Source organism: Misgurnus anguillicaudatus, chromosome 21, assembly GCF_027580225.2.
Source record: "Misgurnus anguillicaudatus chromosome 21, ASM2758022v2, whole genome shotgun sequence".
Classification (NCBI taxonomy): Eukaryota; Metazoa; Chordata; class Actinopteri; order Cypriniformes; family Cobitidae; genus Misgurnus; species Misgurnus anguillicaudatus.
In genome coordinates this window covers 34,940,682-35,432,783 of record NC_073357.2, presented here as the reverse complement: position 1 = coordinate 35,432,783, position 492,102 = coordinate 34,940,682, and the positions used below count along the sequence as shown (strand labels likewise).

General features: G+C 38.9%; 11 protein-coding genes and 1 long non-coding RNA gene across 79 annotated transcripts; 4 read left to right on the top strand and 8 right to left on the bottom strand.

The window, feature by feature from the left end:
• Positions 1 to 10,831: 10,831 nt before the first annotated feature.
• On the bottom strand, positions 10,832 to 114,240 carry plekhg4 (pleckstrin homology domain containing, family G (with RhoGef domain) member 4). Of its 6 annotated transcripts, none has more exons than XM_073859017.1 (24): positions 114,053 to 114,239; positions 67,843 to 68,040; positions 60,559 to 63,373; positions 54,785 to 54,976; positions 54,585 to 54,708; positions 54,338 to 54,431; positions 50,888 to 50,974; positions 49,181 to 49,297; positions 48,840 to 48,938; positions 45,851 to 45,999; positions 42,419 to 42,557; positions 41,657 to 41,779; positions 41,196 to 41,387; positions 20,622 to 21,550; positions 18,017 to 18,262; positions 17,256 to 17,349; positions 16,935 to 17,159; positions 16,689 to 16,859; positions 16,426 to 16,606; positions 14,940 to 15,056; positions 13,870 to 14,118; positions 13,340 to 13,536; positions 11,167 to 11,225; positions 10,832 to 11,027 (listed from the first exon to the last, which is right to left on the bottom strand). In XM_073859017.1, the coding sequence occupies exons 1-23, from the start codon at positions 114,068 to 114,070 to the stop codon at positions 11,187 to 11,189; spliced, it is 6,795 nt and encodes a 2,264-aa protein (XP_073715118.1). In that variant the 5' UTR covers positions 114,071 to 114,239; the 3' UTR covers positions 10,832 to 11,027; positions 11,167 to 11,186. The 6 variants fall into 6 exon arrangements, with proteins under 6 accessions (XP_073715118.1, XP_073715123.1, XP_073715122.1 ...); XM_073859022.1 differs by having other exon boundaries at positions 62,431 to 63,373; positions 114,053 to 114,238; XM_073859021.1 differs by lacking the exon at positions 67,843 to 68,040 and adding an exon at positions 102,291 to 102,389 and having other exon boundaries at positions 114,053 to 114,218.
• On the top strand, positions 24,492 to 26,450 carry LOC129431810 (uncharacterized). Its single transcript, XR_012359959.1, has 3 exons — positions 24,492 to 24,789; positions 25,340 to 25,461; positions 25,620 to 26,450. It is a non-coding gene; the product is annotated as an uncharacterized lncRNA (long non-coding RNA).
• A 3,364-nt stretch (positions 114,241 to 117,604) lies between the features above and the next one.
• Positions 117,605 to 154,289, bottom strand: slc9a5 (solute carrier family 9 member A5). Of its 4 annotated transcripts, none has more exons than XM_055205089.2 (16): positions 153,849 to 154,288; positions 146,074 to 146,376; positions 145,053 to 145,216; positions 136,126 to 136,204; positions 135,710 to 135,887; positions 134,092 to 134,312; positions 133,656 to 133,858; positions 128,986 to 129,075; positions 124,884 to 124,954; positions 124,666 to 124,792; positions 121,786 to 121,877; positions 121,513 to 121,639; positions 121,227 to 121,376; positions 120,885 to 120,957; positions 120,671 to 120,796; positions 117,605 to 119,260 (listed from the first exon to the last, which is right to left on the bottom strand). In XM_055205089.2, exons 1-16 carry the CDS (start codon positions 154,144 to 154,146, stop codon positions 118,707 to 118,709), a joined length of 2,856 nt encoding a protein of 951 aa, XP_055061064.2. In that variant the 5' UTR covers positions 154,147 to 154,288; the 3' UTR covers positions 117,605 to 118,706. The 4 variants fall into 4 exon arrangements, 3 of the variants coding, with proteins under 3 accessions (XP_055061064.2, XP_055061074.2, XP_055061082.2); XM_055205099.2 differs by having other exon boundaries at positions 120,885 to 120,954; XM_055205107.2 differs by lacking the exon at positions 153,849 to 154,288 and adding an exon at positions 147,105 to 148,422.
• A 401-nt stretch (positions 154,290 to 154,690) lies between these two features.
• Positions 154,691 to 223,046, bottom strand: fhod1 (formin homology 2 domain containing 1). 7 transcript variants are annotated; one of them, XM_055204967.2, is made up of 29 exons: positions 222,655 to 223,046; positions 220,575 to 220,681; positions 211,533 to 211,597; positions 187,870 to 187,937; positions 187,347 to 187,452; positions 186,191 to 186,285; positions 184,388 to 184,499; positions 184,206 to 184,300; positions 183,357 to 183,500; positions 183,051 to 183,249; positions 182,777 to 182,945; positions 178,678 to 178,782; positions 176,272 to 176,361; positions 175,173 to 175,196; positions 174,525 to 174,569; positions 172,452 to 172,615; positions 170,654 to 170,752; positions 168,838 to 169,721; positions 167,602 to 167,757; positions 166,978 to 167,160; positions 166,205 to 166,324; positions 162,810 to 162,971; positions 162,305 to 162,495; positions 158,947 to 159,139; positions 158,529 to 158,694; positions 158,189 to 158,251; positions 158,037 to 158,090; positions 157,051 to 157,224; positions 154,691 to 156,152 (listed from the first exon to the last, which is right to left on the bottom strand). In XM_055204967.2, exons 1-29 carry the CDS (start codon positions 222,817 to 222,819, stop codon positions 156,073 to 156,075), a joined length of 4,278 nt encoding a protein of 1,425 aa, XP_055060942.2. In that variant the 5' UTR covers positions 222,820 to 223,046; the 3' UTR covers positions 154,691 to 156,072. The 7 variants fall into 7 exon arrangements, with proteins under 7 accessions (XP_055060942.2, XP_055060949.2, XP_055060963.2 ...); XM_055204974.2 differs by lacking the exon at positions 175,173 to 175,196; XM_055204988.2 differs by lacking the exon at positions 178,678 to 178,782.
• An 884-nt stretch (positions 223,047 to 223,930) lies between these two features.
• On the bottom strand, positions 223,931 to 341,521 carry rfx7a (regulatory factor X7a). The gene is made up of 9 exons (XM_055204960.2): positions 341,385 to 341,521; positions 331,009 to 331,042; positions 234,478 to 234,563; positions 234,248 to 234,370; positions 233,105 to 233,221; positions 231,911 to 231,995; positions 231,566 to 231,773; positions 230,799 to 231,097; positions 223,931 to 230,165 (listed from the first exon to the last, which is right to left on the bottom strand). Exons 1-9 carry the CDS (start codon positions 341,519 to 341,521, stop codon positions 226,713 to 226,715), a joined length of 4,542 nt encoding a protein of 1,513 aa, XP_055060935.2. The 3' UTR covers positions 223,931 to 226,712.
• A 210-nt stretch (positions 341,522 to 341,731) lies between these two features.
• Positions 341,732 to 348,078, top strand: tex9 (testis expressed 9). Of its 2 annotated transcripts, none has more exons than XM_055205047.2 (12): positions 341,732 to 341,869; positions 342,692 to 342,804; positions 342,986 to 343,049; positions 343,148 to 343,227; positions 343,342 to 343,390; positions 343,451 to 343,527; positions 343,707 to 343,873; positions 345,096 to 345,178; positions 345,280 to 345,453; positions 346,049 to 346,183; positions 346,598 to 346,732; positions 347,888 to 348,078. In XM_055205047.2, the coding sequence occupies exons 2-12, from the start codon at positions 342,773 to 342,775 to the stop codon at positions 347,969 to 347,971; spliced, it is 1,080 nt and encodes a 359-aa protein (XP_055061022.2). In that variant the 5' UTR covers positions 341,732 to 341,869; positions 342,692 to 342,772; the 3' UTR covers positions 347,972 to 348,078. The 2 variants fall into 2 exon arrangements, with proteins under 2 accessions (XP_055061022.2, XP_055061011.2); XM_055205036.2 differs by lacking the exon at positions 341,732 to 341,869 and adding an exon at positions 342,244 to 342,400.
• Positions 348,079 to 348,156: 78 nt separating this feature from the next.
• Positions 348,157 to 349,708, bottom strand: calml4a (calmodulin-like 4a). The gene is made up of 5 exons (XM_055205084.2): positions 349,569 to 349,708; positions 349,447 to 349,477; positions 348,982 to 349,122; positions 348,554 to 348,742; positions 348,157 to 348,390 (listed from the first exon to the last, which is right to left on the bottom strand). The coding sequence occupies exons 1-5, from the start codon at positions 349,569 to 349,571 to the stop codon at positions 348,293 to 348,295; spliced, it is 462 nt and encodes a 153-aa protein (XP_055061059.1). The 5' UTR covers positions 349,572 to 349,708; the 3' UTR covers positions 348,157 to 348,292.
• A 96-nt stretch (positions 349,709 to 349,804) lies between these two features.
• Positions 349,805 to 352,861, bottom strand: cln6a (CLN6 transmembrane ER protein a). Of its 3 annotated transcripts, none has more exons than XM_055205064.2 (7): positions 352,501 to 352,861; positions 352,205 to 352,316; positions 352,028 to 352,126; positions 351,450 to 351,638; positions 351,264 to 351,319; positions 351,058 to 351,177; positions 349,805 to 350,243 (listed from the first exon to the last, which is right to left on the bottom strand). In XM_055205064.2, exons 2-7 carry the CDS (start codon positions 352,205 to 352,207, stop codon positions 349,976 to 349,978), a joined length of 735 nt encoding a protein of 244 aa, XP_055061039.2. In that variant the 5' UTR covers positions 352,208 to 352,316; positions 352,501 to 352,861; the 3' UTR covers positions 349,805 to 349,975. The 3 variants fall into 3 exon arrangements, with proteins under 3 accessions (XP_055061039.2, XP_055061047.2, XP_055061030.2); XM_055205072.2 differs by having other exon boundaries at positions 352,205 to 352,317; positions 352,742 to 352,759; XM_055205055.2 differs by having other exon boundaries at positions 349,806 to 350,243; positions 352,490 to 352,861.
• Positions 352,862 to 354,225: 1,364 nt separating this feature from the next.
• Positions 354,226 to 373,042, top strand: nr1h3 (nuclear receptor subfamily 1, group H, member 3). 2 transcript variants are annotated; one of them, XM_055205025.2, is made up of 11 exons: positions 354,226 to 354,358; positions 357,151 to 357,280; positions 363,714 to 363,796; positions 364,151 to 364,297; positions 365,626 to 365,892; positions 366,833 to 367,035; positions 367,690 to 367,869; positions 368,172 to 368,271; positions 368,763 to 368,876; positions 370,072 to 370,166; positions 370,440 to 373,042. In XM_055205025.2, the coding sequence occupies exons 3-11, from the start codon at positions 363,754 to 363,756 to the stop codon at positions 370,584 to 370,586; spliced, it is 1,296 nt and encodes a 431-aa protein (XP_055061000.1). In that variant the 5' UTR covers positions 354,226 to 354,358; positions 357,151 to 357,280; positions 363,714 to 363,753; the 3' UTR covers positions 370,587 to 373,042. The 2 variants fall into 2 exon arrangements, with proteins under 2 accessions (XP_055061000.1, XP_073715116.1); XM_073859015.1 differs by lacking the exons at positions 354,226 to 354,358; positions 357,151 to 357,280 and adding an exon at positions 363,385 to 363,503.
• A 1,805-nt stretch (positions 373,043 to 374,847) lies between these two features.
• Positions 374,848 to 451,407, top strand: madd (MAP-kinase activating death domain). 50 transcript variants are annotated; one of them, XM_055204585.2, is made up of 39 exons: positions 374,848 to 375,106; positions 393,232 to 393,438; positions 395,055 to 395,332; positions 397,815 to 398,148; positions 403,767 to 404,076; positions 404,699 to 404,830; positions 406,047 to 406,160; positions 406,272 to 406,352; positions 408,971 to 409,027; positions 411,725 to 411,897; positions 414,104 to 414,339; positions 414,485 to 414,644; positions 415,154 to 415,257; positions 416,220 to 416,431; positions 416,653 to 416,906; positions 416,984 to 417,123; positions 417,536 to 417,634; positions 419,511 to 419,549; positions 422,803 to 422,862; positions 426,501 to 426,609; positions 427,038 to 427,224; positions 427,320 to 427,470; positions 427,765 to 427,968; positions 429,088 to 429,144; positions 431,805 to 431,905; positions 432,063 to 432,143; positions 433,618 to 433,776; positions 434,273 to 434,390; positions 434,893 to 434,955; positions 437,364 to 437,484; positions 437,674 to 437,779; positions 438,296 to 438,406; positions 438,543 to 438,650; positions 439,160 to 439,324; positions 439,416 to 439,488; positions 440,496 to 440,602; positions 446,498 to 446,567; positions 449,519 to 449,565; positions 449,652 to 451,407. In XM_055204585.2, exons 2-39 carry the CDS (start codon positions 393,380 to 393,382, stop codon positions 449,763 to 449,765), a joined length of 5,094 nt encoding a protein of 1,697 aa, XP_055060560.1. In that variant the 5' UTR covers positions 374,848 to 375,106; positions 393,232 to 393,379; the 3' UTR covers positions 449,766 to 451,407. The 50 variants fall into 50 exon arrangements, with proteins under 50 accessions (XP_055060560.1, XP_055060727.1, XP_073715115.1 ...); XM_055204594.2 differs by having other exon boundaries at positions 374,849 to 375,106; positions 416,220 to 416,422; positions 432,063 to 432,146; XM_073859012.1 differs by lacking the exon at positions 422,803 to 422,862 and adding an exon at positions 419,774 to 419,803 and having other exon boundaries at positions 374,849 to 375,106; positions 416,220 to 416,422; positions 432,063 to 432,146.
• Positions 451,408 to 454,242: 2,835 nt separating this feature from the next.
• bbox1 (butyrobetaine (gamma), 2-oxoglutarate dioxygenase (gamma-butyrobetaine hydroxylase) 1) lies at positions 454,243 to 475,628 on the bottom strand. Its single transcript, XM_055204568.2, has 8 exons — positions 475,481 to 475,628; positions 470,622 to 471,014; positions 469,230 to 469,344; positions 463,598 to 463,796; positions 457,976 to 458,081; positions 456,046 to 456,242; positions 455,618 to 455,784; positions 454,243 to 455,541 (listed from the first exon to the last, which is right to left on the bottom strand). Exons 2-8 carry the CDS (start codon positions 470,976 to 470,978, stop codon positions 455,366 to 455,368), a joined length of 1,317 nt encoding a protein of 438 aa, XP_055060543.1. The 5' UTR covers positions 470,979 to 471,014; positions 475,481 to 475,628; the 3' UTR covers positions 454,243 to 455,365.
• Positions 475,629 to 477,969: 2,341 nt separating this feature from the next.
• fibinb (fin bud initiation factor b) lies at positions 477,970 to 479,735 on the bottom strand. Its single transcript, XM_055204565.2, has one exon. It carries the CDS (start codon positions 479,422 to 479,424, stop codon positions 478,801 to 478,803), a length of 624 nt encoding a protein of 207 aa, XP_055060540.1. The 5' UTR covers positions 479,425 to 479,735; the 3' UTR covers positions 477,970 to 478,800.
• Positions 479,736 to 492,102: the final 12,367 nt, after the last annotated feature.

The window sequence follows — 492,102 nt, the reverse complement described above, 5'->3', positions numbered from 1 at the left end:
ATAACACATTTGTCAAGGATAACACAATAAAGTTATAAATAACTTATTTCCATTGTGGTCCTTGAAGTAAAACACAACTTCACTTCTAGTGTAAAGGAAGTAGGGGCATTGGCATTACAAATAAATAAACCACATCATCTAAAAACTTTTCCAGAATACCAAACAAATACAATCACAATAAAAATTCCCACAATATACAAAAGCCATACCTACTGTAGTCTAAACAACCCACCTAATATCCAATTCATGCTAAAACCACCTTTATTCACTGTTCCCTTACTGAGAATCATGTCACATTTGTTTTTTGTGGTTCATGGTCACGGGTTTGAGCACTGGTAATGACTCTGGCATAAGTTACTATACATTGGGAAACTGACAACTAATTTTTCAGAATGCAATCAGCAAAAACCAGGAAGCAGTGCTCCAATTGAATCAAGTCTTATGGGGGTCCCCACCGTGACATAGCAGCATCAACGTCATTAACGGATCATCAACGGATCAACGTAAGATCTTGACGTAAAATCAAAGTCGGATTTTGACATCGGATCCTGATGTCAGATTAACGTCAGATTTTGATGTCGAATCAATGTTGGATTTTCATGTCAAGCCAAAGTTGGGTCTTGACATCAGGCCAAGGTTGAGTCTTGATGTTAGGCCAACTTTGATCAGATGTCAAGACCCAACAGTGATCTGACGTCAAGACACAACGTTGTTCAGGGAGCATGATGCATAGTTGCTCACTCTTGTTCCCTTGAGAATCATGTCGAATTTGTTTTTTGTGGTTCATTTCTACGGAAAACATAAGAATATTGGTGTGTCTCAATCAGCTATCTTAGGTTTTGTGGTCACGGGTTTGAGCACTGGTAATGATCCTGGCATAAGTTACTGTACATTGGGAAACTGACTACTCTTTTTTCAGAATGCAATCAGCAAAACCAGGGAGCAGTGCTCGAACTAAATCAAGTTTTATGGGCAGTCCCCACCATGACATGGCTGCATCAACGTCATCAACGTTGGATCTTGACGTCGGATCAACGTCGAATCCTGACGTCGTATCAACTTCAAATCCTGACGTCAGATCAACGCTGGATCTTGACGTCGGATCACCGCCGGATTATGACGTCGGATCAATGTCGTCTCAACATTGGATCCTGGCGTCGGATCACCATCGGCTCTTGCCGTCGGATCCTGACGTCAACTCAACATTGGATTTTGACGTCATTTCAATGTTGGATTTTCATGTCAAGCCAAAGTTGGGTCTTGACATCAGGCCAAGGTTGGGTCTTGATGTTAGGCCAACTTTGATCAGATGTCAAGACCCAACAGTGACCTGACGTCAAGACACAACGTTGTTCAGGGAGCATGATGCATAGTTGCTCACTCTTGTTCCCTTGAGAATCATGTCACATTTGTTTTTTGTGGTTCATTTCTACAGAAAACATAAGAATATTGGTGTGTCTCAATCAGCTATCTTAGGTTTTGTGGTCACGGGTTTGAGCACTGGTAATGATCCTGGCATAAGTTACTGTACATTGGGAAACTGACTACTTTTTTTTCAGAATGCAATCAGCAAAACCAGGGAGCAGTGCTCGAATTAAATCAAGTTTTATGGGCAGTCCCCACCATGACATAGCTGCATCAACGTCATCAACGTTGGATCTTGACGTCGGATCAACGTCGAATCCTGACGTCGTATCAACTTCAAATCCTGATGTCAGATCAACGCTGGATCTTGACGTCGGATCAACTTCAAATCCTGACGTCAGATCAACGCTGGATCTTGACGTTGGATCAACTTCAAATCCTGACGTCAGATCAACGCTGGATCTTGACGTTGGATCAACTTCAAATCCTGACGTCAGATCAACGCTGGATCTTTATGGCGGATCACCGCCGGATTATGACGTCGGATCAATGTCGTCTCAACATTGGATCCTGCCGTCGTATCACCATTGGCTCTTGCCGTCGGATCCTGACGTCAGCTCAACATTGGATTTTGACGTCATTTCAATGTTGGATTTTCATGTCAAGCCAAAGTTGGGTCTTGACATCAGGCCAAGGTTGGGTCTTGATGTTAGGCCAACTTTGATCAGATGTCAAGACCCAAGTGACCTGACGTCAAGACACAACGTTGTTCAGGGAGCATGATGCATAGTTGCTCACTCTTGTTCCCTTGAGAATCATGTCACATTTGTTTTTTGTGGTTCATTTCTACAGAAAACATAAGAATATTGGTGTGTCTCAATCAGCTATCTTAGGTTTTGTGGTCACGGGTTTGAGCACTGGTAATGATCCTGGCATAAGTTACTGTACATTGGGAAACTGACTACTTTTTTTTTCAGAATGCAATCAGCAAAACCAGGGAGCAGTGCTCGAATTAAATCAAGTTTTATGGGCAGTCCCCACCATGACATAGCTGCATCAACGTCATCAACGTTGGATCTTGACGTCGGATCAACGTCGAATCCTGACGTCGTATCAACTTCAAATCCTGATGTCAGATCAACGCTGGATCTTGACGTCGGATCAACTTCAAATCCTGACGTCAGATCAACGCTGGATCTTGACGTTGGATCAACTTCAAATCCTGACGTCAGATCAACGCTGGATCTTGACGTTGGATCAACTTCAAATCCTGACGTCAGATCAACGCTGGATCTTGACGTTGGATCAACTTCAAATCCTGACGTCAGATCAACGCTGGATCTTTATGGCGGATCACCGCCGGATTATGACGTCGGATCAATGTCGTCTCAACATTGGATCCTGCCGTCGTATCACCATTGGCTCTTGCCGTCGGATCCTGACGTCAGCTCAACATTGGATTTTGACGTCATTTCAATGTTGGATTTTCATGTCAAGCCAAAGTTGGGTCTTGACATCAGGCCAAGGTTGGGTCTTGATGTTAGGCCAACTTTGATCAGATGTCAAGACCCAAGTGACCTGACGTCAAGACACAACGTTGTTCAGGGAGCATGATGCATAGTTGCTCACTCTTGTTCCCTTGAGAATCATGTCACATTTGTTTTTTGTGGTTCATTTCTACAGAAAACATAAGAATATTGGTGTGTCTCAATCAGCTATCTTAGGTTTTGTGGTCACGGGTTTGAGCACTGGTAATGATCCTGGCATAAGTTACTGTACATTGGGAAACTGACTACTTTTTTTTTCAGAATGCAATCAGCAAAACCAGGGAGCAGTGCTCGAATTAAATCAAGTTTTATGGGCAGTCCCCACCATGACATAGCTGCATCAACGTCATCAACGTTGGATCTTGACGTCGGATCAACGTCGAATCCTGACGTCGTATCAACTTCAAATCCTGATGTCAGATCAACGCTGGATCTTGACGTCGGATCAACTTCAAATCCTGACGTCAGATCAACGCTGGATCTTGACGTTGGATCAACTTCAAATCCTGACGTCAGATCAACGCTGGATCTTGACGTTGGATCAACTTCAAATCCTGACGTCAGATCAACGCTGGATCTTGACGTTGGATCAACTTCAAATCCTGACGTCAGATCAACGCTGGATCTTTATGGCGGATCACCGCCGGATTATGACGTCGGATCAATGTCGTCTCAACATTGGATCCTGCCGTCGTATCACCATTGGCTCTTGCCGTCGGATCCTGACGTCAGATCAACTTTGAATGTTTACGTCATTTCAATGTTTGATTTTCATGTCAAGCCAAAGTTGTGTCTTGACATCAGGCCAAGGTTGGGTCTTGATGTTAGGCCAACTTTGATCAGATGTCAAGACCCAAGTGACCTGACGTCAAGACACAACGTTGTTCAGGGAGCATGATGCATAGTTGCTCACTCTTGTTACCTTGAGAATCATGTCACATTTGTTTTTTGTGGTTCATTTCTACAGAAAACATAAGAATATTGGTGTGTCTCAATCAGCTATCTTAGGTTTTGTGGTCACGGGTTTGAGCACTGGTAATGATCCTGGCATAAGTTACTATACATTGGGAAACTGACTACTCTTTTTTCAGAATGCAATCAGCAAAACCAGGGAGCAGTGCTCGAATTAAATCAAGTTTTATGGGCAGTCCCCACCATCAACGTCATCAACGGATCAACGTTGGATCTTGACGTCGGATCAACGTCGGATCCTAACATCGGATCAACTTTAAATCCTGACGTCAGATCAACGCTGGAACTTGACGTCGGAACACCGCTGGATTATGACGTCGGATCAATGTCGTCTCAACATTGGATCCGGGCATCGGATCACCATCGGCTCTTGCTGTTGGATCCTGATCCCAACATTGGATTTTGACATCATTTCAATGTTGGATTTTCATGTCAAGCCAAAGTTGGGTCTTGACATCAGGCCAAGGTTGGGTCTTGATGTTAGGCCAACAGTGACCTGACGTCAAGACACAACGTTGTTCAGGGAGCATGATGCATATTTGCCCACTGTTGTTCCCGTACTGAGAATCATGTCACATTTGGTTTTTTTTGTGGTTCATTTCTACGGAACAAATGTTTCAGTACACTAAAAGATTTTGCATTTGACTACCGACAAAGGCAGCTGTTTAAAACACACCTTTTGTTTTGCTCTTTATATTACTGTTCGTAAACCACACATGGTATATATTATGTTGGATTAATGAATGTATCTTTTATACCATGGCACTGTTAAATGCTTCATTTTAATTGGCTGACAGATGTTGATTCACTCAACACAATGAAGAAGTTTTAGGCCTGACCTGCATTACAGCTTTAGATGGGGTTATGTCTCTCTCAACAGCTAGAGGGCTCGCCTCTGTGAATTAAACATGTTTTTTTTTGGTCCAGTGCATAATGATGAATGTGACAATATCGCCATCTCCTGGTCATGCTCATTACATACACCATTAAGTCTTGACTGATATTCAGTCCACACTTTTGTTTCTTGTTTTAACTCTTTTACTGTTTATACTGTAACCTATGTTGCAGTGTCTTAAGGTTTGAATGTGACCGTACTAGTGAACAGTGAAGTTGGTCTCGTGTAGCCTACAAGGCCTACTCTTAACATCATACTTCATCCAGAATGTTCAGAGACGAGTTTTGGCAGGTTAGGAATTAAAAATTAAATGTGATTAATGGATCTGAAACGTAAACCATTTTTGCTCACCAAACAAAGAATGATGGAAAATTCTGTGCTCCTAAAGTAATGACTATTTTATGCCACAGTATGATATGGTTGTAAAGCTGTCAGAACTCATGAAAGATTCAGAATAGGCCACAGCATCTGCCATTGAGCGCATATTGTTGCAACATGCATGTGGAATTGCAATAAAAAAGTTGTATGAAAATGCTTTAGTAAGCAGATCATTTTTATCCGTCCCATGAATTAATATACATAATATATTACCTATACGGCAAAAAATATAATTTCAAATACAATTTTTAATATATTTTAAATAGCCAAAATATATACAGTACTGTGCAAAAGTCTTAGGCCACCATGCCAGAATTAGATTGGTTGTTTTTGCAATGTTATAGTGATCATGTATAATTATTTCTGAGTCTCTTTAATAAAATACATTCAGAAAATACAGGACATGTGTATATAGTATTAAAAACTGTATAAAAATGTAAACTGATGTGTCAAGTTTTTAGGGTAAACTCCCCTTCAACTTGAACAATAGCAGGAAACTGCAGGATCTAAACTTAAATAAAATGAAATCCTAATTTCTAAAGAAATTAGTCTTTTTACTTCATTCTGCTTAAAAACGCTCAAGATCTGTTTAGTGCCAAGAGGGGTCACACTAAACACCGACAATCCCTAAAGAAGACATTTAGTCCTGAAATGTTTTTTATTATTATTATTTTGTACATATTTCCTGTATTTTTTGTTTGTTTCTTAATAAAATAGATTAAAAATTATTTATATGGATGGACATTAAAACTTCTAAAATAACAAGTCTGGTGGTGGTGGCCTAAGACTTTTGCACAGTACTGTATATGTACTGAAAAATATTTTGAAATATGTTTGCAAAAAAAATTTCAGCAATCATTTTTGGCATTTTTTTTTTTAATATTTTGAAATATATTTTAAAGCATTTATATTCATGTAACATTGGAAGAAAAACTTTGTGTTACAAATCTGTAAACATAACAGGTTTGAAAATATTATAATTACATATATTTTCAATTACAACCCATACGGCAAAAATATACATATAATTTATATATACATACTTTTATATTATATATACATACTTTTATATTTCGGTAAGGAAAAATATATGTTTTTGCCATGTGGGTTGTAAAATTAGTAATGTATTGGTTGCCCTTGAAATACATTGTAAAATATATGTTAATATGTAAAGGTTAAAACAAAATATATTTTCAAATTTAAAATATATATTTAATTAAGCTTCACTTTCTACAAAATGTATTTATCATATATTTAAAACATATTTTTAGCCACAAAAAAACATATTTCTTTTACTTTTTTAAACATTGCATTTTTTTTGTCACAATATTTCACTATGTGGGGATTTGTTTAACCTTGAAGTAGCGTATCGATTTACAACAGCAGTCATTGTTTGCAGGCACTTGAAAGAGAGTGAACAGGTGTCACAAGCATCATCTGAAGACCGTTCATGAACAGAATCTGCAATGTGCATCTAACAGTAAAGAGCGTGCAACAGACAATTTCTCCAAATTTAAAGTCCCAGCACCTCAGCAACCTTCTCCAGACTAAGATGCAACAACAGCCGGTCCAGCAGTGCATATGAGAACATTAATACATGAATACACTGCTGGAAATAAAGAGATATGTGGATCTTTCAGCTGAGTCTGGTCATACTGGAGGAGGACACAGCAGACGGCTCAAGAACAGAACCCAAACAGATGCTGGAGAGCCTGTCAGATTTAGCAAACACTGCAGTTCTACTGTAGCAATGCTGATTAATGCTATCTCCATCAACAGTGATGCTTTACAGGCAGAGCTCAAACACAGAACAATGGCACAGACCATTAAGAATGTAAAGAGACAACACCTGTGACAAAACAAAAGGGTCTAATACAAACTATAAACATGGGAAGAAGCCCAGAGGACCTGTTACAATCACTCAACAGTGTCAGCATGACAGATCAGTGCTGGAAGAAGTAGGAACATGTTTCAGCTATAAACAGTTATCACAGAGATAACCCATGAAGCATGTGCAGGTGAGAAACACCATAAAAAAGAGACAAGACGAAAACCACTGCAGAGCAAAAAGAACATAAAGACTCGTCTCAGTTTTGCCAGAAAACATCTTGATTAACCCCAAGAGTTTTGGGAAAATACACTGTGGACTGACAAGACAAAAGTTGACATTTTTGGTGTGTGTCCCATTACGTCTGGCGTAAAATTAACAACGCATTTCAGAAAAAAAAAACATCATACCAACAGTAAAATATGGTGGTGGTAGTGTGATTGTCTGGGGCTGTTTTGCTGCTTCAGGACCTGGAAGACTTGCTATAAGAATTGTAACCATGACTTCTGCTGTCTGCCAAAAAAATCCTGAAGGAGAATGTCCAGCCATCTGTTTGTGACCTCAAGCTGAAGCAAACTTGGGATCTGCAGCAGGACAATGATCCAAAACACACCAGAAAGTCCACCTCTGAATGGCTGAAGAAAACAAAATGAAGACTTTGGAGTGGCCTAGTCCTGACCTCAATCCTATTGAGATGCTATGGCATGACCTTCAAAAAGCCGTTCATGCTCGAACCCTCTAATGGAAACTATGAATGATGAAAAACAACACTGGAAATTCAGTTTCCTACATGCTAAATAACAGATAGCATGCTAAAGATAGCATGCTAAATAACATTCAGATAGCACACACTACCGGCTGCACGAGAAAATTAATTTACTGTCATGGTTGGACTACAGTATAGTTTCCAGAAGCATTACAGTTTTATGAACAGTAAATAGTGTGGCTAGCAAGTACAACTGCTTATCCATAACTTTAAAGAACTGATAAACAACATTGTTGCTTCATTTTTTTCTGTTTAGCTCATTCTGCCATTATCAAAGAAATGCATGGAGTGTGAGAAAGAAAACACATCTGCTGATACACACTTAGTTTCTCTTGGAAGAGCTAGATTTCATTGAGCTACAGCTGTAAACCTCACTAAGCATCTTTTCTCACCCTTCAAGTGCTTACAGGTATTTAGGCTAAATAAATCCATTTAGCTAAATCAGTACAGGCTGAACTGAACACAAGCCTTCAGGTTTTTTATGAGATACATGTAGCTACTGTATCTTTACTGTATGCCAACAACCATTAAAGAAAACAATAAAAATATAGCTGCAAGCAGCAATTACCAGTGTTTAATTGTTTTAAAAAACTATACATATAAACCAACCCCCATGTTTATGCTGGTCTGAGACTGCATGTAAGTTTGAATAATATAAACAAGTCCCAAATACTTTATGACATTCAGATTTGAAGAAATAAATGTTTTAGATTGTGTTATAGGGCCACCTAGTGGTCAAGCTCTGCAATTTAGTGCATGTGATCTCAGCCTGGGCTCACACATAATTGAACTATCTTTCATGCTAATATCTCTTTTTCTTTATTAAAGTAAAATTGGCCTTGCCCCTTTCAATATTTGGCACTAGTAGTTTAGTTCTGCACACAAAGTTGTTCATAATTAGCCAATGGAACAATTGATATGAGTATCTTGTTTGTATGTGAAACACCGCGTAAAATACAAATGTTTCATGTTAAAATCTTATTCTTATTATAAATTATAGACATTTAAGTAGAAGTGGTCACGCCCCTTTAAACGTTTGGGCATGATGTTGCGACAATAAGTCAAAAGTTCAAATATTTGATCATTATTAATATTCAAAGAATTTTTAGCACTAATTGGTTTCGATTGGCCAAAAAACTAGGATTAGTGCGCAAAAGTGTATTTTTTGCATGATGCTGAATATTTAGCAAACAATTTGACTGAGACCAGTGGTTCTTGAGGCAAAGTTGTTCAGAATTAGGAGATCTATCAAATAATATGAGCATTGTGTTTACATCTAAAACACTGCATAATACACTTTCACTTAAAACACTGAAAAACGTGATAGCGTTTTTCATACTTTGCACAGACCTTCGGGGCCAAGAGTCAAACAGTTCCACCGCATTTCATTCCGATCGACCCCCGTTAACCTGTTAAAGTCTTTAGTGCTGGGCAAAGATTAATCGCATACAAAATAAAAGTGCATTTTTGCCAAATACATGTGTGTGTACTGTGTGTAATTATTATGTATGTATTTTTATATATTATATATTAAATGGATATATAAATAAAAATGTTCTGAAATGTATGTGTGTGTGTTTAAATATACATAATAATTACACAGAGTACACACACATATATTAGGCAAAAATGTACTTTTATTTTGAATGCGATTAATCACGATTAATCTTTGCCCAGCACTACTTTATAGATATTCATGGTACCTTGATCGAAGACCACATGTGCTAGGTTTTAAGTCAATTGGTGGTCTAGTGGTCGAGCTGTGCAATTTTTGTGCAGACTGGGCCCTTGTATGTGTGTACCAAATTTGGTGTCAATATTCCTGTCCCCAGTTATAGCCAATTAACTGCAAGTGGCTTTGCCCACTTCGTACATTTGGCCGTGCCGTTTCGGTGGTGACCCCTCCACACTCCACATTCACACTCCAAAGAACATTTTAGCACTGATTTGGTTCTGATTCGTTTTTTTCAACAAAATCGAAAATAATGTTTGTTTTTCATTATGGAAATGAAATCAGAGATATACATTTTGTTCCACTTGAACCAAGGTTTCCAATGACAAAATTTGACAAAAATTTGAGTTATGAGCATCAAAGCCTTTTTTATCACTGTATCGCCTCCCATTGTCCAATCGTGGGATATACTCTTTTAACCTATCCCCAATTTGAGACCTACCATTTGAACAATTTTCACAATTTTTACCGTTTGGTCTGCATGATCAGTTTTATGGCAGAAGAATAATAAAAATCTTGGCAATTACAATAGGGTAGTGCTTGAACCCCTAAAAAAAAAATCTAAATTCCATTTTCAGTACAAATCAATCCATTTTTATTACTTATGTGGGAACTTGTTAGGATGAAAAAAAGAAACACATGAGTACACATTCATGCTCCAACTTAAAGTGGAACTTGTAGGATATTTGTATGGGGTTTTTTGTTGTGTTATTGGTGACAAAGAATGGCACTTTAGTGTTCCTTTATACATGTAAAACTTAGCAAAGTCCAGTACTTCCTAAACGTTATGTCCTCAAAGCACCAATGGTGCAAATATTTACAAAAAAAATCTACATTTTGTTTTACCCATTAATGTAAATAACAGAACTGAAATAAAAAACATCTCTCCAAACAGGAAGCAGCAGAACCCAGCACCTACTGTAGGAGTAGCAATGTACGTAGGGCTGAGCTGACCCAAGGTCAGTCTTAGGATAGTCAATGCTCTGAGGACTCCAGACTCTGTTCTGATTCTGGATCAGGACAGGGTCATAAGCCAGAGAGGCACAGAACTCCACTGCATATTAACACTAAACTGAACCAACTGACCACAGGTCAGATTTTATGGAAATACTAAATAGAAGAACACAGATATTCTACAGCACCGCTTTGCAAATGCTTTAAACATAACTTTAGTGAAATGATTAGAAATTTAACAATCAAGGCCTATCGTTTCAAAATCAATCTGCAGCACCGTGGGCAACAAAAACAGTGGGAACTGCTTAACTAAAACGTATAATGTACATTACTACAGTAATTATTTACAGTTAATAATACAGCAAAGAACACTACTGCTCTAAACATCGGAAAATAAGATAAATACAAGAATATTTATTCAGCTTTATAGATCATCTTTAAATTTATATAAAAGCTTAATTAAACTAAAAAGTGGCTTAAGAAAGAAACAGTGCTATTTTGAGCAACTCAACAGGAACAATAAATAGTAGCTCTGTATTCCTCTTCTGCGTGGTAACGTGGTCGTCTCATTCTCAGGCAAGATATTAAACCTATATGGAACATGAAGATATGAGAATCACGTTACATTACATACAAGCATCCTGGAATAAACAAGCATGACCAATGTATTTCATATGGTGAGATTAGTGTATTATTGATGTGATGTCATGAAGCAAAAGCCAAACTTACTGCAGCAGTGGTTACTGAGCTCACACTATAGTAGAGGGACCTATCACATGAGCACCTCCCTGTGACAAGAAGGAGAGGGGTGCAGGGGGGTTACATTACAGGGTAAAGTGAAAGTTCGGTGTGATCCATGTGGGTTAGTGCTAGCATAAGCATTGTGTTATAAAATATTTTGAGACACACTGACCAGCCAAGTGTTGGGTGTAGGCCAGGGGTGGGCATCGAGGGCCACAGTCCTGCAGAGTTTAGCTTCAACCATAATCGAACACACCTGAATGACATTTCCAAACAGTCCTGAAGACTTCCATTAGATTTTTAAGCTGTGTTTGATTAGGGTTGGAGCTAAACTCTGCAGGGCTGTGGCCCTCAGGACCAGGAGTTGCCCACCCCTGGTGTAGGCAGTGCATGTATGTATTTGTAGCAGCTAGGTGGTTGAGGCTGAATTAGATTTCAGTCTGCAATGATGCACTCTCACATTTAGGGTGGCCATTCATGCCAGTTTCGCCGGACACGTCCCGGGCGTGTTTTCGGGTTCGTTCTCCGGAGGTCGCGTTGCTGGACCGCATATTCCAACGAGGTTTATTATTTCGGGTTTAATTTTATAAAATCAACCGTTACATTTAAAGGTAAGAATGAAACTACAATGATTGTATGTCTTAAAAGAAATAAATCTTAATTTTCTAATGTATTTTAACTGAAATGTGAGAACCTCGATGGCGTATGCGCGCGACTTCCAGAGAACGAACCCGAAAACATGTTCAGGACGTGTCCGGCGGAACTGGCACGAATGGCCACCCTACTCACATTAGGCCTTATGTAAGGGATAATGTATAGGCAGCAGTTATTGCAGAAAAAGCCCAGACAGTGTATCACACACGTACACTCTTAGAAAGAATTTACAGATCTTTGTGCGTTAAGCTTTTAACACATTATGTGTAATTTTAACACATTATGTGTCATTTTGTGTTGATTTTTGTTAAAATATAACACAAGTTGTGTTAAAATGTGTTTTTTCAATAATAACACAGAGATGTGTTGGTTCTGGGACAACGCATTTAGTGTTTAATATGCTGTTTTTAACACATTCGTTCTAAGAGTGTAGGGGCTTATTTCGCGATAAAAAACGGCTGCCTATACATTATCCCACTTATTACATGGCTATTTACCTCATAAGTAAGATAAGGAACATAAAATATTGATTTAAAATGCTATTAGTTTTGAGCGTGTCGTGACTGGCCAATCAGAATTAAGCATTTAGTGAGTTGTTTAATAAATTTATTTAGTTAAACAATTTGGCTCCTTTTTTCTTTTGGTTGAAAAAAACAAACAAAAATCTAGTATTAACTACTATTAAAAGAATGACATTAAAGGAAAACACCACCGTTTTTCAACATTTTACTATGTTCTTACCTTAACTTAGACGAATTAATACATACCTGTCTTTTTTCAATGCGTGCACTTCATCTTTGTACAGCGCATTGTGAATGTGTTAGCATTTAGCCTAGCCCCATTCATTCCTTAGGATCCAAACAGGGATGAATTTAGAAGCCACCAAACACTTCCATGTTTTCCCTATTTGAATACATGAGTGGTTACACGAGCAAGTATGGTGGCACAAAGTAAAACGTGACGATTTTTTTAAGCGGATAAAAATAAGAACTATATTGTGTGGCGGAAGAGCACCTAGTTTGCAGCCCTTCGACCTCTGGCGCAGTAACATCAAAACTTCCTTTTGTGCCATCATACTTACTCCCGTAACTACTGATGTAACAGTTTTTAAATAGGGAAAACAATAAAGTGTTTGGTGGCTTCTAAATTCATCCCCGCCTGGATCCCAAGAAACGAATGGGGCTAGGCCAAATGCCAACACATTCACGACGCGCTGCACAAAGATGAAGTGCACGCACTGAAAAAAGATAGGTATGCATCAATCTGTCCAAGTTGAGATAAGAACAAAATATTAAAAAACAGTGGTGTTTTCCTTTAACTATACTCAAATAATGATATTAAGTACAACAGCAGCACCATTGGCTTGTATGGTACTCTATTGTTCACTTAAAAGGAGGATGAGGTCAATTATTTGGTACAGACATGTTTATTGTGGTTTATTTCAGGGTTACGTACAGGCCAGGCAATAAGCGACACATTTTCAGATCTACACACATGTAATACTAACCGCTGAGATGTACTGGCTGTTGAAGCAGGGTTTCTCCTGTGTGGGAGAGGTGATGGAGGAATAGCAGGAGGAGTCACATGGCGAGCTGGGCTCCTCTGACAGAGCCTCCGGCAGGTGACTGGACACACATCCACTGTCCGAGCCACTCGAGCCGCTGCCAGACAGACAGTGAGACGACGAACCCGAGCTCTCTGTAGCTAGAGACGAATACAAAGACAATTCAAAACCTTAACATCAGGTGTGCTTTCGCATCTGTACAGGCATAACCACATAAAGCAAAGAAACCACAAATAAATCTCTCTCAGATATATCCGTTACATCTGACTTCTAAAAATACTCTCAGTCAGCACAAACACACTTATGTTACTGTAACTTGCTACATGTCCATTAAAGTTGTTGAAAAGAATGACATGGGACTTAAAAGCACCCCTACACTTCTTTAAATCTTTAATGTTTTATATATTTGGCTTTAACAGTTGGTCTTCCCCCCATTTCCATCCCTGATTACTAATAAAACTTTGTGCACATACTCATAGATGGCTGACTGCTAGTCTCATGCTCCAGTTCATCCTCTTCGATGCAGGGGCTGATGAGTGGTCTCTCTCCTGCTAACAGGCTTTGGCTGTTGTACATGTGAAGATTCAACGGCCCCAGCAATGTGGAAGAAGACGGGCCACCGGCCACTGGGGTCCCACTAACAGGAGTGTTTACCGCAGCCCGTTTGAATGGATTTGAGTGGTCAAATAGAGAGACAGCAATGGAGGCTCGCGTTCTAGCCCCTGTGAAAGAGAAAATGGAGTGATGCTGGTACAATTGCACAATCATATTTAAGACAAAGCTTATTATAGGTTGTACAAATTAAGCTGAAGTGTATCAAATATGATGTTAACATCTTTTTCCTGTCCCAGCTTAATATGTTACAAAAAGGTTTAATTCCTGAAACATGTAAACCCTGTGGCACAAAACATTGCTCTGTGTGTTTGAGTGGCCTGACCAGACAGCAGGATCGGCTCGTGACTGCTCATTCGAGGAGCGCAAATTCAAAATATGTGTTCGGAAAGTCATGTGTGTTGCTCATGTTTTCAAAATATGTGTTTGTTGCATCATGTGAACCATGTGCATCACGTGTTTTGTCAGAATAAGTTTCTGCTGCACACGCGTCAAAACTGTTTACTCTGATTACACATGAGATTGTGCAAGTATCTGGTAAACGAGAGCGTCTTTTTTATCATAAACTCTTTAGACGCGTCTGCAGCAGGCACTTATTTTGACAAAACACGTAATGCACATAGGATCACTCGACGCACAGAACACATATTTTGAAATTACAAACCACACACATGACGGCCTATATACATGTTGTGATCAACTTCACATCGAGCACCCTCGGAAAAAGAAGTCATCGGCCACCACTGCCAGTCAGTATCAGCAACACTGTTGTAACCAATAGCATGAACACTGACCAGTGGCAGACAGGTGCATTGTTTGGTTTGGTTAATTTTGCTTAATAACAACAGAGAACTTTGTAAGCTAAGGTCAACATATCAACCAGTTCGAAGTTATTGGGATTAAAAGATCAAGTGTTAGTAAACAGGCTCACCTCTGCCTTTCATAATGTAATCAATGGCTCTGTCATTGATAGCAGCATCACTGGGTTTAATGTCCAGGAAGGGTTTATTTCCCACCCCCATTGAGACCATCTCTTGCATTCGAATTTCTGCATGCACACACACATATACAAACAAAGCATTAGTGTTTCCATTATCACCACATAGCCTACACACACACAAACACACACACACACACACACATAAAGGCTGAAGTATAGTCTATTTTTTGCACGTACGTGAGGGTCAGCGTTAAAATGTGCGTGATGCAGTTTTCATCAACATAAGAGTGGGTGCGTACTGTTTGGTACATTTGGTTGCAATGCTTATGCATCAAACGTCTGTGTACACGTATGATTCAAATAAACTATACTTTGCAAGGCTGTGCGTTTAACCGTGCACATACATTCACGTACATGTAAAAAAACTGACTATATTCCAGGCTTAAGATGTGGATTAGAATGAGTGTAAATCTGATTTCTTTACACTGACAGTAAATATGCAAACACATTGATTTAGGAAACAATGTATCTAATTTGCATTCTTCTCTCATGCTTAGAGTCATGCCAAACTGTAGAAATAAAATAGTGATGTAAATATTTTCTATCAGCATCAGACTCCGACAGATAAAATGTTCTTTATGTTAAAGAAAAATGTTTTTCAATATTTTACTATGTTCTTACCTCAACTAAGAGGAATTAATACATACTTATCTTTTTATAATGCATGCACTTAATCTTTGTACAGCGCATCGTGAATGTGTTAGCATTTAGCCTAACCCCATTCATTCCTTAGGATCCAAACAGGGATGAATTTAGAAGCCACCAAACACTTCCATGTTTTCTCCATTTAAAGACATGAGTAGTTACACGAGTAAGTATGGTGGCACAAAATAAAACGTGGTGATTTTTTAAGCGGATAAAAAATGAGAACAATATTGTATGGCAGAAGAGCACTTAGTTTGCAGCACTTTGACCTCTGGCGCAGCAAATATTAATGTAAGTATAAGTGAGAGGGGGAGGAGTCAGGAGTGATGATGTTACTGCGTGCCAAGGTCAAAGTGCTGCAAACTAAGTGCTCTTCCGCCACACAATATAGTTCTTAAAAAATTGCCACGTTTTATTTTGTGCCACCATACCTACTCATGTAACAGTCTTTAAATAGGGAAAACATGCAAGTGTTTAGTGGCTTCTAAATTCATCCCTGTTTGGATCCTAAGGAATGAATGGGGCTAGGCTAAATGCTAACACAGTCACAACGCGCTGTATAAAGTTTAAGTCCACTCATTAAAAAAACATGGGTATGTATTAATTTATCTAAGTTGAGATAAGAACATAGTAAAATATTGAAAAACTGTGCTGTTTTCCTTTAAATCAGCATTTTCTGTTTTCAGCTCTCTTATTCAGTATTTCCACATTATAGTGTGCTAAACAAAACAAATCCAAATAAACTCACACAACCATTTCAGTTCTTTCTCACCTTTATTTCGTGTGGCCTGTTGCCACAATATCCGTGCGATGTCTGAAGTCCAGGCGTGTTTGATGTCACCAGTGCCGGCCTGGAGAATATAGGCCTGGTTCTTTGATGTTCTCCTACGGAACCAGATCTCAAACCTCAGGGCATTATCACCCGACGTCTCTGTCATACCCACATCTGCTGTCTACAGAGAGTATAAAGAGGCACAATCAAACAACATATAACAATCACTGTTGCACATTTAGTGCTATAACAAACACACGTACCTTAAAAGAATGTTTGTATATGTAAACATCCAGACCACCCTCTATCCGTTTGGGTTTGCTAAACAACACTAGGTCTTCAAACAGAAACACGTGTCTTTGGCACTTCTTTCTGCCGTACCAAATCGTGAACTCATCTTGACGAACCAATTGGCCCTGTTCCTTCAGATTCACCTGAGAGCACAGACAATGTATCATTATCTGTACATGTAAACACAATCATGTTTATTCGCGTATTTGCACACTTACGTCACAGTCTCTGATGGCATCCATGGCAAGCAGATCGTTGCCGTGGCGAAGCTGAAATTTGACCATTTCTGTGGCGGCACGTAGGCATGCTAGCTCCTGCTCCTGGACCTCGCTCACTTCTTTGATCAGGTCTTTGAGCAGCAGGGCGTACTTACTCATGCGCTGGATGGGCTTCAGCAGGTATGACGCCAGGTCCATCTTATCTCCCAATTCTAGCTGCTTATGCTGAAAAGAAAGAAACTTAATGAGATATATCTACACCGAGTAGTCTTTCATGTACGATGTTCTCTGGTCTGCAGTAAGTATTGTCCAGCTGCTCACCCTGAAGAAGCTGTTTCCATGGCTGGCCAGAAGCGCATCTGACTTTGGCTTGTTTTTGCTGTACAAGGCATATAGGCTGAACTGGTCTTGATGTAGGTTCATATGGAAAAAAGGACAAAAGCAATATGTCAGGGTTAACAACCACCTTTCCATTTTAATGTACTGGAGCAAAACAACCCTTGTTGTTCCGGAAATGGAGGAAGGGAACATTTTGCCAAATAATTTCCAGGTGTGCTTTTGTTTGGAAAGACCTAATGGATTTGTAATGTGTTTAGGTTCATATGGAGTGTGCCATAATTTCATTGCATGTACTGTTATGCCAAGAATATGTCAAATGTGATTTGCTCTTAGTTCATGCACTGCTGTAGGTCAAACAATGTGTCTTTCCCTCTCCTTCCTGTGAATCACTGCTTTTGAAAGTGTCATAAAGTTAGGAGCTTCATGCGAGCCGGCACTGTAAATTTACCACAACTATTGAGGAACTAAATGAGATGCAGACTGATACTCATTAAAGACATCAGAGCTCTGCTTGACTCACATGCACACAGCAAGTAAAAGAGAGAACAAAGACATTGCTCACACTGTCAGTCCAAATCTAATTTGGATTAAAAACATGAAATCGGATATGCACAAAAATTGGATTTGAAGTTTATATTTGAAATCCCAAAGAAATGAAAATGTTATAGACAATTATATTAGTTATAAGAATCTAATTTATTTTTAAAGGTAAAGAAGGTAAAGAATAAAAGTCTCTTACATGTCGCAGGAAGCAGTGGCTGACGCGCAGTGGGTGGTTACAGCAGCTCTCCAGCTCTTTAAGGAAATACTGGCTGTGGAAATCAACCAGCTTCTCCAGGTTCCCGAAAATGACGCTGCGCTTTCCACGCAAGTCCTGCGGCAGGTCGGCGCGCTCCATCTCAGGGAAATAGTTGTCAATGATGTACCGCAGAGAACGCACATATTCCCGCTCTGTTGTAACCATCTCGTCCACAATGTGACGAAGTTTACTGAGGGGCAGAGATGGACACAAGTGTTAACATATCTTGATTAGCTACACTTAATTAAATGAAGCTATAAGGACAAAGAGAAAGGTTTTCTAAAAAACATTGTTAATTAAAACTGCATAGGATATATATATATGTCTGAATGTAGAAAGGCTACATTATTAAAACGCCATAACTACTGTATGTAAGGATTTTATATGTTGTGTAAAGTAGTGGTCCATCAGTGTTAGCTAGGGGACCCCCCCATAATCTTCTGACATAATTCGAACACTGGGGTTAATACTATAGTCCAGAAAGACTGTAGCACTGAAGAGGTACCTTATCTTATTAAGAAGAGGATTGGCTACACAATAAGTCTGGGGTCTTTGACTACTCTTCTTCGGGGGCCAGATTTTAAAATTGTAAATATAATGCGGGCCAAACTTTTACCCCTATTTTTACCTTTCATATATTTTTTACTTTTATCTTTAGTTTAACATTGCAAGAGCCAAATGTTAATAGGCTTTATGCCCAGCTGCACTACTTCCTGAACTTCAGCCAGCTCCTTGTTTCCTTTCTGCCATTATTGGACAAACTGATTAATCCAGGTGTGCCTGACCTCAGTAGCCACAACAACAATAATCAGACACACCTGGATTAATCAGTTTGTCCAATAATGGCAGACAGGAAACAAGGAGCTGGCTGAAGTTCAGGAAGTACTGCAGCAGGGCATAAAGCCTATTGTTATGAACAACTATAAACATTGCCCATTGCACAAAGAAGTGCAAGTGTAAAAGATCAACACATGTAGAGCTCAGTCTTAAACTTCTTTTGTTTATAACTGTTTAACATACATAAATTGTTACATTTTAAGTATCCACAACATACAACCAGTCTTCTCCTAATGACTAAAATTGCACTTCATGTTTTCATTTTTTATTATTTTAAAGATATATAGGCTAAACCGCATTTCCATTGTACACTACATCAGGACATGACTGTCAGGAGTTCGCCCCCTAGTGGCAGCCTTAAAGAAATTTCAGTTTAATCGTAAATCTGTGTCATGGGAAAGAAGCTTTAGAGCCTTTAATCTACGAATATATTTATACTTCATAATTGACTTACCAGTAATCAATTGTTTTTAACTTAAGTGTTACTGATAAAAGGATTAATAATCTTCACCTTGTGTTTGATTAGAACACACTAAAATGAATCACTTCTGGTTGGCGTGTCACATGGGGTGTAGTTGCACAAAAATAAAAAAATGTAATGCATCCAAAGCTCGAATTGGACCGGATATTTACGCACCCACAAATGGTTGGCATCCCACGCAGCCCCTTTACGACTCTCTTTCTGTTTTATCGGCCGTCATGTGCCATGTACAGTGAAAAGGTAAAAGTAACCATGCTGATTTTAAATCAGACGAAGATGACCGGTGGGCCGGATAAAGATGATTGAGGGCCGCATTTGGCCCGCGGGTGGCCAGTTGACTAGATACATGCATGTGTTAATAAATACATACTTTATATTTTTAGATGGTTGTTATATGACATTTATATTCACAATTTAAATTAGGTCTGCTGTCTCAGGACACAAACTACAGTAACTTCTGTCAGAACGTTGAGAGATTTTATGTATGATGTTTAGAAAAAAACTTTCTGTACCTCTAAAGCCACTACCTCATCTCTTGTCAAGTTAAATAATAGTAAGTTGAAATGACTTGTAAATCTGAGTTGATTTAACCCCCAAAATTTTTTTTTACGGTGCAGTGGAGAAGCTCCCACCTGGGAAAGTAATCTGTATCTCAGGCGCTTTCCCAGGGGGTTAAAGGGTGACCAGAAGGTCCCACAGCTGGAAAAAGAATCCATTGAGATTTTTAAGATTATGGGCTTTGTGATTGCCTACTGTAATATAAGAGATAATCATACTATCCCCTTATAACTTCTTCATGCACACGTGAGGCTGTTCAACACATGGCAGGGTATATGATATAAAATCCAGTCCATGTGCATTTATTTTAACTTTGGCTTTCTTGCATGTGCCTATTTTAAGCATTCAACTGTCGAACATGTCAGTATTCATTTATATTCTCCTGTGAGACAGGCTAAATATTTATGTTTCTGTGTGTCTTGGCAGCTCCATTGCTCATATTGTTACAACAGCAAGTGAGTAATGCATTACTGCCAAACTGTATGTGTGTGTGTGTGCTCTGTTACACACCATTCATACGGCGGTGGTTATATAAAATCTTGTTTAATGCTAAAGCATGCTTCAGTAAGCTGATCTCATGGCCTGTATTCAGCAGACCTCCATGGCTGACTGTGCTAATGTTATAACAGGTGAGTGTGCAATAATGCTTGCACGTGTGCTCTGTTTGACCTACCTGCCCTTGCTGCGCGGTTCTAGAGCGGGACTCCCACTGCGTTGTGAATCGAAGGAAGACCACCCGTGCATGGGCGGCAGCCGCGGACTGTACGGCCGATCGATCACCTCAGTGCTGCTCACCTCTAGACCCTTAATAAACACACCCGTGTTCCCTCTTCGTGCAGGTTCGCTCAGAGTTCGTTGACAGGTCCCGTAACGCGATACACTTTCGCTACCGCCCGTATCAAAGCTTTGAGTCTTCCGCAGAACCCTGCGATTTGATTCCATAGAAGAAATGCTTGGGCTCGTGGAAGATGAGGAAGATGATGCTTGCCCTTCCGGTTGTGGACGTTGAGGAGCCTCATCTGTAGAGACACTGCGCGTCAACCTGTTGGATCTGATGGGGGTACTGTGGGGTATTCTGTGCTCCGTGCTATAGGGGCTTCCCGTGGGAGTTTGGAAAGAGTCACAGGTGTCCAGGCGAATGCCTGAAGGGCTGCCGGGTGTTGAGGATGAGCTTGAATGAGAGGAAAGTCTTTCTCGGCCCCAGCCTACACCGAATGCTTTACGACACGAGAAGGAGATGCTACTGCTACGCTCTTGACCTTTGGCACTAATCTGTGAGTTCCGCCTGGAAGAAGCTCCGCTCGCTGGTCTTGAGTCACTCTCACGGCGAGAACGAAGGGCTATCTCCAGCTTTTTCTCAAACATCTGCTTGGTCTCCTGACACTTGGACCAGGCGAACTTCCACTGCTTGAGTCCCTGCTCGCTCCTCAGCTCCCCGGCAAGGTCCTTCATCTCCTGGAACCGAGAGTCTGGAATTGGAGGATGCTGACTGTGATAGGTCTCCAAACATGTGATCACGTTCTGGCACTTCTCAGTCATGCCACAGTCTTCCATACTAACACATGCCAGATGACGCATGCCCTCTAGTGCCCATTCATATGCCTGAGAGAGAGAGAATGAAACTGAATTAGACAATGATATAATAGGACAGAGGGTGCCTACAGTGAGAAAAATATGTGGGAAAGACATGAAAACAACACTTTCTGTGTGGTAAAACGTCAGCTTTGTAGAGAATAAAGGCAATACATCACAATACGGCCTTTTAATACATCTGAGTAGGAACAAGAGACTCTTTATGAAAAAAACTATGAGTGCAGTGTGAATAAAAGAGGAAAGAGCAGATAAATAAAGAAAGGGAATAAGGAAAGGATAGAGAGATTGAGAACCTCCCAGCATCTCTTTCATGTAAAATAAAGAAGTTTTTTACCAGGAACTGGGAGGTCTGGGTAAGAAGGCTTTAACATGCAGCATAACAGCAGGAGAACCTCAGAGTTCCAGCTATGTGTGACAACACACTCCCACAAAAACAAATAGCAACTGTTTTACCAATCATCTTACCATTTAGGAGAAAATCTGATGGCTCTTTCTCAAAATTTAAGATTTCATTACTTCTATATTTTAACGATTTCTCAATAATATTCAAACAGGTAGGAAGTTTTTATGTATGCTCATCATGAGGATGTAAGAGTTTAAATGAGTCCGGAAAATGAGTAGTCAAACCTCAAAACTCACACTTAAATTCAATTTAAATGTGCTTTATTGGCATGACAAAAACTTTAAATTGGTAACTGCGCTTTCACACCGCCACCGGGAAGAGTGTCAAAGTGGACAGAAGTCATTCATTTTCAATGAGAGACAGGGGTGAGCTCTGTCGAGCAGTAGCGCATCATGTACGTTGTGTGTGTCGAAGCCAGTTGAAATCAGCACAACTTTATGGTAATGAGCTATGACGTGGTGTGGGGCAACCAAACGGAAGACGTAAACATTCGGCGGCAACCAATCGGGAGGTGGAAACCTCCGCTTGAGAGGATGCATTCGAGTGTCAGAGCGTCCACTACACCTTTTCTATAGCATTGTTGGTAGGGCAGCCAGAGCTTTTATTGATTTACTCGCCGGTGGTGGTGTGAAAGCACAGTTATTGTACGTTCACACCGCTGCAGACTTGAGCTTCCAAAGTTACCGGAAGTCATTAATTTACGTAAAAAAAAGCGTCAAATCCATCAGCGTCGCGTTTTGAGCGACCATAGCGTCAATCAGAAAGTTGAAAGAAGCTCAACTTTATAGTTATGAGCTATGATGCGGTTCAGCGTCAAGCAGCGGCAAAACGCCAGCAACCTGAATATATATCTGAATATAGCCTAGACATTCTTCACTAGCCAGGGCTCCAGACTAACTTTTTCACTAGCAGCACAGTGGCCCCCAACTGAAAATTTTAGGGGCACAACCAGATAATTTAGGGGCACATACCGTAAATCAACATGCTAACCAAATATTCAGAGTTCTACTAAGTAATACATTGTATTACTAATAAATACTTTGATGATAGATGCAGAAAGTACAATGTGCTGTTTTAAATTCAGTGTCACATCACAAAAAAGGTCAAATTTACTGGTCGCACATGTGCGACTGGATGTAAAATTTAGTGACACACTCTCAAATTTTGGTGGTAAAATGCCACCATTTGGTGGTAGTCTGGAGCCCTGCTAGCTGATTCAGGAGCAACATACGATGTAAACTTTCATTCCTACCAAAACATTAGTTCTGAGAAAACAGACTTCAGAGAGGCCAAAGCTTCAACAAGCTTCCCTGTACTTTTTGACAAGCGTCCTTGACCGGTTGGCTTGACTTCTTTGGAAGCTCAAGTCTGCGGCAGTGTGAACTTACAGTGATACCAACGCATTTGCATCTGGTTTGCGCACAAATCTGGGCTTTGCGAAAAGTCCAAAATAAGTACTGCCCTCCAAAGGCTAAGTGCAGTATCTACGCAAACACTGAAACTGAGAAAAATGGCTTTAAAGTTTTTTACACCAGCCAGTCAAACATGTTACTGCAATTTTGGCACACACGTTTTTCTGAAATGGGACAAAATTGAACCAGGAGACTTTGTCACAAGACACAACAGATCTCACAAAGCCCATTTCAACCCCTAACTCAATTTTGACCAAATGCGTAGTTACTGCGCTTTGGCTTTGTAGGGCAGAGTATATGCTGTAGAATTAAAAGTGAAATAGTAAGGGGCTGGACACACCAAAGGATTTACGGCCGTGGCCGGCGCATGTTTTCAATTGATTCCAATGGAAACTCTGTGTTTTTCAAATAAGCAAGCAGCTAGCGAGTTTTTTCCGCGCTGAAACCCGCCGCTTGGGTTTTTTTTGCGCTCAGCGCTGAGCGCAGAGAGTTCAAAAATATTCAACTTTGAGTAAAAAGCTCTGCTCGTCATGTCAGTTCTTACACGGCCATCCAATTACAGTGGAGGAGGGGCGGGACATTACCACAGCAACCAACCGGCTCACAGCTGAAGTATCACAGCTACCAAAGCGTTCGGCTGATAAACAGCTGGCATTTGGCGTCCTCAAGGCATTTTCAGCCGCGTTTAAAAGTTTTGGTGTGCACAACCCCAAAGTTATATAAAAAAAGCTTAACACACAAGTTAAATAACAGAATAAAGAAGTAATATATATGAACTGTCTACATATAATATATATGAACTGTCTACACACTGTAAACCCGAATGCTCAAAGTAATTAATTCTATTTAGTACTGTTAACTTAAATCATTACAATTAGTTCAAATTAATTAACCTTGTTGAGTATTTAGAACTTTCAGATATTTATGAGTTTGTACAAATTAAACTTTTTAAGTTAGATGAATGCATGTTGTTTTTAATTTGCACTAACTGTCTCTTTAATGTACTCCAACTTAAAATCCCTCAGTTTAGAGATTTTGCGTCTGACGTCATCGGTGTTCACGTAAGCTGCTCGCGTTGAGTTCTTCTCCTCAAGATGACGGATCGGTCGCTTCATGGGGTGCTGTAAGTATCACCTCAATGTATCAATTCTAAAGGCCATTATGTTTACTTTTCATGTACATAATTGTGTTTAACAGTTAGATGTGATGTAGATATAATATTTTTAGATGCGTTGTCACATTGTTGCTGTCTTTTGTGAGTAATGGCATATTTGGCTAGGGAATTTAGTGACTGCAGTACTGGAAGATTCCAGTAGGGGGCGTTGACAGGTGACTAGGGTCAAGCACGCGTTCCTTTAGTATCATAGAGCAATACACTGATCGAGGGAAACTCAGCGTGTTTCTTTGTCTGTATACCTGTTCCCTTATTGCAGGTAAAACCCCTAGAAAACCTATTATTTATTGCTTTAATGCTTCAGTGACTGTTGTGGGAATTATTATGAGTTTGTTTTATGCACTTTATTAGTTAAAAAGTAGCTAAACTGTGTTTAATGAAAAGTAGGTCACGCGTGGCGCACGTCAACCCCCCTCAATGTGACGATAACTTAAGCGTGGTCAAAATGATTGTTTCTAATGATGTGTATATTAAGGTTATGGCAATGCAAGTTTTATATGTATTGATCAGGGTTTTTAAGTTTGTGTTTATACTATTAGTCGATGTGTTAAATGACTGGTCTAAAAGTAATAAACAGTGGTTAATGTGAATCGTTGTGCACATGGCAGTTTAAGTGATTAACTCAATATCACGCAATGAGATGTAAATGAGACATATATGTATACTATTAATATGCATTATATTGCATTTGTCAATGTATGTGTTTTAATGAGAGAGAATTGTTGCGTTTGCTACCTGTTTATTTTTAGATCCTGCTTGCTATTACTGTTTGAATCATAGTGTTTAACCATGTAAATGTTTCTTTTCAGATTTCAAATAAGATGATAGACTGGGAGTGCAGGGTGTAAAAAGATTCATCGTTCAAGACTCCACCTCCTCAGACACCACAGACTAGAACATAGACACTGCTCAAAAATAAGTCCACTTCCTTGTATGTATCATGATTGCCCCTGCATGTTTCACACATTCGGTGAACTCAAAAGTCACCTGTGTAGAAGCCATGTAACGGATAATTCCTAATAAGTGATGTACTAAATTCTGGCAGCATCATTTTCATGTTCTTAATCTTTTTTGTTTCTGATTTTTTAGCTTGAAGATTCTGAAGTGCACATTGAGAAGGAGCCACTGGAGCAATATACGGTTGTGCGTTACAGCTCTAATGCCCAAATGCATAGTGACCCAGTGAATGTCTCTGTTGTTCTTGAGGATGAATTGGTCCACTCCCCACCCACAACCAACTTCCAGAGGCCTTTCTTGTCCTGTTTGGATTCCAGTATGCTTTTCACATACAATATCCAAAATGACTTGCAAAAACATTTGTATTTGTGCAAAAAACTTTTGCTTGGCCTGGAAGGTGGGAAACTGTCTCCTCGCCTGCAAACATTAAAGAACGAGTTGATGTGAAGCATAACTTGTACTACCTCAGCACACACAAAAGACAAAAAGAGTTACTTAAATGTTATCTAACTGATGTTACTTTGATTTTTTACTTATATCTTCTTAGTTCTTATTGACAAGTTATTGTATTAACAAACGGTTCAGTTTAAGAAATTGTCATGTTTAATGCAACTGTGTGGTGTTAATATATAAAGTTGGCTGTTAAGCATTACTTGCTCATTTCTCATTTTATAAAATGCTGTTAAACAGTTTGAGCCTGTTAAAAGGTATGTTGTGTTGCTAAGAGAATTAAATTTTTGACTGAAAAATATTAAATGCTATTAAACAGTTATGTTACCTTGAACCCATTAAAAGGGTAACTTTACTTTTGTGGGTTGCTAAACAGACTTTAATTTTTGACTGCAGATTGTATCACATTTGTAAATTTAAGAGAGATGTTTAATGCAACTGTCTCATGCTAGTTTAAATGTATGAAATGTGCTGTGGAGCAATCCTTTTGTGAAATAAATTGCCAAAATTTTATTACATATGTCATGTCTTTCTGTGAAATTGCTGAAGCATTTTGATAAAGATTTTAGAAGTTGATTTAACCTGATATAGAAAATAAATAATTTGCTTAGCAAGAACTCAAATAGAAAAGTATAGTAAATGACACATATGATTTGCAAGAACTAAAAAAACACAAGTTTAGTAAATTAAATGTTAGAGTTGCAAGAACTCAAAATATAACTGTGAAGTAATTAAAATGTTTGATATGCAAAAACTCAAAATATAACTGTGTAGTAATTAAATTGTTTGATATGCAAAAGCTCAAAATATAACTGTGTAGTAATTAAAATGTTTGATATGCAAAAACTCAAAATATAACTGTGTAGTAATTAAAATGTTTGTGTGAACTAACTAAGTACTTTCAGTTAGGTCCAATTAACATAAATGAGAACCAGAAACTCAAAACTTAGAAGTTCTGCATAATTAAAATCAGGATCATCAAAACTCAAAAGATTTGAGGCAACTGATTACCTCAAATTTTTTGAGTAATCCCAACTTATTCGGGTTTACAGTGCACTGCAAAAAATTACTTAGTATTTTTGTCAAGAAAAAGCATCTTAATTTAAGAATTTTTAGATATTTTTTACTGAAAACAAGACAAAAATACTAAGTAAGAAAGTCATTTTTTGCAGTGTACATATAATGGAGACATTAAATCCCTAATGTCCCAAGAACCCTTCTCTTAGCAGCAATTAACATTGGCCAAATTTGACCCGTGGGTTCTCCAGGATTAAGTCAGGCCCGATTTTCTCTTTTGACACTGATATTATTATTACATATTTGCTGCTAACACAACCCAGTCTCTCTCTCTCTCTCTCTCATATACACGCATTCTCTTTAACGTTAAGGGGTTAGGGTGACATTGAGGCCACATGCCTTCACAAACTTCTAGCACCAAGATCCTAAACTCTCTCTAAAAACAGGAGTCAGAGGTCAGATGTCCACACTAACAATACAGAGTGACAAGAAGTGACCAAGCAGCAGATTCAGAAAGACAGAATCGAGAAAGACACAAACACAAGACAAAGGATGCGAAGGCGTCAAAATTAATGACTAAAACACCAAATGGCAACAATAACTTTGAAGGTCTCATAAAATAAATGCACGCTCAATTTTTGATCTGAATTTGTGTAACAGAGATGTAAAAATGCGTAGATGTACTGCAGTGATGTCTTCCATCAGCTCAATTGGTGCTTGCAATGTAACATAATGGGTTAAAATCCCAGGGAACACACATAGTGATTAATGTTAATAATTAGATTGTATATATATATATATATATATATATATATATATATATATATATATATATATATATATATATATATATATATATATATATATATATAAATGACCATTACAACTATTTTTAAAATACAACATAAAATAACTTCTGTGTTTTTAAAAACTGAAAGTCAAAATGATTCTCTTTGGTAATTTGGAAAGTTTGGAAAGCCCACCACAGACCCTGTTGATAAAACAAATAAACATCATGTGCTGTTGATTCTCCATCACCTTCCTGGCCTCCTAAACTCCTGATGAGTGAAACAGACATGGGAAACACAAATGTAAAGAGTTCTGTTCCTGCAGTAAACCACCACCAACTGTTTACGGTGATAAACTCACCCACAGGTTCTGCAGAGGACCTGGGGTCAGAATCTGAGGCCAATCCAGCTCTCAAACCTGCCCCCACTGGTGAAAAAATACCCCCTGTGTTTCCCCTTAGTGAAATAAAGCAGACACTTTGATCTATAGCCCAATATAGTTCCTCACTCTATCTGATGATACCCATAATAGTGTGGGCAGGGGATGACATCATCGTTTGGTTGGTTAGCGTTTGAAGTATGAATGGTGTGGTGTGCGTGGCAGGACTCTGATTGGTGAAAGCAAAATTAGTTTGCCTGAGGGACGCACCTCAAAAGGCCCCACACCATTCATCTCTGCACAAAGAGCGAGAGAAACACCCAGAAATAGAGAGGGAAAGAGTTAGATGTGCTAAAACAGAATAGTGGGAGTTTGGACTGAGCTTTTGTGAACTCCCATAAATTAATCTCTTAGCAGTTTAAGTGGGTCAAGAGGAGCGTTTTAAACTTGAAAGGAACCATCTTTTATTATTTCCTCCAAAATAAAACCACCAAAAGGGGGACTGATGTCATAGACAGTCTCTGATCTCATGTCTGAGCAATTCCAGGAATTTGTTTATCTTTAAGGATAACGTGTGTCAAAGCGTGAGCCTGCTATTATACACTTGGTTTAAGGATTCACCGCTTTAAGATAACTCTAAACATTATTACTTTGTAACTCACTGGGGTAATAATCTATAGGCTGGCCCACGTAACGAAACCCCGAATACTTCCCTGTTATCTTATGATTAAAAGAAATGACTGAAACGCAGTACTACACTGTAGCCACACATTATTGTTCAATTTTGCCTTGATAGCCTGAGATGATGATGGGTGGATCTGGTAGGAGCAAAATAGGGGGAACAAGTCTGATTTACTATAAGCTGCAGGAAATGAGGGTGAGCAAGCGAGAGAGAGACCCTTTTTAATAAAGACACCCTACTGAGTGTTAAAAGACCAACCGCAGACCTAAGTACCTTTGTATAACAATCTTTTCTAAATCCTGCTCAACAGAGGCAAAAACTTTTATTGTTCCTTTGCTATTCAAAAATGTCTATGTTTTTACTTATTACTCCAAATAGAGTTATTTTCCTAATCTGTGACAACATGTCAGGCACCATCTGCTATCTTATCCTCCATTTGAGTTTAATCTAAAGGAATGCAAATAGTAAAGAATTATAAAGAGGGAGGGAGAGCTAGAGAGACATGGCACCTGTATGATAACTAGTCCCTTGTGATTTTGACTAATTCAATCTAATTATAGTTTTCAAAACAATATAATAGTGCATTAAATTCACCAATCGTAAAGCTTATAGAAAGTCATTAATCTTACACTGATCAATTAATGCGTTTGTATGATTGATGAGTGTGCAATTTGGCTTAGTGCACAATTCAGTTCTTTTGTTGTGCGTCATGCGAGTATGCGCGTGTCTGCTGCGGGGGGGATGCCTCTATGTTTCTTATAAAGATTCATGAATGTCAAAGCCTGAGCGATCAGACTCAAGAAAGAAGAGTTCAGCGAAGGCATACACATACACACAGGGGAGGGTAGAAACAGCAAGTGACAGATGTGCTTATGATCTCCTCTCTCTGGTTTAGGATAAAGAGCGTGTTGGATATGTAGAGCAGTGGGAAGCAGACACACGGCAGCTGCTTCACAAATAAGACGGACGTAAACTCCTAATGCGAGCTGGAATCATCTCAGACTACTGAAAGTCTTTCTGGGGCACGCAACTTTTGCAAGCTTTTTGGTTTAATTCCACATACAGGAAAAAGACTCATAATAATTGAGTTGGTTCATAAGCTTTGATAGTTCAAAGGCAGTAGATGTGTGTCTATGCAAAACAGATGTCAAACAAACTGTTGTACTGGAATATCGCAGGAGCTGTTTTTCATAAAAGCCTGCCGGCTTTATTGGGGGTAATGACTGGTTGGGAAATGAAGCTGAGAGGACTGGAAGGCTGCTGTATTTTTTTGCCTGTTGGTCTAGCTGGCAGTGCGCTCAGGTGAGGGCTGTAAAATCGTCACCGTCTGCCTATTAGTGCAACTTTATGAGCCGAACAGGAAACAATTCTGCTTGGCAAAGATCCTGCATAAGTGAACACAGGTTTTATTTTGAGCCTTTTCAAAATATTAATAGTTTTCAAAGCAATTGAGTAAATAGTGAAACTAGTTACAGAGTTTTCGATAAAGGGATAGTTCACCCTAAAATGAATTCTGTCATCATTTACTCATCCTCAACTATTGACTTCCATAGTAGGAAAAATATTTTTGAAGTATTGTAATAAATGATCAAAAACACAGTTGATGGTACCCATTAAATTCCATCATATTTTTTATTCCTACTATAAAAGTCAATGCTAACAATCTGCTGTGTGTTTACCATAATTCCTCAAAATATCTTCTTTTTCATCATAAAAGAGATTCATACAAGTTTAGAACAACATGAGGATGAGTAGATGATGACAGAATTTTCATTTTTGGGTGAACCCTTAAAATGACTCAAAAAAAAAAAAAAAATGAGTCACTCAACATTTTTGAATTTAATCAAAATTCAGCCAAAAATAAAATAAGGCTTTTAAGAAAAAATGATGACCCATGAAAGCACTAAATTGATTAAAGGGTTGGAGAAAATTTCCAAAGTGAATTAGTGACCGGCTAGTAGAGAACAAACAGTCTATGGTAGCATGTGGGCACAAAAATCACAGGAGTGTGTTGTGTGTTCATGTCTAAGTGAGTATAATTCGATTGAACTGCACCCAGGGAGGGGGCTGGGAAAACAGGTCTGGAAAGCAAGCCAATCAGACTGCATTAAAACTATCACATTGGCATTAATCAAAACCAATCACAATACTGATCAGAGTGAGTGGGCCTGCAGAAGCTTATTAGGTCACTCAAACACTAACATCCCCTAAGGGAATACACATTATCCAACAAAGTAAGAAAAATGAAAATCCTAAAATCAGACCAAGAGCCTAAATACTACTCATACAATCATTAATGTGATGAAGGGTTACTGGAAGAAATTTAACTGTATGTTTTGGATGCACTTTACACCAACTTGAAATGAAGAAAGAAAATGACTGGATAAAAATAAAGTTTTAAATGGCAAACAAATGAAATTAAAATTTAGCAGCATCTAGTGGTGGGACTGTGAATTACAACCAGCGGCTCAGTTCACAGCTCACCCCTCAATTTCAAAACGCAAAGAGAAACTATGATAGCTGCCACACGACAAACATGTTGTCGTCTCACAAAACGATTGTGGGTTGTGCCGATAGACAACAGTTTTGTGTATCGACGATCGTCAGACATATCGCTAATAGCGGGCTTTCATGACGATAATTGGCGATAGTTATTATAATTATCATCATAGTTTCACATTAACATGCGCATTGCATGCTTTTCCTCGCATGAGAAGGTTTGTGGGCTTCACTTTGCGCGAGAGAGTTTGTTATGCTTGAACTCTTGCTCGGACCTGAATGCCCGCGGCATGGACTCCTTCTAGCACCGCAACTTGTAATACGCGTGGCCAACAGATGGTTAAAACCAGCGAGTTTGTTGTTCCCACTCCCTGGCACGCAGGAAATTTTAGAGCGCCTGGACTTAAAGGAACAGTATGTAAGAAATTTATATCAATTAATCATAAAATAGCTCTGATATGTCACTAGACATTAACAAAACATTTTCATTTCAAATACTTATAACACTGACAACAGTGGTCTGGACAGGATATTGTCATTTAAAAAGTGGAGTTGCAGCCCTCAACTGATGTTTATGTTGTCATTTTGTGTATTGGCCACCAGTTGTGTGATTGCAGTACCAGTTTTAGCCACAAGTTTTGTGATTGCAATACCAGTTTTGGCCAGAATCCTACATACTGTTCCTTTAATGACACGGATGGATTAATGGCATCAGTTTTAAGAAGGTTGTGGTAATGACAGTGTTGCCCTTGCCTCATTTTTTGTCCACCAATCAAGTGACTTGTCATACAGTAAAAAAGTAAAAATAAACAAATAAATAAACCAGTAAAGTACTGCCCCTCCCCCCGATACTATCGTGTATTGTCGATCTCACAGGCTGATGATAAGACAATCTCAAAATGGGGCATATCGCCCAACACTAAAGTTTTGTGACCAAGCAGTAAAAGTGCTAGCCCTAAACTCTTTTGGAGCATTTAAAAGTTTTTTATGACAAGCACATGCCATCCAGGTGGCTAATGAGTACAATGTGAAAAAACTCTCCAGCGATTAGCCAACGTGTTATTACAAGCTGTGAAGTGAAAAGCGACAGCCCTTTTACTTTGCCTATTCTGTCTGTCAGTCTTCCTGCCATTCTTCATCGAACTCTATAAGAACATCATGGGAGGTCAACCATCACACACATTTGTTTATCATCTTTCATTTCTTGTCACTGAACAAGTGTGGAGGTCAGTGTTTTGTATCCACAGGTGCTAACCCTCAGGTTCTGCCGTAACAGTAGGACACAGGGACTCGGAGACGGGAGGCCACAGTCAAAGCATCACAAAGGACAGACACACCTAATTAACAGAGCATGGGGCTGGTTTTGTCCTACTGAGTGCTGTCTCCTGTTGTCCGTTTGGGGGTTTGAGGGGCAATGAGGTGTAGAAAAGGGGACTTGGGGTCTAGTGTTTTTGGAGGGAACTGCCCCAAAGTGGTGCTCTGTTTTGGGGAGGGGGCACATGCCTCAGGCTCAGTCAAGCAGCAGGAAGATAAAGTAGATTCAGTAGTCTCTAAATGTTATTAGAGACCCCAGAATGATAAGACAAAAAGTGAGAAGGAGATGCTTTGCTCAAAGTAAAGACTGAAATGAACACACATACATAAATATACATGCAAGACACATACGCTCGTTGTGGTTGGCATATGCTAGAAGTCAGTGACTGGAAAATGAGGTTTACATAAAGGGATTCCTACAATAGATAGATGCAAATGCAAAGTAACTCTGACACCTCCAGTGACTCTTTCTGTATTGTCTAAGTTTACCTGCAGGACATCTGTGTTTGTCTACATTGCATGTCACAAAATGTGTAGTCAGATTTACAACATACTATTGTTATTCTCAAAAGCAGCTGTGTGATTCTCATGAAATTAGACTTATGAGATGTCATGAAACATTTTGATAAAAAAGTAAATGCAAAATAAGAATATCAAACTAAGAAGCATACAGTTACAAACATCTCTTCATGTACTATTTTGCACATGATTTCAAATAACATCATACAAACCAATTTAGTTTTTTTCCACATTTAAGGGGAACATTTTCATTACCGCAATGTGTCCATGACTGGATTTTGGTTCTTTGACATGGAAATATTTATAATTAAAAAATCTAAAAAATAAAAAGCTTCAGTGCGTGTTATACTATGAACATTTACAGTAAAGAAACATGTGGTATTTGGTGATCATTGGTAAATGTAGAGACAATAATAAGGAATATAAATTTGTCCAAGAAAAATTTTCTCATCCTCCGCAACAAGCTTCAATCATTGTTTAAGCCCTTAAGGAACTAAAAAGAATTTGTTGGAAGGGACATAATTGACTGTGACACTCAAGATGGCTACCAGGTAAGCAGTTCTTATTTTTTCTCTCCAGATAAAAGTTAAATTTTGTTTGTCATAGTACCTAGACAACGTTTAAGTTCTCATTACCGAAACATGAGTTTGTAAATGCATATATTTAATGTAATATCATTTGCGGGTAATGATCATTTTTGATAATGATAATCGTCTCGGTTACGTATGTAACCCTCGTTCCCTGAAGGAAGGGAACGGAGACGTCACGTCGTGACCGATGTATTGGGAACACAATACGTCGGTCACGACGTGACGTCGTAGTGACCGACTGAAAGGGAACTAAAAATTTCTATAGGAAACATTTTTAAATCCTCTAAAAATAATGGTTATAGTAAGTTCAGACCTTAATCTTATATGTGCAAAAAAAAGTTGCACATAAAAAAATCTGATGCTGGACACCTTTTAAGTCTGGATTTCTTGAGAATCACCCAGCTAAGACTCAACTTGAAAATAAATATGCAAGCTTTGTGCATTAACCTTATGAAAATAAATGTACAAGCACTGTATAGCAAGGTTATTATAGTTTTGCTTTTTTAAATTAGTTTTTATTTTAGTATCGTTTTCAATTTTGCTTTAAATTTAAGTTTAGTTTTAGTTAGTTTCATGAATGGTTTTGTTAGTTTTAGTTTAGTTTTTATTTTGCAAACACATTTCTATTTAGTTTTTATTTTATTAAGTTTCAGTTATAGTTTTAGTAATTATAGTTTAGCAGCTAACAGCAGCTAGACTGTCTGACATATTTATTAGTTAACTGAGGTTGCTGTCAGCCTCAGCTAACCTCTCATGCATAAAGTGCCATCTACAAGTAAAGACTCCTTAAAAGTTTGTAAAGATTGCAATGTCTCTGGGTGGGCGGGGATTAGTTGGAGGCAAAAAGAGCCGCGGACGCAATGCTGACAAGCGTAAGCTAGGACGTTTTAGGAGGGATTTATTAAACATAGATGCAGAAGAAGGTTCGGAACTGTCCGAATATGTAAAGTTATATTTTACAGCTATTTTTGTAAATTAACTCTGTAACAGTTAGTTCTTGTATCTTGTTCTCATTGGAAACATTTTAACCAGGTTTTGGATTTTCCTACATATGAAGTATTTTCGGCTGGTTTGGGGAATTTTGTCAACTATAATTAGCAATGGGGATTATTTTAAGAGATCATTCAAAGAATGCCACACACATCTATCGCTGTATGTTTGTATAACATTTAAGCTAGCTAGTGCACTGACGGTTGACTTATCATCACCTATAAAACAGAAACTTTCTGATTTGTACTAGATAAGACCAACACACCAATACATACTGTATGCATAGATTATTTTACCTGATATGAACTGTGCACTGCAAACACGAGCATTATTTGCGATCGTCTTCGTCCATTCAACCACAATTGTCTTCTTTATTTCTGGAATTTCTGCCTGGATCCGGTAAAACTTAAGTTTTGAATTAAAAGTGCTGTTACTTCAATTTTGGCAGCCAAAAACACAAGACGACGACATTTTAAAGTCAAAACCTCAAACTTTTAGTGCGCCTGCTATGAGTTCTTATGTTTTGCCTCCAGCTAGAGCGGTGACGTCACAGTGACGTAGGCGATTAAGGGGTCTATTATAAAGCCTGTTCAGATTTTCCACCACGGGATGAGAGCTTATTAATTACGAAAACGAATACTTATTTTTGATAATTATTATTTTATTTCAGTTAGTTTTTCAATAACTGTTGCTCGTTTCGTTTAGTTTTAGTTTTTCATTTATTATGAATTTTTAATTTTATTTCAGTTAACGAAAATGTTTTTTAGCTGATAGTTTTAGTCTTAGTTTCAGTTTTCGTTTACGAAAATAACCTTGCTGTATAGTAACCGGATAAAAGGATGGCAAAGACAGTATGTGCCATAGATTCATACTGAAGCATGGAATAAGGGTGTATGGGACGTCGGCCCATGTTTTAATCAGCTAAAAAAGCTATGCATAATGGTTTATTCATTAAAATATTGAAATGCATCAAGAGTAATAGATACTATTATTTGTGCAAAGATAAAAATGACTTTTTTAATTTTAAGGGAAGTTGTACTTCCAAAGTAATTGCCAATGATCTTTCATTCTCATAGTGTCACATTACACTACAGGATGCTTTATAAAACCATACACTTAAAACACGCAACAGCAAAACAAGTCCTTTGGGCTGGAAAAGGAGTAATGAAATGTGATGTCAATCAATGATGTCACCTATAGAAGTAAGACTGAATGACAGAATATTAGCCTGCGTGAAAATCATCACTCATAGGAACATGCTCCTGGGGCAAAGCCGTAAAATAATCCACTTCCATAATGATCTGACTTACAAGGTGTGGAGTTACACTGAGATAATGGATGGCATAAACCCCCCCGATGAGACCATTTGCCCAGGGCTGCAAACTCCAATCTAAGATGTGTGAGAAATGTTGGTCAAAACCGCACGCAGAGAGGAAACTCTTTTAAACACAGTGCAGTTCACACACCCAGAGCAAACCCAAGCATCCCTCAGCAACATACTTTATCAGCCATACACTGATTGAACAGAGGACTTCAGAGAGAAAGTAAAGAAAAAGAGAGAGAAAGAGGGTGGAGATTAACTAAAGAAACTCTCCATGGATTCCCGAAAAGATTCATTCAAAAGTATTTTTGAAGAACGTATCTCAATCATAAAGCTATCATTCGCACACATCCTGCTACGAAAGAGTGCAGAAGAAGGCCTGTTATATTAAATGGCATCTAAGCCTCTGTCAAATTGTGTAAAATTTTTAAAATTTTTGCTCATACACACTTTGCTTAAACTATCACAGTTTGGACAAACTCCACAACGCTCCTGAAAGCCTCTAAACTCCTACCTCTTCGTGGCTATATCCGTTTTCCTGCTCGGCTAAGACGCTGGTGGTCCCGTGACCAGAGCACGGAGCGGCGGCAGTCATCTTTTCTCTCTCTCTGGACTGACAAAGTAACTGAGAGAGAGAGAGCAAGTGGCGCCCACTCTTCTCCTCTCCCCACCTCCCTGCTATTCACAGGCAAATGCAAGTCTAAATACCAGATGGGTTTGCCCCAGCAACTTCACTAGAGGGGACAGAGGGGGGTTGAAGCCGGCATGGAAAGGGGGGGGGGGATGGGACAGGAGGGTGTCTGTCAACATCACTACAAAGACTCTCACTAGAGAGGGCAAAGGAAAGAGGGAAGCAAAGGAGACTAAAACTTGGCACAGTGGTGCTAACTGGACCGTGTGAACCAATAATGTGAAAAAAAAATCTTCTTCAAGTAACTTGAAGTGATTTTATATGCACAGATGTTAGTACATACTGTGTGACATAACTCCAGGAAATTATAGTGTATACATGTAAGGTCTGATGGACAAAAAATTAAATGGCACATATTTAGCACAAACTTGATAAAAGTGTGTGCTAAATCAATAAATGTAAATTTAAATAATTTTGAGCAAGCTGTTATATTGCTGACATTCAGCTATAGTGATATTAGAGGATAGACAACAGCAGAAGGCGTATGGTGAAAGACTTTGTTCCTTGGAGACATGGGAGTATCAATAACCTGATCAATACCCAAACGCTCACAGTATGTTGCATGAAATGCAGATCTAATACACCAACTGCTGCATATGTCAGTGGTTAATAAAATAAAAACTCTGTCTCTTCACTGCTTTAACTAGTCTTCAATGATTTACTGTATCAATATTATAAAACTTATATTAATCTTAAAAACATGTCTGGGTCATAAACGCAGACAAAAATCAAAGAATGAAATATTAAAATACATTTTGTTTAAAATATATGCAAAAAATATACTTTTTGAGACCATTTGCAGTGTGAATTTATTTTTGAATTCTTATTCAAAAAAGCCACTCCGTACTTTAAAGTGAGAAATGAAAAGTACTTCACTTTATTTAAAGGTGGTGTGTGTGAATTTTAGGCAAATTGCAACCAACAGCTCATCCCTCAATTTCAAAATGCATATGATCTCCGACATGACAAACATGTTGTCGTCTGAGACAACGTAGCGACTAAACGAGCTCAGTTTGTCCATCTATGGCTACTGTAGAAACATGACGCCAACTTCCATGTAAGGTGACCCACGGTGTATGTAGATAAAAATCTCTCATTCTAAAGTAATAAAAACAATACAGTTCATTATTTAAGGTCAAGGTACGGTCCAAATTCATCTTTACATGAAAATATTAAATATACTAATATATTTATAATTGAGCGTTGCAGCGGGAAATGCACAAGTTGAAAAATCTGAACTTTGGCGGATATTCGCGCCGTGTCAACTAATCAGGAGCTTGCTCTAGTAGTGACGTGATTACAGGGAGCGAGCGGAATCACAGAAGCCCCTCCCATGACGCGAATTTCTGCATGAATGTCTCGAATGACTAGAATTTCATGCACGGCTTTCATGGGCGAATGAATCGAGTAAACTCAACATGTTCAAGCGTCCAACTACGTGGGAATAGCACGTTTTTGCCGCCTCTACCGCGGCTGGGGTGAACGTACAGTTACTGTTCTTCATAGACAACATAATATTAATATATAAAGATTAGGGCTGGACGATTATGGCCAAAATCATAATCATGGTTATTTCTGTAAAAACCATAATCATGTTTATTTAACAAGATTACTCTGTGCATTTATTTTACATTTTTATATTAGTAAGTGTTGCAATAGGCTACACGTGTCAAAGCAGTGGCGCCTTCGAAGTGCCTTACAAACATCAATCCAGCAGCACGCAATAATAATTTAATTGCGCAAATAATTGTTTTACCTCAATTATTTAGTTTTTGTAATTAAAATTGAAATTCAAAAACGATTAATTGCACAGCCCTAAAAAATATTAGTATTAGTAATACTTTTTTTTTATTAGAAATTATTTATTTTCGAGGGAATAAAATGTGGTGTGTTCTCATGAGATTCACTCATTTACACTCACTGTGGGAGAGACATAAATATGCTCATCCTCTAACTGTTAGTGAGTGTTAACTTAGTTCTTTAGTGAAATGCTACTGAAAGGCCGTCTTATTATCATTATAATGACAGGACACACAAAGGTGACATTTCCTTTGCCTTTCAATGTGCAATGCTAATGTGTGTGTTTTGTCCTAAAAACCACACAAAACAAATGAGGTAGGTTTCCTCCTACATACAGAAGTTAACAGAAGAAAGAAAGATGTTTTTGATATCCGTTGTGATGAAATCCACTAGACCCACATTAAGTGCGAGCTGTAAAGAAAAGTACAGTCCTCAATTCATCACCTTCTCTATTGTTCAATAGGGATCTAGTCATACTGTCACTTCACCATCGGTCTCTCATAAAACAACAGGAATCATTTCAGTGATTTCTCGCTCTCTGCAGTTTTACACAAACAGACCATCTGGAGCAGAAAGGATTCACACATCGGGCTTTACTGTCTGCTTTGCCCCGGGGCACACATGCACAGCTTTTCTGTCACTTTCTGCACCGCTGGCTGCTGTGATTGTCTGCAGGGCTCTTATCCAGACAATAGGTTGTCAATATTATATTTGTCACCCAATGTGTGTCAGTAAGGTCAGAGGGAATTAATTCACTTATCGCATTAACTTAGGCTGTTTACTTTGAAGAGAAACCTATATAGGTCACACCGCAGTGAAATTTCTTACAATTTACTTCACTTGGTCATTTTTCTATGAAAAAAAATGAGACAAAGGGTCAGGAAATAATGTAAGAGACACAGATCAGAATTAAACCCATCTCCCACATGAGCACCGTACCTCATTGTGTCTGGAGACTAGACCATTATTTTTCTAAAGAGATCTTTGAACTACTTTAATATAATATACAATACATCTCGTAATATAAAATAATTATAAAAATAAAATGCAAACTATGTCAGTTTAGTTGCTCTTTTTTTAGACATGTCATGGTTGTCCTGACCATCATAGCTTCAGCATGAAGTGTCTCATCTCCTGTGGGTTTATTCAGCTTCAGCTGTCATATCTCGCATTGTTTTCCATGACCACAATCCACACTGCCCAGATCATCAGTCAAGGCTGGACCGGTTGCTAGGTAACACACTCAAACAGCCACTGTCTAAATTTGGGATGGGCTGGTCTGTCATTAAAGACAAATCAAGTACTAGAGCCCTAAATGTGGACACGCATGCACGCACTTACGCACACACACACACACGTTTATGCACATAATAGTCACACAAGGCTAATATACTCCCTACATTACTATGAACTGAATGCAAAACTACTAAACAAGGAGTGATTTAGGGTGTTTTCACACCTAGTTCGTTTGAGCCCTCCAAACGCTCTAAGAGCATGTCAGGGTGTACATGTGAACAAACCGGTTCGCATTTGGGTTCTTTTGTGGTTCGATTTATTTTTGATATGTAAAATCAATGAGGTCCCGGTCCGTTTCGGGTGTCATTTTGACATTGTATCAAAATCAATAGCTGCACAGAAAGCTGGGGTCTGAGTTCTTATAAAGTTTTAATGTGAACAAAAAACGGTCTGAGATCACTTCAGTTCTGAAGAGTACCAAAAAAAGAACTGGGTCTTCTTTTGAGTCCACTATATTGTGAACACCAAAAGGACTGAGGTCACATTCGGCTAGTTCCTTTTCTGGTTTACTTTAAGTGAACTGGGTTTGGTTCTTTTAAAATGAACTATATGTGAAAGCACCCTTAATTTACATCCTGTGAAAAGAATGACAATGCATTCACAAGAATGTGTGTAAAGGGACACCTGCTGGTGTTTTATGAGTAAATAAGAATAATGTAAATCAGAAAAATGATACCAGTGAGTTCCACAAGTGCTATCCCACTAAGACCATCTAATCATTGCAAAACAAAGACTATGCAGAGTGCATGCCACTGATCTCAGACCTGACCCAAAGAGTTGTATAGATCAAACCAGCTTTACTTTAAGCCGTGCCCTTTTGTAACTTATACCAAACACAAAACCCGTCTTTGATTACTAAACAAATACACTTATGACATTTGTCGATTTGCCAACAGATGGCAGGAGAGGGCTGGATGAAGTCGCCATGCCAACAGGGCAAGGGATTGTGCATGGATGTTAGTAAAGAGCACTATGATAATGCTAATGATAAAATCTGATAGTGGTCAGCCAACAAGACCATCTGTCTCTAACGGGAAAGGAGGGGAGAAGACTCAAGCGTGCGCCACTGACCCAGTGCCACAAAAGAGGAAAAACACAAGGAACTGTTCATGATGGTCTGATCACAGAGACAATAGTGTGTGTGTGTGTGTGTGTGTGTGTGTGTGTGTGTGTGTGTGTGTTTGCCTGACATCACTGCTTGTCAGGGATTTCCGTAATAGCAGGCACTTTAGAGACACTGTTTAATACTCCGAGCAAAAACATCAACAGCAAAAGCTTGTTGGAAAACCTATATGAAATTATTTTAACTGATCTCTGTTCATGCCTAAAACTAAAGCAATAAAAATGCAATGAGCAACTGATGATCACTCACCTTGTCAAAGAACTCGTAGAGCCGAACAGTCTTGTCAATTTTGTCCTTGGTGTCTTCCACTCGCTGGGAGAAATCGTGCAGGTGCACCCAAAAGGAGCGTACTTTCACCTCATACACCTGAAGCTCGGACGAGGAGATGTCTTCCCACTTCTCTAAACGCTTGAGGAGAGCTTCACCGCTCTTACAGTGCTCCTGAACAGACACACACACACACCCAGTTGACACAGTGCAACGGTATGAATAAGGTGACTACATTTAAACAGGCACAAACACCCTGAAGCTTGTATTGACACAATTAAGCAAATGTTTGCCTCCTGTAGTAAAATATTACCTGAAGATCTAACAGCTCAAATGCAACCATTATAAGGCATTTGTTAAGCGAATACGAGATAACTATGCAGACGTGCTGTCTAGGGGTTAAGGTGTGGTGTGAATAACGTTTAATAAGAGAGTTTACGCACATATGCGGCCGCGTAAAAATCTTTGAAGAGGGTCTGTTTCTGATGTAGCTGCTCCAAGGAATCTTCAAGTTCACCGAGTGTCTGCAGACGGGTCTCCCCCACCTCCTCTATCCACTGACTCACCTAAGAGACAGCGAACACAAACAATCCCATTTACCCAAAATGACTAAGAGTACATGAATTCAAACATGACACATGCTCTCGAACGTGAGGAAATAAATCATGTATGTGACATCTGATACAGATGCTATGGTGCTGAATGAAACTTTCTCAGGGTTTCCATGTGTGTGCTTTGAAAATCTAGTTCGACAATTCTCACTGTAGTCATGCCAAAAGTTTTTTCACACCTTCTGCCTGGAGGCTATAGTCAGTCATTAAAACAATGAGATGAATACATCACCAGAACAGCATGTATTTGTATAATAGCAAGGATGTTTATGAGACTCGAAGTGTTTGTGTGTACAGCATTTCAACGCAGAATATCTTCTTTTCTTGTGCTAGAGGTTAATTATAAAGAATTAACCCTGAAGACATAAACTCATAAAAATTCTAATTAAGAACGTTCATTTACAATTTATATCATCAGCATATTTACACAATTCTTCTGCATTTATGACACGAAAAATTAAGTTACATTATTATTTACATTAACCTTACCTAAAACATTTAATCAAAAAATATTGTACCGCTAAGCATGAATAGTATGCTGTCACCTGTCCCAAATACAGTTCATAAAAGCAAGTAGAAAACTTTAGTACTCACCTCTCTGAATCCCTCTTCCAGGATCTTAAACTCCATGATGAATTCCAGTTCCTGTGTGCATTTGTTGGACAGCATCACAAGCTTGTGAACCAGCTCGTCCACTTGGTTATACAGATGCCCTGCACTCTCGATGGCATCTCTAAAACACACAAACACACAGGGTGTCTTCAGTACTGTATCAGTTTGTGCAGATACTGTCCTGATTTTGATACTAGTGCCAGAGAGGAAGTGAACAAAAACACTGTGATTCGCTAATTCATTTTAATAGAACACACTGATTGGATGAGACATTTAAAGCTCGAACATACAAGCTTGTTGGACACAGAGGGTCTGTGTTGAGTAGTGCGTGCGAGCATGTGTTGTGTAAGATACAAAGAGTATACAAAGGCTTAAAATATTGTAAACTGTATATTGTAAATGCATGTGCACAGTATGTAACAAAATATCAATATTTTTCATGAATGTTTGTGAGTAAAAATAAATGATTTGTGAATTGACACACAGTGATAGAGCACATTGTGTAAAGCAGCAGAGGCTGATGTCTACTGGATGACTTCATCGCTGCTGTAGTGTACAATAGTAGACAATACTGTATTGTGCTCTAGTCAAACATGTCATCTAACTCAGTCAAAGAGTTATCCAATCTATGCACATGCCTATCCAAATACATATCAACCAAAAACATGTCAGAAATGTGAATAATACAAATGGAACTTTGGCAACATTAATCAAAAGCCAAACTATGATTTTAATTAAGATGTTTTTATGAAGAACATTATTTTGTTCCTGTTCCTTTTAAAATCTCTGCACAAGAGCAGTTTAAATATCTTTCTTGTGTGGCATGCCAATACAAAGTTTAATCTTTTGATCTAGCTGTGATTGTGATGGAAGTTTAGCGCTGGAAAGAATCTGTGTGTTGAACACAATGAGCGGCATGAGGGGCTAATCAGTGACCTCTACGTCATTCCAAAACCCAACAATTATTCACAGTACACACCCAAAGCAAACACTGGCTATCACAGTATGCAGGAAATATCAAAGGCATTCCAGCAAGAGAGAATGACAAGAAAGAAGCAGAGAAAGATAAGTCTAAGATGGATGTATGAAAAATCGGAAGCTTTTATTGCCAGCTCAATGAAGCATTCAGTCCTAGTACTATGATTTTAGATTGAGAGCTTAGTAGGTGTTTTATTAAAGCACCTATTATTATAGAGTCGTTTTAGACCCAATGTTGCATTTACTTTTATTGAATTATACAATGTTTTGATGAAGGGGGTAACAGCAACTGTTAGGGGTAAAAATTCTTCCTGTTTATGAAGATTTAGAAAAGAATAAGTTGTCAAAAGCACAGATGAGTAAGGAGCGATTCATATTTCGCGTCTTTTGCGTGCGCAAATACGTTATTTTGAATGTAGACGCGCAGCAAGTGGGCACCATTATTTTAGTCTGTGAAAAAAAGAAGGTCATGGTTCATCTGAAGGAAGTGTTAAGAAGATAAAGTTTAGTCCAGTCAAAAAAAGAGAAAAGGCTAAAAATAGTATGAACAAGCTGGATTTGTTCACTAATGTCCATTGCTTTAGACTCTGTCACACCTGTGTGATTCAGTCTTTGGGTGTCTGTCAGCATTCAGGTGACGTGTTAGTGTGTGTAAAACAGTTTATCTAAGATTTCATTTTGGAGGAAAATTAGAAACTTTAGAACAAGAAGACACCCAAACGTTCTCTGACAAAACTCAACTCACAGAATTTGAAAATAATACTAAATATGCATTAAAACTTTAAATCATCTTAAAAAAGAACAAACGCAACCAATTTTTTGCGCGTAAGTTTGGCTCACACTTCACAAAACTATTGAACTGTTAAGTTGTGTTGGAAAGCAAATGGTAAACTAATGGCGCTTTTCCATTGCATAGTACCCCACGGTTTGGTTTGGGTCAGGTCGGGTCAGCTCACCTCACTTTGGCTTGGTTAGCTTTTCCATCAAGTTTAGTAACACTTCAGAGTAGGAGGGATTATAGGCGTGTCGTTATATTTGCGCTGCTTACTGCTGTGACATCATACAAGTGAGAGCGTTGTTGGAATACATCCCTATACATTCATTTATTTCTCAGTCTGCCACAAAATTAAAATTGGCCACCATGAATAGATGTTTACACATCACGTTTATCACTACCTCTGTCTCAGATGACAGTTTCTGTACAGACACTGGTGGCGTCAGTCGACACGCTCCGCTGAGCCTCATTTAAGTTGCATTTAAGCATAAGTGCACATCACAAATGTGCAGCCCCAAACTGCAAGTCTGGAAAAAAACTGTTATGGTGTTCCTGATTCTCAAACTGTGGATGTTTTTCATCGCTAAAAGAGAGTTTGCAAACTTATAGCAGAGCCCTGATGACAACATGTTTACTCAAGACAACGCAAGCTAGCATGAAGGTAAAGCTAATCTTTTACATTATAGCGATGACGCTGGTAGTGACGATTCTCTCAGACCAATCAGTGATCTACATTGTTTTCGCATCACATTTTGGAATCAGTTCGGGTCGCTTGGAACCCCAACCGAGGTGGTATTAAAAAAGTATCGGCTACTACATACTGCACCCAGTGGAAAAGCCCCCAAAAGTAAGCTGACACGACCCAAACCAAACCGCGGGGTATTATGCAATGGAAAAGCACCATAAAGCTCTTCTCACTCAGAACTGACATGCAAAACTTCGTTCAAAAGAGGTTTTTGTCCGCGATTACAGCATTTACTGATTTTGACAATTCTTTAGATAAAACATGTCTGTGCCACTATCCAAACATTGCACTGTCTATATGAGTAATAATAAGACATGTCATTTGTTTGGGGCTATACACCTGAACATATATTGCAATTTCATTTCATTCTGCAAGTGGTGCAGAAAGTGTTGCACACTCTGACTCTACCTGTATATCCAAAAGTATTCCACAAATTTCATAAAATAAAAGTAAAAGAGTGCATAAAATGCATCTGGGCCTATCAAAATGAATGAGCCTGAAATCAGAGTAACAGAGGAATATCAAAAGTAGATCCGCACAAACATTGGACTCCAAGTGTATGTTTATACTGTATGTCTAAGCAGAAGGCCATAAGCCAGCACAGAAATGCCTCCAAGTTTTAAACAAAGTCAAACAGGAAGTAGCACCAGAGCCCCACTTCATCCAAACTAGACTGTTATCAGACACAGACACATGTGCATACCGGTGTCTGTTTAGCTCTGAGATTCTGTGTGTTTGTTTCAGGAAGAAAATAATTAAGTGCAGATAAAGACATTTCTTTTGGCTCAGCTGTGGGAAAAAATATTTTAAACCTTGAGCTGAACCCAACATTGATCATCAGAGGCTTAAAAATGCTCTTTCACGCTGATATTTGAGATTATAATTCTTGAATTGTTTTGCGATGGCCTTATCTCACCTGTAGTCCTCTGTGAGGCTGACACTGGTCTCTTCCTTTCGCAGACGGGACAAAGCAGCTCCTCCTTCCAGCTGTAGCCGCACCAACCTGCTGTCGTCCAGAACACTCCTCATCAATTCCCTGTACTTATTCAACAAGATCTCAGCCTCCTGTAAATACACATAATTACATTTTAATAATTTGAAATGATTTGAAAAAAAATCATATTCATTTTAGAAAATAATTTTCTCACCCTCAAGTTGTTCTATACCTCTATAAGTTTCTATAATTTGTTGAACTCAAAAGAAGATAGTTTGATAAATGTTCATAAGCACACAATTGATGGTACCCTTTGACTTCTATAGTAGGAAAAAAATACTATGGAAGTCAATGGGTACCATCAACGGTTTGCTCACCAACATTTATCAAAATCAACTTAAAGTATCATATAAATAGAAAGTAAATACATTTTCTATTTTTGGGTGAACTATGCCTTTTAAAACAGTATTGAATTATATGGTATACTGTGTAGCAAAAAAACTCATCCAAAGTCAAAATTATTAATTGGTTACAAACTCATCAGACATTTAAAAAAGCATTAGAAACATGGTGGTGTATAACATATACACTCTTTTTCAGTTGCCTAAATCACATTGTCTTCCAGATCACACATCTTGTTATTACATACACATCATAACTACTAATCTCAGCAAATAATACCAGTCCCATCTCCAGTACACACACCCCATCATTATGTTCCTGTCCCACAGTCATCTCTCTGGATATTAGCTGTGCCCGGTGTGGTATCGCTGCACTGTTATTACCTATATGCTTCCACACACCTGCATTATTATTATTCATTAAATGACATCAACACTTCCATTATCTAATCCTATATCATGTTTGTACTTATTAAAAGATCAGAAGAGCTTAAAACTTCAGTACTCTATGTTACTGTCATGCCTTCAGGTGTGTTTGGGTGTCTGTAGGTGTAGCTGCCTTTCTACACTTAAAGGGCACTCGATGCAAAGTTCATCATGACATATATGTAGCTCGTCATGTGTGTGGTTCGTAATTTCAAAATATGTGTTCTGCGTGTCAAGTGATCCTATGTGCATCACATGTCTTGTCTTGTCAAAATAAGTGCCTGGTGCAGACACGTCTAAAGGGTATATGATAAATAAGACACTCACGTTTGCCAGATACTCACATAATCTCATGCGTAATCAGAGTTTACTGTTAAGAAAGTGTCTTTTGTGTATTTTGTGAACGTGAGCATCTCTTTTATCATAAATGGTTTTCACGCGTGTGCAGCAGGCACTTATTTTGACAAAACACGTGATGCACATGGTTCACATGACACAACAAACACATATTTTGAAAACACGAGCAACACACATGACACTCCGGACACATATTTTAAATGTGCACCCCTCGGATGAGCAGTGACAAGCCACCACTGCATTTCATGAGGGCACTAATCTGCTTTTGCTTTGTCTGTACCCATTTAGATGCAAAATTGCTTTAAGACAAACACCTTATATATTATATATAAATGTGTCCCTTTAGTATGTAATGTTCACTTTTTTAAAAATATGATGCACATTAGAGGAATGGGGATACAGAAAAAAATAACTCAGAATTGTTGGTAAAAGACGTGGAAAAGAAGAGGGGACATATTCATATTAATGGCAGAAGACAAAGACCAAGAAAAAGTGGAAAAGGAAAGAAAGGACAGGCTGAGACTTGTTTTCTAGTCATTTAACATCTAAGGCTCACTCCATCCTAAAGAGGCTGTTTTAACATTCAGCACAGGGCAGAAATCCATACCGCAAAACCTTCTCTGTCTCTCCATGCCACTCTTCAAAAAAACCTCAGTAAGTGATTATAAAGATGGCTGCAGATAAACACTCCTATGGGAGATCATTATTTCTCACGAGGCCCTGCTTTCGCCCAGTGCCTGTGGATAAAAAGGTCTCTCATGACCTCAAGTGACAGTCAGAGGTCAACTCAGTCAAAGCCTTGACACACTAACCCAAACCACACACAAACTGAAGTCTACTCAGACTATTATTTAAAACTAGACATATCTCCTAAATAGATCTGTCTCTGAATCACTGTAACTGGATGCTGGTGCCACTGCTGTAAACGTCCTTCAGAATAAAAGACTTCAGTGCCAAAGTGATGTCCTCAAGAGGAAGAGTTTAACGTCACACTGAATGATACAAATAGTCATAGGAGTCTTTGCAGCTGAAGTCTCTGTTTATAACTAGAAACGGTTGCACATTAGACCACAGACTAACTGCCTTCAATCCCCAGACTCTTAAAGGGGTAATAGCGTGAAAATCTGACTTTTTCCATGTTTAAGTGCTATAATTGGGTCCCCAGAGTTTCTATCAACATATAAAATGTGAAAAAGATCAACCCAGTAACTTTGTTTGGGTAAGACATTTTCTACAAGCATGTGAAAAATTAGGTCGTTCCGATTTCGGCTGTTTTGTGAGGTAGCAAAACATGCTGTAATTAATTATCTGTGGGGTATTTTGAGCTAGAACTTCAATTACGCACTCTTGGGACATGAAAGATTTAGTTTACATCTTTAAGAAATCTCATAATATGACCTGTTTAAGAAAAAAGAGGTGTGTGCATTCAAGAAATAGAGATTAGAGATAGAGACACACAAAATTATTTAAACCTTCAGTTTGCTCCATAAAATGCTGAAGGTAACAGTGGCAAATTTAAACTACAGAAGCTGCAATGTTGGATGTCTGACTAACGGACAGTTTCTATAGTGTAACAAGTTGTAGCATTGTCTCTGTGCCGTGGTGCTAGATAAACGGCAGTAAAGCTGCATGCATGCATCAACTGTATAATGTACTGTAATGCATTTAACACTTCTAACTGGCCGTAGAAAGGGAAAAGCAGCAGCGCTGGATTAATAAAACCATAAAGGCAGAGTGTGTCCTGTGGGATTGCTTTTGAAACAGATGTCTATTGACTGTTGTAGTACCTCTGCTGTAGGTGGCAGCACTGTGGACTCCAGCTTGTTGATGCTGTATTGAAGGAGGTTCACAGCATCTTCACAATGCCTGGTCAACTGCTCCAACCTCTGAGAGACAAAAATAAAGCAGAGCATTAATTCTTTCCACACTTAGTGGAGGATTTTTGTCAGTTATGAGTAATTAAATGTATTAATTCTTAGTGTCTTTTATCATACCATTTGTGGCCCTTTAATAAAAAAATAAATACCCCTTCGCAAATTATGTGCAACACATGTTCAAGGCTTATTGCTTTATTAATCCATGTTAGTCATACAACTGACGATGATGACAATTATGAGGATTTTCTCACCATTCTGAAAGCGACCCAGCTGGTGTGGGAATAAGGGAAGTTGCCATCAAACTCAGTGGGAAGATGAGCAATGTCCACGTGTTTATGAAGAGATTTCATTGACGTTAACAGCTCCACCTGACAAACACAGAACAAATTTTATAAATGCTTGGACAGATGCCTAGTCCTAGACTAAAGTTTGAGCATGTTTGAGCTGCCTTAATTTAAAAAAAATCTTGCACTGACATATCTTAACATATATTAGTGTGATTGTTTTGTCTCAAAATACACATCAGTAATGTTTTTTGTAAGGTATGTTTAGAAAAGTCCTAAAATAACTAAGGCCTAGTCCTGGATTAACCTAAACCCTGTCTGGATGTTTAAATATATTGTGTCCAGCTGTTATACCGTAGTAAACGACTGTTTTAGCTACTGTAGTTCAGTCAGTCTTTCTGCTGAGAATATCTCCGGCACTCTGATTAGACACTTGAGCTTTAAAATAGCCATCTATTTATCACAGAGTACTGGGTTACTCTTATTAGGGACGCACCGATGTATAAACTTATAATCGCTATCGGCAGATAAAAGCAATTTTTTCACATTATCGGACATCAGCTGGTTGTTTAACTCTTTCCCCACCAGCCAGCGCCAGCATTTTTCATGATGTTCACAAAAGTTTAATGCCTTCCAGAAAATGTTCTTCTTAAAATATATAAACATTCAACATTTTTAAATGAAAGAAGAGACCCTCTGCTTTTAAACAATAAAAGTAATCTTTTTATCACCTCTCAAATATGGGTAGGTTTCTTCAAAAACACCAAATTTTGAGCAAAAAGCTAAGATAATTCCATTTTTGTTAAGGACTTTTGATAGAGATCAGATTCAAACCAATCTTCAATACTTACAGGACATTCAGCTGTTTGCACTAGGGCGATACTTCTGGGTTATATAAGTTGCGAAAGAGCGCCCCAGGTGGATAATAGCGGTATTGTGGAAAGCCGGAAATACTCGTCATTGGCAGGGAAGCGTTTTCTCTTAATAGACAAGTTAACTTTTCAATGGCGGGAAAGAGTTAAAAACAGCTTCTAAAGAAAAAAAATCAACTTACGCTGTGTGATTATTTTAAATTTGTTGACAATGATAAAAGAATTGCAGTTTGTAAGTTTTACGCTTTTAGGGTTTTACAACAAAATAATTTAGTATATATTGGTATCGGCAGATGTCATTCTAATGCTGCGCACACACCAGACGCTAAGCATCGTGTTCCTTGCTCTACATTAATCACATGATTTAATTTTATGTCATGCAATTTTTCAGCTTGAGTTAAATGTTTTCAACTTGCACGGACAACACACGTCAGTTGCGTCGCCCCACGCGTCTATTCGCATCTTTGAATTGAATTTGTATGTAATCTACTCGCGCAAATAGTTAAATTCGCTTCTGGTGTGTACGCACCATAAGTATTCTATTATCGGAACAGAAATGTTATATTGGTGCATCCCTAATTTTTATCAGTATGTGTTCCATGGGAACCCACAACCTTTGCACTTTACCAAATTGAGATTCAGGTAAGCTTTAATATAGTTCCTATTTATATTTAGTGTATATTTACAGTATGTACCTATTTCTGTATATCCACCTATGTAACCCTAAAAGTACCACATTATGTAGCACCACAACCAATGAACGCAAGAGTCATTTTTGTGTGTACATGTGTGTGTGTGTTACCTGAAAAGAGTAAGCTTTTTCCATGCGTAGAGCCAGATCTCTGTCAGCCAGCAGCAGTACTGTATGAATGCATCCAGGCAAGGCTTCCTGGAGAGAATAATTAGACTTTATTGTAAACAGCATCTTGGTTTTCCATGTGAATGACTAAACTGCAGATATGTTTTCAATCACTAAACTGCTGCCAATAAAGCCAATGTTATTAACTGTGATGGCTGCTTGTACTACAAGAACATCATTATTCCTGAATAGAGATTGGTTAGTGTAAATAGTACTCTGCAGAAAGTTGTCATTTGTGTTTAAGGTCTCCCGCCAAGCTTCGTGTAAGTTCAATAGGTTTTAATAGGTGCAATGAACAATGGAGCTTAACTTGCATTTGTATCAGAAATAATCCTTATCAACTTCATTTAACAAAAGTTTTCCAACGGTTATATAATCAGACATAAATACTTTACTGTCTAAGCCCTCAGACACATAAAAAAGCCTTCTGTCAGTCTTAATAAAGCATGCATGCAAGGTTTCATGCATCATAACAAAAGAAAGGACAAAAACAACACCCTGTAAAAGCAGACAAGGATTTTTGTTTTCTCCCATGTCTTCATGCACTGAGTTATGCAACCATTGTAGTTACATCAGAACAGTAGCAAGAGAAAAACTTCTCTCGAAAAAAAACAATAGTATTTATTGAGGAATGTTCCAGAAACATCAACAAAAAACTTGGCTGAGATAGAATTACTGCTGATATTTATTGCCAGGTGCAGTTTTCATCCCCTGAGCATTGTTTTCCATGCATTCTAAGCATAGTAACAATGTGAAAATATGGCTCAGCTTTCGGCTGCCATGTGAGGACTAAAGACATGAATGTGAGGTTTGATAAAAGTAAACTAAAATCTAGTAAATAATAAAATATTTTAGAGAGACAGAAAGGGTATGATATAAATAAGCCAATGTCGGCTGACTCCCCTGGGGTTGAAAAAACCCTAGGGATATATATATATATTAGCCTGACGTTGTCATACTCAATTCTAGTCAGAATTTGAGTCTGATACCGCTCCATTGAGCTATAATTATGAGGCGTGTCTCAACCGAAAAATGCCTCTGCACTCAATTGGAAAGACCTACGACCAATCAGAGCAACGGAGTGTATGTTGAAATTACGTCTTTGCAGCCTGACCGAACTGCTAGTTATTTATTTCGCTACAATGACACTAACATTGTGATTATACTAAGTCTGAGTTAGCGAATGTACATCAACACCTACTATGTTTACAACATTTCGTTTATATCACAACATGAAGTATTTACTAAGTCATGGAGTATGACTATCTCTTACCATTTGTACGTTAGGTGAACTTCATCCACGACGATACCCTACGTTGGCTTGAAAATATCGGAGCCTAGCATGTCCCTCCACTTATTCAGCAACCACGACTCCGGGCTTCCGAAAAGAAGCTGGCAACGACCGCTAATTATATCCATCTCGTCGTGCACGCAGAGTTGCATCGCCATGATAAGGTTGCCCATTTCAGTTGCGACCAACCTTTGCCGAATCCCATATGAAGGACGGCAAAAACATCAACAAATGCCCTGCTCGCGTTTCTCTGTTCCTCTTTTAAAATCTATGCTCTGTCGATATATTTTAGAACAGACTCAATGTCAGAATCCACACATCTGAACTCTACAGCGGCAGCCATTCAACACACACGCTCTTTGTTGACGTGGTTCATTACGTTACTGTCGTTTATCTGTCAATCATCGTATAAAGCCCGCCCTCACAATTTGATTCGTCGGCCTGTTTTGATATTCTCATAGTAGCTCCTCAACGGTGAATCCCCAGATCTTCCCTGTATTTCAAATCGTGGTGGGCGGGGCTAAGATCGGCTGGCACCCAGGCTATATATATATATATTTATTGACGTTTTATATATATATATAAGTATTATAGAGTATATAATTTGGTATATATATATATATATATATATATATATATATATATATATATATATATATATATTATATTTATTATAATATATATTATTATAAGTATATAATTTGGTATAAAAAACGTGAAGTGTCTTTTAAAACCACACATTTTTTATATTTTTTGCCAAATCAATTTATAAACCAAGGGGAAAAATCAATACTTCAGTTGGCCACATTTCAAACATATCTATTTGAATATAGAAGAAGTGCAATTGTCAGCTCAGAAGGACATCTATAATAAGATGACAGTATCAGTGGTGCAGGGATCCCATAGATGTTCCCTGAGGACCAGCCACTGAGCGACTGCATTCATTCAGATTATTCTATCTGTCAGCATTAGCACTGACCCTGACTGCACTCAAGGGCATCTGAACACACGTGGGACTTGCATTGTTCAACATTATCTTATAACATCAAGATGCTGTGTAAAGCCACAAGACGGCACTTGTATGCTCTTCTTCGTGGATTATGGATGTGAGATCAAAGACAAAGAAAAAAGTCATAAGAAGCGAAGGTCATATGGGGAATTTTTGCAGCTGTGAGAAGACGGAGACAATGAAAACTTCTCAGAGAGGATCTGTACTGTCCAAAACAACACTGTGATTAAAAGCATTCCTCGATGTGAATTTTCCATTGCTGATTCTTATCTCTGTGTTTAAATCAGGCAGTTAGTGAAGTCAGCATTGGCATGGCCTCAGTAACTGTTTGTATTAGTTGTGCAGGTTTCTGGCAGTAGAAGAAAGCAGCATTAAGACCCACGGCATCAAAAGTGCTCAGGGATCAAGTTCCTAAAGCATCATTTGAGTGCTTATTGGTTTCCTCAAATCTTACATGCTGATTAAGACAATTCAAATTAACATACTTTGTAGGACCACACATAAGAGATAATATTCTCCAAAACATTGAAATAAATGTACATAATTAAGTCTGACAGGTTATGAACGAATCCAGGTTCTCACATCAGATCCTAATTTAAAGTAGTTTTCAGCAACATAACCATAACCATCCAAGCCGAGGAAAAAAATCTCTTCTGCCCTCATACTCTCATGTGAGCATGTCTCAACATGTTATAGTGCATGAATGCATGGGAATCTCATTGTTTATTTCCACAGTTGGTAAATCGCTGTTATTGTTTATTATGTGTTGTTTTCAGTTGGTTTTTAGAAAACCGGTCTGTCAGGGTTTATCCAATAATGACTGTGATTTTGTTGACGGAAACTCTGAATTCCTCAGTAGCAGATTGGTCTGACTAGAAGTTAAGGTTAAATCTCAAGGTTTATGGCATGTGCACATTGCATTCCACATAGTATTAAAGTAGGTAGAGGAAATGCTTGGAGTGCTATGTGATGCTATACTCTGTGAGGAATACGGCTGCTTAGGGAAATATTTGTTTCCCCTCGAGGATATGAACAAGTGTGTGTCTGTGCATCTCCCCTATTTAAAATATAACCTACTGTCAGGGTGTTTTACCTGGAGGATGTTGAAGGCTTTAAAGAGAGCAGGGACAAGAGAACACCTACGGGCATCCACCAGGACAGTCAAACCTAGGGCACTAACTTCCTTCCTATAACACACATGGAGATTCAAATTAAGGAAAAACTCATGAAACAGTGATCCAAAACTAAAAAACATCACAGGTAAAGAAAAAACTTTTGGGCCAATAAATGTAACATATGTTGCTTAAACCTAGATTTGTAACAGCTAAGTGGTAGTTTACCTGAGTGTGGTGTAGAAGTAGACCATGATCCGCACCAGCTCTCCACTGTTGCAGTTAGGATTTAACCAGATAGTGTTCTTCATTGTCACTGTCATAAGTGCATGACCCGATTTATCTCTTGTTCCTTGGATTAAAAAATAAAGTTTTTTACCCCAAATCTGTATTTGAATAGACCATAAGTGTTGTAACCAGTTTCTTACCAGGCAGACAGAGCACTCCTGAGCTCAAGACTTGAGGATTGATGTCGTGTGTTTCGCTCAGAGCAGGCTGGGTCCTCTGGGAGATTGCTGGCAGTGGTAAAAAAGCTGCTGAGGGCACTTCCCTCTGGCTCTTAGCTAGCAAAGGAGTAGCAGACAGGTTGCAAACGGTGCTGTCTACTGCCTGACCGCATGCTGTAAAATAAAGGTTGGTTGAGTCACACATACCTAAATATTAATACAAAAAAAACCAATCAGAATTGGTTTATAGCATTAGGTTGATGATAGTTAATCTACTGTACCACTAGAGACAATAGCAACTCTTCAGTATAAGCACAGATAATGTTAATTTAATCAATACAAGTTAGTTTGTTACTAACTTTGATTGCTTAGTAACATGTAAAATGTTTAAAAAATAACAAAATCTTTAGGTCATCCATCTATCCATCCATTCTATGAACCCGCTTATCTTCTGCAGGATCAAATCTCTGAGTCATAAAAAGTATAAAACTATTCAGTCTGAAAAGACAGACAAAATTTACACAAATTTACATTACAAATCTGCTGAGGACCCACAGTCCAAAATCCTCAACTAACAATCCCAGGGGTTAAAGCAAAAAAAATCCTGATTCTGCAACCTCGGGCGCATTAATATTGACAGAAGTTTGAGCGAGAGGGGGAGTAGTCAGGAGTTATGACGTTACTGCGAGTTGAGGTCGAAGTGCTGCAAACTAAGTCCTCTTCTGCCATACAATATAGTTCTCATTTTTATACGCTCAAAAAATCACCATGTTTTATTTTGTGCCACTATACTTAACTCGTGTAACTACTCATGTAACAGTCTTTAAATAGGGAAAACATGGAAGTGTTTGGTGGCTTCTAAATTCATCCCTGTTTGGATCCTAAGGAATGAATGGGGCTAGCCTAAATGCTAACAGATTCACAATGCGCTGTACAAAGATTAAGTGCACGCATTGAAAAAGATGGGGATGTATTAATTTGTTCTATTTGAGATAAAAACATAGTAAAATATTGAAAAACTGTGGTGTTTTCCTTTAAATAATTGGACATTGAATTTATACTAATAATGTAATTATTAATATTGCTAAAGTTAGTAAAATACTTTGCTAACTACATGTGACTTTTGAATTCAAATGCAACTGTTAGGTGATTTATTACAGACTCAAGATTATGCAGTAATCCTAACACTACTTTTCTGTATTCTATCTATTTTTCATTTAGTAATAACAAAAGGGAGTCGGGACATACTTTCATATAACAAACGAAATCTTTCATTAGCGAAATATCAGTAATAGCAAAGTCAATAATAAGAAAATTTCACATACTTTTGTATTATGTAATATTTTCTAAAAACATAAAAAGTTATCAACAAACAAGTATATTTGCTTTATTAACGTGATTTCAAACAGATAAAGTTTTAATCATTTTATTACTACATTCACAAATGTATAAATTAACAAAAAAGGCTCAAAAACTAACTTGTTTATAAGGTTTGCAGTTACTAAAAAATGTCTGTATCCATTGACATTACATGACCAAAGAGCGAACGACTCGGACCCAAAGACTCGAGAGAGGAACGAATCAAATCTATATCCACTATGGACTGCATAGCCTTATATTTGAAAGATCGGATGACTGGAGCCCAAAAACTCGAGACATAAACTATCAATTCTGTTTCCAGACGGTATACACAGCCGGAAAGGGACTGTCATGTTACAGAAGCACAATGTCTTGTACACAAGGACTGACTTTGAGGTAAGCTAATCGTTTCAGTCAGTTTCTTGTGTAGGTTTCAGTGCTTATGTATATGTCAAGAAATAATAAAATAAGCATTTTTATTTCTCATAATTGGTTAGAAATGTTATAATTATTTGCATAAGTGGTTGTTCTGAGGGAATTTGTGAAATAACACGTAATCCAATTCAAATGAAAGGAAAGAACGAAATCACTCGAAAAAAGATTTGTTCATTTTGATAAACGAGATTCAAAGACCTTTCCATCACTACTATGTTTACTTGCTAGGTGACATCTCCACTGCTGGATCTTAACCACACATTTTAAAGATCCGCCTCATTCTACCTCTGATTGGCTAGTTTGTTAGTTTGGTTGAGAGTGAAAGATGTGTTCCTCTCATACTATTTATAGGCAAACACATGAACTCGAACTGATATTAATATATATATGCAGCCAAGGCTGTATACCGGAGATCCGGCACGGTGCCAGAAAACTTAAATCCCTGCAATCCAATGGAAAGACCATCAAGAACAAACACCGAAGTTATTAAGTCTGTACCAGCACGTGGCTTGGCCTTAAAATCTCATACACACACACTTCTCTGTTTCAGGGCAATTTCAAAGCATTCCATGTATCACTCTGTGCATCAAACCATAGGGAGGGATGGATCTGTGCCTATATACTTGACAGTATGATAGGGCTCAGCGATAAGTAGAGATCAGTTTCCGGTAGTCATAAAACTAAAGCTGTGCTCCAGTGCACTGCCATGCACTGCCGCTACTGTTGAAGGAAACAGATACTGAGATCAAAAACAGATGAGATGCAGTCCTGGGAGTTCCTAATCTAGCCTGGGACTCTTACATAAGGACAGAAAAAACACTGATAAATTGTTCTGAACTAAAATCTGGCTGATACTGCTATATTTCAGAATAAGGATTAGTGCTGTAACAGCAGGTGTGAGGTTCTGAATAATCTAAACATAATGGAATGTTATTCTTTAGCTACTGTAAATTTGACAAGTAAGAATTTATAATTTATAACATCCCCAACAAGCTACAAACGTCTCTGTACCCACATCCAGCCAATCTGCTCCTTGCCAGAAATCACTCGCATTGAGACAGTAGACCACAAGAAACCCCTAAAGAGCTGAGTGCTGCCCCAGACAGGGCAAAGTAGAGAGGGTTTTGGCTTTACACTCTCTCACCGCAGTCTGGAGTTCAGCCTGGAAAAGCCGATGGGCTATCACCTCTCTATACATTTCTTTCCTCTTATTTCTATCTGATTTTCATTTCCTAACGTGAACTCCAAATAGCCAGACAATTTGGGACGTCTCAATTATAACAGGTATATTTCCATACAGTAGACATATTTATTATCCTAAAAGGTGCCTTCTTGTGAACGTGTGCATATACTGCCTGTGTGTGCCTGTTTTAAAGATTACACACATCAATAAATGCAATACTCCAGCCAGTCTTCATTCAAATATGGCTTACCGGAGGAACGCTTACTGAGCTTATACAAACTACCTAGGTCCTCAGTCTTTCTAAAAGTGTGTGTTACATCTGCACACTTCATCATCTCTCTCACAGCTTGAAATGTCATTAAAGTCTCTGCTGCTTTTCATGCTGAAGAGTTTTTTAGAGCTTAACAACATTCAAAAAAAAAAAAACATTTCAAAAAAAGCATTCTCTTTCAGCAAACTGCTGACAATGAAGATTTTATGTTTTACTTTTCAATTTCTAGACTGTGTTTCAATTTCTTATAACTGTGTAATGAACAGTAGACAAACCTGATACAATCAGACAATAAATATGGATGCACATTGAAAAGAATAAATAAAAGAAAATATATATGCCGGTAATAATGGTGTTAGCAGTGATGATGTGTGTTTTGGGTATATGAACCACCCACTAAGAGAGAGAAAGAATAAGATCCATCACAGTCAAACTACCACAACAAACACACCATCATTTATTATTTCTGCCATTCCTTTCTTCAAAGCAGTGTAACCTCCATCCATTCTCTGTTACTTAAACACTCCATCTATATCCATTCACCATACACTTAAACACCCCCCTCCGCTTACCCCTTGCATTTTCTGTGGTCCCACAGCAGGGATTGTGTTCAAGCCCACCCACCTCACCTCATCCCATATACGTATCTCTTTCACACCTGTACCACACCTGAACCAGGTGAACACATCCAGGTACGATTATGACAAAAATCATAATTTGACGATTATTCACCTTGGTGTTGTAATTGCGGTTATTATTGACAATTTTACATTGAAATTTTGAATTCTAAAGAGCCAACAAACATCCAAAGAATAATATAACGTATAATATAATATAAAACGAATGGCTAAGGGCCCGTCCCATTTCTACCCCCTTAAAACTTCCACTTGGTTTTAGGTGCCCTCGACAGTAAAGTCCCCTCAGTGAGGGAAGTGGGGGTGAAAATCTTTCCCTATGAAATGGTACACCACTATAAATGAGCAAACGTGCTCATCTACATCACACACAGCGTCGATGCGTCTACCGGTAGTAGCCTACTACTATTTTCATTCAGGAAAATGCCGGGTTCAGCGGTTGTGTTGCCGGTTGCATTGGCTGTGGTAATTTATTTACGGCTACTTAAATCAACATAGACGACATGTGGAAAGCAGAAGAAACATTCGCTGTCTTCTTGGCCTTGTGGATTTGTTTCAGATATGTCGATTTGTTTAAATATTTTGATGTTATGTTCAACTAAGCTGTTGATGATTTAACGCTAGCCCAACTACAACTAGCCTAACCTGTTGTTTGTTTCGATAAACACAAACACTTTTCCAGCGGCGTCTGGCATCTTGGTCTTGCTCCCTAAAATAATGGGACGCCATACCCCTACACGTGCATGCGCAAAAGCGAGGGTTAGGTGAAAAATGTAGGGGAAGGGGAGGTATTGAGACACGTCAACTTATACATTTTAAAATCTCTGATTGACCATTATATTTGATGCCCAAACACAGAGAAATGAGCACAAATGGACAGCTGTAATTGAGGCTTTTGGTAATTATGTAATTGTTTCATCTGTAATTGTAATTGATTGTTTTTTTGTTTAATTGTGCAGCCCTACATCCAGGACAACCAAATCTTTAAGATGAAGCAAAGTTAGCACTCCGATAACAACCATGGCAGATATTCTTCAAAATTCAAGATACCTACCAAAAATGTTTGTTGCCCTTATTAGCAGTTTTGAATGTCTATACAACCAGCTCTCGGCCACACAAAACACCCTTTGGCTGCATAGATCTTTAGCATTGCTCACATTCAGAAAGTACACTACCAAAATACACAAAGCAAAAACCCTGCACGTGACCAAGGCTTCTTTTCAGCTGTTTCCTTTTACAGCTCACATGTGAAACCATGTATCTTGGACAGTGTTCAATAAAATGAATGTGTGTGTCTACAGTCCAAAATATGACCTGCTGCAAAGCTAGTCTCACGCTTTTCTTTCAGCTCTTTCTTATGAAGAAAAGCAGCTCTTTCAGGCCATGGCACCGGCCATTTGAGAGCCATTTGTAACTTGTCAGAGGTCTGCAACTGAAAAACTCTTCACATGGATAACACCCCGCTGGCCTGCTAATTTAGTGAAAACATACTAGGTGGACACGGCAATGGATGAACAGTGAAAAATGACTCAAACTATAACAAACAGCCTCTGAGAGGAACAGAGATGGTTTGTATAGTCTCATTCATGCATAAACACTTCCATTAAAAGGTGCAAGTGAGGAAGAACAAAATAGAAAATGAGAACATTAACTTAAAGCGGGAAATAGTGGTGAATAAGGTTTGTGAATTAGGAGGAAGAGGAGGAGGAAAACAAGCAGGATCAGGATTCTTGATCAGCTGAGGGAATGAAGGGAGTTTAAAGTAAAGTGTTGTAGAGGCAGCAGAGATGGAACCAATGGCAAACAGGTTTTGTCAAAAGGAAGAAAGTAAAAGGTGAGAGGGATGGACTTGATGACTCAAAGATGACTCTACCTTGCTCCTTCTGCTGATGGTAATGGGACTCCATGTCTGTTTGCTGTTGATGCTCTGCTGGAGAGCCATTCACAGAGGAAGTAATCCCATCCTCTTGACTCTCCTCATCCCTCCTTACATTCTCTTCCCTCTTTCTCTCCTCCTCTCCTTTTTGCCCTCCTTCTGCAGTGGGTGTGTCATCTCCCTTCACCAGTGTGTCCTGAGTGTGTGTGTCCATTTGCTCTGGGTGCGTGTGTCCATTTGTGTTTGGCACCCCTGAGGCTGGATCAGGGACTTGAAGGCATGCTGACTCAACTCTATTTTCGGAATAGCTTGGCACTATGGCCTCAGGCTCATTCACAACCACAGGGCATGTCACAGTACTGACCCCAATCACCTCTGAGCTTGAGGTCACATCACTTCTCTCGTCTGCTGCCTCTCTATCCCCCCTATTCTTTTCAATATCAGTGTCTGTCCCAACGTTGGTGCTACCCTCCTTGTGAACTTGAATACTTGTTGATGTAAAGTCAGACTTGGGTGTGGTATCAACCAGACCTGTTTGAGCTGTCTTAACTTCCTCTGCAGTACTAACTGCAACTATATCTCTATCTGTCGTTCTTTCTGTTACTCTACTGCTTTTTATTTCCACCTTTTCTGCCTCCTTGCAAGATGACTTTTCCACTTCTCTATCTGCATGTTCTTTCTTTGTATGGCAAACTTCAACTTCTACCTCTGATGTTATTTTGTTCTCAGAGGGCTCTGTCCTCACCTGACCCTGGGAAAATGTTGCAGCCAGATTCTCCCCAGGCTCTGTGGTGACAGAGGCGAAGATTACCTGTTTCCTTTGCATAGTAGCTAAAACAGGCCGACCTTCCTCCAGAGCACTGGCAATACAGTCACCAGATTTCTCTTTGTTATAGCCACCATCACTAAATGTCTGGTGGTCGTTATTTATAGCAGGAGTGTCAAGAACTGACTGGTCTACAGGAAGAACATGCTCCTGTTCAGGTGGTGATTGGATGCATGTGTGTACCTGACATTGGCTGGACTCTGTGTGATTTGTCTGTTTTTGTAATGACATACTGACAGTTAAGGGCTCAGAGTTGGACAAGTTGTTGTTGTCTTCCAATTCAGCTGTTACCTGCTTATATTCAGAACTGACTTCTTGTCTTTCAGCTGGATCAGATATTTGTTGTTCAACAATAGCTAGCTCTGAGTACTCACTCTCTAAAGCACTAGGTAACACTGGTTCTAATATGTCAACTTCTTTGCCCTCCAGCTGGACCACATTGACCGGTGTGCTGTCAGGTTGGGATACACTAATTAAGTTACATTCCGGTTGTAATGTGTCAACTGTTCTGCAGTCTGGTATTAAAGTGCTAACTACTATGTTGTCTAATTGAGATTGGTTGTCTAGTTGTGAAGATTTGACTGGCTCATTTTCTGGTTGTGATGTATTGACTGGTTTGCTGTTTGGTTGTAATGTGTCGACTGGTTTGTTTTCCAGTTCAGATATGCTTACTGGTTTGCTGTTCGTTTGTAATGAGCTGACAAGTTTGTCATCTACTTGTGATGTGTTCACTAGTTTGTTCTCTGGTTTTGGGGTTTCAACTGCCTCATTGTCTAGTTGTGATGTGCTGACTAGTTGGTTGTCTAGTTCAGACATGCTTATTGGTTTGTCGTCCGCTTGTAATGTGCTTACTAGGTTGTCATCTACTTGTGATGTGTTGACTGGTTTGCTGTCTAGTTGTGATGTGTTGACTGGTTTGCTGTCTAGTTGTGATGTGTTGCATGTTGGGATATCAGAAAGTGAAGCAGTATCAAAGCTGGAGTGCTGCGTAAACAACTCTTTCTCAGATGCATGCTTAAAGACACTGTCACAGTGGGCTGTACCTGTTGCACAGGTGGGCTCAGGCCTCTCCACTTGCTGATGTGAACTCTCTACCACAGCTGGTACAGTGGGGGTTAAGATCACAGGTTGGTAGGTGTCATTTAGGTTTTCCTCAATCAGCATGGCACAAACCATGCTCTGCGAGCATGCTCCCGGCTTTTGAAGACTGTCTGTTGGAATAGCTTTAGAGTGAGTGGATCCAGCCGTTTGCGGTTTATGTAGATTTCTGTAGTTCATGCTAATGGCCTGTGTGAGAGAGCCTTTTTGTGGGGAAAAACGTGGTAAGGAGATATCGGCCAGCTCTACATACTCGCCCTCAGAATCCTCTGCTGTGCAGCTAGAGCTTCTCCCACTGCTATCTTTATTAACCTCTTCAAGAGCAGGGAGTAGTTTATCATTTTTGTTTGAACAATCCATCTCCCCTGATTGGTCTGTGGAAGTGTCAATAAAAATCCTACATTTGATATCCTCAGGGTTGTCCTCCTGATCTATGTCAGAGTTTCTCCTCTCTCTGTCCCCATGTTCGTTGATCACCCCTCTACTTTCACCTTGTTCTGAAACTTTGGGTGGTCTGCTGATAAATTCTGGGTGAACAATATCCTCCCATGGTACCCTAAAAATATCATTATCCGCCGATAAAAGACAGTGTTCCAGGGCGTTTCTTTTGACCACAGTCCTTTCCCGGTTGATGGAGTCCAGCCAGTCCATGGTGAATAGAGAGGTGTATGCTAACTCCGGCACATCCAGTTCCTCCACATGCTGCCCGCTAACAGCCAAGCACTTCACTGTGATGCGTGGAGGGCTTTTATGTGAGGGTGTCACTTGCAAGTAGAAGTCACTGGGCTGTAACACACGCCAGTCCAAAGAGGAAAGCTGGATTATGACTTTCTCATGGATACACAGTGGCCAGCCTTCATGACGAAACAGGAAACCACAATATGGGAACTGTCGAGAGAACAAGGGGAAACAATCAGTCAGGTAATCTATCATTGTTAATCTATATGTCTCCATTACATTATGCAAAAATACACATGTTTTAATACACTGACAATAACATTGAGCAAAACACAGTTAGTGGTAGGATTCTGTCAAGTTAAGTAATCTCTAGAAACACCCGGTATACAGCGAAAATGTTGTTATTATTTTTAAAGGTCCAGTTTTTCCTGTGTTTTCTGACATTTGATTGTGTTTATGGTGCGTAATATAATGTGTTCATGGTTCGTGTGTATATAGTAAACTAGCTAATAGACCAACTGTATAGTATTGTATACAAGTGTTTAATATCGGTATCGGCATCGGACAGAAGTTGTCTGTTTAAATCGGCATCGGTATCGGCACATCCCTACTCTTATATATTAAAGGAATATTCCATTTTCTTAAAAGAAAAATCAAGATAATTTACTCACCACCATGTCATCCAAAATGTTGATGTCTTTCTTTGTTCAGTCCAGAAGAAATTATGTTTTTTGAGGAAAACATTGCAGGATTTTTCTCATTTTAATGGACTTTAATGGACACCACCACTTAACACTTAACTCAACACATAACAGTTTTTTCAACGGAGTTTCAAAGGACTATAAATGATCCCAAACTAGGCATAAGGGTCTTATCTAGCAAAACGATTGTCATTTTTTGACAATAAGAATAACAAATATACACTTTTAAACCACAACTTCTCGTCTAGATCCCGTCCTGAAAGCGTCAGCGTGACCTCACGCAATACGTCATCACGTCACGAGGTCACAGAGGACGAACGCGAAACTCCGCCCCAGTGTTTACAAGTGTGGAGAAAGTGGACCGTTCCGACGTTGTTGTATGTGGAATGATACTAATTAATGTCTTTGTGTCAGTTTATTGTTTACAATGGTCCGCAAATGTGCGTTTTATATATGTAACACGTGACCTCCCTACGTCACCACGCATTTACGCTAGGTCGCGCTGGACCGGACCCAGACGAAAAGTTGTGGTCTAAAAGTGTATATTTGTTATTGTCAAAAATGACAATTGTTTCACTAGATAAGACCCTTATGCCTTGTTTGGGATCGTTTATAGTCCTTTGAAAAACTGTTAAGTGTTGAGTTAAGTATTAAGTGGTGGTGTCCATCAAAGTCCACCAAAACGAGAAAAATCCTGCAATGTTTTCCTCAAAAAACATAATTCTTCTGGACTGAACAAAGAAAGACATCAACATTTTGGATGACATGGTGGTGAGTAAATAATCTGGATTTTTCTTTTAAGAAAATTGACTATTCCTTTAACATCATTCAACCGGGAATTAGAGGGCTATTGTCCAAACCGGCAGCTCGGTGTTGGCTTTGAAAGGGGAATTCTATTAAAGAAAATATATCGTTTGGCATTGAACTCTAAGCTTTATAATTTTGCAAGTATTATTTATGCACTAACAGCAACATTACACACTAACTAAAGTTTGAAAAATAGGATCAGGAAAAACGGGACCTTTAAACCTTGGAGACAGCAAACCTTTAAAAAATATAAAAGATAGAATGGCTACTTAGTACAGGAAAAATATAAAAAAAACTATTGTTATCAACTAATCCCCACGTTCCTTCCTTTTAGCTTACATCTGACTTGCTCTCAGTTCTAAGACACTATTTTTCATAAATATCGTTTTGTGAACAAAATGCATTGTGAGAAGTACTATACAAGTACATTTGTGCAGAATTGAACTAATGCAATTAAGGCTTTATTAACTGCCTTATAAATAATGTCTTTCTTCCACTTTTAGCACGCTTTTAAGATGCCATCCAATTCATACAAAGCAGTAAATTACAGATAATAAGATCACAGAGAATTAGAGTAGACAGGGATTATATGAGACACATTCTGTTCTTGTTAAACCCGGATGCTTCTTTAGTTCATAACCGAGAAAGTTTAGACAATAAGCCCTTTTATTGAAACTCAATTTAGAGCCCTGCAGTCACTATCAACCCTGTTTATTTCATTTAAATGAATAATGTTCGCAGTAGAGAGACTTCACCACAAAAGCAGTAAAATTGCTGTTTAACGTCCTCTTTGCTATAGAATGGAAAAACAGTTCCATTAAATCCCAAAATGACACCATAGGTCACTGGGTTTCTTCCTATATGATTTGACGACCATGTCACAGACTTTAATACTGACCCAATCTGTGTAACATGATTCAAAACTGCTTTCGGATATACCAGAGAAATGAATATTCTGAGCTTGACTCTGGTTGGCTGATAATGACCCATTTCCTTTGAAAGGCAGAGGAGGCCAAGGGAGGAAGAAGGGTTGTGTGTCCTTGTGTTGAGGGTATGGGGGAGGTGAAAGGGCTTTTTATTCACAGACCTCCTAGTTAAAGCTTCTGTTTCCCATTATTATATCCTTATTCACCTTCAAAACCCAAGTTGTGGCCCCTACCTACATGAGAGGAAGAGACAGACCTGGAGATACTTCACTGACCCCAGGTGCACGAAAGAGCAGCTGGTCCCACTGTGTTCAAGAGAGCATACATGCACATAGTATACATAAAATGATAAAAACTATCTTGTTTAGGGGCTTTTTTCAGGTGCACACTAAAGCACTTCCCTGTCTCCACCTGTGCTAGCATTCACATGATGAGACATCACAGTTGAACCTTTGTGTAAGAGTGCAAATGATGGGACGTTTTGGTGGTGTTACTATCAGCTATCACAGACTCTATCCTTTGATATTTTAAACATGCTTAGGTTAAAATCTTTAAAATCTTTCAGGCGTATGTTGGCCATTGGGGTATATTGTTCATGCCAACATCATTGTAGCCATGTCAACTGTAAAGAGGCAAAACACAACAAAAAAATACCTCCCCCATCATTTTATTTCCTGTCCTCCCCTTGTCAAATTCTGTACAAGTATGCTATACAGCACATGGGGGTGTCACAATGAAAACTGTAACTGAGGAACCAGCAGCTAAAATGGAGCATGAAGAGCATGTATAAGTGTAGACAGCTGTGTTGAGTATGTGAATGTGTGTGTCTGTACAGCTGTGTGTTGAGTACTTGTGTGTAACTGTGTTGTGTGAGGGCCACACTGAAGATCTGTCTGGGAAAAATCCTTGCGCTCCGAAGCGCTGATAGGACTTCTGGGGGCTTGTTCTCAAATAACCAAAACAAGAAGCATGAACACAAACATTCGGGCCAACAGGCTTTGCATTGCTTTTGTTTAACATGCCTGTGTGTTCTAGCAACACCCTTATGATGACTAATGATGAGTGGGGGCTCAGCTAACAAAACAATACACACAGAAAAGGACATGACAGAACACAACTACAGATTGACAAAAAGATCCGGATTTCACACTATGACCGTACAGTTGGGAATGCTGGGCTTAAATTAAAAGAATGAGAGAAGCAATGAGTAAGAGAAAGCAGAAGAATGAAAAGGAAATGTGTAACTCGCACATGCATCCTGTTGAAGGCAGGTAAATACGTGTCTAGAGATTTTATAAGAGTACAGAATAAAATTTATATTGTATGTCTGATACACTACTCGATTTAAAGGGACACTCCACTTTTTTTTAAATATGTTCATTTTCCAGCTCCCCTAGAGTTAAATATTTAATTTTTACTGTTTTGGGTCTGGCGCTAGCACTTTTAGCATAGCTTAGCATAATCCATTGAATCTGATTAGACCATTAGCAATGCGCTAAAAAATAACCAAAGCGTTTCAATATTTTTTCTATTTAAAACTTGAGTCTTCTGTAGTTACAGCATGTACTAAGACCAACGTAAAATTAAAAGTTGCGATTTTCTAGGCAGATATGGCTAGGAACTATACTCTCATTCCGGCGTAATAATCAAGGATTTTGCTGCCATACCATGGCTGCAGGAGGTGCAATGATATTACGCAGTGCCAAGAATAGTCCCTGCAATTGAAAGTTACCAAGGGGACTAGTTTCAGGTTCTGCGTAATGCTGTAGCCATGGTACAAAGTCCTTGATTATTACGCCAGAATTTTAGCACGATGCTAATGGTCTATTCAGATTTAATGGATTGTGCTAAGCTATGCTAAAAGTGGTACTGCTAGACCCGGAGATTGGCTGAATGGATTCCAAAACGGTAAAAATTAAATGTTTAACTCTAGGGGGACTGGAAAATTAGCATATTTAAAAAAAAGTGGAGTGACCCTTTAAGTTATCCACATTAAATCTCTTCCTTTCACATTAAAAAGTCAAGCATTTATGTGCACAAATTTTATTTTGGATGCATAATTCTTATCTAGCTTAACCAGCATGCCTTCCATTGTCTATTAACTTCAAATCTATGGTATTTTAGGTTGGTTCTGAAGAGAGTGAAAATTTAGAGGGTTCTCCACTCGTACCAGATGGGAAACCCACCCCATTCCCTTTCTCTGTCTATTTATTTCCTTAAAATGAAAGGGAACTTTGACACTTACGCATGCATCCTGTTGAATGCTCTGTAGGATGTGTTTTGCAGGCACCAGGAAGTCGATGATGTAGCGTAGTCCGTCTCCGCGATATGTTGTCTCGACCACGTCTAACACCTGGCACAGCACGGTGGCCGCAGTGGCTTCAAACGGAGGGTAAAGAGCAGAGAGCGAGCTCTGGATACAGCTGTCCAGAGATTCAGAGTCCTGGAGAGAAACATACAGACACGCTCAGCTTTCAGCAGAAGCTCTATAAATATACAAGACCAATTTGATTTCAGATATAAAAAGTTCTACTGTGTACCAACTACATCAGCAGTGTTTTTGCCGTATATGTTATTTTGACATATGTAAAGAGAATGCTAGATGACTTCAGTTAGGTCACTGATCATTCTAACAGCATGAAACGCAACATGCTGTCCATCAAACCAAGAGACAGCAAGATTAAATTCTGCAGCTCATGCATACTGGAAGCACATTGAATCACCCAGGCTTGTTCTTGTCTGTCAATACCCAGGAAAATCTTGTGCACGTGTCCGGAAAACAGCTGAACAGCGTTCCTGGTGGTCTTCATGATGGGCTTTTCACTTTGAGGAAGCTCAAAAGAGTACAGCAACCGGCAATGAAACATGACTCTTAAAGACCAACCAAAAACCTGCTAAAAATATCAGTTGCTCCAGTCACACTTTAAGAAACAGGCTACTACACTACTTAAAGCGGAATTGAACCCTAGACATTTCAGCCTGTTATCCCGGGGTAATTTATGTCCATTTTTCATTTTACATGAGATAAAAAAATAAATTTGCACGATTTTGATTATTAGACTGTGTTGAAGTGGAATTTTCGTAACAGTCTTTGATGGACTCAATTAACCAGAATGGACTGCGCGAAACTGAGTCATTAGCTCCACCCACTAACCAATGCAGCCTTCAGGTTTGTCGGACTTCGTGTGGCGCCGCAAGAACAGGCAGCCGGATGACGTCAAGGTTCCTCGAGAGGGATTTAAAAGCAAACTCCTCCGTATGATTTCTCGAATCGCTCTCGCTGTACTTTGATGTCATCCGGCTGTCGATTCTTGTGGTGCCACATGAAGTTGAACAAGCCTAATAACTTCTTTTACCGCTCAGCTTGCTCTCAAATCAACTCAAGTCAACTTGAAGTTAGCTGGCAGACAAACCCAACCAAACTGTAACTCCGCTTTTACCGTCTCTGAAGGGGAAATCACCAATACCCTCAATAAAAGATGACTAGAACCTGTGCAGTATGCGGATGTAATGACAACAAATTTAGGCCACCGGGAGTATTTATTGTTTACATCAGGTAATGTAAAATGGTAAACATTTCTAAAACATAATTTGGCTAAGTTGTAGCTTGTTTTGTGTAACTACGGTAAACATACTACGTAAAAAGTTATCATCATGTTGTTGTTTTTATGAACACGAGCAAAGCAAGCTAAGGGGGCGTGCACACCAACGCTTTTACGCCCGCAGCCGGCGCATGTTTTCAATTGTTTCCAATGGAAGCTTGCCGTTTTTCAAATAAGCCAGGAGCTAGCGGCTTTCTTCCGCGCTGAAAACCGGCGCTCAGCGAGAATTGAAAAAATATTCAACTTTGGATGAAAAGCTCCGCTTGTCAATGTCAGTTCTCACACGGCTGTCCAATCACAGTGGAGGAGGGGCAGGACATTACCACAGCAACCAACCGGCTCACAGCTAAAGTATCAAAGCTACCAAAGCGCTCAGCTGAAGAAAGCTGGCACTCAGCTGAAAAAAACAGCTGGCATTCGGCATTGTCCAGCCGTTTTCAGTCGAGTTTAAAAGGTTTGGTGTGCACAACCCCTTAAGTTAGCTCATCCTGTGCAGCTGTCATTCAAAGAACGTTATCATCTACTGTCAATCATCTCGCCTCAAGACCCACCTCCATTTAGAACGTTCAGAATTATGTAGTCGTGCATTTTTCTTCCGGTGATTTGACAACCCGTGCATGACAATTCATATTACATAATCATATGTTTCCACATATACCTCTGTTTAAATGCCTTACTACTAAAGTGTTCCCGAACCATGATGAAACCCCAATAACTCACCCTGGCTGTCAGGCTATGTTAATGTGGTGTATTTATTACAGTCATACTTATGTATCTCACAACACTACTTGGGTAACCAAAGATCAGAAGTACAGTATATTATAACCACTGTCTGTCTGTCTGTACATAACGTTATTCACCTAGTGTACTGTGTGTGTACATGAAAAATGTGCAATCTGGGGGTAAGATTGTATTGACAAAAAAACTACAGCAGGGCCAGAGTTAAAGATAGTATTGAGAAAAAGAAACCGAGAACATGGGAATGATCAGACTAAAAACACAGCTCAAAGCACTGCAGGGTTACAGGTGCACAGTCGATAAATGTTTTTATTCCACCAGACAATGAGAAAGCAGAGATATCATGTAGAAGGAATGAGAAAAACGTCCCTGAAAATAAAACACTGAATGTTACAGGATAAGAAAGTACTAGACTACATGTCCACAGGTGTGTGTACTGAAGGGGAAAAGAGTGAGATAATCAGCCAGAGCAAAAAATAAGACAACATAATAAGAGATGCTGAAACACAAATCAAAGGCACTTTCTTTCTTTCTTTTATAATAGCAGAGTTGCATTACATACTTTACTGCACAAAAATGAATACATGTAATCAAATAATGTATAATAAATATATGTATGTGTATACACCAATTCTTGTGTAAATGGGCAAGATGTAATATAAGTGTTTTAGCATGTCCAAAATGGCCCTATTTGTGTGGGAGCAAAAATGTGCTGTTTTTGTGTCTGTACCTTTCAATGCAAATGAGCTACAGCTCCTCACTCCCTTACCAAATGAGACAGTAAGCTCGCTTTTAATTAAAGTAGATCTGATTCCTACACAGTCTGAGACAATAGTATCTTACTATTGAGATATGGCAGACACATACAACTTACTGAGGGTGGAAACTATGGTAGTGCAGGACTGTTAGTCAGTAACTGTGGGCATGGCTTTATCAGTGTGACATCATATTAACAAGATAGTCAAAACAGCATGTTGGGAATTAAAAGAGATAGAAGGGTTGATTTTGTTCATTGTGGGGTGTTAATTGCTCACATACTGCCAATACACTTATTTACAAACAAAACACCTTGTAAAAGCGTATTTTGCATAAATATAGTGGTGCTACACAAGACTAACTTTGCATGCCCAGACACGGGAATTGTTTGGCAGGAGGTTATCAATTTGTCAAAAGTTTAAAGGACTTAGCATTGCTAATAGCTAATAGAGTTTAACACAAAGAAACATATAATCATCTTCTTATTATGTTCTCAACAGACTAATGGGGAAGAAGCAGGTTAACTGGGGCATCATGTGTTCAAAACTGTTGAATTTGGTGTGTATATGTTTTGTGCCATACTGTTATGGGTGCTGAATCTGAGACCCCCCCCTCCCAAAAAAAAAAAAAAAAACATCTGAACCATCTGAAATAACAGACACATGGGATGAAATGTCATGTTTTACTTTGATTAGTGTGTGTGTGTGTGTCTTATGCTGGTCTAATATACTGATTGCTATCTGTTTTCATTTCATCTAATCTTTTTCTTTCTCATCCCCACGTCTCACTTTATCTCTTTTATTTCTTTCCTGCTTCCTCTCTATTTTTCACTGATAAATTGTAATATGGCTTTTGTAAATCCAGTAGTGCATTACAAATGCTTATACCACGGGTCTGTTGAATGCTGCATTCTGATTGGCCGAGAAATGTTCTATGGGTGTTGATTATTTTTCTGTAAACCGCACACCTATCTTTTCAAATGTCTTAAAAATAGGCACCAGAGCAATGTTTGTGGTAACCGTGGTATAAGCGGAATAATTGACTCCGGTCCTTTGAATTATTTGAAAATAATGCACACCTGCGGTGTAACGGCACTCCGCTTCGCGTCATGCCGCTTTACCACCTTGGTGTGCATTATTTTCTTATAATTCAATGTCCCATCATCAATTATTCCTTACAAAACCCATATGAATAACCGGGTTCATCTTATGCAAATCAATATAGTGTTTACAAACACTAAAATACTGTACAATCTGGATGCTTAAATGTTATTTATCAATATCAGTCATTTCAGATACATGAGCTGCATGCTCTGTGGTAAAAACAAACAATCAACACTCCACTTCAGGAGTAATTTACGTCATGAAATAAGACTGAACGACATGGAGAAAAAAGTAAATGTCATAAATTTGTATAATGTAAAAGTGACATGCAATGTGATAAAACCTAAGATTAATGTGTCAAATAATATCAACTATTTTTTACAAAAATCAAATAGAAATATAAACAAAGAGGCTTAAACTACCATTTACACATGCAATATGATCTTAATAGCATTACTATAAACAAACAATGATGAGAATGGGGCTTTGCTTTCAGTTTCTTTAGCATTCACTCAAACTTTTTATTGCTTAAATAGATTGCTTATACAGATGTCATATTTCCCTTTTGATTTGTGAAAAAATTAGATCCTTATAAAAACAGTGTGTGATGTGTAGAGGTAAGTGTTTAGCTTTCATTGTGTGCATATAAAAGAGAGAAGTGTGTAGCACAAAGAGCCATAGCTGCGAATCCTCAACCAATTATGTCCATCATTAAACTGAGAACATGAGATGAGAAAAGCTTTTTTTAGTATGGCACCCCGACGGCCTTCAAAGCAGACAGGGGGGTTTTCCTCTCAAGCATTTTCCACTGATGCGCCAAGACGACATTAATCAAAAGAGTAGGCACTGGGGCTTGGAAGAAGCTTCTACAAAAATCCAGCAGAATCTCTCTCTGCTTAATCATGTATATCATTAATGTCACCACAAACACCATCCATTACCATGGGCAAAAAATATTATCACTGTTCCAAAAGCTGTCACTCCAACTAAAACATCACAGTGGCAGAGCATCAGAGGAATATTTTGATTAAAGGAGGCTGTGGTTTCATTTACTTATGACAAATGTTCAGTCATAAGTATGACTTCGCCGGCGGTTATGTTTTACCCTTTACATTCTAACCCAGGAAGGAAGGGGAATCAATGCAGACTTCCTTTTTTGCTCAAAGCAAATATTACAGGTCAAATATTTGACATACCTTGTAAAGGTAAAAATGGAGAAGAAAAGAAACAACAGCTTCATATTTGTGCTGAATACGAGACCCTAGAAGCACCCAGTCAGAGATGAAAGGGATTTAATGCCAGATACTGCAGACTGCTTTATTTTTCAACATCTTAATGACCACACAAACCTCTTCCATCTTTGTTTTAACTCATCTTGGATTTTAAAATATGGCGTCTTTTTGTAGTCATGCATATGGGATGAACAATCTGTGTATGTGTGGTGTAAATCACTTTCTCAAAGGGATTTTTAGTTTTTGTGGTTGGACTTGTTCTTCATTGCACTGAACTCAAACAGGTCCTGACACAATCGACAGTCACGTTTCACATATTATGTGCTGGTTTTGGAACAATATTCCCTTAATTTGGAAGAATAAAGTCAAATTGTATTAAGTGGAGAATAGAAAATAATAAACTGAGAATCCTGGATCTGAAAGCATGATCAAATGCACTAAAAATGTAATGAACAAATAGAAACACATAATTTTCGGAATGAAATTTTGTGTGCACAGATTTAGTGTGGGCTTGCACGTGGGACACAAAATGGTCTTTCTATTTTTTTATAAATACAAAATCTAGGCTAACTGAAACATATCCCAAAATGTGACAACCGTCTAATGAGGGCTGTCTGTGTTTGGGGATGTTGTTCCTCTAAAATTGTTATTTATGGTCTAGGCTCTTTTGAAGATAATCATGACATGGGAGTACACACCATACGCCTTTGTTAAATCAGGCCTGCCCCATTTTAAGGCAACAGCTTGGCCTTTGGCTGGGCAATATTAGATTACTTTAATAAAGCATCTCTATGGGTCACACTCTTACTAGAGAATAATCAATTGCACTTGTCTCAAGAGAACAGTGAATTTCACTGCTGGCTGTTTAACCCTTACAGCACCCTGTTGTAGATAAAAGAGGAAGACGTAAACAAGGAAAGCATTGAAAGCATTAACAAATGAGATAATAAACAAACATACATAGGGCGAAGGATGTGTCAAATCATGTGCAGAATGACAAACAAAGGAACTATGGGAAGTTCTGCGTGTGCATATTCCATGTGGGCTTGGTAATGAAGTATTGCAAGTGGTTGGATCGATAATGGGAATGTGAGAAGTTTAGACTTGTTCTTATAAACACAAAAATAAGTGTGACAAATTATTGTGGTATCTTAACACAGAAGAAATAAAACTGCAGCAATAATATAATACATAATATATAAATAAGACATTGGTCTTTGAACTGTGTTTGTTTAAAATTGCGGCCAAGTTCTAACAGATGTGTAAAGGAAAAAGAGACATGACCAAATTTGTGTGCATGTACTGACACACACACACACACACACACACACACACACACACACACACACACACACACACACACACACACACACTTAGAGAGACTGTATGGTAGGGCAAGACACAAAGGACCTGACCTTTCACCCCAGCACAAGTGACAGAATAAACCAGCTGTCCATTTGTACGACACATAAAAAGAAAATGACAGTGAAAGACAACAGCTTTTACACCAAAGAGTGAGATTTTCCATTTCCAGTGTTTTGTTCTGTGCCAGCTATTGTGCATGAATATGCCACTGAGGTTTAGTGGGTAGACACTTAAGCTGGGGATCAAAATTATGCCGGCTTGTTAGTGGGCATTACTAAGACACAGGAGAGACATAAAGCCTTTTCTTTTCCTCCTCGTCCCCCGACATACACATTTCCTCACCAAGTAAGTTAAAGCAGTCTGATAAGAAAAAAGGCAGAAGTATATTAAATTTTTTACATGTATCCGGACATGCGTGACAATTTACGTCATCACCATCAGATTTTTAACACATTGTATGCGTTTGTTGTGCATGTGCCTACAAAAAAAGGTTGTATAGCCCAGGAGATGCATTGCATTTTGTCACAAGGTGCATGTCAAATAAACTATACTTTGCAAGGCTGTGCATTCAACTGCGCACGTAAGGGAACAAGGTTCCCCCGCTGCCTAAAAGCTGAAACAGCTGTTGCTCCATCACCCCTAGAAAACTCAGCAACCACATCAGATTGCTGCACAATGATTTTAAGTTTATTCATAGATCATTACAGGGGTCAAATCAACCTGGGAACACCTATCCAGTGCTCAAACATAGCAACCAAAAAGAAAACACATTCAGGAAACTACACTGCGTACTAGACAAATGGTACTTTTATAGATATTTTCCAAAGGAAATTCATTTCCAATGGATCCCCAAAAAGACTGTTTTCATAAAGAGAACAGGATAAGAGTTCAGTAAGATGACATGAATGAGTTCATATGGAACTACATTTAACTTTGTCTGGCAGCTGACCGATATCGGCAGGTCAGTTTATGGCTAATACAATTTAATGTAATAATAACAATTACATTTCACAGATGAGGTTTAGCTAAAGCCAGGACTAGGCCTTAGATAAGTTAAGATGTTTAAGCATCTTTAATAAGCATGCTTTAGAAAAAACGTTACTGGTGTGCATCTTGAAACAACTCAATGGCACTGGCATATTTTAAGATCTGTCATTGCAAGTTATTTTCTGTTGAGACAGCTCAGACGTGGGTCTAAGGATTGTCTGCGAACACTGTTTACGCTGGTAAAGTTTCTAACATTTAATAATCTGACCTAACATCTAAGGATATAACTTCTAGAAGATAAGCACATATGAAGATTATAAACGAGTCAGAAAGGTTACAAAAATCAAAATGAATGCTGTGCAGCGAGCATCACATTCTTGGTGTCAGCGAGACATAAAATTAATGTGCACCGACATTCCACAGGGATTCAAACGTGATGCTCACACAAGTCATAAATGTTAAAACCACTTTGCTTTCAGCTCTCAAACACATAAAAAACCCTGTAAACTGCTTGCATCTCTTCTCATTTGGGTCTTCAAAATGTACCATATACACTTCTAAATCCCAGCATTTACAGAGATTTTCTTTATTTATTTATTTATCACATCATCCCAGCATCTATGGCTAGATTCATGGCGAGAACTGGCTAATCCATACATATTACACAAGCTGATCCACACACAAGTTGGGGAAGAGGTTATTTGGTATCCAATTCACATAACTTGAATGTTTTTGACCTGTGGGATGAAAACGGGAGTACACTGACACAGGGAGAACATGCAAACTCCACACTGAAAGGCCACATGGCCTAGCCAGGGCTCGAAGCCGGGACCTTCTTGCTGTGAGGTCATGAGCACTAATGAACAGCGACACAAGTATTAAAATACTGCTCTCTGATCAAGCCAGTCATGGCTGGCGTCAAGCTGTAAACATTGTGCCATGAAGCCAGAAGTCACCAGAGAGCCCATCCCTCTACAGCTGTCTACTCTACAAATCAAATGTTCATCATTGGCAACATTTAGGGGCCAGTCATTTTTTTACTCTTTGTATAGTTTGACCAGTGGACAATGACATGTTTGTGTCTCACATTAATAATTAAAACAGAATAGAACTTTAACACAAAAATTCAAATCACAAAACATACTGAGAACTGTTAGTTATCTCGTTTGATATCTATAAAATAAGCAATGATTAACCTAAATATTTAGCAGGAAAAGAGCGCCTTTATGACTTTGCAATAAATCCTGATAGAGGGAATATGGATTAAGACATAGCTCAGTGACATGCAATGTCAAATGTTACATGATAATCTTAATCAACTGTATATGGATGCCAGACCCGCAGCTTTTAGATTCAAGTGCCTTCTCAAAATAATCCCATCTAATTTTAATCAGCCTTTCCTTGAAATCCAAAACTGTAGATGGGAGACTGGCAAATAAGCAGTCTAACACACAACTCAAAATCTCAAGTCATTGGGTCTCTGGGGTTAATCTCCAGAACGGTGTACAACTCCAGAGCGACAGCACTGAGATCAAAGCCTATTCATGTGCTCAACAAAAAAAAATGTTGACTTTTGGCCCTCTGCCACTGATGGATTGAGTTCTTTCGTCCTTTCCATTGTGAATTGAGACTTTATTGGCAGAGAGCTGGATTTTGTGGCGACGCTGTCTGAGCCTGAACTCAGCAGAAAGTGACAGTGTTTGGTTTTTGTGGAAGGGTTACGAACATTTTGGTACTATGCGTGACTATGCATGGGTACCAACTGTGAAAATTGCAGATCACATTTAGTTACCATTTGTCCTGTCATTAAATGGTGACTTATAAAAATTGGACCTTGGAACTTGGACTTTCTGATATTAATTATATGATAAAAGTAAGGTCTACATCAAAAGGAAAAGATTGAGAGATTTTGTTTATCTGTATCGCCGATAGCTTTAAAAGCTTAGCATTAGCAACTTTTTAACAACAGAATATAAGACAATCTTTCAGGTCAGAATGAATAATATCTCTCTATCAGTGACTATTCCAGCTTGCTGTCCGATACAACTCAACTCCACTAACGAAGGTCGTAGGGTGTAACAGAACAGTAAATTTAGCAAAATACGAAAATTATACATTACAGCCAATGTTTGTGTGTGTAACCCCTTTTGCATTCTCAGCAAATGGACCATTTATACACGCAGGGAGGTTTCCTTCCCTGCCCACACATTTGCAGTGTGACAGCATACTCTGAACATCTATAGCAGTGCACACGGTTTCATATCCCTCTGTAATATAATGAAATACAGCTTTAGAGATATTTCATCTGTTTCAAAACTACAGATGACAAAACCCTCTTCCTGCTTACTATAATGATACGCTGTGCTTTCCAGAAGAACTGACAGAAACACTGCTACTTCATCCACATTTGTTCTTTGTCCATAAACCAATCAAATCATTAGCATGTTAGTTTAGTAAGCATGTTGAGGAATCAGCTGCCTAACTGTAATAAGTCATTATCTTAAGAGACAAAAGAGACTGATCTTATACTGTACCTGAAATAAATGTTAAAGGATAAGTCCATTTTCTCATTAAAAAAATCCAGATAATTTACTCACCACCATGTCATCCAAAATGTTTATATCTTTCTTTGTTCAGTCGAGAGGAAATTATGTTTTTTGAGGAAAACATTCCAGGATTTTTCTAATTTTAATGGACTTTAATGGACCCCAACACTTAACAGTTTTAATGCAGTATAAAATTGCAGTTTCAAAGGACTCTAAACGATCTCAAACGAGGCATAAGGGTCTTATCTAGCGAAACGATTGTTGGTTTTTGGCAAGAAAAATAAAAAACATGCACCTCTAAACAACAACTTCCCCTCTTCCCCCGGCCGTGTGACGCCCCAGCGCGACCTCACGTAATTGCATAATGACGTGGAAAGGTCACGTGTTACATCTATGAAACGCACATTTGCGGACCATTTTAAACAACAAACTGACACAAAGACATTAATTTGTATCATTCGACATACAACAACGTCGGAATGGTCCTCTTTCTCCACACTTGTAAACACTGGGGCGTAGTTTCGATAGGCCATCCGTGACCTCTTGACGTGATGACGTATTACATGAGGTCGTGCTGGTGTGGCACAGGACCAGAGGAAGATGAGAAATTTTGGTTTAAAAGTGCATATTTTTTATTTTTCTTTCCAAAAATAACAATCGTTTCGCTAGATAAGACCCTTGTGCCTCGTTTGAGATAGTTTAGTGTCCTTTGAAGCTGCAATTTTAAACTGCATTAAAACTGTTAAGTGTTGAGGTCCATTAAAGTCCATTAAAATGAGAAAAATCCTGAAATGTTTTCCTAAAAAAAACATAATTTCTTCTCGACTGAACAAAGAAAGACATCAACATTTTGGATGACATGGTGGTGAGTAAATTATCTGAATTTTTTAAAGACTTATCCTTTAAGCAAAACTTAAGCATGGAAGAGAAGCACAAATCAAGTCACAGCTTTATCCCATATCATTACATGCTTGGTATCCGAAACCCATCTCATATTGCATAGTGCTCTCTCGCACTGCTCCTCAAACAGCACATGTCTTCAGTTGTGTTTATATATCACGGTTGTCACATAGAAAAGCGGTGGTCGTGATTTACAGGCATGTAGGACGAAATTAGCCCTTTAACTCTTCAGTCAACATCTCTCAACTCTCTCTCCCCATCCCTCTGACATTAAAACCTTTACTCACACATCTGTTACATCCTTCCACTAAAAAGTATTCAAAGTCAAGCCGACATTCCTAAATGTGGTGGACCATCTATCTTTGTACATCACAACATGAGAGCATGCTATTTGTCCTGTGCATACAGCATCACAGGGGCAGAGTTGAGAATTAACGTTTAGAAACCGCTGAAAAACTGGTTGGTCCAAACACACGTTACCATGTGACCTGTTGCTCAATAGTATTTGTATTATTATACCTATCTAACCACATACAACAATCACAAGATCACAATCCATTCATGTGACTGAATGATAGGCTCTCACAGGAACAGAGGGGTTAGTATGAGGGAAAATCTGACTATAAACAGAGCATTCTGAGCGTTAAACATAAATCTTGTTTAAGATGTAGCATAACAGAGATAAGAAACAAAAAAGAGCATGAGAGAGAAACAGATTATGCTGTATACCCTGAATTATACAGGTGCTATCAGGAGAGGCAGAATTCGACTTAATTACTAATTATAGTAAAGACTATACCCAGCTGTACCCAAATCTTTTTGCATTTTTAAAATTAAAATGTCTCTTTTTTAAATAATTAATCAATTTACATACCCAAATGGAGATTATGACAGAATTTGGCTCCAAACGACACATCTAAACAAATGTCTCTAGTGACATTCAACTGCACACACACATGTAAACACATGCCTATACTTTCAATATCACAGACAAGGTGTTCTCATGAAACCCCTTATATTTGACAAAAAACAGCACAGTGGAATTCCTTATTCAAGAGTCATGTGATCTTTCAAGCATGCGGCTTTACTCTGAAGGGTTAAAGTTTAACACATCAGAGCAGGGTCAAGAAACAGCTCGAAACTTCAAAAATGGATGCAGACAAAACTCAGAACTCTCTTCTTTGAGCACTCAATAAACACACACACACACTAAAGCATCTGAATAAACCTTCAAACAAAGCTTTTAGATAACCTAGTGACCCTTGAACAAACGTCTCTACAGTGAGCTGGATTGAATTAAAGATTTTTCATTGCCAAACTGCCCTTGGACACCAAAACGCAATGAATGTAAAATGAGCCTATAAATGGGCCAAATTTAAGGCTCTGACATCATGATAAGCAGCACTGAACTGAACGAACAAGCATTTGCATTTGTTTCCAGTTATGCCGAAGCTATTGCAAGCAAAAGATCACCGACCAAGAGCTACAAAGTTTCTTAAAAAAACGAACTATATGCAGGCATAACTTTGGAATAGGATGTTTAATTGTACCCTTACCTAGTTCTTTCAATTACAAAGACGGAGAAATTGCAAACAGGACAGTCGCAGTAGCGTACTTCTTGGAGAAATGGTTTTAGAGCGGTGTGTTTGTACTCAAGGACAAGCTCCAGGTCAGAGGAAGTGCCTCATAAATGGTCTGAACTATGAATGTTTGTGGTTCAAGAAGCAGATGTAGCACCGAGCAACCTGCTTACAGACTCACTGTGGTTTGGGTTGATAAATGAGTATATGAGTATACCAATAACAATGTCTTTCACTGTAAACACTTTCATTCAGTGCCTCTTTACATTTGCTTCTCTTTCTGCTCTCGGTTTTCTTTCTGGGCCCATTTTCAATATCAACTCTAGCAAACCCAAACATAGAAGATGAGGCTAAATTGAATCCACACATGGCGTTTAGTATTCGGTGTTCTCTACCCCAGATGGAAGAGAAAATATAGGACTATTGTTCAAAATGAGACTTATTCCTATCTATCATATTTGTTCCTTACATTTACACTGTGCCTTAATCTTATATAGACTAAACTTTCACGCAAACTGACCAAAAGTCCTGTGTGTCTTTCCTAAGGTAAATTGTGAACATGTAGCCAATCAGATTACAGTTTACCAGATCAACAAATAACTTTTTATTTTGGCCTGCAATGTATTTCAGATGGTCTAAACAGACTGTGTGCGGCCCGTAGGCAATGCTGTCTAAAGTCCAATTTATAGTCGTGCGTAAGGTCTACGCCGCAGCTATGCCATAGGTTATCCGTAGCCTCTGCGTGCACCTCACCAAATTTTTAACTGCTTGTCAGTTCTACACTTAGGGTGTCACGATTTTGATTTTAAATCGAAATCGATTGAAATTAAGTCACAACCTCGAACTTCAAATAAAAAAATGTGATCGTTGATGCTGCCACGCCCCCATGTCACGTCCAGTCGGATTGCCAACGAAATGTTTATGTTAATGTGAAACTATAATAATAAATAATGGCATAGCATTTTTGTCTTTAAAAAAAAGTTAAAATCAAGAATCGAATCGTGACCTTAGAATCGAAAATGTAATCGAATGAAGGATTTGGAAAATCGTCACAACGCAAGCGCTGTGATTGGTCCACTAGAACCCCTACCGTCAGGTAAAAAACTGCGTCATAGGTATTATTGTGACGGTGAGAACAAAGATGGACCAAGTTGAGGAGTGATTTAACTCAAACTGCAACATTAGTCGCTGTTTATTTACTTCCATTACTGCTTGTCATCTCAAAACATACACAACAAGCTGCCATTTCTTTTTCGTTTGTGGGTAAATTTGCCAAGCTGCTTCTTCATTGACGGTCGCGCTGCTACTGTGGTACAGTCGTGGAAACTACCTACCAGCGGTCTGCATGTGTGTTTGCATGTCGACACGGACGACAACGCAAAAGTATAAATGAAAACCGACACTGTCGCGGCTACGCCGTAGGACGTACGCACAACTATAATGAGCCCTTAAGACCAAAGCCTTGGGTATAGTCTGTTTTTAGGCGTACACTCACAGTTTTATGCATAGCCTTGCAAAGCATACAGTAGTTCATATGACTCATACACGTGTGCTGTCAAGTCAACAGTCAAGGAGCAACAGGTTGTTTTGTCAATCACTTTCTATGTTTCTATTTCAGCAGCAATGTTGTACTTAAAGACAGGTTCCTGTACATATTTCTTTCTATATAGTTGTACGTCAAACAATACATTATGGTTGTCAATGTAGTGCATCAAGCAACATTTTTTGCTGTTGCTGTTGACGTACAAACTCTTTAAGGATGGGACAACATGGTGCTAGGGTAGCCTTCACCTTTAGTGTAAAGGCCAAGAGTGTTTTATACACACGCACTTCCTCTCTGCATGGCTGAGCTCTTTATGGGTGAAGGAAAGGAGAAAGCAAAGAACAGCTGGCGTGGCTTGCCTGAACACACACACACATACACATTTGGATCACCCTGACAGTCATAAGGAGAGGTCACATACAGGCACTTTCAACCTGGCTGCTTTATAAAAAAAAACATACGGAAAAACACTAGCACACTATCAGTTTTCAATTGAGCACATTTATGCTGAATCCACTGTATTACCTGCCTCAGGGACGACACAGTCCAAAAACATGACCTACACATGCATACACAGCAATTACAGACCATGCTCACATGTGACAGAGTCAAAACCCCAGACAACCAGAAAACTAAATCACTGTTCGCTGTTAAACCTATTCCCACACTCATATTGGTATATAGTCAGCAGTAAAAGATTACTATTAAAACTACCTCGTAATAAAAACAGTACTGTGCCTCCTCTCTCCCTCCCTTCCCCCGTCACAACCCCCGTAAGGTAAAGCCATTAGCACCTCGGCACTGCCATTCAAATGCTCTACTAAATTCCAGCACTGTCTGTACTCACCATACTGCAGGCTGACTGTCCTTTCCACACTTTCCTTAACAAGATTCATTTTCCAGCGAGTCCTGTAGTGTCCCGTCCCACGTCTGTGTGCGAGTACATGTGTGCTGAGTGGGCAAGTTTGTGTGCGTGTTGTTCAGCAGCCCTTGCAGACTGCAGGTCTCCAACACACTGACACACTCCTCACACACTGCAGCAGCTCACGAGGTAGAGACCGCCCTTTCGCCCTCGGCCCCTCCCATTTTGCATTGCCTGTCTGTCTACCAGTCATTCAAACAGTTCTAGCCACTCCCACAAGTTTAAGAGCCCCTGCCCAATACAGTCTGAAGAGGTTGCTGGAGCAAACAAATACAACTGAATTTAGGCACTGGAAAAGGAAAACACATGGCTGATTTGTTCATACTTAAAAGTATAATCAAAAGTATTAATAATAAATTAATAATAATATAATATAAAGTATTAATAGTTATTTACCCTAATTTTGATGAATACATTTATGACATAATAAGAATGTGTTCACTTTAACAAGTTTGGCATTTGCAAAGTGCTTACAGAGAAAAAAGTTTAAGGTTTGGTTCTTACATTTAGGCTTTGGTTCTGTGCAGTGGGGGCCAGTGATTTCTTTTTCGAGGGCACAACATGTATTTAACCCGTCATGTGTGTGGCTCGTCATGTCAAAATATGTGTCCGGTGCGTCATGTGAACCTATGTGTATCAAAATACATGCCTGCGGCAGACACTTTAAAGCAGTTTATGATAAAAGAGATGCTCACGTTTGCCAGATATTTACTTAATCTCATGTGCAATCAGAGTTTGGTGTTAAGTTTGTGTCTTGCGAGAATTGTGTGAAAGTGAGCATCTCTTTTATCATAAACCCTTTCGATGTGTGTGCAGCAGGCATGTATTCTGACATGATGCATGATGCACATACATAGGTTCACATGATGCAACAAACACATATTTTAACATGACGAGCAACACACATGACACTCCAAACACATTTTAAATTTGTGCCCCATGGAAGAGAAGTCACCGGCCTCTACTGGTTCTGTGTCAAATAAAAGCTGCATTAAAACTGATACTGTTGTCAATTTATGTTAGGATGTTTGGGCTGAATTCACTACAGACATTTAATACTTCACTGTAGGGGTTTAGACAAATCCAAACCAGAATGTCTAAGTAATATATAAATATAAATTAAAAGCACTGAACATTATCTTTTAAGTAGAAATAAATTCTAAAGTACTTTGTCCAAATATATCAGTTAATAAAATATATACTAATAAAGGAAAAGTTTGGTTCCAAAATGCAATAAACGCCATTAAAGAAAATAGTTACTTCCAAAATCAGTATTGTATCAGGTCAGTATTAAAAAGTAAATTCTTAATTTTACGCAAAATCCAATATCCGCCGTGTTATTCCATCATCTTTTCTCCCTTTTTCCCCAAAACGCAATAAACGCCAGTACTCCTTCTCTGCAGAATGCAATAAATCCACTCAACAAATCACAGCGCACCATTCCACACATTGTAAACAATAATGGCGGCACGTTGAATACACACAGAATCCTAGTTTTCCTCATCTACTTTGTACTTTGTGACCAACAAACAAACAAAAACTAAATAATACTTTTTTTGGCATTGATAAACCTGTGGTGGTTTTCTATGGCGGGGAAAAAATGTAAGCCATTAAAATCTAATAATTTACGCGAGAGACACTCGGGAGATGGAAAAATGCCGGCTGTTGCTTGTTCTCCCGACAGCATCAAGCTTCTGTCATGCTAACACATTGGCTCCAGGGGATCTTATGAAAACTTTCCATTATTTACTCGAAGCCAACGAAAATCGAGCAGGACCAAAACATTTTACAGTTGATCGCTGTCAAAAAAGTTCAGCTAGTATAACAGCAGCAATGACAGTGTCCTTAATATGACAAAGTAAGTGTTTTGATTAATGCCATTGTCTATTTTTTAACTAGTCAACTTAATGAATAAAACATGGCAAAGATGAATGCACATTTATATACTGATTCAATAGATTTATAGCTTTTTGAAAAAAAAAACACTTGTCATGGATTTATTGCATTTTGTGGAAATAATAAATCTTTGAAAATCAAATGATGGATTTTAATTTGTTTTATGTTTTTATGACCTAAAGATGCTATGTGAAAGTTTGTAACAGAAAATAGTGGTTTTCATCTTGTCACTTACTTGGTACATAAAACACGTTTTTAACGAAATTAGTCAAAATGGATTTATTGTGTTTTGGAACCAAACTCTTCATAATATAATCAAATTATACAGACCATTTGAGACTAGACTGTATTAATCACAGTAATCTGGCTTTACAGTAGTGAGACAAACACACACATTCAAAGACTCAATTCCCTGCTGACTACCTTACAGCCAGTGAATAGACACAGTGCTCTAGTGGGAGGATGTTAAAATCCAAAATGAGTGACAGACACTTGATCCACTCTTCCCCATCTGAGCTGAAAAGGGGCAATAATGAAAAAAGACCAGCCATGTGGGGTAAAGTGAACACGATGCTGAGGGGGTCAGCGCCTCAGTCAAAAGCACAGCTGTTCAAAGAGACATTAAGCCACCACTCAACTTAATTTGAATCTTACAAAACCTTTTAAATATATAAATCATCTGTATCTCAGCCTCTTTTCTTCTACGTCTAAACTCTAATCTATTTCTGTTCCATCTGCAGTTTATTTTACTGCCTTATTGTTTTGTTAATGCGGGATAATTTTTCTTCATCAGGACTTCATGCAATCCATTTATCTTTTAAGAAGCATTCATTGTCATTTACTAGCAGATTAAAACCAGGGCAGTAGAGATAAACTAACATTTCTACTGTAGGAAACAATGACTACTGGTTAGACTATAAAAATTGCAGACAAATGAGCTCTCCTATTAAGGCAAATACATGTAATTATCACAATGAAAACTGGTGCAATTTTAAAAACAGTTGGGTTAAAGTAATTCATTTTCAGGTCATCTTCAGTATTGATTGGCTTAAATAATATTGACAGGGCTTCAATCAATAATTTCAAGTCTTTTGTGCAGATAAATCACTTCAGAAACCCATTTGAATATATACGTTAAAATGGTCCATCTTAATTTTCACCTTATTCTGCAATAAAATGTAACATGCTAACATGTTCTAGAACATTGTTTTGATATGGACTCCCAGACATCTTACACCACATCAAGCTAACAACAAATCAATAGCTTTTTATTAGAAGTTGATCTTTAGAGCACAAATAAACTTTCCTAACTGACCGTATTGGGACCGTAAAGTCAAAATTGCTCTGTTTGCTGTGGACAAGAAATTTGTAGGATGAATATGAGGCAAAGGTGGAGAATTTTATTAACATTTGATTACATCAACCTTTCATCCTGAATTATGTGTGTTGTGTGTCACCAAATGCAAGACTCAGACTGCCGTTGCAATGGATCAAACTGCACATTCTCTGCTTTTCATGCGTGAACAATTAATGCATCAGGACACATCTCATCACTTAACACTTGTAAGCCAGCCAAGTGTCTCAATATGACCACATCAAAAGAATGTTGTTCCATTGAGTTGGTAAGTTGTTGAAAAAGAAAAACAAGGGGGGGAAATGAAATGGCATTCTTTTGTCTTATATTCACCAGTGGCGCCTCGTGACTGCTCATCCGAGGGACGCAAATTCAAAATAAGTGTTCGGAGTGTCATGCGTGTTACTTGTGTTTTCAAAATATGTGTTTGCTGAGTCATGTTAACCATGTGCATTACGTGTTTTGTGCCTGCTGCACACGCATCAAAACCGTATATTAAAAGAGATGCTCACGTTCACAAAATACACGCAAGACATAAATCCATTAGACGCGTCAGTCTGCACCAGGCATTATTTTTACAAGACACGTGATGCACATAGGATCACTTGACGTGCAAAACACATCTTTTGGAATTACGAACCACACACATGACGGGCTACATACATGTTGCGACGAACTTCGCATCGTGCGCCCTAGAAAAAAGAAGTCACCGGCCGCCACTGATATTCACCTTTATATTTGAAGAATTCCGTTGCAAAACAAGATAACTCCGTTTTCAACATTTTTGTCAAAACATGTTTATCATTATGTTATCATGTTATTATTTTGTTTTATGGTGCTACTTAGCTGTATTTTTTAAGTTATTAAGTTTAAATCAAAACAAACCAACTGCAGTTGAATTGATATTAATTGGAATGCACAACCAAAAAAACGAGATTTCTGAAAAATTTAAAAAACGGAGTTATCTCATTTTGTAACGAAACTCTTCATTTTTAGACATTTTTTAAACCCACAGCAAACAGAGCAATTTTGCCTTTATTGTCCCAATATGTATGAGAGCACGGTATATAAACTTGTCATGAATGCATAAATCTGTCCTGAAAAAGCATAATAAATTAAATCTTTGTATGTGTATGTAGGTTAAAGTTTCTCATCATTGGATTGGGTTTATCTATTTATCTAGGGGTCCAGTAAAAATAGACTCTATGCAGTGTATGACCCTGCCTCAATAAAACACTTTGACAAGCATGTGACCATTCCTTAATTAAAACTTACAAGCCCTGTTAAAACATGTGCTGAGGACTATTTCACACTCCCAACTTATGTTTAAATGCGTGTTTTTTCAATATTTAAAAGGTCAATGTGTATTTTCTTCATATTAAAATACTTTCGTAGCCCAGCTCTGCAGAGACAACTATAAGCTGTGGCTTTGTGGAATCCTTACAACACTGTTCTAATGGTTAGGATGTGTGCACACCAAAACTTTTACGCCCGCGGACGGTGCATGTTTTCAATTGTTTCCAATGGAAGCTCAGCGTTTTTCGAAAAGCCAGCAGCTAGCGGGTTTCTTCTGTGCTGAAAACCGGCGCTCAACGTTTTTTCAGCGCTGAGTGCCGAGAGTTGAAAAATATTCAACTTTGGGTGAAAAACTCCGCTCGTCAATGTCAGTTCTCATACGGCCGTCCAATCACAGTGAAGGAGGGGCGGGACATTACCACAGCAACCAACCAGCTCACAGCTGAAGTATCACAGCTACCAAAGCGCTCAGCTGAAGAAAGATGGCACTCAGCTGAAAAAACAGCTGGAATTTGGGGTTCGATTCTCATTGCGGCAAAAGAAGTGACTGTGGTGCCCTTGGGCAAGACACCTTTCCCACAGCTGCTTCCCAGGCACTGCAATGTGTGTGTGTATGTGTGTGTGTGTGTGTGTGTGTGTGTGTTAACGACTAGCAGTGCCTCTGTTTACTATTCACTGGGATGGGGTAACATTTTAAGTATAGGTTACCATATATTGACAATCATGTCACTTTCTTTCTTTCTTTCTGTTTGTTTAAATACATCTACATAACAATGGCACAACCAATGTGGGCCTAACAATGGTAAATGAGGGACTGGTAGATGTAATTGCAAAAACAACTATATTTTTGCAATTCCATTTGGTGCAACTAGTTGTGTATAAATTATATACTGCAGCCTTAGGATAATTTGAGAAAGTATGGTAAAAAAAACAGAAGGTTTTCATATTTTTATTTTTTCTGGGGCTCTGTAGAGAGCAGGGATTAAGGGAAGAAGTTAAAAGCAGTAAACAGGGGGAGCCAAAGCACTCTGCAGCAGTTGGATGAGAACTAACATTCTAGCTGTACACAGAAACATCAGGAAGGCATGTAGGGAAAGATAAACTCACTGTCATGCAACACGTACTTAACTCTTGGTCTCTCTTACTCTCTCTCTCTCTCTCTCTCTCTCTTTCTCTCTCTCTCTCTCTCTCTCTCTCTCTCTCTCTCTCTGTTATATGTTTTATAACCATTAAAATATTTCTACATTCAGATTGCCAAACCATTTGCAACTACCAATAAAAAGCTAAACAAAAACAGCACTTGCAAACAAAATACGTTTGATACCTTAGGAGTTATTCATTATTCACTAGATGTGATGCATTTAACTTTGTTCTCTCTCTCTCTCTCTCTCTCTCTCTCTCTCTTTCTCTCTCTCTCTCTGTGAGATTCTTACATGCTTTCACACTGATGTGCACAACAAATCCGCACATCCGAAGGGCAAAGTTCTATGCATGTTTCACTTTTTAGGGATGTGTTTGTTACATGTTTTGAACAATTTGATTGTTGTTTTTGCACCAAAATGGACTGTAAAAGGACTGCATTTATATAGCGCTTTCACAGACCAATGGCCATCCAAAGCGCTTTACAATTTTGCCTCACATTCACCCATTCACTCATATATTCAGCCACCGACGGCGGTGTCAGCCATGCAAGGCGCCATCCAGCTCGTCGGGAGCAGCTGGGGTTAGATGTCTTGCTCAAGGACACCTCGACACTTGGTCAGGTGGAGCCGGGGATTGAATCACCAACCTTCCGATTTGTCGACAACTTACATGAACCACTGAACCTTATAAGCTACATTTAACACATTTAAAGCAACACTAAAGAGTTTTTGCTCTTTGCTCCCCCTACAGGTTAGAAGCGTAATTGTCCATTACCACTGATGTAAATACTGCAGCATAGCTGTCTCTGATTGGATTGTAGGTTTTCCTTAAAAGCAAGTTTTTGTAGTTTTACTCAAACTACAGGACCGCGACCCGGTAGTTGGAAACTTCTTTAGTGCGGTTTTGGCCGATAGAGGGCTGCAAAGGGAAAGTGAAAGTGCCGTTCACCTTGTTTCGAGTGGATGAACGACTGAAACTTTTTTGGAAATGTTATTTTACGGTAAAAGAAACTCTTCGGTGTTGCTTTAAAGCCACAATATGTAGATTTTCACAACTAGATGTCGCTATTACACAACTACAATAACAATAACAATAACGATAACCACCAGACAATCACTAAAGTCACTAAAGGGTGACAATTACAGGGGAGACAATGGATGAGCCATTATCTACAACAGAAATTTCTCTCGACCAGTAACTGGTCATTCTCACAACATTACAAATTCAAGCCAGTCCTTTAATTGCCATTGCCACAAGCAATATTGTCACAGCCACACACACACTGGCAGTGGAAACAGCGCCCGACCCCTTACACTTGCCTTTCAGTATGTACGGAAATGTGTGTTTTACATTCCTGCCCGGCATCTGCACCGCATATGACACATTGATATTATTCCACTGGGTCACTTGCCCGTGTGCAAAAATCTGATCAACTTTAATTGTTTAATTGAGTTGTTTAATTGTGTGTCTTATTCAAACATGCAGCCAGTTACAAGCTGATCCTGAAGCTTTCACAACTGATATTTGGACATCTAACATAATGTCAGGGAGCCTGAATGAGTCTGAGCACTCAATTTTGACATCTGTTCAAATGAAAAAAGATCCTGTAATTTAATGCAGTTTGTGTAAAAGTGCAATGTTTTCTTTTATGATAAAAATAAAGTTTTTTGTTTGTAGCATATATGCTGTATATTATATTTCTTAGAAAGTATCGGCAAGTCAAACATACAGAAAAAATGGAATCGGCCAAGAAAATTGTAATCGATGCATCTCTACCAAATCGCAGGATATACAAACACAGCAGAGTTTGAGGTAAAGGAACAGCTGTACTCTTCTATAGGGATTTTTTTTGTTACAGAGATGTTGTTGCATAAGTTTGTGTAAAGTGAGATGGAAAGTGTTGAGAGCTGCTTGTAAAGTGACATTTTTCATTTCAAAAGTACTGAATTAAGCATTTGGGTAACATTTATTTTCAAAAGACTTAAAATGAAGAATAACTGTAATATACTCTATAATAATCAGTTGAATCTGTTAAAGGAATATTTCATTTTATTAAAAGAAAAATCCAGATAATTTACTCACCACCATGTGTCACGACTGGAACTAAGAGTGAACCCAAATGCAGACAAACGTGAAATAAACTAAAGGGTTAATAAACCTTTAGTTTATTTCACGTTTGTCTGCGTTTGCTAGATAAGACCCTTATGCCTTGTTTGGGATCGTTTATAGACCTTTGAAACTCCGTTGAAAAAAACTGTTAAGTATTAAGTTAAGTATTAAATGTTGGGCTCTATTAAAGTCCATTAAAATGAGAAAAATCCTGCAATGTTTTCCTCAAAAAACACAATTTCTTCTGGACTGAACAAAGAAAGACATCAACATTTTGGATGACATGGTGGTGAGTAAATTATCTGCATTTTTCTTTTAAGAAAATGGAATATTCCTTTAAGGAATTGTGAATTTTTTCTTCAGAGAAAATTTTAGAAGACAATACCACTTTACAGCCGATTTCAGAGAACATCCAGAGTGTCAGGCAAATTTAAGGTTAGGACAACCCCTAAAGGCCAGACTGAGTGAGTACTAGAAGTCTTGCTGTAATGGAAAAACGGGTACATTTACAGACTGATAATATAATTACTAAAAGAAAGATAGAAACGGAGAGAATCTAAACAGGGAGACAGAGGGAATGGGAGGGGACAACGGATCACTCCAGCTGTTTCTTTTGTGGTGAAACAGGCCATACCCTCATTCACACAGCAGTTTGGTATCCGTAAAATGGCAGACAGGCTTCTGTGTTAACACAAACATGTCCCGTAAATGTTCTGGAATTGCTCCCGTGAAGAAGACCTAGTAACATTCGCGTAACATTCCCAGAAATCATCGCAACAAGATATATCATTCAGCTCTTTAAAACAGGGGGTATAAATGCACATTACCATTCACAATGAGAAATGTCTGCAAACTTGAATGAAGCAAAGATCAGGGAGCTCATCAAATATCCACTCTGAAGCTGAGATCATTCACCAGCATACTAGTACAGCACGTCACGCGCTCCTCTATAAACTTATCACTTATCATAAAGAAAAATGCATGCGAATGGTTTCTGGGGAGAGAAATAACAGATAATAAGCAAACTTCAGATGCTGCGGAGAAAAAAAAACCTTCCAAGTGCTGTCATGTTACTGAGTTTTGTTCTAATAAAATCTGTTTGGTGTCTATCTAAGCCTTCATCTGGGTTCTCTCCCTCTTTCCTTACTGGAGATTCATGTGTTCACAAGTGTTCACTTCAGGCAGTGACCAAGAGCTGAGCTCAAGCAAGTGAGTAATAAACTGTACCTGTACCTGAGGGCTATTGGTTCATAAAAAATGCACATACAGCACAGAAGCCTGAAGCACTGTACTTACATACTACATAGCTCTCCATGCACCAACTTTTTGACTAATTATTCTTACACAATTTATGTGATGCATGCAAATAAATATGTCTAGTTTTAATTAAAGAAAAATAGCAACTATTTGGTTTTTGGGTTATCATAAAGAACAGCACAGAACACAAAGGTATTTGCAAACACACTTTAAACACATTTTAAAAAATGTGAGACCATCCTGCTTTGTCTCTCCAAAATGAAATCTGATTAAGTGATCAGACATGAAAAGAGACATAGTTTGTCTGGCATGAGTGACTAATGCACTTTTGATATCAGTTAACCTCAAGCCCTCTGCTTTCTAAATGGCTCAGGGGAAAAAAAAGAGATTTATTTTTAAATGTATTAGATTATGCTGTTAATGCAAACAGAGCAAGAGAATAAGAGAGGGAACGAAAGAGAATTAACACAGAGATCAAAAGGAGGACAGACACGCTGTACTGTATAATGTTATTTGCTTGAACTAAATGCTGTACATACACAACATTAAATCATAAGAACTTCAGGAATAAACACTCTATAGGTGCGTTCCATTCGACAGGGTCCCTACGGAGTGTTCACTGCTCCCTACACCCTGAGCACGGTATATCAGTTGAAGTGGACTTCACGGACAATAACCGCTCATTTGGAACGGCCTGCAAGCGTATATATATATGACTACATTCATATTTTAATTTTTATTTACTATCACATTTAAAATATGTACACTATACAATAAAAAAAACATTGAGTACGTAATGAAAAACGTATGTTTATTACACACTTTAATTGACTATTTCTGCTATTACTTGACTATTAACAGAATTGAAGCCCTGCTGTAACTGTCATGCAAATATGAAAGTAAACTTTTATTTGGTTAACTATGTGTATTTATGTGTTTTTAAACGATTGTCATATAATTGCATAGCGGTCTGACCGTTCTGACTGGGGATCACGTGATGCGCGCAATGACAGTTGGGTGATTATCGCTCTCCACTTCCTGTGAGGTGATGTATCGATGTTCCCTGATTCCCTATGCCGTGCGCAGTGCCCTTCGAACTGAACATGTTCGCTCCCTTCGGATTGGAATCTCACTTAAGATGGCGGAATACCCTGTGAAGTCCACTTCGCAGTCCACTTACGGTCGAATGGAACGCACCTTATGTTCCCATGACAATTACCATCATCCATTCATTCCAACATCTGTTACATAGACAATGAGAGTTCCACACAGATTCATCAGTTAGGAAAACAAGAATTAAACAGATTGTGAGATCCAATGTTGATGAGATCCATAAATTAATGTACCATATGTTTTCATGTGCGAGAAGATGTGTGAGAACTACCCCACTGGGCAACAGTTAAGAAGTATTCACCAATCCAAGCAGGCTGATATATGCACTTTGCTGTAAGATGCTTTTGTAAAATCAGTCTGCCAAGAACGTAAAAAGACGTCAGCGCCTCCCATAATTCTCAAAGAGAAAGAACCATTTATTTCAAATTGAGGGAATTTCTGTCATTAAATACCACCAAGTACAAGTTACAACATGGGCATTGTGAGAGACGGGCAGAATAAGAAAAGAGGTTCCCATATCATTCACACACTGGGAAATCACTGCTTTTTTATGAGCAGACATTCAGCGACAATAACATAACTGTTTCTGACTGGAAAATGAATGTACTTGTAGCTCCTGCATATTTACATGTAGGTAAAACAGGGTCCAAAATAAGGTTGCAACAAATGCGCGTTTTCTGAATTAATAAATTTTAATGAATTATGGTGAAATATCCAAAAAGCCACATTACAAACACTATTCCAGAAAATATCTAGCACATCACTGTTCTTCATATTGTTTCAGGTATTTTCATGATAATAAAGAAAATTTTGAATGATTGTGCTTGACAAGTGTTGCTTTTTTAAATGCACCTTGTAAACGACTCAGACTCGTAATGATTTTAGATTGATAAGGACTTCCTAATGATCAAAGACCTGTAGTACACGCACAAAGCTGCACATGAAACACAGAATCTGAGTTTTGCGATTCAGAATCGATTTTAGACAGTTATTTTTAATGGGAAACGCGATGCATCGTCACAGCCCTAGTCCAAAAAGATTGATGATGTAACACAAAAAATATATACTTGCAATTCTACACTATTTCTCAGTCACTAATCAAATGTTGGCAATTAAGTGACACTGAATGTGTTAACTACTTTGTTGTGCATGTATTGTTGCTAAGGTTTTTGAGTAAGCAGTCCCATGTATACACGAAGAGCTCAGATGCAAAACCCTCTTGGTGAATTTGACATTTTCTTGTAATTTGTTTTATTAGGCTCTTATGTATTTCAGTTTAATGGCAATGAAAGGTTATTAGTCAGTAATTGAAATGCCTTACTTTCACAAATGTCAATTTAATAATTTCATTGAATTTGGTGTTTAACAAATGCGACAGTCTTTCGCTGCAAGTACATGCAAAAAAATATCATATATCAATGTAATTATATATATATATATATATATTTTTTTTTTTTAAAGGAGGTGGCATTTAGCGGCTTTTGCATCTGAGCTCTTCATATGTAAACATAGTTACTCTTTAACATAGTATATCTCTTACCATGGGTCACACCAGCCTCTTTTGAGGCGTCAAATTCGTGTGTACCAGGTCTAGTTTGCCGCTTGAACATTTTGAGTTTACTCGCTTCATTCCGTGTAAAATTCTAGTCATCAAGACATTCACGTGGAAATTCGCGTCATGGGATGGGCTTCTGGAACTCTGCTCAATTCCTGTAATCATGTCACTACTAGAGCAAGCTCCTGATTGGTTAACGTGGCGCGTTTTCTGGCAAAGTTAAAAAAATTTAACTCGCACTTTTGCGGCGCCATTCGCGCAAACTAAACGTGTAAATAAGGCGGAATCACATCTACGGTCTCATTCGCACCGCGAGACAACCAGACGTGCGTCAACGCGTCTTCACATTGACTTAACATTGAAAGCACTCGCGCTTGATGCCTCTACCGCGGCTGGTGTGAACGCAGCACAAGTATTATTACTACCACCTTAAAATTACCTTAGAATTCTTTAACATTTTTGTGACTGTATCAAGTGCAAAGTTAAAGTCAATCACATTCAATCCCATGAGACACTATACTCTAAAAATGGTTGTGTTAAAAACAACACAATCTGAGTTATTTTAGGGACAAATAACTATGCATTGTCCCAAACTAGATACATCTCTGTGATACTATTGTATCAACACATTTTGTGTTGTCACTTTTATTTATTTGAACACAAATCAAAACAAAATTACACAATGTGTTATAAAATTACACTTAATGTGTTAAATAGCTTAACACAAAAAATACAAGTATAGATACAAGATACACAATCAATATCTTATCCACTCATTATAAAACAGTATGAAGTATAAAATCTTTATCAATGGAACACACATTTTAGGGGTGAGCTTAAGGGAACAAAGTTTAATCTTTTTTCAAGCTTACAGGGTGAGGGCTTTTATGTCTGACTTTTGGAGCTTTTCAAACCTCTTTTGAACCTCAGTCCATTGTGGGAGAGGATTTCCCCCAGATAACACTGTGACAGGGTGATGGGGTTACACCAGACTACAATATTGACTTAAGCTTTGCAAATCAGCATGCCTGTCAGCTAGAGGTCTTCTCAGGTCCAAAGAAATATATCCAACCCGTAATGAACCGAATCACTTTTTACCCGAACCCGACGTGCATAAATCTTTTTTTTTAAGAAAGACCTGACCTGTGGGAGCCGATGGTGTGGTGGGGAATTAGACTTAAGTCCGACCTGAACCAGTGGCAATATTTTTAACCCGACTGGACCCAAGTGTTAATGGCACCGACGTGTGTATGCAGTCTGCAGGCTCGCACGCACCAGATAGAAAGAAACCTCTGTGGCCTCGCAAACAATTTGACCTGCTGCTCCATTTATTTTACTTTGTTATCTAACGACGACACTAAGGTAACCGCTAAAATGTACATATAAAATTGATTGACAGGTGTGTCTCAACGAAAATTAACCTACCGCCAGCCACACAATGTCGCAAGCGCTCTAAGCAAACAGAGGAGGGGTTGGAAAAAGACATTGCCGCACAAACGCAAGATACTAGTTCGGGTCGTCTCGGGTCCGTTTGGCAAAAAACATTCATTTTATATTAATTAACTACTAAAATGTGCTATCATAATTATCCCACACATCATTACACGTGCACATTAGTCTCTTCTATTAATTATATTCTCTATTAACTAATTGCATTTCTACAAAAATCTGATGCTTCTGGTATTTCATATTTTGCCTCTGACTAGCTTTAGATGTTTTGTAATGTTGCGAAATCTTCATTTTGTCATATAAATCTTTTATCTCTATGATGACATGAGTAATATAAAGCTTATATAAAGGATTTAAAGTAAATTCTGAGAGAGGCAAAGCAAAACAGAGAGACCCCAGGAGATAATGCTTTCATAGAGCCTATCTGCTCATGGTTCAAAACTGTAAGCCAACAATATTGTGCACTTGAGCAAAACAATTAACCTTCTAAAGTAAAAAATACTTTACCAGTAGAAGCAGCTGTGCCTGTAATAAATGTATAATATGCTAGAGGACCACCTTTAATCTAGGGGTGTGCGAGATATATTGTTTGCGATAATATCACTTTCAGAGCGTGATGTAGCAGAACATTTGATTGCGGCGTGTGTACAGCTTATAAACATCAACAGCACATTTTTTAAGACTTTAGCCGATCACGCTTTTTGCAATTTTTATGGAGGCGGAGGATGTGTACGGGCCGGCCAAGCTTTATCTTATGTCTGTCATGAGCAGAACACACACACACACAGAGAAAACAGCGACAGGTAAAGTGAAGTTACTTAAGTTATTTAGTGTTTTTCTGACGAATACAGTCAGTTCAAAAGAATATTTTCAAATGGACTATAAGATCACCAATATGAACTATAAACAATGAACTATTATCAACATAACAGTGTGAAATGGCTGAAGAGGAACTCGCTATTAAAGCAATAAGCCATTACATAAAGCTGCGCATCACTTTTGTGCGTTCACACCGCTGCCGGCATAAGCGTAAAAGTGACCCGAAGTCATCATTTTCAATGAGGGCCAGCGGCGAGCTTCGGCAAGCAGCGGCGCGTCTTGGACGCTGTGAGCGTCGAGGAGAGTTGAAATTAGCTCAACTGTATGGTAATGAGCTATGACGCGGTTCAGTGGCAACCAATCGGAAGGCAAAAACGTTCGGTGGCAACCAATCAGAAGGCGGAAACCAACAGAAGTAATCCACTTGAGAGTATTCCAGAGATTGCATTCGAGCGTCAGAGCATCCACTACTCTTTTTCTGTAGCGTCGTTGGCAGGGCAGCAGGTGCGTTTTTTGACGCTCTCGCCAGCGGTGGTGTGAACGCACAGCTATGCTGTGTTTAATGAATGTTTGACTTACTGTATTACAATGTTATTTTTGCTTCAAGTACGCTACTGTTTAGTATTCTTTACTTGAATGCTTCCATTTTAAAATTATAAAGACCTACAATGTTGCCTAAATCTTTATGATAATATGAGGCTTCCTTATGGCCAAAAAGAAGGCAATTTATCTTTTCTTTTTTTAAGAATAGGACATAAATTGATAAATTTCAAATGTTGAAGGCAATATAAATAAAATAGATGTCGGAACAAAACACCAAAACCTCAGTAGATTAACATTTCATTACACAGCTATGAAGATTTCCAGCATTCCTATAACACACACACACACACACACCTTTATCACCAATGCAAATGTGCCCAGTACAAAATACAAGAGACTATTTGTACATATAAGTTCAGTTATAGGTTATTAGGCAAGACTTGAAAATCTGGGGTTAGGGGTTAGTGATGGCTTTTATCACTCACACCTACAGTACATGTATAAATATCCACCTTCATAAATATCCACTGATGTTTAACTCTGAGTGAGATACATGGATGGGATGCTGTAGAAATGCTACAGTACAACGTGCATTTATTTTTTTCAACAGTCAACAACTGTGACACATTATGACTTTTCGCACACTCCACCTCTCTTTAACTGAGGCGTCTTTGTGACCACACCGTGCTGATAGACCTCACTGAGAGACTCAATGTTACATCATTGTAAATCTGAGCAGGTCCACCCAAACAAGTTCTTCCTATGAGACATCTTATTTATAAATAATGCAAGATCAATAACAACAAGCAGCTATAAACAATAGTTAGGGTTCTCTGTAGCTAAACTTTCTGACTATGAGAAGAGTCTATAAGAATTCCTACTGTCTGCAACCCCACAAAGATGAACAAATCATTCCCCAGACATCACTGTCCGAGAGGTTGCTTGTCAGTTAAGTAAAACAGCTTGTGGACAAAATGTTGTCCAAACAGACAATGTTAACCAGCTGAATTGCTACACATGATATACATTTTTCAACTGACATGTCTAATCAACAAAATAAAGGTATGATAGATTGAACGGCAGAGGACATGAAGAGTTCAGTAGCAACATGAAACCTTTGCCTGCACCTATACTTCAACATGAAATCAGACGGGTGATCAAGGTATCAAGCCGGATTACTGAGCTATATGATGATGAAATGAAACTCTCTAGAAATAAACATGGCATCTGGAAAGACTCACACATAGCCAACCTGTTACGCAAACCTAATAAGAAGTGAATCCTATCTCTGGGGAAATCACTGAGCTGTTTGTCTAATTTAAACAAGAAGCACAAGTTGTTCAGAGGGAGAGCAAGAGAGAAAAAGCAAGAGAGGATGTGTTTTTTGTTTTAATAGAAAAGTGATTTACCCTGATGTTATGCAAACCAGAGACAGAGGTCAGAGACAGGCCAAAGTATGAGGAAAAACCTCAAATAACCCTGCTCTTCATTTCTCCACCACAAGAGTTTCTTACATCCCCATACACGAGCAACTCGTGCACTGAGGAGGGTCGGGATGTGGATGGAGCACAATGGGCCAAGGCGAATGGTTGGAGCTTGAGCAAAGGAAATTGAAGTTTGAGAGCAATGTGCTCCCTCTATTGTTTTGTACAGGCATACTGTAATATCCTGTGCCTCTCTCTTTCCAAGATTCTCATGCTCTCCCATTCTGTTCCATGTTGTCCAAGTGCTGTCATCGGGTGGATAACTGGTACATTGTCCCAGGCCTTGTGATGGTAGGGGCCCACTAAGCACATCTATGGCATAGCCTACATATTAGGGCAAGGGGGCCCACCTATACAAAACGTTGTCCTTGGCCCCATGAATCATAGCCATGACCCTGTCAGAAAGTGACACTTAAAAATGTAAACAGGGCCATACACATTTATTTCAAGACCAGTCTGTAATTACATTTATACAAGCGACTCACGGTGCATGGAAGCTAGACATTTTTATCAGTATGTGCACTTGGGATTCAAACCCACAGCTTTCGAGCACCTAATGCAATGCCTTACTAACTGAGCTAGAGGAAGACTCTAAACACAATGAATACCTATGTTGGCAATGCCTTCAAGCAATATAAATACTTTGTGTGCCTCTGTGACCCCAGGTTTACAAACACAAGTAATTTTTTAACCCAGAACTATAAAACAACCAACCATGTATACACAAAAAGCATGCCTTTCCAAAAATGTAAAATATATACATACATACATACATACATACATACATACATACATATATATATATATATATATATAGCTTTAATTATAAGGTTATTTACTGAGTGTTAAAAAGACACCTGCAGGATGAAAAGAGAGAGAAAGCAATGCTTCCAACACTTTCAGTGAACTCTGGGTCACAGGTTTTACCTTCAGGTCCAGCTGTAGCACACACAATATGGGAGGGTTCCCACAAGGGTCTAGAGTCAAAATAATACAATGTACCTTTACTGATAATGGGTCTCATTTACTAAGCATTTATAAGCACAAATTTGTTCGTAAAATGTGCGTACGGAAGTTTTAACGTAAAAATCATGATTCAACAAAAACTTTCATCCTAAAAATGATTTTAAATGCAAAAAGGTAAGAACAAGACCAAACGTACGCAATAATCACGAACAAGGAAAAAATATATAAAATATATAACACAGATAAATATTATAGGGGTCTTTTTCTTTGATCATGATGACGTTTTTGCAAACATTTAGGAGAAATTTTTGTATGAAAGTTTTTGTTGAATCATGATTTGTAAGTTAAACACATGCTTAGTGAATGAGATCCATTGTCTCTTAATAATGTCATCATATCTTAACATGAACTCTTGGAAGAATTTTCAAACAAATATGCACAGCTAGCATAGGTACATATTCAGGACCTGAAAGTTATTTCCTACCCAGTCTCACAAGGTTTCGTTATATAGTCACATACATTTTTGATTCTGTTTTTGTGATATTATCACAAATTTCCGCGTTTTTTGTGATCGTATAACAAATTTCTGTTTTCTTGTGATTATCACGTATTGGTAACTCAACTGCTTTTTCCTATTTTCAAACCATTGTCGCTTCGGTTTAGGGTTAGATTTGGTGCTTGCATTAGAATGTCACTTTATGTATTGGTTTACTATTTTTTCTGATTAATTTTTTTATATGTCGCCTGGCGTTGGGGTTAGAGTTGTGTTTGGGTAGGGATGTCATTTTATGTAAATCAAACCCTAAACCGAAGCGACAATAGTAAGAAAATAGGACAAAACAGTTGAGTAACCAATACGTGATAATCACACGAAAACAGGAAACAGTTATACGATCACGAAAAAAGAATCAAAAATTTACGTGACTATATAACAAAATTTTGTGAGACTGGGATGTTATTTCTTAGATAATTTGTTAGATAAAGACTATCCAGTGCATTTATTCTGTCACATCCAGTTTTAGAAGCACTTATGCTATTGAATACGCAAAATCGCAAATGATACGAATCACAGACTTGTTCAGTTCAGTGAGAGATATGATAGCTTAAGAAATCAACAATGTTTGCAAGCATCGGGATGTCAATTGCAACAGTCTGTTACCAAACGATCATCGACAATATTCAGAAAATGACATGATAAAACTTGGAAGTTGCCAAATAGACTTTTAGTTACCATACACCAGAGGTTGCGTTAATCAAGGACGAATTCCAAACTGTGTTTTTGGATAGGAAGGCGACACTGCATAAACTGACGCTCAATATAAAAAGAAAGAATATCTCTTTAATATCTTTTTACATATCACCTAGCCCTAGTTCAGTTCCTAAACTGAGTGCAGTATAAATTATGAGAGTGCTCTGCTTCTGAACAGGGGTGTCATGCAAGGGTCCACAGCAGCCTTAAATCAACCCAGTCACATCCATTTTGCCCTTTACAAAAGTTCAACAGCCATTCATCTAAACCAGTTATCATTTTAACGAGCCCTGCTCTTTTTACACTCTCTCTCTTTCTTTTTTTATACTCTCTCTCTCTCTCTCTTTCTCTCTCTGTGTGACATTGACTTGGCTGATGTATGAACAGTCTACTTTACGTATGTAAAGTTAATGGGGTGTGAACTCATTGCAATGACGGCACACAAAGTCTTAACAGGGCTATTTAAAACAATAACAGTGAGCAAAGCCTTGTGGGCATCTGTCCATGGACACACAAAGCGTTTCAGTACAACATTAATGCCAACTACACTTTCTGAATGACTACTGTAGATTCGACTATCTCCATTACACTAAGAAATGTATAGGCTGTCCAAATCTGTAAAAAAAACTTTTGTTCTTTTAAAAAAGTTTATTTGTCCCATTGCAAAAATGTTTAAATTAACTCAAAAACTCATATTAATAGGTAATTAAAAGGTAATATTAACATTTTTAAACCCATAAAGAATCGCATTGCACAAGGACAGACAATCAGTATATTTTAAACATACACTTTCTCTTATTCATCCATATCAATGTTAACCTTAGATCTTGATGTTGAAAACACATGTTCGTGTTATTGTGAAGTCCACAATTCAGAGATAGATAGAAGAGAGAGAGAAAAAGAGAGAGAGTGATATCAGTAACGTAATGCCAGGAGGTGAGGAAGAATGTAGGCATGCAGAACAAAAGTGGGGGATAGAATATGTCAGGATGACTTGCTCGGGCACGGAGAACTATGACTGCAGGCTGAGCGAGGGGACTTGATGAATTCCAGAGACAGGTGGAGAGAGAGAGAGAGAGACAGAGAGATAGAGAGAGAGAGAGCAAGGGAGAGAGAGAGAGAGAGAGAGAGAGAAAGAGACAGAGAGATAGAGAGAGAGACAGTTCTATATGTGATTGTCACTCACCCTCAGTGGATTTCTGTGCTAATCCAAAATCTTCAGTCCTACTGAATCACCCTCATCAAAAGAAAGACAGCCAGTCTCCAAAAACTCTCGGTGGGAATGCTGATAGCATGTGAGAGAGAAAGATAATATACACCGTGTGAGCATACACAAACACACACACTGAGATTGCCTGTCACTGTGGTAACTCATCCAGAGAGTACTCCTCCCCTTTCCCTTCTGTAAAACCTCCCTCTCTCCGGGAGTGTAAACCCCTCTATTCGGCCCTTTCCACTCTTCCCAAATCTATCTGCCTGTTGAAGCATGTGAGACTCTCCTATTAGAGGCAGTATGAGTAGTAGATTGTTCACACACACACACACACACACACACACACACACACACACACACACACACACACACACACACACACACACACACACACACACACACACACACACACACACACACACACACACACACACACACACACACTCCATGTACAACCAAACACCAACACTTGCACTGACACCAACTGAATACACGCAGACTCAAATGATGTACAGTTCATGGAAATGTTCACAGGCCCAAGATGTCTTGATATACAACTCTTAACATAACAGTCCTTCAATACACAAACGAGAAATCCACTAGCATGAAAAATGTCAATCTGCGCCAAATGAAAATAAAAGGCAATAAAAGAAAACAAAAACTGTTATTCAATGCACATACCTTATCACAAAACCTTTCAGTTTATATGACAAATTACTTTGAACCGAACCACTTTTGTGCATCAAAGTCTTAATCGTGTCAGCAAAACAAATCCAGCCATTCCAAACAAAGACTGCGCAGTCTGTAGTTCATATAAGTTGCAGGCAGATCTATATTGATGTAAACAAAGACACGCACTTGATGGACCACAAAACGGATGGAAAGTGTAAGAACTCTGGCAGAGCAGGTTGATCCACCTCTTTATGTCAACTGAAATTGCACATGAGAGGTGTGGATGGGCACAAAAGGTGCAAACAAAGGCTTGTTCTGAACCCTTCAAATTTGTTTAAGCCTGACTACAGATTGAGAAAGCTCACTGGCATTACACTGTTAATGTGAAATACAAACAGGTAATATCTGCCCAAATGCTCTTCAAATACATTCATTAGAGTCTTGCAGACAAATCACAGGAAAACCACATACAGGTCTTGCATAAAATATACTCAGTTTTTCATATGGTTGGAATACTCAGGATGCTCGTCGAGGAAATTGAGAGTTTTGGTGCTGACAGCTGGGCTGTGTGAACTTGGACAGGGCGTCTCAGATGGCACAAAGATTGTCCTGCTTTTCTCCTTTACTCAAAATCTGGTACAACAGCCAAAAGTCTTATTATAGAATCTGTTCTTCACATTATGAGAGATTCATTGTTATACTCTAGTGTCAAGTTAAGCGTAGTTCCTGTCTGGGGGTCTATAAATACCTACATGGCTTAAGGTTTGAGACTTCAATGTTATTTATACTCTCAGTCCTTTACACAATTTCAAGTGCCACACACCAAAACCGATTTTAAAGCTTAACAATCAACAAGAAACAGCAGAGACAAAACCTAAAGATGCAAGTGTCAGGACTTTTGTAGTACTATCAAAGGCCTCTTTCACAGAGCACTATGGCATGCTTAATTTTTACACCCCTAACCTTTGCTTCACCCTAGACCACAGTCTGCTTCATGTCTGTGGTGATGTTTGGAAAGCCACGTCTGATGTTGAAAGGCTTGTAACCTCCACCGCTCAGTGGACCCAATCACAGAGCAGTCTAGAAACAAAAGCATCTCAGGCACTTCAACTCAGGCAATTTACTTTTGCTACAAATTTTTCTCAGATACAGATTAAGAGAAATACACTGACTGACGTACGATATTAGACATGTTTAACTGTTCCTGTACATCTATGTCTCAATAAATGTCACTCAGAGTCTTGAACCCAGATGTTGTACAAATAAGAGCTACATTTTAAAGGAGAAAACATACAGTAAACATTCTCAACATATTTCTGGTGCATGATTTCTGTCTGATTACAACTAACAATCATAAATTACAACTAACGTCCAGCCAAATATGTAGACACTGCATCAACACTGCATCAAGATACTAGTGTTGTATCAAACTTTATGCCAATGATGGTGCACAGTTCAGCAACACTGTGAAAAACAAATTACTTAAGACATACAAAAATGTGAATTTGTGGTTGAATAAAACACTTATGTAAGGTCTTATTTCACAATCACCATTTGCGACTGAAAAAACCCCTGTAAAACTAACAGCATCAGTTAACAGACATAGTGAGAAGCAAAGAGTGCCATAGCCTAGCTGCCCTTAGAAACTGGAATAACCTTTGCTATTAATAAGCCAGCATTGATTGCCATCAACACTTATACTTGCAAAACTTCTAAACCACTTTCACTTACAAAAAGATCTAAAAATATCCTGTGCTATTTCAAATGTAGCATGGATTTCCTTTCTCAAACAGCATTTTGCAGCATTCATCGGATTTAACCTTCTAAGACCTGGATGATTTGTTGTTTTGCACCATAATATTTAATTCTGTGTAACTGGAACTTGTTGTACACAAACATGGACAAATACACTGCTTCACGTTCTAAGAAAATGTTTTGGTTATTATATTTATTGGTTCTTCCTAACCCCAAAATTTGTAGAAATCTGGTAGAAATCTAAAAAAAGACAATCCAAATCTCGGGTCTTAGGAGGTTAAGTTAAAAATAGAGCTGTATCATACGACTCCAAAAGCGATATTGCTTTGCTTTCATTCAACAATTTGACAGCATAAGCTTCCAATAAGAAAACTAAAAAACAACAACAAAGTGATTTTAAAAGCCTCTGTTGGGGAACTACTTTCTTCCACCATGGATTTGAAGGCTAGAATGACGGGTAACCTTTCGGCTTTCTTTGTGTTTTAACAGTAATGAACTTTCCATTGCGGAGAGAGGATTCCCATGAGAGGATGATTCAAGGGCATCAATTATGCGCCCAGAAAGCCCATAAACGTAGCGTTTATATGATTTAGGCACATCAATTCTGCACCCGGAATGTGCATAAAAAGTCAAGCGCATAATTCCCAAAATAACCATCTGCACACTAAAGATTTTTTACTATGACAGTTCTACGCAATTAAGAAAAAAATATTTAGCATACTTAACTGATCAAACGTAACTATTATATGTTCTCCTAAACACTGCCATTATAAACAATTACTCATGTTTTCTGTAACTTGTAAATCATTTTAAATAATAGATTTTTACATTTAAAATTATACTAGATGTAGCAGAAAGCACTATGCAAATTTAATTACAGTAGTATTGGGCAGGTCTCAGTATCGGCTGATATTTTGAATTCTGGTATCACAATCGGATCGGGAAAAAAAAGTGGTATCGGGACATCCCTAAACCAAATAGACGGACTAGCCATTTCTTAATATAACAGTTTTTTTGGTCACAAAGTGTAGTTTTAAGATTAGTTCAGGCGAGTACTCAAATCTGCAGTCGATTAGTAAAGATAGCACCTATTTGAACATTTGCTTAGAAAGATTCAAACGTGAGATCCAGACGTGGCCAGCGGGCATCAGTGTTCGCCTACCCTGCTGACCACAGCCTAATCTCAGACACTTTGATCAAAAATGAATTTTTTTTTGTTTTGGGTTGATCAAATCAGCAGTATTTGGTCTCATGAATCTATTACTTGTTTCTTTTATTCATATTTAGTATTATTGTTACTGTTTTTGCGTGAGGTAAAAGTTAATAAAACTATATTTATATACTATTCATTTTCCATTTAATCTTAACGCGGTACGAGCACTTGCTTTATTACTGGACTTTGTTATTGTCAGTACTACATAAAACTGAATAATGAAATGTTTTATAATGTAACCAGTTTTTTTTTATAAATCAGGGAGATGTTTCTGCATGCTGCTTATAAATAACAGTGGTGAAATCTCACAACGTGTTTTAATAGTTACGTCACAGGAAAATAAGTTATCAAGTGTCCCAATGTATTGTGAGCCTGTGTCCTTACTAGCAGTTCCATACTCTGCGCCATCGCCAAGTGTATTTTAATCGTCCACACGATGTGACATTATTGCGCTACTCCCGCAAAAATTTACATCCAAGAGCTCTGATCTTCAAAGGGATTAGGGCATAGGAATAATCAATTTCGAATGGGATTAACAAACTGATTTATAAACTAGCAAACTTAGGGCTCAGTCACACCAAAAGCGCTTTAAACGCTTGCAAACGCAAGGCGCGACGCACTGCCTTTTTTAAAAAAGAGCAGTGCAGCGCGGCTTTTCATATTGCTAAGCAACCACCGAGTCAGCTGTCTTGTCAATCAAATATTGAAGCGTGAGGGCTCTTTTGCTGTTAACTGTCATATTAGCAGAAACTTTAAAAAGAGGGCGCTTGCTCTGACCTTGTTTGAGGATAAGAGGAGCACAAACACGCAGGAGAGAGTGAGCGAGTGGAGTCCGGTTCTTCAAAGCAACTGTAAACTTCCCTCGCCACAATGTAAGGCCCGCCTCTCCCCTCATTCGATTGGACAATGGAAGACGCGAATGACGTCAGGCGCTCCTCCGCTCTCAGCGCTCCTTCAAAAACGCGTGCGCGGCAGGCGGCAGAAAACCGCAAGGCGCTCGGCGCGCATAAACAGCGCGCAAACGCGCCCTGCCCATAGAATATCATTCAAAAAAGGCGCCTGCAACTGCCATAAACGCTTTTGGTGTGACTGAGCCCTTACTGAGACACGCAGAAAGTGTTTAAAAACAGTGTTTGAGCACGTGGATGTGCGTTTGTGACAATCCACTTTGGTGGCAGCTTTTTTCAGTCACAGATATGTGACCGTATGGCTCAAGTGTTTAACTCTTTAGTTTACTCGTCAATTAAGAGAAAACGCTTCACTGCCAATGATATGTTTTTCCGGCAATACGTATTTCCGCAATTATCCACAAGGTGCTGTTTTTATCCAACTTATAAAAACCCGGAAGTATTCCCTCAGGGCAAACAGTTCAAACTCTGTGTATGTTTTGATCATCGCTCTGAATCTGATCTCTAACAAAAGTCATTCACAAAAATTGAAATTATCTCAGCTTTTTGCTAAAAAGAATCTACCCATATTTAAGAGGTGATAAAAAGAGAAATAAATAAAAGTAGGATGAAATGTTTTTTTTTTAAAGCAGAGGGTCTGTTCTTTCATTTGATATATTGCATGTTTATATATTTAAAGAAGAACATTTTCTGGAACGCATTAAACTTTGTGAAAATCATAGAAAATGCTGGCGCTGGCTGACAACCTTTTTTAAAAAACACTGGTGGGAAAGAGTTTAAGAAGCCTCCCTCACTATTTCTAAAATGACCAGGTGGAGGAATTATAGAAATGGTGAAGGGGTTACTGTTATGTTATCAGTAGAATATTGCACGGCTGGGAAGGGCTCTTAGCCAATCAGATTTGAGAACCATAAAGAATTGTTGTAAAATGCAATATATTGGCGTCTGCCATTTTGTATTGGTGTCCAAAACCTGAGTGAACCCTGTAGTGCGCCACAACTCTCCAAAATAGGGAGTGAGCGAGAGAAGCAGCTAATGAAGTTCTCCAGTATCACTTGAAAATTACAGACAGGTGTGTTGAAGGAGGGCAGGAATTAAATTAGTATAGGGAGTGAGCGAGAGCAGCAGCTAATGAAGTTCTTTAGTATCACTTGAAAATTACAGACAGGTGTGTTGAAGGAGGGTTGGAATTAAATTTGTGTGTTTCAATAGTACATTCCCAGGAGCACTGTTGAAGACCTCTGCACTGTAATGAAAATGGAAGTAGTCTGTCATTCAGATCCTACAAATCAGAGGTGCCCAATCCAACTCTAATCAAACACACTTGCCTGTTATTTTTCCAAGTAATCCTGAGGGCTATTTCATAAAACTAGATTACAGAATAAGCCAGGCTTATTTTGTTAAGTCTGGCTTATTGCCGGTGGATTTTGTTTCATAAAACAAACTTGAACTAGTTCAACCCCGGTTACTATGGAAACTTATGCTTGCAAACTAGCCTGGTCCGGAGCAGGCTAACTGTCAGGCTAAGCCTCAGTTGTTGCTTAACTAGACTTCCACTGACACTGAAATGTAAATGCAATGATATTACAGTTGACTCTTTTACATTTTATTTGACTTTATTAACCACTATTAAGCTAACAATTAAAGAAAATCAACTTATATATTAAATTTGATAAATTTTGTTACAATAATAATTAATAAAATATAGACATGTGTTTCATAATATGGTATATTATAAGCCTATCAAATGTTGAATATAAATGATAATCTTAACTACCCCAATATAAGGATAATAGTTTATTAACAAATTTAAGATGTATCTTAATTCCTATAATTGCAATGTATTGATGAAATATATATATATATATATATATATTTTTTTTTTTCAGATTGTCTGTCACACAAAGAGGAAATTTAATTTAAATATACAACACACAAAAGTCAAGTACAGTCATTTCATTTTGTTATGCTTGGTGTGCATAAAAATGCACATTATTTTAAAGATCTACAGTATTTGTATCTTTCTCTAGTTGTTACATTTTTCTTGAAATTTAAAAAAAAATTATGGTGTCTGCATGGCTGAAGGAATACAATATAATTATGTGATGGTATGCTCTTGGCATTTTGTTGTAATGAGTTAAAATTCTTTTTTATCACAGAGAAGATTGTTAGTGTCCTGCATACAATAATTTTTCAGCTCACTTACAGTATAATGTACTTATACCTCAGGCTTTTCTTCAACTGATCCTCACTGTAACCATTCATAGAACTCTGTTTATCTATCAACACTACACTGTTAAAAAAATATGTAGAACTTACAGTATTACTGTCAGCTGTTTGCCAGTAACTTACTGTAGATTTATATGTATGTTATTTACTGGCAACAGTTTGTTCAAAGTTAAATGAACATGAACATTAAACATTAACAAGTCTTTTTATTTACAGAATAAAACCATCAAATAACAGCCTCATGCAAAGCATTCTGGGAACCAAAATATGAAGGAAACAACAGAAAAAGGTTGATGAGGATTTCTGGTTCACAAAATGCTTTGCATGAGGCTGTTATTTTATAGTTTTATGCTGTAAAATCATAGACTTGTTAATGTTTAATGTTGATTTAACTTTGAACAAACTGTTGCCAGTAAATAATAAACCTTTAAATCTACATAAGTTACTGGCAAACAGCTGCATAACTACAGCTAATTTTTTTAACAGTGTGATAATAAACCAGTGGTTTAAAATCTCTCATACTACCATTTACCATTCTTATGAACAATATATTTATGTTTTATTTTCACCTGTAACTTTATTGTCCACTCAAGTTGCTGCTTTTGAAATGTACCCCCAAATTAAAAAAAATTAAATTTAAGTTACATTTAAAGTTACTGTAAATGTATTAAAATCATTCATCTGCTAAATATGTATTATATAGGTTACTTAGTAAACTACAAATTGTGTTTTAAAAGTTAAGATTTGTGTTATTTTTAAAAAGTATAATATATGAAAATCAGCAAAGCAAAGCCACAAGAGCATGGACGGGGATCGAACCCGGATCCCAGCATGCGTTGCTGAAAGCACTAACCACTAGGCCATCAATTCTGACAGTATTGCGTGCTTTCATGTGATCGCTTTAAAATAAGACGATATATTTAAATTTAGTTTCTGCATGCAAGGATTTGATCCATAAGGACTTTCCAACTATTTTATGGGTTTGTTTATTGTTTTTTGAAACCGCTTTAGCCTCGCCTCATTTGTTAGGTTAATTCAAGTCGAGTTTGAAACTTTAATCCTCGCTTTTCCAAGCGAGTTTTATGAAATAGCCCTCTGATGGCCATGATTAGCTAATTCAGATTTGTTTGATTAGGTCTGGAGCTGAACTCTACAGGACAGTAGGGGAAAATTCCAAACAGCGTTTTTGCACACTTGAAGGGCACTTCGAGAAGGGAAGCTGCATAAACAGTCCCATATAAAGAGAAAATTATGTTGTTTTCATTTATCTGTTCGCCAAGTGTATTTTTAACGGCCACACTATGAGACACAGTTGCTTAACTCCCTCCATAGTTTACACATCAAGAGTTCTTATCTTTGAATGCTTGGGATAATCACTTCTGATTGGAATTCACCCCTAGATCTCTAAGTAAAAAGCAAGACCGGGCATCACCCCACTATAGAAAAATCCTCCACAATTTCTACAAGACCTAAAACACTTTAAGCTTATTTTGAGGGAGAAATTCACAACTGCAAAAAAAAAGGAAATCACACCTTAAGGAAAGAACCTGAAATTCTACAATCAATATTTGTTTTTTTCCCATATTTAAATGCAATTTTCATCATACAGCATACAAACAAACCTAGCTTGGATCTGAATGCGTTACGAAGACGGTTTAATGGTTTATAAAGCTTGGAAAAATAACAATCAAAATAGCATGAAAGAAAGAGAAGGATGTGAGAGAAGGACTGTGAGTTTTTTGTCTGTGTCAACAGTATGTACATTTCAAATTCCTCTAGCTCCTGCCATGAAGGCAGCCGATGGAGGAAGACCTTCAGTGTTTCGTAGTGTTTGAGGCCAATCCTATCTAATATCTGAGAGGTGTGCAGAGAGGGGTTTTATAAGAGCTTTGCATTATAATAGGGTCTTAGATAGGGGTGTAACGGTACGTGTATTCGAACCGGACCGTTTCGGTTCAGGGCTTTCGGCACGGTGCACACGTGCACCGAAAGGCCGAATGCATTTTGTGTGCGCATGTGCGGAACATAATACGTGCGTTTCCGCACGAACATATTAAGTGGCGGAAGTCTCCGCGTTCAGCGCAAGTCTTCTGTCAAACATATAACATAATTCGGCCCGCAGAAAGATTTTTATTTACTTAGTTGTATATTCGTTTGATTATTGATGTAAACGTTTACGTGTCGTATCTAAAAGCGCATGTTAAACGCGTGTCAACGCGCTGCTTTGTTCTTTCAAAAGTCCGTGAGAGGATGCGCGTCTTTCGTTGCTACGCAATCATGAGACGCGCTTTCTGTGACAGCGAGAATAAGGAATGCGTGATCAGATTTTTCATCTGCACATCACGTCAATCATATCATTGTCACAATGCGATCAGCTGGTCGGGACAGAGAAGAGCTGTAACCCGGGCTTACTCAGCTGTTACTCAGCTGCGGAGGGGTTCGTAAGTAAAGTCACAGCTTACATTGATGACACAAGCAAAGATTAGGAGAAACGTGCAAAAGATCCAAGATGGCTATGTATTCACCTCACTAATCTCAAAATGAGTGTATAATAAGTATATCATCATGTTGCTTGCTATGCAGTTACACATAGAGCAGTAGTAATATTTTTATACAGAGATGGTACATAGCCAATTCAATACTGTGAGTTAAACAATCCAAAATAAATCAAAACAGAAAATTTTTGGTGGCAAAAATGTAGGCTAATAGTTCATAAATGTATTCAGGAATTGAATTTGTTAGTTCAAGGTTTTAGTAGAAAAAAGTTTAAGAGAAGGTTAAGAAAAGAGTTACCTTCTGTTATAAAATAATGTAAAAAAGAACTTTGCAGTAGTATTTTATTTATTATTTTTTCATTTTATATATATTTTATGTGTTATATTTTAATAAAAAGTGTTTAAAAAAAGTGTAAACAAATTGTAAAAAAAAGTTTATAGTAATAAACAACCTGCAGTTTAATGTTTGCATTTTTCCCTTACTGTACCGAAAATGAACCGAACCGTGGCTTCAAAACCGGGGTTCGCACCGAACCGTGATTTTTGCGTACCGTTACACCCCTAGTCTTAGATGATTCATTTGAATACGTCCCGCTTTATTAAATCTAAACAGGAGTAAATCTACCCTAATATAAGCTTGCAATACATGTGCTCAATATCTATGCCTCCTTGTTGGCATGTTCAAAGGGCGAGCAATCTTGTTATGCAATCTAAAAAAAATCCATCCCAGCAAGCAGCCACATGCAAGAAGATAGTTCCAAGTAAAAAAAATTGCAGGTAGTGATTATCTACACAGAGATGTCAGGGCAAACACGGCCCAAGGCTGTAGTTTTAAAACATTGTGGAGTGATATGACATATTTTACAATAGATTTGCTTTGAAAATCACATCATACATTTGTACAAGACAAATATATCATGTAACCATTAATGGTTTTGGCACTGAGGTTAATAAGACAGCAGTGCTAGCATGGCAAAACCTCATTCACTTGGTATACATGAAAATGTGTGTATACTGTGCACTATTTAAATAAACAAAAACCCACATCATCCACAGAACTTGTAGAGGTCATTTGGTGATCCAGCATGGAAATTTCCAATTCTCAGTTTGGAGGTCCCACTGGCAAAACAGACAGATATTGGACGATCTGCTGCACAGTAACAAAGCAAAGTGTCTGTTAAAAATGTAAGCACGTTTTCCACCTGGAGGAACAATTTTTACCCAGCCAATAAGAAGTTGGCTGTATGTACTGCCCTCTAATCTACCCCGGATAGCCCCGCCATTAAACCCTGAAATAACAGCTACGTTCCTCGACGCCTGCACAAAGAACGGCAGCTACTGTGAACCCTACACTACTGCTGTAAATCCTAAAATGGAAACACAACATAAAAAGTAAAAATATAACTTTATTTACACTAAATTTGTGCCCCAGCTGCTTCCTGGGCCCCCATTTTATTTTTCAAAATCGACCAATCACATTCCTAGTGCACGGCCCACGCATAGAATTGCAGACAATGCAATGAAGGTATCTTAGAAGTACACTTAACATTGCATGCGGACATGCCTTGATGCCCTCCTTTTAGAGCTTTCGGACACAGCCAAGGTGTTCAGGATTGCTTGATAATTACAGACAGGTGTGTTGGAGCTAGGTTGGAGCTGAAGTGTGCAGGACTGTAGCTCACCAAGGAGGAAAAAGTGTAGACACCTGCAGTAGACCATCCACCTATTCCCCACTGTCTTTTTAATACTAAGTATTCAGGCATACTACTCATTTCACATAACGTAAGTACAGAAGTAGGCGCTGATTTGATGCCTGTCTAAAAGAATATACAGACGGATAAGCAAAGTACATATACTAAATGTCACATATAAAGAAAACCTGGTGTGCAGCAAAACTAGGGTTTCAAATCAACTAAATCAGGCTTTTACCAGAGTTAATACGCACTTACAGCTAACAAATTAACAACTAAATTCCTGGTAAAACCCTGCTCCTGACTGAGCTCGTGTACTGAGCCCTGAAGATCTCCAACTACATTCTTTTCAAACTATCAGTCATATTTCAAGTGGTTTTCTAGGGGCTTCATAATGACGACAGCCATCCTTCATCAGAGTCCCAGCACTATAACAGATCATAAGCACTCTTTCAAAATAACTTAGGCTACAAAAGAAATGGTTGTTGCAACATTTCTACTTGCCAGATACTCAGAAAAGTATACCAAACTGTGAAGAATCAAAGTGCTCTCACAAGAAACTTTATGAAAAAGGATAAGTTACAAGTTCAGTGTTCAATACACGAAACTCCACAAAACATAATGCTATTGCTACGCGTCTAACTTAACGATTCCAATTACATTTTATTACTGCAATATAGATGTTTTTCATTAAAATAAATTCATATTTAACATACTAAAATGCATCGTTTGTAAAGTTCTAACAGACAAAACGAAATTTGTAATATTTTACCTGAGGCGACAGAAACATGGCGGTGCATTTTCCTGGTTTCCTATCGAGGTAAAAATGCTAAGTCTGTGACTTAAAGCGTCAAAACGTTGTTAAAAACGTTAAATGTTTGTTTATGAAAATAATATTTCGACTGTAAATTCAGATTGAATGTGAGCACGCGCTCGAAGACGTCATACATATATTAAGGCGCTAAATTACGTTGCTGGCAAAACAAGGAACTACATAACTTGAATTCACACGAGATAATTTTTTTGTAATTTGTTTTGTCAAAACCTGTTTATTAATCTGTTATCATGTTTTTATTGTGCTACGTAGCTAGCTGTATTTTTTTTTTTAGTTATGAAGGCTTAAATTAAAACAAACCAACTGCAGTTTGATTTATAATTGGAATGCACAATCAAAAAATTATATTTATACCAATTATATATAAACCAAAAATCTTCATATATAATTAATTTATTAACAAGAATACAAGAGTTCTTTGTGCAAGTAATATATTTTTGTCTTTTCTTTTATTTAGGTCAAGTCAGTTTGTGAAAACAGTCTGAAGTCTCCACTTTTAAATAGCTTTAACCTATTTCAAAGCTCAAAGAAAGGAAAATGGCACATTAGCACATAAATGTGTTGCAGTCTTTTGAGGGCTGAAAATGGAAGCCCTGCTTGCACCACTGGGACTCTGGGCTTAAATTTAAATATAACCTTATTATTGACCACAGATTTCCTTCACGGGGTTTCTGATGAAAGAACAGCGGAGACCAGCTGAAAATGACACAGACTAGATTATACAAGCATCTATATTTATCTTAAAACAGTAAATTAGGGTGACAAAAACTTTTATAATCCATATAGGGGTTTCCTGTCTTTTGTTAAATTTATTCCTGGAAACAATACAAAACACACTTTTTGGCACACAGATACCTTCCGGATACCTACAAAAATAAAAACATTTACATGTGAAAATATGTAAGAACTAAATATTCAGATTTAATTTATTGGTTGTTTAATTAAATATCAGTTATATTTCAAGTGGTTAAAGATTGGGACAATATTCCTGCTAACATGACAAGAATCGCTCCGTACTGTTTACAGGCACAATATAGATCAACAACAACTCTTTCTCTGCTTCTACCACAGTCACTTCCAAGGCACAACAATCCTCAAAAATACACACAACAATACAGCAAAAACAAAACAAAGGGTCAGCAAGTGGTAGGTACCACACTGCAGGTGCATTTTGGGCTAAATGGCTTTTCATTTAAAGTGCAAAACCCAAATTCTCTATTTTTAATATTAATTTAAGATATATTAACAATCATAAAGAAATAAGTCATACACTGCAATAAACGTAAGACATATGCATTTGCCATTCTTAAACGGAAAACACCACAGATTTTCAACGTCTTACTAAGTTCCCACCTCAACCTAAGACAAATTAATACACACCTATCCCCCCCCAATGCGTACACCCAAACCTTGCACAGCACGTCTTAAATGTGCTAGCATCCAGCCCAGCCCCATCCACTCCTCAGGATCCAAACAGAGACGAATCCAGAAGCCACCAAACACCTCCATGTCCTCCCCACCCAAAGACTGTTACATGAGTAGTTACATGGTGGCACAAAAAAAAGTAAACAATTTTTTTTTACTCCTGACTACTTCCCCTCTCACTCAAACTTCTGTTAATATTACTGTGCCCGAGGTTGAAGTGCTGCAAACTAAAGGCCCGGGTATACTTTTTTTCCGCGTCCGCGTCCGGCTCGCGCGCGCACGCGTCCGCGCAGCTTTCCGAGTATAGTCCCCGAGGCTACACGCGGATGGCCGCGTTCGACACTATACGCAATTTAAATGATTTCTTATTCAAATTATTAGTCTAACAGGCGGTCAGGGCAGCACTGATTTGGCGACATTTACAGTACATTAAAACATTAGGATAGGTGAAGAAAAGTAACTGATCCACCATTGCAAACACAGTTTAGAACAAACAATAAGACAACAAAGAACAAAAATCAAACAAACATGCTCCAGGGCTTTCTGTTCTTGGAAGAAGTAAAAGTTAAAGAAGAAAAACGATAGTGTGTGTGCAAATGCTGTCTATTTCCTTTGTATAATTGTTTATAGTGGAGTGCCCTGTCTAAATATGTTCACGCGCATGCGCTGTCGTACGCGGACTGTACGCGCACTGTCCGTGCGGTCTCAAATTTTGGGCTGCACGCGGACGGTCCGCGCGGCCGGCCGCGGACCCTCTTGATGACAAAAATGACGTCATGCGGACGGCGCGCATACGCGGACGTCCCTAGTATACTTTCGGCTTAAGTGCTCTTCCGTCATACAATATAGTTCTCATTTTTTATCTGCTTAAAAATCCTGTTTTATTTTGTGCCACCATACTTACTCGTATACTCATCTAACAGTCTTTAAAAAGGGAAAACATGGAAGTGTTTGGTGGCTAATAAATGCATCCCTGCCTGGATCCCAAGGAACGAAAGGGGCCAGGCCAAATGCTAACACATTCACAACGCGCTGCACAAAGATCAAGTGCACACACTGACAAAAGATAGGTATGTATCAATTCATCCAAGTTGAGGCAAGAACACAGCAAAACATTGAAAAACGGTGGTGTTTTCCTTTAAATAAGAACTGCAAATAGAGGCGAACTGGAATTCATTGAAACAAAAGTCATTGACTGCATATGGTTTGACACACCAAACCTCACTGAAATAATTGTACATTAGATTACATACATGAGTCTGTGCATTCTCTCTGTAAATGATATACATATTCTACAGCACATCTAACCTGCTGTATGATTAGGCACAGATATTAACACAGTGACAGTTTTCCAGCCCCCTACTACTGATAAAGCAAACAAAGTGATTTTAAAGGATTGATTATGTTTGTGATAATAAATATTGTATCACATAGAAATAATAAAGCTTACAAAATAAAGAAGTAAAAGCAAACACTTTGGTTATTTTGTCTTTGTAGATTGAATTACATATAAAAAACTTCAGCAGAAATGAAAGACAAGCATAAATAACAAAAAATAATTACATTAATAACTAACAAAAAAAAAAACTTAAGACAACACTATTTTGTAAAACAAAACAACAGAGAACAGGTAATGAGCTGCATAGGAGTTGGTAGACTCTTAAAAATTCCACAGAAGAACCATTTTTGGTTCCTCCTTTTAGTCACGGTTTTTCAAAGAACCAATTCTTTCTTATCTTTTTATAATCTTCAGATGTTAAAGGTTCTTTATGGAACCGTTTAGTCAAAAATGCTTTTTTCTGAAGCACCCTTATTTTGTGAATCCTAACATAATAATCATCATAAATTATTTGTCACCTAATAATCTGTTGCTCTAGTGGGTGTGGACTAGTTATGCATATCTAAATCTATTGAAAGCTTCCATATAAATTACTCATGATAAAATGTTAAAATTAATATAAACATAATGGCTGTCAAGTAGAACTGAAGACAGTGAGGATGTATGTGGTCATGTGCTTTCTTCATACCTGTTACTTTTTGTGCCAGTCTTTTTTTTATTTAACCTTTATATAACCAGACAAAAAAATGGTTACATAAAAATGTAAATCTCGTTTGCATTAGGGTCCTGGCCAAGACAGGAAGGGGGTCCTGGCCAAGGTAGGACCCCTTATTGAAATCACTACTTCTCCTTTGAGTGATATTTTAAAGCTGTGACATGAAAGCAAATTGGTGTAATTTTGTAAAAGCAAATTTCTGTTTGTAATTTTACTAGTGGGATTAAACTGTAAAATTGGTCTGAGTTTCCAAACATGTTTTAAACACCCACTCTATCTGCCATTGGTAAGACAAACAAATAGTCCCACCCCAAATGTAAGCCATTGGGAAATGCCAATTTGCTCTGTGCACTTTAATGATTGGGCTGAATAAAGCCCCGCTCAGACCACCAGCAACTTTCTCACTGTGTGTTGTCCAGAATTAGGAATGCTTTCAAGGAGTCATTAGGAGGCGTTCCTAATTCTGGTTGTCATAAACAAACTAGTACTGGCTACTGCAACTCACGAGAGATGAAGGACGTGGGTGCTTCACTCTCATTGGTAGTCGCTCATGATTTGCATAGAGTAAAACTTTCCTCAACCATGTCGCGTCGCTGGACACGGCCACATACTGTCACCAATAGTCACTTTCGCTCGTGTCACCGGAAGTTGCCAAGCTTCCATTCAGATGAATAAGATCATGTCACTCTGCCGCTGCAAGTCACTGGCGGTCTGAACGGGGCTTAAGAGAGGACAGTTTACCGAAAACACTGTTTTATGGGCACACCCAAAAAGTCTTTGGAATGTGGTTGAGCCTTATATATGTTCAATAGCTTAAGATTGTGACACTCAGAAATATACAGGTATATAATAGAGGGCAGAGGACTTCAAACTAATGAACAAATAAACAAACAGGAAGTGGAATGGTTTTTCTGTGTGAGAGAAATTGCCAAACACACAAGCATTTGACTCTCAGCAAACACTACAAACTATTTGTGCTAAAAATTAAACCAAATTATAAAGTCTTTTAAAAAGTGACAATTTAGTGAAAAAATAAAGTCAGGCCAGAAAAGGCTATAAAATGGTGCCTGCAGTAAGATGATTGATAAGAAACAATAGGAAAGATATAGTTTCTACAGTTGGGTGGGTTTCCTGCTGTGTGGCTGCCCACCAGAAGGTGGCACTGTCACCAGACTCCTAAGATAAACACAAGGGTTTCTTCTCTTTCCAGCAGGTTGAGCGGCAGGCGGTGGGGGTCTTAAAGACGACATTAGTGACTGTATTTCCTGCTGATGTTGAGAGAGGCCACCTTCTTCCTCTTCCTCCTTTCTTGTAGGAAACTGGAACTGCCCTAAACTCTGGGCTGTTGTACTTCTTACTGATCCTGCACCACCAGCACCATTTTTCCCCTTTGCAGGGGTCCGCAGGGGTCCACCCAGCCATGAGAGGGCACTCACACGTGGGTGCAGAGGCTCTGGAGCAGCAGGCGGAGAAGCCAGACTTTCCAGAGAGGAGATGCTCTGATTCCAGGCCTGCTGCAGGTCTATAGGAATAATCTTAGTGGCCTCCACAGATACACAGGGAGGGAGGGAACCCGTGCCGCTTTTCCACGGCAGGTTTTTCTCTCCACATGTGAGTGAAGGAGGGGCTGCAACTGGGCTCTGACACACATCCACTGCAGCTGGCACTAAGAGAACCGAAAGAAACAAAGAGGACATAAATAATAAGGGTAGGTTATCATTACTTTAAGATGTCAAATAAATCTTTGCTGGGCCCAAAGCACATATATGAAGCTTTAGCTTAAAGGGACATTCCACGTTTTTGAAAATATGCTATTCCCCTTGGTTACTTTCAATGGCAGGGGACTATTTTCAGGGGAGTGCATAACATCACCACGCCTGCCGCAGCCATGCCACACCAGCAAAGTCACCGATCATTACGCCAGTTTGAGAGCATAGTCCTAACCATATCTGCCTAGAAAATCGCAGCTTTTAATTTTCTGTCAGTCTTAGTACACGATGTAACTACAGAAGAGTCAAGTTTTAAATAGGAAGAATATCTAAACTCTTTGGGGTTTTTTTGCGTGATGCTAATGGTCTAATCAGATTCAATGGACTGTGCTAAGCTATACTAAAAGTGCTAGCGCCAGACCCAGAGATCAGCTGGATGGATTTCAAAACGGTAAGAATCAAATATTTTACTCTGGGGGAGCTGGAAAATGAGAATATTTTCAAAAAAGCATGGAATGTCCCTTTAAAGGTGCAGTGTGTAAATTTTAGCGGCATCTAGTGGTGAGGTTGCGAATTGCAACCATTGGCTTAGTCCACTGCTCACCCCTCACTTTTGAAACACACAGAGAAGCTACGGTAGCCGCCACCGGACAAAAATGTCATCGTCGGAGACAACTTAGTAAAAAAAATTGTCCGTTAAGGGCTTCTGTAGAAAAATGGCGCCACAAAATGGTGACTTCCATGTTAGGGGACCCTCAGTGTATGTAGATAAAAAGGTCTCGTTCTAATGTAATAAACACATAACGTTTCATTATGAAAGGTCTTTATACACCCCTGATAATATAGTTTTGTATATTATTTTGCATTTCTGTCAAGAGATCCTTCTAAAAATTACACACTGCACCTTTAAAATACCATTTAGATAATTTATTATAGCATGTTAAAATTGTCACTTTCTGCCGTTTTGGGTGTGTCCTTTAAAATGCAAATGAGTAGATGAAGTGCAAACATTGATCACAATGATGGTGGTTTGTTGTGCTGTCAATTATTTTCTCTCTCTTTCTGCACTGGATGGCTGTGCCGTGGTTGGATGGTGCCGATTAAGGGGCAATATTATTATAATAAGATCTCCTTATGACATCATAAGGAGAGCCTCATTTCAATGACCTAATTTTTTCGTGCTTGCAGAGAATGGTTTACCAAAACTAAGTTACTGGGTTGATCTTTTTCACATTTTCTAGGTTGATAGAAGCACTGGGGACCCAATTATAGCACTTAAACATGGAAAAAGTCAGATTTTCATGCCATGGCCCCTTTAATTGTCATTCTTTATTATGATAATAGACATAACTATCTTCATTCTTCACCTGATTTTGGTCTCTCCTTTGGTGTTTCTGGGGTCTTGCGAGCCACAAAAGTGATGCCCACATCCTCATCTTTATCTGGTTCAGAATGTTTGTCTTCATCAAGCCATAGTGGTACCACTACTGGATCTGCAGATGTGTGTACAAAAACACATTACATACAACACAAAATTAAATAACATAACCTTATTCTCTCCAAGTACATCTAGTGACCAACCTTTGTCCTGCCAGCTGACATTACGCCGGGGTTTATCATTGATGTCTTGATCTTTAGTATCTGACCCTTTCTGCTGTAATAAGTTTCAATATTTTTAATTAATTAGAAGTGAGATGGAAAATAATGCAATTTCAAAGGACAAAGATAAGTTATCTTTAACACAACAAACCAGCAACCCATCACTCATGATAATTACAAGTAATAACACACTTTAGCCTCGTCTCAACATTGCCTTTGGGTAACTGTGACCTTATACACACACACATTCTTGCTTCTCATGGATTACCATTCAGTAGCCCTTTCTCAGGTCCAGCTAACTCAGCTCAGGTGTCTAACTCTTGCCTTTTTTTGACTGCGGTCCTTTTTGTGGCGCTTGTAGTGAGTGGATTTGAAGGACTCGAGGCGTTTACGCATATTCCTCTGAAACACCTCCCTGTCCTGTCTCTCTTTGTCACCGACTGTCATGAAGTGGCGACTGTAGTGGGATTGGTACTGCAGAAACAGAGGAGAGTTACTGTACGTTGATGCAATCAAAGTATTAAACATGACGCCTATTTTACTTCCATCCAATGTTAAATTCAAAAAATCATAATAGAAAGAAAGATTGAAGCTGTGTGTTGTTTTATACCCGTCTCCTGGGTTGGTAGAGGTTTACTGCAAGTACATGATGTGTTTCTGATTCCTCCTCTATCTTGGCTCCTGGCACTGTGTCAATCACCTGAAGGTCTAGACACACCCCGCTGCCGTTCTCTCTCCTGAGGGAACACACATACAGAGACAAACATACACATGTACACTACGTAAACACTTTTGAACACTCAAACACACATTACCCCAACAAATTGCCCTCTTAAAGTCTAAAAATGTGTCCTCAAACATAATTCTCACACTGATTACTTACAGGTAGTTGGTAACGTTTGTGGCCTCTGGGAAAGAGGTTCTGCTAGCCATTGACGGTAGAGAGAGTCTAGCAGAGGTCAACACGTTCCCACCCTGAGAGAAACAGAAAGATTTCCTACTGAGAAAGCATCAAATAGTGAACTTTTGTGTCACAGCATGCTGAATGCTTGATTTTGATTGGCTGACCCACATCTAGGAGTCAATCAAGTGAGGGTTACTGTGCAGTCAGCCAGTCATGTTCACAAAATAAACTTACTTGCCAAATATATAAAAAATATAAATACGTGGACATAACACATTGAGAAGACAGAAAATGCAGCAACTAGCCAATTAAAATGAAGTATTCTTAAGTGTTATTTTAAAAAGTAGTTCAATTACAGTTCAGAATCAATTCAAGAGCTCAGATGCAAAACCCTCTAAAAGTGCATCTGACATGTTTTCTTGTAAATTAGCTTTTTTTTTTAGTTTTGGCCATTTTGCCTTTATTTGACAGTGTGTAAGGAGAGGACAGGAAAGTACAGGGAGGAGAGAGGGGTACGGGATTGGCAAATGGCCACGAGCCGGGAATCGAACTTGGGTCGCCGAAAGTGCGAAAGCACCACATGTCGGAGAGCTGCCCCTACACCATCGGCTCAGAAAATAAATTAGCATTTTTTTTCAATTAATTCTGCTTAGAACGCTGTATTTCGGAATGGCCTGAAGCCGGGATTAAGTGGTTTTGAAGCGAAAGTATTTGATGAATGTCTAATAAATGCCATGAGGTTGATATCATTATCACATTTTTGACGAAGGTTCATTTAGCGGCCTTTCTATCTCTCTCTCGCTCGCTCTTTCTCTCTCTCTCTCTGGCCCTCATGGCTGTGCCCTGTAGATGGAAACCAGATCTCCTTTCAAATAAGCAAGCTTTGAACATTTACCCCACAGACAGTTTTACTTACCACAAATAACTCTGGCAAATGGCTAACTAATCTCTATTGACATGCATGGGCATCATGGTTTCATCACAGTCTGTTTCAGCTCTCTTACCAATTGACCTATCAGTGCTTCGAAAATAAGCAAAGAATGTCCAACAGACAAAATGTACATATACACACACTTCATTTTGAACTTGCAGAAATGTGACTTTAAAAATACAAATTAAGACTTTACAATAAGTTTTTATTCATTAACATTAATCTCTGTCAATAGCAATATTATTGTTTGTTCATCTTAGTTTATTGTGCATTAAAGGTGCAGTGTGTACTTTTTAGAAGGATCTTTTCACAGAAAGGCAAAATAATGTTAACATAATGTTATGTTAATAACATATGTAAATTAAATATAGTTATGTTCTTATTACCTTAAAATTAGACGTTTTTATCTACATACACCGAGGGTCCCCTTACATGGAAGTCGCCATTTTGTGCCGCCATGTTTCTACAGAAGCCCTTAACGGACAAACTTTTTAACTAAGTTGTGTCTGACGATGACATGTTTTCCAGTGGCAGCTACCGTAGCTTCTCTATGCGTTTCAATAGCGAGGGGTGAGCAGTGGACTGAGCCGTTGGTTGCAATTCACAACCTCACCACTAGATGCCGCTAAAATTTACACACTGCACCTTTAACCAAAACAATTTTTGATTTAAAAATGTGTTAGTAAATGTTGACATTAAAATGAAAAAGATTACTAAATGCTATGGAAGTATTTTTCATTGTCTGTTCATTTGTTAATGTTAAAAAATTCTTACTGTAATGTGCTAACAAAAAGTTTTTTTTCCAAGTTAATGTAATTTTTGTTATTTGTGTTCTGTCCATGTAATGATGTGCTTTTTCACTGGGTGGAGAGAGACAGAGAGCGGTAAAGATCAAGGTTTCCCAATCAGTCTTGTGCTAATAATAGCTTGATAACTCCTCTCAGGAAGCTGAGATCTATAAAACCCAAGGGTACAGGAAATGATCTCACTGGGAGGCAAGTCCTGTATGAAAAACATTGGCATTGCTCCCACCAGGTTTTAAATAAAACTATTGTGATCAAGCATGATAAGATCGCTCTGTTTAAGAAAATAATTCTGTTGTTTCAAATGTAAGAGAAATCTTGTTTAACATTTTAAATAAGTTCATGAAAACATTGTTTGAACATTGTTAGTTTTTGTGCAGTTGAGATGGAGAGATAGGCTGAAACTTTCATCTTTTACACACACACACACACACACACACACACACACACACACACACACACACACACACACACACACACACACACACACACACACACACAAACACACAAACACACACACACACACACACACACACACACACAAATAACAATAAATATCCAGGACTTTCAACTACAAATTTATAAGTGTAAAATGTGTCACGAAACAATCACAACAGCACATTAATTAATGCTTTGTGAAATTCTGATTCCCAAATGTGATTTAAAATCAGTCTATACATTTCCTTCCCTCTTCTTTCTCTCTCCATGTATGATGCTATCTCTGCAGATGAGTATTTGTAGATGGTTTCAATGATGCAGTCGACCTGTATCAGGTGCCTACAAAGGGCCAGTATTTGCAGAGACACCCTGGCGTCAGGCTAAATAACAAAGGGGAAATTATCCTTCCCTCATCCCTCAACAACTCTCTTGAGTCTGAGAAAAGCTTTCAGGGTATCCTTGTTCACGGCTATAATCCACAGGTGTGAATGAGACCGAATGAGGAAACAGACACTTGATAGAGTGGAAGCTGTTGAAAACTAAAGCAGTTTAACTGCACAGATGTGAGGTTTTTTATACAAATTTAAGCGTGGGTGCCACCTTGAGGTCAAAGTTTGAAGCACAAAGATGGCACTAGATGGCAACATGTAATGTTCTTCTACAACTTCATGTTTAAGAAAATAATACCTGATCAATGACACTGATGGCATCTCTGATGTTGATTTTCTGATAGGCTTCCCACAGCTCACTCTTGTGGTACACAGACTTCCTCAACAGGAACTTACTCAAGTAGTTCTTGTCAAACTGCTCCCACCTAAAAGACCAGACATGTGGGTTTGCATTATTTTCGCAATGAAACAGATGCTGCATATAGTATTATGAATGGATGCAGTTATCATCTTTACTTGTCCCTCCAGTGATGGTAGCCATTCAGACCAGCAATGTCCTCAACAGCTGTCAGAATGTGGTCAAAGGCCTAAAAGACAGAAGGACAAACAAGCTCAGCGATTCTGTACATTATTAATATTCATAAGTTTTCATAATCTTCATCTTTGCAGACATGCATACAAATCAATGAATGTTTTGTATAAAGGGTTTTGGTTATTGAAATATATTTTTTGAGCAGTTAAAATTCTAGCACAAAACACTACTGTCAAAAATAGTATAGTGTTGAAGGGGACATATTATGAAAACCTGACTTTTCCATGTTTAAGTGCTATAATTGGGTCCCCAATGATTGTATCAACCTAGAAAATGTGAAAAAGAACAACCCAGTAACTTAGTTTTGGTAAACCATTTTCTGCAAGCATGTGAAAAAATAGCCCCCCTTGTGATGTCAGATGGGGATAATGCCGCCCCTTAATCTGCACTATCCAACCACGGCACTGACATTTAGTGCAGAGATCAGCTTATTTGCATTTTAAGGAAACACTCAAAAATGGCACATTTTTGCTCACACCTACAAAGTGGCAATTTTAACATGCTATAATAAATGATCTATGGCAGGGGTGTCCAATACGATCGACCAGTCTATCGCAAAGGCAATGCCGGTAGATCGCACATAAGTTAATTGCTGCTCCACGCACGAAAATGGTATTATGGTCTTACTGTGGGTTTACACCAGATGTGAGTTCAATGATTTGCGCGAGTAGATTACATACAAAGTCAATGCAAAGACACGATCAGACGCGTCCTCGCACGGGGCGATGCGAATGACGTGATATGGGGGGCGCGTTTGTCGTGAAAACACGCGCTTATTCGCCTATTCAACTCGAGCGAAAAATTTGCATGACACGAAGATAAATCCCGCGAGTAATCTAGGGCGAGCAACGCGATGCGATTGCACGCTTCGCGTTTGGTGTAAACCCACAGTTATGGGGTATACACACCAAACGCGAGTTCAACGATTTGCGCGAGTAGATTTTATACAAAGTAGGGATGCTCCGATTAATGCTGATCTCCACTAAAAATACGTGGCCGATAACTATTCTGAATCGCACAGCCGATCTTCTTTACAGCTATTTCATGTACTATGGCTTTTGATCAGTAAGTCCTTATCGATCTAAAATCACTGTTAGTTTGAGTCGTTTATAACATGCATTTGAAAAAGCAACACTCATCAAACATAATTATTAAACATATTCTGTATTATCATGAAAATACCTGAAAAGGTTTGAAGAACAGCAATATAAATATATCCTTAAGACATTTCCTGGAGCTGCGTGTCATCATAGCTGCGTGTGTATTGTTCTTCGTCTACGGCACATTTTGAGTTTCTGCACGAGAGCGCCCCCTGGTTTTTGGATGTAGCAGCATTTCGCTGTAATTCATTGAGAAGCATAGTAAGCATTATCGGCCGATTGATCGGAGCATCCCTAATACAAAGTCAATGCAAAGACACGACCAGACGCATCCTCGCGCAGGGTGATGCGAATGACACAAATTGGGCAGCGTGATTGCCGCGAAAACACGCGCTATTCGCCTCAAATGCACCTTCGATCAAATTGAAAATATTCAACTCAAGCGAAAAATTTTCATGACACAAAGTAAAATCACGCGAGTAATCTACACGTTTGGTGTGTACATAGCATTAGAGTAACTGTGAAACACGCAAGTCTTTTTGAGTTGCTGGCCTTTCTTCGCAAATGTGTTTTTATTAGGGCTGTCAATAGATTAAAATATTTAATCGCAGTTAATCGCATGATTTTATGAGTTAACTCGCGATTAATCGCAAATTAATCGCACATTTTTATCTGTTCTAAATTTACCTAAATGTAACACTTTTTAAGATTTTAATGCTCTAATCAGCATGGATTTGGATAATATATATGCTATATGCAAATGTATGTCTACAACAGCCTGTTTACATTTTCAACAGAACCATCAGCCATAGTTTTATAAATGTTTTTGCCTTTAGAAGACCTTGTTCTTTCTCCATTTCTGTTTGCTGCTGCATCATTTGTGACCTGTGCTGGCAAATTGAGTTGGGATAAGCAAATTTTCAAAAATGTGTCATTTATATTTTAACATTCTCTATTAAAAAACTTCAAAACAATTGGAACAATTGTTGGAATCTGACAAAGCATGACAGAACTATACCTGTTAATGCAGAGCAAAAACAATATCAATATACATATATGCCTTTCTTTTATTGTTTAATTTTGACATTGAGACAGACCACTTTAACACTGTAAGATAATGCAAGGGTTTAATATAATGACACAACAGATACTTTTCCTTAACAGTTAATCCAAACATTCACTTCAGATATAACAGATTATAGGTCATACCTGCATGAATTCTTGTCAAAACAGATATTTTTAAACCTGTAATTGTGTGTTAGATGTCTATATATATCGAGCCCAGTCTCCTGAAGATGCGTATAAATAGCACGAAGTGTCACGCACTCGCGTGTTTGTGTGCATGCGCTTCAGACGTCTGCGTCAGACATCGCTTTTGAGCCTTGTCACTCTTAATAACTCTTTTAACATCACTCAGATCCCGAACTTTATCTCTCTTAATAATTATTTTAACATCAAGAAAGTCCTGCAGTCTATTTTCTATAATTTCTGAATGCTTTTTAAAACGAAACTAAAAAGTGAAAGAAGATGCATCTTTGCTTTTATATGGATTTGGGACGGTACACCTCACAGAAAACGTGCAGATAAAGAAAACTGCACGTGCAGAAAACGTGCATTTTAGATGTTTAAATACCATTTAGAGCATTGGATTCGCTAGACAAGAGCTTAATGTTCTTATTTTTATGAAAAGCTCCGACTCATCTAGACAGCGCCAATCACTTGCTACGTCTCAATTCATCCAGCTGTGGGTCAAACAGAAATTGCGTGTTGCCTTAATCGCGCGTTAATAAAATTAGTGCCGTTAAAATGAATTTGCGTTAACGCGTTATTAACGCGTTTATTTTGACAGCCCTAGTTTTTATAAATCTTATGCCAGGCCGGCATAAGATTTATAGTTGTCTATAAGATGCGCATTCTTGTCTTCACGCAGGAGCTGATCCATGTGCACGGTGTGTGTGTGTGTGTGAACGCGTGGGAGCGAGCAAACGAGAGAGAGAGGGAGAAAGAGAGGCAGCGTAACGTTGATTTATATGCTTCTGATACTGATATCATTTTCTAGTTTGTTTTACTAAACCGCATCTCCGCTATTTTAAGGAGTACTCGACATGTACCCAAGGATTTTTTTTAAATCCTCAAAAAGAATAGAATAATGGTGACAGCCCATCTCAATGTAGAGATATATGCAATATAGTCCTAACAAGCATTTAATTTAAGTGTTATACAAATACTTAACAGTGTTTTTAGCAGGTAGATTTTGTCAAGTTTATCATTTTAAAAGTAGATCACCATCCAAAAAAGTGTGGACAGGACACCCCTGATCTATGGGGTATTTTGAGCTAGAACTTCACATACATACTCTGGGGACGCCAAAGATTTATTTGACATTTTATGAAATGTTCCCTTTAAAGCAACGTTAGCCTTTATTTTATTTTATTTAGACCCACGTAAGCCTGAATCATCATCAGTTTTGGGAAAGGGCTGGTCTGATTCAGAGAAAAGATGACATAACTGCTTTTTGCTTTTCCGAGAGCAATTTTTCAAACACTTCCTTCTGTATATTCTTATCTAACGTTTCCATTATCTAATCGACACTGCAGTTTATCTTTAGCTCTGGCTTTAGTTTGCTCAGCAGGTAACTCTGAGTCCCAGTGTGTGCATGCAGGAGGGCACAGAACCTTTAGAAAAAGGACGGGGGTAAACGACAAGGGGTCGTGTGTGCACACCTATTTACAAAAAGGCAAAAAGGGGCTTTGATGATTAATTCATTGGAGTGAGAGAAAAAAGTAAGTATGTCAGTCGTGATGCTGCCGCTTTAGTCATCAGATCACAAGCTCTGCACAGAAAGCAAGGTCAACATTATCACTCACACATTTCACCGCAGGCAGACAGATAGATTTTACAGAGAGAATGAATGATATTGACTTACACGCTCGTGGATCTCTTCGTTAATGGTGGGTTTTCTGTTTGTGCTGCGTGGCACTTTCAACCATTTCACTAAAGGCTTGATGGTTAAACCCTGGGAAGACAGATTAGGGAAATGTCAACAAATACCACGGTGCACATTTATAGGAACAGCACCAAGTCCATATAAAACCTTTCTGCCTAGATTAAAGAATGAGATGGGTCAGGTCAATTAAACACTTGTTGCTTCTGTTGAACACTGTGGCCTCTGGACGAGAGTCTAGAACGGGGGTTGTCAAAGTGGGATCCGGGAACCCCTGGTGGTCCTCAATGCTTAGCCAGGGGGTCTGTTTTTTTTAGAAGGGTGTATTTATGTCTAATACTGCGTTCACACCAGCCGCGGTAGAGGCATAAAGCGCGAGTGATTTCAATGTTAATTGAGCATTGCCAACGCGCCGCGTTAACCAATCAGGAGCTTGCTCTAGTAGTGACGTGATTACAGGATGTGAGTGGAGTCGCAGAAGCCCCTCCCATGATGCGAATTTCCGCGTGAATGTCTCAATGACTAGAAATTTCACACTTGAATAAAGCGAGTAAACTCAAAATGTTCCAGCGGCAACTAGACGTGGTAGACGCAAATTTGACGCTTCAAATGCGGCTGGTGTGAACCCACGGTAAGAACCATATCAGTCTTGCTACTGTTGATATTTCAAAAGTATAACTGTTGGGTCCAGATGTAACAAAGCAACAGTCTTACAAAGAAGTTAGATCATTATCAAACAAGTATAAAAAATGTTTTAGAGGAGAATTTGCTTTCTGTTAAATTTTTAAGAGAGTCCTTGGAAAATGTTCTCCCCTGTAAGGCGTAGTGGCCAGAGTGGCCGCAAAAAGTTTGAGAACCCTTAGCAGACCTTACACCTGCTCAACAAAAAGTGAGGTAACATACACAGATAATACAGGAAAAATGGCTCGTATTCAGGTGACCACAGTAGTGCGTGAGTTTGATATATACCTCGTTTACCTTGTTTTTTATTGCCTAGACTACTACCTGTTGTTATTTAAGAATAAGAGCGTGCGCGTCAGAGAGAGCTTAAAAGTGATTGATATTGGTCTCGGGTCAGATTGGGGTCGGGCTGAAAAGATTGCAGGCATTGTCGGGCTGGGGTCGGGTAGGGCTTGAACACTTCGGGCCAGGGCCAGGTTAGGGCTGGAGTTTTTGGCCCGTGCAGGGCTCTAGTAGTCCAGCTTTATTCAATTAGCTGCTGTTTACACCCTTATTTAAACCGTGCGTCAGCGTTGGTAAAGACCTGCGACTCTACCTGCACCACTCCACCGAGCAAGGACACCGACAAGGCATGTGAGTATTTTATACTTTCTTTTCTCTCAAATTCTCTTTACCTTTTTTACGTTTTAATAACAACATGTGGTTCCAGTACATTCCTGTCATTTACAACAGACATTGCCCGCATCTCAGATGCAAGACATGACTCACTCACTCCCTCATGCGACCAATACACACCTCACACCGCCTACACCTCAGTCTTTTTCTGTGGGACTCTGAAACTGCTGTCAACAAATCAACTTCATGCATGCCTTTGCCACTCAGTCAGCCTTCAACATCCTAGCTCTGATTGAGACAGAGGTTTATCCAGAGGACCCGGCCACACTCGCTGCCCTTTCCTCAAACTACTCTTTTTCTCACTGTCCTCAGGCCGGTTTGCTCATTAATAAAAGCTGGAAGTACACTCCAAACTCACCTCCTTATTTGACCTAATTCATCTCACCATCACTGCCACTCACAGACCAGGAAACCAACTTGATCTAATCTACACCCGTAACTGCACTACAGACAACATTAAGGTCATTCCTCTCCATCTATCTGACCACTTTTTCATCACTTTCAACATGTGCCTTCCTACATCACACACCCACACCACCTCCAGTTCATTTCAGGCGTAACCTTCGCTCTATCTCCCCTAGTACCCTCTCCGTTGAGGCGGCATCTTCCCTTCCATCTCACTTCCTGTCTTTAGATGCTGATGCTGCCACTGGCACCTTATGCTCTACACTAAACATGATGTTTAGATACCCTTTGTTCTCTGTCCTTCCGACCAGCTCATGCTACTCCCTCGTCCCTTGGTGGCTTATATTCTTTGTATGCAACGGACTACACTTAGGGAAAGTCTAACAACCTGGCTGACCTTTGTCACTACCAGTCACTTCTCTCCTATTTCTCTGCTGCTGTCACTACAGCTACACCTACTTTAACACCAAGGTAAAGATCAGAATACACTACATTTACATCTGACTTCCATTTCTCCCCTTTCTCTCTGCTGACTGACACTGAATTTACTAAGCTTCTCTCCACACAGCCTACCACATGCCCCCCTGACCCAATCCCCTCCCATTTATTACAGGCCAATTTAGACATGCTCACACCAGCATGCACACATATCATCAACACCTCCCTGCTCAACAGCACCCTTTCAAGCAGGCCCTGGTCACTATATTGCTTAAAAAAGCCTTGCTGAACATCTCTCTCACTGACAGTTACAGACCTGTCTCACTCCTTTCGTTCATTCCGAAAAACACTTGAGAGAGCTGTTTTTAACCAGGTATCTTCCTTATCTCGGAATGACCTACTTGATGACAAGCAGTCATGCTTCAAATGCAACCTCTCTACAGAAACAGCACTGCTATCGGTCAAGGAAGCAGAATCCAAATCCTTGGTTCTGATTTTACTTGACCTATTGGCAGCTTTGACACTGTCAATCATCAGATCCTACTTGCCACCCTATCATTGCTAGGGAACACAGATACTCCTCTCCTATGGTTCTAATCTTATCTATTTGTTGGATCCTTCAGGGGGTCGTGGAATGGTACGTGGTCCACAGCTCACCAGAGGGTCACTGGGGCCCCTCATGGATCAGTGCTTGGTCCACTCCTTTTCTCCATCTACACAACATCCATAGGACCTGTCATACAGGCAATTGGCTTCTCCTACTACTGCTATGCTGATGACACCCAGATCTCATTTCACCCACATGATCCCACCATAGCAGCACGTATTACAGCCTGCATAAAAGACATCCCGGCTTGGATGAAGCAACACCCTCTCCAGTTGAACCTTGCTAAGACGGAGCTACTTGGATATCTGACACAACACACGCTACAGCACGATCTATCCATTCAACACAACCTTTACTCCTTCCAAAACTGCCAGAAACCTTGGTATAGTCTTTGATGAAGAACATGGCCATACCTTACAGAGCATGCTGCACAACTTCTGATCCAGGTCCTTGAAATATCCAGGCTAATGCAATGCTGTTCTTGATAGCCTTCCTGTATGTTCTATAAAACCAATCCTATTGGTTCAGAACGGAGCACCTCAGCTATTTTCCAGGAGCCCAAAAGTGCTCATGTAACGGCACTCTTCATCTCTCTTCATTGGCTACCAATTGAAGCGCATGTCAGCTATAAGGCACTACTACTCACAGAACTTTCACTGGGCTGCACCGGCATACTTTCTTACCTTCATACATTCCTACACCCCATCGAGAACCCTACGTTCAGCACATGAGTGGCACCTTGTGTTTCCTTCACAAAGGGGCACTAAATCACGTTCCCACTCATTTTTCTTCACTTCTCCCTGCTGGCCAGCCAACTGCAATCTGTTCGGTCACATCTCTTGCAACATTCATACAACAATTAAAAACCCATTTTTTCCAAAAAATACTTGACATAGATATTGATCGTATTTCTATCTCTTCTATTCTTTATCAAAAAACACTAACTCTCTCTTTCTAAACAGGTACTGTTTCGGAATAATGACAACTTGTATCTTGGTACAAGCAACTTTTGTGCTATTGCCTCCCTATGACAAATCGCTTTATTGTTACCTAATCTTTGTAAGTCGTTTTAGACAAAAGCGTCTGCTAAATGCAAATGATCTCTGTTCCCTTTCCATATAAACAGCTTAAAGACATTTAAAAATAGATTACACAGATTTTAAGCTGTTTTCTACATTAAGTAATATTGTTTTTGACAACAATAGTGGCACAATATGGTAATATTTATCACACTGGTGCATGTTACAGAGAGCAATACATATTTGTGTCAACATGTGTAATGTGGACAGATGAGTTCATTCCCAAAGGTTGTCAGGATATCCGGAAGAATTTAGATATCAGAAATCAGATATTCTGTGGTATGCATGATGAATACACAAATACACACAAAGAAACAGACGCTAGAGATTTTCGAAACAGATGAGAGTACAATAAGATAAATCTGCTGCCACTGGGCAGAACACACACATATGGCATACACACACACACACACACACACACACACACACACACACACACACACACACACAGACACACACGTACACAGGACCTCCCAAATTACTCCATTTATCATAATTAGCATCTCTGTTTCAGAACAGTAATGAAAATTATAGCAATTTGACACTGCAGTGGGGAAATGTCATCCTTGCAATTACCTGTACTTTTCACACACAGGCGCGCACACACACATATAATAAAAAAATCACAGCCTGATAAAAGACAAAATAGATTAAACACTTTTATCAAAACATAATGGTACGGTAAAGTGGAAAAGAAAAAACATATATGAACACAAACAAATGAATTAGCAGAAACACACAAATGGCTAAATTGTAAGATGAGTTACCTGAAACATGACAGTGAAGAAAACCACAACTATGGTTGTTGCCACAAAGTAATCTTTTGCCTTCACGTGTTTTTTGTCTAAAAGTACCACCAGAGCAAAAGCCACAGCACCTCGCAGGCCACCATATGACATCACCACTTGATCAATCTTGTCCAGCGGAGCGAGTCTGAACCAGTTCAGGAACCAAGTCTGCCCTACGACACCTGCACATGAAATGAAACATGAATTAGTTAAATATGAGCCCATTAGATTTGGGATTTACATATAATAAATGAAATGTCATTTTCTTCAATAGTTTGGGAATTAAAGTCTTCTCAAGAGTTTCTAGATGGGGCTTTTCTATTGCTTGTAACTTCAAAAACAACAAAGTACCAACAAAAATGTTGTGAGTATAGATTAGAAATATAACAGAATGGGATATAGCTCTCTCTCTCACCCATGGCCCGAAAGACTAAGATAAATATAAGTGTGCTGACAACAAGTCCAGTGTCCCAGGCCCATTTGGATGTGTCCACAGCTGAGATGCCCAAAAAGATGAAGATGATTGTCTCAGCAATGCTGGTTAGGGTTTTCATGGTGTACTTCACAGTGGTCCGGGACTTCTGGGATATATTGGCTTCCACATATTTGTTGCAACCAATGCCACAGAATGTCATTCTGAAGTAGATAATGAAAGATGACAATAAGTGGATATAAATGGATATTATACCAAAAAAATGTTTTTATACGTACAATATAAAACAAAATCAAAATATATGGTTGTTCAGAGCTTTAACAGATGCTATTTGTTTATGACCTTTGAGATAGAAGGATTTCTATTTTTAGACATAAACACTGGATATCCCTATTTACATTCCATATCATATACTCATCCATATAGATAAGATAAGACTGTAGACAGCACCTGTTGAGTGATTTGCACATTGCGGACTAGTGAGTTATTAAGCATTACTTATTCAGCAGAACAATGGAAAGTACAGAATTATAATGATGATATTATATTATCTAGTCAAGTCTCACATTACAGTATCTACATAACTTTAGTTCAATATTACTTTGGTATGTAAGCAATAAGGTATGAGAGGCTGTGCTGTATTGTGAATAAGTAATGGCTGAAGGGCGTTGTTAGGCATGATGCAAGCGGAGTGCCTTCTGACGGTACGTTTTCACAATACAGCACTTGTCTCAAGTACCTTATTGCTTCTATAAAACCGTTACCACACAATATTAGAGTAAAAAAAATGAGTGCAACTTTCATGAAGTTAAATCAATAAACACATTCCTTCCACAAGAAATAAGTAGTCCCTAACCGTGAACAACAACGTTCCAATTGGTAATATGCATGAAAGCTCAAATAAAAACAATAAACGGTTCTCAAACTGATACGTGTGGTTGCTAAGGGCGCAGTGATAAATAGAACCGTTGGGTGAAGCAGTCAAAGCTGTGTTTTATTGTGAATAAAGAACAGCTACGTACGGTATTGACCGAATGAAGGATTACAGGATAACCGTTTTATAAATATGTGTAATAGGCGTCGTTAACAAAATGCATCAATATATGAAGAGCTCAGCCACTAAACATCACCTTCGTCGAAAAAGAGATAATGATATTAACAGAATTCTATCTGCACATTTCATCAAATGCTTTCGCTTCAAATTTGCTTAATCCCGGCCACAGGTCATTCAAAAATACCACTTTGTTACCAGAAAGTTATCGTTTCAAACGCATTCAGACACATTCCTTTACTCATACTCTCATTACGTGATTTATCACAATCACAGAAACTGCTAAGATAAGGATTGGGTACTGATTTGGCTTTTCATCATTTCACCTGTCAGCCACCACAATGTTTATCACAATGTTGCCACATACACATTTATTTCACTGTTATATTGGGACATTCCATAGATTTGTACCGGTTTTATACTGAGCTAATGATATTTTATGTGCACTAACCCTACATTTATTTATCCCATTTTATTTTTCATGTTTTATTTATAAAAAAAATTAACATTATATTTTCTTAGTAGTATTCTATGAGTGGCAATACTTACGAAAGAATGGCAGAAAGAGAAAACAGCTCTGCAGTCAGATAGGCCAGGTAAACCAACAGGAAGATAAGGAGAGGCTCTATGATGCGAACCTTCTTCGTAAAACGAGTGATAAAGGCCAAAATGACGGCAAAGATGAGACCCACCAAAGTTCCTCCAATACTGACAATGAAGAATGAAGCTCGAAGACAAAAGAACATTTAAATTGAAATATTTATTTATATATTTTAAATATATTTTGTGAAAAGAAAAAAATATTTGTTGGTTTAACTTAAAAAAGTAAGTTACCTATTTGCCAACTAAGTTCTCAACTAATATTTTTAAGCGGAATCAACCAGGTAACTTACTTTTTTAAGTAGAAGCAACCACGTTTTACTGTTATCAGCAGTAGTAAATAAACAATAAAGCCCGGTCCTTACCGATTCCTTTAAAATAATCTACAGTTTGAACATTCCCTGGTCCCACTTCCACAAAGGATATGTACACTTTATACAAGACCTGTTGAGATACAGAATTCATCATGAGCCAATTACTTCTCATAGGCACCCTAAACATTGTTTAATATACATCAGTGTAAAAAATAACACAAATATTTAATTTCTTAATGTCTCGGAGACAGCAAGAAAATTACACTAAAAGCCAAAAAGTATTATATTGCTCCTTAGCACAGGGGATGAAATATTCCCGATACAGCATCTGTAAATGAAAATTACAGGTGAGTTAAAGGTCCACTCTGTAGATTTTTAGCAACATCTATAAATGAGATTGTGAATTGCAACCAATGGCTTAGTGGAAGGGTGCATCCCTATTCAAGATCTGGACCTTTTAAGACCGCATACTTTGAAGGCAAGGCTCGATACGGGAAGGCGGCAGCCTATAAAGGCTACGAAGCAAACTGAAAAAAGATGATCTAGTCTACGTGGGGAGTTGCGTCACTTGCTGTTCTCACTCACTACACTTGTCAGCGGGACACAACAGCTAAGACCTATCAGACTTTTAAAAATAAATATGGAGCCAGATATATTTTTAAAATTTTATTTTAGAAAATATAATGCTGCTTTTACACCAGCCGCGGTAGAGGAGGCAAGCGCGAGTGATTTCAATGTTAAGTCAATGTGAAGACACGTTGACGCGCGTCTGGAGGTCTCGCGGCGCGAATCAAACGAATGGCGCGGCAGTACGCATGGAACGCGCACGGATGGTGCTTTTTGTGCATTTTGCGTTTGACGCGAATTTGCCGCTGACGCCCGAGTTGAAAAATTTGAACTTTGGCGGATTTTCGCGCCACATTAACCAATCAGGAGTCTGCTCGCTGCTGTGGTGGCAGCCCCGCCCAAAGTCCCTCATTCAGCATGAAGGCTTGATATTGTCCGTGAGCAGTCACCCAGAGCTATACGACACAAGTTCTTATTTCTATAGAGAACGGAATAAAAAGGACCTCGCTTGGAAGAGTGTTAGTGAGGACATTGGGCAACCTGGTAAGTTGTAAATACACATTTCACTTTTGAGTCACGTGATGTTTATCGACATCAGCCATCTTGCAAACAGACAACCGCATAGCACTTGCCCCCTCCCACAAGAAGCAGATTTTGCCTCTGACGCGCATCAAATGCTTGCTCTAGACGCGCAAAAAATGCATTCAAACCGTTCAAGCTGCAAACTAGGCGAAGTAGATGCGATTTGTTGTGTATGATTTTAGAAGACCAGCAATGATGGAAGTAAATAAACAGCGACTTTTGTTGCAGTTTGAGTTAAATCACTCCTCAACTTGGTCCATCTTTGTTTTCACCGTCGCAAACGGAAACCTAAAGGGAGGGGTTCTGGTGGATCAATCACAGCCCTTGCGGAACACGTAGAACCTACCCAGTCTCCTGAGGATGCGTATAAATAGCACGAAGTTTAAAACTCGTGCAAAAATTCCACTTTGGCGTGCATATGATACGCTAGTCCTTCCCATTCACTTAAACGGTGCTTTTTTTGTCGTTTTATTTATTGGTTTCTCAATTTTTTCTGTTTTTTAAACCATTTTTGCTTGGGTTTAGGGTTAGATTTGAGATTTGCTTAATGAGGTTATTTAATATACAGGTTTCTCCATGTTTTTCTCTATTTTTAAGCCATGGTCGCTTGGAGTTGGGGTTAGAGTTTGGTTTAGGATGTCATTTTTATATAACAAAAAGTTGTTCTAACCCTAAACCCAAGCGAAAATGGTGAAAAAAGCAAAAAAAAAAATGGAGAGACCAATAGATAAAACGACAAAAAAAGATGCACCGTCCAAGTGAATGGGAAGGACCGGCATATAATATGCACGCCAAAGTGGAATTTGGCGTATGTATTGCACGAGTTTTACACTTCGTGCTATTTATATGCATCTTCAGGAGACTGGGCTGGTAGAACTGACGCGCTGTTAAAAAATTGCGAGGTGCACGTCAGGCTACGAAGAGCTACGCACAGGCTACGGATAACCTATAGCGTAGAGCTTACGCACGACTATAAATGGGGCTTAACATATTAATGCAGATTAAACTATCCAACAGTATGTAAAATTCACCAACATTAGAAATATACAAAAGCAAAACGCAACATGCACAATATTGCAGCATTAATATTAATTCACATTACTAAAACGTCATTTATAATAGTAAAACATTCACAAGGACCTTTAATTTGCTAAATTTACACTTAAATGTTAATGTTTATTTCAAAATACCCAGACGTCACAGGCGCGCATTGAATCGTTGGATAGCTTAGGCTGTGAAGGTGTGAAGGAGCATTCAAATTAGGACAGCTTCGTTGCGGCCCTTCAAATACGGCTTTGAATTGGGATGCACCCTACAGCTCACCCTTTTGAAACACATAGTGAAGCTACGGTAGCTGCCACAGGACAAACATGTTATCGTCTAAGACAATGTAGTGACGAAACGTGATCAATAGAGCGGTTCATCCATCTAGGGCTACTACAGAAACATGCCAACTTCTATGTAAGGGGACCCGGAGTGTATGTAGATAAACAATTTCTTATTCTAAGGTAATAAAAACAATACTGTTCATTATGTATGGTCTTTATACACCATTCATAATATAGTTATTTATATTATATTGCATTTCTGTCAAGAGATTCATTTTTAAAAGTTACACAATGTACCTGTAATAGTGTCTCAGCTCAGCTGCCAAAGAAAAAATGGGATATTTGATAAAGAAAGAGTCCATGACAAAGTTCCCTTGATCGCCATAAATAACACACCTGCTCAATGATATGACCAGAACCAGTGGCCTCATTAACTCTTTCACCGCCAGCATTTTTTTAAAAAGTTGCCAGCCAGCGTTTTTCATGATTTTCACAAAAGTTTAATGCCTTCCAGAAATTGTTCTTCTTTAAATATATAAGCATACAATATACCAAATGAAAGAACAGACACTCTGCTTTCAAACAAAAAAAAACGTTTCATCGTACCTTCAGTGGTTCTTTTGTAATCAGCTTTTGAATATGGGAAGGTTTCTGCAAAAACACCACATTTTGAGCAAAAAGCAGAGATAATTCCATTTTAGTGACGGACTTTTCATAGAGATCCAATTCAGAGCGATCTTTAAAACAAACACCGACATTCAGCCCAATGCCAGAGTGCAATAATTCACTGTTTAAAAAGTTTAGGAAGTGCGCAAACTGGTGGATAATAGAGGTATTGCGAAAAGACGGAAAATCTCGTCATTGGCGGGGAAGCGTTTTCTCTTAATTGACGAGATATCAATGGCGGTGAAAGAGTTAAAAACACAAGTACCTCTGCAGTGACTGAGCTTTTAAATCTGTGTTATATCAAGCTTGTCTTTTGTGAAAGATGCTGTCGTCCACAATACCAAATGAGTCTGCGTACTGTCAGGTAGCTCCATTAGCTTTGATAATTAAGACATAAAGAAGAAGCTGTCTCTTCAAAACACAGCATGAAACATCCTATTCGTAATAAAAATTTTGTGCAGTATGTTGTTTAATTAGCCAATAAAGGCGAGTGTCCAAAAATTGATTGGCTTGTTTGAAAAGTCTATGGATTTTTGCAACAGCTTCTGGACATTGAGGTGCAAGCTGTTTTAATTGCTTGTACACTATTAGAAATACAGACATTGAGAAAACAGCTCTTTATTTCACCTTGATCATCACATTTACTTGTTTATATTAGTAGCTGCCCTCAGTGCTGCTTGATCTTTCAATACCAGGCCTACAGCTAATCATAATCACATTATGCCACTTCTACACCTTGCTGGGAACCTGCCCAAGAGTAAAAAATCCCAAAAATGTGACCATGGTGACTTTACAGCTAATCTAATCTGTGTACAACAGAGCTATGGTAAAAGTATTTTGTGTAAGAGAGTTGATAAATGAGCTCCATATTGTGTGGAATGTGTGGAAATCCAAGTGTGACAACATCTTCAAGATGCATGAACTAGCTTTAAAATGTGCTTATGCATCTAATGTGCCTAAGAATAATAGACAGTATTGTTTTACAATGAACATGAAATGATTTCTGTGGTTTCTTCTTGAGTACATACAGATACAGTCCACATAAATCAAGCAATAAAACTACAGTACACACACACACTAGGGAAGGCTAATGGCCCCAAATGCATTAGTGTGCAGTCTTTTATTGCATTTAATGTCTTTGTGTGACTACCCACAATATGTGAATAAAGGCTTTTTAACTTTTTCACCAGAATAAGTACCTTTCATTTGTTTTAGTAGTGTATGATTGACACCATACAAAGGAGCACATTCTGGCATTACTAAACAAGGTTGTTTCAGCATGTAGCGTTCTAGGATAGCTTTTGTGATCAATAAAACTATATCTTGATAGATCACCAAATCTAATTTCTCAAATAATATACAGTATAAATGACTAACACTAATTCAGTTTAGCCCCAATTTTAGCCATCCACAGAGTAGTAATTCACAATACAAACGACATGGAATAATGAGGAATGGTTTGGATAATTCAGTAGCAATGACTTTAAATCATTTACCATTGATCTGATTTGCCAGAGCAACCAAATTACTGCTGGATACACGTTATAACATAACAATATCAGCTTTATAGCAGACTGTATAGGGTTACCATGACAACAGAGATGCATAGAATGGAAGATAGATAGTCACTACTGATTATAAAATTACTTGTACTTTAAGCTTTAAAGTCACATGTAAACAAAAAAAACAATAAGATTAAGTTGTAGTAATATTTATTAAATAATTACACCCATTCACATAATTGACCCATTCACTGACCTGCTTTAAAGGGATAGCTCAAAAAACCAAAAATAATATTAAACCCCTGATTTACTCACCCCCAAGCCGTTCGAGATGCAGATGTCCATAATTTTTCAGATCAACACATTTTAAGTTATTTTAGAAAATGTTTTAGATCTTTCAGTTAATCAAATGTAAAGTTACGAGTCCACCACCTTCAAGTACAAAAAATGTGCATCCATTGTCCCCCAAAGAAATCCAAACGGCTCCAGGATGATAAACAAATGCCTTCTAAGGGTAATCCATGCGGTGTTGTTGTAGAAATATACATATTTAAAACTTTATAAACAAAAATAACTAGCTTCCGATAATGCCGCCATCTTACCGTGGGTTCACATCAGCCGCGGTTGAGGCATCAAATTCGCGTATACCGTGTCTAGTTTGCAGCTTGAACATTTTGAGTTTACTCGCTTCATTCGCGCGTGAAATTCTAGTCATCGACACATTCAGGGTTCCCACTCTTTTCTTGAAAAGATTTTCCAGGACGTTTCCAGGACATTTTCAGCTGCTACAGTGTGAGTCAAGTTATCACAACTTAGGCTGGGTAGTAGTGATAGTATCATATCATCATTGCTGATATCAGTTTAAAAATCCAAACTCTCACAGTCAAGCTGTATTCGCAATCAGTCACTAACGTTAGAAAATATTAACTATTATCGGACTTCTAAATTAATTGCATCTGCTCGCACCAAGGCACATTACGCATCTGGTATAGCATAAACTGATGAGTTATGTGTTTTTGACTCTAAATTATTTCGATTTATCCTATCTTTGTAACTGTTTTGTCAATTATATTGCTGAAATGGATAGACCTTTTGTAAAGCTAAATGTGTTTAAATGCAAAATCCATTTAGCCTACTGGTGTATGAAATGGATCTGAAGTATATCATATATCCCAAGCTTTGGAGAAGCTTTGCTATTTTCTACAATTGTACCTTATATTTTGTACATTTAACCAGATTGCTTAAAATGTTTATTCATTTTATTCATAGACACTTTTTCTAGCCATTCCCTGAACTGGGGGTTTTCCTTTCACTCAGTTTTGAATTTGCTGTCTTCCTGACATCGTCACTAACTCCTGCCTATAAAGGACAACAGAAATTTGAAAGTCTAAAACTACTTATATTGACTGATTACTGAAATTAGGCCTACTTTTCATACCTTAGCATTTTCATATCTTTCATATTCTATTAGGGGTGTGACGAGGCACTTAATCCACGAGACGAGACACGAGATTGGGTTCACGAGAACGAGACGAGATTTTTATTTTATTTTTAAGAAATTCTCAATGATAAAATAAATGAATGGGGAAACTGAAATCACATTATTTTGAAATGTTTTAACTAATCTAGGACTGTCCCTAACAATTATTTTGCTAATTGATAATGAAGTCATTTGATATTTTTGGTAATAAAATAACAACCTTTAACATTACATAATAATGACAATGCAATATTAATTCGTCCAAATAAAGTATCAAAAATAGTAAACACATTTATATAGCCTAAAAAAACAGAGTTATGTACTATAACAAATGCCTACAGGGGGCGGTAAATGACCCAGGGGGCGGTAAATGACCCACTTCAGTTACTTTAATTTTAAACGGATGCTTTTAGCCAAACAACGTTTAAATCCATTTAAATCTTTAATATTTGTCCAATTCTTTACAGTAGAAATGATACAGTCACTGTTATTATTGAGCAAGATTTAAAAAGCAAACGCAATAAAAGACAGAATATGATGCATTTAATTTATGACGTATGCAGTCTACAAATGCAACCTCTGGATGCAGCATTTTGTATAAGAAACGGCCAGCATTTGACCTCCCAGAGAAAACTTGTGACATAATTAATTTCGCGATACATATTTAACCGCACGAGATCTCGTCACACCCCTATATTTTATGCATTATACTTACTGTACAGAACACATTATTTTTTCACTTAGACTTCGACTCGAATGCTTTCACAGTGAATCCTTACGTGTAACGGTTCACATTTACCAAAAGCTGGCAGGTACACACACACGTACACACACACACACACGTACACACACACACGTACACACACACACGTACACACACACATTACCCTTTTAAGCCCAACTGCAGCAAATGGGGAACGGGGTACAGAGAGTGAGGCAGAGCAGTGCCATTGAGTAGAGCGGTGCTGAGGCAGAGGGGAGGAGGAGAGGGACGGGAATGTTACGTTGTAGGTTCAGTAGACTTGTTATTCTCTGCTTTTCTACAATGATTAGCTGAAACTGCTTCACCACGCTGCTGAATCGTGTTGTCAGACAGGAGTACCGCACGTGCATATTTGCCACAGAACTCACATGTCCGTAGTTTAGAGGGGCAAGTCCTACCAGCGTACTATGTCGTCAAATTGCGCACTTGCTACGCAAACGCGTACATTGGCAGGTATGTGTCACGTGGGGCGGTGTGCTGGCTACATGCGGAAATGAAGGAAGAAAGCGCTCCAGCCCAATATTACACGTTAAAGGCAGGTCAAAACAGACATTCATGCATAACATTTTTAACCCGTTTGCGTTCATCCTACCAGGAGGGAAAATAATTTTCCAGGACAACGCAAGCGTTTCCAGGACATTTGACGTTTCCCCCCATTTTTTATGTGTTTTCCAGTACTGGAAAATTGGTCTTTCATTTTCCAGGTTTTCCAGGACGCGTGGGAACCCTGACATTCACGTGGAAATTCGCGTCATGGGAGGGCCTTCCATAGGCTTCTGCGACTCTGCTCACTTCCTGTAATCACGTCACTACTAGAGCAAGCTCCTGATTGGTTAAGGCGGCAAAAAGTTTTGACAAAGTTAAAATTTTTCAACTTGCGCGTTTCCCGCAGCAACGTTTAATTTGCGTAATTCACACGAATGAGATGGTATCGTGGAATCACATTGACTTAACATTGAAATCACTCGGGCTTACCGCGGCTGGTCTGAACACAGCATTATCGTGGGTTCACACCAGCCGCGGTTGAGGCGTCAAAATCGCGTCTATTGCGTCTAGTTTGCCACTTGAACATTTTGCGTTTACTCGCTTTATTCACGGCACGGGTGAAAGCTGTGCGTGACATTCCAGTCATCGAGACATTCATGCGGAAATTCATGTCATGGGAGGGGCTTTTGCCACTCCGCTCACTTTCTGTAATCACGTCACTACTAGAGCAAGATCCTGATTGGTTAGCGCGGCGAAAAGTTCCGCCAAAATTCCAATTTTTTAACTCGAGCGTTTGCCGCGGCAACGCTCAATTCGCGCCATTGAGGCCGAATCGTGTCTACCGCGCTGCACTAAACGCCTCATTCGCACCGCGAGACCTTCAGACGCGCATTCACGTGTCTTTACATTGACTTAACATTGAAATCACTCGCGCTTAACGACTGTACCGCGGCTGGTCTGAATGCAGCATTAGACTCCTCTGTATTCAGGAGAGAGTATCAGCGTAGTGCACGCACTTTTCTTAGTGACGTATGACAAATGCGGAGGGCGAGGGCACAGCGCACCAGCAGAGGAACCTCTGTAAACTGCATACGCTCTCATCTTGAATGTGGACGCGACTAAGATGGTGGCGTTATCGGAAGCTAGTTATTTTCGTTTATAAAGTTTTAAATGTGGATATTTCTTATATGATTACCCTCAGAAGACCTTTGTTTATCATCCTGGAGCCATTTGGATTTATTTTGTGAAGGATGGATGCACATTTTTTGGACTTGAAGGACGTGGACCCTGTAACTTTAGATTTGATTGACTGAAGATCTAAAACATTTTCTGAAAATAACAGAAAATTTGTTCGTTGGAAAGAAATGGACACATGCATCTTGGAAAGCTTGGGGGTGAGTAAATCATAGGTTTAAATCATTTTTGACCGAACTATCCTTTTAAAGAAGCACCCATACCTGCTGGTAGCGTGTAAGTCATGTAACCCATGCTTGATCCACATTCTCCCTAAGTACTACAAACTTAGTAATAACCGTGAGGCTAAAGATCAAAACAAATGAGAGTAAAACAACAAAGGATTATCAGTAAAGGCCTATGTGACTCACCACTGTGACAGCATCGTTGAGCAGTGACTCGCCGAACACAATGATAAAGAGCGTCTCATTCACATGGACTTCTTCAAACACAGCCAACACAGCCACAGGATCCACAGCTGAAATAAGAGCTCCAAACAACAGAAACTCCATCAACCCTCCCTCAACTTTTTCATCTGCACAACACATAGCACAAAACAAGTTGCGGTTAAGAATTAATCTTCCTTATTAGTTTTCACAAAACACTGGTGGTGTGGCATAGTGGGGAGTAATATCCATTCTTATAATAAGTGTTGCTTTGGATGAAAGTGAAGTTATCATCAATCTTCCACCAGATTCAGGTCACATAAAAATCACATAATCAGATCGAAATAAGAAAAAAGTAAATAACACCTCTGGCCATACAAAAATTGAATTACATTGTGGCAAGTCTATATATATATATATATATATGCACAGTAGTGTGCAAAAGTCTTAAGCCACCATGCCAAAATTAGATTTGTTATTTTTGCAATGTTATAATGATCATATAATTGTTTATCAGTCTCTTTAATAGAATACATCCAGAAAATACAGGAAATGTGTATATAGTATTAAAAACTTTATAAAAATGTAAACTGATGTGTCAAGTTTTTAGGGTGAACTCCCCTTCCACTTTAGCAATAGCAGGAAACTGCAGGATCTCTTAAACCTAAATAAAATCAAATCCTAATTTCTATTTTACTTCATTCTGCTTAAAAACGCTCAAGATGTGTTTAGTGCCAAGTGAGATCACACTAAACACCCATGATGCCTAAAGAAGACATTTAGTCTGTAAATATTTCCTGTATTTTTTGTTTGTATCTTAATAAAATAGATTGAAAAATAAATATGGATGGACATTAAAACTGGTATTGGTGGCCTAAGAATTTTGCACAGTACTGTATATATGCAGGTATGTTAAAACAGTAAGCACTACATCCATTATATAAATATTCTGTTTATAAAATGTAGTGGTTTCAAGGTTTGGAACCAATATTCAGTAATAGCTCACCTATGACCCCAGCCAACTTAATTCCATAGAGACAGAATCCAGTGCAGAAGGCATTCCACAATGTGCCCACTACAGCATACATCAAAATGGCGCCCAGGTTGTCGAAAAGGAGACGAGCTGGCATGAAATACCCAGCATCCCCCACTATAGTCGGCAGGAGAAAGAGGAAAAAAAGGCCCGGTTCCAGTTGATACGGCTGCTTCTTGCTGGCAATGAGGACCACTGCACCCAGTACCAAACCCAGCAGAATCAGCATACAGCTCTCTGGGACAGCTGTGGTGAAGCGCTGGGAGAGGTGGAACACTAAAGATTGCAGAGCAAAGAAAAAAGAAAGAAAAACATGGCGAGACTCAGCATAACTTGATATGAGAAATATCACTTTATTTATTACAGTCATAAATAAATCTGCTTTTTTCAAATGTCAGTGCAGCTGCATCCTTTTAACAAAAGTTCATCCAGTTTCTATTTTAGACTTTGCGAACACATGCTAAATTTATGCAGCTTAATACTAACCATATTTACATTGAGCTCTGTATAACGCAAGCAGTTTCTGTAAAATATTGCTACCATCCATAAAAATATGTCCATCTGTTACAAACAGTGAGTTTACTCCAGCACCATGCAGACATGCCAAAGACCCCATTAACCTCAATAAACCCAAACAGCATGGGTAGCAAAACATTTCATGGCTCAATTTACACGACGGCCCACCGGCCTTGTTTAAAGAGAGAAGCTTGTAAATTGTGGGTGTTGTAATTCCACACCATGGTTGCAAATGTCACACAACATCACAAAATCACACGGCAAGCGTGCCAGCAGCGTACTACGGTATCACAAAAAAACCTAAATTTCACACAACAACAAGAAAAAAGGAGGTCTACACGCAAACCCAATATGTATATAAAACCCTGCAAGAGAGAATGCATCATACCACCACAAGAAAATGCAGTATGACCAGTTACCAGTCAAACTATACTGTATCAAATGACCAGGTCATGCATTATTAGTGGGGTAACTACAATCACACTCACAGGTAAAGCATTCTGGTTCCACCTCGGTATTGTAAATCAGATGTGCACTGCAACTAAATCGTCATGTATAGATATCTGCTTCACAGCTGGTTTAAATGCTAGCAAACATATGATTGCTGTTGTACAAGGGTAAATTCCTAATGCATTCCTAATCCCATAGACCGTATCATTGGATGCACACTCGTTGTCGCGGTTACGTGCCTGGAACCAAAGTTAACTTACAGCCTGTGCTTATTTATCAGTCTGGCTAGTGACTAAAATGACCTCTGAAACAAATACCTTGTCGAAAATAAAATGTTTTGGTTTCCAAAAAACCAGGGGAGACGTGGGCATGGGTCACTGCTATGCGGAGAAGTTTGCCAGCCAGGCAAGAATTCAAGGATCTGTAGCTCATATACATTCATTTTACACATTAATGTTAGCTTATTGTAGAAGTTGTTACGCATTAGGTATGATATCTGAACTAAGCAAATTAACTTGTATTTTATTTTGCTTGTTATCAGAAATAAACTACTATAAGAGGACTCTGTTGGTATTGATTCTATGTGGAAGACTACTGGAAGTATATTTTTTTCTTTAGAAATATATTAAAGTATAAATTTAAATTATATAAAGAACTCAGATACCAGAGCCGCTAAATGCCATCTCTTTCAAAAATGAGATGGATGGAAGAAGAACTGGATGAATAATGGTGCACAAATAAAAAGGTTTACCAATAATATTACACTTTAATCAAATTTTTGAGCCTTTTACCTTCTTTCAGAAAGGACAGTAAATGACTGAAGGTTTTTTTGAATTGGGAATTTCTGCATATGCTCTACTTTGAGGGTTTTACGGTAAAGACAGTCAAATTTGTTAAATATCACTAAAATTACTAAACTGATATTTGCCATTTACTGACTTATAACATTTTCACGGCCAGTAAAGGAAAATCACTGAACGTAAATATAAAAGCCTGATAAAAATGCACATTTACAAGAAAACATATCAGACGCACTTAGAGGAATTTGCATCTGAGCTCTTCACATTTTCTAAATGTTACTTAAAGGAATACACCACCGTTTTTCAATATTTTACTATGTTCTTACCTCAACTTAGTTGAATTAATACATACCTATCTTTTTTTAATGTGTGCACTTAAGCCCGATTTATAATTGTGCGTAAACTCTACGCCGTAGCTACGCCGTAGGTTATCTGTAGCCTGTGCGTAGCCTGACGTGCACCTCGCAAAATTTTTAACAGCGCGTCATTTCTGCGCGGACCGCAAGCGCTCTGATTGGTCCACCAGAACCCCTCCCGTCAGGTAAAAAAACTGCGTCATAGAGACAGAGCGCAGTTATGCAAATTTGAAAACCACGCCCACCGGGGGGAACGCAATCCAACCGTCTCCATTGACTCTGTGTTGGGAGAGGCCGCCTCCTTGTCATTTCTGGCTTGTGGCAGGGAACTGAATGGTGCCTGGAAGCTGCTGTGTGACAATATGTAAAGCTAACAAGCCAAAGAACCCAGAAATACGTTTTTATAAGCTGTCGAGCCGTAAAACCCAGCCTTTAAGGAGAATAAAGTGGATCGCCGGCTGCGTTTCCCCCTAGTGGACGCAGTTCTACTGGTGGAAGTGCTGTGAGGAGTTGCCTGTGTCCATTTCTGTGTCTTTAGGCGCTCGTTTTTTGGGGTCGACAGCTTATAAAAACGTATTTACAGATTAAACTTAAAAACAGATTAATACCTAAAAGCTGCTGTGTGACAAGGTGTACATCAAAAAAAAAAAAAAACGTTTTTATAAGCTTTCAACTTCAAAAAACGAGCGTTTAAAGACACAGAAATGGAAACAGGCAACTTTTCATAGTACTCCTATTAGTAAAACTGCGTCCAATAGGGGGAAACGTAGTCGGCGATCAACTTTATTCTCCTTTAAGGCTGGGTTTTACGGCTCGACGGCTTGTAGAGACTTGTTTCGGGGTTCTTTGGCTTGTTGGCTGTGCATGTTGTCGCGCAGCAGCTTATAGGCGTTGTTCAGTTTTTTGTTATAAGCCAGAAATGGCGGGGAGGCGTCCTCTCGCGGTGCGGGGTCGGTGGAGACGGTTGGATTGCTTCCCCCCCGGTGGCCGTGGTTTTCAGGTTATGACGCGCCGCGCTCTGTCTCTATAGGTATTTCCGTTTGCGACGGTGAAAACAAAGATGAGCCAAGTTGAGGTGTGATTTAACTCAAACTGCAACAAAAGTTGCTGTTTACAGTGGGGCAAAAAAGCATTCAGTCAGCCACCAATTGCTCAAGCCCCCACACTCAAAAAGACGAGAGAGGCCTGTAATTTTTGTCAAAGGTACACGTCAACTATGAGAGACAAAATGAGAAAAAAAATCCAGAAAATCACATTGTCTGACTTTTTAAGAATTTATTTGTAAATCATGGTGAAAAATAAGTATTTGGTCAATAACAAAAGTTTATGTCAATACTTTGTTATACACCCTTTGTTGGCAATGACAGAGATCAAACGTTTTCTGTAAGTCTCCACAAGGTTTTTACATATTGTTGCTGGTAGTTTGGCCCATTCCTCCATGCAGATCTCCTCTAGAGCAGTGATGTTTTGGGGCTGTCGCTGGGCAACACGGAATTTCAACTCCCTCCAAAGATTTTCTATGAGGTTGAGATCTGGAGACTGGCTAGGCCACTCCAGAACCTTGAAATTATTCTTACGAAACCACTCCTTCTTTGCCCGGGCGGTATGTTTGGGATCACTGCCATACTGAAAGATCCAGCCACGTTTCATCTTCAATGCCCTTGCTGACGAAAGGAGGTTTTGAGTCAAAATCTCACGATACATGGCCCCATTCATTCTTTCCTTAACTCGGATCAGTTGTCCTGGTCCCTTTGCAGAAAAACAGACCCAAAGCATGAGGTTTCCACCCCCATGCTTCACAGTAGGTATGGTGTTCTTTGGATGCAACTCAGCATCTTTCTCCTCAAAACACAAGAAGTTGAGTTTCTACCTAAAAGTTATGTTTTGGTTTCATCTGACCATATGACATTCTCCCACTCTTCTTCTGGATCATCCAAATGCTCTCTAGCAAACTTCAGACGGGTCCGAACATGTACTGGCTTAAGCAGGTGGACACATCTGGCACTGCAGGAATTGAGTCCCTGGCTGCATAGTGTGTTACTGATGGTAGCCTTTGTTACTTTGGTCCCAGCTCTCTGCAGGTCATTCACTAGGTTCCCCCATGTGGTTCTGGGATTTTTGCTCACCATTCTGGTGATAATTTTTACCCTACGGGATGAGATCTTGCGTGGAGCCCCAGATCGAGGGACATTATCAGTGTTCTTGTATGTCTTTCATTTTCTAATAATTGCTCTCACAGTTGATTTCTTCACACCAAGCTGCTTACCTATTGCAGATTCAGTCTTCCCAGCCTGGTGCAGGTCTACAATTTTGTTTCTGGTGTCCTTTGACAGCTCTTTGGTCTTGGCCATAGTTGAGTTTGCATTCTGACTGTTTTAGGTTGTGGACAGGTGTCTTTTATACTGCTAACAAGTTCAAACAGGTGCCATTAATACAGGTAACAAGTGGAGGACAGAGGATCCTCTTAAAGAAGAAGTTACAGGTCTGTGAGAGAAAGAAATCTTGCTTTTTTGTTATTGACCAAATACTTATTTTCCACCATAAATTGCAAATAAATTCTTAAAAAATCAGACAATGTGATTTTCTGGATTCTTTTCCTCACTTTGTCTCTCATAGTTGAAGTGCACCCATGACGAAAACCACAGGCCTCTCTCATCTTTCCAAGTGGGAGAACCTGCACAATTGGTGGTTGACTAAATACTTTTTTGCCCCACTGTATTTACTTCCATCATTGCTGGTCTTCTCAAAACATTCACAGCAAGCTGCTTTTTCTTCTTCGTTTGTGGGTTAACTTGCCAAGCTTCTTCTTCTTTGACGGTCGCGCTGCTGCTGTGGTTACACACGTGGATACTGCCTACCAGCGGTCTGCGCGCATGTTTGGACGTCGATGCGGACGATGACGCAAAAGTATAAATGAAAACCGACGCGACGCGGATCCTACGCCGTAGGACCTACGCACAACTATAACGAGGCCTTTAATCTTTATACAGCGCGTCCTGAATGTGTTAGCATTTAGCCTAGCCCCATTCATTCCTTAGGATCCAAACAGGGATGAATTTAGAAGCCACCAACCACTTCCATGTTTTCCCGATTTAAAGACTCTTACATGAGTAGTTATGCATGGTGGCACAAAATAAAACTTTTGTTTGGAGCCATAGGAATGAATGGGGCTATAAATGCTAAAACATTCAAGAAGTGCTATACACAGATTAAAAGTGCACACATTGATAAAAGACAGGTATGTATTAATTCATCTAAAGTGAGGTAAGAACATAGTAAAATATTGAAAAACTGTGATGTTTTCCTTTAAAATAAATGTAGCGCGTAACTATCCTGGTTAATTGATCGCTTTGAAAAAGCACTGTTGTAATATTTCGTGTTAATGCAGAACGCATTAAAGGATAATCAGAGACCATCGGTGCTAATTATTCATGTCCCCATGCACCGAGAGATTTTGCGTAGGAGGTAAAATACAGTGCACACCTCTGCCAAAGACCATAACAATCACTGCCTGCCATGACTCATGCACACAAGGACAGAAAAACACTGAAATGTGGTGCTAAAAAAGCACATTCAGACATCTGAATAAACACATGCGGGCATGCATATACAAACAACAACAAAATTATTTTGTCAGACATGTCCCTCCTAGATATGCAGTACACAAACCAAAAATTACACACACGGGCACACATTTATTTATGAAAGTGTCCTACATAAACCTATCTGTATAACAGAGAAAATGTGACCTTAAACTGTGTAAATTTAGATAAAATGTTATTACGCTTTTGCTCAATAATTACAGTATCACAGGATCTGAAGCTTTTAAATTTCAGCGTGCCATATGCTGTTAAAAAACAGTCTACAATTACAGTCATATTAAAAGAGCTTTAATGCAGCGCTCTTCAATTTCAAAGACAGATAAAACTTTGATCATCTAATTACTCCTATAAAGTGGAGTGCTGTTGTATTATAATTAGCTTTATTAACATTTACAACAGTAAATCATGGAATTAAAGTATGTATTACCTGCCCAAGTCACAAAATCAAATGTGATGAATGTATGCGTTTCTCTTAATGTTGCAAAAGTGTTATTTGAATGCAATCCTCTGAGAAATGAAAGTATGAAAGTGACAAGAGAGGTCATCATTACATAAGCACACCCATTTAGCTAGTAGTAAAATGTAACCTAATATATTTATTTTTTCACCAAACTGCAGTCTAGGGGGAAAGGAATGACACAGTGGACAGAAAACTGTGACCATAGTCCGCAGTGCTAATAAATAGTTGAAGGATAGTTTTAAAGTACTCTGCAGCTGCATTCATTACCCAGAACGCAACACTTTATTGTGCACTAAATCCCAAAGAGTTTAAGATTTTGCATCGTAATCCAGAATAAATCCAGACGGCAAATATTCAGAGTGAATCTTGATGGTGTTACTGTGTTAAATGAATCGCAGAGATGACTGAGCTATCAGACATGATCAGATATTAGTGCACGACTGTGTTTGCCAAAGAAACAAGCTGGAGGAAGGCCTGAGAGACACCCACACATGCAAATACATGTGCTAGTGTATTCTGAGTGAGCATGTTTTCTTGAGCAAAACTACCCACCAAAAATACACAACCAGTTTTATTTTAAAAAAAAAATCATAACCTCAGACAAATCTTTTTTCAATAATTAGTCTTTGAGTTTCATTCCCACAAAACCTTATCATGACCTTTTCATGCATGAAGACCCAGACTGAGCATGTCGCATTACCAGATATGTGATTTTTAAAGCATATTATATAAACCTGATACTTTACTCGATTTAAAAATCGAGAATAGTTTACACTAAACACGACTAAAGTTTGAGAAAGTAAGTAAGTGTGAGGATGTAAAGATGATGAGTCACAGGCACGCACGCGCTACTGTCCGCGGAGACTTTTACTATAATAAAAAAGCATCATTAACTTTACTAGGGGGCAGCTGGAGTGGCGGGAACACGGTGAGCTCAGCTCAACGTACATAGCAACGTGTCGTGACGGTGACACACGGCTAGTTGAAACAATCTCGATTTGTCCTATGAAACAACATCCAAAAATGTGCACAACTAACCTAAACCGTACACTACTCTTGTTTTGAAAGTGTCGATTTGCTCTGTCTGTTTGATTTTATGCCACGTTTGTCTCTGAGGAAACGTACAGTATGGGCTTTATTGCTGTGGCAACCACTAGCGTCCGTCAACGGGCGTGCAGTGGAAGCGCAGGTGGCTTGCGGATTTTACGCGCTGTTTTACTACCATCTGTCAAGCATACGGCACCGCAGGCCCGCTTTTAATGAATGTGTTCCCGAAGCCCAGTTGGCACAACATCGCTTTAGCAACGGGAAGGACACAGGTTCGATCCAATGGAACAAGATGCTTTAAAGAAATATTGACTGCGCTGCAAATTACTCGGATTAAAGCGCGTTTGCTAAATGCGTAAACCTACACAGTTACAGTATATAAAGGTTTTCATTACACTTTCTATACTTTCTATTCCATCACCTCAGCAGCAACAGGATGCTCGACACCTTATCTCAAACGCCACACAACCAAAACAAAGAAAGATATAAATACATAATGTCATTTAATCGAACTTACGTATTTTCGCCACACTGGCAACAAAAAGCCAGCTGGCTATGATGTATGGTGTCTGCACATAGCTCCATTCCCACTGCAGTATCTTGTAACCTCCGTGGTGATGAGTCGACTCTCCGTCCTCTGTGGTGGCCGTCGGTTCCTCCGCAGACCGGGCGAGCGCGATCCAGGGCTGCCCGTACTCTCCTGAAGATGGAACCGGAGGTGAAGCGCTGACCACCAACGATGCTTCCGTTACGGAAAGGTCAGTCACTGCATCACTAGCGCACAGGAACAAGAGGAGCAAACTCAAGAAAAGCATTTTTACCCGTATTCAGTAGTCGGTCATCCCCGGTTCTTTTTATAAGGTATAGCCTACTCCTGTGCGATGGCAAGCCCTTCGCGGGACGCCCCGTTACCGGCGTTCAACATCAACATACTCCACTTGCCGGTAATTCGCGAAGGTGCAGCTGCCGTATGAACACGTGATTCAACTGTGCACGAGACCGTGGGTTCTTATTAAAGAGCCACCACTCATCCTAAATTACACATATTATTTAGTATACATGTAGCAATACTAATGCATCTTAAAAAAAGAATTAAAAGGAAAATGTCTTGTGGGGGAAACGTATTGCACTTGATTGTAAGCAGTGGCACTCTGCGTGTGAATATTTAATTTTAAAATATTATTTAAAATTTAATACTGACAGTTTTGTAAGTAACATTATCAGCTGAACAAATTTAAAATCATAGAAGACCATATGAACTATAAACTATTTATATTAAAAAAATGCTCAAAGACAAGACATTTTGGACTTACATCTGTCCTAAATTATAAAGGGAATTAAGACAAAAAATACACCAAGTCTAATAAAACATTTAATTTAATTCTGAACAAGGCTCTGGATGTACATGTCAAATTTCTGAATCATAAAGACATGTTCATTTACTCGTACTTGCTAATAATTTCTTTGAAGTTTCTGTAGAGCTGGTGCCAAGAGTGGTGATGGATATGAATGCAAATCATTGGAAAACACAAACAGTGATACATTCATGGTGAAGAATGCATGCCTTCACGTAAACGCATGCAAAATCAGGTAATACAGTCATACATAAAACAATGGAGTGATAAAGAACTCTAAATTCCTACTCCATGTGCAAAAAAGCAATTTAAACAAATCTTAAAATATGTACTGTAGGTTGTAACAGGAAAAAACATCGTTTTTAATGCTTTATAAAAGTGCTCTACCACCAACACAACACTTTTCTGAGAATGAAAAGTGGCCCATGCACACATTTTATAACAGTCACAGACAGTGGTATAAATAAAGAGATTTGTGAACGTGTCAGACTTTAACGTTAAGTGAATTATAACAAGAACAATTGAGGAGCATCATCTCGCACCTTTCTCTTGACTCCAGGACACATTAATAAATATCAAGAAAGGAACATGATACAGCAGATCACAGCACTCCACAAACCTATCAAGAGAGATGTAATAAAACAAACACAGGACCCAGTTTATGTCCTCTCCAATCCAGATGGCCTGGGATGACAGGATGTATAGTTGAACACGACCTATAAACACACAGGTCTTCCTTGTAGACTCAAATCAAACTTTACTTTAAAGCTTTTAATACTGTCATCATTGACAGTGCCGTTTTTCTAATGCATTTGAGTTACCATACTGCACTGATCTAAGAACAGTTTTGGCATCCAAGAATTAAATCGTCATCTTTAAAAAGCATTAAAAAATGCTTGTTTTAAAAGATTGCCCTCTGTATAATCTCGCTCCCTTCAATCCCTTACACCCATTTTAACTGAAACATTGTGCTCCAATCTGTTTCCTACAGGTGATGTTTTGCACAAACCATTCACCTGCATCTGGTCAAAAATAATTCGCATCTGGCATCACTGTTTTATATATGCATTTGTGCTACAACAGTAAACTTAGGCTGGTATTTAATACTATGTAATTAAATATTGTACCAATCTAAACATGATATGTCTAATGGATGCATTTATCAATACAGTAATGCAGTTTTAATGCAGCTGTGTGTGTTTCTGATGCAAACAAGACACAACTGTGACTGTACATGATTCATCCACTGAACTGTACAGACTGGTAGACAAACATTTGGTTGCAGTCCTGAAATTGTCCTCAGTACGGATCCTGTTGTCATTAAAGCGGGTCTCTGTATAGCCTTATCGCTGCCCTCAAAGTGTCTCCAGATAATAGCTGCCATATTCAGACTTTCCCATTAGGATTGCTGAGGCCAAGGGCTTGCACCACATCCACACTCAGTCCACTTTTCAGAGTCCTTCGCACTGCAACACAAACAGCACACCATTAACTCAGCGTTTAAAAAAAAGTTGCCAGCCAGCGGCAGCATTTTTTATGATTTTCACAAAAGTTTAATAGCATTAAAGGAATAGTCTACTCATTTTCAATATTAAAATATGTTATTACCTTAACTAAGAATTGTTGATACATCCCTCTATCATCTGTGTGCGTGCACGTAAGCGCTGGAGCGCGCTGCGACACTTCGATAGCATTTAGCTTAGCCCCATTCATTCAATGGTACCATTTAGAGATAAAGTTAGAAGTGACCAAACACATCAACGTTTTTCCTATTTAAGACGAGTAGTTATACGAGCAAGTTTGGTGGTACAAAATAAAACGTAGCGCTTTTCTAAGCGGATTTAAAAGAGGAACTATATTTTATGGCGTAATAGCACTTTTGGGAGTACTTCGACTCGCCTGAAAAGTCCGCTCCCCTTCTCCCTCTCATAATGGAAGAGGGAGGGTGTTACTGCGCCGAGTCGAAGTACTCCCAAAAGTGCTATTACGCCATAAAATATAGTTCCTCTTTTAAATCCGCTTAGAAAAGCGCTACGTTTTATTTTGTACCACCAAACTTGCTCGTATAACTACTCGTCTTAAATAGGAAAAACGTTGATGTGTTTGGTCACTTCTAACTTTATCTCTAAATGGTACCATTGAATGAATGGGGCTAAGCTAAATGCTATCGAAGTGTCGCAGCACGCTCCAGCGCTTACGTGCACGCACACAGATGATAGAGGGATGTATCAACAATTCTTAGTTAAGGTAATAACATATTTTAATATTGAAAATGAGTAGACTATAACTTTAATAGGAATTAATGACTATGAAGTCCACTAGTCAAGAAACCTCTTTTTGAATTAAAAGTCAAAATGTACTCACATGACTTTCTGTTGAGCCGTGAGCGTTTCCGTGTTTTGGGGCTAGACGCCCTCTCAGTAGGATTCTGGGTGACGGACATTACCAGACGATCCATGATCTCATCTGTGGCATCATCTTGTGAGCTGGCACTGTCCTCTTTAGCCAAAGACATGTGTGTACTAATCCTGCCTAAACCTGTGTGTAAATATATTTTTTTACATTTATTACTACAGTAAAAGAAAGGTTAACACGACTGGGGTCTAGTAATACTTATATGTAAACCAGTGGTCAGTGAAAGTGGCACACTCAAGTGAATGCATACAGTAGTTTGATTCCATTCAGGTTTACTCATATTGAAATAACCAACTAAGGGGCCAGTCACACCAAAAGCGTTTATGGCACTTGCAGGTGCTTTTTTGAATGATATTCTATGGGCAGGGCGCGCTTGCGCGCTGTTTATGCGCGCCGAGCGCCTTGCGGTTTTTTGCCGCCTGCCGCGCACGCGTTTTTGAAGGAGCGCTGACAGCGGAGAAGCTTTCCATTGTCCAATCGAATGAGGGGAGAGGCGGGCCTTACGTTGTGGTGAGGGAAGTTTACAGTTGCTTTGAAGAACCAGACTCCACTCGCTCACTCTTTCCTGCGTGTTTGTGCACCTCTCACCCTCAAACAAGGTCAGAGCAAGCGCTCTCTTTTTAAAGTTTCTGCTAATATGACAGCTAACAGCAAAAGAGCGCTCACGCCTCAATATTTGATTGACAAGACAGCCGACTCGGTGGTTGCTTAGCAATATGAAAAGCCGCGTCGCACTGCTCTTTTTTTTAAAAAAACGCACCTTGCGTTTGCAAGCGTTTAAAGCGCTTTTGGTGTGACTGACCCCTAATGCACAAAAAACTCACTTCAAAAGAGTTATATTCTCTGAACACTAAAAATGGATGCAATTAAGTATACACTGATATCTGTTAGTTAGGCAAACCAACATCATGCGCCTAAAACAGCAGCAGCTGTACCTTCGTCATAAATGTCCGGTGAAGTAGGAGCACTGTCAGAGTCATAAGACTCCTCTGTGAGATAAATGGTCCAACCTTAATACTGTCATTCAGTTTTATTGTACATAAAAAGCTGCACAAATGTTTTTTCTTTGCACACATTCATGCTATACCTTCATCATCACCCTGAAGAGTTGGTGATATGGGAGGAGTGACAACACCAGAAGTCAATATCTCTATGAAGATTCAAATCCCAGTTGAAAATTCCAGTTTAAGTCTGTTCTAAACTTAACCAACTATTGCATTGAAAATAGCATTTTACAACATACAAGGGCCAATATATGCTTTGAGAGCATTGTTATTTTTGGGTTATACTTGTGAATGAAACTGGTTGAAACAACTGGTCTAGATTTGCTACTGGATCTAACAATGTGGTAGTGTTAAAGCAGGGTTGGCAGATTTAAAACCCTAGATTTTTTTATAACATGTATGTGCTGTATTGCAGTGTCTTACTTCTGACAGCCCGGCTCCTGCGCAGCTTGCTAGGGTCATCATTGGCAATGAGCAAGTTCTTCATGTTTTCATGCTCCTCTTGGGCTGGCTCTGGTTCTGTTACTAAGCAAACAGGAGATGGGCTGTCCTGAGACATAGCTGGTACTGCTCCAGAAAACTTCTCTGTCTCTGAACATTTTTTCAGAGAATATTTGTTATTGGTAATAAGTTATGGGTAAGTTAAACACAAGCTTCTTAATGCTCTTTAGCATTTAAGGAAATAAATTCATCCTTATGCGTAGGTTCCAATTCAACAAGTCACATGAATAAATCAGCTTTGGTGGACTTTAAAAAGCCAAACCAAATGTTATTTGGGTTAAATATATCCAACAGTAATCAAGGCAAGCATCTAAAGTATTTAAAATCTTCCATCACCCACCTCTGTGATGAGCTTGCCCCGGGTTTTGGTGCGCTCCCGGTGGGCCGCTCGTTTGCTTTTCTGGGTGAGGACTCTCTCTCTGCTGGTGCGGTACTCCAGCGCAAACTCGCTAATGATCCTACAAAACTGAGTTACTTTTATGTCCCGCACCGAGTAGGAGGGTTGACCCAGGTACAGCAGGAAGGAATGAAACCTGCAGAAGAACAGAGACAGCTTATCATGTTGTCAACATATGCTCATGCTAATTAAAGGGCACATATTATGCAAATACACTTTTTACAAGGTTTGGACATAAATGTGTGTTGGTAGTGTGTGAACACAACCACCCTACAATAGTAAAAAATAAACACTCTCCTTGTTTTTTAATCCCTGTTTTAAACCAAAGCAGTTTCATTAGACATGCTGTTTTGATTCTCCTGTTAATGTGACGTCACACAGACAAGCCCCGCCCATGGCCACTAAATGACTGGCTTATTTTAGCCAAAAGCAGTTCTAATGGTGCGTTTACACCAACCGCGGTAGAGGCGTGAAGCGCGAGTGATTTCACTGTTAAGTCAATGTGCAGACGCGTTGACGCGCGTCAGGAGGTCCCGCGGCGCGGAAGAGGCGTTCGGCGCGGATCGGAAGACGCGTTTCCGCCTCATTCGCGGGTGAAGCTCGCGCGAATTGAGCGTTGTGCGTGGTACGCGCGAATGGTGCTTTTGTGCATTTTGCGGTTCACGCGAATTTGCGGCTGACGCCCGAGTTGAAAAATTTGAACTTTGGCGGAATTTCGCGCCGCGTTAACCAATCAGGAGCCTGCCTGCTGCTGTGGTGGCAGCCCCGCCTGGAGTCACTCACTCAAGCAGTCACTCGGAGCTATATGACACAAGTTGTTATTTCTATAGAGGAGACAGGAATAAAAAGGACCTCGCTTGGAAGAGTGTCAGTAAGGACTTTGGGCAACCTGGTAAGTTGTAATACACACTTCACTTTTGAGTCACGTGACATTTATCGACCCAAGCCGTTTATTTTCCCCCTATAGTAAGGTTACCCAATCCAAACTGGTAACTCTCTCGATAAATGCACAATCAACATCAGTCATCTTGCAAACAGACACTCGCACAGCAGTTGCCCCTCCCACAAGAAGTGGATTTTGCCTCGGAGGCGCGTCAAATGCTTGCTTTTCCGCGCGTCTACTCCGCTCTACACGCGCGAATGCATTCAAAGTGTTCAAGCGGCAAACTAGGCGCGGTAGACGCGATTTTGACGCCCAAAACGCGTTTGGTGTAAACCCTGCATAAAGGTGTTTGCCAGCACGTTGTAGCACTAACATGGCTAAAGATACTATTGTCTCAGACTGTTTTTACAGCAATCAGATGAATTTTTTTAACCGAAAGCAGTAGCACTCATTTGCATTTAAAAGCTACACAAATGAAAACAGCACTTTTTGCACTCCTGCCCACATAGAGGCATTTTGGACATGCTATAGCATTTTTAGCTGAAACTTCACAGACACATTCTAAGCACACCTGAGACTTATATTATATCTTGTAAAAATGGGCATAATAGGTGCCCTTACCATCATGCAAACTGAGGAAAGACACAACTTAGCACTTTTGAATTATTTTCATTTAAAAATGCAGTAACTCTGCGTTCACACTGCCGCCAGCGAGAGCGTCAAAGTGGCCTTTCATAAAAGCAAGTGTTATTGTTAACATTATAGTAAAATGAAAACAAACATGACAAATAAGAAACACTAGACTCAATACTGTGAGAGTGACTTTAACTCTTTGCCCACCATTGACGAGTTAACTCACACGTTAAATGGACTGCATTTATATAGCGCTTTCATAGACCAATGGCCATCCAAAGCACTTTACAGGGGCTGGGGTTAGGTGCCTTGCTCAAGGACACCTTGACACTTGGTCAAGCTGGAGCCGGGGATTGAACCACCAACCTTTCGATTTGTAGACAACCTACATGAACCACTTCCGCCCCACATGTTGTGACACATGATGTTCACATGATGTTAACTCGTCAATTAAGAGAAAACACTTCCATGCCAATGACGAGTTTTTCCGGCAATTCGTATTTCCGCTATTATCCACCAGGTGGCGCTATTACCCTACTTATAAAACTCAGAAGTATTCCCTTAGGGCAGTGGTTCCCAAACTTTTTCAGCATGCGGCCCCCCTTGTGTATGGTGCATTCCTTCGCGGCCCCCCAAAGAAAATTTGTGACAAAAAACTGTTCTTAACTCAACATTTTACTAAAACACATATTAAATTATACAAAAAAGTAGTGCTTTTGGTTAGTAGCCTTATTTTTTATGTTTAATTACACAGAATTCATGATAAATTAATGTATTTTATAAAATGTCATAAAACTGAGGCCCCCCTGGCACCATCTCGCGGCCCCCCTGGGGCCCCACCCCCCAGTTTGAAAACCCCTGCCTTAGGACAAACAGTACAAACTGTGTGTATGTTTTGATCATCGCTCTGAATCTGATCTCTATCAAAAGTCCTTCACAAAAACGCAATTATCTCAAAGTTTTGAAGACACCTACCCATATTGAAAAGGTGATGGATATAAATAAAGGAAGGATAAAATGTTTTTTTTTCTTTTTGAAAGCAGAGGGTCTGTTCTTTCAATTGATATAATGTATGTTTATATATTAAAGAAGAACATTTTCTGGAAGGCAATAAACTTTTGTGAAAATTATAAAAAATGCTGGCGCTGGCTGGCAACTTAAAAAAAAAAAAAAACGCTGGCTGGGAAAGAGTTAAAAATCAACCTTTGCTTACAGAACATTTGATGTACATTTATTCATTTTATTCAGATGCTTTCATCCAAGGGCACATACAAATTATGGAGCAAACTACATTTTAATTATTCATACTGTATTTGATTTTTAACTCTTTCGCCGCCAGCATTTTTTATGATTTTCACAAAAGTTTAATGCCTTTCAGAAAATGCTCCTTTTTAAATATATAAACATACAATATATGAAATAAAAGAACAGACCCTCTGCTTTCAAACAAAAAATCTGTTTCATCCTACCTTCATGTGTTCTGTTTTTATCACCTCTCAAATATGTGTAGGTTTCATCAAAAACACCAAATTTTGAGCAAAAAGCTGAGATAATTCCATTTTTGTGACTTTTGATAGAGATCAGATGCAGAGCGATCTTTAAAACATACACGGACATACAGCTGTTTGCCCTAGGGCAATACTTCCGGTTTTTATAAGTTGTAAGTGTTGTTAACCTGGTGGATAATAGCGGTATTGCAGATTGACGAGATAACTCGTCAATGGCGGGGAAAGAGTTAAACCCGATTTAGATTTCTGTATAAAACTGATGTTTCTGGTGTGTTACCTGTTAATAATGCGTCTGTGCACAACTTTCAGTATGATAATCCTCTCAGTACAGTCTTTCAGAAATTCTGTCATCTTGTTCTTCAGGAGAGCTTTAGTCTCGTGCTTGGCCACAACTTTGAGGTTGTCCCAACACGCTTTGCATTTTTTCTCCAGCTGCACCAGGTTTTCAGACAATTGCTCAAACTCCACCTGCAGGAAAGGACGGAGATAAAAATGAAGACAGTGAACGATAAGAGATCTTTATATCCATTCCTCTCCTTGAAGGCCAGTTTATACTTAAGTCTGCAACACAGTGGTTTATACCCGCATTAAAGTGACAACATTGAAAGCATGCCACAGATAATGTGCTTTGAGAAGATATACAGGTGTAATAAAAGCCTAGCAATAAAATGATGCCAATCCCTCAGCAAATAATGAATAAATAATGTGGTTGTGCTGAATTAAAGGGTATTATTAAGAACAAAGAAAATACATAAGAAACTCTTATATTTCTAGGGACCTACTTTGGCAGACCGTGTGATGGCAGGGATCTCAGAATAGAGATCTGTTGTATCTGGGTGGTTATCCACCACAAAATTGCAGGAATGATGAAGCAGAGACTGTCTGTGAACAGTGTCTTTCACCTCAGTTACCTTCTCCAGATAGCTGAGCTCAAAACCCTTAGCCTGCAGGGGACACAACGTCAGCTTAGGTTATAATTCCACATTCAGTGAATTTAATGGTAAACTATAAGTGTTTTACTATGGCTACTCATTATACTGTAACATATGCCAGATATCAAAAGACCATGCTTTTGTAAAGTTCATACGAATCTGACTTTCTGAGGACTTGCTTAATATGCCAATGCTGTAATAGCGTTCATTTACCTTACTAATGGCATGTGCTTTATAACTGATTCAAGGAAGAAGTGTTCCCACAAATTTCATTAAGGAAATTTTTTTTCTTAGTAAATCGTAATGATCTCTGTCATATTGGCTTAATCTGTCGGTGCTCTGGTTGAAGATGGCTCTGGTTAATCTGTGCCCTAAGACATGCCATACATTTTTAAAACAGCATTTTCCTTCCAAATAAATTATTGTAATTCAACCACAACATGTCTGTATAACTGGTGATCAGATTTCTCTAGACATACAGCCTTTACAGGCAGGTAACCACAAGAGAATGATTAAAAAATATATATGATTTCACTAATTTCCCATTACTGGATGATGCTTTGAGTGTGCAAAAGATTTGTGGCTTTTTTGTGAATCAAGGCACTCTATAGCTTAGTAACAACATTATATATGATGAATGGTTGCATTGATTTCATATTGTAAGGTAAAATGACTTTTTCCGCCCTTACTGCAGCTCATTTGAGAAAGGTTTGCCAATCACTGGTTTATTATTTATATAATACAATGTCAATTAACCGTGTAGAGGTCAAGAGGTCATAGCAGACTACACTATTTACCAAATGACCACATGCAGGTTTTTAATCATTTTATATTTTACATCAAGCCTTGTTTATACTTTATGCGTCTGCATGAGCACGTTAGTGTGTGCGGCGAAAATGACATCATTGCGGAGTGGGCGGCGTGCGCGTCGAGTGTGCAAGACCCCATTTCGTGTGGCGTGTGCACTGCAATTTTTGTAACCACACACACGCCACTCCACATCCGATAATGACCGACCTCAAGCAGATTCTGGCCGAGCAGCCAAGCCTGTGACTTGTCTCTTTGATCAATCCATACAAAACCATGCACAGACTTTTTTGATGTCACTCTTAAAGTAAAGTATGAAAATTTTGCTAGTTAAAACAAGAATTCTTTTACATATGATTCAGAATTAAATTTTAAAATTTGTTTTGAATGTACCACTGGATGATGAATAACATACAAAACTCTTGTTTGTTTTGTTTGTTTAGCAAAAACGTAATGAAATGATAATGTTTAATAAAGACATATTTAAAAGATTGTTGTTTTATTCATATACCGTATTTTCCGGACTATAAGTCTCACTTTTTTCATAGTTTGGCGGGTCCTGGAACTTATAGTCAGGTGTACATCAAAATTATTTCATATAAACCAAGAGAAACCATTGCCGTCTACCAGTGTTGGGGTAACGCATTACAAGTAACGTGGAATACGTAATAATATTACTTTTCTGAAGTAACGAGTAAAGTAACGCATTACTATATAAATGTACTATATAAGTTACTTTTTTTAAAGTAATGCCAGTTACTTTTCAGTTTAATTAATTCAATTAAAAAATAAACTGATGTATTGAATTAAACTGAATATATTAACGTAGAATTACGCACTCTTTGCGCCTGAGCGGGAACAGTTTGAGAAACGAAAATGGCAGGCCAGAGCTTGACATTTTTGTGATCATAAAAAACACCTCCAAGGCCTAAAGAGATCAAGCCTCAGCAAAGTAAGAAAAAGTAACGCAAAAGTAACTTAAAAGTAACGTAAGCATTACTCTCCATGAAAAGTAACTAAGTAACACAATATTGTAATGCGTTACTTTTAAAAGTAACTTTCCCCAACACTGCCGTGAGAGTCCTCTCTATGCTGCTCCTGTATTTATGTAATTCAATGGATTCAGTGATGTGGAATGACTTTGGGACCTTTTTAAACTTGATTTGGCTTGTCGTGTTAATTTAGCCTCACAGGTATGTTCTGTATGCTTTTGTGTATCGTGTAAAAAAACATTTATGTTACTTTAACATGTACGGACACCTATTCAGCCTGCTGTTATGTGCTATTGTTTAGTTAAATAACTTGCCGTTCCAGATTAAATCAGTTCTTTGGCTTGGATTTTGTAAAATCATTTTCTAAATAAATACGTTGTATAGTCCAGTGCGACTTATATATGTTTTGTCCTCTTCAAAACGCATTTTGACTGATGCGACTTATACTCCGGAGCGACTTACAGTCCGGAAAATACGGTAGTTAGCTCTAACCAGGGGTGCGTTTCCCAAAAGCATTGTTAGCCAACGAACATCGCAAGGTTCATCGTTATTAACATCGTTCAACGATTTGGTGTTTCCCGAAACCATCGTTCAAACAAACATTCGCAAACTGCATCGCTAACTTGTGACGTTGGAACGACAGCTCTTGACCTGTCGTTAGAAGCATAGGTCTTTGTTATTATCATATGTATTCTTACGTTGATCATGCTTTTGAACAAAATAAGCAAAAACGTGTAGTACAGTCAATATCCATCATTCTAAATATATTAATTTTATTTTACGTCTTCAAATTTGTAAACAGAATGAAAGCGCTGCATTTCCCCTACGAGCTTTAAGACCCTGGGGAATCCCTGGGAGGAGTGACATAAGAGGGAACTTGCGCGTGAATTAAATATCTTGAAAATAAACAATAGATAACTAAATTACGATAACAAAATCAGTCTTCTGATGCAATATATATTATTTGCAGCAATAATCTGACACTAAATCGATTTGCACAGATTAATTAGTACTTCACCTCCCACGTGACATCATCAACTATGGTGTTAAACCAACATCGTTCAAACAACGAATGTTCGAAGTTACTATGCTTTCGGGAAACAGTCGTGACAAAGTAGTTAGTTTCTCCAACGATGCATCGTACTATGGTCGTTCAGCAACGAGTTACGTCGTTGTTTGGGAAACGCACCCCTGGGTTGTTTCAGTAAACAACTTCGATCCTCTACTGTATGTTGGTTTGGGCTCAACAGCGAGTGCGTTGACTATAAATGCCTCGCCGGTTGTTGAGGCACGTGCGCAGTCACCGGAGGCTTGTGGAGCAAAGCACTAGTATAAACAAAGCTTTACACCTCTTTACCTTAACATAGACCCCTTAAAAGTAGCGTTGCTCTATACAGTAGCTTACATAAATGTATGAAGTCATTGTCAATGAGATGGAGCACTTACATTTGAGCTATTGAGAAAGTTGCCAATGGCCAATAGTGTTGCTAGGATACACTTGAAGGTTTTGTTCTTGGCAAGTTGTTCCATACCCAGTTTCAAGTCGAAAAGAGGCTCTGCAATCTCCTGCAGTATATTCACGTGTGAAGGATAGACGGATGACAGAGAGAAAGAGACAGAGATTAATATGATGCATATCAATATGTGATAAGAGTAGGGATGCATATCAATTAATCGCGATTAATCTATAGCAGAATAAAAGTTTTTGTTTACATCATATATGTGTGTGAACTGTGTATAGTAATTATGTGTATATGAATATGCACACATGCATGTATAATTTTAAGAAAAAAATATATTTATATATTAAGTATTTATATTTATATATAATATAAATTATACATAAATATACAAATGTATATACACATGTAAACATTGCTTAAATATATACATGCATGTGTGTGGATTTGACTATGCAGAGTTATTGTATACAGTGCACACACATATATGATGTGGACGGGAACTTTTGTTCTGCTATAGATTGGTCGCGATTAATTGATATGCATCCCTAGATCAGAGACATCAATTCAAGAAAAAGTTGTCTTTACTAATATTTCAAATATTTCTTTAGCCCGTTTATGGTTTGCAAGCAACATTGCAACTTGGCATACACTTGAAATATTTGGTTGCATGTATGTGAGTGTTTCTCTAGTGCTTTACAACAACTTCTAGTGGCAAAGTATTTTCATTCATAGTATAAAGAACAAAACGACTCTGACCTTCTCCATAGTCTCATAGTTTAGTTTAAAGGCCCAAAGCTGTAATCGCGCTGTAAGGCCACTGATGGATGAGAGGGTGAGCAGAAACTGCTCTGCTGTACCAAGAGGCACATCAGGGTTTGCCAGCTGTGCTTCTTGAATCTTCTGCTTCTCTTCATCCGTCGGAATCATAGTCAGGATTTTCTACAGAGGGAAGGAAACATTTGAGCAAATTTGTACACTAAATAACATGTTAATTGGAAATAAATGCAAGATTTATGGTGTAATGTGAATAAATGGTATGTGAATGAATTATAAATCAATGAGAATAAATTCTAAACTTGTTTCTATTTATATGTGACTAAATAAGTAATTGTGTGACACAGATGGAATGAGGAGGAAGGCCAATCTAATTTTAGGAAGAATGTTACTGGACAAAAATATTAACACATGATGAAGTGCACTGTGTGTCAACTTTTAGTTTAATTAATTTTGTCATCACTTAAGATTATATTAGACGGCTTTAAAGCAAATAGACATCTGTATTTGTTTCTAATATATACAATAGAAACAAATCTGCAATTCAGATGTGATGGAGTATTTTAAAATTTGCTACTACTGCCCCCTAGTGGATATCAGTATTACCTCAATCCCCTCTTTACTGATGGCAAACTCATCAAAGTTGAGGATGGCAGTCTTAATGACATGTATAGCAGGTAAAACGGTCATGCCAATGTTGATGGCATTGCTTCTCTTAGGATCAAGGACTAAAATGGCTCCCTTCTTCGCCTCTGGACTTTTCTGTTGAAAAACAGAATAGAAATGCAATTGATATAAACACTTCATAGCATGAGACTTTTGCCTGCATTTCAGGGGCAAGGTTACAAATAATTTAAAAAATAACACACTTCAAAAATTACTCTTATTTAGTATTTTTGTCTTGTTTTAAGTACAAGTATCTAAAAATTATTAAATCAAGATGCATTTCCTTGATGGCCAAAATGAAATTTGTGCATAAAACAAGCAAAAAAATCTGCCAATGGGGTAAGAAAAAATCTTGAAATAAGTTTACATTTTTCTTAAACACTTAATTCAGATTTTTTTAGCTTGTTTTAAGAATTATATATTTAAGAATTCACTTACAATAAATATTTTTTGTCTAAAAGCTAGACTTATTTTCTTAGGTCATTTGCTCATCAAGAAAATACATCTTGATTTAAGATTTTTTTATTTATTTTTACTAACAAATCAAGAATACACTGCAAAAAATGATTTAAGAAAACATTTTCTTAGTATTTTTGTCTTGTTTTCAGTTAAAATTTCAGTAAAAAATTCTTAAATGAAGATGCTTTTTTCTTAATGAGCAAAATGACCCAAGAAAAAGAGTCTAGTTTTTAGACCAAAATGATCAAATTTAAGTGATTTTGTGCATAAAACAAGCAAAAAAATCTGCCAATGGGGTAAGCAAATAAATCTTGAACATTTTTCTTAAACATTAAATACAAGAAAATTTTGCTTACCCCATTGGCAGATTTTTTGCTTGTTTTTTATGCACAAAATCACTTAAATTTGATATTTTTGGTCTAAAAACTAGATTTATTTTCTTTGGTCATTTTGCTCATTAAGAAAAAACATCTTAATTTAAGAATTTTTTAATATTTTTACTGAAAACAAGACAAAAATACTAAGACATTTTTTCTTAAAAATCATTTTTTGCAGTGTACTAAGTAAGAAAGTCATTGTTTGCAGTGCAGTAAATATTTTAACGATAATTTGATTAGCTTTAGTAAATGTGCCATATGGGTTTTATTTATAAGATTAAAAATGTACTATTTGAATATTTTGAGTGATCAAATTTATTAGGTTAATACAGGCTTGCACCTTTGCTACAGGTAAGTCCTTTCCCTTGGACTCAAACAGGTGCTCCAGCTTGGCTGTATCAACTGTAACCTTATCAAGCGATGCCCAGACTGTGCCCCGCCCAAACTTGCACTTCCTGGGGCCGTCGGGCTGCTTGAGCTCCTTCCAGAACAGCTTAACTGTTTTCCGTTTCTTTAAAAAAGCTGGATCGATCCCCTGAGACGGAGGAGCCAGTCCAGGAGGAGGAGGGGGAACGCTCAAAAATCCAGGAGGTGGCGGAGGAGGAGGAGGCGGTGGAGCCATTCCAAAAGGCCCAGGAGGAGGAGGGGGAGGTGGGATGGCAGAGCCAAGCCCTGGCATTGGGGGAGGAGGCGGTGGTATTCCGTTAGACAAAGGAGTGTCAAAAGTGTCTATATCCAGCACGTCAATATCCTCCTCTTCCTTTAAATCAGAGAAGTCAAGATCTTTAATACGCAGAGGCTTGGAGCTGGGCTGCAGGTGCTCCCAGGCATCCTGACAACCCCTGGATAACGGTGTCATCATTGTCTTCTCCAAACTCTGTGCATGCATCTCTGCGTCAATGCTGTACTGTGGACGTATCTTCTTAAGCATCTTTTCCTCAGCAAGTCTGGCTCGAGCCGTCTGGGCGCTACCCTCAAGGCTCTCCAACTCCGCCCGCTTGGACGTGTCCTCTGTGGACTGAGAGGAGGAAGCCTGCAGCCTGGAGAGCCTTCCAGCCATACTGGTGATGCCATGGTCCTCTAGAGCGCTTTCAAGACTTGGACTTTTTCGACCACCAGAGCTGGTGTTGTTTTTGGAGTAGAGCATGTCCAACATGAATTTCCTGTCATTAGATAGGGTGCTGTGCTGTTCTGTTGCACTGTCCTGACGCTGCACACCTCCCTCTAGAGAAAGAAACACGGTCAGTCAACACGGCTGGTAGCATACACTACTGAGCAACATTAACAGTTTTATAGTATACAATACAACACAGAACAATTAACTATCTAATAAAAATGCTCCAGTACCTCAACCGGTAAAGCATGATGCTAGCAAATACACCTTGATACACCATGAACAAATGGGCGGATGTAAACTCCAAAAGCCAAATGCATTTTAGTATTGTATACTAAATTTTATTAGGCCTGATACTGAAACTACTGAATACTAGGCTGATATTGTTATAACCGACATCTTACCTTTCAATGGCCCATTGCAAGCACAGATCACCATGTTCCCGCATGCTACCATCTTGTACTTTCAGTTACCCACAACAGACTAAAGCACATCAGCATTAAACTTCCAGCTACAGTAACTGCCTGAACCCTCATTAAGCCAAAGCGGAAACCGGACGACGGAGATCCCCATCTCCAAAAGTAAATAGTTTACATGTCAGCCCTTCTACTTCAGCAAACTTACATTCCCTGGACGCAAGGTTTGTTTACTGCCCGTTTCATTTGAAACTTGGCCACTAGAGGAAAAGATGGAATCGGTTTCAAATATTTCCACTTTAAAACTTTGAAGATTTTGCCTGAAATACAGCTCTTGACTTACTTGCGTGATATAAAATGGTAGCCATTTCGTTAGCACAGATCACACAGATGCCCTGTTTGTTATGCGTTTAACTGTGCAGATACAGGTTAAAAATAACAACTATAGTAGGTCTTCAAAAAGGTCTCTGCGTGGCAAAATACCTTTTTGCAAATTGACTGCTGGGTATACTAAAACAGATATGTGGATGACAGTCATATGTATCTAAAGCCTACAGTAAGTAAAAGAAAGATAATATGAAGAATGATATATACAGAGAGGTGGGGCTGGGAATAAAATCTCTTGCCTGCTTCATTATGGGCTGTTGATGTGTTTCCTGGCTGCTCCAGGGTGTGTCTGGTCAAGTTTGTCCCTTGAGAATGGCTCTCCTGACCACTAATAGATCCTGCAAGACAGAGATTTTCATATTTCATGCCCAAAAAAATATATGGTTAAGGCAGTTTTATACTAAATGTAAAAGAATGAATGTCAACATTCAGCAAACATGAACAGGTAGAAAGCTTGTCCATATAACACTACAAAAATCCTAAACACTGTTTAAGCAACATATTAAAAAAACAAAACACCCTGGAGTTCCTATGAACACAATTCTGAATTCTGAGGTGCAAATACATTTCTAAAATATACAGTAAGCATATATACCGGCTTACATATATGCTGCTTATCTCATTTATACACCCTCTCCTACTATTTGCTTTCTGGCGCAGATAATTGTTCCTCTAGAGATAACACAGTCGGCACAGGAACTTCAGTATGGGACATGGGCTGTCCTAAATTTCCCAAGATGTTACTGGCTAGAAGGATCAGAATTAAGATATAGCCATTCTTAAAAACTACAGAGGACATTTAAAGTTCAGGGTTCCCACACCTTAGTTAACTTCAAATTCAAGGATCTTTCAAGGACTTTTTCAGGTCCAAAACCCTTAAATTCAAGGACTAAATGTGGGGACACATTTAAAGTGAGAGCAAGGTTACATCATGTTACCTTTTAAGATAATTTGTTACAGTTCCCTTTCGAGGGAACGCGCGCTGCGTCACAGCGGTGACACTTTGGGGACGCCTCCAGGGGTACATGTGTTTGAATGTGTATATCAAATTTAACCAATGGTGAGGATTAACGACAAAGACAGGGTGATGCGGGAGCCAGGAAGTATATCGCTATCTGAAATATTGCCAAAGACGGCATTACAGGGACGCAGGAAGTATGGCGAGGGAGACGCAGCGTCTCGTTCCCTTCTCAGGGAACAAAAGTTACATACGTAACCCAACACGTTTAATGTGTCAAACACAACTATGCAAAAAAGCATTTTGGTATGAATCAACATTCGCATACCGAAGATATAAGCATTTAAAGCGAACAGCTTAGCATGTATGCTTAAAAAGTCTAGGATTTATATGATATTATCCTACACTGCACAAGGAATAATATGGATTTTTTCCCCCAGAAAACTTATTGCATAAAATAGATTCAAGAACTTTCAATGACCTGTATCTATGTATGTATATTTTCAAAAACTTCCCAGGGCCTTGAATTTTTCCCCCAGATTCACAAACTTTCAAGGATTTCAAGGACACATTGGAACCCTGAAAGTTTGTATTGTAGGAAATATAGCAAATATACCATTAAAAGATGGCTCTTCTTATGTAACCACCTAAGAACAGCAATGTGAATATTTGGAAATGTATTTGAAAATCATAACATTTTTGGAAAACATATTCATAATAACCTGACATGGAAAGTAGATAACAACGTAATTCTTACCAACTCACAAATAGATAAATGACCACAAAACCATTAATCATACACATAGCTTTGGGTTTAGAGAAGCATAACTGAACAAGGAGAGATTTTGTAAAACAACTAGATGATTGATAAGAAGAGAGGAAAAAGAAGAGAATTCAACAGGAAAGTTCAAGTCAAAGAAGATTTTAGAAAAAGTTTTGGAGCGATAAAATGTAAGTGATTATAAAAGGGCAGGTACAGAAAGCAGATTTGAAAGAACATAAAGGCTCCTAGTACTATATTGTAAAGCAGATTAATCATACAAACAGGAGTCAGGAACAGAAGGTCGGGGGATCAGCACCTGCAATTGTTGAGCTGTAGACTGTAGTCTGCTCCTCAGCTTCAGTAGACGGGGTCTCGGGGTCTGTAGATGGCACACTCTCACTGACTTTCTCTTGGGTGGCCAATGATGACTTCCCTTTCTTCTCAAACTGGGACGCAGCCAAACTGCGCAAGAATGTGTCTCTATAAAACCATCAGAGAATGAAACAGTAATTTACTGAGCTGTAATGGAGGGTTAAATGTGATGACACCACATTCTGATATATATATAGATCTGCTCTGAAATGACGCTACACAATTACATTTTAAGCAGAATAAAACTGAGCTATGAGAATTATCTTTTTTATTCAGCAAAATGACAACATGTAACCCTGTCTGTGAAATCCAGGCTAAAGTCTCAATGTAATCATCAAAGTTTGATTTCAATTATTGATTTCACATTGATTTTAATCTTTGACATGGCCTTACTCAGTAAATATTTAAGAAAGTTATATTTTCACAGAACACTCTAATGGCTGGGTTATTTTTGACCCATAATGGGTAAATATTGGACGGAACACAGCACTGGGTTAAAATTTACCCAATGCTGGGTTGTTTTAACCCAACTGTTGGGTTACTGTCCATGGTTGCATAACAATACCCATAATATACAATAATATTGGGTTATTTTTAACCTAGCATGAGTTCATTTTTAACCCAGCATGTGTTCTGTCCAATATTTACCCACCACGGGTCAAAAACAACCCAGCCATCAGAGTGAATGTTCTTAACATTATGTCGGATGATTTTATGTAAAACAAATGACATTAGCTGGGTTTTCACAGACTTCACCCCAGTTCTTAAAATAACCAATTACTATAAAGGTCATTTTACTGACATGACACCTTGCAGTTTTATGTTAAAAAGATAATTGTAAAAGATAACTAAAGCTAAAACAAAATAGTAACAGAGATAAAATCAAATACAGTACTGTGCAAAAGTCTTAGGCCACCATGCCAGAATTATATTTGTTGTTTTTGCAATGTTATAGTGATCATATATATAATTATTTCTCAGTCTCTTTAATAAAATACATCCAGAAAATACAGGAAATGTGTATGTAGTATTAAAAACTGTATAAAAATGTAAACTGATGTGTCAAGTTTTTAGGGTAAACTCCTCTTCCACTTGAGCAATAGCAGGAAACTTCAGGATCTCTTAACCCTAAATGAAATTAAATCCTAATTTATAATTTTAACGAAATTCGTCTTTTTACTTCATTCTGCTCAAAAACGCTTAAGATGTGTTTAGTGCCAAGAGAGATCACACTAAATACCGACGATGCCTAAAGAAGACATGTAGCCCTGAAAATTTAATTTTTTTGTACATATTTCCTGTATTTTCTGTTGGATGGACATTAAAACCTCTAAAACAACAAGTCTGGTGGTAACTTTTGCACTCTTAACTTAGCTTAAATACATAACAAAACCCTTTTCCACCACAGTAATCCAGATGAGTGTCGGACAAAACCCACCACCGCTATCATTACAGCCACCTCTGTGCATGCCCAATGCCACAAGCCACCATTATATTTCCCACAATACACCCTCCATAAAGTTATACAAATCAATGCAAAAATCTAAATCACACACACGTATATTATTGATTAGTTTTTCCCCAGCCAGATGATCAGGTTTGATTTGAGTCAACTCTATACAGGCTGAGAGACTGATACAGTAATATTACCGTAATAATAGTTTTCCCCATAGTGACCCACCACAAAGACTCATACTGAGGAATGTGTGAAAACACTACTTTGTATAAATAAGATATTTTTACACAAGTTTTTGTATTTCTTCAAACTGAACTAAAACGGCAGCAAAGCAGACAAGGCATGTTAAATGTTACTGCATTAAAACGTTATTATTTCTTCCTACAATCATTAACATTACAAGATACATAAGATAAAAAAATGACATTTCAAACACACACACATAGCCTCAGGTTCTGAGCACAGCAGCTGATTTAAACCCAAACACCAACACCTGGATGGCGGCATGCTGATATATGCAGATATAGAGTCTGTTGCTCTACAGAGCTGCTGTATACTTACGCATATCTCCTTAGAACTGGCAAATCTCTATTCACATTTTCTGCACTGGAGAGAAATATTTTGGTTTACACACAGTCTTTATAATCACTGTTAGTCACAGTCGGGTTGACAAACTACTTTGTGGATATGATTAGCTTTTTAATAGTTTAATTTTTTGCCTGACTGTACAGTAGTAATAATATATAAAAAAATGAAAATAATGAAAGAAAAATTTTTCCCAATAAGAAACAAAACAAATAGAATGAGAAACAAATGTGAATGAAGGATAAAGTACAGCCAGGAATAAATGACAATTCATTCATGGGAACAAGCAGTTCTGTTGCTGCTTTCCTAAACTTTTGAACTAACAGTGTATACCTTTAAAGATCAAAAATGTCAAATCTTAAAGTCTCACAACAAAGTGAAATAAATGGAAGAGGTATTTCAGAAATTTCTTAAAAGCAATCTTCTGCCTACAATTAGAATTTTCCTAATTTAAATGGTTTATGCATTGGCCTCCGACAAATTGATGGATCATATTAATACTAAATGTTTTCAGGCAGGAGTTCCTTCCTCCAGTCGTCCTTATGGCTTGTTTTCCCAAAATGACTAACTTTCACAATGATTTAAAGTGCCTGCGCATTCTTTGGCCACACTTCAGCTACTCACCAAACACTGTCTGCCTGATGCTGTCTGTAAAAGGAGAAAGAGAAGCAAAGCCCAGGAACGTTGGATGCCACACCAGAAGAGATTAGAAGTTGTGCCAAATATTATGAGGGAAGAGAATGTTTAAGAAAGCAAAAGGATAAGAGAGAGAGAGAGAGACAGACAGACAGACAGACAGACAGAAAGAGAATAAAAGAAAATCAGCAAAAATAGAAGGAAATCTATAGCACACAAATAAAAAGAAAGGAAATCTGTTCTGACAGTGTTAAAAACAATTCAAAGTATTTAAAGAGGATATTTTTTGGAAAAATAATCAAATAAAAGGTAAGAAAGTGACAATGAAGGGACCAATTCCTCAGTGTAGTTATTGCAAACATTGCTTTAAACAAGCACACTACCTAGCAATCTAAAAACAAAAACCACTCCCACACCAATAATGTAAATATCATTCAGACACCACAAAGTCTTAAAGACATACCTTCTTTCTTTTAATAAATGTAGTGAGTCCATATACAATGTTATTGACAGCTCATGCTCATTAACTGTAACTACTACTATTCAATTCATCCCACTAAACACAGTTAGTTAAGTTACAATGCAGTTCTTCAGGGACCCCCAGAGTTATCCCAGAAGGTCTTAAGGGGTCCCCAGAAAAATTAAAGAGCAAAAAGACAAAGCAAAAAGTTTCAAATGTGTAGTCAATTATTTAAGTTTGTACATAATTTGCTGTCTTTTTTAATATCACAGTTACCATTTAGCTAACACAGTTTAAATGTTTCTTTATAAAAAATTGATATATATTTTCATCATACACTGTAAACAATTCGTTGCTGCTTTAAATTTTTTTTTGTTTAATCAAGTTATTTTAACTTAATATTATTTATCTTGACTAGAGATGAGTTGTTATAACTTATAAAATATAGTTAATAAGTCAAATTAATTTTATAAGTTTAAGCAACTTGAAGTTAAAATTTCTTGTAAATCCAAGATTAAACTTAAAAATTTGAAGCAGCAATTTTTTTTACAGGGATACAGTATGTGGGGGTTCCTGCCATTAAAAAGTTTAAAAACCTCTGTCTTATAGCATCAGTTGCTTACTGACCTGAATGTCTTTGCCTCCGTTCGGCTGGGCTGCTCTGCTGTCGTCAGGGAAGGTTTCTCCACAGGAGAGTCCGTCTCTGAGAAGGAACCTCTGTGAAGAGGAAGATTAGTTAGTCCAAGCAAGGTCTTGGCTATAACACAGAATTGGCAGCTCACATCCAAACACACAAACACACTGTACAGGACTTCGCTATGGGGACATAAAGTACCAGAGACCTCTATTGTTTTCAAATTCATTTAATTATAACTATAGACTAAACACAACTAAAGCTCTAACTCAAAACTTTTCCAGAAAGAATTATTTTTAGAAAAACTAACTAAAAGTTGACAAAAAAAGATGCCTTTTGCCCCTGTGCAGGAAATGTGTGTCTTTGTCTAATTAACATATTAACAATATTAAAAGATGTTTGTTCATCATGAACACATTCATGACTGTGAAAAAAATGTGAAACATGTTACAATAAGCATGTCCATGTCAGTTTATGGTTAAAATATCCTAACAGTAAAAGAGAATGTAATGTATGGACATCCTTGTGGTGTGGCAGGAGGGTGGAGCCAAAGTATGTCTAAAACAAATCAGTTCAAACAATTATTACATTAGCTAGAAATATGGTGCTTAATGACGAGTTTTACATAACATCAGTATAGTAAAAAAAGCACTGAATGAAGATACAGTATCTCTGAAGGGAGCAATGGTCATACAGATGATCATGCTTCCCATTACAATGAATTAATATTTAAAACAGTATTACTTTATAGACATATTAAACTATAAAACAAATAAAAATATAAAGAGCACAGATGCAAACCTCTAAGTACGTATGTCACGTTTTCTTGTAAATGAAAATTTTTTATCAGGCTCATATGTTTAGGTTTAGTAATTTCACTTTAATGTCAATTAAAGGTTTTTGGGTCAGTAAATGTCTTATTATCACAAATGTCACTTGATATTTAAAATGAAATTCGTACAAGCAAAACTCTTAACTTCTATAAAAGTCTCGAGTCACTCTTTACTAGTGCTGCAACAAATCGGAGTTGAACGGATCCCGACCCACGGTTCGGCTCGCATGTGATTCGCGAATTAATACGCAAATTTAAATAGGGAAAGTTTAGCATTTGCACGTGTTTCAAAGGTTTTCAATACTACTCACACAGAGAGACGCGTTTCAAAAAGCAAGCAAACATAAAATCTTTCTGTTATTGACAGGGCACAAACAAACAAAATTATCTCTACAGTATTCTTTTTCTAATAAAAACATTTATTTATGACTTAAGTTTATGCACAAATTAGTCAGAAACCAGTCTGTGCTTATTTGGTCTTAAAGAGACAGTAACCTCAATTAACCTAGTCTGTGTCATTAATGTTAATCAAAAAAGAATAATTACATTTAATGAATACAATAAACACAGTGTTTTACTCATTTGATTCGATTTCTGTACCTAATGATAATTTTAGACCTTACCTAATGTGCACCTTTGTTTTATTTTATAAATGTTTGTAATTTCTTGATTTGTTAGATTTTTCCCATCCTTTTTCTTTTTGGCTGATCTGAAAAATGATCCGATCCGTGCCTCAGAAACCATAATGTGATTTTTGTGATCCGAACCGTGAGTTTTGTGATCCGTTGCAAGGTAAAAGGCTCAAAAATCTAGTCAATATCCTAATATATTCGGTAAACCTCTTTTAACCAAGTAAAAAAACCCTCTTTCACTTTGACATGTGCGCACCATCCATCCAAACGAAAGTTTGTGACATTCAGTTAATATAATACCTCCTTTATAATGGAGGTGGCATTTAGCGGCTTTTGAATCTGACCTTTGCACTGCACTTAAACACAATGATTTCAAACTAATCCATGAACGTTTTTAGAGCATTTAAAAACCTTTACTTAGAGCATTTTTCTTATGAACAGTTAACAAATGAGCTGCTGACATCATGGCTGCATTGAGCAGCAATTATGAAACGTTTGAGCAGCATTAAGAAGTTCTGTATGGCACTATAATAATCACCACCAAAAACTAGCCTGTATCCACTCCTTTCTCAAATCTAAAGAGATTTTTTAGGTATGTTTAATATGAACATTTGATCACCTTTAAGATTTGTTTGTTAAAGCAAGACATTAAAAATAGTAAGACAGAATCATTACACAAGGAGAAAAAAATATCATAATAATATTAATGCATGTGCATGTAGGTGATAAGTTATATGCCGTAAACGTTAGTTAGAAAAAGTTTAAAATTAGATGAATTGTGTTGAAGTTACTCGCTGACCTTAAACTTGAAAATCAAAATCACAAGATTTCTGGTATAATATGTGAGCTGACCTCGTATCAGCAGTCAGGGCAACTTCAACCACCAACAAACAAAAGGTTGTAAGGCAGGAGGTGATGTAAAAAGTGCTACAGACCTGTTGGAGATGCTTGAAGTTTCCTCTGTTATAGACCTCGCCTTTTTTAACCTCCTTCTAGAAATCCCCATGTGAGACATGTAGTGACTCATAAAAGAGCGCGCCCTAGTGGATGACCAAGCAGGTGTGGAGGGAAGAAAGGGAAGGAGGGAGAAAGAGGTGGAACAGTAATGGTGGTTACATGGACAAACAGAGGGTTAAAATGTTGACAGGACCAAAACATCTGCAAGCATAGAGAAAACCACCAAGAGCCACAGAAAAAACCCACAGACAGACGGCAGTAGGCATATGAATAGACACTGATATGTAATTAAAGGACAAGTGTGCAATTTTTTCTAAATTTTTTACAAGTTTGTCCAACCAATGACAGACTGATAAGGTGTCTTGGATCGGTTTGAAAACTATTTATAATCTTATTATTCTACAACTGTTTATTTGGTGCCACTAGAATTAACACACTGTCACAAATTACACACTTCACCTTTAAGTATAAATGAAAGTTCACCAGTGTTAAACAAACATCCCAAAAATCTCCTCGAAAAAATCAGCCACATGGGTGGCAGAGCAATAATGCAAACTAGCACTCCAAATAAAATGGGGCAAAAATATGTAATAATAAAAATAAAATAGTGACATTTTAATAATTAATAGATTAGTATAGTTGTGACTTGCGCTATAGTATATGAAAGTAAGCATACATTTGAGCAACAATCACTAATTAAGTGAGCTGATAAACGGTCCATAATTGAACCTAGTTCAGGTTCTTACAGACCAAACACATCCTGTCAGACCTTACAAAATCAACAGGGCCTGAATTCCTGTAGCTTTACACAAGTTAAAAATCCATTCCAAATAAAATATTAGCTTTTCACAAAGAACGAGACATTTCACTTTGGCCAAAAGCAACACTTTAAATAGCACATTATTATATTGGTCTACAACCTTTTCATACCCACTCAGTTTAGCAACTCTGCAACCTGACAATCTTAAAATTGAACATTCATCGGTCTGTCTAACTAAAATAAATTGTCCTTCAATGCTGTGTGATGCAATGCTATGTTCTCGAAATAATTCAATATTAGTCTAACCAAATTAAAATCATTACTTTTGCCTAATAAAATTTTTGGCAAGAAGAGGTTATGAGAGACTCAGATTAACAGAAAAATTGGTTGTTTATACACTCACCTAAAGGATTATTAGGAACACCATACTAATACTGTGTTTGACCCCCTTTCACCTTCAAAACTGCCTTAATTCTACGTGGCATTAATTCAACAAGGTGCTGAAAGCATTCTTTAGAAATGTTGGCCCATATTGATAGACTAGCATCTTGCAGTTGATGGAGATTTGTGGGATGCACATCCAGGGCACGAAGCTCCCGTTCCACCACATCCCAAAGATGCTCTATTGGGTTGAGATCTGGTGACTGTGGGGGCCATTTTAGTACAGTGAACTCATTGTCATGTTCAAGAAACCAATTTGAAATGATTCGAGCTTTGTGACATGGCTACTTCGAGCAGGAAAATGCACCGTCAGAGGATGGGTACATGGTGGTCATAAAGGTATGGACATGGTCAGAAACAATGCTCAGGTAGGCTGTGGCGTTTAAATGATGCCCAATTGGCACTAAGGGGCCTAAAGTGTGCCAAAAAAACTCCCACACCATTACACCACCAGCCTGCACAGTGGTAACAAGTTATGATGGATCCATGTTTTCATTCTGTTTACGTCAAATTCTGACCCTACCATCTGAATGTCTCAACAGAAATCGAGACTCATCAGACCAGGCAACATTTTTACAATCTTCAACTGTCCAATTTTGGTGAGCTCGTGCAAATTGTAGCCTCTTTTTCCTATTTGTAGTGAAGATGAGTGGTACCCGGTGGGGTCTTCTGCTGTCGTAGCCCATCTGCCCTTAAGGTTGTGTGTGTTGTGGCTTCACAAATGCTTTGCTGCATACCTCGGTTGTAACGAGTGGTTATTTCAGTCGAAGTTGCTCTTCTATCAGCTTGAATCAGTCGGCCCATTCTCCTCTGACCTTTAGCATCAACAAGGCATTTTCACCCACATGACTGCTGCATTCTGGATGTTTTTCCCTTTTCACACCATTCTTTGTAAACCCTAGAAATGGTTGTGCGTGAAAATCCTAGTAACTGACCAGATTGTGAAATACTCAGACCGGCCCGTCTGGCACCAACAACCATGCCACGCTCAAAATTGCTTAAGTCACCTTTTTTCCCCATTCTGACATTCAGTTTGGAGTTCAGGAGATTGTCTTGACCAGGACCACACCACTTAATGCATTGAAGCAACTGCCATGTGATTGGTTAATTAGATAATTGCATCAAGGAAAAATTTAACGGTTGTTCCTAATAATCCTTTAGGTGAGTGTATAAAATACAAAGAAACCTGAAATAATTACACAAATAAATTAAAAGGATTTTCTCATCAACATGCTGCTCTAAATCTGTATGCAAGTCCTTTTCTGATGAACACAAAAGAAGAGATTTTGATAAATGATGGTAAGCACAAAGCTGATTGTAACCACTGACTTCCACAAAAACAATTATAATGGAATTCAGTGGGTATCGCCAACTGTGTGCCCACCATCATTTCTCAAAAGATCTTCATCATCATTTATCACAATACTTCCATAAAACTTGTTTTCCTACTATGGATGTCAACAGTAACGGCAGCTGTGTGCTTGCCATCATTTATAAAAATATCTTCTTTTGTATTCATCAAAATAAAAAAACCCATACTGGTTTAGAGCAACATGAGGCTGAGTAAATGATGACAGAATTTTCATTTTTGGGTGAACTATGCATTTAAATTAACATATGTTAATGAGTAATGATTTTTAACCTCAGTGATAATTTTCTTTCTTTGGCTAAGAAACAGCTCTGGCCAGGTACATAGTGCTGCAGGCATTAGGAAGGTCACCTGTAAAGGACTTCTGCAGCAGTCTGGAGAACTGATACTCATCCTCATTACTCATACAGTACATGCTGAGTAAGGCAGAATGCTGAAAACACCTCTTGTGCCACTACAGTACTTTATATAGGTCATACTTTTGGAAATACAGAACGACCGAACGAATGACACAAAGGTGCATCTATACAACTTAAAATCTCCTAATAATCAGCATTTTTTATTTCAACTTCATTTTTTTATGTTTTTAAATGAATTACAGTATGGTTAATACAAACACTTTACAGGGGACAAACAGTTGCTGCAAAACACCACATGGCATAACATCAAGAAATTCAGGGCTGTGCAACAAACATTACATCAATCAGAACATGCCTGCATAAAATTGCAGGGATTAACTCAATCACACATTCATTCATGCAGGAAACATAAACACACACACAGCTAGAAAAAAACTTAAGATTGCTTTCCTCTGCCAAATCTCACCATCTAGCTGACATCCAGATTTAAAACAGCTTGTAAACATCAGTGACCACCAAATGACATTTATAATTGCAAAATGTTCAGTTCTGATTGATAATATTAATACAGAGTGAAGGATGAAAGGCAAGCGTTCAGTAGGCTACACTGCCACATAGTGGAGAAGAATTGCATTAAGGAATGAAATCTTGGAACTTGTACGATTTTGTTTTGGAAATAAACAACCGTAATCCAATTTTCATTTCAACTCAGAGTCATAGTAAGAAATCTTGGGAAATAAAAAATAATTAATAAATAAATCTAAATTGGAATGCATGCCCACACACACACACACACACACACACACACACACACACACACACACACACACACACACACACACACACACACACACACACACACACACACAGACACACAGACACACAGACACACACGTTCGTATAGCTATCTTTGTGAGGACACTGACAGACATAATGCAATCCCTAACTTTAACCATCACAACTAGGTGTCTAACCCTAATCCTTACCCTAAACCTCTACATTAGCCCAATTCAAGTTGATCCAAGCCTTAACCCTCAATCAGCCTGTCCTCACTTTACTCTCTTTGTCCTCACTCCGATGGCCTTACAAAAAATTGTTTCTTACAAAGACAGCTGTACAAGCACACACACAACAATGTTAATACTCACAGGTTTTGTTCTTGCTCAGATGCAGCGGACTCAGTTCCATTTGGCAGCAGTGGAAGAGGTGTAGTGGGGGAGTCATAGGGTATAGAAGAGGGACTGCTCAGGTCTGGACTGCCAGGTACAGGAGATTGAGAAGAATCTGACAGCTGAGGAGAGGCAGTGCGGGTTACCTCTGAAAAATAAATAAATAAATAAATAAATAAATACATACATACACACAATACATCAACACACAGTTTAGGGCAGAAGGTGCATGAAGTATAGGAACTGAAGATACCTGCAGTAGGACTCTGAGAAGGGCTGAATACAGTAGGAGAGTTGGGCCGAAAGGAGGAAATGCCTCCGTCTGAAAGATTGTTAGAAGAAGATCGCCGACTCCTTCTGCCCTCCTGCTCGCTGGGTGTGAGTTTTCTTCTGTCCTTTCGAACGTTCGGTACCCCTTCATCAGTCTCTCCATCCTCACACTTGAGGGCATTCTACATAATATACAACACACAGATTCATCTTACACAAACATCTGCAGTCACATTTTAGAGAGTTGACAGACTTCATACAGTGTGTTTCAGGTAAATAAGGATTTTACCTCATAAATAGTGAACTGTTGTTTGAGATCAGCCTCGATGCCACTGCTAGTTATGTGTTTTTGGACAATTGCTTCCATTCCCAGCTTCTCAAAACAGTCTGTTACATCATAAAATGAGTCCTGATCGGGAAGAGCAGCTAGAGTCTGTGAGGAAACAGAAAAATATGATCTTAAAGGGCATCGAGGAGTAGCATCTCGACACAATTACAAAATAAAGGAATTACGTAGAGTACAGACTTAAAATGTGATGAATGATATCAAAAATCGATTTTCTATTTAAGCCATTTTGTCCATTCTAAGCGTTTCTGTAGTTACTAAGTTTTGCCTTAAAGGGACACTCCACTTTTTAAGAAAATATGCTCATTTTCCAGCTCCCCTAGAGTTAAACATTTGATTCTTACCATTTTGGAATCCATTCAGCTGATCTCCGGGTCTGGTGCTAGCACTTTTAGCATAGCTTAGCACAATCCATTGAGTCTGATTAGACCAATAGCATTGTGTAAAAAATAACTAGTAGTGATATTACGCACTACTGGTTACTTTCAATAGGGCAGCTTTTAATTTTCCGTCGGTCTTAGTACACAATGTAACTACAGAAGAGTCAAGTTTTAAATAGGAAATATATCCAAACTCTTTGGTTATTTTTTAGCGCGATGCTAATGGTCTAATCAGATTCAATGGATTATGCTAAGATATGCTAAAAGTGGTAGCGCCAGACCCGGAGATCTGCTGAATGGATTCCAAAACGGTAAGAATGAAATGTTTAACTCTAGGGGAGCTGGAAAATGAGCATATTTTCAAAAAAAGTTGAATGTCCCTTTAATAGGGCAGATAAGCATCTTTATGTACCTTGTTGATTAGGGTCATGGTGTAGATGCGCAGCTCTGTGTCGGATCCATTCTTACCAGACAGAATATCTGTCAGGTACATCCAGGGCTTCACACCTGAAAGATGCCTAGCTCTTTGAGCACTCTCTAAAATATTACATACATCACATAATGAAGCATGACAAATTTAGAGGTGTGTTTAACCTCTCTTCCCATCCACAATGTTGACAGCTTGAATAAACAGAGGACTGTTCGACTCGGTGTATTCCACAAACACTATCAGCAACTTCAGTGCAGTCTTCACAACCAACCGGGACTAGAGAGAGAAAGGGGGAGAGAGAGAGATCTTCAAACAAGATGCACTTACAATCCCTAAACAGGAGATGGCAGCATTTAAACTAAGAATAAATGCTCACTGAGTTATTTAATAATCAAGAATGTGTAAAGTGTGTAAAAGTGTTTTTAGTCTAACATATGCATTACAGTGAATTATCTACGTCATATCTTTGGTGGTACAAAGACCAAATGTGGTTTAGGCGTTTTCTCTAATGACTATAATACTTTCATTCTCCTGTCCCTTTCACTTCCTTATGTACATAGCATATGACTTCAAAGGATGACTAATATTTTCAATTTAAATTGTGAAATACAAAAACCTCAACAGATTCACACTACACTGATTTGTCATTTGCTTCTCATTGGCACATTACGACTCTTGCAAAACAACACACACACACACACACACACACACACACACACACACACACACACACACACACACACACACGGAGCCCAACTGGTGGCAGAAAGTGACAGCTCTGCAGTACTGTAGCTGTGTGAAGTGTTTTAGCCTTAAACTCTGATTTGTATGGATCCGGTGTTCTGTCGACGTCTGTTTCCCTTTAGTTTAATGTTTCTTATTTATATCTTATCTAATTTTCTTATTGTTATTTATAACTTTTATATCACGTTACGTTTATTTTTTTAGAAAAATTTAAAGTTTAAATGACTTGGCTACTGTGCATGTATGTAATGTATATTTATTGTTCTTTATTGGTAAATTAAAAATATTTTTACAGTATGAATCCCTAAAATACATATAAAAGCAATACTATCATGTATTCTATATAATACCATTTATTAAATATTTATTTAATTTATTTAATAATTTTCCTGTTTTTTTTATTATTTCTTCCCTATATTTATAGCATACGTGTTTGTTCTAAACAAAAATGTTGTTATTATAAAACTATTGTTAACATACAAATTAATATGCATAGGCCTGTTTATATAATAACACTTTACATCACCTGTGTGTTATATTTATATATTTAAGTATATAAACAATATTTTTAGAACAAACAGGAAGAAGACATTAGCTAAGATATAAGGCAAAAAGAAATAATAGAAAAAGAAAAAATTATGAAATAGTTAATAAATGCTTTTTCAGTATAACCCATTCAAATCTTTTTAAATAAATGATAAACGTAACAAGATGCAAACGCTATAAAAAACACATAGAGGGAACAGACTTCGACAGCACACCGGACATCTTCTCTAATTATTTTTTTATTCTAACTATTGAAAGATTTTCAGATGATTTTATTACTACAGTCTGTCCAATTAAGGGCTTATTGCAACCATAAACAATTACAATTATCTTCAAATGGTGTCTTCGATGATGGTATTCTATAAAAATGAAAACCATCTTTTTTGGTATACCTATTTTGACACTTAATAGCACAACAAGACATTTTCTAGCGAGTTATCTTGCTTGTTTCACTTGTGTCTAATGCATTTTCACTGTTTTTCTGCCACCACATTGCGCATGCAGCTGGCAGTGACATTACTGTGACGTCCTCCACTCGCAAAAGGTCTATAGTGTCCATCAGATGCATGTATAAACATAACTACTACAAGTCTACATTAACTAATAAACAGTTGTAAGTATTTTCTGATATTGTGGTGTGTGTGTGTGTGTGTTTGTGTTTGTGTTGCGACACTCACCAGGCTGCCACTCAATGTGTACAGCCACTGTACAGTCTCGTTGTGGTTTATTACACCGTTCATTCCGTCCACAAACAGCATGATCTGACTGAGAGCTGTGGACAGAGCAAAACCGGCATGACCTTATGAACCTAGCGATTTGTCCTTAAGCTTTCCTGTTTGGTGGTCTAATTCCAGCCAGTGTAAACTTCCTGTTGCGAAAGGCCTACTTGCACAAAACTGTAGAAAGTCCTTTGTGCTATTTGAGGAATGCATCAAAGTTGTGAAGTATGCTTATAAATGTCATGCTGTTCTACAATAAACTACTTCCAGAAGAAAATATCAAAAGGTCAAAAACATAAAAACTTAATTTTTTGAGAAAAACTTTTATTTAAGTCTGCCCGTGCTGTTTATCTTTACCTTTTTTAACTATTTGGGTGGTTTCCCAGACAGGGCTTATCTTAGTCCCAGACAAAAATGCATGTTTGAGCTGCCTAAATTTAAAAACACCTTGCACTGACATATCTTAACATATCAGTGACATATATTGTTTTGACTGATGATCCACACCTATAATGTTGGTTTTGGAATATACTTCATTGGTTTTCATATATACCGTCTGCTTTGACATGCAAATACACATTCAGACCGCTAATAGGCAGCATTCATGTGTGTAACCACAGTAGCAATGAACCAGCCAAAGAAGAAGAAGAAGGAGTTTGTCGTGTATGATTTGAGAAGGACAGCAGTGAAAAAGGTAAATAGACAGCAACTTTTGTTGCAGTTTTAGTTAAATCACTTCTCAACTTGGCCCATCTTTGTTCTTACCGTCACAAGTGGAAATGCCTATGAAGAAGTGCGACGCAGTTTTTTTACCTGACGGAAAGGGTTCAAGTGGACCAATCACAACGCTTGCGGTCCACGTAGAACGGACGCGCTGTTAAAATTTTGGCGAGGTGCACGTCAGGCTATGCAGAGCTACGCACAGCCTACGGATAACCTATGGCGTAGCTACAGCGTAGCTTACACACGACTATAACTTGCACTTAAACCCTGTCTGGGAAACTGGCCCTAGAAGAAATATCTTGATGACTAGTGACTGAAACATGGATAACTTTACATGTAACACTTTTCATGTTGCATATATGTGAAACAAGATACAGCATTTAGCTCAAACCTCTGAGGATGTAGTTCTGGTAGTTATGATCTGCCTCAGCACCAACTTTAATGAAACAGGTCAAACCTTCAGAGTTAACAAACTCTGGAACCAGGTCCTTATCATCCTGTGTAATGCAAAAAATATAACGTCAATTAAGAACTGCATTGTGTGTTCAACATTTGCTAAATATTTTGCATAAACGTTTTATGGATGGGACATTATGTATTACGCATAGCACTGGGGACATTCAAGTAAAAAAATAAACAAGCAATTATGAGAATATTCTCTTTAATTGGGGTCTTCATTGAGCAAGTTAAGGCAAAAGGTTATTCTGTTAGAACCTGTCATCTAATGTCGTGACACGTCGTGATTATGAAGTACGACTGAGCTATTGTTACAGTCCGTCAGTTAATTTACTCTTTATATTTGCAGTACTTGTTTTTGTTCCGTTCTGGTTTTCATTATCTGTGACATCTTACCAGCCTCATCCACACCTCAGGTTTCCTTAAAAACTTGCTGTGTGTGTTTCATGTCACTTTACCTGAAAAAGCTGCTTTAAAGAAAACAAGGACCTCCGAAGCTCAGGACCATGAGAGTTGTACAATTTTTCTGTAAGACAAAAGAAAAGAGACACCAAAATAAGTCTTGTTTGTTCATTACAAAACTATTAACAAAGACAACAATACAGTAACTTGTTGCTAGGAGGCAAAGATTGTAAGATATTATTTCAGTGACGCACGTTGAAAGAGCATCTCATTTATAAGATAAGACTACATGAGCCACCCTGATTATTTCTGTACTGTCATAAAGACAAAATATTTAGTGTCCACACCTGCCACTCATTCATTTCACTAGATGTTTCAAGGTAATTAAATGTAATGGTAAACCAACGTTAACTATTTGCATTGTGAAGGCATCATGCATTGCGTTTTAGGATGTTTCTTATTAGATTAGTTTATATGTTTAATGGAAAAAAACGACAAAGCAATTAAGAAAAATCAAAACTGTGTAGAACAAGAGATGAGAAATTATTTAGTTGTCTATGTCTAAACCGTCTAAAATGTAGTAAATACCTTTTACATATCTAGCACAGGACTAACAGGTTAGTCATGATTCAAAAAACATGAAAAACAATCAACTTTAATTTTTTAAATGTAATGTACAAAAGTAAAAGCCAATAGCTAATAGTCAAAATAACTATTGGTGAGTATTAGTTAGTCCCACTGTGAGAAAAATCAGGTTTTTATTATTGTTTATATATGTCTATTTAACACCATTGCAGAGTATTTTCTCCATAAAAGGAGGCAGTCTTATTCGTGAGGTTTAAAAATCGCGTTGGTTTCCAACGCCACAAACATGTAACCAATCATATGAACATATTTGATGTGATAAATGGAACTATGAATTCTGCTGTCTACCAAAAAAACTTGAAGGACAATTTCTGGCCATCTGTTTGTGACCTCAAGCTAAAGCAAACTTGGGTTCTGCAGCAGGACAATAAACCAAAACACACCAGCAAGTCCACCTCTGAATGGCTGAAGAAAAACTAAATGAAGACTTTGGAGTGGCCTAGGCCAGTGGTTTTTAAACTGGGGGACGCAAGATGGTGCCAGGGGGGCCCCAGTTTTATGACATTTTATGAAATACATTAATTTATCATGAATTCTGTGTAATTAAATCTAAAAAAATAAGGCTACTAACCAAAAGCACTAATTTTTTGTATAATTTAATGTTTTTTTATTAAAATTTTGAGTTTTAGAACAGTTTTGTCACAAATTTTCTTAGGGGGCCGCAAAGGAATGTACCTTATACAAGGGGGGCCGCACCCTGAAAAAGTTTGGGAACCACTGGCCTAGGCAAAGTCCTGAACTTAATCCTATTGAGATGTTGTGACATGACCTTAAAAAGGCGTGTCATGCTCGAAAACCCTCCAATGTGTCTGTTACACAACAATTTTGCAAAGACAAGTGGGCCAAAATTCCTCCACAGCGCTGTAACAGACTCATTGCAAGTTGTTTGCAAACGCTTGATTGCAGTTGTTGCTGCTAAGAGTGGTCCAACCAGTTATCAAGTTTAGGGGCCAAGCACTTTTTCCACACAGGGCCATGTGGGTTTGGATTTTGTTTTCCCTTCATAATAAAAATCTTCATTTAAAACTGCATGCTGTTTTGACTTGTGTTATCGCTGATTATTATTTTAATTTGTTTTATGATCTTAAACATTAAAGTCTGGCAAAAAATAAATTCAGGAAGGGGGCCAACCCTTTTTTTTTCTTTCTTTCTCTCTCTCTTTATTTCTATCTTTCTTTCTTTCTTTCTTATTCTTTGGCTGAATAAAAACATCTATGGCTGTATTCAAGGGAGAACTGGTTAATCCATAAACAAGTTGGGGGAGGGGCAATTTGGTATCTCAAATTCACCTGACTTGCATGTTTTTGGCCTGTGGGAGGAAACTGGAGTATCCGGAGTAAACCCACACTGACACAGGGAGAAAGGGTGTAAACTAGAGTTACATTCAAGCTCTCTTAAAGCATAAAAGAAACTACTGTGACAGGTAAAACTTTTACATATGCTATTATGATGCTCAAAAATTAGTTTTAACTGATACAATTCTTGATTACAGGGAGCCTTTAAGTAACTATATTATTTTACAAGTATTTTGCAATTATTTAGTGACCAAACTAAAACTCTCTTAATACAATTCTTTCAAAGTTTTGTATAAACATTCAACAGCTTATTCAACAGAATGCTTTTCCAGCAACGCTTTGGATGACATACATTGAGGCAAGTTTGTTAACCGTACGTTAGAGATGATTGTTTGTATGTATTTCTCGCTCTCTTTCTTTCTTACTGTCATTGTGAAAATTTGACAATTTACCATTTACCTGTCGATACACAAACCTATTGCATAAACACTGTTACGCCCCTTAACAGGACCTTATCACAAAAAAATGAGTGTGGATAAAATCCACAATGAAATTGAAAAAGAGTGTACGCATCACTGTGAAGGTCAAATATAGTGTACATATATTCAGACATGAAAGGCAACACAAACATACACCTTTTTGTCCAGCTGTTTTGCATGCATGCATCTACTTTGTGTTTCTGTGCTAACAAATAGAAAGCAACAACAGATGTACTTGATGACTATTCTTAAACAGTAAAGTCAAGCCATACACTTACAAATGCAAAAATTTTTCTTTTAGTTTTTTACTTGGGAAAACTAAAGACATGCGTAATAAAGTCATTCTTCGGTCCGCATCATTTGTAAACAAATTTGTGGTGTGTCACTGTACCCTGGGCCTCAAGCTACTTCGTTTATCTGTTTGCCAATGTTGTGCAACTTTGATTTTTCCAACTTACAGGTTTTGAGTCTTCCACAAAGTGGTGGAGGTAAAATTAAAGATGCAATTTGTATTATCTGCGCCGCTAGATGGTGCCAGATCAAATCAATAACAATGACGTTGTTTCATGACGCTCTGAAGCAGCGTGGAATTATGGGATTTGTAGTCTTCAACTCAACCGCTGATGGCCATCAATCAGACGCGAACGAGAAATCAATTTGACGGATAAGGTAATCAAGTCTTATAAATGTTGCGTTTGATGACATCGTTTATTTCATTATGTACGTTTATATGTGATGTTCAAAACAAAATTGTTAGTCATAGATGTTACAGTATTAGTCCAAATTCGATGGTTAACACAGCACAGAATTAAGTTTTCAACTTACAATCTACAATGATTTTTCACATAATGTATTGACGGTACAAATCTTATTGTGAAGTGTCTTAAAATGACCATTTATATTGCTGTACAATACCTCTTGATGTGCATATCGTCTGCGGGAAGACGCGCTGATTACAATCTACACACTAATGTTGTCATCAATATAATAGCATACGTTTTTTGAAGGGTTATGAATCAAAACAACTCACCCATCACGTAAAACACAAGCAGGATCAGAATCTCTGTCTAGTTAAATGTTGTCGCGAAGCTCTCTCCTTCCAGATAATGCAACACCAAATTGATCCTCATTCTTTCTTTCGTTTTGTTCCAAACTCTTCTTGGGTCGTTTGGTTGGCCCGTATGCTTACGGGAGCTTTCTTTGCTGACACAACCAGCGGAAGACGGTAAAGAGTAATCCATAAGTCCATAACAGGGGCGTGTCTAGAGGGGGGGCATGGGGTGGCACCGCCCCCCTTGGACTATGATTGGCCTCCCCTGGTGCCCCCCCTCCAATCTCATTGGGCCAGATAGATTTACTGTCAACCTGAAAATTCCCACTGCACTATTGGACCAGAGAGCTGTCAATCACTGTTTGATTTGAGACTCGCGCGAAGACGAAGCGAGCACAGTAGTTGCGCGTTTTTAAAACAGGAGGAAAGAGACACAGTGACACCCACCGCACAATTGGACCAGTTGTCAATCACTGTTTGATTTGAGACTGATTTGAGGAGGGCGCCCCGCCACAGACTCAACACTGGCACAAATCAAATAGATTTTCCATGATTACCATTTACATTTTATTTTACTATTTAAAACGGCTTCATGTGCTTTTGCAAGCGCTCAGCAGCGCCTCTCTCTCCCTCGCGTGCACGCTTTCTCACTGCTGCATGCGGAACCTCGACAGTGCCTCTCTGACACTGAGTGAAGGAGTTAAAAGTTGGCGGTGTTTTCCACCTGGGTTCCTCCGTTGTCTTTTCACGTAAAAGTTAACAGTCAACAGATGTTACTGACAGAGAAGACGGTTGATCGAGTATTATGACTTAACGAAAGGTTAATATTTTCCCAAAATCCTGATATGTCAGAATGTTACTAATACCAGCTACACACAATGTAGATAGCCTACTTAAAGAGGCCCTTCCACATAAAACCGTTTTTACTTGTATTTTTTGATATGTGTTAGGTCTATGTGTGTTTGTATTGTGTCGTGAATGTGAAAATTAACTTTCGCCTCCTCTGTCAGCTCTAGCCACTGAAAAGAAATAAGCGGAGAAATCAGGTCAGTTTGAAACTCTTATCAGTGTGACGTGGAACTGATCGAGGTCATTAATATTCATGAGCTTTTCAACTTGAGCCCACGCCCACATATTACGTGTAGTTGAGTTAGTTTTCATAACAAGTTACAGCAAGGATGGCTAAACGTCAACCGTACCGTAATCGGGCCATTGTTTTTCGTCGAGAGACATCATTCCTATTAAACGAGGGAATCATAACAGTTGCTACATGGATGTTCAGAAGAACGCTGGATTTGAAGAGAGACTGCGATTAAAAAGCGGATCCGGACAGAATGGCGCAGCTTATGTGAGTAATGCACTTTAGTACTATGTTTCACTGTAGTGGCCGGTGTTTTCTCTTCCGAGGGACGCGAATTCATGCTGCACACACTTTGAAAGGGTTTATGATAAAAGACACACACGCGTGTGTGCGAGTAAAACACTTTAGTACTTTGTGTCACTATAAAGTTCTCTTTAGAATGACGCGATTCACGCGAATTCATGATGCACACGCATCGAATGTGATAAAAGACGTGTGTGTTTGTGCGTTTGTTACACGTGTGGCGACAGGGTTTGTGTAAAAGACGTGTGTGTGTGTGTGTGTGTGTGTGTGTGTGTGTGTGTGTGTGTGTGTGTGTGTGTGTGTGTGTGCGTGCGCGCGCTGCTACACGCGCATCGAAAGGGTTTACGATAAAAGACACGTGTGAGAGTGTGTGTGTGTGTTTGTGTGTGTTTTTGTGCGTGGGTTTACGATAAAAGACATGCGTGTGTGTGTGTCAAAAGGGTTTATGATAAAATATGCGTGTGCAAGAAAGACACTGTGTCTTAAGACACTCACTTAACATTAAACTGATTACACATGAGATTAAATTGAAAGTTAGTTTGAACGAAAAACTGTTATCCAATAATAGCAGTGGGTGTTTACTTCCAAGTCGTCAATGCAGCCCGCCCATTAAAACGGATCACTTCTCTAACCAGCCTCAAAACCAGGGTACAAAATAGCCTATTACTTATTGCTTTTGATGTTTTTGGATGTAAAAATCATGCAAACATCATGAGTAGACCTCAGACAACAGTCTAAAACAATAAAAACGCCAGAGGAAGGGCACCTTTAAAGGAACAGTTCACGTAATTGAAATGGTCATATAAACTTGTTTCAAACCTGTATGAGTTTCTTTCTTCTGCTGAACACAAAAATGAAAAGAGTTAAGAATGTCGGTAACCAAAATCAGTTGATGGATCCCATTGACTTCATATGTAGGTACAAAATAACATGCAGTCAATGGGGTTCATCAACTTGCTGGCTACTAAGATTCTTCAAAATATTTTATTTTGTGTTCAGCCGAAGAAAAACTCATACAGGTTTGAAATAACTCTAGGATGAGTAAATTATGACAATTTATTTAAAGTGAACTATTCTTGAACAGAACTGTTGTTTAATCCATGCAAAATACCAAAAATTAATACCATCTATATTAGAACATATGGCATTGCACAAGATTTTGGGAACCATGCTTAATATTTTCTAAACCAGTATTTATTTTCATTTGATTTTTTGATTGCCCCCGACTGGTTCTTGGTCCCCCCTGTGCCCCCCCCATTTATAAAATCCTGGAATCGCCCCTGGTCCATAAGCAAGCGCGTAGCCCGACAGGCGCTATCGCATAGTTCCGTATTTGTCCACGAGACTGGCTGGGTCCGAAAACTCAAGGCAGTGACTTGTTGCCTCGCTGCCTCATGAGGAAATGACTTCGGAGGCATGAAGTCAGCTTAGAGAAAGGCTTTCGGACACACATTAAAGGCAGCGTGTTTGAAATATAAACAGAGAGCGCCTTTGTGATAACTAATCACATATTTGAAAACTACAATACTAATTTCTCGCTAGAAATGCAATAAAATGTGTAAAAAGTGAAAATATACCTTTATTTACACTAAATTTGTGCTCTAGTCGCTTCCTTGGCCGGCATTTAATTTTTTCGAACTCAACCACTGTTGTCATGTGGTTTTTACGTCAGTAAAGGCGGTGACAAAGGGTCACATGGATATTAATGTCATTGACAGGAGACTGCACTGCCCCGTGTCAATGTTTTGAATAGAAATTTTCTCATGATTTACAAGTAGTTGAAAACATTACAGATATTGATAGTAATCAGCTGGACAAAATATATAACACTGGCCTAGTGGTTTTTTGACATTTTACTGCAAATATCTTACAAATTGCAGCTTTAAGGAGGTTCTCTCCAAAAAAGATGAAAGCTGTATGCATAACCAACATAAAGTGATGTCTCAAGGGGTGAGGGGGGTGGGGGGGGGGGGTCGCACACTGGACAAGAAGTGCCGTACCATGAATTTAAAAACAGAACACATTATTTTCTATAAATGTATGCACACCGGCGGTGCCTGGCAGCATCTGTCTGCTGTAAATTTGGGCACTGCTCAAATCCCTGTCGCACCACAGAGCGGCACCCACGGGTCAAATTTGGCTAATGTTAATTTCTGCTAACAAAAGGATTCTTAACATTATATTTGTCCAAATCGTTAGCGATTAACATTGGCTGCTAATGTATATTTTGCATTTTGAATAAATGCTATCTGACTAGTACGCTTGCGCTATTTAATGTGCACTTCCAGTGTACGATACCTCAAAGTTGTCCTACACTTGACGTGACCCAGTGCTGCGCTTCTCGTCCGGTGTGCGACCTCCTTAAGGGTTTATTTCTATCCCACAGTCAACTGTGGTTTCCCTACTTAAGGTAGCAAGCCTTTATTTTGAAATTAATAATTCAACCATCAACATATATACTCTTCTCCATTGTTTTGAAGATTTCCACAGAACAAAATGACTGACCACAGTATAAATGATGTATCAACATTTTGTGACCAAGGCTTAGGCAGCTGACTTGTTGCCTCGCTGCCTCATGAGGTAATGACTTCGGAGCCATGAAGGCAACTCCAAAAAATCATTCAGACAGACTTCATAGACAGGAAAATGAAATTTTGTTTTTAATAAAACAGAGTGCGCTTTGTGATAACTTATAACACTAATTTCTCACTAGAAATGCAATTAAAAAGTGTAAAAATGAAAATATAGCTTTATTTACACTACATTTGTGCTCCAGCGCGCATCCTTGGCTGCTATTCAATTTTTTTAAACTTTACCAGGCTCGACCAATCGCGTTCTCTGTGCACGCCGACGCATATAATTGTGGGACAGGACAATGAAGGTATCTCAGGAGACAGGAGGTAAACCTAACATTGGATTTGGACATGCCTTGATGCCTTGGAATGCTGCCTCCTAAGGCAGCATTTTAGAGCCTTCGGACGCAGCCCAAATTCTTCTCCCATGAGGATCTGATATACAGGTACCTGTGTGCATTAGATCGCTTCATGTACAATTACTTCATTAAAAGTGTCAGATGAGCTGAAAGTCAGATCAGATCCTGCTTTTAGCAAAATTCTGGTTCTGTGGTGAGTTTCGTTGCTGATTTGTTTTGGGGATCTGTTTTGACAACGAAAAAACAGAGGATAGTCACTATGATGTGATCTGTTGTAGTTACTATGAGTATACATGTGTATTTGCGCGTGCACGCAAGGATGCAAAAATAGAGTAAAATATTGAGACTGCCAACTAAAGCAGACCAGACAAAGTGTGTGTGTGTGTTGCGTCAAACGTCTGAGCTCAGTGTAAGAAGCCATGGCAACACAAAGAATGATTTGGTCTACCACAGACAGCTGTTTGCTACTGATAACATTACAAAACGCACATTATTTGGGATCAAAAGAACAGACATTAAAAATAGTCAGTACACTGCGGATACAAACACATTTCATGTTTAGTGTGTATACTCACTTATGGACAGTTGTGGAGTACACAGTGCTTTTAAACTGTGGCTTGGATAGATTTCACAACAAGCGGCCAGGATGTCATATGCCAAACACACTCACATGGAGGTATGGTTTTCTGATGAGCACACACAGTATTTCTCAATTCTCTGCAAACCACTGACACATTCTTGATATGCAGGCATGTATCTATTTCAATAAATGACTTTCAACCTCCTATTATACGGACTAATAGATCTGCCAAGAATTTTAATCTTGGCAAATGTCATCCCATAAAACCATCTTCTTGGTCTAAAAATACATCAGAGGCTGAACATCACACTAGATTCCCAACAATCATTCCCTTTCACCTTCACCACCTTCTACTGTATCAAGGTTTTGTTTGTGAGCACTGAGCAGTTTTACAGGAAAAAAGTGAGTGCATAAGAGTAAAAAGATTATGAAAGAGAAAAGTGAATATCTAAATGCAGTCACATTCTCAAAATTATAACATATTCTCCTGATGTTCTGATTAGACTGTACAAACAAACTGCTTGAATAAACAACTGTTGCCACTACACAGCTACAACATGATGCATAAGAATAACACAATGGCTAATGAAAGATTTCCCAGTGACCCAAATTTGTTATGAAGTTATTGTTGTCCTGACATTCCTGACATCACAACTCCCTGTGTCATTAAAGAAACAGCCACTGTTAAGCCAATCAGATTAGGTCCTGTAGGACATCAAATTACGGGAAGCCCCAAATGCATCAAGCTTTTTTCAGGGACTTCGCAAACATTCTTCTGACGTGGCAAAACATCCATTAGTGAAAACACACTGGAAGATTTTGGACATTCTGAACAAAAATTGTGAAATTTTTCAAGATGCAGTGCCAATGTTCAGTCCTTTATACACTGCTCCAAACAAACTTTGAGGAAATGGATGCTTTTAAGTTTAAATAAGGGTTAATTCAGTGACAAAACCATATATGACAGAGATCAGTGAGGAACCCTGAGTAAAAGTGATTTAGCACATTCTTCACGTCACACTCCATTAGAGTTGCGAAATTCAGGGAATTTTGGAAACCTTCCAAGGAAATTACACCGGAATTATGTAAATTGTGGCACATGGATGAAGACAAGTCAGGTGTCAAGCACGCTAATGTTTGTATTTGATGCAGTTTTAAAAAATTACTGAAATTGTACAATTAATAATTTCCATTAATTCCTTAAGTTTCCAACTTGGAATATATCCAAATTCCAGAGCTTTGCAACCTTACAGAGATTATTCACCTCTCTTTCCACCTCTGCTCTCACTCAAGAAAAGCATAAGATATTAACTGTGTCTGGGCTTAAAGAAAATGGGAAACAAACACCAAACATTCTTCATATATTAATTTATATTAATTGATTATTGCAAATCAGTTCAATAGATTGGGGCTGTGGGAAACAGATGTCATTGATTATTTTCTACCTGTACTAAATCAAAATACGGCCCTACAAAAGCCAAAGGACCTTTTGAATGACTTTTAGTTGTCAGTTATTTTCTTCTTGATAGTTTTTTTTTCTAAAATAAAGACAAGATACTTATACACATGATAAAGGAGGTCTTAAAAGTCCCAAAATTATCAACAAATTTTCCAACAAAAACGTTACTGCTTTTTTACGTAAATTTATATGACCAAGAATTATAAAAAAATATTCTATTATTAGATAAAGAAATACTGGAGTGAACGTAAATTGTACAAATTAACAAAATCCACCCGAAATTGGCCACCTTGTAAAATACTTAAAAATAGCCATGAGAATGTTTTATACAGCCTTTAACTGTTTAAAATGTGTTAAATATTAAAAATATTTTATAATTGTCATGAGTGATTTAAGATGTCTGTACCTCTAGTCTATGCAACCTAAACAATGATTGAAGCTAGTTTATACTTCCAGACGAGTTACAGTATTGAGACAGTCCAGCACCATTGTGACAAAGGGCCCGTCAGGAATCAAGCCCATTGTCTTAAAGCTTCAGCACAGGAAGCCATTTTGGGCAGGGAAACGGAAACAAGGGAAGAGTAACAGACAAAACTTTGGACGAGAGTCTGAAAACATCCATAAGATCACACATTTGCGCACAATAACTGATAAACAAGCATCATGTTTACCCTGAAACTTCAAAGCTGGAAGTCACCTACGATTATTGACTAATAATAGACTGTATCAACTGGACACTTAAAAGGACAGTTTACCCAAAAATGAAAATGTAGTTATCATTTACTCACCCTCATGTTATTCTAAACCTGTATGAGTTTCTTTATTCTGTTAAACACAAAAGAAGATATTTTAATAAATGATGGTAAGCACACAGTTGACAGTATTGACTTTCACAGTCAATGGGTACCGTCAACTGTTTGGCTACCATCATTTATCAATACATGTCCCTAAAGCTCTCCTTCAGCAACAACAAAATGTCACTTGCACTAATTTTGAAATCCACTGGTATAAAGTTGTTCTGTTGTTGGCTACAATGTCTACGTTGTACACGACAAATCATAGCAATCAAGTCTCAACAAATCTAAATAAATCGACTGTATAATCTGTGCAGGTCAAGAAAAAAATAGAAATTCGGGGTGTCCATCAACTGAAGGCACTTTCTGACACCATGGATGCTACAGGAATGCTAACTATAATGGGATTAAGTAAAGTTGTATTTTTTTGCCAGTGCACACGTTTTAAAACAGCTCAGAAGAAAAAAAGGTCACTATGTCACTGTGATTTCTGTCATCAGAAAATTGAATAATGAATACCACAAGTTTAATTACACCTTTAAACCACAGTGACCTCAAAACAAGTATGCCAGTGTTAGTGCTTAAGGCGTACCCAAAGAAAACAATCAGACAGGAAGTGCTTCATATAACTACATCATGCTTCATAACTACAAGGGCTTTCTCTGGCATTCTTTTTGTTAATGGCAGTACAATTATCTTTTTTAAATTAGCCCTGGCACTCTGTTTGGGCAAAAACACATGTTACACTAAAGCTTTTGAGGTTTCTCTGTAACAAAGGTTCCCTATAGGTTACCACAGGCCGGTCATTTGAATGAGGCTAACCACTTCAACATTTCTTGCCAAACACATCAGTGTTATTCTCAATGGAAGAACAGCAAGTCTGTGGAAATAAACATCCACCTCAGTTAACCCCCAGTAATGTTTTCTCAGGACTTGTTTCTCTGAAAGTCGATAGCCTGTGAAATGTGTAAGTGTAGGTTTCTTCAATTGCTGTGGTTTCATAAGAAGGCAAAAATAGACAGGGATGGACATCCAAATAGGATTTTGCCCTTTTAAAAAAAGGACACTTGGATGTCACGCCACGAGCACCATTGCTGACTCCACTCTTAGTTTGCTTTCGATTTGCTATGAAAAATGTAAACTAAACTAAAACTGAACACCTTAAAAAGCATCAACCTAGAGTGGGTCAAAGATCAAAACTGCAGACCAAATCAACACTTCAGGGCTCAACGCAAATTATTTTTATACTGGCCCAGTCAGGCCAGTGGTTCAGGTTTTAACTTGCCCTGCCAAAATTTTACTGGCCCCACCAAAATATTTTTCAGTGTCACATATTTAAAATAACATTGCATAACAATACATACACACGAACAGCCACGGGCAGAAAATATATTTTAGTGACTAAGGGTGAAGCGCTGGCCAAATCGGGCCAGTGACAATACAGTTTACTGGCCCAAGCGCCTCTTAAAATGGCACTGGGCCATCGGGTGCTTTATGTCGAGCCCTGCAATTGCATGTTCTGTTCACATGTTCATCTTTAGGTATTTCTCCTCCCTGCATTTAACCAAACAAACTTCCTAAAAATTGTGTATGGACAAGGGTCATGTACAAACACACACAGGAAACACTAACCCTTTTCACAAAGAGATTGATTAAAATACATGAAAAATATGCCTGGGATTTGTCAGGGATTGTTTGATTTTGGTTCAATCAAAACCATTGTTTGATCACACACATGCAGTCCCTTAAAGACACGTGACGTATTTAAAGTCCTGCACTTTGTAGGTTTTTCTGCAGCGTCTGAAGTTTACTTTTTCGAAACCACTCCTATACATCTTTAAGATCATAAGGAGCGTGTGATGTGCTTTTCTATTATGCTGGTGAATGATCTCTAGCCTGGCTCCGCCCTCCTACATGCTTCAGCTAATTTTCATTTCGCTTCAGTACAACGTCTGGGACTGCTGTGTAGAGTTTCGTTTTCTCCTGCAAAAATCTCCAGGTCCAATCAGCGAACAGAGGGGGTGGCTAAAAACGATGACGTTGAGGTCGTGCTCATGATAACTTCTTGTTGCAACGACACATGCGTGACTGTGATACTACGTTGTTTCTGCCATTCATTCACACAGGATGCTTTCCGTAAATGTTACGACAAGGTTACAAGGTCCCCTTTACGAGAGCAATCCCAGAACATTTACGGAACGTGTTTGCGTTCAGAAATAAAAGGCTCTCTGCCAACTCAACGGATATTTTCTGGGACCAAAGTGCTGTGTGAATAAGGTTACTAAATAGACAGGAGGCACGTCTCCTCCTGCTAAGAGTTTATTGAGCCTGTCAGACAATAAGCCCTTCCAGACTAGCTTCCATTTTAACAGCACTACAACAAAAAGTTGCAGGTTAGATATTTAAAAAGCAAGAATTAGCTTGTGGTTACCTGATGGCAGTGCTTTTAAAATACAGATAATGCGCACCCTTATAAGGCCAAAACAGAACGACACAGGATATGGATCAATTGAAGGCACGCACAAAGCAAGCTGCCAAAAAAAGTAATCTAAGAGTAATCTAAATTATTCCCAGAATCTAGACAAGCTCAGCCATGTTCGGCCAGCGAGACACAATCAGCTTTGAACACAAAACCATGACCTCCAAGTAGAGAACACAATAACAAGTTCAGCTCATTCCCATCAGAAGCATTTACTTTAACCAAGTTAAGTTAAATTCAGAAGACTGGTGGGACCAAGACTGGGTTGGTGGGTATCGGTCTCTACTTAACTTTCCTCTGGTACATATGAACAGATCTTTTTCAATCACTGGATCAGGGACGTCTGAACCCATTTAACGCTGTGATGGCACTTAGCCTCTGATCTTTACGAGCATATATGGTACAATAACACACAACGTAATAATGTAAGTGTGATCAGACATTCAAGCACACACAAAGGCTTTAAGTGTGAGAGTTCAAGAGTGTAACCACTCTGCAAGGTATATTGAGAGTTGGTGTAATAAAGGCCTTGCTGGTTTTCATCTCTTCAAGCACTATAAAAGGTCCGCTAATGAAAAAAATCTATTTGCAAAATAACTTATTTGGTCAAAGGGCAGCTGCTCATGTTGAGCCAAAAGCACCACAGAATTAAAGAAATCTGCCACTGATGCCAAAGCGTTAAGTTGATGAATTTTTTACAGCATTAATGAGCTAATGACAGCAGCCAAGTGTGCTGAATAAGAGGGCAGAATAAGTCCTTGCAGAACATTTACTCCATACAACTTAAGCGAGTATAAGCTTTAACATTATTTAAAGGGGCCATGGCACAAGACTTTTTTAAGATGTCAAATAAATCTTTGGTGTCCCCAGAGCAAAATAAATTGTTGGTGTCCCTAGAGCACATATGTGAAGTTTTAGCTCAAAATACCCCACAGATAATTTATTATAGCATGTTAAAATTGCCACTTTTTAGGTGTGTGAAAAAATGTGCCGTTTTGGGTGTGTCCTTTTAAATGCAAATGAGCGGTTTGTTGCAATTGAAACTTAATTGTGCTGCGAATTATTTTCTCTCTCTCCTTTTCTCTGCACTAAATGGCAGTGCTGTGATTAGAGGGGTGGTATTATTATAATAAGAGCTCCTTATGACATCATAAGGAGAGCAAAATTTCAACAACCTATTTTCTCATGTGCTTTTAGAGAATGGTTTACCAAAACTAAGTTACTGGGTTGATCTTTTTCACATTTTCTAGGTTGAAAGAAGCACTGGGGACCCAATCATAGCACTTCAACATGGAAATAGTCCGATTTTCATGCCATAAATTTTACACGATCAAGCTATTGCAATATTGAATAGTAAAACCAAATAGTCATTAAAAGTAAATTACAACTTTGTTTGTTTTTCGCTAGTTTAAAGGGATACAGTAGTTTGACCAAAAATGAAAATTACCCCATGATATACTCACCAACAAGCCATCAGAAATACACAGTCCATTATCTTTCAGCAAACACATTTTCAGATATTCTGGAATAAAAAAGCTCTTCCTATGTCATAATGGATGAATATGGGTCCTTCAAGCCAAACAAATGTGCATCAATTCTACACAAAAAATAAATGGCTTCAGGGGGATAAATATAGGCCATCTCAGGGTAATATCCATATTTAAACAAATTAAAATAACTAGCTTCCTGTATGTACGTTTCGTAGTGATGTATGACGAGTGCAGAGGGTAGAGGCATTGAGCAGGGAGGAAAACATCAAAATCAGTCACAAGTTACAAGGATTTTAAAGAAAATGGTGGAGGATTTCAATATAAGGCAAGAGGTTATTGAGTCATCCATATATGTAGCTAAAACAACTCACAACGCACAGTTCTCGTAAAAGCCTATTTCTCTTACAAAATCACTCTGATTACCCTCAGAAGGACTTTATTTATCCCCCTGTAGCCATTTGGATTATGATGGATGCACATACTTGAAGGAGGCAGACCCCATATTCATCTATTATAAAGATCGGAAGAGCAATGACATTTTCTAAAATAACTGAAAATGTGTTAGTCTGGAAATCTGTATCTCGGATCGCTTGTTGGTCATTTTCTTTTTTGGCCAAACAATCGCTTAAAGATTTGTTCAACACTCTGGGCTTTACTTTCGCCAACAATAAACAATAAATAAGGGGTGTTAAAAAAACTATAATTAAAAAGATGTTGGGTAACAAATGACTAAACTGTCTAACAGCTAAAACACAGCACACTATTGCTAAACTAGTTAATAGGGCTGGGCGATATGGAGTGAAAATTATATCTCGATATATTTTGCTATATCTCGATAGCCGATATATATCTCGATAGCTTTGCGTGGAAAATACCCTTCCCAAAAAACTACTGCAAAACAAATATGTCAAAATCCACAAGGGCTTTTTAATTGAAGTGCAAAGAGGTAGTTCACGTAGGAACAAAGTGCTTCTGGAACATTTAAAAAATATATAAAAAAATTATACTTTAACTAAGAAAATACAAAAAAAATTAAAAAATAAAACAACTCAACTTCAGATATTAAGTTTTTGGTAGACGTTGACAATTCTTAGTATTTTTTCTGAAAACCCTCAGGAGATAAGGGTATTTATCCTGGAATAACAGGTTTTAGGCGGGGAACACTTTAAAATAATGTTCATTAGTTAACATTAGTTAACTACATTAGTTAACATGAACTAATGATGAACTGCACTTATACAGCATTTATTTATCTTTATTAATGTTAATTTCAACAATTACTAATACTTTATTAAAATTTGGTTAACGTTGGTTAATGCACTCTGAACTACATAAAAACAAACAATGAACAGCTTTATTTCTATTAACTAACATTAACAAAGATTAATAAATACTGTAACAAATGTATTGCTCATGGTTTGTTCATGTTAGTTAAAACATTAACTAATGTTAACTAATGAACATTAAGGAACATACATCAGTCGTCTTCTCTGTCAGTAATATCCGTGACTGATGACATTTACGCGAAAAAGAAAGTATACGGAGAAACGGACATTAAAGCACTGCCACCTTTTCACTGTCACCAGAGAGAGACGCGCGTGGTCGAAGCGCTTCACGCAACGAGAGAGAGAGAGAGAGAGAGAGAGAGAGAGAGGCGCGCTGAGCGCTCACAACAATGAATTTAAGCCGTTTTAAATAGTAAAATATACATGTAAACGGGAATCATGGAAGATCTATTCGAGATGGCCAGTGTTGATTCCGCGACGGGCGCCGCCATGTTAAATGAGACAACACGCGAGGGGAGGAGGGACAAAAGCGGGGAGGCGGGGGCGAGCAAAGCACACAGAGAAGGCAAAGAAGCAAAGTGGCGAAATCAGAATTTAATATAAACATTATATCGATATATATGATATGTCAAAATCCATTTCGAGTTTTAAAAATATATCGATATAGTTTGAATATCGAGATATCGCCCACCCCTACTAGTCAACATCATTAGTTGACTAGTAAATTGTTGGCTGATTAGTAGATTATCATAACGCATTCCTAAATTAAATCCACACCTATATACACAAATTGATCAAAAGTCTGTAAATGATTCACAAAGTCTTAAAAATAAAGGTGACGTCCGTGTACACAGTATAATGTTCATTTTCTATTAATATTGTTGTATGTAGCAACTTAACCCCACATGGACATACAGGATATCCTGGGCTAATGACTCACAGGACGTTTACCAGATCTATTACAGCCAATCCTGATCCAGACATGACCCCACAACATACTCACAATAGAAGATGACACCAGCAACTGAGCATTATGGGAAACTTCTTCTAGTCATAAAACCCTGTGATCCAAAAGGGTCAGCAAGGGAATGAGGAGTCACGAGAGAGAAGCCGACACAGAAATGTGAAATGTTTCAGTGGTGAGTGTGATGCTTTAGATAGAGACTGTCAGATGGATGAAGATCACAAGGCATGAAAGGATGCGAGCGAGAGCAAGAGAGAGAGAGCGAGAGATGAGGGACAGCTGTACTCATAACAAAGAGAAAGAGGGTAGGTAGCTAAAACAGGATTTGCAGCATCATGGAAAAACATACAAAGTTTCTGCAAATTTCGCAAACTGTATTGGCCAAGAGTCTGAAGGAAAAAGAAAACCCATAAAAAAAGATGTATGTGGAACATGAAGTACTTACTGGCATATAGCATTGTGTTTATAGACAACATATATTTAAAATATAAATAGGCTCTGTTGGGGTGCCCAGGCTCAGCTAAATCTTTCATGTCCCTGTGGATCAAACATTGGCAACCATGCTAGGTAAACAATTCAGCATGATGGGCGGCTAGAGCACAAAGTCTGGGGCAAATAATACATAGTCAAAAACAGACTAACGCCGAGTTCAGACTGCATGATTTCCAAACTAGTCGGGTCACAGATGTTTTCACACTGCGTGACTATCTGGGATAGCGTTCAGTTGCTGCTGTTTCAGATTGCATGATGGATTGGCGACAGGGGTTTTCACACTGCATGACTTTACTGTATGAAGAATCGCAGACAACTTTTTCCCGGTCTGCAAACTACGTCTCACAACCAAATGCACACGAGAAGTGACGCGAAGGAAACACGAGAAGTGACGCAAAGGAAACAACGCGAGGTCACGCGTGCAAGACCGGAGTTCTTACGTGAGACTGGGATTATTATTAAAAATGGTAGCCAGCAAAAAGCTTACCATACAAATAAGCATGTGTGCTCATTTGCAGCAGAAAGAAGAAGAAATAAAGATTAAGAAGGAGGAAATGGTACGAGAGACTCCTCCCCAAACTTTCAGCTGTCCTGTATGTTGCTCTCTCATTGGGTGTAGGTCATCGCCAATGTTATTTTCAGTCAAAATACATTTCAAACGGCATGATTTTGAGTCTCACGGGTGTCGGCGACTCGTCTGCGATTCTCTCAGATTACGTCTTTGATAATTCACACTGTGTGATTGTCACTCGCGTGCACGAGCACCGATTTGCCTGTGATTTCAGGCATTTGTCTGCGATTTCTCAAAACCTGACTGCGAAAATCAGGGCTAAAATCGTGCTGAACTCGGGATAAGGAAACATCCTACAGTGATTATACATATATTAGCCTTGTTATAATATTTGACCCTGTCTGTGAAATCCATGCTAAAGTCGCATTATCTAATTATTATATTAGGAGCATTAAAGTTTTATTTCCATTACTTTAATTTCAATCTTTGACATTGCCTTACATTGTCTGAAATATCAACATTATTATTAATATTGAAAATATCAAGGTTATTTTCTGTCAGAATGCACTTTACAGGATGATTTTATGTAGAAAACATCTATTACATTTACAAAGAATGACTCGTGGGTTTTTACAAGCAGGGAAATTGTATGTCATATGTTTTCCTAAACAAATCCATTCAATTCTCTTTTACAACATCCAGAAAGTTCTCTAATCACACACTGGCACTCAATAGAATATACAAATATGCACTTGAAATAGATGTCAATCAAATGCATAAAAGCTTTTACAGTAAATTTCATCAAGCATTATGCACGGAAAGTCAACAAGTCTGAACAACATGGGCATAAAAACATGCAGAAAAGACAGGCCTTGTAAAGTTTATAAGACTACAACAGTATAGATCCAATAACCACAGTAGGCAGGCCGGAGAGAGTTAACAGTATGTGAGATGTCATCAAATCTCTATGTTCTGATACAACATGGTACACTGGAAGGTTTACAAAATGCTCCCAGTCATCACATAAAATGTTTGACTAAGGAAATTACATGCATGATTACTCTCATGTGTAAGGTACAGGGTCTAAGACAAAGCGTTAATGACAGACGGTGGATTTAATTTCTGCTCAGGTTTAATATTTTGTGCCGCTTAAAGCCGCACTAAAACAGAGTAGAAATAGAAGTCTGAGGGATGTCCTATCTGCAGCATGGCATTTCCTGTTGGGCCATTTAAATGATACTGTTCATTTCACAGAAAGTTCTTGGGAAACACTTAAGAGCGCCATTGCACTTTTCCTGACTACTGCAGATTTGTCAAAAGTAAATAAACTGCCAGAATAATAATAATAATATCTGGAAGATAATTTTAACTTTTCATAGATGTCAATTTATTTACTCTCCAAATTATAATTATTTAATTTATCAAGTTATTAAGATAAACAAAAGTTTCAAGTTGGACTTTTCAGTGCCTTTTCCACTTCTACACTACTTTATTTGGTGCGTGTGAGGTATCGTTTGCAATTGACTATTATTTAGCATTGCTTAATTTATCCAGCTGGTGCAAGTCTGGTGTTGTAAGGACTTGCAAACTTTCTATGGAAGACTAAACTGGGTTGCAACTGTTAATGACAGCCCTTGATTCGGTGCATATGATGAATTACAAAGTTTTACACAAATGAAACCTGAGAAAAGGCAGTTTATTTATATAATCAGCCTGTTCCTTAAAACCAAAATTCCCAAACCCGGTCACAATTTTAAAATTCCTTAACCCTTACGATCACTTGAAGTTTTTATTTCTGCGTCATACATGACTATAAAAAAGGATGTCGCATCCGCTCACTCTTAAAATAACAGGAAGACAGGGAGTGATAAGTGTGCCTTAGTTTTTTTGTTCGCTCGCTTATCAAAGGCAACAGTACATATCTTTAATTAAAAGCTCTTACTTTATGGCCACAGCTGCTGTTTAAGCATCATTTAATAAAGAACAGAATGTAGATAGTACATGCTATAGATATTAGATATTGGTAAGCCTCTGAGTTAAATTAGAAATTGAAAAACCATTAGGTGACAAGCTGTTTTCTCATACATACTGTTCTTTTCACATGGATAAAACCCTTATCAGATTCATGCAGACCCATAGAGGATGACTACATGACAGAGCAAAAAGAGGGCATAAGTGACATGGAGTGGAACACTGTGTCCTGAACAAGCTTGATTCATATTTGGTGGATTATGAATAGCAGTGGCACAAAAAAAGTCTAAACACACACACACACACACACACAGACACACATATAAAACAATGTGCATGATGTAAGAGTGGACAAAACAAGCTGTGAATTAGCTAATGTTGATTTAAATTATGCTGTACTGTAAATAGAGAGTTCATGCAATGACCAAATGTGCATTGCTTTGCTTAAAGATCACACGCTATTTATAAGATGAATTGAAATCTACCTTTTTCTAGACACAGTTGTAAGCCATCTGACAAGCCTTTCCCAGTTCCAACAGAAATAATAATAAACATCCATGACTAATTATAATGGATTCTTTAATATGTTGGATTTCAGTAAAAAAGCAGTCACTATTTTTACCCGTATCTGATTGGCTGGGCCAGCTGGCACTGACAGCATCAACAGAGAGCTGGCGGCCTGTGTTCGATAACCAGTCATGTGACGAGCAGTCACGGCGAGTACTGGAACAAAGCCTGGACACTTATTTGTAACAAATGAGTGAAACTGTGTGCACAGTTTGACTCAATTAACCGGACTGAATGTATGCCAGAGACTACAATAGCTCTATGGGGGACAGTATGGACTGCTGCACACTTTGATCCAAATGTAATTATAACACAGCCAAGAATTTCATTACAATTTTTACTTGTCTAAGCTGTCACTTTACTAGACATTAACTCAATTGCTACAAGACAGTTGTAGAGAAAAATACACGAGGAGCTCAGATGCAAAAGCTGCTAAATGCCACCCACCTCAATGAACCAAATGCTCTCGACATGTATTACACTTTCATAAAATACTTTTGCTTTCAATCTGCTTAATGCAAGCCATGGGCCATTCAGAAACACCCTTTTGTTGACAGAATCTATTACACTCCTATCATTTTATTACACTTAGCCTTGGGTCAAAAAGGGACAAACCAAGCTATCGGGTTAACACACCTAAAAGTTTATATTAGACCAAACAATGTGTTAAAACAAGCTAGCATTTTGAGATGAAACCACCGAATAGGGATGCACGATATATCGGCAGACATATCGTTATAGGCCGATAACTGCTTATTTTTAATATTATCGGTTATCGGTCTGATAGCAAAATTAGGCCGATAAATGAAAGCCCATAAATGATGAATTATTTTGGTTTGTTGAACCACTTCACTTGCTCATTGCTGGTCATGTGAAGTTTTGATTGGTGCTTTCTGTGACATAGCACGAAGATGACACGTGCTGCGGGCTTAAGAAGAGTATGCTAGTCTAGCGCAAAGACAAGATGTCCGCGGCCTGGGAGTTTTTAATTGTGAAAATAATATGAATATTTATCGGCCTATATTTATATGTCGGTTATCACCCCCCAAATATAAAGAGTTATCGGTATCGACCAAAATTTCCATATCGGTGCATCCCTACCACCGAACATATGTTAAAGGTCACGTTCTTCCTGATCCCATTTTTTAAACCCTAGTTAGTGTGTAATGTTGCTATAATAGCATAAGTAATACCTGTAAAATGATAAACTCAAAGTTCACTGCCAGATGATATATTTTCTTTAACAGAATTCGCCTTTCAAAGCCTATAGCGAACGGCCGGTTTGGACTACAGCCCTCTATTTCCTGTTTTAATGACGTCACTAGAACAGTTTTTTGACTAAACTCCACCCATAGAACAAGGAAGACATCAGCCCGTTTTGAGGACAGTGAAAACAGCAGTGTACAGATAAGTAAATTGTGTGAAAAATACCGCGTTTTTTACACGTGACATGTTTTATTGTGCACTGTAAACACAATCAAAGCTTCAAAAACACAGAAAGAATGGGACCTTTAAATTACATCCCAACGTGTTGAGTTCATCCCTTTTTGACCCAATGCTGGACTAAAAATAACCCAGCATTTTTTCATGTAAGAGTTTTTCATGATAAAAATGCACATTTGCAAGATGCACAAGAGGGTTTGGCACTGGAGCCCTTCATACACCACGGAAATCTACAAGAAATCCACATCTGTTGCATAAGAAATCATAAACATACAATTTCACAAGCAATTCCAATCTCGGCAAGTTATACAGCATACTTGAGCCAGTGAAAGGTTTTGTGTATGTGGACCAGCAAAAATCCAGAAGACAGACCAGTCTGTCCTGTCCTGAGGTATGTGAAATAACTGTTAACGAAAATGACACAGGCCCACATTTTTCTATAGTGAGACAAATAAGCATGAAATGGTACAAGACAATATACAGGTTTCCCACAGCTTAGTTAACTTCAAATAGGCTTTATTCCCAGCTGCACTACTTCCTGAACTTCAGCCAGCTCCTTGTTTCCTGTCTGCAATTATTGGACACACTGATTAATCCAGGTGTGTCTGATTATTGTTGTTGTGACTACTGAGATCAGGCACACCTGGACTAATCAATTTGTTTGTGACTACTGAGGTCAGGCACACCTGGATTAATCAGTTTGTCCAATAATGGCAGACAGGAAACAAGGAGCTGACTGACGTTCAGGAAGTAGGACCTTTCAAGGACTTTCCATGTCCAATACCCTCAAATTCAAGGACTAAATGTGGGGACACATTTCAAGTGAGAGCAAGATTACATTGTGTTACCTTTTAAGATACATTGTTACAGTTCCCTATTGAGGGAACTCACGCTGCGTCACTGCGTAAGTGCATCTGAATGTGTATATCAAATTCAACTAATGGTGAGGCTTAACGACAAAGAGAGGGTGACGTGGGAGCCAGGAAGTATATCGCTATCTGAAATAATGCCAAAGATGGCATTACAGGGACGCAGGAAGTATGGCACGGGAGACGCAGTGTCTCATTCTCTTCTCAGGAAACAACAGTTACTTACGAAACCCGAGACGTTTTCATGTCAAACACAACCATGCAAAAAAAGCATTTTGATATGAATCAACATTCGCATACAGAAACATTTAAAGCGAAAAGTTTTGCTATCTAAAAGTTGTCACACACACTCAGGGCATCACTAGGTGTTAACTGCAATCATTTTAACCCACTTTCTGTAATCCTCATCCTTACACAACACTAATGGAAATTGAATATTATTTTCAATAAACAGAGATCTAAAATATTTATTTATGAAACCTACCAAAGCCACAATTAAGTCAGTATCTTTTGTCAGTCACACTTAGAAATATTAGTGATAGTGTTTTGTGTGCTCAAAAAAGATTTGCATCATATTGGTCAGCTATAGACTTTTATGGTGACAATAAAACACAGCAATTGATTAGTCCTTTACCTATTCACTGACTTAAACCAATTAGAGTTTAACTATTAAGTGGGTCACGCATTAATTTCTATTCCAGATCCATTTAACATTTGAACACCATCTGATCCTGAAGTTGACAGCGAAGATTATGAGGATACGATTGAAATGTTCCCAGTTCATGGGAAAACCAAAAAGGCAAAATATCATTTTAGCATTTTTGGAGCAAGTGAACCATTTTTCCTTCTCTAACACAAAGTCAACAAAAAGCCAGAATGGAAAGCCAAGGATGACGTTATAGCCACCTCAGCAGTACAGACGAAGTACACTTATGAAATGAACATGCATATTATGAGATATTTAGTTTAATCTCCCACAGCAGGAACATTAGAGTTTGATTTATTGTGATAAAGGGCTAATATCTTACCCAGAATGGAATGAACCTTCACTGAGAGCTGCGTACGGAGGATCAGGATGGGCTTTTTGCCTTTGCTGCAAGAAAGAAAAATTGGTATTAAGACACAATTATAATGATGTTATCAGCATAATTAAAATGATAAGTTGCCCAGCATTCTAGGGAAGACAACCAAGAAATCATTTGTTTTGCCACTAAAATGTTGTTCTTTCCAGTTACTTAAGTGATAATGCAGATGGAGCAAAGTACACTTAGCCTCAGTGTGCATGTGGCCTAAAAACTTTTGCCTTCTGGTGAATTGCATTCTGTATACACATACAATTACATTTTTGTATAAGTATTTACAGGGGTGACAAACATATTAATATATTCACAACTGAAAAATTGAAGATGACAACCAATTTGCAATTGAACACAATAAGAGCATGCGTGCGTGCGTGCGTGTGTTTGTGTGTGAACAGACCTTATGTTTCAGCCTGTATCAGAAGAAAATACAGAATTTTTATAATAATCAATTGTTTGAAGATTGTTAATAGACATTTCTGAGTGTTAAGTTTGTGTTTTATTTCAGTATGGACCTGCAAAACGTAACTGTAAACACAAAAGTAGAACTTCAGCCTAAACGCTAGCGCTAACTCCGCAGTCACAAATTTGTTTTCAGCATTGTAACAACATTGTACTTAATTCAATGTGTAATTTAATGCTGGGGCATACATCGCGACTGTAATGTCATAGTCTGTGTTATGTTGGGATTGGCCTGTATTTCAGCAGTCTTTTGCATGCACAAAGTTTACATAAGAAGGAGGAAACAACCGTGTTTGAGGCTCATGATATGTCATTACCATGTACAGAGCTCGTATTATTCTTCTATGCCTATACAGTTTTACATTCTATGGCACTTTTAAAGCAAGCACTTTAACGAATCAATCAGAAGAGAGTAAAATGGCGTGAAAGATGATTAAAATAAAGACGATCTGAAAGGTAAGAATGTGGGAGTAAGAAATAAAACTCTCACATGAAAAACTATAGAAGATACACTAGTTTTTACAATTTAACTGTAGTAATATTTTGCGACAAACATAACACATTATCATCCCAGAGTAAAGTACGCATGAAACATAATGGTGGCCTCCAAACACAACATACACAAATTTTTGGATTAATGAAACGATTTAGTTTCTATCAATTGATTTTAGTTAGAAGGCAGCACATAATACTATAATACTAAGCATACAAGTTTTCATAGTTGAGGTACCCTTTGAAGGCATAGTGCACTAAAAAATAATAAAAGGTTGCTGTAACTTAGCACAGTGGCTGTAAAACTGGGGGCCATTTTATAAAATACATTTATTTATCATAAAATTATATGTCAATAAAACTCAGAAAAATAAGGCTACTAGCCAATAGGAATGCATTGTATAACTTAAAGCAACACTATGTAGTTTTTTTACCTTTAAATAATGTCTCTAAAATTATTTCAGTGATAGAACAACTTTTAACTGGACAAATTGTACTGTAGCTGCAACCTGAGCAGCCTCTTAGCTGCTACAAGCACACTCTGAAAGTGGCGGTGGAGGGTAGGAAACACAGCCCCGCCCCTCCCCCTGCCTGCAGAAGAGTGTCTGATACCAGGCACTGTTGCGCTTTTCAACCACATGGGGGAGCTGTAAGTAATTTTTACATGGAAACTACATAGTGCTGCTTTAAAGGTGCTCTAAGCGAATTCACGCGTTTTAGACCATAAAACATTATGGGGCGGTTTCCCGGACAGGGATTAGACTAGTCCTAGACTTAAACACTTTTAAGAGTTCTCCAAACTGAAAACAACTTGCACTTACATATCTTAAAATACATCAGGGCCCTTTGTTTTACCTCAATATGCAAACAGGTAATGTTTTTAGTAAGGCATGTTTGTTAAAACTAGTTATGTTTCCTAATTAAACTAAGGCCTAGTCCTGGATTAAGCTAATCCTGGTCCGGGAAACCGCCCCTTTGTGTTACATATAGCAAATATCTCCTCACTATCTGCTTGCTGCTTGTCCGCTGATCAAACTGTAAAAAAACGCGATCTCTGTAGACAGCATAGGCTCCACAAACTGCAATACAAACAAAGTGGCCAAACCTACTACCAGAAACGATAACAAAGTCCTCCAGCCAATAAACGACAAGAAGGATTTGGGGGTGGGGGTTAGGCGTGTTCATGAAAGGAGGAGGAGTTAGCTACCCTCCGTTTGTTTGAAAACAGTTTAAACATCAACAAAAAGTAACGTAACACAGATTCGCTAAGAGCGCCTTTAATATGTTTTGTTTATTTAAAATTTTAAGTTATAGAATATTTTATGGTATACATTTTCTTTGGGGGAGCCACAAAGGGATGCGCCATACACAAGGGGGGGGGCGCACACTCTGAAAAAGTTTGAGAACCATCATCTGAAACACGATATGAAGCCGAGTAGGCCTGATGTGTAATGATGCACATGACAGGAAGGTCATGTTTCGAATGCACTATAATATTGCAAAAACATTTTCATTGAAACGGCACCTGTGCGCTTGCGGCTTGCATTTTATGAATTGCCAAGAACCATGGTTTCAGCTAAAAATCTTAACTGTTCTACAGGAGAAGAAATGTCACCTGATAAAAGCAAGTTTCATTTTCATTGACAGTGAACCATTTCTTTAAAAGCATGGCTTATTGGCTATAAATTAAACAGAAAAGTTAATTGATGACATATTACAAAAAAATACATTATTTATTAGATAGTGTGTCTGTGTGTGTTTCTTCAGTCAAAAATATCCAAGACCAAACAAACTTAAACTATTAGCATTCATGTTTCTTATTCACCATCGAGATGCCTGAATATTAACTTTTCGGAAGCGACTCCTGAATTCTGTTCACAAATGGAACAATCGTTTGGGGAGATTTATTCCTGCATTTAAATGCTGTTTTCACTCCAAGAACTTTGCCCTAAAGAATATAATGAATCTATTATCACACCAGTTACAGAGTCAGATTAAAGACTCAAGAGAATATGGAGAGTTCAGGATGAAGGCATGGAAACTAAGAGTGTTGGTGACTAAAAACGGACCTCTGCAAAGCCTACGTTGTCTTCAAGACGTTCTGTGTGGTTGATACACCCAGTCACAAAAACACTTAAAATGTGCACACACACCAATTTTGTCTCCTATTTTCCAAGTGCTGTTTCAAATGACGCGTTTCCTGTTGGCAGTCCCAGCAGTATGGAACCTGAGGGAAATCCAACTGTGGCCACAATTCTGCCGGCTTACAAATACATACACACTTACACAAACACACATTTACACACACCCTAACATACTAGAACTTTGTCCATAGAAAAATAAGACCACCCTATATTCAACATATGAGAAACGACTGCCTCCACTTATGGAAAGTGTGACCCCTAAAATACAGACTTAAAGGGATAGTTCACCCAAAATTAATGACTCATCCTCATGTCGTTCCAACTCGTAAGTCCTCCATTCATCTTCATAACACAGTTTAAGATGTTTATATTTAGCCTGAGAGCTTGTTGACCCTTCATTGAAAATCTATATACGGTATACTGTCCATGTCCAGAAAGGTAATAAAAACATCATCAAAGTAGTCCATGTGACATCAGTCGGTCGGTTAAAACTTGTTGAAGCTTTGAAAATACATTTTGGTCAAAATTACGACTTTATTCAGCGTTGTCTTCTCTTCCATGTCTGTTGTGAAGCACATGTGCAAGACTAAAGTCACGTGACTGCAGATGACGGATGACGTGTTATCCTTAGACATGTTTGCAAAGTTTTTTTTTCAAACTTACAGCATGCGTCTTACAGCATGCGTCATCCACGTCACGTGACTTTAGTTTTGCGCCAGTGCTTCACAACAGAAGAGAAGACAATGCTGAATAAAGTTGTAATTTTTGTTATTTTTGGACCAAAATGTATTTTCGATGCTTCAACACTTTCTAACTGATCCACTGTTGTCACATGGACTACTTTGATAATGTTTTTATTACCTTTCTGGACATGGAAAGTATACCGTACGTAGATTTTTAATGAAGGGTCAACAAGCTCTTGGACTAAATCAAAAACATCTTAAACTGTGTTCCGAAGACGAAAGGAGGTCTTACGAGTTTGGAACGACATGATGGTGAGTCATTAATAGGGCTGTCAATAGATTAAAAAAATTTATCTAGATTAATCGCATGATTTCATGAGTTAACTGCGATTAATCGCAAATTAATCGCACATTTTTATCCATTCTAAATTTACCCTAATTTAACACTTTTCAGGTTTTTAATATTCTAATCATATATACATATATAGATGCTTTATGCAAATGTATGTTAACAACAGCCTGTTTACATTTTACCAGAATCACCAGCCATTGTTTTGTATATGAATTTTCCTTTCAGAAGATTTTTCTTTCTCCATTTTTGTTTGCTGCTGCATCATTTGTGACCTGTGCAGGCAAGTTGAGTCGGAATTAGCAAATTTAAAAAAAATGGTTGTTCATATTTTGACATTCTCTATTAAAACATAGAACAATGCATGATTTGTTGAAATATAACAAAATATGAAAGAACTACACGTGTTTGAAGTTGAAAGAGTAAAATTACCACAAAAATTTACACATCCATAAAATATATAACCACAACAATAACTTAAAATCACTGGTAAAACTAATAGATTTAGCACACACAAAGCAAAAACATCATCAATGTATGTTCAACTTTTTTTCCTTTTGTTTGATTGACATTGAGACAGACTGCTTAAAATCTAAGTGATCTAATATAATGTTACACATCAGATAGTTTTACCCAACAGTTAACCAAACATTTACTTAAAACATAACAGATTATAGAGCCTACCTGCGTGAATTCTTATCAAAACAGATATTTGTAAAACTGTAATTTTGTGTAGATGTCTATATATCCGGGTCGCGCACTCGCGCGTCTGTGTGCACGCGCTTCAGATATCAGTCAGTCAGCGTGAGGGGATCGCTTTTGAGTCTTGTCGCTCTTAATAACTCTTTAACATTAATCAGGTACCGAACTTTATCTCTCTTAATGACTCTTTTAACATCAAACAAGTCCTGCAGTCTATTTTCTAAGTCATGCATAAAAGCGAAACCAAAATGAATTGAGACGCATCTTTGTATTAGATTAAGCATTAGGAGAACGGTAACGTTACACCTCTCAGACGTATAAATAAAGATCATATCAGATGTCCAACGAGCATTTAGAGCGTTGGATTTGGTAGACAATTTGCTTAATGTTCTTATTTCTATGAAAACCTTTTACTCATTTAGAGAGAGTCACATTTGTCTGCGTCTCTGTTCATTCAACTATGGGCTGGACCAAGGGTCAAACAGAAATTGCGCGTTGCGTTAATCTCCGTTAATAAAATTAGTGGCGTTAAAATGAATTTGCGTTAACGCGTTATTAACGCGTTAATTTTGACAGCCCTAGTCATTAATGATATTATTTTCATTTTTGGGTGAACTATCCCTTTAAAATAAATATTTTCCTCCAATTATTTGCATGTTCTGAAATATTTAAAGATCTGCTGCAAGGTCTGTTCTGTTTTTGAGGGGTTATTTAGTTATTGCTGATGCAGTGATGACCTGGTTACTTTAGTTTTGTAAACTCTGTGTAAACAACAAACAAACAGTAAACTGGTTATTTGACTTGGTTTTGGGGGTGTGGTACAGGCACTCCCTCCCTTGGTAGTGCATGCTTTTGGTACTGACAACACAAAAGCATAAAATAAACTGAATCAGCACAATATCAGAGAGTTTTCTTGTTAACCAGAGTTCATTAACCTTTCGCAAATAAACAAACAAACTGACTATACTTCCTGAAACAATGCAGCTCTTACAAATACAGCACTCTATACGGTTTAAAGACATCTGAACACAAACACATTCAAATATAACAAATCTAAAGTTATATAACACTTTAATTCATTTGAGCTGACTGCGGTTTAGTATTTTTGCCTGTGTCAGTGGATGCTAAGACTGTCTGTATAATCTGTGGTCGGCACATTCACTGAAATTCTGTCTCTGCTTGTGAGAAGTTTGACATATCTTCTGATGTGTTCAGTGACTGTGCTACGTAGCAACGCTAATAAATAATTTAGTGAAACTGATACCTATTATAATAAGCTTAGTTTCAACCTTCAACTGCATATGAAAGTTTGGCACTATTGCAGTAGACAAATCCAAAAACCCTTTTATTCAAAATGACTTGAGTGAATTAAGCATACATTTTATTAGAAGTGTGTTCCCTACATCAAACCTAACAGACCAGAGTGAGCCACACTCACTAAGCCTTTTAATCATCAGGATTTTAGCATCACAACAATCATGCTCATAAAATTGGGTTTGTTAAATATGCTAACTCACTACGTCAGGCATGAGTGAGCATTAGACTGCATGCCATAATGTGTGTCCTTAAGATATCAGATACACAGACACACTTATATTCAACAGTTAAGACGTAAAAGGGAAATTAAACTATATATATCATTAGACACTTATCTGCTTCTTAAAGAAGACTTATGATGATATACTGACCAAGAGGAAAATAAAACAAAACTATGAAACTCATTAAGTAGAGTTTTGAGACACAACACAAACACTAAAAATGTGTATTTCCTGGCTATAAACAAAGCCACAAGCATTATTTGCATTTTGCTCTCATCCGGTCAAATGAATGAGTGAATGGATGTGGCAGGCTAATTTTGTCCTAGTGGAATTTAGCTGGACTTGACAGTGACAATAATGCATAATCTGAAATGAGCAAAAATAAGCATGAATAGAAAATATAAACTCGAAAAAGTCCTGGGTTATTTTCAACCCAGCATTGGGTCAAAAAGAGACAACCCAAGCTGTTTGGTTAAATAATCCCCATAAGTGTTTATATGTGACCCGACAACAGGTTTAAACCATAGACTGTAAAAAAACATGAACGTAGTGTTCGTGACGTCAGGCATAGGTTTCTGAAGGTCGTTTTCAAAGCTTAAAGTAGGCGGTGCCTGTCGTCGCCATCTTGCCCGGGTGTCACCGCGCATCACTCGCGGATATCCAAAAATGGGTAAAGAGGCGGGACGTGGGTTAAGCTGAGGTGGTTGGTTGCTGAAACCATGCCCCCCTAGCTCGACTCTAGTGATAACAGTGGTTGTTTAACTGTCATTCAAGCAGCCACGCCCTTAACTATGCAGAACTTTAAGGCTTAATATAATTTAAATCTCATCTCCTTTAAAAGCCAGTTGCGCTGGCGCTATGTCTAATCCCCATTTAGATGACGGACTTTGTCCAAGAGACTCAATAATAATCTTTTACATTTCAATCCTTTAATCTTTCATATTTAAAAGCGTTTTTGTGCTGCTGTGCATTCATGTATGTGATAAGCAAACCCGCGTTGTCGCCCCGTTTATAAGCGCATAATTTAACTTTAGACCAGGTTTTTGTTGGTCAATGGCGTAGTCTATTTTAGTTGCCTCAAAATAGCAATGCGCCAACAATGCCCCTGAACACACTTCGTTTTCAGACCAGAACGCCCATGGGCGCAAAATTGGACGCAAATGCTTTTGCCATTTAAACAACGTGGCACTAAATGTTTAAATTGTTAATGCACTGGGTTGAAACTAACAAACGACACTTGTGTTGCGCATTGCGCTGCATTGCGCCATGTGTATGATAGAGCCCATTATTTTCTACTGTAAAATTGGGCATTTTAACATGGGGGTCTATGGGAATTTACTCCCCTTTGGAGCCAGCTCCAAGCAGCCAGTCCATGAATTGCAGTTCCAATCACTTCCATATTGGCTTCATCAGAGAGATCAGAAGGTTGCCTCTCGGTTTAAACAACCCAGCACTTCAGGTTAAAACAAGTTTTTTAGATGCAGATTAACACTCACAACAAGAAATGTCTGCAAATTGGACTAAAAGCAGAGATCAGGGCAATTCTCACGATCAGCGCTGAAGCTGAGATCATTTACCAGCATAATAGAACTGCACATCAGGCGCTCCTTTATGATCCTATCATAAACAAAAATGCACACGTGTGGTTTCTTGAGAGGGAAATCATGGATAATAAACAAATTTTAGACGATGTGGGAAAAAACCTACCAAGTGCAGGACTTTAAATTTGTTGGTTGTCTTTGCTGGATCTTTACGCAATTCATGTTAATACACGTACAGATTCCAGAAAATCACTGGCAGTGTCAATAAACCAAAATCAAACAATTCCCAGACAAATCCCAAAGCTTTTTTATAATCTGTGTGTGAAAAGAGCTACAGAGAGAAAGAGAGCGAAGACAACTCAAAGCTACAGATCTGCATCTGACAAGTTTCTAATATGCAGTGTCTGTAAATCAAGTCAATCAAGCTGTATTTACATGCAAATATTTTTATCCTAAGGACCATGTTGTTGTTAGACATACAACTAGTAATTTATAAAAAAATGTTTAATGTTAAATGAAATGAATATATTCAAAGCTATCTTACAAATGCTCTATAGAGGACCAGAACATCAGGAGACACAACTGAGTCAATGCCATGATTAAGTTCTGATGATACCAAAAGACAATACTAAATATAGATCATTGCAAAAAACACTAGCTCATGTATTTGTAAAGCACCACTAAATGCTTCCAAAAATCCCCAGAGGTCAAAACTGATTGAAGCGTACAGTAACACTGTTTGATTTCAATTCATTTTAGTGTTTCAAGCTCTTATCCACTCTTTCTTCTCCAGACTTCTACAGTTTTAAAGTCATGTTCCTAATTCTTGTGACTAATGTTGTCCACCCCTTCCTTGAGGCCTCACTAAGAAGATCTGTTTTTGTGAAACTGAGTAACATGCACTTTATGAATGATTCTCCCATATTTGGTTTGCGAAGTTGACTAAGAACTTTGATTCAGTAATGGAAATGTTATAATTGCTTGCTTCATTTCCCATTAGCTAAAAGTAATAGGGGAAAATATAAACATGAAGACAAAGAGGTACGATTAAATGGGGCAAATCTGAAAAATCACTCTTACGCCACGTCATCATAGAGCTGCTCCAGATCATCTCTCTGTTCCTCCAGTGATGATTCCAGATCCAGGTAGTTTCCATTAGGAGCCAACTGTAATGCACACTCCTCTAACTGAGAGAAAGAGAAAGACATCACTGTATAGTGTGCAGAAGAGACAACACCAGTTTCAGACACAGTCATTCAAACAAAAGACACCTTTGAATTACACAAACCCCTCAAGTTTTGGATGTGTACCTGTAAGCAGGGTTCCCACACCTTAGTTAACTTCAAATTCAAGGACCTTTTTAAGGACTTTCCAGGTTCAATAACCTCAAATGTGGGGACACATTTCAAGTGAGAGCAAAGTTACATCATGTTACCTTTTAAGATACATTGTTACATTCCATTTCGAGGGAACTTGCGTTGCCTCACTGTGCGGTGACACTTTGGGGACGCATCCAGGGGTAAGTGCGTCTGAATGTGTATATCAAATTCAACCAATGGTAAGGCTTAACGACAAAGACAGGGTGACGCGGGAGCCAGGAAGTATATCGCTATCTGAAATATTGCCAAAGACAACATTACAGGGATGCAGGAAGTATGACAAGGGAGACGAAGCGTCTCGTTCCCTTCTCATTTTTATGTTTTTGTCCTACACTACACAGGAAATTATATGGATTTTTTCAAAAAACTTCTTGCATAAAATAGATTCAAGCATTTTCAATGACCTATCTATCAATGTATATTTTCAAAAACTTTTTCCCCCAGATTCACAAACTTTCAAGGATTTCAAGGACCCGTGGGAACCCTGTAATCATTATAATTTCTCTCCACTTTACTGATATACTCGGATCAGCAAGCATGCATACTACATCACAAGTAAAAGTGAACACTCAAAGCAATAATTTTCATTATTTAACCCTTAAAAGGCAAGAACACCATTAGAAAGTTAATTTACTTTGTCGTTTATGAAAATGGCATGTAAAGCTAAACATTTTTCGTATACAATGCAAATTACACCAGACGAATGTGCAATAAAGCCTGGCGTAGGCTTTGCTCAGCCATCACTACGTTAATAATAGAGCAGACAGAAATATAGGCAATGTCTGATACAAATATAGCAATGTCAGTAATAAGAGGTTGATTGAAAAGTTGGGCTTATCTTCTGTTTACAGATCCCACCCTTTTCCGCAAGCATCAACTCGCTCTAGCTTCAGGCATTTCTGGAGCCCAAACAATGTCACTTGCTTGGTGGATATAAACACATGGACACACACAGGCCTTTCACTGTGCGCTCAAATGTAGTTGTTCAACATACCGTGGATCTTCTTTGCTTAGTGACTAATGCATAAGCAAATTCCGGTTTCTGTTCCTTTATTTTGTAATAATGTTCAAGTTAATAAGTACCAGCATCTACAAAGGTAAATGCATTAGGATTCACTTGAACTACAGAGGCTGTTTGGACAGTGATTGTCAACCACATGGCCTCAACAAACTTTAAGAAACTCAACAGCCCTAAGATGACTTAAATGATTTAATATAGGACAAACCAGTTTTATTCTATTATTTAGATTTTTTGTGTTTGGTTATTTATATAGCATAATTTTTTTTAAGTAAGGCAAGCTCCAGAATACGTTATTGGTAAAAATGTAGGTGGGGACCTTTAAATAATGTTTTGGACGAAGTAAAAAAAGATTGAGAGGGTTTAGGACATGTGGGCTTGACACTGGCCATTCAGTTTCTTGATACTGCGCGTGCCCCCGCACGACTCTGGGAGCTATTTAAATGGCAAAACAATGCAATGCTTTGTATAATAGGACGTAACGAAAAACTCGTTCAGATAAAGGCTATTAAATAACAGTCACTCATTTTTTTCTACAAGATACAGCAAATATTGTTTGCTCATATTTACTTCACATTTACAACATTCATCCCACTGTTAACGTTACAGTAGCCTATCTAACGAAATATCTTAATTAAGAACACGTTTAGCTCCAAAGTCCACAAGCCAACTTAGGATAATTTATTTAGCCTCGGAGGTTATTGAAAGGACACGGCGTACAGGTAAAACACCTTGCTGAGGTAAATGAGATTCAAACACTCACCTTCAGCGGCGCCGCGAGCAGTTTGTGAACACCGGCGACCTGCTCGTGCAGCGGCTGATGCTCGTTGAAGTCATACTGAGGAGGTCTGCGGGGCTCGGGGAAGTTCGAGCACACAAACGGGTCTGAATCCTCCAGGTACTGCACTCGACACGTTATCACAGCCATGGTGTATCCGTCCGTGGTTACACAGTCTAAAAGTTGAACTTGCTTTCCGCAGCAGGCTTCTGTTTCTTACAAGTCATCTACGACAGAAAGTTGCTCGCCATTCGCCGCTGTCAACAACACTGAATTGAACTGGTGCCGTAGTCAAATTATAGAGCATTGACGTCATGTAGGATATGCACTCAGAAATCGGCGCGCCGATCCGCTTGGAACATATGAGGTGGTTCGAGTTCATGCAGCGCTGCGCGGAGTGACCGCAGGATGATATCACAGTGCCACGAGAGAAGAGATTTCGAATCGCCCTCGCGATACTGTGATGTCGTATGCCAATCGTTCTGCGCAGTGCAGAATGAAGTCGTACACGCCCATGAACTTCAATGAGTCACGAGCTTGGAAATACGAACTTCGCATATGAGCTCATCAGCATCATGATGTCACTCTATACAATTATGGAAACTGATTGAAATATTTTAAAACCAGATACATGACTTCAAATGTTATTATAGTCAGCGTTGCTGTCTTGACAACCTCGGTCGTGAGTATGTGTTAAACACGGCACGGTTGTGTGTGTATGTAAAATGAATCAGCTAAAGAAACACTACAGAATAAAACTGTGTGTTAGGGCTCCACCTACTGTTTAGATTAAGTAGTCTTCGTAAATCTTCCGTATGTCGTCTTAAATTTCATGCAAAACAGAGGCAAACTATTTTTACTTTTCATGTAAACACGCTTTTGGAACTAGAAAGTGTGCTCAATATGTAAGCCTACATTCTTGTTGATTTATATTGCATGCGGTTTTGTCTACTACTTTATACACACACAGAGAACAAAAGTTGGTAATGCTTTACAAAAAGTTTATTGGTTTTTAAAACCACCTTTAAAAAAAATTCAATGTCAGTAAGCACTTTCAATACAAAAGAATGATGTTTTGCTGAAATGTAATAACAAATTTATCAAACTACCATAAAGATTCTGTACATATACAATTCCAACATAAGAGATCAGAAAGGTAGAAAAAAGACAAGGGTAAAGCTCAACTCTACCAGGTCAGAGAATAGCACAGTCTCAAATCTGGTCTGTCTCTTTACTAAAATCAACAGTAGTGCTTATTTAAAAAAAAACAAGAAAAAAACTATTCACATATTTTTTAGAGAAACCAGAAATATGAAGACGTGTTACAATAAATGAGTTATTATACACCTAGTGAATTTCTTTCTACTGAACAGAAATACTAATATTACTCTAATGAGTGATGACAATTATGTACAATAATGTTAAACAAATGCACATTTATGATGTTTTAATAAATTTGATTCTTTAAATATTATTAATTTAAACAGTTTAATTGCTTTCACTTTTTTATATGCCGCCTGCATCGCTCTGAGATCTGAACATAAGAACATGACGTAACAGACACATTTTGACTAGTGTTACTACTAGAAAGTAAAAGTAACCTATACGAGGGTTACATGTGTTTCACTTAAGATCTCAATATTTTTGTTCTTAAGGGAAATTAGTGCAATAAAATGAATCTCTAGAGCTTTATGAGTTTTCCGTTGTTACATTTCCAGTGTTCACTGTTAGATCCATGTCCATCACAACAGATATGCAATCTAGTAATATTAAACCACAACACGTATTGTAAAACCCATGCTATTTTCACACACAAGTACACTCTTCTGCAAAAAAAGGTGAATGCTTGAAAAACATCTGCAAGTCAAAGCATAAGAGAGAAAGAAAAAAAGGCTATTCTTAATAATGAGACTTTCACAAGCTATGTCTATACAAGAGATGCCTAGATAATTAAAAACTATTTATTGGCTCATAATTAAAAGAAAACACATTTGTTAGGGACCATTGATAAATATCATATCAATATGAATGTCAGTGAAACTGTTAAAAGTAAATTTTTATCTTGAAAATAAAGCTTATTTACAAAAAACAGCAAAACAAACTGAACTTTAATAGTCTGCTTTGATAATTCCCCTAGAATGGCCCTGCTACAAAGGTCTGACATGTAAATAAAAAAATCTGAATTTAATTCAAGTGCTACAGTGGTTGTATGCTTTCAAAAAGACACAATTATTCCCTAAAACTTCACCAATCTTGGCCCCATTTGACCTGTCCAGTAATGCCATTTTTAAAGCATTTCATGTTGGGGTAAGTCGTTGAATTTAAAAGTAATGATACTAAGCAATACAATTGCTCCTACATTTTTATTAATTTTTACAAAGCTTGTCTTTGGTAAGGACGTAAGGCTAAGATCGACTTCAAGAACTATCACACTTAGTAACAAAGTATAACTTATGCTCTGATGTTTGGTAAGCATTTCACTTATCAAATACTCCAAGTACAGCATGATACAGTAATGGCAATTATTTCAAGTTTAGATGAAAAGAACTGTATTGTATTAGCAATGCAATTAGGACTTTTATTTTCTTTGTTTTATTTTTAAGTTGGTATGATTCATTTGGTTAAGAGGCTCATTATTAAAGGCTCTTTAACTTTAACTTTTTAAAAGTTCCTGAATGAAGAAAGTAGAGAACTGTCTAATAGAAAAACATTCTTACAATTATCCAAACACTTTGTCTAATAGTTAATTTAGTAAATTAAACCATACATACTTCTACATCTCATTTCTGCAAAGTGCGAATTGTTAAACAAATATAAGCATCAATTGGGAGGGGGTCAATACAATACTTGGCCATGTAAATGCATAGTTTTCAAGATTATTTTTTTATAGTTTTGACAGAGCCTTCATTCAATATATTTCAAATATATTCCTTTCAACGACAATAATTCACTTTGGCATTTTGGTTTAATCAGTTTCTGTAACCCCCAATTTTTGCTTCAAATACTTCCATTTAAAATGAGAGCACTTGGTCAATTTACATCCTTAGTCGTATTTAGGCTGCAAATGGAATTTAAAGGTGCCAGTTAGTGCAAAAACGAATGCCATTATTTTTCAACGATTGTATCAAATTTAGCATGTTCTGTGGGATACGACTCTCCTGGGACACCCTGAGATGCAGCTTAAGGAAATGCACTGTAATGTACAGTTTCGACTTTGTTTTTGTTAAATATTAGCACATAGAACTTTAAATACCAAAAGGGCACTCGATTATTCACTTTAAGCAATTCTGAGCAGCTACCAAACATAACTTAAAAAAGATTTTGTGCAAACAGATGCATACGTCCTAACTGATGTAGTGGTTACTGTAAGAATAAAGCTGCAAATAGAATTGCTTCTTGGTTCACATTGAGAAATCAAACGTGGCACATTTATGCCCAATTAGTGCAAACGCTTTCCAAATAATTGTTGCAGGTAAGCTGCTTGTATTTCAAAGAGCAATAATAAGCATCAGCTGAATGTGATCTTTATCTGGTTGGATCTTCCCTTATTCCTGGACAATTTGCAAATTTGTTATCTGCTGAAACACAATACATGTTACAGGAATATGTTCAAATCCATCACTTATAAGGTTTTCTGCACATGGAAGCCCTGATTTTATGTTTACAGAGTGAGAAAGCAAATTTAAAGTGGTACAGCACCCCAAACAGCTAGTGTAGTTTAAAATACACCCGTTTTCTTTTAAGGGGTTAAAAATGAATACATGTTTATGCAATGCACTTTGACTAAAATGTTAAAGGATCGTATTAAAGCACAAAATAGTTCCCAGTTTTGCACCACTGATTCAAAGAACCAGCTTTTTTTAAAGAGTGATAATTTCTGTTCAGCCTGGCACTTTAGTCTGGACCTGTGTTATGATGTTTAAAGGTTTACTGTAGTAGGTGCTCCACATCAAGGTAATTACATACACACATACAGTGACCTTTCAATAACAAATACATAGAAAAACATTTAAATATTTAAAACAATACAAAACAAAAAAATATTACCCCAACATTTCCACTGTTGCCTGGTCTTTGCTTTCCAACCAGTCAAAGCCGGCAGAATTCACAGTCTCGCTACAAATCTGTTGAAAAAGCGGGTCATTCTTCAGTTCTTCCAGTGTCGAGTCTTCGTATTGTCCCTGCTGTTGACTGGGGTCAAAAAGAAGGTTGGTATCTAAATTATTCAAGTCATTTATGCTACTGGAGAGCTCAGAGGTTAGTCGCATATCACTGGGAAACTCTGTACCCCCAGCACTGAGCTCTGACCCTTGGCCCACAAGCTGTGAGCCAGCATTCAATGCTTCCTCGTTTAAAAGATCTTTAACAGTCCTGTCTAAATCCAAGGTCTGCTGGTGCTCACGTTGTCGGAGGTTTTGCTGTAGAGGCAGCAGCATGCCCCGACTCTGCTGATCCGGCCCGAGAAGCTGCCGCCTGCCTAAGTGCTCCCGCTGTGGAAGCTGGTGCTCCACCGCTGCAGATTGTGCTTGGCTTTCCTCTGCAGAGAACCTCACAGGCTCTTCCCTGGCATTTTTCATGAGGTAACCAGGCTTCTGAGACTCAAAGGCTGATGAACAAGGTGAGATCAGAGCTTGGTGGCTGGCATTGCCAGGGAAGCCGGGCACTGTGGTGGTCTCCAGAATCTGGGTGAGATTCATGCGGGCAGTGTAGTTGGAGGGCATGTTGTTGATTCCGAGGCCACGTAACGAGTCATCTCCATCGCCATCCATTTTGCCGATGAGGACGTTGGTGATGTTTTTGGTATTACTCTGCTGGTTGCCTGCTTGCATGGGTAAAACCTCAGACTGCATCATAACAGTAACTGGAACAGATTGACTTCTCTGTGCCATGCTGCTGATGCTTTCATGCGTTGTTTCGCTGTTGGTTAAGATGTTAAGCACTTCTGGTGTCACAGGAGAATTAAAAGGAGAAACCACAGAACGTGGGACATTGAGGGCTTGGGTCCCACTCAAGTTGCGCTGCCTGACTGCCGGACTTACGCTGCGACAACGAAAAGTTCCAGACCCTGAGGATGAAGTGCCGGCCTTGTTATCGAGGGGGGCTGGGACGGCAAATCCCTCTTGCTTATTGAGGTTGGCCAATTGCTGTTGGATAGGCGATATGGGTGTTAAGCGGCTGATATGACTTTCGTGATGTCTGGTTTGGGACAGGCAAGACTGGCCTGGTATGGCAAAGGCGTGAGGCTTCCTAAAGTGGTCATCTACCAGATCTTGGTAGCTAGGCAAAATGCTAATACCATTATTGGAGCTCACACCACTGTTACTGTACCCACTGTTCATCCACTCCAGTTTAGCTTTATCTGGATGTGTGGCCATGGGTCTTTGCATGGGTTTGACAGGACTAGAAGAGACAGTACTTCCATCATGGTATCCAGTGATGCTGGAGTTAATAGGAGTAAATGCAAAAGGATTCCTGCATTCAACAGGGCTGGGTGGGATGCTATTGCTGCAGTTTGAGTGTGGGGTACCGATAGGAGTTTGTCGACTACTCCCAAGAGCACTGTCGACTGGTGTGGTAGGGGCTAGACGTGAGCTGGGGCTTTCATGCATCAATCCCTGGCTGCCTCCCATCATTTCAGAAGTTGGGGTAGGAGTTGGGGTGGGCGTATGAATTGGAGTGCTACTGCTATGAGCTGAGCTGTAGTACAGAGCGTTAGTCTGGAGGGTGGATATCATGGAACTCTGCATGGTTTGTTGTTGGGTTTGCAGTGAAATATCCATACAGTTGCTAAAATTTTGCATGCTACTATTAATTTTCATCTGCTCTTCCATTTGTACAAGCTCCTCTACGATGCTGTCCTGTGTCATATCATCATCATTAAAGGGGAAGAAGCCAACATTGGATTGGGTACCATATTCACTCATCTGAGCCTGCTGGTTGGGAGGAGAGGCTTGAGTAACCCCCGGAAGGGCTTCCATCACTGGAGTGGACATTCGCTTTTGATCCAACAATATTTGTGGGCCATAAACATTTTGATGTTGTTGAGTGGCACCTTGTGGCTCATCCCAATACAGACTTTTTAGTTCGCATACTGCAGAAGAGTCAGACTGGTCTAAAAGCAAATCTTGTGAGTTTTTTGTTACTTGTTGTAGCAAAGCTTGACCTGGAGCACTGACAGTACGGGTGACCACATCTTTACCTTCCATACCTGATGAAGATCCTTCCCATCTCCCTTGAGAAATGCTCCGAGGCCTGCTAACTGTCTGAAACATGGTGTTCCCACCTGGAGTATCCTTACAGGAGATGCTTGTTGTAGAGGTGACAGGAACTCTATAATTCATTACTGAGGAGGATCCTTCCCATCTGCCCTGGGCGATGTTTTGTGATCTGCGAACTGTCTGGAAGCCAGTACTTCTAACCAGAGCTTTGCCTATGGATGTGATAGGTGCACTTTCTGGCCTCATTGGAGTGCTGCTTAATCTTGGGATTTGCTTCACCGTCATATCTGGCTTAGGTCCATCAGGCCCACCAGCTAGTAGTTGAGAGATATGGGCTTTTTTTACAGGCATTGGGCCTAAATCGGTGCATAAGCCAGGTCTCTTTTGAGGGCTCTTGGACGCCAAAACCACATTCCCTTGTGACATCACTGATGCATTACAGCTGATTGACCGATCGTTGCTTGTGTTTCGATTTGCTGTGTTCTGGTAAAAAGTGCTTTCATTAATGTTGGGGTTATTATTGCTGCCAGCAGCCTGAATATTGACACTAGGGACTGTCCTTTCATTGCATTTGGTCCCTGTTAGAGCATCCAACCCCGGACAGCCCTTCTCAAGAGGAGTGGGTACGCTAGCTGCCCTGGGTTTGAACATTTCTGTCCGTTGAACACCCCCACAGGCTTGCTGAGCAGTTGCTAGCGTACTTGTGCCACCCTGAGCTTGACCACTCCCAATTATGGCTTCAGTATTTATCTTTGTGTTGACGATGGATGTCGTGGTGAATCGCCCTGGCCTTGCCAAAACAGATGACATTGCAGCTATAGATCCACTGCGAACACGTGTGACTGGTTGCGGATCATCACTGAGGCTGGCAACTCCAGCGGATGCAGGCCTGACTTTGTTGCTGGTAGGGGTATCTGCTGATGTGCGGGTCCCACTGCCACTTGACCCTAGAGATATGGTGGTCATCTTGACTACGTTGACTGAACTAACGTGGGGAGTTGACATTACAGTCTTGATGGGGCTGTTAGTGAAGAGCAGGGTTGGTGAGCGCAAAGTTAGGCCACTAGAGGCAGATGGTTTGGGCAGGATTTGGGGGTAACGGTGACGAGCTAACCGGTCGCTTACTGGACTAGCTGGGACATTCTGAGGAGTCTTGGGGCACTGCTTAACAGGCTGCAATGACTGGGTAACCACCTGAAAGTTTACGGGAAGAACTTTGTTGTCTGCAGATGGCACAGGAACAGGGCTGGGAGACATCAACGGCCTACTCCTTTGAACCTATAGAAGATGCAAAAAAATATATAAGCATTATTCAGAGATTAAGTCCTAGTTAGTTGGCTGACCATAAATCGGAACAGAGACGATTTTTGCACCTTACCCTGCAAGATTCGGTTGCTAACAGGAGTTAACTAACAGGACTTAGTCCGAAGCGGGAGGAATTATGATAATGCTCTCAAAACTGTTGCCTACAATCCGTGTGTTTGGTGTAGTCCAAGAAAAAAGATTAACGTTGGAGACGATAACTCATGTCATTGTTTACTTTGGGGTATGAACCTTTTGCATATCGTTAACATGTACTAACACACACTTACACACCAAAGGAAATGTAAAAACGTAAATCGGACAATAGGTGCTCTAAGGCCAATCTGACCTATTAAGATGCAAATAAAACATCTTGTACTTTTTATTCTTTCATGTCTGTTGCTTTAAAGAAAACAAATCAGAAATCTGTATTGACCCATTTGTGATCCAAAACCGGCAATCAAATCATGATTGGTGCATCACCTAATATAAAATGTAGTAATTTCTATTACCCCTGTTCAATCACAAACATTATTTTTGTTGATTAGCTAGCATATTAAGCTCACACTTAATTTAGGCAGACAATAAAAAAAAGGTATCTTCTCTTACTGTGATGGGGCTAGAAACTGCTGCTACCACAATCCCGATAGGCTGAGGTGACAAAAGAGCAGGACTTCCACAGGGTATGCATGTCCCTGCACCAGGAGTTGTGCCCCCATCTGCTCTCCTGACCTGGGCTTCACCAGGGAGTGGAGAGTGCAGCTTTTGTTCTTGCTGCTTCTTCTGTATCTTCCTCTGTAGCTGCTGCTTGGCATCTACAGAAGGTGAGACCAGGGTTTTAACCTGAGGCTGGAATGAGTGTAAATCAGCTGTGGGAGCAAATGCTGAGTGCATGGACATCTTCGCTCCTGGGAAAAACACAAGGAATATAAATCAATAAATAGTAAGTTGTAGAAAAATGATGATGTTATACAATTTTTTCTAAATTATGTGCATGCAATTGAGAAGCTCAGATGCCAAAGCCGCTTAACGCCACCTCCATCAAAAAATTATCTAACGGTATTGGCAGAGTACTCTCGGCACGTATTATACAGTCATTCATCAAATACTTTTGCTTCAAATCCACTTAATACTGGCCTCAGGTCATTCAAAAATACCAGGTTTGTTGGCAGAATCTATTTAGAATCTGAATAAGAAAAGCTAATTTATAAGAAAACATGTCAGATGGGTATTAGATGCCAGAGGGTTTACATCTTGTATGTCAGAGGGTTTTGCATCTGTGCTCTTCAATAATTCTCAGGTTTGCCACAAGGTGGAGACATTTCCAAGTGAAGATAGATGAATTAAATTGTGTGGCAGATAGAAGTTGATTGTACCTGACGGTGAACCTGTCATTACAGTAAGTGCTGCAACAGACTTGGTTCCAATGTAGTGACTGTTCAAAAGATACCGAGCCAGATCCTCAACACTGTCGAACTGCCGACTTAGCACTTTCTGTGCCCACTCGCACACCAAACCACACGCCGCCAGACGCACCTCATCTTCTGCACTGGACATAAGACCACTCGTCTCAAACACCTCACACTGAATGTAAAGAGTTAAAGCACATCAGATTTTGACACAATACATTGAAGCAATGAGCAAATTCTTCAGCAGAACTATGTGATGAAATGATAAAAAGTTACAATAACAGAAAAAAATACAAAAAAGTACAAACTTACCCCATCACCTGATTTGTGAAGATCTAGGATGGGTAGAGAAGGCATGTGCACAAAAGCCTTTTTCCTAAGTCCACTATAGCAATACATGCACATGAGTTAAGCAAAAGCATCACAATTTGTCCAGTCACACATCAGCAAAAGCATAAAGGATATTGTTGATATTTTAATGTTTGTGACACAGTAAGTTTAAAATATACCATCAAACCAGCCCTAGCAGATTTGTACTAATTCAAGTATCACACACACTTTATATATACACATACTTTTGATTTACAGATTATCTACTGGAGCCTATAACTTCATACCGGTCATAATGGAAGCGGATAAATATGCCAGATTATGTTCAATGATGTACACCGCCACCACCATAATATAATTATATTAAACATGACTAGTATGACTATTTTATAGCTGAATTAAGCAATCACTAACCAAAAATCCCTAGTTATTTTTCTTGCATTAGAGAATATACAAGTACTCCTCTACTGACATGAAGGTTGTTGTTGTTTTCATGGGCATTAGAAACCTTTAAGGAGAATCTCCTTAAATCTCTTGCATCGACAACCATCAACAACAACCATGGTTTATTTTGGTGGCACAACTCAAAAATTAAATATATATTTCACATGCACAAATAACCCTGCTGTTACCTAATACAAAATAACCACAAGCACCATTACAGCATTTCTGGCAATGACTCAAAGCTATAAATAAGTTTGCTTCCCCACTTTTACACACTCTACCAACTAAGCAGTAAGATAAACTTTGGTGATTGGTAAACTGATTTATATTTATACTTTTTATTTTATTTTCTAGAATTAGAAAGTATTTATTGTCTCTTTAGCAAGGGTTATCATATAGCCATGTTTACCTAGGTAGGATAAACCTAAGTTGAAACGGCTTGTCATTGTAAGATAATATGGCACAGAAATGAATGTGAACGTTGAGGAATGTCTTTTGAAGACCAAGCATTTGGCAGCTCATGCTAAATAGGTTTTCTATATAGCAAAACTCTGTGCTCAAAGGTCTCTGAAGTTTTATTCAATTTCTGATCTAAATTTAGCAGTGACATGAAATACAGCAACAGATGTTTTAGGACGAAGAGTTCAGGGACAGAAGGGTGCGCATGTGTGTCCGTTTTGGGGTGCTGAGATAGGGGCTGAAACTGTTACAAAATGTTCCACCAAAGGATATTTGGATTTGCCTCGCATGCCAAGTCGACGCGCCTTCATGTTGGGAAAAACATTCTTCATGATCTTTCCAAAGTCGGCAGCACTGAGAGCGTGATACCCCAAACTATCACAGTAACTCCTGAGAAACACACACACATAGTCAAGAAATCAATGACCTTTTCAAGAACAATAATCACAAAATAGAAACATCACAATAAATCAAGTAGTACGTGGACATAATTTGCTTAAAGGCACATTATGTCAATTTTGGCACTAAAGTTTGCTATAATAATAATATCGGCCTAGAAAATCACAACTTTTAATTTTCCTTCAGTCTTAATACACGATGTAACTACAGAAGAGTCAAGTTTTAAATAGAAAAAATATTGAAACTCTTTGGTCATTTTTGAGCACAATGCTAATGGTCTAATCAGATTCAATGGATTATGCTAAGCTATGCTAAAAGTGGTAGCACCAGACCCAGAGATCAGCTGAATGGATTCCAAAATGGTAAAACTCAAATGTTTAACCGGGTGGTTTCCTGGACAGGGATTAGCTTAAGCCAGGACTAGGCCTCAGTTTAATTAGGAAATATACGTAGTTTTAACAAACACTCCTTAGTAAAAACATTACTTGTGTGCATTTTGAGGCAAAACAGAGGACACTGATGTATTTTAAAAAATGTCAGTGCAAGATGTTATCAGTTTGAACAGCTCTTGCATTTTAGTCTAGGACTAGTCTAATCCCTGTCGAGGAAACCACCCCTAGGGGAGCTGGAAAATAAGCATATTTTCAAAAAAGTGGAGTGTCCCTTTAAGCCAGAATAGGCTTTATGCCCAGCTGCACTACTTCCTGAACTTCAGCCAGCTCCTTGTTTCCTGTCTGCCATTATTGGACAAACTGATTAATCCAGGTGTGTCTGATTATTGATGTTGTGACTACTGAGGTCAGGCACACCTGGATTAATCAGTTTGTCCCATAATGGCAGACAGGAAACAAGGACCAGGCTGAAGTTCAGGAAGTAGTGCAGCTGGGCGTAAAGCCTACTGCTTAATTCAGAATAATGATTTCATGCAACATCATGTTTACTCTCTTGAGGATGGGATCTCTGTAAGCTTGTTGGGTTTAAAGCAAAGTCCATGATGACACAGGATTCCTGACTTACTTGTACTCATCGTAGACTTCCTGTTTAGGCAGCGAGGTTTCAGGATGTTCCTCAAGATGGTTACGAATCCAGCTAAATGCATGCATCTGCTGGGCACGACTGGATGATACAGAGCTCTGCTCACTGGAGGAGAATTACACAACAGCGAAGTACATTTATATACCACAAATTAAAATAATAGAAACATATGTAAGTATAAGAGAAAACAGTAAAATACACATTATACTAACATTTTCTCACTGCCACTACTGGCTCCAGAAGGCAGCCTGAGATAGAGGTAGAGTTTCTCAATGTCTGTAAGCTTCTCCACATCTTGCTGAAACACACAAAGAAAACAGTGTTAAATATTCACCTCTTTAAAAAATTACTTCATATGAGCTTATATTCTACCTCCACCTCAAATAGTGATTTCACTGTTTGGACAAACAGATACTCTATGTCCCTGCTCATGAACATGAAAGAAAGATTATCTGTGTAGAGGTTTGGATACATTTACACGCCTGCTTGTAGGAAGTTTCGATCAGTTTCACATCCTGACTTTGCAATATTTTGCCATTTTCCTTGCAAAAGCATTCTAACTCTGTCAAATTGGTTGGGTGTCTCCTGTGCACAGCCCTCTTCAGATCACCCCATATATGTTCGATGAGATTTAGATCTGGATTCTGGCTGGGCCATTCTTAAACCTATTTCATTTACCCTAATTAAAGCACCAGTTCCAGCTGAAGAAAAGCAGGTACAAAGCATGATGCTACCACCCTTTATGCTTTACTGTGGGCAAGGTGTTCTTTTGGTGATGTGGTGTGTTTTTTTTTTGCACCAAACAAATCTTTTGGTATTATGGCCAAAGTTCAGCTTTGGTCTTATCGGACTATAATACATTGATTCAAAAGGCTTTGGGAGATAGAAATATTTGTTACAAACGTTAGATGGGCTTAGATGTTTTTTTGTTTAAAAAGGCTCACAGCCCAAACATAAAGAATTCAGAAGATTACTGTCACATGTAGGGAGCAACCGGTACTTGCCAGATATTGTTGCAATTCTTTTAATGTTGCTGTAGGCCTAATGTTTACTGTCTTTACAGTTTTTCATGGTATATAACAATGTCTTGGAAATGTTTTCTAACCCTCTGTTGATTAATATTTCTAAACAGCGAGATCCCGTACCTGCTGAAAAAGCTCTCTGCGGCCCATGGCTTTTTCAGTTGGATGTTACCAAACTGATGTCAGAAAAATTCAGGACCAGTCATACATTATTAAGGGTTAATTTGTCATTTTAATTGATGTATTTAATTTAATTGACTAATTTATATTTAACTTAAAGGAATAGTCTACTCATTTTCAATATTAAAATATGTTATTACCTTAACTAAGAATTGTTGATACATCCCTCTATCATCTGTGTGCGTGCACGTAAGTGCTGGAGTGGCTGCGACGCTTCGATAGCATTTAGCTTAGACCCATTCATTCAATGGTACCAATCAGCGCTTTTGGATGTTACGTTAAACTTAATGGGATTAATGTCTTGTCACATCGTGTGGACACTTGGAAAGAGGAATGTAAACACTCGGTTTTTCTTCTGGAGCTATATCTCTTATTAGAACGTGAAAACACTGTGGAACTGCAGGTAAGCACCGCAGCTTTTAAATGTGGACATTGATCATTTACTTTATCGTGACATGACTATTAAAACATGTTATGAGATATCGCCACTGATATATTTATAAGCAGCATGCAAAAACATCTCCCTGACACTTTTAAAAAAACGTTTTATATAGTACTGACAAGAACAAAGTTTAATAATAATAATCGAGTGCTCGTATCGCGTTAAGAATAAATGAGAAAGCAATAGTATAGTTATACAAGTATAGTTTTATTAACTTTTACCTCGCGCCAAAACAATAACAACACAAAAGACACTAAATATGAATAAAAAAACAAGTAATAGTTTGATCATGACACCAAATACTGCTGATTTGATCTCATTTTGACGATCATAAACAAACAAGGCCAACATGAGAGCCAGGGAATCCCTGTCAGAGATGTAGCCCAGATAGGGCGGTGGTCAGCGGGGCGAGTGAACACTGATGTCCGCTCATGCTTTGGTTCTCATTCGTACCGAATCTCACTAAGCAAACGTTCAAACAGGCGCTATCTTTACTAATCGACTGCAGATTTAAATATAATACAGATACATTCTCGACTGAACTAATCTTAAAACTACACTTTGTGACCAAGAAACGGTAATATAAAGAAACGGCTTTTCCGTCCATTGAGTTGTTATGAGGTTCAAAGCAGCCGAAAGTGTTACCTGTCATTCTGGCCGCCCTCAAATCCGTGGCGGAAGAAGTAGTTCTCAAACAAAGAAGCTTTTAAAATAACTCTGTTGTTATTTTCTAGTTTTCGTTTTTCAAACGTGTGCCGTCGAACTGTTGTATAAAAGCAATATCGCTCTCGGAGTCGTGTGATATAGCTCTATATTAAGCGATATTGCTTAAATATATATATTTATATAAAAAAATTATATATTTATATAATTATATATTTATATTTATTTTTTTTTTTTATATATATATATATATGTGTGTGTGTGTGTTGCAATTTTACAATAGATGAGAAACAGGTTCTAACATGATTCATCTTGGTTTCATTTTTTAAATCACAAAAACCTGCAATTTTAACAGCAATATGTAGGCATTTTATATGCACTTTATGCATAGTCTATGCGTAACTCTACGTAGCCCAACGTGCACCTCTCCAAAAATGTCAGAAATGATCAGAACCATAAGGCCCAGATATGTAAGTACCGACATTTATATTAATATGTGGTCTGTCCGCATTTCATTTAATCCTTTTCACTCCAGTGTATTGATGGCAAAACAAGCTCAGAACATGAATCTTGAGTGTTTTAGCTTTCAGATAATGCAAAATGTACAATTGATGATTGAATATTTGTTGTAAAACAAGTACAGAAACACATAGACTGACGTCTCGATCTTGTCGAATCAGGTACTCAAGATGGCGGCAGACGAATTTGAGAAGTGAGTGATGTACGCGGTTGACGTCATCTGATATTCATGTATATATTAATGAACTCAAGCTGCAAACGGGCTATTTTGGACCCAGCCCAGGTCAGTAGTTGGGGACGTGACACAATGGCTGAACACGTAATACATGTTTTTGTACTTGACATAAGCACTATTCGGACGGGATTAGTTTTCCAAACGACGTTTGAGTTTCAACGTGTCCCCCAGGACGTCTGTGATTTTATGTAGGGATGTCCCGATCCGATCACGTGATCGGAAATCGGCCCCGATCACGTGGTTTCAGACTCGATCGGAATCGGACGTTACCTCCCGATCAGGACTCGGATACATATGCAGGGTTTAAAATCCATTAGGTCTCGCTCTGCTCCGCGCCAGTGTACGCGCTGCGCTGGTGCGTGTGAACTGATGAGAAGAGAATAGGCTTGCTCGACTTCACGCAGCGCCGCAACAACCGGCAGCCGGATGACGTCCAAGCTCCGCGAGAGCGATTTAAAAGCAAACTCCTCCGTATGATTTCGCGGATCACTCTCGCGGTAGTTTGACGCCACCCGGCTGTCGATTGTTGCGGCGCCGCATGAAGTCGAACAAGCCTATTGACGTGCTTTTAAATTCATTCATAGGCTTCACACTCGTGCGTGCAAGGAACCCACGACAAGACCGGGTTTTTACCGCTCATTTAAACGACGCGTTGATTGTTTTTGTCACATGCTCAGACGCAGCTCCGCGTCTCACTCAGAACCTCAAGAACGCGCATTCGCGCAGGATACTGTAGAGATGAGAGATAGAGAGAGAGGTAAGAATGGTGGCCACGTCGAGAAAACTTAATAGAAGTCTAGAAACAAAGTATTAAAGTATGTCTAGCCATGTCACTCATTTCATTACAATATGTTAACTAGATAACTGGATACAACTGATTGTATAGTTTAATAAAATAATGTATTTTGATTATACAGATACTGCTGACCAGCTTAGGGAATCTCTATGGCTAATTTATAAGATATATTGCTGAATCAGTATGTTGTTTTTCTTGTTAATTGAGTCTTTTTGGGTAGCCTATCTTATGCCTAGAATTAGTCAAGGAGGTTGATTCTTATAACTTCCTTCAAAGTTTGATCAATTGTGCATAATGACATGTGCAACAAATGCATATAGGGTGTCAGACTCATAGATTTGCATAATTTAAAGTTCAGGTTTTAAAGTTTGGCTCAACATGTGGCACAGCTTTAAAACTGAAACTTATAAAATCCTATCAGAGGTCCAAAATGTAATTGAAACACACCAGTGGCTTTGCTGTCATCAGGATTAAACATTTTACCCCTCGAACCCTCCCTCCCAACAGAGCATCCCCCACAAAACAAATCCCAATTTAACCCCTGTACATATACTATATATATTCTCATTATTTTTTAACACATCTGTAGGTATGCGCTGGCACATAGTTAGACTCTTTTGACTCCGCACAGAAACAGCAATGTGTGCGGCATGACATAAGGAACATCCTGGTTCTGTTTTTTTTGCTCTTATTTATTCTTTTTTTAAGTATTATAAAAGTATCGGATCGGGACTCGGTATCGGCAGATACTCAAAATCAAATGACTCGGACTCGGACTCGAGGGCAAAAAAACCTGATCGGGACATCCCTAATTTTATGTACCGATTCGGACGGGATTCAAATTCTCAGGCTATTCCAGAGATGGGAGTGTCTGTTTCATGCATTTGGAGTTTGCAGAAGATAACGTGCTCTGTATACGCGTGTTTGTAATGTTTAATATTTTGCTTTAAAATGTAAAATTATTACAGAACATGTAATTTATTCTTTTAATTTTAACAAATCATAATAAAATATAAAAATCTTACTAAATTAATGTTAGCCTACGTGTTTTATATAACTGTCTCTGCTTATAATAAACACAAAGAAATAAAGAAATAATGATTAATAAAATTTAATATCTTTATTAATTAACATTACCATTCCGGAGTTGAACAACTTTGAACGGAGTTTCTTATAACGTTAATGATATTACAGTGGCCAGTCTTAACAGAGTTTGATATTCAGCTCGTATTGATTTAATTATTTTATTTTGCCGAATGCGAAAAAACATTCATATCTGAATGAATGGGACTCAGGAAATACAATATACGCGCATTAGTAAGACCTTACCGCAGATCACGTAGGCCAAAACACAAAATGAACCACGTTTTCAAAAGATATTGCGGGCAAACACAGACATTTGCATCCGAACGGGATTAAATTTCTCAGAGGACCTCTGAGTTCAGCGAAAAACAGTAGGTAAATTGCTCTGGAATTCTTACGGAGGTCGTCAGAGAAAAACACAGACATGGCCGATTCGGACGGGATTAAAAACACAGAGGACCTCTGAGAAGCACGATTTTCTCAGAGGTCCCCTTGTAAAACTAATCCCGTCCGAATAGGGCTATAGAGACAATAAAATGTTTTCAAAAAACATCCATTTTGAAACCCATTTTCAAAAGTTTGAATTTCTAGGCCCCCAAAATGCAGTAGTCTGGTATATGAACAGCCAAGCGAATAAAAAGTTGTCCACTTATTGTTGAAAATTAAGTAATGTAAATAACTTTTATTACTGAACAAGAAAATAGGTTAATTACTGGATGAAACTGGGGGTGACAAGATACCCCTGATAACTGGACGACTTGCGGACAGAAAGATGGGCATCACAGATGTTTGAAAGCACTGGTGTTACATAACCCAACCAGCTAAAATTATCCACTAAAAATATTATCCACCAACAGAGTAGTAAACAAATCCAAATTTTGTCCCTTTTCCAAAACACACTCAAAGACAGACAGACAGACACATGAAATGAAGATCTGATCTTCAGGTATTTCTGACTCTCATATAGTGATAAAGCTGAAGTAAGCTGTCGAGTGCTAGTGTTATAAGAGAGCAATGAATAGCTCTTCAAAGAGAATGTCAAAGATGTTTGGGTGGGGCAGACCTGATTTAAATTCTGCCCGAGTAGAGAGGAGCAGACACAAGTTTCCTCAGGCACTGCTCTCCATCTTTACTTACATTCTCGCACACTGACGGGCATACACTTAACATTTCACATTTCAATGGCTGCATCAAAAATCTCAAAAATCTATATTTTCACTTTTAACACCTTTTGATTGCATTTCTAGCGAGAAGAAATTAGTATTGTAGTTTTCCAATATGGGATTAGTTATTCACAAAATCACACTTTGGTTTATATTTTGAACGGAATTCCATTACTCTTCCTATAAAGGCGGTCCGAATCCACTTCCCGGAGCTGCCTTCATGCTGCCATTGCCTCATGATGCAGCAGGGCAACAAGTCAGCTGCCTTGGGTTTCGATGTAGTCATTATAAAGATAGATTTAATAGAGATTTGATGGCAACACCTACACCTTGCTTCCACCATAAGATACATGCAAAGTTCAAAAACCTGGGACCAGCAGAGCGGTGAACAAGGAATTAAACAGACTTCAATAGGATTGTACAGCATAACCCCAAACAGGAAGTCAATCCAAGGTAAAAATAATCCGAAGAATACCTAATCCCCCAGTGATCAGAGCAGCCGGTTAAACTAGCAAAAAAACAAGCCTTTGTTTTCATTTTCTGTGTGACCAATGGAAATGGAGATCTTCAGAAGTTCATGAACATCACACAAGTGATGCCCAAATTAACCTTTTGGTGTAAAGGCCATGTAAAGTGGGATAGTAAACAATATCAACATAAACATTAAAACTGCAAGCAGTGATGGAAGGGCCCTCGCACGCATGTGCACCGCCACTCTATGGCCTTAGTAAAGCAATAAACCAGGGGGATTGAAATTTCCGTGGATAAATATAGGTGGATATTCAAAGGAACTTTGAAGTGCCACTACTCCTTTATGCAGCAGGTGGCGCTATGACTGTAATTGATTGTTGTAACATTGATGTGTTGAGGCCAGGACCCTTGTCAAACGTATGATGTCTGTGACAGGTCGGACATTGCATGTCTGAGTTACAACAGCTTTCTCATGGCGAAAAATCAAACATTGACAGGCCACAACGGACACGCCCCTTTAACGAAATGTCAAGATCTTCACAATTTTTCATTGTGAAGTTCCTAAGTTCAGACTGACCAAATATGATGATGATCTGAATACATTTCAATGAGCCGTAAATCACAGTGTAAAACATGTCATTTCCTGCTTCCAGCAGGTGGCGCTATAACTTTTACTGAATATTGCCATGTTGATGTGTTCAGGACAGGACAATTTTCAAACTTGTGAAGCGTGGGTCAGGTTGGACATTTTAAACCTGAGTTAGAACAACTTCCTGTTTCATTGAGAAACACAGAAATTTGGCAAGCCGCCACATACACACGCTCCATTGAAATGTCAAGATCTCCGCAATTTAGCATTGCAAAGCCCTTTAGATGACACTCACCAAATATGATGATTATCTGATTAAATTTATAGGAGGAGTTTGTTAAAATACGAAGGCCAGAAATGGCAAAAGTTGCACTCAAATTTCAGAGAAAATTCAAAATGGCTGACTTCCTGTGGGGTTTAGAGCTTTGCTCCAAGAGACTTTTTTGTAGGTCTTGGGGTGATACATGATCCTACTGCATTTCGTATTTGTGCGATTAACGTAGCGGGGGGCTGCTCTATTTAATTTTTGTAGGTGGCGCTATAGAGCCATTTTAACACCCCAAGTTCTGAAGCCTATATCACATGAAAATATTCGCCACTTTTGACACGTGTGGAACGTTTCATGACTTTTTGAGCTCGTTTAGGCTGTCAAAAATGGGATTCATTTAGCGATACTTTGCGAGGCCGCAACGGACACGCCCTTTAACGAAAAGTCAAGGTCGTTGCTATTTATCATCACACAAGGTCTTGAGATTAGACTGATGAAATATGATGTTGATATGGTTAAATCTCTAAGAGCAGTAAGTCACAGCATAAAAGGTGGTATTTCCTGCTTCCTCTAGGTGGCGCTATGACTGATACTGAATTATGCCATGTTGATGTGTTCAGGCCGGGACCCTTATGAAACGTGTGAAGTTGGGGGCAGATCGGAGTATGTATGTCTGAATTACAACAGCTTCCTGTTTCATGGTGAAACATCACACTTTGCCAGGCTGCCACGGACACGCCCTTCAATGAAAAGTCAAGATCTTTGCAATTTATTATCGCAAAGGACTTAAGATCAGTCTGACCAGATATGATGATGATTTGATTAAATCTCTAAGAGCAGTAAATCACAGCGTAAAACATGGCATTTCCTGCTACCTCTAGGTGGCGCTATGACTGAAGCTGTATATTGGCATTGAAATGTGTTCAGGCCAATACCCTTATCAAACGTATGAAGCGTGGGGCAGATTGGACATTGTATGCCTGAGTTAGAGCCACTTCCTGTTTCATGGCGAAAATGCAGAAATTTGTCAGGCCGCCACGGACACACCCTCCAACGAAAAGTCAAGATCTCCGCAATTTAACATCGCAAAGGACTTTAGATGAGATTGTCCAAATATGACAATGATCGGATTAAATCTGTAGGAGGAGTTCGTTAAAGTATGAAGCCTGGAAATGACCAAATTTGCACAAAATCAAGGCAAAAATTAAAAATGGCGGACTTCCTGTTGGGTTTAGAGCTTCGCCCCAAGAGACTTTTTTTTAGGTCTTGGGGTGATAGATGATCCTACCAAATTTCGTATCTGTACGTTTTTCGTAGCGGGGGGGCTGTTCTCTTGAAATTTTGCAGGTGGCGCTATCGAGCCATTTCTACACGCCCACTTCTGGCGCCTATACCACATGTAAATTTTCGCCACTTCTGACATGTGTGCAAAATTTCATGAGTTTTCGAGCATGTTTCGCCCCTCAAAAATGCGATTCACTTTGGAGAAGAAGAAGAATAAATAATAATAATAATAATAAATATAGCTGCAAGCAGCAATGGCGGGCCCTCGCACGTTTGTTTACCGCTACACGGTGTCTCCGAGAAAACGATGCACGGTGGGCAAGTGCATCAAGTGGGTAAATATCATGCTGCTACTGAACCATTTAGGTACTGTAGGTAAAAGAAACCCCACATTTTAGACAAACGGGGGCGCTAGTGAGCCACTAAATAGACACGCCTTTATCTGACGTTTTTGTCAACACTTAACAGCCGACAAATCTGATGTGTGTGCCAAATTTAAAGTTAATCTAAGCACACCAAGAGCCTTAAATATGCCTGACATAAAAGTAAAGTTTGACACGTTGCCATGGGAACAGCGTTAGAGATGTCAAAAATTCCTTCGCAATTTAGCGTCTACAATGTCTCAGCATCATGTTGACAACTTCTGGTGTGAATTGCATTATTTCCCTAGAAGGAGTATTAAAAAGAACATTGCATGCGACTGTCAGGCTTAAATAAGCCTTTAAAATGAAAGTAAAAAGTTTGACGCGTTGCCATGGGAACAGCGTTTGAGATATCAAAAATCCCTTCACTTTTTTATCATCTCCAATGTCTCGGCATCATGTTGACCACGTTTCGTGTCAATCGCATGAATATCCTAGGAGTATTGAAAAGTTCACTGCATGGGCTTAAATATGCCTTTAAAATGAAAGTAAAGTTTGACGCGTTGTCGGGGGAACAACGTTTGAGATATCAAAAATCCCTTCGCAATTTATCATCTACTATGTCTTGGCATCATGTTGACCACTTTTGGTGTCAATCGCATAAACATTCTAGGACGAGTATTTAAAAGAACATCACATGGAACTGTCAAAAAAATCAACCTTTGTGACTGCAACACTTCCTGGCGCCTGGTGGTGGCGCTATACCCGAGACTTACAATAGGCACATCGATGCGATCGGAATCTTCAGACGAACAAACACCCCGCGTGTCATCACTATAAGACATTTTTTGCCTTAGATATTAGACACTTCCTGTTTCTCTGATTTCACCATGACTTTGCCGCTTCGCCATGGCAACACCGTTCGAGACATCAAAAATCCCTTCGCAATTTAGCAAGTCCAATGTCTTGACATCATGATCACCACATTTGGTGTCATTTGCATGAATCCCCTAGGAGGAGTATTCAAAAGTTCACCGCATGCATTTTTTAAACCATCCAAAATGGCGGACTTCCTGTTGGGCGGAGCTAAAATGTTAGAGGGCGAAAGTTGTTCGGGTCGATGAGATCTATATGCGTACCAACTTTCGTAAATATGCGTACATGTTTGCCCGATCTGTGCACTCCTGTTTGTTTTTGCATTACAGGGGGCGCTACAGAGCCCCCGTGCCACGCCCGTGTTCCAGCCTTTGGCTTTCGGCGATCACGGACGACTCTGATGTCTGTGCCAAATTTCAAGAGTTTTCGAGTATGTTAAGGCCCCCAAAATGTCCAAAAGTGTTGAAAAAAAAAAAAAATAAATAAATAAAAATAAAAAGAAATATAGCTGCAAGCAGCGATGGCGGGCCCTCGCACGTTATTTTACCGCTACACGGTGCCTCCGAGAAAACGATGCACGGTGGGCATGTGCATCAAGTGGGTAAATATCAGTGGACTATTTCATGTTGCTACTGACCAATTTGGGTACTGTAGGTAAAAGAAACCCCATATTTTAGACAAACGGGGGCGCTAGTGAGCCACTAAATAGACACGCCTTTCTCTGACCTTTTTGTCAACACTTAACAGCCGACAACTCTGATGTGTGTGCCAAATTTAAAGTTAATCTAAACACGCCAAGAGCCTTAAATATGCCTGAAATAAATGTGAAGTTTGACGCGTTGCCATGGGAACAGCGTTCGAGATGTCAAAAATTCCTTCGCAATTTATCATCTACAATGTCTCAGTATCATGTTGACCACTTTTGGTGTCAATCGCATGAATATCCTAGAAGGAGTATTTAAAAGAACATTGGATGGAACAGTAAAAAAAAATCAACCTTTTTGACTGCAACACTTCCTGGCGCCTGGTGGTGGCGCTATACCCGGGAGTCACAATAGGCACATCGATGCGTTCGGAATCTTCAGACGAACAAACACCCCGCGTGTCATCACAATAAGAAATTTTTTGCCTTAGATATTAGACACTTCCTGTTTCTCTGATTTCGCCATGAATTTGTCGCCTCACCATGGCAGAACCGTTCGAGATATCAAAAATCCCTTCGCAATTTAGCAAGTACAATGTCTTGACATCCTGATCACCACGTTTGGTGTCAATCCCATTAATCCACTAGGAGGAGTATTTAAAAGTTCACCGCATGCATTTTTTAAACAATCCAAAATGGCCGACTTCCTGTTGGGCGGAGCTAATATGTTAGAGTACGAAAGTTGTTCAGGTCGATGAGATCTATATGCGTACCAACTTTCGTACATGTGCGTGCATGTTTGTCCGATCTATGCACCAATGTTTTTTTTTCCATTACAGGGGGCGCTACAGAGCCCCCCTGCCACGCCCGTGTTCCAGCCTTTGGTTTTCTGCGATGACGGACGACTCTGACATCTGTGCCAAATTTCAAGAGTTTTCGAGTATTTTAAGGCACTCAAAATTCCCAAAAGTGTTGAAAAAAATAATAAAAAAAAAAAAAAAAATAATAATAATAAAAATAAATATAGCTGCAAGCAGCGATGGCGGGCCCTCGCACGTTTATTTACCGCTACACGGTGCCTTCGAGGAAAACGATGCACGGTGGGCAAGTGCATCAAGTGGGTAAATATCTGTGGAGTATTTCATGTTGCTACTGACCTATTTAGGTACTGTAGGTAAAAGAAACCCCACATTTTAGACAATCGGGGGCGCTAGTGAGCCACAAAATAGACACGCCTTTATCTGACCTTTTTGTCAACACTTAACAGCTGATAACTCTGATGTGTGTGCCAAATTTAAAGTTAATCTAAGCAGGCCAAGAGCCTTAAATATGCCTGAAATAAAAGTAAAGTTTGACGCGTTGCCATGGGAACAGCGTTCGAGATGTCAAAAATTCCTTCGCAATTTATCATCTACAATGTCTCGGCATCATGTTGACCACTTTTGGTGTCAATCGCATGAACATCCTAGAAGGAGTATTTAAAAGAACATCGGATGGAACTGTCAAAAAAATCCACCTTTGTGACTGACACACTTCCTGGCGCCTGGTGGTGGCGCTATAACCGGGAGTCACAATAGGCATATCGATGCGATCGGAATCTTCAGACGAACAAACACCCCGCATGTCATCACAATAAGACATTTTTTGCCTTAGATATTAGACACTTCCTGTTTCTCTGATTTCGCCATGACTTTGCCACTTCGCCATGACAGAACCGTTCGAGATATCAAAAATCCCTTCGCAATTTAGCAAGTCCAATGTCTTGACATCATGATCACCACGTTTGGAGTCAATCCCATGTATCCCCTCGGAGGAGTATTCAAAAGTTCACCGCATGCATTTTTTAAACAATCCAAAATGGCCGACTTCCTGTTGGGCGGAGCTAAAAGGTTAGAGTGCGAAAGTTGTTCGGGTCGATGAGATCTATATGTGTACCAACTTTCGTACATGTGCGTACATTTTTGCCCGATCTGTGCACTACTGTTTGTTTTTGCTTTACAGGGGGCGCTACAGAGCCCCCGTGCCACGCCCGTGTTCCAGCCTTTGGCTTTCGGCGATGACGGACGACTCTGACGTCTGTGCCAAATTTCAAGAGTTTTCGAGTATGTTAAGGCCCCCAAAATGTTCAAAAGTGTTAAAAAAAATAAAAATAAAAAAAATAATAATAAATATAGCTGCAAGCAGCGATGGCGGGCCCTCGCACGTATTTTTACCGCTACACGGTGCCTCAGAGAAAACGATGCACGGTGGGCAAGTGCATCAAATGGGTAAATATCGGTGGACTATTTATGTTGTTACTGACCCATTTGGGGACTGTAGGTAAAAGAAACCCCACATTTTGGACAAACGGGGGCGCTAGTGAGCGACTTAAGAGACACGCCTATGTCTGACCTGTTTGTCAACACTTAACAGTTGACAACTCTGATGTGTGTGCCAAATTTGAAGTTAATCTAAGCATGCCAAGAGGCTTAAATATTCCTGAAATAATAGTAAACTTTGATCCGTTGCCATGGCGACAGCGTTCGAAATGTCAAAAATCCCTTCGCATTTTATCATCTCCAATGTCTCGGCATCATGTTGACCACGTTTGGTGTCAATCGCATGAATGTCCTAGAAGGAGTATTGAAAAGTTCACTGCATGTAACTGTAAGCCTTAAATATGCCGGAAAATGAAAGCAAAGTTTGACACGTTGCCATGGGAACACCGTTTGAGATATCAAAATTCCCTTCGCAATTTATCATCTACAATGTCTCGGCATCATGGTCATCATGTTTGGTGTCAATTGCATGAATATTCTTGAAGGAGTATTGAAAAGTTCACTGGATGCAACTGAAGGGCTTAAATATGCCTTTAAAATGAAAGTAAAGTTTGACACGTTGCCATGGGAACAACGTTCGAGATATCAAAAATCCCTTCGCAATTTATCATCTGCAATGTCTTCGCATCATGTTGACCACTTTTGGTGTCAATCGCATAAACATTCTAGGAGGAGTATTTAAAAGAACATCGCATGCGCCTGTCAAAAAAATCCACCTTTGTGACTGTCACACTTCCTGGCGCCTGGTGGTGGCGCTATACCTGGGAGTCACAATAGGCACATTGATGCGATCAGAATCTTCAGACGAACAAACACCCCGTGTGTCATCACAATAAGACATTTTTTGCCTTAGATATTAGACACTTCCTGTTTCTCTGATTTCACCATGAATTTGTCGCCTCGCCATGACAAAACCGTTCGAGATATCAAAAATCCCTTCGCAATTTAGCAAGTACAATGTCTCAGCTTCATGATCACCACGTTTGGTGTCAATCCCATTAATCCACTAGGAGGAGTATTTAAAAGTTCACCGCATGCATTTTTTAAACAATCCAAAATGGCCGACTTCCTGTTGGGCGGAGCTAATATGTTAGAGTACGAAAGTTGTTCGGGTCAATAAGATCTATATGCGTACCAGCTTTCGTACATGTGCGTACATGTTTGTCCGATCTGTGCACCAATGTTTTTTTTTTCATTACAGGGGGCGCTACAGAGCCCCCCTGCCACGCCCGTGTTCCAGCCTTTGGTTTTCTGCGATGACGGACGACTCTGACGTCTGTGCCAAATTTCAAGAGTTTTCGAGTATGTTAAGGCACTCAAAATTCCCAAAAGTGTTGAAAAAAATAATAAAAAAAAAAAAAAAAAAAATAATAAAAATAATAATCCGAGCAAAATCAATAGGGCTTCGCACCTTTCGGTGCAGGCCATTCTGGCCTGCTCCTCGGTGCTCGGGCCCTAATAATCCGAGCAAAAACAATAGGGCTTCGCACCTTTCGGTGCAGGCCATTCTGGCCTGCTCCTCGGTGCTCGGGCCCTAATAATAATAATAATAATAATAAACCGAGCAAAAACAATAGGGTCCTCGCACCCCGGTGTGCTCGGGCCCTAATTAAAGCTGCAAGCAGCGATGGAAGGGCCCTCGCACGCATGTGCACTGCTACCCTATGGCATTAGTAAAGCAGTGAACCAGGGGGATATGAATTAAAGTGGGTAAATATAGGTAGATATTCAAAGGAAAATGTGCAGCAGGTGGCGCTATGACTGTACATGATTATTATTATATTGACGTGTTCAGGCCGGGACCCTTAACAAACGTGTGAAGTCTCGAGCAGATCGAACAATGTATGTCTGAATTACAACAGCTTTCTGTTTCATGGCGAAACATCACACTTTGCCAGGCCGCCACGGACACGCCCTTCAACGAAAAGTCAAGATCTTCTGAATATATCATATTAAAGTCCTTAAGATCAGTATTACCAAAAATGATGATGATTTGATTAAATATCTAAGAGCAGTAAATCACAGCGTAAAACATGGTATTTCCTGCTACCTCTAGGTGGCGCTATGACTAAAGCTGAATATTGGCCTTGAAATGTGTTCAGGCCAAGACCCTAATCAAACATGTGAAGCGTGGGGCAGATTGGACATTGTATACCTGAGTTAGAGCCACTTCCTGTTTCATGGGGAAAATGCCGAAATTTGTCAGGCCGCCACGGACACACCCTCTGACGAAAAGTCAAGATCTCCGCAATTTAGCATCGCAAAGGCCTTTAGATAAGACCGACCAAATATGACGATGATCGGATTAAATCTGTAGGAGGAGTTTGTTGAAGTATGAAGCCTGGAAATGACCAAATTTGCACAAAAATCAAGGCAAAAATTCAAAATGGCCGACTTCCTGTGGGGTTTAGAGCTTCGCTCCAAGAGACTTTTTTGTAGGTCTTGGGGTGCTAGATGATCCTACCAAATTTCGTATCTGTACATTTTTCGTAGCGGGGGGGCTGTTCGCTTGAAAGTTTGCAGGTGGCGCTATCGAGCCATTTCTACACGCCCACTTCTGGCGCCTATGCCACATGTAAATTTTCGCCACTTCTGACATGTGTGCAACGTTTTATGACTTTTTGGGCTTGTTTAGCCTGTCAAAAATGCGATTCATTTACCGATACTTTGCGAGGCCGCCACGGACACGCCCTTTAATGAAAAGTCAAGGTCGTTGCTTTTTATCATCACACAAGGTCTTGAGATTACACTGGTGAAATATGATGTTGATATGGTTAAATATCTAAGAGCAGTAAATCACAGTGTAAAAGGTGGTATTTCCTGCTGCCTCTAGGTGGCGCTATGAGTGTTACTGAATTATGCCATGTTGATGTGTTCAGGCCTGGACCCTTATCAAACGTGTGAAGTCAGGGGCAGATCGGACATTGTATGCCTGAGTTATAACAACTTCCTGTTTCATGGCGAAACATCACACTTTGCCAGGCCGCCACGGACACGCCCTTCAACGAAAAGTCAAGATCTTCGCAATTTATCAAGGAAAAGGGCTTAACATCAGTCAGACCAAATATGATGATGATTTGATTAAATCTCTAAGAGCAGTAAATCAGAGCATAAAACATGGTATTTCCTCCTACCTCTAGGTGGCGCTATGAGTGAAGTTGAATATTGGCATTGAAATGTGTTCAGGCCAAGACCCTTATCAAACGTATGAAGCGTGGGGCAGATTGGACATTGTATGCCTGAGTTAGAGCCACTTCCTGTTTCATGGCGAAAATGCTGAAATTTGTCAGGCCGCCACGGACACACCCTCTGACGAAAAGTCAAGATCTCCGCAATTTAACATCGCAAAGGCCTTTAGATGAGATTGACCAAATATGACGATGATCCGATTAAATCTGTAGGAGGAGTTTGTTAAAGTATGAAGCCTGGAAATGACCAAATTTGCACAAAAATCAAGGCAAAAATTCAAAATGGCGGACTTCCTGTTGGGTTTAGAGCTTCGCTCCAAGAGACTTTTTTGTAGGTCTTGGGGTGATAGATGATCCTACCAAATTTCGTATCTGTACGTTTTTCGTAGTGGGGGGGCTGTTCTCTTGAAATTTTGCAGGTGGCGCTATCGAGCCATTTCTACACGCCCACTTCTGGCGCCTATGCCACATGTAAATTTTCGCCACTCCTGACATGTGTGCAAAATTTCATGAGTTTTCGAGCATGTTTCGCCCCTCAAAAATGCAATTCACTTTGGAGAAGAAGAAGAATAAATAATAATTAAAGCTGCAAGCAGCGATGGAAGGGCCCTCGCACACATGTGCACCGCCACCCTATGGCATTAGTAAAGCAGTGAACCAGGGGGATATGAATTAAAGTGGGTACATAAAGGTGGCTATTCAAAGAAAAATTGATGTGCCACACCACCTGTGTGCAGCAGGTGGCGCTATGACGGTACCTGATTATTGTTATATTGACGTGTTCAGGCCGGGACCCTTATCAAACGTGTGAAGTCTGGAGCAGATCAAACAATGTATGCCTGAATTACAACAGCTTCCTGTTTCATGGTGAAACATCACACTTTGCCAGGCTGCCACGGACACGCCCTTCAACGAAAAGTCAAGATCTTCGCAATTTATCATCGCAAAGGGCTTAAGATCAGTCTGACCAAATATGATGATGATTTGATTAAATCTCTAAGAGCAGTAAATCACAGCGTAAAACATGGCATTTCCTGCTACCTCTAGGTGGCGCTATGACGGAAGCTAAATATTGGCATCGAAATGTGTTCAGGCCAAGACCCTTATCAAACATGTGAAGCGTGGGGCAGATTGGACATTGTATGCCTTAGTTATAACAACTTCCTGTTTCATGGCGAAAATGCCAAAATTTGTCAGGCCGCCACGGACACGCCCTCCAATGAAAAGTCAAAAGCTCCGCAATTTAGCATCGCAAAGGCCTTTAGATGATACTGACCAAATATGATGATGATCGGATTAAATCTCTGGGAGGAGTTCGTTAAAGTACGACGCATGGAAATGTCAAAAAATGACAGAGAAAATTCAAAATGGCTGACTTCCTGTGGGGTTTAGAGCTTAGTTCCAAGAGACTTTTTTGTAGGTCGTGGGGTGATAGATGATCCTACAAAATTTCGTATCTGTACGTTCTTCGTAGTGGGGGGGCTGTTCTTTTGAAATTTTGCAGGTGGCGCTATCGAGCCATTTCTACACGCCCACTTCTGACGCCTATACCACATTTAAATTTTCGCCACTTCTGACGTGTGTGCAAAATTTCATGAGTTTTTGAGCATGTTTAGGCCTTCAAAAATGCGATTCATTTCGGAAAATAATAATAATAATAATAATTAAAGCTGCAAGCAGCGATGGAAGGGCCCTCGCACGCATGTGCACCGCTACCCTATGGCATTAGTAAAGCAGTGAACCAGGGGGATATGAATTAAAGTGGGTAAATACAGGTGGATATTCAAAGGGAAACTGATGTGCCACACCGCCTGTGTGCAGCAGGTGGTGCTATGACTGAAGCTGAATATTGGCATTGAAATGTGTTCAGGCCAAGAACCTTATCAAACATTTGAAGTCTGGGGCAGATCGAACAATGTATGTCTGAATTACAACAGCTTCCTGTTTCATGGCGAAACATCACACTTTGCCAGGCCGCCACGGACACGCCCTTTAATGAAAAGTCAAGATATTCACAATTCATCACCGCAGAGGGCTTTACATCAATCTAACCAAATATGATGATGATTTGATTAAATCTCTAAGAGCAGTAAATCATAGCGTAAAACATGGTATTTCCTGCTACCTCTAGGTGGCGCTGTGACTGAAGCTGAATATTGGCATTGAAATGTGTTCAGGCCAAGACCCTAATCAAACATGTGAAGCGTGGGGCAGATTGGACATTGTATACCTGAGTTAGAGCCACTTCCTGTTTCATGGCGAAAACACCGAAATTTGGCAGCCCGCCACGGACACACCCTCCAACGAAAAGTCAAGATCTCTGCAATTTAGCATCGCAAAGGCCTTTAGATAAGACCGAACAAATATGACGATGATCGGATTAAATCTGTAGGAGGAGTTTGTTGCAGTATGAAGCCTGGAAATGACCAAATTTGCACAAAAATCAAGGCAAAAATTCAAAATGGTCGACTTCCTGTGGGGTTAAGAGCTTCGCTCCAAGAGACTTTTTTGTAGGTCTTGGGGTGATAGATGATCCTACCAAATTTCGTATCTGTACATTTTTCGTAGCGGGGGGGCTGTTCGCTTGAAATTTTGCAGGTGGCGCTATCGAGCCATTTCTACACGCCCACTTCTGGCACCTATGCCACATGTAAATTTTCGCCACTTCTGACATGTGTGCAACGTTTTATGACTTTTTGAGCTTGTTTTGCCTGTCAAAAATGCGATTCATTTACCGATACTTTGCGAGGCCGCCACGGACACGCCCTTTAATGAAAAGTCAAGGTCGTTGCTTTTTATCATCACACAAGGTCTTGAGATTACACTGGTGAAATATGATGTTGATATGGTTAAATATCTAAGAGCAGTAAATCACAGCGTAAAACATGGTATTTCCTGCTGCCTCTAGGTGGCGCTATGAGTGTTACTGAATTATGCCATGTTGATGTGTTCAGGCCTGGACCCTTATCAAACGTGTGAAGTCAGGGGCAGATCGGACATTGTATGCCTGAGTTATAACAACTTACTGTTTCATGGCGAAACATCACACTTTGCCAGGCCGCCACGGACACTCCCTTCAACGAAAAGTCAAGATCTTCGCAATTTATCAAGGAAAAGGGCTTAACATCAGTCTGACCAAATATGATGATGATTTGATTAAATCTCTAAGAGCAGTAAATCAGAGCATAAAACATGGTATTTCCTCCTACCTCTAGGTGGCGCTATGAGTGAAGTTGAATATTGGCATTGAAATGTGTTCAGGCCAAGACCCTTATCAAACGTATGAAGCGTGGGGCAGATTGGACATTGTATGCCTGAGTTAGAGCCACTTCCTGTTTCATGGCGAAAATGCAGAAATTTGTCAGGCCACCACGGACACACCCTCTGACGAAAAGTCAAGATCTCCGCAATTTAACATCGCAAAGGCCTTTAGATGAGATTGACCAAATATGACGATGATCGGATTAAATCTGTAGGAGGAGTTCGTTAAAGTATGAAGGCTGGAAATGACCAAATTTGCACAAAAATCAAGGCAAAAATTAAAAATGGCGGACTTCCTGTTGGGTTTAGAGCTTCGCTCCAAGAGACTTTTTTGTAGGTCTTGGGGTGATAGATGATCCTACCAAATTTCGTATCTGTACGTTTTTCGTAGTGGGGGGGCTGTTCTCTTGAAATTTTGCAGGTGGCGCTATCGAGCCATTTCTACACGCCCACTTCTGGCGCCTATGCCACATGTAAATTTTCGCCACTCCTGACATGTGTGCAAAATTTCATGAGTGTTCGAGCATGTTTCGCCCCTCAAAAATGCGATTCACTTTGGAGAAGACGAAGAATAAATAATAATAATAATAAACGGAGCAAAAACACTAGGGTCCTCACACTTGTGTGCTCGGGCCCTAAATATAGCTGCAAGCAGCAATGGCGGGCCCTCGCAAGTTTTTTTACAGCTACACGGTGCGTCCGAGAAAACGATGCACGGTGGGCAAGTGCATCAAGTGGGTAAAATATCAGTGGGCTATTTAATGTTGTTTCTGAGCCATTTGGGGACTGTAGGTAAAAGAAACCCCACATTTTAGACAAACAGGGGCACTAGTGAGCCACTTAAGAGACACGCCTATGTCTGACCTTCTTGTCAACACTTAACAGCCGAAAACTCTGATGTGTGTGCCAAATTTAAAGTTCAACTAAGCACGCCAAGAGCCTTAAACATGCCTGAAATTAAAGTAAAGTTTGACGCATTGCCATGGGAACAGCGTTCGAGATGTCAAAAATTCCTTCGCAATTTATCATCTACAATGTCTCGGCATCATCTTGACCACTTCTGGTGTCAATCGCATGAATCCCATACGAGGAGTATTTAAAGGTTCACAGCATGTAACTGTCAGCCTTAAATATGTGTAAAAATGAAAGTAAAGTTTGATGCATTGCCATGGGAACAGCGTTCGAGATATCAAAAATCCCTTCGCAATTTATCATCTACAATGTCTCGGCATCATCTTGACCACTTCTCGTGTCAATCGCATGAAAATCCTAGAAGGAGTATTTAAAAGTTAACTGTATGCAACTGAAAGGCTTAAATATGCCTTTAAAATGAAAGTAAAGTTTGATGCGTTGCCATGGGAACAGCGTTTGAGATATCAAAAATCCCTTCGCAATTTATCATCTACAATGTCTCGGCATCATGGTGACCACTTTTGGTGTCAATCGCATGAAAATCCTAGGAGGAGTATTTAAAAGAACATTGCATGGAACTTTCAAAAAAATCCAGCTTTGTGACTGACACACTTCCTGGCGCCTGCTGGTGGCGCTATACCCGAGACTCACAATAGGCACATCGATGCGATCGGAATCTTCAGACGAACAAACACCCCGCGTGTCATTACAATAAGACATTTTTTGCCTTAGATATTAGACACTTCCTGTTTCTCTGATTTCGCCACAACTTTGTCGCCTCGCCATGGCAGAACCGTTCGAGATATCAAAAATCTCTTCGCAATTTAGCAAGTCCAATGTCTCAACATCATGTTCACCACGTTTGGTGTCAATTGCATGCATCCTCTAGGAGGAGTATTCAAAAGTTCAATGCATGCATTTTTTAAACAATCCAAAATAGCTGACTTCCTGTTGGGCGGAGCTTAAATGTTAGAGGGCGAAAGTTGTTCGGGTCGATGAGATCTATATGCGTACCAACTCTCGTACATGTGCGTACATATTTGCACGATCTGCGCACTCCTGTTTGTTTTTGCATTACAGGGGGCACTACAGAGCCCCCGTGCCACGCCCGTGTTCCGGCCTTTGGCTTTCGGCGATCACGGACGACTCTGATGTCTGTGCCAAATTTCAAGAGTTTTCGAGTATGTTAAGGCCCCCAAAATGCCCAAAAGTGTTGAAAAAAATAAAAAAAAAATAAAAAATAATAATAAAATATAGCTGCAAGCAGCAATGGCGGGCCCTCGCACGTTTTTTTACCGCTACACGGTGCGTCCGAGAAAACGATGCACGGTGGGCAAGGGCATCAAGTGGGTAAATATCAGTGGGCTATTTAATGTTGCTACTGAGCCATTTGGGGACTGTAGGTAAAAGAAACCCCATATTTTAGACAAACGGGGGCGCTAGTGAGCCACTTAAGAGACACGCCTATGTCTGACCTGTTTGTGCACACTTAACAGCCGACAACTCTGATGTGTGTGCCGACTTTTAGGTTAATCTAAGCACGCCAAGAGCCCTAAATATGCCAGAAATAAAAGTCAAGTTTGGGGCGTTGCCATGGGAACAGCGTTCGAGATATCAAAAATCCCATCGCAATTTAGCGTCTACAATGTCTCAGCATCATGTTGACAACTTCTGGTGTGAATCGCATTATTTCCCTAGAAGGAGTATTTAAAAGAACATTGCATGCAACTGTCAGGCTTAAATAAGCCTTTAAAATGAAAGTAAAAAGTTTGACGCGTTGCCATGGGAACAGCGTTTGAGATATCAAAAATCCCTTCGCAATTTATCATCTACAATGTCTTAGCATCATGTTGACCACTTTTGGTGTCAATCGCATGAATATCCTAGAAGGAGTATTTAAAAGAACATCGGATGGAACAGTCAAAAAAATCCACCTTTGTGACTGACACACTTCCTGGCGCCTGGTGGTGGCGCTATACCCGAGACTCACAATAAGCACATCGATGCGATCGGAATCTTCAGGCGAACAAACACCCCGCTTGGCATCACAATAAGAACTTTTTTGCCTTAGATATTAGACACTTCCTGTTTCTCTGATTTTGCCACAACTTTGTTGACTCGCCACGGCGGCACCGTTCGAGATATCAAAAATCCCTTCGCAATTTAGCAAGTACAATGTCTCGACATCATGATCACCACGTTTGGTGTCAATCCCATGAATTCTCTAGGAGGAGTATTTAAAAGTTCACCACATGCATTTTTGAAACAATCCAAAATAGCCGACTTCCTGTTGGGCGGAGCTTAAATGTTAGAGTGCGAAAGTTGTTCGGGTCGATGAGATCTATATGTGTACCAACTCTCGTACATGTGCGTACATTTTTGCCCGATCTGTGCCCCAATGTTTGTTTTTGCATTACAGGGGGCGCTACAGAGCTCCCTTGCCACGCCCGTGGTCCAGCCTTTGCCCAAACCTGATGGCCAACGACTCTGACGTCTGTGCAAAATTTCAAGAGTTTTTGAGTATGTTAAGGCCCCCAAATTGCCCCGAAACGTAAAAAAAAAATAAAAAAAAAAATAATAATAAAAATAATAATCCGAGCAAAAACAATAGGGCTTCGCACCTACGGTGCAGGCCATTCTGGCCTGCTCCTCGGTGCTCGGGCCCTAATTAAAGCTGCAAGCAGCGATGGAAGGGCCCTCGCACGCATGTGCACCGCTACCCTATGGCATTAGTAAAGCAGTGAACCAGGGGGGTATGATTTAAATTGGATAAATACAGGTGGATATTCAAAGGGAAACTGATGTGCCACACCGCCTGTGTGCAGCAGGTGGCGCTATGGCGGTACCTGATTATTGTTATATTGACGTGTTCAGGCCGGGACCCTTATCAAACTTGTGAAGTCGCGGGCAGATTGGATAATGTATGCCTGAATTACAACAGCTTCCTGTTTCATGGCAAAATATCACACTTTGCCAGGCTGCCACGGACACGCCCTTCAACGAAAAGTCAAGATCTTCACAATTTATCACCGCAAAGGGCTGAACATTAGTCTGACCAAATATGATGATGATTTGATTAAATCTCTAAGAGCAGTAAATCACAGAGTAAAACATGGCATTTCCTGCTACCTCTAGGTGGCGCTATGACTGATGTTGAATATTGGCATTAAAATGTGTTCAGGCCAAGACTCTTATCTAACATGTGAAGTGTGTGGCAGATTGGACATTGTATGCCTGAGTTATAACAACTTCCTGTTTCATGGCGAAAATGCCGAACTTTGGCAGGCCGCCACGGACACACCCTCCAGCGAAAAGTCAAGATCTCCGCAATTTAGCATCGCAAAGGCCTTTAGATGAGACTGACCAAATATGATAATGATCGGATTAAATCTCTAGGAGGAGTTCGTTAAAGTACGACGCTTGGAAATGTCAAAAAATGACAGAAAAAATTCAAAATGGCCGACTTCCTGTGGGGTTTAGAGCTTAGCTCCAAGAGACTTTTTTGTAGGTCTTGGGGTGCTAGATGATCCTACCAAATTTCGTATCTGTACGTTTTTCGTAGTGGGGGGGCTGTTCTCTTGAAATTTTGCAGGTGGCGCTATCGAGCCATTTCTACACGCCCACTTCTGACGCCTATACTACATGTAAATTTTCGCCACTTCTGACGCGTGTGCAAATTTTCATGAGTTTTCGGGTATGTTTAGGCCTTCAAAAATGCGATTCATTTCGGAATATAATAATAATAATTAAAGCTGCAAGCAGCGATGGAAGGGCCCTCGCACGCATGTGCACCGCTACCCTATGGCATTAGTAAAGCAGTGAACCAGGGGGATATGAATTAAAGTGGGTAAATATAGGTGGATATTCAAAGGGAAACTGATGTGCCACACCGCTTGTGTGCAGCAGGTGGCGCTACGACTGTACCTGATTATTGTTATATTGTCGTGTTCAGGCCGGGATCCTTATCAAACTTGTGAAGTCGGGGGCAGATCGGAAAATGTATGTCTGAATTACAACAGCTTCCTGTTTCATGGCGAAATATCACACTTTGCCAGGCTGCCACGGACACGCCCTTTAACGAAAAGTCAAGATCTTCGCAATTTATCACGGCAAAGGGCTTAACATCAGTCTGACCAAATATGATGATTATTTGATTAAATCTCTAAGAGCAGTAAATCACAGCGTAAAACAAGGCATTTCCTGCTACCTCTAGGTGGCGCTATGACTGAAGCTGAATACTGGCATTAAAATGTGTTCAGGTCAAGACCCTTATCAAACATGTGAAGCGTGGGGCAGATTGGACATTGTATGCCTGAGATAGAACAACTTCCTGTTTCATGGCGAAAATGCCGAACTTTGTCAGGCCGTCACGGACACACCCTCCAACGAAAAGTCAAAAGCTCCGCAATTTAGCATCGCAAAGGCCTTTAGATGAGACTGACCAAATATGATAATGATCGGATTAAATCGCTAGGAGGAGTTCGTTAAAGTACGACGCTTAGAAATGTCAAAAAATGACAGAGAAAATTCAAAATGGCCGACTTCCTGTGGCGTTTAGATCTTAGCTCCAAGAGACGTTTTTGTAGGTCTTGGGGTGCTTGATGATCCTACCAAATTTCGTATCTGTATGTTTTTCGTAGTGGGGGGGCTGTTCTCTTGAAATTTTGCAGGTGGCGCTATCGAGCCATTTCTACACGCCCACTTCTGACGCCTATACTACATGTAAATTTTCGCCACTTCTGACGCTTGTGCAAATTTTCATGAGTTTTCGGGTATGTTTAGGCCTTCAAAAATGCGATTCATTTCGGAATATAATAATAATAATAATAATAATAATAATAATAATAATAATAAACGAAGCAAAAACAATAGGGCTTTGCACCCACGGTGCAGGCCATTCTGGCCTGCTCCTCGGTGCTCGGGCCCTAATAATAATTAAAGCTGCAAGCAGCGATGGAAGGGCCCTCGCACGCATGTGCACCGCTACCCTATGGCATTAGTAAAGCAGTGAACCAGGGGGATATGAATTAAAGTGGGTAAATACAGGTGGATATTCAAAGGGAAACTGATGTGCCACACCGCCTGTGTGCAGCAGGTGGTGCTATGACTGAAGCTGAATATTGGCATTGAAATGTGTTCAGGCCAAGAACCTTATCAAACATGTGAAGTCTGGGGCAGATTGAACAATGTATGTCTGCATTACAACAGCTTCCTGTTTCATGGCGAAACATCACACTTTGCCAGGCCACCACGGACACGCCCTTCAATGAAAAGTCAAGATATTCACAATTTATCACCGCAGAGGGCTTTACATCAATCTAACCAAATATGAAGATGATTTGATTAAATCTCTAAGAGCACTAAATCATAGCGTAAAACATGGTAATTCCTGCTACCTCTAGGTGGCGCTATGACTAAAGCTGAATATTGGCATTGAAATGTGTTCAGGCCAAGACCCTAATCAAACATGTGAAGTGTGGGGCAGATTGGACATTGTATTCCTGAGTTAGAGCCACTTCCTGTTTCATGGCGAAAACACCGAAATTTGGCAGCCCGCCACGGACACACCCTCCAACGAAAAGTAAAGATCTCTGCAATTTAGCATCGCAAAGGCCTTTAGATAAGACTGACCAAATATGACTATGATCGGATTAAATCTGTAGGAGGAGTTTGTTGAAGTATGAAGCCTGGAAATGACCAAATTTGCACAAAAATCAAGGCAAAAATTCAAAATGGCCGACTTCCTGTGGGGTTTAGAGCTTCGCTCCAAGAGACTTTTTTGTAGGTCTTGGGGTGATAGATGATCCTACCAAATTTCGTATCTGTACGTTTTTCGTAGTGGGGGGGCTGTTCTCTTGAAATTTTGCAGGTGGCGCTATCGAGCCATTTCTACACGCCCACTTCTGGCGCCTATGCCACATGTAAATTTTCGCCACTTCTGACATGTGTGCAACGTTTTATAACTTTTTGAGCTTGTTTAGCCTGTCAAAAATGCGATTCATTTACCGATACTTTGCGAGGCCGCCACGGACACGCCCTTTAATGAAAAGTCAAGGTCGTTGCTTTTTATCATCACACAAGGTCTTGAGATTACACTGGTGAAATATGATGTTGATATGGTTAAATATCTAAGAGCAGTAAATCACAGCGTAAAACATGGTATTTCCTGCTGCCTCTAGGTGGCGCTATGAGTGTTACTGAATTATGCCATGTTGATGTGTTCAGGCCTGGACCCTTATCAAACGTGTGAAGTCAGGGGCAGATCGGACATTGTATGCCTGAGTTATAACAACTTCCTGTTTCGTGGCGAAACATCACACTTTGCCAGGCCGCCACGGACACGCCCTTCAACGAAAAGTCAAGATCTTCGCAATTTATCAAGGAAAAGGGCTTAACATCAGACAGACCAAATATGATGATGATTTGATTAAATGTCGAAGAGCAGTAAATCAGAGCATAAAACATGGTATTTCCTCCTACCTCTAGGTGGCGCTATGAGTGAAGTTGAATATTGACATTGAAATGTGTTCAGGCCAAGACCCTTATCAAACGTATGAAGCGTGGGGCAGATTGGACATTGTATGCCTGAGTTAGAGCCACGTCCTGTTTCATGGCGAAAATGCCGAACTTTGTCAGGCCGCCACGGACACACCCTCGGACGAAAAGTCAAGATCTCCGCAATTTAACATCGCAAAGGCATTTAGATGAGATTGACCAAATATGACGATGATCGGATTAAATCTGTAGGAGGAGTTCGTTAAAGTATGAAGGCTGGAAATGACCAAATTTGCACAAAAATCAAGGCAAAAATTCTAAATGGCGGACTTCCTGTTGGGTTTAGAGCTTTGCTCCAAGAGACTTTTTTGTAGGTCTTGGGGTGATAGATGATCCTACCAAATTTCGTATCTGTACGTTTTTCGTAGTGGGGGGGCTGTTCTCTTGAAATTTTGCAGGTGGCGCTATCGAGCCATTTCTACACGCCCACTTCTGGCGCCTATGCCACATGTAAATTTTCGCCACTCCTGACATGTGTGCAAAATTTCATGAGTTTTCGAGCATGTTTCGCCCCTCAAAAATGCGATTCACTTTGGAGAAGAAGAAGAATAAATAATAATTAAAACTGCAAGCAGTGATGGAAGGGCCCTCGCACTCATGTGCACCGCCACTCTATGGCCTTAGTAAAGCAATAAACCAGGGGGATTGAAATTTCCGTGGATAAATATAGGTGGATATTCAAAGGAACTTTGAAGTGCCACTACTCCTTTATGCAGCAGGTGGCGCTATGATTGTAATTGATTGTTGTAACATTGATGTGTTGAGGCCAGGACCCTTGTCAAACGTATGATGTCTGCGACAGGTCGGACATTGCATGTCTGAGTTACAACAGCTTTCTCATGGCGAAAAATCAAACTTTGACAGGCCACAACGGACACGCCCCTTTAACGAAATGTCAAGATCTTCACAATTTATCATTGTGAAGTCCCTAAGTTCAGACCATAGACCGTAAAAAAATATGGACGTAGTGTCCGTGACGTCACCCATTGGTTTGTGAAGATCGCTTTTGAAGCTTAAAGTAGGCGTTGCCTGCCGTCGCCATCTTGGCCGCGCGTCCCCGCGAATTACTCGCGGAAAACCGAAAATGGGTAAAGAGGCGGGACATGGGTGAAGCTGAGGTGAAACCACGCCCGCCTAGCGCGAGTCTAGTGACAGCAGTGGCTGTTCAACCGACACTCAAGCGGCCACGCCCTTAATTATGCAGAAGTTTAAGGCTTAATATAATCTAAACGGGTGAGTTACAAAAAAATTCACCCCCCTCACAGTTGTCATGAAGAGCAAAATTAGCTATATAGGCCAAAAACACTTTTTGTACCAGGCTGTAAACATATTATTTTCTACTGTAAAGTTGGCCATTTTTAACATGGGAGTCTATGGGAATTGACTCCCTTTTGAAGCCAGCCTCAAGCGGCCAGTCGATGAATTGCAGTTTAAGTCACTTCCGTGTTGGCTTCATTAGAGAGATCGTAAGGTTGCCCCTCGGTTCAGACTGACTGAAATATGATGATGATCTGAATACATTTCAATGAGCAGTAAATCACAGTGTAAAACATGACATTTCCTGCTTCCAACAGGTGGCGCTATAACTTTTACTGAATATTGCCATGTTAATGTGTTCAGGACAGGACAATTATCAAACTTGTGAAGCGTGGGTCAGATTGGACATTTTAAACCCGAGTTGGAACAACTTCCTGTTTCATTGAGAAACACAGACATTTGGCAAGCCGCCACATACACACCCTCCATTGAAATGTCAAGATCTCCGCAATTTAGCATGGCAAAGCCCTTTAGATGACACTCACCAAATATGATGATTATCTGATTAAATTTATAGGAGGAGTTTGTTAAAATACGAAGGCCAGAAATGGCAAAATTTGCACTCAAATTACAGAGAAAATTCAAAATGGCTGACTTCCTGTGGGGTTTAGAGCTTTGCTCCAAGAGACTTTTTTGTAGGTCTTGGGGTGATACATGATCCTACCGCATTTCGCATCTTTGCGATTAACGTAGCGGGGAGGCTGCTCTATTGAATTTTTGTAGGTGGCGCTATAGAGCCATTTTAACATCCCAAGTTCTGAAGCCTATATCACATGAAAATATCCGCCACTTTTGACACGTGTGCAACGTTTCATGACTTTTTGAGCTCGTTTAGGCTGTCAAAAATGGGATTCATTTAGCGATACTTTGCGAGGCCGCAACGGACACGCCCTTTAACGAAAAGTCAAGGTCGTTGCTATTTATCATCACACAAGGTCTTGAGATTAGACTGATGAAATATGATGTTGATATGGTTAAATCTCTAAGAGCAGTAAGTCACAGCATAAAAGGTGGTATTTCCTGATGCCTCTAGGTGGCGCTATGACTGATACTGAATTATGCCATGTTGATGTGTTCAGGCCGGGACCCTTATGAAACGTGTGAAGTTGGGGGCAGATCGGACTATGTATGTCTGAATTACAACAGCTTCCTGTTTCATGGCGAAACATCACACTTTGCCAGGCTGCCACGGACACGCCCTTCAACGAAAAGTCAAGATCTTTGCAATTTATCACCGCAACGGCCTTAACATCAGTCAGACCAAATATGATGATGATTTGATTAAATCTCTAAGAGCAGTAAATCACAGCGTAAAACATGGTATTTCCTCCTACCTCTAGGTGGCGCTATGAGTGAAGTTGAATATTGGCATTGAAATGTGGTCAGGTCAAGACCCATATCAAACGTATGAAGCGTGGGGCAGATTGGACATTGTATGCCTGAGTTAGAGCCACTTCCTGTTTCATGGCGAAAATGCAGAAATTTGTCAGGCCGCCACGGACACACCCTCCGACGAAAAGTCAAGATCTCCGCAATTTAACACCGCAAAGGCCTTTAGATGAGATTGACCAAATATGACGATGATCGGATTAAATCGCTAGGAGGAGTTCGTTAAAGTATGAAGCCTGGAAATGACCAAATTTGCACAAAAATCAAGGCAAAAATTCAAAATGCCGGACTTCCTGTTGGGTTTAGAGCTTCGCTCCAAGAGACTTTTTTGTAGGTCTTGGGGTGATAGATGATCCTACCAAATTTCGTATCTGTACGTTTTTCGTAGCGGGGGGGCTGTTCTCTTGAAATTTTGCAGGTGGCGCTATCGAGCCATTTCTACACGCCCACTTCTGGCGCCTATACCACATGTAAATTTTCGCCACTTCTGACATGTGTGCAAAATTTCATGAGTTTTCGAGCATGTTTCGCCCCTCAAAAATGCGATTCACTTTGGAGAAGAAGAAGAATAAATAATAATAATAATAATAATAATAATAATAATAATAATAAACCGAGCAAAAACAATAGGGTCCTCGCACCCCGGTGTGCTCGGGCCCTAATTAAAGCTGCAAGCAGCGATGGAAGGGCCCTCGCTCGCATGTGCACCGCTACCCTATGCTATTATTAAAGCAGTTAACCAGGGGGATCTTAATTATAGTGGGCAAATATAGGTGGATATTCAAAGGGAAACTGATGTGCCACACCGCCTGTGTGCAGCAGGTGGCGCTGTGACTGTAACTGATTGTTGTTATATTAATGTGTTCAGGCCGGGACCCTTATCAAAAGTGTGAAGTATAGGGCAGATCGGATAATGTATGCCTGAATTGCAACAGATTCCTGTTTCATGGCGAAACATCACTCTTTGCCAGGCCGTCACGGACACGCCCTTCAACGAAATGTCAAGATCTTCGTAATTTTTCATCGCAAAGGGCTTAAGATCAGTCTCACCTGATATGATAATGATTTGATTAAATCTCTGAGAACAGTAAATCACAGTATAAAACAAGGCCTTTCCTGCTACCTTTAGGTGGCGCTAGGACTGAAGCTGAATATTGGCATTGAAATGTGTTCAGGCCAAGACCCTTATCAAACATGTGAAGCGTGGGGCAGATTGGACATTGTATGCCTTAGTTATAAAAACGTCCTGTTTCATGGCGAAAACGCTGATATTTGGCAGGTCGCCACGGACACACCCTCCAACGAAAAGTCAAAAGCTCCGCAATTTAACATCGCAAAGGCCTTTAGATGAGATTGACCAAATATGATGACGATCTATTAAAATCTCTAGGAGGAGTTCGTTAAAGTACGAAGCCTGGAAATGACAAAATTTGCACATAAATTACAGCAAAAATTCAAAATGGACGACTTCCTGTGGGGTTTAGAGCTTTGCTCCAAGAGACTTTTTGGTAGGTCTTGGGGTGATAGATGACCCTACCAAATTTCGTTTCTGTAGGTTTTTCGTAGTGGGGGGGCTGTTCTCTTGAAATTTTGCAGGTGGCGCTATTGAGCCATTTCTACACGCCCACTTCTGGCGCCTATGCCACGTGTAAATTTTTGCCACTTCTGACGTGTGTGCAACGTTTTATGACTTTTTGAGCTTGTTTAGCCTGTCAAAAATGCGATTCATTTAGCGATACTTTGCGAGGCTGCCACGGACACGCCCTTTAATGAAAAGTCAAGGCCGTTGCTCTTTATCATCACACAAGGTCTTGAGATTACACTGGTGAAATATGATGTTGATATGTTTAAATCTCTAAGAGCAGTAAGACACAGCATAAAACATGGTATTTCCTGCTGCCTCTAGGTGGCGCTATGAGTGTTACTGAATTATGCCATGTTGATGTGTTCAGGCCAGGACCCTTATCAAACGTGTGAAATCAGGGGCAGATCGGACAACGTATGCCTGAATTACATCAGCTTCCTGTTTCATGGCGAAACATCAAAATTTCCCAGGCCGCCAAGGACACGCCCTCCAACAAAAAGTCAAAAGCTCCGCAATTTAGCATCGCAAAGGCCTTTAGATGATACTGACCAAATATGATGATGATCAGAGTAAATCTCTAGGAGGAGTTCGTTAAAGTACGACGCTTGGAAATGTCCAAAAATGACAGAGAAAATTCAAAATGGCCGACTTCCTGTGGGGTTTAGAGGTTCGCTCCAAGAGACTTTTTTTGTAGGTCTTGGAGTGATAGATGATCCTACCAAATTTCGTATCTGTACGTTTTTCGTAGTGGGGGGGCTGTTCTCTTGAAATTTTGCAGGTGGCGCTATCGAGCCATTTTTACACGCCCACTTCTGACGCCTATACTACATGTAAATTTTCGCGACTTCTGACGCGTGTGCAAATTTTCATGAGTTTTCGGGTATGTTTAGGCCCTCAAAAATGCGATCCATTTCGGAGAAGAAGAAGAAGAAGAAGAAGAAGAAGAAGAAGAAGAAGAAAAATAATAATAATAATAAACGGAGCAAAAACAATAGGGTCCTCACACCCTGGTGTGCTCGGGCCCTAATAATAATAATAATAATAATAAACGAAGCAAAAACAATAGGGCTTTGCACCCACGGTGCAGGCCATTCTGGCCTGCTCCTCGGTGCTCGGGCCCTAATAATAAACGAAGCAAAAACAATAGGGCTTTGCACCCACGGTGCAGGCCATTCTGGCCTGCTCCTCGGTGCTCGGGCCCTAAATATAGCTGCAAGCAGCAATGGCGGGCCCTCGCACGTTTTTTTACCGCTACACGGTGCGTCCGAGAAAACGATGCACGGTGGGCAAGGGCATCAAGTGGGTAAAATATCAGTGGGCTATTTAATGTTGTTTCTGAGCCATTTGGGGACTGTAGGTAAAAGAAACCCCACATTTTAGACAAACAGGTGCACTAGTGAGCCACTTAAGAGACACGCCTATGTCTGACCTTTTTGTCAACACTTAACAGCCGAAAACTCTGATGTGTGCAGAGATGTATAGTAACGAAGTAGAACTACTTCACTACTGTACTTAAGTACTAATAGGCAGTATCTGTACTCTACTGAAGTATTATTTTTTTCTCCTACTTCCACTTTTACTTCAGTACATATTTTTGATGAGTTTAATACTTTTACTCCAATACATTTTTTATGTGCTGCATAGTTACTCGTTACACTCAAATGTTACGAATCATTCCAAACCTACATTATCACTGCCGGAGCGGTGATACACATTAGAAACACACACAGATTGTGGTCTAAACCAATAGGAGATAGTGAAGAGCGGACCCCTCCCTCCCTCTCACTCACAAATATGAGCCGCGGTTGTGGACAAATGTGAAGTGAAGAGAGAACCAAAGTGCACGAGAGAGACCGATAGAGAGAGAGAATTCGCGAGAAAGGGCGAGTGTGCGCGAAAGAAGGAAACCTAAATACATTGAAACATCTTGTACCTTTACCTATTACCATTACATCGACTAATATTTTATTAATTCTGAATTTTCTATTGCCATATTAGTTAAATTAATCTGAACATTCCTGTCCTTGTACTCCTGCTACAGCCAAAGCAATTGTGAGTGTCCTTTAGCTTAAACATTTGAAATAATATAAACAATATTATATTCAAACTTTTGACTGTTTTCTTTAATAACTACATTACACAATACTTGTACTTTTACTTTCAGTACTTGAGTAGTATATTTTAAAATAAACTACTTGCAATACTTAAGTACAAAACATGTTTAATACTTCAGTACTTCCACTTAAGTGGTGTGCTCACTTTTTTGATAGAGCACTTGTACTTTTACTCAAGTCTGGGTCCCTAGTACTTTATACATCTCTGGATGTGTGTGCCAAATTTAAAGTTCAACTAAGCACGCCAAGAGCCTTAAACATGCCTGAAATTAAAGTAAAGTTTGACGCGTTGCCATGGGAACAGCGTTCGAGATGTCTAAAATTCCTTCGCAATTTATCATCTACAATGTCTCGGCATCATGTTGACCACTTCTGGTGTCAATCGCATGAATCCCATACGAGGAGTATTTAAAGGTTCACAGCATGTAACTGTCAGCCTTAAATATGTGTAAAAATGAAAGTAAAGTTTGATGCATTGCCATGGGAACAGCGTTTGAGATATCATAATCCCTTCGCAATTTATCATCTACAATGTCTCGGCATCATGTTGACCACTTCTCGTGTAAATCGCATGAAAATCCTAGAAGGAGTATTTAAAAGTTAACTGTATGAACTGAAAGGCTTAAATATGCCTTTAAAATGAAAGTAAAGTTTGACAGGTTGCCATGGGAACAGCGTTTGAGATATCAAAAATCCCTTCGCAATTTATCATCTACAATGTCTCGGCATCATGTTGACCACTTCTCGTGTCAATCGCATGAAAATCCTAGAAGGAGTATTTAAAAGTTAACTGTATGCAACTGAAAGGCTTAAATATGCCTTTAAAATAAAAGTAAAGTTTGACGCGTTGCCATGGGAACAGCGTTTGAGATATCAAAAATCCCTTCGCAATTTATCATCTACAATGTCTCGGCATCATGGTGACCACTTTTGGTGTCAATCGCATGAAAATCCTAGAAGGAGTATTTAAAAGAACATTGCATGGAACTTTAAAAAAAAATCCAGCTTTGTGACTGACACACTTCCTGGCGCCTGGTGGTGGCGCTATACCCGGGAGTCACAATAGGCACATCGATGCGATCGGAATCTTCAGACGAACAAACACCCCGCGTGTCATTACAATAAGACATTTTTTGCCTTAGATATTAGACACTTCCTGTTTCTCTGATTTCGCCACAACTTTGTCGGCTCGCCATGGCAGAACCGTTCGAGATATCAAAAATCCCTTCGCAATTTAGCAAGTCCAATGTCTCGACATCATGTTCACCACTTTTGGTGTCAATCGCATGCATCCTCTAGGAGGAGTATTCAAAAGTTCAACGCATGCATTTTTTAAACAATCCAAAATAGCTGACTTCCTGTTGGGCGGAGCTTAAATGTTAGAGGGCGAAAGTTGTTCGGGTCGATGAGATCTATATGCGTACCAACTCTCGTACATGTGCGTACATGTTTGCACGATCTGTGCATCAATGTTTTTTTTTGCATTACAGGGGGCGCTACAGAGCCCCCGTGCCACGCCCGTGTTCCAGCCTTTGCCCGTTCGCAATGACGGACGACTCTGACGTCTGTGCCAAATTTCAAGAGTTTTCGAGTATGTTAAGGCACCCAAAATGCCCAAAAGTGTTAAAAAAAATAAAAATAAAAAAAAAAATAATAATAAAATATAGCTGCAAGCAGCGATGGCGGGCCCTCGCACGTTTTTTTACCGCTACACGGTGCCTCCGAGAAAACGACGCAAAGTGGGCACGTGCATCAAGTGGGTAAATATCAGTGGACTATTTCATGTTGCTACTGACCAATTTGGGTACTGTAGGTAAAAGAAACCCCACATTTTAGACAAACGGGGGCGCTAGTGAGCCACTAAATAGACACGCCTTTATCTGACCTTTTTGTCAACACTTAACAGCCGACAACTCTCATGTGTGTGCCAAATTTAAAGTTAATCTAAGCACGCAAAGAGCCTTAAATATGCCTGAAATGAAAGTAAAGTTTGAAGCGTTGCCATGGCAACAGCGTTCGAGATGTCAAAAATTCCTTCGCAATTTAGCATCTACAATGTCTCAGCATCATGTTGACCACTTTTGGTGTCAATCACATAAACATTCTAGGAGGAGTATTTAAAAGAACATCACATGGAACTGTCAAAAAAATCAACCTTTGTGACTGCAACACTTCCTGGCGCCTGGTGGTGGCGCTATACCCGAGACTCACAATAGGCACATCGATGCGATCAGAATCTTCAGACGAACAAACACCCTGTGTGTCATCATAATAAGACATTTTTTACCTTAGATATTAGACACTTCCTGTTTCTCTGATTTCGCCATGAATTTGTCGCCTCGCCATGGCAGAACCGTTCGAGATATCAAAAATCCCTTCGCAATTTAGCAAGTACAATGTCTCGACATCATGATCACCATGTTTGGTGTCAATCCCATGAATCCCCTAGAAGGAGTATTCAAAAGTTCACAATATGCATTTTTTAACCCTCCAAAATGGCCGACTTCCTGTGGGGCGGAGCTAATAGGTTTGATTGTGAAAGTTGTTCGGGTTGATGAGATCTATATACGTACCAACTTTCGTACATGTGCGTACATGTTTGCCCGATTTGTGCACCAATATTTTTTTTGCATTACAGGGGGCGCTACAGAGCCCTACTGCCACACCCGTGTTCCAGCGTTTACCCAGACCTAATGGCCACGACTTTGAGGTCTGTGCCAAATTTCCGGTGTTTTCGAGCATGTTAAGGCACCCAAAGTGCATGCCAAGTGCTTAAATATGCCTGAAAATGAAAGTAAAGTTTGACGTGTTGCCATGGGAGCAGCATTCGAGATATCAAAAATCCCTTCGCAATTTATCATCTACTATGCCTCAGCATCATGTTGACCACTTTTGGTGTCAATCGCATGAAAATCCTAGGAGGAGTATTTAAAAGAACATCGCATGGAACTGTCAAAAAATCCACCTTTTGTGACTGCCACACTTCCTGGTGCCTGTTGGTGGCGCTATACCCGAGACTTACAATAGGCACATCGATGCGATCGGAATCCTTGGCCGAACATACACACTGCGTTTCATCCCAATAAGACATTTTTTGCTTTAGATATTAGACACTTCCTGTTTCTCTGAATTCGCCATAAATTTGTCGCCTCGCCATGGCAACACCGTTCGAGATATCAAAAATCCCTTCGCAATTTAGCAAGTCCAATGTCTCAGCATCATGTTCACCACGTTTGGTGTCAATTGTATGAATTCCCTAGGAGAAGTATTTAAAAGTTCATGACTGACACACTTCCTGGCGCCTGGTGGTGGCGCTATACCTGAGACTCACAATAGGCACATCAATGCGATCGGAATCTTCACACGAACAAACGCCCCGCTTGGCATAACAATAAGAATTTTTTTGCCTTAGATATTAGACACTTCCTGTTTCTCTGATTTCGCCACAACTTTGTCGCCTCGCCATGGCAGAACCGTTCGAGATATCAAAAATCCCTTCGCAATTTAGCAAGTACAATGTCTCGACATCATGATCACCACGTTTGGTGTCATTCGCATGAATCCCCTAGAAGGAGTATTTAAAAGTTCACCGCATGCATTTTTTAAACAATGCAAAATAGCCGACTTCCTGTTGGGCGGAGCTTAAATGTTAGAGGGCGAAAGTTGTTTGGGTTGATGAGATTTATAAGCGTACCAATTCTCGTACATGTGCGTACATTTTTGCCCGATCTGTGCATCAATGGTTTCTTCTGCATTACAGGGGGCGCTACAGAGCCCCTGTGCCACGCCCGTTGTCCAGCCTTTGGTTTTCTGCAATGACGGACGACTTTGACGTCTTTGCCAAATTTCAAGAGTTTTCGAGTATGTTAAGGCACCCAAAATGCCCAAAAGTGTTAAAAAAAATAAAAATAAAAAAAAATAAAAAAAAAATAATAAATTCGAGCAAAAACAATAGGGCTTCGCACCTTTCGGTGCAGGCCATTCTGGCCTGCTCCTCGGTGCTCGGGCCCTAAATATAGCTGCAAGCAGCGATGGCGGGCCCTCGCACGTTATTTTTCCGCTACACGGTGCGTACGAGAAAACGATGCACGGTGGGCAAGGGCCTTAAGTGGGTAAATATCATTGGGCTATTTAATGTTGTTACTGACCCATTTGGGTACTGTAGGTAAAAGAAACCCCACATTTTAGACAAACGGGGGGGGGGGCTAGTCAGCCACTAAATAGACACGCCTTTATCTGACCTTTTTGTCAACACTTAACTGCCAACAACTCTGATGTGTGTGCCAAATTTAAAGTTAATCCAAACACGCCAAGAGCCTTAAAAAAGCCTTAAATAAAAGTAAAGTTTGACGCGTTGCCATGGGAACAGCGTTCGAGATGTCAAAAATTCCTTCGCAATTTAGCATCTCCAATGTCTCAGCATCATGTTGACCACTTCTGGTGTCAATCGAATGAATATTCTAGAAGGAGTATTTAAAAGTTCACTGCATGGAACTGAAAGGCTTCAATATGCCTTTAAAATGAAAGTAAAGTTTGACACGTTGCCATGGGAACAGCATTCGAGATATCAAAAATCCCTTCGCAATTTATCATCTACAATGTCTCAGCATCATGTTGACCACTTTTGGTGTCAATCGAATGAATATCGTAGAAGGAGTATTTAAAAGAACATCGGATGGAACTGTCAAAAAAATCCACCTTTGTGACTGACACACTTCCTGGCGCCTGGTGGTGGCGCTATACCCGAGACTCACAATAGGCACATCGATGCGATCGGAATCTTCAGACGAACAAACACCCCGCGTGTCATCACAATAAGACATTTTTTGCCTTAGATATTAGACACTTCCTGTTTCTCTGATTTCGCCATGACTTTGTCGCTTCGCCATGGCAGAACCGTTCGAGATATCAAAAATCCCTTCGCAATTTAGCAAGTACAATGTCTCGACATCATGATCACCACGTTTGGTGTCAATCCCATAAATCCCCTAGAAGGAGTATTCAAAAGTTCACCGCATGCATTTTTTAAACAATCCGAAATAGCCGACTTCCTGTTGGGCGGAGCTTAAATGTTAAAGGGCGAAAGTTGTTCGGGTCGATGAGATCTATATGTGTACCAACTCTCGTACATGTGCGTACATTTTTGCCCGATCTGTGCCCCAATGTTTGTTTTTGAATTACAGGGGGCGCTACAGAGCTCCCTTGCCACGCCCGTATTCCAGCCTTTGCATGAGCCTAGTGGCACGCGACTCTGACGTGTGTGCCAAATTTCAAGACTTTTCGAGTATGTTAAGGCTCCCAAATTAGCACAAGTGTTGAAAAAAATAAAAAAAATAAAAAAAAAAAAAATAATAATCCGAGCAAAAACAATAGGGCTTCGCACCTTTCGGTGCAGGCCATTCTGGCCTGCTTCTCGGTGCTCGGGCCCTAAATATCGTTTTTTTAACGCTACACGGTGCGTCCGAGAAAACGATGCACGGTGGGCAAGGGCATCAAGTGGGTAAAATATCAGTGGACTATTTCATGTTGTTTCTGAGCCATTTGGGGACTGTAGGTAAAAGAAACCCCACATTTTAGACAAACAGGGGCACTAGTGAGCCACTTAAGAGACACGCCTATATCTGACCTTTTTGTGCACACTTAACAGTCGACAACTCTGATGTGTGTGCCAAATTTGAAGTTAATCTAAGCATGCCAAGAGGCTTAAATATTCCTGAAATAATAGTAAACTTTGATGCGTTGCCATGGCAACAGCGTTCGAGATGTCAAAAATCCCTTCGCAATTTATCATCTACAATGTCTCAGCATCATGTTGACCACTTTTGGTGTCAATCGCATGAAAATCCTAGAAGGAGTATTTAAAAGAACATTGTGATGCAACTGCATACCCGAGACTAATAAATATGCCGGAATTTAAAATGAAAGTAAAGTTTGACGCGTTGCCATGGGAACACCGTTCGAGATATCAAAAATCCCTTCGCAATTTATCATCTACAATGTCTCAGCATCATGTTGACCACTTTTGGTGTCAATCGCATATGAATTCTAGGAGGAGTATTTAAAAGAACATTCACATGGAACTGTCAAAAAAATCACCTTTGTGACTGCAATACTTCCTGGCGCCTGGTGGTGGCGCTATACCCGAGACTCACAATAGGCACATCGATGCGATCGGAATCTTCAGACGAACAAACACCCCGCGTGTCATCACAATAAGACATTTTTTGCCTTAGATATTAGACACTTCCTGTTTCTCTGATTTCGCCATGACTTTGTCGCTTCGCCATGGCAGAACCGTTCGAGATATCAAAAATCCCTTCGCAATTTAGCAAGTACAATGTCTCGACATCATGATCACCACGTTTGGTGTCAATCCCATGAATCCCCTAGAAGGAGTATTCAAAAGTTCACCGCATGCATTTTTTAAACAATCCGAAATAGCCGACTTCCTGTTGGGCGGAGCTTAAATGTTAGAGGGCGAAAGTTGTTCGGGTCGATGAGATCTATATGTGTACCAACTCTCGTACATGTGCGTACATTTTTGCCCGATCTGTGCCCCAATGTTTGTTTTTGAATTACAGGGGGCGCTACAGAGCTCCCTTGCCACGCCCGTATTCCAGCCTTTGCATGAGCCTAGTGGCACGCGACTCTGACGTGTGTGCCAAATTTCAAGACTTTTCGAGTATGTTAAGGCTCCCAAATTAGCACAAGTGTTGAAAAAAATAAAAAAAAAAAAAATAATAAATTCGAGCAAAAACAATAGGGCTTCGCACCTTTCGGTGCAGGCCATTCTGGCCTGCTCCTCGGTGCTCGGGCCCTAAATATAGCTGCAAGCAGCAATGGCGGGCCCTCGCACGTTTTTTTACCGCTACACGGTGCCTCCGAGAAAACGACGCAAAGTGGGCACGTGCATCAAGTGGGTAAATATCAGTGGACTATTTCATGTTGCTACTGACCAATTTGGGTACTGTAGGTAAAAGAAACCCCACATTTTAGACAAACGGGGGCACTAGTGAGCCACTAAATAGACACGCCTTTATCTGACCTTTTTGTCAACACTTAACAGCCGACAACTCTCATGTGTGTGCCAAATTTAAAGTTAATCTAAGCATGCAAAGAGCCTTAAACATGCCTGAAATTAAAGTAAAGTTTGAAGCGTTGCCATGGCAACAGTGTTCGAGATGTCAAAAATTCCTTCGCAATTTAGCATCTACAATGTCTCAGCATCATGTTGACCACTCTTGGTGTCAATCACATAAACATTCTAGGAGGAGTATTTAAAAGAACATCACATGGAACTGTCAAAAAAATCAACCTTTGTGACTGCAACACTTCCTGGCGCCTGGTGGTGGCGCTATACCCGAGACTCACAATAGGCACATCGATGCGATCAGAATCTTCAGACGAACAAACACCCTGTGTGTCATCATAATAAGACATTTTTTGCCTTAGATATTAGACACTTCCTGTTTCTCTGATTTCGCCATGAATTTGTCGCCTCGCCATGGCAGAACCGTTCGAGATATCAAAAATCCCTTCGCAATTTAGCAAGTACAATGTCTCGACATCATGATCACCATGTTTGGTGTCAATCCCATGAATCCCCTAGAAGGAGTATTCAAAAGTTCACAATATGCATTTTTTAACCCTCCAAAATGGCCGACTTCCTGTGGGGCGGAGCTAATAGGTTTGATTGTGAAAGTTGTTCGGGTTGATGAGATCTATATACGTACCAACTTTCGTACATGTGCGTACATGTTTGCCCGATTTGTGCACCAATATTTTTTTGCATTACAGGGGGCGCTACAGAGCCCTACTGCCACACCCGTGTTCCAGCGTTTACCCAGACCTAATGGCCGACGACTTTGAGGTCTGTGCCAAATTTCCGGTGTTTTCGAGCATGTTAAGGCACCCAAAGTGCATGCCAAGTGCTTAAATATCCGTGAAAATGAAAGTAAAGTTTGACGTGTTGCCATGGGAGCAGCATTCGAGATATCAAAAATCCCTTCGCAATTTATCATCTACTATGCCTCAGCATCATGTTGACCACTTTTGGTGTCAATCGCATGAAAATCCTAGGAGGAGTATTTAAAAGAACATTGCATGGAACTGTCAAAAAATCCACCTTTTGTGACTGCCACACTTCCTGGTGCCTGTTGGTGGCGCTATACCCGAGACTTACAATAGGCACATCGATGCGATCGGAATCCTTGGCCGAACATACACACTGCGTTTCATCCCAATAAGACATTTTTTGCTTTAGATATTAGACACTTCCTGTTTCTCTGAAATCGCCATAAATTTGTCGCCTCGCCATGGCAACACCGTTCGAGATATCAAAAATCCCTTCGCAATTTAGCAAGTCCAATGTCTCAGCATCATGTTCACCACGTTTGGTGTCAATTGTATGAATTCCCTAGGAGAAGTATTTAAAAGTTCATGACTGACACACTTCCTGGCGCCTGGTGGTGGCGCTATACCTGAGACTCACAATAGGCACATCAATGCGATCGGAATCTTCACACGAACAAACGCCCCGCTTGGCATAACAATAAGAATTTTTTTGCCTTAGATATTAGACACTTCCTGTTTCTCTGATTTCGCCACAACTTTGTCGTCTCGCCATGGCAGGACCGTTCGAGATATCAAAAATCCCTTCGCAATTTAGCAAGTACAATGTCTCGACATCATGATCACCACGTTTGGTGTCATTCGCATGAATCCCCTAGAAGGAGTATTTAAAAGTTCACCGCATGCATTTTTTAAACAATGCAAAATAGCCGACTTCCTGTTGGGCGGAGCTTAAATGTTAGAGGGCGAAAGTTGTTTGGGTTGATGAGATTTATAAGCGTACCAATTCTCGTACATGTGCGTACATTTTTGCCCGATCTGTGCATCAATGGTTTCTTCTGCATTACAGGGGGCGCTACAGAGCCCCTGTGCCACGCCCGTTGTCCAGCCTTTGGTTTTCTGCAATGACGGACGACTTTGACGTCTTTGCCAAATTTCAAGAGTTTTCGAGTATGTTAAGGCACCCAAAATGCCCAAAAGTGTTAAAAAAAATAAAAATAAAAAAAAATAAAAAAAAAATAATAAATTCGAGCAAAAACAATAGGGCTTCGCACCTTTCGGTGCAGGCCATTCTGGCCTGCTCCTCGGTGCTCGGGCCCTAAATATAGCTGCAAGCAGCGATGGCGGGCCCTCGCACGTTATTTTTCCGCTACACGGTGCGTCCGAGAAAACGATGCACGGTGGGCAAGGGCCTCAAGTGGGTAAATATCAGTGGGCTATTTAATGTTGTTACTGACCCATTTGGGGACTGTAGGTAAAAGAAACCCCACATTTTAGACAAACGGGGGGGGGGGCTAGTCAGCCACTAAATAGACACGCCTTTATCTGACCTTTTTGTCAACACTTAACTGCCAACAACTCTGATGTGTGTGCCAAATTTAAAGTTAATCCAAACACGCCAAGAGCCTTAAAAAAGCCTTAAATAAAAGTAAAGTTTGACGCGTTGCCATGGGAACAGCGTTCGAGATGTCAAAAATTCCTTCGCAATTTAGCATCTCCAATGTCTCAGCATCATGTTGACCACTTCTGGTGTCAATCGAATGAATATTCTAGAAGGAGTATTTAAAAGTTCACTGCATGGAACTGAAAGGCTTCAATATGCCTTTAAAATGAAAGTAAAGTTTGACACGTTGCCATGGGAACAGCATTCGAGATATCAAAAATCCCTTCGCAATTTATCATCTACAATGTCTCAGCATCATGTTGACCACTTTTGGTGTCAATCGAATGAATATCCTAGAAGGAGTATTTAAAAGAACATCGGATGGAACTGTCAAAAAAATCCACCTTTGTGACTGACACACTTCCTGGCGCCTGGTGGTGGCGCTATACCCGAGACTCACAATAGGCACATCGATGCGATCGGAATCTTCAGACGAACAAACACCCCGCGTGTCATCACAATAAGACATTTTTTGCTTTAGATATTAGACACTTCCTGTTTCTCTGATTTCGCCATGACTTTGTCGCTTCGCCATGGCAGAACCGTTCGAGATATCAAAAATCCCTTCGCAATTTAGCAAGTACAATGTCTCGACATCATGATCACCACGTTTGGTGTCAATCCCATGAATCCCCTAGAAGGAGTATTCAAAAGTTCACTGCATGCATTTTTTAAACAATCCGAAATAGCCGACTTCCTGTTGGGCGGAGCTTAAATGTTAGAGGGCGAAAGTTGTTCGGGTCGATGAGATCTATATGTGTACCAACTCTCGTACATGTGCGTACATTTTTGCCCGATCTGTGCCCCAATGTTTGTTTTTGAATTACAGGGGGCGCTACAGAGCTCCCTTGCCACGCCCGTATTCCAGCCTTTGCATGAGCCTAGTGGCACGCGACTCTGACGTGTGTGCCAAATTTCAAGACTTTTCGAGTATGTTAAGGCTCCCAAATTAGCACAAGTGTTGAAAAAAATAAAAAAAATAAAAAAAAAAAAAATAATAATCCGAGCAAAAACAATAGGGCTTCGCACCTTTCGGTGCAGGCCATTCTGGCCTGCTCCTCGGTGCTCGGGCCCTAAATATAGCTGCAAGCAGCAATGGCGGGCCCTCGCACGTTTTTTTACCGCTACACGGTGCGTCCGAGAAAACGATGCACGGCGTGCAAGGGCATCAAGTGGGTAAAATATCAGTGGGATATTTAATGTTGTTTCTGAGCCATTTGGGGACTGTAGGTAAAAGAAACCCCACATTTTAGACAAACAGGGGCACTAGTGAGCCACTTAAGAGACTTGCCTATGTCTGACCTTTTTGTCAACACTTAACAGCCGAAAACTCTGATGTGTGTGCCAAATTTAAAGTTCAACTAAGCACGCCAAGAGCCCTAAACATGCCTGAAATTAAAGTAAAGTTTGACGCATTGCCATGGGAACAGCGTTCGAGATGTCAAAAATTCCTTCGCAATTTATTATCTACAATGTCTCGGCATCATGTTGACCACTTCTGGTGTCAATCGCATGAATCCCATACGAGGAGTATTTAAAGGTTCACAGCATGTAACTGTCAACCTTAAATATGTGTAAAAATGAAAGTAAAGTTTGATGCATTGCCATGGGAACAGCGTTCGAGATATCGAAAATCCCTTCGCAATTTATCATCTACAATGTCTCAGCATCATGTTGACCACTTCTCGTGTAAATCGCATGAAAATCCTAGAAGGAGTATTTAAAAGTTAACTGTATGGAACTGAAAGGCTTAAATATGCCTTTAAAATGAAAGTAAAGTTTGACGCGTTGCCATGGGAACAGCGTTTGAGATATCAAAAATCCCTTCGCAATTTATCATCTACAATGTCTCGGCATCATGGTGACCACTTTTGGTGTCAATCGCATGAAAATCCTAGGAGGAGTATTTAAAAGAACATTGCATGGAACTTTCAAAAAAATCCAGCTTTGTGACTGACACACTTCCTGGCGCCTGCTGGTGGCGCTATACGCGGGAGTCACAATAGGCACATCGATGCGATCGGAATCTTCAGACGAACAAACACCCCGCGTGTCATTACAATAAGACATTTTTTGCCTTAGATATTAGACACTTCCTGTTTCTCTGATTTCGCCACAACTTTGTCGGCTCGCCATGGCAGAACCGTTCGAGATATCAAAAATCCCTTCGCAATTTAGCAAGTCCAATGTCTCGACATCATGTTCACCACTTTTGGTGTCAATCGCATGCATCCTCTAGGAGGAGTATTCAAAAGTTCAACGCATGCATTTTTTAAACAATCCAAAATAGCCGACTTCCTGTTGGGCGGAGCTTAAATGTTAGAGGGCGAAAGTTGTTCGGGTCGATGAGATCTATATGTGTACCAACTCTCGTACATGTGCGTACATTTTTGCCCGATCTGTGCCCCAATCTTTGTTTTTGCATTACAGGGGGCGCTACAGAGCTCCCTTGCCACGCCCGTATTCCAGCCTTTGCATGAGCCTAGTGGCACGCGACTCTGACGTGTGTGCCAAATTTCAAGACTTTTCGAGTATGTTAAGGCTCCCAAATTAGCACAAGTGTTGAAAAAAATAAAAAAAAAAAAAATAATAAATTCGAGCAAAAACAATAGGGCTTCGCACCTTTCGGTGCAGGCCATTCTGGCCTGCTCCTCGGTGCTCGGGCCCTAAATATAGCTGCAAGCAGCGATGGCGGGCCCTCGCACGTTTGTTTACCGCTACACGGTGCCTCCGAGAAAACGATGCACGGTGGGCATGTGCATCAAGTGGGTAAATATCAGTGGGCTATTTAATGTTGTTTCTGAGCCATTTGGGGACTGTAGGTAAAAGAAACCCCACATTTTAAACAAACGGGGGCACTAGTGAGCCACTTAAGAGACACGCCTATGTCTGACCTTTTTGTCAACACTTAACAGCCGACAACTCTGATGTGTGTGCCAAATTTAAATTTAATCTAAGCACGCCAAGAGCCTTAAATATGCCTGAAATGAAAGTAAAGTTTGACGCGTTGCCATGGGAACAGCGTTCGAGATGTCAAAAATTCCTTCGCAATTTAGCATCTACAATGTCTCAGCATGATGTTGACCACTTTTGGTGTCAATCGCATGAATCCCATACAAGAAGTATTCAAAAGTTCACAGCATGTAACTGTCAGTCTTAAATATGTGTAAAAATGAAAGTAAAGTTTGACACGTTGCCATGGGAACAGAGTTGGAGATATCAAAAATCCCTTCGCAATATATCGTCTACAATGTCTCTGCATCATGTTGACCACTTTTGGTGTCAATTGCATGATTATTCTAGAAGGAGTATTTAAAAGTTAACTGCATGCAACTGAAGGGCTTAAATATGCCTTTAAAATGAAAGTAAAGTTTGATGCGTTGCTATGGGAACAACGTTTGAGATATCAAAAATCCCTTCGCAATTTATCATCTACTATGTCTTGGCATCATGTTGACCACTTTTGGTGTCAATCGCATAAACATTCTAGGAGGAGTATTTAAAAGAACATCACATGGAACTGTCAAAAAAATCAACCTTTGTGACTGCAACACTTCCTGGCGCCTGGTGGTGGCGCTATACCCGAGACTCACAATAGGCACATCGATGCGATCAGAATCTTCAGACGAACAAACACCCCACGTGTCATCACTATAAGACATTTTTTGCCTTAGATATTAGACACTTCCTGTTTCTCTGATTTCGCCATGACTTTGCCACTTCGCCATGGCAACACCGTTCGAGATATCAAAAATCCCTTCGCAATTTAGCAAGTCCAATGTCTTGACATCATGATCACCACATTTGGTGTCATTTGCATGAATCCCCTAGGAGGAGTATTCAAAAGTTCACCGCATGCATTTTTTAAACAATCCAAAATGGCGGACTTCCTGTTGGGCGGAGCTAAAATGTTAGAGGGCGAAAGTTGTTCGGGTCGATGAGATCTATATGTGTACCAACTTTCGTAAATGTGCGTACATGTTTGCCCGATCTGTGCACTCCTGTTTGTTTTTGCATTACAGGGGGCGCTACAGAGCCCCCGTGCCACGCCCGTGTTCCAGCCTTTGGCTTTCGGCGATCACGGACGACTCTGATGTCTGTGCCAAATTTCAAGAGTTTTCGAGTATGTTAAGGCCCCCAAAATGTCCAAAAGTGTTGAAAAAAAAAAAAAAAAAAAAAAAAATAATAATAATCTGAGCAAAAACAATAGGGCTTCAGCAATGGCGGGCCCTCGCACGTTTTTTTACCGCTACACGGTGCGTCCGAGAAAACGATGCACGGTGGGCAAGGGCATCAAGTGGGTAAATATCAGTGGGCTATTTAATGTTGTTACTGAGCCATTTGGGGACTGTAGGTAAAAGAAACCCCACATTTTAGACAAACGGGGGCACTAGTGAGCCACTCAAGTGACACGCCTATATCTGACCTTTTTGTGCACACTTAACAGTCGACAACTCTGATGTGTGTGCCAACTTTTAGGTTAATCTAAGCACGCCAAGAGCCCTAAATATGCCTGAAATAAAAGTAGAGTTTGCAGCATTGCCATGGGAACAGCGTTCGAGATATCAAAAATCCCTTCGCAATTTATCATCTACAATGTCTCAGCATCATGTTGACCACTTCTGGAGTCAATCGCATGAATATTCTAGAAGGAGTATTTAAAAGTCCACTGCATGCAACTGTAAGGCTTAAATATGCCTTTAAAATGAAAGTAAAGTTTGACGCGTTGCCATGGGAACAGCGTTCGAGATATCAAAAATCCCTTCGCAATTTATCATCTACTATGCCTCTGCATCATGTTGACCACTTCTCGTGTCAATCGCATGATAATCCTAGAAGGAGTATTTAAAAGAACATTGCATGGAACTGTCAAAAAAATCCAGCTTCGTGACTGACACACTTCCTGGCGCCTGGTGGTGGCGCTATACCCGAGACTCACAATAGGCACATCGATGCGATCGGAATCTTCAGACGAACAAACACCCCGCATGTCATCAAAATAAGAATTTTTTTGCCTAAGATATTAGACACTTCCTGTTTCTCTGATTTCGCCATGACTTTGTCGCTTCGCCATGGCAGAACCGTTCGAGATATCAAAAATCCCTTCGCAATTTAGCAAGTACAATGTCTCGACATCATGATCACCACATTTGGTGTCAATCCCATGAATCCCCTAGAAGGAGTATTCAAAAGTTCACCGCATGCATTTTTTAAACAATCCAAAATAGCCGACTTCCTGTTGGGCGGAGCTTAAATGTTAGAGGGCGAAAGTTGTTCGGGTCGATGAGATCTATATGTGTACCAACTCTTGTACATGTTCGTACATTTTTGCCCGATCTGTGCCCCAATGTTTGTTTTTGAATTACAGGGGGCGCTACAGAGCCCCCGTGCCACGCCCGTGTTCCAGCCTTTGGATTTCTGCGATGACGGACGACTCTGACGTCTGTGCCAAATTTCAAGAGTTTTCGAGTATGTTAAGGCACTCAAAAAGTCCAAAAGTGTTGAAAAAAAAAAAAATAATAATAATAATAAAAATTAAAACTGCAAGCAGTGATGGAAGGGCCCTCGCACTCATGTGCACCGCCACTCTATGGCCTTAGTAAAGCAATAAACCAGGGGGATTGAAATTTCCGTGGATAAATATAGGTGGATATTCAAAGGAACTTTGAAGTGCCACTACTCCTTTATGCAGCAGGTGGCAGCAGGTGGCGCTATGATTGTAATTGATTGTTGTAACATTGATGTGTTGAGGCCAGGACCCTTGTCAAACGTATGATGTCTGTGAGAGGTCGGACATTGCATGTCTGAGTTACAACAGCTTTCTCATGGCGAAAAATCTAACTTTGACAGGCCACAACGGACACGCCCCTTTAACGAAATGTCAAGATCTTCACAATTTATCATTGTGAAGTCCCTAAGTTCAGACTGACCAAATATGATGATGATCTGAATACATTTCAATGAGCAGTAAATCACAGTGTAAAACATGTCATTTCCTGCTTCCAGCAGGTGGCGCTATAAATTTTACTGAATATTGCCATGTTGATGTGTTCAGGACAGGACAATTATCAAACTTGTGAAGCGTGGGACAGATTGGACATTTTAAACCTGAGTTAGAACAACTTCCTGTTTCATTGAGAAACACAGAAATTTAGCAAGCCGCCACATACACACCCTCCATGAAATGTCAAGATCTCCGCAATTTAGCATTGCAAAGCCCTTTAGATGACACTCACCAAATATGATGATTATCTGATTAAATTTATAGGAGGAGTTTGTTAATATACGAAGGCCAGAAATGGCAAAATTTGCACTCAAATTACAGAGAAAATTCAAAATGGCTGACTTCCTGTGGGGTTTAGAGCTTTGCTCCAAGAGACTTTTTTGTAGGTCTTGGGGTGATACATGATCCTACCGCATTTCGTATCTGTGCGATTAACGTAGCGGGGGGGCTGCTCTATTGAACTTTTGTAGGTGGCGCTATAGAGCCATTTTAACACCCCAAGTTCTGAGGCCTATATCACATGAAAATATTCGCCACTTTTGACACGTGTGCAAGGTTTCATGACTTTTTGAGCTCGTTTAGGCTGTCAAAAATGGGATTCATTTAGAGATACCTTGCGAGGCCGCAACGGACACGCCCTTTAACGAAAAGTCAAGGTCGTTGCTATTTATCATCACACAAGGTCTTGAGATTAGACTGATGAAATATGATGTTGATATGGTTAAATCTCTAAGAGCAGTAAGTCACAGCATAAAAGGTGGTATTTCCTGCTGCCTCTAGGTGGCGCTATGACTGATACTGAATTATGCCATGTTGATGTGTTCAGGCCGGGACCCTTATGAAACGTGTGAAGTTGGGGGCAGATCGGACTATGTATGTCTGAATTACAACAGCTTCCTGTTTCATGGTAAAACATCACACTTTGCCAGGCTGCCACGGACACGCCCTTCAACGAAAAGTCAAGATCTTTGCAATTTATCACCGCAACAGGCTTAACATCAGTCAGACCAAATATGATGATGATTTGATTAAATCTCTAAGAGCAGTAAATCACAGCGTAAAACATGGTATTTCCTCCTACCTCTAGGTGGCGCTATGAGTGAAGTTGAATATTGGCATTGAAATGTGTTCAGGCCAAGACACTTATCAAACGTATGAAGCGTGGGGCAGATTGGACATTGTATGCCTGAGTTAGAGCCACTTCCTGTTTCATGGCGAAAATGCAGAAATTTGTCAGGCTGCCACGGACACACCCTCTGACGAAAAGTCAAGATCTCCGCAATTTAACATCGCAAAGGCCTTTAGATGAGATTGACCAAATATGACGATGATCGGATTAAATCTGTAGGAGGAGTTCGTTAAAGTATGAAGCCTGGAAATGACCAAATTTGCACAAAAATCAAGGCAAAAATTCAAAATGGCGGACTTCCTGTTGGGTTTAGAGCTTCGCTCCAAGAGACTTTTTTGTAGGTCTTGGGGTGACAGATCATCCTACCAAATTTCGTATCTGTACGTTTTTCGTAGCGGGGGGGCTGTTCTCTTGAAATTTTGCAGGTGGCGCTATCGAGCCATTTCTACACGCCCACTTCTGGCGCCTATACCACATGTAAATTTTCGCCACTTCTGACATGTGTGCAAAATTTCATGAGTTTTCGAGTATGTTTCGCCCCTCAAAAATGCGATTCACTTTGGAGAAGAAGAAGAATAAATAATAATTAAAGCTGCAAGCAGCGATGGAAGGGCCCTCGCACGCATGTGCACCGCCACCCTATGGCATTAGTTAAGCAGTGAACCAGGGGGATATGAATTAAAGTGGGTAAATATAGATGGATATTCAAAGGAAAATTGATGTGCCACAACGCCTGTGTGCAGTAGGTGGCGCTATGACTGAACCTGATTATTGTTAAATCGACAAGTTCAGGCAGGGACCCTTAACAAACGTGTGAAGTCTGGGGCAGATCGAACAATGTATGCCTGAATTACAACAGCTTCCTGTTTCATGGAGAAACATCACACTTTGCCAGGCTGCCACGGACACGCCCTCCAACGAAAAGTCAAGATCTTCACAATTTATCATTGCAAAGGGCTTAAGATCAGTCTGAGCAAATATGATGATGATTTTATTAAATCTCTAAGAGCAGTAAATCACAACGCAAAACATGGCATTTCCTGCTACCTCTAGGTGGCGCTATGACTGAAGCTGAATATTGGAATTGAAATGTGTTCAGGTCAAGACACTTATCAAACGTGTTAAGTGTGGGGCAGATTGGACATTGAATGCCTGAGTTAGAACCACTTCCTGTTTCATGGCGAAAACGCTGAACTTTGTCAGGCCGCCACGGACACACCCTCCAACGAAAAGTCAAAAGCTCCGCAATTTAACATCGCAAAGGCCTTTAGATTAGACTGACCAAATATGATGACGATCTGATAAAATCTCTAGGAGGAGTTTGTTAAAGTACGAAGCCTGGAAATGATAAAATTTGCACAGAAATCACAGCAAAAATTAAAAATGCCCAACTTCCTGTGGGGTTTAGAGCTTCGCTCCAAGAGACTTTTTTGTAGGTCTTGGGGGGATAGATGACCCTACCAAATCTCTTATCTGTAGGTTTTTCATAGCGGCGGGGCTGTTCTCTTGAAATTTTGCAGGTGGCGCTATTGAGCCATTTCTACACACCCACTTCTGGCGCCTAGGCCACATGTAAATTTTCGCCACTTCTGACGTGTGTGCAATGTTTTATGACTTTTTGAGCTTGTTTAGCCTGTCAAAATGCGCTTCATTTAGCGATACTTTGCGAGGCCGCCACGGACACGCCCTTTGATGAAAAGTCAAGGTCGTTGCTTTTTATCATCTCACAAGGTCTTGAGATTACACTGGTGAAATATGATGTTGATATGTTTAAATATCTAAGAGCAGTAAGTCACAGCTTAAAACATGGTATTTCCTGCTGCCTCTAGGTGGCGCTATGACTATTACGGAATTATGCCATGTTTATGTGTTCAGGCCAGGACCCTTATCAAACGTGTGAAGTCGGGGGCAGATCGGACAATTTATGCCGGAATTACAACAACTTCATGTTTCATAGCGAAACATCACACTTTGCCAGGCCGCCACGGACACACCCTCCAACAAAAAGTCAAGATCTTCACAATTTATCATCGCAAAGGGCTTAAGATCAGTCTGACCAGATATGATGATGATTTGATTAAATCTCTAAGAGCAGTAAATCACGGCGTAAAACATGGCATTTCCTGCTACCTCTAGGTGGCGCTATGACTGAAGGTGAATTTTGGCATGGAAATGTGTTCAGGTCAAGACCCTTATCAAACGTGTGAAGTGTGGGGAAGATTGAACATTGTATGCCTTAGTTATAACAACTTCCTATTTCATGGCGAAAACACTGAACTTTGTCAGGCCGCCACGGACACGCCCTCCAACGAAAAGTCAAAAGCTCCGCAATTTAACATCGCAAAGGCCTTTAGATGATACTGACCAAATATGATGATGATCGGATTAAATCTCTAGGAGGAGTTCGTTAAAGTACGAAGCCTGGAAATGCCAAAATTTGCACAGAAATCACAGTGAAAATTCAAAATGGCCAACTTCCTGTGGGTTTTAGAGCCTGGTTCCAAGGGACTTTTTTGTAGGTCTTGGGGTGATAGACGATCCTACCAAATTTCGTATCTGTACGTTTTTCGTAGCGGGAGGGTTGTTCTTTTGAAATTTTGCAGGTGGCGCTATCGAGCCATTTCTACACGCCCACTTCTGACGCCTATACCACATGTAAATTTTCACCACTTCTGACGCGTGTGCAAAATTTCATGAGTTTTCGGGTATGTTTAGGCCCTCAAAAATGCGATTCATTTCGGAGAAGAAAAAGCAGAAGAATCTGAGCAAAAACAATAGGGCTTTGCACCTACGGTGCAGGCCATTCTGGCCTGCTCCTCCGTGCTCGGGCCCTAATTAAAACTGCAAGCAGTGATGGAAGGGCCCTCGCACTCATGTGCACCGCCACTCTATGGCCTTAGTAAAGCAATAAACCAGGGGGATTGAAATTTCCGTGGATAAATATAGGTGGATATTCAAAGGAACTTTGAAGTGCCACTACTCCTTTATGCAGCAGGTGGCGCTATGATTGTAATTGATTGTTGTAACATTGATGTGTTGAGACCAGGACCCTTGTCTAACGTATGACGTCTGTGACAGGTCGGACATTGCATGTCTGAGTTACAACAGCTTTCTCATGGCGAAAAATCAAACTTTGACAGGCCACAATGGACACGCCCCTTTAACGAAATGTCAAGATCTTCACAATTTATCATTGTGAAGTCCCTAAGTTCAGATTGACCAAATATGATGATGATCTGAATACATTTCAATGAGCAGTAAATCACAGTGTAAAACTTGTCATTTCCTGCTTCCAGCAGGTGGCGCTATAACTTTTACTGAATATTGCCATGTTGATGTGTTCAGGACAGGACAATTATCAAACTTATGAAGCGTGGGTCAGATTGGACATTTTAAACCTGAGTTAGAACAACTTCCTGTTTCATTGAGAAACACAGAAATTTGGCAAGCCACCACATACACACCCTCCATTGAAATGTCAAGATCTCCGCAATTTAGCATTGCAAAGCCCTTTAGATGACACTCACCAAATATGATGATTATCTGATTAAATTTATAGGAGGAGTTTGTTAAAATACGAAGGCCAGAAATGGCAAAATTTGCACTCAAATTTCAGAGAAAATTCTAAATGGCTGACTTCCTGTGGGGTTTAGAGCTTTGCTCCAAGAGACTTTTTTGTAGGTCTTGGTGTGATACATGATCCTACCGCATTTCCTATCTGTACGATTAACGTAGCGGGGGGGCTGCCCTATTTAATTTTTGTAGGTGGCGCTATAGAGCCATTTTAAAACCCCAAGTTCTGAGGCCTATATCACATGAAAATATTCGCCACTTTTGACACGTGTGCAACGTTTCATGACTTTTTGATCTCGTTTAAGCTGTCAAAAATGGGATTCATTTAGCGATACTTTGCGAGGCCGCAACGGACACGCCCTTTAACGAAAAGTCAAGGTCGTTGCTATTTATCATCACACAAGGTCTTGAGATTAGACTGATGAAATATGATGTTGATATGGTTAAATCTCTAAGAGCAGTAAGTCACAGCATAAAAGGTGGTATTTCCTGCTGCCTCTAGGTGGCGCTATGACTGATACTGAATTATGCCATGTTGATGTGTTCAGGCCGGGACCCTTATGAAACGTGTGAAGTTGGGGGCAGATCGGACTATGTATGTCTGAATTACAACAGCTTCCTGTTTCATGGCGAAACATCACATTTTGCCAGGCCGCCACGGACACGCCCTTCAACGAAAAGTCAAGATCTTTGCAATTTATCACCGCAACAGGCTTAACATCAGTCAGACCAAATATGATGATGATTTGATTAAATCTCTAAGAGCAGTAAATCACAGCATAAAACATGGTATTTCCTCCTACCTCTAGGTGGTGCTATGGGTGAAGTTGAATATTGGCATTGAAATGTGTTCAGGCCAAGACCCTTATCAAACGTATGAAGCGTGGGGCAGATTGGACATTGTTTGCCTGAGTTAGAGCCACTTCCTGTTTCATGGCGAAAATGCAGAAATTTGTCAGGCCGCCACGGACACACCCTCTGACGAAAAGTCAAGATCTCCGCAATTTAACATCGCAAAGGCCTTTAGATGAGATTGACCAATTATGACGATGATCGGATTAAATCTGTAGGAGGAGTTCGTTAAAGTATGAAGCCTGGAAATGACCAAATTTGCACAAAAATCAAGGCAAAAATTCAAAATGGCGGACGTTCTGTTGGGTTTAGAGCTTCGCTCCAAGAGACTTTTTTGTAGGTCTTGGGGTGATAGATGATCCTACCAAATTTCGTATCTGTACGTTTTTCGTAGCGGGGGGGCTGTTCTCTTGAAATTTTGCAGGTGGCGCTATCGAGCCATTTCTACACGCCCACTTCTGGCGCCTATACCACATGTAAATTTTCGCCACTTCTGACATGTGTGCAAAATTTAATGAGTTTTCGAGCATGTTTCGCCCCTCAAAAATGCGATTCACTTTGGAGAAGAAGAAGAATAAATAATAATAATAATAATAATAATAATAATAATAATAATAATAATAAACCGAGCAAAAACAATAGGGTCCTCGCACCCCGGTGTGCTCGGGCCCTAAATATAGCTGCAAGCAGCGATGGCGGGCCCTCGCACGTTTGTTTACCGCTACACGGTGCCTCCGAGAAAACGATGCACGGTGGGCAAGTGCATCAAGTGGGTAAATATCATGCTGCTACTGACCCATTTAGGTACTGTAGGTAAAAGAAACCCCACATTTTAGACAAACGGGGGCGCTAGTGAGCCACTAAATAGACACGCCTTTATCTGACGTTTTTGTCAACACTTAACAGCCGACAAATCTGATGTGTGTGCCAAATTTAAAGTTAATCTAAGCACACCAAGAGCCTTAAATATGCCTGACATAAAAGTAAAGTTTGACACGTTGCCATGGGAACAGCGTTAGAGATGTCAAAAATTCCTTCGCAATTTAGCGTCTACAATGTCTCAGCATCATGTTGACAACTTCTGGTGTGAATTGCATTATTTCCCTAGAAGGAGTATTAAAAAGAACATTGCATGCGACTGTCAGGCTTAAATAAGCCTTTAAAATGAAAGTAAAAAGTTTGACGCGTTGCCATGGGAACAGCGTTTGAGATATCAAAAATCCCTTCACTTTTTTATCATCTCCAATGTCTCGGCATCATGTTGACCACGTTTGGTGTCAATCGCATGAATATCCTAGAAGGAGTATTGAAAAGTTTACTGCATGGGCTTAAATATGCCTTTAAAATGAAAGTAAAGTTTGACGCGTTGTCATGGGAACAACGTTTGAGATATCAAAAATCCCTTCGCAATTTATCATCTACTATGTCTTGGCATCATGTTGACCACTTTTGGTGTCAATCGCATAAACATTCTAGGACGAGTATTTAAAAGAACATCACATGGAACTGTCAAAAAAATCAACCTTTGTGACTGCAACACTTCCTGGCGCCTGGTGGTGGCGCTATACCCGAGACTTACAATAGGCACATCGATGCGATCGGAATCTTCAGACGAACAAACACCCCGCGTGTCATCACTATAAGACATTTTTTGCCTTAGATATTAGACACTTCCTGTTTCTCTGATTTCACCATGACTTTGCCGCTTCGCCATGGCAACACCGTTCGAGATATCAAAAATCCCTTCGCAATTTAGCAAGTCCAATGTCTTGACATCATGATCACCACATTTGGTGTCATTTGCATGAATCCCCTAGGAGGAGTATTCAAAAGTTCACCGCATGCATTTTTTAAACAATCCAAAATGGCGGACTTCCTGTTGGGCGGAGCTAAAATGTTAGAGGGCGAAAGTTGTTCGGGTCGATGAGATCTATATGCGTACCAACTTTCGTAAATATGCGTACATGTTTGCCCGATCTGTGCACTCCTGTTTGTTTTTGCATTACAGGGGGCGCTACAGAGCCCCCGTGCCACGCCCGTGTTCCAGCCTTTGGCTTTCGGCGATCACGGACGACTCTGATGTCTGTGCCAAATTTCAAGAGTTTTCGAGTATGTTAAGGCCCCCAAAATGTCCAAAAGTGTTGAAAAAAATAAAAAATAAAAAAATAAAAATAAAAAGAATAATCCGAGCAAAAACAATAGGGCTTCGCACCTTTCGGTGCAGGCCATTCTGGCCTGCTCCTCGGTGCTCGGGCCCTAATAAATATAGCTGCAAGCAGCGATGGCGGGCCCTCGCACGTTTGTTTACCGCTACACGGTGCCTCCGAGAAAACGATGCACGGTGGGCAAGTGCATCAAGTGGGTAAATATCATGCTGCTACTGACCCATTTAGGTACTGTAGGTAAAAGAAACCCCACATTTTAGACAAACGGGGGCGCTAGTGAGCCACTAAATAGACACGCCTTTATCTGACGTTTTTGTCAACACCTAACAGCCGACAAATCTGATGTGTGTGCCAAATTTAAAGTTAAAGGCGGAGTCCATGATGTTTGAAAGCCAATGTTGATATTTGAAATCACCTAAACAAACACGCCCCGACCCCAATAGAATCTGGACCTTCTGTTGATAGACCCGCCCCACACATACGCAACCCGGCATTTGATTTGATTTGATTGGCTATAAGTGTGTTTTGGTAGTCGGCCCGTCTCCTTTTCCAACGCGTTTTTCAAACATCGTGGACTCCGCCTTTAATCTAAGCACGTCAAGAGCCTTAAATATGCCTGAAATTAAAGTAAAGTTTGAAGCGTTGCCATGGCAACAGCGTTCGAGATGTCAAAAATTCCTTCGCAATTTAGCATCTACAATGTCTCAGCATCATGTTGACCACTTTTGGTGTCAATTGCATGATTATTCTAGAAGGAGTATTTAAAAGTTCACTGCATGCAACTGTAAGGCTTCAATATGCCTTTAAAATGAAAGTAAAGTTTGTCGCGTTGCCATGGGAACAGCGTTCAAGATATCAAAAATCCCTTCGCAATTTATCATCTACTATGTCTCGGCATCATGTTGACCACTTTTGGTGTCAATTGCATGATTATTCTAGAAGGAGTATTTAAAAGAACATCACATGGAACTGTCAAAAAAATCAACCTTTGTGACTGCAACACTTCCTGGCGCCTGGTGGTGGCGCTATACCCGGGAGTCACAATAGGCACATCGATGCGATCGGAATCTTCAGACGAACAAACACCCCGCGTGTCATCACTATAAGACATTTTTTGCCTTAGATATCAGACAGTTCCTGTTTCTCTGATTTCACCACAACTTTGTCGCCTTGCCATGTCAGAACCGTTCGAGATATCAAAAATCCCTTCGCAATTTAGCAAGTCCAATGTCTTGACATCATGATCACCACGTTTGGTGTCATTTGCTTGAATCCCCTAGGAGGAGTATTCAAAAGTTCACCGCATGCATTTTTTAAACAATCCAAAATGGCGGACTTCCTGTTGGGCGGAGCTAAAATGTTAGAGGGCGAAAGTTGTTCGGGTCGATGAGATCTATATGCGTACCAACTCTCGTACATGTGCGTACATGTTTGCCCGATCTGCGCACTACTGTTTGTTTTTGCATTACAGGGGGCGCTACAGAGCCCCCGTGCCACGCCTGTGTTCCAGCCTTTGTCTGTTCGCAATGACGGACGACTCTAACGTCTGTGCCAAATTTCAAGAGTTTTCGAGTATGTTAAGGCACCCAAAATGCCCAAAAGTGTTAAAAAAAATAAAAATAATAAAAAAAAAAAAAAAAAAAAAATAATAATAAATTCGAGCAAAAACAATAGGGCTTCGCACCTTTCGGTGCAGGCCATTCTGGCCTGCTCCTCGGTGCTCGGGCCCTAATAATCCGAGCAAAAACAATAGGGCTTCGCACCTTTCGGTGCAGGCCATTCTGGCCTGCTCCTCGGTGCTCGGGCCCTAAATATAGCTGCAAGCAGCGATGGCGGGCCCTCGCACGTTTATGTACCGCTACACGGTGCCTTCGAGGAAAACGATGCACGGTGGGCAAGTGCATCAAGTGGGTAAATATCTGTGGAGTATTTCATGTTGCTACTGACCTATTTAGGTACTGTAGGTAAAAGAAACCCCACATTTTAGACAATCGGGGGCGCTAGTGAGCCACTAAATAGACACGCCTTTATCTGACGTTTTTGTCAACACTTAACAGCCGACAACTCTGATGTGTGTGCCAAATTTAAAGTTAATCTAAGCAGGCCAAGAGCCTTAAATATGCCTGAAATAAAAGTAAAGTTTGACGCGTTGCCATGGGAACAGCGTTCGAGATGTCAAAAATTCCTTCGCAATTTATCATCTACAATGTCTCGGCATCATGTTGACCACTTTTGGTGTCAATCGCATGAAAATCCTAGAAGGAGTATTTAAAAGAACATCGGATGGAACTGTCAAAAAAATCCACCTTTGTGACTGACACACTTCCTGGCGCCTGGTGGTGGCGCTATAACCGGGAGTCACAATAGGCATATCGATGCGATCGGAATCTTCAGACGAACAAACACCCCGCGTGTCATTACAATAAGACATTTTTTGCCTTAGATATTAGACAATTCCTGTTTCTCTGATTTCGCCATAAGTTTGTCGCCTCGCCATGACAGAACCGTTCGAGATATCAAAAATCCCTTCGCAATTTAGCAAGTCCAATGTCTTGACATCATGATCACCACGTTTGGAGTCAATCCCATGTATCCCCTCGGAGGAGTATTCAAAAGTTCACCGCATGCCTTTTTTAAACAATCCAAAATGGCCGACTTCCTGTTGGGCGGAGCTTAAATGTTAGAGGGCGAAAGTTGTTCGGGTCGATGAGATCTATATGTGTACCAACTTTCATACATGTGCGTACATTTTTGCCCGATCTGTGCACTACTGTTTGTTTTTGCATTACAGGGGGCGCTACAGAGCCCCCCTGCCACGCCCGTGTTCCAGCCTTTGGCTTTCGGCGATGACGGACGACTCTGACGTGTGTGCCAAATTTCAAGAGTTTTCGAGTATGTTAAGGCCCCCAAAATGTTCAAAAGTGTTAAAAAAAAAAAAAAAAATAAATAAAATAATAATAATAATAAATATAGCTGCAAGCAGCGATGGCGGGCCCTCGCACGTTTTTTTATCGCTACACGGTGCCTCAGAGAAAACGATGCACGGTGGGCATGTGTATCAAGTGGGTAAATATCAGTGGACTATTTCATGTTGCTACTGATCCATTTAGGTACTATAGGTAAAAGAAACCCCACATTTTAGACAAATGGGGGCGCTAGTGAGACACTAAATAGACACGCCTTTATCTGACGTTTTTGTCAACACTTAACAGCCGACAACTCTGATGTGTTTGCCAAATTTAAATTTAATCTAAGCACGCCAAGAGCCTTAAATATGCCTGAAATAAAAGTAAAGTTTGACGTGTTGCCATGGGAACAGCGTTCGAGATGTCAAAAATTCCTTCGCAATTTAGCATCTCCAATGTCTCAGCATCATGTTGACCACTTCTGGTGTCAATCGAATGAATATTCTAGAAGGAGTATTTAAAAGTTCACTGCATGGAACTGAAAGGCTTCAATATGCCTTTAAAATGAAAGTAAAGTTTGACACGTTGCCATGGGAACAGCATTCGAGATATCAAAAATCCCTTCGCAATTTATCATCTACAATGTCTCAGCATCATGTTGACCACTTTTGGTGTCAATCGAATGAATATCCTAGAAGGAGTATTTAAAAGAACATCGGATGGAACTGTCAAAAAAATCCACCTTTGTGACTGACACACTTCCTGGCGCCTGGTGGTGGCGCTATACCCGAGACTCACAATAGGCACATCGATGCGATCGGAATCTTCAGACGAACAAACACCCCGCGTGTCATCACAATAAGACATTTTTTGCCTTAGATATTAGACACTTCCTGTTTCTCTGATTTCGCCATGACTTTGTCGCTTCGCCATGGCAGAACCGTTCGAGATATCAAAAATCCCTTCGCAATTTAGCAAGTACAATGTCTCGACATCATGATCACCACGTTTGGTGTCAATCCCATGAATCCCCTAGAAGGAGTATTCAAAAGTTCACCGCATGCATTTTTTAAACAATCCGAAATAGCCGACTTCCTGTTGGGCGGAGCTTAAATGTTAGAGGGCGAAAGTTGTTCGGGTCGATGAGATCTATATGTGTACCAACTCTCATACATGTGCGTACATTTTTGCCCGATCTGTGCCCCAATGTTTGTTTTTGAATTACAGGGGGCGCTACAGAGCTCCCTTGCCACGCCCGTATTCCAGCCTTTGCATGAGCCTAGTGGCACGCGACTCTGACGTGTGTGCCAAATTTCAAGACTTTTCGAGTATGTTAAGGCTCCCAAATTAGCACAAGTGTTGAAAAAAATAAAAAAAAAAAAAATAATAAATTCGAGCAAAAACAATAGGGCTTCGCACCTTTCGGTGCAGGCCATTCTGGCCTGCTCCTTGGTGCTCGGGCCCTAATAAAAATAATAATCCGAGCAAAACCAATAGGGCTTCGCACCTTTCGGTGCAGGCCATTCTGGCCTGCTCCTCGGTGCTCGGGCCCTAAATATAGCTGCAAGCAGCGATGGCGGGCCCTCGCACGGTTTTTTACCGCTACACGGTGCCTCAGAGAAAACGATGCACGGTGGGCATGTGCATCAAGTGGGTAAATATCAGTGGAATACTTCATGTTGCTACTGATCCATTTAGGTACTGTAGGTAAAAGAAACCCCACATTTTAGACAAACGGGGGCGCTAGTGAGCCACTAAATAGACACGCCTTTCTCTGACCTTTTTGTCAACACTTAACAGCCGACAACTCTGATGTGTTTGCCAAATTTAAATTTAATCTAAGCACGCCAAGAGCCTTAAATATGCCTGAAATAAAAGTAAAGTTTGACGTGTTGCCATGGGAACAGCGTTCGAGATGTCAAAAATTCCTTCGCATTTTAGCATCTACAATGTCTCAGCATCATGTTGACCACTTCTGGTGTCAATAACATTATTTACCTAGAAGGAGTATTTAAAAGAACATCGCATGCAACTGTAATGCTTAAATAAGCCTTTAAAATGAAAGTAAAATTTGTCGCGTTGCCATAGGAACAACATTCGAGATATCAAAAATCCCTTCGCAATTTATCATCTACAATGTCTCAGCATCATGTTGACCACTTTTGGTGTCAATCGCATGAATACCCTAGAAGGAGTATTTAAACGTTCACTGCATGAAACTGTAAGGCTTAAATATGCCTTTAAAATGAAAGTAAAGTTTGACACGTTGCCATGGGAACAGCGTTCGAGATATCAAAAATCCCTTCGCAATTTATCATCTACAATGTCTCGTCATCATGTTGACCACTTTTGGTGTCAATTGCATGATTTTTCTAGAAGGAGTATTTAAAAGAACATTGCATGGAACTGTCAAAAAAAATCCAGCTTTGTAACTGACACACTTCCTGCCGCCTGGTGGTGGCGCTATACCCGGGAGTCACAATAGGCGCATCGATGCGATCGGAATCTTCAGATGAACAAACACCCCGCTTGTCATTACAATAAGACATTTTTTGCCATAGATATTAGACACTTCCTGTTTCTCTGATTTCGCCATGACTTTGCCGCTTCGCCATGGCAACACCGTTCGAGATATCAAAAATCCCTTCGCAATTTAGCAAGTCCAATGTCTTGACATCATGATCACCACTTTTGGTGTCATTTGCATGAATCCCCTAGGAGGAGTATTCAAAAGTTCACCGCATGCATTTTTAAACAATCCAAAATGGCGGACTTCCTGTTGGGCGGAGCTAAAATGTTAGAGGGCGAAAGTTGTTCGGGTCGATGAGATCTATATGCGTACCAACTTTCGTACATGTGCGTGCATGTTTGTCCGATCTGTGCACCAATGTTTGTTTTTGCATTACAGGGGGCGCTACAGAGCCCCTGTGCCACGCCCGTGTTTCAGCCTTTGCATGAGCCTAGTGGTACGGGACTCTGACATGTGTGCCAAATTTCAAGAGTTTTCGAGTATGTTAAGGGACCCAAATTAGGTCAAGTGTTGAAAAAAATAAAAAAAAAATATAGCTGCAAGCAGCGATGGCGGGCCCTCGCACGTTTATTTACCGCTACACGGTGCCTCCGAGAAAACGACGCAAAGTGGGCACGTGCATCAAGTGGGTAAATATCAGTGGACTATTTCATGTTGCTACTGACCAATTTGGGTTCTGTAGGTAAAAGAAACCCCACATTTTAGACAAACGGGGGCACTAGTGAGCCACTAAATAGACACGCCTTTATCTGACCTTTCTGTCAACACTTAACAGCCGACAACTCTCATGTGTGTGCCAAATTTAAAGTTAATCTAAGCACGCCATGAGCCTTAAATATGCCTGAAATTAAAGTAAAGTTCGAAGCGTTGCCATGGCAACAGCGTTCGAGATGTCAAAAATTCCTTCGCAATTTAGCATCTACAATGTCTCTGCATCATGTTGACCACTTTTAGTGTCAATCGCATAAACATTCTAGGAGGAGTATTTAAAGGTTCACTGCATGCAACTGAAAGGCTTCAATATGCCTTTAAAATGAAAGTAAAATTTGACGTGTTGCCAATGGTGCAGCATTCGAGATATCAAAAATCCCTTCGCAATTTATCATCTACAATGTCTCAGCATCATGTTGACCACTTTTGGTGTCAATCGCATGAAAATCCTAGGAGGAGTATTTAAAAGTTCACCGCATGCAACTGTCAAAAAAATCCACCTTTGTGACTGACACACTTCCTGGCGCCTGGTGGTGGCGCTATAACCGGGAGTCACAATAGGCACATCGATGCGATCGGAATCATCAGACAAACAAACACCCCGCATGGCATCACAATAAGACATTTTTTGCCTTAGATATTAGACACTTCCTGTTTCTCTAAATTCGCCATGACTTTGTCACCTCGCCATGGCAGAACCGTTCGAGATATCAAAAATCCCTTCGCAATTTAGCAAGTACAATGTCTTGACATCATGATCACCACGTTTGGAGTCAATCCCATGTATCCCCTCGAAGGAGTATTCAAAAGTTCACCGCATGCATTTTTTAAACAATCCAAAATGGCGGACTTCCTGTTGGGCGGAGCTAAAAGATTAGAGTGTGAAAGTTGTTCGGGTCGATGAGATCTATATGTGTACCAACTTTCGTAAATGTGCGTACATGTTTGCCCGATCTGTGCACCAATGTTTGTTTTTGCATTACAGGGGGCGCTACAGAGCTCTCTTGCCACGCCCGTGTTCCAGCCTTTGCCCGGACCTGATGGCCGACGACTTTGACGTCTGTGCCAAATTTCAAGAGTTTTCGAGTATGTTTAGGCACCCAAAATGCCCAAAAGTGTTAAAAAAAAATAATAATAATAATAAAAAAAATAATAAAAAAAATAATAATCCGAGCAAAAACAATAGGGCTTCGCACCTTTCGGTGCAGGCCATTCTGGCCTGCTCCTCGGTGCTCGGGCCCTAAATATAGCTGCAAGCAGCAATGGCGGGCCCTCGCACGTTTTTTTACCGCTAAACGGTGCGTCCGAGAAAACGATGCACGGTGGGCAAGGGCATCAAGTGGGTAAAATATCAGTGGGCTATTTAATGTTGTTTCTGAGCCATTTGGGGACTGTAGGTAAAAGAAACCCCACATTTTAGACAAACAGGGGCACTAGTGAGCCACTTAAGAGACACGCCTATGTCTGACCTTTTTGTCAACACTTAACAGCCGACAACTCTGATGTGTGTGCCAAATTTAAAGTTCAACTAAGCACGCCAAGAGCCTTAAACATGCCTGAAATTAAAGTAAAGTTTGACGCATTGCCATGGGAACAGCGTTCGAGATGTCAAAAATTCCTTCGCAATTTATCATCTACAATGTCTCGGCATCATCTTGACCACTTCTGGTGTCAATCGCATGAATCCCATACGAGGAGTATTTAAAGGTTCACAGCATGTAACTGTCAGCCTTAAATATGTGTAAAAATGAAAGTAAAGTTTGATGCATTGCCATGGGAACAGCGTTCAAGATATCAAAAATCCCTTCGCAATTTATCATCTACAATGTCTCGGCATCATCTTGACCACTTCTCGTGTCAATCGCATGAAAATCCTAGAAGGAGTATTTAAAAGTTAACTGTATGCAACTGAAAGGCTTAAATATGCTTTTAAAATGAAAGTAAAGTTTGACAGGTTGCCATGGGAACAGCGTTTGAGATATCAAAAATCCCTTCGCAATTTATCATCTACAATGTCTCAGCATCATGTTGACCACTTCTCGTGTAAATCGCATGAAAATCCTAGAAGGAGTATTTAAAAGTTAACTGTATGGAACTGAAAGGCTTAAATATGCCTTTAAAATGAAAGTAAAGTTTGACGCGTTGCCATGGGAACAGCGTTTGAGATATCAAAAATCCCTTCGCAATTTATCATCTACAATGGCTCGGCATCATGGTGACCACTTTTGGTGTCAATCGTATGAAAATCCTAGAAGGAGTATTTAAAAGAACATTGCATGGAACTTTCAAAAAAATCCAGCTTTGTGACTGACACACTTCCTGGCGCCTGCTGGTGGCGCTATACCCGGGAGTCACAATAGGCACATCGATGCGATCGGAATCTTTAGACGAACAAACATCCCGCATGGCATCACAATAAGATATTTTTTGCCTCAGATATTAGACACTTCCTGTTTCTCTGAATTCGCCATGAATTCGTCGCCTCGCCTTGGCGGAACCGTTCGAGATATCAAAAATCCCTTCGCAATTTAGCAAGTCCAATGTCTCGACATCATGTTCACCACTTTTGGTGTCAATCGCATTCATCCTCTAGGAGGAGTATTTAAAAGTTCACCGCATGCATTTTTTAAACAATCCAAAATGGCGGACTTCCTGTTGGGCGGAGCTAAAATGTTAGAGGGCGAAAGTTGTTCGGGTCGATGAGATCTATATGTGTACCAACTTTCGTAAATGTGCATACATGTTTGCCCGATCTGCGCACTACTGTTTGTTTTTGCATTACAGGGGGCGCTACAGAGCCCCCGTGCCACGCCCGTGTTCCAGCCTTTGTCTGTTCGCAATGACGAACGACTCTAACGTCTGTGCCAAATTTCAAGAGTTTTCGAGTATGTTAAGGCACCCAAAATGCCCAAAAGTGTTAAAAAAAATAAAAATAAAAATAAAAAATATAGCTGCAAGCAGCGATGGCGGGCCCTCGCACGTTATTTTACCGCTATACGATGCCTCCGAGAAAACGATGCACGGTGAGCAAGTGCATCAAGTGGGTAAATATCAGTGGGCTATTTCATGTTGTTATTGACCCATTTGGGGACTGTAGGTAAAAGAAACCCCACATTTTAGACAAACGGGGGCGCTGGTGAGCCTCTTAAGAGACACGCCTATGTCTGACCTTTTTGTGCACACTTAACAGTCGACAACTCTGATGTGTGTGCCAAGTTTTAGGTTAATCTAAGCACGCCAAGAGCCTTAAACATGCCTAAAATTAAAGTAAAATTTGACGCGTTGCCATGGGGACAGCGTTGGAGATATCAAAAATCCCTTCGCAATTTATCATCTACTATGCCTCGGCATCATGTTGACCACTTTTGGTGTCAATCGCATGAAAATCCTAGAAGGAGTATTTAAAAGAACATTGGATGGAACTGTCAAAAAAATCCACCTTTGTGACTGACACACTTCCTGGCACCTGGTGGTGGCGCTATACCCGAGACTCACAATAGGCACATCGATGCGTTCGGAATCTTCAGACGAACAAACGTCCTGCGTATCATTACAATAAGACATTTTTTGCCTTAGATATTAGACACTTCCTGTTTCTCTGATTTCGCCATGACTTTGTCGCTTCGCCATGGCAGAACCGTTCGAGATATCAAAAATCCCTTCGCAATTTAGCAAGTACAATGTCTCGCCATCATGTTCACCGCGTTTGGTGTCAATCGCATAAATCCCCTAGGAGGAGTATTCAAAAGTTCATCACATGCGTTTTTGAAACAATCAAAAATGGCCGACTTCCTGTTGGGCGGAGCTAATAGGTTTAAGGGCAAAAGTTGTTCGGGTCGATGAGTTCTATATGTGTACCAACTCTCGTACATGTGCGTACATTTTTGCCCGATCTGTGCCCCAATGTTTGTTTTTGAATTACAGGGGGCGCTACAGAGCTCCCTTGCCACGCCCGTGGTCCGGCCTTTGCCCGGACCTGATGGCCGACGACTCTGATGTCTGTGCAAAATTTCAAGAGTTTTTGAGTATGTTAAGGCCCCCAAATTGCCCCGAAACGTAAAAAAAAAATAAAAAAAAAAAAAATAATAATAATAATAAAAATATAGCTGCAAGCAGCAATGGCGGGCCCTCGCACGTTTTTTTACCGCCACACGGTGCCTCCGAGAAAACGATGCACGGTGGGCATGTGCATCAAGTGGGTAAATATCAGTGGACTATTTCATGTTGCTACTGACCCATTTAGGTACTGTAGGTAAAAGAGACCCCATATTTTAGACAAACGGGGGTGCTAGTCAGCCACTAAATAGACACGCCTTTATCTGACGTTTTTGTCAACACTTAACAGTCGAAAACTCTCATGTGTGTGCCAAATTTAAAGTTCAACTAAGCACGCCAAGAGCCTTAAACATGCCTGAAATTAAAGTAACGTTTGACGCGTTGCCATGGGAACAGTGTTCGAGATGTCAAAAATTCCTTCGCAATTTATAATCTACAATGTCTCGGAATCATGTTGACCACTTCTCGTGTCAATCGCATGAATCGCATACGAGGAGTATTTAAAGGTTCACAGCATGTAACAGTCAGCCTTAAATATGCTGGAAAGTGAAAGCAAAGTTTGACGCGTTGCCATGGGAACAGCGTTTGAGATATCAAAAATTCCTACGCAATTTATCATCTACAATGTCTCACCATTATGTTGACCACTTCTGGAGTCAATCACATTATTTCCTCAGGAGGAGTATTTAAAAGTTTCCGCATGCAGATGTAAGGTTTAAATATGCCTTAAAAACGAAAGTAAAGTTTGACAGGTTGCCATGGGAACAGCGTTTGAGATATCAAAAATCCCTTCACAATTTATCATCTACAATGTCTCGGCATCATGACGACCACTTCTCGTGTCAAACGCATGAAAATCCTAGGACGAGTATTTAAAAGTTAACTGCATGCAACTAAAAGGCTTAAATATGCCTTTAAAATGAAAGTAAAGTTTGACGTGTTGCCATGGGAACAGCTTTTGAGATATCAAAAATCCCTTCGCAATTTATCATCTACAATGTCTCGGCATCATGTTGACCACTTTTGGTAACAATCGCATGAAAATCCTAGAAGGAGTATTTAAAAGAACATCGCATGGAACTGTGAAAAAAAATCACCTTTGTGACTGACACACTTCCTGGCGCCTGGTGGTGGCGCTATACCCCGGAGTCACAATAGGCACATCGATGCGATCGGAATCTTTAGACGAACAAACATCCCGCATGGCATCACAATAAGATATTTTTTGCCTCAGATATTAGACACTTCCTGTTTCTCTGAATTCGCTATGAATTCATCGCCTCGCCATGGCGGAACCGTTCGAGATATCAAAAATCCCTTCGCAATTTAGCAAGTACAATGTCTCGACATCATGTTCACCACTTTTGGTGTCAATCGCATTCATCCTCTAGGAGGAGTATTTAAAAGTTCAACGCATGCATTTTTTGAACAATCCAAAATGGCCGACTTCCTGTTGGGCAGAGCTAATATGTTAGAGTACGAAAGTTGTTCGGGTCGATGAGATCTATATGCGTACCAACTTTCGTACATGTGCGTACATGTTTGTCCGATCTGTGCACCAATGTTTTTTTTTTCCTTACAGGGGGCGCTACAGAGCCCCCCTGCCACGCCCGTGTTCCAGCCTTTGGTTTTCTGCGATGACGGACGACTCTGACGTCTGTGCCAAATTTCAAGAGTTTTCGAGTATGTTAAGGCACTCAAAATTCCCAAAAGTGTTGAAAAAAATAATAAAAAAAAAAAAAAAAAAAAAAAAAATAATAATAAAAATAATAATCCGAGCAAAATCAATAGGGCTTCGCACCTTTCGGTGCAGGCCATTCTGGCCTGCTCCTCGGTGCTCGGGCCCTAAATATAGCTGCAAGCAGCGATGGCGGGCCCTCGCACGTTTTTTTACCGCTACACGGTGCCTCCGAGAAAACGATGCACGGTGGGCATGTGCATCAAGTGGGTAAATATCAGTGGAATATTTCATGTTGCTACTGATCCATTTAGGTACTGTAGGTAAAAGAAACCCCACATTTTAGACAAATGGGGGCGCTAGTGAGACACTAAATAGACACGCCTTTATCTGACGTTTTTGTCAACACTTAACAGCCGACAACTCTGATGTGTTTGCCAAATTTAAATTTAATCTAAGCACGCCAAGAGCCTTAAATATGCCTGAAATAAAAGTGAAGTTTGACGTGTTGCCATGGGAACAGCGTTCGAGATGTCAAAAATTCCTTCGCATTTTAGCATCTACAATGTCTCAGCATCATGTTGACCACTTCTGGTGTCAATAACATTATTTACCTAGAAGGAGTATTAAAAAGAACATCGCATGCAACTGTAATGCTTAAATAAGCCTTTAAAATGAAAGTAAAATTTGTCGCGTTGCCATAGGAACAACATTCGAGATATCAAAAATCCCTTCGCAATTTATCATCTACAATGTCTCAGCATCATGTTGACCACTTTTGGTGTCAATCGCATGAATACCCTAGAAGGAGTATTTAAACGTTCACTGCATGAAACTGTAAGGCTTAAATATGCCTTTAAAATGAAAGTAAAGTTTGACACGTTGCCATGGGAACAGCGTTCGAGATATCAAAAATCCCTTCGCAATTTATCATCTATAATGTCTCGTCATCATGTTGACCACTTTTGGTGTCAATTGCATGATTTTTCTAGAAGGAGTATTTAAAAGAACATTGCATGGAACTGTCAAAAAAATCCAGCTTTGTAACTGACACACTTCCTGCCGCCTGGTGGTGGCGCTATACCCGGGAGTCACAATAGGCGCATTGATGCGATCGGAATCTTCAGATGAACAAACACCCCGCTTGTCATTACAATAAGACATTTTTTGCCATAGATATTAGACACTTCCTGTTTCTCTGATTTCGCCATGACTTTGCCGCTTCGCCATGGCAACACCGTTCGAGATATCAAAAATCCCTTCGCAATTTAGCAAGTCCAATGTCTTGACATCATGATCACCACTTTTGGTGTCATTTGCATGAATCCCCTAGGAGGAGTATTCAAAAGTTCACGGCATGCATTTTTTAAACAATCCAAAATGGCGGACTTCCTGTTGGGCGGAGCTAAAATGTTAGAGGGCGAAAGTTGTTCGGGTCGATGAGATCTATATGCGTACCAACTTTCGTACATGTGCGTGCATGTTTGTCCGATCTGTGCACCAATGTTTGTTTTTGCATTACAGGGGGCGCTACAGAGCCCCTGTGCCACGCCCGTGTTTCAGCCTTTGCATGAGCCTAGTGGTACGGGACTCTGACATGTGTGCCAAATTTCAAGAGTTTTTGAGTATGTTAAGGGACCCAAATTAGGTCAAGTGTTGAAAAAAATAAAAAAAATAAAAATAAAAATATAGCTGCAAGCAGCGATGGCGGGCCCTCGCACGTTATTTTTCCGCTACACGGTGCGTCCGAGAAAACGATGCACGGTGGGCAAGGGCCTCAAGTGGGTAAATATCAGTGGGCTATTTAATGTTGTTACTGACCCATTTAGGGACTGTAGGTAAAAGAAACCCCACATTTTAGACAAACGGGGGGGGGGGGGGGGGGGGGGGGCTAGTCAGGCACTAAATAGACACGCCTTTATCTGACCTTTTTGTCAACACTTAACTGCCAACAACTCTGATGTGTGTGCCAAATTTAAAGTTAATCCAAACACGCCAAGAGCCTTAAAAAAGCCTTAAATAAAAGTAAAGTTTGACGCGTTGCCATGGGAACAGCGTTCGAGATGTCAAAAATTCCTTCGCAATTTAGCATCTCCAATGTCTCAGCATCATGTTGACCACTTCTGGTGTCAATCGAATGAATATTCTAGAAGGAGTATTTAAAAGTTCACTGCATGGAACTGAAAGGCTTCAATATGCCTTTAAAATGAAAGTAAAGTTTGACACGTTGCCATGGGAACACCGTTTGAGATATCAAAATTCCCTTCGCAATTTATCATCTACAATGTCTCGGCATCATGTTGACCACTTTTGGTGTCAATCGAATGAATATCCTAGAAGGAGTATTTAAAAGAACATCGGATGGAACTGTCAAAAAAATCCACCTTTGTGACTGACACACTTCCTGGCGCCTGGTGGTGGCGCTATACCCGAGACTCACAATAGGCACATCGATGCGATCGGAATCTTCAGACGAACAAACACCCCGCGTGTCATCACAATAAGACATTTTTTGCCTTAGATATTAGACACTTCCTGTTTCTCTGATTTCGCCATGACTTTGTCGCTTCGCCATGGCAGAACCGTTCGAGATATCAAAAATCCCTTCGCAATTTAGCAAGTACAATGTCTCGACATCATGATCACCACGTTTGGTGTCAATCCCATGAATCCCCTAGAAGGAGTATTCAAAAGTTCACCGCATGCATTTTTTAAACAATCCGAAATAGCCGACTTCCTGTTGGGCGGAGCTTAAATGTTAGAGGGCGAAAGTTGTTCGGGTCGATGAGATCTATATGTGTGACAACTCTCGTACATGTGCGTACATTTTTGCCCGATCTGTGCCCCAATGTTTGTTTTTGAATTACAGGGGGCGCTACAGAGCTCCCTTGCCACGCCCGTATTCCAGCCTTTGCATGAGCCTAGTGGCATGCGACTCTGACGTGTGTGCCAAATTTCAAGACTTTTCGAGTATGTTAAGGCTCCCAAATTAGCACAAGTGTTGAAAAAAATAAAAAAAAAAAAAATAATAAATTTGAGCAAAAAAAATAGGGCTTCGCACCTTTCGGTGCAGGCCATTCTGGCCTGCTCCTCGGGGCGCGGGCCCTAAATAATAATCCTAAGGAAAACAATAGGGCTTCGCACCTTTCGGTGCAGGCCATTCTGGCCTGCTCCTCGGTGCTCGGGCCCTAAATAATAATCCGAGCAAAAACAATAGGGCTTCGCACCTTTCGGTGCAGGCCATTCTGGCCTGCTCCTCGGTGCTCGGGCCCTAATAATAATCCGAGCAAAAACAATAGGGCTTCGCACCTTTCGGTGCAGGCCATTCTGGCCTGCTCCTCGGTGCTCGGGCCCTAAATATAGCTGCAAGCAGCAATGGCGGGCCCTCGCACGTTTTTTTACCGCTACATGGTGCGTCCGAGAAAACGATGCACGGTGGGCAAGTGCATCAAGTGGGTAAAATATCAGTGGGCTATTTAGGGCCCGAGCACCGAGGAGCAGGCCAGAATGGCCTGCACCGAAAGGTGCGAAGCCCTATTGTTTTTGCTCGGATTATTATTAGGGCCCGAGCACCGAGGAGCAGGCCAGAATGGCCTGCACCGAAAGGTGCGAAGCCCTATTGTTTTTGCTCGGATTATTATTTTTATTTTTTTTTTTTTTTTTATTTTTTTCAACACTTTTGGACATTTTGGGGGCCTTAACATACTCGAAAACTCTTGAAATTTGGCACAGACATCAGAGTCGTCCGTGATCGCCGAAAGCCAAAGGCTGGAACACGGGCGTGACACAGGGGCTCTGTAGCGCCCCCTGTAATGCAAAAACAAACAGGAGTGCACAGATCAGGCAAACATGTACGCACATTTACGAAAGTTGGTACACATATAGATCTCATCGACCCGAACAACTTTCGCCCTCTAACATTTTAGCTCCGCCCAACAGGAAGTCCGCCATTTTGGATTGTTTAAAAAATGCATGCTGTGAACTTTTGAATACTCCTCCTAGGGGATTCATGCAAATGACACCAAACGTGGTGATCATGATGTCAAGACATTGGACTTGCTAAATTGCGAAGGGATTTTTGATATCTCGAACGGTCTTGCCATGGCGAAGCGGCAAAGTCATGGCGAAATCAGAGAAACAGGAAGTGTCTAATATCTAAGGCAAAAAATGTCTTATAGTGATGACACGCGGGGCGTTTGTTCGTCTGAAGATTCCGATCGCATCGATGTGCCTATTGTAAGTCTCGGGTATAGCGCCACCACCAGGCGCCAGGAAGTGTGTCAGTCATGAACTTTTAAATACTTCTCCTAGGGAATTCATACAATTGACACCAAACGTGGTGAACATGATGCTGAGACATTGGACTTGCTAAATTGCGAAGGGATTTTTGATATCTCGAACGGTGTTGCCATGGCGAAGCGACAAATTTATGGCGAATTCAGAGAAACAGGAAGTGTCTAATATCTAAAGCAAAAAATGTCTTATTGGGATGAAACGCAGTGTGTATGTTCGGCCAAGGATTCCGATCGCATCGATGTGCCTATTGTGAGTCTCGGGTATAGGGCCACCAACAGGCACCAGGAAGTGTGGCAGTCACAAAAGGTGGATTTTTTGACAGTTCCATGCAATGTTCTTTTAAATTCTCCTCCTAGGATTTTCATGCGATTGACACCAAAAGTGGTCAACATGATGCTGAGGCATTGTAGATGATAAATTGCGAAGGGATTTTTGATATCTCGAATGCTGCTCCCATGGCAACACGTCAAACTTTACTTTCATTTTCAGGGATATTTAAGCACTTGGCATGCACTTTGGGTGCCTTAACATGCTCGAAAACACCGGGAATTTGGCACAGACCTCAAAGTCATTGGCCATTAGGACTGGGCAAAAGCTGGAACACGGGTGTGGCAGTAGGGCTCTGTAGCGCCCCCTGTAATGCAAAAAAAATATTGGTGCACAAATCGGGCAAACATGTAAGCACATGTACGAAAGTTGGTACGTATATAGATCTCATCGACCCGAACAACTTTCACAATCAAACCTATTAGCTCCGCCTCACAGGAAGTCGGCCATTTTGGATGGTTTCAAAAATGCATACGGTGAACTTTTGAATACTCCTTCTAGGGGATTCATGGGATTGACACCAAACGTGCTGATCATGATGTCAAGACATTGGACTTGCTAAATTGCGAAGGGATTTTTGATATCTCGAACGGTTCTGTCATGGCGAGGCGACAAACTTATGGCGAAATCAGAGAAACAGGAATTGTCTAATATCTAAGGCAAAAAATGTCTTATTGTAATGACACGCGGGGTGTTTGTTCGTCTGAAGATTCCGATCGCATCGATATGCCTATTGTGACTCCCGGTTATAGCGCCACCACCAGGCGCCAGGAAGTGTGTCAGTCACAAAGGTGGATTTTTTTGACAGTTCCAAGCGATGTTCTTTTAAATACTCCTTCTAGGATTTTCATGCGATTGACACCAAAAGTGGTCAACATGATGTCGAGACATTGTAGATGATAAATTGCGAAGGAATTTTTGACATCTCGAATGCCGGTCCCATGGCAACGCGTCAAACTTTACTTTTATTTCAGGCATATTTAAGGCTCTTGGCGTGCTTAGATTAACTTTAAATTTGGCACACACATCAGAGTTGTCGGCTGTTAAGTGTTGACAAAAAGGTCAGATAAAGGCATGTCTATTTAGTGGCTCACTAGCGCCCCCGATTGTCTAAAATGTGGGGTTTCTTTTACCTACAGTACCTAAATAGGTCAGTAGCAACATGAAATACTCCACAGATATTTACCCACTTGATGCACTTGCCCACCGTGCATCGTTTTCCTCGAAGGCACCGTGTAGCGGTACATAAACGTGCGAGGGCCCGCCATCGCTGCTTGCAGCTATATTTTTTATTATTATTATTTTTTTTTTTTTTTTTTTTTTTTTACATTTCGGGGCAATTTGGGGGCCTTAACATACTCAAAAACTCTTGAAATTTTGCACAGACATCAGAGTCGTCGGCCATCAGGTCCGGGCAAAGGCCGGATCACGGGCGTGGCAAGGGAGCTCTGTAGCGCCCCCTGTAATTCAAAAACAAACATTGGGGCACAGATCGGTCAAAAATGTACGCACATGTACGAGAGTTGGTACACATATAGAACTCATCGCCCTAAACAACTTTCGCCCTTAAACCTATTAGCTCCGCCCAACAGGAAGTCGGCCATTTTTTATTGTTTCAAAAACGCATGTGATGAACTTTTAAATACTCCTCCTAGGGGATTTATGCGATTGACACCAAACGCGGTGAACATGATGTCGAGACATTGTACTTGCTAAATTGCGAAGGGATTTTTGATATCTCGAACGGTTCTGCCATGGCGAAGCAACAAAGTCATGGCGAAATCAGAGAAACAGGAAGTGTCTAATATCTAAGGCAAAAAATGTCTTATTGTAATGATACGCAGGACGTTTGTTCGTCTGAAGATTCCGAACGCATCGATGTGCCTATTGTGAGTCTCGGGTATAGCGCCACCACCAGGTGCCAGGAAGTGTGTCAGTCACAAAGGTGGATTTTTTTGACAGTTCCATCCAATGTTCTTTTAAATACTCCTTCTAGGATTTTCATGCGATTGACACCAAAAGTGGTCAACATGATGCCGAGGCATAGTAGATGATAAATTGCGAAGGGATTTTTGATATCTCCAACGCTGTTCCCATGGCAACGCGTCAAATTTTACTTTAATTTCAGGCATGTTTAAGGCTCTTGGCGTGCTTAGATTAACCTAAAACTTGGCACACACATCAGAGTTGTCGACTGTTAAGTGTGCACAAAAAGGTCAGACATAGGCGTGTCTCTTAAGTGGCTCACCAGCGCCCCCGTTTGTCTAAAATGTGGGGTTTCTTTTACCTACAGTCCCCAAATGGGTCAATAACAACATGAAATAGCCCGCTGATATTTACCCACTTGATGCACTTGCTCACCGTGCATCGTTTTCTCGGAGGCATCGTATAGCGGTAAAATAACGTGCGAGGGCCCGCCATCGCTGCTTGCAGCTATATTTAGGGCCCGAGCACCGAGGAGCAGGCCAGAATGGCCTGCACCGAAAGGTGCGAAGCCCTATTGTTTTCGCTCGAATTTATTATTTTTTTTATTTTTATTTTTTTTAACACTTTTGGCCATTTTGGGTGCCTTAACATACTCAAAAACTCTTGAAATTTGGCACAGACGTCAGGGTCGTCTGTCATTGCGAACTGGCAAAGGCTGGAACACGGGCGTGGCACGGGGGCTCTGTAGCGCCCCCTGTAATGCAAAAAAAACCATTGGTGCACAGATCGGACAAACATGTACGCACATGTATGAAAGTTGGTACGCATATAGATCTCATCAACCCGAACAACTTTCGCCCTCTAACATTTAAGCTCCGCCCAACAGGAAGTCGGCCATTTTAGATTGTTTAAAAAATGCATGCGGTGAACTTTTAAATACTCCTCCTAGGGGATTCATGCAAATAACACCAAACGTGGTAATCATGATGTCAAGACATTGGACTTGCTAAATTGCGAAGGGATTTTTGATATCTCGAACGGTGTTGCCATGGCGAGGCGACAAATTCATGGCGAAATCAGAGAAACAGAAAGTATCTAATATCTATGACAAAAAATGTCTTATAGTGATGACACGCGGGGTGTTTGTTCGTCTGAAGATTCCGATCGCATCGATGTGCCTATTGTGACTCCGGGGTATAGCGCCACCACCAGGCGCCAGGAAATGTGTCAGTCATGAACTTTTAAATACTTCTCTTAGGGAATTCATACGATTGACACCAAATGTGGTGAACATGATGCTGAGACATTGGACTTGCTAAATTGTGAATAGATTTTTGATATCTTGAACACTGTTGCCATGGCGAGGCGACAATTTTATGGTGAAATCAGCTAAACAGGAAGTGTCTAATATCTAAAGCAAAAAATGTCTTATTGGGATGAAACGCATTGTGTATGCTCGGCCAAGGATTCCGATCGCATCGATGTGCCTATTGTGAGTCTCGGGTATAGCGCCACCAACAGGCACCAGGAAGTGTGGCAGTCACAAAAGGTGGATTTTTTGACAGTTCCATGCGATGTTCTTTTAAATACTCCTCCTAGGATTTTCATGCGATTGACACCAAAAGTGGTCAACATGATGCTGAGACATTGTAGATGATAAATTGCGAAGGGATTTTTGATATCTTGAATGCTGCTCCCATGGCAACACGTCAAACTTTACTTTCATTTTCAGGCATATTTAAGCACTTGGCATGCACTTTGGGTGCCTTAACATGCTCGAAAACAACGGAAATTTGGCACAGACCTCAAAGTCGTCGGCCATTAGGACCGGGCAAATGCTGGAACACGGGCGTGGCAGTAGGGCTCTGTAGCGCCCCCTGTAATGCAAATAAAATATTGGTGCACAAATCGGGCAAACATGTACGCACATTTATGAGAGTTGGTCGTATATAGATCCCATCGACTCGAACAACTTTCACAATCAAACCTATTAGCTCCGCCCAACAGGAAGTCGGCTATTTTGGATTGTTTAAAAAATGCATGTGGTGAACTTTTAAATACTCCTCCTAGAGGATTCATGCAAATGACACCAAACGTGTTGATCATAATGTCGAGACATTGGACTTGCTAAATTGCGAAGGGATTTTTGATATCTCGAACGGTTCTGCCAAGACGAGGCCACAAATTCATGGCGAAATCAGAGAAACATGAAGTGTCTAATATCTAAGGTAAAAAATGTCTTATTGTGATGCCATGTGGGGGGTTTGTTCATCTGAATATTCTGATCACATCGATGTGCCTATTGTGACTCTCGGGTATAGCGCCACCACCAGGCGCCAGGAAGTGTGTCAGTCACAAAGGTGGATTTTTTTGACAGTTCCATGCGATGTTCTTTTAAATACTCCTTCTAGGATATTCATGCGATTGACACCAAAAGTGGTCAACATGATGTTGAGACATTGTAGATGATAAATTGTGAACGGATTTTTGATATCCCGAACACTGTTCCCATGGCAACACATCAAACTTTACTTTCATTTTTACACATATTTAAGACTGACAGTTACATGCTGTGAACTTTTAAACACTCCTCCAATGGGATTCATGCGATTGACACCAGAAGTGGTCAACATGATGCTGAGACATTGTAGACGCTAAATTGTGAAGGAATTTTTGACATATCGAACGCTGTTCCCATGGCAACGCGTCAAACTTTACTTTTATTCCAGGCATATTAAAGGCTCTTGGCGTGCTTAGATTAACTTGAAATTTGGCAGACACATGAGAGTTGTCGGCGGTTACGTGTTGACAAAAAGGTCAGATAAAGGCGTGTCTATTTAGTGGCTCACTAGCGCCCCCGTTTGTCTAAAATGTGGGGTTTCTTTTACCTACAGTACCTAAATGGGTCAGTAGCAACATGAAATAGTCCACTGATATTTACCCACTTGATGCACGTGTCCACTGTGCGTCGTTTTCTCGGAGGCACCGTGTAGCGTTAAAAAAACGTGCGAGGGCCCGCCATCGCTGCTTGCAGCTATATTTAATGTTGTTTCTGAGCCATTTGGGGACTGTAGGTAAAAAACAACCCCACATTTTAGACAAGCAGGGGCACTAGTGAGCCACTTAAGAGACACGCCTTTATCTGACCTTTTTGTGCACACTTAACAGCCGAAAACTCTGATGTGTGTGCCAAATTTAAATTTCAACTAAGCACGCCAAGAGCCTAAAACATGCCTGAAATTAAAGTAAAGTTTGACGCGTTGCCATAGGAACAGCGTTCGAGATGTCAAAAATTCCTTCGCAATTTATCATCTACAATGTCTCGGCATCATGTTGACCACTTCTGGTGTCAATCGCATATATCCCATACGAGCAGTATTTAAAGGTTCACAGCATGTAACTGTCAGCCTTAAATATGTGTAAAAATGAAAGTAAAGTTTGATGCATTGCCATGGGAACAGCGTTCGAGATATCAAAAATTCCTTCGCAATTTATCATCTACAATGTCTTTGCATTATGTTGACCACTTCTCGTGTCAATCGCATGAAAATCCTAGAAGGAGTATTTAAAAGTTAACTGTATGCAACTGAAAGGCTTAAATATGCCTTTAAAATGAAAGTAAAGTTTGAACGGTTGCCATGGGAACAGCGTTTGAGATATCAAAAATCCCTTCGCAATTTATCATCTACAATGTCTCGGCATCATGGTGACCACTTCTCGTGTCAATCGCATGAAAATCCTAGGAGGAGTATTTAAAAGAACATTGCATGGAACTTTCAAAAAAATCCAGCTTTGTGACTGACACACTTCCTGGCGCCTGCTGGTGGCGCTATACCCGGGAGTCACAAAAGGCACATCGATGCGATCAGAATCTTCAGATGAACAAACACCCCGCATGGCATCACAATAAGACATTTTTTGCCTTAGTTATTAGACACTTCCTGTTTCTCTGATTTCGCCACAACTTTGTCGGCTCGCAATGGCAGAACCGTTCGAGATATCAAAAATCCCTTCGCAATTTAGCAAGTACAATGTCTCGACATCATGTTCACCACTTTTGGTGTCAATCGCATGCATCCTCTAGGAGGAGTATTCAAAAGTTCAACACATGCATTTTTTAAACAATCCAAAATAGCTGACTTCCTGTTGGGCGGAGCTTAAATGTTAGAGGGCGAAAGTTGTTCGGGTCGATGAGATCTATATGCGTACCAACTCTCGTACATATGCGTACATGTTTGCACGATCTGTGCCCCAATGTTTGTTTTTGCATTGCAGGGGGCGCTACAGAGCTCCCTTGCCACGCCCGTGGTCCAGCCTTTGCCCAGACCTGATGGCCGACGACTCTGACGTGTGTGCCAAATTTCAAGAGTTTTCGAGTATGTTAAGGCACCCAAAGTGGCCAAAAGTGTTAAAAAAAAATAAAAATAAAAAAAAAAAATATAGCTGCAAGCAGCGATGGCGGGCCCTCGCACGTTTTTTTACCGCTACACGGTGCCTCAGAGAAAACGATGCACGGTGGGCATGTGCATCAAGTGGGTAAATATCAGTGGAATACTTCATGTTGCTACTGATCCATTTAGGTACTGTAGGTAAAAGAAACCCCACATTTTAGACAAACGGGGGCGCTAGTGAGCCACTAAATAGACACGCCTTTCTCTGACCTTTTTGTCAACACTTAACAGCCGACAACTCTGATGTGTTTGCCAAATTTAAATTTAATCTAAGCACGCCAAGAGCCTTAAATATGCCTGAAATAAAAGTAAAGTTTGACGTGTTGCCATGGGAACAGCGTTCGAGATGTCAAAAATTCCTTCGCATTTTAGCATCTACAATGTCTCAGCATCATGTTGACCACTTCTGGTGTCAATAACATTATTTACCTAGAAGGAGTATTTAAAAGAACATCGCATGCAACTGTAATGCTTAAATAAGCCTTTAAAATGAAAGTAAAATTTGTCGCGTTGCCATAGGAACAACATTCGAGATATCAAAAATCCCTTCGCAATTTATCATCTACAATGTCTCGTCATCATGTTGACCACTTTTGGTGTCAATTGCATGATTTTTCTAGAAGGAGTATTTAAAAGAACATTGCATGGAACTGTCAAAAAAATCCAGCTTTGTAACTGACACACTTCCTGCCGCCTGGTGGTGGCGCTATACCCGGGAGTCACAATAGGCGCATCGATGCGATCGGAATCTTCAGATGAACAAACACCCCGCTTGTCATTACATGTCAAGACATTTTTTGCCATAGATATTAGACACTTCCTGTTTCTCTGATTTCGCCATGACTTTGCCGCTTCGCCATGGCAACACCGTTCGAGATATCAAAAATCCCTTCGCAATTTAGCAAGTCCAATGTCTTGACATCATGATCACCACTTTTGGTGTCATTTGCATGAATCCCCTAGGAGGAGTATTCAAAAGTTCACCGCATGCATTTTTTAAACAATCCAAAATGGCGGACTTCCTGTTGGGCGGAGCTAAAATGTTAGAGGGCGAAAGTTGTTCGGGTCGATGAGATCTATATGCGTACCAACTTTCGTACATGTGCGTGCATGTTTGTCCGATCTGTGCACCAATGTTTGTTTTTGCATTACAGGGGGCGCTACAGAGCCCCTGTGCCACGCCCGTGTTTCAGCCTTTGCATGAGCCTAGTGGTACGGGACTCTGACATGTGTGCCAAATTTCAAGAGTTTTCGAGTATGTTAAGGGACCCAAATTAGGTCAAGTGTTGAAAAAAATAAAAAAAAATAAAATAAAAAATATAGCTGCAAGCAGCGATGGCGGGCCCTCGCACGTTTTTTTACCGCTACACGGTGCCTCCGAGAAAACGATGCACGGTGGGCATGTGCATCAAGTGGGTAAATATCAGTGGAATATTTCATGTTGCTACTGATCCATTTAGGTACTGTAGGTAAAAGAAACCCCACATTTTAGACAAATGGGGGCGCTAGTGAGACACTAAATAGACACGCCTTTATCTGACGTTTTTGTCAACACTTAACAGCCGACAACTCTGATGTTTTTGCCAAATTTAAATTTAATCTAAGCACGCCAAGAGCCTTAAATATGCCTGAAATAAAAGTAAAGTTTGACGTGTTGCCATGGGAACAGCGTTCGAGATGTCAAAAATTCCTTCGCATTTTAGCATCTACAATGTCTCAGCATCATGTTGACCACTTCTGGTGTCAATCGCATGAATCCCATACGAGGAGTATTTAAAGGTTCACAGCATGTAACTGTCAGCCTTAAATATGTGTAAAAATGAAAGTAAAGTTTGATGCATTGCCATGGGAACAGCGTTCGAGATATCAAAAATACCTTCGCAATTTATCATCTACAATGTCTCTGCATTATGTTGACTACTTCTCGTGTCAATCGCATGAAAATCCTAGAAGGAGTATTTAAAAGTTAACTGTATGCAACTGAAAGGCTTAAATATGCCTTTAAAATGAAAGTAAAGTTTGACAGGTTGTCATGGGAACAGCGTTTGAGATATCAAAAATCCCTTCGCAATTTATCATCTACAATGTCTCGGCATCATGTTGACCACTTCTCGTGTCAATCGCGTGAAAATCCTAGAAGAAGTATTTAAAAGTAAACTGTATGCAACTGAAAGGCTTAAATGTGCCTTTAAAATGAAAGTAAAGTTTGACGCGTTGCCATGGGGATAGCGTTTGAGATATCAAAAATCCCTTCGCAATTTATCATCTACAATGTCTCAGCATCATGGTGACCACTTTTGGTGTCAATCGCATGAAAATCCTAGAAGGAGTATTTAAAAGAACATTGCATGGAACTTTCAAAAAAATCCAGCTTTGTGACTGAAACACTTCCTGGCGCCTGCTGGTGGCGCTATACCCGGGAGTCACAATAGGCACATCGATGCGATCGGAATCTTCAGACGAACAAACACCCCACGTGTCATTACAATAAGACATTTTTTGCCTTAGATATTAGACACTTCCTGTTTCTCTGATTTCGCCATGACTTTGTCGCTTCGCCATGGCAGAACCGTTCGAGATATCAAAAATCCCTTCGCAATTTAGCAAGTCCAATGTCTCGACATCATGTTCACCACTTTTGGTGTCAATCGCATGCATCCTCTAGGAGGAGTATTCAAAAGTTCAACGCATGCATTTTTTAAACAATCCAAAATAGCTGACTTCCTGTTGGGCGGAGCTTAAATGTTAGAGGGCGAAAGTTGTTCGGGTCGATGAGATCTATATGCGTACCAACTCTCGTGCATGTGCGTGCATGTTTGCCCGATCTGCGCACTCCTGTTTGTTTTTGCATTACAGGGGGCGCTACAGAGCCCCCGTGCCACGCCCGTGTTCCAGCCTTTGCCCTTTTGCAATGACGGACGACCCTGACGTCTGTGCCAAATTTCAAGAGTTTTCGAGTATGTTAAGGCACCCAAAATGCCCAAAAGTGTTAAAAAAAATAAAAATAAAAAAAAAAAAAAATAATAAATATAGCTGCAAGCAGCGATGGCGGGCCCTCGCACGTTTTTTTACCGCTACACGGTGCGTCCGAGAAACAATGCACGGTGGGCAAGGGCATCAAGTGGGTAAAATATCAGTGGGCTATTTTATGTTGTTTCTGAGCCATTTGGGGACTGTAGGCAAAAGAAACCCCACATTTTAGACAAACAGGGGCACTAGTGAGCCACTTAAGAGACCACCTATGTCTGACCTTTTTGTCAACACTTAACAGCTGAAAACTCTGATGTGTGTGCCAAATTTAAAGTTCAACTAAGCACGCCAAGAGCCTTAAACATGCCTGAAATTAAAGTAAAGTTTGATGCGTTGCCATGGGAACGGCGTTCGAGATGTCAAAAATTCCTTCGCAATTTATCATCTACAATGTCACGGCATCATGTTGACCACTTCTCGTGTAAATCGCATGAAAATCCTAGAAGGAGTATTTAAAAGTTAACTGTATGAAAGGCTTAAATATGCCTTTAAAATGAAAGTAAAGTTTGACAGGTTGCCATGGGAACAGCGTTTGAGATATCAAAAATCCCTTCGCAATTTATCATCTACAATGTCACGGCATCATGTTGACCACTTCTGGTGTCAAATCGCATGAATCCCATACGAGGGGTATTTAAAGGTTCACAGCATGTAACTGTCAGCCTTAAATATGTGTAAAAATGAAAGTAAATTTTGATGCATTGCCATGGCAACAGGGTTCGAGATATCAAAAATCCCTTCCCAATTTATCATCTACAATGTCTCGGCATCATATTGACCACTTCTCGTGTAAATCGCATGAAAATCCTAGAAGGAGTATTTAAAAGTTAACTGTATGAAAGGCTTAAATATGCCTTTAAAATGAAAGTAAAGTTTGACAGGTTGCCATGGGAACAGCGTTTGAGATATCAAAAATCCCTTCGCAATTTATCATCTACAATGTCTCGGCATCATATTGACCACTTCTCGTGTAAATCGCATGAAAATCCTAGAAGGAGTATTTAAAAGTTAACTGTATGGAACTGAAAGGCTTAAATATGCCTTTAAAATGAAAGTAAAGTTTGACGCGTTGCCATGGGAACAGCGTTTGAGATATCAAAAATCCCTTCGCAATTTATCATCTACAATGTCTCGGCATCATGGTGACCACTTTTGGTGTCAATCGCATGAAAATCCTAGAAGGAGTATTTAAAAGAACATTGCATGGAACTTTCAAAAAAATCCAGCTTTGTGACTGACACACTTCCTGGCGCCTGCTGGTGGCGCTATACCCGGGAGTCACAATAGGCACATCGATGCGATCGGAATCTTCAGACGAACAAACACCCCGCGTGTCATTACAATAAGACATTTTTTGCTTTAGATATTAGACACTTCCTGTTTCTCTGATTTCGCCACAACTTTGTCGGCTCGCCATGGCAGAACCGTTCGAGATATCAAAAATCCCTTCGCAATTTAGCAAGTACAATGTCTCGACATCATGTTCACCACTTTTGGTGTCAATCGCATGAATCCTCTAGGAGGAGTATTCAAAAGTTCAACGCATGCATTTTTTAAACAATCCAAAATAGCTGACTTCCTGTTGGGCGGAGCTTAAATGTTAGAGGGCGAAAGTTGTTCGGGTCGATGAGATCTATATGCGTACCAACTCTCGTACATGTGCGTACATGTTTGCACGATCTGTGCATCAATGTTTTATTTTGCATTACAGGGGGCGCTACAGAGCCCCCGTGCCACGCCCGTGTTCCAGCCTTTGCCCGTTTGCAATGACGGACGACTTTGACGTCTGTGCCAAATTTCAAGAGTTTTCGAGTATGTTAAGGCACCCAAAATGCCCAAAAGTGTTAAAAAAAATAAAAAAAAAAAAATAAAAAAAAAAATAAATATAGCTGCAAGCAGCGATGGCGGGCCCTCGCACGTTTTTTTACCGCTACACGGTGCCTCCGAGAAAACAATGCACGGTGGGCATGTGCATCAAGTGGGTTAATATTATTGGACTATTTTATGTTGTTACTGACCCATTTGGGGACTGTAGGTAAAAGAAACCCCACATTTTAAACAAACGGGGGCGCTAGTGAGCCACTTAAGAGACACACCTATGTCTGACCTTTTTGTCCACACTTAACAGCCAACAACTCAGATGTGTGTGCCAACTTTTAGGTTAATCAAAGCATGCCAAGAGCCCTAAATATGCCTGAAATAAAAGTAAAGTTTGGGGCGTTGCCATGGGAACAGCGTTCGAGATGTCAAAAATTCCTTCGCAATTTAGCATCTACAATGTCTCAGCATCATGTTGACCACTTCTGGTGTCAATCACATGGATCCTATACGAGGAGTATTTAAAATTTCACTGCATGCAACTGAAAGGCTTAAATATGCCTTTAAAATGAAAGTAAAGTTTGACACGTTGCCATGGGAACAGCGTTCGAGATATCAAAAATCCCTTCGCAATTTCTCATCTACAACGTCTCAGCATCATGTTGACCACTTTTGGTGTCAATCACATGAAAATCCTAGAAGGAGTATTTAAAAGAACATTGCATGGAACTTTCAAAAAAATCCAGCTTTGTGACTGACACACTTCCTGGCGCCTGGTGGTGGCGCTATACCCGGGAGTCACAATAGGCACATCGATGCGATCGGAATCTTCAGATGAACAAACACCCCGCGTATCATTACAATAAGACATTTTTTGCCTTAGATATTAGACACTTCCTGTTTCTCTGATTTCGCCACAACTTTGTCGGCTCGCCATGGCAGAACCGTTCGAGATATCAAAAATCCCTTCGCAATTTAGCAAGTCCAATGTCTCGACATCATGTTCACCACTTTTGGTGTCAATCGCATGCATCCTCTAGGAGGAGTATTCAAAAGTTCAACGCATGCATTTTTTAAACAATTCAAAATAGCTGACTTCCTGTTGGGCGGAGCTAAAATGTTAGAGGGCGAAAGTTGTTCGGGTCGATGCGATCTATAAGCGTACCAACTCTCGTACATGTGCATACATGTTTGCACAATCTGTTCCCCAATGTTTGTTTTTGCATTACAGGGGGCGCTACAGAGCTCCCTTGCCACGCCCGTGGTCCAGCCTTTGCCCGCACCTGATGGCCGACGACTCTGACGTGTGTGCCAAATTTCAAGAGTTTTCGAGTATGTTAAGGCACCCAAAGTGGCCAAAAGTGTTAAAAAAAAAACAAAAAAAAAAAAAAACAAATATAGCTGCAAGCAGCAATGGCGGGCCCTCGCACGTTTTTTTACCGCTACACAGTGCGTCCGAGAAAACGATGCACGGTGGGCAAGGGCATCAAGTGGGTAAAATATCAGTGGGCTATTTAATGTTGTTTCTGAGCCATTTGGGGACTGTAGGTAAAAGAAACCCCACATTTTAGACAAACAGGTGCACTGGTGAGCCACTTAAGAGACACGCCTATGTCTGACCTTTTTGTCAACACTTAACAGCCGAAAACTCTGATGTGTGCAGAGATGTATAGTAACGAAGTAGAACTACTTCACTACTGTACTTAAGTACTAATAGGCAGTACCTGTACTCTACTGAAGTATTATTTTTTTCTCCTACTTCCACTTTTACTTCAGTACATATTTTCGATGAGTTTGATACTTTTACTCCAATACATTTTTTATGTGCTGCATAGTTACTCGTTACACTCAAATGTTACAAATCATTCCAAACCTACATTATCACTGCCGGAGCGGTGATACACATTGGAAACACACACAGATTGTGGTCTAAACCAATAGGAGATAGTGAAGAGCGGACCCCTCCCTCCCTCTCACTCACAAATATGAGCCGCGGTTGTGGACAAATGTGAAGTCGAGAGAGAACCAAAGTGCACGAGAGAGACCGATAGAGAGAGAGAATTCGCGAGAAAGGGCGAGTGTGCGCGAAAGAAGGAAACCTAAATACATTGAAACATCTTGTACCTTTACCTATTACCATTACATCGACTAATATTTTATTAATTCTGAATTTTCTATTGCCATATTAGTTAAATTAATCTGAACATTCCTGTCCTTGTACTCCTGCTACAGCCAAAGCAATTGTGAGTGTCCTTTAGCTTAAACATTTGAAATAATATAAACAATATTATATTCAAACTTTTGACTGTTTTCTTTAATAACTACATTACACAATACTTGTACTTTTACTTTCAGTACTTGAGTAGTATATTTTAAAATAAACTACTTGCAATACTTAAGTACAAAACATGTTTAATACTTCAGTACTTCCACTTAAGTGGTGTGCTCACTTTTTTGATAGAGCACTTGTACTTTTACTCAAGTCTGGGTCCCTAGTACTTTATACATCTCTGGATGTGTGTGCCAAATTTAAAGTTCAACTAAGCACGCCAAGAGCCTTAAACATGCCTGAAATTAAAGTAAAGTTTGACGCGTTGCCATGGGAACAGCGTTCGAGATGTCTAAAATTCCTTCGCAATTTATCATCTACAATGTCTCGGCATCATGTTGACCACTTCTGGTGTCAATCGCATGAATCCCATACGAGGAGTATTTAAAGGTTCACAGCATGTAACTGTCAGCCTTAAATATGTGTAAAAATGAAAGTAAAGTTTGATGCATTGCCATGGGAACAGCGTTTGAGATATCAAAAATCCCTTCGCAATTTATCATCTACAATGTGTCGGCATCATGTTGACCACTTCTCGTGTCAATCGCATGAAAATCCTAGAAGGAGTATTTAAAAGTTAACTGTATAAAACTGAAAGGCTTAAATATGCCTTTAAAATGAAAGTAAAGTTTGACGCGTTGCCATGGGAATACCGTTTGAGATATCAAAAATCCCTTCGCAATTTATCATCTACAATGTCTCGGCATCATGGTGACCACTTTTGGTGTCAATCGTATGAAAATCCTAGAAGGAGTATTTAAAAGAACATTGCATGGAACTTTCAAAAAAATCCAGCTTTGTGACTGACACACTTCCTGGCGCCTGGTGGTGGCGCTATACCCGAGACTCACAATAGGCACATCGATGCGATCGGAATCTTTAGACGAACAAACATCCCGCATGGCATTACAATAAGACATTTTTTGCCTTAGATATTAGACACTTCCTGTTTCTCTGATTTCGCCACGACTTTGTCGGCTCGCCATGGCAGAACCGTTCGAGATATCAAAAATCCCTTCGCAATTTAGCAAGTCCAATGTCTCGACATCATGTTCACCACTTTTGGTGTCAATCGCATGATTCCTCTAGGAGGAGTATTCAAAAGTTCAACGCATGCATTTTTTAAACGATCCAAAATAGCTGACTTCCTGTTGGGCGGAGCTTAAATGTTAGAGGGCGAAAGTTGTTCGGGTCGATGAGATCTATATGCGTACCAACTCTCGTACATGTGCGTACATGTTTGCACGATCTGTGCATCAATGTTTTTTTTTGCATTACAGGGGGCGCTACAGAGCTCCCTTGCCACGCCCGTGTTCCAGCCTTTGCCCGTTCGCAATGACGGACGACTCTGACGTCTGTGCCAAATTTCAAGAGTTTTCGAGTATGTTAAGGCACCCAAAATGCCCAAAAGTGTTAAAAAAAATAAAAATAAAAAAAAAAAAATAATAATAAATTCGAGCAAAACCAATAGGGCTTCGCACCTTTCGGTGCAGGCCATTCTGGCCTGCTCCTCGGTGCTCGGGCCCTAATAAATTCGAGCAAAAACAATAGGGCTTCGCACCTTTCGGTGCAGGCCATTCTGGCCTGCTCCTCGGTGCTCGGGCCCTAATAAATTCGAGCAAAACCAATAGGGCTTCGCACCTTTCGGTGCAGGCCATTCTGGCCTGCTCCTCGGTGCTCGGGCCCTAATAATAATCCTAAGGAAAACAATAGGGCTTCGCACCTTTCGGTGCAGGCCATTCTGGCCTGCTCCTCGGTGCTCGGGCCCTAATAATAATCCTAAGGAAAACAATAGGGCTTCGCACCTTTCGGTGCAGGCCATTCTGGCCTGCTCCTCGGTGCTCGGGCCCTAATAAATTCGAGCAAAACCAATAGGGCTTCGCACCTTTCGGTGCAGGCCATTCTGGCCTGCTCCTCGGTGCTCGGGCCCTAATAATAATAATAATAAACGGAGCAAAAACAATAGGGTCCTCACACTTGTGTGCTCGGGCCCTAAATATACACAGTAATAGTCACAGCGTGAGGAACTGCTGAACTGAAATACTCTCGTCACCCAGACATCTCCTCACCAGTGATGCATCCATCACTCATACGCCAGTTCTCCGCCCTCCCCTTTTCATCAAATTCTAAGAATAGTTGTGTCTTCCTGTCTTGTCTATTTGTCTCTTTAGTTGCTAAGGTAAAGATGGCCTTACTGATGGCTAAAGTTATCAGCCACTGACCACCGTTAGCTTTAACACTGAAGAGGGGTAGGAAAGGTAAGTAAAAATGGCTCCAGAATGCAGACATCTCGGGGCCAAGTGGACAACCTGATTTAATAGGGCACTATATGTGGGTGGACAAACAAGCACGTTGAAGCCTTCACACATATAAAACATTAACAAGACTACAAATTTGTAGCTAAACACAATGAAACATACACAATGCATAGATATGACTTTAGATTCTTAGATAGAGAGCCTAAGATGGCTGAGTTATTATTTATTAGTCTTAGACTGAGGTGGAGAGGACAATGACAAACTGAACCTGTAGCTCACTTAGGGCCCTATAAAATCAGTTTTATTTTTTCCCAAATTCCGTTTTATTTTTTCCCAAATTCCGTTTTGTCCGTTTGAATTTTTGCAAATTCCGTTTTAATTTTTGGCAATAATTTTTTTTACCTTTTACTGTTATTTTAGTCATAAAAAAAGTGTGCCTTTAATGTGTTAATGATGGGAAAAACGGAATAACACGATTACTTAATGACTGTAAAACATGCATTCACACACACACACACACACACACTCACACACACTCACACACACACACACATTTCAATGCATTGTTTAGTGTTGTTGCAGAAGGCTACACGTGTCAAAGCAGTGGTGCCTTCAGAAGTGCCTTAAACACATCGGTCCAGCAGAACGTGATGCATATTTTAAACACAATCGCTTGAAATGCATATAACTTTACAAACATACACAGGATAGTGATCTGACTTAGGACAGCATGAGTGCGCAGCTCTTTGCACGTGCAAGCGAAAGAGAGACAGAGAGCGGCGCCACGATGCAGATGATTATATTTTAAATGCGAGGGATAGTTTGCCTCAGCTCGCATGAAATGCAACTGAACAAATACACGAGAATTTGTGTTCGGACTTCAGACAGATGCGAGAGCGCGTGCACGTGAGAGAGGTGCAATGAGACAGACGTGGATGAGAGAGTGAATGTATCTTTGCACTCACAGTGAACGGAATGTTGACAAAACTTACAAAATAACAGTTCTCCTGTCACATCAAAGTCATGAGGGGACTGCTCGGAACTGAGTGCTTAGCGTCGATTTTCTTTTTTTTTTCGCGGAAGAAAGCATAGTCATGGAGAGCCGCTTTGCATGGTTTCAGTGTTTTGGAGTGGGTCTGAATTCTGAAACGACGTGAGGGGGTGTGTCGCCCAGATTTACTTACACCAGTCTGCATTTCCCCCAGAAATACGTTCTTCTGCCAATTCCGCGATTGCACCCGCGATTCCGTGATCGCGGAAATTATAGGGCCCTACTCACTCATCTTAGGTGCTCCCTGGCAGTGCGCAGTAAAGATTCGACATTAATGAGTCTACTAAAATACTTGTATAATATTTGTACAACTGAAATCACAGTACTTACTGACAAAGCTACTGAAAGTTTCAAAGGCAGAATCATCCTGGTTGAATGCTGGAACACCATAAAGTGATGATTCAGTAAAGTCTAGGTATACTTCATTTTTTAAGCGTAAACGAGGGACAGCATACAGAACTTGTGACGGATATCATCATCCGAATAGTACTTGTACAGTACATGTATGGTTCAAATTAAGGATGCACCAAATATTTGGCCACCAAAAATTTTTGGCCGAAAATTGCCCAAAAGAGCATTTTCGATTTTATGCCGAAAGTATTTTATCACTGAAACAATACGACTTAAATGTTGTGATGACGCAAACAGAAACCGCGACCTGCACGTGCTTGTCTGAAGCAACATCTGTGGTGTGGACAAATTTAACCGCAAATAGGCACTAAAGTGAGCAGCTTTCTGTACGCACATGCGGTTGAATGTGTCAGACATAATCGATCGATCTACGTGATGTGTAAACTTTAGAGAGAGATGCGCTAATGTGTCTCATACTGTCCATTAACATACATTTGGTGAATAAAGCAATGAAAAACAACATAACGTTTGTGTGCGCGCGTGTTTAAGGACACTAAGTAGTAGTGCATACGAGATATGCCTTTCAAAAAGCAAGCGAACATATAATCTTTCTGTTATTGACAGGGCACATACAAACAAAATTATCTCCACATTATTCTTTTTCTAATAAAAACATTTGTTTATGTCTTAAGTGTATGCATAGATTACAGTCAGAAACCAGTCTGTGCTTATTTGGTCTTAAAGAGACAGTAACCTCAATGAACCTACTTAAGTCTGTGTCATTAACAATAATCAAACAACCCAAGACCAAGAGAAAATCACTTCTGTAAAAATAATAATAATTATATTTAATTCATACAATAAAGATTCATTTAATTAGATTTCTGTACCTAATGCTAATTTTCAGACCTTACTTAATGTGCAACTTTGTTCTTTTTTTTATAAATGTTTGCAATTTCTTTATTTGTTATTAGATTTTTCCCACCCCCTTTTTGCTGACCTGAAAAATAATCTGATCCGTGCCTCAAAAACTGTAATGTGATCCAAACCGTGAGTTTTGTGATCTGTCACACCCCTAGTAAAGTTAGTACATAGTGATAGCCATAAATGCAATGGTACTAATAATTGGCATAAAAATTTCTTTCGGTGTTTCGGTTTTCGGCTCCGGTTTCCTCTTTTTCGGTTTCGGACAAGAATTTTCATTTCGGTGCATCCCTAGTTAAAATGCAGTACTCTTTGCAAGCCTGTGCATTCGACTATGCTGGTACGCTAGTGTACACATAAGAAACAAAGTATACCTCTGCAGTCAAGCCTTGGACATTATAATTTAATTATTGTACGAACTTTAGTATGTATTATGTAGACTACTGCTTAAAGAATTGAAAACTGCAAATTGTTGCATACGGCAAGCCATCAAACACATTTACCTGTCCATTTATGGTTACTTACAAACATTAAAACACAAAACAAAAAGATATGAACACTAGAGTTATTAAATCTCTCCATTGATCGGCCAATACCGATAGTTTAGTGGTTGGTTATATTAACTTGCATTCAATTCTGAAGATTACATTTTCTAAATGCTATGCTTTCATATAATGAAATCTGTTGAAATCTGCTGTTTTTAAACCATCAATGAATACAGACAATTGGACGATATATTGGTGCATTTCTAATTAACACAGAGATTAAAATGTAAAACATGACGTGCTATAATTCGATCTGTGTGTGAAAATATCTGTGTGTATCTGTGACTGTCATGCTTATGGCAATGTAAATGTATGGTAATAGGTGTTAAACTGCAATGCTTTGTGGGATACACCATGGATTTAAAGTTTCAAGAGGAGTCTGATGCAAGACTCAGCGATAGTTGGCAACATCCTGCAAGGGTCAAAGGAGGGATGCGGAAGGAGGGGAGGGGGTGGATGAGCTGCAGTGCAGACGCAACACACTGGCTTAATCTTAAGAGTATTTTGTGTCAGGGGCCATTAACAGACCACTGTCACTTTCTTTTTTCCTCACACAGCTCAACACATTTAATGACTGCAGCGCTACGTCATCTGATACGAACTTATTTTGAATCACTGGCCATGAACCAATAACCAGTCCTTTCAACCAGTCCCTGCCTATGAGTTTGGGAATATTAAACAGATGAAAAGTATTGAAAAGAGCTTGTGATGAAACCTTGAAACTCTGACATGCCTTTGGTCTTAAGTGAATAAAGTGCCGCATACATTTTGAAGCATCTCTGTCATAAACTCGCCTATTTAATATGAAGAAAAAAATCTATGTTTTAAATTGTCTCCTTACCTTGCCCCAATTCACAATAGTAAGCTTATAATAATGATTTATAATTTGAGCAGTCTGGTCGTCTTTACCAGAAAAAAGTTTGAAAAACATAATTCGTCTTTGCGTGATGACGTCACATCCGTAAACAAAGAAGAGGAGCCGGCCCACAGGTGGCACATCTGCCAGGTGGATGGGTGAAAGTAGATAACTAATATGGGTTTAGATTGGTCGCTTTCGGAAGCGGATGTACTAGGATGTACTTCTGTCATGTGGATACTATCTTGACAAACCAATGGGTGACGTCACGGACACTACGTCCATATTTTTACTAGGGATGTCCCAATACCACTTTTTCATTTCCGAACTGATACCAGAATTCAGCCGGTACCGATACTTGCCCGCTACTACTGTAATTAAATGTGTATAGTGCTTTCTGCTACATCTAGTATAATTTTAAATGTAAAATTCAATAATTTTAAATGATTTACAAGTTACAGGAAACATGAGTAATTATTTATCATGGCAGTGTTTAGGAGAACATATAATAGGTACATTTGATCAATTAAGTATGCTAAATATTTTTTCCTTAATTGCATAAAACTCTCATAGTAAAAAAGCTTTAGTGTGCAGATAGTTATTTTGGGAATTATGCACTTGACCAGACTTTTTATGCACATCCCCGGGGCACAACTGATGCGCCTAAATCATATACACGCTACATTTATGGGCTTCCTGGGCACAGAATTAATGGCATTAGTGCATTGCACTTGAAGCATAATCTCATGGGAATCCTCGCTCCGCAAGGGAAAACTCATAACTGTTAAAAACACAGAGAGAATAGATGCATCATCTTTATAACATCAGATCTTTAAAATAGTCTACAGTAATCTTGTGTGTGCGTGTGTGAATGATGCGTTTCACCTGTCCGCTTTACCAGTGCATTAACTCAGTTTGCAAGTAAGTTACAGTGTTTCTGTGAACTTAAATATCTTGAAATGTGCGTTTGTTCCTTCACATGAAGCTATTGAGTTTATTAAAAGACTTTGAATATAGTGCAGAAAACGTTCATAGTGCTTTTATATAGGGCTGGGTATCGATTCAGATGTTCCAGATCGATTCGATTTCGATTCACAAGCTATCAAATCGATTCGATTTAGATTCTCGCTTCAATTTTCGATTTCGGTTCTCGGTTTGGTTTTTATACTTAATTCACATTCAACTCAGGGTTTCCCGCAGCATATTTCAGTTAAGGTGGCCCGCCTAAGCTTGGAAACCCTACCGCCTTAATAATGTCAAAAAAAAAAAAAAAAATCGCTGCACAAAAGGCCATCAAGTGCATCTCGGAGAATAGCGTGTACACGCATCACAAGCTGGGATGCGCGCCACCCTGCAACTCAATGAATATAGATTTAACAAATACTATATTAATAAAAAGAACAGTGAAGAGCAGTTTACAAGTGGGTAATTAATAGGGGTGGAACGGTACATGTATTCGTTTCAAACCGAATCGGTATGGGGGTCACAGTTCGGTGCATGAATTTAAACAGAAAATACACGGATGAAAAAAAACTTGCGTGCAAAATAATTAATGTAATGCGGAACTACTGTCAGGTACGCGGGTTCTTTAGGACAGCTAATCTGTAGCCCGGCTTTAGCTCTGAAGCTCTGATTGGGGCCGATGCAGCCGAGCTTCGCCTATGCATGTGCTCTGTCAGAGCCCGTCAACATTCTCTGGCACTCTGCAGTTTTTTGTCAGGTCGACGCCGGTCCAGTCAGTGAGTGAGCAGCGACAGCGAGTATGGCAAGTGGTGGTGTTCCACCAGAGTTGGGAGATCCGCCGGCTTCTTCAAGATCGCAAGTTTGGCAAAGCTTCGGTTTCCCAGTCAGTTGCAGTAGTAAAGGCGAGAGAGTGGTGGAAAAGACGAAGACTGTGCGTCGGCGTTGTTCAGCAGTTGTTAGGTATGGGAGTGGAAATACATCTAATCAGGGCTCTCAAGTCTCACGCATTCACCTTGAGACACACGCATTTCAGTCAGTTTACACGCTCACACGCCACACTTTGTATTTCTCACGCTGAGAAGTAGGAGATAAATTGTCCTGCTATATACAATAAATAGACGAAGCGCAGGCATACACAGTGCAGCTCTGTTCAGCTGCTTTTTTTAAGTGTGCTCAACTTTACGCAGTGCCATCAGCAACAGAGTACTGCGAGAAATCTTGCAGAGGAGGCTAATTTCAAATCGCTCTCGCGTTACTCTGATGTCATCCACTGTTGTTTCTGGCCGCGCCGCGTGAAGACGTACACACCTATTAATTAATCCTACAACCCAATTTTTTTGTTATTTAGTACTTTAAAATGAAATATGGCCAAAATTTTATTTTAAAATGTATTTAGGTAACACGTGTAATACATTTGAACCCATTTGTATGAAAGATGAGTACAAGATTACTTAAAGTGGTATACATTTTTGTTATACGAGATAGTATGTTAAATGAATTTCAGTTCGTATTCATAACATCTCAAAATAACACTGATAATGACACCTATGTTTTTAAGATTATATTAAGTACAAAAAAATTTGATTTCTGCATTTTTGTTTTGATTTTCCCTCCATTGTACCGAAATCTGATCGAACCGTGGTGCCTGAACCGAGTTACAAACCGAACCGGGACTTCTGTGTACCGTTCCACCCCTAGTAATTAATAAAATGAAGTTAATAGCCACAACACTAACGTTGTCGTCTTGCTTACGAAATCTAAAATGCTTCCATACCTCTGACTTTTTATGTGAAGGGGGCATCAACTTCGATGAAGCACCTGAAACACTATTTTAAGCACTGAATGAATGAATGACAGGCTCGCCTCTCACTCCTTGGTAACATCCCGCAAGGCAAAAAAGAGGGTGACATCTAGTGAAGAAGACTAGTAATTAGATTAACGTTAATCTTATTTTCAATGTTTGCGGAAATAAATATGAAAGAAAAAAATCTATTCTGCTCTTTGAGAATCGATTTTGAATCGACCACGTAAAAAAATTGCCCAGCCCTACTTTTATAATACATTGTCCTTTTAATAGCTTGTCAGTACCAACCACGGCTAACGCACAGTATCAGAATTGGAACGTTCATGTTGTCGGTCCTCGATCCGCTATCCGATCCAGCCAAAAAGCCCGGATCGGCCCCAATCCAGAATATCAGATTGGGACTTCCCCATTTTTTTATGGATCTGATGCAGTTTCCAATTGTTGTGAAAAAGGCCTATAGTAGTTCTACCACTGCATATTGCCACCACTACTCCTGACCAGCAGGAGCAGAACTGAAAATGGCACTGCTCAGTCCTTTGTGCTTTGTAATGGTTTTGTACTGTGATGGCTTTGAATTTTTCCAACTTCCCCTGGCTCCTGGCCCTGAGGAAGTACCGACGAGACACGCTCAAGCCCCAGAAGTGACGGTGAAATTGCTTTTGGCCCAACAATGGAATTGCTATTGTCTTTATTTAATCCTATTTGTCTTCTCCCGCTCTCCTATGGGCCATGGTTCAGCAATGAGTTCTCATAAGACTTCCACACAATGACCTCTGATTAATCCTCCGTATAAACAAACAATGTAAATTATGTCACTTTTAATGAATAATTACATGCTTATTTTCCTTTTTTCTTGCTTTGAATTTTGTGCAGTTTTATTATAATGTAATATTTCTGATGTAGTCAAGGCCAAATGCATGAAAAAGTTTGTTTTGGTACATCACATCGGTCCTAACGTCTAGAATGTCCTGCTAATTAAAAGTTCAGACATTTAAAAAAGAATACATTAGAAATGTCTAGACAACCTGAAAGATGTGTGACAGAAATCTTTAAAAGACTATCTGGAAAAAATGATAGGCTATCAATTCTACAATGCAATGTGAAGCATGCATTGTTGCAGATCCTAAAAAGAAATGCAGACCAACTGGCCAAAGTAAATGTTGACTGCATTTGGCAAGTGTTACTTTTGGCCTCCTACACAGAAGGGTTTATGCAGATGTCTGCCCACATGAGAAGACATAGTCATTAGGCAGTGTATGATATCCTCATTTAAGAGATTTTACAAACAAACCGATCTGTCCATCTCTCAACGGCAAACACAATAACAAACACAATATTCCAGCAAATACAATTTGGTACTGTATGGTGCATTTTTACAAACCTCTTGTATTCCTGTGTACAATTCTGATCAGACCATTTCCTGTAAATCAACAACATCTTTCTCTGATGTGCAGTACTCACCAAAATGCAGTCCACTTTTGATTGTACAGATTTGCTGCAAAAAAGACAGGAGAAAGAAAAGGTATGTTAGTATGTTACAAGGGTAACTTGAGAAACATTCATAAAGCAGACAATTATTAATAAATCAGTGGCATTCAAAGCATCTTTCCATTCTCCAACCCACAAGCCCTGTGCGGCTCAGACAAATATATCCTCAGGAACGTATGTGGTCATGCACAAAAAAAAGAGGTATCTTGGATTAATGTTCCGTTGCACAGAAGACCTATAAATATTTCCACCAATCAGAATGTTTGAGAGACTAGTATAAACCAGTATGGAGTCTATATTCAGGTATATAAGAGTAGAGAGAAGGTCAAATTTAAGCTCAGGGAAATGTGTTTCCTTGTGATGACTGGAGAATAACTTAATTCTTTATTAAATGGTAAAAGAAAAATTACGGAAAATATACAAAAAATATTATTATCGGAGATTTCTCTCTCAAGAAACCATGCACATACTTTTCCCCCGATTTGAACACTGCCTTCAAATACTTTTGGCGCTTTTCCATTGCATAGTACCCCACGGTTTGGTTTGGGTCAGCTTACTTTTGGGGGCTTTTCCATTGGGTGCAGTACGTAGTACCCGATACTTTTTTTAGTACTACCACGGGTGGGGTTCCAAGCGACCCGAGTTGATAACAAAACGTGAGTCGAAAACACACTGTAGATCACTGATTGGTCTGAAAGAATCGTCACTACCAACGTCATCATCGCAATAAGATTAGCTTTACCTTTGTGCTAGCTTGAGCAGTCTCGAGTAAAGCTATTGTCATCTGTGCTTTGTAAGAACCCAAATTCCCTTTTATCGATGAAAACATCCACAGGTTGAGAATCAAGAACACCATACCAGTTTTTTCCAGACTTGCAGTTTGTGGCGGAACATTTGCGGCCTGCACGTCCGCATATATGCCAAAATGCAACTTAAATGAAACCCAGCGTCGAATGATGCCACGGGTGTTTGTAGAGAAACTGTCATGTGAGACAGAGGTAGTGATAAACATGATGTGCAATCATGTATTTGTGGTGGTCAATTTTAATTTTGTGGCAGACTGAGAAATAAATAAATGTATGGGGATGTACGATGCTCTCACTTGTACGATGTCACCGCAGTAGGCAGCGCAAATATAAAGACACGCCTATAATCCTTCCAACTCCGAAGTGTTACTAAACTCGATGGAAAAGCTAACCAAGCCAAAGTGAGGTGAGCTGATCCAACCTGACCTGCCCTAAAACGTGAGATACTGTACAATGGAAAAGCGCCATTTCACAGTGCATTTTCACAGTGTCTGTTTTAAAGATCGCTCTGAATGGGATCTCTATGAAAAGTCCGTCACAAAAATAGAATCATCTCTGCTTTTTGCTCAAAATGTGGTGTTTTTGCAGAAACCTACCCATATTAAAAAGCTGATTACAAAAGAACCACTGAAGGTAGGATGAAACGGGTTTTTTTTGTTTGTAAGCAGAGGGTCTGTTCTTTCATTTGGTATATTGTATGTTTATATATTTAAAGAAGAACATTTTCTGGAAGGCATTAAACTTTGGTGAAAATCATGAAAAACGCTGGCGCTGGCTGGCAACTTAAAAAAAAAAACGCTGGCGGTGAAAGAGTTAAGCCAGCTAAACACATTTTTTTTTAGGTTATTGCCATCTAGATTAAGCAACATTAAAAACATTGAAACCAGCAATAACTTCAACAACCAATGAGAAACTTAAGACAATTTTGATATTAAATACATTCAGGCTGGCAAGACATACAGACTTACAAGACCAAAGTATGCAATTCAAGACAGTAGTGGCCAAATCTCTCTTACTGTGGCCCCAGGCCAACTCTACTGTCGAACCCTGATCTTCAATTTACTGATCACCAATAATACGCCACACCCAGTAGCTTTTGATTACAAGATGTCCAATCACGAAACGTTTGCTCCAAGATCGGTACTTCTTAATCCAATATAAAACCTTTCAGCCTTATGGCTCAGTCCACAACCAAACAGCATGTGTGTTCTTAGAGAGTAAGTTGCATGTTTGTAACGAGAGGAGAAGGAACTAATGAACTGTTACTAGGCAAATTCCAGTTTGGGTCCCATGTGACTTCAAGCCAGGTAGCTCTCATTAATCTGTCTCTAGGTAGTCTTGAGAATGGTAAAGGACTGCACATTCATTGTCATGGACAGGCTTGTGTCACTTCCCCTGGAGACAACATGTCTGTTTTAGGCTGTTTCAAGCAGACACTGGAATAACATAATAAGCTAAACATGTTAATGCCAACACCAAGTTTAACACTGTCTACCTGATACACAGATACTGACACTATTAAAAAAACAAAGTTAGGGCTGTCATAATTATGACATTTGGCTGACGGTTAATTGTCTAATAAATTGTGACGATTAATTGCCTGTTGTAATGCTTTGACATTTAATTCTCATATATTTTTTTGTTTGTTCATGAAATAATTTTCACACATTGTTGTGATTATTTAAATTAAATATTTTGCAAGGTTTACCTTGCAGTAAATATTAATTAAATAAATTTATCTTTCAAAAACTGAAAATTCCTCATAAGAAATAGACACAATAAAGTGTCTGAAAAATAACTGAAAATAAAAATGCAATAAAAATAATCTGACTATACCAGAACAGGGCTTAAATAGTAACCAATCCTCTAAGGTCATATTAGTACTGGACCATAATTCCTTACATATCCTTAAAAATAGCATCCTTCCCTTCCCCAAATATGGAATTGTTGTTTTGGAAATGTATGTTTTATCTGCAGTTCATACTACTTATCAAAGTCATCAGCATTTCTTTAAATGCAGTTTTTTTCCACTGTATTAAATGGCTTTGCAACAACTGTAAGTTAAGGAGCGCCATCTGATACGGTCTTGTTTACACAAGCGCTGCTGCTCCCCCTTGTGTTTTTTAAAGAGATGTGCAAACATTGCGGTGATCTGAGGTCAAACAATCGCGATGAGACGATTATTTAATCATTGTGACTAGTGCTGCCTCACGATTAGTCGCGACTAATCGTTTGCAGAATAAAAGTTTTTGTTTACATAATATATGTGGGTGTACTGTGTATAATAATTATGTATAAATGCACACAGACATACGCATGTATGTAAATAAGAAACATTTGCATGTGTATATACATGTTTACATTTATATATAATTTAAATTATATATAAATAAAAAGATTTATTATATAAATGTATATTTTTCTTAAAATTATACATGTATGTGTTTGTATTTATATATACATAATTATTATACACAGTAAACACACATATATTATGTAAACAAAAACTTTTATTCTGCAAACGATTCGTCGTGACTAATCGTGAGGCAGCACTAATTGTGACAGCCCTAAGCAAAGTAAAGCAATCCAGTCCGCATACATTTGGACATCATCCAACCAGAAAGGGTAAAAAAAAACATTTGATTATAGGCAATCCTCATGTTCTTGCCAAAATAACAATTGTCTAAATGTGTTTTAATTATTAACCGATCCAAATAGAAATAGTTGGCAACCTGTCAGATGCATAATTCTGCTGCATAAAAATGCCTGATCACACAGAATGGGTCAAGCATTTAGTCTAACGTCAATGTCAAAAATATAGATGTTTCTGTAAAATGTCGATATCAAAATAAGAAAACTTGCAGTTTTTCTTCAAGACTGCAGTACAGAGATTATCTGCGTACTTATGAAAAAATATGGGAACCTCTGGGTCTGAATCATTGGAGAAAGTGTAACAGTCTTTGATCTTTTTTCCATCTTAAATTTGAATAAGAATAATGTTAATAAATAACTTTATGTGTAACTGGAATCAGAATGTGTAGTTTACAATATGACGCACTAAAAGTCTACATGGAGCATTTTAAACAGACTAGGCATGGGCCGGTATAAGATTCTGGCGGTATGATAACCTTTAGCAAAAATACCACGGTTTCACGGTGTTGCGGTATTGCCATTGCAACACTAAAATGTGTTACTTTCAAATGCTGGGTAAAAATAAAGCCTTTAAATTATAATATGCTTTCAAAAAATATATAGTATTTTCGTAATGTATATTAAATGTAAACATCAAATCAATCACATGACTTAATGATTTAATGAATTTTGTATAAACACAGCTCATACCTTGGAGACGGTATCACAGAACATTTTAGTGGTTTTGAAACCTTGACTGTTTAAAACCTCGGTATACCTTGAAACCGGTTATCGGCCCATGCCTAAAACAGACCCATGAGACATCGTCACCTCATCGTCAGTATGGCCTTTATGATCATAAGCTCCAGTCCAAACAACTCTTATTCAACCCATCAAAATATCCATTTAATACAGAAGCATCAGCTTCCCTAAACCAGAGAGGGAGCAGTGAGGGGAGGAAAGCCTCCATGTAGTAACATGGATTAACACATACTATTCTGGATTTCATGTAAAAATGTACATTAATTATATGGCTACAGAAAACAAATATGCTGCAGATAAAAATAAAATGTAGCTAATAAGGAAAACATGAAGTGATATAATTAATAAACACAGTTAAATGTTTGTTCTTCCTGTAAACAGTGGCCTGATTTAAGCCAGACTTCTGTTCTGTCTGTTGATCACTGCCCCTCCCCCTTTAAAACCCCTCCTCCAGCTGGCCGCATGTGCTCGGATCATAACAAAAACGTAAACAACTGACAGACAGACAGACAGACAGACAGACAGACAGGATCGTGGCAGATGTCTTCATCTTTTGCTCTTGACTAAGGTCATCCTGAACAGAGGGTGATTGTCTGTGTGCCTTATAGATAAATTCACATGAGTTGTGCTAACTGAGAACAGCCATACATCACAACTAGTCAGCATGACCTACATGTACAAAATTTGTGTGTGTGTGTGTGCCCGGGCGCGCGTGCATAAAGCTGAGGTATCCGTCACTCTATACGAACAGACTCTCTCATAGACACACTGATAACTCCACTGAACCCACTGAACTCTTCCAGTGTAAACTAAGCAGGGTTTCCCGCAGAAAATTTGTTAGTTAAGGTGTTAGGTTTGGGCGAGTACAATAACAGGGTACGCGTACGCGCTTTTCTCCGAGATGCACTTGACGGTTTTTTGTGCAGCGAATTTTTTTTTTTTTTTGGACGACCTAGTTAAGGCGGTAGGGTTTCCAAGCTTAGCCGGGCCGCCTGAACTGAAATGTGCTGCGGGAAACCCTGCTAAGAGTTGTAAATTAGACTCTGTTTACACCTGATATTAAGATGAGTATTTTGGTCGATCGGATCACAAGTGGACAAATAATTCCAGTGTAAACATGTTTTAAAGTCATACACCTTCAACCCCATTCAGTAGTCGAAAACGCATTAGACCGGATTGCTCTTGTTGTGTAGACACTTTTGTGGTGTAGACACTCAAATGAGCGCTCGTTGGTGTTTTAAGCCCTTTAAAGAAGCCTTTAAGGCAGAGCTGCATGGTAGGCACTCCCCTAGCATTTCAACTGGCACTAAAAAGAAAGTCGTGGCACAGACACGTGGAAGCGCGGTAACACGTCACTTAAACGCACAAAACATTTCGAGCTGAATTCACAGTCACATTCCTATCTTACCATATCTGCGCTGCTCACCTGACCGGCGGTGGGCTCGAGCTGCCGGAGGCTGGCAGAAGGCTCGATATCTAGCACCAATGCTGTGATTGGCTGAAACGCTCGGGAGCCAAATGAGCCACAAAAGACCACCTACTTTCTGCCTACTGATCTAATGTGCAATGTACCGAGCACAATGTTTTCCCATCGGTCCTGAATTCTAGTGCAAACCCACATTGTTTGGCGCAGTCTATAGGCTATTATTGATAAACAAAAGTTCATTTGTTAATGATTTCATTTTTTTTTCATTTTGCAAGTGTATGAAAGTTGCGCAAGCTTATTTCATCAATTCCTCTTAAATATCTGAGAAAGGCCTTAGATAAACATGCACAAAACATTGTGCAGCATGTTTACTAACAACACAAGCAGCGGTACTCTGACAAAATATTATTGCCCATCATTTTAAACCTGTCCTCACGCACGTGTTTTAATGACTCGCACATAGACCATCCTCTCGAAGTAGGACAGAAGTGGTCAAAAGTGGACCAAAGAGATAGATTAAAGCAAAGGTGTGAACGGACATGCATCTCTCTAGTCCACTTGTGATCCGATCGACCAAAAAATCTTAATACCAGGTGTAAACAGGGCCAGAGACTGTAATGCAGTGAATGTTCACAATGGCAAATTGATAGTGTTGCTACCAAAACTTACAACAGGTCCAGGTAACCTGTCTTTTACTCTCTCTGCCTAACAGGTTAGCAATAGCATCCTTGTCACAATGACATAAACATCATAAATGAAGATATTTTTATGGATAAATAAGTATAATAGTCCGCATGCCAAAACATTATGCAGATAAAGTGCTGTTACTAGCAGAAAACTGAGCTCACAAGGCTATAGAGACAGAGCGCAGTTATGCAAATTTGAAAACCACGCCCACCGGGGGGGAATTCAATCCAACCGTCTCCATCGACCCTGCACTGCGAGAAGCCGCCTCCTTGTCATTTCTGGCCCACAACAAAAAACTGAACAATGCCCAAAAGCTGCCGTGTGACAACATGCACAGCTAACAAGCCAAAGAACCCAGAAATAAGTCTCCACAAGCTGTCGAGCCGCAAAACCCAGCCCTCAAGGAGAACAAAGTGGATCGCCGACTACGTTTCCCCCCATTGGACGCAGTTCTACTAATAGAAGTACTATGAAAAGTTGCCTGTATCAATTTTTGTGTCTTTAAACGCTCGTTTTTTGGGGTCGACAGCTTATAAAAACTTATTTACAGATTAAACTTAAAAACAGAATCATACCTAAAAGCTGCTGTGTGACAAGGTGTACATCTAACACGCAAAAAAAATAAATAAATACGTTTTTATAAGCTGTCGACTTCAAAAAACGAGCGTTTAGACACAGTAATGGAAACAGGCAACTTTTCATAGTACTCCTATTAGTAAAACTGCGTCCAATAGGGGGAAACGTAGTCGGCGATCCACTTTATTCTCCTTAAAGACTGGGTTTTACGGCTCGACAGCTTATAAAAACGTATTTCTGGGTTCTTTGGCTTGTTAGCTGTACGTATTGTCCCAAAGCAGCTTTTAGGCATTATTCCGTTTTTTGTTATAAGCCAGAAATGACAAGGAGGCGGCCTTTTGCAATACAAAGTCAATGGAGACTGTTGGATTGCTTTCCCCCCCGGTGGGCGTGGTTTTCAGGTTGTGACGCGCTGCGCTCTGTCTCTATGGATGCAACGATTCTGATGTATTTTCAGTTTTCGTAGTTATTCTACAATTCTTGTGTCAAAAAGCGTGACATTTTAAAGCACGGTTAATAGTGAAATCAGTTAATCCCTGTCTGCATGCTTACACAAGGCCTTAGTTCAATGCTCTGCTGCTTTAATAGTAACTCCTTGGTGGTCAGTCTGCTGCCAAGAAGAGCTACGGTCCCTTCAGCTTACATAAAATGGCCATTATAAATGTATGGATATATTGTACACAACCTGTCAAATGCCTTGACACAAGTGACTACATTTATTTCACATGATCCTATAAATCTTTTCATCAGACATATGATATTTATTTTGGATTGGTCTACCAATTTCTTTACAAAAATGCCACTTTAATATAATACTTTGACAAGATAGTTGAGGAAAGGAGCCAACAAGGACCCAGCATACCTTGGGACTCCTTTAATACATCCTCATTTCTTATTTTATATTCCAGTCCTGTACATGAATATGGCAAGACACTGCTGAGCAATAATGTAGACGAGGAGTGATTATTTTGAAGAAGATCATTTTCATACAACCATGCTAATTTATTGTTTTTAAGGACGTAACAAGTGATATATAATATGGAAAATAGTAATAACAAAAAAATGTGTACATTTTCAAATGTTTCTATTCAATCTATAAAAATATCTTACACTAAGTAAAAACCAGAAACAAAAGCCTAGTAAATAAAAAAGACACAAAACTACAAGCTGCTACAGCTAGGTTTACTACATAACTAGTTTGCTGAATGTTTTTTTAAACAGGAAACTTGTGCGGCCTAATAAAAGTGTAGCAAAACCACCGACACAGATCCTTCTATTGTTTAAACATTGGTCAAAAAATATAAAGTAAACTTTGGTTTACAGTGCAAGAGAAGCAGTTTAAACACTGGTCTAAATGTAAGATAAACCAACACAGTGCCAGACTCGAAGTTATGAACAGTTCTCAGAGACTGGAGCTTGGTTAAAACACATGGGCATTTTGCCAGCAGTTTTATGGCTCATTTTCAATTCTGTTTGAAGGTGATTATCACCATTGTGTTTAGATCTTTTCCGTCCTCCTGTCCCATTTCCCTTCATATGTAGATAAACATTTACACACATCAACATGCATGTACAGATGAAAAGCCCAAAAAAATCAATCCCCTAAACTCTATACTATTTGGTACTCTCAAAGCATGCTGTAAATATAAAATCATCTGACAGATTCGATGTAAATAGAGACACCTCAAACCTACAATATCAAATAGCTAAATCACAACATTTGACATAATTCTGAAACAACCCCCTCTGCTGGCCTGCTGGGAAAGTAAAATATTTTTTCTTTACCAGGTGAGACTGTAGTAATGTCGAAGTATTTTTCACTGGATAATAATTGGCTAATAATCTCTAATACTACTACCAAGTAGTATAGGTAATAATAATAAGCCCCAACATTGAGATATTATCAGTCATAAGACATTTCCATTATTGACACAACTTTCTTTTAGCAAATTAAAATCTCTTTTCCATAAGGCTTGCCAGCACCAGTGACAAATACCTGGTTCTTTTCCACGACATGTGCCAACCAGCAATCCAAATTCAGACCAGGGTATCAGCTATCACATGAACAGGGCAGACCTTTAGAGCTGTGCTCAGAGTAAAGGGCAGGAGCACTAGCCATTCATATCCACTTAAATTGTACATTAAATGGGTCCCAAATCTGTGGAATAGCCCTACTGACATACAAAATAAACAAACTCTATGTGCATGTGATGCACGTGTGATGTATCAAAGTAAAGAAATCAAATAAGTTTAAATTACATTGTTTAGCTATTAACCCAAGGGAAATAGGATAAACAAACTGCATTCTGGTCTAACTGGTACTCTTCTTTTGTCTATTCTATGCATTAAAAAAAAACACTGTTACTTAATGAATGGATTATCTGTATCTGTTCCTGCCCTCCTAAACTATCCCAGGAAAGGATTCCCGGGAAAAAAATTTTGAAGTCTGACAAGCTACTATTCATACAACTGGTTTATTAGTTAACAAAATTCAGAAAAGCAAATATGTGCAACATACTAAACAAAACTCAGGTGGTGATATTGTACATTTGCTAAAAAAGTCTAACTGCAGGTGAAGCTAACTGAACATGCATGCATCTGTGGCTGGACCTACAGTTATAACGCTGCGGCAGATGCGTGGCGTTGAGAGCATGTCTCAACATGCAAAAACAAGGGTGGTGGTGAGGGGGATGGAGGCTGCAAAATAATCGTGTCAGCGGTTTTTCTCGCTGCCACGAGCACTGAGAGAAACGTACACCAACAATGTATTATTCTATGCAAACTAATTTACTAACCCAGTGCAAGAACGAGAATCGTGTAACGTTACGGACGTGAAATATTATCTATATTATATATGCATGTCAAACGCATACGCTGCACTGTAAACACTGGAACACTGGACCTGCCCTCCTCATTAAAAACAGTACCTGTGTGCATGAGTGGTAAAGTAATGCAGTTATTGTAACACAATATGCAGAAAAAGAGATGCAGGGGAGGCACAGATATTTGGGATGAAGTATGGAGAACGTACACTCTGGTCTTTTAAATACACGCGGCTGTAGCATGCTGCGCGAGAGTTGTTTACCATCTCTCGCGCTAATAGAACCGGTTAGCTTCCTCACTAATCTGTTCTGTTGAGAGCGCGTGGGCTCCGGTGATGTTTCGTCTATTTCAAGGCACCAAATGTCAACTTGCAGCTCACAGCCTATTTATAATTAGCTTTTCTCAGATGTTCAACTCTTTAGAAACGCATAAATCAACGTAGTTGTATCAATCTTGATAATGCAACTTATAATATAATCTCATATAAATACACGTAACAATTAAGAGTGCAAGTCCTTGTAGCCATGAGTTACTGAGGAACGCGAAAAAGATATTTAGGTTGGCGAATGATCGTTCCCATTAACCCCCACGTATTTTACTCCACTCACATACTGGGCAAGACCGCTGACAGCACTTACCAGATTGAGTTCTTTATTTTCAGCTGCAATGCATTCGCGTCAGCCCCCTGCAATCCTTGAACCAGGGAAGGCAAAGCTCCTACTCCAGAACCAGGTGGTTGATGTTGTAAAGACTGCTGCTGCTGATCATCAGCCATCACGATGCAACTCAAAAGAGACAAGGATGGGGATATAACACGAAGGCCTTAGCCTGAACCTCGAGAATGCAGCTTCCCCCGAAAATAGTACATCACGATCATCGCCTGTTGACTTCACGGACAAATCGGACTAGGATCTAATAGATAACGATGGTAAATCATGGTTTGTGTTTGCAGGGGAGTTCACTATCCCAGCATGTGCATCAGCTGCAAACACACAAAAGGGGCGGGCGCAAGAAAACACTTGCAGGTCCAGACTCCAGACACCACCTACTAGCTAACTCAAGTGGAGCCCACTGGAAACGCAACTGAGACCGCGCATGCGCACTGCATCATCAGCAGAAGCCCGTATGATTTTTTAAATACTTTGTGTTAAATTTCTTCTTTATTTATTTTATTAATTATGTTTCAATATGATTTATTCATCATAAGTTACACTGTTAAAAATAAAAAAGGAACAATAATAAGTGAAATGATCATGCACGTGAAACATTTCATTTTATTACATTTTACAATTAAATAAAATACTACTGAACAAACAAGTTAATAAAGATTTAAAGTTAAGGAAAACACAGACTGTATGGCTGGACTGACCGTTGAACCAAAACTGGTGGTCTCAGAACAGAGGACAGTGAACATGAGACTCTAGGCTTGTTCGACTTCACGCCGAAAGAAACCGACAAGAGGATGACATCAAAGTACCGCGAGAGCGACTCAAAAATCATACAGACGAGTGATTTCGAATTGTTCTCGCGGTATTGTGATGTTTCCCGCTCGCATGAAGTTGAACAAAATTGTTGCTCATGCTGTTGCTTAGCAACGGCGTCTCTCGATTAAAAAAACATGGCCGACAGCAAACCCAGACTCGCGTTAACCACTGTAAGTCTAACAAAACCCATTTAATCCATTTTCCACTAATGCCGTTATAATGCAAATCTGTGGTAAATATCGTAGTGTGGTAAATCAGCTCTTTTCTGTCAGAACCTATTATAGCCAGGTCTGTTTACGTGTCTGTTGCATTGAGACCATCTCTGAAGTCCATGGATAGCATAGCAATAGAATTAGAGTGGCTAAAATGAACAAAAAATAAGAAAGATTGTGATAAATAATTGAACTAAACTAAATACTGTATTAAAATGAACACTAATAATTATTTTCTCTATAAATCAGTTGAAAAAACCTCAAACGTCCTGCTCAGAAAGGCCATGTCAGAACAGGGCATCCTCTGCCTCTACAAAGAAACCTCAGCAAATGGACCTCTTAGCCAGAGAAGAAGAATACAAGTATTTATAACTTATTACAAATAGTTTCAGAAATCTGCTTTGTATTTATCTTACACCTTGTATCAAGTGACTTTGCTAAAAAGAATTTCAGGGAGATCACATAGCATCTTTTATTTAGTACTACGAATTATATCACTTGCAATAATGTCATTTCTAACTTTGCAATCTTGCAATTCGTCAGGCGCCTCAATGCAGAGTTGGAGGCAAAAACAGCAGAACTTGTTCGGCAAGCAGAGAAAGTTATGGTAGGAGGCATAGCATGCATACGGTAGTTTATAGTATATCACCTGTATGATGCAGTAGACAGGTATTAACAGTGTATGTTTTGATAATTGTTTTTCAGAGAGAACAAAATGATGTACTCTCAAAACCAGTGTCTTCTCACCTCTCCATTGATATTGACAGTGATTTTGAGGATTCTGGGTAATGTTTCTTACAGATTGAATGAAACAGCCTTCATATTGCCTACTAGAGAATGCTTAAACATCAACATAAGCTTCTTTATGCTGCCTGTTAACATTTCGTCTGTGTTATTAGGAAGGCAGATCTAATAAAAGAACCCAGTTGGACACAGCCCACTACAAAGGTATTGTAAAAAAAGAAAATGTGGATTATATATCAGCAACCTAATTTTTGTTTCATATAGGCAATAAAGAGCAATAACACAGCAAAAACAAGCCAAAAGCCAAACAAGCCAAGCTCAGGAAGCAAAAACAAATTTCAGTAAGTGCATTCACAAAGTTATCTTGGGCTGAAATGTTTATTTTTATGTTATTTCGTTTTTTATTTTATTTTACATTTACTTTATATGAAGTAGTATATAGTGAAATGACATGTATCCATTGGCTTTTCCCTTTGAAAAAAAAATGCTGGGTAGTGACAACAGTTTATTCTTATTATAGAAGGGCATTGCAGAATGTGGTTGACGATGTTGCTGTTCCTGAAGACTTTGGGGATTTCTCACTGGCTAAGACAATCAGCGTAATTGAGGACAGAGTTAGTGATGATGTTACTGAGGAACACTTTCAGGATGACATCATGCCAAGTGCTGGAGATGAGATGGGTGCAGGTGGTTAGAAAAAGCTTAATACAGCAAAATACTGAAGTTAATGTGCCTATAGACCACTTTAGAGTAGACGTCACAGTTACGTCACTACAAGCTGCGCGCGCAATGCGGTTGCAGAAAAACAGTGGAAATGAATTAGACACGAGTGAAAAGAGCAAGATAACTCACTAGAAAATGTCCTGTTGTGCTCTTAAGTGTCAGAATAAGAATGCCAAAAAAGATGGCTTTCATTTTTATAGAATACCATCGTCGAAGACATCATTTGAAGATAAACGTAGGTGTTTATGATTACAATAAGCCCTTAAACGGACAGAATGGATTGAGGAAATCATCTGGAAATCTTTTAATAATTAGAATAGAAAATAAGTAGAGAAAATGTCCAGTGTTCTGTCGAAGTCTGTTCCCTCCATGTGTTTCTTATAGCGTTTTTTTCACGTTCCAATTATAATTTATTCAGAATAAATGTTTTTTATATACTGAAAACGCAATAATATCAAAAATGTTTTTTTAAATATTTCATAATTTTTTCGTTTTTTATTATTTATTTTTATTTCCTTATATCTTAGCTTATGTCTTCTTCCTGTTTGTTCTAAAATTATTATGTTACATCCTTAATAAATATATAAATATAGCACACACACCCACACATGATGTAAAGTGTTATTAATATATAAACAGGCCTTTTTAATGTATGTTTAAACATAATACTTTTATAATAGTTTTAGAACAAACACGTAAGATAAATATATGGAAGAAATAATAGAAAACAGGAAAATTACGAAATATTTAATAAACGCTATTATATATTATATTCATGATAGTATTGCTTTTATATGTACTTAAGCGATTCAGACTGTAAAAATAATTGATTTAGCAAAAAAGAACAATACATATACATTACATACATGCATATCAGTAGCCAAGCCATTTAAACTTTTTATCTATCTAAAAAATAAACGTAACGTGATTAAAACGCTATAAGAAACATTGCACTAAAGGGAAACATAGGGGAATCAGACTTTGACAGAACACCGGATCCATAAAAATCACGGTTTAATGCTAAAACACTTCACAACCCTACTGTGGAGCAGTCACTTTCTGCAACCAGTTTGGCTCCGCCCGCAAAAAACGTCATCTCTGTTTACAAACACGAAATTGGTCTATAGACTGTGCATTCACGTTACCAATGTAAAGTTACTATTAAAAAATAACTTTCTATTTTCAGAGGCTCAAATCAGATTTCTGAAGGCTAAACTTCGAGTATTGCAGGAGGAATTAAACAGACTCTCATATGACTGCAACAAGAAGGTCATTAATTTGAGATGTGTTTAGGGTTCAATCAGTTAAAAAATGAAATGAAGTCATGTTTCTGCAGTTCATCAAAAAATCATTTCCTGTTTCTCCAAAAGGATGATGAAAATAGTACTTTAAGCAAGAAACTGAAGGATGTGGAGGAGGAACGGACAAGACTACAGAGGGCCACAAATGCCCAGCAGACTCAGATTGAGAAACAGAGAGCTTTAGCTGAAGAATCAAATAAGAAGTGTGAGGCTCTGAAACTGCAAGTGACAGCACTACAGAAGGTAATTGTTTTTATTAAAATATTATTAACATTTCTTCTCAATTTTAAGTCTACACCCCAAACTGTTTCTCTTGAAATAACTTTTTACCTCAGTGCATCTAAACGCATCTAAACCCTATTCCACAATTGCTGTTAATAAGAGCTGTGCCGTGATGCAAAGCTGTGGAATTCTTGGCATGGGCCTTTAAACCTGATTAGACTTCTGTGTGTAAAGTGAGACTACACCACAGCTGCTCCTGGTGCAGAGCATACTGAACTTGGGCTTCTGGGACAGATATCTTTGGAACTCAGAGATCACCCTTCCGCTAATAACAGGGATATAGCCACTGAATAAGGGTAATGTCAAACAAAATGTTATATCAGAATGGGCCATATCATATAACAAACACATTTGCTCTCATCTTACCGCAGAGTTCACTTATTACATGTAAGTAATGTTGGGTGTTGTGATTTAAGCATTTCATACCCCAATCCAGTAATAATGTTTTGTAAACAAATGCATTATGTATTCTTCATTGGGACATCTGCATATCCAATGTTTTTTTCAGACAACATAATTTACAGAGGACATAAATGCTTTTGTCTATATACTCTAGGAAGTAGAGGGCATGAAGAGGGTCCAAAAGCAGGCAGCCAGTAACCATAGTGCAACAGAGGTGCGGTTGAATAGAGCTCTGGAAGAGGCTGAGAAGACCAAAGCTCAACTTAATAAACTCAAACAGAGCAGTAAGGTAATGTGAGCTTGAATAAACCTTTACTTTAACCTTTAGTGGCTCTCAAACATTTAGGCATGTGCCCCCCTCCCCTACATCCCTTAGCGCCTTCCCCCACATAAAGAAAATTCACGAGATCTCACACCTAGAATTTGAATTAAACAAAACAAAACAAATGATAAAATATAGTGTTGTTGGTTAATAGCTTTATTTTTAAGAAGTTTAATTACACAGAATGTATAATTAATTAATGTCTTTTATTTATAAAATGTCATAAAAACTGGGGCTCCCTGGCCCTGACATGCGTTCCCCGCCAGTTTGAGAACCACTGCTTAGCTGCATCCAACAAGTGATTAACTGAGTAAAAGTATGTTAAATGAATAATGTGTTGTTTATTGGTTATGCTTCTCTTATGTTGATTTAACCCTATAGGATTCAGCCAGTCAGGAGCACCAAAGGATTGAAAGCTTACAAGCTGAAAACAGAAAACTGGAAAGACAAAAGACTGAGCTCATCGTGGCTTTTAAGAAGCAACTTAAGCTAATAGATATTTTAAAAAGACAGAAGGTGAGAAATTAGTCACTTAAAGGTGCAGTGTGTAAATTTTAGTGGCATCTAGTGGTGAGGTTGCGAATTGCATCCAACAGCTTAGTCCACTGCTCACCCCTTGCTTTTAAAACATATAGAGAACAAACATGTCATCGTTGGAGACAACTTGGTAAAAAAAATTGCCCGTTAAGGGCTTCTGTAGAAAAATGGCGGCACAAAATGGTGATTTCCATGTAATGGGACCCTCAGTGTTTGTAGATAAAAAGGTCTCGTTCTAAGGTAATAAACACATAACGGTTCATTATGAAAGGTCTTTATACACCCCTGATCATAGTTTTGTCTATTATTTTGCATTTCTGTTAAAGGAATAGTCTACTCATTTTCAATATTAAAATATGTTATTACCTTAACTAAGAATTGTTGATACATCCCTCTATCATCTGTGTGCGTGCACGTAAGCGCTGGAGCGCGCTGCGACGCTTCGATAGCATTTAGCTTAGCCCCATTCATTCAATGGTACCATTTAGAGATAAAGTTAGAAGTGACCAAACACATCAACGTTTTTCCTATTTAAGACGAGTAGTTATACGAGCAAGTTTGGTGGTACAAAATGAAACGTAGCGCTTTTCTAAGCGGATTTAAAAGAGGAACTATATTTTATGGCGTAATAGCACTTTTGGGAGTACTTTGACTCGGCGCAGTAACACCCTCTCCCATTATGAGAGTGAGAAGGGGAGCTGACTTTTCAGGCGAGTCGAAGTACTCCCAAAAGTGCTATTACGCCATAAAATATAGTTCCTCTTTTAAATCCGCTTAGAAAAGCGCTACGTTTTATTTTGTACCACCAAACTTGCTCGTATAACTACTCGTCTTAAATAGGAAAAACGTTGATGTGTTTGGTCACTTCTAACTCTATCTCTAAATGGTACCATTGAATGAATGGGGCTAAGCTAAATGCTATCGAAGCGTCGCAGCGCGTTCCAGCGCATACGTGCACGCACACAGATGATAGAGGGATGTATCAACAATTCTTAGTTAAGGTAATAACATATTTTAGACTATTCCTTTAAGAGATCCTTCTAAAAATTACACAATACACCTTTAATAATATACATATTTATACCAAATAGCTCAGCAATCACATTTTTAATCATTTCACCTTTGTATGTGCAGATGCATTTTGAAGCTGCCAAGATGTTGTCCTTTACTGAAGAGGAGTTCATGAAAGCTTTGGATTGGGGAAATAATGCAGCCTAGTAGGGTTCTGTTTTGTATAGTTTGTTAAGATGTTTATGGTTGAAAGACTTTTTTTTCACTCACATACTGTATTTAAAATAAATCATAAAGGTGAATATTATCAAAAAGTGTCAATTGATCCTGCATGCTTTTTTCAGATGTCAAGATTGCCATCTAGTGTTAAATAATGAGACCAGGAAGTACCATAGTTTTCTTAAATTTAATCAATTGTTTTTATATACAATGTATAAACAGAGAAATAAAATATCCCATTCTTGCCAGTAAATAACTGCATTATTTAGTTAGTTGGGATCCTACCCACTCTTCTAGATACAAAATGGATTAGTAGTCTACTGTAGGAAGTGTGACCATTCTGGTGAACTCTTCATAGTGAATAAGCCCATCAGGTCCAACATGAGCCTCCTTAAAAAGTTGATCCACTGAAAAATAATTTGCAGAACAATTCGAGTTAAATGAAATTTCTTTAGAAGATTACAGTAAATTTATTGTTAGAAAAAGGCTTTCCCTGGACTAGGATTCATCTCAAGAAATGGAATAAAATGAATTAAAATTTCACAAAGGTTAGACTTATATGATATGTACCTTCTTTATCAGTGAGCTTTTCTCCCAATCCAGTGAGCTTGGCACGAAGCTCTGAAGCCAGGATGTAGCCCTTTTTGTGTTTGTCTGTCATGCGCATAGCATCCAGAATTTCATTCTTAGGATCCTCTTGTTGCATCTGTCTGTGCATCATAGTTAGAAAAATGGAAAAGTCCAGCTCTCCTGTCTTATCTGTGGTGAAGATACAGTGAGTGTTTTAACTAATGTTATACATTTAGACAACAAATTAATATTTTTCTATAGATTAGGTGTTATGTTTAAATGCCAGTGTCTCAAAAATACCAAAGGGCCATATTTTTGATTTATCATAAGGCATGGCATAAATATATTTTGTAAATAGATGGTAGAGCACTCATATTTGTGACAATATGTAAATATATGTTTTGATGTCTGTTTAAATGTTACAGTACCTATTTTGTGGACTTGAAGATGTCTGTCCACTTCACTATAAGTGGGACTTGTACCCAGGCAGCGCATGACTGTGATAAGATCTTTAGCATCAATCTTCCCCTTCCGCTTCTTGTCATAAAGGGAAAAACATTCTTTGAACTCTGCATGAGGACAAGAAACGTATTAAATTCATTTTAAAGAATAAAACTGAATCAAGTGAATTGAAAAACAGTGAACATTCATTAGATTACAATGAAGCATATTGTACACACTCAGAATAAAAAGTACAAAATCTGTCACTGGGTAACCGGTAACCTTTCAAAAAGTATATCTTTATAACTAAAGGGTGCATTTTAGTACCTCAAAAGTACACATCTATACCTAAATTATACATATACAGACATTTTTAAACTGTACCGTCCTAGCGACAGCTTTGTAACCTTTTTTCTGAAACTGCGCACGCATTATAGTGTAATACACCTCACCATCAATCTGAGTTTGTGATAGGAATTTTGCCTGTAAATATAAGTTAAAAAACAGGTCAGATGACAATTTGAGCCATATGTGAATCAGAATCACACATTTAGAAAAATGACAGGAAACTTACCATGTTTTACACTTGTTACAGTTGTTTCACTCGTTCAATTGTTTCAGAGTCACTCCCTTTGGATTACCTGTAAAAACTAAAGTCCACTGCAGTGTTGACGTAATTGATAGCCTTGTTGTCATAGGAACATTGATAGAGGATTCCACCTATCACATTATACTGTCGGCCACAGCAGGTGCGGCTTATAATGGTCATACTTATAAACTCTATCAGACAGATTTTCATTAGGTTGCAAACAGGGGTCAACTTTATTCAGATACAGCAAGTACACAAAAAGTAGAATACTTTTTTTTACAGTTCTTATTATTGTTTTTTTAACAAAGTAAGATACAATGATGTTTAGTGGAATATCAATTTAAAATAGTTTTTAGAATTTTTTGATTTAATAATAAAACAACTGCTGATTTTCAATTGCCTTTGATGTGTAAAGTGTAAAAGGACCAAGGCTCTGGAACATAGATGATGCTGGGATATTTTTTGCGCAAAACCTTATCGTTCCACAGATATGCAACCCAAATCAGCACTAAACCCAAAGTAATGATGAAGTTATAGAAGAGAAAACGGCCATTGTTGTCCAGCCTGAACCCCATCCGCCTCTGACGCATCACAGTGGCAACCATGGCGAAAAAGGTGAAAATATACAGGACAAAGATCTGGCCTTCTGTAATCAGATACCTGAAACATAACAATGTTTGCACTAATTATAACAACATAATGTTTAATTTCTATGCTTGATTTATTGTTGCATCGGATGAATATTAATATTAAAGGGTTCATATATAGTATCAGTGACTTAAACCAACACATCAATAATAAAACTTAAAGGGGTGGTTTCCCGGACAGGGTTTATACTAGTCCCAGATTAAAATGCATGTTTCAGGTGCCTTAATTTAAAAACACCTTGAATTGACATAGCTTAACATATATTAATGCCATTGTTTTGTCTCAAGATGTACACAAATGCATTGTTTTTGTAAGATTTGTTTGACAATATGCAATTTAACCCTTTAACTCGCGCAGCCCGTTTTTTGAGTGTGGTGGTGAAAAGGTGATGTACACCTTCAAATTAATATAACTCTGGCATTTTTTTTGTCTAGAAGCCTAATTTTGGTCTTGTTTTAAAGAAGACACTTTAAAGTTTTTTACAGAAGTGTCTGGAGGTGAAAATATAATTTTTTATAGCAGTTTACATTTATTTGTAATAAATAACAAATGCAATATAGTATTATTTTTAATACATAAAATTAAAAAAAAACTGAGGTTTGTGTTGGTTTGCTACATACTCTTGTCACAAATGAATAAATGACAGTTACCACATTATTATTACTGCTAAAAGGTTTTGAAATATGAAATCTACATTCTTAGACCTTTACAAATTGTAAAACTCAATACAAATGTACATCAACAATCAACAATAAATATATAACTTCTGTTATCAAAGCAAAATACAAAACAAGTATATGACTAGGTTATTAAATGGCGTACTTACCAGTAGTAAACTGCACTGGGACCAAGTAGCAGCCAACCCGAGAGTGGCATCTTCTCATCTTTAACTTGTGTAAAGCATCCAGTAAAATACAGGAAGAGGATAAGAAAGAATGGGATATACCTAGAATGACAGCACATAGGATGTGGTTAATTTTGTATATTGTATTGCATTTTTACAGTAGACTAGATGTTGTAAATTCCACTCACCACATACAATGTCCTAAGTGCTCATCATAGTAATAGAGAAGCTCAAAGGAATCAATCTAATAAACACATAAAAGATTTTTTGCCATTATCATTAAAACCCCTACATATTATAACATATATATTTAAAATATACATTTAGGCCTGGTTTTAAACACAAGGCTTTTAGAGGTCTTAGAATTGAACTACCAATGAGGCAGGCTTGAGATCCTTAATAATAGGGTTCTCTCTGACAGAAAGGTGAAGCTGGTATCCACTGAGGATGAGTCGATGGTTAATTGAATCTCCCACCAGGTGTATGCTGGCTCCCATGACGAATGTAATGATGCTGAGATAAACAGCTGAGCGAGGAAGGGCTGTAGGGCTCCGTTCAATCAGCTACAACAGGTTACACACATTAAATATTACCAAATCAAATCTATTTGTTTATCTTTCTAAAGAAAGTATATTCAGCATAAAGTCTAGAGGAGGCTGGCATCCTTATGAAAATTAACCAAGGTTTTTTTTTGTGGTAAAAGTGTAGAAACCATGTTTTTTGGGTGTATTGATTACTATCAGCAAAACTATGGTTTACTACACTAACCATGGTTTATCTATGGTTTTTAAAAACCATAGTTGTCAAACCCATGGTTATTTTGTGGTTACCATGGTTTTACTACAGTAACCATGTTTTTTTTAACTGTAGTAAAACCATGGTTAATTTTCGTAAGGTGTATTGGTACTACATAGGTTGCCATTTTATTTAAGCTGTGAATTTTAGCTTGTACCTTCAGTAGCAGGAATGGTGTAATAACATTGTAGGCCATGTGAAAGTAATCCCCAGCACTGGGCTTATTTAGAGGAAACCATTCCAGAGGCAGGACAATCTAAAGAATCATACAAAATAATATTATTAGTATTAAAGACAAATCTAGGATGCATTTAATTCAGTGTAGTACATGTACCATAGCAATTGGCCTCCCAAAGTCCAGTATCCAGTTCTGCACAGTGAAACATAGCCAGAGGTCTGTGTGAAACTTTGACTGTGCTGGAAAAACGGGTTTCTTACTCCCAGTCCTATGCATTGAGAAACAGTGAATGTTATTTTAATGGTATAACAAATGTGGATGTCTACATGAACTAGACAGTCTGCGAAAATACACCATTCGCTTGAACAAAGTTACTGTAACCCATACGTTAATCGCGATGTTTATAACAGTTAAATTAAAAGTCAATAAACGTGTCCTGACCCAAGATGTACCGGTGGCGAAGCTTCAGGCTGTGGTCTTCTTCGCATGGTTACTTGTGCTTGTATCCCGTATTATTTAAAGATTTTGTATCGATTTACTTTTCTATCCTTTAAATCATTGCTTTTGTAGCCAAGCATTCATTTGAATCACGTGCCAAACACTGAAACTGTTAATGTCTGCAACACATGTCTAAATGCATGATATGTTTCGCAGTAGTCTGTGCTTAAATTAAATAGATTAACACTTTTTATCGGTCTCAGTTTCAGCGATATGTTTATTTTAATATATATTGTTTTTATTTTGATTAAATCACGTGAAGTTAACAATGTTTCTTCTCTGTTCCTGCGTTGTTGTGCGTAGCAGAACATTTAAGAGTATTACTGCCACCTGGTGTACTGCATTAATAATCCAGCAAGATTACAAACACTGTTGCTTTCCTTTACCACACTGGCAGATGCAGTTAGCTCTTTAAAAAGATTAGCCTTTAAATATTTACTGGTTAGCTGTTGGCAATTAAATTTAGTGGCATATTTTCTTTTGGCATTAGGAAATCTGTTCACCCCTTACGAAAATTAACCATGGTTTTTTTTTTGTGGTAAATGTGTAGTAATCATGTTTTTTTTGGTGTATTGATTACTATCAGCAAAACCATGGTTTTAATACAGTAACCATTGTGTAACTATGTTTTTTTTAAAAACATGGATGTCAAAACCATGGTTATTTTGTGGTAACCATGGTTTTACAACAGTAACCATGTTTTTTTTTTGTTTGTTTGTTTGTTTTAACTGTAGTAAAACTATGGTTAATTTTCGTAAGGGACACTACTACAACTACAACTATAGCCTAACTTAAACTAATATTCTATTCATCTTTAATAATGTAGCGGCCATGCATTATGCTCTTTTTATGGTTAGTGGGGATTTTTTAAAGCATGAATTGTTAACACTAAAGTATTAGCACCGTACCGAACACTCTGAACACTGAACTATTTTTCAGTGTTTGTTCTGCTGATCTGCACACATTTATTTTACACACCCATGCATTGATAAAGCCATATAACGATGCACACAGAGAAAGAGTAATAACTTTGTTCTATCTGAACTTTGTATTTAAATTTTTAGGAAACACTATGGTCTGAGATTAGATCATGGACATCAAGCCTTGACCCACATTTTTAGGATTTTTTTTTTTTTACAAATGTATCTCTCAATAATTGTTTACACAAAGTGCTGTCCCAATTTATTTAACATAAGACAGATAAATTGTTAGAAAATCACCAAGACTGATAAATAAATAGTATTTTGGCTTTAAAATAGTCCCATCCAAGTTTTCTAATTAGCATGAGATACCACATTCATAAAAATCTAGAATTTTTTGATGTATCTGATATTGTTTAATGAAGACACCGCACTGCGTGTACAAATTAGATTTTTTTTATTGATCATTGACAAATGTACTTTACATGTTTAATCAATGTAGTCATTCAAAAAAGCTATGCCTTTCATGCTGTGGCCCATTTAAGTGAACTTATATATAAATAAGTATAACTGAAATTAAACTTGGGAAATATCGATTTAATTTAACAACAATCCTTTCGTTTCTTTTAATGAAGTTCTCTCACAAATATAACCTAGTATTTAAAGTACAAAGTTTTTATTTTTACATATTTGTCAGAGATCCATCGTTGTCACAAAAGCACTTTTACAGACTTTTATTTTGAAAGCAAAAGACAATAGCAGTCTTGTGATTGTATGTGGCCATCTTGCGTTCTCCCTGTTCGGCCTTGCTAAGCTTTTTCTCTCTTCATATCTCGCTTAGATAAAGTTCATCGTGGTGGATTAAACATCTTGTCATCTCCAACCAAGCGAGGTACCTGTCATTAAAAATCACAGTATGATTTTCATCTTAACCTTCGTCTAATCACGCAATGTCTTGAAAAAGTTACACATGTATTTACGTATGAAAGGGCTATGTTTAATGTGATGTACGTTAGCTTACGTAGCTGTCATGATGGGGGAAACCTGCTTGTCTGTCAGTGGGTGCTTACACTCCTGTAATAACAAAAGTTTAGTAATTTATTTACCTGACGTTTTTATGTATTTGACTAGTTTATCTAGTTAATAGAATGCGAGGTTAGCAGAAGAGTGTGTTTTTATTAGTTTATTTTATATCACTTGTATTATTTAACAGAGCGTAGGCTATCTGAAAGTGAGCTGGCTAGCCATAGCCGATGAGTGTTTCCTCTCACCAGGTTTATGGGAGGGACATCGTTGTAATCTGTAGTGTTTGTCATCGAGCAAATCTTGTTTATTTGTGCCTTCATTTTAAAGTTAATGTTTATGGGGTACATACTGAGAATGGTTAACGTAATTTAGGCAGTAGCCTAAAGACGTTTACGGTAAATGCGCAGTTACGGACTTACTTGAATGCATATACGTGTAGATTTGACGACAACTAAAATCATATCAAACCTATAAGAAAGTGTATGAGCTGTGTCCGTGAACTGATTTTCTACCTGCCATTATATACGCCACAGGTACAGTAAACACACTAACTTATAAAGGCGCAGGTGCTTAACATTGTGTAACACTTTAGTAATCACATTTAATGGTAGCCGTCATCATAGTTGAAGCTGTCATTTAGCAAAGGCATGTTTGGAGAGGAATAAATGCTTTTGAATACACTAGTCAGTCATTATAATTAATATATTTGTGAAAGAAGAGCGTTAAGATGATTATTTGTGCCTTTAGTATACGCTGAAAAGGTTTAGGCTTATTAAAACGTTATATCAAAGTCACAAGGCCGCAGGTGCATTTGACAGACTGTTTGTTTACAGCGTGTAGGAAGTTATGACGTCAGACATCATAGTTTGGTTAAACACTACCTCCAGTGTGAAACTTATGTGCCATACTTAATTGAATTCCCACAAGACCCTTTTATAACCAGTGACTGTGGTACATAAAGACGTTCAACCTGTTGCGAAAGTTTTTTCACTGGGAGCACAGTGGCCCCCAACTGAAAATTTTAGGGGCACAACCAGAAAATTTGGGGGCACACACCGTAAATCAACATGCTAACTACTTATTTACATTTCTACTAATTTCCACTGTATTACTAATAAATACTTTGATGATAGATGCAGAAAGTACAATGTGCTGTTTCAAATTCAGTGTCACATCACAAAAAGAGGTCAAATTTACTGGTCGCACATGTGCAAACACCCTTATTTTCCCTTTGAACTGATGCTTCTCTGCTTATTTTACCGTCATCAACATTGGATGCAGCCAAACTGTAATCTTCTCATAAACTCACATGCTTTATGTCTTGTGTAATTTAGTTGCACTCTGTGTAGATCAAGGATTTTTTTCCTTGTATTAATTTTGACAAATTTAGAGGAAGCTTGTAGAGAATAGGAAAACACCACTTCCTAAAACAAAACTAAATTTAACTTAAACCTGTGGTTTCTGAAGGCTTTAAACATGCAACATTTTTCAATAGGCTTAAGGTGTCTGGACCTAGGAGTTATAGACAAAGCTAATTAAATGTTGATTCAGGCACATTAGGGGAAAAGTCCGAATTATTTTATTTGATCCTTTATGTCACTCTCCAGCTATCATATCTGCCCACATTTGACCACATTCTTGATCTGGCAGAAAGGTGTAGTGCATACTGGTTTACAGGGCAAAGGTAGCGGCCCACTGATAAGTTGTGCAGAACATTGGACATTGGAAGAAGCCATCCACTGGTTTACTTCAGGTCACGTTCAATATACTTTTATTGTGATTTTAATGAAGTGTACAATTCAAGTAAGATCTGTACCATTTACTAAATAAATAAAGATTGAGACAGTGGCAGGGTTCATTCTTTTGCTTTAATAGATAACTAGTATAATTTATTTCAGCACATACAAAGTCTATTTCTTTAGAATCAGTTTTACAGCCTATATATTAAGAATTGACATTTAAATATTAATTATTTGTGGCTTGTGCCCTTCTTGTCTTAGTATTTGCAGATACAATTTTATTCCTTCATTGTCCTAACTTTTGTACGGATGGTGACATAACCTGGACTTTGTTCTGTTCGTGGCGCAGCTGTAATGTAATACGATGTCATGAATGGTCATGGTCGGCGTTATTTTCACTATGTCGAAGAGGATTTGGCAAGGTGTCAAGGATCTTATTATGGTTCTATTTCAATATCATTTAAAAAACAAACATCCAAGCTTTGCAGAATGTCTTGTAACTCAATATTTGAATAAAAACTTTCTTTAGGTGTTTCCACTATGATGTTCTTTGCGCATCTGCTTTGTTCATCAGTATCTTTCTGCATTGAATTGCAAGAGGTGTGGAAGATGTGCTTCAGGAGACGCTTACGAAAAGAGAAAGCTTGAGCTCATGCCTCTGTGGGGATTTCACAGCCATGTGAACGACCGATAATAACCTTTCATGTGCCCTCTTGCTCTCTTTTCCACCCTCCTTTATTCCTTCCCACTGTCTATCGCTCGCCCGCCCATCATCTTGTCTCTTACTCTGTTCTTCCACTTGTTTTATCTCTTGCTTTCGGTTTTTAGAAAAACTTCTACCTTTACTTAATAACATCCAATCCGAAGTAAAACGGTCTTGTTTTCGTCTGTCATTGTTGTTTTTTTTGCTCTCAAACAGAAAAGGCGTTCTTTAAGAAGTGACGGCTCCTTTGATGGCAAACCGGCCTGATGTAGAGAATACACATAATGTGCAGCTAGCAACACATTAAACAAGATGGACAGACAATAACTAAACTGTTAAACCAGGGGTAAGTGCTCATCCTCATTTTTTTATTAAACACCCAGACACACGTTCCTCTATTTATAAATGCATATTATGCATGCTGTGTTTGTGATCATGCTGGATTGCATAGTAGGGATGGGCATTTTCCAGTAATTTACTATTCGAATATTTAAGCTCATAAAGAACGAATATTCGAATATTCTTTTATTTAAATTATGTTAATTAAGACATGCGTCTTTTGTATTTTTCATTTTGTCATAATTTCACAGAAGGCTTATAATTAGGAAATATCCACAACAAGCTAAACTTATATTCTGTATGTATATGTATGCATGTATTTTTAAGTTGAAAACATTGTAAATTGTATATATATATTTTAAATTCTTCTTAAAAAATATCCTACAGAAAAAAAGGCGTTAAAACCCCATGCGGAGCGAAGTCTGAGTCAGTCAAACCCTTAGTTTCAAGTCGTCGTTAGTATGAATTCATTACTGTTGGATCTTACATACATTATATTATACCAAATATTATATATTAACCCCAAATCTAAGCGAAGTTTGAGGACTTGCGAAGTTTAAAGTTTGAAGACTTGACAAAGGCTATCATCATTTAAACCCTTAAACAGACTCCAAATAAGAGCCCGGAGCAAACGAAAAAACGCATCTACATAACCGACTGCGCAGTCAACATATAAATATCTTCTCAGTTTAGTTTGACATGTATTTGTGAATAAAGAAACCATCTTTACCCTACCTGCTTCGGTGAAAGCCGGTTCTTCTGACTAGATACAATAATGCCGGTGCTGCGGAGAAAACTCTTCCTCGTGTTGCACGTGATGATGGTTATCGGATAAAAACAACAGACGGATTGAACAAGATTGAATATCTGTATTTAACATTATTTTACAAATAACGTAAGCTGGCTCGATAGATTATTGTTGACTGTGCAAAGTTACTAACGTTAGCTTAATTTAACAAGATTTCACAAAGACGGAGCTTTGCTTTTAAACAGCCATGTGCAGTCATCCGGTTCATTTGTGAAAGAGCACCGCATATAATACATGTTCTCCGTTTCATTTCGTTCTCCGTGTATGTCTCGTTACTCCGTGTATGTCTCGTTATTAACAAAATAAAGTAGACTTTATAACAGAAAGCTTACAAATCTCTCATGATGTGTTGATGCGGGCGGCGGAGAAGCACGTTTAATAACACGTGAGCCCTCACTGAGCCAGATGCCAAATATGGCGCGGCCAAACCCGGAGATAAAAGAAAAAAACTTAAATTCGTCTGCAATCTGCATTGCCAAACAATCAGAAATATATACGAATTAATGTTCATGTATATCTTACATTTAAGTCTGTAAAAGAGTATAGATGAAGTGAAAAAGCATTAAATAAGGTGGCACAATAAAAACAAACAAACATTCGAATAGCATTTTTTAAATTCGAATTATTATTGCCGATCGAATATTCGAATATTCGAATATCCGTGCCCATCCCTATTGCATAGTCACAGGTGTTTTAATTATGTCATGCCAATGAATTGTACTGTTTTAATCCAGTTTCTGGTTCAGATGATAGAGTGTGAAATAGGGATGGGACGATTACCGGTTTCCCGATTAACCACGATAAAATGTCCTGACGATTAGTATTATCGTTTAAAATTTAATTATCTTTACAACCGTGTTTGGTTACCCTGATTTTAAAAACTTGTGGTAAATCCTGTCCAGCCAGAATCAGTTTTACGCAGAGTCGCACATGCAACACATTTTTTTGCTTAAGAAGGCATTTAAGGGATAAATGTATTGTATTCATTCATTGTAAACTTATTAGACAGATTTTTTTACAACAGAAATAATTTCAGGGACATGAAATATTAAATTGTGATTTTCAAAAATAAAACTTCAACATGTTTCAGTTTGTGTATCAGTTCTTTTTGAACATTTTCATATCATTTTAACAAAACCATGATAATATTGATAACCGTGATAACTTTGGTCACTATAATCATAATATGAAAATTTCATACCGTCCCATCCCTAGTGTGAAACTTTATCATTTTGATAGCTGATCTTATTGACAACATCTATTAAAATAATGCATATTATAGGTGAACAATGACAATAGAAACCTGTCTATAGCATGCATATGTTATTGGACGAGCTGAATATATTTGATATGCCAATTTACTCCATATTTGTGGTATTTTATTCCTTCCGTTACATTTATATTCTGCTATTAATTTTATCTGGTAATATTTTAGCATATTTAGTGCTAAAAAAGGGCTATGTGTGTACAATCATATGTAAGGAATAATTGACGACGGGCCGTTGAATTATTAGAAAGGTGGTCGTGATGCGGCCACAAAGGATGTGGTGATGCGGCCACAACGCGAAGCGGAGGTGTGCATTATTTTTTAATAATTCAACGGCCAGGAGGCAATTATTCCGCTTATACTACGGTTACCACACCTCAAGACATCGATCACATATATAAAGGGATTAATCCAGTTTTTGTACTTAAATCCCTATTGTGAGTAGGACTATTTCTTTCGCGTCTCATCCAACGGCTCTTTTGCTTGTTACAAAAGATAATTTTAAAGCTGCAATGTAGGCTTGAGCCGTTGATAGCATTGTAATGCAGTTATTAATGAAGTTATTAAAAAGAGAGCAAGAGCGACAGAGACACAGAGAGAAAAAGAAAGAAAAAGAGAGAGAGAGAGGGCGAGCGAGGGAGCGAGAGAGATTGTGTGAATGATGCTACCTCTGTGCATCTCTAAACAGCGCTGTTACTGCCTCGGAATATCGTCTGTCATGTTGTTTTTGTTAGTCCGTTATTACAGTTGAGTATGCGAAGTGATTTGGAACTGTAATGCTGTCAAGGGAGCTGCCTGGAACTACGTTCGTCGTGTGTTTCCCAGAAAATAATTGCAAACCTAAGAACGTTCGTCAGCCAATCAGATTCAAGCATTCAACGGACCTGTAGTATAAATATACACATCCCACATGTTGCAAGGATATATTAAATCCTGGTATTAATGCTTATTAATGCATTTATTCCTTAAATTGTCAACATCTCTCTAAGAAGTGTACTTTAAATGGTCTTCTAAGAAGTTAAAGCTGTGAAACTGAAACTTGATGTGGTCAGAGGTGCTATTTGACAAAAAGTATTTTGACAAAAGTGAAGCAAACCATGTGAGAGAGATTGAAACTGATCCCACAGATTCACATTATCTCCTGTAGATTTAGCGCTGTTTTGTTCATTATCTAACTGTGATAATATTGTAATACATGTAGTTGGGAGTTCAATACAGTGCTCTTTTACCCATGCACATTGAAATACTTCAGTATGTTACACCTACTGTACCATAAAACATAAGCATGAAGAAGGGCATAGAGCAAGAGAGTGTATTAAGTATGCTTTTCTTGCAAAAGTAGGAGGGAGTTGTCATTCACATGTTAAATGTAAAACAAACAACTCATAAGGTTTCCACGATTATATGAAGTTGTAGCTTGGAGCGTGGGTAGGTAGTAAGAGACTGCTCGATACACTTCCCCTTAGTAACTTTTAATGGCAAGGGACTATTTTCGGGCACTGCATAATATCATTGCGCCTCCTGCAGCCCTACGGCAGCAAAGTCCTTGATTATTATGCCAGAATGAGAGTATAGTTCCTAGCCATGTCTGCCTAGAAAATCGCGGCTTTTGGTTTTCTGTCTGTCTTAGTACACGATGTTACTACAGAAGAGTCAAGTTTTAAATAGGAAAAATATTGAAACTCTTTGGTTATTTTTGAGCGCGATGCTAATGGTCTAATCAGATTCAATGGATTATGCTAAGCTACAGTATGCTAAAAGTGGTACCGCCAGATCCGGAGATCAGCTGAATGGATTCCAAAAAGGTTAAAATTAATATTTAAAAAAAAAACTATTATTTTAATAGTATAATAAAGTTTTGTTAATGTTACTGTCAAAGTTAAAGCAGTGTTAAAAATAAAATAAAAAACACATTTGAGTAAATCAATTAAAATTTAGAACACCTACCTTACTGGAAGATAACAGAGTTATGGGGGTGTTGTTATCAACATAATACTGGTACTCAGTGTTCAATTCAGTTCAATTTTGTGGTACACTGAACTGTGACACATTGTATGAAAATTTGTTGTGTGATGTAGATTTCTAAAGCTGGGTATTGCGACCAATTTGCTGATTAAATTGTTATTTTTTTAAACGAAGGGGTTCTGTTTGTATTTATTTCGATTGAATAGTTATCAATATTTCATTAAAAATGTTAGTCTTGCAGGCTTTATTATTTGCAGAATTTATTTAGTGTGCTGTGACATTAAGACCAACATGTAATGCATGGATCCAATATACTGTGTGTTCACACCGTCATCGGCGAGCAGCAGCGCGGCACATCTTGGACAACGTGAGCGTCGAGAGAGTTGAAATCAGCTTTATGGTAATGAGCTATGACATGGTTCAGCGGCAACCAATAGGAAGGCGGTAACATTCGGCGGCAACCAATCAGAATGTGGAAATCTCCACTTAAAGGAGTATTCCATTTTCTTAAAAGAAAAATCTAGTTAATTTACTCACCACCATGTCATCCAAAATATTAATGTCTTTTTTGTTTTATGTGAAATTATATTTTTTGAGGAAAACATTGCAGGATTTTTCTCATTTTGGTGGACTTTAATAGAGCTCAACACTTAACAGGTTTTTTCAACGGAGTTTCAAATGACTATAAACGATCCCAAACGAGGCATAAGGGTCTTATCTAGCAAAACGATTGTCATTTTTGACAAGAAAAATAAAAAATATGCACTTTTAAACTACAACTTCTCGTCTAGATCCGGTCGTGATGCGCCAGCGTGACCCCACGCAATACGTCATGAGGTCAAGAGGTCACAGAGGACGAACGCGAAACTCCGCCCCAGTGTTTACAAGTGTTGAGAAAGAGGACCGTTCCGACGTTGTTGTATGTCGAATGATACTAATTAATGTCTTTGTGTCAGTTTATTGTTTACAATGGTCCGCAAATGTGCGTTTTATATATGTAACACGTGACCTCCCTACGCCACTACGCATTTACGTAAGGTCGCGCTGGAAAGGACCTAGACAAGAAGTTGTGGTTTAAAAGTACATATTTTTTTATTTTTCTTGTCAAAAATTACAATCGTTTTGCTGGATAAGACCCTTATCCCTTGTTTGGGATCGTTTATAGTCCTTTGAAACTCCGTTGAAAAAAACTGTTAAGTGTTGAGTTAAGTATTAAATGTTGGGCTCTATTAAAGTCCATTAAAATGAGAAAAATCCTGCAATGTTATCCTCAAAAAACATAATTTCTTCTCGACTGAACAAAGAAAGACATTAACATTTTGGATGACATGGTGGTGAGTAAATTATCTGGATTTTTTTTTAAGAAAATGGACTATTCCTTTAAGAGGATTCCAGACAATGCATTCGAGCATCAGAGCGTCCAATTCTCTTTTTCTTTAGCGTTGTTGGCATGGCAGCCAGAACGTTTTTTTGACGCTCTCGCCGGCTGCTGTGTGAAATATTGTTACATAAGCTTTTTATTTCTTAAGTGTTCACATTTATGCAACATACTATGTTTATGAGGATAACCGTGGCATTTTGAAATAATGTTGTGTACATATCTATGTTCAAGTACGTATTGTTTTGTTAAATGAAAGATGAATTAAATTAAAATCGGAGAATCAATGTTTTTCCCAGCCCTATAGATTGCTATTGCCATCCCTTGTTAAATGTTTTACTTTTAAGCTGACAATATCATATTCTAGGATTGAATCAGCAGAATTTTTATGTTGTTACCAAAAATATCCTTCCCCAAATGAGATGTACCTCTCTGGTAGAAGGAACACCCATGAGTGACCACTCCTGACCAGCAGAGTTTTTGCACTTTCGCTTCCTATTCTCCAATATTTCGTTCCTACAGCATGCTTAGTTTGCACGACACCGGCATTTTCTTTAATGGACATTTCTCATTTTTTGCTTGGTAACCGAATTTCCCATGATCCGAAAGGATGACAGTGTGGTTTTTTTTTTGTGATTTTGCAAACAGAAGTTACTAGTTCTGTTTATTGAGCAGTTTTGTCATTGGTGATCATTAAAGATCAGGGTTTGCGTGCGTTCAGTCTCGGGTAGTGAGAGTTACAGATCATTTCTGCCTATATTACGTGTGCTTTGAGCTAACTTTGAATGCAGAAGGAAGTATCAGGTTATCAGGTCTGTAATTATTTTGCCAGAAGATGCTTCATTCAAGATCTTACCTTTTTAGCTTTTAATTTTATTTTTCTGATATAAAAAATATATATAAAACAAATGCAGGCTTTTAAAAAACACTAAAGTTTAATTTAAAGATTGTAATAATGATTATACTCAAGTGCTTTGCTGCGTGCAGCTTTTCTTTAGTTGTGCCGTTTTTCTCCTTTACAGGCACAGTGTTGATTAGTTATGACAAGTAGCTGTGTGAAAGATGTCCACCCTTTCTACGACTGATATCACTGATGTTGGTCATGGTGACTTTAGTCTTGTATTTTTACAATAATGAACAAATGTAAACGTTTCAACAGAAAGGAAAGTGAAATTAGAAAAATTGATTTTGAAATCAGAGCTTCACACTTATTCATGTTTTTCAGTATGTAATGACTAAAAATATATTTTAATAATATTGTTTTGTATTAATATTATTATTTTTTGTATTATTTTGTGTTATTAAATGCTAACATGTGTTATTCTTAGGGATGTACTTGTGTGTGTGATGCTTGTGATTTCTCTATATGGAGAAATAGGGATCCATCAGTGTGTGTATAAGTATTACTGTACACTGCTGGAGGTTGTGTTGTTTGTAATGGTCAGTTGTGTGTCTGTAGGGGACTCTCTGTGCTGTGTCAGTGAAGAGGGACCTTCATCAGGGATGGCAGAAGTGAAACAGGAGAGCCAGTCTTCTCTAAGTCAAACAGCATCATACAACACTTCACACAATGAGCTGAATGACACGATGCTCATGGAGCCCAAAGGTGAGGCTGTGTGTTTTCAATTTGAGTTTTGATTTTTAATATTGATGAATGTGTTTGTGGAAAATATGATTCACAGTCAGTAAATTTCATTTATAATATAAATTGGTGGTGGTTGAGGAGATTCCCCCATTCATATGTAAAGCGCTTTGAGTACTGAAAAAAGTGCTATATAAATGTAACGAATTATTATTATACATGTTGAACTGTAGTTGTGCTTATATTACTTAAGACGTGTGACTAGCATGACTCTGCAGAAGCATGTATGAACATGCAAGTTAGTATGTGTTTGTGCATATGTGTTTGTCTCACCTCAATGTTCTTGTTTAACTGGTTCAAGTAAATGAAAATGCAGTTAGGTTAAGGAGTGTACAGTACATTTGTATACTTTAACTTTGCAATATAAGGTTGTATTATTTATATTTTACTTATTTTGTCAACTTTGTCAAACATGTTTTATTTCAGTTATATTTTGACTTGAAGAGCAAATCACATGCATATAAAGTATGAAGCTGTGTTCTGTATGAAGCATTGTATCTCATTGTTTTATCAAGAAAATCCAAGTATAGTTTTATGGATTTTACAAATTGTGTTAAAAATAAAATGATAACATATTAAAGGGGTCATAGTGTGAAAATCTGACTTTATCCATGTTTAAGTGCTATAATTGGGTCCCCAGTGCTTCTTTCAACCTAGAAAATGTGTTAAAGATCAACCCAGTAATTTAGTTTTAGCAAGCATGTGAAAAAATAGGTAGCAAGTCTACATTAATACCGCCCCTTAATCTGCACTATCCAACCACGGCTTTGCCATTATTTAGTGCTGAAAGAAAGAGAGAGAACAGATAATTGACAGGACAATTGAGTTTCAATTGCAACTCCCAAAAACGTCACATTTTTGCTCATACCTACAAAGTGGCAATTTTAAAAGCTATAATAAATTATTTGTGGAATATTTTGAGCTAAAACTTCACACAAGCACTCTGGGGACACCAAAGAATTATTTTACATTTTCAACAAATCTCATAATATGACCCACATTATTAATTCGCTACAAATGTGCTGTTTTGAATATAATGCTCCTTTCTGTTTTCATCATGCTCCAAATGCTTTTCAATACAATTTTGGTTTGTCCAGAGGTTTAAGTTCATTTAAAGCTACACATACTTCTATCTAAAACTCATAACATTGTAAAACCTCTGTTTTGGTTGAGTAAGATTTGGATCAACCAAAAATGTGGATAAGGTAAATAGGTCTTTAATGCCTTAGATACATTGATACAAAAGATTAAACAGTTGTATTGGTGTGTCTGTCCTCTGTGTGTTTGCACAGAGGGTCAGCCAATGAAGAGGAAGAAGGGCCCTGCCCCTAAGATGCTGGGGAACGAGGTGTGTAGTGTGTGTGGAGACAAAGCATCTGGCTTTCATTACAATGTTCTGAGCTGTGAGGGCTGTAAAGGTTTCTTCAGACGCAGTGTGATCAAAGGAGCGCAGTACAACTGCAAGAACTCGGGCCGCTGCGAAATGGACATGTACATGCGCCGCAAGTGTCAGCAGTGCCGTCTGCGGAAGTGCAGGGAGGCAGGAATGCTGGAGCAATGTGAGTTACTTACCTATCAAATCACAGCTCATCATCTCTTCTTTTTCTACTCACCCTTTATCCAAATTTTTTGAAGCTTATTTTCCTATAATCTTGGGTAATTTTTTGTTTTGAATAGTTAAGATCAGCAGAAACAGGTTAGTATTGGAAACAGTGTATAAGGCAAGGCAAGTTTTTTTATATAGCACAGAGTTTTATCATATAACTTTGATTTATAAAAATACAATGTTAAATAATAAAAAAAAGGAAAAATCATAAAAAAGCTTAGATAAATAAATAATCAAAATTTATCTGTATCTTAGGAATACCTCTCACTTCTCATGAGTTACCAGCCTTTTGTTTTTTCTCTGCCATTTATTTACATTTTTTGGACATGTTAATCCATCTGTCCATATTTTTCAGATACATTCTTTTTAGTGATGCACCGATGTATCGGCCGCCGATATTTACCGATTTTTTGTGAATTTGAAACCATCGGTATATCGGCAATAGCACGAGAAAGGCAGATACCGATTGTTTATTAATTAACTGCATAAAGAAATCCATTATATGTAAAAAAAAAACGAGTTAATGTTGTTACATGCTGAATAGCAAAAACCACCTTTGAAGGTTGTCATGCTGTCTTATTATATTTGTTTTAGCTTAATTTGTGCCTCTCTTATTATGTTGGTCAGTTGAATGTTAATTAGATCCAATCCAGTCCAATTCAGTAAAAATAATTTAATGCAGAAATAAACTAGCAAATTGGCCAAACTGTATAGTATTGTATACAAGTGTTTAATATCGGTATCGGCCAGAAGTTGTCCCTAATTCTTTTATCATAATATTTTTTATCTTTAATATGTATATCACTTAATTGTTTTGTTTATAGTTTCTGTTATTGCTACGTTTTTAGTTTTTGTTATTTGAATATTCGATAACTTGCCTGTCATTGTACTAGGTGTACTGTCAGAGGAGCAGATCCGACTAAAGAAGATGAAAAAACAGGAAGAAGAGACTGCACGTACGTCTTCGGTGGCCACGCCCAGCCCTGCTCCTGAGATGCTCCCACTGGCTCCTGAACAGCAGGAGATGATAGAAAAGCTGGTTGCAATGCAGAAACAGTGCAATAAACGCTCATTTCTGGACCGGCCCAAAGTCACAGTGAGTAGCTTTAGCAAGTATATAGGCTTTAAGCCAAATTTACTAACAGCTTGCACCAGCACAAACACCCTTTTTGACATTTAAAAACTATTGTCAGCATTTACTGAAGACACACAGTAATAAATTAGCTTTTCAGGTGCAAAATTTATGGTAGGAGAGAATTTTTTATTTGTGCCATTATTTACGGCCTTAAAAACCCTACAATAATTTGTACATTGCATTGGTCATTATGGAAATGAGATTTTGCGTCTGTGTTCTTTAACATAAACCTTGTCAGTAAATCACCCACAGAAATTTTCACTTCCATCAAGCTCTTTTGCTTTCATGCTAATTAGCCCTGTTTAATAAATCTGGCCTTTTATGTGTTTAGGGGTGTAGAGCACTTTGATATTGAAACGCTTTTTTATCTGACATTGGGCTGCTGTTGCTGCCAAGTTTCTGCAAAATCAAACTAAATCTCTAGGTCACCCTGACATTTGGCAAAGCAGATGATACCACAGTGACTTAGATCATCTTTAGTGTATTTTTTAATGCAGTTCTCACAAAATCTGTAATATAGCAGAACGTCTGCGCTCTTTTTACTACTTGCTTTGGATTTTTTTGCATCTGAGATTTAGCTGCTGGTCGTTTACATGAATTTTTCTTGTTTTTCAGCCATGGCCACAGAATCAGGACCCACTTAACCGAGAGATTCGACAACAGCGGTTTGCTCACTTCACTGAGCTGGCCATCATGTCTGTTCAGGAGATTGTAGACTTTGCTAAACAGCTGCCCGGCTTCCTGGAGCTCACCAGAGAGGACCAGATCGCCCTGCTGAAGACCTCAACTATAGAGGTTAGGCCGAATGACCTTTAGCACACATTTTTGTTACCATTTTCTGTTTTGTGTGTGGAGATGAGACATTATTTGGGGGATTTTTGGTTACAGTTGATACATTTAGATTTTTTCTGGGATATGTAGGAGTAGGTGATTAACTCTGTTGTTTTAAACACTATAGTTATAAGAAAGAGAAATCTACTTTCAAATAAATGCTTGCTCATGTTGGAAAACCAAGCACAGCCTGTGTGTGGATCAGAACTCACTGCACATTTAAGTGTTTTATTGATGACAACTGTGAAAACATTTGTTTTTACTAGATCATGCTGCTAGAGACATCCAGACGTTACAACCCAGCGATTGAGAGCATCACCTTCCTCAAAGACTTCAGTTATAATAAGGAAGATTTTGCTAAAGCAGGTATGACATGCTTTTGAAATAACTAAAATATTACCTTTTGTAATTAAAGGAACAGTATGTAGGATTGTGGCCAAAACTGGTATTGCAATTACAAAACTTGTGGCTAAAACTGGTACAGCAATCACACAACTGGTGGCCAATAAACAAAATGACAACATAAACATCAGTTGAGGGCTGCAACTCCACTTTTTAAATGACAATATCCTGGCTGGAACACTGTTGTCAGTGATATAAGTTTTTGAAATGAAAATTATTTCTTAATGTCTATTGACATATCAGGGCCATTTTATGAATAATTGATATAAATTTCTTACATACTGTTCCTTTAAGATATATTAAAGTAATATTTAAAGTAATATTCAAGTAATGTGTTACAGAATAATGTTATTTGTCACACTTTTGGTATTTTGTGTTCATTTATGGAAGTTTATCTGGCTGTTTTTAGTGTTTATGCCCTAAATGGGTCTTTGTCCTATTTGGCTTATCTGCAGGGCTGCAATTGGAGTTCATCAACCCAATTTTTGAATTTTCTAAGGGCATGAATGATCTACACCTGGATGAGGCGGAGTACGCTTTACTTATCGCAATCAATATTTTCTCAGCAGGTCAGTTTGACCCACAAGCACCCCTATTATATTGTTTGCATATTTTTGGTTTTAACTCATTCGCTGCCAGCCATTTTTTGTGATTTTCACAAAAGTTTCACAAAATGCCTTCCAGGAAAATTTTCTTCTAAAAATATATAAACATACAAATATATCAAATGAAAGAACAGACCCTCGCCTTTCAAACAAACAAACAAAACATGAAAAAACATTTCATCCTATCTATATTTTTTTCTCTGCTTATAAATTCTTAAATATGGGTATTTGTCTTTAAAAACATTGTTTTTTAGCAAAAACCTGAAATAATTGCATTTTTGTGAAGGAATTTTGTTAGAGATCAGATTCAGAATGATTATCAAAACATATACTGTATAGGGGTGGTTTCCCGGACAAGTATTCGCTTAAGACAGGACTAGGCCTTAGTTTAGTTAGGAAATATAACTAGTTTTAACAAACATGCCTTACTAAAAGCATTACTGCCGTGCATTTTGAAGCAAAACAAAGGGCACTGATGTATTGTAAGATATGTCAGTGCAAGTTGTTTTCAATTTGAACAGCTCTTACATTTATTTTAGTCTAGGACTAGTCTAATCCCTGTCCGGGAAACCGCCCCATAGAGTTTAAAATTAGTAAATAACATTCTGTCTTCAGTTTTTTCATAAATTGGGTAAGGTAAGGTTTTGCAGATTAACATGAAAATTCTTCAGAGACATGTTTTTTTATACAAAAAAGGAAAGAGTTAAAGAATGTTCACCGTTTCATTTAAGAAATGTTAGTAGATGCCATTTAATCGATGAATGAATTAAAAAGCAACAAAAGAACTATCAATCCAACTGAGTTTTCATTATGAGTACAATGCAAAGTGTCACATTATCAATAAATCTCAATATAAACGGATATTAGCATCCATGACAGCAAAGATGTTTATCAATTTAATTGAACTTCAATCTTTTCTTTTTTAGGGATAAACATGAGCTTATTTTTTATTTATTAATGTTTGCAGAAACCATTTTTGTAATCTTTGAGATTTTGTAGATACTAGTTTGAAGCTGTCATCATGTATAGTGTGTTTTTTTTTTCTTATCGATGCTTCAGTGCTTCCTGTGTACCATTTCTTAGGCCTTAATAAAATGAATCATCATCCATTTGTTTCAACTTTCACTTTTTTTTCTTGTCTTCTACGCATTTGGGTCAGACCGCCCCAATGTGCACGATCACGATTTAGTGGAAAGACTGCAGCAGCCTTATGTGGATGCCCTCAACTCTTACATCAGAATAAAACGACCCAATGTGAGTATAATAAAGTATACTTGGAGAGCATGAGATATTCAAAACAATTGAACAATTTGTACTTACTCATGATCAGTTGTTTAACATGAGTACTACAATAATATTCATATTTTGATGTGGTGTTTATTCATGAGCATATTTTGTCTGTGTACTTATTTGCCACTAGGTTCCACATATGGGTTATACATATTATATATATACAGTTATACATATGGATGACAACTGTTACAGTTTGTTGCTCATGAACCCACTTCTCTTTCATGTCTACCAAAGGATCATCTGATGTTTCCCCGCATGCTGATGAAGCTGGTCAGCCTTCGCACGCTGAGCAGCGTCCACTCGGAGCAAGTCTTCGCTCTGCGCCTCCAGGACAAGAAACTCCCACCTCTGCTCTCTGAAATTTGGGATGTACATGAGTGAGCTGGTGCTCCACCCCCAGGACAGAATGAGCCAATGAAACATAGCCGTAGTGGGGGGCCTCTATAGACCAAGCACAAGTGTGGTGACTAACCTCATATCATCCCCAAGGGCCTGAAATGTCTCCCACTATGGCATGGAGCCAGTCGTAATGACTCTGGTTTCATCATTCTCTTCCGTGTATGTTTTGGACTCGGTGGGCGATGGGCTGCTTCCGTTGAATGTGCTATTGATAGACTGTATGGCCAGAAGTGGCTCAGGGACCGTTCAGAACTAATAATGGTTATTTGACCATTTGAGACTGAGGATCTGGATCCACGTAGACACGCTTGCTAGTGTGAGAGGCTGTGAACAATGTGGACATGATTTTTTTGTGTGCGTGTCATTTATACTTAATGTTTCCAGTACTGAGAGCTTTGTGCAGGTTTTGGCACTATGTCTACTTTCAAACAGTTAAGGCATCCCTCATTATACAACTGTTTTATTTACAGTGTTTTGCGATTCTACACGTGCTGATTGGTGGGATATGGCTGTCAGCCTTTTGATTGTTATATGATGAGTATACATAGATCATGCACAGACGCACATCGTCTGTTCATTACTATTTTTTTACATTTACGTAGTGTTCGGCACGTATTTAGTCTTGTAATTAACATTAAAAAGCAGTCGCTTGCTAACACCCCAAAATTGAAGGTTTGTGTGAATGAAATCAGTAAAATGCAAGACATTTTATAACATTTTACACTGACCTAGCAGATCCTAACAAGCACAAGAAATTTTGTTGGCTGCTGTTTGATGGATTACGTAGAAAATAGCTGATGCTGTTGTATGAATCAGTCCACACTTACAGGATCAGCAATTTTTTTAAGGTGGCCTATGTTTTGCATTAGGGTATTCTTGGAGTGCTGGGTCACTGTAGCATGTAGGCAGGGATCAGTTAGAGTCACTGGAGCTGTTAACCCAAATCAGTGTGCTGCTCAACTGCTACTACTGAGAGGCTGATAGATAAGTGCGAGAAATGATGAAAACATTGCTGAATATAATTTTATATTTATCATTGGGTAATAAATAGTCATTGCATTCTTCAACCCGACATACTGCTTTATTGCTATTTCATCATCTCATTTTCTTTCACTTACATTTTTGATAACCCTTGATGCTATTTTTGCTAATATGTAGACCCACTTCAAAATCAAGATGAGAATGCTCTTTAAATCTTCAATTTACACACACAGCTTTTAGCATTTTATTTTTGGCACGTCTCTTAACCAAATCTTGTTGTACCTCACTATGAGAATATTGTCCTTTTCTCAAGAGATATTGACAATGTATGTAAATCAATACCTTCTAATCATTTTGGTTTTATACTGAGCTCTGAAATAAGGGACTGGGCAAGTAAGAGAACTTTTTAATGTTTAGGTCCAGAGTCTTACAGTACCTCACAATGTAACAATTCACAACTGACAAGTGTGACGACAGGCAATTCAGTTTTACTGGTCTTAAGAAATTTTAGGTTTTATAAACTAACATTGTAAAAAAAGTAAAATTAACTTACACAGTTGGTTTGCTGTGGCATTATCTGCTCTGACTGTGCATATTATTTAGACTTGGTTTGAAGCAGTCATACATGCCCATGTGACAGTTCATTGTTTTAGCTCACCTAAATCATATCCTTACTGTATCTGCATTGTCTTATGAAACCACCCCCCTTCTTTTAAGTAGCGATATTGTTCATCCCTGCCATGTTCTGCATGCTTTAGGTTGGTTTCCGTCAAGGCTAAATTTTAAGCCCGTTTTACCATAACAGTAATTTAAAATCTTCTGCAAGGGCTTCAATATGCAAGGGTATTAATTGAGGCAACAACCCAACAGCAGACTCTATGTAATCTGTTAGACATGCATTGTGAAGATTGATCTTGTGAAACTTATCTGTAACAGGATTTAATGAGGGCCAAGCTAAATTCTGGTTAAAGGAATATGGTCTCTGCTCTAAACTTTTTCCCCAGAACTGAAATTATGAAATTGTTGTCCTCTGACAGAATGTTACCACATCATGCAAGTGTTTAATGCGAAGTTGATTGTAGTTATAATTTATTTGTACCCTCATCTCATTGGACTTCTTTACACTGATTAACATTGTCTTCAATAGAGTCCTTGAATGAGGTCATCATAGAAATGCAACCTTATGTATGCCTTAAGTCCTTATATATATATACTGCTTTATATGTTTAAATTATGAGTAGACTAAATTTATTGTTCTGTGAGAGTATATATTTATCTGAGAAAAATTCTGAGAAACTTAGATGACTAAAAGCCTCAACTATTCTTTATACAGAAATACATTTACCTAAAACAGAGGGAACCTCTGTTGTTTCTGTCTTTTTATTCTTCTTTTTTTTCTTTTTTAAAAAATAGATCAGGGTTGACCCTGTAAATAAATAATGAATTTGAGCTTACAACTTGTGTCAGTGATCTGATTGTTAGCAATTGTTATGCGTCTTTCACCGTCCTGAAGCAGTTTTGTATGTACTCCGTCAAACTAACCCATTAGAACACACACTGGACATCCAATTGTGTTGTATTCCTTTGCTAAATCCTGTTTTTATTAGTGATGATTAATATGGGAATTTTGGGTCGATCAAAAAATTATTATATAGTTAATGGCTTAATAGATAACAAGTTCCTTTAACCCTCATAAGGCCCTATTTTCCTGTATACGTTAGAGTTCTGTGGGGGTAAAAATGACCCCAGAAATTAAAGAGTGATTACAAAAATATATATATAAATTTTTAATGATACAAATAATATATATTTTGTTTACTTCCCATCTATACATTAATGCTGTGTTTTGGGAGATATGAAGTACTTTTGTACCTGTTCACCACTAAATTCCTCAACTACACCATTTGCTTGCCTGTAAATATATAAATTTTTTATGAAAAATGAACATAAATTATTATCTAAATTTGATTTAAATTGTTTTGCGATATTGATCTAGATGTTATGTGTTGAATTCGGCCATCAGGTGTTTAGAAAAAAAAAAAAAAAATACAGTTTAGGAAATAAATCCTCTTGACCCGATTCATTTCACTGGATGTGGCCAACTGCTCACATCACTACTTCAGTGATACATTTTGTGAATTTATGTATATAAAAACATTAGACAGGACATTAAAAATAAATATTATTTCAAATAGTAGAATTTTTTTTGTAGTTTTTGATTTATTTTGAAATATTTATTTTTACAAAATGCCACAGAAATTTGATCGTGCGTGCATGCGTGCGTGTGCACGCACCTATGTGAGCATTAGAGCCCACCAATTTACATCTTTGTTTTGCATCTGTGGCTGTTTTTTGCCAAACTCTATAAAAATGCTCTCTGTGGCAGTCATACCTTTGTGTGTTTGTGTGTGTCTGTGTGTTGCATTGCATTGCATTTGTGCTCTAGTACCAGGCCTCCTTTCTGTTTTGAAATTTTCAGATTTATTCTGGATGCATTGATTTTTTTATGACAAATAAAAAAAAATTGCATTAGGGCCTCTTTTGGTAATTTTTTTTACACATCTTTAGAACGACCGAATCAAACCCAGTTTTTATATGAATATTGACAGTCTAGAAAGTCACAAAATCTTATTCCACTGAGATGAAGGGAACCATGTTTTTACCTAAAGAAAAGTGGCTTGGAGGTAGGATTGACCCCAATGGACTTATAAGGGTTAAAGGAAATAAAAGTGCCTGGTTTTTGATTTGCTCTTCTTGGATAGGCTAATAAAGTTTATCATGCAAAAACTGCAAAACCACTCTTTGTTGAACATCTCATCTGGTTAAAGGAAATCTATATAAAGGTCTTATTAAGTAAAGGTTTCTTTATAAAAGTATTTTACTCATTGTTATTGTTAATGCTAAATGATATCCAGTAGAGGTACATAAGACTAATAGGTTGCGATAGAAAATAACACTTTCAAACCCTTTTTGTGGTAACTTACCACTGTTAAAAACTAATTATAAGTCACGTTTCTCAAGGTACACTGAAAAAAAAACGCAGCAAAGTTAACTTGGTTTTTGCACGTCAACAGTTCATAATTTATACATTCAAAAGTTGAAATTGTTTAACTTAATTTTTTAAGTTAAAATAACACAAAAATATGTGTTGATTTGACAAAAATGCCGCGATTTTTTTACAGTGTAAGTACGTGAGGTTATTTACGAGTGTCCACCCCTGCATGATGAAATGGTACAGTCCAGCCGTTCGCTAATGCGGAACTCACTTTGGGCTGGCTCGTTCGTTCACAGAGGGAGGGAGAAAGAGAGAAAGAGGAGGACGAGCATCGCTTATCTACAGACACAATCATCATCGCATCACTGAGCCACCAGCAAGCAAAAGGAATAAATGTGCGATCGCCACGTCGTGTCACCGTTACATAACGTGCTATGGTCGTTTGTAGAGATGAATGTATATTGAAGGTGTTACCGTGGGCCAGAGGTACGGCTAAAGCGCGTAGCAGTGGCGTTAGCTCGTGGAGGTCAGTATCTCTATTACTCTTGTCTTTAATGTAAATGTCTTGTTATGGATATGGTGCTGATTTGGTGGGTTTGTGTGGACCAGTGATGCTGTGATACGATGACAGGATGTTTTGCATTTCAACGGTATGGAAAGTACGCAGCTGGTTGTGTAAGCAGCTTTGACAGCTAGCTAAGAGCCGCTTGTATTTGATCCGGTCAGCTGCTTCTGCTACAGTCACTGTGCTGGTTTTTATATTTATATTATACATGTATGTCTGAGTCTGTATCCGTCATGTAAGATGCCATCGTTTACTGCTAAACGCCGTATCAAGGTTGTGTATAGGTAGAGGTCTCATCATTAATTTATGGTTTCAGCACTCGGTACATCAGCAGTCCACAACACGTACATTTTTCCTCGAAGGTAAATAAATCATCTGTTTTGCGCCTTCGTTATTGGATACATTTTAGGCAAATGTACAATCGATACCCCTCTGTTGTTTTCCAGAGGTCATAAGGACACACGTTTGTTCTCCAGAGGGGGTTAGGGTGGATGTAGTGATGTTATCATGATGATGATGATGATGTGATGATGCCTCATTCAGCCTCTCTTGATAGCAGTGCACCTGCAGTAAACCTTTTTGCATGTGTTATGCACTGGGCAGACAATTTCATCCAAAGCAACTTCCATGTACATGTTTTTGTAAGTTTGTCCAACCTATGACCCTTTTGTTGCCAGTTGAGCTACAGGGACACACAGGGTTCTTCTGATGAAACGTGATCATTGCATTAGGTTGTGTGTAAGGTGATGTTTGTCTCTTGGTTGAAACATGAGACAGCTCTCAGTTCCATAGTCTGTTTCCTGTGGCTGTTTACAAATCATCCTCTTTATTCAATTATTTATGGATAAATCCTTAGATTGGGCTTTAAATTATAAATAAGTTATGATAAGCAGCTACTTCAGGTGTATATGTAAAATGCTGCTGTGTATGGTTGGTTATGCGTACTTGAGGTAAATTACATTTTTTTATAAAGTCCTTTAGGACTCCGCTGAAGGCTTAATTATATTCATTGTAAAATAATGAGGCATTCTCAGTCCTAAATTAAAGGGTCAGCTGGGAGGCAAGCAGTACAAGTGTCTGTAGAAATTGGAATAGAGGAAGCATGTGCTCCAGGACTCTTCAAATACTGTAATTTTTACCTAATAGACTATGAAATATGTTTATTCAAATAAGTCTCAGTTCTCATTCTGAATTAAGATTTTTATGTTGCATTATGAACAGGTTTAATGTAACCCATACCTTACTGCTGCATGAGTTACTTAGCGTTTTATTTGATTTTGTCTGCTTTTGTTTGCCTTTCTGTTAGTCTCGAATAATGGCTGATATTTATTTATATATTAGGGCTGTCAATAGATTAAAATATTAAATCTAGATTAATCGCATGATTGTCATGAGTGAACTCGCGATTAATCGCAAATTAATCGCACATTTTTATATGTTCTATATTTACCTTAATTTAACACTTTTCAAGTTTTTAATAACATGGGTGTGTGGACAAATATAGATGCTTTATGCAAGTGTGTGTTTCAGTGGCTCGCTGTAACTTCTTTTTTCGAGGGAGCTCGATGCGAAGTTCGTCACGACATGTATGTAGCCCACCATGTGTGTGTGGTTCCTTTTTTCAAAATATTTGTTCTGCGTGTCGAGAGATCCTGTGTGCATCACGTGTCTTGTCAAAATAAGTGCCCGCTGCAGATGAGTCTAAAGGGTTTATGATAATAGAGACGCTCGCGTTTGCCAGATACTCGCATAATCTCATGCGTAATCAGAGTTTACTGTTAAGGGAGTGTCTTGCGTGTATTTTATGAATGTGAGCGTCTCGTTTATCATAATGGTTTTGACGCGAGTGCAACAGGCACTTATTTTGACAAAACATGTGATGCACACAGGATCTCTTGACACGCAAAACACATATTTTGAAAAAGGAACCACACGCATGACACTCCGAACACTTATTTTCAATTAGCGCCCCTCGGATAAGCAGTCACGAGCCGCCACTGGTATGTTTATATCAGCCTGTTTACATTTTCAACAGAACCATCAGCCATTGTTTGTGAATTTGCCTTTCAGAAGACCCTTTTCTTTCCCCATTTCTGTTTGCTGCTGCATCAGTTGTGACCGGAGCTGGCAAATTAAGTCGGAATGAGCAAATTAAAAAAATAAGTTTCTAAAAAATGAGACATTTTCTTTTAAAAACTTCAAAACAATGCATGATTTGTTGGAATCTGACAAAAAATGACAGGGCAGCAAAGTTAATTTTGAGAAAAATCCAAAATGACCACAAAAATTCCCACATCCATATCTTAAAACCACTGGTAAAACTATTAGATTTGGCACACACAAGTCGAAAACAATATTAATATATGTTGAACTTTTTTCTTTCTTTTATTGATTGATTTACATTGAGACCGCTTTAAGATCTACTGTAATGCAAGAATCTAATATTATGGATGCGATGATAAATGCCAATATACATGAAAAACATACCTGGCCCAAAACTATTCTGAACCGCACAGCCGATATTATGCACAACTATTTCGTGTACTACGGCTTTTGAACAGTAAGTCCTTATCAATCTGAAATCACTGTTAGTTTGAGACATTTTCTGGAGCTGGGTGTCATAGCCATAGATATATAAAGGCTAGATGTGTTACGGCGGAGTCTCTAACGTCATCACCTGGCGGCCATTTTTTTCCACAGGACGCTCGCTCACTCGTAGCATTGTGTTTTATGATGCATGTACTTTTGAATGACCATAACTTGCTCAATTTCCTACCAATTTTCAAACGGTTTCGTTTCTTACAAACTTTATTAACGTGGCTATAATTCTGGATGATTTAAGATGTTTCATTAATATTATTATTTTTTTAGTTTAAGTATGCAGTGTCATAGGTACATCTTTGATGTATTACAAACCAAACCGTTTGAAAATCGGTAGAAAATTAAGCAAGTTATGGTCATTCAAAAGCACATGCATCATCAAAACACAATGCCACAAGCGAGCGAGCACCCTTATGGCAAGATGGCCGCCAAATGCGGACGCTCCACTCAATTGGCCAGCAGTGCGGGCGAGACATCTAGCCTTTATACAAATCTATGGTCATAGCTGTTTGAGTCATGATTCTTCTTCTGTGGCGCAAATTGAGTTTCTGCACAAGAGCGCCCTCTGACTTTTGGATGTAGCGGCATTTCACCGTTATTCATTGAGTAGCATAGCAAGCATCATCGGCCAATTTATCAGTGCACCCCTATAATACAATGTTACGTATCAGATATTTTCCCCCAACAGTTAACAAAACATTCACTTAAGACATAACAGATTATATCTGCGTGAATTCTTTGTCAAAACAGATATTTTGAAAACTGTAATTCTGTGTAGATGTCTATATATCGGGGTTGCTCTTAATTCTTTTAACATTAATCAGGTCCCAAACTTTCTCTCTTTTAATAACTATTTCAACATCAAGCAAGTCCTGCACTTTATTTTCTAATTCCTGCATGTTTTTAAACCGACACCAAAATGTCAGGCGCGCAAGTGGATGGATACGCACCCTTTGTGTATTAGTTAGCATTTAGGATGGTGTCATTTAGGTCATTTTGATGTTCAATGACTATTAGGGGCATTGGTGTGCTAGACGAGAGCTTTCTTATGAAACCCTCCTTCTCATTTAGATAGCACAGGGCTTGACCAAAGGTTTGGGCTAGACCAAGGGTCAAACAGAAATTGAACTGCAGGAACACTTCATTTAGGAATTAACTCTAGTCTTCAGACATTTTTAAGGGTGGTTATCTTGCTTTTTGCTGGGTTATTTTCATAGTTGGGTCAATAAAGCAAAAACCCCAAGCTTTGTGTTATAAATTCACCTATGCTGGGTGGTTTTAGCCCAGAATGCTTGGTTGTTTTTATGAATGCCATGACTAAATAATTTTTGGGTTATTTTAACTAAATATTATATTTCCAGTTTATATTTCTGTGTTTGGTAGTGCTTGCTTGCATTGCTGCTTACTATATTGGAGGCAATATTAAATTGGACCTGCTTGCCTGCTCATCCTCTAAGTCATAATGTGTTCCCAGTAGTGTCATATAAATGACGCTTTGACTCCATATGTGCGTATGACAGTGTGGAGTGGGCAGACTGAGTGGTCTGTTCTTTGATCTGATTTGGCCACTGGGGATTGCTGGTTGTCAGGATGACTGGGTGGGTCATGGTTTGATTGAAATGTGTGTGCGTTTCTTTCTCTCCTCTCCACACTTAATGCTCATTGACGTTTATGTCTTGTATTTGTTGCACTTGTCTCCGTATTAGGGCTCTCTGGTAGAAAAGAATGTATGGTTTAACGGTCTCCATATATTGTATAAAGAGATTGTTCGTTTAGTAGAGCATGGTGCTAGCAACATAAAGCATACGTCATTTATATAACCTATAAGCATGTAGGTCGCTGTGCCAAATTTGATATTTTACGATTGAGCTCCCAACTTCTGAGTGTTGTTTTCTCAAATTCAATCATTTCGTACTCACTTGAGCAAAGAGAAAAGATATTCATATGATTCTTGAACCGGGCGTCCTAAGAATAGGTGTCTTATGAATATAACTTTATATGGAGATTTTGTTAGTTACTGTATATTTAATAACTCCAGTTCAGAATAAATTTTCAATAATAGCTCCCTGTGAGAAGTAAAACTGAGGCTTGCTGGGGTGGTTTTAGTATTCGGTTTAAGAGAAACCCAGCACCTTATAATTAGTTTCTCTGTTATTGATTGCCTGGTCTGATAATGCTACCAGAAAGGTCTTTTTTATCTTAAGCACAGCAGTAGCTCGAGGGGTGTGCTGTGAGCATGTGTGCTGCCAATGTGAGAGATGGCTTTTGGCAATCATACTCTCTCCTTCCACATGAATAAGTGTAATGCATCACTACTGGCTTTCACAGTTTCCACACTGTATTTAACAACAACTGGAGCTTAAAACAAATAGTACATCTAATGTCATCAACTGATATATTAAACCATTAAGAACGACAATATGTTTGTGTAATGCAGCTCCTTTCAGAAAAGATGCATTATGTGAGGAATTAGATGTACAAAATTATAAATGTACTTGCTTTGTCATTTTTTTGTTAACTGGTGGCATCTGCATTATTTTCTTGATGATCAGAGAGATCTCATGCCCATGCTGCATTGTTGCACCAGACAGCAGTTTTGTTGTCAGAAAACTAGATTATTGTTGTTTTACACCTGGTTAGGGACACTGTGTTAGACAGTGAGTCGGCCATAGATCAGCTTTATTGCTGCTAGTGGCAGTCTTTTAAGGATCTGTAATAGAAATTGACCGATATATTGCAGTGGCATATTTGCCTTTTTTTTTTTATTGGCAATGGATGCTAAATGTTTTTATCCAGCCAGTAAGTCTTTCTGTTCCCAAAATTAGTTGTTTGTAATGAAGACACCCAAGTGTAAAGTCAAAGTCTGACAGTAAAATGACCAATCATTATTCACTTTTAAACTTAACGTTACACACAACGACACTCTGGTGTCAGATTCGGAGTACATATGTCTTGTTAATATATTTATTATTTATAAATATTATGCATATATGCATCACAAATGTTTAGTTTCACCTATATTCTGTTTCTCATTTACTGTTATTAGATTTGTGTTATATCATCCAACGGCCCCATTACTTTCTCAGTATCAGTATTGGACTCGGCCATTAACCCATATCGGTTGACCACTAATCGTTAGGATCCTACCATAGTTTACAAGTTGGTACGGTAAACCAGCTGTGAAAACTCTGAGTCCTCATCCTTAACAGTTTTGACTGAGAGTATGATTATATAACATGAGTCTATTATGAGGATTATTGAGAACAGCCAATGCTTTGTTCTTTAGAAGTGGATTTATTTGATGCTAAATATGTTAATAAAAAGCATCTTCATAGATCAAAGAAAAATGTTTCTTTAATAATCGCAAACTAAGGACAAACCTCACTGTTCTTGCTAGGTTGTACTTTTCATTATGCTGCTGCATGTGAATGATAATGATAAGAAGAAAACTATTTGTCTTCTAGGTGGAGGAAAAGTCACATATTTACTTTGATTGTAAGCACGTGTTTGCGAACAGCACATTTATATTTGGTCCCGTAAAAATGAAGAACCAGAAACATGGTGAAACAGCTTTTTTACTTCCTGAGACATTTTTCATCTTAATAGCCCATAGAACAATACTATTGTGTTTTGTCAGAAATTTTACATTTAGAATAATAACCTGACCTGACATTTTCCTTTACTAGATAATAAAGTGTAGCTATTGTAAGTGACTATAACCTAATATGTAAGAATACAACTGAGGGTGGAAAGTTAAAACAAAGGTGGCAGTGGTAATGCTAATTCAATTACACACCCAGAGCAGACGCAAATGCAATACTAGATAAAAGCATTATTAGCATATGTCGAAACAGTAGTGACAACACATCAGTATTCCCTCTTGGTAAACTAAGAGAAGAGTTAGTTGTGTTAAAGGTGCAGTGTGTAACTTTTAGAAGGAACTCTTGACAGAACTGCAGTATAATATACATAACTATATTATCAGGGGTGTATAAAGACCTTAAAAAACAGACTGTATTGTTTTTATTACCTTAGAATGAGCCGTTTTTTTTTTCATACAATTTGTCCGTTACGACATCGCGAAATGGCGACTTCCATGTGGTGACCCGCGATGTCGTAACGGACAAATTGTTCTATAGAACGCTTTTCATCCATACATTGGGTGCTTCTCAATATGCTTCCTTGTCTCCTTGCTCTTACGTTCTACATCCTACGACCTGGAACTATAGTCTCACCGCAAGATGGCGCTAAAAACTAGAGTTCTCAACAGGCCTGAAAATTACAACCTGACCCGACACGGCCCGCGGCTTTTAAAGCCCTGACCCGATGTAACCCGGCACATCAACATGAATTAGCTGCCCGAACCCGACCCGCAGCTCGACGCCGTGGACCCCCCCCCCTCTTTTTTTTCTTCTCATACACATGTTATCATGACCAGCAGACAGGAATTTAAATCAATATAATTTTAACAATATAAACAACTGAAACAATAAACTTTAAATATATAAATAGGCTATATAAATATGCCTTAAATAAAAATCACACAATAATAAATAAAAAGAACTCAAACATGTAAACAGCCAGCCGCTACCCCTCCTTTAGTAGCAACGGTGAATTCACCTGCGGCATGTTTACTTTTCTCCAACTCCATCTTCTTCTCGGCGTGCACGCAGCAACGTCAGGTCTGCCCCCGCCCCTTAAACGCAGCAGACAGACTTTCTTTATAGTGAACAGCAGCGATGATTAATAAAAAGCGGAAAAGATTCGGCCCGAGGTCCGACCCGAGTCATTTGCGGGTTCGTCGGGCTGACCCGACCCGTTGAGAACTAAAACTAAAAACCCTGTACTGTATCTTTAAGTGGATATGCCAAAGATAATTATGTATATATAAAGTAGGGATGCTCCGATCGATCGGCCGCCGATCGGTATCGGCCGATAATGGCATTAAATGACTCAATCGGTGCCCGCTAAATCTGCCGATCTCATAAACCGATCTTTCTGTTTACTTTTGTCATCAAAAGGATCCTGAATGCGGCGGCAATAAAAGACATTTTTTACGTAGCGCGAGCATTTTTACAACCTGTTGCTCATGTGCAGCGTGCAGATTTGTATGTCTCTCTTTGCCTTTATAGAGATTATGCGTATTTACCGGAGGACGCGCTCCGGTAAACAGCGCGAGGCGTCAACACATATCTATCACGGACAATTGCATCCTCATGCCAAAAGTTTCTTATTTGCATGCGTCTTAAAGTTTTGAGCGTTTCAACTTTTATTTTCCTCACAGCTGCTTGTCTGCGTTCAGCCGCCGCCCACACACACAGCAGCCTGTCATCAGTGCACGTGAACAGAGCGATCTCTCTCTCATGTCTTAAAGCTGCAGTAACCTAATTCATCTCTCAATAAAATCACTCTCTGCTCTTGACTAAAGAATTTTATATACTTCATACGAATGCGTGTATATTTAATTAATACAGTAAAGTCTATGAAGTGTTTTATTTTTAGTACTTTTAGGAGACATAAGCCTTTTTAAAGCCATATTAAATTTCTCTTTGCAGAATAAATATTTGTTGTGCTTATTTATTTGAGTCTCTATTAAAACAATAATATACCTAATTACTGCAAGTAATATAACAAAGTCAACATCTGTGGTACTATTTTATTTAGAAAGATTGTAACAGTTACAGTCATCAAAGAGCTTGCATATCAGCTTTAAAAATATCGGTATCGGAATCGGTATCGGCCGATCACAAAGATTACAAATCGATGATCGGTATCGGCTGCAAAAATCCTGATCGGAGCATCCCTAATATAAAGTATATGTAAATATTACTTTTTAAGTATTGCAACTGGAAAATTATAGTTGTTTTTACCAACAAAACAAAAGTGTAATTCTGGGCAAAACATGTCGGACATGAAATGTTATGTTTCTAAGATTAGACCCGTATAATCATTTATTGGTCAAGCTGCCTCAGAAGCTCATGAAACCATGAGTAATAGTAGAGAAAAAGCCCTCAGGACTCAGAGAAAGCTTTTAAGGGACACATTCACTGATTGTTATGAGTGTCAGACAGAGAAAAACATTTGTTTGGTTGTACTGTTCTCTCTAATGGAAAGCTCTTTGGTTGCTTCTGTCTGTATGCAGTAATACAAACTGAGTTCTGACAATACTGACTATTTAAAACCTTTTAGTGCCACAGCCGCACAGAAAACACAAAAATTTTAAACTTCAGTTGGGTCATTGCTGAATAGATTGAAGGATTCCTTTGTAATTTTATGATCAGCCAAGACATTAGCTTGTTCATTTTTCATAATAGGGAGAAGCAAGTTCCCCTTGCTCATTTTTTTGCATTTTTATTGGCCATAGGCTATTCAGTGTCTTTCTGTCTGTATGATGATTGGGCAGTGTATTGTCTGTTTAAAATAGCCGTCACAGCTGTGCACATGAAAGGAGGCTGTATTGGTTTCCATGGCGACAGTGTTGAATCTCATTACCGGAGCCTGATTGTAGAGCCATGAGGCTGGTGCGCTAGGATTGACAGGGTAGTAGATCTCGTCACGTTTTCCACAGACACTTACACATTCCCGGGAGGTGGTTAGATCTGGGACATGCTACATGCTACCTAATTACCCAGACAATTAAAGGCGGAGTCCATGATGTTTGAGGGCGCACTCACACTATCCAAACCAAACCGCGCTCGGGCGCGTTTGACCCCCAAAGCCTGGTTTGTTTGACAAGTGTGATCGCTCTGTTCCGCGCCCGGGCGCAGATTGGTTAATCGCACCACGGCCGGGTTGCAGAGGTGGGCCGGAGCGCGGAAGGCTGTAGTGTGAGCGCATTCACGCCTGAGCGCGATTCAAAAGGTGAAGACAGGGCCGGAGTGGGACTCATTTTCAGCCCTGGAGTTTCATGCCTTAGACCGGCCCACTTTAGTTCACGACTGACTATTAAAATAATATCTTTAAACCCTCAGTAGTATAAGTCTGCAGTATTGCACTGTTCTCCGCAGCCTTGCAATTCACTGTATTTTTCAAATATATAATTTCATATTCCGTGCAAATGCAGTAAACAAATATACACTACCATAAGACCATATTATTACTAAAGTAAACTTATTTAAAAACTAAAGGAAACAAATGTGTTTGTGTTTTCCTCTATATTTCTATTTCTAAAAAATGGTCTTGAGATTGAGATTAACTGTTGGGTTGATAACGTTTGGAAACCCCTGATATACAATACACAAGCAAGATTTATCAAGTATGCATTGGAAACAAATGGAAAAAAATCTGTATCTTTTTTTTAGTACTTAGATCATGTCTATTGCTAAATAACGTAGGCCTACATTGTGTTAAAAAAAAGAAAACATCATGGATATACTTTTGAAACTACTTTTTTCAAATAAACTAATGAGTTTGCATCAAATAGAATTTTGTTCCTCTTGCAATAAACGATGAATAATGACTATTCATAGAGAATTCATCTATGACTTGGATAAAAAATACGTTTTGTAAATTCTTTTCCTTTTGGCCAGCCCGTTTGTATTAAGACGCGCTCAAGTTTATTTAAAATATAATAGACGCGCGGCCGGCGAGCGCACTCAAAAGAGGTGCTCAAGTTTATTTAAAATATAGACGCGCGGCCGGCAAGCGCACTCAAAAGACGCGCTCAAGTTTATTTTAAATATAGACGCGCGGCCGGCGAGCGCACTCAAAAGACGCGCTCAAGTTTTTTTAGATATAGACGCGCGGCCGGCGAGCGCACTCAAAAGAGGCGCTCAAGTTTATTTAAAATATAATAGACGCGCGGCCGGCAAGCGCACTCAAAAGACGCGCACAAGTTTATTTAAAATATAATAGACGCGCGGCCGGCAAGCGCACTCAAAAGACGCGCACAAGTTTATTTAAAATATAATAGACGCGCGGCTGGCAAGCTCACTCAATATAGACGCGTCTGAAACAAAACTCGTGTTCAAGTAAGCGCTTTGAAAACCAGAAGACAGCGGCACGTCCTGCGTTTCCCATGCGTTTTAGATGTCAATGAACCCTAATGCAAGAATTCTTCCAATAAGTGGTCGGGACTCGGGACACAATCAACTTGTGCATAAAGCGGCGGAGACATCTCTCACCCGCAAATACGCGTCATCCCGGTGGCATGACAACACCGGCCCTCGTGGCCAAAAAAACAGACCAGCCCACCGGGAATCCTCCCGGTTCTCCCTATGGCCAATCCGGGCCTGGGTGAAGACGTCAGCTGCGCGACCACTCACCTTCATCTGCCGCCGTAAAAAACCTTTTGATGCGCGCAGCGGGGTTACGTGAATGTCCGAGCTGCGCACGTGACAGATCAACTAAGCAATATGATGACATGTGAGAGGGCTGTCTGTAATCGCGCACCAAACGACTCCGGGTAAAAACCACAGACTTATCATTATGGTGGGTTCCAGTGTTAAGGGAGAGCTTTACTTCCTGCTTTTTTCAAAACAAACGCATCTTAATGACGAAAGCGCGCCCGGACTCGGATCGATAAAAAGTACAGTGTGAGTGCGTGCACCATGGGGGAGAAGGGAGGGGTAACAATCGCGCTGGGGCATGGTTTGGTTTGGATAATGTGAGTGCGCCCTGAAAGCCAATGTTGATATTTGAAATCACCTAAACAAGCACGCCTCTACCCCAATAAAATATGGACCTTCTGTTGATAGACCCGCCCCACACATACGCAACCCGGCAAGGATGTCGGTTAGTAGACACCCTCCTTACTGCTGATTGGCTATAAGTGTGTTTTGGTAGTCGGCCCGTCTCCTTTTCCAAAGCGTTTTTCAAACATCGTGGACTCCGCCTTTAAGTTGAGAACACAACAGAGTGTCACTTTTACCTGTGCATTATTTGGTTTGGACTACTAAAAATTTATCCTTGCTTAGGGCTAAAATCAAACAGATAAGGGTGTACAGCCTTTTGTTTTACAAAAATTTCGGCAGAGAGATGGTAAGCTGTTTTTAAACAAATTTGGTGAAGAAATGTGGATGTTTCAGGTGTTTCAACGCGGTCTGAAGTTGTCCGTTCTAAATACCGGTAATCTATATTTTTTATTCACACACAGCACTTAAAATTACTGGTTATCTTAGGGTGCTTTCACACCTGCCTTATTTAGTTCGGTTAAATCGTACCAAAGTTTGATAGCCCACTTGGTGCGGTTCGTTTTGGCTGGTGATAATGCAGCAGTCGAACTCTGGTGCGCACCAAAAGCGGACCAAACAAGTGGACCGAGACCTCCTTGAAGAGGTGATCTTGGTACGCTTTCAAACAAACTCTGGAGTGGTTTGTTTGTGGTGAGAATGGGATCAGAGATCGAACAGACCTAACTGCAAAGCTACTGCGAATTTTTGGACTAAACCAGCTGCCGTAGTCAGCTGCACTGTGCATAATGGGATGAGAAAGTGTTCGTTGACAGTTTCTATTAGCAATATTAGCACCATGGCAGGTCGCAAACATACCTGGAGTTGCATGGAGGTGCGGAGCCTCATAGAAATCCTTACTTCATTCTGGAAATGAACAGTGTGTCTAGAGTGCTCTATAGAAACTATGTAGTATATAACAACCACAAACATAATTACAGCGCGCGGTCGTCCCGCATGGTGTCTGCTGTATTTTCCTCCTCATTGTTTACATCCGGGGTTCCATTGGAATTTCTCGCACGTTGATTCTGACCAATCGAGAAGCAGTTTAGGAAATACGTTTAAAGACGTGTGGCCAATGAGTGATGTGGATGTTATCACATGACTTTTTTTTTTTTTGAATTTGTGCGGACCAGAGCAATCAGTGTGGTGTGAAAAGGAACCAAAATTACTAAAAAGCTACAATGTATCATTTTTTGTCTTTGGTCCAGACCAAATGAACCAAACTATATATGTTAAAGCACCCTTACAACCTCTCTTACTGGTAAATTGGCACAGATTTACAAGAAAGGTTTTGTTCACACATGACCTGTTAACTGCAGTTTACCAGTAATTACCAGTAAAGACTGTAGGTGTGAAAGTGACTGTTAACTAACACCAAAATCTGAGAGTGCATTCTGTGCAAGCTTAGTTATAGCTAATGATTTCAGCTCACCTTAGACATCCTGTAGCCCATATAAATATCTTCTGTTGGTGCAGGTGATTCACGTTGGGTCTGTTTGCCTTTGAGCTGTGATTTAAGAGCCATGGAGGTCCATGTACCTGATGCCCCATGGAAAGACATTATTGATGTGTTAGTCACAATCTAACCATCTTCTGTCCTTCATTCTGACACTTCTTTTCACCCTCTGGACTGACGTGAATGGCAGAATAGAAGAAAGCTGCTAATCATTGGATGAAACTTTAGGCTTCTCTCACACTATCTTTCTCTGCTTCTGTACATTCTGTTCATCCGACCAGATGTGCTGAATGGGCCTGTCATTCAAAAGCACTAAAAGTAATGTTTGAAAGTATTTTTGTTTCTTTTTTTAAAATGAAAATATGACAAAGAACTTGTGTAATAATTTTGTTATGAGCCAGGTTGAAGTTACTCATTTAATATTTAGATTAAGACTTGAGTATGTACACTCACCTAAAGTATTATTAGGAACACCATACTAATACTGTGTTTGACCCCCTTTCACCTTCAGAACTGCCTTCATTCTATGTGGCATTGATTTAACAAGGTGCTGAAAGCATTCTTTAGAAATGTTGGCCCATATTGATAGGATAGCATCTTGGATAGCATCTTGCAGTTGATGGAGATTTGTGGGATGCACATCCAGGGCACGAAGCTCCCTTTCCACCACATCCCAAAGATGCTCTATTGGGTTGAAATCTGGTGACTGTGGGGGCCATTTAATACAGTGAACTCATTGTCATGTTCAAGAAACCAATTTGAAATGATTCGAGCTTTGTGACGTTATCCTGCTGGAAGTAGCCATCAGAGGATGAGTACATGGTGGTAATAAAGGGATGGACATGGTCAGAAACAATGCTCAGGTAGGCTGTGGCATTTAAACAATAACCAATTGGTACTAAAGGGGCCTAAAGTGTGCCAAGAAAACATCCCTCTCACCCTCACACCACCACCATTAGCCTGCACAGTGTTAACAAGGCATTATGGATCCATATTCTCATTCTGTTTATGCCAAATTCTGACTCTCCCATTTGAATGTCTCAACAGAAATCTCATCAGACACGGCAACATTTTTCCAGTCTTCAACTGTCCAATTTTGAGCTTGTGCAAATTGTAGCCTCTTTTTCCTATTTGTAGTGGAGATGAGTGGTACCCGGTGGGATCTTCTGCTGTTGTAGCCCATCCGCATCAAGGCTGTGCGTGTTGTGGCTTCACAAATGCTTTGCTGCATACCTCGGTTGCAACGAGTGGTTATTTCAGTCAAAGTTGCTCTTCTATCAGCTAAAATCAGTCGGCCCATTCTCCTCATCAATAAGGCATTTTTGCCCACAGGACTGCCGCATACTGGATGTTTTTCCCTTTTCACACCATTCTTTGTAAACCCTAGAAATGGCTGTGCGTGAAAATCCTAGTAACTGAGCACATTGTGAAATACTCAGACCGGCCCGTCTGACCTTTCTTTCCCATTCTGACATTCAGTTTGGAGTTCAGGAGATTGTCTTAACCAGGACCACACCCCTAAATGCATTGAAGCAGCTGCCATGTGATTGATAGATAATTGCATTAATGAGAAACTGAACAGGTGTTCCTAATAATCCTTGAGGTGAGCGTGTATATAGTCACAGAATAATAAACATTTACTAGTATGAATAGGCAATAAGGCTTATCAGTTGTAAACGTTTACAAGTATTATAACAATTATATTGCTATTTTTTATAACTTTTTTTAAAAATTACCTTTTGTACACAGAGCACCAAAGTATACACTGCCAAAAAAAGTTTAAATCTGTATTTTTCTGTCACTGGGTTGGTACCCTTAAAGGTTAATTTTTGTACAATTATGGGTATACAACACATTGAAATGTTGGTCCTTTTGGGGTACAATATTATACCCTAAAGACCTATTGTGTACCTTTTTTAAGGACATATTTTGTACCAGTTAAATGTTAGGGGTACAATCATTTAACTGTACCTTTAAAGGTACACAATAGGTAACAAGACCTTTTTTTTGACAGTGTAAATCAAATTAGAGTCAGAATGGTTAAAGGAATAGTCTACTCATTTTCAATATCAAAACATGCCATTACCTTAACTAAGAATTGTTGATACATCCCTCTATCATCTCTGTGCGTGCACGTAAGCGCTGGAGCGCGCTGCGACGCTTCGATAGCATTTAGCTTAGCCCCATTCATTCAATTGGACCATTTAGAGATAAAGTTAGAAGTGACTAAACACATCAACGTTTTTCCTATTTAAGACGAGTAGTTATACGAGCAAGTTTGGTGGTACAAAATAAAACGTAGTGCTTTTGTAAGCGGATTTAAAAGAGGAACTATATTTTATAACGTAATAGCACTTTTGGGAGTACTTCGACTCGGCGCAGTAACACCCTCCCTCTCCCATTATGAGAGGGAGAAGGGGTGCGGACTTTTCAGGCGAGTCGAAGTATTCCCAAAAGTGCTATTATGCCATAAATATAGTTCCTCTTTTAAAGCGCTACGTTTTATTTTGTACCACCAAACTTGCTCGTATAACTATTCGTCTTAAATAGGAAAAACGTTGATGTGTTTGGTCACTTCTAACTTTATCTCTAAATGGTACCATTGAATGAATGGGGCTAAGCTAAATGCTATCGAAGCGTCGCAGCGCGCTCCAGCGCTTACGTGCACGCACACAGATGATAGAGGGATGTATCAACAATTCTTAGTTAAGGTAATAACATATTTTAATATTGAAAATGAGTAGACTATTCCTTTAAGGGGTAAACCTTTTTGACGTGATTTAACTCTTGACGAGCCATGACAGAGAATTTTAATTCATTTATTTATTGAGGAAAGAATTAGTTTTTTTTTTAGTTTAAACTTTTTTGATTGTGTCTTTCTTTACTAAGCTAAAATATATTTATACTTCGCTGGGATGCAACTGCAAGAATTACACAGTATTGCATAACCCCACCACTGCTGTGTAGGGACATGTTTTAAGGGCTTTATCTGTTTTTTACACAGCATGTGTGAGCACGGAAATAATATGTTCTCGTTTAGGTCTTATTATGCTTAAACTGTCAAATGTACACAACAACATACTGTCAACATAGTCAGTAAACATAATCTGAGAAAATCGGATATGTGTCAGAAATGAAATGCTACACAGCCCTCACTATATGAATTATATATACACTGATGTGCTCAGCCAGTGAGTCATTTGTTGTTTGATTAACATTAATTCTCTACCAATTTTCACATTAGTTTATTCAGTTTCGTTTTTGAATGCTTCTGTACCTAAAAGTGTCTTGTATTGTATTTGTCCTTTTGTTTGTAATTTGCATCTTTCTCAAAGTGAATTGAAAACTGAAAAGATTTTGCTACTCCCCACTCATATTTTGACCTACACTGTCTGTTATTCTACTTCTATGTTTTGTAACCTTGTATGGCTGTAATAGGAAGTTTGGGTAATAGAACTTACAAAACAGCCCTAAAACCAATGAAACAAAGCATCCAGCGCTTCAGATGAAAACTGACCTAGTTTTAAAAGGTACAGAAAAACACAGACAATGCAGTGAGCCACATCCAATTTTGAAACGGCGTCTGGCTCTCATTTGCATAATTAACCTCTCACAAGAGTGTCTTAATGTTTCCTGTCTGTCTGTTAATTCCTTGTGTGTGATGATGATTATAATGAGTTTGGTTAGTGTCAGAATGAAAACTCTATAATAGCCTGGATTTGTGATGCTATAATGTGTGTTCAACAACCTTATTTGTTCTGGCACGACATTTGCTATCAAGAAGTCTGATTTTTGTGTTAGATTTAGGGCTGTGCTTAGGGACTTAAATGATGGGATAGATTATTATCTGTTATTTTTGGTACAGCAATTTTAATCTAACTTCTAATAGGTTTACTTAAAGTGACATTCCACTTTTTTGGAATATGCTCATTTAAGGGGGCGTGCACACCAACGCTTTTACGCCCGCGGCCGGCGCATGTTTTCGATTAATTTCAATGGAAACTCTGCGTTTTTCAAATAAGCCAGCAGCTAGCGGTTTTCTTCCACGCCGAAAAACGGCACCCGGCGTTTTTTCCGCGCTCAGCGCTGAGCGTCGAGAGTTGAGAAATGTTCAACTTTGGAAGAAAAGCTCCGCTCGTCAATGTCAGTTCTCACGCGGCCGTCCAATCACAGTGGAGGTGGGGCAGGACAAGTATCACAGCAACCAACCGTCTCACAGCTGACGTATCAGTGCTACCAAAGCGCTTAGCTGAAGAAAGCTGGCACTCAGCTGAAAAACAGCTGGCATTCGGTGTTGTCCAAGCGTTTTCAGCCGCGTTTAAAAGTTTTGGTGTGTCCAGCCCCTTAGAGTTAAACATTTGATTTTTACCGTTTTGAAATCCATTCAGCTGATCTCCGGGTCTGGCGCTACCATTTCCAGCATAGCTTAGCACAATCCACCGAATCCGACCAGACCATTTAGCATCGCACCAAAAAATAACCAAAGAGTTTCAATATATTTCCTATTTAAAACTTGACTCTTCTGTAGTTACATCGTGTACTAAGACGCAACTTTTCATTTTCTGTCGGTCTTAGTACACGATGTAACTACAGAAGAGTCAAGTTTTAAATAGGAAAAATAATGAAACTCTTTGGTTATTTTTTTGCGCGGTGCTAATGGTCTAATCAGATTCCGTGGATTGTGCTGAGCTATGCTAAAAGTGCTAGCGCCAGACCCGAAAATCAGCTGAATGGATTCCAAATCGGTAAAAATCAAATGTTTAACTCTAGGGGAGCCTGAAAATGATCATATTTTCAAAAAAAGTGGAGTGTCCCTTTAATAAACTTACTGAATGAATTGCCAACTATAATATTGATCTAAACCAAACTGACAGGATTGTCGGAAATCTGACCTGGCTTTTTTATTTACATTGTGGCATGTGTGCATGCATATGGACTCTAGCATGCAAGCAACACAAATGGCAGATTCATGCCATGAGGACACAGCTGGGCTTCAGTCCCTTTAGCTTTATAAAGTGTGTGTGTGTTTACATTTGCTGCTGCGCCTTCTGTCAAGATGTGTGAAGACTGCAGAGGCATGGATGTGCAGAATATAGATTATTGTCAGAAATGAATCAACAGCACTGCGTATGATTTGAACACTTTGCATCTTACAAGGGGCCTCTAACTTTTACTCAGTGGAAAGCACATATGTCTTCCCTTTTACCCAACTTTCACTTAAAGTACACATCCCCTTAAGGTCTACTCCGAAAAGTGGGATGCAAAATATTTTTTGGCAATGAATTTTCTTTAGGCTGCTGCAGGGAAACTGGTATGATGGATTGCTCTTGTAATGTTCACTGTTGCTTTTCCTCCAGGAGGACCTGTTCTTGCACACCACAGTCTGCGATGATTGGACACTGCCTGACTCGATCAGCCAACTTGTGCATTTAATTGGACGACTGCCTGCTTAAGAGCTGATTGTTGACACGGATGCCATGACTTAGAGACACGCCCGAAACCGAGATGGAGAAAAAGAAACCCTGTCCCCGCCTCTTGGACTACCTGGTGGTAGTTGGAGCCAGGTAAGGCAGATTGTGGGTGTGTTTGTGTGTGTACTGTATGGCCCAGATGTGTGCTTGTATAGGTGTGGAAGAAATTTGTTGACCGATGAAATGAATTGAGGAGATTTGATTGTGTTTTGTGTTATGTTAGTATATGACCACGGCAGGTGTGTTCCAGGTGCCTTGGGTATACAGTGTCAGTTAATGTTTAAAGTGGTTGTATGTTATCAAGGTGCAGCTTGATGCAGTCGTGATAGCAGGTAGGAAGAAGGTTATTGGGTCATAACATGATGGAGATGAAAGGCAGATCCTGGTCATTTGTTTGTGAAGCAGTAACTACCTTTATTAACTCCCTCAAACCTTTAACCTTAAAACATAAAAACCTGAATTGAGCATTTAACTCATATTATACTAGAATATGCTAGAATATTAATTAGCAAGTAACACTTTACAATGAGGTTTTATTTGTTAACATCATTTAAATGTATAAGCTAGCTAACCTGAACTAACAATGAACAATATTGTTTTTCAACATTTATTAAAGGGGACATAGCATGAACATTTGACTTTTTCCATGTTTAAGTGCTATAATTGGGTCCCCAGTGTTTCTATCAACTTAGAAAATATGAAAAAGATCAACCCAGTAACTTATTTTTGGTAAACCATTCTCTCCAAGCTTGGGAAAAAATAGGTCATCGAAATTTGTCTCCCCTTATGATGTCAGAGGGGGATAATAGCGCCCATTAATCTTCACTATCCAACCACAGCACTGCCATTTAGTGCAGAGATCAGCCCAAAAACAGCAAATTTTTGCTCACACCTACAAAGTTGCAATTTTAACATGCTATAATAAATGATCTATATGGTATTTTGAGCTCAAACTTCACATATGTACTCTGGAAACAACAAAGATTTATTTTACAACTAAAAAATCTTGTGAAATGTCCCCTTTAATCTTGCTGGTTAATGTTAGTTAATGTCAAAACAATGTTAGTTATTTGTGCATTAACTAATGTGCACAATTATAATGTTTCATTCTGAAAATATAGTATAAAAAAACTTTGATAAATGCTGTAGAAGTATTGCTCATTGTTATTTCATGTTAGCTAATGCATTAACAAATTTTAACAAATACAACCTTTTGTAGTGTTACCAATTAGTATTATCAATTGACAACATTTATTAGGTTTGCACGAAAAATCCAATGATCAACTTGCTTAAAAAAGCAATATGATATGTTTTGAATTGTAATTTAATTCAAATTATAATAAAATCTGTTTAGGAAAGCATCACTTTCTGCATTAACCTATTAAAATTAACAAGTATTGATATGATTCAAATATTGCAAACCATTGTGATGTGCACATTTGGAATGTTTTGAAAAATGTGATATATCTTGCAGCCTTAACACTCACATGTCATCATTTTTATAGGTTTACTAGGTTAATTCTAAAAAAAATTCAAATCAAACTACCCCCAGTGACTTACCAATGAATGCATCACTGACTCAGAATTGCTGTCCTAACCGATGGTCATCAAATGATGTGCCGGCATAAAACTTAGAAACTGAGGCTGATCAACGTCACATGTCTGTCCTCCTGTCCTTTCACTGAGGTCGTTGTGTCTTTCTTCATCAGGCAACCCAGCAGTGACAGTGTGGCACAAACGCCTCAGCTGCTGAGACGCTACCCCCTAGAGGACCACACCGACTTCCCTCTGCCACCTGACGTTGTCTTTTTCTGCCAGCCTGAGGGTTGCCTGAGCATCCGCCAACGCCGGGTCAGCCTTCGTGATGACACGTCTTTTGTCTTCTCCCTGACTGACAAAGACTCGGGCATCACACGTTATGGAATCTGCCTTAACTTTTACCGCTCTTTCCAGAAGGGGCATCACCGCCCACGGGCCGAAGGAAAAGGTTAGATGTCACTTTCATGTAAAGATGTTAACAATTAATCGATCTTCGATTAATTGTCGATAAGAATTAAATTGATAAAAATTTACGATTGTCGACAAAGCAAGCACGTGTGTCCCGCGCCTGCGCAAAGCACATACACAGCTGGTGAAAAAATTAAACAAGCGCGAAGAAGTTAAACTAGCCATGATCACAATGATGCTTGATGCCAAACACTCACTTGGGCTTTATAACCTCATTCGAGACGAGGCTGGCTGCTAACGCAACGAAATGGCATCCGCAGTGGATCTGAGAGGTTCCGATGCCGAAAATCTAAACAGTTAGGATACTGAAAGCAAAGACCCTCTTCAGGGAAGCCTGCAAGATTAGCATAGCAACGCTGCTAACGCTGCTTTACACAGGGAAGGAGACCAGAAGCCGTTTTTAATAAACAGATTAAAATGTAAAACTTACATTCTGGCAAGAAACTGTAAAATGTAAACTGTAACTGACTGTCGTTACACTCTGAACGCCAACAACATATATCATTGATCATCATCATTACTGGCTGAGGCGCTACACGCTAAATGGATTTTGTAATGGAAGGTTGAAGTCTTATAATATAAGCATCTTTGCTGAAAGTACGCCGCAGGTAAAGCTGAGGTGACGACGGGAAAGGTGCCCTTTGTGTGCTTCTTGGATATAATTACAACAAGTAATGTATCAACGACTCAGAAAGCAAGGTGAACAACTAGAAAAATAACACTTGATGATAATGAAAACTTATTTTGTCATGGACGCACGGACTTTCATCCGACTGTGCGGAGTGCCCGTTATGAGGCGGAGTTTACTGTGTCTATATTAGTCATTATATTTCATTACGAGATTCAATTGATGATTTTTATCAAAACACCAACTACATTGACTCATTTTACAATCCCACTAGCATGTTATTTAGACAAAATAAAAACTTTTAATTCGCGTGAGGAAGCTGGCATTTTTACGCACACTTTTATGTCATTGGCTATATGTCACTGCTGTACTGGCTTATTGCACTATTACTGTTAACGATTATTCGATTGATTGATCGTTAATTTAAATGATCATCGAATATGGGAAATTGCATATTTTGACATCCCTACTTTCATGCAAGACATGACTTTCTTGTGGCACGTGCTAGTTGTGGCTCATCTTTAAACAAACAAATAAAAAGTAAAATAAATATCACCGCTCTCATGCACAGATACACACGCATATCCCAACTAACTTTGAGGTGCTAGATACTACCGTATTTTCCGTACTATAAGTCACTCTTTTTATAGTTTGGCGGGTACTGGAACTTATAGTCAGGTGTGACTTATACGTCAAAATTATTTAATATGAACCAAGAGACACCATTACCGTCTACAGCCGCGAGGGTCTGCTCTATGCTGCTCCTGTATTTATGTAATTCAATGGATTCAGTGATGCGAAATGACTTCGGGACCTTTTTAAACTTGATTTGGCTTTTTGTGTTAATTTAGCCTATTCAGCCTCTCAGATATGTTCTGTATGCTATTGTGTAAATAACTGTTTATGTTACCTTAACATGTACGGACATCTATTCAGCCTGCTGTTCTGTGCTATTGTTTAGTTAAATAACTTGCCTTTCCAGATTAAATGTCTGTTCTTCAGCTTAGATTTTGTGAAATCATTTTCTAAATAAACGCGGCGAATAGTCCAGTGCGGGTTAAATATGTTTTTTATCATTTAAAAAACGCATTTTTGACTGATGCGACTTATACTCCGGAGCGACTTGTAGTCCGGAACATATGGTATATTATCCACATCGACAACTTTGAACATACGTTACTAAAATTAAATTGCTAATTTATTGCAAACCATTGTGATGTGCGATATTAAGTTGATTTCTATATATTGTACAGCCCTACCCTGCATTTCTTTGTGATTTACTGTAATATATCCTTGATATATTTAATATTGACTGAGTAAGGCCATGTCAAAGATTGAAACCAATGTGAAATCAATGACTGATAAAGCTATTGAAAATAGATTATGAGACTTTAACCTAGGCCAGGGTCACATATTGATACTTTGCTTGGTTAGGGTTGCTCGCTCAGACTAGCTTTATAGTGCATCCAAAAATAAACAATAGGAAAATGCAGTCGACAGCATTATTTGCCAAATATGTGCCAAACCATTATTCTGAAAATTGCAAGGCATTGTTTATCTTTCTTTATTGTTTAGAAAGACATTGTGATAAATAAGTGCTGCACAGTAATGTGGTGAAAACAGCACACACTGTGAATCAGAATCAAAGCCAATGCTTTTTCCTATCAACTGTAAAGACAATTGGTCAGTAACATTAAGGTTGAGCTTAATCAGTCAGTTGACTTGATTATATGGCCTGGCTCCTTACAACCCATTTTTAACGCCACACTAGACTGTAGAATAAAGTTTAATTTTAGTCACTTTTATAATGTTTTTAAAAATATTTTTTGTACAGGAGATAAACCCCCTCAGACAGACCCTGCAGTGGAAGCTACAGAAAAGTCTGACCCCTCCACATTGACACTCCCTGGGGAATCCACAGTGCCCCCTACAGGAGATGGGACTTTACCACCAGGCGAGATTGGCAACGACGGAAAGTCGCCTCGATCCAAACGCAGTGGCCGAGTGGTACCACAGAACCGGAACAGCACATTAACGTCCCTGTGTATTGTGAGCCACTACCCTTTCTTCTCTACATTCAGGGAGTGTCTCTACATCCTCAAGCGTATGGTGGACTGCTGTAGCCAGCGGCTTAACCAGAGACCTGGTGCCGGCAAGGCCACACAACGGTGAGAACGACCTGCTTTTTATTCTTTACTCTGGGTTATGTAGCAACTCTTGTGACTTCCCTTTGATAACAAGCAATGTCTTGATGACCTTGACGTTTAGCAAAATCTCACTGCAGATACGTCAGGGGCAAATAGTGAGTATTTATTTGTGAATGTCCTTTTTAAATTCACATGCACTTAATATTAGAAAGGCTGTATGTTGTTTAATCCCGTGAAATGCTGTGACGGTGATTAAAATGATAAATAACAGGGTGCTGATGTTTTTATAAAAAGAAGTCACAAGTGTAGAATAGTGTGACAGCGCGTGAGACAGAAAGAGAGGGCTGAGTGACAAGGAAAGAGTGTGAAGAATGTGTTAAGTGTTAAAATGGCTGGAAGAATGTTGGGGGAGCTGTTGGTTTTCCTCTAAAGGGTTATATAAGTGACTCGGAGCATGGAAGGAAGAGAGAGTGGAGGTTTTAACAGTATCTCATTCACATATCTTGGTGGAATTGGTAACTAAACCCTTGAGTGTCTATTGGTAAACAGTCTGTGCGATAGCACTCCAGCGCAGATCAATACGCATTGAGTGGAAGGGGTTTTATCTCTGTGATTTTCCTCGGCACAGTCTATTCTTGCGTAGCCTAGCAACCACATCCACCATGAGCCACTGTAATATTTGCAGGCCTCAATTTGTTTGCTGGTGAATTGCATCGCCGAACCCCTTTTATGTGCCCATGTGTGGAGAAAAATTTTACCAGCCTGTATTCTGAACACGGTTTAAAAATGAGATCTGCTGAAGTATTAATAATGTTTAAGTTGCAGTGTTGCTTTAATTATTTTACTTAAATAAGTTTACTTTTGACCATATTTCTTTTTTGCATTTAACCATTATTACTGCATATAGAAGAATGGATGTGGTTTTAGCTGTGTTTGAAATCAGTAAATAATAATGAATACACACAGCTGTCATCTCATATTGATTCTGTATTAAAGAAATATTTCATTCGAATTTTATCACCCTCCTGCCATCCCAGTTGCATGAGACTTCTTTTCTTCACTTGAACTCAAGGGATAAATAAGTTAAAATGCCACCATGTTATCTTAACTGGGGAGAGAGTGGAAAAAACTAATTAATATTTTGAGCTTATTTAGTCACCGATATGTTGCATGTCCTTGGAAAAACAGAGATCAGCAGGGTAAGTAAAAAGTAATATGGAAAATCTATAATAAAAAAGGAATATGGAGGCATGTCAATAACATTGAATCTTATTGGTCTTTTCATGTCTTGTGACACATGACAACTCAAGTTGTTTTGTTTTTAGTATCATCGCTCTGACCGCAAATAGTCTTTACAATTGCATTAATGGAAGAGACTGTTTCACCATCAAGGGGGTCGCACACCGGACACCCAGCTCAGGGCTGTGCAGCGCCGCGTCTAGGACAACTCGGTATTGTACACCAGAAGTGCACATTAAATAGCGTGAGCTTAGTCAGATAGTGTCTACTTCAAAATGCAAAATATACGATAGCAGCCAATGTTAATTGTTAATGATTTGAAACAAATATGATGTTATTTAAGGTTAAACTATGTGAGTGGCGCTCTGTGGCGCGACAGGGATTTGAGCAACTTCCTGAGTCGTAGCTGGGCGCCGTGGACAGTCGGCACCGCTGTGAGTATACAGGGCTCCAGACTAACTTTTTTCACTAGAAGCACAGTGGCCCCCAACTGAAAATTTTAGGGGCACAACCAGAAAATGTAGGTGCACACGCTGTAAATCAACATGCTAACCAAATATTCCCATTTCTACTCATTTCCGCTGTATTACTTAATACTTTGATAATAGATGCAGAAATTACAATGTGCTGTTTCAAATTCATCGTCACATTTTATTGTGGACTTTTGAAGATGCAACATAGAAGGTACACCGACATTTTTTATTAAAGGTGACATAGAATGATTGAACGGAGTATTTATCCTTGTTCTGTGATGTGACATGTAGACAAAACATTTTTTGTTTGGGTCTGTAATGCCTTAAAAGCTTCCTAAAAACCTCTCTCAGATAGCTCTATTAGGGTGGGGGATTTTAAACAAGTGGTTTTGAACATATTTGGCTCTCCCTACTGGCTTAACTTGCAATCTCATTACTGATTGGCTGACTTTGCTGCCACTCAAAAAATGTAGCCAATTATTTTAAAGTGGAGGGGCAGTTAGATGCCTGTGATGTCATAAGCATCAGTTTTTCAGATTGGGCTGTTTTCTGGCTGACATTTCTAAAAGAGGAATTTCTATGAGACTGAGATGTTTAGCATGTTTAGCACTTTTTGTATGTTTGTGAATGCGGGTAGACTACCATTATTCAACAAAGACAAGGTAAAAATGTTTTTTCATTCTCTGTCCCCTTTAAAAAGTATGGTATAATTAAAAATATACCATACATGCCTTTTCAATTATTAGCATGCCACGGCATACTTTATGCTTGAGGCTAATATTGTCTTTGACAAGTGTATCGTATTTTAAAATTCCATGTTTAACATGTAAAAAAAAGATATAATTTACTGGTCGCACAACTGTGACTGGATGTAAAATTTCAGTGGCACACTCTCAAATTTTGGTGGCAAAATGCCACCATTTGGTGGCAGTCTGGAGCCCTGGTATACTCATAGAGAACAATGTGTTCAATTTTTTTCGAACGGCGCCGAGCTGCACATCCGGTGTGCGACCCCCTTAAATGCATGCACAATGCCATGGTTACGTGCCTGGTTCAAAGGTAACTTCCAGTCTGTGTTTTTTATCGTCTGGCTAGTGGCAAAACTGATCTCTGGAACAAATACCTTGTCGAATATAAAAATGTTGCAGTTTCCTAAAGACGAGGGGAGACGGCGAGCATGGATCACTGCTGTGTGAAGAGAGGTTTGGCAGCCAGGCAAGAATTTAGGCATTTGTAGCTATTGTATTAGGGATTGTCATGCGCATCTCGTCAGTAAAGCCAGTTTCTTGATTAGTGGTAAATCGACATCACCTGCTTTTAGATGGAGCGGCATTTACTACACAAAGCCGTAGTTCACTGACAATTTCACATTCATTGCAGATATATTTTGCCTGTCTCTTGTTGCACAAGCGTTCTGTTGCAAGGTTCTAAATGCAGAGTAATGAAAAGTGAATTTGCCCTTTGTTGCAAGGATAGAAAATCCGTTTTGCCAAGATGGATTTATGTGTCCGAATGTAAACGGTTTAACAAGTCAGATAGTGACTTGTGACCAAGTGTAAAAAGGCCCACCGATACCAGTAGCCGATTATTCAGATTGATATCTGCCAATACTAATGCCGTTTGATGGTTACTAAAACTTGTATTAACTAAATTCTGAAGATTAAATTTTCTGAATGTTATGCATTCATATAACCATTAATATTAAACAATAAACTTTTGATGTTTCTTTACGTTTTCTAAACACAGAGCTTAAATTCATTGCATTTTCCTGTTCTCGTTTGATTGACAGGATATATCGGCCATGACTATCGGCCGTTTTTAAACTATCTTCCGATAGTGTGAAAAATACAGATTATTGCCGGTGCGTCTCTACCAATAATATCTAATAATGTAAAATAAATATAGTAAAAAGCACATTCTAAAAATGTAACTTGCGCAATGATGAAAAAAATGGTAAAATAATTGGGAAAATGAAAAAAAAAACATCTCCGGTATTCGGCCTTCGGCTAAATGTTTCATTTAATTTGGTATCCGCCAAGAATTTTCTTGTCAGTGTAACCGTATTTTCTTCTACTGCCGTCGTTTTGCCGTACAAGCAGTGAGTCACCTCACTTTGCATCGTAGCTAAGAATACACCTTACCTAGGCTCATCTATTACTAGAAATTACTCTGAAAAAAAGGAAAAATCTGTAAAGGTCTTTTTAAATGTCTGTTGTGACTCAGTCAGCATGTTCTCTCGGTACAGCAGTGACCTTGGCTTTTCCCATGTGGCGGGTTTGCAGCAGACACGACTCGGGCAACCGTGTAATGGTGAAAGGCACCATGTGTCATACTAAAATAGCGTCATACTGATTCAGAACTGTGCTTGGATAGAGAATGAAGATCATCTTTATTAGCATCTGTGACCCCAAATAGGTCTGTTTTAATATGGAGCAGTGAAACTATGTAGAAACTCAAACAGGTTAATTAAGACGTCTCAGTGGTTTTGACACCTTAAATTGACGCTAGAAGGAAAGAGATGAAGACAAGATGGAATGAGACACAGGGAGAGAGATGACAAAAATGGTAAGATGGATAGCAGGAGTGAGTGGTGCTGGTGGAGACAGGCTGGATGACAGATTGAGACCACTGAATGTTCTCGGAGAGCAGCTGTAGCGGTGGGAGTTTTCAGATGAAGCAGTTATGACTTTACTGCTACATCTCTGTTCTTCCCACACAACCCCAGTCTGCTCTGTCTGGATCTTTAGTGGAAAAAACGGTGCTTGTATATTTGAGCTCTTATGAGTTGAATTCAAGTGTTGTTTAAATATGAGCTACTCTCAGCTGGTGGTAACTAGGCATGGGCCGGTATAAGATTATGGCAGTATGATAACCTTTAGCAAAAATACCACGGTTTCACAGTGTTGCGGTATTGCCATTGCATCACTAAAATGTGCTATTTTCAAATGCCAGGTAAAAATAAGCCTTTAAATTATAATATGCTACCTGGCTTATGTCACTCTGATAATTTTCTGATGTCTCTCATTTCAGAAGTGAAAGTGACGTAATGACCAATGTACTGTATGGTAACCTATAGTTGGACTCGATTCTGCATTTTTCAGGTTACAAGACTGACTCTCTAACCATTAGGTTAAAATACAGATAAAACTATAAAACTCCAGCTACTACGGTACATTTAGGGGGCGTGTACACCAAAGCATTTAAACGCATCTGATAACGCCAGGCAGATGCCGACTGTGGGCGCTTGCCACTTTTTTCAGGTATGAAAATATGATACTTCTGCTTTGTTTATTGGTCATTGAACGGTGCACCGGTTGGTCGTTGTGATATTTGTCCTGCCCCTTCTCCACTGTGATTGGACGGCCACGTGAAAAGTGACATTGACGAGCTGGGTTAACGAACGCGGAAAAAAAACACTGAGTGTATGTCTGGGTATAATCTACTGCTTGTTGAGCTTTTGAAATGTGCCCCTGGTCACCATTATTTTACTTAATGTGATTAGTAGTTTAATCCTCAACAGTAGATGCCAGCTGCCAGTGTTTTGTGCTATTTCTGTCTCTTCTTACGTCAAAAGGAAACCTAAATGCACTTGATAAATTTTAAAGCAGTTAATGAATACAGTTTATACATTTCAGGTATGAATTGTCACATGTGTTGTTGAATGCATTTTACATATTTCAGTATTGTTGAGACAAAATATAATGTCTTCATATTTCACATCAGTGATAAGTTTGCTTTATATGCTTTCATATAAGGCCAAGGTGTGTGTGAAGTAGTCAGGGGTCTGCATCCACAAGGCTCATAACATCCTTATTTGAAATTATTGTCCTTTAATGTAATTAGTGCATTTAGTATTCACTAACTAACCTCTCTGCACAAAACTTTTATTTAAAGCATAATATGTATATGTGTAATTCTCCGTTGCAGGGACACAATGTGGCGTGTGTTTACCGGCGCCCTCTCTGTCGAGGAAAAAGAGAAGGGCAGTCTTGTTTTACAAGACCTGAGGGAGATTGAGTCATGGATGTATCGGCTGCTGCACTCCCCGGTGCCCGTTGCCGGTCAGCGACGCGTTGATGTAGAAGTCCTCCCTCATGACTTGCAGCCAGCGCTGACCTTTGCCCTTCCTGACCCCTCTCGATTTAGCATCGTAGACTTTCCTCTCCACCTGCCTCTGGAGCTGCTTGGGGTTGATGCTTGTCTGCAAGTCCTGGCCTGCATTCTCCTGGAGCACAAGGTATGGATGTCCAGGAGAACAGAACCAGAATTGTGGCGGTACCATGGGACAGAGACCCTATCAGATGGCATATACATGAGTGATTAGCATAATATTTACACAGTACTCAAATGTACTTTATAAAGGACCACAGTACATTTTAATAGAACCATCTTTGTAATGCGTCATGTTATCATAGTCGCTTGTTATAAACAAACATCCTACTGTGTCTATATTGTGCAGTAGCTGTTGGTGTGTACTGTATGACTCAACTTGGACTGTTTAATAATTCTCTTTCCTAAAGTCTGCCTATAATCTGGCACTTGATTTATCACATACAGCATACACTTCAAGTCTTGTGTTTATTTTGACATTACTGCACAAATTGGAATGCATTACAGTGAATAATACTTAGTACTGTAGTCAAATTAGTTAATGCTGTTTTATTGAGCCTAATGGACAGTTGCACACTTGATAGGAAGCAATAATGTTATTTGGCAGTTTTTAAAGTATACACCATTGCTCTGTCACGCACGCTTAAGGGTTAATAGCTGTTTTTAGGTCAAATGCTTTTAAACAGAGCTACAGTCATGGGTAACACTGGTACTGTAGGACACTTACGTACACCCTCTACTGTCTCCAGGTGGTACTGCAGTCCCGGGATTACAATGCTCTGTCTATGAGTGTCATGGCATTTGTGTCCATGATTTATCCCCTTGAGTATATGTTTCCTGTCATTCCACTGTTGCCCACCTGCATGGCCTCTGCAGAACAGGTAATGCAACATTTGCTAAATAGTTACTGTAAATCATTAAAAACATATTTTGTACAGTACATGGGTCATTCTACAGAAAAGGTGGAATTCGGGTGATGGAAATCTGCTTAAATAAACTTCTTTCAACATACCCAAAACTTCTATAATAGCATTAATTAACTTGTCAAATCTATGAATCTGCAAAACGGGGAGCTTAATCTATGTTTATATTTTTAATACATTTTAATAAAAAAATCCATGACGTTGTATCTTCAAAACCTGACAAAATGAGAATATGATAATAGATAATGAATATGATAAAACATATAAACTTAAAATTTTTTCCATCTTGTTTTGTTTGTATGCTTTTATGTTGGTCAAGTTAAAGGAATAGTGCTTAGGAAGTACTCATTAGAGACGTAACACCAATGACGGTAACACCAATGACAATTTACAGAAGAAAACGAAAATTTTAACAAAATGGCTGCCATTAGCCATGTGCTATTTCATCAGATATGTAACAATCACATACTTACTCAGTATAATGTATTTTCATGTAAAGATCTTAACATTCCCAGCTATAAAAAAGAGTAACACTAATGACATCCAAAAAATCTTATCTCAAAATTCTTAGATATATCATGATATTTTAGACAAATAAGGTAAACATCACACAAACCTTTTGCCTTCCTCCACTGCACTTCTTCCACTGACCTCTTGTCCCAAGAAAAACTTCAAAGAGCTGATGCGTTGTTTCAAAATAAAAATGCTTTGGGTAGGGGAACACCAATGACATAAATTTGGGGGGCAACTATTTATTTGATATTATTCATATTAATAGAGTATTTTTTACCATTTCAGTGTTGTAGTAAATTCATACAGGGTTAAAGGTAAGTGTAAATTAGATTTGTTTTATAAAAAACATGGTTTTAAATAATATGTACACAGTTCAACTTCCATGTATGATCAAAGGGACAGGGCAATTTTCAGGACCAGACATTTAAAAAAAAAAAATTTAAAAAAGGAAAAAAAGAAAATTAAATTAATAAATAAACTCTCTCATCATTTTAAGGGCAGTCTATATTTATTAAATATATATCATTATGGGATTATTGGGTCAAATTAAACGATTAAGGGGTCTGCAAAAGCAAGGGACAAGCATTTCCACCTTTTTTGTAGAATGACCCATATGCTACATTACCCCTATATAAAACGAGAAAACTTTCTCTCATTCTAGCTTTTGCTAGCGCCCACTCCGTATGTTATTGGCGTCCCTGCCAGTTTCTTTCTCTACAAGGCGGACTTTAAGATGCCCGATGATGTTTGGTTGGTGGATCTGGATTGCAACAAGGTATGTCATGAGAATCTCACCAACTACACAAAGACAGTGATTCTGTATTTACTAATTCATGTTGCCATCTGGTAGTGATCTTAAGTGAATGCTATAATAATGTCCCTGTAGGTCATCACTCCTACCAATGCAGAAATTCTCCCTCCTCTGCCCGAACCTGAGGCCTCCGAGCTGAAGAAACACTTGAAACAGGTAAATTAGGCGGATATAATCATCTCCAGTCTGCTGCTGTTTAGAGGCCGTTTGAACTGTGAAACAGAGGTGATTAGAGAATGGCCTGTAAAGCTCATGCATAATAATTACACTGCTGTTATCTAACAGCTGCTGCAAACATGCCTATTTATAATACTGCATTTAAATAAGAAGAACCAAGCCAAGCGGAACCTAGCTAATGCAAAGACATTCGGCAATGATAGATCATTCTCATTTAAAGCCTAAGAGACATTATCTGACCATTTACAATGTTAATAATATTTTAGGTGATTTATTATGTATTGTAATGACTGTATATTCTCCCCATTTTTTTATTTACAGCTCTTGGAGGTAATATAAGTTTTGAGTTTCCCCACTTTTAGACTCCGTCATGGTTCTAATTCTCTCGCTGTACCCTTTATAAACCCACACAGACCCTAATCTAGAGCTTATGACCTGATTCTGAGCCTCTCTGAGCTTAATCCAAACCCATTAACATCAAGATGTGCAGTAAACTATTTTCACTGTATTGTCATTAGTTTTACTGACAAATACTGTTTGTCTTTAGACGCATTTAACAGCTTTTCACTACCTGTTGTTTTGTGTTTTGCAGCAAAATTTCTCATCCAACTTTGCCATTTTGTGCATTACGCATAATTATCATGCTGTCATTGTAATCACTCAAGCCAAAATACTCAATACACTGAATCATCATGAGTCACGAATCTTCATTCGCCATATGACTCACCATCATTCAGTCCTGAATCTTGAAACCTGGTTTAGATTAAATCTCATCACGATTCATAAAGACGTTTATGAAAACATGCAGTGATTTAACAATTCATTGAGTTTATATGGAAATCCGCCCATAGGTTTCTCATTCTTATTCAGTGCAGTTGGAATTGATTTTTTTAAGGGGATTTTTATGTTAGGTCCTTAAAGTGAACATGAAATCACAACGGACTCTGTTTCTTTTTAATTCCTGACTCATGTATTAAAAAAGGTTGAAATTTCATAAAAATCTCTGAAACACAAAGTACAAAGTAAGATATTTTGAGCAATGTTTGTAACTTAACCATTTTTGAGCTCCATTGACGTTCATAGTGTTTTTCTTTCCTACTATGTGGAAGCCAATGGTGCTCCTGTTTCCTGCTTGATTACAAATATCTTCCTTTGTGTTCAGCAAAACAAAGACATTTATGCAGGTTTGTAATTTTCATTTTTGTGTGCACTATCCCTAGTTTAAAGTTTATATATAAAAAAATTGCCTGAAAGGGACAGTAAGTAGGATTTTAAATGTTTTATTAATCAAAATCAACGTCTTTATTCATAAATATGTTCTTGTTGGTGTCAAATGACCTCTGCCAGTGATCTGACTTTTCTTTGTAAGCTTAGAATTTCTTCTCTTTACTTACATTGAACAGGTAAGCCCAAGGAGGCTTCCGTGTTGTTCTGCCGTATTGATAAACTATAATAGCAGTGAGGGACAAAAAGCACTAGCCTACCAACGCGTTTCCACAACGCGTTTTTATTCGGAACACGTGAACCAACTGAAACGCACAAGGATATTAGTGATTACATAACGGCTACCGTAATTGCAACACGCAATTGGAAAAGCGAGGCGCTAGATAGCAGTATTCGTTTGAATGCAAAATACAATTTTACCACTAGATGGGGGTAAATCCTACTTATTGTCCCTTTAAAGAGAACTCGAACCCGGGTCGCCCATGTGGTAGGTCCGTGACACTACCACGACGCCACAGAATAGAAGTCATTCTCTACATTGCCCAAGTAGCCTCCAGCAAAATTCATGTAAAAAAAAGTTTTGGGGGCCAGACAGGACTTATATATGCAAGCAATATAACATTACTTACTAGTCCAAAAGCATGATGGCCAAGTCCGCATCGGTCAGAAACCCCTCCTCCTCCTTTAGTTCACGCCAGCGAGCGAACGCTGGCTCAATATTGATCCTTGTCCTTTCTTTTATTCTGTCACTTTCCCGTTTTCTCTTTCTACTCTCCTCCGACAAAACCTTAGGCTTTTTCTTAGTTGCTGCTTCGGCCGTGACAAAAACATCAGAAAAAATAAATAGTTGCGCTCTCATTTGAGGAAGTGGAGGAAGTGACGTATGCAGTAAAGCAGTCGAATTTTGTAGTTCATTTTTTGTGCTCAGGTTACTACCAGAAACCCCAAGTTTAAAAGTATGAGTAAAAGCGATACAGACCCCGTCAGGCTACGGTAGACATGTCATTCAACCTATTTTAAGTCGATGTACCATCACAAGGGTCTTGAAAATATATTATAAAGGTTGAAAAACTACAAAGTGTCACTTTAAGTGGCTAGAGATTATGTAGAGCACACAATTCACCTCCCATAAAACTTGTATGTGAGATCTGCTTTCATTTCATAATCCGCTGTTAATGACTGACGATCTGTCTTTTTAAATTGATTTGTTTACTCATACTGTCAAATTCACAACTTTGGATGCATATTACCTTCGTCTTTCTCTTAAGCTTCTCTCTTCCCTTCAGTTGTATCCACTCACTTTGGTCACATGATTTCCTTCTGAGTGACATGTGGTCATGTGACATTACCTCCATGTTTTTTGTGCTCTTCAGTGTCTGGTAAGGTTGACTGTGATCACCCAAAAGCAGATCTTCGCCTCCGATACCAAGGTTTACTGATCTTTGCTCTTTGAATGTGTCATGTTGCGTTTGCACGGAAAATAATTCCCCTTCATCAGTCATACACCACAACACTTAGACATGCAGCCCTAGACGTGCAGTATTTAACAAATATTTAAGACTCAAAGGTACTCCTCACCATCTCAGTAAACATTCTTCTAAACATGCTCACATTTGTGTAACTTTCTCCACCTCATGGCTCTGTTTCTCTGTGTCATGGAGATCATACAAAAGCACTTCAGTATGTTTGGCTTGAGCATGTTTGAATGCAACTTCGCACTTACGTTACGCTCATTAGTCCAAGGGACAAAAATCAAGTACATGGAGTGGATGATGTTGGTTTGGTAAGTGTGCTGGCCAAATAGTGTGGTAAGCGCAGAGTCTGAGAGGCATTGAGTGAGCAATGGCAGATTTCCCAGAGTGCTTTGTTAATGGCTCAATGTGATGACCGCACCCTTCCCCTCTAACTCTCTGTCTATTGAAATCTTTAATGCAGAACTGTCGTTTCAGGCAGAAGTCTTTCACGTTTTCATACCTTTATAAATGCGTGAAGCATAGGGGTGTAGCAAACCATTGTTACAGAGGGGCGACCCACTTTAAAAGATTTCATTAGTCCTGACCGCTTTATGACAATAAAAAATAAGTATATATAGTAATGCAATAAACGTAATTGCAGCAGCCTAAGTACAGCAGTGATTTATAGACAAATTATAAACATCTGCCGTTTCAGTGAACTGAATAAACACATAATAGATGATAGTCTGCAGGGCTGCTGAACTGTTATGTCGCATTATTATTATTAATGAGTTGATATTTAAGCTAATAAGGTTTATAATGTGTCCGCACCAACTGTTTAGATGTTTCTACGCCCCTGTTCTTACCATTAATCTAAATCTACGCCATAGACAATATGTTTAGTTTCACTTTCGGCATTTAGACACGAGATACAGTCCTGGGGCCAGATTCACGAAAACATTCTTAAGTCATCAAATAAGAACATTCTTAGGGTACATGATAAGAAGTTCGTAAGAATGTTCTTAACTGTAATTCTCAAACATTTACTTAAGAAAAATATTAAAATGTTCTTTAAAAAACGACAAGCTTTGATATTGATATTAATTACACTTATCAGTCGATTCATATTTTATATTACCTCGCGATCATATTAGGATGTATATAAAAAAATTGTTAGAAAAATATATGTGCTAGTGTGACAGAGGACAGGTAGTGTATGGCAGCGGTGCAGCAAGTAAACATCATTCCGCAAACGGTGCCTTGTTAGAGCGCTCGACTCGCACGACAAACCGATTGCTGGATCAACTCCCGTGCAGAGCAGGTTCGAGTAGAGCTTGTAACATTAGTAATTTCACAACAAATTTTATATTTATATTGAGGAATTGAAATGTTAGCTAGTAATCACTGTAATACGTATTTGAGTTTAATGCAATTGATGAAGTAAGCATGTTAAAATAGAGTATTAATATGAGTATTTAAAGCAACACTAAAGAGTTTTTGCTCTTTGCTCCCCCTACAGGTTAGAAGCGGAATTGTCTAATACCACTGTCGTAAATAATTTAGCCTACTGCAGCATAGCTGCCTCTGATTGGATTGTAGGTCTGCCGTAAAGCAAGTTTTTGTAGTTTTCACTCGGACTACAGGACCGCGACCCGACGGTTGGAAACTTCTTTAATGCGGTTTTGGCCGATAGAGGGCTGAAAGCGAATGTGAAAGTGCCGTTCACCCTGTTTTGAGTGGATGAACGACTGAAACTTTTTTGGAAACATTATTTTAAGGTAAAAAAAACTCTTCGGTGTTGCTTTAATTCCTCATTAATAAACTAAACTTTGGGAAGTAAACAGTCAAAATTGCGATTTCTGACAACACATTGTGTCAATCAACGTATCAAATTTAACATCTTACCTTTTCAGATTTAAAGGTCACATTCTTCCTGATCCCATTTTTCAAACTTTTGTTAGTGTGTAATGTTGCTGTTAGAGCATAAATAATATCTGCAAAATGATAAAGCTCAAAGTTCACTGTCAGGTGATATATTTTCTTTAACAGAATTTGCCTTTCATAGCCAACAGCGAACGGTTGGTTTGGACTACAGCCCTCTACTAACCGATTGAGTGACGTCAATATAAGAGTTTCACTAAACCCCGCCCACAGGAATATGTCAGTCGCCAGCTTGGGCTCAGACGGCTCTGCTAAGCTAAGTTGCTGTCGAATAATAACACACTAAACAAACTACACAATCAGAACTCGTTTCGTATTTCTGTAGGAGGGACTTCATAGAAACAGCGCTATAGAGATAAGTAAATTGTGTTTCAGAATCTGAATTCTTCTAAGTTTTTCTTAAGAACATCATTTAGAAAAAAAGTAAGAACTTTCTTAGGAAGTTTCTTTGAGAATGCAATATTCTTAACTTTCTTCTTAAATTGGAGTTAAGAAGAATTTTCTTTTTAAGAATGTTTTGTGAATCCGGCCCTGATCAGACAAGGTTTTTCAGTGAGAGACATCAGTGCCTGAAGCGATGGTACTCTTCTGTCAGTCTTCCCTGTCAGGATTTACTCATTCATTTATCTCCCTGTATCCGTTTCCCTCTTCCACCTCTCTCTCTCTCTCTCTCTCTTTCTCTCTCTCTCTCTCTCTCTCTCTCTCTCTCTCTCTCTCTCTCTCTCTCTCAAGGCTCTGGCTAGCATGAGCCTGAACACTCAGCCCATTCTGAATCTGGAGAAGTTTCAAGAGGGGCAGGAGCTGTCCCTGATGCCCCCTGGCCGTGACAAAGCTTCTCCCTCCTCCACTGAGTTTAACCCACTCATCTACGGCAATGACGTGGACTCTGTGGACGTTGCCACAAGGTATACGTTTTCTTCTTGTCATTGTATGATTTGGTTGAGTGCCGAGTAAATCTACTTGACTTTCTTTAAAGCCATTGTACTCTTACAAAACAAGTATTATGGTATTACCACGTTTTAACATGCTACAAATTGGACACTATGTACAGCAGTGGTCTCAAACTCCCTGCCCGCGGGCCATCTGTGGCACACCGCTACTGTCAAAAATAATATATTTTCCGGCCAGCAGAAAGATTTTTAATGACTTAGTTTCAAATTGGGCCACGTTCTCCGTGATGTGAGGATAACGGAATGCGTGATCTGATTTGAATTGCTCATCTGCACTTTGTGTCAATCATTTCATTGTCACAATGTGATTAATTAATCTGATTGGGTCTTTGGAGTATTCATCCAGAGAAGAGCTGTTACTCTGTGGGGTTACTCAGCTGTCACTTAGAGAATACCTGCATGGGGTTAGTTCACACCAAGTCACAACTTCCAATGACGACACCTCATAGGGAGGGAAAGCGGGGTTGTAATGCAACGTAAATTAATCTATGGATGAGAAAAAGAGCTATCAGGTGCTCAGGAAAAGAGGAAATATGAGGACAAACATGCAAAAGATAAAAGTATGTATGCAGCTCACTGATCTTAATATGAGTATATAATGAAGTATAGACCATTTTATCGGACGCACGTGCGGTCAGGCTGTTGCGCATCTGGCCAGAACTTTACTTTCGGTTTCTGTTATTGGTCTGACTAGTTGTTAAACTCTTAAACAAATACCTTGTCGAAAATAATAAATGTTTTGCTTTCCAAGGTAATCTATGTGTTGTTTATTTTGCTTGCTTGCTTATATAGACGGTTTCATCGGACGCACGTTCACTGACGCGATACACGTCTGGATCCAAACTTTACTTCCGGTTTCATTTTTTTAATGGTCTGACTAGTTACTAAACTGATCTCTTGAACAAATGCCTCGTCGAAAATAACAACTGTTTTGATGTCCTAGGTCAGTGGTTCTCAAACTGGGGTCCGGGGCCCCCAGGGGGGCCGCGAGATGGTGCCAGGGGGGCCGCGAGATGGTGCCGGGGGGGCCGCAGTTTTATGACATTTTATCAAATAAAATCATTTCTCATGAATTCTGTGCAAATAAACCTAAAAAAAAATTAAGACTACTAACCAACACCACTACTTCGTATCATTTAATATGTTTTGTTTAATCAAAAGTTGAGTTTTCAAACAGTTTCTTGTCATAAATTTTCTTTGGGGGGGCCGCGAAAAAATGCGCCATACAAAAGGGGGGCCGCACACTGAAAAAGTTTGAGAACCACTGTCCTAGGTAATCTATGTGTTGTTTTTTTGCTTGTTATATAAATAAACTATGTTTAAATAACTTTGTTGTTATTTATTCTTAGCTGAGTTTGCCAGAAGTTACGTGCGGACCACGACAGCCCCTTGTTTATGTTGTTACTGCTGAAACCGTCTATAAATAAACCACTTTAAAAGTACTTTGTTTTTATTTATTTTTAGCGGAGTTTACCGGAAGTTACGTGATGACCACGAAAGCTAGTTTATGTTGTTACTGCTGAAACCATCTATATCCAATATATCATTATGTAGCTTGCAGTTACACACATTAATTTTTACAGAGATGGGACATAATCCTAAATAAATAAAAAAGAAACACTACCTGGTGGCAAAATTTTTTGTATGGTTCATAAATGTATTCAGAAATTTAATTTGTTAGTTTAGTGCAAGGTTTTAATCGTAAAACTTACTGTTGTTTATCTTGACAACAGATGAATTGCTACAACTTATAAAATGAAGTTGACTTTTTCAACCATATTTTATAAGTTATAACAACTCATCTGTAGTTATAGCAGCTCATCTGTAGTCAAGATAAATAAAAGTAAGTCGAAATGATTTGTGAATTTGAGTTGATTCAACAACAAAAAAATTAAGGCAGCAAAGAATTTTTTACAATGTGCTTACTGTTATAATAATGTATATAAAAAGCACAGTTTATATTTTTAGTATTATAATATATAATGGAATTTACATAATACACTTACAGAAATATTGTGTTTTTTATGTTAAAATAACTCTGCGACCCCTTGAGACCCCTGCTTTACAATATAAAAGTTTTACTGTATTCTCAGTAGCGATTTTGTAAAATTGACCCATAAACTAAATCATAGTTGTCTAAAATGCATTTATTTTTCTGTAGAGTGGCAATGGTGAGGTTCTTCAACTCTCCAAATGTGCTACAAGGGTTCCAGATGCACACCCGCACACTCCGTCTCTTCCCCCGTCCCGTGGTGGCGTTCCAGGCCACATCTTTCCTGGCCTCACGGCCACGGAGAAATGGATTCACAGAGAAGCTCTCTCACACGCAGGCAGTGGAGTACTATGGAGAATGGGCTCTTAACCCCACTAACCTGGCATTTCAAAGGATTCATAACAGTGAGAGAGATACACACACTCACTCATTGTTTGTGCTGCACACAGTAGTTCAAAGAGCAGCTTGTGTTTATCGTACAGCTTCAGTCATTTTCTGTGGGATTATTAAACATTATGTATTAATTATACTATGTGATTTGTTTGTCAGATGTGTATGACCCATCTCTAATCGGCGATAAGCCTAAGTGGTATGCTCACCAGTTACAGCCAGTATTCTATCGCGTGTATGATGGAAACTCGCATCTGGCAGAGGCACTTAGTGGACCACTGCAGGATGAGGCCAATGATTCAGATCCTACAGATGACAGGTTAAAGCCAACATCCTTTCACACTTGTTTTTTATAAACAATCTAACTTATGCATGGGTTCTTTTCACCAAATATTTTGTACAAAATATTCTGTAAAGTTATTTTGTAAAAAATAAAAATTAACCTTAAAGGGGACATATCTTGAAATTCAAATACTTTTTTCATGTTTAAGTGCTATAAGTGGGGTCCCCAGTGCTTCTTTTAACCTAGAAAATGTGAAATAGAACAAGTTTTGGTAAACCATTCTCTGCAAGCATGTGAAAAATTAGGTCATCTTGTGATGTCAGAAGGGGATAATACCACCCCTTAATCTACACTATCCATCCACGGCACTGCCATTTAGTGCAGACATGAGCTTATTTGCATTTAAAAGGACACACCCAAAAATGGCACATACCTAAAAAGTGAATTTTAACATGCTATAATAAATTATCTATATGGTATTTTGATTTATTTGACATCACGTTTGGCTTCCTTAAGTTTTTGGTTTCTGTTATTTGCTGTTTTAGTGGGAGTGACAGTGATGGATATGATGACTCCAGCTCTTCCTACTCGTCTCTTGGAGACTTTGTGAATGAGATGATCAAAGGAGACATTCAGGGGGACACACCAAGTTAGTCTCTCCATTTAAGTTTCATATATTTAGCCATGGATTCAAAGATAAATATATTAAACTTTAAACTTTAAAGGAACAGTATGTAGTACTGGTATTGCAATCACAAAACTTGTGGCTAAAGCTGGTACTGCAATCACACAACTGGTGGCCAATACACAAAATGACAACATAAACATCAGTTGAGGGCTGCAACTGCACTTTTTAAATGACAATATCCTGGCCAGACCACTGTTGTCAGTGATATAAGTATTTGAAATGAAAATTATTTCTTAATGTCTATTGACATATCAGGGCCATTTTATGATTAATTGATATAAATTTCTTACATACTGTTCCAAGGGATTTAGCATTAGAAGTTGGAGTAACTACTATTACTACCAGCATTTCGTTAAGTTTTTTTAACCCCCAGAATATTTTGTAATACTTGTTTACTCATTTTTAGCCCTTTCATTTATTCTAGCTTCATTCTTTATTTTCTATCAATTTTGAATGGGAACATTTTTTAAACGTTTCATAAAAAGTCAGTGTGTTTTTATCAAAGACTTTCAGGTCGGATTCAGAATAATAATTGAGTATAGAGTATTAACCTGTTTTTGGATCTGGAGATGCTGTACTCTTTCAGAAGATAAGTTACAGCAACCCTTACCATATAACAGTAAAATGAAAAGATGGAAATGTCTCTACTGGCACTGAAGTGTTGTGTCATAAATGATGTATCTTGTCAGTGTCCTAGAAAAAGTTAGCTGTTAAATGTTTGACAACAGTTCACATGTTGGTTTTCCTGTAGCTCAGCTTTAGAGAATTGCCATATTATCGCCACAGGTTGTAGGTTCGAATCTCATGGAACATACATACTAATGAAATGTATACAGTAGCTTGAATGCACTTTGAGTCTCTTTGGATTAAAGCGAATGCCTTGTGCATTAATGTAATTGTTATTTTTCTCGATCTCTCTTTAGATGTTGACCCTCTGACTCATGCTGCACTTGGGGATGCAAATGAGGTAGAGATCCATGACTTCCAAGAGTTCAAAGAAGAAAGTTTAGAACAAGACCCAGATCCAGAGTGCCCCCCAGAGGCCTCAGATGGCCAGCCGCTCCGGTCCAGCTCCAGCACCACAGCCAGTTCCAGCCCCAGTACAGTCATTCAGGGAGTTAACCATGTGAGTACAGTAAGTGTTAAATGTATCTAGAGTAAGGCCACATCCACACAAACCCAGTGCTTCCATTAAAATATTTTTTTGTTCTTTAAACCGATCTTTTTTTCCCCTCCGTAGAAATGTGTAAGATGTAATCAAATGGCGCGTGGTTTCTTCAGGTTCTGTGTGGAAAGGCTCTAAATCATCATACATTGTGATGCTTTAACTTACACAAAGTGTTTTTATTTGTGCAGGAGCAGAAAGAACCCGTTGAGATCGAGGCGCCAAGTAGCGTTGCTCTCCCGAACTCTGCTCCAAGATTGGATGTGCCATCTTTTACAAGACCCGTACCCGAGCCGGTCCCTGTGGATCCAGCCAGTAAGAAGCAAGAGTATGATAATCCTTATTTTGAGCCCCAGTATGGCTTTCCTACAGAGGATGAAGCTGAAACAGAAGAGCAGGAGGAAAGCTACACACCACGATTCAACCAGAATCTTAATGGCAACAAGTATGTGTTCAGTAGATACTTAAAGTCTTACCTGCAACACACAACAACATCTCTCTGAACTGTACATGTGTGTTTAGACCATCTCGGCCGTTGAGACCCAACAGTCTGAAGCTTCCAGGGGAATCTGATGGAGAAGGAGATTCCAGAAATAGCTCTCCAAACTCCACCATTTCCAACAACAGCAACGATGGTTTCGGGGGGCTCATGAACTTTGCCAGTGAGTGGCTACATTTACATTTACATTTGGGCATTTAGCAGACGCTTTTATCCAAAGCCACTTACAAAGATAAGAAAACAATCAAGCAATTTGTCATAGGGAGTCAATAATACAAGAGGTGCTTATACCGAGTTACAAATTTTTCACAAATTCAAAACTATACCTGTTGAGAGAGAAAGAGAGTTAGATAATTTTTTTTAAGATTAGAAGAGTTGTATCTACAATCAGTATCAATTTGTCAAGTATATTTTGATAAGATGAGTTTTTAGTTGTTTTTTGAATGTAGCATCTAGCTTAACATACATAACCTTCATTCAGTCTCTTATACTTTAGCTCATGCTGGGGCTGCCAAAGTTTTGCTGTTCATTTGCTTACATTTTTTACTTTCTTAAATAATTCCTTATGTGTACAGGTAACCTGTATAAAAACCACGGCACCAGCTTTAGTCTCTCTAGTCTGGCTCTGCCCAATAAAGCCCGAGAGAAGAATACACCCTTCCCCAGCCTCAAAGGTAAACGCATCCCTCCAATCTATTCATGCTATCATCCTTCTCATCTACCCATCTGCTCGTCTTCTGTCTCTTCATTATCCCTTTCTCCAGTCTCTGTCTCTCCTGCTTTATCTCTCGCTCTCATAAGCCTTAAATCTTTTTCATTCCCTCTTTCTGCTGTTGATAAGCTAATGCTTGATTTACTCTAGTCAGACAGGCTTTCTTACACTATATCCATTAATCTCACATGAGTGGATATTAAAGGGGACATTTCACAAGATTTTTTTAAGATGTAGAATAAATCTTTGCTCTCCCCAGAATACGTATGTGAAGTTCTAGTTCAAAATGCCATTTAGATAATTTATTATAGTATGCTAAAATTGACACATTGTAGATGTGAGCAAAAATGTGCAGCTTTGGGTGTGTCTCTTTAAATGCAAATGAGCTGATCTCTGCACTAAATGGCAGTGTCATGGTTGGATAGTGCAGATTAAAAGGTGGTATTATCCCCTTCTGACATCACAAGGGGAGACAAATTTTACATGCTTGCAGAGAATGGTTTACCAAAACTAAGTTACTGGATTGATCTTTCACACATTTTCTAAGTTTATAGAAGCACTGGGGACCAAATTATAGCACTTAAACATGAAAAAGTCAGATTTTCATGATATATCCCCTATACGTATATTTTTTTCTGTGTTTTAAAAAAGATTAATAAAAATCAATGGTTTAAAGAACCTTGATGCTTGTAAAGTAAGAAGGCGTCCTGATCTTTCCTATTATATAATCTTGATGTGAGCCTAAAGGGACACTCCACTTAAAAAAATAACACTTTTAGCATAGCTTAGCACAATCCATTGAATCTGATTAGACCATTAGCATCACGCTCAAAAATAACCCAAGAGTTTCAATATTTTTCCTATTGAAAACTTGACTCTTTTGTAGTTGCGTCGTGTAATAGGACCGACGGAAAATTAAAAGTTGCGATTTTCTAGGCAGATATGGCTAGGAACTTTTATTCTGGCGTAATAATAAAGGACGTTGCTGCTGTAACATGGCTGCAGGAGGCGCAATAATATTACGCAGTGCCTGAATATAGTCCCCTGCTATTGTAAGATACTAAGAGAGTATAGTTCCTAGCCATATCTGCCTAGAAAATCACAACTTTTAATTTTCTGTCGGCCTTGGTGCACAGTGTAACTGCAGAAGAGTCAAGTTTTGAATAGGAAAAATATCGAAACTCTTTGGTTATTTTTGGCGCGATGCTAATGGTCTGGTTAGATTCAGTGGATTGTGCTGAGCTATGCTGAGGGTGCTAGCGCCGGACCCGGAGATCAGCAAATATTTAACTGTAGGGGAGCTGAGATGAGCGTATTTAAAAAAAAGTGGAGTGTCCCTTTAATGTGTTGTGACACACTTTTCGTTGATAAACACCACATTTAAATTTTTAAGCATTGTACATTTTAATTGAGACTATTTATTTTCATTTTTAAACAATATCATTGTAATATGTCATCAACATTATTACTATCAAACCAGCACTTTTCACAGCTTTTTTCTGGCCAGCTAAATCGTCTTCTGTTGTTTTGATCATGCAGAAATTATTTATCATTTTACTCAAGGTTAAAGTATCAGCCTCAAACTGACGTATTGATCATTAGTTTGTAAATATTTAAAGTGGCAAGCAGCTGTCACACTTTTAGTGTAGTCAGCATAAAGCTTAAGAATCACCCTTTTAGCTTGAATGCAGGCCCATGTGCACAGAGAAAAGAGTCAGGACAGTAAGTTTCGTACAGCCCATACTGTAGGTCTGGAATTAGTCCAATCTTCAGTACTTATAGTACCTCATTAGTTTTCATTTTTACCTCTTTTCTCTTTTTCTTTATTATTTTTAAAGAATATTTTAATTTTGATTTAACAGAGGACACAGATCAAGGTTTGTGGGAATGTTTTTCTGACCCAACCCAAGCGTTATTTAACCTGTGTTGCTACTCTGTATGTGGAGAATGTCATGCCTTTTTCCCAATCCAAAGATAATCTTTCTTTGGAAAATGAAGGCATAGGCTATCAGCTCAGATGTTTCCCAGGCTAGCAACCATGTTTTATGCTGACTTTATTTTCTGTTTGTTTATAATTTTGGATGAAATTTGTATTACTCAGACGATGGCGATGAGAGTCCAGACAGTCCTGGTATGTTTTAAAGTGTGATGAACTCATAGCCATTAGACCCTTTGAGAAAATGGGAAACTCCTTTTCACTCTTGACCTGATGTGACAGACAGAGTGCATTGGTTCCTAACTCAAGTCCGGGATGTTTTATCTTGTATTGAATCTGGTCCAACTCTAAACGGTAGTTTTTATGTACTGATAATATGGGTTATACATTTGGGGTATAAAAGCAACATAGGATTTCCCTGGAAAGCAGTTTGGAACCTCTGAGGATATATCTGTACTCGTATATATCCAATATGCCTATCCTCCTCTTGTTCATACTCTGTGATGACTCTGCAATTAATATATAACAACAATTGTTTCCTTATTAAAACATTTTTTATTTCTATAAAGAAGGGAATTGTTTTTGTAGGAATGGAATGTTATGATGTTTGACTGCTCTTTGTGTTGCGTATGGTATGTTTCCCCCATTTGTGTTGGGGTCTGTTTCACATCCTTTTCATTTTAATATCCACCTAAACTGCATGAGTGAGCATAAACCAAAGTGGGAGAATTGCATCTGATCTGCTTCAGCAGTACTGAAATGCAATTTCCACCAAAGCCAATGGTACTGTACAGTAGATTTCCACTGAAGGCTTTGAACTCTGGTATCTGTAATGTGGGTGTTGAAATAAGTCTATATTGAGGATTTTAACTTGTACATACACCCACTCTGAGTTGCAAGTAAGCTGCTTTTATAGAGATGGGTAAAGGAGAAAACCAAGAGAGCACAACAGGAGCCTTTAAGTGGCAAAACATGCTGTGTTCAACTAGCAGATTGACCGGTAATGTTTTTTTGGACGTTCTCTTTTTTTACCACCACTGAGCGTGAAAACTGCATATAAGCTTATCAAAGATCTTTGACACATTTGAAAGCACTCTTTGGTAAACACTTTAGAGGTGTTAAAGTAAAATGTTGCCTTTGTTTATTATTAGGCTATCTGTTACAGTATGTTCAAACTAAAGTTACTAATATACACAATTAAAGCTTAAAAGGTTAAGCATTCGCTGTAGGACTACTGTATTTCAGACATCCCATACTGCAAAAAGTAATTTCTATTTTTTTGGGGGCGTACCACCCACACCTCCTGGAAAAACTATAATAAATTAATATATTTATATAATTTATATTATATTATTTAATTGTTTTGTATTGTATTGTATTATGTAATATATTATATTACATTATATTCAAGGAGTTTTAAGGATATTTTTAAGCACGTCTACAGGGAGTTTGCTCTCATAATAGAAGTTCAATAAAGTAGTCCATTCGGCTAGTACAATGAACAAATGACACCTAAATATGTCTTTACAATCATTTAATCCCTCCGGGGGAAAAAGCCCCTGTTGCGAGCTAAACTCATTATTTTGACCCTATTAAAAATTAAAATTCAATCATTTACTCACCCTCATGTTGTTTTAAACCTGTATGAGTTTATTTATTTGGTGAAACAAAAGTGAAACACAGTTGATGGTACCCATTGACTTCCATAGTAAGAAACACAAATGAAGAGTTTGGTTCCAAAATGCAATAAATCCATTTTGACTAATTCCTGTAAAAATGTGTTTTCTATACCAAGAAAGTGACAAGATGATAACCACTATTTTCTGTTACAAACTTTCACATAGCATCTCTAGGTTATAAAAACATAAAAAATTCAAATCCATAATTTGATTTTCAAAGATTTATTATAAAAACTGATTATTTTAAAGTTTTTTTTCAAAATGCTACATATCTATTGAATATATAAATGTGCATTCATCCTTCCCATGTTATATTCATTTAGTTGACTAGTCGTATACACTGATTAAAAATAAACATTAATGGCATTAATCAAAACACTTACTTTGTCATATTAAGAACACTGTCATTGCTGCTGTTATGCATGGGACGTCATCGCTGAACCTTTTTTAAAGGGATCAGCTGTAAAATGTTTTGGTCCTGCTCGATTTTTGTTGACTTCGAGTAAAATAATGGAAAGTTTTTCATAAGATCCCCTGGGGTCAATGTGTTAGCATGACAGTAGCTTGATGCAACAGCCGGCATTTTTCCGTCTCCCGAGTGCCTCTCACATGAATTATTCGATTTTGATGGCTTACGTTTCTTCTCCGCCACAGAAAACCACCACAATGCCATCAAAAGTATTATTTTGTTTTTGTTTGTTTGTTGATCACGAAGTACAAAGTAGATGAGGAAAACTAGGATTTTGTGCATATTCAACGCACCGCTATTGTTGTTTACAATGCGTGGAATGGTGCGCTGTGATTTGTTGAGCGGATTTATTGCATTCTGCAGAGAAGGAGGAGTAGTGTTTATTGCATTTTGGGAAAAAGTGAGAAAAGATGACAGAATAGCACTGCGGATATTGGATTTTGTGTAAAATTAAGAATTTGCTTTTTAATGCTGGCCTGATACAATACTGATTTTGGCGGTAACTCATAAAAAAAGGCATTTATCGCGTTTTGGAACCAAACTCTTTAAATACTAAAGAAGTCGATGGGGTGTGTGCTTGCCATCATTTTTCAAAATATTATCTTCTGTGTTTACCAGAATTAAAGAAACTCATACAGGTTTAAAACAACATGAGGGTGATTTAATGATGACAGAATTGTCATTTTTTGTTGAACTATCCCTTAAAGCATACACTTTAATGTTATTAATGAAGTGGGATGTCTGCTTTTTCATAGTTGCAGTTAATTGAAGCACTTTGAGCTTCTCTGACCTTCAGCTCTGTACTAAAAATCTATATTGCTCGGTAGAAAAATAGTATTTGGACCACACTTAAAACTTTTTTCTGTTCTCTCTTTTTCCCTGTCTATATCTCTTTTTCTCTCTGTCATTTCCATGCTCTCTGCTGGTTTTCTCTGTTGTATATGTACATGTGTCCGGTGCTTGTGGGTTGATGTTTGGACTGGTTCTGTCTGGGCCGGTGTTCTTCTCTGTCCCCTCTTTTAACTAATTCTGGCTTTTGTGTCCAGTATTTGGGCTAAATTCTCTTATGGAGATTGTAACAGAGATCGGCCCGGGGAGCGGAGAAGGTGGGTTCTGCCCTTTGCTGCGTGAGCTGCATGCTTCTCCAAAGCCAGTCAGCTACATCTGCCAGCATCCCGTTCAACCATTGCTTCCTCATTCATTCCTCACAGTCAATACTCACCCTGTGACATATGTCAGTCATTGTGATTGTGCTGTTTTGTTTATTCATGGTGAACTTGGCTTTTGACAAAATAATAACAAGGCAATGAAGAGCAATATCACAAAAGAGCAATGGTGGTTATGCAGGAAAAATTGTAGATTCTGATGTTGTGTGTAGCGGTCAGCTCTATGCAACACAGTAACAGGAATATTAAAAGAAGTTGTAAAATGAGAATTATGTGCAAAAAACAAAGTTAGTTTTTTGACTTAATATAAAAAGCAGCAATCTTTTGAGTATCTGTGCATCTGTTATGACATCACTGCATCGTGGCAGGCTTCTTGATATTTGATGTTTATTTTCGATGGTGTTTCAGATTATTAGAAGAACATATGTGAGATGTTACTTGGTCTTTCGGACTTTATTGTTTCATTATGTGGAATGTAAAATTGTGTCTGATGATATTTCCAGACTCATCCTAACATGTAATCTACCACATAGCGTGAGAGTGTGTAAACACGGCCATCTGTTTGTGTGCTTGTACGTTGCACACAGCGTCTTATCACGGTTGTGCCTATCGCATGTAGGCTAAATGCACACAGGCTGAATAGACACACACATTTTATCGCTTTTTATATATATGTGTGTGTGTATGTGTGTTTACTAATACCATGCACTCACCGTGGTAAATTAATAATCTGAATGATGTATTTTTCTGGTTTGGTCTTATTGCAGAGCAGACTGTTTTTCACTCATCCATTCTTTCCCACACGTTTCTCACTCTGTTCTTTGCCAGCGTGTGTGCGTGTTTGTTTGCTCCAGCTAGCGTCACTGCTCCTGCAGCTCTCTTTACTGCTCAAGTCCTTCAGTTGCTCTCTAACTGTCAGCATCATTAGATATAGTGTCCAAATACTAAGGTGTGAAAGAAATGAGTTTCCAGTGTGTTTTAATCTCTGTTTAAAACAATTGCTTTGTATGTTTGTGTGTATATGGGATTTTACTTTAGTTGACTATATTTTGTCAGACGCAGACTAAAACAAGACATCTGTGTAGATATACTAAATTAAGGCTCAGTCACACTGATCCGACAAAAGCTAACCAACACAGACAAGCACCAACAAGTGCTCATTTTAGATCCAACATCCAACTTAGAAAGTTAGTGTTTGTTGGATCACTGTGAAGTTGCCTTTAGACTACAAAGTGGGTTTTAATGCAGTAGTCATTGTTTTTTTTCAAATGCTGTGCCCTTACGAAAATTAACCATAGTTTTATTCGAGGAGCTCAGATGCCTTCTTCAAAATTGAGATGATATGATATCAACCAAATGCTCCTGACACACATTATATGCTCATTATGTACTTTCGCTTCAAATCCGCTCAATCCCGGCCTCAGGTCATTCAGAAATACCGCTTTCTTGGCAGAATCCAGTAATGGCGCTTTTCCATTGCATTGTACCCCACTGTTTGGTTTGGGTCAGGTTGGGTCAGCTCACCTCACTTTGACTTGGTTAGCTTTTCCATAGAGTTTAGTAACACTTTGGAGTGTGAGTGATTATAGGCGTGTCGTTATAATTTTGTGCTGCCTACTGCTGTGACATCTTACAAGTGAGAGCGTTGTTGGAATGCTATACATTCCCATACATTCATTTATTTCTCAGTCCGCCACAAAATTTAAAATAACCACCACAAATAGATGTTTGCACATCGCGTTTATCACTACCTCTGTCTCACATGACAGTTTCTGTAGTCTCACTGAGTCTCATTTAAGTTGCATTTAAGCATATATGCGGACGTGTGCGTTGCGAATGTGCCGCCACAAACTGCAAGTCTGGAAAAACTGGTATGGTGTTCCTGATTCACAACCTGTGGATGTTTTCATCTCTGAAAGGGAGTTCATCTCTAAAGCAAAGCACAGATGACAACAGGTTTACTCGAGACAGTGCAAGCTAGCACGAATGTAAAGCTAATCTTATAGCGATGACGCTGGTAGTGACGATTCTCTCAGACCAATCAGTGATCAACAGTGTTTTCGCGTCACGTTTTGGAATCAGCTCGCCACTCTTGAAACCCCAACCGAGGTGGTACTAAAAAAAGTATCGGGTACGTACTGTACCCAGTGGAAATGCCACCAAAAGTAAGCCAACCCGACCCAAACTGTGAGGTGCTAAGCAATGGAAAAGCACCAAAAGAGTCTGATTTTTAAAAAAAATGCTAATTTACAAGAAAACATGTTAGGTGCATTTAGAGTAAGGTGACCAGACGTCCGACTGAAGTTGTCCCCGGAAATGTCCCCGTGTTACAGCATGTCCAAAACAACCAGCAAATACACTGAAAAACCCGATCAACATGTAGTACCAGACCGGAGCAATCATGTAATGATTATTTTCACCAGTAGAGGGGGCCGCGCCCGCGAGCTACTTATTAGTTGCGCACGCCACTGATTTTGCGATGAAGAATTTACTACGAGACATATGAGAAAGCGTCATTATCATCAATCAAGTTATCATAAGATATGAAAACAGTTAATTTATGGGGGCTTAAGGTACTAACTACTCATGTTAAATTAAAATAATAAACCAATGAAGTGAACTAATCACAGTATGTTACGGAGCATTTGTTTTGTGAAGGCTAAATATGTTTACATTTTGCATTATTCCTTCTGTTCTTCACATTTACAATGTAATGAAATCAGCTGAAGTAGTACCTTAGAAGTCATTTTTGATGATGGGGTATGTCTCTTGTAAAAAACGGGGAAAATAGATTTTTAGGATACAGAGAATATTCAATTAGAAACACTGAAAAATTACTTATTAGTATTTTTCTCCTGTTTTCAGTACAAATATAAATAAAATCTTTTGCATTTTCTTGATGGGCAAAATGACCTAAGAATATAAGTCTAATTTTTAGACCAAAATATCAAATTTGTGCTTAAAAAAAAATCTGCCACAACTTAGTTCAAGAAATTATTATTTTTTGCATGTTTTAAGCACAAATTCACTTAATTTTTTTTTTTTTAAAGCTAGATTTTTCATAGGGGATTTTGCTTATCAAGAAAATGCATCTTGATTTAAGATTTTTTAGATATTTGAGCCGAAAACACGACAAAAATACTATTAAGTAAGAAGTAAGTCATTTTTTGCAGTGAACCCACAAGAATAAAAAGAAGAAAACTTTCAAAAAACATTTTGTCCCTATTTTGTAATTCATAGAGATCTTAATGATATTTTGACCATTTAACTAGGAAATGTCCCCGGTTTTCATTTTAAAAATCTGGTCACCTTAATTTAGAGGGTTTTGCATCTGAGCTGTTTTTTGTGTATTGCTTACTATTGTGAAAATTATGGGTTTTATTATAGTAACCATGTTTTTTTGTGTTTTAACTTTAGTAAAACCATGGTTAATTTTTGTAAGGGTGGTGTGTTGGTTTGCTGTGTGCGTGGGTGTTTTTGTATGTGCGGTGGTTCACTGGGTGTTAAGGTATGGAAGCAGGTTTCATGTGACATACTACATTCATAGGAAATCTGACACGTGATTGTTTTTTTTTTAGGTGCCCGAGCTCCCAGAGCGCTGGTAGATCAGAAATCCTCAGTTATTAAACACAGTCCCACTGTCAAGAGAGAGTCTCCATCTCCTCAGGGCAGAGCAAACAACACTAGGTACTGCTGTATAATAACTGCTGTATTTAAAAAAATAAATTACATTTTTATCTTTCAACCTAAAATTTGAATATTAGTTGACATAACAATTTTATTAAGATAACTTTCCTTTTTTAGTAGTGTTTGTGCTGCCTTAAAATTTTAAGTTGAACCAACAAATCTTTTACAGTGTATACCAAAATTATGCAATGAAAAGTTAAAAAATAAAAATTGAATATAGTAAAATAATTCAATGCTAGTTTGGAAGACCAAGTGCAGATTCTTGGTGAAGTACCTTTTTTAATCCAATAAGTCTAGATGTTGATTAAGTTAATGAATACAGTACATTATTTGCATGAAATGGTGAAATGGTATTAAGCCAGGTGAATATGCGACACTACTGTAGCTTTATTCAATTTATAATTATTATCTCCTTATGTCCTATTCAGTGAGAACCAGCAGTTTTTGAAAGAGGTGGTCCAGAGTGTGCTCGACGGGCAGGGTGTGGGCTGGCTGAACATGAAGAAGGTACGACGCCTGCTGGAGAACGAACAGCTGCGTGTCTTTGTGCTCAGCAAACTCAACCGTGCGGTCCAATCAGAGGAGGATGCTCAGCAGGAAATTATAAGAGATGTGGTAAGTCAAAGACATTAGAGGACACAAACAAAAGTGAATGCTAAACTATGCAATTTTGTTTTGTTCATTATGTTTTTGGGTGTTTGTACTTTTAGGAGATCAACAGAAAGGTCTATAAAGGCATGTTGGACATATTAAAGTGCACAGTGTCTAGTTTGGAGCACTCCTACACTAATGCTGGGCTGGGAGGCATGGCCAGTGTGTTCAGTCTGCTTGAGATAGCACGGACCCACTACCAAACCAAAGGTAACCTTCAACTAGCACTTGAATATTCAGTTAATAACATGTCAACACAGAGGTTGATATGGAAAGCTGTTGTTCCTCTCCTTAACAGCAATATGAAGCTTTGGGTCTAGCTGAATAAACCTTCTGCTGTCTGTTATCATGGGATCTAATTATATTATCTTGGGATTTCCATACCTGTATACACAAATCATCTATACCTTTAAATTTACCTTCTATCCTTTGTTTCCATGTTGCTATTTCCTGTTTTTCCCCGTCCGGCGCTTTGTTTCTTCGGCGCCCCCTTGTGGCTCACAGATCCAGAGAAGCGGAAACGGAGCCCCACGGAGGGCGTAAGCAGCCCAGGCAGTAAGGAGAGCCCATCGGGCCGAATGGAGAGCGCCAGGGCAGCAGGCGTGCTACTGGTTCCCCGTATCCAGTTGCCGCCCCCTTCCTCTGTAAAAACATCACGGCACTTTGATACGCGGAGTCTGAATGAGGAGAATTTTATTGCGTCTATTGGTGTGTAAACTACAGTCCCCGCTGCATGCCCCTCGCTGCTTGTTATGTTCCCTGAGCTCCCAGGGGCCACGTGTCCCTTTGGTCCCCATCTTCTGTTTCACTAACTGTCTACACCAGCTAAAACATTATATGATTTAAAATTACTTAATTTTTTTAGCTTTTAGAGCCAGTGAATTTGCCGTTGGCATTGGTTGGTGTAGACACATTACTGAAATATTGTGATGGAAATGTACTTCTTCTGGAATGTTAAACGTGTTTTTTCAAATCCTGTTTGCCAATCCCGGTTCCCTTTAAATCCATCGGATGCATGTTAGTTCCACGTAAACACCCTGACCTGCAGCTCTGTGTAGCCGAGAGTTAAATGGTGGGACGGTGAAGGTCTTGGACTGTGCCACTACTCTCTATAAAAGGATCCTGAGCTGTTATCTCCCCTGTTGACAGTCCTACGATGAGCATAGCACCAAACCTAACCACAGAAGTCTGCATACATTTAATACGGTTAGCCTATAGTGGCTTGCTGATGTTTAGGCCCAAGCCTCTGATTGGTAGTCATATCTGGGTCTGTGTACAGGGGATAATCCACCACGCCAACCCCTCATAACGTTGCCTTGTCTGTCCTTTGGTAATAATGCACCTCCAATTCTACTGAATGTCTCCGAGACTGCACCCTGCTTCTGCAACACCTCATTTCACCCAGCAGCTGCGAGGCTGATTTGTCGTCTTCATCTCATGCCTTTTGCATCACCCAGGCCATCCACCCTCACCTTGGAGAGCCATTGCCCATTATGATTGACTAGGATGGAGAAAGCGAACTATGGCATGAGGCTGATCTTATATGAAATCCATCGATTTGGCTCTTCAGGAACAGGGTTGCTCTGGATGTTTTGTAATGGAACCACACACGATTTGTGATGCAAGATCCAAAATTTCTTTTCTCCTGTGTGAGCATTACAAAACATCCTTGTTTTGCAAAATTAGACATTGCATTGTTTAGTTTTATTTATTGTTTATTTATTGCTCTTCAAAAGAGAAAAGCTCATCCTCCATATCTGACAATTCAACCGGCTCTCTGATTCTCTCTCTGTCTTTCTCTCCTTGCTTGCAATGCATCTTGGGTAGAATTGTGGAGCAAGCACCAGGATAACAGAAAGCAAAAAGCTTTGGAAAAAGAACAGAGTAAGATCACTTCCCTAAGCACCCAGTTAGACTTTACCTTGCAAAACAGCAAAGCAAGGAATCTGTCCTTCTACCTGCACTAGTCCTTTTTCCTTAAAGCAGCAGGAGTTGCCAAAAATGACTACTTCTACAGAGCCCACTATAGACTCGGGTCCAAACGTAGGGGTGTGGGTACACCCCACATTTTGTCATGGCTGCAGTAATTTCAGAGGTTTCAAAGGAAATTTTGATATATGAAATAAACTCAGGTTTTAGGCAGAATCATATTAAAATGAGATCATTATTTGGGCCGGTATTTCTAAGTGTGCAAATCTGTCTCTTGACTAGGGACGTGCATTTTGGTCATTTTGACTACTTGAGTACTTGACTGTGTACAGCTATGGTTTTCAGGATTGATGTGGGATGGAATCAGTTCCATCTGCACTTTTATTTACTGTGGCAAATCGATGTCTTTTCCATCTCATAAAATCCTGTGCCATGAGCACATTTCTAAGTCTGTGTAGTTAATAAATAGTGTTTTAAGTTTTAAACACATCCGTATACCGCTGCATTCTGTTTTCTTTTATTCTTTATAGTTGTTTTTGAAGAATTTTTCCTATGCCAAATCATTTTCTCCAGGTGGTATCTACTGTACTTTATATGCCACCATAACCATCATTTGATTCGAAATAAAACACTCAAGTACTCAAGGCCATCCCTATTCTTGACCTGGTTTGCACTCTTTACTCTTTCTGGAAAACATTTACTTTTCCTACTGTGATGGATTTAGTAGATTTATCTCACATGTTCCTAGATTTATTTGGTTTTAGGAATAATTCCCATTCCTGTGTCCCTGGACAACAAAACCGTCTTAAGGGTCAGTATTTTGAAATTAAGATTTATACGTAATCTAAAAGTTGAATAAATAAGCTTTCTATTGGTGTATTTGTTAGGATAAGGCAATATTTGGCCGAGATACAACTATTTCAAAAATCTGAGGGTGCAAAATATTGACAAAATCTTCGTTAAAGGAGACGTATCATGAAAATCTGACTTTTTCTATGTTTAAAGGCCCATTTCACTGGTAGAAACATTAATCTGTATTGAAAGTGGGACTTATTTGTGGTCAAAATGTAACATAAATTGTGCCTATTTGACTGAGAAAAGACAGAACGTGACTTTAGGGCGCATTTGTATGGAAAACTACAACTCCCACAATGCACCACAATGCACAGCTCTGCAAGCCACTCCCATTAATCGTAACACTGCTCAGATATGCTATTGTGTACATAAATGCCACGTTAGTATAACAAAGAAAGTAGAAACACTCACTTTATAGTCAAACGTCTGCAGGCTTTGGCTGTCGCTTTCAGTTTAGGATTCTAAAATATGTATCCAGGACGCCTCTGTCCATATACGGTATGAAGCTTGGGTAGGAGCAAGCTTCATTCAGTTTCTGATTTATTTTTGAGTGCTTGGCCAAACATGTATATTCTCAAAGAAGAAAATGACGCATCCTGCACACAAACGCGTCCACCGCACAATATGTGTACTCCACAGATGCGCTGGCAAGTGCTTGTGCTCGTAAACCGAAACACGTCTGTGAAATAAACACGCCCAAACAGGCGCAAAGTGCCTCTCTTGCCCGGGACCATTCACCAAACAAACGTCCATATCCTGATCTGATGCGGAAATCACACATTACTCATGATAGATACATTTTTTAAATATTTACTAAAACACATTTACAAAATATCTTTATGGAACATGATCTTTACTTATTATCCTAATGATTTTTGGACTAAAACAAAATATTGATAATTTTGACCCATACCATGAATTGTTGGCTATTGCTAACAAATATATAAATATACCCATACTTATGACTGATTTTGTGGTCCAGGGTCACAAAAAACATTTGTAGTACACTTTTGCATTCATTTTTACAAAATTTTAACCTCTCATTTACTGAACTCGTTTGGCTCAGGCAGATCTTTTTTTCAACCTTATTCTAAAATTTGAACATAAGGATATGATGTGTGATAAACTACGTAATCCCACACTTATAAACTTTATTTATTTCAGCGTAGCGTTGAAGGAATTATAAAAAAATATGTTGCTACAAGACCATGCATACTGACACCTGCTGCTATACAGGACTATACAAGTGCTGTTGGGTTGAGATTAGATGCACTCATTTTTCAGTCTTTGGAAGTGCAGATTGTTTCATTTTCTGGTTTCAATGCCTCATACGGTATAATCGCTCCCAAACAAGTTGAGGTTTGCAATTGTGACATGACTTTCTTCATTTTAAAGCAGTGAGCGGCACACCAGTAGTAGCTGAAGCTTCCCCGTGTCTGATGATTGGTTGACTGTGTTTGCCTGCATGTGTGACTGCTTCTGTCTGTGCGTCTGTAATATAGTGCTACTGTGAACTGATCTGGCCCACTGTCCGCTGATCTGCTTCCGTGAGTTTCCCCAATTTGACTGCAGACATGTTTTTTCTCTCTGCCTGCTTTGTAATCTAATGAGTGGCAGCTGGCTGAAACAGGCTTTATTTCCCAACATGAAAGTCTTATTAAAGTCGTTCTGAGAAAGCTTCAGCCTGCTGTTAGTCATGCGATGTCCCAGAATGCAGTCCAGATTTTGTGGATGGAGCAGCTGACTGTGTGTTTCTATAGGGGCGGATGGCACAAAGCAGCGAGTGGAAGGTGCTGATACAGAAGAGAAGAAATCTCAGATCAGTGCTGACAGTGGACTCAGTGTGACCTCTGGCTCACAGGTGCGTTATAATCTTAACACCACATAATGCAAGAGGGGCCCAGATTCCCAGTGGGATATAAAGCATTAAACGGAGCAATTTTTGAATATTTTATTTTATTGAAATTTTATTGTTGGCTTTCCTTCCTTCTCTTTTCATTCTGGTATTTTTTTTGTAGAAGAGTGACACAGAGTCCCTGGCGAGCTCCGAGCCTCCGGCTCTAAAAAGAAGCACCAGCCAGGACTCAGAGGCCAGCACAGTGGTAGGGCACGGCCAATACACTGCCATTAAACCTGTAAACAGATAGACTTATCAATATCTAGACCAGATAGATTATAGTTTTTACCTAGGTGGTTGCCTTTATGTAAGTTAGGATGCCTAAGGGGCCGTTCACATGGCACGCTTAAAAAGCGCATGGAAATCGCTAGGCGTGTAGGTTCTTGTCACATGACCTGCGGTTCGCTTACGGCATTCTGAAATGTTTTCAACTCGATGCGGTGCAGACGCGCCGGGAAAAAACGAGTGCATGCCGTTTGAAATAACAAACTTGATCGCGTAAAAGACGCGATTTGTGAATCACCCCTAAGATGGCATCCTAACTTGCATAAAACCCTTGTTTGGGAATGTTTTGGATCATTATTTATACAATAATGTGTTTATAAAAATAACACTCCTTACTCAAATCACAGTAGACTTAAGCTTAAAAATATATTATTGCCAAAGTCTATCAAAATCATTTAAGCTATGACATGATGCATAAATAAGAGCAGATACATATATACGAATATTGTGTAAATTACTTAAAGGACAAGTTCGGTATTTTAAAGCTGCCGTCGGCAACTCTGGAGGATTGAGCAGTTTCCAAATATTTACAATTTCATGTCCCTCCCCCACTACCTCCGAGCTCGTTCTCGTCAGCGCGTGTGCAAAAGTATTATTGTGAACGCATACTTAGCAAGAATACTTAGATTACTTGCATAACACTCCGAAATACAATCAATGGTTGATAAAGCACAATTACCTGTTGAGAAGAAATGTGGCAAGCTCTGCATCCAGCTTGAAATCTCGTAGATTCCTTTCAAATGCCGGTCCGATATAGTTTTATTACGGTCACAGTCGCTTTCTATCTTTGTTTCCTTCTTTTCATTCTCTGTGTATGTAGATATAAAACATAATGGTTCATTATAAAAAGGTCTTCATACACCCCTGATAATATAGTTTTGTGTATTATTTAGCAATTCTGTCAAGAGATCCTTCTAAAAATTACACACTGCACCTTTAATTTGTGATTTGATTTTTTTAATACAGAAATAAATGAAATCCAATCATAGTAACAGATACTGTCAATTTGTCTACCATCGTGAATGTAGTTGCAAAGCTGCAATGCTACCCTGGATTTTGAAGTCACAAGATTCTGTCTACCTATTCAAACAGTCTTTGTTACAGGGGCGCACTTATGATGCCTTAAAATGTCTGCTCTATTGGGAGCTCATTAGGTTTTAAAACAGAGCAACACTCTGTACAAAGTCCCATTTAAATGACCCTGTTGATCTCCTGAATCAACTTTATAGTACCTTCAGATCCACCTTAGCACATACAATTCAAAGATGTATTTACTTTGTCTTTCATTATCGACTTTTTCCAGTTTGTGCTGAATAAGTGACTTCATTGCAGTGCTTGTATTTGCTTTTTGTTTCCTGTACCATTGCTGACGTCTGACCTTGGATATGTAGGTGAGTAACAGCTCAGGTGAGACGCTGGGTGCGGACAGTGACCTCAGCAGCACTGCTGGAGATGGCCTGACGGGCAGACACACTGCCCATCTCAACCTGTCCCGTGGCACACTGTCTGACAGTGAGATTGAAACCAACCCTGCGACCAGCTCGGTGTTTGTGAGTTTCCGTCACTCTTTCATATCTACAGATTCTTTTATTATGGGTCCAAGCATGAAGTTCTGGAACCATACTGTATTACTGGTGGTGTAGAATAGTAGTTAAACAGCTGAGCTAATAAAGAGCTACAGGCTCAGATGTGTTGGAATAAAGAAAAATAGAGCTTAGTTAAAAGGGGGTGCATAATTTTTGAAAAACACTTTGGAAAGGGGAGTCGGGCCGAGTACCAAAACACACTTGTAGCCAATCAGCAGTAAGGGGCGTGTCTTCTAAACAACATTGTTGCCTATGTCAAAAGAAGGTTTAGATTCTATTGGGGTAGGGGCGTGTTTGTTTAGGTAATTTCAGATATCAACATTGGCTTTCAGAGATCATGCACCCCACCTTTAATATGGAATTTACTGGTAAACATCCTGCAAACCAGTCAGTATGATAAACTGTGATCATTTAGGAAATGCCTTCTGTAATGCTCAGTTGGTCAATGTCACCCACATAGGGCAAGACCCATAAGCTGAAGCCGGGAGTAAAGGAGCCTGTGGTTGTTAATAAGGGAACACCAGTTCCACCTCATGAGGACTTAAGTATGAGGATCTATCTGTGTGAGGGGCTGCTGGGTAAGAGTTCATCTTTTTTCTTATTTCTTTCTGTGTTTCTTTTTAATTTCCTTTCTTTTTCTCCTCTGTACTGTTTTTCTAGTTCTGTGTCCGCTTCAATAATTACCTCCAGTGTCGTGTTTTCATTGTTCATATTAATTAAAGAAAGATGAGGCATTTTAAAGTTAACTCTTGGCGTTCCTTATCCTTTAGTCTGAACTAAGAGAGCAGTCCTTTATTCTCCGGGTTTTTCATTGTTATGATTTTGGTAATTTGTCTATACAGTAAAAAGACTTCTCACATTGTGCCATTAGAGCTTTGTAAAGTAAATAATCTTAACTATTAACCTATTAATCTGCTGTTTTGTGAATTAACCAGCTTCTGATAAATTAGTGGATTGCGAATTTCACACAGCTTTGCTTCTTACTATCTAACACTTTCTTTGCCTTCTGCTGGGTGGCCAATTCCCTCCCTCTCTCTCTCCCTATCGCTCTCTTTTATCTCCTTTTTTAATGCTGCAAAGGGCGAGATAAGAGCTCGGTTTGGGACCAGTTGGAGGATGCTGCCATGGAAACGTTTTCTCTGAGTATGACTGAACTCTGACCTTTGACCCTTGAGATGTGTGTGTGGGTGCGTCCGAAACCGCATACTTCTATACTATGTAGTAGGCGAACAGCGGTAGGCGAGGCGAGTAGTATGTCCGAATTCATAGTATTCCAAAACCAGTAGGCGAAAAGAAACTGGATGACCTACTACTACCAGCAAGATCCCAAAGTGTTCATTCAATGGAAACTTTGCAATCCCATGATCCCCCAGGAGAGCGGTTATCCAACGAAGAAGAAGATGGAGGGGCGTTGTTTTATCCCAAAATGCCCAAAAGTGGTAGCACGGCTCTATTCAATTTCAAATACTTGTGTTAAAATTGCGTTTGTTTAATGTCATTGCAGTTGACAACAAACTTGTTGATATGACAATGTACGTCACGTTATAGCAGGTCCGAATTCATTCACACTATCCATATTTATACTATATAGTGTCTACTGTTTTAACGGTCGATGAGTACCATTCATCTAATTCAGTACCGTCACAGTATGCGATTTCGGACTCGGCATGTGTGTGTGTTTTTAGCCTTATGGATTTTTTGACTTTGAATTTTGGGGTTATTAGACTCTACCTTATGCCTTTCTATAGGCAGTATGCATATAATAACTATGCATACAAGCCTTGTACTGTAGGATGCATGTAGGTCTGGAATATCTAAAAAGAAACGAGTATGTGTTAATATACTGGTGTGTGCATGATGCCATTTGCATGAAAATTGAGATAGGAAATAAGAAAAATGCATAAACCAGATGGACCCAATAAGCCAGTTTATGTGTTTGTGTGAAAGCGAGGGGTGATAAAACCTGCTTGAGAGAATGTGAATGCGGAATCAATATGCAGCTGTATGGAGGCGTGTTTTATTGCTGTGTTAAAATAAATTTGGGGGTTGGTTGCGAGCACTTTTTAAAAGCATGCTGTGAAGTTGGTGTGGGTGCGTGAAGCGCTTTGTGTTAGCGCATGTAGGGTGTTTTAGTGAAGCCATTTGTTTTGTTACTCAGCTCAACACATTTTTGTAGTTGTTTTATGTGTTTATGGCCTTTTAAATATAATATTTTATAGTAGTTTATGTATATCGTCGCTGTCTGATGAAACTCACGTATGTCCAAAACGGTAACTTTTCAGAAAGCAGTTGAATGTAGCGTTTTCATACTTGGTACGGCATATTTACATGTAACCATATTCTTGCCAGTGTCATGATATAATCCACATTTGACCAAAATTGAGTTTAAATGGACATGCGTGCATATTTTACAGTAACTTTGATCGATACGCGTTCTTCCGATCATTTATTAGAATGGCCAAGTCGCGTTTCGTATTGACAGATGAATACGCTCAGTTTATTAAATAGCCTACGTCTTGGTTAAATACGCTTACTTTATTTAATATTAATTATAAGTGTATTAAATGTCTCTTGCAAACCATTAAGGGACAATGAATCAATACACTGAAATGGTAATGCAACACAACAGGGGCGTCAGTTTGTGTTGAAAAGTGGTGGGGACAAAATATCTTATAAAAACATTACTGCAGGACAGGAAAAATATTGAATAACGGCGCATCAAAAATGGGCATAGCGTAGGCTAGTCAACAACAAGAAAATACTCAGCATAAAACCCTCAACAATGTCGACTGCACACATCACACATGTAACAGTCCCTGCAACACCAGCTCAACCGAACAATGCCAAAGCACCATACCGTAGAAAACAGCAGCGCGTTTAATAAATGATTACAATGAATTTCATTACATATGTACAAGAAAACACACCATAAGCATACAACGCAACATATGTGACCCTGGACCACAAAACCAGTCTTAAGCATCGCTTGATTTTTCAGAACATTTTAACCAAATGCTTTCAAAAAGTGGTGGGGAAATCTCCAGCGTAAATATCACCAATGCTAGACAGATACTTTGTTTGCACAGTCCTACCGTAATTAAGGAACTCCTTGATGTTAGTCTGGCGTCCGGGGGAAACGTTTACCTCGAAGGAAAGTCATTGTCATGTTTATTCGGCTATATCCAGTGCATAGGTTCAATGAAACTTTACGAGACCGGCGAGATGCTTCACAGGCGGAAGATATGCGGCGTGATTGACAGCTTTGACACCAAACGGGTACGTGAAAATCAGATGACATGATTTCACAAGTTTTCATTGGCTATTTAGGTATGTGACGCATACTGTATATGGAAATGAACCTGGACATTCAATCTGTCGAAAAATCTCAAAATCGGCAAAATGAACATACGTGAGTTTCATCGGACAGCGACGATATGCTGACCTTCTTGTTTAGGTCTAAATAAATGAATATAAGTTTAAATCTGTAATATTTAATTATCATTTTAATTATGCTTCAAGTAAGGTATGATTGGAAATGTGTGTGTGTGTAGGTAAGGAACGCTCTACACTCTGGGACCAGGTGCAGTTTTGGGAAGATGCCTTCCTGGATGCAGTCATGTTGGAAAGGGAAGGCATGGGGATGGATCAGGGTCCACATGAAATGATGGACAGGTTTGTGCCACTTACACTTTTGCAAAATACAACTCACTGTTCAGGGTTCACTGTTATTTTCTTTAGGTGGATATGCTGTCGTTCTTCTGAAATAAAACAGGAAAATGATTACATAAGCTGTTTGGTTATGTTAGGTTTCAAATGCAAATTCTGTGTTTTCTAATGCATCTCTTCTGTGGTATCTTTCAGATATCTATCTCTTGGCGATCATGACCGCAAGAGACTGGAAGATGATGAGGACAGATTATTGGCCACTCTTCTGCACAACATGATCGCCTACATGCTTATGATGAAGGTATATAGACAACCATTTTGTATTGTTGAACCGCCGAAATGTCTCACATTCTTCTCCAAATGATTCAATTGTAGCTTGTTATTAAGGATCCACAAGTGTTATTCACCTTGATATTATTAGTATCATTTTACAGATTTTACATTGAAGTTTTAAAAATTCTAAACATTCAAAACTAAATAATATAATATAAATAACAAGTAATTATGGGATTTATGTTGTTAGTTAAAAGAATTCCAAATAAATAGCTAAAGGACACATCATCTTATCAATTTTTAAATCTTTGATTTACCACTGTATCTGGTGCCTAAACATACTGGCGAAACGCACAGAGAAATTAGCACAAATGGACAGCTGTAATTGAGGCATTTGGGGATTATGTAATTGTTTAACTCGTAATTATAATCCTGATTACTTTTTTCTATTAATTGTGCAGCCCTACTTGTTATATATAAAGTATAGAATATAAAAATCTATATTCTAACTTGTATGGTTTGTCTATTTTCTCTATTTGTGTAGGTCAGTAAGAATGACATAAGGAAAAAAGTTCGGCGTCTAATGGGGAAATCTCACATCGGCCTCACACACAGCCAGGAGATCAATGAAGTCCTAGATCGCGTTGGAAACTTGGTAAAAATTGCAGGGTGTAGCAGCCATTTATGTCTGTATTTTTTATGGAAATGATGATTATGTCGAGTTTTAGCTGATGTGCCAAACATAATACTGTAGGTACAGATGATAAATGATCAACTCCGTCTTTGTGCAGAGTTGTCGGGAACTTCCCATAAGGCCGAGCGGCAGCCGGCACATTAAGAAGCAGACTTTTGTTGTGCATGCTGGGACAGATACCACCGGCGACATATTTTTCATGGAGGTATACATTTTTTCTTTTTGTTGATATCTTTGTGTATTATTTGCATGACAAAACGGCTTTAAAGGTGCTGAAAAGTTGTGACTGCAGAGTTAGCGCTATACGCTAGTTCATGCTAGTTCAAAAACACAAACTTATCACTCAGAAACGTCCATTAACAATCTCCAAACAATTGATTATTCCTCAAATTCTGTATATTCATCTGAAACAGGCTCCGATATAAGGTCTGTTAACACACACACAGAGCTACTGAAACGAGCTGTTCTGTGAAACAGCCAATCAGAGCAGAGCTCAACATTATTATTCATGACCCTTTCAAATAAGGTAATAATTATTCTGGGGGCAAATCCTAGGGTTGTAAATGGACATGTAAAACCATCTCTGAATCATTTTTGCACTTAATAAAGCCACATGCCTACTATGTAGGTATTAGAAAACAATGTAACATTATTTGAATGCATTCTTTGGCACCTTAAAGTGTTCAATTCTTCATTTTCTTTGTTTGTGTGTAGGTGTGCGATGACTGCATTGTCTTGCGGAGTAACATTGGTACAGTCTATGAGCGCTGGTGGTATGAGAAGCTCATAAATATGACCTACTGCCCTAAGACCAAAGTATTGTGTCTGTGGAGGAGGAATGGCCAAGAGACACAGCTCAATAAGTTCTACACCAAGAAGGTAAGAAGCCTATTGTTGTACATACACCACATACTTTGTATTGTTTTCAGTATGATCACTCTACATCTCTTTTTGGGTGCTTGTGTTATAGTGTCGGGAACTCTACTATTGTGTCAAAGACAGCATGGAGCGTGCTGCTGCACGACAACAAAGCATTAAACCAGGTACAATGTTATTTTGTTATTTTCATCACAATTAAAGCATTGCCCAGTTTAGATATTCAGTTATTAAAGGCAGGATAGGCAGGAATGATCTAAAAAACTTTTTTACAAATTTGTTTAAACTGTCTTTATATACCAATACATAAGTAAAATGTAAGTACTCTGAAAAAGAGAGTATAAAAATCGAGTGTCTGTAGACCTTTCACGACTGTTTTAAACACAGCTAATTTTTCCATTCACTCCACCCCCTCCCTTCTGGGTTTCTTCTAAAGCCACGCCCCCAGAAACACATGAACGCGCTGAGAGGAAGGAGTGCGGTGCATGTAGTAACATCATGTCACAATCACATGTAATAATACACCTAACTTTATCACTATGAATATTAACAAATAGGATGGCTTTTAGTACTCGCTATTAGGCCAGTGTTTTGCATGGAAGAGTTTCCGTGATGAAAGCATTGTTGACTCTGATGAGGACTACACTTCGGAGACAATATCGCTACCGCATCGTCGACTCGAGGAAAAGCCACGCGATATTTACTCTTGTTTGATTGCTTCGTTTATTTCTTTTTTTGCCTTGTTTGCCTTCGCTGACTGGATATGCAGGTATTGTGAGTTCTGAATGCACTTTCTCTGTCGTACTTTTGCTCTTCCTAGAGTGCCTCGTGCACGTTCAAATCAATCGGTTGTGCGCATGTGTGGGCAGATCCCATAGCAACAGGGGTGGTGCCATGGTCGAGAGAGAGTGATAGTCACACAAGCCAATCATTTGTTTCGTCCCGAATGGAAATAATTAACTGTGTTTAAAACGGTCGTGAAAGGTTTACAGACACTCGAGTTTTATACTCTCTTTTTCAGAGTACTTACATTTTAATTATGTATTTGTATATAAAGACAGTTTAACCAAATTTGTAAAAAAGTTTTTTAGATCATTCCTGCCTAGCCTGCCTTTAATTATTAAAATGTATTCTTGTGGATGGAAAAAATGCAAACCTTTCTCCATTTGTTTAGGTCCAGAACTGGGAGGAGAGTTTCCGGTTCAGGATATGAAGTCAGGAGAGGGTGGTCTCCTTCAGGTCACATTGGAAGGCATCAACCTCAAATTTATGCACAGCCAGGTAGGAGGGCTTGCCTGTATCGTAACCATGACTACATGTTTGCCGGAAACCGACATGCCCCTTCCTCTCATTCTTCGTCCATTCAATCCCGCGTATCTCCTTTTCTGCATTTGTCATCTGTCAACCTTATCATCTCATCATCTCTTTTCCTTCTTTTCTCTCTTATCTTTCTATTCGTGCCTTTTTCCTTTGAGAATATTTCCGGGAACAGCTGACACTATAGTCGTAAGAATATCCTTAAAACAAAACCAAAAAAAAAAAAAAACCATTTGGGAAATACATACTCAAGTAAATAATTGAAATAACTTGGTGTTGTTCCGTATGGAAACTGTTCTGAAAGGAAAAGCTCTTTTGTTTTCCGTTGTTGTTGTTTGACTTTATTTGCTGGGTGTTTGTTTTTGGGCTGCATAATCACTAGCAGAGATTTGCTTTTTAAATGTCAGAACATTCCACCTGCCGAGTGTGTTAGTGTGACGTGTTTATGGTCACGACATCCAGCTCTGCTCCTTACAGTTTGTGTGTTGGTGTGATCGTGTCAGTTTGTTGTGGTGAGCCAGAGGTAAGATGTAGACCTTATGCAAAACATTTACTGTAAGCAGCAATGTACGAAATCCGTCTTGGGGGCATTTCTTTTAAAGGGAACATTTCACAATACTTTTTTAAGATGTCAAAAAAATCTTTGGTGTCCCCAGAGTACATATATGAAGTTGTAGCTCAAAATACCATATAGATAATTTATTATAACATGTTCAAATTGCCAAGTTGTAGGTATGAGCAAAAATGTGCCATTTTTGGGTTTGTACTTTAAAATGCAAATGAGCTGATCTCTGCACTAAATGGCAGTGCCATGGTTGGATAGTGCAAAGTAAGGCGAGGTATTATCCCCTTCTGATATCACAGGGGGCAAATTTTAATGACCTATGCTGCAGAGAATGGTTTACCATAACTAAGTTACTGGGTTGACCTTGTTCACATTTTCTAGGTTGGTACAAGCACTGGAGACCCAATTATAGCACTTAAACATGGAAAAAGTCAGATTTTCATGATATGTCCCCTTTATAAAATAGAGAGTATAACCTGTATACCTATCCAAGTATCTAAAAATAATAAAAAATGTTTTTAATAGGAGAAGTTCATGTAATTGTTAAAAACATTTGGTTTCGAAGGTATTAGTTTGAAATTTGAAAGGAAAACAAATGCTTTTTAATTACAAAATTTTTTTTTTTTAATGGATTACTTGAACCAAACGATGAAGAGAAAGCAGCCAATAAGAGTCCAGAAGAGGTGGGAAATACCTCATTGTGATACGTCAAAAAGCTACAGAGAGTACATTTTTACAAATTTACAAATTATGGGCATAGGGTAACATTAAAGGAAAAAGCTAAAATCCCCAAAAGTTAGGTGAAACATACCATAGTTTAGATTTTTTTACATAATTCCCATTTCTGTAGCTTTGATGAACTTACTTTTATTTTATAATGCAAAGGATTCAAACTGTGGGTCAAGACCCACTTGTGAGGGGCACACAATGGGTGGGTCGCAAAAAGTCAGTTGGCTGTTGTGATAAATGACAAAAAACTTTTTAGTCTTTCTGTAAAATATTTTGACATTGCATTTAAAGTAATGTTTCGTTCAGACAATGACAAGGATAAAAATATTTTTTTAAGAGAACGAATGTGTGTTTTTTTTTCTCCCCACAGTTCTTTGAATAATTATTTTGGTTGGTTCGAGGGTAGATTTTAACAATGAGTCACGTAATGAAGAGTACTATAATGTTTTCATATTAACATAAATGGAAGTCCATTACTAGACATGTAAGGAATAATTGATGACAGGCCGTTTAATTATTCGAAAATAATGCACACCCAAGGTGGTAATTAGTGTTGGGGAAAGTTCCTTTTAAAAGTAATGCATTATAATATTAAGTTACTTCCTTAAAGGAATAGTCTACTCTTTCAATATTAAAATATGTTATTACCTTAACTAAGAATTGTTGATAGATCCCTCTATCATCTGTGTGCGTGCACGTAAGCGCTGGAGCGCGCTGCGATGCTTCGATAGCATTTAGCTTAGCCCCATTCATTCAATGGTACCATTTAGAGATAAAGTTAGAAGTGACCAAACACATCAACGTTTTTCCTATTTAAGACGAGTAGTTATACGAGCAAGTTTGGTGGTACAAAATAAAACGTGGCGCTTTAATGGCACTTTTGGGAGTACTTCGACTCGCCTGAAAAGTCCGCTCCCCTTCTCACTCTCATAATGGGAGAGGGAGGCTGTTACTGCGCCGAGTCGAAGTACTCCCAAAAGTGCTATTACGCCATATAATATAGTTCCTCTTTTAAATCCGCTTAGAAAAGCGCTACGTTTTATTTTGTACCACCAAACTTGCTCGTATAACTACTCGTCTTAAATAGGAAAAACGTTGATGTGTTTGGTTACTTCTGACTTTGTCTCTGGATGGTACCGTTTAGTGAATGGGGCTAGGCTGGGTGCTGTCGGGGCGTCGCGGCGCGCTCCGGTGCTTGTGTGCGCGCGCGCAGATGGTGGAGGGATGTGTCAACAATTCTTGGTTGGGGTAGTGACATGTTTTAATATTGAAAATGAGTGGACTATTCCTTTAAAAGAGTAACTAATTGCGTTACTTAGGGTGCACTCACATTAACCAAACCATGCCCCAGCACGATTATCACCCCTCCCTACTCCCCCAGACGCACGCACTCACATTGTACTTTTTTCGATTCGAGTCCGGGTGCGCTTTCGTCATTAAGATGCGATTGTTTTGAAACAATCACACTAGTCAAACGAACCAGGCTTTGGGGGTCAAATGCACCCGAGCGCGGTTTGGTTTGGATAGTGTGAGTACACCCTTAGTTACTTTTCATGGAATGTAATGCTACTGTTACTTTTGCGTTACTTTTTCTTACTTTGATGAGGCTTGATCTCGTTCAGGCCTTGCACATGTTTTTATGACTGAGAAGTTCTGCATACAGAAATTGCACATTTCCATTGCAAAAATATCAAGCTCTGGCCTGCCATCTCTGTTTTGGACTCAAAACTGTAACCTCTCACGCGCGCACGTATATAATGCGTAATTCTGTGTTACTGCATTCTGTCTAATTCAGTACGTTGTGTTGTTTTTAAATCAAATTAGTTAAACCGAAAAGTAACTCGCATTACTTTTTAAAAAAAGTAACTGTAATATTAATGTGTACATTTATAAAGTAATGCGTTACTTTACTCGTTACTTCAGAAAAGTAATATTATAACATAATGCATGTTACTTGTAATGCGTTACCCCCAACACTGATGATAATGCGTTACCCCGCGGGTCAATTATTCCGCTTATACCACGGTTACCACGGACATTACTCTGGTGTTTATTTTAAAACATTTGACAGATCAGGTGTGCGTATATCAAAAAATAATGAATACCTGTGGAACATTTGTCAACCAATCAGAATAAAGCATTTAACAGCCTCATGGTATAATCATGAGTAAAACTCCATCACTACAGAAATACACTGAAAAAAGTTTAACTAGGAATCTGTAAAACCATGTCTCATTTCTAACTGATGTGCCTGGGTAATCTTATATCAGGGGATTTTTAAAGCTCTAAAATAGGTTGATTTAGCTTTGGCTATTAGTTACTTACTTGAGCTTGAAGTAAAAGATTAGTCATTTGTGAACTGTAGTGTAGTTGTGTGTGTTGTAATGGTTTTGGCACTGTTCTGTTTTGGCTGTAGGCATGTGTGAGGGAGCTGGTCTTCATTGCTGGTGGAGGAGGCATGGAGGGTAATGGGGTGGGATCACAAATAATGTCTATGTAAAATAATAGCAGATTAATGATGAATGGTTAATGTACAGAACCTTTGTTCTTTCTGTATGGGATCAGTGGGTGTAGATTAATCCAGTGGGCTCGTAGGATCAGGAGGGGGAGGGGGGTTCTGCTCTTTTTGTCCAATAATAATCCAAACCGTTTCTCTCTCATGCTCTCTCCCCCTGCAAGGAGCGGAAGGTACACAACCTATGCAGTTTTTATTTAGCGTGACATTTTCATGTAGTTTTCTTTTCCTTAATCTGTAGCTTTTCTGGCGGACAATTTTGTGTGCTATTTTTTCATGTTTTATATTATTTTTCTCTCTTTTTTTGTGTGTTTCTGTCTTTTGTTTCTAATAATGGAATTTTCCATGGATGTTTTTTGCATGGGCCTTTCAGCACAGGTCACTAGAGCGCTCAATGCCATTCATTTCCATTTTCAGCTGCAGGTTCATCTGTAGATCAATTGGTAGAGCGTTGCATCAGCAGTCCTTTGATCCCAAGAAACACACGTACTGATAAAATTTACTTTGAGTACATTGTACTGTAAGTCGTTTTGAATAAAACATCTACAGAATGCAAAAAGCTATTCAGTATAGCACTCAAGGATCTTTTAGAAATCTCGTCAGGTTTGCCAGCGGCTTCAGCATGAATTGTAGTCAAATAAAGCAATAAACCCCTCGAAGCGTTGGGTTACCAGTGCATTTTATAACAGCTAAGGGGCGTTGTTAGGCACGACGCGAAGCCCCCCTTAGCTGTTATAAAATGCACTGGTAACCCAATGCTTCAAGGGGTTTATTGCGTTTATAAAACGGTTACTTCACATGCATAACGTTAGCAGGATTTTATAAAATAAAACACAAATAAGTTGTAATTATATTAGTACAAATATTACTCATCCGCCAAACAAAGTAGTTCCTCAGAATCAAGTGTGACTGAAACAGAGCGCAGTTCCCAACCAACAGAGATGCAGCAAAGACACAATGAAAATATGATTTAAGACTGTGGTCTTTATTTTATAAATCACCATTCATCTAATTCATACATTAATATTTATATTATGCAAATGTTGAAGTGATGATCAAATATGTTTGGAAGCATGCTGAACTCTTTCCCCGTCAGCGTTTTTTTTTTTTTTAAAGTTGCCACCCAGTTTTAGTTTAATGCCTTGCAGAAAAAATTATCATCTTTAAATAAACATAAAATATCAAATGAAAGAACAGACCATTTGCTATCAAACAAAAACAAACAAAAAAACGTTTTTGTTCATTTGTTCTCTTATCACCTCTCAAATTTGAGATAATTCCATTTTTGTGAAGAACTTTTGTAAGAGATCAGATTCAGAGCCTGATAAAAACACGCTGTTTTCAGTGTTGAGTGAATGCGTCAGTGTTTAAGTTGGGTAAGATCGCCACCCAGTAGATAATAGCGGACGTATAAACTTGAGTTATAGACTCCTCAGACAACGTTTTCTCTTTATCGACGAGATGACTCAACAATATTTATTGACATTTATCTGAATATCGCCATTAATTGTGCAATTGTAGACAAATAAAAAATATGATTTAAGACTGTGGTGTTTATTTTCATAAATCAGTACGCAGCAACAGTGGCGCAGTGATATACATATTATGTAATGTGGTCTGAACCGTGAGGTTACCGGTGTATTTTATCACGGCTTAGAACGCGTTTCAACCAATCAGAATGAAGAACCAGAACTGGCCGTTTTATAAAATGCCTTTTATAACACATTTATCATACAGAAATTTTTTGCATGAAGTAAGTGCCATATTGAAACATTGGGACAGCTCAATCTCTCCATTTGCGTCACCGGCCCATGTAATTCTCTCAACATGGAAACTTCTTTCTCTGTGCAGTCATATTTGAGTTCTGATAGCTTTTCATAAGCTTGCTTATCATGTTATTTCTTCGTTTCTCCCTAGTTTAGAGTTAACTAACTGTCATGATTGTCATCTCTTCAAACAATACTTTCTTGTTTATTTTCCCACAAGTATGTGATTGAGTTGGTAACAGTGTGTCCTGTTGTTTTTTTGTTTGTTTTTTGTTTGTTTTTAGGTTTTCATAGAGCTGAGTCACATTAAAAAGTGCAATACAGTGAAAGGAGTCTTTGTCCTGGAGGAGTTTGGTAATTACCCCCATTTTAATTCTAGGCCTGTACGCGACACAGCGGTAACTCAGTCACACAAACACGCAGGCCAGAGAAGTTAACTCAGTCACGTTAAGCTGTTAGATGTGGTGGTCAGAATGTGCTTATCTGTTGAAAGGTTGCATTTAGTTGTAGATGTCGGTGTGATGTATAAAGAGGTTTCCAAGCCTAAAACGGTTGATCGAATAAAAACAAGCCTCGCATATGAATTGAATATGAAGTTTTGCTTTCATTTATTTATTTATCGGTGAAATTTCTTACTTTTGTTTTAGCTCTGCGTCACTGCTATAATGGGGCGGGCACACCAAAGCTTTTATGCCCGCGGCCGGCGCATGCTTTCAATTGTATCCAATGGAAGCTAGCGGTTTTCTTCCGCGTTGAAATCCGGCGCTCGGAGAGTTGAAAAATATTCAACTTTGGGTGAAAAGCTCCGCTCGTCAATGTCAGTTCTCACACTGCCGTCCAATCGCAGTGGAGAAGGGGCGGGACATTACCACAGCAACCAACCGGTTCACAGCTGAAGGATCCGAGCTACCAAAGTGCGTCCTCCAGGCGTTTTCAGCCGCGTTTAAACGTTTTGGTGTGCACAACCCCTAAGAGAAGTCAGTTTTAAGCCAGTGAGTTGCTTACTGTAAGCGCTTGACTACACCAAGTAACTAAACAGAATATACAGATTGTTTAACCCGTTCTGTTGGGGAGAGGAGATGGTTAATAAGGATATATTTTGTAGTCGCAGACTAAGCTTTAGACTGGGTTACTGCTGTGTCTATGTGCTTCCTTTTTGTAATCCGCCCCCTCATCTTTGCTGCTATGAAAACCTTCATTCTCCAGCAGGTAAAGTGCTGTCACATTTATCTTTTCTTCTACTCCCTTTTCCTCTTCATTTAACTCTCTACATGTGTCATCATCTGTCATACATCCTTCACCAATACACCTCATCTGCACTGCACTGCCTTAATGTCAGATGTTGCTTCTCCTAAACCCAAGTTCATACACTCATGCCTGTAATAAAAATCATTTCATAAGTGATGGAAAAACCCAGCAAAACACGGATTTCCTGTTTTTTCCTGTCTTGCAGTGATATTCCTTTTTTTTGTCTCTCTCTTTTACCTTCTGCCTTGATTCCGCACCCTCTTACATTAGAGTTTCTCAGCTTTGTTGGAAATGTCTACCCCGATGGTGAATTTTTTTCAGTTATGTGACATCTGGACAAATGCTCTTAGAAATGATACCTGCAGGATTATACCATTGGATGCTTCTGAAATCAGACCACTGGTTTCTAGAAGCTTGAAATGTTGAGTGAATAATGACAGGGGGGTTGATAATACGCTCTGTTCAAAAACCTAGTCATTGTTAGGCAGTGTGCAACTGTTTGGAAAGATTGGCATCATAATTGTGCCGCTTCCTAAAATGCTTAAGGTAGCATTGACAGTATCTTTGTGAAGGCAATCCCAAGATGCACTGTGACAAGCTTCAGTGCTAAAAAGTATGCAAGATTTTTTTTAAATAATTCACTTTCTGAGTCACAACTTTCTGAACATTGCTTCAATGCTGGTGTTACAGGTTACCCAAAATCAAGTTCCTTTCTTGCCATCACTGTCTACAGTGTCTTAGTAAAATAGTAAATAGTAAAATAGTCTCATGTTTGCTTCACTGAGTGCTATTTGCATGACACACAGAATTGCTGTGTATGTGAAGTTTTACAAATCACAAGATTCTTTCAATGTAGCCTGTAAGCAATGTGACAGCTAACTAGGTTTTGGAGCAGAGCTATATATACAGTAGCTATATAAAGAGTTTGGTTCCAAAATGCCATGAATGTCATTTAAAAAAAAAATTAGTTACTGCCAAAATCAGTATTGTATTAGGTCAGTATTAAAAAGGCAATTTTTCATTTTACGCAAAATCCAATATCCGCAATGTTATTCTGTCATCTTTTCTCCCTTTTTTTCAAAACCATGACAAGCGCCACTCCTCCTTCTCAGCAGAATGCAATAAATTCATTTTACCAATCACAGCGCACCATTCCACGCATTGTAAACAATAAGGGTGGTACTTTGAATACACACAGAATCCTAGTTTTCCTCATCTACTTTGTACTTCGTGATCAACAAACAAACACAAACAAAATAATTTTATGGCATTGATAAACCTGTGGTGGTTTTCTGTGATGAGGAAGAAACGTAAGCCATTAAAATCTTATAATTTATGTGAGAGGCACTCGGGCAAAGAAAAAATGCCGTCGGTTGCTTGTTCTCTCGACAGCATCAAGCTTCTGTCATGCTAACACATTGAATGACCACAGGGGATCTTATGAAAAACTTTTCATTATTTTACGCAAAGTCAACGAAAATCGAGCAGGACCAAAACATTTTCCTGCTTATCGCTGTCAAAATTTTTTTGCGAAGACGTCCCAAGTATAACCGCAGCAATGACAGTGCTCTTAATATGACAAAGTAAGTGTTTTGATTAATGACATTAATGTTTAGTTTTTTTAATCAGTGTATACGACTAGTCAACTAAATGAATATAACATGGCAAAGATAAATGCACATTTATATATTGATTGAATAGATTTATAGCTTTTTGGAGAAAAATAATCAGTTTTTATAATAAATCTTTGAAAATCTAATTATGAATTTGAATTTTTAATGTTATTATAACCTAAAGATGCTATGTGAACGTTTGTAACAGAAAATAGTCCATCTTGTCACTTTCTTGGAAAACACGTTTTTACCAAAATTAGTAAAAATGGATTTATTGCGTTTTGGAACCAAACTGTAGGTGTACCCATCCACTTTTTTCTCTTTCACTAATCTTTCTTTTTCTCTGTATAACTCTCTGTTTCTGCCTCTGCCCTTTAATTTGCTACATTTGTTATTCGACTGCTGTTGAACTTTTCATTTTGTGTCTTGCACTGGGGTTTGCAGTTCCTGAAACTAAAGAAGTGGTGATCCACAAATACAAGACTCCTATGGTAAGATGTCATACACACTATACAGTTATCCACAATATTAATTCATTTAAAATGACCCCTTGTGTAAACTTCTATCTCTGATACAGGCACATCAGATCTGTTACTCGGTGCTCTGTCTCTTCTCCTACGTGGCGGCAGTCAAGGGGAAAGAGGCGGAGGGCAAACCCAAGATGCTGTCCCCTCGTCCACTACCAAGCTAGTAAAGCGCACATCTCTACTACGTTCACTTCAACCTGCTCCTGAAATACCTGCAATATGTTCTCTACAACCTAACTCGACGACTATCCTGCCAAGCTTTTAAAGACCCAATACTGATTTTCAGATGTATTTACATATTCTCCACTTAAAGCAACAGCCTGTATGCATAAACGATTTAATCACATACTCCAAGCATATGGACGACAACCAGGACAAGATTGATGTTGACGTATCTACACGCTTTTTATTATTTATTTCGACCAGAGGCATTTGCATGCAGGTCCCTTGCCCATCTCTCGCGAGTTGGCACTGGCATGCAAAATATCAGTTGAATGTGTTGAGCGCTCTCGCCCCTGCTCCCCTTGTCCGACCTCCTCTGAAATAAGTCCACAGACTGTGTAATTACTATTTATGTGCTAAGTTGTACTGTAAACTCCGGTCTGTTATGTCTGTGGTGGGTAAAATGTTAAAAAGTCTTTGCAATCCAACGCTGCCACGTATGAGGGGTTTCGCCATAACCGCCCGCGACGAAGCAGCTGTTTTATTCGTAAATGTTCCATTTGCCCTTCTTCACCTGCTGTAAGTGCTCTAAAGTCTGTATATCTCTTTAGCTATGCCACGTAAGGCTCAAACTACTGTACTAGCTGTAAAGAACCCTGTCTGTGAACTGCTGTGTTAAGATGCATGTCACTTTAAGAAATAAGATTTAAAAAAATAAGATTAACTACTGTACATTTCACTAAAGCAATGTTGAAACAATGTCAAAAATGTCAAGACACTGTAGTTTGTTTTCTGGATGTGCAATACTATCACTAGTGGGTACAAAGATCAAGTCCAGGCATTCCTTCAGAGATTCACTGTCCTCCGGAGCTCATGGTGTGGATATCAGAGAGTGGATCAGGAATCAGTTTTATGTTTTCTGGTTGTTGTTTTTGATGCAACAAACCAAACTGGCATTATTGATTTTGAAAACAGCAGCATTAGGAGATCTGTTATGACAGAAAAGCTTACCGAAGTTGCTGCTGAAACACTGATGAAGCAAGATGTTGTCTGCTCCAAAATGTCCTATTTAAAGTGTCTCTTCTTGCGTGTGTGTGTGTGTGTGTGTGTGTGTGTGAGATTGTGTGTGTGATTGTGTGTTTGTCTTAGAAACAAAGAGGGCCAGAGAGTGTCTGTTCATGTGCTCAGACCATCTCTTCAGGACTACTAGCTGGAGGAATACATATTTTAATGCGTTTTATGTTTTGCTCTCATTTTTAATAGATTTACATGTACAGTATGAATGTGCACACAACAAAGCGTGGTGTTTTGCTTCTCCATAAAGTATGCAGACTGCAGATGGACATGACAAGGTCACTTGCTATTGATATTGCTTAGAAATGTATATAGCACAAACCTGATTTCCCCAGGGTCCAGGTCTCCGAAAACAGATGTTGTGAGTTGGACGGTGGATCGGGTCTGTAGTTTAAAGTGTGTGAGAGAGATACAGATGCACATATGTTTGTTTGGGTTTTCATTTTTGTCCGTGTATTATTTAGAACAAGAGAGAAAGGAAAAATCAAGATATTGGATGTAAATATTAAAAAATATTTATAGAACCTGTACAGCTTTGGCAATATGAAAATAAAAGATGTCCAACCCAAATGTTGTAAGCAATTATTACACAGCATTCCACAGTGCGAAAAAATGAAGTCCTAATTCATGCAAAAAATAGTTAAATTATTTACAAGCTCTTACAAGTCAAATACTCCCATTAGTTAATTATTCTGTTTACGTTGGGGTTGCCACTTGCCATTTTTATTCAAAACATTGTTTTTTTTTAAACATTTTTATTTTAAGATGCTCGGTTTAGCATCTGACCCGTGCCACTACACTAGTACACTCCTAAAACTAAAAGGTGCTTTACGATGCCATGGATGAACCATTGTTGGCTGAATGGTTCCATAAAGAGCCTTTCAAATTTTAAAAACCTTTCTGTTTCAGTGGTTTATTAATGATAAAAGGTATGAAAGAAACTCTTCTTTTAAGAAGTTTCGACTAAATTGTAATGGCATCGATGTGAAGAACCTTTAAAGCACCTTTATCCTCCTAAGACCCGAGCTTTGGCTTGGCTTTAGATTTCTTCCAGCTATTTGGGGTTAGGAAGAACCAATAAATACTGTATAACCAAATAATTTTAGTGTAATTGTCCATGTTTGTGGCACAGGTATGTGGACACTGGGGCCTCTTTTATAAAATGCTGCGTAGAAACCACTCTGCATTTGATTTTAAAGGGACAGTAAGTAGGGTTTTAAGTGATTTATTAATCAAAATCAATGTCTTTATTCATAAATATGTCCTCGTGGTGTCAAATGACCTCTGCCAGTGATCTGACTTTACTTTGTAAGCTTAGAATTTCTTTCTTCGAAGTGTGCTCATCAGCGCCCCCTTGATGCGGTCTTCAGCGAAGCCCACACTGCAGCAGGCTTCGCGCACTTCACCAACCCAGAAGTCTTCGCGAAAGAGCAGTCAGACCAATCAGATGACAGAAGGGAGTAGTTCACACTGATGGGCAATTTCTCTTCCTATTTCCGAGTCTGTCACAAAATACGACTCCGGTGCACCTACGTGGACTCGCATTAAGGGTCCCTAAAGTCTGCACTACATGATGTCATCAAAGTGTGGACTCTGAGAAGTCATCTGGAGTGTGCCATTTGGGACAGGGCCCATGTTGTTCCGCCGTATATTGACAAGAAGTGAAAGTCAGAACGTTCCATTGCAACACCAGCGCCCAGCAGCAGCCCTACAAATCCACCATTTTGGAATGAAAGCGACTCGGGAGTCAACTAGAAGTAATGGCAATATCAGCTACTTTGTACATTAAAAGATCAAATTCAAACTGGATGATGATTACACAGAATAACATACAATCAGACCAGTGATCATTAATCCCTTTTTACAGCTTATTTTCAGATATTTAGATAAAAGTCTTCTACTTTTATATAGGCTAACTTTACATACAAACATACCGACATAAACTCATCCACACATAATATTTTGGCTTCATATACATATACACAAATGTACATTAGAATTGCTCGAAATGGATTAAGTAAAAAATGAATTGAGAATGAATTGGCAGTGAGAATTTTCATTCCAAAATGGCGGCTGCGCTACTGAAGCGCCATCTAGTGGTTGTTGCCAAAAACTAATCAGAGTTTCCCCTCTTGTTCTTCTATAATCTTTTGGCTGTACTGATAAACTACAATAGCAGAGAGGGACAAAAAGCACTAGCCTACCAACTCGTTTCCACAACGCGTTTTCATTCAGAACACGTGAACCAGCTGAAACGGACAAGGAGATCAGTGATTACAACGGCTACCATAGTTGCAACACGCATTTGGAAAAGCGAGGCGCTAGAGAGTGGTGAAATTGAATGCAAAATAAAATTTCACCACTAGATGGGGTAAATCCTACTTATTGTCCCTTTAAGATCATTTATCAAAAATGCGTACGTGTGATTCATAAACCGAACTTACGCACAGAAAATGCGCGTACCGCTTTCTTTAAGATGTGAAATTTATAAATCGCAAATGATCTTGAACTTTGTGCGCAGCTGAGCAATTTCAAACCTCCGCCTCTAAACAATGCCTAATTAATGTCATCGACATATAAAAGAGCGCTTGTCAATGTTTAAAACCAATTTTGAGCATCAAGAATGGCTTATATTGCCAAAAACCTGCAGCAATCGGACAAGCAAAAGTGCGTATGCTCAGACCCTGACGTACGCACACTTTACTATCAAATCTGTGCGTACGCACGCTTTATATATGAGCCCCCTGGTCTTAGGAGGTTAATAGGAGTGCAGTGTTAGTGGCTATTTTCTCAGATGCAACTGAAAAAGGAAACCAACATCTGATTACATTATTTATGTCTTTTATTTTTATTTTCATTTAAAAAAATACATGTCAGACCCCAACCATTTCATTGTAATACCCCAAATCGTATAACATTTTCATAATTACATTAAGACTTGACAATATAGCCTCTTAGCTCAACAATTGCCTACTGAATAATCCAGAGCAGTTTAAATAACAACATTGTCTGTTGTTTTACACACAAAAATATCTAACTCTAGATTTATAGCTAACATATTTCATACAAAGACATTATTTACATTATCATGTCTTTAGCTACATATGCTGTGTTTGCATTGTTACTGCATTTGTACAAATAGGCCAACGTCTACTGGGGAAGTTTTTCCTCCCATTTAAATATAATAAAAAGTCTCCGGTATCAATATTTATCTATATTGAAAGAGAAATACTTTGTTAAAAGAAAAAGCTGTTCAAAACCAATCCATTTTGCATTTTGGACATTAGCTGATAACTTGAAGTGCCACATAAATATTTTCTTGCAATACTAAATATACCTTCATTGTCTGAACTACAGTTACAATACTAGCAAACAATTTTTCTACACTGCAAAAATTACTCTCTTAGTATTTTTGTCTTGTTTCCAGCAAAAACATCCAAAAATTCTTAAATTAAGATGTATTTTCTTAATGAGCAAAAATAAAATAATCTGCCAATGGAATATGAAAAAACTTTCATAAAAATTAAATTAAGTGTTATAAAAAAGTAAACTTATTTCAAGAAAAATGTTCTTATTCCATTGGTAGATTTTTTTTGCTTGTTTTAAGCACCAATTTACTTAAAGTTTATATTTTTTGTCTAAACACTAGACTTATTTTCCTAGGTCATTTTGCTCATCAAGAACATACATCTTAATTTAAGAATTGTTAAATATTTTTACTGAAAACATGACAAAAATACCAAGTAAAAAAGTCATTTTTTGCAGTGTAGATTGTTCATGAAAGTCTACAATTAAATGTGCAAAATGGATGGGTTAAACTAAAGGCTGTATTTAATATATTATAAAAGTAGAATAAATCAATCTCAAAATCAATGGTTAAATCTTAAAGGAAAATGATAAAATATGGGCTTTTTGGTTCTGTTAAGAGCTTTCCTGATAAACATAACCACACATTGGGCCATTAGCTGACTAGCATCTCAGCATGAATGACATGAGCCAGTCCAGTCCTCGGCATCCCCCATCCAGAATGTTTTAAACGTTTCCCTATATAAAAAGGTCTACTTATCAGCCTTCCTTCCTGTACCAAGCGGATGAGTTGAATCAGGTGTTTTAATGAGACATCTAAAACATTTTGGGATTCAAATCATTGTATTGACTGCATACTTAAGGCAGTTATCCACAAATAAGGCTAAGTGTTTAATAAAAATTGTCCCACAATTTTAAAATCTAAACCATCTCAAGAGACCCCAGTAAGGGAAATTAAATGAATGAGCTTTCTAAGCATGTGCAAAAAGCATTGAAGAATTAAAATGAAAAGCCATATGACAGATTTATCCACAGGACAAATGATCTACATGACAAAACTGAAATGCACCATTGAGAAATATCCCTTCTAAAATCCAAAGCTTTCTGAGGTTAAGAGTTGCTACAGTTCCTCTAAGTACGGGTAACCCAAAATCAAAGGACTAACCGGATACAAACTTTTTATCAGTTAATGACACACAGTGTGGTCCACGAAAGGCATCACCTAGATGTCTCCACGTGCCGTCTTCCGGAGGATCCTGAGACGGGACATGACCTCATCCCAGTCTAGATATGCTCCTTCTAGATGTCTGGTGCTGTTGCGATTTTTCTGAACCGAATGCGACACGTAGCTTTTTCGGCCATGCAATAGACGCCAATTATCAAAGGTCACCAAGTCGCCTGTACAGAGCAAATGAGATTAGTAACAAGTGTGTGCAGCGGTTTATGATTTGCACATGCAAAAAATCGTACTGACCTGGTTTCATTTTGTATGTGAACATATTCTCAGGCCTGCTGAGCAGATCCACAAAGGCCTTTAGAGAAGAATAGAAGGGCTGAACCTGATTTAGAGGCAGATCTAACACAGAGTCTCGTGTGGCATTGTTATAGTTGATCCTCACAACACGACCCTCAGTGTCCACACTGTAGGTTAAAACAAGTTTGAACTTTACATTGCTATCCAATCAAAATCCATTAAGATCTACTATAGGTTCTGTGAGTTCTTTCAGTTTCCCAATTGACCAACAGATGGAGCTGTTTAGTGCATTATTAACATCACATATACTCTAGTTGGATAGAAGTTGACAAGAAAGTGAAAACAGTTTCGATCAAACACTCCATTAATACAGACAGCATGTTAATGGTCGTCCAGTACATGTGTGCTTAAGTCACTGCGCATCTTACTCTATAATGTGGTGTTTGGACTGCACGCTGAAGTCACAGTAATCCGCACCGCTGTCTGTGAAATCGACTCTGACAGAAGAGAGGATGTTAAATGCTTCAGGATCCTCCGTTCTGAGCTGCTCTGCCATATGAAAGCCATCAACCACTTCGCTTTCACCACCTTGCTCAGCCTGACGGATGCAATGCAGGAACTGCACCTACATACACACACAGCCAACTCTGTAAAAATTACGACAACGATCCACGCTGGCATTACAGATGAGCTGTGGATTTGCATTTCTATAAGCAATTTAAAGTAGGGTTGGGCTGTTGTGTGCGTACATGTCTTTATTGTAAAAATGAAATTAGCTCTAATTATGAAGGCTTATAAATGTCTTAAAATATTTGAAAGGGGTGTGGTAGTAATAGCTTATTTCAAAAACAATGCGAGCCATCTTTCATCCCTTTCCAAGCTGTAAAAACAAGCGTGCATTTTCTCGGTAAGGTGTGTACAGGTTTGTGACGGCCAAAACGTTTGAAACGTCTCATTAGCAAAGTACTTCTCACTACTTCTTGATTTAGTGGTAATAGACCTTTTGCGTGTTTGCAAACAGAGATGACGTTTTTTGTGGGCGGAGCCCAACTGGTGGCAGAAAGTGACAGCTCCGCAATAGGGGTGTGAAGTGTTTTAGCGTTAAACTGTGATTTTTGTGGATCCGGTGTTCTGTAGAAGTCTGTTTCCCCTATATTTCCCCTAAGTGTAATGTTTCTTATAACGTTTTCACCAAGTTACGTTTATTTTTTAAATCAATTTTTACAGGATGAATCGCTGAAGTACTTATAAGAGAAATACTATCATGTATTCTGTATAATATCATTTAATAAATATTTCATCATTTCCTGTTTTCAATTTCTTCCATATATTTATAGCCTGTGTTTGTTCTAAAACTATTATATTTACATACAAATTAATAGGTATAGGCCTGTTTATATATTATTAACACTTTACATGGTGTGTGTGTGTGTGTGTGGGTGTGCTATGTTTATATATTTATTAGTAAACATCATAATTTAGAACAAACAGGAAGACATAGGCTAAGATAGAAGGTAAAAAGAAATAATAGAAAAAGAAAAAAAAGAAAACTTTAATAAATGGTAATATTATTGATATTACAAACTAATTCAAATCTTTAATCTTTCTAAATAAATTATAAACGTAACGTGATAAAAACGCTAAGAGACACATAGAGTGAACGGACTTTGACAGAACTCCGGATATCTTCTCTAATTTTTTTCTATTCAAATTATTAAAAGATTTTCAGATGATTTTATCACTCCAGTCTGTCCGGTTGAGGGCTTTTATTGCAACCATAAACACCTACGTTTATCTCCAAATGGTGTCTTTGACGACGGTATACTATAAAAATAAAGGTAATCTATTTTGGCATTCCTATTCTGTGAGTTATATTGTTTGTTTCACTCGTGTCTCATTCATTTCCACTGTTTTTCTGCCACCACATTGCGCGCGTGACGTAACTGTGGCGTCGACCCGCAAAAGGTCTGTATACCTATGGGGTGGTTTCCCGGACAGAGATTAGCTTAAACCAGGACTAGGCCTGATTTGTTGTATAGGACTTGATGTTGATATCCCTTAATGCATATGGGGATATCAACATCAAGTCCTATACAATTATTAATTAGGAAATATAACTAGTTTTAACAAACATGCCTTACTTAAAACATTACTTGTGTGCATTTTGAGGTACAACAAAGGGCACTAATGTGTGTGCAAGTTGTTTTCAGTTTGGACAGTTCTTACATTTATTTTCTAGGCCTAGTCTAATCCCTGTCCGGGAAACTGCCCCTATATGTTTGTAATGCAAACCATATAGTTTCTCACTAATATAGCTTTAAAATGTGTGTGTGTAAATTTGTGTACGTGTAAACTTACCCCAGGAGGATGGTGCAGAGCAGGGTAGTCTGTGTGCAAGCTTAATTTGCCAGAAGTATATGCAACATTGTTAGCCATAGCCTTGTCCTGCACTTGCCACGTGTGTCTGTGAAAGCACAAAGACAGATCAGAACAGGTGAATGTGGGATTGTAAAGTTTTATTGCATCACTCCATGCACTTATTGTAGGAAACCGCAGCTGTAAAATGCTTTCCTGGTTTACTAAAGTCTTGAGAGTAAATTTATTGACTGAGGAATCCCTGCAATGAACAAAACAGACATTTTGTTTTGGTAACACTGAGAAGATATATAATGGATATGTTTTTATTATTAACTTATAAGATGATTTTTGAGAAACCCTCTCAGGCCACGACACAAAGTTGCATCTGTGCTGCATCCTTGTCACTTTTCAGAGATTTTTGGCGTTTTGATAGTGTTTTGATCATGTTACTCTTTATTCTGGCGGCAGGTGCTGCAGTCAACACAGCCGCAGACGTCATCTGACGTGTAAGAAACGCTCACAAGCCACAACCCCAGTACGGTAATGTGCAGTTAACCTCCTCTTTGTAGAAATGTATTGTTTAAAATGTGACCGTCTCGACGTTATATTAGTAGATTTCTAGATTCATCTTCTTGGTACAACGCCAAAGTTCGCCAAAGTTTACGGGGGGCGCGGAATCACACATGTTCACATGAGATAAAATTTAATGAAAAAATCCGTTCCTCTAATAATTTTATCTAAACATATTTTTTAAAATCATTATTGAACATTAAAATCAATCAATACTTTATGGATTTAAAACTACATTCATTTCATAGGATAATGCAATTGTAATGCAAAATGCATTAATGACACAATTAAACAAGTCATTAAACAAAATGTAAATAAACAAAACATGCCGTTTCAGATGTGAATATGATACCAATATGTCATTATTCCGATTAAATGTATTTGATATAAAAGTTAGTCAACACTTTTATTTTGGAGGTTTTTGCATGAAGGCAGGGGCAATCAGATTGTTAGAAATGTAAGTGCCATGAAAAAGGAATGAAAGCTCTATAATATTTCGCTTGATGTCTGTGTATGCACAAATTTCTGTGAACTGTGCACACTGTGCCCCTTAAAAAAAATGGTGCAAGACTTCCCTGATGTAGCCCGTCATGTGTGTGGTTCGTAATTTTAAAATATGTGTTCTGCGCGTCGAGTAATCCTATGTGCATCACGTGTTTTGCCAAAATAAGTGCCTGCTGCAGATGCGTCTAAAGGGTTTATGATAAAAGAGACGCTCGCGTTTGCCTGATACTTGCATAATCAGAGTTTACTGTTAAGGGAGTTTCTATCATAAACAGTTTTGACCCGTGAGCCACAGGCCCCATTTTGACAAAACATGTGATGCACATGTTTAACATGAAGTAACAAACACATATTTTGAAAACACGAGCAACACACATGACACTCCGAACACATATTTTGAATTTGCGCCCCTCGGATAAGCAGTCACGAGTCGCCACTGAGTGTCACGTATTTTTACCAGAATTTGCACAACACTTCAGTTTTCAGTTGTCTGACAATGCATTACTCTTCAAAGTCAACACTTAAGCTCTTTTACTCTTTTGTTTTATGAGACAAAAACAAGAAGGGTTGGTAGCACACACCTATGGAATTTTAGACCTATCCGCTTGTTAAGTGATGACGTAAGGAATTCTGTTTCCGGGTCCAGTCCACTTATTTTAATAGAGAATATTATTTAAATTATTATCACTATTTATTCATATCACACATTTAAGCAAAAATTTTATAAACTCACAGTGTACACAGCAGTCTCCAGGCTCACGAAATCACTGACAGTAATATAATAATAATTCGTAAAAAATTTAGTTCATGTCTGGACATCACAGATTTTGGTATGGAGATAAAAATTATGATCTGGGTTTACGAGTGTATTTTATTTGTGTGTTTTTAGTTATTTCCCTATATGGCATTTGAGATCGGTTGTACCCAGAAGCTGTGCATGATGTCTCTCTGTCTTTACAATTCTCTACTGTTATTCAAATGAAAACAAAGAAGATAAGACAAAGATAATAAAGAAGATGGGTCAGATAAGTGGTCTCAAATGCATGTTAGAGAAACCAGAGTCCACCACCACCTTCCCCACTATCCAGTAAACCCTCACACAACAAAGCCTCGATTTGGCAAATACAAAGCTTTTTGTTCCAGTTTGAGTCAGATAAAGCTGTTTTCTGGCCAGTTTTGTAGTCTCCGTGTTTTTTAAGTGAACTTCTGGGTCCAGTATTTTGTGTTAAATCACTATGCAGATGTCAGCCGAGAGAGAGTTCACATGAATGGCTTGGTGGTTGCAGCCAGCAGCACACAGTGTGTCTGTCTGTCCTCACTGTCTCTTCTATCTTTCGGTCCAATGAGAAGATTTCCACTCACTCTAAGACGTATTCGGTCTCAATCATCTTTATTATCCTTTCAACCTTCCCTTCGGTATTAAAATTCGCTTTGCATGCGCTTGTGGATTTTGTGTTGGCAGGAAAATAAATTAACATTTAAATCGTTCTTGATTTATAAAAGGGTTTTGTACTCGCTAATCATCTTCCAGTGCGCATAAAGCAATGGAACAGGTTTCACTTTCACGTCATTTTTCATATAATAAATGTCAGAGTATTTTTCTTAAGAGAGGAACATTGTTCTGATGTTACAGCATGAATTGCTTCCATCACAATAATGATAATGGTGTAAACAGATGACTCATACTGTGATGTTCACAATTATCTTTTTCAAAGGAAAGAGTCTTCTGGAATGTCTCGATGGTTGCAATGCCATTTTTACACACTATTTTACTCTCGGGCCAATAGCCAAGATGTTTCTGGCATGAAGAGATAGATGACTTAACATCACGAGGTAAAGGTCAAACAACAATTATTATTTTGAGAATCTGCATGAGAACGAACAAAATTACTGAAATACCTGAAGTCATATTCATATGACGACATTGCCACTCCCTGCATCTAAATTAGCGTCAAGTCTTTTGTAAAATGCTGTCTAACATGTCCTGAACAACGTGCAGCACTGCATTATTTCTCAAGAAAGAAGCTTCTGGATATTGAAGGCTAGTAGGTTAAAGGAAAACACCACCATTTTTCAATATTGTACTGTTCTTACCTCAGAATTAATACATACCTGCCTTTTTTCAATGTGTGCACTTATTCTTTGTACAGCATGTTGTTAATGTGTTAGCATTTAGCCTAGCCCCATTAATTCCTTAGGATCCAAACAGAGATGAATTTAGAAGCCACCAAAAACTTCCATGTTTTCCCTATTTAATGGCACAAAATAAAACGGGACGATTTTTTAAGCGGAAATTCCTTTCAATTTTACATTTAACAGCACCGAAACATCCTATTAAGGTTGAATGGTGCAGTATGTAGTTTTGGTATTTGTGACTTGTTTATTAAAAGTTTATCTGAATAACTTTAAATCCCATGCTAAAAATAACAAAAACTGTCATGACAAAGGGCGTTATGTTTGAGAATGACATTACACACTTTTTGCAGTGAATTAAGCAGTAATATGTAATCCCCAAGCACAAGATACTAATTTGAATTTAGTCATAATTATATTATGGCATATTTTACATACTGTATGCTGCAAATTAATATCTGAGTGTATTGGTAAAACTAATGCCGAAACCTGCAAGATATCACATTAATGTAATGTGCAAAGCACACAGTGGCTTTAAAGCAACACTATGTAGTTTATTTTTACCTTTAAATAATGTCTCTAAAATTATTTCAGTGATAGAACAACTTGGAAATGCCGTAGGACAAATTGTACTGTTGCTGCAACTTGAGGGGCCTCCTAGCTGCTACAAGCACACTCTGAAAGTGGCGGTGGAGGGTAGAGCACACAGCCCCGCCCCTTCCCCGCCTGCAGAAGAGTATCTGATACCAGTTACTGTTGCGCTTTTCAACCACATGGGGGAGCTGTAAGTCATTTTTATATGGAAACTACATAGTGTTGCTTTAAGATAATTTGCGAGTGATACAGCGAGATAAATTTATGAACCTTTTTAGTGCACGCAGCCATTTTATGAATTCAACATATATACATTCAGAAATTAACCTGGGTTTCTCCATGCTGCCTTGTGCGCAAATTTATTCACGCTGCAAGTCTAGCATGAAAACTATCGACCAATTTTGACCCTGAAATAGGGAACCAATCACAGAAAGGGGAGGGGGCAGCAAGACGATAACGACGTCTATGCGACACACCGAAGCATTTTTGTTTATCCAACATGGCAACAGACGTGAAGTTACTCTTCGATGCAGCCTTAGATAGTCTTCTAAGTAGTTTTGAACGCAAGTTTATTTAAAAAAAGAGCAACTTTTGGCGTTAAACAATTTCATATCCAAGAAGGATGTTTGGATATGACAAGACATGTTAGCCACAGAGTTTTATAGGACCAACCTGCTAGGCATCGTCGTTGCAAAGTACAATTAACTTATAAATTGTAAGTGGTATTTATTAATATCATATTGTCATTATGTCTGTACTGTGGTTGTCACAGTGCCACTAAGTTGTGTTGCTTTTCAATACAATATACAGCTACTGGTTTAGTTGCATAGCTTTCAGCTGTGTGCACACGTACACAATAAAAGTTGTTTCTGTTTGAACTTATGTCGCTCTACATACGTCATCTGGTATAATTGAAACGACTGGCTATGAGCTACGTACAGACGCATTTGATAGACGAATCGTAGGGTCCAATAAACGGCTCTGGGCATTCATAAACCACGCCTCAAATACAAGAAAATGAGCATAGGGTTCCCAGACCACGTCTCATTCTCTATGAGACTGGTCTGGTGTTAGCCGGTCTATTCAGAAATGTATATTTTTCCTAAATAATGCCTTCAGATCATTTGGATGTTACACAACCAGCAGAGTAATCATCATCAGAACTAATGACTTCCATGCGATGGGTGCTCAGACGACTACTGATCCCAACATGTTTTCAACAGTCATTGAGGGGTGTGGGAATTTATTTTCTTCAAATGTAAACCTGTCCAGATGTGGGGATCTGAATAGAAGATGATTCATCCAACCAACCACATTATGTTTTTCCATAGTGTTGTGCTGTTTGAAAAACGTATTCATCTTTCTTTATTGATGCTACAAAGGGAATGGCAGCCTTGACAAAAATGCCAGTAGTTTTAACTATTATGTTAGGATTGTATAGATGTATAAACAGTAATAATTTTGAATAAATGTGTGGCATGTGGAGCATTGCCAATCTTTGTCAGGACATTTTTAAGACGACTATACATAGGAGCCATCTGGCACAGATGCGCTTTCGGTGACCTGAGTTTGATTCGAGGTCCTGTCCTTTCCTTAACTACTGTTTGTCAAATAAAGTCAAATATGCCCCCCCCTCAAAAAAAAAAAAAAATGACCACGATATGTGAGTGACTCCTGTTGTTTCTAAGTATGCAGTTTAAAAATTACTATGTTACTACTATTTGTTTCTATGTTTTAAATAATGTGCTCATGCTACTTATGTCTTCCTTTTGCTCACTCATTCTGAGCATAAAAGCATCAAGTCAATGTTAAAGACCATACCCGTAAAAAGTGAGTCGGAGATAACCAATTCTCTGACTCAGTCTGGCCACCTGGCCCTGCTCCACTGGCGCCCCCGTCAGGTAGACGATGCCAATGCGTCTCAGAGCTTCCAGCCATGCCAAAGCTGTCTTGTCATCATGCAAAACCTCCTTGAAGTCTAATGTGGGGATCTGTAGACCTGAATCCCAGTATTCTCGCTCTGAAACAGAGACAAGGCACATACAATTTACATTACATTACATTGTTACTCACTTAAAATAATGTCATTAAAACCTTGCTCATTCCAAAGATTTAATCCAACTTTCCATCATGGACGATCAGACACTTTAACTGAGATCCAGTGCTGGTCACAGCCAGAACACACACTGTTGGAGGTTTAGTGGTTTTACACAGCTGGGGTTCGTAACAGTTATTAAATTTATAAAGTCTACTGGCAAGTAAAAACCTGAGGCGAATTAGTAGTTCACTCAAGTGGAGACACCAAATAATGATGTCAACGTTACTCAAGAATTTGGCTTGAATAAGGATAAATGTTCAATGCAATTGTGTGTGCATCCATTCGCTTGTTCTACCAAGACCTTGCAGGACTAAACGCAAATGAAACATGCCAGAAACGTCCCTTCAAATACAGTAATAAAGAAAAGTGTGTCCAGTAATGTTTGTGCATCAGGACTCAGGCCAGAACACACTGGTCAGAACACGGTGTGAGGGCCGGCTACGTTTCCCCGCTGGAAAAAACACATATTTACTCCCATCCTTCCTCTGGAGAAATCTTCATATGCTTGTGTGTGTCTGATCAACCATTCTGCACGTATAACTCGCTGCTATGTAGTATGTAGAGAAACAGAGAAGCTGGAACTGAGTAAAACATGCTCATGGTAATAAAACTGAAAACTGAGTGGGTGGTGGTGAATGAGATAGTTAGAGAGAGAGCGAGCGAGAGAGCTGGGCACATTGCCCGGGGTGAAGTGCTTCAGCTGGTCCAGGTCAGCTATAATGACCGTGTAATGCTCAATAATATTTCCAATCTCGCTGACATACTAGGATTTCCTGGCAGGCCTCAGTCTGGCCTATGAGCCAATCAGAGATTATAATCATGTATCTTATCCAGCTGAGCCCCCTGAGATATTTTCATAAAACTTGGCGTTATTTTTCAATGGCTTTCAGTTAGGGCATGTTTTAATGAGAACGATTGACTAAAAAACGAAAATGTTTTCCATTCACGTTTTTGAAAAATTTAGCAACGCCTGTTTGCACGGATACGACACGGATCTCGCTTGTATCCAAGTATTGACGCATGCCGGCAGATCGAATGTGTAATATGCATGTGCACATTACTGTTTTTACATATTTGCCTTGATATGCTGTTTTTTGAAAAATTGCATGTTTTCAAAACTTTTCATTTCAGGACTCCAAATTATTGTTGTTGTAAAAATGCATTAAAAGTTTCCCGTTTTGTCACGTAAATGGCCCCTTAAACAGACACGTACAGTAGGTATATTAATGTACATAAAAGGCACACAGAATAAGTAAAATGTCCGCTTGTGTGTGCTTTAACAGTTTTCGTCAGCATGACTTTTGTAAGTCGTCCAGCTATGATACCATGAAGTTGTGGCTCCTGTAACTGGCAGTCAGCTGCTTCCAGTTAAACTCTGTAAACAGAGTCTCTACCAAGAGCTCCGATCACACGGCACACTAGGTTCACTGCGCTTAGGACAGACAGTAGCTCACATGCAGGACGCGAACCAAAGTTCTCAACTAGGTTGTGGAAAATGTTGGCTTTAATATGTCTGATTTAAATGATTTGCCTTATTACATTTTCATGTGTGCAATGTAGTTTAAATTCGGTGCTGAACACGTAGGTTTTTCAAGTAAATTAAGAAAGACAACTCTTTTGAGTGAACCCATTATATTTCCATTGAACATATGGAAAATTAGGGTTTTAAATTTAGCGCTTTGACCGTTAAATGTCTTCGCTTTGTGCCCGTGCGGTCTTTTTGTGTGTGGAAAAAGTGAACTGTTTTGCATCTGTTAGTTTATTCTTGCAGCAGTCTGACTGAGGTTGGTGCCGTGAGGGATCATGATGTCATGGCATGCATGATGTCAGCTAGACATGTTGTAACCCGAGCAAAGCACAGTTGTGCCCCCTTGTAAACTAGACCCTACAGGCAAACTCTACTACAAAACTCCTTTAGTAAATCAGTGCACTGGGCTGTAAAAGTCACAGTGTGAGCTGTTTGTCCTACAAAAAAAACCTCCTGATGGTAAGAATAACTGCAAAGATCTTACTTGTCCACTTTTTTGTGTATTCTCTAAAGCGGTCATTCCCAAACTGTGGTCTAGTGGCACGTGAGGGTACTGCAGGTGGTCCGTGTAAAGGCAAAATAAAATATAAAATAATATATTTTTTTTAAGAAAAATATATTTTTTTAAGAATATGTTTTAAGAATCTGTTGTACTGATGTGATGACCAGTTATACTTTTAGTGCTAGTAAGCCTATTTAGAGGTGCAGATAAATAAATTCAGGACTTTGTGTAGACATATTTTATCATGAGTATTATGAGGTGGTCCGCGAAAATTCTTGATTACAAATAGTGGTCCACACACACAAAAAGTTTGAAAACCCCTGCTCTAAAGCCTCCAAAAATACAATAAAATGGTCACTAGCTGTCACTAGGAGAGTACCTTTTCAAAATGTAGGCTACACATTTGTTCCTAAAAAGCTTATGTTACCACATAGATATCTGTACCTAAATGGTACATATTAGTGGTGCTTCGTGACTGCTCATCCGAGCGGGCGCTTATTCAAAACAAGTGTTCGGAGTGTCATGTGTGTTGCTTGTGTTTTCAAAATATGTGTTTGTTGCATTATGTGAACCATGTGCATCACGTGTTTTGTCAAAATAAGTGCCTGCTGCACACGCGTCAAAACTGTTTATGATAAAATACACGCACGACACTCCCTTAACAGTAAACTCTGATTCCACATGAGATTATGCAAGTATCTGGCAAACGCGAGCGTCTCTTTTATCATAAACCCTTTAGACGCATCTGCAGCAGGCACTCACCCTGGCACGACACGTGATGCACACAGGACCTCCCAAAGCGCAGAACACACATTTTGAAAAAAAGAACCACACACATGACGGGCTACATACATGTTGTGACGAACTTCGCATCGAGCACACTCGAAAAAAGAAGTCACCGGCCCTCACTGGTACATATTAGGACCTTTTAAAGGGTACTACTGCCCCAATGACAACTTGGGACAATTTTTTGACCATGCATTTTTTTCTAACAGTGCACACATTTAATTAGTATGCGTGTTGCCTGGAAATGTAATTCATGACTTCTGTGCTGCTAACACATCGCTCAACCAACTGAAACAGAAATATTTATGTATATAAAGTATCACACTAACACATTTTAAGCAATACATTTTTACACTGCTCAAAGAAAGATTCAAAAGTACCAAAATAAAACCGTTCAAATGTTAGGCTATAGGGCCTCATTTATTAATAGAACAAGCACAGATCTGTGTACAAATATCATCTTATGATCAGTTTTCAAGCATGATTCATGATGCATTACTCATCATACAAATGACCGTACGTTGATAATGTGGCTTTTTAAAATCTTAATTTCACACCCATAGTTGCAATAGTTGGAGGCACTTAGTCCATTGTAAACCTCTATTTAATGGTATAAAATCACTTTCATTTTTAAAAAATTTGTGGTGGCCTGTGACTTCTTTATTTGTGGGCGCTCGATGCGAAGTTCATCACAACATGTATGTAGCCCGTCATGTGTGTTGCTTGTGTTTTCAAAATATGTGTTTGGCGCGTCGAGTGAACCTATGTGCATCACGTGTCTTGTCAAAATAAGTACATGCTGCAGACGCGTCGAAAGGGTTTATGATAAAAGAGACGCTCGTGTTTGCCAGATACTCGCATAATCTCATGCGTAAACAGAGTTTACTGTTAAGGGAGTGTCTTGCGTGTATTTTGTGAACGTGAGTGTCTCTTTTATCATAAATGGTTATGACGCGTGTGCAACAGGCACTTATTTTGACAAAACACGTGATGCACATGGTTCACATGACACAACAAACACATATTTTGAAAACGCAAGCAACACACATGACACTCCGAACACTTATTTTGAATTTGCACCCATCGAATGAGCAGTCACGTTAAAGCCGACTGTCACGTTATATTTTCTCATTAACTGCAGGAGTGTGTTTTACACCTCAGCTACATGCACTCAGACACTTATTTTGTAGTCTGTAGAGAAGGCTGTGGAGATTAATTTGTGGTCTTTCACAGCCTTAAGGGACACAAGAGCTTTATGTGTTTGTGGAATCACACAAAACAGCAGCATCATTTCCTAACCCTTAGAAAGAAAATCACACGTTTTAAAACAATACTGCGACGTGGGAAAAAGAAAACCAGCGGGGTGCTCTGACACAGCCAAAAACATCATCTCACAATCAACAGACCCCTACTAACGTAGTTCTGACCTGTGACAAGAAATGTGTTTTATATAAAGATTTATAGTTTTTGTTTCATGGGATCATAGTCTCTTGGTGGAGACTGTCAAAGCCGGAGTCTGTTTTTATAACTGCAAGGCCTCAAAGGATTAATTAAAGAAAAACTAATCCTAAAATATCAGAACACGTAAATACATGCAGGATGCTTATTTTGGCAAACACAATGTTGAGTCTGCAGTAACCACAGCATCTCTCAAATTTGGTATAAGCACAACAGTTCGCTATTTCTCAAATTGCTTTAAATCTTTATTCCATGTGGCAGGAAGTGGAGAAAGAGTTTCCATTCAGGGGCGATTCTGGGGGGAAGTGAATGCACACTACAAAGGTCATTGCTGTCTAGAGCACATGCTCTACAGACAAAGCCAAACAATGCACAAACAAAAGTTTAATTAATCTTTAAAGTGTATATATAGCCATACAAAAAGTGTTGTATAAAACCAAAAAGCCAGTCACTTTAAAGAATCAAGCATAGTCACTTTAGACAAACAAAAAAGCTCATCTCTGCTTAAAGATTTACGCTCTGCCTGTTTTTGAAGGATGAAGGAATTTGGTCTCTAGTAAAGGCTGATTAATTCCATAAAGAATAAGAGCGGGCAGGAGCAGAAACACATGTTCCAGCATATTATTTGAGAAAACCACTTCTGCTCCCGATGAACTGGCAACGCTGGAGTGGAAACTCCTGAAAACTAGCACTGATTGATGCGTCAAAGCCTGATTTCCATGATTCACTTTAATTTCAATCTTTAACATGGCCTTACTCAGCCAATATTAAAAATATCAAGGTTATATCTTCAAAAAAAGGCATTACAAATATGTAAGGAATAATTGCTGATGGGCTGTTGAATTATTCGAAAATAATGCACACCCAATGTCAATTATTCCGCTTATACCACGATTACCACAGACATTGTTCTGGTAGTTTTTTTTAAGACATTAGACAGTTCAGGTGTGTGTTTATCGAAAAATAATGCATACCCGTGGAACATTTTTCAACCAATCAGAATAAGTCATTCAACAGCCTGTGGTATAACAGTAAATAGGAAAGTTAGCAAGGAAAACAAAATGACTGATGATGAACCCACCATTAAGGAAGAGTTCCTCTTGCAGTGCCTGTCTTGCCTCAGTGGAAAAACACCTTTTCTTCAGCCAGTCAGGCTCAAACACACTACTGTGCTGATCAGGCCAAGTTATGGACACCTACAATGCATTTCAGACAAACAGTTTATTAAAAGCTTTCAGACAAAAACCCCTATCCAACTTGTCTCTAATAAACCTACTGGCTTAAAGGCATAGTTCCTTAAAAACGTACAGGTTTCTTTTTTTTCAAACACAGATGTACGGCAGAAAGACACTGCTTAGTGGAAATATAAAACTTGTTAAAACTCTATTAGGAAAAAAAATTTAAAATATGTAGCCCAGGTGTCACTTTGCCAGTACCATTTAAAAATGTCCTAATATATGGGTGTCTCTTATAGACCTCTGACCTTTTGGCTGACCATAACTATACTTCTGATCATTGTTGAAACTGGATTTTTTTCTTTTTGTGTTATTTATTTACTTTTATTTTTATGACCATAATTACTCTAATGTCTGAACTTACTGTATCCTTTGTTGTTTTTGCTGTTTTATATTAAGAGTTTGGTTCCAAAACGTTATAAACGCCATTTAAAATAATAATAATAAGTTACCGCTAAAATCTGTATTGTATTAAGTCAGTAAGTAAATTCTAAAAGACACACTATGCAGTTATTTTACCTTAATATAACAGCTTCAAAGTTATTTCGGTGGTAAACAAAGTCATAGTAGGGCGAATCATCCTCCTGTTGAAGCTCGGGGAGGACGAAGCTAGCAAAACCACCAATGCAAGCTTGAGAGAACCGCCCCTGACAAATCTCGCGAGAATCACGACTTGCTTTACGGCAACGACGTCACACACGTTAGGCTTGTTCAACTTCGTGTGGCACTGCAATAACCGACCGCCGGATGACGTCAAAGAACCGTGAGAATGATCCGAGACGGCACTTTGACGTAATTCGGCGGTCGGTTCTTGCAGCGCTGCATGAAGTCGATCAAGCCTATAACAACAACTGCACGCGCAAATTTGAGACGTGAGGCTAAACGATTTAAAAGTTAAGAAAGCGCGTTCGGAAGCGAGTAGGAAAAGGAAAAGAGAATCTGACCCCGTTAGGAACCGGAGAAGAGTCCCACTCGGTCAGGTTTTTACTTGTTGGCGTGAGCTAAAAGACAGCACTGGATCTTATTTTTTTCCTTTACTCTCTTTTGTGTATAAATATCAAAACTAATAAAAAGACAATTAAAAATGTCCTAATATGTACCTTTACAAATACAAATATGTATACAGTTGGTAAAAATCTGTACCTCTGAGGTACTAATATGAACTCTTTAAATCCAAAGAGTAATTTTTGAAAGGGTACTGCCCCATTGACAGCATAATTTTGTTTATCAAGACCAACCTTATTGTCCATCAGCTGCACTTGGTCCATCCCAGTGTGCACATCCAAATCTGAGAGCAGCAAACTGCGTGCCTGCGCTGACTGCAGCATACAGAGAGGACACTGGCAGTTATCTCTCAACCAGGTGAAGGGGTACAAACTACAAGACCCATCATCCCATTCGATCTGCAGCAGTCTCTCTCGATCCATTGCTTGGGCCTGTCTCACCCCTGGACTACCCCCAGGAATAGGCAGGCTGGCTGCTGCCAGTGTCTGATTCCCGATTCGAGGTGTTTTGACCGGATGTGGCCGACTGCTTGCCCCCTTTAGTGCCTGGACTGCACCTCTGGACATCCAGCGGGTAAGATAGGATAACATCCTGAATTATGCCGTCAATGAGAATATGCTGTTAATCTGGGGACACATAAACACACACAAATTGTTGTGTTTAGAAGTGATTTTACAGCAACACAAACACTTTGATGTAAACCTACTGCATCATGTTTTGAATATTGTGTAAAGCAGACAGGTGTGTTAGTATGCAAGTATACAGTGCATTAATAACTGTTTTGTAAGTTTTGTTTAAACAAAACATTTTGTTTCGAAGTAACTAAATACGCGTGATGGTTGCGTGTTAATCTGAAAAGGTATGAAATTAGGAGTGTTTTTGGTTCAGTGTTTTTTCAGTATTTTCACAAAACCACCGATAGACTGACTGACTGTGCATTAGATGTGGAAAATCTTGCTTAACTACACTGTAATGCTGTTTGTTTTCTTTTCTTGTTGTTCCCTGCAAAGTCACAAACCAGGAGGAAATCAGAGTTTTGTTTATTACATTAATCTCCTGCAGAAATCAAACAAAGCTGTAAGTTGTTGGTAGCTGACAATTTTTTCTGCTGTTGTTCTGATGTTTATGCTATACATTTACTGTACGCTGCAGTCCAACATCTAGTTAGGCCTTGATGATTGATTAGTAACCGCCATAGGGTGTAAAAGTTATGACATCCAGAGCTGAAAGACTGTTGAGATAACTAAGTTTGACAACAGTGCAATACAAACATTATTACATCAAAGTTACCAAGATAAAGAAAGATAATCTGAAGGACTTCAGCACAGTCACACTACACAAAGCATGACTAAAACATTACTGAACCAAACCTTGACTGTACTCACGGTAAGGATTTTACTTTCCAAGATCATTTGCCATTTCACAGAAACACTCCAGGCTACAGTACCTTGTGTAATTCTTTTATAGTCTAAACAAAACCACATTGACAAAACTTGTGTCCAAATGCGCAACCCAAAATCACCGATACAAGAGTCAGTATGGACTTCTCGAAGGGTGTTTTATTGCATCTTAATAAAAAATAATGACAAACACTTCCCATAATAAATAATTTCATTGGTACACTTTTTAAGAACGTGGTGATTAAAAAATGTTTAAAATACAAAGCACTGAAATTAAATTGTGAGCCTGTTATCTTAATATATTAATGTGCAGTCTTTAGTGTTACAACTTTGTTTAATGCTGTGACCCTTTGGTATGACATTAAATAAATTTTTACAAAACACAATTCAGTCAGCAATGAAACTTTTTTACACACATATACTAGATGCAGGCATATACTGTGACTGTGTAGCAATGTTTTCTCATCCTGAAGCTGGCAAGTCTCTAACAAAAACCCTTTGCAATTTAACAACAATGTTGTATGTGCCCAAACTCATATCCCATCTTTTTAAATATGCAAAGGTAGAGATTTTCCATTACTTGTTTTATTACCTGTGATTAACTTGAATAAAAGAAGTATGTGAACTGGGACACAGCAACTGGATATAACTTTGCAGCAAGAGACACTTACATTTTATTATCTCACTTATCTAACAAGCCAATCAAATAACACTGCTGCACATAATGGTAACGTTTATTTAAAACTGGCCCAAAAAAAAATGGCCAGATTTATGGTAATTCATCTACAAATTGTTTTATATATCAACACAGCACTCTTTTTGACAAAGAGCAAAGTATTTGATTATACCTGAAAACAGATCAGCCTGTAAATAATGTAACTGTACTTAAAAGCATGGAAATCATAGCTTCGGGAGCACTTTTAAGGGAGGACAGGATCTTATGTTTCCAAAGCTAGCTTGCTATAGCTCTCTGAAATTGCCTACCCTACAGTACCTTTAAATCTCAGTAAAATCATCTGCTGCTTTTTTAGACTTTTAAAAGCAAAAACTTTAAAGAGCCCTGAGCCCCTATTATTAGGGGTGTGACGGATCACAAAACTCACGGTTCGGATCACATTACGATTTTTGAGGCACGGATCGGACAATTTTTCGAATCAGCAAAAAAGGTGTGGGAAAATCTAATAACAAATAAAGAAATTAGTCTCAAATTAGCATTAGGTACAGAAATCGAATCAAATGAAACACTGTCATTATGGTATAAATTAAATATTATAATTATTATTTAGAGCTACAGAAGTGATTTTCTCCTTGTCTTGGGTTGTTTAATTAACATTAATGACTCAGACTTAAGTAGCTTAATTGAGGTTACTGTCTCTTTAAGATAAGCACGGACTGGTTTCTGCCTAATCTATACATAAACTTAAGACATAGTCAAATGTTTTATTAAAAAAAAAATGGCGTGGGCTCATTTTGTTTGTATATGCCCTGTCAATAACAGAAATATTTTATGTTCGCTTGCTTTTTGAAATGCGTCTCTCCGTGCGCGCACACACAGACGGAGAGTGGATTCCAAACAGCGCAGCATTAGGGATGCTCCGATCGATCGGCCGATAATGCTTGCTATGTTTCTCAATGAATTACGGTGAAATGCCGCTACATCCAAAAGCCAGGGGGTGCTCTCGTGCAGAAACTCAAAATGCGCTGTAGACGAAGAACAATACACACACAGCTGTGATGACATGCAGCTCCATGAAATGGCTGAAGGATATATTTATATTGCTGTTCTTCAAACCTTTTCAGGTATTTTCATGATAATAAAGAATATGTTTAATAAGTATGTTTGACGAGAGTTGCTTTTTCAAATGCATGTTATAAACCACTCAAACTAACAGTGATTTTAGATCGATAAGGACTTACTGATCAAAAGCCATAGTACATGAAATAGCTGTAATGAGATCGGCTGTCCGATTCAGAATAGTGATCGGCCACGTATTATTAGTGGAGATCGGCATTGATCGGAGCATCCCTACGCAGCATAAACAGTTGCCCCACATAAAAACATTATGTTGTTTTTCATTGCTCTATACCAAATGTATGTTAATGTACTACAGTATTAGAAACTCTCTCTAAAGTTTACACATCAAGAGTTCTGATCTTCAAAGGGCATAGAGATGATCACGTCTGACTGAAGCTGGACTGGACACATTCAACCGCATGTGCATACAAAAAGCTGCTCACTTTAGCCCCTGTTTGCAGTTAAATTGTTTAAAATCACTTGAATGTTAACATTTGCAAGCCTTTAAAACACGTGCAAATGGTAAACTTTAATACGCGAATCGCAATAAATTTCTGTTTTCAGAAATGTACTGCAAACTTTCCACCCCATTGCAACCCTAGCTACTCTATACTGCTCAAATCTCGTGATTGAATCATGGTTTGAATAGTCAGTAGCAAATTCTTAGGCAACATACATAGGCTACTTACAGGCTGTGAGTCAGAAGCGGGCGGAATTATGATCGGTCCACATCAACAAGCTGTGGAAGTAAACTGTTGCCTACAATCCTTGCGTTCATTGTAGTCCAAGAAAGGAGATTTGAGTAGGAGACAATAACCCGTGTCATCGTATAGACGGTTTCATCGGACGCATGTGCAGTGATGCGATACGTGTCTGGTCCGAACTTTACTTCCGGTTAGCAAATGTTTTGGTTTCCTAGGTAATCTATGTGTTGTTTATTTTGCTTGTTATATAAATAAACTATGTTTAAAGTACATTGTTGTTATGTATTCTTAGCGGAGTTTACCGGAAGTTACGTGTTGACCACAAAAGCTGCTCGTTTATGTTGTTACTGCTGAAACCATCTATACTTTGGGATTTGTGCATATCGTTAACATGTACTAACACACATTTACACACTAAAAGAAATGTACGTCATTTATGAAACGGGAAATAGGGGGTCTTTAACCTATATGTCATAGAAGTAGCCTAATATTTCTCAGTACTTTACACACCCCCAGGGAAATTACCTTTGCTCTGTAATCTATGTATCTTTATGTCTATATATCGTAGTTCAAATGCTATCCATTTATCTCAATATACTAAACAGACAACTGTTGGTTATGTAATGCACGCACATTAGCTCATGTGACCTACGTATCTCGGTGAACACAGATATAGGTGAAAGGTCACCACTAAATTTTCCTTACAACCAACCAAACACATCACCCATCACCGCCTCCAGCGTACAAGCTCACAGTTGATCAACGTTTACTGCTCTCTTTACACAGACACAACATTATAGTTGACATGTGACAGAAGTAAAATCACCCCAAACAGTTTTATATCTTTATCTAATACTGTATTTAGCCGCAGTAGCTCAATATTTATCCGCCTTTGTTGCTTCCGGGTTGTTCAGTTCATCGCATGCTGAAGTAAAACAAATCATACGTCTGAAGAAACGAGTTGCTATATCATCTATAAGGTAACTTAGTCATAGAATATAAAACGTGCCGTTAGCACTTCACAGATATAATATAATAAACAAGCATAATAGCACAACTGCAAGCAAGCAATCTTTCATGCATTACCCTAACACATCGGTACTATCCAGGCAGTGCTTTCAATTTTAAGGTCCAGATGTACTGTTCTTTCCATTTTAAATTATAATCAACACTTAAAAGGAAATGTTACTTACCGTGACGATGATGGTGTAAATAAAGCCTCGGTTATTGACGCTTATATAGAGGTGAGAAAGCGTGAGAACTCACAGCGATGTTAGTGGGTGAAAGGTTACTAGAGCTTCTCTACTGGTGCTGCTGCTGCACACATGCGCGCGCGCACGCATGCACGCACGCACACACACAAATAGCACTGAACTATATCATGGTGAACAATTAGCCAAAATTACGTGCTGCTTTGTTCGACATCTATTTTATTGCCGTTTTTACTGTATGTGGTCAAACATAATAGAGTGTTACTTGGAAAACACAGAAGTTACTTGGGATAATAAACTTCCCCACATTAAAGTTCTTTAATGTGCACAATACTCAAAATTACAATCTATATACAATATATTTTCCCTCTCTCCCATATACAATATTCTCTCTGTATTTCAATTTACAGTAAGTGTGCTTTATTGGCATGACAGAACAGATCTGTGGAGAGAACTTTGGAGGGGCAGGTTCTCAAAGTAAAAAAAAGGCACATTCCTTGCTGACACGCACACACACAATTCATAATAAAGCAAAACAGAATAGAAAAGACAATTTTAGGTTTATTATTTTTCTTTATTTTTCTTGCCAATAGAGTGAGAGAAAAAATCTGTATAGACAGAGTTTTATATCTATATATTTATGTATATTTATCCAAGTGCATTATAATGTATACATTTTGTGTGTGTGTGTGTGTGTGTGTGTGTGTGTGTGTGTGTGTGTGTGTGTGTGTGTGTGTGTGTGTGTGTGTGTGTGTGTTTGTGTGTGTGTGTGGGGGGGGGGCAATTGTCCCCACAAAGATAGGAATACCAGTAAATTTGTGACCTCGTGGGGACATTTATGATGTCCCCATGAGGAAACAAGCTTATAAATTAAACAGAATGATTTTTATTGAAAATCTAAGGTAGCAAAAAGTTTTCTGTGATGGTTGGGGTTTGGGGAAGGGAATTTGTGCATTGTGACTTGTGTTTTATTGTCATATTTAAAATATCATTATACTCTTATCCTGTTCTGAGTTTATTCTTTTTAATTATTTAAATAATAATAAAAACAGCATTTATGAGGATAAATCAGAGAATTATAAAATCAGTATGGGCCTGTTTATCAGTGATGTGAAAATTATTTTTATGGCACTACTTTTTTTATAAAAACTGTTAGTAATTCGAAGTATGAATAGTTTTTAGTCAAAAAACAAAGACCAGACCCCTCGAAACCAGTGAATCTTTTCTCCCCCAAACAACAACAAAAACCGAAGTGAGTGAACATGTATGCATCATTGTTTATATTTGTATGCTGTTTGTAAAAGTTTATCTGTGGTCAGGGTCGACTCAAGAGGACCCTGAACTGTGCACTGTGTCGTAGTTAGAGCGTGTGAGCACACTTGCGATGTGAGCTAGGGATCCTTCTGGAAGAGATTGTCCCGTGACAGGTCAATAGGTCATCATGTGACTCATTTTATTTACAGCTCAAAAATGACTTGACAAAAATGGCACTCATCCAGGGGTAAAGGGGCAGGTGCTCGGGCACCCTTCGCCCCCTGCACGTGCCTGTGACAGAAACATTTGTATTACCAAAGCAAATTTAAAATAATAGTAAAAATACATCAAAGTCTATAGTTCAAATTTAAAGTGACATAGTAGGTTATATAAATCAAATTAAAGAATTAGAACAAAAAACTACACACAAAGTTAAATAACAGAATAAAGTAGTACCTACATTTATTGGAGATATTAAGTCATACAAGCACTCTCATGTGCAGTGTTTATGGTAAAACATTCAAACAGCTAGCCTTGGACATTAAATCTCTCTCTCTCTCTCTCTAATGTGTCATCTGGATGTTCAAATTTAATGGGTCTGCCTGACACACGGAACAATAAACTCAAAAGATTCTTGGAAGATGTGAAGTTTAACCCATTTCTCTAAATAAACTCACATGACATGGTTTTAACAACATTTCATAAAATTCAGAGTTTTAGAGGTATCATATTCAGATTTGTAACAGAACATGTCCTGTGGCTTTATCTGAAGTGTATTTCTAGATTGCTCCGGAAGGCCAGTATCAATTCATTTCAATCAAAATATTTCATATATGTTTTGTGGAGTTATTTAAAATGTATTATTTAAGATCTTTATAACAACTTTTTTTCATTGTAACAGTAATTAATCTATTTTAGTTTGGCTCTAACATTTTTTGGGGTCTTTTCAAAAGTAGGGGTTCATGTTAACATTATATAGAAAACCATATCCTTAAACCTGAACATGCATTACATCATTTGTTAGCCACACCTCCAAGCATGAATTCTGAAACTTAAGACCTTTTTATGCTACTGTTAGATCTTTTTAGTAGGCTGTTCGTCAGTCTTTTCTCTTGAATTGTTTTCTTCATTGCACGAACACAAAGCCTTAATTTAACAAAACTAGACCTATCACTTTTTGACTTAAGGCAATGTGATTTTCTAGAACACACACAAACTATTTTAAAGAATTTTATTACAAAAAGAGATGAAAATTCTCAGGAATGAAACTACACATGGAAAACGTTTCAAGTCCAATATTCCTGCCCGCAGTCATCTTGGATTGTCAGGGAATGTGTCATCACAGATGGTCCTTTTCCCATTACTTCTCAGAGGACTACAAGAATATTTAATGCAAAAGTCTCAATAAAATGACTACATTTACGCTTTATCATAAATATACACAATCACAGTTTAATGTTTTAAAAGCCCATAATAAAATATATAGATTTCTTAAGGCACACAAAATATACTGACATAAACAAAGAAGAACAAAATGTGCTTTATCCCTCCATGGTAGAACGCAATAATAATAAAATAATGTTGTGAATATAATTTGTTCAAACTTTTGGAGGATTGTCAGACTGAATGGTTAAAAACTATTCCAAATACATGCTTTTTTAATAAACCAAATATTACAGTTACAACTTGTACAATGAAAACTATATTCATTCTGCTTACATGATTTTCCTCTGAAACATTCAAGTAATGCCAATGCAAATGGGCATATGTTTTCATAAAACACAGCCTACATCCTTATAGGAGAAAATAATGACCAACCAAACAGTGAGTCTAACTAACTCAGAGTGGCTCAGAAGGGATGTCTCCTTTCAAGAGGTAAAACCTTTATTTTGACACACCAGTCTTATTATCAGAAGCAATAATGCCTGTCCATCAAATATGAATGCTGCTATTAAGTGAATATTGGCTTCCAATTATTGCACAAAACAGCTGCATCAATTGTATCAAAATTTCCTATCCAAGGACATCTGAGGGCATGACAGACATGTCTACACTTTCAAATACTCGTTTTTCAGGCGACTTAACCGTGTCCCGTGACTCCGGATGATGAGTGACAGCAGCTCGTGCTTGTCTTTCAGTCCAAGCGAGATGTCCAGTGTCTCCTTCAGCACGTCACGCGTGTGCACGATCATGTTGAGAAAGTCGTCGCTGATCTTGTGATCCTCTTTCAGCTCGTTTTCTTGACTCTGTTTAAACTTCACTTCCAGCTCCAGCAGAGACTTTTCGGAGTTGGTAAACGCCTCGCTGATCTGTGTCGTCTCCCGCCTCAGGTATTTCCCATAGCTGTCTTCTCCGTCCAGGTCAAAGGAAATGCTTTTCCCGATGCCCTCGAGCACCCGCGCCGCGTCCTCGATGTGACGCTTCACAATAGTAAAATCGTCCCGGATCACCGAGTCCTGGTCCTCGTCCAGGCTGCATCGGCGATCGTCGGTCATTTTGAAGAGCATCTGACATTTCTCGGGATCGTCGTTTTCTTCGTAGTAACCATCCGGTACGAAATAATGATGAAAGGTGCCGTTGGACATCTCCGGCTGTAAGTGTCCCGAAAAGTCAGACCCTCCAAGACGCAATAAAACCAAACAAAGTGTTAGTATGTGCAGAGGGGAAGCCATCGTACCCACTTGTGTGTTATCAAAGTCAAAAGTACTTGGTTTTTCAAACAACAAGCCTTCCTTCTCCAATCCTACGCATGTCCAACGCGTAAACTGCCGAGCAATCCCGACACGACGCGGATAAACTGACACAATAAAGTAACGCCGCAGTGTTGGATTGCAGCTTTCCAACTATCAGCAGACGATAGGAACACATACAAACCCTCGCAATGTCCTAGGTTGTGTCTGTTTCCACATCTGGACTGCTCAGACTCTGTGCTGACTTCAGATAATAATACCTCAGGTCCGACTCTCAAATTACAAGCCCGTCACTCCTTCACTCCATACACTTTACATGGCTGAACTGGCAGCACATATAACAGGGGTTGTCATTAGTAGCTTGAATTTGTAGTGCTTACACGCCAGTCAGGATGGGTTAGGAAGATTAGCAGATGCTTTTATCTAAAGCAACTTGCATTTGATTTAACATTGCCTAAGGAGCCAACAATAAGAGTGTAGTAGGAAAAGAGTGGTGGATATGTACAACAGTGAAGCACAGTAAAACTATTTATTTATCTTATTTCACCTTTATTTAATAAGATATACAGCAACTCATTACAAGTTGAAAATGACTTTTTAAGTGCATTTTTACACTGCAGGTTTTGTATGCTCAGTGCCACCATCTGAGCTATATGAAGTGCTTAAAATTATTCATACCCAGACCAAATGTTTAATTATGGTGATTTTTATTTGGTGAATGGGTCATTTCTTACTGGAAATGTGGACAAAGACTGTAAGACATTGTGTTAGAGATATTCATGAAAAATATTAGCTAACACAATGTCTTACAGTTGCCCTTTTTGTGTGTCAGTAATGACCCATTTTTCAAATAAAATCCATAATAAAAAATTGGGCTTGGGTATGGATAAGAGCACAACTGTATGTTCCTGTAGCTCAGTTGGAAGAGGATTACAATGGCAATGCAAAGGTCATGGGTATCATCCCAAAGAAACATACTGTAAATGATAACCCCCACCCTGAACTGTAAGTCGATAAAAGCGCCAAATGCATAAATGTAATGCGAAATGAGAACAATTAAAGGACAAGTTTGGTATTTTACACTTAAAGCCCTGTTTTCAGATTGTTTATGATGAAATAGAATGGTTTTGACTGAAATTTGGACATATGCTGCTGGCCCGAGAATTTAGGTTTCTGTGGTATATCACCCCCCACCCCACAATGGCTGCATAGGTGCACTGGAACAATCCTTCCTAAAATGCATTAAACTTTCGTTAACAAAAACGTGAAACTCACCGAGTGCTCAGGGGTGTTCACTGATATCCTCACACAAAAATCGCTGCAAAAGATGCTTTCCAACGGGTGTTTTGCCATTTGTTGTGGACTTGTGGACCCGTTTTTCCAGGCGCCTCACACCCGTGCATTCTTCCGTTGAGAGCTTGAATAATAGACACTCCAGCCCAGTTGGTGGCGATAATCCACCTTTGCCAATTGCAAGAATACAAAGAACTCCATTTCCGTTTCTGGAGTAATATTGGACCTCACAGCACATCTGATGAGGGACGTAGCCACGAGGGGGCCTGGGTGGGCCCTGGCCCCCTCATTTACATGTCCGCCCCCTCAGATTTCCAATTGCTTAAAATAAAATAAAAAAATGTTGATTTCTTAGTCCTATTGACAGCTGTTTTCAAACTTGATTGGATTAGCTCATGTCACGTGTTGTTGTGCGTAACTTATGCTGTCATCTTCGCATGAGAGTTCATTAATATTCGGTGACAGTGGCAGCTGACGCGCAAAGTACAATATTACACTTTTTAAAAAAAGCACGGGAAGATGAGCGAGAAGATAAAAATGTGCCATCTATATCATCTGAGTCTACTTCATGTTCTGCTGAAACGGTTAAGTAAATATGCTGTTTTAAATGTGTAAAGGTATTAAGCTGTTTTATTAATAGGTGATAAGCCTATTTATATATATATATATGAGAGTTGCCCCCTCATTTTAAGATGGGACCCCCCAAAAATTAAATTCTAGCTACGCCCCTGCATCTAATACAAGTCAACGGAGTTGGACAAAAACTACGATAAAACCTATTGGAAAGCATCTTTTGCAGCGATAAAACAGGGCTTTAAGTGTAAATACCGAACTTGTCCTTTAAGCTTAACATTTGAACTGCAAGATCAATTGGAATTTGTTTCTTGCTTATAATGGTTTTAAGATTAGCTAATTAATTATTATGGTATGTTTACACTGAATTTATACACTATGTTTTAATGCTAAAGCATGTCGCTGCACACAACCAGCAATGTCATTAAAAAGCAATGGGCTAGACAGTGGCAGACACTACAGATAGCCGTCTTGCATGCTTGTCTCTTCAATTTGTCGTGGAGGTGTGACTGACCGGTCTTTGTAAAGAGGGTGCTCTCTTTATACTGGAGATCTTCATTTTAGAGACAGGGCTTCTTCTCACTCGCAGCTCCATATGACGATTACCTACAGAGAGGTTTGCTGAGTGATGGCAAAAGGTCGTGACAGAGCGCGAGACTGAACAGGAGGTGCTTTGCTACAGCATCTTTTATCTTTCCTTTGAGGGTCGCTGTAGAGAGTCAATCATTCAACCCAAACGGATACACATTCACTTTAAAGGGATAGTTCACCCAAAAATGAAAATTGTGTTATTATTAAATCATCCTCAATTAGACTGTAGATTGTACCCATTGACTTAGTATTTGTTATCCCTACTATGAAAGTCAATGGGTACTGTATGCTTACCATCATTTGTCAAAATATCTTCTTTTCATTCAACAGAATAAAGAAACTCATACAGGATAACAGAATTTTCATTTTTGGGTGAACAATCCCTTTAACTCCATATATATGCAGTGCCCTGTCTGATTTTTTGTGACAGAACAAGGCATTAATGTCCTGCACATTCCATGAAAAACAAAAGAACAACGTTTTATGGAAAATGTTACGAAAGCGGTGATGTCACATATGATGTATGAAGGTGGATTTTCTCCTCTCCAAGACTTGGATCGCAGAGGTTCACAGCAAAACATTGGTCATGGAAAGCCTTGTTTGACTTTGGCTTGGATTCACAACAGTCTTTCATCAGTTTTACAGACACTGCCAGTCTGCATTCATTTCACCATATGGTCCTTAAGCAAACACATACAGTATACCCACGCAACAGTAGACACGTAAAGACTCCACCTCATGTAACACACAGCTTTCAAGACCCTCGCATGTGTTGTTTTACAGCATGAAATCCTTGGCAAATGGTCTTTCAATCTGGTATGTGTCCGTCTGAGAGCGTGACGTAACATAATGCCTATAAGGTTCTAATGACAACAAGGATATCTGTCCTCACATTTCATTGATGGAGGCATGGTTCCTGAAGAATAATACTGTAGCTCTCTTTCAAAGGCCTGTAAAATCATTACAGATGCAGAACAAGACATGAGCTAGAGTGCAAGTAGATGTGCGTGTGTATGTGTGAGTGTGTATGTGTGTGTGTGTGAGAGAGAGAAGGAGAGAGGGGGAGTCTTGTTTTCCACTACAGTGGAAGTTGTTCTGTTAGAATCTATTCTTTATAGAGTACTCTGATTTTTACAGTCTTTAACTACCTCCTCACAGACACCCTATACCCCTTTGAACCTGGTTCCCCTAATGTTCCTCTCACAGATATCCACTACAAGAGGGCTGGCTCTTTCCCCACACTTATCCCGTCTCTTAAACCCTAGTCGCTTCCCCCACTCCTGCACTGCTAATCATCTTAATAACAGGGGTGCATGAGTAATGTTACCTTCCTGTTTTGTTTTTTTCCCTTAGATTTTGAATGTTAGAACTAGAGGTTTTAACCACAGCTACAGACGCTGTAAAATTACCACATCGCCCAAACTGTGGCTGAGGATTATGTTTTAAACTTCATCTCTGGCAGGATGCATCAAGATGCATCTACCGAAGTAGTCAGTGCACCCTTGGGCAGCCTCTTAAATAAATGAAGGCTGTGCGCAATTACTTTGTGGTTAGACTGAATTCATGCCATCATCTTGGCAAGGATAGAATGGGCACTGATTTAAATGCTACGAACCTTGCGTGAACCGAAACCAAATGGGCCAGTTGTAATCTTTGGGGGAAGAATTATGAAAGAACAGTTGTTTCATCATTAAGCCGTGGTATTTTCCACAGAAAAGTCTGATGCTTGAGGGAAAGATAGTCATAAAAATGACAGATGCTGGGAAACACAGCCAATGGGAATATGAACAGAATATACAGCATCATGTACTTAAAAATATATTGCCATACATCACACAGGAAGATATGCACATATAAAAAATGGCTAGCATGCATACATACAGGTAACAATCAATATATCGCATAAAGAGCTTTTATGCCTTTTATCATTTCTGAAAAGCATTCACTCGCTCTCAAAAACATTCCACACACTCCTAAAAATAAAGGTGCAACAAAAGGTTACTCACAGCGATGCCATTTTCAAACTTTTTTGTCAGCTTTCCCTAAATTATTTACTTGAAGTACCCCCTGAGATTTTACTACAACTACAACTCCCCCACGAACCACCAAGGGTTGGAAAACCCTCCCAAAGAGGAACCATTTTTGGTTTCCAAAGAACCTTTTAGTCGAAGTTTCTAACAAGAATACTTTCTTTTTTACCTTACTCTGAAGAATCTTTTCCACTACAAAAAGTTTTTGTGAAGGTTTTTCAGAAGTGCAAGCATTGACCCCCAAAAGTACTTTATAAATGTATGTCCATATCTATGCATTATTATAGTCATTTATTATAAACTTGTATAATCTTTAACCTTTCTGGCATCTGGAATTTAATATCTACAAACTGGGCTGAAAATGAGGCCCATGTGGCTGAATGGGATGTGAAAAAGCTCTCACTATCCCAATCTGAAAGCTTTAGTTAAACATAAATCAAATATCAACAGGTGCTGTAATACATAGAAAGCAGAACTGATCGTCTTAGACAAGCAGGAAGATTTACAAATCTTTTCTGGTTAAAAGCTCCCTGATGCGCAGATGGGTAATGAGCACTTTGGCCCTCTCATGTTTTTGCTTTGTCACACACATGTTCCAGGGACTCAGTCCAATGGTGACCTAACACTAGCCTTTCTAATAACTACTCTCCTGCCTAGTTTCATAAACCTCTACATTTACAAGTCTGTTTATTTCAAAGAAATAGTCATGATGATCCGCGTGCAAGTAAAAGTAAGTTAAAGAACTACCATATCCAACGGGCTATAAAAGGAATGTGAATTAATAAGCTGGAGAAAATGTGTTTGTAAATCTCAGAAAAATGATACGTCTGGCATTATAGATACACGGCTGCTTTATCACCTATAGAGGTACACAGTCAGGCAATGGAACAAGTAACAAATCTCCACAGGGAGAATTCAAGGAATTGAAGTTGTTTGTTGAAGAAGTGCTGAGGAGATTTTCCAGCTGTTTTGTGGCAAACTGCTTCCTTCACAACGCTATTCATTTATACATTTTCCATATGGAAACATTTTAGTCTAATGTACACACACACACATTTCAATCCAGCCAAAAGACAGCTTCTTTTCAGAGTCAAACATTTGGAAAGACATAATATAGACACTATTTAGTCCAATAATTTCCCAGATATGGTCAAATAATCCACATTAAATGTTCAGTGCACTTAATCTAATGCAAACTTACACTTTAAGGTGGTAAGTAATGTGCAATGCTCATTACTTATATATATATGTATGTATGTATGTATGTATGTATGTATGTATGTATGTGTATATGTGTGAGTAATGACAGTGTTAATTGCACATTACTTATCTCCTTAAAGGTGCAGTGTGTAATTTTTAAAAGGATCTCTTGACAGAAATGCTAAATAATATACAAAACTATATTTGGGTGTATAAAGATCTTTTTATAATAAATCATTATTATTTATTATCTTAGAATGAGACGTTTTTATCTACATACACCGAGGGTCCCCTTACGTGGAAGTCGCCATTTTGTGCCGCCATGTTTCTACAGAAGCCCTTTACGAACAAACTTTTTTTACTAAGTTGTCTCCGTTGGTGAAATGTTTTTCCGGTGGCGGCTACCATAGGTTCTCTATGCGTTTCAAAAGCGAAAGGTGAGCAGTGGATTGAGCGGTTGGTTGCAATTCGCAATATGTGTGTATATATATTTTATTTATAAGAGCAAATTTAAATTCAGCTAACACTGAGCAAAGTGTTGTACAAAACAATCATAAAATACAATAAAATAAAATTAACAAAGAAGACAATTACTAATCCATAATTTAATAATCGGGAAAGGCTAAAGAATAGAAATGGGTCTTAAGTCTAAGATGATGAGACGGGCTGTCTCATGATTTATTCGTCAGTCTTTCCCTAACTTCAAAATTTCCATAACTTAGATTGAAATCATAGCACATCAACAGCACATCACAGTGGGAGCATCTTTTCTTCCATTACTAAGACCCTGAATACATGGTCTTCATTCGTCTATGCAAAAATTATTGTGATTATGCTATGCTCTTTCCCGTGAAAGACAAATACACTGCAAGATTCAAAAAGGGCTCAGTTGGCATGATTTCCAAACATCAAGAAATAAATAAACAATAAAATAAAGAATATACAAATGTATCATTTGGTACATTTGATTTTTTGCATCATATTAATAAGATCAAAGGAAGTTTGTGTTAATCATCAGCTGTAATGACCAACACATGTGCATTTGGAAAGTTGGCTCTATGCTGTTGCTTTTATTTTTCCTCTCATTAACTTATTAATCCATGTTTATTTAATTTTGTAGTATAGACCTGTACGAGGAAAGGCAATTGGCAACAGTTGATTGTGGAATCATTAGAGATTGGACACGAAGCATTTTCCATGTGCAACAAACATGATCAGTTCAAATTACGAAGAGACACTATGTTTCAGTGTGTCTGTTCAAAATGTACTGTATGACTGAAAAACATTATCCATAAATAATCTCAATAATAAAAGTCTTTTAAAATGTTATCCCTCAAGTGATGCATTGCCTGCATTTTAGCTTCATCCAATATTTGCACAACTGTGGTTTTAGATTCTGTAAACGTTAAATAAACTCAAGCATTTAACAAGTAATTCTGGCATATACTTCTGTTAAAGCTTCCCTGTAAATACTTAAGTGTTTGTGTAGGATTAAACTAAGTGACTGTGCAGGTTTTGAGCCATTAGTCAGTAAAAGCACAGCAGTTCAGTGAGATTTACTGTGCATATGCTGTCATAATGAATGGAAAGAGGGAAGCTCACACTGTCTGCGAGAGAGAGAGAGAGAGAGAGAGAGAGAGTGCAATGCTTTGTTCTCTTTTGACTTAGTCCAAAGTATGGCATCTCAGGAAGTAAGAAACTCTAAGAAATCAAGTTAAAACTGAGACCAAAATGACGTTAGAGTGAAAAAATGAGGAAAACAGGAGCAACGACAACCAACACAAATACTGTATGGATAAGATGGTAAATGATGATCTGTCTGGCAGAAAGCATATTTTCCGTGTTTTTGCACACAGGAGGGCCCTCTGAGCTTCATTCATCACCGTGAGCTGTGGAAAAAGGGAAAATAAAATAGTGGAGAAATGTATTACATAAGCTCTATTTATTTATTATTAAATGGATAAACTTTTATTAAATAATGTGCAGATATTTTTTTAAATTAAGTTGTGAACATATGGCTTTCTTTTTAAATACCCAGGGAGTAAGTGTGAATGATGTAATATACGGACTGGTAGGCACTTTAAAGCACATTATAATCAAATTAAAAATAGAGTTTATTTAAATTTAAATTATGTTAATCCCATAATGTTTTGTCCTCTTTTCTTCTTATATGCCCTGTATAATTTATAAAGATTAAACCCACAAGGGAGCTATTTAACAAGCTTTATTTTATATTCCAACTAATTCAGTAATCATATCTAAAAGCCTTACACAACTGTAAAAACACAGAAATGCAACATAATCATTTACAATAGAATAATGCATTTTCCTATGCTTAAAAAGCGTAGTTACAATCATGATCTCACCCTAACAACAAACAGAAGTAACCGCTGTCAAGGAGACTGATGGCAAAAAGTTAGATTTTCAGCAGTTTTCTTGTGTTACCTTAATAGTTATAACATGTGTTGAATATCTCACTTGGAGACATTTTAGATTGCATTCCCCAGTCCATAGATGTAATCATATCAGAGGAACGACCATGAACTTCATTTCCAAATGGTAGTTACCGACTGCAAATATGCAGTTATATTTGCATTATGTCAACTCTCTGTCACATGTTAGACTCCTCTGAGAAGTTTATTTTTGAAGAAATTCAATCCCCTAAAATGTGTTAATGCTGATAGTGTTTGTGTGTGTGTGTGTGTGTGTGTGTGCGCGCGTATGTAAAAAACATTCTTTTATTATGTTTAATTATTTATTACATGTATTAAATTGAATTGTGTGTTTTAAAGGTGCAGTGTGTAAATTTTAGCTGCATCTAGTAGTGATGTTGCAGATTGCAACCAACGGCTCAGTCCACTGCTCACCTCTCGCTTTTGAAACACATAGAGAAGCTACGGTAGCTGCCAGCGGACAAACATGGCGTCGTCGGAGACAGCTTAGTAAAAAAGTTTGTCCGTTAAGGACTTTTGTAGAAACATGGCGGCACAAAATGGCGACTTCCATGTCAGTGGACCCTCGGGGTATGTAGATAAAAATGTCTCATTGTAAGGTAATAAACACATAACGGTTCATTATGAAAGGTCTTTATACACCCCTGATAATATAGTTTTGTATATTATTTTGCATTTCTGTCAAGAGATCCTTCTAAAAAATACACACTGTACCTTTAATTTAATAAAAAAAAACTAACTTGGTATTACAACCTTCAAATAAAGAAAAAGAGAAAATTCCTACTCCCAAGACAGAAGTGAGTAAAGCAAAGAAAAAGGCAGAGAATGAGATAAATGTTAGTTTTGTTTTATAAACTGTCTATGGTAATAGGCGGTCATCCTTTCAGATGTCTCTTAGTCATCTTATTTAAGTGGTTTTCTATAATAAACACACACATTAGTTAGAAGTCAACAATTAGTAGCTGTGCAAACAGAGACCTGATATGAGAATACTAGCCAGCACAAACATTTAGCATTTAATTTTCATTGATTTTAGGCCCTAAAGCAGGAGTGGGGAACCCTGGAGGGCCACTGTCCTGCAGAGTTTATTTCCAACCCTAACCAAACTCACCTGAATTTCATTTCCAAGTAATCCTGAAGACTTGAATTAGATTTTTTAGGAGTGTTTGATTAGGGTTGGAACTAAACTCTGCAGGACAGTGGCCCTCCAGGACCAGGGTTCCACACCCCTGCCCTAAAGAATCCCTAAAGAAGGATAAGCAATGGGTAATCTGTGAAGCATGACCTGTGAAGATGTGAGGGTTTCATTCCAATAGGTGTTGTAACCGGTAGCATAAATCACTTTGTCACAAGGCCATGGAGAATTACAAAATTATTCTTAGAGCTTACTGTGGACAATAATATAATCTCACCGCTCATATAAGACATTAAAGTTGCTATTTCACACAAGGAAAATGTAGTTTCAAGTTTTGTTCTGGTTAAAAAGGCCATTTAATGCATCACCCCATGAAGAGGTCATGGGAAAGAATAAATTTTGAATCACTTAAGGATCTCCATGCTGACCAGAACAGGAGGAAAGAAAAACATGAGGTCAGTATTACAGAGTGTTTGAAGGGCATTTATGCAGTTATGTCGTATTTGAAAGGTATGGCACACAGAACTTTTGGATCTAGATAGCGGCATAAAAACATACAAAACACACTTCAGTATTCTTTTTTTTTTTAAAAACATGCAGGCAGTGGAAATGATTTGAGGCCACAGGGTCTCTTTATATTCTAACACAGAGAGGTGGATCACACATGCCTTCCATATGCAGTAAGTAGTTGGGAAACACTGGGCCAACGGTGAGCCCACCCTGGACCTGTGCTACAGTAGATTTTCTCTGGTGGAGTGATGGCTGGATCACGCTCAACAGGAATAGCTGTGGTGGCATTAAACCTCCATGCATCTGCCAGCAGCGCTGCCAGAGAAACAGCTCTGTCTTACGATGTCTGAGGGCCATAAATGCCCTCATTGTGCCCAAAACACTGCCAGACTCAAGCAAATCACGCCACACCATGTCCTTTTACGCGGTGACAGAAAATAATCATATTTCAAGGATTCAAGCAAATGTTTACACAACAGTCTAGTATTGGTTGGCTAAGTTTTCTAGAAGATTTAGTGTTCACAACGGAATGAATATTTTAGATCCCAATGTGGGGATGTTGAAGGATTGAGAAGTTAATTTTAAGATGTGTTTCTGTATTTTTTTGTATTCTGATTAAGTGTGACATTTATATTACATGCATCTAGCAACTGCTTTTATCTAAAGCTACTTCAATCTATACATTCCCTGGAAAACCAACCAAATTGATCGTATATGTTTCTAACAAAAAGCTACAGACACACTAAAGTGTAATGTGGACCTACACTGTAAAAAAAAAAACCGTAAAAAAACGGTAAAAAGTCTGGCAGCAAAGTTGCCAAACACTTACCCTCAAATTACAGTGAAAAACCTTAAATTATTTTACGGGAAAATTTTGTTTTTTGAAAACGGATATTTACCGTAAACATTTTCTGTATTTTTACAGTCAAACTGCTGTAGAAAGAATAAAAAATTTCATAAAATAAATCTCCATTGAATGCTAAACGAAAGTATAAAACTGTATATAAACTTTTAAAAATTGCAGAAATACCTTAAAATTACATAATTAAAACAAAGATTTCTGTTTTAATACAGTATTATTTAGTATATATTTAAGGTAATACAATTTATCTACGAGAACTCCTTGTCAAAGTAAAGACTTTTCCATTTAAAACACACAAAAAATTTAGTATAATTACCTTCAGATACGCTAATTTAAAGCCTAATACCAGTATATTGATCGACTTAAACTTTTATTTTATGTCATTATTCAATCTATTTACAGTAAATTCCTGTAAAATATTGGGTTTATCCTGTACAAAAAAACAAGATCTTGTGATATTAAGTTTCATAAACATATTTTTAACAGTTATTTATTTATAAAAACGTTATTTGACAGTAATTATAGACATATCTAAACTAAATTTAAAAGCTTTTACCATTAATGTATGCAGGTTTACATTATATAAACATTATTTGACAGTAATTATAGACACATCTAAACTAAATTTAAAAGCTTTTACCATTAATGTATGCAGGTTTACATTATATAAACATTATTTGACAGTAATAACAAGCAACTCTTCAATATATCTACATGTTTGTACCATTTAAATACTAGGGGGTTTACTTTATATAAAAATTATTTGGCAGTAATAACAAGCAACTCTCCAATATTTCTACATATTTTTTACCTTTAATGTATGGGGGCTTTACCTTATAAAAACATTTTTATTATGGTAATTATAAGCAACTTCCCAATATATCTACATACGTTTACAATTAATTTATGGGGGTTTACCTTATATAACCAATACTTGACATTAATTACAAAAACATCTCCAATAACTTTACATGCTTTTACCATTAATGTATAAAGGTTTACTTTATATAAACACTATATTATAGTGATTTAAGGCAACTATCCAATAAATCTATATTTTTTTACCATCAATGTATGAGGTATACTTTATATAAACATTGCTTTATACTAATAAAACTTTATATCAACATGACATTTACTCAATGCATGGGTTCACTTTATATAAACATAAATGGACAGTAATTACAAGCAATTCTCCCATATATGTAAAAATACACATGTTTATTTTATGTAAACAATATTTGATAGCAATTACAAGCAACTGCCCTATATATATATATATATATATACACACACATATATATACACACACACACATACTTTTTCCATTACATCTTACTTTATAAGCCAGTGGTTCTCAAACTTTTTCAGCGTGCGGCCCCCCTTTGTGGGTGCATTCCTTCGCGCCCCCCCAAAGAAAATTTATGACAAAAAACTGTTCTAAAACTTCACATTTTAATTAAACAAAACATACACAAAGTAGTGCTACCTTTTTTTTGGTTTAATTTCCCAGAATTCATTAGAATTTAATGTATTTTATAAAATGTCATAAAACTGGGGCCCCCCTGGCACCATCTCGCGGCCCGGACCCCAGTTTGAGAACCACTGTTATAAGCAACTCCGATATATACAGACCTTTCTTATAAGTGCATGGGACTAACCTTATATGAATATAATTTGACAGTAATAACAAGCAACTCCAATATATCTACAGACTTTTCTTAATAGTACATGGGATTTACTTAATATAAACATTATTTGACAGTAATTGCAACCAACTTTCCAGTTTATGTCCACACATTCTGTATTAGTATATTGTGTTTTAAATGTACAAAAAACAAACAGAAGGTCTATGTTAAGTGCATTTGCATCAACAACTTTTTCACTAAAAACATACATACATTTTCTGATATTTTACAGCAATGTCCTATCCATTCACTGCAGATCCCCATTTGAGATGTACATTTCCACTCAAAAGAAAAGTGTTCATTTTAATGTTAAGTGCATTCATTT

Bases quoted from the DNA above. Each gene is read 5' to 3' on its own strand.
- plekhg4 (XM_073859017.1), bottom strand. The intron at 54,977-60,558 runs GTAGAGTCATCT...TTTATTTTACAG, and splicing joins CCATCAGCAGAAGGAGCAAG to CATGCGGTCAGGCAGTAGAC. The intron at 16,860-16,934 runs GTAAGTGTGCAA...CTGTGCTCTCAG, and splicing joins ATGCCATCAGAGACTGTGAC to GTGAATCTGAAGGAACAGGG.
- slc9a5 (XM_055205089.2), bottom strand. From the start codon at position 154,146: ATGCTTTTCTTGAGTTTGCTCCTCTTGTTCCTGTGCGCTAGTGATGCA. The intron at 145,217-146,073 runs GTGAGCTATTAC...TGTGTTGTGCAG, and splicing joins TAAGTTGGCTGGGGTCATAG to ATGAAAAAGTTGAGGGAGGG. The intron at 124,955-128,985 runs GTAAGTCAATAT...TCTGTCTTTTAG, and splicing joins ACGAAGAGATCCACGAGCGT to GCCTTTGACCACATTCTGAC.
- fhod1 (XM_055204967.2), bottom strand. From the start codon at position 222,819: ATGGCTGTGATAACGTGTCGAGTGCAGTACCTGGAGGATTCAGACCCG. The intron at 183,501-184,205 runs GTACATAAAGAT...GTTTCCTCACAG, and splicing joins CCATGACCCTAATCAACAAG to ACTCTAGCTGCTCTTCCCGA. The intron at 166,325-166,977 runs GTCAGAGTCGTT...AATATACTGCAG, and splicing joins ACTATGAGACTATGGAGAAG to GAGATTGCAGAGCCTCTTTT.
- rfx7a (XM_055204960.2), bottom strand. From the start codon at position 341,521: ATGGCTGATGATCAGCAGCAGCAGTCTTTACAACATCAACCACCTGGT. The intron at 233,222-234,247 runs GTAAGTCAGGAA...TGTGTTTCTCAG, and splicing joins GAAGTCTACGATGAGTACAA to GAGTTACTGTGATAGTTTGG. The intron at 230,166-230,798 runs GTAAGAGAAGAT...CATCTTCTATAG, and splicing joins CAGTTTCTAGCCCCATCACA to GTTCAAAGGAGTAGGCCGTT.
- tex9 (XM_055205036.2), top strand. From the start codon at position 342,365: ATGGCCGACAGCAAACCCAGACTCGCGTTAACCACT. The intron at 343,391-343,450 runs GTATTGTAAAAA...TGTTTCATATAG, and splicing joins GGACACAGCCCACTACAAAG to GCAATAAAGAGCAATAACAC. The intron at 346,184-346,597 runs GTAATGTGAGCT...TTAACCCTATAG, and splicing joins AACTCAAACAGAGCAGTAAG to GATTCAGCCAGTCAGGAGCA.
- calml4a (XM_055205084.2), bottom strand. The intron at 349,123-349,446 runs GTGAGGTGTATT...GTCCTCATGCAG, and splicing joins ATCACAAACTCAGATTGATG to AGTTCAAAGAATGTTTTTCC. The intron at 348,743-348,981 runs GTACTGTAACAT...TCTTCACCACAG, and splicing joins TCTTCAAGTCCACAAAATAG to ATAAGACAGGAGAGCTGGAC.
- cln6a (XM_055205055.2), bottom strand. From the start codon at position 352,536: ATGCGAAGAAGACCACAGCCTGAAGCTTCGCCACCGGTACATCTTGG. The intron at 351,178-351,263 runs GTGAGTGGAATT...CTGTCATTCTAG, and splicing joins CACTTAGGACATTGTATGTG to GTATATCCCATTCTTTCTTA. The intron at 350,244-351,057 runs GTAAGTACGCCA...GTTATGTTTCAG, and splicing joins CCCAGTGCAGTTTACTACTG to GTATCTGATTACAGAAGGCC.
- nr1h3 (XM_055205025.2), top strand. From the start codon at position 363,754: ATGTCCACCCTTTCTACGACTGATATCACTGATGTTGGTCATG. The intron at 363,797-364,150 runs GTGACTTTAGTC...GTGTGTCTGTAG, and splicing joins TATCACTGATGTTGGTCATG to GGGACTCTCTGTGCTGTGTC. The intron at 367,036-367,689 runs GTGAGTAGCTTT...CTTGTTTTTCAG, and splicing joins TGGACCGGCCCAAAGTCACA to CCATGGCCACAGAATCAGGA.
- madd (XM_055204576.2), top strand. From the start codon at position 393,380: ATGGAGAAAAAGAAACCCTGTCCCCGCCTCTTGGACTACCTGGTGGTA. The intron at 422,863-426,500 runs GTGGGTTCTGCC...TTTTTTTTTTAG, and splicing joins CGGCCCGGGGAGCGGAGAAG to GTGCCCGAGCTCCCAGAGCG. The intron at 426,610-427,037 runs GTACTGCTGTAT...TGTCCTATTCAG, and splicing joins GGCAGAGCAAACAACACTAG to TGAGAACCAGCAGTTTTTGA.
- bbox1 (XM_055204568.2), bottom strand. From the start codon at position 470,978: ATGTTATCCTATCTTACCCGCTGGATGTCCAGAGGTGCAGTCCAGGCA. The intron at 469,345-470,621 runs GTTGGTCTTGAT...AATGCATTGTAG, and splicing joins TGCAGCTGATGGACAATAAG to GTGTCCATAACTTGGCCTGA. The intron at 456,243-457,975 runs GTAAGTTTACAC...GTGTGTATGTAG, and splicing joins CTCTGCACCATCCTCCTGGG to GTGCAGTTCCTGCATTGCAT.
- fibinb (XM_055204565.2), bottom strand. From the start codon at position 479,424: ATGGCTTCCCCTCTGCACATACTAACACTTTGTTTGGTTTTATTGCGT.